Raw genomic sequence first — 576,716 nt, 5'->3', positions numbered from 1 at the left:
TGAATATGAAGAAAATCCAAATTGTTTCGTAGGCATGCTGGGTTGTCTCAGTGTTTTTCTTTGCTTAAATGATATTGACGAGTGTCCTTATTGAAGAGGAAATAAGTATGTGCTTGGAGCCTCATAGACAACCATTCATCATTCTCTTATGCAAAAGACAGAACCCCTGTGCCAGCACACAAAATCCAATGGCAGCTACAGTAACAGAAAATCAATAGACTGTATTAGAAAACTCAGAGGCCAATCAGAGCCCAATCTGCAGGCATGATGTACTCTAAAAGAAGCATTGCTTTAGGACATAACTCAACTCTCTGAACACCAAAGACTGCAGCTTAATTCAAGCATTTAGGGGGAAAATAGAGTCTTTAAAAATATACATTTTGTTCTTTATTGCCTCCCAGAGAAGCTTCAGTGTAGTACTGTAATGAATGATGATAATATACATTCTTAAAAACTGATGTTAGCTCAGTCATTATACCCAAATAGAATGAGTGTCCCTGCTGTGTGAAGCAATGAGATGTCATTAGTAAGCAGCATCTTTGCTAAATGCAGGATGCATATTGTTACTTGTTAAACGCACTATTAATATCTATAAAGGTAAATGACAATTTGGTCCTTTCCTTTCATTTGCTGTGAGGTATTTTACCTGATCTTGAACTCTACGTGAAGATACATACCCAAATTGAAGTTAGTTCTGTGACAAATTTCAAATAAGTTGCACTTTATAATGAAAATCCATTTAGGTTAAATTACTCAAAAATACCAGGCTCTGAACAATATCTGAATATGTTATACTAGTATACTAGTATAATAGTATACTAGTATACTATAATATATAATAATATATGTAATATATATAATATATAAAATATATAATATATAATATATATAATATATAATATATAATATATATAATATATAATATATATTATACATATATAATAGTATACTAGTATACTAGTATAATGTTTTCCCTCTTGGGAACTTTCCCTCTTGGGAATGTTTTCCCTCTTGGGAAAAGTATAATATATTATACTATAGCTTTTCTAAATTTTTTCTAAACTAATTAGAACATATACTTTATTTAAGTATTTTTTGCCATTCTGGAAATATGCATTTATGCATGGATTATATCATCAATATAGGTTCATAACATCATATACACCTTTTCTGCTATTTGTATTATTAACATTTTTAAGTCATCAACAAGTCTCCAATAGTAGGTTAGCTTTTTTGATAAATGTGTAATATATAAACATGATTCCAAATTGCATGTAACAAACTCATGCTTCAATATTAAAGGGACATTTGTATTTTTAATAAACCTCTGATTTTATCTTAGATTAATAACTTGAATTTAGATATTGCATAAATATATGCACTTATTGTAGTAGATGAAATGTCAAAGTCAATTTGATTGTAATAATCCTAAAAAAATGAAAGTAACATCATGAAAAATGACGCCCTGCTTGGAAACAAAGCTAATTAAGATTTTTTTAATGCCCCAGAGAGAGAAATGTACAGAGAGTAGTCACAGTTGGTTTAAGATTGGCAACTCTGTCGGATGTGACAGCACATTCAGCTGATCCCACGCAGACACAATCCAGCATCTGGGATGATAATTATTAGACTTCAGAACACTTCTTGGAAATTTTCCATGTATTAGAGTGCTTGTAAAGCAGCCCTTCTAGAACTGTCATAGTTTTATATATTACTAAGTGCCTTATCAATATTTATTTTTCACCTTTCTTATGAATTATAGCTATTCCGATATGCTAAAAATACTATAGATTTAACAAAGTAATATTTTTTAAAATGTGTAAATATTTTTGTTTTCCTTTTAAAATCAATCCTGTAATTTACAATGCAAAATTTAAAATTCCGAACTCATTGCTTTGGTGAGATAATGCTCATGAAAAACTCTCATAAATAAAATAAGCTAAAGGGGTTGGTTTTAGCATAAACTTTAAAAATATTTTACCTTTTCTTAACCACTTAGCAAATTTGAGATGTCTTCTTTATAAAGGTTTTTAAAATAAAATTTTAGATATATTTACATATGTAGCATCCCAATATAATATTCATAACAAAAACTGTATTTCATAAGTAATTTTTAAGCTAAATAAGAAAAGACAAATTTGAAGCTTCAATGAATGGTTTCTGATGGATTCCACTAAACACAGAAATGGTTGATTTTATGTTCTTTGCTATCTGAGAGCTAATATGATTTATTTAGACAGGCAGTGAACAGGTCCTGCCACTGTATGATTTGGGATAAGTTCCTTCAGTGTGCTCATCTGCTAAATGGCCCAATTAGTACTGCATTCCTCATAGGAATGCTATAAAAAATAAATGGCACAACATATATAAAGCATTTTAGACAGTATCTGGTACTACTTAAATTGTTAGTACTGTTATTACTATCAGCATTGTATTATTAAGATTGCTATTACCATAATGAGAAAATTTGACATAATGAAAGTTTGTAGAACTCTGAAACAAACATATCTGGTTCTGAATTGATTCAATCCCCTCGAAGTTATTTGATCCTGGAGAAGTATATTGGTCTTTTAGTGCCCCATTTTTCTACTCTACTACCCAACAAGTCAGGTTGTTTTTAAAATCATGGTGTTTAAAAATCCTGTGCCGCTGGGCAGGGTCCTCACGCCTTGCCTGTAATCCCAGCACTTTGGGAGGCCAAGGTGGGTGGATCACCTGAGGTCAGGAGTTAGAGACCAGCCTGGCCAACATGGTGAAACCCCATCTCTACTAAAAAGTACAAAAATTACCTGGGCATGGTGGCAGGTGCCAATAATCCCAGCTATTCGGGAGGCTGAGGCAGGAAAATCGCTTGAATCTGGGAGGTGGAGGTTGCAGTGAGCCGATTTTGCCATTGCACTTCAGCCTGGGCAAGAGTGAGACTCCGTCAAATAAAAAAAAAAAAAAAATCCTAACCTATAGCAAGTTCTTGATAAATGATGTTTTTTAGTTAGATAGAGGAAATGGCTCAGGGACTTTATTGGTTTCTTTCTTTCCTTTTTTGTTTTGTTTTGTTTTGAGACAGTGTCCCACTCTATTACCCACTCTCCACCCAGTGGAGTGGCACAATCACAGCTCATTGAAGATTCAATCTCCCCTGGCTCCATTGATCCTTCTGTCTCAGGCTCCCAAGTAGCTGGGACTACAGGCACACACCACCATTCTTGACTAATTTTTGTATTTTTTGTAGAGACAGTGTTTCTCCATGTTGCCCAGGCTGGTCTCAAACTTCTAGTCTCCAGCAATCCACCCACCTCAGCCTTCCAAAGTGCTGGGATTACAGGAATGAGACACTGTGCCTGTTTTTTTAATGTATAAAAATACTATACACAAAATATATTTTCCAGACTTTGTACTTGCATCTTCTGTCCTTTGTGGTGAAATAAACCATGTAGTATATTTTTATTATTTATATATATTTTTTCAAAATACAATTGCTTTTCTTGTTCAATGAATTACTTCCTTCACTCAAACAGTGTTCACAAGAAGCAATGATGATTTTTGCTTAGAGTATTTCTCCAAGTATGCACGTGTTGTTTCATAGTTAAAATACAAGCTTTGGCATTCATTTCCATGCTTAGATATGTCTAACTTGAATGATATGATTCAACTTATTACTTTTACATAAAAGGATATTAGATGTCAGAAAAACTAACTTGTTTAGGAAATAATAACTACCTTCAAATAAACCACCAGCATTCTAATGTTTGTAAAAAATGTAAATATGCATGCACACATATATTCATATATCCTAGTTATTATGGCCTTATACATATTAACTTTAAAATAGTTACTATGTAAACAAAAGTACAGACGCATATAACAAAATTTGAAGTAATTTTAAGATATAAATTTAAAGGTTCTGAATTCCTAATCACAAATGACTTTCTGCTGATTGGCTCATAATCACCCTTGTATTATTAGGGTAGTTCTCACTTTGTTCCAGGCACTGCAATACAATCTTTTGATAAATAATTACATATAATTTTCTCCTCAAAATGAACTCACCTTTTCATTTCTTTAAACTTATTCCTTGGCCTGAATTCTACATTTCCAACTGCCAGTAAGATGCTTTCATCTAGTTGTCCATCAGGCACATAGAAATCAAACTATCTATGGCTAGGGCCACAGAGTAATGGGGATTATACAAAGCTTAATTCAACTTGTAGAATTTGAAGAAATTTTATGACTCTAAACATCTTACTAGACACATTTCTGACCAAATAACACACATTTTTAAAATGCATCTGTGCTTTCATATGAAGATATGTTCTCAAATCTTCTTCCAATTCTATTCTCTCTCATTGCATAAAATTCATGCCTTAGAGTCTTTAGCAAAGACGTAGTCTTAGCTTATGATGTCCAGAGTTTCCATGTTGTTTTATGTCCTAGAAATCTTCAAATATACTTAAATATGTTACTGAAAATATTTTAGATACAAGTAATAATACCAAACAAAATTTTCTGGCTTCTATAACTGGGAACTCTATCGTCCATGGTTTAGGCACTGCTGAATTCATGAAATTAATAATGTCAAGGCTATGTTTCTCTCGTGCTTAAACTCTCTGTCCACATGCTTGGTGAAAAGGCTACTGGCAGAACCTGACTCACATCCTAATAGCCTATCAATGCCAGTGGGAAAATGGCATTCTATTGTAGTGGAAAAATGCCCTTGGAAGAACTCTGATTGGTCTAATTTTGTCACAAATATTTGTTTAGAAAGTGAATCTCTTTCTCTTTTCTGTATCAGTTACTGTAGCCATGGGTTTATACACCTTGACTTGCCAAGCCTGCAAAATGGGCACAAGACTTTGAATGGAGAGTACTAATTTCAGTTGTATTTGAAGACAAAGAGCAAGTTCCACAAAGATGAATGGTTCTGCTAATTAGAAGAAAAATAAAAGAAATGATGTTAAACATACCAAGAAATAGATATAAAAATTATGAGATCTCCTGATAATAACTTACATGCTGGTGTTTCCTCCTAGTATCAAGAATCCATGTAGCAAAAATTCTAATTTATGTGGATCTTTGCACCAAACAAGAGAAAATCTGGTTCTTTGAGAGAGTCATGAAAATGTAGAATGTTGTAGTTGATATTCTGAAGCATTTAATTATGAAAAATAATCTACCATGTAAACAGCGATTTTTTCAGAGTATCACCCAAGTGTGCATATTTAAACAATATGTTTGTTCTTTAAAAAGATTGATATAGCTTTTATGATTATTTTTAGCATACAAACCCCCATCCATTTTTTAGTTTTTTCTATAATTCTTCTGTTGATAAACCTAGACTATTTGATATGAAAAATTTTATACAGTCTGGATTCTATATGCATAGTATGGTTTAAAATTTTCCTTTTTCCTCTCTCTGTATTTTAACCAAATTGGCAGCTGGGTATAGAGGCCTGATGAGACTCATGTCCAAACCTCTGGAAAGGTTATAAGTGGTGGTATGTTTTTTGTCAACTACAGATATTGTCTAGTTTTCTCTCATTTTTATTTATGCTCAATGTCTAGATCCATTAACCCACTGGGGTGACTGCATGGTGATATTATCTTCTATCATTTCTTGATCATTTGTTAGATGATATACTTTTTCAAATTGGATCTGAATAATTCATATGATGATACATGGACAGATACCATAGAGCTGGGAACAACAAACTTCTAGATTCTGTTATACATTTCCATCATTTATTATTTGGATACCCAGTGATATAGTTATTAAGGAAATAGCAAGATTTATGCTTTATTATTTTTCTAGATTTACCAGAATTTGAAATAATAAAGTTGATCCCTATTATGATGATCAGTTTATGTGTTATGTTAGGGTAAAAAGTTTCTCAATAAACACTTATCTAATCCTTACTGTGAAGGTATTTTGGAAATGTGACTATAATCCATAATCAATGACTAACTAAGGGACTTTACCAAAGTCAATCAATTGAAAGGCCTTGGAAATAGATGTAGGCTTCCCTAAAGAAGAAAAAAGTCGGCCTATGGAGATCAGCTTCCACTCATGACCAATAGTTCTAGCCTGCCCTCCCAAACAACCAGCCTTAGATATTTTGGAATGGCCTTGCAATGCCCCACAATTGTATAAGCCAAAATAATATATATTCAACACAGAAACAGAACCAGTTTCTGTTTATGTATAATTATTTATTATAAATAATAAATATAGGTATATATACAAAACTGGTCATGTTATATCTATAACAGAATATTCAACATAATATTATATCATATATATTCAACATAATATATTTTTATTGAATATATATCATATTCAACATATAAAAATATATTGAATATATTATTATGTTATTAATATATTATTTATATATAATATATTCAATATAGTATATTGAATACATACAACTGGTTCTGTTTCTCTGTTAGATATATATATGTATGTGTATATATATACACATATACATATATATGTATGTATATATACACATATATGTATGTATATATATACATACACATATATATACGTATGTATATGTGTATATATACACATACACATATATATGTGTATGTGTATATATATACACATACACATATATGTATGTGTATATGTATACACATATACATATATGTGTATGTATATATATACACATATACATATATGTGTATGTGTATATATACACATATACATATGTATATATACACATGTGTGTATATATACATGTGTATATATACACATATACATATATATGTGTATATATACACATACATATATATGTATATGTGTATATATACATACATATATACGTATATATGTATGTATATATACACATATACATATATACTGTTTTCTACTTCTGGTACCAGCATTTAAATCAGTCAGGATTCAACAGAAGTCTCTGATGAATATTAATAAATTAAGGATTAAGGAATATTAAGGATTATGCTTTCTGAATAGGTTCTGGGTTTTGTCGAATTGCTACTCTAATCTGATTAGATCTATGGGTACTAATGCCTCTATTTTCAGTGGTAAAGAGGGCGCTGGTCATCCCTGACATGATGTGGCAATAGAAATATGCAAAATATTACCTTTGCATACCCCTAATCAAATATAGAACAGAAGTCACTGGGTGACAATGTATTAATAGTTGATACTTTATAGTAGTAAAATTGAAGAGTATAATGATATGAGATGGCTGGTCCTCATAGCACTGGAAAAAGTAGGGGGAGATAAGGATGAGCTCATGATGTCAAATTCCCATCTCAAGCTGAGTCTGAATGACCTGAAAGCTTCTATATTTTCCTTGAAAGAAACCTTTATGTTTTGTAATCATAGGACTGAGATTTTAGAAAACCAAACTCAGACTGTCTCTTGAAGGGTGGGATTACAAAGCAAATTGAATTCCTTACCTCCCAGGATGTCTTCTGTTAAAGTGGGGGTATTCTCAGGCATGGTGGCTCATGCCTGTATTCCCAACACTTTGGGAGGTCAAGGTGGGCAGATCATGAGGTCAGGAGTTTGAGACCAGCCTGACTAACGTGGTGAAACCCCGTCACTACTCAAAAAACAAAATTTAGCTGGGTGTGGTGTTGTGCACCTGTAATCCCAGCAACTCAGGAGGTTGAAGCAGGAGAATCACTTGAACCCAAGAGGCAGATGTTGCAGTGAGCCAAGATTGTGCCACCACACTCCAGCCTGGGTGACAGAAAGGCACTTCTTATGTGGCAGTGGCAAGAGAAAATGAAGAAGCAAAAGCGGAAACCCCTGATAAACCCATCAGACCTTGTGAGACTCATTCACCATCATGAAAATAGTATGGGAAAGACTTGCTCCCATGATTCAATTACCTCCCCCTGGGTCCCTCCCACAACACGTCGGAATCCTGGGAGATACAATTCAAGTTGAGATTTGGGCGGGGACACAGCTAAACCATATTACCTTTCTGAGATAATCACCTTGCAAGCCACTGTTGATTCTAGACAAGTGCTACTCCAGTCTCCCCTCTTCGTTCTAGACTCATAATTAGACTAGGTTTTAGTAGTCTCCAAATGGTACAGTACAAAGTATAACCCATGAATAGGTGTTCTACACACTAAAAGAATGGCATGATTATTCTGAATTTATACAGGCAGAAATCCGAAGAACATGTATGGGTATGGATCATAAGGGTGTGGATAGTGATGGAAAGAACATAAAGTTAGATTAGGCCTAATTGATTAATAAAGGCCCACTAAGCAGAGATTCTGGACAGTGTTTTTACTCAAGGTATTAGAAATGGCTATAACAGTTTTTTGGCTTATTGGCTAAAATATGGACCCAAAGGTAGCTCTACTAAAAGAAGCTGAAATGTCAGAAATGTTTTGGTATACTATAGAGTAGGATATCCAGAGGGCTTAGAGAGATTGGAATGTTAGTGTAGATTAATCATGTCAAGAAATGTTCATCTACACTAGGAGGGTTCATAGAACTCACATTTCACTACAAATGTGAGAAACAAATTTTTGAGGGAAGGCCCAGAATCCTGGATTATTCTTCTATGCCAATCATAAATTCAAATGTAAAATGCTACCATCAAACTGGCAACCCTAAATGCAAAGGGGAAAATCGGATACTGGAGTGGAGGGGGCTAAGTGTTGATACTTGGTTGCCCAAGGCAAGATAGTTGTAGTTACCCTAGCAGAGAGCAGAGCCAAAGCAATCCAGAAACCTATAGCCTTGGCTAGTTGATCATGGAGTCCTTAAAAAGGGATAAATTCAACAAGAAGAACTAACTATCCTAAATATATATGCACCCAATACAGGAGCACTCAGATTCATGAAGCAAGTCCTTAGTGACTTACAAAGAGACTTAGACTCCCACACAATAATAATGGGAGACTTTAACCCCCACTGTCAACATTAGACAGATCAACGAGACAGAAAGTTAACAAGGATATCCAGGAATTGAACTCAGCTCTGCACCAAGCGGACCTAATAGACACCTACAGAACTCTCCACCCTAAATCAACAGAATATACATTCTTTTCAGCACCACAACACACCTGTAAGGCACTCCTCAGCAAATGTAAAAGAACAGAAATTATAACAAACTGTCTCTCAGACCACAGTGCAATCAAACTAGAACTCAGAATTAAGAAACTCACTCAAAACCGCTCAACTACATGGAAACTGAACAACCTGTTCCTGAATGACTACTGGGTACATAACGAAATGAAGGCAAAAATAAAGATGTTCTTTGAAACGAACAAGAACAAAGACACAACATACCAGAATCTCTGGGACACATTCAAAGCAGTGTATAGAGGGAAATTTATAGCACTAAATGCCCACAAGAGAAAGCAGGAAAGATCTAAAATTGACACCCTAACATCACAATTACAAGAACTAGAGAAGCAAGAGCAAACACATTCAAAAGCTAGCAGAAGGCAAGAAGGCAAGAAATAACTAAGATCAGAGCAGAACTGAAGGAAATAGAGACACAAAAAACCCTTCAAAAAATCAATGAATCCAGGGGGTGGTTTTTTGAAAAGATCAACAAAATTGATAGACCGCTAGCAAGACTAATAAAGAAGAAAAGAGAGAAGAATCAAACAGATGCAATAAAAAATGACAAAGGAGATATCACCACCGATCCCAAAGAAATACAAACTACCATCAGACAATACTATAAACATCTCTACGCAAAGAAACTAGAAAGTCTAGAAGAAACGGATAAATTCCTTGACACATACACCCTCCCAAGACTAAACCAGGAAGAAGTTGAATCTCAGAATAGACCAATAACAGGCTCGGAAATTGTGGAAATAATCAACAGCTTACCAACCAAAAAAAGTCCAGGACCAGATGGATTCACAGTCGAATTCTACTACAGGTACAAGGAGGAGCTGGTACCATTCTTTCTGAAACTATTCCAATATAGGAAAAGAGGGAATCCTCCCTAACTCATTTTATGAGGCCAGCATCGTCCTGATACCAAAGCCTGGCAGAGACACTACCAAAAAAGAGAATTTTAGAACAATATCCTTGATGAACATTGATGCAAAAATCCTCAGTAAAATACTGGCAAACCAAATCCAGCAGCACATCAAAAAGCTTATCCACCAGGATCAAATGGGCTTCATCCCTGGGATGCAAGGCTGGTTCAACATACGAAAATTAATAAACATAATCCAGCATATAAACAGAACCAAAGACAAAAACCACATGATTATCTCAATAGATGCAGAAACGGCCTTTGACAAAATTCAACAACTCTTCATGCTAAAAACTCTCAATAAATTAAGTATTGATGGTACGTATCTCAAAATAATAAGAGCTATCTATGACAGACCCACAGCCAGTATCATACTGAATGGGCAAAAACTGGAAGCATTCCCTTTGAAAACTGGCACAAGACAGGGATGCCCTGTCTCACCACTCCTATTCAACATAGTGTGGAAAGTTCTGGCCAGGGCAATCAGGCAGGAGAAGGAAATAAAGGGCATTCAATTAGGAAAAGAGGAAGTCAAATTGTCCCTGTTTGCAGATGACATGATTGTATATCTAGAAAACCCCATTGTCTCAACCCAAAATCTCCTTAAGCTGATAAGCAACTTCAGCAAAGTCTCAGGATACAAAATCAATGTGCAAAACTCACAAGCATTCTTATACACCAGTAACAGACAAACAGAGAGCCAAATCATGAGTGAACTCCCATTCACAATTGCTTCAAAGAGAATAAAGTACCTAGGAATCCAACTTACAAGGGATGTGAAGGACCTCTTCAAGGAGAACTACAAACCACTGCTCAATGAAATAAAAGAGGATACAAACAAATGGAAGAACATTCCATGCTCATGGGTAGGAAGAATCAATATCATGAAAATGGCCATACTGCCCAAGGTAATTTATAGATTCAATGCCATCCCCATCAAGCTACCAATGACTTTCTTCACAGCATTGGAAAAAACTACTTTAAAGTTCACATGGAACCAGAAAAGAGCCCGCATCACCAAGTCAATCCTAAGCCAAAAGAACAAAGCTGGAGGCATCAAGCTACCTGACTTCAAACTATACTACAAGGCTACAGTAACCAAAACAGCATGGTACTGGTACCAAAACAGATATAGATCAATGGAACAGAACAGAGCCCTCAGAAATAATGCCGCATATCTACAACTATCTGATCTTTGACAAACCTGACAAAAACAAGAAATGGGGAAAGGATTCCCTATTTAATAAATGGTGCTGGGAAAACTGGCTAGCCATATGTAGAAAGCTGAAACTGGATCCCTTCCTGACACCTGATACAAAAATTAATTCAAGATGGATTAAAGACTTACGTGTTAGACATAAAACCATAAAAACCCTAGAAGAAAACCTAGGCAATACCATTCAGGACATAGGCATGGGCAAGAACTTCATGTCTAAAACACCAAAAGCAATGGCAACAAAAGCCAAAATTGACAAATGGGATCTAATTAAACTAAAGAGCTTCTGCACAGCAAAAGAAACTACCATCAGAGTGAACAGGCAACCTACAAAATGGGAGAAAATTTTTGCAACCTACTCATCTGACAAAGGGCTAATATCCAGAATCTACAATGAACTCAAACAAATTTACAAGAAAAAAACAAACAACCCCATCAAAAAGTGGGCAAAGGACATGAACAGACACTTCTCAAAAGAAGACATTTATGCAGCCAAAAAACACATGCAAAAATGCTCATCATCACTGGCCATCAGAGAAATGCAAATCAAAACCACAATGAGATACCATCTCACACCAGTTAGAATGGCCATCATTAAAAAGTCAGGAAACAACAGGTGCTGGAGTGGATGTGGAGAAATAGGAACACTTTTACACTGTTGGTGGGACTGTAAACTAGTTCAACCATTGTGGAAGTCAGTGTGGCGATTCCTCAGGGATCTAGAACTAGAAATACCATTTGACCCAGCCATCCCATTACGGGGTATATACCCAAAGGATTATAAATCATGCTGCTATAAAGACGCATGCACACGTATGTTTATTGTGGCACTATTCACAATAGCAAAGACTTGGAACCAACCCAAATGTCCAACAACGATAGACTGGATTAAGAAAATGTGGCATATATACACCATGGAATACTATGCAGCCATAAAAAATGATGAGTTCATGTCCTTTGTAGGGACATGGATGAAGCTGGAAACCATCATTCTGAGCAAACTATCACAAGGACAAAAAACCAAACACCACATGTTCTCACTCATAGGTGGGAATTGAACATTGAGAACACATGGACACAGGAAGGGGAACATCACACACTGGGGACTGTTGTGGGGTGGAAAGAGGGGAGAGGGATAGCATTAGGAGATATACCTAATGTTAAATGACGTGTTAATGGGTGCAGCACACCAACATGGCACATGTATGCATATGTAACAAACCTGCACATTGTGCACATGTACCCTAAAACTTAAAGTGTAATAATAAAAAATTAAAAAATAAAACCTGTAATTAGTAAAAAGAAAAAAAAAAGAAAGAAACAAAGGAACAAAAAGCATCCAAATTGAAAAAAAAAAAGAAGAAAGGTAATAAATAGTTTGATGCTCAACTAAATCCTTACTTGATTAATGTAAGCAGAAGAGTTTTTAGTTGAGTGAACAGAAGTCTAACTTGAGTCACCAGAACAGAGAGTCTCTGCCTCTCAATCAATTCCAAGACGTATGACAGTTTATAGATAAGAACCCCTTGAATGTAGGGTTCTTCATTCAAGGATTCTTCATGGTTTCCTTGAGGAAAGACCCTGCTACACAGCCAAAATTGTACTGTTTATCTTAGCCTGCCCCCAAAGTGAGTTATGGCCATTTAGCAGGGCTACTCTGTGTTGAGCGAGAGGAAATGATCATACTTTTCAGGAATTACTTGACATTGACTTTGAATTGGCACTAGTTCCAGAAGACACAAAATGTCACTATGGTCTATCAGTTGGAGTAAGGACTTAACAGAGGTCAGACGATCAATGGAGTTTTAGTTGAAGTTCATCTCACAGTGGACTCAGTGTGTCCCTGACCCCTTACTGTGGTAATTTCCCCATTTCCAGAATGCATAATTGGAAAAGACACGTTCAGCAACTGTAGAATACCCACATTGTTGTTCTGACCTGCGGAGTGAGGGTTATTATGGTGGGAACCCCAAGCGGAAGTTACCTGAACTAACTTTTCCTGTAAAAATAGTAAACCCAAAGCAATAGCACATTCATGGAGGGATTGCAAAGATTAGTGCCACTGTAATAAACTTGATGGATGAATGGGTAGTGATTCCCACCATACTCCTATTCAACTTACTGATTTTGTACCTGCAGAAAACAGAGTGTTCTTAGAGAATGACAGTGTATTATCTTAAACTTAATTATGTGGCAATTCCAATTGAAGTTGCTATTCCAAGTTGTGCTTTCATCAGTTGAGCAAATTAACATATCCCCTGGTATCTCTGTGCTGACAAATGTTTTTTTGCTTGATACCTGTAAGTGAAGACCACCAGAAGCAGCCTTCTTTCAGCTGGCAAAGCCAGCAATACAATTTAACTGTCCTACCTCAGGGGTATTTCAGCTCTCTATCCCTATGTCATTATTTAGTCCACAGGGACCTTGATCACCTTTCCTTCCCACCAAATATTATCTTGGTCTATTATATTGATGATATGCTAATTAGACCTAGCAAACAAAATGTAGCAAATATTCAAGACATATTGGTAAAACACTTGTGTATTAAAGGATGGGAAATAAATCTACAAAAGTCATGGCCTTTCAATCTCTGTTAATTTTCTAGGGGCCCAGTGAGGTAGAATATGTTGATATATTCCTTTTGAGATGAAGAATAAGTTGTTGCTCCTGGCCTCTCTGGCAACCAAAACAGAGGCACAAAGCTTAGCAGTTTTCTTTGGATTTTATAGGCGACATATTCCTCCTTTGGGTATGATATTCTGGCCCTTTCAATGAGTAATCAAAAAGAGCTGCTAGTTTTGAGTGAAGTCCAGAACAAGAGAAGGCTCTACAAAAGACACAGACTGCCATGCAAGCTGATTGGCCACTTAGGTCATACAATGATCAGATCCAATGGTGTTTAGAGTGTCAGTGGCAGATAGGGATGTTGTTTGTTGTGTTTATGAATCACACGGCAGACCCTTAGTATTTTGGAGCAGAGCCACTCTATACTCTGGATAACTACTTTCCTTTTGAGAAACAGCTTTTGGCTTGCTACCAAACACTAGTAGAGACTAAACAGTTATCCATAGGCCACCAACTGGAAAAGTGACACGAGCAATCCATCATATATAGATATATGGCTTGGTGGGTTAGATTCTCTCTCTCTCTCTCTAATCTAATCTAGATAGATAGGTAGAGAGATACAGAAATATCTCAGTTCAAGCAGGCCCTGAAGGCATAAGTTACATGAAGAAGTTGGCAAATGCCCTTACTCTTGCTACGTTACTTTCTCTCTCTCTACCCACACCTATGGCTTGATGAGAAGCACTCTTTGAACAGTTGACCGATTTTGAGAAAACTCTGGCCTGGTTTTCAGATGGCTCATCACAATAGGTAGTCACCATCTAAAAACCACAGCATTTAGCCCCTTTGTGAGACATCCTTAAAGTACAATGGTGAAGAAAAATTATCCCAGAGGGCAGAACTTAGAGCAGTGTACTTTGTGTTTTATTTTCCTTTAAAGCAGAAATTCCAGAGTTCTGAGTGTCTATTGATTCATGGTCTGTAGACGCTAGTTAGCCAATGGTTTGGCTGGGTGTTCAGGGACATGGAAAGGAATATGATTGGAAAATAGGTAATGCAGAAGTTGGGAAAGTGAATATATAGATAAATCTCTCTGAATGGGCAAAGAATGTGATATATTTGTATATTATGTAAATATTCATCAGAGGGTGATCCCAGTAGAGGAAAATATTAATAATGTAACTTAATCATAATGTTAATAATCAAGTGAATAGAATGACTCTATTTCCCTAGCTAATCCTGTTATTACCTTATTGACTCATTATAAGAAAATGGCCCTGGAGGAAGATGTGGAGTTTATGCATACGCTTAGCAACATGGACTTTCACCAAGGATGGCCTTGATACAGCCACTGCTGAATGCCCAATCTGGGAGCAGCAGAGATGAATGCTGAATCCTCAGTATGGCACTACTCCCTGGGGTGATCAGCCTGCTACCTGGTAGCAGGTTGATTGGTTGATTATCTATTAACCATTTCCATCATGGCAGTCAGTGCTTTGTACTGACTTGTATAGACACACTGGATATGGATTTGCTTTCCCAATGTTTTTGCCAAATTCCCATCCATGCATTTACAGAATATCTTATATACCATCATGCTATTCCACATAGCATTACTTCTGATCCAAGAACTCCCTTTAGAACAAATAAAGTGTAGTAATGGACCCGTGTTCAAAGAATTAACTGATCTTCCTGTATTCTCCAGATTCCTGAAACAGAAGGCCTGATAGAACATTGGAATGGCCTCTTGAAGATTCAGCATATCACTGTTATATTGAAGTTACCTTATAAAAATAGTTTTTGTGATCTCATAGTATTTTTTTCTATCGAAGTAATCCAAAGGAGTAAAGATCAACAATGTGATAATCTGAAAATTTCCATTGCTAGTACTTTTTGTTGATAAGTAGTCTCACATGTACTTGAGTAATTCTCTTCTCCTTTTCCAGACATTTCTCTTATGAGTGATTGTAATAAATATTTTTGATACATAATGAAATCGGAAGATAATCCCCACTCCTTGCTTTTTGACTTTTGTACCTGTCAACATTCCAGTGTCTGCAAAATTTGGTTAGAACAATTGAAGAAGATTGGAAAGTGTTTAATTTTTTATTAACTCCCAGTAAGGAGGACATAATTAAAAACAGAGCAGTGCATTAAATCTATTTTTTTCATCTATATGCTTTACCAGTAATGTTTAAATGAAACCTGACTCTCTCACTGTCCTTTACCTCTCCCAATCCAAATAAAATATATTTCTTTAATATTAAGTATTTTAGTATTCTGCATATAATTACCCAAGCAGTTGTCACAATTCATGTTTCTCATACTAAATTGTAAGCTTTTTAAAGATAGATACTGATTTGGCCGGGCGCGGTGGCTCATGCCTGTAGTCCCAGCACTTTAGGAGGCCGAGGTGGGCAGATCACGAGGTCAGGAGATTGAGACCATCCTGGCTAACATGGTGAAACCCCGTCTCTACTAAAAATACAAAAAAATTAGCCGGGAGTGGTGGAGGACGCCTGCAGTCCTAGCTCCTCCGGTGGCTGAGGCAGGAGAATGGCAGGAACCTACGAGGCGGAGTTTGCAGTGAGCCAAGATAGCACCACTGCACTTCAACCTGGGCGACAGAGCGAGACTCCGTCTCAAAAAAAAAAAAAAAAAAAAAAGAAAGAAAAAGTTAGATACTGATTCGTATGTGTCATAGCATTTATGGTACTACACTGTTGGTTCTTGATAAGTGTTGAATGAATGGATGAAAATATAATGAACAATCTTTAAGGAGGCACCTGAATCAAATGGCCTCTTAACGTTCCTTAAAAATAGTGATATAATAAATAGTCACAGAAAATACTTAATAATCCAATATGTGTTTCTATGTGTAAATGATTAATCACTGTAATCTGAAATCATTACCTTACTGAATCTTAAACCACTATAAGGTATTGCCTAAAAAATTGAAACATTATATATGTTTTGGCAGTTTACAACTGAGGAGCCTTTAGAAAAATGAAAAATGAACATTAGATGTATCTTCCCTAAAATTAGGGGTGGTATATGGTAAATAATTTTCTAGGAGGTAAATAACATGAATCAGATATATAGGTATAATAAATAATGTTTTAATAGGCATAATAGAAACTATATACTGCTAACACAAGAATTCTGGCAACTCAAAAAGTTCATTTCTTCTTACCTCCAAATGACTACTCTAGCTCCCCATCAGTGGTTCTTAACCAGACTGGAATGGCTGTAATGACAGACATAGAATTCAGAATCTTGGTGACAACAAAGATCATTGAGATTCAGGAGAAAGGTAAAACCCGATCCAAGAAATCTAAAGAATCCAGTAAGAAGATACAAGTGTTGAATGACAAAACAGCCATTTTAAGAAAGTACCAAGCTGTTCCGATAGAGCTGAAAAACTCACTACAAGTATTTCATAAGACAACCAGAAGAATTAATGGGAGAATAGATTAAGATGAGGAAAGAATCTCAAAGCTTGAAGACAAGTTATTCAAATCAACTCAGTCAGACAAAAGTAAAGAAAAAAGAGTAAAAAAGGATGAACAAAACCTCCAAGAAATATGGTACTATGTAAAAAGACCAAACCTATGACTTATTGGCATCCTTGAAAGAGAAGAAGAGAGAGCAAGCCACTCGGAAAACATACTTGAGAATATGGTCCACCAACATTTCCCCAACCTTGTCAGAGAGGTAAATATTCAAATTCAGAAAATGCAAAGAACCCTGGTGAGGTGCTATAAAATTGGACAATCCCCAAGACACAGAGTCGTAAGATTCTTCAAGGTCAAAGTGAAAGAAAAAATGTTAAAGGCAGCTAGACAGAAGGGGTAGGTCACCTATAAAAGCAACCTCATCAGACTAACATCAGACCCTTCAGCAGAAATCTTACAAGCCACATGAGATTGGAGGCCTATATCCAGCATTCATAAAGAAAAGAAATTCCAACCAAGAATTTCATACCAAGCCAAACTAAGCTTAATAAGTGAAGGAGAAATAAAATTATTTTCTGAAAAGCAAATACTAAGGGAATTTATTACCATGAGATTGGCATTAAAAGAATCTCTTAATGGGGTGCTAAACATGGAAACAAAAGACTGAGACTGTTACTGTCACCACATAAACATACTTAAGTACATAGACCATTGACACTATAAAGCAACTACACAGTCAAGTGAACATAATAACCAACTAATGACACAATGCCAAGATCAAATCCACACATATCAATACTACCAATGAATGTATACGGCTAAATGCCTCACTTAAAAGGTGTAGAGTAGTAAGTTGAATAAAGAAGCAAGACCTATCCTTCTGCTATCTTCAAGACATTCATCTCACATGCAATAACACGTAGGCTCAAAGTAAAGGGATAGAGAAAAATCAGTCGAGCAAATGGAAAACAAAAAAGGTCAGGCATTGTTCTTATTTCAGTCAAAACAGACTTTAAACTGACAATAATCAAACAGCACAAAGAAGCGCAATACATATTGATAAAGTGTTCAATACAGCAAGAAGACATAACTATCCTAAATATATATGCATCCAACATTGGAGCACCCAGATTCATAAAACAAGCTCTTAGAGATCCGTGAAGAGACTTAGATAAACACACAAACATAGTGGGAGACTACAACACCTTCTTGACAGTATTAGATATATCATAGAGGCAGTAAACAAAGAAATGTATTCTGGAACGATATTTGACACTTGACCAAAAAAGGAAACTTCAGGCCAATATCCCTGATGAACACAGATGCAAAAATTCTCAACAAAATACTAGCAAATGGAATTCAGCAGCACATGAAAAATCTAATCCACAATAATCAAGTCAGCTTTTAGGATGAGAGTTTGCATCAGCATGTACAAAACAATAAATGTGATTCATAATATTAAGAGAATTAAAGCAAAAAAAAAAGATCATCTTGATAGATGCAGAAAAGTCTCTGATAAAACTCAACGTCTTTTCATGTGGAAAACATTCAAAAAACTAGGCATTGAAGGGACATAACTCAAAACAATAAGAGCCATCTATAACAAATCCACGTATGGGCATCAAACTGTATGGGCAGAAGCTGGAATCATTCCCCTTGATACCCAAAATACGATAAAGAGACCTGCTCTTACCACTTTTATTCAACGTTGTGCTGAAAGTCCTAACCAAAGCAATCAGGCAAAAGAAATAAGTAAAAGGCATTCAAATAGGAAGAGAGGAAGTCAAACCATCTCTCTTTGCAGACATTATGATGTTATTCCTAAAAAACCCCATAGTCCCTGCCCAAAGACACCTAGATCTGATAAGCAACTGTATCAGTGTTTCAGCATACAAAATCAATGACAAAAATCAGTAGCATTTCTAGACCCCAATAATGGCCAAGCTGGAAGCAAATTCAAGAAAATACTCCCATTTACAATAGCCACAAAAAGGATAAAATACTCAGGAATTCAGCTAATTAGGGTGGTAAAAGATCTCTACAAGAAAAAACACTGCTCAACAAAATCAGATCCAACAGAAACAAATGGACAAATATTTTATACTCATGGATAGGAAGAATCAACATTATTTAAATGGCCATTCTGCTCAAAGCAAGTTAGAGATTCAATGCTGTTTCTATCAAACTACAAAAACAGCATGGTACTGGTAGGAGAATAGACACATAGACCAATGGAACACAATAGAGAACTCAGAAGTAAGACCACACACCTACAACCATATGATCTTCAACACACCTGACAAAAACAAGCAATGGGGAAAAGATTCCCTATTTTATAAAATGGGGCTAGGAGAACTGGCTAGCCACAGCAAAATATTGAAACTGGGCCCTTCTTTACACTATACAGAAAAATTAAAGATAGTTTAATGACTTAAACATAAAACCCAAAACTATGAAAACTCTAGAAGAAAATCTAGGCAATTCCATCCAGAACATAGGCATAAGCAAAGATTTCATGATGAAAATGCCAAAAGCAATTGCAAAAAAAGGCAAATTTTGACAAATCTGATCTAGTTAAACTAAGAAGCTTCTTCACAGTAAAAGAAACTATTATCAGAGTGAACAGACAACCTATAGAATGGCAGAAAATTTTTGCAATCTATCCATCTGACAAAGGTCTAATATCCAGAGTCTACAAGGAACTTAAACAAATTTACAAGTGAAAAGCAAACAACGTTATTAAAAAGTGCGCAAAGGACGTGAACAGACACTTCTCAAAAGAAGACATACATACGGCCAAAAAAAAATTTTTCTTAAAGTTCCTTTGGGAGGCCGAGGTGGGCAGATCACAAGGTCAGGAGTTCAAGACCAGCCTGGCCAATATGGTAAAACCCCGTCTCTACTAAAAATTCAAAAATTAGCCAGATGTGGTGGCACACATCTGTAGTCCCAGTTACTCAGGAGGCTGAGGCAGAAGAATTGCTTGAACCTGGGAGGTGGAGGTTGCAGTGAGCCAAGATTGCACCACTGCACTCTAGTGTGGGTGACAAAACAAGACTCTGTCTCAAAAAATAATAATAATAAAATAAAAATAAACAAAAAAGCTCAACAGCACTGAATATTAGAAAAATGCACATCAAAACCACAATGAAATACTATCTCATGCCAGTCAGAATAGCTATTATTGAAAAGTCAAAAAACAACAGATGCTGGTGAAGTTGCCGAGAAAAAGGGATGCTTTTAAGCTGTTGGTGGGAGTATAAACTAGTTCAACCATTGTGGAAGACAGTGTGGTGATTCCTCAAAGACCTAGAGGCAGAAATACCTCTGCCTCTATTTTATCCTTTTTTGTGGCTATTGTGAATGGGAGTATTTTCTTGATTGACCCAGCAATGCCATTACTAGGTATATACCCAAAGAAATATAAATTGTTCTGTTATAATGCTACATGCACGCATATGTTCATTGCAGCACTTTTCACAATAGCAAAGACATGGAATCAACCTAAATGCCCGTTAATGATAGACTGCATAAAGAAAAGATATATATTCACCATGGAATACTATGTAGCCAAAAAAAGGAATGAGATCATGTCCTTTGCAGGGACATGAATGGAGTTGGAAGCCATTACCCTCAGCAAACTAATTCAGGAACAGAAAACAATACACCACATGATTCTCACTTATAAGTGGAAGCTGAATGATGAGAACACGTGGTTGGGAGGGAAACTACATATACTGGGGCCTCTCTTTGGGGTGGGGAGGGAGAGAACCAGAAAGAATAGCTAATGGATGCTGGGCTTAATACTGAGGTGATGGAATGATCTATGCAGCAAACCACCATGGCACACATTTACCTGTGCAACAAACCTGCACATCCTGCACATGTACCCCTGAACTTAAAATAAATGTTAAAGAAAAAAAAGTGTCCTTGCCACTTTCTTGAGTTAATGGATAGATTTTTTTCCAGTACCCTTTCTATGGAAGAGGCAGCCATAGTAGAGCTTTCATTTTATACTGTGGTCTCTGTCACAGCTCACTGACTCATATAGGCCCATGAACACTTCGTCATTCCTTGGGTATTCACATTACCAATAACCGTTTGCCATTAAATTTTATATTCAGCTTTACTTCTCTATATAACTATGATATGAGCTCATGGGTTTAGCACGCCAGTTATAGTTCCCATTTGTGTTTACCAGACTTACTAGTGGGAGGAGTTCCATGTTACTATATTCAACCAAATTCTGGAATCGGAAGTTGCTACCCTCTCATTTTGCCTCCTTTATTTTTATTTTTATTTTATTTTTATTTCAATAGGTTTTTGGGGAAAAGGTGGTGTTTGGTTCCATGAATAAGTTCTTTAGTGGCAGTTTCTGAGATTTGGTGCACCCATCATCCCAGCAGTGTACACTGTACCCACTGTGTAGTCTTTTATCACTCACTCCCTTCCCATGCTTTCCCCTGAGTTTCCGAAGTTCATATTACCATTCTTATGTCTTTGCATCTTTGTAGCTTAGCTCCCTCATTTTGCCTATTCCCTATCGCAACATCATATGTATTTCTATACAGCACAGAATTTTTCATGGTTTGTAATTATAGATTTTATTTCTCATATGCTTCAAAGAGATGGAAAAACATTATGCATGTTATATACTGCCTAAAGCTTGGTGTCTGGGACACAGCTTTGCACAAAGTAGAGTAATCATAATTACCAGACAATACATGACAAAGAATAAAACATAACTCCAAATAAAGGAAAATTTCTACAGCTGATGTTTTGCCTCTGTGAGGGCCAAGTAGGTGATAACAGATTAATCACCCCAGAGATAAATACTATTAACTCTGAACAACAACCTCTAGAAGATCAAAAATAAATTAGGTATATCATAGAAGGAATTTTCTTTTATTATTTTATTTATATTGATCTATAATAGGTGCTAATTTAATACTTCCATATAATTTATAAATATCACGTCTGTGTAATTGGGTTTTGCATCACCATAAATATTTGTCTTTTCTTTATGCTAGAAATAGTTGAATACTGCTATTTTGTAGTATACAATAGATTATTGTAAACAATAGTCACTTTACTGAGCTATAAATCACTAGGTCTTATTTCTTCCATCAAACTGTGTATTTGTACCCATTAATCAACCCCAACTCCCCACTATCCTTCCTGGCCTCTGGTAACAACCAGTCTATTCTCTATTGTCATGATACTCACTTATTTGGCTACTATGTATGAGTGAGAATATTCAATATTTGTTTTTCTGAGCTTGGCTTATTTAACCTAACATAATGACCTCTGGCTTCATTCACATTACTGAAAATTACAGAATTTAATTCTTTTCATGGCTGAATAAAATTCCATTTTGTATACATATCACATTTTCTTTATTTATTCATCCACTGATGGACACCTAGGTTGATTCCATATTTTGGCTATTGTGAATAGTGCTGCAATAAACATGAGGGTGCAAATATCTCTTTGATATATTGATTTCTTTTCTTGTGGATATATACCCAGTAGTGGAATTGCTGGATCACATGGTATTTCTATTTTTAGTTTATTTGAGGAAACTCCATACAGTTTTCCATAGTGGCTGTACTAATTTATATTCCTACCAAGAGTGTACAAGGGTTCTCCTTTCTCCATCTCTTCGCCAATATCTGTTATTCCCTGTCTTTCTGGTAAAAAGCCATTTTAACTGGGGTGAGATGATATGGCATTGTGATTTTGATTTGCATTTCTCTAATGATTAGTTATGTTGAGCATTTTTTCATATACCTTTTGGCCATTTGTATGTCTTCGTTTGAGAAGTATCTATTCAGATCTTTTTCCTTTTAAACAATTCATGCATAATATTTTTTACATATTTATGGGGCATTTGCCCATTTTTAACTTGGTTTATTTGTTCTTTTGTTATTGGGTTGTTTAGGCTCTTTAGATATTCTGGTTATTAATCCCTCCTCAGATGGATAGTTTGCTATTAGGCAAGAGAAAGAGATAAAGGGCATTTAAATTGGAAAGGAAGAGGTTGAATTAGTCTTGTTTGCAGACTACAAAATCTTATACTTAGGAAAATCTAAAAACTCTACTAAATCACTGTTAGAACCGATAAACAAACTAATCAAGCTTTCAGGATACAAAATCAGCATGCGAAAAACAGTAGGATTTATATATGCCAACAGTGAACAATCTGAAAAGGAAATCAAGAAAGCAATCCCACTTACATAGCTACAAAGAATGTAAAACACCTAGGGACCAATTTAGTCAAATAAATGAAAGATACATACAAGGGAAACTGTAAAACACTGATAAAAGTAACTGAAGAGGACACAAAAAATAAAAAGATATTCCATCCTCCTGGATTGGAAGAATTAATATTGTAAAAATGACAATACTACCCAAAGCAACTTACAGATTCAATGCAATCCCTATCAAAACACCAACAACATTCTCTACAGAAATAAGAATAACAACTCTGATATTTATATGAAACCACAAAAGACCCCAAATAGCCAAAGCAATCCTGTGCAAAAAGAACAAAGCTGGAAGCATCATACAACCAGACTTCAAAATATACTACAAAGCTGTAATTAGCAAATCAGGATGGTACTGGCATAAAATGAGACAACACATAGACCAATGAAAGAGAATAGAAAATCCAGATATAAATCCACACATTTACATCCCAAGTCATTTTTAACGAGGGTGATAACAATGGGGAAAGGACACATTCTTCAATAAATTGTGCTGGGAAAACTGGAGAACCGTATTTAGAAGAATGGAACTAGACCCCTATCTCTTCCATAAGCAAAAGTCAAATCAAAATGAATTAAAGACTTAAATATAAGGCCTGAAACTGTGAAACTACCAGAAGAAAACATTGGGGAAATACTCAAAGACATTTGTTTGGGCAAACTTTTTTTGTGTAAGACCGCAAGCTAAAAAGCTTCTGCCAAGCAAAAGCAGCAAGCCTCAGAGAAAAGAGATAATCCATGGAGGAAATTTTAATATGGAAGAAAACAATGTTGAATGAGTTTCTAACATTTATGACTATTAGCCTTAGATTAGGACATGATCAGCATTGCTCAGGGAAGTTAAAACTACAATGAAAAATTCATGAAACTTTGGGCTTGAGTAGCCATTGCGCAGTTTATAAGACAACCACAGAAACTGGATATTGGTTGTGGTGACTTAGAAAATACACTGCTGGTGGGAATGCCAATTAGTTGAGCTACTGTAGAAAGCAGTTTGAAGATTTCTCAGAGAATTTAAAACAGAACTAACATTCAACCCAGCGATGTCATTATTGGGTATTTACTCAATGAATTATAAATTGTTCTACCATAAAGACTGATGCATGCATATGTTCATGGTAGCACTATTCACAATAGCAAAGTCATGGAAACTAAATCATCAACCTAAATGGTCATCAGTGGTAGACTGGATAAAGAAAATGTGGTACATATACACCATGGAATACTATTCCACCATAAGAAAAGGAAAAAACTCATGTCCTTTGCAAGGATATAGATAGAGCTGGAGTCCATTATCCTAAGTAAACCAATTCAGGAACAGAATACCAAAAACCATGTTTTCTCATTTATAAGTGGAAGCTAAACATTGAGCACATATGTACACAAAGAAGGCAACAATAGACACCACAGTTTACTTCAGAATGGAGGGTGTCAGTAGGGTGAGAATCAAAAAACTACCTATCAGGTACTATGCTTATCACCTGGGCGATGAGAAAATTTGTACATCAAATCCCTTTGACCTGCAAATTATCTATATAACAAACCTGCACTTGTACCCTTGAACTTAAAAGTTTAAGAAAAAGAAATTATCTAATCTGAAGACTACAGAGAATAAGAAGATAAAGGGAAAAAAAAAACAAGAAATTAATGAGGACACACAAAAAAAGGAGAGATATTCCATACTCATTTATCAGTTAGCTAAAGATTTTTTTAGACAAATTAATATTTGGTAGCATACCTGTACTATCAAGTGTGAAATAAATTCACTGTGTGCTGGTTACCAACTTGTCATCGGGGTTCTGGTGAGACAGAAAGTGCTTATATGTGGTAAATTACATGAAGCAGATTTATCAGTTATAAACAGGCAGCAAGGGACAAGAGAGGCCTGGGATTCATTGTGAGCCAGCCCCACAAGACTTATGAAAGCTATGAAGGGTGCATAGAGTCTCCTCTAGGTGTACCCTATTCGCACCACAGCTGAAGAAACCCAAAAAGCAGCTTCCCCAGATTTTATACCCCAGTGGCAATGTGACATGCTGGGCTAACATGTTGAGGGACATCTTGTTTCTAGGTAGGGATTGGAACAAAGCCTGGGCTGATCTAGCTAGTCCTTCCTTGTTTCAGAATATTGCATTCGCATCACATTCTACAGTTATTCTTGAGAACTACAGATGAGGAAATGGGGGACAACTGGGTCTGTCACCTGGAGAACTGTCCTACACCAAAATGTTAAATGAAGTTATACAATTTACTAAAACTAATAGAAGATAAAACAGAAAGTCTGAATATGCCCATGACCTTTAAAGACATTGATTTTCTTATTAAAACAACTCTACAAAGAAAATCCCATGCCCAAAAGACTCCATCATGCATTACATTTAAAAAATCACCATTTTATAAAACACACTTCCACAAAATAGTGAAGGCAACAACTCTCCCCAGCTTGTTTTTGTCTCTAACATCTTCTTTCTTTTTTTATTAACTTATGTAAAATATATGTAGAAAGTATCCTGGAATTCTTGCTTCCTCACAAGTAAATTTGAGTAGTTTGCATGTTAGACAATATTGCAGTTTTCTTCTTCGTGGCTACCTGGGCCCTTTCAGATCCAGCTCTTCCTGTAGCACATCACAGTAAAGAAGATTCAAGATTGAGGGTTGGTTTCTGATAGAGTTGATGCCATTTTAGACCTTTATGTAAGCTCTTGGTCTTTCTTCACTCCAACATGTAAAAGATTGCCTGCATTTGGCATTTTAAGATGCTTGCACAAATTAGTAAAATTGCTACTTGATTTCCATTTGGCTAGAGATCCTCATGTGTATATTTCTTCAGCCAGAACCCTGAAGTGGAAGAGAAAGGAGTGCTTGGCCTTGAACCCCTGACAGTAAGTGCTAAATAAATGGTATCTGTTTTTGTCGTAGTTGGAACAGCATGCTCTAACAGGTTTTGAGCAGAGAGAGTAAAAAGAAGATTAAACTTATAATTCTTAGCTTTCTCCAAATTTCTGTATAGCATATTAAACTAAATATTTAAAGAAGGTATCTCCAACATTATCATTAAACATAATAACTGAGAGGAATGATGACACTTGTTCACTTTTTAAGACTAAAATCTTCTGATATTAGCTTGATTTAGAATGTTTATTCATTCTGTGAGGCTTCTTCTCAAAGAGAAAGTGTGGAGGTTATTTTGAGAAACAAAATTAATGGCAAAAAATACCCTAGAAACGTCACATAACAACAAGGAAAAATGGTTTCTGAATAATGCTGAGAATATACAGAGAGATAAAAGCAGAGATCATGCACAAAGCACATTTGAACAATGCTAATATCACAGTGAGATTATAAACATGAGAAACTAAAATGAAGTGGTTAAAAAAAGTTAAATTCAATTTAGAGTAAGATAGCTATAAGTAGAGAAAAAAAAACAGCTATTCTTCATTCCCAGTATTGGTATGCTTTCTAGTTCCTCAAAAGGAAGGAGGGATTTCTGATAAAATTGTTCAAAGATCTAAGCCATCCAGTAAGTTACATTTTACTTATAAGAAGCTGATTCACCCTTTTTATTTCTCTCGATGTGGCCGGGGCTTATGACCTTGCTAAGCATTATTTTACTGTTTCCTTTCTTCTCCGCATGCAGTGGGGATAAATAAGTTGAGCCAGGGACCATTATAAATAAACCAGATTTCTTACTTTATTCTAAATATAATAAAATATTTAAGGAAGATCCCTGTTCCCTGAAATTGTTTTGATTTCTTTGGATACAAGCATTTCAATACCCCCTTTTTTTTTTTCATGAACTCATTTAACACGCCACCACTACAAGTAGGGAGTACTGTTAATCTCCATATAAAGTTGCCTATAACTAGTAATTTCAGATTTTTGAGGACTTGAGAAAAATGGTTGTGCTATAGACACGACTAGATACATCAAACAGCACCAAATGCCAACCACAGGCCAGAAGCTTAGATGCTGTCACATACCATAGCTGCCAAATAACCTCAGAAAAAGATGCCACCCCTGATGGGGAAGGGGATAAACGAAGAAACTTGCATTGATTCTGCTTTTAAATTTTGTGGTCATCTAAAGTGGCTGAGAAATCAGAATCATAACAAAAAGAGGAATTTCTAAAACTGAGGATTTGTTTTGTTTTGTTTTGTTTTTGCAGTGAGGGCTAGTGATAGACATTAAGTGCAATTACCATGGCTGGTAGTGATTATGACTAGAATTAGAATAAGGATAGCAAATGCCGTGAGCTCCTTGAATACTAGATCTACAAGGAACAGAATGATCAGGCTACATATTAAAGAGTAAAGAAGAAAGCCTACTTTTAAGTAGCTCAATAAAGGTAAGATTAGGAAGGCAATTGTTTTAATCAATTTTTGTCTCTCCTCATTTTACTTGAAAAGAACGTAGTTATGGGATATTATGAGATTCTCTTTTACCAAATTTGTGCTTCCACAGTTTAGCAAATTACATTAGACTTGGATCTTTTTCTCATCTTTATCCAATCACCCTCTCACTTATGTCCTAGAATCTCCACAATCCTACAGGTTCACATATCGCTATTGACGTTATTTTTCTTCTCTGAATCACCCAGGGTAGGCTTGAGCATGAAATTATGGTATAATCAGAAGGTATTTGGAACCCCCTCTTAAAAACTGAACCCCACATCAATGACTTCCCGAATCAGATATGGAGAAAGCCTAGGAAATTGGTTAAAACAATTACCTCTTTAGTCTTACCTGCGTTGATCTGCTTAAAAAATAGAATTTCTTCTTCTTTATCTATTAATATATACTCCCTGGTCCCCCTGTCTCCTGTAGACTTGATGTTCAAGAAACTTTTAGCAGTCTTTATCTTTATTCTAATTCTAGTCAAAATCACTTCAAGCCAAATTGTTGAGGATACAACAATAATGATAATTTACTATTATTAATAATGATTCTTGTTGGTGATTTTCAGCCAAATGATTTCAAATTGACTAATAGAAATTTCTTACTGATTAAGATTCAAATTACTGAGCCTGTATGATTCAGGTGCCCAAAATGTAGTTCAATCCACCAGTTTATGTAATTTGGAAATTTCTGATTTCCATTTAATCTAAATTAGTCATGATATTCGGCGATCCACCTGACTGTTATAGTGAAGATAATAGCACATTTAAAAATGTTTTCATACTTTTTAATTGATGAAGAATGGCATACTAACAGTTATTTTTTAAAAATGAACAACACTTTAAGAATTGTGTTCAAGCTTTGGGAATAGAACCCATTTGAGGATCATCATAGCACTACTCAGAGCACTATGTTTTGAGGTAAATAAGACCGAACATGAACATTACATTCTGAACACTAGAGAATTTTACACAGCTGATTAAATGATCTCATTTTGTTCTAGAGAAAGAATGAGAATCTGAAATATTAAGTGTCCGTGACTGTGAGTGAATGTGTTTGTGGGTGTTGTATATCTGTATTTCAACTTAAAAACAAATAGTTTATCAAGGTAATTTTCTTGGAATACTTACTGTTCTATTTGAGCAAAACAAATAGTTTATCAAGACAATTTTCTTGGCACACTTACTGTTCTATTTAAAAGGACGATTCAGTAGGTAAGACTTCATTTATCCCTTTTAACTAGAAGGGGATGTAGGTTTGTGCAGATTATAAAAACATCCTGAAAATTTGTCTTTTAAATTTGTCTTTTAAACAATATTGCTTAGATCCAAGAAATAGACCCACATAAACGTATTCAACAGATCATTGAGAAAGGGGCAAAAACAATGGGGAAGGAGATATTCTTGTCGGCAAATGGTGCTGGAAAAATTGGACATCCATATGAAAAAAAATGAATCCAGACACAGACCTTTTACTCTTCACAAAAATGAACTCAAGATAGATCACAGATTTAACTATAAGATGCAAAACTATAAAACTCCAAGAAGTTAACATCAGAGAAAATCTAGATGACTTTGGAAATGGCAATGACTTTTTAAATACAACATCAAAGACACTGTTAATGAAAGAAATAATTGATAAACTGAAATTCTTTAAAATTAAAAACTTATGCTCTGCTAAAGACACTTTAATTAAAGAGACTGAGAAGCCAAACCACAGACTGTCTTCTGCAAGACATATCTAATAAAGGTGTATCTGATGAGGTATATTTATTCAAAATATACAAAGAATGCTTAAAGTCTACAATAAGAAAAGAAACAACCCAATGAAAAAGTTGACCAAAGACCTGAATAGACACCTCACTAAAAAAGTTGTGCAGATGGGGCCGGGCGCGGTGGCTCACGCTTGTAATCCCAGCACTTTGGGAGGCCGAGGCGGGCGGATCACGAGGTCAGGAGATCGAGACCACGGTGAAACCCCGTCTGTACTAAAAAATACAAAAAATTAGCCGGGCGCGGTGGCGGGCGCCTGTAGTCCCAGCTACTCGGAGGCTGAGGCAGGAGAATGGCGTGAACCCGGGAGGCGGAGCTTGCAGTGAGCCTAGATTGCGCCACTGCACTCCAGCCCGGGCGACAGAGCGAGACTCTGTCTCAAAAAAAAACAAAAAAACAAACAAAAAAAAAAAAAAAGTTGTGCAGATGGTAACTAAGCATATAAAAAGATGTCCCAACTTGTTTATTAAGGAAATTCAAATTAAAATGTCAATGAGATACCACTATACACCTATTACGATGGTAAGATTCCAAAGCACTGAGGACTCCCAATGCTGGAGAGAATGTGGGTCAATGGCAACTCTCCTTCATTGCTCATGGAAATGCAAAATGGTACAGCCATTTAGAAAGACAGGTTGGTAGTTTCTTACAATACTAAACATATTCTTACTATACAAGCCAACAATCACACTCTTAGATGTTTTCCTAAATGGGATGAAACTTATGTCCACACAGGAAACCTGCATATGGTCTTACTGAACCAAACCTGGATCAGCTTGCCTAGTGCAGTAAAGTGAAACATCCACACCAAGGTTGTGCAGTGAAAGAAAGGAGGGCATTTATTTGCAAAGTGCCAAGCAAGAGAATCATGCAGCTTCTGCATGAGACCTGACCTCTTTTTTGGCTAACATTGCAAGGGTTTTTAAAGGATGGGGTAAATTTCAGGAAAGCAGAAGTTACAGTCAAAATCATAAATTAATACATAGTGATTATACGTTGGTTTGGCTTAAAAAGGTGGGCTCTCTTAAAGCAGGGACTTACAGGTCATAGGTGGATTCAAAGATTGCCTGATTTGCAATTGGTTAAGGAAGCAACACTTTGTCTGAAAACTTGAGGTCAACAGAAAGTTAAAGTCTGGCCTGTGGGTATGACTCTCTCCATGTTCCTCAGGAAGAAATTTAGAACAGATAATTGTGGTCAGAGTTCAGTCTTCAGTGCCCCCCTATCTATGTTCTTTGGTTTCTGTAAAACAACTTAGGGACGTATGGTAAGATGTTATCTTTAGTTTCTATAGACAACCAAACATATTGTGGCTCTTACTTCCTTGGCTATTATTTTAAGCTATTATTACCTTCTTGCTTATTAGATGGCTAATGTACTTCTCAAGGCTAGCTAGGTGTCTGGAATTTCCCTTGAGGGACCTCAAGATTTTTCTTAATTTCCGTTCTTGAGGAGTGGCCCAGCAGACCTGTAGAGGGGTTTCTTCTCCATCTCAATGGATGTTTATAACTGCTTTATTGATAATTGCCAAAACTTGGAAAAATCCAAGATGTCTTCAGTGGCTGGCAAATAAATGGTAGTATATCCAAACAATAAAATATTTTGGGGGAACCAAAGGAAATGAGCTATCTAGTCATTAAAAGACATAGAGGAAACTTAAATGCATATTAGAAAGTGAAAGAAGCCAATCTGAGAAAACTGCATACTGTGTGATTCCAACTATATGACATTGGACGTGAAGGAAAATATTTTGAATTCTGAATTACATATGCAGGAAGCAGTTGTGTTTCATACATAAAAGCATCACAAAGACATATTTATAGATATATTTAGATATATTTATTTTACAAGAATATCTTGTATTCTTGTGGAAGAATACAAGGAATACAGTTCTTCATTAACATTCTAGATGTTCAAAAGATGACTCCAAAGAAATAGCTTACTTGTGGAGAGGACAGTATTTAGGGGGCTTTTTGATAGAAGTTCAGGCATTCTAGACCCAGATAATCTAAGCTAATCTACATGTTCATTTCAGCTCTCCTCTCAGTAAGATTTCAAAAGTGGAAATTGGACTTCCAATACTACATGAGGGAAAGTGTGCTAATGGTTTCTCAGAAAATTTCATTATACCTAAGAGAGAATGAAGAAAGAGAAACTCTCTTTTTCACTTAGCTATTTTCCTCTTTGTCTCCTTGTCTTTGGATGTTGCTGTGGTATCTGGAATCTCTCCAGCTATTTGCTGTCAGTCTGAGATTAAAGTTTACATTGGTCCCCAATGATACTGAGAGCTTGTTTGGAGGTTCTAGCAGGGGAGCGCAGCTACTCGTATACACTTGACCGAAGTCCAGTCCTCATCTATCGAGGTTGGTTGTCCTCTTCAACTGAGTGCGCAGCTTTGGGAGGGATATACATGGAGCAGGGGGAAGGGGAGAGAGAGAGGAAGGGGACACTGGCATAGCCAGCCAGATCAGCTGAATCAACCCTGGCAATCAATAGTGTGACAGATGTCATGGCCAGATCACCCTCACATCTGCTCCTCAATGATATTGAGACTGATGTTCATTGCATTGGTCTTGCGTCCTATACCATCTGTAGGCTTCTTATTATGAAAGATGCATTTTCTAAAATTTTAAGGCAACTTGAGTTGGGGATTATAAAATTTTTTTCTAAAACATATTACCTGATACGATCTGAAGGGATTAGGAGATACGTACATCCACTAAAATACAGGCATAACTAAATAACTGATGATTTTATTGAGAAAGGAATAATACAACTTATTTCTCTGAAAAGACATATTATGTGATATAAAAATAACTAGTATTAGATATCTTTACTGGCTGTGATTAAAAAAAAAATAACAAAAACCATAGAACGCACCAGTCACATTAAAAGTGAGGGAAGAGAGGTTGAAGAAAGTGTTCATTAATTCATCAATTTTCTCACCTTCCACAGAAGGAAAATACCACATGCTTTTATCTAAAGTTATTAAAGCAAAGAAAAAAAAGAAGTTTAAGTTATGATTTAAAGTAAAAAATGATTATTTATAGAAGAATAATAACAGATTATAACTTTTCTGAGGCAACAGACTATAACAAAAGACAGAACAAAAAGAGAAAATGAAGATGTATTAACAAAGTCAGATAAGATGTAAGAAAGAAGACCAAACAGATGCTCTATGAGAGGCAGAAGCCTCTGATCTGTCTGCATTTTGTCTGGTCTTGGACAAATCACTTAATCTCTCTAAGTCTCAGTGTTTCATCTGTAAAATGGAAATAATAGTAATAGTAGCTACCTTATAAGGTTGGAGTGAGCATTAAACAAATTAAAGCATATAATGATTAGAATGATGGCTGTGGCTGGGCCAGGTGGCTCATGCCTATAATCCTAGCACTTTGGGAGGCCAAGGCGGGAGGATTATTTGAGGTCAGGAATTCGAAACCAGCCTGGCCAACATGGTGAAACCCTGTTTCTGCTAAAAATACAAAAAAATTAGCTGGGCATGGTGGCGTGTGCCCGTAATCCCAGCTACTTGGGAAGATGAGGCACGAGAATTGCTTGAACTTGGGAGGTGGAGGTTGCAGTGAGCCAAGATCGTGCCACTGCACTCCAGCCTTGGTGACAGAGTGAGACTCCATCTCAAAAAAAAAAAAAAAAAAAAAAGAATGATGGGTGTCACATAGTAAGCTTTCAAAAACAAGTTAGTTATTTATTGTAAAAAGCCATTCTTGTGGTGGCTCATCACAAAAGAGAGGATTGATTATGATTCATTCTTGGGTGACAAGTCGCAATATTACAAAGCTGCCTATTTTCACTAAACTGATCTCTTAATTCAAAACAATTACAATCAATATCTTAACAGACTATTTTTATATGTGATAAAATTTAGATATATTTCTGATTATGTATACATGTCTGTATCCAGCTATTTTTATTATTACAGTAATCCTACCTAGTTAGAAGGGAAGAAAGCATTAAATATCAATAGAGAAAATACGGATTTCTTTTTTTTTCTCAGCAAATGCTATTGAGTAACTGGCTAGACATTTGGAAAATAAATCTCTTACCTGGATTATAACAACACCTCCTAACTGACTTTCCTACTTCCACCTTACTGACTTTTGGATTATTCTTAACAAAGAGGCAGATAATCACTTCTCTGCTCAAAACTCTGCTGTTGCCCCACCTCACCCGGAGTATATCACCTGCAGAACTCTGTAATTTGGTCCCTCTTTCTTCTGTGCATTACACTTTCCATCTTGCTGAGCAGCTCCTGCTCCCTAGTCCCCTGGTTGTACTTCAAACACAACAGGCTTGATTTTAGGCCCTTGTGCTCCTTGTTCTCTCTACATGAAATATCTTCTTTCAAAACCGAATTCAGCTTATTCCCTCACCTTCAGGGTTTTTACAATCTCACCGAGTGTGCTAATGGAAAAACTCTTACAAGTAATTACTGCTCTCTCAGCAACACATAATGACATAAATAAATAAACAAATAAAAAATTTAAAAACCTGATTTTAGCTTAGTCTTTGGGAGAGCTTTAAGGGAGAGTTTAGACTATTTTAGGGTAATTGATATGGCAGCCTGATTAACTTTGGATACTATTTTCTTATATTTTCCCAAATGTGTCTTTTCAAGCATTATTAGCCACATATTTGATGTTAGCATATAAAACTGACATGTCTGATTTTCCGATGATCTTGATATATAGAAATAAACTAATCCACTAAAACAAAAACCTGACAAAATTATGGCAATGATTACATCGTGAAATGGATGATATTGTTTTTTTCCCTGAAAAGATGTTATATAGTTTGAACACCCACCTATCTATACACACACATATATATAAAGCTTCCATATGTAATTAACACACATATGTAATTTTAAGACATATGCATATTAATTTCAAGGCAAACAACTTGAACATGTGAGAACATAATAAGCGCAAGTACTATGTTAATAGCAAGTATTTATAAGTTTATATAGCAATATAACTATCTGATAGTTTCATTATGATTTATATTTTTTAATATATTTTAAGATTAGAATTTTCATTAATTTTGGTTGTGAGTGTTTGACATTTTCCCATTTAGCAATGATTTTTTTTAGTGTCTCAGATCCAATGCTTATCATATAGGCAAAACACAGAGAAGAATACACAGAATTACATGGCTACATGCATAGGACATGCTAAAATTTTGAAATGCATATGTTGCTTGTCTCAGCTATTTTCTGGTAAGTACAATCTCATAAAAGACTATGTGTAGTTCACTACTGCATTTAAAATTTCTTAAAATTCCTTCAGTGTCTTTATAGGAAATTTTAATGGAAACAGTAGTTTGCAATAAAATTCTAGCAATTTTTAAAATGGCAGTTTTTTTAAATAGAACATATTAAAAACAGAAGACATCCTTTGAACAGACTCCCTGTTCTTTTAGCACCATCTTCACTGTAAGTTTCTGTGAAATCGTACAGCTTCCTGCCATACTCACAGGGGCCTGACTGGACAATTGATGCTTTCAGACACCTGCTGCTCACACATCACAGTGTGGATAAAACCTAGTTGATTGTAAACCCAGAAGGTGCAGCCAGAATGCTTTCACAAAGGTTTTGTTTTTGCTGAATCAGTTGAGATGTTTGCAATTGTCTGATTTTTCAACTTCACAGCAGCTTGATAACTGTTCATATCAACAGCACAAACTCACAAGGCAGACTGGAATTTCCTGTTATACGTGTCATAAACAGTAAAGTTCTGTGTGGATGTGAGCACAGTGAAATCATATCATTTAACATAGAATCCGAAAAAGTTGGATTGCATAATTAATCAATTCTTTTTTTTTTTTTTTTTGAGCACCTACTAACTGCTGTGAGGGTGTATGGCAGTTAACAAAACTGAGAACGCCCTGCCCTCTGGTGGGAAGTCAGATAATAAACAAGTAAAAGGATGAATGCAAATTATGTTAAGCACTTAGACTTTTTGTTGGGGTTTCCAATATGGAATCTTCTAAGATCACATTCTAGAAAAATAAGTCTCTCTCTTTTATTCTTTTTTAAAAGGGACTTGAATATCACATGGTACATTGATTGATATTACCATTTCCTAAATAAAGCTATGTAGGAATGGAAAACACACAGCTACATTTTTAAAATTATTTTTAGTTGACATGTAATAATTGCACATATTTATTGGGTATAGAATATTTTGATACATATATAAAATGAATAATGATCAAATCAGGGTAATTAGGATATATGTGGCTTCAAGCATTTATCATTTCTTGGTGGGAACATTCAAAATCCTAAAGAAACTTAAATGTTCTTTAAATTTTTAATCAAGAATACATCATTGACCACTTAGTATTCCATACACCTATCCATACAAAAAGGACATGGTTAATAAATAGATTGAGGATCAGATATGTATACCTAGAGACATTATTCCTCTTCAGATACCAAGACATTTCTGAAGCTGTCCCTTTCATATAAGGCCAGACTAAATGTATACTTGAATGAAGAAATAAACCAATGAATTCATTTTAGAAAACATGTAATGGATATGTTAATTCTCACCTTTGAAAGAGTAAATCAACCAGTTCAAGTTAGACCTATTGTCTAAATTTTAAGTGGCAAAGAGAATTTTTATCCCTATAATAAATACTTGAATAAGCCACAGGTTTTCCTGAAACAGTTGGATATGTACAGTATTTACCATCTCAATGGCAAATGTAAAAGGAATAGTATTTGAATGCTTTGAGATCAAAGTATTTATTATTTATATTTAGATTAAATAAAGCTAGAGTTATTTTTACTTGAGGGGTGCACTTATATAGAGTGCATTAAGTTATTTCTGACCAATTTTCCTCAAGTGTAAATACCAGTGAATGCATAGACTTCTTTTTAACATATTGAAAATTATCCTCAGAATAGCATTGTTTAGCTTTGAATTTGCAAAAAAGTTACATGCATTTGATTAAAATTATATAAAAATCCATATCTGATATATAAATATTATATGTAACCACAAATGGCACTCTCCCAGTATTTTGTATAACTTAAATTCCCAATAAATAATTTATGAGCCTTAAATTTTTATTTTGAAAAATCATCAAGAGTGCTAGAAAGCATGAAATGTTATGAATTAAGCTTGCTATTCATAACAGAAAAATTTAAAGAGCTATGTCATTCATATAAAAATGAGTGATTTTACTTTCAAGGAAAATAGTAAGTTTCACAGGTATTTTTTATGGTGTTTCAGATGCATTTTATCAGTTGGAGTCTATTTCCATGTTTTGGAAAGAAGATGCATCATTACTTGATCAATAAGCAGTAAGTGAAAGTCTACTAGATGTGATTATTTAGTTATTTCTGTCTTCTTGGAGTACTCAACTGCTTAATCAACCTAATAGGTGAAATACACATGAAACTGTAGGAGAACAATTCTCATCTTTTTCTCCTCATCCAGGGAGCATGGATTCCCTCATTTTTGATCCATTGCTTATGCTTTTCATGGCTTGGAGCTGGGAGTATGGGCTGTTGGCAGAGACTCCAACACAGAAATTCACTGGAGCTATGGAGTAGAGATAGTAACTTTGGAATGAAGAAAGAAAGGAGGTTCCCTCAGACACTGGTTCAGAGAGAAACCACCTGAGATGCTTTGCAGTTCCCAGGCTAACATGCAAGTAACACCATTTACTTTCACTTTCCAATGCCAGGGATTTATTCAGCTGCTACTATGTGCAGCTGTAACTGTGATTTCTTTTCTCTGGCCTACTTGGGAAGAGAATGAAATCTTTAACTTTGAACAAAATCTCCTCCCAAAGCACACAGATATTTTTGAAGTTTTCACATGCAATGTAGTCCACTTTCAGTGTCTAATCTTACACATATGTGATTTGAAAATTAACTATATTCTTTAGAAATGTTCATAATCATTAAATCAAGCTTTTCTTATAGGAGAAGATAGCTCTGTAGACAAGGGCAAAGCAGGGCATGGAAAGAACAAGAGGTGCTGAAATGGAAAGGCCGTGGGTTGTGGACTTAATTTCTTTCCCAGAGCTTCCTCTGAGGACTTAGATTTAGAGATGTGAGAAACTCACTAATTGTAAACTCTTTGTCAAATCCCCTTAATGTCTGGTAGAGTTAGTAATTTCATTACATTTAGAGATTTAGATTGATTGAAGTCTTTTGCTATAATAGAGCAATGATCAGTATTTGCAATAAAGCTCTGCAAATTTGAGATCTGTCCTTAGGACAGATTCCCAGTTGCAGAATAACTAGTTCAAAGGGCTTGATTTGTTTTATTCGTGCCACTTCATGTATATGTATTACTCAGATATTTTCTGAAGATATTCTTATAATTATATAAACAAGCTGTGAACATATCCAATCTACAGTATTCTGATCAGAGTATTTTGATGTGAAAACATTTCCATTAATTTGATAAAGAAAATTAGCAAACACTTCTCTACTTCTAACAACAAAAAAGTAACACCCTATGATGATTCTAAAGAAATGTGTAAACTTTTATTTCATACTTTTAAAGCAAAATTAAAGTAATAATGATAAATGTTGACCTTCCTAAATAAAACATGGTCTAAGATTAATAAAATTAACCCTCAGAATAGCCATTCATGTTTGGTTTCCTTAGCTTTCTATTCCTAGTGGTTTTTTTTGTTTTTTTTTTTGTTGTTGTTGTTGTTTTCATCAAATGGTGGTAGCCTTTAAGAGAAAAACTTGCAATTTATGTTGTAGTAGCAACTAAATAACTCTTTAATAGATTCCTTCAAACTCAACTATATAGACTGTCAACATAACATTGCAATTCATTTGCTAATTTCTCCTTATATTTCTCTTACTGCCTGTGTGTTTTGTGTTTTTCACTTTGTTTTTTTGTTTTTATAGACTAGCCCCAAGCCCTCTCATTACATGATTTTTTTCTTGATAAAAATGCTTCCCCTGTCTATAAAATATGAGTTAAACCTTTTAGTCTTACTGGATAGATTGAATCCTTTCACTACTAGGTGTATTAGTTCGCATCATAACACCCCACCAAAAACTTAGCAGCTTGAAACCACATCTATTCATTATCTCTCTGGTTTGGAGTCAAACGTTCAGGTCCTCTGCTCAGCGTGTCCCAAGGTGGCAATTTAAATGCAGGCCAGACTGCTTTCCTTTCTGGTACTCTGGATTCATTTCCAAACTCATGTGGTTGTTGTGCTGAATTCAGTTCCTTATTGTTACATTGACTGAAATTGTTACTTCCTTGCTGGCTGTTAACCAGGAAATGCTCTCAGATCCTAGGAGCCCCCTTATACTTTGTTTCCTGTGATGTGGCCTGCTTATGGGTCATTAAAAACATAGCTACTTATTTTTTCAAAGCCAATAGTAGTTCTCACTCAAGTAAGCTAAAAATGGAGTGTATAATCTAATCATTGAAGTGACTATCTCACTACTTTTGCCACATTCTATTGGCTAGACACAAGTCACATGTTCTCAAAGACTGCCATCTTAGTAATCTACTCACTACAAGAGAAAATATGACAGCATTTTACTGCCCTGGGATCTGTCAGGTGAACTGTTTCATACTTTCTCATTCTGGAGTCTTGCGCTGAATCTACTATCACTGTACTACACTGTCCCACCAGAACAAGAAATCTGGTCAGCCTGTGTAGGCTGGTTTTCTAAATATTTGTCATTATTTGTTTTTTTCTGCATAATCCAATCACCTTAATAATAATAATATTAATACCTAAACTATACAAAGAATTTTCTAATTTATGAAGCACTTTTATGTAGTTATTTTACTTCTTTAATTCTACTTTCCAAGAATTCAGTAAATTTTAGTGGTATTGTTACCAGTGCTCCTGGGTTCTTATAATCCCCCAGGATAGAAATCAAGAGAGATCACCAGACATAGCAGCAAAGTGAAACAGAAAAGTTTATTTAAAGCTTGTGCACAAGGAAGTCAGCACCGTGAAAAGACAAGGCAAGCTGCTCCCTGGAAGATAGTATGTGGGTTAGTTTTATAGGTCTTTCTACAGGGAAGGGTTTCACCAAGCTATGTATAGGCGGGATTTCTCTAGCACTTGAGCAGTGGCTTTACATGATTCGTCATACATTGCATATAATATTAACATTTTAAATCTCCATCCCTGGTCATGATTTTTAGCATTAAAATGAGTAAGAGGTAACTACAAGTTGAGGTTTAAGTCAGACTGTGCATGCAGGGTCCTGTGGAAGTCCTTAGTCATCTAAACCAGGAACTTACTGTTAATAGTTTCTTGGGTCTTTTGTTTATGCTTGACTGGCTGAGGTGAGCTACAGCTTGAGTAACGGGCTTTTGTTCTTTTTGCTCTAAATCACTTCAAAACAAGAAACCAGCCAGGTTACCTGTCTCAGTATTAATTAATTCATACAAATACTTTTATTCAAAAGCTAAATAGTAACTTGCCCAATTTAGCATAATGTTAGTTGAAGCCTTGTGATTTTTTTTTCTTTTACTATTCCCCAATTAGAATGACCAGACAGTTGTCTCTATGCAATCTTTGGCTGGCTAAGGTCAGAAAGTCAACTATTTCTCATTTTGGTTTAACTTGCCAAGTGCAAAAAAGCAAAATAAAAGTTGTTCTTTTGTCAGAGGCATTCAAACCACAGCGATTACATCTTGAGTGAGAGCTAGGAAAAATAAGGCTGGGACTTGCTGGGCTGCGTTCCCAGAAAGTGAGGTATTCCCAGCCTCTAGAAGTTTATGATTAGGGGAACAGATTGATAACATTTACTAAATAGACCCAGACTTGGGAGTGTCCTGATATCCCAACATCTTGAGAACAGAAGCATCTCTAATTTTGCTTTAAATATAATAATATTGATTCTTGCAATATATAGTGATTAAGAACATTGATCCTTTATCACAAACCCTTGTAGCAGAGTACATCTCCCCGTGATCCTTTTTTTTTAACCCTATATATAAATTATTGTACCTAGGGTGGACGCGATCCTCCTCTTACTTTTGGGAATGCCCTACTCTGTCTATGGGGCAGCTGTGCTTTCACCACTTTACCTTCTTAATAAACTTGCTTTCGCTTTGCACTGGGGACTCGCCCTGAATTCGTTCTTGTGCGAAATCTAAGAACCCTCTCTTGGGGTCTGGATTGGAATCCCTTTCCAGTAACACTTTAACTTACTAAAATTCTGAAAATTCATACCTATGCTTCTGATTTTTTTAAAAAGGAGATTTGATAAAAGTATAAAGTAGAAAAATAATAGCTGCTGAGTAGAAACCAAAAGAAGAAAAAGTTAAAAAAGAAAGAAAATAATGCTAACTATGCTAGAAACAAATGTCAGCAAAACCAAAATGAAAAAAGAAAAAAAAAGTTTTACTAAATTTAGATTAAAAATTGCTAGGCCGGGTGCGGTGGCTCACGCTTGTAATCCCAGCACTTTGGGAGGCCGAGGCGGGCGGATCACGAGGTCAGGAGATCGAGACCATGGTGAAACCCCGTCTCTACTAAAAATACAAAAAATTAGCCGGGCGTGGTGGCGGGCGCCTGTAGTCCCAGCTACTTGGAGAGGCTGAGGCAGGAGAATGGCGTGAACCCGGGAGGCAGAGGTTGCAGTGAGCCGAGATCGTGCCACTGCACTCTAGCCTAGGGGACAGAGTGAGACTCCGTCTCAAAAAAAAAAAAAAAAAAAAAAAATTGCTGAATTTATTTCACAATTATATCAATTTGCAATTTGCTGGATGTGAATTGTAAATACTGGCAAGCCACATTTTTTTAGAAATTAAAAATTATCTGCATTCCCTTCTTGATAAATGAGGTCTCCTAATTCTCTGAGGCTATTGTTAGCTTACATTTACCTTTCACCAGTACATTAAAAACACCTCTTTGAAAAAAGAAAAAGAACCACTTGATTACAAAGACTGAATTAAACTGTCATTAGGCTTTAGTTCAAGGAGAACATTTTATGTTAAATGAATGTAGAATGGTAAATGCCACTGCTAACATAAATGTAGTAATTACTATAATAAAAAATATACAATTTACATTGTGCTTCACATAGAAAATGTAAGTCTAATCATAAGGAAAAGAGATGGAAAATTAGAGGCAAATAGAAATGAATACATCTAGTTTAAGAAGGTATAATTATCAAACCAAACCAAGCATTAATTTTTGTACTTATTTATTAAAGTTGTCATTAGAAGAGAGAAAACTAGAGTTAGCTAATCTATTCAGCATCAAACAAACAGGACCTCAACATTAAATATTCCACCCTACAATAACGTCATTTAAAAAATTCTACACAGCAAAGATACAGTTTTGCTCATTAAATAAATGACAGTTGGAACAAGAAATGGCTAAAGATACAAGGCCTTATAACTTTAAATCCAAGGAAATCATAAAAAAACAGCCAAGATTATATTTTCTAATCATTTATGATTCATTTTTCTACAACATAAAGGTTGTAGATAAAGCTGATAGATTTGATTAATGAACATGCTGTGTTCTATTTTGCTGTATTAGGCAGATGTCAATCCTTGTATTTAAGAAAGATAGAAGGGCTAATGCCCTTGTCTCACAGCTACTAACAATTTTGCAAATATTATGTCAATATTTGAATAGTCCACCAATTTGACAAAAGTTTACTCAAGACATCTCCATGGACTGGAAATTATTCCAAGTCTCTGATAATAGAAAAGTCTAAAGGACAAATTATCCAAGGTAGATTCAAGATCTAGGATCATTCAATAGCCAATCCTTAGGAACTAGGCATCCAGTCCCCTAAATAAAGAAAAAAGACACAAAACATTGTTTATTATAGGAAGCACTGAAAATCTGAAACAAACCATTATACCTGTGGATAACCATGAAGTGGCTTGCAGCATTCTCTCAATATTCGTGAATCTCAAGTAGTCACTTTATTGCCACATAAAGTCAGAGTAAGTTCCTAAGAATAGGAAATGCCTGGAGGAAGAGTGAATAAGATTTACCTATACTGTACAAACTACCTTTATCTATTTTTAGTCTTTGTATTAAAAAACATACTGAAAGCATGAGCTATTATTTATAATGGTAAATATAATATAAAATTATATTATAATTGTAATGCTGCCACACTCTGCAGAATTTCAGGAAGACCCAAGGTGATTATGCTCCTGCACAGCTATGATGGTGTCCTGTGACAGTGATGTAAACTAGATCTTGTAAAAATAATGATATTCCTAGCAACAATTCAGGTAGTTACAATAGGAAAAGATGGAAAGACATAAAAGTGTGCTAATTAAAAAAAGTCTGTGTGTTATGGAATCAATGAATTTATTGTAGTTGACAAACTAAGAAAAAGATGGAAAAGTGCATTATTTACAATTAAATTTTGGAAGTGAAGTTGCTAAGGGAGCAAGAAAGTCGTGTTGGTACCTGAAGACCAGGCATTAATTAATCTTACATAAGGATGACAAATCAAGAAACATGTATGCAAGTATTTTATTTAAATATATATATGTTTTAATTGCAAAACATTCCATTAAAAAATGAAAAGACAAACAATACATTGGAATGAAATATTTGCAACATATATTAAATATATTGGGATAATAACTCTAACATACAAATAAATTTAGAAACTGTTAAGAAAAAGACAAATCAAAGGAAAGTTATTTAAAGGATATAATAACCAATCCAGAGAAAGGGTAATCCAGATGAACAGCAAATATATAAATAATGACGATGACATATAAGTTTTTGAGCCCTTGATTAATTTTATTTAAAAATTAATAATTTTTGTGATATTGAATAATATTCAGGGGCAATATGCATTTGGAGAACTGAAACTCATACATTTCCTCATGAGTTCACACTGTGGCAGTGTGAATTTCTACATGTCTTTGGAAAGTAATCAGAACATGTTTATTAAAATATGAGCAAAATCACATGGGAGATTATGTTGTAATGATCACAAAAAACCAATACCTAAGAACTTACCTATGTGGGTGATTACTGCAATATTGTTTGTAGGTGAGAAGCTAGAAGCAACCTTTTAAATAGCTGGGTTAGGAAATAGGCAAATGGTACTATATCAATATTACTGATGATGTGAAACTCCTCAAAGTAACACAACAGATACAGGGTTATTGACTTTGAAGAATGCCCGTTATTTACTATTAAACAACAAAGGTAAGGATATTATTTTCCTAACAAAATAAGAGTTTGCAGATTAAGCAGTGTATGACGACTGGTGCAGTGGCTTCTTGAGACATTCAGTGCCCAAACCTTGTTCTATTTTTTGTTCCACTAGTCCTAGAGGCATATGGCTCGTCACATCCCACTTCTCATAGTCATGTTTCAAACTGATAGAAAGGACAAGGCTCGCCAAGCTTAAGAAGGGACAGCTGAGCCTGTTTCTCTTTAAAAACTTTCCCAAAAGCCCACCCAGTGAGTGACATCTCCATTCTTCTCATTGCCAAGAATTGTGTCTCATTGTATCCCTATCTGATAGGAAAACTATGATGGTAAATATTTTAACAGGGCATATTGGCAAACTTTCTCCCTAAAAAAAAAAAAAAAAACTATGAATTAGGGGCTCTATTTATAAGGTAGAAGAGAAAAATGAATATTGGATGAATGACTAACAATGTCTGCCACTCCTGTGGATGTGCACATATGTTTCATAGTATCATATGACTGGAGATAAATGGGCAAAGAAATACAGCAATCTGCTTAGACTGATTACACCACAGGGGTGGGAATGAAGGTTAGAAAAGATTATTAACGTCTTACATCATTTTTGTAGTGTTTCAGTTATCATAAGAACACATGCACTTTCTATTTTAAACAAAGTAAATAGAAACAAATGAAAGAATAAGAAGTTAGATGCAAACATGTCACAAAAGAAAAACAAAAACAATGAAAAATTCATTTATTTTGCATTAATTATTACAGTAGAATGAGCCTAATAAGTTAATATTTTATTTAAAGTGTTATACTGGTCATAATCAACAGATTAAAAAACAAATTCAATAAACAGTGTTAGTCCTTGGGGAATGGGAGCAAAAGAAAAAGGTAAAAAATTTTGCATATTTCCGTGTACCTTTTAAAACCATTGTGATGGTTAATACTGAGTGTCAACTTGATTGGATTGAAGCATGCAAAGTATTAATCCTGGGTGTGTCTGTGAGGGTGTTGCCAGAGGAGAGTAACATTTGAGTCAGTGGGCTGGGGAAGGCAGACCCACCCTTAATCTGGTGAACACCATCTAGTCAGCTTCCAGTGAATACAAAGCAGGCAGAAAAACGGGAAAAGGCAAGACTGGCCTGGCCTCCCAGCCTACATCTTTTTCCCATGCGTGATGCTTCCTGCCCTCGAACATCAGACTCCAAGTTCTTCAGTTTTGGGACTTGGACTGGCTCTCCTTGCCCCTCAGCTACAGACAGCCTATTGTGGGCCCTTGTGATTGTGGAAGTTAATACTTAATAAACTCCCCTTTATATATATATGTATGTATGTATGTATATATACATGAGTGTGTATATGTGTGTGTGTGTGTGTGTATATATGTATATATATATATATATCTCCTATTAGTTCTGTCCCTCTAGAGAACTCTGACTAATACAGATTTTGGTACCAGGAGTGGTTCTAGAGAAACAGAATATTAAGGATGATGTTCTTTTGTTGGTTTTGGGTTTCTGGAGTTGTATGCTTAATATGATTAGACCCTAGAATGCTAAGGACCCTACTTCTAGTAGTATGGAGAACATTGATAGTCCTTGGAGTAAACTGTTTAAAGAGTTATGCAAAATAAATACATTTGACACCCCAATTCACTACTCCTGAGTGTCAAGGAGTTTAGTGACTCTATACACAATACCTTTGACCATATGTGGAGAACCAAGAAACATAATGAAGCTGGCTGGTTGCTCCTAAGTTCAGTGGACAAAGTGATTTAAAGAAATGATGAACTCAGGGATTCTGTCTCCCAGCTTCAGAAGCAGATACTGAGCCTCAAACCTGCTAAGATTGCCCTGAGTGAGAGTCTTATCTCCTGTAGAGAAAGAGGTGAAATTGTGGAAAAACAAACATAAGCTCTTATCATGTGAGTGGCTGACCTGTAACAAAAGGTACATACACAGCTTCTCCAGACGTCTACTGTTAAAGTGAGAGCATTGATTAGAAAAGAATGGGACTCTGCAACTTGGAATAGGGATATGTGGTAGGACCCTGATGAAGCTGGGGACACTGAGTTTGTAAACTCTGATGAACTTTTTTGCCAGAAGGAACAGCTTCCCCGATCCCCAAGGCGATATCTCCTCCATGACCCATGCTACCATCAGCCTTTCCACCTTTGTCTGAGGAGATAAACCCTGAGCTGCCTGAGGCAACAGTGATGGCCTACCCTGAGGCAATTGCCAAGCAAAATAATGCTGGTTCTCCTCAGGAGCTACCCCCAACACCTGTGTTTATTTCTAGACCTATAACTAGACTAAAATCCCAGCTGGCCCTTAGAGGTGAGCTTGAGAGAGTGACCCATGAGGAGGTGTGCTACACTCAAAAATAACTGTTTGAGTTTCATAATTTATATAAACAGAAATCTGGAGAACATGCATGGGAATGGATATTAAGTGTGTGGGATAATTGTGGGAGGAACATAAAGTTGAATCAGGCTGAATTTATTGATTTGGGCCCACTAAGTAGGGATTCTGCTTTTAATGTTACAACTTTAATGGTTTGTTTGCTTGGTTAGCTGAAATGTGGATTAAAACATGGCGCACTGTGAGCAAGCTGGAAATACTGAATCTCCCTTGGTTTAATGTAGAATAAGGGATCCAAACGCTTAGGGAGATTGGGATGGTGGAGTCGATTAGCCACCTTAGACCTACTCATTCCAGCTGGGAGCGCCCAGAAGATATACCCTTGACCAATACCTTGTGAAATAGATTTGTGAGGGCAGCACCTGCATCACTGGAGAGTCCTGTAATCTCTCTTCTCTGTGTGTAAGATCTAACAGTGGGAATCACAGTCACTCAACTACAAATTTAAACACAATGGGAATAATTGGATCCTGAGTTGGCAGGGGCCAAGTGGCAGCACTCAGCCATCAAAGGCAAGGTGGACATAGCTACCATCATGGACGGCAGAGGCAAAGTGACAGTCAGAATTGTCTGACTCTTATAGAGTTCTGGCATTGGATAATTAGTTATGGTGTTCCTAGAAGTGAAATTGATAGGAAGCCTACTGCATTTCTACTTAATTTATATAAGCAGAAATCTTTTAGGTCAAATGGACAAAAATTCATTTGCCTTATAAAAACAGTGAATCACAGCCCCTCAATCAATTTCCAGACTTGAGCCAGTTTACAGACCTAGAACCACTTGAATGAAGGGGAAGCTGAACCCCGCTACGTTACTGACAATTTATGCAGTGAATCTTTCTCCCATTCTTCCCCAAGGAGACCTCCGACCTTTTACCAGGGTGGCTGTGCATTGGGGAAAGGAAAATGATCAGACATTTCATACATTGATGACATTATGCTGATTGCATACGGTGAGCAAGATGTAGCAACCACACTGGACTTCTTAGTGACACATTTGCATGCCAGAGGATGGGAAATAAATCTGACTAAAATTCAGGACCTTCTACCTCAGCCAAATTTCTATGTGTCCAGTGTTGTGGGGCCTGTCGAGATATTCCTTCTAAGGTGAAGGATAAGTTGTTGCATTTGGCCCCTCCTACAACCAAGAAAGAGGCACAACCCCTAGTGGACCTGTTTGGATTTTGGAGACATCACATTCCTCATTTGGGTGTGTTACTCTGGCCCATTTATCAAGTGCCCCCAAAAGCTACCAGTTTTGAGTGGGGTCCAGAACAGGAGAAGGCTCTGCAACAGGTCCAGGTTGTTGTGCAAGCTGCTCTGCCACGGGGCCATATGACCCAGCAGATCCAATGGTGCTTGAGGTGACAGTGTCAGATAGGGATGCTGTTTGAAGCCTCTGGGAGACCCCCATAGGTGAATCACAGCAGAGGCCTTCAAAATTTTGGAGCAAGGCCCTGCCATCTTCTGCAGATAACTACTCTCCTTTTGAGAGACAGCACTTGGCCTGTTGCTGGGCTTTGGTGGAAACAGCATTTGACTATGGGTCATCAAGTCACCATGCAACCTCAACTGCCTGTCATGAACTAGATGCTTTCTGACCCATCTAGCCATAGAGTAGGTTGTGCACAGCAGCATTCCCTCATCAAATGGAAGTGGTATATACGTGATTGGGCTCGAGCAGGTCCTGAAGGCTCAAATAAGTTACATGAGGAAGTGGCTCAAATGCCCATGGTCTCTACTCCTGCCACCCTGCTTTCTCTCCCCCAGCCTGCACCAGTGGCCTCATGGGGAGTTCCCTATGATCAGTTGACAGAGGAAAAGAAGACTATGTCCTGGTTCACAGATGGTTCTGCAGTCACCACCCAAAAGTGGACAGCTGCAGCACTACAGCCCCTTTCTAAGGCATCCCTGAAGGACAGCAGTGAAGGGAAATCTTTCCAGTAGGCAGAACTTTGAGCACTGCACCTGGTTATGCACTTTGCATGGAAGGAGAAATGGCCAGATGTGTGATTATATACTGATTCATGGACTGTAGCCAATGGTTTGGCTGGATGGTCAGGGACTTGGAAGAAGCATAATTGGAAAATTGGTGACAAAGAAATTTGGGGAAGAGGTATGTGGATGGACTTCTCTGAGTGGTCAAAAACTGTGAACATATTCGTATTTCATGTGAGTGCTCACCAATGGGTGACCTCAGCAGAGGAGGATTTTAATAATCAAGTGGATAGGATGACCCGTTTTGTGGACACCACTCAGCCTCTTTCCCCAGCCACCTCTGTCATCGCCCAATGGGCCCATGAACAAAGTGGTCATGGTGGCAGGGATGGAGGTTATGCATGGGCTCAACAACGTGGACTTCCACTCACCAAGGCTGACCTGGCTCTGGCCACTGCTGAGTGCCCAATTTGCCAGCAGCAGAGACCAACACTGAACCTTCAATATGGTACCATTCCTTGAGGTGATCAGCCAGATACCTTGTGGCAGGTTTATAATATTGGATTTCTTCCATCATGGAAAGGGCAGAGGCTTGTCCTCGCTGGAATAGATGCTTACTCTGGATATGGGTTTGCCTCTCCTGCATGCAGTGCTTCTGTCAAGACTACCATCCATGTACTTACGGAATGCCCTATCCACCATCTTGCTATTCCACACAGCATTGCCTCTGATGAAGGCACTCACTTTACGGCTAAAGAAGTGCAGCAGTGAGCTCATGCTTATGGAATTCACTGCTCTTACCATGTTCCTCATCATCCTGAAACAGCTGGATTGATAGAACGATGGAATGGCCTTTTGAAGTCACAATTACAATGCCAACTAGGTGACAATACTTTGCAGGGCTGGGGTAAAGTTCTACAGAAGGCTGTGTATGCTCTGAATCAGTGTCCAATATATGGTCCTGTTTCTCCCATAGCCAGGATTGATGGGTCCAGGAATCAAGGGGTGGTAGTGAAAGTGGCACCACTCACCATCACCCTTAGTGATCCACTAACGAAATTTTTGCTTCACGTTCCCAAGACATTATGTTCTGCTGACCTAGAGTTCTTAATTCCAAAGGGAGGATGCTGCCACCAGGAGACACAACAATGATTCCATTAAACTGGAAGTTAAGATTGCCACCTGGGCACTTTGGGCTCCTCTTACCTTTAAGTCAACAGGCTAAGAAGGGAGTTACAGTGTTGGCTGGGGTGATTGACTTTGACTATCAAGATGAAATCAGTCTACTACTCCATAACATAGGTAAGGAAGAGTATGCATGGAATACAGGAGGTCCAGTAGGGCATCTCTTAGTATTACTATGCCCTGTGATTAAGGTCAATGGGAAACTACAACAGCCCAATCCAGGCAGGACTACAAATTGTCCAGACCCCTCAGGAATGAAGGTTTGGGTCACCCCCACCAGGAAAAAAAAAAAAAAAAAAAAAAACATGACCTGCTGAGGTGCTTTCTGAAGGGAAAGGGAATACAGAATGTGTAGTAGAAGAAGGTAATCATCAATACCAGCTATGACCATGGGACCAACTGCAGAAATGAGGACTGTAACTGTCATGAGTGTTTCCTCCTTCTTTTGTTAAAAACATGTCTGTGTATGTATACAATTGTACTAAGAAAATGCCTTCATTTTATTTCCTTTTCCTTTATCATGTGACATAAGATTTACTGACTTTATATCAACCTTTAAGTATTGTTAACTTTATATAATCGTATTTGGGCTGGGGATTAGTGTGTTTTGGCTGTATGAAGGATAGTTGTATTATGTTAGGTGTAATTATGATGTTATTATTGTGTTTATTTGAAGATTATTTATGATCTCTGGAGATGTGTATGGGTTCAAGTTGACTTGTGATGGTTAATACTGAGTGTCAACTTGCTTGGATTGAAGAATGCAAAGTATTAATCCTGGGTGTGTCTGTGAGGGTGTTGCCAAAGCAGATAAACATTTGAGTCAGTGGGCTGGGGAAGGCAGACCCATCCTTAATCTGGTGGGCACCATCTAATCAGCTTCCAGCAAATATAAAGCAGGCAGAAAAATTTGAAAAGGCGAGACTGGCCTAGCTTCCCAGCCTACATCTTTCTCCTGTGCTGGGTGCTTCCTACTCTCAAATATTGGACCCCAAGTTCTTCAGTTTTGGGACTTGGACTGGCTTTCCTTGCTCCTCAGCCTGCAGATAGACTATTGTAGGGCCTTCTGATCATGTAAGTTAATACTTAATGTATTCCCCTTTACACACACACACATATATATATATATATTTATGCATATACATACACATATATAATACTAATAGGAAAGGTATATCCTATTAGTTCTGTCCCTCTAGAGAATCCTAATACACACATACATGTAATAATTTACTGTATAAATAATAACTACTTCAATGGATAACATTCAGGAAAATCAATATGAAGGAGGAAACAGAGTATGAATAAGAAGTTCAAATGAGCCAGCCATATTTGAAGATGGTGAGTGCCCCAGGCTGAAAGGGTTGGAGGAAACTTTTAGTAGATAATCCTGGAAAAGAACTTTGAAGACTCATTATGGAGCCTCACAGAGTGGCACTGGGGTAAGGAGTTTAAAATGATCTTGCAGTCAACAGAGATTTATGTTTAAATATAACAGGGCCTGCAATAGTGAAAGTCGAATTTTTGCAAAAAAAAAAAAAAAAATGGAGACTAGACTCAAGAAGAGGAGGAAGATACCGAGATGTTAGTTAAATTGTGATAGAAATTGTGTCTGCGCGTTCTGGGATATGAATATATGTGTAAAGAAAATAAAATCAAGAGACTGTGGTTGTTATCTGATTGAAAAAAATAATTGGTGTAATTTGCTTTATCTAGTAGAGAAAATAGCATTTATTAATAGTGAGTTTTATTTAATTTAAACTAGCCACCTTTTTTCCAGTTTTATAAACTATATCTAGGTGTGATGAAACAAATGTGTGAAGTAATCTGTATTCCAAGTAATGAACATATGTTTTCGTATTGAATAACACATTTCCTCATAAGCACATTGTATAAAGAACATCATTTCATATCATATTACTTATTAATATGCTCCTCCAAATTAAGAATTTAACTTAAAAGTACCTCTAAACTTTCCAAATCATGCATAATTTATGTGAATATATTGTAAGAATAAGTATAGGAGTGCATATGTTGGTGTTGAATATTTATTTAACACAGTGTTTAAATGTTAAGTAAAACACTAGTATCTGAGGCCTTTCTAAAGACTGTAAGCTATGGTATGAAGCAGGAAAGACTAAGTTATCTTGTGATAAAAACCAACCATGAATATCAATGAATCAAAACAAATAAATACACAGATACACATTTCTCATTTTGACTATACGTTTATCTCAGATTTTCCACAAAATGGGACACAGGTGGATGAAGCTTCCTCTGTCTGAAATATGCTTGGTCACCATGGCAGAGAGAAGGGAACATGTTATTCAAGGTCTCTTAATGGCTTCTATGTGGAAGTTACGCATGTTCTTTGTAGTCATATTTCATTTGCCAAAGGAAGCAGCGTGGACACTGTTAACTTCTATATACCAGGAAGAAAACTGGAATTACTATATTTTATTATTTTATGAGCTCCAATTATTGAGAGCATTTACAACCCTTCACTGAAACACGTGTCTGTGTGAGGTCTCCCAACATGTTCTCTTCTGTAGTAGTACTTTGAATAAGGGTAAAGTCATCAGGAATGTATATAGTATATGGCAAATGTTTCATTATTTAGAATGTAATTTCCTGAAATGTCTAAATCTTTCTTTAAAAAAATAAAACAGTATGATATAGTATACCACAGTCACACACACACACACACACACACACACAGAGTTTCCTTTTGAATGTCAAAAAATATCAGGAGTTTTTAATATTATGGTAGATGAGCTCTTATACACTCAGTCTACAGACCTTAAATGATGGAATATAGATTCAAAGATGCTGTAATAATTCAAAGTACATGGCTTTCTTTCCTTACCCATCCAGGATCCAGAGCCGAGAACATTGGTATGATGCAAGGATTTGTGGCCGGCCAATTCAAGCCTGAAAACTTATCTCTAACATGACATTATATTCCTGATATTTTTACTTCTCTTAGCCTCTGTTTACTCGCCTGTAAAACTGGAGTGTGATTCAAGAAGGGTGTAAGAACATTTAATGGGGATAATAGTCTTTTCAATTAATAGTTATAGAACTACTGGATATCCACTGCAAAAGAATTAAATCAGACCACTGCTTCATACCATATGCAAAAATTAATTCAAAGCATTCATAGATTTAAATGTAAGAACTAACACTATAAAACTCTTAGAAGAAAACATAGGGGTGAATCATAGTGACCTTAGATAAGGTAATGATTCTTAGATACAATAGCAAATGCACAAGCAACAAATAAAGACTTAAATTGAACTTCATTATAATGAAAAAAATGCATGTTTCAAAGGATATCATCAGTAAAGTGAAAAGATGACCCACAAACAGGGAGGAAATGTTTTCAAATTATATAACTGATGAGGAACTTTTATCCAGAATATATAATGAACATTTACAGCTCAACAATAAAGAGACTATTTAATTTTTTAAATGGCCAAAAAACTTAAATAGATTTCCCTCTAAAGAAGGTATACAAATGGCCAATAAGCATATGAAAAGGTGTTCCTTTGTGAAATGCAAATCAAAACAAGAATGAGCTATTGTTCATACCTAGTAGGATGGATAGACTAGAAAAGACAGAGAATAACAAATGTTGATGAGGTTGTGGATAAATTGAAACTCTTATGCACTGCTGATGAGAATATGAATTCATGCTGCCCCTATGAAAAACACTTCAAAATGTGCTCAGTATTTAAACAGAGTTACCGTATCACTGAGCAATTCTACTCCTAGGTATACACCAAGAAAATTGAAGATTTATGTTCATGTAAAAACTTTTGCACAAATACTCATATCAGCATCATAAATAATAGTCAGAAAGTGGAAACGGCCCAGATCTCCATCACTGATAAATGGAAAACAAATTATCTTATATTCATACAATGGAATATTATTTAGCCATAAATGTATCAGGAATTAAGTACTGATGCATTCTACAACATGGATAAACCTTGTAAACATTATGCTAAGTAAAAGAAGCCAAACACAGAAGAATAAATATTGTATAACTCCATTTATATGAAATGTTCAAAAAGTAGATTAATGATTACCAGGGCCTTGGGCAAGGCAGGTGTGGGAAATGAATGCTAAGTGTGGATGGTGATAACTTTCTAATATTAGGTGGGGGAGATGGCTGCACAATCCTGTGACTATACAAAAAAATGCTGAATTGTATACTTTAAAGAATGAAATTCATGGTTTGTGAATTATATCTCAGTAAGCTGTTTTTTACATATATGTGTGAAATCTGTATTTTATATATTTTATAAAATATATATAATATATATTTATATTTATATATTTATATATATAATATTTATATATAAATATTATATATTTATATATAATATTTATATATAAATATTATATATTTATATATATATATTATATATAATATTATATACAATATATAATATTATATATAATATTATATACAATATATAATACATATAAAATATATATATTATATATTTATATATTAATATATATAAATATATAAATATAAATATATATATTTATATATAAATATAATATATAATATATATATTCAGCTTATTTGGAGCATGAGAATTATGGCTTTTATAAAGTGGGTTTATTTTTGTATGTTTCAGTTGATTTTTTCCATTCTATAGTTAAGGTTAAATGTTCAAATTTATTTTCTTCCCTCTCCATGTCTTAAGTCAGGGCTCTAGCCCCTTCGTATTCCACAATTCCAGATATAACTTTATAATAATATTGTTCACTCAACATTATTGTGAATATCAATGACATCAATATACATGAAAATGATTTGAAAACTGTTTATAGCCATCCAAATGGAATTTTATATTACTTATGATTATCTGAAAATACCTGGTCTATAACTGTTGAAACTGTTTTTTTCCATCTTGCTTGTCTGATTCATCACTGTATCCAATTGCTTTGAACACTGACTTGAACTGAGTAGGTATCCAAATGAAGGAATCAAATTAAGGAATTCTATAAGCTATATTTTTATTATTGGTATTGCAGTTATTACTAGGTAAAAACCTGCAAATGAATCAGTTGTGCACACACTTTTAAGTCAGGTGCATTATCTTATATTTAAATGAGCCAGCCTATTGACACCTGACCTATTACAAAATGAAGCAGTAATGAAAAAACTAAAAAAAGATCTTTATGAATGAAATAGCTATTAATGAACCCAGGTACCAAACACTAAATGATGTAGCAATCTAGTCATTATAGAAATATTCATAATCTTAATGTTTGCCTGTATTTGTTAAATAATTTTGCTGAAAGCTTTGTTATCATAATTGTTTTCATCGTTGATTTCAGGACCTGTAAATCAACTTAAAACCACTCATTTTTACCCACTTAGAGATCTGTACTAGCTTCTGAACCAGCAGGTGACCCATTAATTTAAGAGACTCATTGTAAGTAATCAATATAACTTGAGTGCCTTTATTATAAGCTCTAGAGTCTTAATATTCAATGTCACTGGTAGAGTTAAGAATATGAATTGCATTTAAATCATATTTACTGGGGGAATTATACATTTTATCATAAGGTAAAAGCTGATTTTACTTTAGTCATTTAAACAATGTTAAAGGTATCATTCTTAACTTGTTGATTTCACAACTTACTTAGCAATTTATATTATGCAAATGGCTTTGGGATATAGAATATAATAAATATGAATTTTATAATTTAAAGATATTTTTGATATAAAACCCAATAAGCCACAAACAAAAATAATGAACAGAGAATAATAAAAATAATTTATCTTTATCTCTTCTAAATATTAAAATGTGTCAAAGCCACAAGGATCCTGGGGTTTTCAACAATAGTATCAACTAAATAGATCAAATGAAATAAAATGCATACATATATATTAACATAAAAAAGAGATTCCTAAGAAAAATCAAAACAATTGCTAATGTAATACTTTAAGTAAACTGACTAGAAAGGCAAAAGTCATTAGCTTTATTAAACCTATGCTTTAGAACTATTTAACTGATATTAGAGTTTATAGAATATTATAATAAAATTTCAAAGTAAGACTGCATATCTAAGCTTCCATTTAAAAAATAATTGATAATTAGGAATAAGCTATAATTTACTAAACTTACCTAAATCACAATCATCTGTAAAACAATTACCACAAAATAATTAACATGCCGGGTGGCTCGAGTATTAAAGTATTCCAGTAGTATTGAGTAAAAATTTAGTATCTGTCCTGGTCTTTCTGCAGTTTCAAATCTTGTCACCTTAGTTTTTTATCATTTGCTAATTTCTGTCTGAATTTCATTATATATCAAGTTTAGCAGATGCTTTTTTTGTATAAGAAAATTTATGCACATTTTTTACATAAAATTTGACATAAAATCCTAAATCGCTGAGTTTGCAATTGTATCAGACATTAACAGGTTTCATCAACTGGGAAAAAATAGTAAGAAAAAATATAAAGCTTTTACTTTTTTGCCACCTGAAATGATCCCTTTGTGCAAAAGTAATTAGTGCTTCTATATTTTCTATGTAGCTATAAAACATATAGTTGTTTTTAAAATTTATGTTAGATTCCAAAAACTGTGGCATTCTTTGAAGACATAAGAGCTGAAAATAAACCTTTTCATGTTGGTATATTCCATTCAATGCAAATTTCTTCAGGACAAAGAAGAACTAAACACTAAAAACACAATATGAAATTTCAGTGTTTTCTTGGATTATTTACACATCTACTATGTATTGTCAGTAGTCTTTTCTGCTGAATCAGATGATTGTATTTAGGTTGTAAATTTTCATATGTTTTATTATTCTGATCTAATTTAAATGACAATGAAGTTATCACATTGTTAAGAGAATCAGCTTAACTCTAAAGCCGCATGGAATCTTTGCAAATTTAAATCGTAGGTCTTTAAATTTGTTTTCTCATACTTGTCTGGTTTTTGATGTGTTTTCCTTCACAGAAGTAGATTTTGCTTCAATAGTTCTCTACAGTATCATCAATTTCTTTGTGATTCTGAAAATTTTTGCAATAATATTTTCATAATCATTTTTAACTTTGACTCCATCTTTTGCCTCATTCCCATTTATACTATTACTCTGTCTTTTGACCCTAATCAGAGATGCTTAGAGGTTCTTGTGCTTTTTTGAAAGCCAGCTTTTAATATATAATTTCAATTTCTTCGAATTTCATCATTTATTTCCATTAATTTCAAGGGAGGAAAATGTTGAACAAATTGTGAGATAAATATTATTTGGAATATTATGCTGATTTTAAAAAATATTGAATTAAATATTTAATTGTTGACCTAAAGGAATATCTATGATGCATCATTAAATCTCAAAGCAAGTGTTTGGTTTAAAGAATGTTGATGAAAAATGACTGTTTATAATGATTACCTTTTTAATACCTTTGCATACTTTGGTTGTCTTTTAAATATATAAATGAAGATTATTAACTTGGTACATCTTTGAATTTTTTTCTTATTTTTTTTAATCTTTGAAAAAACTTTTAGAAAAAGCGTCTCACTTTGTTACTGAGGCTCATCTCAAACCCTTGGGCTCAAGCAATCCACCTACCTTGACCTCCCAAAGTGTTGGGATTACAGGCATGAACCACTGTGCCTGGCTTTCTTACCTTTTTTTTTTTTTTTTTTTAATAGATTTGGGGGTATAAGTGCTGCTTTGTTACATATATATTTTGGGTAGTGATGGGAGTCTGGTTTTTTCTGTAACCATTACTTGAATAGTGTACATTGTGCCTATTAGGTAATTTCTCATCCCTCAACTTCCTTCCACCTTCCCACCTTTGATTCTCCAATGTCTGTTTTTCCACTCCCTCTGTCCATATGTACACATTATTTAGCTCCCACTTATAAGTGAGAAGATGCATTACTTGACTCTGTTTCTGAGTTGTTTCAATTAAGATAATGACTGCCATCAATGTTGCTACAAAAAGACATGATCTCATGCTCTTTTTTATGACTAAGTAGTATTCTATTATAAATACCACATTCTCTTTATTCAGTCTTCCATTCATGGACACTTAGGTTGATTTTATGACTTTGCTGTTGTGAATAGTGTTGCGATGAAACATATGAGTGTAGATATATTTTGATATAATTTTATTTCTTTTGGATAGATACCCAGTGGTGGGATTGCTTGGTCGAATGTTAGTTCCATTTTTAGTTCTTAGAAAGATTGCCATTCTGTTTACCATAAAGGTTGTACTAATTTCCATTCCCACCAACAGTGAACAAGTGTTCCCTTTTCTCCACATCCATGCCAACATTTGTTATATTTTGGCTTTTTAATAATAACCATTATGACTGGTGTAAGATGCATTTAATAGTGTATGTTGATTTTTTATCCTGAAACTTAATGAATTCATTTATTAAATCTAGGAGTCTTGGAGGACTCTTTAGGAACTTCTAGGTACAAAATTATATCATCAGCAAACAGACATAATTTAATTTTCTCCTTTCTAATTTGGTGCTATTTCTTTCTTTTTCTTGCCTGATTCTTCTGGCCAGGACTTACAGTACTCTGTTGAGTAGGAGTGGTGAAAGTGAGCATCTTTGTCTTGTTCTAGTTCTTAGAAAAAAAGCTTTCAACTTTTCTCTATTTGGTGTGATGTTGGCTATGAGTTTGTCTTATATGGCTTTTATTATTTTCATGTATGTTCCTTCTATGACTAGTTAACTTGTTGTGGGGTTTTATCATGAAGAGATGCTGAATTTTATCAAACGTTTTTTCTACATTTATTGAGATGATCATATGATTTTTGTTTTTAATTCTGCTTATGTAATGAACCATGTTTATTGACTTGTGTATATTGAAACATCCTTGCATCCCCAGAATAAAATCTACTTGATTGGGGTGTATTAACTTTCCAGTGTGCTGTTAGATTAGTTTTGCCAGTATTTTCTTGAGGATGTTTGAATCTATGTTCATCAGGGACATTGGTCTGCACTTTTCTTTTTTTGTTTTGTCCTTGCCTGGACTTGATACTGGGGTGATGTTGGCTTCCTAGAATGAGTTAAGTAGGATTCCTTTATCCTCTATTTGTTAGAACAGTTTCAGTAGGATTGGTACCAGTTCTTGTTGTGTGCAAATTCAAGATTTTAATACCCTGTTGAATTGATCCCTTTATCATTACACAGTAACCTTCTTTGTCTTTTTTTACTTTTATTGATTAGAAATCTGTTTTTATCAGATAAAAATATATCTTCTTATTGAATTGATTCTTTTATCATTATATAGTGAACTTCTTTGTCTTTTTTTACTGCTACTGAAGTCTGTTTTATCTAAAATGAGTACATATTCTTTTTGAATTGATCCCTTTATCATTATATAGTGACCTTCTTTGTCTTTTTTTACAGTTATTCATTTAAAATTTGTTTTATCTGACATAAATATACCTAGCCCTGCTCACTGTTGGTTTTCATTGACATGGAATATTTTTTTCCATCCCTGTATCTGCAGTCTATAAGTGTCTTTACCATTTAGGTAGATCTCTCTAAGCATCATCTGATTGGATCATGTTGTGTTTTGTTTGTTTGTTTGTTTGTTTTAATCCATTCTGCCAGTCTACATGTTTTAAGTGGGGCATTTAATCAATTTACATTCAAGGTTAATATTGGTATGTGAGGTTTTGTTTCTGTCTTAATGTTAATTGTTATCTAGTTGCTTTGTAGTCTCATTTGTTTAATTATCTTATGCTGCCTGTTAGTTTTACATGTATGTGTGTATTTGTGTTGTTAAGTATCGACTTTTCATCTCCATGTTTAGAATTCCCTTGAGCAATTCTTGTAGGGTCAGTCTAGTGCTGATAAATTCCTTCGACATTTGCTTACCTGAGAAAAGTTTTCTTTCCCCTTCATTTATGAAGCTTATTCTGACAGGATACAAAATTTGGGTTTGACAGTTTTTGTTTTGTTTCTTTTTCCTTAAGCACTTTGAAAACAATTTCCCAATCTCTTCAGGCTTGTAAAATTTCTGCTGAGAAGCCAATGTTAATCTGATGGGAATATTTTATAGATAATTAGATGCTTTCACCATGCTGATTTTAAGATTTTTTCCTTTATGTTGACCTCAGACAGTATGATGACTGTCTTGATGAGATCCTTCTTGCAATGTATTTTTCAGAAGTCTTTGAGCCCCTTATATCTGTCTAGATCTTTTGCTAGACTAGGGAAATTTTCCTTATCTGTTTTCTCAAATAGTTTTTCCAGACTTTTTCTTTTTTTTCTCCCTCAGGAATACCTATAATTCATAGGTTCAGACATTACACATAGTCTCCTGCTATGAGAAGGCCTTTCTGATATTTAAAATTATTTTTTCTTTCCTTCTATTTCACGAGATTAATTCAAGAGAGCTGTCTTCATATTCTGAGATTCTTTGTTCTGCTTGGTCTAGTCAATTCTTGAAGCTTTCAATTGTATTTTGTAATTACTCCCGTAATTTTTTCATTTCCAGAAATTCTGTTTGGTTTTTCCTTAAAATAACTCTCTCTTTGGTACATTTCTAATCTGAATCTTGAATTGATATTCTGATTTCTTTGCATTGGCTTTCAGATTTATCTTGGATCTCATTGAGCTTTCTAACAATCCATATTTTGAATTATTTATCTAGCATTTCAGGATTTTCATTTTGGTTAGGATCCATTGCTAGAGAGGTCGTTTGATTCTTCAAGGGTGTCATAACACCATATTTATTCATACTGCTGAAATTGTTATGCTGGTTCCCTCTTATCTGGTGGAACTGTCATTCTTATTTTTTAATCTACTTTTGTCTAGATGAGACTTTTTTACTTCTCAAGGGTGTAACAGTAACATGTGTTAAGTCAGGTTATTTAGCTTTGTTTCTGTGTGCTTTCAGGAAGCCAAAACTTTGTATGAATTTCTTGGTTATAGATAGCCTAAGTTTGTGGTTTTCTCAAATGCTAACTGTAGTAGTGGTGTCCCAGGCATGTGAGTAGGCACTCCGCCTCCTACAGAAATGGGGAGGTGGTGGTCTCAAGAAACTTGTCTTGCTCCTAAGCACTGTGCACTTGTGTCAGCCAATTTTGTATTGGGTTGTGCATTTCAACCTCCAGGCCAGTAGGTGGTCCTTGTAGGTAAGAGTTGACTAAGGTGGTAGTAGTATGGTATGTGGTTGATCTTTGTTTACATGCAGTTTTATGGTGCCTCAGGCCACAGACTTGTCTGCAGAGAATTGGATCCACTTTCAACTGCACATGGGGGGCAAAGCTGGGCAGAACTGCATTAGGCTAGCCTGCCCTCTTTTACTCCTATGGCAGGTGCAAGCACCAGCCCTTAGAGGGGAGCGGCATAGAGTCTGTCACTCTGTGAGACTTCCTTAGTTATAAATAGCCTTAATGATGGCTTTCTCAAAGGTCTACTGTAATTGTAATGTACTAGGGGGGTGAATGGGCTCAAGGCCTCCTGAGTAGCTGGGGTGTTATAGGCAATTGTAGTAGCTGAGGTTGTACAAAGCTTTTCTCTTTCAAGAGTGCTGGCAATTGTGTCAGCAGATGTTATAATGCACTGTGCAGGTAGACTTCCCAGCCAGTAGATGAAGCTTGCAGGAGGAAGCCAGCTGCAGTGGTGGCCTTGGGATTTATGCTTGACCTTTGTTAGCTAGAAGTGTGGTTTCCCAAGTCATAAGCAGGGCCGTGGAACTCTCAGAAGTCCCTGTCCTTTGGTCTGCCACCATGGCAGGTTGAGAGGGCAAAGCTGGGTGAAAAATTGTGCAACATTCTTAAACTAAACAAAAATGGAGACAAATTTTTGAAAAGAGAGAAAATGTCAATAAGTAAAGTTTTTTTTGTCCTATTCAAGGCTTTTGTTTGCTTGCAACAGTAATCCATTCAACCTATCTTAGATAAAACTAGAAGGGTTGAAAAAATACAAAGATCTCAAGAATCTCCTATATGTTGAAACAGTAAATAGACAATTTTCAAATGAATGAAAATAGGTTCTAGCAGATCAAGAAGTTGAGCCATTTTCTCCACATCTCAGAGCCACGTTTTCTTCTACTACCACTTCTTTTTGCATTCTCTCTGTTAACATTCTTTTATACCTTATTGTGTCCCTATATCTGCCTTTCATAATATGATTTGGGGGTCTGTTCTTCATCACCAAATAGCATGTTTTCTTAGTTTTTCATGTTCAAACTTCCTGAGAGGGAGTAAATTGATTCGTGTCATTTTTATGAGCAAGGCTGCAAATTTAGAAGCCAGCTCTCCTCATGAATTGTATAAATGTGAGAGTCTCCTGGTGTTCCAGCCAAGGTGGAAGACTCACTACCATCCCTTTACACTTTTAGGTCTTTATTTTCGCTAACACTCTTTCCTCAAAAACCCCAAATTCTTCCCATTGTCTGAGGCCAGTACCTCTGTTAAAATTTTAATAATATTTAACCTTTTATTATTATGAATTGCAATAATAGTTTAAGCCAATTATAAAATATTCCTGATCTAAACCTTATAGTTTCTTTTATTTAAGGGTTAACTCCTTATGAACTCGTAAAATTAAGAACTGGATTTTTTTTTTGTATTTTTCAAAAATGCACAGTATTTTTCATATACAATATAAATGTTTATAGAGGTTCAAAAACAAAAAAGGTAAAAGTGGACTGCATATTGGTAATATTCCACATATAGTATCACCACAAGAGATATGTAAGACTGTACACAATTATAAAATGCATCCGAAGATATTAAATATGTTGATTAAATATGTCAGCAAAACAAAAGTTCAAACTTGGGGCTCTTATTTTCTGAAATTTCCTGCTCAGTTGAGTAAATTCAATTATAGATAAATAAGTTTACATAAAGAAGGGAGATTAATGGATTAATGTCAATTTATACAGGTTTCTCTAGTATAGTAATGCAGCCTCTTCACTCATTTTTTTGATGTTCCATTTCTTTTTATTGAAGAGATGAATTACAACTGAGAAAGCATGCTCATAAAATTTTTACCATGGCACAAAATTGCTGTTTCTTGCCTCTTTGCCTCTGTGCATGTTATTTATTCTATCTAGAATGTCATTGTTTTCCTTGTGTGTCTGATAAATACTCCAAAGTCAATCCTTACGTAAGATCATCCACATATGCCTTTCCTTTACTAACATGAAAAAACTAAATTTCTCATTTGACTTCTTACTTTGGCTATGATTAACCTGTTCTCCAAGGCTGCTAATCCACTAGTGACTTCCTAGGTTTATCCATTCCCACCTGCATTCTTCATTCACCACAATCCAACCCAGTTGGTATTTTTTAAATTCCACAAAGTGCTGAGCTCATTCCCACTCAATGCTCTACTTCAGCCTATTTATTTATGTGGAATACTCCTCAGCACCCCAACTTCCCTTCCCTAACTAATTATTCATATTCTGCTTTCAGTTTAAAGGCATCTTTAGCAGAGAACATTTTCTAACCACCCAAACTATGTCAGATCCCATCCTGTTATTCATTTTCATGGCCCTCTGCATTTTCCTTCATAGTGTATTTACAGGTTTGTAAGTTTTAAAACGTTTGTTTGTTTAATGTTTATCTCTTACGTGCATTATAAACTCCAAGAAGGTGGAGACTACATCTATTTTGTTCACCAAACTATGAGCAATAAATATGTGTTATACATTTTCATTATGCCACTATAACAGTTTTTTAATAGAGATGTAGCTGTCACTGCTACACGTCTATAATGCGAGCCGATTTCAACTGATGACTGTAATTCTAGAAACTTGTCTAGCACTTATATAGACATATGATATTGCCTCAGAAATTGATTACTATCTGGGTTATATAATTAAATTCATTCACTCATTCATAATTGTGAATTAATAAGGAATTGTATTACATAGAATAATGGGTTCTCCAAAATATCTCCATTTTAAATTCTGGAACCCCGGATATGTTATGTTACATGAGAAAAAGATTATGTTCAAGGACATTAAGGTTAGGGAAATTTTATAAGATAAATCCTACTGGATTCATTTTAATCAGTTGAGTTGATAACAACAGAGCCTTTTCCAGCTATAGTCAGAGAGATGAGACAACAGAAAAGTCTGGGAGATGCAATGTTGCTGGCTTTGAAGATGAAAGAGTGTACAAATAAAGGAATGTGGATGGCTTCTAGAAGCCATTTTCTTTCTGGAAAATGCAAATAAAAGTTCTCCTCTAGTAACTCTAGAATAAAGAACAGAGCCCTAAAGACACCTTGATTTTACCTCAGTTGGATCCATGTCTGACGTCTAACCTACAGAACTGTGAAATATTTTTTGCTGTTATTTTAAGCCATTTAGTGTATAAGAATTTGTTATACCCACAATAGAAAATGAATACAGGAATATATAATACATATAATACTTATTTTAAGCCATTAAGTGTATAAGAATTTGTTATAGCCACAATAGAAAACTAATACAGGAATATATAATACATATGTAAGATGATAGGATTCAAATACAGAAAATTTTCAATTGCTTAGAAAAATTAGTTGAAACGAACACAAACAATTGACTATAGATCAATATAAAGGTTTACATTCAAGACAAAAATATAACTGGATAAGGAATATCTGACGTAGCAGTAGTTCATGTATAGAAGACCTTTAGTTTCTAACTTGACTATGATCATAATGGGAGTAAGGTGTGAAACTGTTCCAAAGGCAACTACTGGGACTTTAGCCTACACCAGTCAAAGTTCTAATGGAGGTAGCCAAGACTTACCAAGACATGGGGCATTTATTATCTGGGGGATCAGAATTATCACTCAGAGACAGAAGATTTTACGATTCAATAAGTGAGGTTCCATGTTCTCTTCCCTCAAAGAGGTAAGCCAAAAAGATGGATATTCAGATAGACATACGAGGTAATGGAGATTCCATCAGTCAATGCACCTGAATGACTATGATGAGCAAAACACCTTGTTCATTAATTGAAAACTAAGTAAAAAATAAGTCTTTGTTGTTAAAGAAATATTTTAATACTGTTACTTAGTCTTGACTTATTTTTTGATCCTTCCCAAATACTTTTCAATGATAAATTATAAATAGTATCAAACTAGCAGTATGCTTTTTTGCTTAAGCCTACAGTATATAGTAACATAATATAGCCTATAATCTTCTACTAACCATTTTGCTGCTCAAGTATGATTTCTTAATCCTCTTGTGTTAGTCATCAACATTATACACCAAGTATTTCTGCCTGTCTTCCCAAATAGTTGTTAAGTTACAATGCCCAGTGGTATTGAAGTGAGATGTCATCATATGACTTGCTTTTGCCAGTGTGTATCACTTCCTGGTGGAGCTTTATGGGCAGTATAAATTCACCATCTTCTCTTTCTCTCTGCTACAGAGACAGTTTTAGTTAGTGGATAGTCTATCAGTCTGTTTCCAAGACTGAGAACAGCAATGCAGCAGGGCCCCAGTTTTCCCTGATAGACATGGAACATGAAATAAACCTTTGTTCAGATTTTTAGGTTGTTTTTTATCAGCATATTCTAGATTGCCTTGACAGATACAAGCTCTCTTGCTAAAGCAGTTACATAAATGATTTTCAAAGAAAATATTTGCTTTTCCAATGATACTTTCTTAGTAACATGCTGCCTCTGAATGTATTATGTTGTTTTAATAACTTCTCATATATTAAAAAACAAGTATTTTGGGGTTTATGGAATATGGTGTATAATATTTAAAAAACATAGATAAAATATTTGCCTGTAAAACAAGGAGAAAATGGCCTATATGAATTCTTAGAAGTTATTTTATGATAATATGGAATTCCTATTCTCTAATATTTATTTCTATACTTTTTATATCGTAATGCAATGCTGATGCCATATTGACTTGTTACATAGAAAGATACAGTGTGGGACTTTCTATTATTTTTTCTCTACACTGTCCTTTCTCTCTTCCTTTTTTAAATTAAGGTAGTTTTTCCTGAAATCAGTTTTGTTTGTGGCACCCTCTGACCCATTTAAGGGATTCAAGATAAATATTGCTTAAAAACATTTTAATAGCTTTTCTAAATCATATATGTTAATCGCTTTTATAACAGTTCTTTAGTGTTAGTATTGCTGCCATTTTGTAAAGAAGTAAAGCTCATAGAAATAATCAGCTCAGCAGATAACAATCCAATAATGACAAATTTCAAAGTAGTTCATCTTGTCCATGCCTGAATAAGTAAGAAAACTGAGCTTTTCTTTTGTAAAAAATGTATCAGATCATTTTTAAAACATTGGATAGCCATTGTATTACAAATACTTTTTTGTTCTTGGCAGAAACCTTGACTATATGTGAAGGCTCACTCAGATAGAATTCAAATGTGCATATTTCAGTGCATTGAAAAAATTTCTGTTTCACTATATCTGAAAAATCACTATATCCCTGTTTTCTACAAGTGAACCTTTTGTTATATGTATAATATAACATATGTTATACAATATGTAATATTATTTCATTCACAACAACATGTTAAGATCCTCTATGTTAATCATTTGTCAGCTAAGATATCACATTTCCCAGTGGTCACTGTTTCAAAGCCTAGGATAGAAAACCATGTGGATGTTTTAACATATAAGGAGAAAAAAAATAGAGCTATAGTTCAGCACAATAGTTTTCATATAGAGTCTGTTATTGTTTTTGTGTAGAAAATTACACAAAGAATGAATGGTCATTTATTTCTATTCATCCCCAGTTTTCTATTTAAATTCCGTTTCTAACCATGCCTGTAATTGACATTGTAACTGTGTCTGAAATTCATATTTCCTTTAATAGTGGTAATGGCATCAATTCTTTCTTGCATGAGCATTGGTTCTGTGTAAGTGCTGAAAGTGCTGTATATAAAGATAAAATTGTGAATAAAAAAGACATGTAGAACTTCCATAAAGAGGATTATTATCAGATAACTTCAAATGTTAAAGAAAGTTCCTGGAAGCATCAATATAGCAAAAGAATAATAATATACTTTAGAAGGGATGTACAGTATTAATTGTTCTTGTTCTGGTTGAATATGAACCTAAAATATTTTTTCCAGAATACAGAGGCTGAGGTGGGCTGATCACAAGGTCAGGAGGTCGAGACCAGCCTGGCCAACATAGTGAAATCCCGTCTCTACTAAAAATACAAAAAATTAGCCGGGTATGGTGGCAGGTGCCTGTAATCCCAGCTACTCGGGAGGCTGAGGCAAGAGAATCACTTGAATCTGGGAGGCAGAGGTTGTAGTGAGCCGAGATCGTGCCATTGCACTCCAGCCTGGGCGACAGTGCGAGACTCTGTCTCAAAAAACAAACAAACAAACAAATATTAAAACTACCTTTACCAAACAATTTACACAGATGATTTTTTTTGGTCTCCAGAGTAATTTTTACTAAATAGAGCAATTTTATTTATTTGAAAAAATAAACTAAAAAATGGGGATAAATTTTGCCAAATCAATCATATTCTAAATTTTAATTTAAGTATAACATTCAAAGAACTATTTGACTATTTGATGAACTTTGCTATTACTTGTTGAGTTTGTGCATGAATAGGAATCTCTAATACCATCATGTATTGCCTAACAATGGGGATACATTTCTGAGAAAGTTGTCCTTCGGTGATTTTGTGTGTACTTACACAAACCTAGATGGTATAAACTACTGTACACCTAGCCTATTGCTCCTAGGTTACAAATTTGTGCAGCATTTTACTGTATTGAATATTGGAGGCAATTATAACACAATGGTATTTGTGTATCTAAACATAGAAAAGTCACAGTAAAAATATAGTATGAAAGATGTTTAAATGGTACACCTATATAGAGCACTTACCATGAATGGAGCTTGTAGGACTTGAGGTTCTGGGTGAGTCAGTGGGTGAATGTAAAGACCTAGGAGATTATGGAAAACTACTGTACACTTTGTAGACACTTGTACACTTAAGCTATCCTGGATTTATAAAAAGGGATTTTTTTCTTCCATAATAATTAACCTTTGTTTACTGTAACTTTTATACTTCATAAACTTTTAATTTTTTTAACTTTCTGACTGTTCTGTAATAACACTTAGCTTAAAACACAAACACATTCTACAGTAATACAAAAAATTCTTTCTTTATATGTGTATTCTATAAGCATTTTCCTATTTTTAATTTTTTTCATTTGATTATGCTTGTTAAATTTTCTTGTTAAAATCTAAGATTCAAACACACACGTTAGCCTAGGGTTACACTGGGTCAAGATCATCAAATCACTGTCTTTCACTTCGACATCTTATCCCACTGTTGGTCTTCAGAGGCAATTATACACATGGAGGTATCATCTACTATGATAACAATGCCTTCTTCTGGAATATCTCCTGCAAGACCTGCCTGAGGCTGTTTTGCAGTTAACTTTTTAAAAACATAAGTAGAAGGAAAACATTCTAAAATAACAATAAAATGTATAGTATAGTAAATGCATAAACTAGTAACATAGTCCTTTATTACCATTGTCAATTATTAGGTATTGTATGTAATTGAATGTGCTATACTTTTATATGGCTGGCAGTTCAGTAGGTTTGTTTATACCAGCATCATCACAAATACATTAGTAATGAATTGCACTATGACGTTATGACAGCTATAAAATCACTAGGCGATAGGAATTTTCAGCTCCATTATAATATTAAGGGACCCCTGTCATATGTGGTCTGTCTTTTTGACTGAAATGTTATTATGCAGTATGTGGCTGTATTTGACATTATAATTCAACTAAGTCTTTCTAATCTCGATTTTTATATGAAAGGTATGTGTGCTAGGCATCAACACCATTCTGAGGAAAGACAGGATATTAGTAAAATAGATGGAACACCTAACCTTAAAAGTCCTTATTGATGTATTTATTTCCTGCCATGCTCTACTACTAGGTCTCCTAAATAGCTTAACAACAGAATCTTAGAATATCTCTACATTAATTTAATGAAAAGCACTAAAGGTTTTAGAGACAAATGATACAGAAATAATACTTATTTCTTTAAATACTAAGTAATTTAATTTGTTATTCAATGATACTAATTCAAATGAAATACATATTATTGATATATATGTGTGAATATATGCATAAAAGTTATAAATATTATAAGAATATTTTAGAAACTCAAAAATGAATCCCAAAAAGATGAAAAGCAATACTTATTATTGATAAGTAGCAATTATGCTGCTGAAACACTGAAATGAACATCCTGTATTTATTGCTTTTCTATCCTCTTACTAAATTTTGCCAATTAGATGTAGAAGGTCATAGGAAGATTCAAAGCACATTTATAGGGGTAATTGTACCAAGAGTAATCCAATTATGTTTAAATGCTTCCGTGATATTATCATTCTTTATAAAATCCTCTGTTACACCAGCTTCATTTAAGAGACAGAGCAGATGCTGTTTTCCATTTACTTACTTCCCCTCATCCTACTAAGTCTGGAATGTGGTCCAGTCAGGATGTTATTCAGTACTAACTGTCTTGGTACCAATGTTCTTAAGCAAAACTCATTGGTTATATATAGCTGTCCAGGATTAATGTATAAAGGATTAGAAAATGATGAGCTATTTCAAGAGTTTCCTAAATCATCAACATGAGTAATCTATGTCTGTATTATATAACTTCAGCTCTCCAAATATTCTTTTATGAGGAATAATATTCAGCAACTGGTACAATTTGTTAAGTTTATTGCAGAAAATGATGTCAGTCTAGACTTTTTTATTCCTTTTTGCTGAATGTCATGTGCTCTAAATTATCAAAAGGAGTCATAAGAAAGTGAATATCTAGCAAAATTGTTTCATTCTGTACTATTGAAATAATTCAATACTAAGATTACATTATTTTTTTCTTCTACAATGATAAAAGTACAACTTAGATATTGCACTTTGCTTGTATTACTTCTCATAGTCAATCATAGGAAAATTTCTGCCATTTTTTTTTCTGCTGACACATGACAAAATATAAACATCCACTAAGAATAGGATGGTTGAAAAATAGCAAAATAGATTATACTAACTTTTGTCTAAAATTATAGACTTCAAGTGATTTATACCATTATAGCATTGCACGTATAAACTTAATTTTCAAGCAGTATATTAAATTCTGTTCAATTATAATGTAAACAATGTAGGTTAATGTGATATAAAGATACATAATTTTATTATCTATGAAACTGCTGGTGATATGAAGTTGAAAAACACACCAAAACTCAGTTTCTCAAAAATCATAATTTTTGACATTCTTCCTCTTTAACTTTGGATTAATAACCACAGCTCTTACATGAACTGAATGAATATGTGCTACTACTATGGAAAAGCAAAAGATACATATTCTGCAACATGTTGATGACATGACTTTATTGTTGTTGTCATCTAGTAGCTATACCTTGTGGTTCAACGGGATAACTCAGGATCAACTATAAAACTCAAATCAATTTTTGGTACATGTTCTCCAATGTCTAATTGGCTTATTTCCGACAACCATATCCAGCATGCTAACACATTTAGTTACCTCAGGGTATATTTTACAACTAATTTAGCTTTTACTGGTTCACTAGGAAGTCAAATTGCATAAAATGCTATGTTTTATAGGCCCTGGAGAATGATTGATTATATTTGCTATGAAAATGGTTGAGGCTACAATTATTGAGGCTATCCAGGATGACATAAGTCTTCCAGGCCTCAATGATATATTTCTTTTTATGTTGGAGCAGATCTGAATTATTTGCCAAGGAAATATCAGGCCCTGAACACTTTCTCCTGCTATCCTCATTCAAAGATGATGTGGCCACTTCTTAAGACAAAATTTCTTGTTTTGAAAACTAATTTTCTTAGAAAATATCAGCAATCTGTAGCTGATTTTTAAAGCATGTGTATCGGGGAATTGGCCCTGCTATTCACATAGGTTCTTTTCTATTTTCCTTAAGCGTCGGCCAGCTTGAGAAATAAAGGGACAGAGTACAAAAGAGAAATTTTAAAGCTGGGCGTCCAGGGGAGACATCACATGTGGGTAGGTTCCGTGATGCCCCACAAGCTGCAAAAGCCAGCAAGTTTTTATTAGGGATTTTCAAAAGGGGAGGGAGTGGGCAAATAGGCGTGGGTCACAGACATCAAGTACTTTACAAGGTAATAGAATATCACAAGGCAAGTGGAGGCAGGACGAGATCACAGGATCACAGGACCACAGGACCGATGTGAAATTAAAATTGCTAATGAAGTTTTGGGCACCATTGTCATTTATAACATCTTATCAGGAGACAGGGTTTTTGAGATCAACCGGTCTAACCAAAATTTATTAGCGGGAATTTCCTCTTCCTAATAAGCCTGGGAGCACTATGGGAGACTGAGGTCTGTTTCACCCCTGCAGTCTCGACCATAAGAGAAGGCTATGCCCAGGGGGGCCATTCATAGGCCTACCACCAGGCATGCATTCTCTTTCTCAGGGATGTTCCTTGCTGAGAAAAAGAATTCAGCGATATTTCTCCCATTTGCTTTTGAAAGAAGAGAAATATGGCTCTGTTCCGCCCGGCTCACCAGCGGTCAGAGTTTAAGGTTATCTCTCTTATTCCCTGAACAATTGCTGTTATCCTGTTCTTTTTTCAAGGTGCCCACATTTCATATTGCTCAAACACACATGCTGTACAATTTGTGCAGTTAATGCAATTATTACAGGGTCCTGAGGCGACATACATCCTCCTCAGCTGACAGGATTAAGAGATTAAAGACAGGCATAGGAAATCACAAGGGTATTGATTGGGGAAGTGATAAGTGTCTATGAAATCTTTACAATTTATGTTTAGAGATTGCAGTAAAGACAGGCATAAGAAATTATAAAAGTATTAATTTGGGGATCTAATAAATGTCCATGAAATCTTCACAATCCACGTTCTTCTGCCATGGCTTCAGCCGGTCCCTCCATTTGGGGTCCCTGACTTCCCACAACACACGTGGGCTTACTTTAATCAACAAAATGACTATCAAGTCTTATAACATGATACTTTTTTTCCTCAATTTTAAGAAAAATAAAAATGAACAAACAAAAGCTATGATTGCCATTAATGGTATTACTCTTAGAGGATGTGCTGAATCATATATCACCCTTGATGTTGAGAGCATTATTCTTGTAGCAAGCCAGACTGGGAACTGCATTTGGACTTCCATGTTTTACCTCTTGAACAGTTGCTTTTATTGGAATTTTCTATGGCATCATGTACTCAACTTGAATTGAGGAAGGCTGTAGAAGATATTATATTAAATTTGCCTTGATAATCATTATATGGATTTGTAAAGCATACTGCCTTCTACATCAGTGGTCCCCACCCTTTTTGGTATCAGGGACTGGTTGACAGGAAGACAATTTTTCCACGGATCTGGTGGAAGGGATGGGATGGTTTTGGGATGAAACTGTTCCACCTCAGATTATCAGGCATTAGTTAGATTCTCATAAGGAATGCACAACCCAGATGATCCCTTGCAAGCATAGCTCACAATAGGGTTCAGGTTCCTGAGAGAATCTAACGCCGCCACTGATCTGACAGGAAGTGGAGCTCAGGCAATAATGCCAGTGGCTCACCTCTTGCTCACTCCCTGTTGTGTGGCCTGGTTTCTAATAGGCCACAGACTGGTACCAGTCCACAGCCCAGTGGTTGGGGACCCCTGCCCTATAGCATGGTGTTCCCTTCAGGAGACATCAAGGAAAATCTTCTAGAATTTTAGTTTTGGAAAATCAGAAAAATTATGTCATTTTTATGATTACTTTGAATATTAAAATTGATTATATTTCTCTCTTTAGTTTCTGAGAATCTTAGAGCTCAATTTTTACCTAGAACTAACAATATTTTCAGAGTTTTTTTGTTATTTTTCTGGGCACTAACTTTAACCACATTTGTCTTCAAATTAGTAATTGCATTTGTTATCATAGGATTCATTCTTACCAATAGCATTCTCTTAAAGTAGCCAGTAAGATGCCAATAATTGAATATTAACCTAGAATTAGCAATTGTTAAAATTTATATTTTTTTCTGCTTGCTAATATTCTAATATTTTTTCTTTCAAAATGATCTTTTTTTAACTTTTATTTTAGTGTACATTTTTGTCAACTGCCCTTTTTAAAAAATTAGGAAGTGAATACAAACTAAGATTCCTCATTTATTCACTGAACAAAAATATGATGACTCAACTTACTTTTTTCCAGGCACTGTGCTGAGTGTTGGGTTACAAAAGTGAGTAAGACACATTCATTTTCTCTGAGGAGTTCACAGTACAAATGAGTAGACAGACAAGTAAATGAATATTATCAATAACATATAGTAAACTAGACTACAGCAGAGTCAAGGACTGGGTACTAATGAAAGATGGAGGGACATTTAATGCACTCTACCCCCAACAGATTGGGTGGAGAAGGAATTTTCTGGAGATGGCAATGTAGCTGAGTCTTGTAACCAGTATTTAAATCTTTTGGGTATGTTCTGCTCCTTTTTCAGGACACCTGTGTAACTGCCCGATGTGTTCTCCTTGCTCTCTGCATAGACAGAGCCAATTTATCAAGACGGGGATTGCAATAAAGAAAGAGTTTAATTCACACAGAGCCAGCTGTATGGGAGACCAGAGTTTTATTAGTACTCAAATCAGTCTCCCTGAGAATACAGGGATCAGAGTTTGTAAGGATAATTTGGTGGATAGGGGGCCAGTGAGTTGGGAGTACTGATTGGCTGGCTCAGAGATAAAATCATAAGGAGCTGAAGCTATACTCTTGTGCTCAGTCAATTCCTGGGTGGGGGCCACAAGACAGATGAGCCAGTTTATTGATCTGGGTGGTGCCAGCTGATTCCTTGAATACAGGTCTGCAAAATATCTCAAGCACTTATACAACAGGAATGTTTTTCCCAGGAGCAATTTGGAGAGTTTCAGACTCTTGCAGCCAGAGGCTGCTTGGCTCCTAAACCGTAATTTCTAAACTTGTGGCTAATTTATTAGTCCTGTAAAGGCAGTCTAGTCCCCAGAAAGGAAGGGGGTTTGTTCTGGGAAAGGGCTGTTACCGTCTTTGTTTCAAACTTAAACTATAAACTAAGTTCCTCCCAAAGTTAGTTCAGCTTATGCCTGGAATGGACAAAATAGAATTGGTTAGGTCAGATATCTTTCACTGTAGTAATTTCCTCAGTTATGATCTTTGCCAAGGTAATTTCACTTACTTATGTTAAAATTAATCATAATTTAACTCTTATGAATTCTAATTGTTCTTCACCCTAACTACCCCAGGTACGGTTATATAGAAAAGACAAATCAAGTCAGAATCAGACAGTCTGTGTTTATTAGTTCAATCATTTTTTCCCCATAATTTTATGTAACAATGGAAAATAGAAGATCACAGAAATTATTTACAATTTTTCTTCTAATTAATTATCCAGTGTAGGCTGGGCACAGTAGCTCACTCCTGTAATCTCAGCACTTTGGGAGGCCAAGATGGGTGGATCACGAGGTCAGGAGTTCAAGACCAGCCTGGCCAACATGGCAAAACTCCATCTCTACTAAAGATACAAAAAATTTGCTGGGTGTGGTGGCATGTGCCTATAATCCCAGCTACTAGGGAGGCTGAGGCAAGAAAATCACTTGAACCTGGGAGGCGGAGGTTGCAGTGAGCTGAGACCATGCCATTGCACTCCAGCCTGGGCAACAGGGCAAGACCCCATCTCAAAAAAAAAAAAAAAAAAAAGAAATTATCCAGTGATTCAGTATAGACATAAATGACATTAGTTGACATATTGTGATTACGATAAATCAATCTATCAATTGCCAGCTAACTCACATTTAATACTTTCAGTTCATTCTTAAGCCAACATCTTTGGAGCAAAAGTTTGTTTGAGAAGCATTAGCTCACATTTGTTTAGAATTGCTTTTTAGGATTAAAAAACAAATAACTTGATTCTTATAGATGCAGGCAGAATCCTCAAAAATGTCAGGCTGAAGAATTTTGATCTGACTTAATAGCCTGAGGGAAATATATAGGAATACCATCTTTTATATGCATACAAAGGTCGTTTCTTTCATTACTCAAATATTATAGTGTTTTTGCATTGTGTAATTGTAGCCTAGAGGGAAAATAATGAATAATTTATCAACATGTGTACAACTTTATCTCTAAAATTTCTTTGTTATAATCATTCTTTTTATTAATATTAAAATATCTATAAAGTAAATACTATTATAAAAGTATAACCACATTGAATTTTAATTCTGTATTTCCATCTGTATAATTATATTATAGTAAGAACAGACATAAAGCCTGAATACAGTATTATATTTGTATAATGCTTAATTTTTCAGTTTGTTTTAAAATATATAATTCTATTCTTCAGATCACAAAAACAGAGTAGCTTGGAACAAAATATTAAGAATGCGATTTATCAAATTAACCAGCATTTAACTACTTTGGTGTAGCTAGCATGCAAGCTATGCAATTTTGACATACTATGTTTCAAATACATGTAACTGCTAATGATTACATTTATATAATTTCCCCAGTTTAAACTAAACGATAGGTTGCATACCAATTCTTCTTGGCAGAACATTTTATTTAACTTACTTTTTTGTATAATTTGCCTTTTTTTTTTTTTTACAGTTTCTTATTGCTTCTACTTACAGTAATTGCCATTCTTCATTCTCTCATAGAAAATTTCCTGAACTTCCTATTACTTAAAATATAAATTTATAAGCAACAATTATCAAAGAGAAAAGCTCAGGTTTTAGCTCTGGTCATAAAACTTCCACTTGTTGATTTTCTGCCACAATTGATTGTGTTTGTCATAATAAATTCGGTATTGCCACTGAATAAATGGACATAAGAAGAATGAAATACCAGGTAAGTAGGATATGTTACAGGAAGCACATAATTTAAATCAACAGACATTTATTCAGCCCTTGCTGATGTCAAGATGTTTTGAGTACTGGATCCAAATGTAAGAATTGCCATCTCTCAATTCAGGTGAGATTTCCTTATGACAGTGCTTCTCAAAGTTTGGTCTGGGACCCATAGCGAGATTTCCTTATGACAGTGCTTCTCAAAGTTTGGTTTGGGACCCGTAGCATCAACATTACTTGAGAAGTAGTTATATATGCAAAATCATGGAGTTAGGTTGGTAATCTGTGTTTCAACTGTCCCTCCAGGTGATTCTAATGCAGGCTACAGCTTAAGAACCACTGCTTAATGAAATGCCCATTTAGACCATTTTCCTTTCATATAATGTGCTTATAATAAGTAAAATTATACATGTCTACTGACACACTGGGCTTCTTCATTACCTTTCTCCAATTAGATTGCCATTTCCATTGAAGCAGGGATCTCCTCTTCTTGCTCATTGCTTATTTCCAGGTTTCTGCACAGTGTATGTCACCTGCTACTCAACATTATTTTTGGTGAATGTCACCATGCTTTGAAACTTGACTCTAAAAGTTCAGAGCTTACACATATACACAAATAACTTGTGCAAAGAAGATTATACTGAATACTAAAATCAAATATAAGGGAGAAATAGGTTTGATCTTCCAGCTTGTGCTTAGACATTTCTTAACAGTATTTGCCACACAATCTATTGAATATCAATACTAATGGTGCAACATTTATCACAAAGGCATTTTCTTAAATGTTTGCCATAATTAGGTCAATGTTTATAGAGTACAGTTTCACTGTATGTTATATATAGATATGTATTTTTACTTCTATAATTAACATATATAAAAATGTTTATATGCATGTAATAGAGTTTCAAAATCCTTTCACATCCATTTCACATCCATTTCATCCCATTTACAATATTTATAAAATATGAGTAGATATTTAGTCAAAAAATAAGAAAGTTACCAACATGATAAGTCTGTTGTATGAAAATAATATACTTTTAAAGTCTGTACTTTGCCTGAATTATAATGCTAACGCATGCGCTTTACTCTTTAACATAGTTAAAAAGCCCATGTTGCTAACTTTGCAGAGACATTCTCCCTTGGTCTCTGGTCTGCTCTTTTTTTCTTTAGTTGTGTCTTTGATGACAGCATGCATAGAAGGCCTTTGGTAATTTCATGTATATATAAAACTAAGATGAATCATTTTAATTCTGTATTTACAGATTATCCAAATCATACTCCAAAAGTATTCATAATGTGTTTCAGTTACTGTTCATCTTTGCCTTTAAAGCACTTACAGAAAAAAAAAAAATAGTCAACACAAACTGAAGTGTAATTATTTATGACATGCAGCATCAGGTCTGTGCTTAACATTTGCAAGTTCAGGATGATAGCAGAAATGGTGGCTCATATTCCATATGTCTATTTAAATATCACATACAACTCAAAATAACAAAGAGCTAAATACTAACTAATCTCTTTCTTTTTCTTTTTTTTTTTTTTTTTGAGATGGAGTCTCACTCTGTTGCCAAGCTGGAGTGCAATGGCACAATCTTGGCTCACTGCAACCTCTGCCTCCTTGGTTCAAGCAATTCTCCTGCTTCAGCCTCCTGAGTAGCTGGGACTACAGGTGTGTGCCACCACACCCAGCTAATTTTTTGTATTTTTAGTAGAGACGGGGTTTCACCATGTTAGCCAGGATGGTCTCGATCTCCTGACCTCACGATCCGCCCACCTCGGCCTCCCACAGTTCTGGGATTACAGGAGTGAGCCACCGTGCCTGGCCAGTACTATCTAATCTTTTACTTTGAAAAAGCCGCTGCTCATAATTACCTAGAAATAAAGAATTTAGTGTTTTAATGGGACTACACAGTGTCCCATTGCTCATTCATCCCCGGCTCAATCCCACACCGTGGGCTGAACACTGCAGCCTGGACTTCTAAATCTGTCTAGTTCCCACAAACAACCTCCCTCTGGCCAACACTTGGGGTTAGCAGTACCCACAACAATGGGGTAATCTGTTCTAAAGAGGACCCTTGTAGGCCGTGAAAACAGACTTGGAGTGATTCAAGTAGGGAATTCCAGGGAACTAGAACCAGTACCATGGTCTGGAAGGTGATGCATGGGTTTTGGCTACATATATCCCAATGGACCCAGGAACAGCTCACCTCATGCACAGGCATACAGCTGGAGAGAGACTAGACTGTGGCCTTCTCAAATACATGGCAAGGCAGGCAGGATTTCCATGTGCCTCAATCCAAGCATAGAACTGTGTGGCATGTATGTCAGTGCAAGCATTTGAAGGTAATCCACTCAACTTATCTTCATTCAATTCAGTGAACTTCCTCATGCTTTCACTCTTTTATGGAACAAATAGCTTTCATATTCTTCCCCAGAGCATTTTCCAAGGTGGATTGGGACCTGCCCTCTAATCACTTCTCATATCATTTTTGTTCATTTTTTGTTATTATAATGACATTATTATGAGAAAGAAGTTGTGTTGCCAGGGTAACAAGAGTGGAGAATGGGCACTGCTGCCTTTATAGAAAACTTAACTTTTCTCGAATAAACCTCCACTGTATATAACAGCCACTCAATTTTTTGTGAATAGTTTAAAATTTCTGCCTCTTTCACTCTCTGTTTGATTCCCCCACCCCCAAAATGTATCTGTTCTGTTGATTTTCTCTTAAACTTACTCTTTTCTTACCTGCTACTGAACATGAGCACTTTTCTCTTTACTTATAGATTTCCTCATCTATTAATACTATGCATTCAATGTTATGCCAAATATTAGCACTGGCAGCTCATTGAGTCTTACTGACTCAGAGAACCTTGTTCTTCCGGTAACTTTTCAAGTTTGCCTTGCATTAGAGTATCTACAGCAACCTACAGGCTTAGATTATTTCTCTGTCATTATTACTGACCTAGAGGACAGGATTGGGCTGCCCAAATGAGCAATAGGAGTAAAACCAACATTAATTCCTCTCAAAGTTATTTTCCACTTGCACATAACATTTTTCTGTGCCTTCTTCTCTAATTAATTTCTATTCAAAATAATTTCTTTGAAAGAAAGAGAAAATTTAGCCACCATAAACCAGGCACTAAAAGTGGGAGTGAAATCCCATCAGACTTACCAGTCTATATAGCAAATAAGTAGGCCAAAGATGAGGTTGTTTTGCATGCCTTTAGTGTTATTTTCATATCAGGAATTTGTTTCTATTGTTGTTCATTTTATTTTTTAGTTGATGCTCTGGATAATAATGTTTATTGTGAATTTAAAAAACCTCCACCCTTAGGCATTTTCTTAGCCCATTTTCCCTTGGGATTTAGTCTTCACTAGGAAATAAATTCTCATCCTCTATCAGGCTGTGTTCTCTAAAAGTCCTCAGTAATATTGCATAAGCACAATTTTCATAGACCTGCAGTGGCTAAATTGCAAACAGGTGTCTTTTTCTAATCAGCCTTATACCCTGCCGCTTTCCAAAAACGATTGTGGTTATTTCCCTCTCATTCTAGGGGGAAACAATTTCAAACCTTTCGACTAGTAATTTTTCTTTGATGCTGCAACTTTGCTTGTTTTGTCACTGAACAAAAATGAAACAGGTGCTGAATATAGAATCAGAATTACTTAAAGGGACATTTACAAATAGGTGATGATGTTAGTGCAAAGCAGAAAACACAGAAGTAAAACAAAATACTGGAAAAGAGGAAGAAGTTGAACATGTAAACGGTGAAGTAAGCAAACATATACCTGGGAAATAAAGAAAGCAAAAATAGTGGTGCAATGAATGTAGTGAATAAACACAAGTAGTGGATGCAATCGGAATCACATTCATGTCTTATCTTCCTGCACATTTAACTTTGTTAGTGGGGCACATTTTTCACCTGTAGCTGGGATAAAAATTTAGGCAGCCCATAGCTTTTTCTGCTGCCTTTTAGCTAATTCAAGCTGCTACCACCTTAAGTCACAAATCAGTCTTATTTCGGTGCAATGGATGCCCACACCTGTAAATTAAAAATCAAAGTATCCAATTTCAGGCAAAATGACAGGTACTCTTTTTTCTCCAGTCAGGCTCTGTTGTAGGTGGAAAGCCTAGATTCCTGTGGTTACAGACTATGCCAATCAAACTGTTTTCTGGGCTTGGCTAAAGGAGAAAGCCGACTGCCCGAGGGCAGGGCACTCTTATGGTTTCTTTGGGGATTCCCTTTAATCCTTCTACCCATAGTTGAGGGTCTCTTAAATTTTAGTGATGTACCCTCTTCCTCTTATAACTTATATGGGTCTGAGTTTGATCAGAGAAGCAAAACTGCTAAGGGAGATACAGAATAAGGATTCATCATAGGCATCTCACAATTAGAGGAGCTAGTAGAGCAGTCAGTTGCTCTGCATCTGACGAGGAACATTTAGATACTATAGGTCAGCCAGACCGGCAGTCTAAAAGGAAACCTGGATACAGATGGAAGCAGAGACAAACTGGATTAGCATGGACAAGTGGGACCTTCAGGACAAACTATGCCTGATATAGTTGGTACATGTGTCCCCACAGAAATCTCACGTTGAAATGTAATCCCCAGTGTTGGAGATGGGGCCTGTGGGAGGTGATTGCATCATGGGGGTGGCTTCTTTTGAATGGTTTAATACCATACTCTTGGTGTTGTCCTCACCATAGTGAGTGAGTTCTAGTGAAATTTGGTGGTTTAAAAGTGTATGGCATCTCCCGCCTCTCTCTCTTGCTCCTGCTTTCACCATGTAATGTGCCTGCTCCCTTTTTGCCTTCTGCCATGATTAGAAGCTTCTTGAGGCCTCCCCAGAAGCAGATGCCACTGTGCTTCCTGTACAGCCTATAGAACTGTGAGTCAATAAAACTCCTTTTCTTACAAATTACCCAGTCTCAGGTATTTCTCTACAGCAGTGTGAGAATGGCCTAATAAAAGGACCCATGTCAGAGTCTCATTGCCTCCGACTTTGTTGCTGTTCACACCTGCAGTTGAAAAAATGGCACTTGGCTCATGAGCTGCACATATACACTTGGCCAAGAACTTGGGGTAGCTAAAGAATATCTGAAGGGATGTGGAGGAGTTATGGGTTCAGATTTGGCATCATGCTAACTAGGTGAGCCAGAAAACCCGCAACTATGGCTGTAAAACGTCTGATCTCTTTACTGACCTTCAGAGTTCAGTGGTTAAACTTTACTTCTCCCTTCCCAATGCCTTTCAGATTTCTCCTGTGGCCAACATAGCCTAATACTATACAGAGAAGGGAATTCTAGGAAACGTACATCCAGTTTTACTAAGGTGATACAGTGGAAGGCCACCACATAGCTCAAAATTTATTTCTTCTGATGCAAATAGAAATCCCAGGAAAACTTCACCTTATCTCTGAAGAGGCTTATTCAGATTCCAAATGACAAACTTACTGGACAAAATCTTAGAGTCTCATGTTCTCTCTCTCTCTCCCCATTTTACTCCCTCTTTCTTCTTTCCTCATCCTTTTTCCCTTTATTTTCTCCCTCTCCGTTCCACTCTTATGCCCTTTGAGCACAACTCAAGTCATGAGAAACACCCACATGTCCAACAAACTCTGGAAGGACTTGCCAAGCAACGTGGTCCCCTCTCCTTTACTTCTGCCATCAGCCCTGGGTCATTGCATCCACCCTGCTTCAGAGAATAGATCTCAAACTCTGAAACATCTCATTGAAGTCTTCCTCTTTAGACTGAGGGAAAGGGTGGGCAACTCTATTCCTGAGATTAGGGGAGACTCATAGCATAGCCCAGCTCTCTCTAGAGAAACCATATTTTCCCAAATTCTTATCCCTAAATACCCTTAAAGGGGTGAGAGCTTTCAGAATCATGTAACCAATTTGTAACATTTCCTATGTAAATTTATATCCTTTTCTAGCACTGAGTTTTGAACTAGCCAGTCTTCTATACCTCAGCGCTTCAGTGATAGCATCCAATTGAACTTCCTTTTTATAGAAAAAAATGTATGTATGAATTATGTGTGTGTGTGTGTACCTAAAGGAACAACTGACAGCACACAGCTCAGGTTTATATTTTATTCTGCTAGAACTGAAATTCTACTTATGTAACTTCAGAGACAATATAGTATAATGGCTTATAGGCAACCTTCACTTTCCAGTAAGTGTATTGAGTCTACCAACCATTATTTATGTTTCAATCCTATAAGAGGTATGTTAATGATAATATTTTAACACTAATATTAGCTATCAATCCTCTCAGGACTCAAAACCATTGCATGTATCCAGACTTCTGCGTTTTTCAATTTTTAAAGCAAAGTTTTTTAGCAGCTCTGAAGTCTGCATCCTCTTTCATCAGTAGCATCATCATGTAGTTGTTCAATAAAACCAATAGTAAACACAATGTTGGCTTTAGAATCATAAAAAGAGCCTGCTGTCTCATCAATATTGATGATTTGATAATTAAAATGAAACCTAGTTCTAAGCACATTCATTTTTGCCCCTGTGGAGAGAGCTGTGCTTTTTAACTCTTCAAACAATGTCTGTTTGTATAATTGGTAACTATAAACAAGCCTGAAAAAATTAGCCATCAGAAGAGACATCAGACATACAGGGTGGAATACATGAAGCAATGTAGTAAGGAGGCATCTAAACAGAGATCATTCAGAAGCAACGGGAGCAAAATAAAGTATATTGGACTGTACTTTGTGATTTATTTTAATGTGTTATTACAGAATAAAAAATCAAAGCACAAGATAATGCTTGTAAAACATAGAAAAGAAAAAATAAACATGATGCAATAACCCATTTTTCTAAACTCCAGGGAGAAGTCTCAACAAGGGTTAAATAACACTTGGCAATTCCCTTTTTCTTTTTAGTAGGGCAGAAAAGGTCATGGGAATAAGTAGACAAGTAAAGCCAGGTGCTTTTTTCCTCTGAGAATGTTTTAGGTAATTATTTCTCATATTTTGATTCATTAACACTTTTTTTTTTATTTTTTAGTTTTGAGACGGAGTCTCACTCTGTGGCCCAGGCTGGAGTGCAGTGGCGCGATCTCGGCTCACTTCAAGCTCCGCCTACCAGGTTCACGCCATTCTCCTGCCTCAGCCTCCCAAGTAGCTGGGACTACAGGCACTCACCACCACGCCTGGCTAATTTTTTGTATTTTTAGTAGAGACAGGGTTTCACCATGTTAGCCAGGATGGTCTGGATCTCCTGACCTCGTGATCCGCCCACCTCGGCCTCCCAAAGTGCTGAGGTTACAGGCGTGAGCCACTGTGCCCAGCCTCATTAACACTTTTTGCTTTAATGTATAGTTTTGGAATCTACTTAGGTCATTTTTAAATAATTCAGTTATTTTTTATGGCGTGCTAAAATTGAATTTATTTATTATGATAATATTAACAATTGGCATGCAAAATTTATTTTAATACAATGGGCAATACTACTTATTAAATATGAACAAATGGTAGACAAGGTATTTAATTACAGGATGCCTGGGTTTAAATTGCAGTTGGTCATATATTTCTATCTTAGGCTTTCAATGTTAGGCCAGTGACTTAGATGAGTATTTTAATATAGAAGAGTGAGTTCAAGTCAATAAATCTGAGACAAAGTCCAATAAGAAACCTGAATAATAATGAAAATATAAAAAGATGACCCTTCTCATTATAGTATTTTATAATCAGGGAAATGTAAATTAAAGTGAGATAATACTTCATGCACATCAAATTGAAAAAATTAAAAGACTGACAATACCAAATGAGACTGTGCAAATCAGGTAACAGATGTGTTACTGGTGAATGTCTAAACTGACAAAACTATGCAACATACCGTACTACATAGCAATTCCACTGCTAGGTTTATCCTAAAGAGCTCTCAGGCATGTGCTCAAATAAAGAAATATATAAGTATTGATTGCAGTACTGTTTGTAATTACGAATACTTGGTAACACTTTATATATCCATTAATAAGACAAAGGATAAACACACACAGTGATATTAAGTCAATGTACTGTACTAGAGATAAAATTAATGAGTTACAGCTACATGTGAAAATAGTTTCATATATACAAAATAAAAAACCATCAAAATTATGTTATATATTATATATGAATGCACAAGTATTAACACATCCATGAAAATAATGTTAGCAAATTTATGAAAACTGTTATCTCTAAGGGAAGAGGTAAGAAATGTAGTTAGGGGTCCAGAGGTAGTCTTACTTATATATCTAGTTTTTGCTTGGTTAAAAATACATGACACATATAATACATACATATAAATATAGTTTGAGAGTTGTCATACAGATATTCATTATCTTAAATTCTCCTCAGTTCTGTATGTTTACAATATTTTATACCAAAAGTCAATTTAAAACATAATCTATATACATTATAACATTAAAGAGAAGCAAATGTACCTTAATAATCAGATTACTGGAATTTGTGCATTTCATTTAAAGTATCTGTCTAGTTATGTGTTTATGTGTGTGTGTTTATGAAAGTGTATGTATTTTGTTTTTTAACTGACAAAAGAAGCTAGAGGGCTTCAACATGGTCTGTGCTAGTGTTTCTCTGCAAATAATACATTGTTTTGGTGGATAGCTTTTATCACAAATAAATAAAATTCTACATTCAGTTCAATATTATAATCACCTTATTTTCTCTTTTAAAAGTTTTTCAAGTATATCCACATTTCTCTGGACTGTATAAAAATTTTAATCTGATTAATGCAACTTATGAGACATGCTCGCAGAAGTATCATTTTTTTTAGTTTTTTTGTTCTTTTAAAATTTTTCCCTTTTATTTTTAGTTGACATGTAGTAAATGTACATATTTATGGAATATGAAATCATATTTCAATACAGGTATACAATGTGTAATGATCCAATCAGGGTAATTAGCATATCCATTACCTCAAACATCTGTCATTTCTTTGTTTTGTGAACATTCAAAATCCTCTCTTCTAGCCTTTTGAGATTATACAATAAGTTATAGTTACCCATATTCACTCCACAGTGCTGCAGAATACCAGAATTCATCCCTTCTATGTAGCTTTAATTTTGTATCTATTAACCAGCCTCTCCCAATCTCTCCTCCCTTGGACCCTTCCCAACCTCTAATACCCACAATTCCAGTTTCTACTTCCATGAACTCAATTTTTTTTGGCTTCCACATATGAATAAGAACATGCTGTACTTATCTTACTGTGACAGACTTATTTAACTTAACATAAAGTCCTCTAGACTCATTCATTTTGCTGTGAATTCATTTTGTTCTTTTTATGGCTGAATAGTATTCCACTGTGTATATACATTCTCTATCCATTCATCTCTTGATAGACATTTAGCTTGATTCCATATCTTAGCTGTTATGAAGAGTGCTACAATAAACATGGGAGTGCAGATATCCCTTTGATGTATTGATTTCTTTTCTTTTGGATAAATACCCAGTGGTGGGATTGTAGAATTGCATGGTAGTTCTATTTTTGATTTTTTGAGAAACCTCTACATTATTTTCCATAATGACTGTACTAACTTACATTTCCACCAACAGTGTATAAACATTCTTTTATCTCTACATTATTCTGAGCATTTGTTATTTTTTGTTTATTTTTTATAATAGTTATTTTAACCAGAGTGAAATTATGGATTTGATTTGCATTTCCTTGATGATTAGTGATATTGAACATTTTGAAATACATTTTTTTGCCATTTGCATGTTTTGTTTTGAGAAATGTCTATAAAGACGCTTTACCCCCAGTTTAATTGGATCGTTATTATTTTTTGCTGTTGAGTTTGAGTTTCTTATGTATTCTGGATATTAGTCCCTTGTCAAATAAGAGTTTGCAAATATTTTCTCCCTTTATAAAGTTTTTCTCTTCGCTCTGTTGAACGTTTATTTTGCTGTGTCCAAGCTCTTCAATTTAATACAATCTCATTTGTCTATTTTTGTTTTTTGTTGGCTGTGCTTTTGTAGTCTTAACCATAAAATTTTTGCCTAGACCTATGTCTTGAAGCATTTTTCCTATATTTTCTTCTAGTAATTTTAGAGTTTTCGGTCTTATGTTTAAGTCTTTAATTAATATTGAACTGATTTTTATATATGCTGACATATAGGGGTCTAGTTTCATTCTTCTGTATATATATATATCCAGTTTTCCCAGAATAACTTATTGAAGAGACTATCTTTTCCCTAAAGTATATTCTAGGCAACTTTGTCAAAAATCAGTTGGCTGTAAATGTGTGAATTTACTTCTAAGTTCTCTATTTTGTTCATTGGTCTATGTGTTTGTTTTTAAACCAATACCATGCTGTTTGGGTTCCTACAGCTGTGTAGTATATTTCGAAGTCAGGTCATGTCATGCCTTCAGCTTTGTTCTTTTTGCTTAACATTGCTTTGGCTATTTGGTTCTTTGTGGTTTGACACAAATTTTAGGATTTTTCCTATTTCTGTGAAGAATATCAATGGTGTTTTGATAAGGATTGCATTGACTCTGTAGATTGCTTTGGGTAGTATGATTACCTTAAGAATATTGGTTCTTTAAACCCATGGGCATGAGATGTCTTTCTATTTGTTTGTGTCCTCATCATTTTCTTTTATTGATGCTTTGTTATTTTTCTTGTAGACGTCATTCACCTCCTGGCTTAAATTTATTATTTTTTTGTAGCTATTGTAAATGGAATTGCTGTCTTTATTTCTTTTTCAGCTAGTTCATTATTGGCATATAGAAACATGACTGATTTTTTTATATTGATTTTGGGTCTTGCAACTTTACTGAATTTGTTTTTCATTCTAAGATTTTTTTTTGGCAGAGCCTTGAGGTTTTCCTATATATAAGATCATGTTGGCTGCAAAAAGGGACAATTTGACTTCCTCCTTTCCAATTTGAGTGCCTTTTATTTTCTCTCTTGCCTAATTGCTCTGGCTAGGATCTCCAGTCGAATAAGAATGGTGAAAATAGGCTTCCCCATCTTGTTCCAATTCTTAAAGGCTTTCAGCTTTTTTCTATTCAGTATAATGTTAGCTGTGGCTTTGTCATATATGACCTTTATTGCGTTGAGGTATGTTCTTTTTATTCATAATTTGTTTAGAATTTTTAATCATGAAGGAATGTTGAATGTTATCAAATTATTTTGCTGCGTCTATTCAGATGATCACATGGTTTTCATCCTTCATTCTGTAGAAGTGATGTATCACATTTATTGTATCACTGCCCATGCTGCTGCAGGAGATCTCTCTGAACCTCTTCTCTTTCTGTGAGCTTCTGATTCATGAGTTGTTCTTTGTTCAAGTAAACTCTACTATATTTATCTAAAGTTTTTCTCTTTTTTTCGTTATTTCTTGTAAAAATAACAACAACAACAACAACAACAACAAAAAACACGGTACATCTGCAGTACGGGCAGGTTTGTTACGTAGGTATACGTGTGCCATGGTGGTTTGCTGCACCTATTGACCTGTCCTCTAAGTTCCCTCCCTTCACCCCCCAACCCCTCAACAGGCCGTAGTGTGTGTTGTTCCTCTCTTCCTCTCTCTGTGTCCATGTGTTCTCAATAACAGTTTTTTTAACATGTTTTATGAATCACATATAGCCATAACCTGCAGAAAAACTGCTATAGCACAGCTGGCTAAAAAATATCAGTTTGATAAAAACCCTGCTTAACTTCCAAAGAATTTCCCTGTTTTTTAAGGAAGTTAAAGAGGACTATTACTTATGTACCAAGAGTTGTGCTACATACTGATAAATTTTGTAAATATTTATATTGTTTAATCTGTACAGCAGGCTTATGGAGTACCTGTAGTGTTATTAAATATGTCAGATGCTAAAGGAGATGTCTAGAATAGTAAAATACCTTGCCTTACTCATGGACACATGGATAATAAGATTTTATGAGATTCCAAAACCTGTGTTCTTTCTACTACTTCACTACACTGCTTCTGGATCCATCTATCATTAACTTAGCAAAGACATACATTTTTGTGTTAATATATTTTTATTATAGTAAACTTAATACACTTAAGGAGGAAGGAGTTAATGTGAATGAAATCAATAGTCAAAACTAGCCCATGAGTTGAGGATGGAAATAACAACAGAAAATAAACTCAATTCTTGAGTGTTCAGACTTGTGATAGCTGCAGACACACATTTATTTTCCATTTAGACATGCAGGACCAGAACAGAAACACATGCCTGTAAGAAGTGAAACATCAGCAGCCTACAAACATTGATATTGTGAGAAAAGAGTGTCACAGCTCTTAATAACCTATAGGTGTATGATTTATATTTTTAGTTATTGATACAAAATTTAAAGGAGACTCAGAGCCTTTAAGAAAAGTCTACTTTCTTTGTTGTTTGGGGGTATATTACATTTAAGAATATTTACATGAAAGTTTTAACATGGTATAAAATTATATGGTGATGTTAGAAATATAAGCATTCTGCAGTATTTCAAGCACACGTTCTATGATGTGCTCATACTCTTAAGTAACTGTAAGGCCCTTCTTTCCCCTGTCCACACAGGAGACACAGCACATTTTTAGAGGGCTTCAAATCAAAGAACTGACAGCTCTTGTATCTGTTGGGTCCTCCAGTTAGCACACATGTCAAGACAGAGTTAGAACTGTAAGAAATTTATTGGAGGAAAACTGGTGAGAGATAAAGGTGAACAGTTGTAGCAGGAGTAGGTGGTGAAATTCTCAGACAGTGCTACAGGTCTGACACCTGCGAAAAAGAAAAGGGTAATGATGGAAGTTTAGGTAGGAAAAGTCTCAGGCTGCACCTCACTGCAGCTGTGAAAAAGTCCCAGCTAGCCTAAACCAAAGCTCATGCACAAAGACTGCTAGAAGAGGAGTCTTGAATGAGGCCAAAATGGCCAGGTTTTGTATCTCTACCATGCCCAGACATTGGCAAGGTCTGTCCGCAAAGAATGGGAGGCACATTGCTTTAGGCAAATGCCATGTTACATACTTAAGGCACTGATACTGGAGAGTGTCAGCTAACTGAACTCCTCACAGCTGAAAATCTGACAATCTAGTTGTTTTGTGAGGGTAGATCTAAGTGTGCCTCTGTGGCTCCCACAGACTGCTACACATTTAGCAACCACAGTCTTATTCTCTCGATTTTGAAATACTCTCCCTCTACTTGATCTTAAGAGGGTCTTCCTGTTCTTTCTGACTATACTTTTTCTCCAGTGTTTCACCATGGCTTATTTAAATCTGAAACTACCACCCCTGTCTTGTAGCACCATGACAGGAATCAACACAACAGGACAACAACACAAGAATCTATCTGTGGATTCCTGTTGGTATGGAATCTACTGGAACCTGATGAGTTCAACTATAATTTTGGCTTATAACTCAGGATTAATGATAACAGCTTTTTTTCTTGTATTTAACATATATAATTTAAAACAATAAATATACATTGAATACCAATGCCAATCTGATGCTGATTACTTGGAAACTTAATACGTGAATCACCTCAATTTTTAAAGGATTTCTTGTTGATTATATATATATAGCACATATATATATAGCATATATATAGCACATATATATAGCATATATATATAGCACATATATATAGCATATATATATAGCACATATATAGCATATATATAGCACATGTATATATAGCATATATATAGCACATATATATAGCATATATATAGCACATATATATAGCATATATATACAGCACATATATATATAGCACATATACAGCACATATATATAGCGTATATACAGCACATATATATAGCGTATATACAGCACATATAGCGTATATATAGCGTATATATACCGTATATATAGCGTATATATACCGTATATATAGCGTATATATATATAGCATATATATATAGCGTATATATAGCGTATATATAGCGTATATATATAGCGTATATATAGCGTATATATAGCATATATATAGCGTATATATAGCGTATATATAGCGTATATATAGCATATATATAGCGTATATATAGCATATATAGCATATATATATAGCATATATATAGCATATATATAGCATATATATAGCATATATATAGCATATATATATAGCATATATATAGCATATATATAGCATAAATATATAGCATATATATATAGCATATATATAGCATATATATATATAGCATATATATATAGCATATATATATATAGCATATATATATATAGCATATATATATATATAGGTATGTGGGTGTATGTACTCTTTCGTTTCTTTTTCCGTCCTTCTCTCCTTTTTTCCTTTCCTTCCTTTCCTTCCTTCCTTCCTTCCTTCCGTCCTTCCTTCCTTCCGTCCTTCCTTCCTTCTTTCCTTCTTTCCTTCCTTCTAAGACTGCATACTATTCCAACAGAGATGTTTACATGTTTAAGAAAAGACATATACTAAGGTGAAATGCAAATCAAAACCACAATGAGGTATCACTTTATGCCCACTAAGATAGATCAACTGGAATGACTAAAGTAAAAAATATAATAACAAGTGTTGGTGAAAGTGTGGGAAATTGAAACTCATTCCTTGTTTGTGAAAATGTAAAATGGTGCAGCAGTTTTGGAAAACATCTTGGCAGTTCCTCAGAATAGTAATATTTTGACTCTTTTAAGATCAGGTAGTGGGAGAGGGTATTAAAACCAGGGGAATGACCCAGAAAATCTACCCTAGGTATATACACAAAAGAATAAAAATATAGGCTTATACATAAACTTACACATATGTTCTTAGCAATATTATCCATAATATTCAAAAAGTAGAAATAGTCCAAATGTCTGTCACCTAAAGAATGAATAAACAAAATGTGCTATATCCTTGCAATGGAATATTATTCAGCCATAAAAAGGAATTAAGTGCTTATATATGCTACAACATAAATTAACCTTGAAATAATTATGCTAAATGAAAGAAAGATATCAACTCAAGAAGCCACATATTATATAGTTCAATTTATATTAATTGCCCAGGATAACCATATCCATAGGTACAGAATATAGAATACTAGGTGTCAGGGAATGTAGGAAGGAGAGAGGACAGTAAATGACTGCTAATTGTCATAGAGTTTCTTTTGGGATAATGGCATTGTCTGGAATTAGATAGCGGTAATGGCTGCATAACTCTGTGAATATACCAAAAGTATAAAACAAAGCACACCGAATTATGCACTTTAAAATAATACATTTCATGCAAATTATATCTCAATAAAACTTACACACAGACACACACACACTTCTAAATTAAAAGCTTTATTACTGTGAGAGAAAATATTAATGAAAACCCAGTTGTTATCCAAATATTTAGTTTTAATGCTGGCTATAGTAGTCTTCATGATTACCTTGAATTGTTGTCTGCTTACATTCTTATGTAGTTCATTTCCACATAAGTTGTCCATAGGACCAAGAAAACACAGAAGAAATGATGGTTTGTGGTTTCCAAGATTACATTTTAAAGATACCATGGCTTCCATCATGGTCACTGTCTTTCAATCTGTCTAACAACTCTATGAACAGTCCACGTGGTGTGGACCTGACGTCTCCTCCGAGCAGCCATGTGAGTAGACTGAGAAGTGGATTCTCCAGCCCTACTCAAGCCTTTAGAAAAATGCAGCCTGGGTTAACAGATTGATTGACCTAAGAGAGACTTGGGGCCAGAACTACAGAGCTAAGCTGCTGCTAGATTCCTAACTCTTAGAAACTATGTGAGATACTTAATATTTTTTGTTTCGAGCTGCCTAATTTTAGTGTTATTAGTTATGCAGCAACAGATAATTTAGCGAAGTTGTAGACATCAAGGTGTTGAGTGATAAGAATGTAAAATAGCTGAATGCTTAATCACATTATGTATGTTTAAATTAGTGTTTTGACATGTATAAATATGTATGTACATATTTCATTATAATATATACTATATGTTATATAGATATATAGCTCAGGTCCATATCCTGTCAGAAAGAGAGTTAAAAGAGATGAAAGGAAGTTGTAGGAGGAAAATGCATAAAGGAAACAAGACTGAGGTAAAGGAAACAAAATACTGTGTTAGCTTGATGTGTTCTTTGATTTAACAACAGAAAGAAAAGGATAATGAATAGTTTCTTAACAAAAGAATACAATAAGGATGATGACACTAAGGACTACTCTTCATGAAAACCCCAGAGAATAATAGACATTTTCTGCCAATTGATTAAATGTATTAAATAAATTCAATAAAGTATAAGCTACCATAAATATCTAAACTGCTTGAAATATATTCTTAAAAGCAGAATCAACATTAGATAAAATTTTAATGTACTTTTTATGGCTCCTACTTTGAGAGTTTTAGAATAGTGCTGAATAGAGGCTGTGTGGTGGAGCTGAAATAACTCACAACGCTAAGATCATTGATCTGTTAGGCTACAATATTCTGTGCCTTCATAAATGTTGGAAAATTTTCTTAAAATTCATATCTAAACTGGAATATAATTGTGAACAAAGAGACATTCAAAACACAACTGTACAGAATGCAAAAACTGTTTTAAGTCAGTGTGAAGATGATGCTTTGCTCAGAAAAAAATATTTTTATCATGTTGTTATGTGCTTTGGAATGCACATATAATATAAAGCATCTGAAGTATCACTGCATAACTAATGAAGTAATGGAGCTGTATAACAAATATGCATTAACTAATATATCTCACTGAAGTAGTTTCCTAATATATAACATTATGAGGAGAGGAGAGAAGACAGGTAGCACATCCTTATTCCAAAGATGCTCCCAGTAGAGCAAACTTTTTTTTTTTTAGTTCTCTTCCAGTATATACTTGCAAAGTCTGTTCTTTCAATACCTTTCAGTGCTACAAATAATCATTTGTGAGTTAACTTTGTTATTAATAACAAAAATAGTAGCTAAAAATTATATAATTATTCTATAATTTTTATTTTCATGTTAACATTGTTATTTAGATTCTGTTATTGTCCCCATTTTAGAATTTTAGAAAATAGAAAGATTAGTATTTGCCCACAGTAACACAGCTTTATTTAATGCTTCTATTCATTCATCTTTTTTTTAATCTTGCTGTACTGTCATCCAATACCACTCCACTGACTTTCAAACATATTCTCGTACTGCTTCAGTATTGACCTTTTAAGGACTAACAGGCAGGTCTTTCAGGTCTAGTATGTCTTTGTGTCTAAATTTATCAGATATTTGTAGCCACTTATGGATTACCAATCATCTTAGCAGAAAAAAAGAGAAAAAGTTCATGTTTTGCTTTCTTGTGATTATGGGGGAAGAAAAAAATAAGACAAAAATTAGGCAAAGAAAAGAAAAATAATCCCAACCTTCATTAGAATTTACAATAAAAATGATTAAAAATTTCCCAAACATTTCTAAGAAATTTAAGTAAAATCAATCTTTTCTTTGAAATTCTCTTAACCCAAAATTGGATAGCAAAAAAATGAATAATATCTATGTTCACTGATGAAAAGAAATCATGCAATCGTATATTGTTAGAGTTATAAGCAGCCTCATTTTACACATGAAGACAAAGAGAACTGAAAAGTCTGTGAGTTGCCCAGGGTCACATTGTTGGGACAAAGACATGCATTTCTTCTATCATCCATTTTTGTTTCCATCCACTGCAATTTTTATGAATGTTTCTCTTCCAGGCTTCTTGTGCACTAGTGCTTTGCCTAATATATTAAGTTTTACATTCTTATCCTCACCATTTTCTTTCTTGTATAAAATGATGAATGCTTAGCTATGAAACATATATTTGAAAGAAGATTTCAGGCTATATTAGATTTTCCTAGAGGTTCTAGATACTTCAACAGAAGATACTAAGATGAGTTAGGGTAGTTCTACTATAGTACAGTCATATATTAATTGTTCATAAATTAATAAATGGGATTATTTGAATTAGTTCATACTTAAACTGATTTTGTCAGAAAAAATAAACATATTTACATGGTATATACATAGTATGCATATTCCTATATAGGCATATTCATACACATGCATGCACATACACTAAACCTGTTGAATATCTGGGATCCATGAATTTCCTCAAAGTCTATCTATGAGTCACAAGTCTCATTCTAGATCTTTGTTGAATTATCTTTCTTTTTTATTGCTTATATGACCATTTTCCTGCTTAATAATGTATGTATGTCTCTGAAAGTTGATAAAAAAAAATAGTGCCATTGTTGTTCAAGTTTATTTATTGGTCTGATTGATAGTTGGTAGGAACCACTAAGAAGAAAAGAAGAAAATTATTAATTTACATGAGGTTTAGGAATATATTAGGTACTTAATTTACCCATCCTTATTTTCCATTTTTATAGATGATTGACATTCAGCTAGATCCACCATAATAGAAAAATAATTTTGAATTTGAGATGATAACTGTTTATAATTCTATTCTCAATGACTAATTTGAATCTTAATTTTATGTCTTCACACTATTAACATTCATGTAAATTATGAACGAAAGTCTTCAGATAAACACTGACAAAGATCACTTTTTTGAAGATTAAAAAAAAAATGTTGGGCAAAGGAAAATGCCCTTGGGATGAGACTATTTGAGCCATTTTACCCTAAAGCAAATATTTAACTTTTAAAATAGAAATCTCCAAAACAAGAGTCTATCCTGGAATTGTTGACAAATCCTTAACTAGAGTTTTTACTGGTTGCTACCATAATGCTGTACATATTTCTTTGTGAAAGAATTGAAGTTGCTAATAGTAAAGCTTAGCTTTATGGTCGGGCGCGGTGGCTCTCGCTTGTAATCCCAGCACTTTGGGAGGCCGAGGAGGGCGGGTCACAAGGTCAGGAGATCGAGACCACGGTGAAACCCCGTCTCTACTAAAAATACAAAAAAAAAAATTAGCCGGGCGTGGTGGCGGGCGCCTGTAGTCCCAGCTACTCGGAGAGGCTGAGGCAGGAGAATGGCGTGAACCTGGGAGGCGGAGCTTGCAGTGAGCCGAGATTGCGCCACTGCACTCCAGCCCGGGTGACAGAGCGAGTCTCCGTCTCAAAAAAACAAACAAACAAAAAAAAAGCTTAGCTTTATAATATTGAAATTGCCTCTCTCTTTTTTAAGATCCTGGGAGAAAAACAATTAGAGAAAGACAGTCTAGCTAAATAGACTGCGAAACAGCTCGGCTGAATCCAGGCTTCATTAATCTCCCTCTTTCTCCTCTCATATTTCCCACAAATGGCTTGATTATGTTTACCTGACATCGTCACACTTCCCTGCTGACTGCGTTTGCCTCAAAGCCAAGATAGACAATGTTTTCTACAAACATTTATACTTCCTTGCAAAAAGGCCAGCCTTTGTGAATATATAATTGAAGCTTCAGTATGCCTATTCCTCTTTCCCAGAATGGAAAAGCACTTTCTGAACCTAGTCTTGAACAATAGATGTGAGCATAAGCAGGGTTGCTCTGGGGTGCAAATGCTTTATATTAGCTAAGCAAACAGAGTCAGAGGTTAGGAATTCATGCCATGAATAAGAAGCATGCCCCCCAAAAGGTTGATCAAACGTTGAACTCCTTTAAACTTTCCGAAGTCAGGGCTTTAGAAATACGGCTGCCATGTTTTGATGCCCTTTACCCCCAAATCCAGCAGGATAATGGCCTCTAACTGTTGCACTGAAATAAAGTGCTTTTTCTAAGATGAAGCTCTTTGCAAGCACAGTCTGAGATGAGAGCTGTGGAGAAATAACAAGCAGCAGAGCTGATTTTCTGGAGCTCTCTTTATGGACTGAGCCATAAATTTATAACGATGTGAAGGCTTCAGAGATTTCCTAGTTGCCCTCATAAGAAATAGACATCATTCTATTTTCTGACAGTTCAGGTAGTAGAATTAGGCACATTTTCCCCACAGTCGCCAGGCTATGAATCTGAGTAACTAATCTACTGATAATTATATGTGATGCCTCAAATTAGAAACCAATATTGCATCTGTGAATTAACGGCATTTCATTATGTATTACTGTCTGCATTAATAAACAGTGACTAGACTAAGATTTTCTGTTCAGAGGTAACTTAGGAGAGTTCTGTTCAAGTCCAGTTTCAGTCAAGGGCAGTATAAAATGATGAATGGAGAAACCACAATAAACTGAGTATGTCTCAGAGGCAAAAACATCTAGAGCTTCCCATTGTGTGTGAGTCAGATTCCTCTCAGGCTGGAGACAGCAGAGCATTGCCGAATGAAAAGTAAATGAGGGTTAAAAATCCAGAGCGACTCTCAACTTACACAACAGATTAAACAATTATATTTATGAATTTTTAGTTAGGCTGGTCACACACTGACCCAGCTCCTTGAGTAGAAGAAACTTGGTCTGGACTCATGAACCTTAAGTCATTTAAACCCAAGTTTTGTTTACCAAGCGATAAGACTGAATCAAGAGCAGAAACTGAATTTAATAGGCACCCTGTGATTCTCCTCTCTCACTGGCAACTTCCTGCTTGCTACAGCTGAATAGGCAGCATTTATGCAGTGAATAAAAAGCTGTTTTCCCTACCTCTCCTCCTCTCTTCTCAAATTCAGTATTTCCAAACTCAGTCAGCAATTATCAATGAAAAGAAATGCTGTCACCCTGTCTCTGCATTAGTGGAGCATGAAGAACAACTGGGGTCAGCTCAAAATGATTAACTCTCAGAGGCCCTCCTTCTTTTTGGCCTTTACCAAGGACTGGCCTTGGCCTGTCACTTTGAAGCAAAATTTCCATTTTAGGGGATGGAGGAGCTACGTATCAGCTAGTTATCCCTCTACCATCCTAACTTATTCTGCCCCACCTCTTATTATGTATAGTAATAGTCTTAAATATTGTGTTTTCTTTTGGAACATACATTATGATTCCATGTACTGCTGTTTTGTCTGAACTTCATAATTGATCTCTTAACTATACCTGCTTGAAATAGGTGTATGTGTCACTCTTAGTTTACTCATACTAACATTTTTATTGCTGGATAATATGAATCCATAGCTTTCTCTTCTAAAAACCAGTGTAACTTTTGAGACAGTCTGAGTGTCCTTAATTATAATTTTGTCAATGCTGTTGTAAGCTGTATTATTTCATCTAATCAAATTTAGAATGAAAAGGTAATCCTCTCTTTTTTTATTCTCTATCATATAAAAACTATAATTAATTTACTTTGAAGAATTTCTAAAATCTATTTTTAATGTATTTTTTGCATCATAATCTCTAAATGCCATGCAGTTTGTCTGTGCAAAGACCTATATGCTGACATTAGATTCATAGCTTTGAAGTCTCTAATCTTCAATTCATTTCTATTCATTCCAGTAAGAATCACTTTCATCAAGCATCAATTTCTCATTCAGAAGCCAACATATCCTTGTAATTGCATCTCGAATTAAATGTATAGTTAAGAGATCCACTTTTGACTGTTAATTACTAGTCTCAACAAAAGGAGAAAGGAAGAGAAGAATTAAATTTGTCCAGTATCTATTCTGTGTTATGCATTTTATATGCGTCATTCATTTTAGACTCAGGGCAAACCTAAGAATACGGAAGTATTATTTTCTTTACACAGGTGAAGATATTGAGACTCATAGATGTCAAGAAATGTGTCTAAATGGACAAGGGAATGTGGACGGTAGGAAGAACAGATATGCCATCTTGTTCCTGCCAAGAAACAAAGGTACTATATTTAAGAGTAACAGGGTAATTGTCATCTGCTTCTTTTATTCATTTGCACATATATAGTTTCTAATTTTTTTCAATATTTACACAGGAAATTTGCAAGTGCTTCAGATATAAGAGAACACAACAAAAGAAAATAGAAGGAAACACAGCCCAAATTAACTCATTTTCCAAAATATATGCTGTCCATGTATTTTGTTGAAAAATACATAACCTAAATGATAGCACATAGCAACATTTAACAACATGAAGAGACATGAATAAAAATTATTGAAATTGCAAACTCTACCATCATAGGCACATCCTCTGACAATCTTAATTTCTGAAAAAAATATTTGTCAATTTGAATTAAACTGTACATTACATGAAATCTGGATGTTTCCCTTTAAGTACTTATTAGGGCAATATGCAATAACAATGTGAAACAGTAAGCAACTCATATAAATACTAGGAAAACACTATCTTATGAAATAATATAAAGATAAAAACAGTGAAACATGATAAATTAGTTTCAGGTTAACAAAATTGTATGTTTCTTTTACTACTCTCCCCTCCAAAAAAAAAATAGGTTGAAGGGAAACATTACTTGCTGCTATGTTCAGAGCTCTTGGCTTTGGTTTAGAAGGCAATACAAGTTCTAACATAATCATTATTTAATTTGCATAAGAATTCCAACTATTATACATTCTTATGTATGAAAGATGTAGTAGTGGAGAAAGATCCGTAAAATATAACAAGTAATAATATGCTGAGTTTTGGAGACTGAAGTGACAAATAAAATGGGCTTTGGCACTATCACTTGAAGATACATTTGTTTTGTATTAAGTTAGGTATGAATAGATTTGTCGGGTACTAACAGCAACCTCTGTATCTTTAGACACTAATTCCATTTTTTGTAGCTATGCCCAGGTTGTCCTTAGAGCCTCTGGGGTGTGCTCATTGATGCTATGCAATGACTTTGTTCAGGCAGTGGAATGTTGTTGCCATTAGAGAGTTCGTGAGTCCAGGAGGGTCAGACAGTGCTGGGATTTACTTGCAAGGCTTTCCACTAAGTCATACCACTCAAGCAATAGCTTGTTTGGTTTGACAAGTGCAATAACTATCAAATAGTCTGTTTGCAATTTATGTTTTATTAGCCCTTGCTAAGAACTATGGTCTTCTGTGTATTTTGACTGATGTGTCTCTACTATACAATATGGCCCTGGTGGAGGGTACCAGAGGAGGAGAAACAACCTTGCCATTCATCATCAAATAATATAAAAGGTGATTTATTTGCTTGAGGTAGAAAATAAAGATAAATATGCATTTTGTATTTAATAGTCTCCGAAGGAGACTGATTTAAGGAAAAAAAATGACACATATATAATTTATACAGAATGAAGTTAATTATATAAGAGATTTTCTTGAAACTGGAAAGGAGCATAAAAGATAGAACAAGAAAAAAAAAAGATAGAACAAGAGAAATTAAGTAAAATATTAAATCTTAGTTCATTAAATTAAAATATAATATTAGTAGAAAAGCCAATAATAATAATGTTGACAAATATTTATTGAGCATTTACCATGTGCCACCCAGTTCTGAACACTTGCCATGTTTCATCTAATTTATCTTTGAGACACCACATGAAATAGGTAATATTATCATTATTTATGAATGAGTAACTGAGGCTCAGAGAGGGTAAATAACTTGCCTGAGATAACAGTAAATTTCAGAACTGAAGGATGATTATATAATTATAACTAAATGGCTTTAAAAAGCTATTGCCGGCCTGGAGCGGTGGCTCACGCTTGTAATCCCAGCACTTTGGGAGGCCGAGGCGGGCGGATCACGAAGTCAGGAGATCGAGACCACGGTGAAACCCCGTCTCTACTAAAAAAAAAGAAATACAAAAAATTAGCCGGGCGTGGTGGCGGGCGCCTGTAGTCCCAGCTACTCCGAGAGGCTGAGGCAGGAGAATGGCGTGAACCTGGGAGGCGGAGCTTGCAGTGAGCCGAAATCGCGCCACTGCACTCCAGCCTGGGCGACAGAGCGAGACTCTGTCTCAAAAAAAAAAAAAAAAAAAAAAGCTATTGCCAATATTCAAATATTTATTGAAAGCTAATTGTAATAATAGGAGTTAGCAAGTAGCAATTGCATAGTATTTTACATGGGTCACCTGGATTAATTCTGGTAACAGCTGTATGGAATAGAAATTTTTGTTTTTATCACTTTATAGATAGGGAAATTAAGGCTTGAAGGAGTTAAATAACTTCAAAATCACTCAGGTAGTGATACAGCTGGGGTTTAAGCGATCTACTTTTACTCCATAAATATTTCTCTTAACCACTATTATATTCCATTTTACATCTTTCAATTTAGTAAGTTATATTATACACAATGCACAGATATACATGTGCATACATACAAATGTGCATACACACAATTACATGTTGTTTTGTCACAGAATAATAGAATAATAAGAGTAATGACATGTGTAGAAAACAGAAATACAAGTGTCATAGGAAGAAAAATCTTCTGTGCACACTCTAATAGATTACTTGCCTTCTGCCTACTCCAGAGAAAGATTCCAAATTTAATGTTGCAATAAAAAGAACTGGCACAAGTTTCAGCCCATTGACCCATGCTGCATCAAGTTTTTTAGTGTGAAAAATAGAACATCAAAAATAGGCTTCTATGCGAAACACATTGTTCTATAATTTGCCCCTGGATAAACACACAAATGGCTTCTACATAGTATAAACATATATCATTTAAATAATTCAGAATAGCTAAGGGGATTGAAATAAATAAAAAGTAAGGTTGCTAGCCTTTCAAAACAGTTGTTAGAGCCTGACTGTTTTTTTAAAGCCAGTATTGTTCATGTTTATTTCTCGTTTCATCCTATGTAGTATTCAAGAACTTATAAAAGTGCATAAATTTTAGCCTTTTATTTATTTATACAAAGTAATTCTGGCATATATACCACCACTGGTTCTAACAAATATGACAGTGCAGCAAATAAAAACATGCTTCATTTATTACATTGCGGAGTGGTGCTGTTCAGTGTGCAACCATTTCTTGAAATATATTTTTGATGATAAGTTACCTGGCTCTATTCAGAGATTGAAATAAAAGATGGAAATGTGGATGTAAGCTAGAAAATACTAATGACACTGTATGATTTGTACTGGCCTCAGCCACTCTATTGGCTCGGGGCTTGGGAGTCACATATGGAATATTACAATCTACCATAAAGGTTAGGTGTTTCTCAAATGGCAGGCCTCTCTCCGTGGAAGCCACAAAATAAGCTGGCACATCTCTCAGGAAAGTAATTTTAATATTTTTAAAAATATATTTATATGCAAACAAATATAGATAAGATACGGTAAAGAGGAAAAAATGTTGAGGTTCTTTTACAGAAAAGAGAATGCTTAACAGAAAGTTCACATATATGGAGAGCCTCTAGAGATTCCATTCCTCAATCCCCCTTTGCTGCTAGAACTTTTTAAAAGGAAATGTTTGAAAACCCAGAAGGTACTACTGGTGGAATATGAGGTAGGGAGAAGTTATTTCATCATTGGTAATGACTTGGATGACAATCTTTATTTCCTTCCCTGGCAAATAAGTACTGCACAGTGGAATTAGGGCTCTGCCTTCGTGTTTTTATGACAAAATTAGTCTCCAACCAAGTGTAGTTTTCTGCAATAACCCTTGTCCACTCACTGACTAGTAGGTAAGCTCATATAAATTAGCTTAAAAAGATGTCTTATGTATTTTAAGATTATAAATATACACACCTTGAATTAGAGTGATTATTTGAATGTTGTTCCCATTTGTCAAAAACAGATATGATCTGTTAGAAGCCTAGGGTATATAAATATACATACAGAGTATTATATATAATATATATAATAATAAACAAATTCACTTCAATTCCTTATGGAAAATGTTATAATAATTTTTAAAAATGTTTATTTTAGAGAAAGGTTCTCTATCACCCAGGCTAGAGTATGGTGGCACAATTATAACTCACTTCATCCTCAAAAGTGATCCTCCTACCTCAGCCTCCTGAGTAGTTAAGATTATGGGCATGTATTAACACGCCCTGCTACCTTTAATTTTTGTTTTTTTAAGAGATGGGGTCTTGCTATATTGTCCAAGTTGGTCTTGAACTCCTGGCCTCAGGTCATCCTTCCACTTCAGCCTCCCAAAGTGCTGGGATTATAGGTGTGAGACACTGTACCTGTCCCTATAATAATTGTTATAAGAGTTATAGTTCTCCTTTTCCCTCTTCCTCCCTATATAATGTCTTTTAAGAAGACTGCAGATGATGAACACCAAATTTGTTATTTTATTTATTTTTTTTTTTTTTTGAGACAGAGTCTCGCTCTGTCGCCCGGGCTGGAGTGCAGTGGCGCAATCTCGGCTCACTGCAAGCTCCGCCTCCCGGGTTCACGCCATTCTCCTGCCTCAGCCTCCGAGTAGCTGGGACTACAGGCGCCCGCCACCGCGCCCGGCTAATTTTTTGTACTTTTTTTTTTTTTTAGTAGAGACGGGGTTTCACCGTGGTCTCGATCTCCTGACCTCGTGATCCGCCCGCCTCGGCCTCCCAAAGTGCTGGGATTACAAGCGTGAGCCACCGCGCCCGGCCCCAAATTTGTTATTTTTAGTCAACCATCCATTCTCCCTGCCATCAGATTCTGAGCAAATCATGCTGGATCCCTAATCAAGACTTCATAAAGCATGTATTATTTTTATGAGCAGGGTGGGCCACTGCAATTAAAAAAAAGAAACAAGAAATTAGAGATCAGAAACTTGGAAAGAGAGAAATAAAATTATCACAATTTACAGATGGTAAAACTTGGTACCAGAAACACAAGAAAAACAAAAACAAAGTCTTTTCATACTATAAGAGAATGTGCTTAGGTAGCTGCTTATCAGATCATTTATTTTTTAAAGTGGTTTTCCCATAGTCCATGAAGGAAAACACCATGAAATGTCAAATAACCCATCTACTAAAGCAATGAAAAAGATAGAATATTAAAAAACAAACATATAAGAAATATGAAAAAATCTCTATAAAAATTATTAAACACCATTGCAGAACATTCAAAAAGATGAACAAATGGTAATACATATTCTGTCATTAGCTAGGAAAACAATATTAATTCAATAAAGTCTAATTTGAAAATATAACCACAGTACAATGCCAATATTGTTTTTATGCCTTACTGGAAATAGTCAAGCTAATTCTAAACTTACCCTAAAAATAAAATGAATAACATAATTGAACCTCTGAACATGCATAGCCTCATGAATTAATGGAAAAACAGAGTCCAAAGATAGACAGATTTGCTATATCCAAAATTGGCACCTAGATAAAAGTTAATTACAAAGTTATTTAGTAATCTAAGAACAATAAATTTAGTATGTATTAAAGACATGTACTTGACAAAAATGGGATTATAATATTTTTAAACAATAATTTTCTTTTGAAATAATTTTGACTGGTTCTTTTTTTGTCCAAAATAAAGTATGTTTTAGTATCTAATATGCACATAAAGCAGTAAATCAAACACAAATACAATCTTAGCTACATAGAACTATTTCATTTTCTTCTTTTCTTGCAGTCTCACAATTTATTTTAATCTCAATTTGTTCCCGTTGAAGTATCACACACATACAGAGAAGTACACAGATTATAATTTGTACAGCTCAGTGACAATGTATTCACATAATCACAATTCAGATGAAGATATAGAATCTTACCATCATCCCAGAAGTCTCCATTTCAATCCCCTCCCAGTTATTACCACATCTCAAAGGGAGTGGTTACTTTGATTTCTCTCATCATAATTTCTTTTTGCCTGTGATTGAGTTTTGTATAAATGACATAAAATGTTACAAATTGTTTTGTGTCTTGCTTCTTTCACTCACCATTGTGTCTGTGAGATTTCCATGCTTCGTAGAGCCCCATAGAATTTACCATTCTATTGGTGGACATTTGCATTGTTTGAAGATTTTGGGAAAACTGCCATGAACAATGTTGGTCTACGTTTAATAACTCATTAAGTATTTATAAGCTAAACTTTAGTAAATATTATAAAACTGTTTTCTAAATCAGTTGTACCAATCTATATTCTAACCAATAGTGAATGAACATTCTATTTGCTCCATATCCTCACCAATACTTAAAATCATCTTTTATTATTATTATTAATTATTGTCACTGCTGTGGTGAAGCTATGGCATTCATTTTAGGCTTTAGTTTTTATTTACCTCATGACTACTGATGTTGAAATCCTTTACATTGATTTATTGGTCATTTGATTACTTTTTGTAAGGACCAGTTCAAACCTTACAGATGTTATAAAATTTGTGTTTTCTTTTTTACTTATTTAGGAATTCTTTATTTATTCTATATATAAGTCCTTTGTTGAATATAAATATATCTTTTCTCACTTTGTGACTTGCATTTTCTCCCTTTTAATGGTTTCTTTTGATAAACCAAATTTCTGATTTTAATGGTGTTCAATTACCAATCTTTTTTATGGTTACTACTTTCTGTAGCTAGCTTAAAAATTCTTTTTCTCCCCCCAAAGTGATAGATATTGTATTATTTCTAGAAGCATTATTTATTTAACAGTCAAATATATCTCAATCTACCTGGAACTGATTTTGTGTACAATGTGATGTAAATAGGTTTATTTTCCTATACAGGTATACAATTACTCAGCATTTTTCCCTACTGTATTGCAGAGACATCTGTGTCTTACTCAAGTCAGTTTATGTGCTATTTATTACATCCTATTAGTCTATTTGCTTATCCTTGAGTTAATACAACTGTTTTAACAAGTGAGACTTTACTAGAAGCTTTGATGACAATTGAGAATTGTATCTTCCAACAATGTTCTTTTCCTAAAAATTGTCCTTATTCTTAGATATCTCATTTCTATATGAATTGAAATAGGCTCATCAATTATACAGTGCTGATATTTTTATTAAGATTGCATTGAATCTATAGTATTATTTCAGAAGAAGTGACAAGTGTACAAGAGTCTTCTCCATTGATTAGTCTTTCTTAATTTATCTAATTAATATTCTTTGTTGTAGAAGTCTTAAGCAAGTTTCTTAGTTGAATTTTTAGATCAATAATATCTTTTTTTAATTATACTTTAAGTTTTAGGGTGCATGTGCACAACGTGCCAGTTAGTTACATATGTATACATGTGCCATGTTGGTCTGCTGCACCCAATAACTTGATAATATCTTTTTGAAATTGTATTTCTTAGTTATTGTTTGTAAGAAAAAAACTTACTTTTTTATGTCTACATTTAATACATTGACCTTTCTAAAGTCATATATTGACTCTAATTGTCTAATATTCTTTTGAATTTCCTATATACTAAAATTTTCTGTGAATAATTACAGTGTTATGTCTTCCTTTGCAATACTTATGCCATTTATTTATTTTTCTTTCATCAGTAAACTCTCTACAATAAAATATTGAATAGAAAGGATGTTAGAAATCTTCCCTATCTCATTCCTGGATTCACAGGGAAATTTTACAATATATCACCATTAAATAGGATGTTAGCTGTAAGATTTTGGTAAATACCCATATCATATTAAGTAAACTCTCTTCTATTTTTAGTCTGCTTGATATTTTTTTAAATTATAAATAGTTGGTGAATTTTACCAATTTTTTTGCATTTATTAGTATAATCATATGATGATTTTCCTTCCATACTATGTTAATGTAGATAATTACATTGATGCATTTTTAAATGCTTATATAGTTTTGCTCTGTGTCCCCACCTAAATTTCATCTGGAATTGTAATCCCCATAATCCCTTAATGTCAGGGGAGAAATTTCGTGGGAAGTGATTGGATCATGAGAGCGGTTTACCCCATGTTGTTGATAGTGAGTGAATTCTCACAAGATCTGATGGTTTTATAAATGGCAGTTTTTCCTGTAGTCACACACGTCCTGCCATCCGGTGAAGAAGGTACTTCTTTCTGCTTCCTGTTCCACCATGATTGTAAGTTTTCCGAGGCCTCCCCAGGCATGCAGAACTGTGAGTCAATTAAACCTCCTTTGTTTATAAATTACCAGATCTCCAGTATTTCCTTGCAGCAATGTGAAAACGAACTATTACAATTGCTCAACCTATTTTGAATTTGTGGATTAAGTCAAATTTGTAATGATATTTTTTTAATATATGCCTGAAATCAATTCTTATTAAAAAATTTTTATCTCTCTGTTTTTGAGATTATCCCATTCCCTCTTTATTTCTGGAACTCCAGTATACCTGAATATTAGACTTTCTTCCATATACTTTATAGCTCTTATAACTTTTTCTGAATTTTCAATTATTTTTTCTTTGTGAACTCCAATTTGGTATTTTCTACTAAACTATCTTTCACTTCCCTAATTCTTTTTTCTGCTCTGTCTAGTGTGCTATTAATGTTCACTGACTTTTAATTTTATTAATTTATTTTTTCAGTTTTAGAGTATTTGTTTGATTATCTTTGGTGGATTTTAAATCTCTATCTTTCTGTACTTTTGACTATATGAATTAACATTATTTTAAAATCTGTTTTCTTAATGATCTGTTTCCATTTTCTATTTTTTCCCTAGATTTTCAGTTGTTGCATTGTGCTATTTGATTACTATGATCTCAATGTTTGTTTTCTCCGAAAACTTCTGTTAAAACTTAACCATCAATTTGATGTTGTTAGTAAGTGGGGTCATTAGGGGGTGATTAGGTCATGAGGGTGGAGCCCTCATGAATAAGGTGAGTGCTCTTATAAAAGAGGCCCAAGGCAGCTGCTTTACACCTTCCACCGTATAAAGACTCAGTGACAGGACACCATCTATGAGAAATAGGACCTCATCAGACACAATCTTCCAGGGCCTTAATCTTGTATGTCCCAGCCTCCAGAAATGTGAGAAATACATTTCTGTTGCTTATAATTCACTCAATCTATGGTATTTTTTTAAAAAGCAGCCCAAATAGAACTAGACATTGATTAAACTGACTTGTAATATTATTAAGAACCTTATAATATCAGTAGAGGCTCTTGTATTATTAAGTTTTTCCTAAATAAAATGTCTTCTGGCCAGCTGTTAATAGCACCTTTAATTAATGTGGGATTGAGATGAGATTTACTCATATACTTCATTTTCAAGCACAGCCCAAAGTAGAAACATATAAAGATTTTCTTCTCCAACATGATTTTTCAAAGATTTCGTTTTCATTTGTGCATAAAAATCTTGTCACTATAGGACTTGGCAGAGAGTTATTCAACTGGTTCAAGTGAAGAAACAATGCCTGCTAATTAGGTCAGTTTGAGTGACCATTTATCATTTTCAAATAATTCGACAAAATTTGGTTTAATATTTCCTCAAATATACCACTGAAATTCACCTTTCAGCTCCAAAGTTTTTCCCGAGAGCTCTCCCTCTATTATGAATCCAGATTTGTTTATGTTTTAAACGATTTAGGTGCTCTTTGTCCAAGTTTTTATATATTTTAAAAATTTTCTCAAGTAAGCTGATCATTATTTAATAAAGTAAATCATTTTGTGCTGTTATCCAGACACTTTAGTTTTCATTTCCTTTTTAAGTATTTTTGACACCAGTATTTCTCTATCAATAAATAAGTGTTATATGACAGTTTCAAGATTTTATTTTATACAATAGACAAAACCTCTCATAGAGCCAACCACTCATGGGATAACATTGGTAAAGAAGCCAACACAATTCCTCCTGAACAGAATTTTTTAGATATGAAAACAAAACATTAAATATATCTTGGCATTTTCTTGTTTTACGTAGTGCTTTGCAGCAGAGAAACATTGTTCATGAATTTCACCAACATTTACACCTTTTACAAATGCTAGAGTTTGACATTTAATGTTAAAATCAGTTAACTCATCAATCTACAAGGACAAACTGTTGTTCTTCCGTTTGTTACCCTGAAATATCTTCAAGCTTCAGGTGATGTGCCTTCAATATTTCAGTTTATCATACTGTTTGACAGTGGGGTCTTCAATTTATCCAGCTACATCTTGACCTACCATTTATCATATCACTACAACTTTACAAGCTGGCATCATTATGTTCCCATCAACTATTTAACTTTTCCTTTTTTGGTCAATAATTGCTGCTACTAAATAACTTGGTTCTTGAGACTTTTTATTGAATGTGACTTTTTTTTTACAAAAACTTTATTGAATTTATTGATGATTCCAGTACCATTTATAGTACCTCTACTTGTTGGGCAAATGTAGTTTATTTAAGCATATTTTCAAATTTGTTGGAAGTATTCCTTGATTTAGAAATTGTTTGCAACAGGATATAACAGCTTGGATTATTAGTTCATGTAAAACTAATTAATAATTAACATTTATGGTAAAGACAAGTTTCATTGTTGTTGCTGTTGCTGTAGTTTTTGTATTTTTCTTGGTTGCTGTGGTGCCAATTACTTTGAAATGACTGAATATCTTAATCATGTATTACCAATCTTATCAAAATATCCATAGAAACATGTCTAAAATCATCCTCTTCCATCTCACACTTCAAGTTAAGGAAACACCATTATAGATGTGCAAAAATGTTTGTAAACACAAATATGAATAACATAAAAACAGACGATAAATAATTTAAAAAGAAAATAACAAAAAATGTTAAAACTTAGCAACTCTTCCAACCTACACTATTCATATTCTGCAGCACTTAACAATAATAGCAAAGTATCAGGAGGACTCCTGATTCATGGAGCATAAAAATTTTGTTTTTAAATGAAACATTTTCAATGATACACGTGGGACTTGCTCTTGTAATTTAATAGGTGGTGCTTAAGAGAAGACTCAAAGAGGTAAAAATACAGAGAGGGTGACATTATCAGCCTACTGTCCTCTTTCTCAATAGAGCACTGATATGATTTGGCTGTGTCCCCACTGGAATCTAATATTGTATTTCCTATAATCCCTACATTTTGTGGGACAGACGTCAATGCCGTGGGAGGTAATTGAATCATGGGGGTGGTTACCTCCATGCTGTTCTCATAATAGTGAGTAATCTTGAGATCTGATGATTTTATAAAGGGCTTTTCCCCTTTTGCTTGGCACTTCTTGCTGCTGCCACGTGAAGAAGGACATGTTTGCTTCCCCTTCCCCCATGATTGTAAGTTTCCTGAGGCCTCCCCAGCCATGGTGAACTGTGAGTCAATTAAACCTCTTCTCTTTATAAATTACACAGTCTCAGGGATTTCTTCATAGCAGCACGATAATGGACTAATACAAGCACTCACCGATTTTTAATGCTCCCAACCCCCTTAGCTCACCCCAATTTGACGTCAAAACCTGAGAACATACACAAAAGGCTCAACCAAATCATTATGGTGTCCTACTGTGCACTGCTATATAGGACTGAAAGATGCTAATAGAATTGCTAGAGGTGTTGTCTATCACTCTGAACTCTATCATTGTGCACTACACAGTTCAAAATTATTTTTTAGTCCTAAGATCTCTCAGAACACCTAATGGCATCTCAAGATACCTAAGGATTCTGTGAAGTACTGGTTGAAAAACCCTGAATCTGGCCAGGCACGGTGGCTCACACCTATAATCCCAGCACTTTGGGAGGCCAAGGTGGGTGGATCACCTGAGGTTGGGAGTTCGAGACCAACCTGATCAACATGGAGAAACCCTGTCTCTACTAAAAATACAAAAATTTAGCTGGGCATGATGGTGAGTGCCTGTAGTCCAAGCTACTTGGGAGGCTGAGGCAAGAGAATGGCTTGAACCCCAGAGACAGAGGTTATGGTGAGCTAAGATCACGCCATTGCACTCCAGCCTGGGCAACAAGAAAGAAACTCCATCTCAAAAAAAAAAAAAAAAGAAAAAGAAAAAGGAAAACCTTGAATCTATATCTAAACCATAGTAACCTTAACTGTTGTAACAATGAAGTCATAGTTGTACATTACTGATGTGCCTGTCTTCAAAAATGCAGGCAAATTCCCAGGGAAGAAATAAGCAGTCTTTTTTAGTATTGGTCTTGTAAAACCTAAGAATGGCAAATTTTTTATAAAGTGTGTGTGCATGCGTGTGTGTGTGTAAAGACACATATTATAGAAATAAAGATGAATAATTTTTCATACATTTTTACATACATGATGTTGACTTATAAACAGAACATTAAACACTAGCTAATACTTGATTTCTATTGCAATATACCAGAGGAAAATTACAAAATCTCTTTAGTAAACAGCTCATAGTGACAGTAATTTTCTTCAAGGCAAAAAGTGAGTTTTCCCGAGGAGGATCTATGAGATCCTCAGAGGGCATAAGCAGATTAAAAAGGCCAGATAACTCTATTATTTTCTGCAACACTTTAAACCCATTTTAGAATCACCGTTTTGGCCCTACAACTTTTCATAGTTTCTACATGCCCTACTTAGAAAATATGCACTGTTGTATGCACTATGTATGACAATTGAGATGTCAACAACTCAATTTTAGAATCTATTTGTAACTGATTATACTTATTAAGATTGACTTGTTAATTGTGGCAACAAAAATAACTTGAAAAATGAGAAAGAGAAATAATTACACTTCTGGTTTTCTAAAGACCATGGAGGTTAGTTTTGCTATTATGAGAGGTTTTCATTTTGAAAGAGTTATAAAAATATTAGTTCAAATCCTATTATACTGTCAGCATTTTTATTGATGTTCTCAACTTAGCAGGGAATACCTAGCTACATACACAAGATCTTCTACACTTATAGCAAATTTTACCTCTATTACCACCTAATAAGCAGCAAAAGGAGGATAAGTGACACTGATAAAGACAGAGGAAAAGGCAAATATATGAATCTTCTAGTTAGTTCTCTGTATGCCAACTTTCTCTGGAGAGGTATAATTAGATTTAGTTGTTTAGTTGCTAAATGTATTAGTTTCTTTGTGTTACTTAACACAAACTGGGTGGCTTAAAGCAACATAAATTTATTCTCTCAAACTTCTGTAGGCTAAAAAGTCTGAAATCAAAATGTGGGCACCTCTGTACTCCCTGTGAAACCCCTGGGGGGAGAATCCCTTTCTAGCCTTTTCCAGCTTCAGGTGGCTCCAGGTGTTCCTTGGATTATGACCACATCACTCCAATCTCTGTATCCATAGTCATATGACCTCCTCTTCTTCTCTGTATTTGTTTCGTTTTGTGTTTCTCAGTCTAATCTCTCTATCTTTTAAAGGCACACATGATTGCATTTCGGGTCTGACTGCATAAACCAGGATAAGCTTCTCCTCTCAAGAGGAAAAATTTAATCCCCACATGCAAACATCATTTACAAAATAAGGTAATAATCTCATTTTGGAGGACAGCGTCTAGACCACTACAATCTGCCCTCTGTTACCCAAAATTCACATCTGTTCCACGTTCACCCCTACCCAACTTCCCCGAAATACTCAGCCCATTTAAAGCATTAATGCTAAATCCAAAATCTCATCTAAATATTATCAGTTCAAAGGTGCCAAATTTCATCATATAATTCATCTAAATCAGGTATGGATAGGACTTTGGATATGATCCATCCTCATGCAAAATTTTTCTACTACATTTGTGGACCTATGAAACCAGAAAAAATTATCTACTTCCAAAAGGCTTATTTATGTACTTCCAAATTGTCTACTTCCAATATGGTACAACAGGATTAATATAAGAGTCACAGTTATTTCCATTTTAAAAATAGAACATGGAGTAATAAAGTGGTTATTGATCCCAAGCAAGTTCTAAATCCAACAGGGAAATTTTCATTAGGTTTCAAGGCCTAAGAATCATCCCCTATCACTTGAGGCTCTATTTCTAGGTCTCTGGCTCTGCCCTCCATGCTCCTGGGTGTCCCAGCCTTTATCTCTTTAGCTACAGCTTTATCTTCTAGGCCCCAAGCTCTGCTGTTGGAGTAATTCTTCCTCTTTCTTGAAGGATAGCACATGTTTGCTGTTGAGAAGCTCCAACAGTTTTAATTTTTCCTGCCTATAGGGTGCCCCAAGTCTCATAGTCTTCCTTCATTTTGCCCTATTTCTCTTTCATTCCAAACTATGTTTCTGATGTAACACTCTCAGAAACCTTATGGAATGCCTATGTATGTCATAGGAATTCACACCATTAGTTAAGAAGGTCCTGCAGTTGTTCCTAGAAAATTTCACATTTAGTTCTCACTTCCACTGAAATGATTAAGTATACCCTTTATTCATATGCTAATTTCTTCAGAAAAAAAAATTGCACAGCTACACCCTTGGCCTTGTCTCCCACAGCATGCTTTCCTAATAATTAATCTCCTGAATTTCTTATTTTCATTGATAATATACATAGGCTAACAATTTGCCAAGTCATTAAGTGCTAGTTCATGTTTGTTTAACAGTCCTGAGAAGTTTTCTCCCACACAAACTAATTATCTTATTCTCCAACACCATCCAAATGTCCTACAATTCAATTTCATTCTGACACTAAATACCCGGATTTAGCATCAGACTCTACACATGTAAGTGCACAGTCCCATGAGACAGCCTTCACTTCAGACACCAGTCATAAGTATCAGCTCCCTATCCCCAGGTTAATATAAACTTCTGTCCCACTTGGCTACAAAGTTGGAAGTTCCCAAAACCCACCTGTTAGGTTAGATCATTTGCTAGGATTGCTCACACAATTTAGGAAAATGCTATACTTACCATTATAGTTTATTATAAAGGATATGAATGAACAGCCAGATGAAGAGATACATAGGCTAAGATTTGGAAGGGTCCCAAGCTCACAATTCTCTTTTCTATGAAGTTGGGGTGCACCACCCTTTCAGCATGTGGATGTGTTCACCAACTTAGAAGCTCCTAAACCCTTTTGATTAGAGGGTTTTTTTTATGGTTTGGTTGTTTTTTTGTTTTTTATGGTTTCATTATACAGGCTTGATTGTGGACATTAGTAATTAACTCATTCTCCATTCCCTCCACCCTTTCCTAAAGGTTGGGAGGAGGGGCTAAAAGTTCCAAGCATCTAATTAAAGTTTGGTCTTTCTGGCAATCAGCTCCTCTCCTGAAGCTCTCTAGGGACCTGCCAATATTTGCCTTTTTAGAATAAAAGATGTTCTTATCACCTTTATCACTCAGCAAATTACAAGCCTCTTAGGAGCTTTGTGCTAGGGATGAAAAACAAATATCTTTTTTATTATACCATAAATTCTTCCAAAACAGGATATTGGGTATAGAGAATCACCCATCTCACTGTAAAAGTAAATCTTTCTGAGATTTACACATTCTCCAGATGCAAATGTTTCAATGTTGACAATGCAGAAAGAAGATAGAACTAAGTTGATTCTACTGAAATCTCCTGGAAAAGAGCCTCAAGTGTACCATCTGTATGTTAATACATCATAAGGCAGTGCATATTGAAATTATTTACTTCATAGTTTATAGTGCAGATTTCATATTATAATCATTTTATGTAATTGAAAGAAATCTCAATCTCATCACAACATAATTTTTCTATTAAAATTCTACATTTTGCTACTATGTTATAGTTTAATAAATCAATGCAAAGCAATGGATTGATTTTTATTAGAATCAATATAAGAAATGTAACTTTATATGCTCTGACTATATTAATAAGTAATTAGTCACGTTTTCTTGCTTCTTAGGACATCCCAATCCACCAAGTCAGTATGATTCTCAAACTTTAGCATGTATCGTATTCATCTGGAAGTCTTGTGAAAACATTATGCTTAGCCCTAGAGTTTCTGATTTAATAAATCTGGGATAACTCCTAATAGTAATAATTTGCATTTCTGACAAGTTCCAAAGTAATTCTTCTGGTAAAGATTCTAGTCCAGAATCTACACTGAGGATAATAACTACACTAAGTAACCAGTAAGTACTATTAAATATTTGGTGTATGGATCACCACAAGCAGAAACACTTGGAGCTTGTTAGAAATGAAAGTGTTGAGTCCCATCCTGGTTTTACCAAATAAGAATCTCTGGGCTTTAACAAGTTCTTCATCTGGTTCTTATATACTTTCAAGTTTGAGGAGCACTGACTTACTTTAGACGTATGTAACTAAGATTTATATTTACACTAAGGCATCATCCCCACCTCCTCCCCTACCTTGTTATTACATACTGTGATTAGACACCAGAATAATACTTTCACCAGTTCAAATGTATATCAGATAATTAGAGTTGTTGCTATTTTTTAAATAGGTCTATGCAAATAGATAGGGATAGATAGGTCTATTTCCTACAATCTTTACGACCTTGAGATGGCAGGGAAAAAAGCTCACAGGTTTAATACATGTTAAATTCCATAGCTACACTGTTCACTAGGGTAGCTACTGCCCACATATATTTACCCTTAAACTGAAATAAAATTAAATGGAAAACTCTGTTCCCTGGTCACAGGAGCCACATTTCAAAAGCTCTACGTCAACATGTGGCTAGTGACCACCACATGTGCATAATCACAGAAAGCTGCATGCATAGCACTGTTCCCGAAGTGCACCAGGGGTACATATTTTCTTTCTTTTTCAACAGTTCATGTCATTGCATTCAAAACATATTGACTCTGCTCCCATGGCAACTGCAAGGTATTTCTTGCAATTTTCCTTAGAAAATCTACTAATTATGTCAAAAGAAGTGTTTAAATAACATTACAATTATGTTTTCTTTCTGAACATATATATAGTACATTCACAGTTTTGTGCTTGAAGGTTATTAAAATGCAACTTGTAACGTATCTACTGCTTTTTCTAAAGGGCTCAATCCTTAGAGAGAGAATTTTAAACTAATTCCAACTTTCTGGTTTTTATCTACCCCATCCTCCTCTCAGTAGTGTTGTAATCAATAGAAACATGTCTAACTTACTTGAACTTTCCAGGTTTCTTTTCATTCTGCACTGTAATAATAAGCTTTGCTTCTCTGTGCTACAGTCACTAGAGATGCAGGAGCAAATCAAATGTTTCTTGTGTTAAAAATAACTTTTTTTTTTTTTTTTTTTTTGAAACGGAGTTTCGCTCTTGTTTCCCAGACTGGAGTGCAATGGCACAATCTCAGCTCACAGCAACCTCCGCCTCCTGGGTTCAAGTGATTCTCCTGCCTCAACCTCCCGAGTAGCTGGAATTACAGGCATGCATCACCATGACTGGCTAATTTGTATTTTGAGTAAAGACAGGGTTTCTCCATGTTTGTCAGGCTATTCTCGAACTCCCGACATCCGGTGATCTGTCTGCCTCGACCTCCAAAGAATTGTGATTACAGGCTTGAGACACTGTACCCTACCCAAAATAACATTTTACTTTGATAGAAAGAACCAGAATCCTAGGACTAAGATATATGGAGGACATTGTGTAATGAGAATGCCCTTCTGCTTAAGTGCAGCCCAATAAGTACAACTATTTATAGAAATCCAAGAAGTATCTAGACTCTCCACAGTGTCAAAGTTCCTCCCTGGAGGCAAATTTATTATGCAGGGAAGATCAAGATTCCTAAAATGTTGGAATACCACCACCATATTGGAATACCACCACCATGATCCATTATTCTCAGTATTAGAAACCACAAAATTTCTAAAAACCCAAAGTATCCATTTGGTAAGATTGTGGCAAATTCATTTGGTGGTAGAATTTACATTGAACCAATAGAGGAAGGGGTGTATTATTAGATTGTATATATATATATACACACACACACACACACACAGAGTATGACTAATAATATGATATATAAGACATATATGATATATATGATAATTTATATCATATTGACTATATATATAATAAGACAATATTATTTCTTTCCACTGAGTCATCATCCCTGCCCCACACCCCCCACCTTGTTATTACATACTGTGATTGGACACCAGAATAATATTTTCACCAGTTCAAATATATATCAGATAGAGTTATTTTTTAAATGGTTCTATCCAAATAGATCTATTTCCTACAATCTTCATAGATATATCATATTGTCTTATTAGTGATATAATTTTCTAAAGAAATGCCAATATGTTTGATTATGAGATGTTGCCTCAGACCCTGCTGAGAATAATATGGGCCAACTTTTTCAATGCAATATTGCTTATTTGGGTCTCAAATAAACATATAATTTTTAGAAGGCAAAGATGGCAACATTCATTCATCCAAAAGAGTTAGTATATTATGATTGAGAAAAAAGTATTAAGCAAAGTCATATTTAATGTATTTGAGAAAGTGTCATGAGAGGAGCTCTAAAACTTGGTTTGATCTTGGCTTTCCAAGTTTAATGACCATATTAAACTCTCAAAAGCCTAAATTCCTCAAGAAATGTAAATATTTTGTAACTTTGGTTAGTTTTTGCAATCATCTCTTTCAGTGATTCTATCACCAGGTTATATACACTTCGTCAGAGCAAATAGTAAGATCTGTTATTATGCCATAACTAGAAATATGATCCAAATTATATGCTGTGTTTTTTAAAAAGTAGAAAACAATAAAGGTTTTGAATTTCTGACTTAAAAAGTTTGATTTACAATCCCTGGTTCTTTTTTTTGTCCGTTTACAAGGGTAAGAAACAAATCTTATTGTCTAATACAGTACATGATAGTATCGTTCAGATAATTTTTTCAGGAAAGCGCAAACAGGAATGAGGAAAACCTATTTTAAGATTAATGGTTCATCTTACCATAGGCCCAAAGATTATGCTGTCACAGAATATTTTTACTTCCTATCTCATTTATAAACATTCAAACCTGAATTTACAAAATAGTCTAGAGGCCTCTAACAGCTCCAATGGGTCAAGAGTCATAGCTGTAGAAGGTGGGAAACACACGAATTTCCAAGTGGTTGACATTTCAGATAATGGAGGTCATTCTTTCAAGTTATTCTCCCTTAGGATCAGAGATATTACACAAGTGGATGGGGGGGAGAACTGATACTATGAAATTGTTTCTGCTGAAAGGGCACACAATTTTTATTTTTGCATGAATAAATAGCTCATTAAACTGAATACCAATAATAAGTAATTTTTTTACTGATTTAGTTAACATAAAATTTTACAAATATAATGCACAATATAAATGTATATTTTAGGGATAATATTGAAATTTATCCCATTAAAATATGAAGATAACAATGGAAATATAATTAATAACTTCTAGTAAACATGAAAAATACTTATTAAAATGAAGATGAATGAAATAGAAAATTAATATAAATATCAATTTTATGTAGATAATATGTAGATATATAGATAATAATATACATATATACATAAAATAATATGTAGATATATAAAGTTATTGTCCTGAGAATTCACTTTTCCCTAAAATAAGTACATTCAGTGTGTTTTAAATTCATCTAATTTTATAATATTTTGAACATAAAGAGACACTTAAATGTTAAAAAATAAACCACCAATAGTGACATTAATTACATAAAATGCTATTTTGTAAATTAAAAATTTCCTCTGAGATACTCAAAACATGTTACTGATATCACATGAATTAATTTTCTCTATATACTTTCTTAGTTTCATATTTCAGAGGATAAAATGGTGTTTTCAATAGTAATTCAGAAGTCTTCTAAGGTAAAAGAAATTTCTTGCTGACATTAAGTAGTAAATATCACACATTTTGAATAAATCTCCTAAATAGTATAAGACTTATTATAGGTTAAAAGACAACTTATTTATAATTTTTTATGTTTATAAAAACAATTTATGACCTATACTAAATGGAATTCAAAGAGAAAGCATTCATTAATGTTAGCTGCTCTTATTTTATTAAGAGTAAAAACAAGTTACTATCCTCTCACACTATATGACTCTAAATTCCACTTGACTTTTAGAAAGGATTCATGCTTTTGTTCTTCTAATTCGTTGGCTTTATTTTACATATATAATATATATATTCCAAAATGATGCTTTCTAATTAATATCTAGCATAAATGTTTTGAACATAAAATGTCACACTGTCTTTATGTCAGTTAGTGCTCTATTTGCCGTCATTATTGTAAATTTTCACTTCTGGCTGGGTGTGGTGGCTCATGCCTATAATCCCAGCACTTTGGGAGGCCAAGGCAGGTGGATCATTTGAGCCCAGGAATTTGAGACCAGCCTGGGCAACATAGTGAAACCCCATCTCTATTTAAAAAAATAAAAATAAAAATTTTTAAAAGAAAAGAAAACAATTTCACTTATGAGTGCCTTAAGTGGATGTAAAGTATAGAAACACAATTTTTGGCTCAGTAAATGAACAAATTAAAGATGCCTGCAAATTTCCCTGGTGTTCTCCTGAGGTAATAAAGTGCTCATCATAGTAAGGTTTAACCTGGAGTTAGATGGCAAACTACTGAAGGAGAAACATAAATTTGGAGCTGCAATAGATTTCAAGGAAGTAATTTTTAAACATCAGTCAGCCTGAGATTAAACTAGTTAAAAATAAAGTTTCCAATATGCTATCACCTATAATTCTAATTCATGATGTTTAAAAAGAAACTCGCTATATGTAAGAGGCTTGAGAGAACCTGTTTGCTGCTTCTGCCATTTGAAGATGAAGCAAGAAGGCACCATATTTGAAGCAGACAGTGTCTCCTCACCAGACACTGAATCTGCTGACCCCTTGATCTTGAACTTCCCAACTTCCAGATCAGTGAGCAATACATTTCTGTTGTTTATTTAAAAAATTAATTAATTAAAAAAATTAACTTGCTATTTTTACAAAGTAATTTCGATTATGCTGATGCAGGTGGTCAAAGAATCACATTTTGTGATCTGCTGCCTCAAAGATTATTTAGTTCAAATTTCAATTTGTGGAAGAGTGAATAGAGTACAATGGTTAAGTGAATTTGATGTAAACTACAGTTAATTAGTTTCTCACCTGGGACTTGAAGTAAGTCACTACCGTAAATTACTCACTATTCTAATAAATTTAATAATAATATTTGTAAATATTAATAAATGAAATTATTAAACCAACTGCATTCATATCAGCAATATTAACTTAATGTTGCACATGGTATCACTTTGCTGAAATTAATACCCACAACATGGGTATCTTGTGGGAACTCCTTTGGTGCACAGTATTTTGCATTAATAACGTCTAGCCATTATTCAGTGCTTATGATGTTCCAGACACTGTTTAACCACATTTTAACTCATTTAGTATTCATAACAATTCTATGCAGAACATATATATTTCCCCATAGGAAAAGGTGAAGTCACTCATCCAAACTCAAGTACAGAAGCCAAGCTCAATATTGTATTTTCTTAACCAATACTGCTCTAATTTCTCAGACACACTATGGTATGTTGGGTTATAATTCAAACAACCCTTTGCTATTATCTAGTTTAACTACTGAAAAACTGTTATTTATACAGAATGTCTTGACTACATTTCATCTTCACTTGGTGTACATTTGCATGTTAATTGTACCTCAATCCTTGTCTTGATAGTACTGAAAACAAAGCATTGTCTATCATTATTGTGAAGTAAAATAAAAGCCTCAGTTTATTAACTAATTTCAGAAATCATAATCCTTTTTATGAAAATTGCTTGCAATTGTACATATAATTTTGGCCTTCATAACTGACAACATAATTTGGGTTCAACAGTGGGTGCAGGAGAATTTCTGTGTCATTTTGAAACTTGTCTATATTAACCTAAGGCCAAACAGAAATAGTCTCCCCAACTTTAAAAATTAAATATTGGCACTTAGATAATCACTTATGATTAACACACTAATACAAATACAGGCATCAAAATCATAAAAAAGGCTCAGACCCCTTGAATTTGTTTATCATGAACAATAAGACAATTTTTTTAAGTAGAAGATTTATCTCCAAGAAAACTAATTGAATATCACAAATACATACTCTCTCCCTCTCTCACTCTCTCTCTCCATATATATATAGATTATATATGTATAATTATATATAGGATATATATGGATATATATCCATATACAGGTATATATCCATATATATATCTATGGATATATATATCCAGATATATATATATCTATGGATATATATATATATCCAGATATATATATATCTATGGATATATATATATATCCAGATATATATATATCTATGGATATATATATATATCCAGATATATATATCATATGTCATATATATCATATGTCATATATATCATCCATGATATATATGGATATATATATCCATAGATATATATATGATATATATATCATACATATGGATGGTATATGATATATATATCATATATGTATATCCATATATATCCATATATATCCATATATGATATATGTATCATATATGTATATATGTGGATACATATATGTATCCATATATAGTATATATATCCAATATATATCTATATAATATATATAACCTATATATATCCTATATATATCCAATATATAGGTTATACATAATATATATCCTATATATATATCCAATATATAGGTTATACATAATATATATCCTATGTATATATCCAATATATAGGATATATATAATATATATTATATATATTATATCCAATATAAGTAGTATATTTATAATATATATTCTATATACAATTTGCATTAGCCGATATATATTATATATCGGATATTATATATCCGATATATAATATATATGAGGAGAAGGTGGATATATATATCCACACACACATATATATATATGATAGGGCTGAATAAAAATATTGCATGGTCCTCTTATATTTAGAAAGTACACAAATGTACAGCTGATATATGACTGCATGCTTCAAGTCTTTTTGGGATCAAGTGGGCTTATACATTTTTACAATTGAAAAAATAAAAACTCATACTGTCTTGTTGCTTTTTTTTTAAGAGAATGTAAAGCATGAAATCTGATGCAATATACAGCTCCCAAGATGTTTGTTAAAAGATTACACTGGGTTTATGCTTCAATACAATACTTCTTTGGAATATTTGTGTCAGCAGTTTCCCCTTTAAAGCCCTTTTAAATTTCTTAGCAGAGTCTTTTCCCTTTCTGAAGATAGTCCTTGTATTAGTCCATTTTCACACTACTATCAAGACATACTTGAGACTGGGTAATTTATGAAGAAAAGAGGTTTAATTGAATCACAGTTCTGCATGACTGGGGAGGCCTCAGGAAACTTACAATCATGGTGGAAGGCAAACAGGAAGCAAAGCGTGTCTTCCCATGGCAGCAGGAGAGAAACAGGGTAGGGGGTGGGAGGGGGGAGCACCACTTATCAAACAACCAGATCTCGTGAGAACTCTATCTGGAGAACAGCAAGGGGCAAGTCCACCCCCAAGACTCAAACAACTCCCACCAGGCCACTCCCACAACCAGTGGAGATTATAATTCGTAGTGAGATTTGTGTGGGCACACTGAGCCAAGCCATATCAGTCCTCTTCTAGTTCTCTCCTGTGCTCCAGGGCTTTTCTGAACTCTCATATTGTTGTTCTGCCTAGGGCAGAACCCCTAAATTCTAGGGTTGTGCTTTAGATTATATTGTTTATGACTAATAATAGCTCAATGACTCTAAATAAATTATGAAGAAAATTCCAGTCTTTAACAAGAGGCTACTACTGTTAAAGTTTTTGCTCAAATAATTAAATACCTTACTTTAGAATTTTAAACACGTGGTGATAAGGTAGGATTGTTTAGGGCATACATTCTAGAATATATATGCTGTCCCCAAATCTTTCTTCTAATATCAGGTAGGTAAATATCTACTCTATCTGCATGTGGACTAACTGTGCATTCACCTGAACTGCAGTAGCTTTTAAGTAAAGAGTATATTTCATCAGACTATGTGCATAAGTTGTGAATTAGAAAAAGTATTATATCTACTCATAATATTAGTTGACTAGAACACCTCATCATAAATATATAGAAAGAAGGATGGACTAGTATTTTCTAATAAGGCCATTTGTGTACCACATTTTATTCTAGGAATAAGAATAAATGCTACCAGTATTCTGGAGCCAGCTTTCAAACAGAATTACAAAGCCTTGTTAGCTGAATACTGCTGAGAAGGCAAGTATGAAATACACTATGCAAGTATAAAGGTGACTTGTCACTCTTCCAAATCATTTTTAAAAGGCATGTCTGTATGCTGTTTAGAGACTAATGTAAAGTAAATATACAAGCTACTACATACCTAGCTTTTTAATATTTTTCAAAATCTTGTGTATTTAACAAACTTTTATATTCAAAATGAGATATGTCATGGGGATAGAATTTAATTAGGAGTAAAATGTAGGCACATAAAAAATAACACAAATAGAGCTTAAAAACTGAAACTAAACAACCAATTTAAACAACTAGTTATTAGGTTTTACATCATTGAAGTAATTATTTGTGTATTTCCCATTTAAATTTTACAGTATTTATACTTGATATCGTCACTAATTTGTGTTTATTAAATTGCTTTTAAGACAGACAAGTTTGAATACCTCTATTAAAACTAACGTCGCTGTACTTGATGTCAGTATTTATTTCTAATTTTAAAAAGGTTTTTATTCCATGCTCTTTTAAAGCCTTTATGCCATCTTCAAATTTGACAAGAAACGCATTTGTGTCTACATTAAACATTCAGTTAATGTCTCAAATAGACATGAAAATCAGTATTTTCAAACTAAATTCATGAGCTTCCTTCAAACCTGGTCCCCTACTGCAGTGAGTGTTTGAACTATAGTCTTGCTATCCAAATCAGAAATATAAGAGTCATCATGTATTTTTTTTTTTCCACTTGCTCTGGCTTAACAAATCTCTCACCAGTTCCTCCTAAACATGTCTTAAAGAAGTTGACTTTCCTTCATTCCGACTGCCAGCACTTACAGTCCAAATTAGTCTGGGCAAATAACTCTGGTTTTCTAACAGGTACCCTTCCTTCATGACACTTTCCAATCAATTATCTAAACTACAGCTGGGGTGATCTTGTGAAATGTAAATCCAATCACATAATTCCCTGCTTAAAATACTTACTCAGGTTAAAAATTAAACCCAAGGGTTCCTGTCACAACCATTTTCTCCTTCGTTGTCTTAACATTTTTGTGTGTTGGGGGGAGGGGGGTGCTAGGAGATGGTGCTCACTGTGATTAGACCACTCTGGGTTTCTGGATTTCCTATGCCTGTGAAACTCATCATACTCGCTTATTCTTCCTGGAATCATCTTTTCATCTCCAACCTTCCCCATCTTTTAACTCCCCCAGCCGACTTAATTTCTATTATTCTTCTTTCATATTCTAGCTTCATCAACACTTGCTTTCTGATATCCTTCCTGGACTTCCCAAATGAAGTTAATGACCAATACTTCCTGGCACTGTGTGTCTCTCTTCTTCATTGAAACTTCTACAGTAACAATTCTTATTTATTTAGCGTGGCTTATTGATTAATTTCTGATTTTTTTCATCTGATTGTAAGATTCATGAACTACTGATTATTCCATGATTATATTTGCTGGACTTATAGCAGTATATTTAATAACATTTGTTATTTGTAGACTGCTGGATAGACAGCATTAAATTCTAAGTACTGAGGTACAACATTAAAAAGTATCAATAGAAATTCTACCCAATATTTCCTAAACTTCAAAATTACCTATTATTAGTTGTTTGGACTCCTAATAAACAGCTATCTGAGCAATTCATTCAGGGCTTTTCAAACACTACTTTCTCTGAATGTTATTTGTGCACATACTTAAAAGATCCCACTAGATGGTAAGCTCCTAGAGGAGAGAGATTGTTAGAGATCTTTATCGCTGCTTCCCTCTCAGCCAAGTATTTAACATACAATATTTTCAACATAATGCATACATAAATACACACACACGCACGAACACTAGCTTACTAAATAAATAAAAACCATTGGTTGTTTTACAAATATCAAAGCTCTTCTATCAATTTCAAATTTTTCTGGATAACTTTTAGTAACACAGTTGAATCCAGCATATATCCCCTCTTCTATCTCACTCCCTTCACCCCCATCTGTTGCCCATATCAGTGCAGGCCTCATCCATTTGTGCATTCATGGAGATAAGTTGTTATGCTTCAGTGACATGAGTAATTAGTGCACATTTTTAATTCAGTCTCCAAATGGGTTCATTTGTCTAAGTTTCTCAAAAAGGAAATACTTTTAATTGGTGTATTCTAAGCATTTCAAATATAAAGTTAAATATATTTAACAATGTTACTCCTGACAATAAGTTCATTGTATGTGAAATAGAGTAGGAAGTGGCAGCAATGATGAATCAAATAATAAGATTAAGAAAGACTGGTAAAAACATGGACTTTTATATATTGTACTAGTAGTTTAGAAGTTAGTATTAAATTGGCTTTCAGAATTCTGCTATTGAAGGTTTTTGCAAGTCATTCATTTTTACATGTTTCAATTTGAGTTGGACTCTTACGTTAAAGCAAAAATCAAATCATTTTTATATCCTATGCCTCTAGATAAAATCTTATAATAATAAAAAAGAAATGGTGCTACAAGACCTTTATTTTTATGTCCAATCTTGTCCATCTTGTTGCTAGACATTTATAAATCAGCATAGGTCTCTCCAGATGACCTTTAGTGGAACTCTTTTAGCTGGTCTCCTCCTGTTATTTTTGCTTCTTCTTTCAGCGAACTGAAGTCAACATAATTCCTTTTCTATGTGTGAAGGAATGTGCTAAAATCAAGCAAAAATATCCCAACTGTTTGCTCCAAGAAATACCTGCTCCTAGAAGATAAGATTATGGACTAGCTAATGGCTCACATATCATGGCTAACAGCTTGCTCATTGATAATTTCATGACACTCCCTCACTGCAATCACCAACCCAAAGGTGTTAGGTCATAAACTCTGTCCAATCAATTCCCTGTTTGTCAAGATACACCTTAAAAATCATACAGCCTAGGCTCTAAAACCCCATAAATATAGTACATCTAAAGTAAGGTTCTGCAAAGTGGAGTTTTACCTTTCTGCACAAGTCTAATAAACTTAGTTTTGTTTTATCCACAAGGTTTTCTGGTGGTCTTTTGGGAGATCAACGGTCAGCATTTGTTGGTATTGTTTTTTCTATATTTGCTCTTTAAATATGACCCTAGTTTCAAATGCTGGCCTTGGATGTTGGTTATTAAAGAAATAAGTTTAAACAAGTTACACTACATCTCTAAGCCTATGTCTTGATGGGCAAAATAGGAATCTTATAGGGTTCTTCTGAGGATAAATGAGACAGTGTGTAAAGAACATCAGCTAACACACTTCAAGTATATTAACTCATTTAATTTTTTATATACTTTCATGAGTCATTATTTACATATTACACATGAGGAAAGTGAGGCACACACAGAAAGGTCAGATGACTTGCCCAAGGTTAGAGATCTTATAATTAGCAACACCAGCATTCAAACCCATACCGTTCAAACAGCAACATTCAAACACAGAAAGGCAGCCCCACAGTCCATGGCCTGACATTCTAAGTTATGTTGTCTTTGCCTTATTAGTTTAGTTCAATTCCCCTCGATGGTGAATAGAGGTTCCCCCATGTGCTCCCATTCCTATTCAAGTTATTCTAGATGCTATTACTGTCATTTTTGTTGTATATCAAATGTCAAATACTTTTTGTGAATATTGTTAGTCTCCAGTGACTAAAGGTCATTTGGTCCCATTTTTTTTTCCCTAGTCTTGGTCTTACTTAGTCTTTGAAAGGTGAAAATAGCCCAAAGGCATGTCTGGAAAGTTATCTTAAGCCACTTAGGTCTGCCCTGAATTTGTTTTTTTCTTCCACAAAGATATAGGCTCAGGGAGGGAAAATGATTCTCCATTTTAAGTGAAAAGGAAAAACAGGTAATAGGAACATGGTAATAGTAAAAACAGTAGCAATAGCAGTAGGGATAGCAAGATTAGTAGTTGTTAGAGCAATACTAGTAACATTAGGTAGTCCTGTCTCTCACTTATTTTATTAACAAATGTGTATTGATCATTTGCTGTATATATGGCATTGTGCTGCATCTTAGGGCTCTACCTTTCCTTTTTCTACATTGTTTTTACATTTTTATAGTTCAACTCTCACCTTTTTGATAGAGGCTCAAATCATCATATCAAATCCTCATTCTCTGTAAAGCAAAGCCAAATGCCTATTGACTGATGGAAGTCTTTTCAAGAATAAGCTAGAGCCTCAAAAAGCACAGAAAAAAAAAATCAATATATTGTATTCCCCAAAATCAGCCTTGTTTTGTTATCTATCTGAATGAATTGCATCATCTCTCTTTTAGCAGTTCATCATAAGTCTAAACATTATAGGTCTGCGACTAGTCCAGACCCCAAATGGCAATTTCTGCTGCATAATTTCCCCTCTTCCACAGCTGTACAGTTAATCTCACTTGTCCTGTACATTACCACTGTACCACACAGATTTTTTCCATGTGTCTGTTGTCTAATCTCCAGTCTAATATACAAAGCCTGGAGACAGGTATCGTCTTTTACTTTTTTTAAGAAGCTATATATCCTCAAAGGTGAATAAAATGTCCGTCCTTATAATCAAGAAATACCAGTTCATTGGATGAAGAGTGCTTAGAGACATTGTTAAATCAACTGTAGGAAATAAAAACTTCCAGTGTTATTCGAGAGCTGAATAAAAAGAACCTAATTTCTTAATTGTCATAAGCTTAAGCTGTTACTAAGGCAAGCTTCCTCACTTAATTTTTTAATTGTTTTATCTGAAAAAGTAATTGTATCTTATAAGAATTTCATGATAATTTAGTGATTAATTATGACAAGGTACATTGTACTTTAAATACAGGTAGATTATCGAATGGTTAGCATGGTCTGTGTGTCTTTACGTGCATTACCTCATCGTACTATTACTAGAGTGCCATGATGTAAGTGTTATTACATTATTAAATCATTTTGTTCCAGAGCTGAATAAAAAAAAAAATTTCCAAAAAGTAAAGGTATGGACACTTGAACTCAAATGTTTCTAATTCTAAATCCCAAACTCTGAAACTTGCCTTCTTCTTAACAACAGTTCTTTTATCTGACGTGCATAGCTCATATAAGTCTTTTATCTCTAGCTACTCAAAATGGAATGGAAGTCCACCAAACTTATGTTTTGTTTCAGAAGCATACTAATTTTGCTCTGCTTTAAATCTAGATGGATATATTACCAGATGAATATATCAATCTTAGAGGACCTTTTTTGTTGAAGAAAAATTACATCACATGGAATTCTGCTGAGTTAAGCAGTGCATTGCTTCCCTTGGAAGACTTGCCACGTGGCTCTCAAGACCCACACTTTTCACTTAACTGTGGGCCACTTCTTATGTGCCTATTTTAGTATAAATTATGCTTTTTGAAGAAAGTACAAAGTTCTGTCATATTTATCTATGCCACTGTGGAATCTGTAACTTTATTTTTCTGGTAGAAAGTAACAGTCTATTTTTACTAAGGAAAGAAGACATTTAGGTGTTCTCTCTGTTCTTTTTTTCTTTACCCATCTTGGACTCTTTAGAATGTGTCTAAATTTGGAAAATCACCACTCAGAACATACTAATTTTTTACCGTTTTCAAAGTGCACCAAATTGAAGAAAAAAGATGCTAGGTGGACTCAAGACAAGCTCAAAGAAAGGAGCATATCAAAAGAATTTGATAGCATGCGGTTATGCTTTAAGAAAAAAAAAACTGTAGGAAAGAACTTGTCTCTCTTAATACATGTGAAGTCTTGAAATAATTTGGAATGGCAGAAGCGGGACTAGTATAGCATATAAAATACAAGAGCTGAACAGAAGATCTTTAGTTTAGGCACCTCCACCGTTACCATGTAAAATTTTTTTAATAAATCTCTTCCTATTCTCTGGCCAGTCTGCTAAATGAGACATACAAGGTTATTACTAAGCTCACACTTTCTATGTGAAGAGAGAAATATCAACTTAAGCTATTTTACAGTCAATCCTATTAGCATTATTAGCTGCACTCAATAGGTTAATGAATGGGGCATTCCCTCTGTGAGTGACTAAATACCATTTTGTGTTCTTTTCTGAAATTTAAGAAATCAAGAAAAGGCAGAGCAGTGTTTGATGTGCATTTAAATATGAGCACAAGCCTATAACTAAAGAATAATTAATCAAGAAAACCTAGAAGTTTTTATTATAATAGTTTTAAAAAATATATGCATGTATAAGCAGCAGAGTGTAGAGTACTAACTTTACATTTTCAAATAGAAAAGCATTGTTTTGACTCAGAGTCTCCTGAAGAAGACATATGACTATTCAATCACCATTTAGGATGCTGCAGAAGTTAATAAATCTAATTCATTTACTAGTGGTTAGTGAAAAAATCCATGATTTTAAAATTCAAAATCCTAGCTTCAAATATTAGCTATTTGTGTGGCTCTGGGAAAATTAGTGAATGTTTTGTAAACTTTAAATCCTATTCTTCCCAGTGATAAAGGCTGCTAGATGGTGGTGGATTAGTTTTTTGATGTGCTGTTGGATTCAGCTCATAGTTTCTTGAGATCTTTGCATCTCTGTTCACCAAGAATGTTGGCCTGAAGTTTTCCCTTTTTTTTGTTGTGTTTCTGCCAAGTTTTGGTATCAGGATGATGCCAGCCTCATAGAATGCGATAGGGAGGAGTCCCTCCTCTTCAGTTTTTGGAATAGTTTCAGTATTATTGATACCAGCTCTTCCTTATGCATCTGTTAGAATTTGGCTGTGAATTCATCTGGTCCTGGGCTTTTTCTGTTAGTAGGCTTTTTACTACTGATTCAATTTCTGAACTCATTATTGGTCTCTTCAGGGATTCAATCTCTTCCTAGTTCAATCTTGAGAGTTTGTGTGTTTCCAGGAATTTATTGATTTCTTCTGGGTTTTCCAGCTTGTGTGCAATAGAGGTGTTCACAATAGTCCCTGAGGACTTTTTTTTTTTTGTATTTCTATGGAGTCAGTGGGAATGTACCCTAATATAGTTTGGCTCTGTGTCCTCACCCAAATCTCACTTCAGATTGTAATCTCCATAATCCTCACGTGTCAAGGGTGGGGCCAGGTGGAGGTAATTGGATCATGGGGCAGTTTTCCCATGCTGTTCTTGCAATAGTGAGTTCTAACAAGTTCTGATGGTTTTATAAGCATCTGACAATGCTCCTGCTTGCACTCCCTTCATCTTGCCCTCTTGTAAAGAAGGTGCCTGCTTCTCCTTTGCCTTCTGCCATGATTGTAAGTTTCCTGAGGCCTCCCAAGCCATGCAGAACTGTGGGTCAATTAAACCTCTTTCCTTTATAAATTACCTAGACTTGAGCATTTTTCTTATAGCAGCATGAAAATGGACTAATACATTCCTTTTATCAAATCTGATTGCGTTTATTTGGATCTTTTCTATCACTTTTTTTTTTAAACTTTTATTATAGGCTTAGGGGGTACATGTGAAGGTTCATTTCATAGGTAAACTTATACCAGGAAGTTTTGTTGTACAGATTATTTCATCATCCAGGTAATAAACCCAGTACCCAATAGTTATCTTTTCTGCTCCTCTCCCTCCTTCCACCCTCCAACCTCCACCATCTAGCTTCCATTTATAAGTGAGAACATGTGGTATTTGGTTTTCTGTCCTTGAATTAGTTTGCTGAGGATAATAGCCTCCAGCTCCATCCCTGTTCTCATAAAAGACATGAGCTTGTACTTTTTTTTTTTTTTTTTGGAGACAGAGTCTCGCTCTGTCACCCAGGCTGAAGTGTAGTGGCATGATCTCGGCTCACGGCAACCTCTGCCTCCCAAGTTCCAGCAATTCTCCTGCCTTGGCCTCCCCAGTAGCTTGGATTACAGGTGCACACCACCACCCCTGGCTAATTTTTTGTATTTTAGTAGAGATGAGGTTTCACCATGTTGCCCAGGCTGATCTTGAACTCCTGAGCTCAGGCAATCCACCCACCTAGGCCTCCCAAAGTGCTGGGATTACAGGCATGAGCCACTGTGCCTGGCCGATCTTGTACTTTTTTATGGCTGTGTAGTGTTCTATGCTGTATATGTACCACATTTTCTTCATCCAATCTGTCATTGATGAGCATTTAGGTTGATTCCATGTCTTTGCTATTGTGAATAGCAATAGCAATGTTTGCTGCAACAAACATTGGCATGCATGTGTCTTTGTAGTAAAATGATTTATATTCTTTCAGGTGTATACCCAGTAATGGGATTGCTGGGGCAAATTTTAGATTTTTTTTTAAGTTCTTTGAGGAATTACCATCCTGCTTTCCACATGGTAGAACTAATTTATACTCCCACCAACAGCCTGAAAGTTTTCCTTTTTCTCTACAACATTGCCAGCATCTGTTATTTTTTGACTTTTAATAATAGCTATTCTGACTGGTAAGAGGTGGTACCTCATTGTGATTTTGATTTGCATTTACTAATGATCAATGATACTGAGCTTTTTTTTCATATGCTTGTTTGGCCACAGGTATGTCTTCTTTTGAAAAGTGTCTGTTCATGTCCTTTGCCCACTTTTTAATGGGGTTGTTTTTCCCTTATAAATTTGTTTAAGTTCTTTATAAATGCTGGATATTAGACCTTTGTCAGATGCATAGTTTGCAAATAATTTCTCCCATTCTGTATGTTTTCAGTTTACAGTGATGATAGTTTATTTTGCCGTGCTGGAGTGCTTAAGTATAATTAAATCCCACTTGTCAATTTTTGCCTCTGTTGTGATTGTTTTTGGTTTCTTTGTCATAAAATCTTTGCTCATTCCTTTGTCTAGGACAGTTATTGCCTAGGTTGTCTTCCAGGGTTTTTATAGTTCGGGGTTCAAATTTAAGTCTTTAATCCATCTTGAGTTGATTTTTGTATATGGTGTAAAGAAGGGGTACAGCTTCAGCCGTCTGCATATGGCTGGCCAGTTATCCCAGCAACATTTATTGAATAGGGATACTTTTCCCAGTTGATTGTTCTTCTCAGCTTTGTTGAAGATCAGGTGGTTGTAGGTGTGTGGCCTTATTTTGGGGCTCTCTATTGGCTTCCATTGGTCCATGTGCCTGTATTTGTACCAATACCATTCTGCTTTGGTTACTGTAGCCCTGTAGTATAGTTTGAAGTTGGGTAACATGATGCCTCCAGCTTCACTCTTTTTGCTTAGGATTTCTTTGACTATCCAGTTTCTTCTTTCATTCCATATGAATTTTAAAGTAGTTTTTTTTTCCTAGTTCTGTAAAGAATGTCATTGGTAGTTTGATAGAAATAGCATTGAATCTGTAAATTGCTTTGGGTAGTGATATAGTTTGTCTGTGTCCCCATTCAAATCTCATCTTGAATTGTAGTGGCCATAATTCCCACATGATGTGGGAGGGAATTATCTCCCAGTTGGAGATAATTGAATCATGGGGGCAGTTTCTCCAATACTGTTCTCATGGTAGTGAATAAGTCTCACAAGACCTGATGGTTTTATAAGGGGCAACCCTTTTCACTTGATTCTCATTCTCTCGCTTGTCACCACCATGTAAGAGTGCCTTTTAACTTCTGGCATGATTGTGAAACCTCCCTGGCCACGTGGAACTATAAGTCCATTAAATCTCTTTTTCTTTGTAAATTACCAAGTCTAGACTATGTCTTGATTATCAGTGCATGAAAACTAACTAATATAGTAAATTGCTACCAGAACTGCGGTGCTGCTGAAAAGATACTCGAAAATGTGGAAGTGACTTTGGAACTGGGTAACTGGCAGAGTTTGGAACAGTTTGGAGGGCTCAGAAGAAGATAGGAAAATGTAGGAAAGTTTGGAACTCCTTAGAGACTTGTTAAATGGCTTTGACCAAAATGCTGATAATGATATGAACAACAAAATCCGGGCTGAGATGGTCTCAGATGGAGATAAGGAACTTGTTGGAAACTTGTTGTGTTTTTGCAAAGAGACTGGTGGCATTTTAACTCTGCCCTAGAGATTTGTGGAACTTTGAACTTGAGAGAGATGATTTAGGATATCTGGTGGAATAAGTTTCTAAGCAACAGAGCATTCAAGATGTGACTTGGGTGCTGTTAAAGCATTCAGTTTTAAAAGGGAAACTGAGCATAAAAGTTTGGAAAATTTGCAACCTGACAAAGTGATAGAAATTAAAATCCCATTTTCTGAGGAGAAATTCAAGTCGGCAGTAGAAATTTGCATAAATGATGAAAAGCTGAAAATTTATCACCAAGTTAATGGGGAAAATGTCTCCAGGGCATGTCAGAGAGCTTTGTGGCATTCCTCTCATCACAGGCCTGGAGGTCTAGGAGGAAAAAATGGTTTTGTGGTCTGGGCCCAGGGTCCCTCAGCTTTGTGCAGTCTAGGAACTTGGTGCCCTGTGTCTCAGCTGCTCCAACTGTGACTAAAAGGGGCCAAGGTACAGCTTGGGCAGTGGCTTCAAAGGCTGCAAGCCCCAAGCCTTGGCAGCTTCCACGTGATGTTGAGCCTGTGGGTACACAAAAGCCAAAAATGGAGGTTGAGTCTCTTGAAGACAGCATATCATTGGGTCTTGCTTTTTTATTCATCTTGCCACTGTGTGCAGTTTAAGTGGGGCATTTAGCCTATTTGCATTCAAGGTTAGTATTGATATGTGTGAATTTGACCCTGTCATTATGTTGTTAACAGGTTATTATGTCATGTTTTTTGTGGGGTTGTCTTACAGTGACACTAGTCTGTGTGTTTATGTGTGTTTGTATTAGCTGATAGCAGTCTTTCTTTTCTATATTTAGTGCTCCATTCATGATCTCTTCAAAGGCACATCTAGTGGTAATGAAATCCCTCAACATTTGACCATGTGAACAGTATCTTATTTCTCCTATGTTTAGGAAGCCTAGTTTGGCTGGATATAAAATTCTTGGTTGAAAACTTTTTTTCTTTAAGAGTGCTGAATATATGCCCTCAATCTCTTCTGGCTTGTAGGGCTTCTGCTGAGAGGTCTACTGTTAGCCTGATGGTGTTCCTTTTGTAGGTGACCAGCCCTTTCTCTCTAGCTGCCTTTAACATTTTCTACTTTTATTTGAACCTTGGAAAATCTGACAATTATGTGTCTTGGGGATGATATTCTTGTGTAGAATCTTGCAGGAGTTCTCTGTATTTCCTGAATTTGACTGTTGACTTCTCTAGCAAGGTTATGGAAGTTTTTATAGACAATATTCTGAAATATGGTTATTATTTTTTCTTTATTTTTCTGTGATTGTCTTATTTCAGAAAACCAGTCTTCAAGTTCTAAGATTCTTTCCTCAGCTAGGTTTATTCTGTTGTTAGTACTTGTGATTGCACTGTGAAATTCTTGTATTGTGTTATTCAGCTCTGTCAGACCCATAGAGTTCTTTTATATACTGAATATTTTATCCTTCAATTCCTGTATAGCTTTATTGTGATTCTTGTATTTCTGGAATTGGGTTTTGCCATCCTCCTGACCCTCAATGATCTTTGTTTCTATCCATATTCTGAATTCTATTTCATTCATTCCAGCTAGTTTAGCCTACTTAAGAATTCTTGTTGGAGAACTGCTCTGGTCATTTGGAGGACATACAACATTCTGGCCATGTGAGTTAGTGGAGTTGTTGTGTTGGTTCTTTCTCATCTTTGTGTGTGGGTACTCCTTTAACAGCAATGTATATTGAGTGTAGTCAATAGACATCTTTTCTGGATGCTTTCACTGGGCTGAGGCTTTGTGCAGGGTCTTTATTTGGAGCTAACATTCTGTCTCTGGTTTCAGAGAGAGATATGTTGGTGTGATATTTTTGGTGTTGAAGCTTTTGGTGTGATCAAGTAGGTGGCACTTAGGCTTATTCGTCAGTTGTTAGACTCTTGCTGAGTTGTGTGTCTCCTCTACGTTTCCTCACAGTTGCAGCTATGTTCTCTCTCCGTGCTTTGAAATTGTGGGTTCCTCTCCCCGTTGAGTGCTAGCTTAAAACTCCTGGACTGCTCACTGCAGCTCTGGGGTGATTTCAGTGTTTATGCTCCTTCCCAAACTTGGAGGCAGCAGAGGAAGAGACCACCTTCATTGTGGTTGTGGTGCAGGGTCTTTTGCTTATCTCCTGGGGACTCCATCCCAGAGACATGTGGGTCAGCATTTGCTCAGTGCAATCATCCCAGGGTGGAGGGTTTGTGCTGCAGGCCCAAGGCAGGAATTTCCTGTCTGGTGATGAGCAACTGGGGGTGTGTGCGACCCATGAGAGACAAACTGGCCTCCTCTCCTTGGGTCAACTGCAGCTTGTTGGAGGTGTGGATAAATCACTTAGGGTTTTTGCACTAACAAAGGAGCAACTGTTAGTACAGTTCTGCTGTAGAAGAAGGGTCAAAGAAGCTTTCAGTTACCTCTGGGGGCTCTGTCCAGGGAGTTGTTGAGTTGCTACTGGCTTCATAGCTCTGGTGGTGGCTGGAGGCTCTGGTTGGAAAAACCCACCCAGTGAAGAGGAACAGAATTGGGGACCTGCTTTAAAAAGCAGTCTGGCCACATTTTCATAAGGCAGCTGTGCTGTGCTGGGGGACTACTTCCACCCTCCAGTTGTCTTGGACTCTCCAATGTCTGAAAGCTGGAACAGCTAAGTTGCCCAAACAGCAAATATGTCAGTGTGTCCCTCCCTCTATATCTTCATCCCAGGGAGGTTTCAAATCTCTGTTGACTAGAGAACACTGATGGTGGTGGCTGGAGGCTGTGGTTGGGAGATCCTGCCCATACTGGGGAGGAATGGGATTGGGGACCCTCTTCAAAAGGCAGTCCAACCACATTTTCATAGAGCAGCTGTGTTGTGCTGGGGGGGTCCTCTCTTCCCCTGGTTGGCTTGGACTCTCTAAAGCCCAATGGCTGAAATGGCTAAGTTGCCCACACAGCAAAGATGATGACCAGCCCCTCCCCCTGGGAGTTCCATCCCAGGGAGGTGCAATGGTGCTACCAGTGGCTGGCTGGAATTCCAAGCCAGGGGGTCTTATCCTGTGAGGTGCCATGGAAGTTGGGCCTGCAGACTGTCTTCTCAGCCCCCTGGATTCAGCCTCTTTCCTAGGGTATGTACTGAGGTCTAACCTCTCACTTTGTCAAAGTTGCAGCTACTTTTGCTGGTAAGCATGGAGAGCCCCAGTCTCTGGATGTGCCTGAGCAGCTGCTCTGCTGAGACTCCATTTAGCTCCACGTAGTATGTGTGGAGTCTGATGGCTCTTGTGAAGTGGGTTTGTGAGGGGATCTCCTCACCCAAGGGTTGCAAAGATCCATGGGAGCAGCATAGTTTTGCATATTCACTCACTGCTTCCTTGGCTCTGTATCACTCACAGGTGGCCCATTGTCCTGCCTTGCTTTTCTCCATTATCTTTGGTTCAAGTTGTTTCTTTGATTAATCCAAATGTAAGTACATGGATTTTTCAGTTGAAGATGCTATATTTACTCATTTTTTCCATTCCTTTCCATGACAGCCACACACACTAGCTGTTTCTACTCGACCATCTTGGGCACCTCACTTGTTTATTTATTTATTAGTCTAGCAAGCAGTATATCTGTCCTATTAATTCTTTCAAAAAATGAACTCCTCTATTCACTGATCTTTTGTATGGTTTTTCACATCTCAATGTCTTTCAGTTCAACTCTAATTTTGGTTATTTCTTGTCTTCTGCTAGCCTGAGGTTGGCTTGCTCTTGTTTCTCTAGTTCCTTTAATTGTGATATTAGATTGTTAAGTTGAGATCTTTCTAACTTTTTTATTTGTAAGCATAATGCTGTAAATTTCTCTCTTAACAATGCTTTGACTATATCTCAGAGATTCTGATACGTTGTATTGTTGTTTTCATTAGTTTCAAAAAATTTCCTGATTTCTGCCTTAATTTCATTATGTACCTAAAAGTCATTCAGGAGCAGATTGTTTAATTTCCATGTAATTGTATAGTTTTAAGTGACTTGCTTAGGATTGATTTCCATTTTTATTGCACTGTGATCTGAGAGTGTAGTTAGTAAGATTTTGGTTTTTTTGAATTTGCTGAGGATTGTTTTATGCCCAATTGTGTGGTTGATTTTAGAGTATGTGCCATGTACAGATGAGAAGAATGTGTATTCTGTTTTTTTTGCATGGAGAGTTCTGTAGTTGCTTATTAGGTCCATTTGGTCAAGTGCAGAGATCAGGTCCTGAAAATCCTTGGTAATTTTCAGCTTTGATGATCTGTCTAATACTGTCAGTGAGGTGTTAAAGCCTCCCACTATTATATGTGGGAGTTTAAATTTCTTCATAGTTTTTAAGAACTTGCTTTATAAATCTGGGTGCTCCTATGTTCAGTGTATGTATATTTAGGATAGTTAGGTCCTCTCATTGACTTGAGCCCTTTACCATTATATAATTCTGTATCTTTTTTGATCTTTGTTTTCTTTTTCTTTCTTCTTCTTTTTTTTTTTTTTTTTTTTTTCTGATACGGAGCCTTGCTCTGTTGCCCAGGCTGGAGCGCAGGGGAGAATCTCGGGTAACTGCAGCCTCTGCCCCCTAGGTTCAAGCATTTCTCCTGCCTCAGCCTCCTGAGTAGCTGGGACTACAGGTGTACCCCACCATGCCTAGCTAATTTTTGTATTTTTAGTAGAGATGGTGTTTCGCCCTGTTGTCCTGGCTGGTCTTGAAATCCTGACCTCAGGGGATTTGCCTGCCTCAGCCTCCTAAAGTGCAGGGATTACAGGCATGAGCCATCACACTCAGCTTAAAGTCTGTGTTTTCTGAAATTAGAATGGCACTCCTGCTTTTTCCTGTTTCCATTTGGTTGGTAAATATGTTTTCTTCCCTTTACTTTGATGCTAGAGGTGTCATTGCATGTGAGATGGGTCTCCTGAAGACAGCATACCATTTTATTCATCAACTTGCCACTCTGTACCTTATAATTGGATTGTTTAGTCCATTTACATTTAAGGTTAGCCTTGATAGGTGTGGATTTCATCCTGTAATTATGCCGTTAGCTGGTTCTTATGCAGACTTGTTTGTGTGGGTGCTTAATAGTGTCACTGGTCTATTTAATTGAGGATGATTTTGTAGTGGCCAGATATGGTCTTTCTTTTTCATGTTTAGCATTCCCTTCAGGACCTTTTGTAGGGCAGGCCTAGTGGTAACAAATATTCTCAACATTTGCTTGTCTGAAAAGGATCTTCTTTCTCCTTCACTTATGAAACTTAGTTTGGCTGGATATGAAATTCTCAGTTGCAAATTTTTTTCTTTAAGAATGCTGAGAATAGGCCCCCAGTATCTTTCGGCTTGTAGGGTTTCTGCTAACAGGTCTGCTGTTAGTTTGATGGTGTTCCCTAAGTATGTTACCTGCCCCTTCTCTCTAGTGGCATGTAACATTTTTTCTTTGATTTTGACCTTAGAGAATCTGATGACTATGTGTCTTGGGGATGGTTTTCTTGTGCAGTATTTCACAAGGGTTCTCTGCATTTCCTGAATTTGAAAGTTGGCCTTTCTAGAGAGGTTGGGGAAATGTTTATGGATGATATCCTAAAATGTTTTCCAAGTTGCTTGATTTCTTTCCCTCTCTTTCAAGAGGTTCAATGAGCTGTAGATTTGGTCTCTTTACATAATCCCATATTTCTCAGAGGTTTTGCTTATTATTCTTTATTGTTTTTTCCTTTATTTTTGTGTGACTGAGTTACTTCAGAGAGTCAGTCTTAAGCTCTGAGATTGCTTTGTCAGCTTGGTCAAATCTGTTGTTAATACTTGAAATTGCATTATGAAATTCTTCTACTGTGTTTTTCAGCTCTATAAGATAAGTTTGATTCTTTCTTATAATGACCATTTCATCTATCACCTCTCATATTGCTTTATTTTAATCCTTAGATTTCTTGGAATGAGTTTTGACTATCTCCTGTATGTTGATGATCTTCATTACTATCTACATTCTGTATTCTATTTCTAGCATTTTTAGCCATTTGAGCCTGGCTAAGAACCATTGTTGAGGAACTAGTGTGGTGATCTGGTGTTAAGAAGCCACCTTGGGTTTTTGAATTGTCATAGTTCTTGTGCTGATTCTTTCTCACTTGTGTGGGCTGATGTTCCTTTAATCTCTGAAGTTACTATTCTTTGGATGGATTTTTTCTTTTTTTCTTCTTTGATGCCCTTGAGGGTATAATTGTGGTATAAGGTGGGTTTGATTAACTGGCTTGGATTCTATTTCACTCCTAGGTCTTGGAGGAGCCCCCTCTGATTACTGTCTCTGTTCCTATTTTGTTGTTGTTGTTGTTTTTGGGTGCTTTGGTTCATGGGGCACCTTCAGGCAGGTGCCTCAGTTGTCAGACAAGCTGAATCCTTCTCAGCTTCATGAAGAAACACAGATTTGTGCCTGCCCACAGAGTTCAGGGAGAAGCAGGACTGCTGGATTGGAAGCTCTAATGGGCGTGATTCATCTGGCTACAAGAGGCTGGAGTGGGTGGAGAAGTCCATTCTGCCATCCAGATGTTTGCAGGGCAACGGAAGGCTGTGCCCCTCAGCAAATTCAGGCAGAAGTAGGTCTGCTGGGCTGGAAGCTCTAACAGGCATGGCTTGCCTAGCTGCCAGAAATGGGGGTGGCTGGGGATGCCTGCCTTACCTTCTGGGTGTTTCTCAGGGCAACAGGAAGCTGCATCCTTTAGCTGAGTTTACACAGAAGCAGGACTGCTCAGCTAGAAGGTCTAGTAGGTATTGCCTGCCTGGTGGTCAATTACAGGAGTGAATGGGGTCACACGCTCTGCTATCCAGGTGTTTTCTGGGACAACAGGATGCTATGTCTGTAGGTTAACTTTTCACAAAAGTGGGGACCACTGGACCGAAAGCTCTAACATCTATTTCCCACCTGACTACCAGTGACATAGGCAGGTGGGATTGTAAACTCTGCCATCCCAGTGTTTCCCAGAACAACAAGAGACTATGCCCTCCAGCTGAGTTTACATAGAAACAGCCAGCTTGGCTAGAAGCTCTAGCAAGTGTTGCCCACGTGTCTACCAGTGGTGAGGGTGGGTGGAGTGGCCAGTCAAGTTCAGGCCAAGTGGGACCACTGGGCCAGAAGCTGGCACTGACTCCGGTCTTGCAAGAGGGGATGGAGCAATCTTACTACTCTCAGGCTCCACAACTGCAGCCTCTATTTGGACTACGGCACCGGTCTGCTCTGGGGCCCCAGGCTTGTAGAGGTCCCCTTGGACTCAAGAGGCAAAACATCTGGGTGGCTCTCTGTCTCAGTCTAGAAATGCAGTGGTGAGGTGTGGGAGTTGGGGGCAGAGAGATTCTCCTGTTTCCTGTCTTGCTCAGGTTACTGTTGAGAGCATGAATCCCTCTAGGGGCTCTCACTCGCTCACCCTTTCCCGTGTTGGAGAGGTTCTCCCGGCTCCACACTGAGCCCAGACATGCTGATGCCCAGCTTAGATTCTCTCTGCTCTCTGTGGTCCCCTGCTGCTGTGATGTATCCCAATATGGTTTCTCAGATGATTGGCCTGGAGAGTCAGTGTTCCTCTGCAGGCCCTTTTTGTTTCCTCTCTGGAAGAGCAGTACACAGGATCTGCTTCTGGTTTGCCATGTTGGCCCCTCCCATAAATTCTATCTTTTACAAGCTACATCTTTGTAGTCTTTCAAACTACATCTATGTAATTAAATCCTTCCAGATTTAATCTGTGAAATGGAGATAATGGCTAGGATTTAATAAAATCAAACATTTAGAACCATAACATAAAGCAGAGAAGAATGTCAGTAGAAAATAAATAAGAAACAACACAAGCTTTGGAACCTGACACACTCAGACCAAGTCCTGCCACTGCTACCTACGACATAAACTTACTATTGTTGTGTAACTTCTCTGTGCTTTAGTTTCCACATTTTGAAAATGTGGATGATGATGATGATGATAACGGTACATATCTCATTGGATAGTTGAGATAATGCCTATAAATCACTTAGCATGATGGCTGCTACACAGTTAGCACTGGAAAAATTATATTGCTATGATCCATGGCAGGTTCTAGGGTATGTGTGTGCATAAGAAACACTCCTAAAGCGGAAATATAGTTACTAATCCTTTTGAATGGTTATTTATAGCCACTATTAAATATTAATTGTCAAGTGTTTGCTGCACCAAATATCACCAATACAATTCCTTGGAAAGACAAATCTGTGTTTACTGCCTACTCTAGAAAGGGGGAACACCATTGCGAAATATGCTTATTCGCATCACAGAAAGAAGAGGAAAAAGTTGGGATGCTTTTTATGATATTTAAATGTAGTTCAAGACAGGTCATTCAATGAAAGATGGCTTTGTTAAGATTGGGCAAGAATTGTGATATAATGATTTAGGGATTGACAGACATAGGAAGATAGAAATTTTTGAGGTGAGCATTCAGAGTCTTGATGTATAATTGGCATTTGATAATTTCTATTAAATATAGCATGTTTCAAGAAGTTCTTGGAATGTACAATACACTTATTTGCAACTTCCGCTGGGCAACAGTAAAGTTATGTTGATAAAACCAGTGGAATAGTAACATCCTGATAATGTGAACAGTGAGCTGTGTGAATGATTTCAACTCTCGAATTTAGTATCTGGCAGTAAAGAGGTCCTAATTTACTGAGCTATACTTCCCACAACTGCTTTTATCAAGATATCATTAATTTTTCAAATCTTGATGACATCCTCAGTTTCCTCTGTATTATTATTGAAAAACTTGCCATTTAAAACAATGGGCACACGTGCTTTTAACCTCCACGATGTACAAAAAATAAATTTGTCAAACTAATATATTTTTTTAAATGAATATTAAATAAAAATGGTCATTTCACTCTTTATGACATTTAAAAATGGATTAAATCGTATCAATTTTTTTCATCTACATTCTCATAATTACTCTTCACCTTGCTGGGGTCCCTATTTACAAATAATCTTCACGTAGAGTCCTGTTCTGCCACTTCTTGATTTTCTAAACTTCAGAACTAACTGCCATTTAGATACTCACCGAAGCAATAGCCTGCTCATCCATCTATTAGGTTCAGCTGTGAATGCTATAGTCAAAGAGGTGTTTATAAAATAATAAAAACATAAAGCTGGTATTTTTTTTTCCATTTTGAAGTATACAGGCCATGTCCATTATTGAGTCTAGAAAACCAAACATATTTTCTTGCAAATTTTTAATAATTTTATTGCAACCTGTTTGACATATATTAAATTCTGGACAAGGGCAGACATTTTCCTGGAATTAAAATGATATGGGAATCTGGACAAGTTCGCGTAGACTTACTTTTCTCAGCTTCTCCCAGAAAAATATAGCTAAAAACCTTAGAGATAACACAAAAGGGGGCTTGAGAGCTTGAAAAGTTGGTAAGAGGAAAGTGAGTTGATTTAGTACCACGGAACTAGAGAAACAGTACAGCATCAAAGTGTCCTGCATCTGTTACCCAACAGAAGAAAGTGACCCAATCCCAGTGTTTCCAAAACCAGAACCTACCAATAGAAGGAAGACTACATAGGCTTGTTCCTCCCCAAATCTAAAATAAAAGTGGAAATTATTTTAATAAATAAAATTTTAAAAATAAACAAAATAACAATTACTCCAAATAAAAAATTTAAAAAGGTACTTAGGTATGTGCTTAATACAGATATATACAGCATCCATATGCCGCTTATAAAACACCAGTAAGTCAAAGAAGACCTAAACTAGGTGAAAGATATATTGCATTAATGCATTGGAATATTCTTCATGGGAAAAGTATTAATTCACTCAAAATTGAGCTATTGATTTTATGTAATTTCTTTTAAGATTCCAGCAAGGTTTTTAGTAAATATAAGCAAGCTTAGTCCAAGAAATAAAATGGAAAGACAGCCAGGCATGGTGACTCACGCCTGTAATCCTAGCACTTTGGGGGGCCTAGGCGGGTGGATTACCTGAAGTCAGGAGTTCAAGACCAACCTGGCCAACATAATGAAACCCCATCTCTACTAAAAAAAAATACAAAAAATTAGCTGGGAGCAGTGGAACGCAGCAATCTCAGCTCCTCATGAGGGTGAGGCAGGAGAATCGCTTGAACCTGGGAGGCAGAGGTGGCAGTGAGCCAAGGTCATGACACTGCACTCCAGCCTGGGCAACAGAGTGAGACTTCATCTCAAAAAAAAAGAAAGGCAAGGCACAGAACTTACAAAAGCTAAAATAATTTTGACAAAGAAGCATAAAGTGAGAAAAAGCACTCTACCTGATACTGTGTTTTACTATATAGCTATGGTAGTTAAGACAGCGTGTTATTGGAGGAGGTATAAACAGACTGATGGAATAGAATATAGAACTTAGAAGTTAGATCCACACAAATACTCTCAACTAATTTTTGACAATGGTCTAAAAAACAAACAGAGAAATCTGATTCAATTTAATTCAACATCATTTCAACACATGGTATTGGAACAACTGGACATCCGTGGGCAAAAAATAAAATAAAATAACCCCCAACATAAATCTGAAGCCTTTTTATAATAATTAACTCAAAAATATAACAAAGACGAATGTAAAATGGAAAAGTATAAAACTATTAGAAATAAACATTAGAGAAAATAGTTGAGATCTAGAACTGGCAAAGAGTTCTTGATCTTAAGGCATGATTGATAAAAGAAAAAATTGATAACTTGAGACTCCATCCAAATAAAAAATAGTTTTCTTGGTGATAGACCCTGTTAAGCAGATGAAATAACAAGCAAGAGATTGGAAAACAATATTTCCAAACCACTTATCTGACAAAGAATAGGTAAGTAGCATATATAAAGAACTCTGAAAACTAAAAAAAGAAATAGATATTTCACTGAAGAGGCTGTACAGTTGGCACATAAGGAGATAAATAGAGGTGTGACATCCTTAGCCATTAGGAAACTGCAAATTGAAACCATAATTAAATATCATTACATACCTAACAGAATGACTAAAAAAACAAATAGTGACAATTCCAAATGTGTGAGGATAAAGGGAAACTAAATTACTCATACATTGCTGATGGGAATGTTAAATGTTACAACCACTATAGAAAACAAGTTTGCAGTTTCTTGTATAACTCAAATGCAAATAGCATATGACCCAGATATTTTAATCTTGGTGATTTATCCCAGAGAAATGAAAACTTATGTTGACACAAAAACATGCATATGACTGTATATAGTGGCTTTATTCGTGATAGCCAAAAACTATAAACAGTATAGATGTTCTTCACTGACTAATGGTTAAACAAACTGTCATAATATATATCATATTAGTACTAGTCAGCATTAAAAAGGAACAAATTATTGATATACATGACAACTTAGATGATTATCCAGACAATAATATTGAGTGGAAAAATCTGATTCTAAAAGGTTACATACTTCATGATTCTATTTATACAATATTTTGAAATTATGATATTTTAGAAATGGGTAGTTAGTTAGTGGCTGCCCAGGGGTTAGGGGCAAGGGTGGTTTGGAGAGATTTATGTGGTTTTAAATAGTAACAGAAGGGATCCTTGTGGTTATGGAATAGTTCCGTATCTTGACTGTGGAAGTGGGTACAAAAACTTACACATGAGATAAAATTGTTTGGAACTAAACACTCATACACACACACACACACACACAGACACAGATGAATACAAAACTAGAAATGTGAATAAGTTCAGTAGATTTTATCAATGTCAACATCCTTGTTGTGAAGCTGTACTAGAGTTTTTTGTAATTGTTATTGTGTGAAACTGGGTAAAGTTTACACTGGATATGTCTGTAATGCTACTTATAATTGCAAATGAATGTTGAATGATCTCAATAAGAATATAAATTTAGGCCAGGCATGGTGGCTCATGCCTGTAATCCCAGCACTTTGGGAGGCTGAGGCAGATGGATCACTTGAGGTCAGGAGTTCGAGACCATCCTGGCCAACATGGTGAAACCCCATCTCTACTAAGAATACAAAAATTAGCCGGGCATGGTGGTGGGCACCTGTAATCCCAGCTGCTCAGGAGGCTGAGGCAGGAGAATCACTTGAACCCAGGAGGTGAAGGTTGTGGTGTGCCAAAATTGCACCACTGCACTCCACTCTGGGCAACAGAGGGAGACTCTATCTCAAAAAAAATAAATAAATAAATAAATTGAAAACTGATATGGACCTTGAGCTTATTCTCAATAATTCAACGTACTATTTCTAGAGATAGATGAAACTCCTTACCTTCAATGAACTGTATCAAGAAGTCAACATTTCTTCTACATATTTTCTCTCTATTTCTCTTCCTTTCCATATTTCCTTGTCCTCCCTCTCTTCCTATTTGTCCTAGACTTAGTTGGCACTGTACATTCCTTTATTGCCATATGCCAAATGCCCCAATCACAAAATATCGTGGTGTATGCAGGGATTTGTTGTCATCCTGGAAAGCTTTATGAAGGAGAATTGAAAAAAAAGTCTAAGATTTTGAAAGCCAAAACCATGAGGAATAGATATTACAAGAATAGGCACAAGTATCGACATTTACAATAACTTTGAAAGTGTGCTTTCACTGAATGACAAATATTTATAACAAATAGAGTATAGGGTGGTTACTTGTTCACTGTGGGGTTAAAGTTGACTTGACAATGTGGAAAGGTAGAAGAAGATAGAAAAGAACTTTGACAGTATGTATTACCAAGGACATGCCCTTAATTATATACTCCAAGGTAATTCATCATTAAATTTTCAACTGAGATGTATTTGAGAGATATTTAGGAGATGGAATCTGAATAACTTGTTGAAATGTTGAAATGAGAGGTAAATCAATGAGAGAAGTCTTAAAAGATTCTCAAGGTTTTGGTCTGAATATTAGAAATCTCATATTGCCATTATCTGAGAAGAGAACAGGCAGAATATTCATATTATGGGAGAAGAATTTTAAAGAGATATTTAGTCCCTTTCAATGATATAATCTGTATGTTCAATGACATTTCTGAATTTTAAAATTATCATTTAATTAAGTACCATTCAGAAATTTGTAACTGAAATTTCTAGGAAATTATGAACAGAGTATTGGTATTCAATTTAACTCCTTCAAAATCAAAATTGTATTTTTGCTTTACAATTCTATTATAATGAATATGATGTCATATATGTCAAATAATTATAGTAGTGTAGAAAAATATATTTGAAGCTAAAATTTAGTCTCAAATGAATGTACAAATATGCTATGTAAAATTTTAATATATAGAAAGTAATTTTCAGAAAATTTTCTAAATTATAAAAACAATTAGCTGTTAACTTTATCTTCTACGAGTATTTCCCTCTGCTTATCTATGTTTCAACTTTCAACAAAGAGACTACCAATAATTCCCACTGTTGTCAGATTCAAAATAGTTATTCCTTTTGGTATATTGTATATAGTAAGCTCACTCCCCTCTGGCTTTTAACTTTATTTCTTTTGTCTCTGGGGTAATAGTTTCTCTCGTTTCTGCTAGTTAAGCTGAAAGAATCATTTTTCTCCTAGTAGGCTTTTGTGACTTTGCCAAGCAACATAAACTTTTAGGAGGTTTGAGTATAAAGAACAGATCAAGATATATACTGTGGTTAATCAAGTAATTAGATAAGAAATAATACTTATAATACAATATGGTAAGGAGACATGCCAAGCGGACTGTGACTAAATAAATATACCTACTATTTTGGATTGTACTTACTTTATGGCAGTGTTTTTATTTTACTCTCAATCTATAGAGTGATTTCTGTTTCTTAGGAAGTACTTAATGTACACATTTATAGAAATTAAAAATGAATTCTTCATTTTTAATGTTTTTGTTCTGTGTTGCCATATGTCACTCTTTATGCCTAACTTTATTTTAAAGTATTGTTCTCACCAGTTTATCAGAATACTCCTCCTTTTCCATCTTCATGAGTTTCTGATTTATTGTACAAGGGACTTATAAAACTCAAAACATGAGCTACTTGACACTTTAGCCCAAATGATATTGTTAAACACATACCCCCAAAAGAATTAGACAAAGAGAAAGGTGAAGAAAATCAGGGAAAAGAAAGACAAAGGAAATTTCTAAAAACAAAAATAGGAAATGAAAAAAGGAAAGGATGGGAAAGGAAAAAGGGGAGGAGAGTACATGAAGAAGCATATTCAGAGACTGAATCAAGAAAAATAGTAACCACCAACAATTGACTCAGAGGTCAATTTTGTGGTATCTGTATAGCAAATTACTCCTGATATACACTAAAGAAGTAGTGATAAGTAATGATAATAATCAGAAAAACACTGAGAGAATGTCATTTATTTTTTAAAAAATCTTTTAAATTCTTAGCATTACAGAAAAGGTCCTAAACTTTGAGTCACAAGCTTACTATTAATGACAGATAGTTTCTATTTCAAGACATAAGAAATAAATCAGAAGAGTTAGAAAAATATTCCCTTGATCTAAAATAAGTAGATTGTGACATTATCACAATCATAATAGCATTGTCTCCATGTATTTGGAGTAGGTTTGAACAGATGGCTCTGCTTTGCCTAACACTGAAATCCACACAACAGTCTTCCAAAATGTCCTTACCATCATCACCACTTTGACCTTACTTCTATATTCTCCCAAGCATACAGCCAAGCAAAGGCTCTGCTCCAGTTCAAAGAGCCCAGACTGGTATTGGCAATGACCACTGCTCACACCCTTGAACCTCCATGCCCTGACAGCAATCCTCTACCCAATAGGTTTATCGTGATGGATATGTTTTGTTTTTAGGAGACAGAGTCTCCCTCTGTCGACCAGGCTGGAGTGTAGTGGTGCGATCTCAGCTCACTGCAAGCTCCGCCTCCTGGGTTCATGCCATTCTCCCAGCCTCAGCCTCCTGAGTAGCTGGAACTACAGGTGCGTGCCACCATGCCCAGCTAATTTTCTGTATTTTTAGTAGAGACGGGGTTTCACCATGTTAGCCAGGATGGTCTCGCTCTCCTGACCTCGTGATCTGTGCACCTCGGCCTCCCAAAGTGCTGGGATTACAGGTGTGAGCCACCGCACCCGGCCTATTGTGAAGGATTCTTAAGAACAACTGCACCTACCATGTCTCACAACTCCATTATTATTGGTCACAACTCCATTATTATTGGTCACCACTCAAGATGTGAGCCCTTGTACTCTCATCCTGATACTAATGTCCAATTTTCTCTTCCCTTTGAATTCTTTTTAGTATACCTCCTAGGAATCCCCATTTTCCAACTTAAAAAGCCAAAACGAAAATCTCTCTGCTGTGATTAATACTTCCTCAGAACCCCGAGAGATGGAAACTACTTATTTCCCCTTACTAGATTTCTCAAGATTAATGTTCTTCCATGTGCCAACTGCTACATTCTAAGCATTCCACATGTACCCTCATGATTAAGTTTCCCACTTTGAAGATTATGCCTCATTCTATCTCTTTTTCTAATGGTAGTTTACTGACCTGGTTCCTATCCCTTGTACTGTGAAAATGTGTCATCTTGTTTATGGCACGTAGTTCTTTCTACCCCAAACCTGCCTACCATTGAAGATGTTTTCATTGAGCATGGAGGTTAGCCAAACAACTAATTGCGTTTCTGGACCTCACAGGAACTCCTTAACCACTTCTCCATTTTTCCCCATCTAAATTCTCCTGTTTTTCTTTCCTTTACTGTCCAGTTAGATTCTGCAGTCCATTACTTATTCTCTTGACAGTATTCGTGATTTCATATTCTTTTGCCCACCAACCCTTCCTGGAAAATTCTTCTTGTTGACCTTTCTGCCTGTATCAAGGCTGCTGAGTACTCCTGGAAAAATTTTGACCAACACCGTAAATTTCTCCAACTTCAACGAAGCAACCAATGCAGAGAAACACTGTTCCCAAATGTTTATTTCTGCATATCATTATTTTCAAACCTTCTTCATTAGCTTTTCCTCCTCCTACAAAGAGAATATAGAAGCATGTGATTTCCTAACATGACCTATAAATTTAACTGGATAAACATATATGTTTCCACATATTTATCATTTCTACTGCTCTTCCTTTCTTCCTGTAGATCTTGGTTTCCATTTGTTGGCATTTCCCTTCAGCCTACAGATCATCATTATCATTTCTTGAAGTGCAAGGTCCTTCAAAACTAATATAATTTTTACTTATCTAAAATTGTTGTTATTTGGCCTAAAGGTCTTGGAAGACTTTTTTAGTTACCAAATTCTCGGTTGATAGGGTTTACTTATTTATTTTTAAATGTATTTAGGCACTTTAAAAATGTGCTTTCTTTGTAATGGGATTTAGGACATGCTACCCCCAAATATGGAACCATTGTATTTAAGAAAACCCTAGAAGCAGGAAGGTCACTCTCACTTTCCTCCTGCCTTTCTATCATGAAGCAGGTCATAAAGCTCTCACTGCAGTGGTACCTACCCTCTATGCAAATGAAAGGAATGTCTTTATTTCAGAAGAGACAGGGACATATAGAAGAATATGAACAAATAGGCTTTTCTAAGTGTTCCCCAGTTTATTACTATTAGTTTACATTCTCTTTCTCCAACCATACTTCTCCACAACTATCCACTTTTTTATAAAACTTAGCATAAAATACACAGATTTTTCTGTTTCTTTAGGTCTTAATTTCCTTATAAAGTGTGTCTCAAGTAAAATAAACTTACATTAAATAAATGTATAATCTTTGTTCTCGTTAATCTTTTTTTGTTGTTATAGGGATCTCAGCCATGAACCTAGTGATGAGGGAGAAACAAAATTTTTCCTTCTCTACATTTGTCATCATTCCTTTATTACTTCTGATGAGAAGTCAGCCATTGTGTCTATGGCTTCTTTCACATTTAATATGTATTTTATTTTTTTCTATCTACTTCCAAGATTTTTATTCTCTTGGTTTTTCTGCAATATTACCATTCTTTTCTTCCACATTTTGTACTATATTTGATATGGTGCAAAGAATTTAGGTTTATTTATCTTCCTCTGAAGAGTATTAATATCTCTTCGAACAGATGGTTAATTTAACTAGACTCAAATTCCAAACTTGTTTCTCCTGTCATTCTTTCAGGCCTCCCACATTTGATTTTGCTAGTGTTCTTGGCATCTTGACCACACATGTGCTGCTCTGGGGCCAGCCAAGGATTTAGGTAAAGTTAGAATAGAAATTTTGTAGGATATCTCTTGGGTGTCTCTTTCTCTTTATGCCCACCCTTCCCCCTGCCCTACCAAACACCACATTCCAGACACTGTAGTGGTGTACTTCATCCTCTTATCCATGGAGCTGTGTGTGTCTTTTTGAGTTGTAGCAACTCTGCAGCCAGTGGACTCACAGTGACTTCAGTGGCAAGCCATATAAACATTAATTTCACCCCACACAGTTCTGTTCTTTAAAGAGTCAACTATTCTCTAGTTTTGGCCTGATTTTGGTTTCTCTAGTGCTTTCAAACTGTTGCCTTGAAAAATGCTTTTTCAGATTTAATAATTGCTATCTGCAGTAAAGTTACTTTGACAGAAGCTATTCTGCCATTTCCAGAAGCAAAATTTTGACATTTAGCTTTAGTTTTCTCTATTCTCTGTATCCACTACATTTTTTCTCATGTTCCTAATTTCATTCTTTTATTGTTTACATTACAGATAACATCTTCTCCATACCTTACCTTTGTGTCTCTGCATTATTCTGCTTTGTAGGTATCCAAGATAAGTCTTAGAGTTGTAGTTTCTTTCATCTCCTCCTTTATCTTACTGAATTCTGTATAAATCCAATAAAATTGTAAGATTTCTGTTATAAACAGACATAACCTAACCTATCCTTTGTTATCTGTAGGCAAGGAGGAATCTCATGATGCTCTTATAGAAAAGATAAAGTTTCTCCATAGTCAGAAACAGAAGTGGTGTTAACTTAGTAATATTAAAAATGCTGACAATATATATTTGAAACATGTCAACATATTTCAGCAGGTAAATATCTGGGATGTATAAATGGTTTCACCATATTTCTTCAGAGAAGTAGAGCATTAGAGCCTTTTTGGCTTATCGAAGTGCAGTAATGCTTACAACTAATTTATCACAACCAGTTACAGATTTTTTTTTCTCTACTCTCACTGATTCACTTGACTAATGAAAACTAAAACAAATAAACCAAAATCCCTGATCCTTTTTAGTTTAGACAGAGGCTGATTTTCCATCCAAAATGAGGGTGAATTATATACTTTTCCTCTCAGCCATATAGATGATCCATAATATATTTCCATAATGTTTGAATTTGTTTTCATAGTCCACCTATTGCTGGTTTTGATTTTCTACCTTTAATTATCTTTCAAGGCAAGATTTTTCAGACTTGTTATTTATTTATTTTTTAAAATGATGTTTGTCCCTAATCACTATTCTCTGGATGATATTAGTTTCCCATTCAAACTCAGAGTTGGAGTACAGGTTGAAGTTTCTCACACTTGCTCAGTTTGCCTACAAATTATCATCTAATTTAGCTCCCCAGGTTTAAGATTATTTCATAATTTTATTGTCTGCATTTTGGTCAATTTAAGCATAAGCTTCTCTAGTTAATTAACCAAGGTCTTCAACATGAAACATTAATTATCAGGACTATACCTATCCCAACCGTGGTCTTAATGTTAAATGAACAACTTTTAAAATCTACCACCAAAACCATGATTTTCATTTCCTAATTTCTTATCCATATTCTGTGGGCATTTTGAATCATAAATAGATGTAGAGATGTGCTGGGAAAGGATGAAGTGCAGATAACACAGGTACCTGAATCAGTGCCCTTAGAAACCAATGCCTTTGGAGTATAACTTTCTGATTTTATATACCTCACAACTCTGAATTCAGGGGGATATGATAGATGAAAATGAAATATATTGTGGCCATCTTTTGATTAGCATATTTGCTCTGCTTTAAGCATCAACATTTATACCTAACAAAACTATTTTTAACAATTCATCTTTTGTCTGATAGATGTTAAAACAATCCCCCATGTGCTAGCACTATAGAGAAGCTTAGTGTTATGTATTGTTGTAGTTATTTTAAAAGAATTGTAATGATATATTGGGAAGAACTATAACTTGAATGATAAGCTTAAAATACTAAATGTATTTGTGTTAAAATATCATCTTCTAGAAATAAAAGTCCTACCCAGAATAGAGAGCAAAATAAGGCATTTAAAATGTCATATTATACACAGACATCACAGACATATGCAGATCTGATATTCAACTATAAAACAGAAACCAGATTATCCAAATGTATGTTGTTTTCTCAATAAGAAACGTCTTACTCAAGTATCAGCCCACTGCTTCAAAAAGTCAATCAAAACTAAACTACAAGGAAAGTAGAATTTTAAAATGCCAAATGAAGATTTTTAAAATGTAACATGAGATATGTTGGAAGAATATTGGGATGAGAAAAGAAAAATAAAATTTAGTTAGAAGTAGAAGACTTTCTAAGCCATTCCTTTTATTTCCACAGTTCACATTAAGTATATTCCATAATATTTGAAGTCTGAAAAAGAATATCCTCACAGATCATGATGTTGATTTAAAGCTATACTTTATTCCTAACAGAAATACATATGTGACAGGAATGATAGCTACCAGGAAAATTTATGATGATGTATTAGTCCGTTTTTACACTGTTGATAAACACATACCTGAGGCTGGGCAAATTACAAAAGAAACACGTTTATTGGACTTACAGTTCCACGTGGCTGGGGAGGCCTCACAATCATGGTGGAAGGGGAAAGGCACATCTCACCTGGTGGTGGCAAAAGACAGAATGAGAGCCAAGCGAAATGGGTTTCCACTTATCAAACCATCAGGTTTCTTGAGACCTATTCACTACCATGAGAACGGTATGGGGGAAACTGCCCATGATTCAATTATCTCCCACTGGGTCCCTCTCATAACACATGGGGATTATGGGAAGACAATTCAAGATGAAATTTGGGTGGAGACACAGAGCCAAACCATATTATTCTGCCCCTGGCCCCTTCCAAATCTCATGTCCTCACATTTCAAAACCAATCATGCCTTCCCAACAGTCCCCCAAAATCTTAACTCATTTCAGCATTGACTCAAAAGTCCACAGTCCAAGGTCTCATCAGAGACAAGGCAAGTCCTTTCTGCCTATAAGCCTGTAAAACCAAAAGCAAGTTAGTTACTTCCTAGATACAATGGGGTACGGGCATTGGGTAGATATAGCCATTTCAAATAGGAGAAATTGGCCAAAACAAAGGGACTAAAGGCCCCATGCAAGTCTGAAATCCAGCAGGATAGTCAAATCTTAAAGCTCTAAAATGGTCTTCTTTAACTTCATGTCAGGTTATGCTGATGCAAGAGGTCAGTTCCTATGGTCTTGGGCAGGTCCACCCCTGTGCTTTGCAGGGAACAGCCTTCCTCCCAGCTGCTTTCACAGGCTGGCATTGAGTGTCTGTGGCTTTTCCAGGATCATGGTGGAAGCTTTCAGTGGATCTACCATTTTGAGGTGTGGAGGACGGTGGCACTCTTCTCACAGCTCCACTAGGCAGAGCTTCAGTGGGGACTCTGTGTAGGGGTGCCCACCCCACATTTTCCTTCTGCACTGCCCTAGAGAGGTTTTCCTTGAGGGCCCAGCCCCTGCAGCAAACTTTTGCCTGGGCATCCAAGTGTTTCCATACATCTTCTGAAATCTTGGCAGAGGTTTCCAAACCTCAGTTCTTGACTTCTTTGCACCCACAGGCTCAACGCCACATAGAAGCTGCCGAGGCTTGGGGCCTTCACCCTCTGAAGCAACAGCCTGAGCTATACCTTGGCCCCTTTTAGCTACAGCTGGAGTGGCTGGGACACAGGACACCAAGTCCCTAGACTACACAGCAGAGGGACCCTAGGCCCAGCCCATAAAATCATTTTTTCCTCCTGAACCTCTGGACCTGTGATGGGAGGGGCTGCTGCAAGGTCTCTGGCATGACTTGAAGACATTTTCTCCATTGCCTTGGTGATTAACATTCAGCTTCCCCTGACTTATGCAAATTTCTGCAGCCAGCTTTAATTTCTCCTCAGAAAATGGAATTTTCTTTTGTTTCAAATTGCCAGTCTGCAAATTTTCTGAACTTTTATGCTGTTTCCCTTTTAAAACTGAATGCCTTTAACATCACCCAAGTCACCTCTTGAATGTTTTGCTGCTTAGAAATATATTCCGCCAAATACCCTAAATCATCACCCTCAAGTTCAAAGCTCCACAAATCTTTAGGGCAGGGGTAAAATGCTGCCAGTCTCTTTGCTAAAAGGTAACCTGAGTCACCTTTGCTCCAGTTCTCAACAAGTTCCTCATCTCTATATGAGACAACTTCAGCCTGGATTTCATTGTTCATATCCTTATTAGCATTTTGGTCAAAGCCATTCAACAAGTCTCTAGGGAGTTCCAAACTTTCCCACATTTTCCTGTCTTCTTCTGAGCCCTTCAAACTGCTCCAACCTCTGCCTGTTACCCAGTTCTAAAGTCATTCCCACATTTTCAGGTACCTTTTCAGCAATGTCCTACTCTACTGGAACCAATTTACTGTATTAGTCCATTTTCATGCTGCTGATAAAGACATACCTGAGACTGGGAAATTTGCAAAAGAAAGAGATTTATTGGACTTGCAGTTCCATGTCTCTGGGGTGGCCTCACAATCATTTTGGAAGGTGAAAGGCACATCTCACATGGTGGTGGCAAGAGAGAGACTGAGAGCCAAGTGAAACGGGTTTCCCTTTATCAAACCATCAGATCTTATGAGACTTATTCACTACCACAAGAACAGTATGGGAGAAACCGTCCCCATGATTCAATTATCTCCCACTGAGTTTCTCCCACAACACTTGAGAATTATGGGAGTACAATTTGAGATGAGATTTGGGTGGGGACACAGAGCCAAACCGTATCAGATGGTTTGAGTAATTTAATGTGCCCTTTTCTTTGAGGCTTGTGGTGCTTAACCCTGAGTCCGTACACAATACTAAAATTTACTTTGAGTAAAATGTATGCCTTCCTAAGTAAAATAATTTTAGGAAAGAGGATTAGACCTGGAAAACCCACAGGAAATACATTTGCAGGAAAATCACTTTCTATAAATGGAAGTTGAGGAATCAGACATTGATTATTTTTAAATTACATCCTTGAATATTCATGAGAAAGTCTTCTGGGAAAGGTAAATTGCTGTCTAATATGAAGACCACAGGTTTAGGAAATAAAGGGTAGACCATTTTCTAATGCTCAATTATTTCTAGAAAGTGGAAGGGAACTTTAGAGAAAAAGATAAACTTCCTTTTTTTTTTTCTTTGAAACAGGATAGAGTTTATGTTTCTTCAGATGGTTTGATGTCTACATATTAATACCATTGCTCATTCTTCATTTGCATCTGAAGACTGAACTGAAACAAGTTAAACATACAAGAATGGGGCCGAGTGTGGTGGTTCACGCCTGTAATCCAGCACCTTGGGAGGCTGAGGTGGGCGGATCACCTGAGGTCAGGAGTTCAAGAACAGCCTGGCTAACATGGTGAATCCCTGTTTCTACTAAAAATACAAAACAGTAGCCAGGCATGATGGTGCACACCTGTAATCCCAGCTACTCGGGAGGCTGAGGCAGGAGAATTGCTTGAACCAGGGAGGTGGAGGTTGCAGTGAGCTGCGATCATGCCATTGCTCTCCAGCTTGGGCAACAAGAGTGAAACTCTGTCTCAAAAATAAAATAAAATAAATAGAATAGAATAGAATAGAATAGAATAGAATAGAATAGAATAGAAAAGTAAAGTAAAATAAAATGGAATGTCCAGATGGTAACTCTCCATCTAATTTTTTATGTTCCCTTGATGCTTGAACTTAGTAGTACATGTTATTTTTTCTACCCGTGTTCTCTTTATTTGATTCTTTCACTTTCAAGTTTTTCTTGCCTCCCAGTTCTTGACATGTTGTCTTGTCTCCAGCCCTCTACTTACAATTCTGAGTTGCCATGTTCAACAACAAAATGCACGTTCTTCTGATCTCTGAACCTTTCAGGGCATCTACTTGAGAGCAATCACTCATTTCCAGTTCACTGATAAGAAACATGTTGGCAGATTTAAACAAATCAAACGAAGAAATCCAAAAGTGCTCCTTCTTGCATCCCAATTCTGGCTTCCCTTCTTACTCAGTGTGTTTTTGGTGATTAGAACTTTACTGAGGTTTATGAATACATTTTGTTTATGTTTTTTGTTTTACTACCTTTAAATCTAAATGTCTAGTTTTATTATAATTTTGAAAATATAATTCTGGAATGTACCTAAGATAAAAAATAATTTTCAAGTAAGAATTATGGCTCACATATTAATAAAATGAACATAGATCAAAGATTTTAGTCATTATTTAAATGAGAGTACTGGAAATAAGTTACAACTCGTTCAAAGAAGAATCCAAAGAAGAGCAATTTATAGATCTCGAATGTTGAATAAATCTGCAAAGAGATGCAAAACTTACTTCTAATGCAGTTGAGGAGGGAACACAAATGAATTTCCACAGAATTTGTTTGCATACCTATGCACAGGAATTATTTTGCATTGATATCAGTTTTTTACAACTTAGTGTTACAAAATAACTTTTAAGTAAATGAAAGGCACAGAGTCCCTAACAGGATCAAATAAATTGGAAGGGTGTGTCCTAAATAATTCATAGTTTTCCTTTAGAAACACTTTTATTCCAAATGTCCTAAATTTTTTCTTACGCAATATTGGGTATATTATTGCCTTCATACCTTGAATAGTTTTAAAATATATTCTCAGAATGAGACTATAAATATTCCTTTCATTTTTCCAAAACAAATCATGATGAAACTAAAGAAGTTTTTCTCTTTTATGCATTAAGTATATTTTGTTATTTAATATTAGGGAATAGAATTTATGTATATACATATATTTATAAAATAAGGTAAAACATATAAGATTAACACATGTTCATATCACATTAATGTATAAAAAATGGTTATATTATTTTATGCAAATAATCAGGGACCCAGTAATTGTGTTACCACAGGGTGTGGTTCTTGGAGATAAGAAAGCTCTATGAGTCTTCAATGTGTTACTTCTGATATGATATTTCTGAGGTTTTTTTCTCATGTGTGGTGAAACATTTACTTTATAGATCAAGATTAGACTTCTGTACTCTCCACATTGCTATATTAATGCTCTTACTTTGTATCAAGTAAAATAAAAAGCTGTTATAACACATAAGTCACATCACATCTGATGGAAATAAGAGACTTTTGAGAAAGTTTTCTTGTTAGCTTTGCAAAATGTTATTCATCAGTCATCTGTACTGTGTAGGGGCAGAAAGGGTGTAATATCTTTCCTCACCCATCATGAGTTACAGCTGACACTCCTGCAACAAAAGATAAAAGAAAAACATAGCAAACTTACTTAATAATAGTGTTATGTGACACAAAACCTTCAGAAATGAAGACCCAAAGGCCCAAGAGAAAACTGTCACTTTTATACTTAGTTTTGATGAAGAGTGGACAGCTGTGTAGAAATGTGATTAGACAAAAAGTGAACAATCTAATAGTAACAGACTGAGTGGGAAAAGCCAGCACCACCTATCTGTTGAGATTCTTCTTGGCCTTTTTGCGTGGCATTCCTTCCTCCCAGGTATGGGGCAGGACCTCTGAAATGAGGATCTTATTACCAACTATAACACATGGGTAGGTCAGAGAATTTCTTTATGGCCAGCTTCTTGACAGAAAGGTGAGAGACGGTTAAAGTAGGAATTCTAGTTTTTATGACTGGCTTTGGGAAAAGGGGTTTCTATCACTCACTTTTGGGAAGAGGAATTCTGGTTTCTATGACTAACTTCAGGGGAGAATGAGAAGCAAGAGACAGGAGGGCAGGATTAGGTCAGAGACCTTGGTTCTGAGGCTGCTTCTGAGGTCTTCCAACATCCTTTAGCTCAATATAGTCTGCATGCCAAAGCTCCTTAATCTGGGGTATCATTTTCTGAACCCCAACAACTGCTATAATGTCAGGTTTTATTCTTTTTGGTTCATGAATTATTGTGGGTAAAATTTTAAGATAGTAACTCCTTTATTATAAGGTTTTTTTTCTTTTCCCCTTACAATGCATCACTCTTGTATAACATTGTTTTATTAAAATATAGCATGACATCTAAAAACAGTGGCCATTTACTTATAAAAAGTATTTCCTCTCAATGGGATACACACTGTCAACTAAGATTATAACTGACTCATACTTTTAGCAGATGAGAAGGAATTCAGTTTTTAGCAATAAAGTTCTATGATGAGTTCCCTGAAAGCTGAGCATGTGTGCCCTATTGTTTAAAAGCACAGAGACTAAAAGCCATTTTATTGACTTGAATGACAATGCCTTTTACATAGAGGCTAAAAATGACTTCACTGTTTTGCAAGATGAAGAACCTGCACACTATCAATTAAAGTGCTGTGGGCATGGGGCTGATTGAACCTTGGGAAATCTGAGTGCCTGGAAAGATAAAACACAAATACAAATGCTTAGCTGGGTTAAGTGAAGCGGAAAGTCTTACTTGGTAATTCAGGTGAAAAAAAAAATCTTTTAAAAGGAAGTAAGTGGGAAAAAAGAAGAGATTAGTAATAACAACCAAAACCAAACAAAAAAATCCTCAATAACAACAGTCATTTTCACCACAGGTCTTAGTAAACTACATCATTTAAAATTCCCCAATTATGCCCACATGTTGTTATTTGGGAATGAGAAGTAAAAAAGCAGTGCCCTAGATTTTATTGCTTCAAATGACCTGGCTCATCATGTGGTGATCTACCACCGTGTTAAATGTGTGTTAAGTCTTGTTACAAACTGACCCTTCGGAGCTCATTTAAGATGGTTTCTAACCCGGAAATGTAAATGCACGTGTTCACTTGTCCAAATTTATCTGTTCAGCTGAAATAAAAATATGGCATTTATAATGATTTTAAGTACGTTTTACTGCATTAACTCAGATACACACAAATATTCATTTAAAAGTAATTTTCTGTTTGACAAAACAAATATTTGCCTGAAAATAAGTAGGATTACACAAGTTTTATCTTCCTGCTTTTCAAATTTAATTTATCTTTGAAAATGAGGATTAAATTGACTATTTAAAACGTGAGAAAAAGATTAAACCAAGATACAGTCAAATGCTGCAAATGGATAGCCAGTAGTAAAATAATAATGCTTGTACATTCAAGGGATCCCTGAACTTTGATGTAATTTTTTTGGCGAAGGTAATGTCAATAACAATAAAGTGATCACACTGTAACCCAAAAATATTAGGACAACTGGGTTTTTTTTAATGGTAAAACTTTCCTAATTGTTTTGCATATACAGCTTACATGATAGATGACACATAGAGCACTCTGTTGTTTCATTATCTCATTATGGCCCATCAAGAATTATTGGCATCTAAAGCGGTGAAATTCCACAATTTTCAAAAGGCTTCTGGCCTAATGGGATCACTGAATTAAGCATAAGTAAAGTCAGTGTACTACAGACAGCAGTATCCATTTTAGAAATATGAGAAAAAACTCCATGGATGGATGGTATTCATTAATTCAGTTATTACTCAATTTGCCTTTTTACAAATTTTTCGTTAATAAAGATTGATCACATTATAAGGCCCTATGATTCACCAGAAAAACTGATATGTTTGTTTCCATGTGCTCTATTCTTAACTTATAAAAATTGTCATTGCTAATAAGTAATTTATTTGATTTACACAGGTAGGCATAAAATAATTCATACCATATATCTTGCTAGTTCCCTAATATATATAGATGATATATATATGATAGTTAATATATATATGATAGTTTCTAAATAAAATGCAGATTTTCAAACTATTAAATGAGTATATCTGAAGGCATTGATAAAATATTGATAAATTTCTAATTATTTTCCAGTATCTATTATGTATGTGTAGTTATATCTATAAGTAAAATATAAACTAAAATGTGCCCTTTCTACATGCAACAGTATGTCATATTTGTATAAGCTATTAAGAGCTTACAATGAGCAACAAGATTGTAAAGTAGACAGAAATGCTATAGTGTTGTTCAGTTTATAGAAAAAAAAGTGGAGTTTCAAGGGTAAAGAAACATATTCAAATTAGTTCAAATATATTTTTCAATTTTGTTATTTCCATTAGACTTTTTTTAACATAGTTTCTATTTTTCTATTCTTAAGTTTTCGTGGGTACATAGTAAGTGTATATATTTATGGATTACATGAGATATTTTGATGCAGGCATGCAATATGTAATAATCACATCAGGGTAATGGGGTTATCCATCATCTCAAGTATTTATCTTTTGAGTTATAAACTATCCAATTGTACTCATTTTGTCATTTTAAAATGTACAATTACATTATTTTTTACTGTACTCACACTTTTGTGCTAGCAAACACTAGCCTCTGGTAACCATACTTACCAGCTTCTGATAGCCAGCCTTCTACTCTCTATCTCCATGTGTTCAGTTGTTTTAATTTTTAGCTTCCATAAATGAGAACATGTGAAGTCTGTCTTTCTGTGCCTGGCTTATTTCACTTAACACATGACCTCCAGTTTCATTCATGTTGTTGCAAGTGATAGGAACACATTATTTTTTATGTCTAAATAGTATTCCATTGTGTATATGTACCACATTTCCTTTTCCATTCGTATGTTGATGGAAGTTTAGGTTGTTTCCAAATCTTGGCTATTGTGAACAGTGCTGCAACAAACAGGAGTAAGTCTTTAAATCATATTGATTTGACTTTTGTATATGGTAAGAGATAGGGGTCTAGTTTAATTCTTCTGCATATGAATATCCAGTTTTCCCAACACCACTTGTTAAAGAGACTGTCCTTTCCCTTATGTTCTTGGCACCCTTGTCAAAAGTGAGTTCACTGTATGTGTGCGAATTTGTTTCTGGGTTCCCTGTTCTATTCCACTGGTCTATGTGTTTGTTTTTGTGCCAGTACCATGCTGCTTTGGATACTTTAGCTCTGTAGTATAATTTGAAGTTGGGTGATGTGATTCCTCTGGTTTTGTTATTTTTGCTTAGAATAGTTATATCTAGTCTGGGTGTTTTGTGGTTCCATATAAATTTTAGGATTTTGTTTCTATTTCTGTTAAAAATTTCATTGGTATTTTGATAGGAATTGCATTAAATATGTAGGTTGCTGTGGATAATATGGAAAATTCAACAATATTGATTTTTTCAATCCACAAACATGGAAAGTCTTCCATTTTTGTGTGTCCTCTTCAATTTTTGCATTTATATTTTATCGTTTTCATTGTAGAAATCTCTCACTTCTTGGTTAATTCCTAGATATTTTATGTTATTTGTAGCTGTTGTAAGTTGGATTAATTTTTGATATCTTGTTCAGATTGTTTGCTGTCTGCATGTAGAAATGATCTTTATTTTTGTATGTTTATTTTATATCCAGTAACTACTGCATTTGTTTATCAGTTCTAATAGTTTCTTGGTGGAGACTTATGGTTTTTTCAAACATAAGATCATATCATCTGCAAACAAGGATAATTTGACACCTCCTTTCCAGTTTGGATATCCCTTCTTTCTTTCTCCTGTGTGATTGCCCTAGCTAGGACTTCTAGTACTATGTTGAAAACGAGTGGTGACATTAGGCATCCTTGTCATGTTTCAGATCTTAAAGGAAAGACTTTTGGTTTTTCTCAATTTTCAGTATGAAACTATCTTGAGTCTATCATATGTCTTTTATTATGTTGAGGTATGTTTGCTGCTTACTCATATAGCCTCCCGTGGTATACTGAGTTGATCACGACCCTCAATCTTTAGGCCTCCCACAGCACATCAGCAGAATGAAGGACAAAAACTATATGATCATCTCAATAGATACAGAAAAATTATTTGATAAAATTTAATATTCATAATAAAACCTGTCAACAATTTAGGCATAGAAGGGACATAGCTCAATGTAATAAAGGACATATATGACAAACCCACAATTAATATAATACTGAATGGGGACAAGATGAAAGCTTTTTCTCTAACAACTGGATTAAGACAAGGATGCCTATTTTCACTACTCCTATTCAACACATTGCTGGAAGTTCTAGCTGGAGTAATTAGGCAAGAGAAAAATATAAAAGCCATGCAAATTGGGAAAGAGAAAGTAAAAGAGTCCCTCCTTGAAGATGACATGATTTTTTTAATTAAAGTTCTGGGATACACGTGCAAAATGTGCAGGTTTGTTACATAGGTATACATGTGCCATGGTGCTTTGCTGCACCTATCAACCCGTCATCTAGGTTTTAAGCCCCACATGCATTAGGTATTTTTCCTAATGCTCTCCGTCCTCTTACCCCTCACTTCCCCGACAGGCTCCAGTGTGTAATGTTCCCCTCTCTGTGTCCATGTATTCTCATTGTTCAACTCCCACTTATGAGTGAGAACATACACCGTTTGATTTTCTGTTCCTGTGTTAGTTTGCTGAGAATGATGATTTCCAGCTTCATCCATATCCCTGCAAAGGACATGAACTCATTCTTTTTTATGGCTACATAGTAGTCTATGGTGTTTATGTGCCACATTTTCTTTATCCAGTCTATCATTGATGGGCATTTGGGTTGATTCAAGTCTTTGCTATTGTAAATAGTACTGCAATAAACATGTGGGTGCATATGTCTTTATAGTAGAATGATTTATAATCCTTTGGCCATATACCCAGTAATGAGATTTCTGAGTCAAATGGTATTTCTAGTTCTAGATCCTTGAGGAATTGTCACACTGTTTTCCACAATGGTTGAACTAATTTATATTCCCACCAACAGTGTAAAAGCATTATTTCTCCACATCCTCTCCAGCATTTGTTGTTTCCTGACTTCTTAAGGATCTCCATTATAACTGGCGTGAGATGGTATCTCATTGTGGTTTTGATTTGCATTTCTCTAATTACCAGTGGTGATGAGCTTTTTTTCATATGTTTGTTGGATGCAAAAATGTCTTCTTTTGAGAAGTGTCTGCTCATATCCTTTGCCCACTTTTAGATGGGGTTGTTTGGTTTTTTTTGGTAAATTTGTTGAAGTTCTTTGTAGATTCTGTATATTAGACTTTTGTCAGATGGAACATTGCAAACGTTTTCTCCCATTCTGTAGTTGCCTGTTCACTCTGATGATAGTTTATTTTGCTGTGCAGAAGCTCTTTAGTTTAATTAGATCCCATTTGTCAATTTTGGCTTTGGTTGCAATTGGTTTTGGTGTTTTAGTCATGAAGTCTTTGCCCATGCCTGTGTCCTGAATGGTATTGCCTAGGTTTTCTTCTAGGGTTTTTATGGCTTTAGGTTTATGTTTAAGTCTTCAATCCATCTTGAGTTAGTTTTTTTATAAGGTGTAAGGAAGGGGTCCAGTTTTTTTTCCTATATATGGCTAGTCAGTTTTCTCAGCACCATTTATTAAATAGGGAATCCTTTCTCCATTAAATTTCAGGCCAGTATCCCTGAAGAATATTGATGTGACAATCCTCAATAAAATACTGGCAAACTGAATCCAGCAGCACATCAAAAAGCTTATCCACCACATTAAAGTCGGCTTCTCCCCGGGATGCAAGGCTAGTTCAACATACGCAAATCAATAAACGTAATCCATCACATAAACGGAACCAATGACAAAAACCACATGATTATCTCAATAGATGCAGAAAAGGCCTTTGATAAAATTTAACACCCCTTCATGCTAAAAACACTTAATAAACTAGGTATTGATGGAACATAACTCAAAATGATAAGAGCTGTTTATAACAAACCCATAGCCAATATCATACTGAATGGGCAAAAGCTGGAAGCATTCCCTTTGAAAACTGGCACAAGACAAGGATGCTGTCTCTCACCACTCCTATTCAACATAGTATTGGAAGTTCGGGCCAGGCCAATCAGTCAAGAGAAAGAAAGTGTATTCAAATTGGAAGAGAGGAAGTCATATTGTCTCTGTTTGCAGATGACATGATTGTATATTTAGAAGAGAGGAAGTCATATTGTCTCTGTTTGCAGATGACATGATTGTATATTTAGAAAACCCCATCATCTCAGCCCCAAAACTCCTTAAGCTGATAAACAACTTCAGCAAAGTCTCAGGATACAAAATCAATGTGCAAAAATCACAAGCATTCCTATACACCAATAATAGAGAGACAAATTATTAGTGAACTCCCATTAACAAATGCTACAAAGAAAATAAAATACCTGGGAATACAACTTACAAGGGATGTGAAGGACCTCTTCAGGGAGAACTACAAACCACTGCTCAAGGAAATAAGAGAAGACACAAACATAAGGAAAAACCTTCCATGCTCTTGGATAGGAAGTATCCATATCGTGAAAAATGGCCATATTACCCAAAGTAATTTATAGATTCAATGCTATTCCCACCAAGCTACCATTGACTTTCTTCACAGAACTAGACAAAACTACTTAACATTTCATATGGAACCAAAAAAGAGCCCATATAGCCAATACAATCCTAAGCAAAAAGAACAAAGCTGGAGGCATCATGCTACCTGACTTCAAACTATATTACAAGGGTACAGCAACCAAAACAGCATGGTAATTGTACCAAAACAGATATATAGACCAATGGAACAGAACAGAGGCCTCAAAAATAACTCCACACATCTACAACCATCTGATCTTCAACAAAGATGATATGATTTTATAAATATTAAAACTCAAATACTTCTTCAAAAAAATTATTCACTCCCAACTTTAAAATACATTACAAGACTAATGAAATCAAAACAGCTGATATTAGTATAAAAATAGACACACAGACCAGTGGAACATAATAGAATAATCCAGTAGTAAATCCATGTATTTATGGTGAACTGATTTTTGACAAAAGTGCCAAGAATATTCCCTGGGGAAATAACACTCTCTTCAGTAAATAGTGCTGGTATAACTGGATATCCATACGAAGAAGAATGAAACTAGACTCCTACCTCTTACTATATAAAAACATCAACTCAAACTGGATAGGAGATTTAAACATAAAATCCAAAACTAGTAAAAGACAGGGGAAAAGCTTCAGGACATTGGGCCAGGGAAAGATTTTACAGCTAAGATTCCACAAGCACAGGCAACAAAACTGCAAAACAACGAACGGGTTCATATTAACCTGAAAAACTTCTACCCAGAAAAGGAAACAATCAACAGAGTGAAATGACAGCCTGTAGAAAAAGAGGAAATATTTGCAAATTATTTATCCAACAAGGAGCAAATATGCAGAATATGCAAATAAGGCAAACTCAAAAGGAAAAATAATTCTATTAAATGGTAGGCAAAGAAACCAAATTGACATTTTTCAAAGGAAAATATGTAGGCTGGGCATAATGGCTCATGCATGTAATCTCAGCACTTTGGGAGGCTGAGACAGGAGGATCTCTCCAGCCCAGGACTTCAAAACTAGGCTGGGCAACACAGTGAAACCTTGTCTCTACAAAAAATAAAAAAAAAAATTTAGCCAGGTGTGGTGGTGTACACCTGTGGTCCCAGCTACTCAGGAGCTTGAGGTAGGAAGATCACTTGAACCTTGGAGATCAAGGTTGCAGTGAGCTGTGATCATCCCACTGCACTCCAGCCTGGGCAACAGAGCAGGAATATGTCTCCAAAAAAGCTATAAAATGGCCAATAAATATATGAAAAAATAGTGCAACATCATTAATCATCAGGAAAATACAGATCAAAATCACATGAGATACCATCTCACCCTACTTAGAATGGCTATTATCAAAAAGACAAATAATAACAAATGTTGGCTATCATGTGGAAAAAAGAAAACTTTTATACACAGTTATTGGGAATGTATATTAGTAGAGCATTCATGGAATACAGTATGGAATTTTCTCAAAAAACTAAAAAATGTAAAAGCTAAGAAAATATAATAGTATTCCATTATATATAAACAATGGAATACTATTCCACCATAAAAAAGAATGGAATCCTGTCATTTGTGGCAGCAAGGATGAGCTTGGAGTCACTATGTTAAGGACAGTAAGTGAGGCACAGAAATAGAAATACTGCTTCTTCTCACTCACATGTGGAAGCTAAAAAAATAATTTGAGTTCATGGAAGTAGGGAGTAGATTTGTGGGTATTAAAGGTGGAGAATGGGAGAAGAGAGGAATATGAAACAAAGTTGCTTTATGGATACAAAATTGCTGCTAGCTAGCAGGAATGAATTTCGGTGTTCTGCAGCAAGGTAGAGTGAATATGATTATCTATAATTTATTGTATATTTTCAAAAAGCTGGAGGAGAGGATTTAGAACATTCACAACACAAAGAAATGATAAATATTTGAGATGATGTATATGCCAGTTACCCAGACTTAATCATTATACATTGTATAAATGTGTACAAAATTTCTCACTGTATCCCATATTTATATAAAATTATTATGTGTCATCTAAAATAAAAGAGTAAAAAGAATGTAGAGAGAGGTAGATCAGAAGAAAAATAAAAATCTATAGAATCTGCTTAAAATAAGGCATCAGGACATGAGGCATACATGTAAATAGAAGAAGCTGTAATGAATTGATAAACAGAAGGTCTGGACAATATAAGGCCAGTGAAGCCAAGGAAGACTATTTCAAAGAGGAACTAAAATCCAATAATGTTAAATGGTACAGAGACTTCAAGGTACATGGAATCTGGAAAGGGCACTTTGGTGATTAGACAGCGTTTAGTAATCTTCAACTTTTATTGAGGTGACTGAAGTGGCATGAAAAACACCAAGTAACTTTATTACTTGAGAATGAGGAAGTGGAGATGCAAGAGATGTTGATAAATTTTACTTCTGAATTTTGGCAGGTTATAATTTGAGATAAGGACAGTAACACTAAGGTACTAGAAAGTTTATTGTTATAATTAGATAGGAAATGGATAAAAATGAGAGAAAAAAAGAGTTAAAGATCTTGAGTTTTTGCATTTTAAAAAATGTCACAGTTGATAAATACTAATACATTGCTTTGCTAGTGAGTGACATTCCTGGCACAATGGCATTTTAAAACAATAGGCTGTTTTGCAAAAACCTTGGGTTTCTTTGTTCAAAATGTCAAGGGCCTTTTCAACGCTTTTGAAAAATCTTTGGAAGTTATAAGATTTAGGAGTCTATGATAGCCTTAACAGGGTAATAATATTTTTTTTTTCTTTTGGTGTTCTTGCTGTTTATACATACATGTATAGTTTTTTTTCTTTTTTAGTTTTTGAAGAGTACATTTAAATAGGTTTGTAATTATGAGAACAAGAGTTTGAAGATCTCAGTGTAAAGAAATAAGTACATGAAATTTCTGAAAGGACAAGAAATCATAGAATGAAAGAAGGACTCATTTTGGAAATTTACAAGAAAGTGGCAGCATTCTTCTACCCAGAAAAGATAAAAAAATAAAACTTCTTCCCAATACTCCCCTAGATTCTTTTTTCATGTTGCTTCTTATCTTTTTGCCACCTCTTATCACCACTTTTAAAAGAATTCAATACTCTGATTAAGACAGCCAGGTGGGAGAAGGTCCCTGGAAAAACTCTAATGGGCCTGTGCACTGGGAAGAGTGCACACTGGGCTGGAGCTTCAGTTCATGCCCTTTGCATTGGGGAGGAGCCTGGCCCCTCCTCTTCCTGTGTGGAACCTGGAACTCAAGCAGTGGGAGGGAAGTGCTCTAGCAAGGACTCTGGCCTTGTGGAGGATCCCCTTTACCCCCGCCCTTTTTTCCCCTTTTCACCCAATAAAACCCTGCTTTACTCACCCTTCAAACTCTCTGTGAGCTAGAATTTCCATGGCCCTGAGACAGACAAGGACCCCGTCTTTAGCTGAACTAAGGAAGAGCCCTGCAACAAAATCATGGTCCATATCACACCACTTTTCCTACTACTCAGCATAGATATCCATATCCCTTATTTCTTACAGAACTATATGGCAAAACCACAATTACTTTTGCACCAACCTAAGTAAGTTTCCCTGCCTGTCTTTGTGAGCTATTGCTGCATAATGAAACACCCCCAAAACACAGTGGCAGGCAGCAATATTCAATTATTCTCATGCACACATGTCTGTAGGTCAGCTATAGCTATTCTAAAGACTCATTAGAAAGGCTGCTTATGTATGGATCAGCTGGGGCTGCTCTGTGCCATTCAAGAATCTAGGCTGGAGATGCAGAAGTTACCTGAGCCATGGTTTTCTCATCATAGAGATCAGAATCTACAAGGGGAGCCTGCAGAAATGTGATGGCTCTTAAGGTATGCATTTGGATTTTGCATTCTGTTATTTCCATTGCCAGTTCAATTGACCAAAGCAGGCCTTAGGGCCAAATCCATAATCAATGAGCTTAGAAGTATACTTTACCCATAGTAGGAGGTAGAGAGTGAACAATCGAAATCTACTCTTTTCTTCACAGGTATTTCATATATATCCTCCTTCATGCTAAATGCAGGTAGTCCTATTCCAAGTCCACTAATACATTTATCTGTTGGAGCAGCATCACACTTTAAGACAAAAATATCAAGGGCTTGTTATCCAGGTGCAGATCCTCTTGATATGGAGGTTTATGAACTATAAAAAGACAAATAATTTTCTCTCCACATTCCCAATGTACAATAGAGGAACAAGGAAAGATATCTGTAGTACATTTTCATTTTGTAACAAGGATAGGAGGCAGAAGTTGTTGATAGTCCACAAGAATTCTGATTTCCTGCTGGGAAAATGTTGCCAGAGGCCTTTACCCTAAGGGTAGAAGATGTTCCTCAATTACAATACAGACTTGTTCCCTGGAATTGACTGCCTAGTTCATCAATCTCTATCACTCTTGCTACAAGGAGGACCTCTGGGAGGTCATTCTTTATCTATAATCCTCCTTACCTGCTGTTGGAGCAATATTTCCTGGTGACTAAGCAGCTTTCTCAGACTGTTTTCTATGTGTAGAAAGTTGGTAGCTCTGATGTGTTTTAACATTTAAGTACACTGTCTAGTTTGTTTCAGGACAACAGTGATTCTGCTAATAAAACTTTCTTTAAAACTATAGATTTCCTATGTGTTTGATGCCAGTGAAGGTTAACTGCTAAAAGCCAGAACTTCTAGTTTCCTTTTTTTTCTTTATGTTAATATTTTTAGGCTTATTGCTCTTTCTCTTGAGACATAATTATTATTCTTTTTACATTTCAGACATCTCTAGGACCACATCCTTGGGTTTTCCAGTAGCTCTTTGTTTCAGCTCAAATAATGTACTAGAGGCTACTTTAATTCATTCAGATATCTCAACAAATCGTGTTACATTCTTATCTAGTGCTCTGGACTTTTGGCTTTTTCCTGAAGTTATGTTGTAATGGTTGTGATTTTATTTTAACCCTGCAATTTATGTTTCCTTCTATATTCCCTCTCATCTTTGATTTCAAACCCCAGATCTTTTCTAGGCTAATTTTCCTCCCTGTAGAACCTTACCAAATGCAGCAAGTAGCATTTATCTCATGCTTTCTAAACTCTTTTTATTTTACTTTTTTTTTTGAGACAAGGTCTTACTCTGTTGCCCAGGCCAAAGTGTGGTGTTGTGATAATAATCCACTGCAGCCTTGACCTCCTAGGCTCAGGTGATCTTTCTGTCTCAGCCTCCTGAGTAGCTGGGACTGCAGGTGTGCACCACTATGCCCAGCTAATTTTTTGTCTATTTGTAGAAACAGGGTTTCACTGTGTTGCACAGGCTGGACTCGAACTCGTGGGCTCAAGCCATCAGCCAGCTTTGGCTTCTCAAAGTGCTGGGATTACAGGCACAAGCCACCACACATGGCCTTCAAAATTCTTTTCAAAGCTTCCTTGCTGAAAGTACAAGTTCATCCTGTATTAGTTTTGTCTTCCATGTTAGCCATAGGCAAATGTTTTATCAAACACTTTGCTATCACATACCACAGCTCACTATTTATCCAGCCTTCATTAGGAGTTTAAGAGTTTTCCTGTAATCCAGTAGCCCATCTCAATGCCAGTGTGACTCACTCTAGGTGTTTGTTAATGCAGCACTCCCATTCTAGGTATGAATTAATACATTAATCAGCTATTGGTACAAAAAGTAGCACTTTCAAATTCAGTATTATACCACAGTAAGTATTTATTTGCAATGAAAATTGTCGTTTATTCTCAGTAACTATTTTCACAGGGGCTCAATTTTGCTGGGGTGATTTTGCTTCATCTATCTTTTTTGTGGTGGAGGGCGGGGGGCAGGCTAAAGACACAAAAGCTCTGTCTTTATGGCAGAGATCAAAAGTGGCCAGAAAGTTGAGAACGCCCAAAGATACCTCTTCAGGCTTACATCTGGAGTTTGCCTTTTGCCTCTATTGACCAAAGCATCTCATATAGCAAAGGCCAAAATCAATGAGGTCTGAAAATATACTCTACTTACAGTGGGGCAGGAAATATACTGACTATTTGCTGAACCATATGTAAATATTCACACTGCCTAACTTATTTTCATCTTCTCAGATTCTCATCCATTTTCTTCTTCCAGCTATTATAGTGAGATAGGTGTCTTCTATCTTTATCCTGATTCTAACCTCATTCTGTCCTTCCATGGATACCATGTTTGTCATGCCACCCTTATTATAGTTTTAATACCTTCTCTACCAGAAACTTCGGATTTAACCCTTATGCTCAACTCACTTCTATTTTAGTTAAAAAGTTCTCTCTTGACGCTCTATCACCTATATTCTCTATAACTGGTTTTGACTCTTAAAACCTAAACCTACCTCACTACCCATACTCTCAACTATTCACCTCCATCCCCCACTAAATACAAGCACACAAACGAGGATACCTGTACATATGTACAATACTCTATGTTCCTTTAATTTAGGGGTCATATATTTCTTATAAGTCCAGAGCCATGCATATTACATATCATATCATAGTCAAAAATGTTAAATGAATAAATTAGAATTGAATATGACAAAGTATTTTGAGTTGAATCAATGAAATGTAAAGTGAAGCAAGCTTAGGTCAAATTTTTCTTTGAGTTTTCCTAGTTCTTTGTGTGTATTTTTCCTATCCACTCTCACAGTTAAATTGCTTGTATTTCTTGTTAATGTCTTTGCCATTTCGTAATCTCACTCATGTTTGACTTACTTACTTTAATCAGCCATGGGCTAAAGTGCTTGATTACCAAGCCTATTAAGCACACTTGAGTGATATAACTCGGACTAAGAGCTCTTATGAGTAAAGGTTATACATGTGGAATGGGCAGAAATACTTGAATTCTGTGTCACCTGATTGTCTGTAGTTTCTGTGAAGGTGAGGTCAGGACTGACCTTCTCATCGTTATAAACAGCACGTATCAAATAGTAACCCTGAATGAGTGGGTGAATGCATGACTGTTCCTGGCTGATATCCTGCTTCCAGACAATACAGATTACCAAACGAGCGTCCTCTGCCTCTATGTGGGATTATTATGTGTACTTTTCATTCAGACATGAACTACGTTCCTGATAATGAAACATTAGGTACTTTTTCAAATTACATCCACTGTAAAATTACAAAAAAAGGAAATTATTCATGAAGTTAAACAAAATTGAAAATGGGTTATAATTCTTTTGCTAAAAAAAGTTTTTGAACAGATGTTTCTTAACTAGTTTTAATTGAACTGAAATAGAATTCTCTGCATTATGTGCTGTATTAGCAATGTCAACTGTCATTAAAATAATAAATTGGGAATAAATTTTATTAGCATTTTGAAGTAAAAATGAGAAACCTGTAAGAAAAAAATTATAATATTTGCTTTTAAAAACATTATAATATTTATCTTATATCTTGCACAGAGGGAGGTTTAAAGGAATACTTTTGTCCACTTACCAGAAAAATTAATCATAATCTCCTCTGCAATAAACACTTTTTGGGTCCATTATTGGTTTACAATAAAATATAAGAAAGCAATGAATGTCACGATACTCCCCCACTGAGGCAAACAGTATTTTTCCCCATTCAATTTCCAGGCACAAAATTGCTGATGTTCTTCAGTAGGTGTTCACTTATTAGAAAAAGTCAGAATTGGAAACTGGAAGTTGATTGAAAAATCTTAAGAAAAATGAGAGCAAGATATCTTTCTAAATCACATCATTTGATAAAAGTCATTGCACATAAAAAAGCATTAAGGAGCTTCTGTTATAATACAAATCACATTTCTAAAAGTCTTTCCCAAAATTTGTTTCAAAGCTTTCACATCCCTACACACATACTGATTATATAATGTGGGGACTATTTCAGGATTTAAACATAGACAGTTCAGTGCAAAGTAGAGTTGGTGACATTTCCAACATGTAATTAATGGATAATTAATTTGTGTCAGAGGGTAGAATTTAGTCTTTCTTAGCAAAGAGACTTTTATGAAATAATCAGTTAGGAGATGAGTGGGAAAATCAAGCAGGTAAAAATAACCCTGATTGTCAATGAAAAGTTTCCCCAAGATTTAAAAGTAGAGACACTCCAAAATATTCATTAAAATTTTTAAAAGTCACATATGTATATTTTTACCCAATTAGAAAGAGGTATAAGTATTACTATGGAGGAAAAAACATTAATCTCAATATATATTCTTAATTACTCTAAAATCTAAACTATAAAACCTGGGAATGAAATAAGCTTTCAAAGAGAATAATTTGAAAGTCCTAATAGATAGACGCAATTGGCTACCTGGTAGTAAAAATATAACTGAAAACACAAAATACCTGGAAGAGCACCACTATCTTTTGTAGAGGGCCCAACATATACTAAGTATATCAATGATTTTTTATTAAGGATTTGATTTAGCACTCACAATAACAAGTGAAGTAGTTTCTATAATTCCCAACTTACAGATAAGAAAACTGAGGTTCAGAATTTTAAAGCTTAGAGAATTCTAACTCTCACATATACATAAGTGGGAGATAGGATTGCAATCAAAGAACTCAGTACTCCAAGAGTTTTCAGTGACATAATGATTTCCTGATAACATATTTTATCTTGCAGAAATCTTATAGCAGTAACAGCATTAAGAAATGTTTACCATCAAATGACTTTAATTTTCCCTGTATACTAGTGGGTTGAACAACTAATTAGAGATGTATTATAGACATCAGGATCTAAGGACTTGGAATGAGAACTAGAATGCAAGTTAGACATAAATCATAAATATATAAATAGAGATTTGGAAAAAATATGTGTATATATGCACATAGTAGTTGAAATCATGAGTTTCAAATATAAAGCCCCCAAAGGTCAGATAGATGGCGTGGCCTGAGGGATAATGCCGAATAGTGCAGGATAAATATTGTTTAGAATAAAGGAAAATCAACAGTTTTGCACTCAGAAATTAAAAAATAAATAAAACAAGTGAAGAAGGAAATGTCAAATTTAGGCAATTTCAACCACTTACTCCACAGAGAAGAATTGCTTACTGAACCATTTTATATTTTATTTTCTTCTTGAATTTTTAGGGTGACAGGTTGTAAATTTTGCCCCCAAGTCCTAGTGAGCGTGGGTTTATACTGAGGAAATATCAGAGTAAATATTTCTTTTTTTTCCTCTCCTCCAGATTGAGGGCAGAGATAGATAATTATCTCACTATTCCTCCTGGTGAAGAGCTCTGCAAAACGAGGAGTTAGGTCTTTGGAGATTCAGCTTTATGCGATGGTCTTCACTTCCACCACCCACACTTTACAGGCATTGAGTAGGCAGCCAGTCTTTAGCAGCATGAGTAGGTAGCCAAGATCTAAAACTTTGGGGCCTGAGTAAGAGGCTCCAGTCTTGATATCCCTGTTTTTGTGCATTCTTGCAACTTCAGGTCTCTAAAAAAGAAAAATCCTCTTACATTCTCACCTTCTCAGATGTGCTATATACATAATTTGCCACTATCTCATGGACACTCACAGCAAATCTTCATTTCTTCACTTATAATATGACCCATAATAGAGAGAAAAAGAACACTGAAACTGACCTAGAACTGGCACAGATATTAGAATTAGCAGGTATAAATATTAGAACTGCTATTATTACTGTATTACATATGTCCAAATAGTTAAGTAGATACAAATGGACACAAATCTAAATTTTAGAGATGAAAGATATAGCATTTGAGATGAAAAATACATTGAATAGGGGTAAGAAAGATTAATATACTTGAAACTGTAGCTACAGAAAATATCAGAAATAAAACACATGTGCGGTGGCTCACGCCTGTCATCCTAGCACTTTGGGAGGCCGAGGGGGGCAGATCACAAGGTCAAGAGATCTAGACCATCCTAGCCAACATGGTGAAACCCCGTCTCTACTACAAATACAAAAATTAGCTGGGCGTGTGACACGTGACTGTAGTCCCAGCTACTCAGGAGGCTGAGGCAGGAGAATCGCTTGAACCTGGCAGGTGGAGGTTGCAGTGAGCTGAGATTGTGCCACTGCACTCCAGCCTGGTGACCAAGCGAGACTCCATCTCAAAACAAAACAAAAAAACACAACAAAAAAATGAAAAACAAATAAAAGCTTCAGTGAGCTGGGACAAACTCAAGTGGTTTAAAATGTGAATAATTGGAGTTACCGAAAGGGTTGGGATAAGGGAGATTTTAAAAAATTAAAGAAATAATTATTTTTAAAAAGTCCAAACTTGATGAAAATCATAAACTTATAAATCTAAAAAGCTAAGATAAACCCAACCATAGGAAATACAAAGAAAATTACATAGTGCATCATGGTCAAATTGCTCAAAACTAATGATAAATAGAAAATCTTAAAAGTAGAGAAAAAAATGCATGTGTCTCACAGGAAGATAGATAAAGATAAAAGCAGGTTTTTCTTTTGTAAATAAAGCAAGTGATAAAACAGTGGAAGAATATTTTAGAAATACTATTAAGAAAAGAAACTGTCAACCTAAAATTGTATACTAGCCAAAATGTTTTTCAAAAACAAAGCAATTGGAACTAATTAGAACTGATGTTTGCACAACATTATGAATATACTAAATTCAATTCAATAATATAATTTAATATGGCTAATTTTCTCTTATGTGGATTTCATCTCAATAAAAACTAAGATAAAATAAAAACTTATTTTCAGATATGCAAGAGATAAAAAAATTTAGCACTACAGGGCCAAGGAAAATAAAACCAAATCAAATCATAGATCTATTTAAAAAAGAAAGAAGAATACCAGAAGGGGTAGCTACATGGGTAAATATATGTTTATTTTCTTACTATTTACATATATTTAAATGAAAATTGACTAAAAAAATAAGTGCGTTGTTGGATATATATTATATGACAACAGTAGCCTTTAGAAATTGAAGAATACTATTACCAGGTTCTTATATAATATGTAAAATATAAATTGAAGGTAAACTGTTATAAGTTAAAGTTGTATATTATAAACTCTAACACAACCACTAAAGCAACGAAATCATTACAGCTAATTAGCCAATAAATAAAATAAAACGATATAATAGCAAAATTACTTAATCCAAAAGATATCAGAAGAAATAAGAGAAACAAAGAAAAGGTGGGACAAATAGGGAAAAAATAGCATGATAATTGACCTAAGTCCAATCATATCAAAAATCATATTAGAGGAGGGCAGAGGAAGATGGTGGAATAGAAGGCTCCAGCTATCGTCCCTTCTGCAAGGACACCAGTTTAACAACTATCTACACAGAAAAAACACCTTCATAAGAACTAAAAATAAGGAAAGCACTCATAGTAACTGGTTTTAACTTCTATTGTTGAAAGAGGCACTGAAGAGATAGCAAAAGCAGTCCTGAGCCACTGACACCACCCCTGCCCCACCCTTAGTAGTGGCAGCATGGTGCAGAGAGCATCTCTGGGTGCTGGGGGAGGGATAACACAGCACTTGTGAGGCCTTGAACTCAGTGCTGCCTGGTTAGAGCAGAAAGAAAAACTGGACCAAGCTCAACTAATGTCTAACCATGAAGAGAGCAATTAAACCAGCCCTAGCCAGAGGGGAGCTGCTGATTCTAGTGGTCAGAACTTGATTTCTCAAAAACCGTGCCACCAAAGGCCAAAGTGCTCTGTCTTCTCTAGTGATGAACTAGGCTGAAAGACAGTGGACTGGGGGTGGCATGTGACATAATGAGACAACAGCTGGGATGGCTAAGGGAGTGCTGGCATCACTTCTCCCCTAACCTTAGGCTGCACAGTTCACAGCTTCAAAAGAGACCACTTCCTTCTGCCTGAGGAGAGGAGAGGGAAGAGTGGGGAGGATTTTGTCTTTCATGTTGGGTACCAGCTCATCCACAGCAGGATAGGGCAGTGGTCAGAGTCATGAGTTCCTTGTTCCAGGTCCTAGTTATCAGATGACATTTCTAGACAAACCTGTGGCCAAAAAGGAACTCACTTTCTTGAATGAAAGGACCCAGTCCTGACAGCATTCATCATCTGCTAACTGAAGAGATTTGAGGCCCTGAATACCAGCAGTGATAGCTAAGTATTATGTTGAGAGCTATGGGGGAGCCTCAGAGACTTCCTGGCTTCAGATGCCAGCATGGCCATAGTGGGGTAGAGCACCAAACACACTCTTTGGGTCCCTGATTCCAGGACCTGACTCTCAGACAGCATTTCTGGACCTGATCTGGGCCAGAGGGGAGCCCACCACCCTGAAGGGTGAGTCTCAGGCTAGGCAGCATTCACCACAAACTGACATAAGAGACCTTGGGCCTCAAGGGAGCATTGGCGATAGTTTGACAGTACTCCTTGTGGTCTGGGGTGGCAGTGGCTATGAGTGAGGCTCCTCTGCCTTTGGAAAGGGGAGGGAAGATTGGGAAGAACTGTCTCTTGTGGTCTGAGTGTCATCTCAGCTGCAGTACAATAGAATACCGGGTAGACCTCTAAGGTTTTTGACTCTAGTCTCTGGCTCCTGGATGGCACCTCTGCCTCTACTGAGGGCTTGAGGACTTTTGCTGCCCTGAAAGGGAGCACGGGCCTGGATGGCTTTGCCACCTGCTCTATGTAGAACCCCAGTGTCTTCCACAAACATAGGCAGTAGCTAGGGAATGATTACTGCAGGCCTTGAGTGAGACCTAGTGCTGTGGTGGCTTCAGGTCTGACCCAGCACAGTCATACTGGTAGTGGCCATGGGTGTGCTTGTGTCACTTCACCCCCAGCTTTAAGTGGCTCAGAACAGAGTGAGACTATGCTTGTTTGGGACAAAGTAAGAGAAGAGATTAAGTCTATTCCTGGTAATCTAGAGAATTCTCTCAGAACTTGTCCAAGACCAACAGTTGATACCTCTACAACTCTAAAAGAACCACAGCATTACTGGGCTTTGGTTGTTTCCTAAAGCACATGTAGCTTAGATCACAACACCCAAGTCCTTTCAAATATCTGTGTAGTCTTCCCAAAAAGGACGGGTACAAATAAGCCCAGAAATCGACAACTACAATAAATACCTGGCTCTTCAACCCCAAACACCAAACAACATTTACTAACATTAACACCATCTAGGAAGACATGACCTCACCAAAAGAACTAAATAAGGCATCAGGAACCAATCCTCAAGAAACAGAGATATGTGACATTTCAGATAGAGAATTCAAAATAGCTGTATTGAGGAAACTCAAAGAAATCGAAAAGTACACAGAGAAGGAATTCAGAAGTTCATCAGATAAACTTGTCAAAGAGATTAAAGTAACTTAAAATAATTAAGCAGAAATTCTGGAGTTGAAAAATGCAACTGGCATACTGAAAAATGCATCTGAGTTTTTCAATAGCAGAATAGATTAAGCAGAAGAAATAATTAGTAAGCTTAAAGACAGGACTTGACTTTCCAAGACTTGACTTTTAGATAGGATTTCTGGACCTGTCTTGGGCCAGAGGAGAGCCTACTGCCCTGAGGGGTGAGTCCAAGGCCAGGCATTATTCACCAGAAGCTAACTTAAGGGACCTTGGGCTTTAAGGGAACATCAGCAATAGTCTGGCAGTACTCCTTGTGATCTGGGGTGGCGGTGGCTATGAGTGAGGCTCCTATGCCTTTGGAAAGGGGAGGGAAGATTAGGTAAAACTCAATCTTTCTATTTGAAATATGCAGAGGAGATAAAAAATGAATAAAAAACAATGAATCAAAACTACAGGACCTGGAAAATAGCCTCAAAAGGGCAAATCTAAGAGCTATTGTCCTTAAACAGGAGATAGAGAAAGAGATAGGGATAGAAAGTTTATTCAACAGGATAATAGCAGAGAACTTCTCAATCCTGAAGAAAGGTATCAATATCCAAGTACAAGAAGGTTATACAACACCAAGCAGAGTTAACTCAAGGAAGACTACCTCAAAGCATTTAATAATTAGTCTTCCAGGATGGGCACAGTGGCTCACGCTTGTAATCCCAGCACTTTCGGAGGCCGAGGAGGGCGGATCACGAGGTCAGGAGATCGAGACCACGGTGAAACCCCGTCTCCACTAAAAATACAAAAAAAAAAAATTAGCCGGGCGTGGTGGCAGGCGCCTGTAGTCCCAGCTACTCAGAGAGGCTGAGGCAGGAGAATGGCGTGAACCCGGGAGGCAGAGCTTGCAGTGAGCCAAGATTGCGCCACTGCACTCCAGCCTGGGTGACAGAGTGAGACACCGTCTCAAAAAAAGAAAAATAAAATAAAATAAAATAATTAGTCTCCCAAAGACTAATTTTTCATACAAATAAAAGCTGACGGATTTCATCAATACGAGACTGGTCCTACAAGATATGCTAAAGAGGGAACTTACTCAGGAAGAAAAGGACATTAACGAGCAATAAGTGATTACCTGAAGGTACAAAACTTACTGGTAATGTAAGTACACAGAAAAACACTGAATATTATAACACTGAATCTGTGGTGTGTAAACTGCTGTTTTCCTAAGTAGAAAGACTAAAAGATGAACCAATCAATAATAATAATTACAACAACTTTTCAAGACACAGTACAGTAAGATATAAATAGAAACAACAAAAAGTTTGAAAGTAGGAAAACAAAGTTAAGGCATAGAGTTTTTTAGTTTTCTTTTGGCTTGTTTGTTAGTTTGTTTATGCAAACAGTATTAAGTTGATGTCAGGTTAAAATAATGGGTTATAAGATAATACTTGCAAGCCTCTTTTAACCTCAAACCAAAAAACATACAATGGACACACAGAAAATTAAAAGCAAGAAACTCAATCATATTAACTGAGAAAATCACCTTTACTAAAGGAAGACAAAAAGAAAAGAAATGATGAAGAGAACAATACAAAAAAAAAAGACAACAAATAACAAATTGGCAAGAGTAAGTCTTCACTTATCAATAATAACATTGAATGTAAATGGACTAAACTCTCCAATCAAAAGATGTTGACTGGCTGTTAGATAAAAAACCAGATCTATTGATCTGTTTCTTACAAGAAATACTTTGCCCATAAAAATACACATAGACTGAAAATAAAGGGATTGAAAAAGTTATTCCATGTCAATGGAAACCAAAAATGAGCAAGAGTCACTATACCTATATCAGACAAAATAGATTTCAAGACCAAAACTATAAAAAGAAACAAAGAAGGTCACTGTATAATGATAAAGGGGTCATTTCAGCAAGAGAATATAACAATTGTAAACAGATATGCAACTAACGATGGAGCAACCAGATAGATAAAGCAAATGTTATTAGTGCTAAAGAGAGACACAGGCCCCAATGCAATAATAGCTAGAGACATCACCACTTCACTTTCAGCATTGGACAGATCTTCTAGACAGAAAACCAACAAAGAAATAGCAAATTTAATCTTCACTATAGACCAAATGGATCTAAAAATATGTAAACAACATTTCATCCAACTGCTGCGGAATACATATTCTTTTCCTAAGCACATGAATCATTCTTAAGATAGACCATATGCTAGGTCACAAAACAAGTCTTAACACATTCAAAAACACTGGAATAATGTTAAGCATCTACTCTGATTACAATAGAAAAAAACTAGAAATTAATAAGAAGACAAATTTTGGAAACTATAAAATACATGGCAATTTAAAAATATGCTCCTCAATGACAAGTGAGTCAATTAAGAAATTAAGAAGAAAATTGAAAAAATTATTGAAACAAATGATAATGGAAACACAACATACCAAACCTATAGGATACAGCAAAAGCAATACTAAACAGGAAGTTCATAGCTATAGGTGCCTATATCAAAAAAGAGGAAAAATTTAAAATAAGCAATTGAATGATACATCTTAAAGAACTAGAAAAACAAGAGCAACCAAATCCCAAATTAGTAGAAGAAAAGAATAAGAGCAGAAATAAATGACATTGAGATGAAAAAATTCAAAACACCAATGAAACAAAAAGTTGGTTTTTGAAAAGGTAAACAAAATTGACAAACCTTTAGCCAGTCTGAGAAAAAAAGAGGGAAGACACAAATAAATAAAATCAGAAATGAAAAAAGAGACATTACAATTGATACTGCAGAAATTCAAAGGATCATTAGTGGCTACTATGAGCAACTATATGCCAAAAAATTGGAAAGTCTAGAAGAAATGGATAAATTCCTAGACACATATAACCTACCAAGATTGGACCAGGAAGAAATCCAAAACCTGGCAGACAAATAACAAGTAACAAGATCAAAACCATAATAAAAAGTCTTCCAGTAAAGAAAAGCGTGTACCCTGATGGCTTTGCTGCTGAATTCTAGCAAACATTTAAAGAACTAATACCATTCAAATTCAAACTATTCCAAACATAAAGGAGGAGGGAATATTTCCAAACTCATTCTATGAGGCCAGTATTACCCTGATACCAAAACTAAAGACACATCAAAAAAAAAGAAAACTACAGGCTAATATCTCTGATGAATACTGATGCAAAAATCATCAACAAAATACTAGAAAACCAAATTCAACAATACATTAGAAAGATCATTCATCATGAACAGGTGGTATTAATCCGTGGGATGCAAGGATGTTTCAACATACCCAAATCATCATATCAACAGAATGGATAGAAACCGTATGATCCTTTCAATTGATGCTGAAAAAGCATTTGACAAAATTCTACATCATTTCATGATAATAACCCTCAAAACACTTGGGATAGAAGGAACATACCTCAACATAATAAAAGCCATATATGACAGACACATAGCTAGTATCATAATGCATTGGAAAAAAACTGAAAGCCTTTCCTCTAAGATCTAGCACATGACAAGGATGTTCATTGTCACCACTGTTATTTAGCATTTTCCTGGAAGTCCTAGCTAGAGCAATCAGACAAGAGAAAGATATAAAGGGCATCCAAGTAGGAATGGAAGAAGTCAAATTATCTTTGTTTGTGGATTATATGATCTTATATTTGAATAAACCTAAAGATTCCACAAGAAAACTATTGGAACTGACAAATTCAGTAAAAGAAGACATACAGACGGCAAACAGGCATATGAAAAGATGCTCAACATCATTGATCATGAGAGAAATGCAAATCAAAACTACAATGCTATATTATCTCACCCCAGTTAAAATGGCTTATATTCAAAAGACGGGCAATAGCAAATGCTGTCGAGGATATGGAAAAAAGGAAACCCTCGTACACTGTTGGTGGGAATGTGTATTAGTACAGGTGCTATGGTGGTTCCACAAAAAACAGCGCTGCTTCCTTATGATCCAGCACTCCCACTACTGGGTACATACTCCCAAAAAAGGAAATCAGCATATTAAAGAGATATCTGCACTCCTATGTTTGTTGCAGTACTGTTTATAATAGCTAAGATTTGGGAGCAACGTAAGTGTCCATCAACACATGAATGAATAAAGATAATGTGGTACATATACACAATGAAGTACTGTTCAGCTATAAAAAAAGAATGAGATCCTGTCATTTCCATCAACTTGTATGCAACTGGACATCATTATGTTAAGTGAAATAAGCCAGGGACAGAAAGGCAAATATCACATGTTCTCACTTATTTGTGAGATCTAAAAATCAAAACAAACGAGCTAATTGACATAGAGAGTAGAAAGATGGTCATCAGTGGCTAGGAAGTGTAATGGGAGATTGGAGAAAGGTGGGTATTGTTAATGGATGCCAAAAAAATAGAAAGAATGAATAAGACCTACTATTTGATAGCACAACAGGTTACTATAGTCAGAAATATCTTAATTGTACATTTTTAAATAACTTAAAGAGTATAATTGCCACTTTGGGAGGCTGAGGTGGGCGGATCATGAGTTCAGGAGATTGAGACCATCCTGGCTAATGTGGTGAAACCCAATCTCTACTAAAAATACAAAAAATTAGCCAGGCGTGGTGGCAGGTGACTTTAGTCCCAGCTACCTGGGAGGCTGAGGCAGGAGAATGGCATGAACCCGGGAGGCGGAGCTTGCAGTGAGCCGAGATCACACCACTGCACTCCAGCCTGGGCAACAGAGCAAGACTCTGTCAAAAAAAAAAAAAAGGAGTATAATTGGATTGTTTGTAACTCAAAGGATAAATGCTTGAGGTGATGGAGATCCCATGTTCCATGATGTACTTATTTCATATTACATGCCTCTGTCAAAACATCTCATATGTACCATAAACATATACACCTACTATGTACCTACAAATTAAATATTAAAAAATTAAATTAAATGCAAATATTAATAGCATCCCCAATTAAAAAAAACAGATGGTGATATTTGATTAAAACGTAAGACAAAACATAAAGTCCTTCTAAGAAATGTGCTTTGGATATAAGCCAAATAAATTCAAAGTATAAAGACAGAGAAAGATATAGTCCTCTCCCGATATCCACAGGGGAATGGTTTCAGGACTACCCTTCTAATACCAAAGACCACAAGTATCAAGTATCTGATATAAAATGGGATAGTATTTGGATATAACCTATGCACATCCTCCCCTATACTTTAAATCATCTTTAAATTACTTATAATAGTTAATCCAATATAAATGCTATGTAAATAGTTGTTTATTGTTTTTATGTGTACTAGTTTGTATTGTTGTATTGTTATTTTTATTGTTTTTAAGAAAATATTTTTTATCCCAGATTGGTTGAATCCACAGATGTGGAACCTGTGGATACAGAGAAATGACTATATACCATATGAAAGCTAATGTAAATAAAGCTGGGGTGGCTATATATTAATATCAGACAAAGTTGACTTTGGAGCAGAGAATAACCCTAGGGATAAAAAAAATTATTTTATAATGCTAACAGGACTAATTCTTCAGGAAGACATTAAAATCCTAAATATTAGTTCAGATAATAACAGAAGTACAAAATATATGAAGCAAAAATATGATGTTATTGCAAAAGAGAAAAGATGTTCACAATCATAATTTTAGGTTGTATTACTCTGCTCTCAATAATTTATAAGACATTTGAACAGAAAATCAGTAAAGGTATAGAAAACTTGAACAACACAGACAATTGATTTGACCTGATGTTTATTGAATACTCCATCTAAAAACAGCTGAATATATACACACTTTTCAAGTGGACATGGCACATTCACAATAATATACTATATTCTGTATTACGAAACAAGTCTTGATTTAAACGTGTTTAAGTCATACAAAGTACATTCTCTGAACAAAATGAAATTAGAATGCAAATCAATAAATAACAGAATGGTATCTGGAATGTCTCCAAATACTTGGAAATGAGCACATCTAAATAACCCATGGGTCAAAAAAGAAGGCAAATAGAAATTTTTAATGGCATGAAATAAAAATACAATTTATCAAAAGAAAACGAAAGTATAGAAATTATATCAAGAATGAGAGAAGTGATCTTACTATAGTTCCCTAATATTAAAAGGATAACAAAGGGGAAATATATGAACAAATTAGCACCAATAAATTTAATAACTTAGATGAAATTGGAAAATTCCTTGAAAGATACAAGTTAGGAAAGCTCACTCAAGATAAATAACCTGAATAGCTTCATATTTATTGAAGGAATTGAATTGTGGTTAAAAAGAAACAAAAAAACTTTTACACACACACACACACAAATTCCAGGCCCAATGGCTTCATGGATAAATGCTATTATCTATACATTTATACATTAAAGAGAGAAAATAATTCTAGATTTATAAGAGTTCTTCCAGAAAATGGAGACCACTGTCACTTTGATACAAATCCAGACAAAGACAGTCCAAAAACTACAGACAAGATCTTCATGAATACAGATGTAAAAATTGTAAACAAAATTTCAACAAATCAGCCTAACAATATATAAAAAGGGCAACACATCATGACTAATGGAGTTTATGAAAGAATGCAAAGGTTGATTAACAATAAAAATTAATAATGGAATAGTGGAGCAAGTCTTCCAGAAATCTGATTCTATATAGAAGCAAGAACACTAGCACAAATCATCAAAAGCAACTTTTTCAGAACTATGGAAATTAACCAATGACTTACAAAAATTTGAGGAGTATCCATTCCTGAAAAAACAGCTGTGTTGTGGTGAGAATAGCAAGGTTTGTGGTGTTTATCTTGCATTTTTACTATCCCTTCTTCCCCAGTTTTTTTGGTAACCTTGAAAAATGAAAGTCTTGCAACCACAGTAGCTGTGAAAAACAGCAGCCTAGCAGCTACCAGAGGGGAAAAACTAGCTTCGGAGGGCCCCAAAAAACCCGATCCCCAGAGAATTGTCACTATTTGGTTAAACAAACAGATTAATAAAACCCAATAGAGTCCAGAAGTAGATCCAACATATATGAAAAACATTTGATAAATGTTCAAAGACTATTCAGTGATGAACAGATAGTCTTTTCAACAAATATTGCTGAAACATTTGTATATTCAAATATAAAAGCAAACAAAACAAGCAAAAGTAAACAAACTTTAATTCATATAATGCATACTTTACAGATTCAAAAATTAATTTAAAATAGCTCACAGACCTAAATGTTAAACCAAAAACTATAAAACTGCTAGATGACAATAGGAGAAAAGCTCTGTGATTTCTTAGATGAGACACCAAAAGCACAATCCATAGAAAAAATTAATAAAATTAATCAAAATCTAAAATGTCTGTCCTTTGAAAGACACTAATGGAATAAAAAAGACAGATTATTGATAGGAAAAGTATTTGCAAAGCATTTATATGACAAATAATTGTTATCTAGAATATATAAGATTTTTCACAGCTCAGTAATAGAAAACAATTCCAGAACACATAAGCAATATATTTTTACAACTTATTTACCAAAGAAGATATATGGATGGTGAATAAGCACATGAAAATATCCTCCACAGCATTAACAGTTAGGGAAATGCAAATTAATATATAATAAGATTCCATTATATTCTTGTTAGAATATCTGAAATTTAAAATTCCAGCCCTACCGTACTGGGCAAAATAGTGTTCCCTAAAAATCTGTGTCCACTTGGAACCTGAAAATGTGACTTTATTCTTTATTGCTTATGTGTTCTGGAATTGTTTTCTATTACTGAGATTTGAAAAATCTTATATATTCTAGATAAAAATTCTTTGTCATATAAATGCTTTGCAAATATTTTTCCTATCAATAACCTGTCTTTATTCTGAAATAGGTTTTTTGCTGGTGTGAACAAATAAAGGTGAGGTCATATAGAACTAAGGTTGGCCCAAATCTAATGATTAAAATCTGTGTTAGTTTCCTGGGGCTGTCTTAACAAGGTGCCACAGACTGGGAGTCTTAAACAACAGCAACTGACGTTCTCAAAGTTCTGGAGACTAGAAGTTGAAGATCAAAATGTCAGCAGGATTGGTTTCTTCTAAAGTCCCTAAGCAAAGAATTTGTTTCAGGCCTCTCTCATTGACTTGTTGGTGACCATCTTCTCCCTTGTCCTCACATTGTCTTCCTTCTGCATGTGTCTGTGTCCAGATTTCCTCTTTTCATAAGGGTGCCAGTCATATTGGATTACAATCCACTCTAATGACCTCATTTGAACTTAATTATGTTTGTAAAGACCTTATTTCCAAATAGGGTTGCCTTCTCAGCTAAATTTGGGGAAGAATTGTATGTTGAAGTCCTAACTTCTAGTAGCTGAGAAGGCAACCCTATTTGAAAATTCAGCCCATAATTGAGCCCATATCATTGTCTTTACAAGAAGAGGAAAATTTGAACACAGGAATACATGCAGAAAAGATGACTGTGTGAAGCCAGAAGTTTGAAGTTATCCTGCCATAAAACAAGGAAAGTCAAGGATTTTCAGCAACCATCAGAAGTTAGAAGCAGCAAGGAAGGATTCTTACCTAGAGTCTAGTAGGATCTAGCCAACACCTTGATTTCAGACTTCTAGCTTCCAGCACTTTGAGAAAGTAAATTTCTGTTACTTTAGGCCACTAGTTTGTGGTTCTTTGTTAACAACAACCCTAGGAAATGAGTAGACATACCAACTGTGTGGGAAGATGTGGAGGAGCTGATGGAAATGTGAAATGGCATAAGCACTTTGGAGGAGAGTTTGCTAGTTTCTTAAAAAGTTAAACATACTCATTCTATATGATGCCAGAAAAAGGGTCCTGATCTGGACTCCAAGAGCAGTTTCTTGAATCTCATGCAGGAGAGAATTTGAGGTGAATCACAGAGCACAGTGAAAGAAACAAGTTTATTGGAAGCTACTCAGCTACAGAGCAGGATGTCCTCAGAAAGCAGGAGGAGGAGCACCATGCCCTTTGTTGGTTCCTTTACTTATAAGAAACTATTAGGAGCTATAATTAAACTTGGAATGCACCTATGTGCATACTAAAGGTAGTGGCTATTGGTGTTACTGATAACCTTTAATCCTTCAACCTAAACTTACTCATTAATGTTATCTTTAAGTAAAGGGTGCTGTATTCTTAGGACGTCTGGATATTCTGCAGGCTTGGTGACAGATATTCTGTATGGTCATAAATATTCTGTAAATATAATTGGTGGTCAGCTTGGGATGTAGATATTTTCAGACCATAAATATTAACCTTACAGGTGCCTTGTGAGTGCCCAACTACTCACTCTAAGATGGAGTCACTCTAGTCATCATTTATTAAACCAGAGGCCTGGTAAGCAGGGGTTCCTCTAATACAGCTATTCCACTCTTATATATTCACCCAAGAGACTTGAATGCACATGACATACAAAGACTTCTGCATAAATATTTGGAGCATTTTCTTTTGTAATAGCTAAAAACTGTGAAAAATCCCAAATGCTTCTTAATAAGTGAATTGATGAATATTTTTCAGTATACTCATATGATGTGTCTCTGCAATAGAAAACAAATGAACTACAAATACATGCAACAACATAAATGAAACTAAAAATAGACTGAGTGAAAGAAGCCAGATAAAAATGATTATAAACCATATGTTCCATTTCTATAAATCTCTAGATAATTCAAACCAATCTGCATTGACATAAAGTGGATCAGAAGTTGTCCAAGGAAGGAGGAGGCAGGGAGAGGTGGTAAAGAATTTCTATGAAGTGTCACAAAGGAACGTTTTGGGGTTGTGGGTGTGGACACTATCTTGATTACAGTTACTGTTCTGTGGGATTGTCACACCTGATCAAATTGTAGACTCTAAGTATGTTCATCTATTTATGTCAATTATACCTCAATAAAACTGTTAAAATATATAAAAATTAAAAAAATGTGATGGTGATCAGGAGAAAATTAGAAGAAATATCAGAGTGATGAACACGGATCAGATATTATAGTGTACCATAGGCCAAACTAAATAGTTTTGACTTTCATACTTCAAGTGAAAGAAAGTAATTGACAGTTTCTGAGCATGATAGTTGCAAGATCTGGTATATATTTAAATATATCACTCTGGCATTATATAATGAATTACCTGTTGAGAACGAAAGAAAAAATATTGAGAGGTGACAATGTGCCAGCAGCCCTCGCTCGCTCTCGGTGCCTCCTCGGCTGCGGCGTTCACTCTGGCCACGCTTGAGGAGCCCTTCAGCCCGCCTCTGCACTATGGGGGCCCCTCTCTGGGCTGACTGAGGCTGGAGCCGGCTCCCTCTGCTTGCAGGGAGGTGTAGAGGAAGAGGCACGGGCGGCAATCAGGGCTGTGCAAGGAACTTGCGGCCAGCGTGAGTTCTGGGTGGGTGCGGGCACAACGGGCCCCGGGCCCTGCACTCCGAGTGGGCCCTGGGCAGTGAGGGGCATAGCACCTGGGCCAGCAGCTGCGGAGGGTGCTCCAGGTCCCCCTGCACTGCCAACCTGCCTGTGCCGTGCTCAAATTCTCACCAGGCCTCAGCCACCTCCCCTCGGGGCAGGGCTCCGGACCTGCAGCCCGCCATGCCCAAGTCCCCCACCCCCGCCTCAGTCCCCGCCATGGGCTCCCGTGGGCCCAAGCCTCCCTGACGGGCGCCACCCCCTGCTCCGCGGCACCCGGTCCCATCGACTGCCCAAGGGCTGAGGTATGCAGGCATGCAGCATGGGACTGTCGGGCAGCTCTGCCCGCGGCCCTGGCAGGGGATCCACTAGGCAAAGCCAGCTGGGCTCCTGAGTCCGGTGGGGACTTGGAGAACCTTTATGTCTGGCCAGAGGATTGTATGTGCACCAATCAGCACTCTGTGTCTAGCTCGGGGTTTGTGGATGCACCAATCAGCATTCTGTATCTAGCTAATCTGGTAGAGACTTGGAGAACTTTTGGGTCTAGCTAAAAGTTCAATCAGCACTCTGTGTCTAGCTCAAGGTTTGTAAACGCACCAATCAGCACCCTGTGTCTAGCTCAAGGTTTGGAAAAGCACCAATCAGTGCTCTGTGTCTAGCTAATCTAGTGGGGTCTTGGAGAACTTTTACCTCTAGCTAAAGGATTGTAAATACACCGAGCAGCACTCTGTGTCTAGCTCAGGGATTGTAAACGCACCAGTCAGCTCTCATAAAACAGACCAATCAGCTCTCTGTAAAATGGGCCAATCAGCAGGATGTGGGTGGGGTCAGATAAGGGAATAAAAGCAGGCTGCCCAAGCCAGCAGTGGCAACCCGCTGGGGTCCCTTTCCACAGTGTGGAGGCTTTGTTCTTTTGCTCTTTTGCAATAAATCTTACTACTACTCACTCTTTGGGTATGCACTGCCTTTATGAGGTGTAGCACTCACCGTGAAGGTTGGCAGCTTCACTCCTGAGGCCAGTGAGACCACGAACCCACCGGGGGGAATGAACAACTCTGGATGGGAGGAACGAACAACTCCAGATGCGCGCGCCTTAAGAGCTGTAACCCTCACTGCGAAGGTCCACGGCTTCATTCTTGAAGTCAGTGAGACCGAGAACCCACCAGTTTCAGACATAATATGAGACATGTATGTGGGTTATTTTAGCATGACAGGCAAATAATAATGGTGTCTAGCACTGACAATAACGAAGGAATAGTAAGGAGTAGTAAGACTTGGTATATATATTTGAAGGAAGTCTACAACACTTGCTGGTACATTGGGGGAAAAGTGTAAGCAAATTAAGGGAATTAAGGGTGATTCTCCATTTCGGGCCTAAGCAACAAGGTTAAATTGTGTGCAATTAGGAATAGAGAAGACTAGGGAACAGACAAATAAGAGGGAAATAAATAATGTTAGATTTTGAATGTGTTTCCTTTGGAAAGCCTACTAAATATCAGAGTGAGTATCCTAGTAGGCATTTTAATATATTTGGTCTGGAAACCCAGACATAAGTCAGGACTAATAACATAAAATGGAAATCAATTAACACAAAGAAGGCATTTAAACTTTGGTGACTGAGCAAAATAATCTAGATAGACTCTATGATTAGAAAGGAAGAGACAGGTAGGAATTGAGAGCTGGACATCCCAATATTTACAGGTGAGAAAGAAGATTTCAAATATCAACTTAATTTTCCTGCTGTCTCTTAGAGTTATCGCTTTCTGACCTTTTAAAAATACATATTCTCTATCTTTTTTATATAGTGATATTTCATAGTAACTATCAGAATTTTTTTTTTGCACTCATATGCTTCCAGATATATTGCCCTTTGGATTCAAATATCAACTCTTATTAATAAAATCTATTCAGTATGAATAATTATCTCTATATGCACAATGATATTCTCATCTTAAATTTAGCATATATAAAATAAGATCCAGAATTTCAAGCTCACAGTATACCAGCTATAGAAAATAAACTCATTTAGCTTCTCTGTGCTTCAATTTCCTCACCTATTAAATTAGGATAAAACAACCCTTTCTTATTAGGTTGTTTCAAGAAGCAGATGGATTGTCACGTGTAATACATGTGCTTAAAACAGTGACTAGCATATGATAAATATTCAGTAAATTTTGCCATTATTTATTTCGACAAATGTTCTCTTCTCCTACTCACATTTTAGTGAGGGTAAACTGACCAAGATGCCATAGAAACAACTCCATAATCACAGTAAATTTACACATGAAAAAGTCATTTCTTGCTTGGCTGAACATATTGTGAGAATTAGAGGACATTTTATGATTACTTCTATCTATCAAGTTCCTTAAAAATACAGTTCACACATGGTGCTCCAGCCATCTCAATTCTAGACCTCCACTGTTATCAGATCAGGGAAGAAACATTTCAGAAAGTTGCATGCCTCTTTTTTTTTTTTTTTTTTTTTTAATCCCAAAAGGAACACATGTCATTTCTGCTCATAGCTCATTGCGAAGTTACGGGACACCATCTAGCAGCAAGAGGCTTGGGAAATATGAGAACACACATAGATATTTGGTGAGTGTTAAATGTCTGCACTTCATCTAAGACATCACCAGTCACTCTGAAAGCCAAGGTGAAATCTAGAATTTATTTCTGACTTCTCTCCTTCTCTCTTCATCCATATATTTTTTTCAACTAAGCCTTCTCATTTCCTCCCCTTAATGTGTCTGAGATGAGCTTTCTTCTCCAGCGGACATAGACTCTTTATAAAGGAAAAAAACACAACTGTATACTCTCCACATGCAACATTTTTGATACGAAGTGTGTGGACTTTTTTCCAACACCAACCCATTCTCCAACTCTTGTATGAAGGGGGCCAGCCCCTCCGCAACCTGTGGGTGTTTCTTGTTAGGTGGGAAGAGAGACTGAGAAAAGAAATAAGACACAGAGACAAAGTATAGAGAAAGAAAAGTGGGCCCAGGGGACTGGCGCTCAGCATATGGAGGACTCCCACCGGCACTGGTCTCTGAGTTCCCTCAGTATTTATTGATCACTATCTCTACCATCTTGGGGAGGAGGATGTGGCAGGACAATAGGGTAATAGTGGGGAGAGTGTCATCAGGAAAACATGTGAGCAAAGGTCTCTGTGTCATAAATAAGTTTAAGGAAAGGTGCTGTGCTTTGATGTGCACATACACAAACATCTTGGTACATTAAAGAACAGTATTGCCACTAGCATGTCTCACCTCCAGCCCTAAGGCAACTTTTTCCTATCTCAGTAAATAGAACATACAATCAGGTTTTACACGGAGACGTTCCATTCCCAGGGATGAGCAGCAGACAGATGCCTTCGTCTTATCTCAACTGCAAAGAGGCCTTCCTCTTTCACTAATCCTCCTCAGCACAGACCCTTTACGAGTGTCGGGCTCGGGGACGGTCAGGTCTTTCCCTTCCCACAAGGCCATATCTCAGGCTATCACATGGGGAGAAACCTTGGACAATACCTGGCTTTCCTGGGCAGAGGTCCCTGCGGCCTTCCGCAGTGTATTGCGTCCCTGGGTACTTGAGGTTAAAGAATGGCGATGACTTTTACCAAGCATACTGCCTTCAAGCACTTTTTTAACAAAGCACATCCTGCATTGTATATCAATTGATGTCCTAAATTCAATGACACTAACTACCTGGAGTTAGTGCAGACTCCACAGGTTAAGGACACAGTCCCACAAGGTTGTTCACCACTTCAGATGCCAGTCATAAGTAGTTACAACATTTCTGTCTGACTTGACTACAAATCAGGGGTTCCCATGACCCCTGCTCAGGTTAGATATTGTGCTATGATAGTTCATAGAACTCAGGAGAGCATTTACTTAGATTTACAATGGATATGATAAAGAATACAGAAGAAGAGTAAGATGAAGAGATACACAGGGAAAGGTCTGAAAAGTCCCAAGCACACAAGCTTCTGTCCCTGTGGAGTTGGGGTATGCCACCCTCCTGTCACTTGGATCTGTTCACCAACCTGGAAGCTCTACAATCCTGAAGCTCTCCTTGTTTATTTTTCATGGAGGGTCCATTACACAGACATGATGGATTAAATCATTTGCCACTGGTGACTGAACTCAATCTCCAGCCCCTTTCCCTTCCTCACAGATTGAGGAGTGGGGATGAATGCACCAACCCTCTAATTATGTGGTTGGTTATTTTGTCAACCAGCTCCTCCTGAAATTAATAGCAGCTTGTTCAGCCGTGAGTCATCTCATTAATATGCAAAAAATATATACTTACCCCTCCAGAGATTCCAAGGGTCTTGTATCAGAAACCAGGAACTAATATCAAATACTATAACAAGAGAGGCTCCTATCATCCCTATCACTTGATAAGTTACAAGAGTACTAGGAGCTCTGTGTCAGGAACTGGGAACAGAAACCAAATATATATTTTTGTTACATCACAACCCTTACATAGTATTCTGTTTGATCAGATTCCAGCTGTCTGCACTGTAATCTGTCCTCCTCAGTGCTTCTAAAGTTACAACTATAAAAATATGACTAGGGGATTTCTTTGTACAAAACAATTCTGGTTTTCTACATTTCCTATAATTGGAACAGTCACATTCTTGACATTGGTGGCTAAGCAATAAGAAAAAGAAAGTACTATGTGGTTTTGTACCAGCAATTAAATGCTCTGGCATGGAAGTGATACACCTGATTCCCACTCAAAACTTACTGTTCAAAACTGGCTTAAACAGCCCTTAACAATCTAACAATTCATTTCTGTTCATTTTTATGACCTCTGTACCCTAGTTTTTTCTTATGTATTTCGACAATTTTTTACTGCACACCTACTATGCTCAAGGATCATATTCACATTCATTTTTTTCATGCTTTACTCATATTCTTGTCTACTAAAAGAATATATTTTGCTCTTCATTTAAGGCCAGACAAAAAATCCTTTAAGGCATGATTTAACTTTACCTATGCAAGTGTCCCCAAATATCTCTTCTGTACCCATCAGAGGCTAAATTAATCTCATAGCATGTTGTTCATTTTTTGGCACAGTGTTAATACCTGAATTACTGTAGGTATTGATTAGTCTACTCGATGTTGCAGACTGTTAGCACCTTAAGGGTGAGGAACTGGGATAATTCATCTTTGTAACACAAATTATGTACTTGGCACAAATTATGTACTTAAAGTTGTGAATTGAACTAAAAGTTTGGCAACAATTCTATAGAGTTAATGCTTGAGGGAACACTTCACAATTGAAGTGCTAAATATAAAGCCTTTCCACAATTAGGATTTTACTCCATAAATCACTACTCTGTAAGTAAGCTGTGGTAGATGCATTGGCTTGAGCATTTCAATATCCATTCCCACCTCTTTCTAACTTGCTTTCTGAAAATGCAGAAGTGACGAATTTGTAAGACAAAATAAAAATACAAGATTTTTTATGCCCATATTTCTAGTTTTAGTTTACATTCCTCAAATCAGATACATTTAAATGAGACTTGAATTACAAATCTTGACTTAAGAACAGAGAGAAGAAGGACACAAAACATCCATTTCTATATATTCATGCGTGTGTGTGTGTGTCTGTTTTAGTACAAGTGTTGTGGTTCTGAAGCAAGGAGCTATATTAGTGACTTCCTGATTCAACATGCAGTTCTCTGACTATGTCAGGAAAAGTGGCTTCCTTGAAAGACCAGTTCTGTTGTTGACTTGGAAGTTACTTTTGGGATCTCAATCTAAAGCCTCTCGATAATTCAATAAAATATTAAATACATCCCAATGCATTATTTTTTCCTTATACTAACTTCAGTGGGTTCTGTCTTTGCTAATAAACTCTAACCAAGAGTAATTGGCACCTGAAAAAAAGCTTCAAGGAAACGGGCATCTGGTATTTAGCATCTGACCTGGTTGTGTTTGAAGCAATTAGGATCCTGCTATTGTCAGAGTATAGAACATTGTTTTTCCATTGTATGAGATAAACAGCATTAAATGATTAACTGTAGTCTATTGGGAGAAAGTGTCTATTGAAGTCAAGTATTTGGTAAGCTGCTGAGCTGCTGCAATCTACTCTTATGACAAGAATGAAGAATGCATGAATTCTAGAAGGAGCAACTGTTCTAGAGAATTTAGAAAAGAAAAAGGAAACTAGCCCAAGTTTCAAAGTACTACTCAAGACATTGTCACAGGTACAGAGAATGTGAGTGTCCTAAAAATTGTAATCCCTTTTTCTGTGTAGACAAAGGCCTAATATGCATATTAATCAATGTGTTAGTCAGAATAGACTAATCCATGCTTCATTAACAACCCCCCAAATCTAGGTAGTTGAAAACAAAAGTAGTTCAAGCTACATAGCCATTGCTACTGAGATGAATGTTCCCTTATCATAGTTTCTGTTTATATTTATTAGTTTTTCTTCCATGAATGTTGAGATAATTTCCGATTTACCTCAAGACTTAGAATAATGTTAACTATTGTGGCTACCTTAAAGACATGCCTATTCTTAAGACCCAACACTGTCACCTACTGCACCATTTGCATATTTGTGGAGAGAAATCTTAGTGTGATCTGGGATAACATTTATTTATCATAGTTAATTAACAATTTTTCTAACATATCATGGAAATGAGGAAAATGTATGGGAATTAATTATGAATGTGGTGGATCAAGGAGGGAAAAACACAGTTTTATATAAATATTATATATTTATAGATAAATACATTTACGAGGCTGCACTTATAAGGGGATCTGAGTATTATTTGTAACTGAGCCAACCAAGAGTTATTCTGTTTCCTTGATTTGTTTCTTAAACATGGACTCAAAGATGGCTTGTGCAAAACTGTTGAGATTCCAAAATGTCCATGATACAACACAGAAAAGAGGATCCTAATATCTCAAAGAGATAACAGTGTTGAAGTGGCTTAATTGTGTATAATCCACTTATATATCTGCTAGTTGTGACTCCTGGAGTATTGAGAGTCCTTTCACCAAGACAGTGAGAAATGCATTGGTAAGGAAAGCCATAGAACACTATTTACTATTTTTGGTAGGATAATAATGAGGGTTGAATTAATATGCCTTTTGATTTTATTGAGTATGATGAGTTCTTAGCATTTAGAGGCTAGGTGGGAATGTTTAATGGCCAGAAGCAAGGGCATCATGGTTTTCATAATAGGTAACAGTGATAATAATCAGAATTTCTCACAATTGTTCCCGAAATACTAGATTTAAATAGATGCAGCAGACCACTGATGTCTTACTCTAATGTTTATTCTTATAAATACAATCTTTAAAGTACTTTTTATATTTTACATAAAGATTATAATCTTTATAAATAGAAATGTCCTAAAATATTCAGGAAAAGTAAAATTGCCACTCTAGAAGTCTCTGAACTCAGTGCATCTACCTGTATAGAATTCCTTATTTAATCAGTACATTCTGCTTCTGAACAATGAATTTGTTTTCCAGCCAAAGAAGTGGAGCAATTGGTTTACACCAATGGAACTCACCAATCTCACGCTATCACTGGCGAGTAACTGGTTAGATCCCTTAAAGATCCTGGGGTTGTCATATTTAGAAAAAAACATTTCCAAAGTATGGCATTATAGAAGAGACATAATATTTTATAAATCTGGGACCAACATACAAGGCTAGACTAGTTCTCCTATGGCCAAACCACGTGGACTTGGGTTAATGCGAAAATAATTGCGGTTTTATATTGTGAATTTTAAATTATTATAACTAGGCTCAAACACATCTTTATTAATCGAAGTAGGAACCATTACAATTGACACATTTTTCCCAATAAGAAATAAGTTTGTTTATTCCTGTAGCTTAAAATTCTGTGCTTTGGGATTCGATGAACTCTTGGAAAGTGTTTTCTGCATCCTGCTGGTTGTGGAAGCATTTTTCCTGCAAAAAGTGGTTGAGATGCTTGAAGGAGTGGTAGTCAGTTGGTGAGAGGTCAGGTAAATATGGCAGATGAGACAAAACTTCATAGCTCAATTTATTCAAGGACATGTTGGTTATGCAACATGTGGTGGGGTGTTGTCATGGAGAAGAATTGGGCCCATTCTGTTGGCCAATGCCAGCTGCAGGTGTTACAGTTTTTGGTGCATGTCATCAGTTTGCTGAGCATGCTTCTCAGATGTAATGGTTTCGTTGGGATTCAGAAAGCTGTAGTGGATCAGACTGGCAGCAGATCACTGAACAATGACCATGAGCTTTCCTTGGTGCAAGTTTGGCTTTGGGAAGTGCTTTGGAGCTTCTTCTCAGTCCAAACATCATTTGTCATATAAAATCTACTTTTCATCACGCATCACAATCTAATCGAGAAATGGTTTATTGTTGTTGCATAGACTAAGAGAAGACGACCCTTCAAAATGACAATTCTTTTGATTTTCACTCAGCTTATGAGGCACTCACTTACCAAGCTTTTTCACCTTTCCAATTTGCTTCAAATGCCGAATGACTTTACAATGGTTGACATTGAGCTCTTTGGCAACTTCTCGTGTTGTTGTAAAAGGATCATCCGATGATTGCTCCCGATTGGTCATTGTTGACTTCTGATGGCCAGCCACTATGCTCCTCATCTTCAAGTCTCTCGTCTCCTTTGCAAAACTTCTTGAACCACCACTACAGTGTACGTTCGTTAGCAATTCCTGGGCCAAATGCATAGTTGATGTTGTGAGGTGTCTCCACTACTTTATGGGCCGTTTTGAACTTGAATAAGAAAGTCACTCTAATTTGATTTTGATCTAACTTGATTTCCATAGTCTAAAACAAACATAAAATAAGCAGCAAGTAACAAATGATTAGCAAGAAAACATAAAGTGAGAAATGTGCATTGATATGATATATAACATAACCACATTTAAGAATGTATTCCAATATCAAACACCAACTTTCAACAGTGCAAAATCCACAATGATGTTTGCACCAATCTATTAACATTCCTTATGTCACATCTAATGACTAACTCACAATATATTAGATTTTCTTCCTATCTCTGTACCACAGAGCTCTATTGGTTTAGAGTTCTTAGATAAATGTTTCCACCAGGTGATCCAATGGTGACCCATTGAACTTGTCATTGAGATTATCAGCTGGTCATTTGGGCTGCTTATGCTGGTGGATCAACTGGTCAAAAAGTAGGGATAGTACTATGCCACCTGGGATGACAGGTTGTGATTATCATGAGCAAGTGGGCTTGTTTTGACGCAATAGGAGTAAGGAGAAGTATTTCATGTACTGTCATTTTCAGTGAATTTGGTTCATGGAAGACTGGAGTAACAACACATATACAGTAGAGTCAAGTGGTGGATCCTTTGGGAATAAAGTTTTGGGTCACTCCAACAGGTAAAGAATTCTGACAAGTAGAAGCTGTCCCTAGGGACAAAAGAAATATAGAAAGGCTGATGGAAGAAACAAGTGGTACATCTATTAACTTATTACCACTTACAAAAATGGAGACTGAAGAAGCTACCCATATATGACCACTTACAAAAATGGAGACTGAAGAAGCTACCCATATATGTGTCTACAGTGCCTGTATATTCACCAAATTTGTTTTGTTTTTCTCTCCCTTTGTCCAACTACCTTAGACAGGATATATTGGTTTTACATTTACCCCTAGCTAAACATAATGGCTATTACGATCGGATTTTTGTAGAACTGGAGAAAAAGTAAACATCATGCTGAATGTGCCATTTCATTAATGTTTGGGTAACATTTCAATTGCATGAAGAATATTTATATTTATTATGTGGGTACCTATTAATACCAACTATTATTTTTCAGAAATTTAAGAATGAAAATAGGCTATTGAGTAGAAACTCTGTTAGACTGTAATATATATACAGTATTAATATATTAATGATCCATTTTAACTGCTTTCTATAAAAATTTTTATGCAAAAGAGGCACAAAATCTAAGAAAAAAATCTAATCTTTCTTAAACCTAGAATTTCAAATATTAATCTAAGTATGGCAAATCCTATAGACAAACCAAATTTGCCTTTGGAATTATATGGAATTCCATATAAAAATGGATGGCTTGGGCCATCCATTTTGCTAATGAAGATTACAGCAGAGGAAGTGTGGAGCTTTCTTACCAATCTGAGTTGCTCGCTTCTAGAACAGATTTTTGGTAATAGTTTCTAAAAGATCAGGTTAGAGGCACGTCCTTCAGCTTCCCTAAACTTCTGTAAGCATTTAATGCTCTACCAAAAAGCCCTTTCTGCTACCACAAAATAAAGTGGATTCTTTTCCCTGCAACTGAACTTTGAATCATATATTAACTGAATGTTTAATACTGACTACAGTAACCTCAACCCAGCAAAAAACATGTATAGAATTAATGATGTTGTTAATTATAATACATTTTAAAAGAACCATGGTATAACCTCATACTGAACTTTTAAAATCGCTGACATTGTCTTTTCTGTGACTAATAGAAAATCTACCACGAGTAAAATAATGATGTTCATGGGATTAGAGCTAATGTTTTTTGAGCACTGCCTCTGTGCCAGGCAGGAAACCAGACACATCAATAGTTGAGATAGAAATAATTGTCCTTTTTATATAGATAAGAAATCTAAAGGTCAAAGAGCTTAAATGGCTTTCAAAATCATATAGGGAGAAAGTTACACTTATTGCAACATAGGTCTATTTGACTTTTAAGTTTGTGATCTTCTCTTGCATCACACATTTTTTTCTTTTTTTCCTTTCCTTCTATGTGCCATTACTGTATTGAAATATAGAGAATGGAAATTGCAAACTCTTAAAGCAATCCTGGCAGAGTTAGGCTTTTACATTTAGTTTTTACTATACAATTTTCTTATCTATCTCCATTTTAAAGCTCCCCAATACAACAAAATAGAAAATAATACATATATATACACACAAATATATATAGTAAATATATATAGCAAAATTCATATTAAATATATATACACACACACATTAAACATAAGAGAATATTTTTAAACCTCCAGGCAATGTTTACAAATCTTATGGGGGTTTACTCTACTTCAGAAGGTTTATGTAAATACTTAAAATACTGAATAGAATTACAATACTTTATGTGAAAGATTATAGACATAATTTATTTCTGTATACTTCTAGAGTTATATTTTCTTTTCTTTTTGGTTTTAGAGAAAATAAACAAAGTGACTTCTGGTTGGGAAGGCCTTCACAGAGATACCTTTATTCATTTGCTGGCTGATAACACTTCACTTTTCATTGCTATAAGTTTCAGATCTTTTCTGTTCATTCCTGGCCAGGCTCTTCTTTGTTAAGCACAGCTCTGTGACAGACAAAGTGACATGATCATTTTCACTGAATCTAGCTTCCATTTGCCTGCTTTTGAGTGTTTGCTGATTCTTTTCATCCTTCCTGTACCCTCTATCCACTTTTTTCATGTTCTTCCAAACAGTATTCATACGACAGAAAAGCTAACGTGATTCCTTGATCTGAAATGTTGAAGAAATTCTTATTTGTCATTTAGTTGACAATGAAATATATATAACATCTTTTTACATGTCTTTACTTCTAAATTGGCATAGTCCTTTTATTGCCAAATAATATTTCAAATTATTTAAGAGTGGGTATTTTATTCACTCACCCTATTAGGATATATTATAGGTATTAACTGACCAGGTCAGTGCTACAAAAATCAATTATATCATGAAAACATTCAAAGATGTTTTTTCTGGACCTCCCTGACATCACCACTGTGCAGCACTATGAAATACTTTTAATAGCTCAGGTTTAATAAATCAGTATTACTTGTGTTCAATAGGAAGTTTTTTTAACTATGCTATTTTCCACTCTGGTGATTGAGAGAAATGAAATATGTGCTCTAGTAAGAAAAAAAATAAAAATAATTAAAAATAATGTGACAAAATAATTTCTCTGGTGTCCTATTCAAGTAAAATTTTTTTAAAAATAGAAGAAAAGTGCAGAGACTGCCTCAACTCATTTTCTGCTAATCTAGGAGTAATTCTTCCCCAGGAGAACTTATCTCAGATTTTTGTCTTAAACACTAAATGAATGATGTGTAAGTTGCATTATTCAAGAGGCTACTTAGAGGGCATTAAGTGCTTTCTATTTCTCTATAGAGAAAAATGAATATATAGCACTATATTAAAGACAAAACATAATTTCAGGGAAGGAAGGGACAGCAGACATCTAATTCAGACATTTATTAAAACTGTGTTTGAGGCTGGCTGCAGTGACTCATGCTCGTAATCCCAGCACTTGGGAGGCCAAGGCAGGAGGATTGCTTGAGGTCAGGAGTTTGAGACCAACCTGGGCAACGTAGCTAGACCCTATCCCTATAAAAATACTAAAAATTAGCCATGCATTGTGGCATATGCCTGTAGTCTCAGCTTCTTGGGAGGCTGAGGTGGAAAGATTGCTTGAGCCTAAGAGTCAGAGGCTGCAGTAAGCTAAGATTGCACCACTGTGCTCTGGCCTGGGTCACAGCTTCAAAGGACAGACTGACTCTCTTGTTTAGGACTAATGCAGCCAGTGACCTGATGGCGAAGCCAATGCTTATTTACAATACTGAAAATCCTAAGGTCCTTAAGAATTATTTTAAATCTACTCTGCCTGTGCTCTGTAAATGGAACAACAGAGGCTGGATGACATTTTATTGAATATTTTAAGCCCACAATGGAGACCCACTGTTCAGAAAAAAAAAGATTCCTTTCAAAATATTACTGTCCATTGACAATGCACATGTTCACCCAAGTGCTCTGACGGAGACGAACAAGGAGATGAATGTTGTTTTTATGCCTACTAACACAACGTCCACTCTGCAGCCCAAGGATCAAAGAATATTTTGACTTTAAAGTCTTACTATTTAAGAAATGCATTTATTAAGTCTATAGCTGCCATCAATAGTGATTCCTCTGATGGATGTGTGCAAAATAAAGTGAAAACCTTCTGGAAAGTGTTCACCATTCTAGATACTATTAAAAATATTCTTGATTCATGGGAGGGGTTCAAAATATGAACATTAACAAGAGTTTGGAAGAAGTTGATTCCAATTTTCATGGAAGAGTTAGACTATTGCATTTCTTTTGGAAAGAAGTTTTCTTAGGTAAGGAAATTCCTGAGAGAGTCCCTCCCAGTGCTTTGGGAAAGAGGATCAGAGAGAGGCAGGCAGGGGAAAGTCAGAGAGAAACCTTAGTTTTGAGACTTATTTCTGAAGCCTTTCAATTTTCAAAGCACTCAGCATGCCAAAGTGCCACATTTTGGAGAACTGTTTTTCCCACTTCAATAATGCCACTTATCTTAAAGACTGAGCTCAGTTGTAACTAACTTCACGAGGCCTCTGTTACATTTCTTCAGAAAGTGTGCCATTTTGTGCATATCAGTATCATCACTTTTCTCACTTTATTGAAATTTTGTGTTCAGATGTCTATTTTTCCCCACTAGACTATAAACTTTTCTGAGAAGAGCAATCTTGTTGGAGACAATTTTGTATTTTTAGGACCTTATGTAATGTTTGGCATTTTAAAAGACAGAGTTTGTATTTGTTAAATTAATAAAAGAATGAATACCAGATAAAGTGGCTTTTCTAATATTATAATACTAGTAGGTGGCAGAAAAGAACTTAGTTCTCTCTGAATAGTAAACTGACAATGATGAAGATTACCTTTTTAGAGAAAACCAACTTGTATCAATACTTATTAAAATGCTTCCTTAAATTAAACTCATCAAACCCCAGATATTGATGGGAACAGAAGCAGTTTTATTTCTGAACTATGAATAAACCCTTGATACTCTATCAGTTAAGGTGCATTCTACCTTGAAAGTACTTCCCTTTATTGGAAGCTTTTGTGTTCTTCTCCACTGAACAGCTTGCATCTCCCTGCACTTAGCTTTTGGCTTGCTTTGAAGCTGGCTACATCGACATACCCAGTCTTCTTTCCAATTTAATAAATAGGTATTGGCTTATTGGAACCACCTAATACAGGGGTTGATTCTGCCAGGCCTTGCCTCTCGGGTGAACCTGATTCAAACTGAAAATAAAATTACAAGCACAAAAGCGATAGCTCTTTTCCTCTCTATTCTTATAACTTTTCATGTCAAAAGAATAGAAATGTAATCCAAGAGTCAGAAATAATGAATTGTCTCTTGTTCTTCCTATATAACTTCTCTTCTCTCTCTTCTAACTCCTCCTTTGGCTACTTAATGATTCCATTTTCTACACAACGTGGTTGTTCATTTGAGATCTGGCTGTTTCACTACAGTGAGAACTGGGAAGGTATGATTTTCAAAAATAGGCTGAGGTATGATCTGTGTAGGGATATAGGAAAATAATAATAATCATTATAATTTATAATCACCTACTATATGCCACTTTCTCATGTATATTGTCTTAGTAATTCTACTATAACCTTGTAAGGTTATTTTTGCCAAATGAGAATCAGGTTCAGGGAAATTCAATCATTTCCCAAGGCATATAGTTGGGCTGATATAAATGCAGAATGTGTGTCCCAGACACTTTGATTCCTGTGTCCATGCTTTTGTCCCATATTTCACTCTTTACATCAGGACTTAAGCCAGAACAAGCCCGTTCTATAAGACATCATGAGAGCATTTTAACCAAAAAGAGCCCAGTGTGCAGATGTGTTCTTTAGAAGAGTTAAAACATCCTTAGACTATTTTAAACCCTCAATAAAGTAAGTAAGGGGTATTTGGGAATGGTCCCTTTTGGAACTTTATAGAATGTGTTTTCTATTTCTGTAGGCTCTGTTTCTCTGTGCTAATGAAACTCATTTTGAATCACTTTGCACAGTATGTTTTCTAATGGAATATCCAATAGTGTATAAGCTTAAGCTGTTAGAAATATGCCTACCATAAAATGTAACTTGATTATTTGTGTCATGCCATCTATAGTTATCAACATCCACCCCAAACCAATACCACACATGTGCCTTCTCTTTGTTGTCTGGATTATACTAAGTTACTTTCTGATTTTCTCACTCATTCTATCTTCCTTTAATAGTTTATATATTTCTTCTCATAAACTCAAAGCAGGCTCTCTAAAGTCATTTTAAACGTGTTAATTTGACCCAATAAGTTAATAGAAATCTGACTTTGAATGTGAAAGGAAATTTTTTCCAACTTTTTTGTAAATAACTTATGAACATCCTAGGTTAATGACACCTTTTTACTCAAATGTTCTGCACTTTTTTTTTTTTTTTTTTTTTTTGAGAAGGAGTCTCGCTCTGTCAGCCAGGCTGGAGTGCAATGGCATGATCTCCGCTCACTGCAACTTCTGCCTCCTGGGTTCACGCCATTCTCCTGCCTCAGCCTCCTAAGTAGCTGGGATTACAGGTGCCCAGCTAATTTTTGTATTGTTAGTAAAGACAGGGTTTCGCCATGTTGGGCAGGCTGGTCTAGAACTCCTGACCTTGTGGTCTGCCCACCTCGACCTCCCAAAGTGCCACCACACCAGGCCTCTGCACATTTTTGAAGTGGGGTCAAAGGGAGTCTGGGAGAACCTGTTCATCACCATTGTTTGTATTGCTTAGCTGGGGTCTTGAAGAGAGTGTGCCCCAAGTAGATTCAGGTAATGATCTACACAACTTCAGCTGGCGGATGAACTGTCTAATTTAAAAACACCAGTGAAGAAAGTCATTGGTAGCTTGATGGGGATGGCATTGAATCTATAAATTACCTTGGGCAGTATGGCCATTTTCACGATATTGATTCTTCCAACCCATGAGCATGGAATGTTCTTCCATTTGTTTGTATCCTCTTTTATTTCATTGAGCAGTGGTTTATAGTTCTCCTTGAAGAGGTCCTTCACATCCCTTGTAAGTTGGATTCCTAGGTATTTTATTCTCTTTGAAGCAATTGTGAATGGGAGTTCACTCATGATTTGGCTCTCTGTTTGTCTGTGATTGGTGTACAAGAATGCTTGTGATTTTTGTACATTGATTTTGTATCCTGAGACTTTGCTGAAGTTGCTAATCAGCTTAAGGAGATGTTGGGAATTGGAAAAAACTACTTTAAAGGTCATATGGAACCAAAAAAGAGCCTGCATCGCCAAGTCAATCCTAAGCCAAAAGAACAAAGCTGGAAGCATCACGCTACCTGACTTCAAACTATACTACAAGGCTACAGTAACCAAAACAGCATGGTACTGGTACCACAACAGAAACACAGATCAATGGAACAGAACAGAGCCCTCAGAAATGATGCCACATATCTACAACTATCTGATCTTTGACAAACCTGACAAAAACAAGAAATGGGGAAAGGATTCCCTATTTAATAAGTGGTGCTGGGAAAACTGGCTAGCCATATGTAGAAAGCTGAAACTGGATCCCTTCCTTACACCTTATACAAAAATTAATTCAAGATGGATTAAAGACTTAAATGTTAGACCTAAAACCATTAAAATCCTACAAGAAAACCTAGGCAATACCATTCAGGACATAGGCGTGGGCAAGGACTTCATGTCTAAAACACCAAAAGCAATGGCAACAAAAGCCAAAATTGACAAATGGGATCTAATTAAACTAAAGAGCTTCTGCACAGCAAAAGAAACTACCATCAGAGTGAACAGGCAACCTACACAATGGGAGAAAATTTTTGCAACCTACTCATCTGACAAAGGGCTAATATCCAGAATCTACAATGAACTCAAACAAATTTACAGGAAAAAAACAAACAACCCCATCAAAAAGTGGGCAAAGGACATGAACAGACACTTCTCAAAATAAGACATTTATGCAGCCAAAAAACACATGAAGAAATGCTCATCATCATTGGCCATCAGAGAAATGCAAATCAAAACCACAGTGAGATACCATCTCACACCAGTTAGAATGGCCATCATTAGAAAATCAGGAAACAACAGGTGCTGGAGAGGATGTGGAGAAATAGGAACACTTTTACACTGTTGGTGGGACTGTAAACTAGTTCAACCATTGTGGAAGTCAGTGTGGCGATTCCTCAGGGATCTAGAACTAGAAATACCATTTGACCCAGCCATCCCATTACTGGGTATATACCCGAAGGACTAGAAATCATGCTGCTATAAAGACACATGCACACGTATGTTTATTGCGGCACTATTCACAATAGCAAAGAGTTGGAACCAACCCAAATGTCCAACAACGATAGACTGGATTAAGAAAATGTGGCACATATACACCATGGAATACTATGCAGCCATAAAAAATGATGAGTTCATGTTCTTTGTAGGGACATGGATGAAACTGGAAACCATCATTCTCAGTAAACTATCGCAAGGACAAAAAACCAAACACCGCATGTTCTCACTCATAGGTGGGAATTGAACAATGAGAACTCATGGACACAGGAAGGGGAACATCACACTCCGGGGACTGTTGTGGGGTTGGGGGAGGGGGGAGGGACAGCATTAGGAGATATACCTAATGCTAAATGACGAGTTAATGGGTGCAGGAAATCAACATGGCACATGGATACATATGTAACAAACCTGCACATTGTGCACATGTACCCTAAAACCTAAAGTATAATAATAATAAAAAAATAAATAAATAAATAAAAACACCAGGGACTCGCCACCACCTAAATTTTGTTCCAACCTAATAAATGCATTCTATCACTAGTGAACTATGGTTAGATATCTGATTTTTCCACATTTCCTACCTACCTGTCATTCCTGAACTTTTAATTATAATTGGTTATTACTAACTGTACTAATTTTAACTTAATTGGATCTATTTTTAGGATTCAACTGAGATAATTTTCTTAATTTTTAAACTATATTCTCATTCTTGTTTCCAAAGAATACCTGCTCATTTAAAAATTTTTAAAACATGAAAATATTTTGATTAAAACGTTAATATCCACCTCTAATGTCCTTGAAACTTATTCCCATGTAATAATAACAATTGATTAAACTCATTCCATTTGATTTTTCTATGAATAATCAAACACACACGTATGAGTGTATATGTGTGTGTGTGTAAACACACATGTACATACATATATACTATGCACATATGGTATCAACACTTTGTTGAACCCTTAGTAAATGTCAGGAATCACATTATATCAAAGTGGCTATGGTTCCGGCCTGTGAAATTTGACAGCTTGGATTCAAATTCTGATTCACCTTGGACTAGCTTTATGACTGTTGGCAGGTTAACTATTTTATGCTTTTGATTTTTCATCTGTAAAATAGTAGTTATAACAATGTCCACCTCTGAGGGCTATAGTGAGGTAAAGAGGAAATGTACTTATAAAACATTTAGAATGATATCTGACACTCAGTAAGCATTAGCTATTATAATTTTTATCTCATGTAAGCTTATTGGGTACTAACCCCTCCCAAATAAGAATTCTTATTGTATTCATTTTGCTGATAAGAAAATTGGAGCTTAAAATGTTTAAGAAATTTTCCCAAGGTTACACACTAGTTAGAGATGTAACAAGAGATTAGCATGGGGAATCTGAAAACAAGGTAATCTTTTAACTTCAATACTATCTGAACTATATTGTAAGATGCTATGCCATACTCCAAATACATTCAGTGAATCACAGGGTTCTCATACTTAACATTTTAACTTAAAATGTAACAACAAAAGAACAGCTAATTTATATTGACTATTAATTATGTGCTAAGTGCTTTGCATGTGACATCTTATTAAAAAACAATTTTAAAAATGAAGAAAACGAGATGTAGGTTTAGATAGGTTAAGTACCTTTCTCACCATCATGCAGTAAGAAGCAGTCTGCAAAAGAACTCAGTTCTGCTGACATGAAAGTACATCTACTTAAGCTCTTTGATTTACTTCTACCATATGTTGGACATGTTTTTGTGTTAGAATAAATGAGTCTACTTAATTCTGTTTCATTGATGTTAAATGTATGGATGTTTTATAATTTATTTAATCCATTCCCGTACTGATGAACATTCGGTATTGTTGCCACTAAATACGAGGCTGTAAGAATCATTTATGCATTTGTTTCTTTCAAATTTTGCATGATTAGTTTTGTAGGATAACTTCTAAAGAAAGAAAATACAGAGTTTAAAAAGTTAGAACTCGGGGTGGCCGAGTGGGGGAAATTTAAAGAAAAAAACAACTTAGGACTTAAACTGTTTTGCTTTACATAGTTCTACCAATTTTTCCAGACATCAATATTGTATGAATAGCTCAAGGTTATATAAATGTGGAAATAGTATTTCTCCATGTTTTTAGGTTGGGTTCTCTGGGTGTAATCTGAAATAGGTTTGTGCAATATATTGGAAGAGTGCTCTCAGGAGAAAGAATGAGGAAGCAGTGCAGAGCAGGGAAAACAGTAAGGCACAGATGTGGTCTCAGCTAGAGATTAGCTTCAGTCTGCTTCCAAGAGGAACTCTACATTTTCAGTCCACCAGTCCTTGACTGCAAACTGCAACCTCGGTAAGTGGGTGGGAGGTACAAGGGATCTCCTTTGGTTGTGGTATTCTCTGGAGAATGGGAGAGTTCTGAGCCTTGGGAACTCAAATGCTGAGCAGTTGGGGTGTGGTGACATTGTATGATAAAGGGAATATAGGAGGTCACCAACAAAATCCACTATAATTCATACTACACAATGCATAGACCCATTTAGGTCTAACACTACAGCCACAGTTTTGGGGGATTTTTGTTGGTCACAATTTCGGAGAAAACTTACAGGACATGAATTGGGAGATGCTGTAATTGTTCTGGGGGCTTTAAGTAATATTCATCATCTTTCTCTTTCAAAATTCTTTCAAGATTGCCTTCCCTTTCAGCTAGCACTTTTGCAGGTCTTGGTGGTTTACATGGTGGGGGACCCATATAATCATGTGAATGGAAACTAAACTCATTTTTACAAAGCCATTATCAGGCCTTGGTTGCTCTTCTTATTCATTTTTGGCTTAATTCAGGTTGCGGATATGAAGAGATATGTAGGAAGATCACCAGAGTTCCAAACTCCTCCTTGCCCCAGTTATGTAATGGCAGCCTACTTCCCCTTAATGATGTGGGCCATTTATTCCTGCTTGCTGGTCTACTGGAGCAAAGAACCCAATGAGAACAGGGGGCTGCAAGCTGTAAGCTTACAGATTCTCTTACCTCTCAGTGGTTATGTCTATGCTGTGGGACTGAAGACTCTAGATACTGAGTCTTGTGAGGACAGAAAGCACAATTCCCCAAGCACCGCATTATGATTGATGGTAAGCAAGGCAAACCCTGCTTTTTACCCATTGGTCCCTGAACCCATTCAGTCTTCCTAGTGGTCACACAGAACAATATAGTCGCCATTGGTTTAGGGTTCATACTGCATCTTCAAATATACTACCTCATTTTCATGTACTATCATTGTATTAGTCCATTCTTACATTGCTGTAAAGAACTACCTGAAAGTGGGTAATTTATGTAGAAAAGAGGTTTAATTGACCCACATTTCCACAGGCTGTACAGGAAGCATGGCTTTGGGGGCCTCAGGAAATTTACAATCATGACGAAAGGGTGAAGGGAAAGTAAGCATGTCTTCACATGGCGGCAGGATAGGGAGGGAGAGAGAGAGCAAAGGGGGAAGTAGTACACGCTTTTAAACAATCAGATCTCATGATAACTCACTCACTATCATGAGGACAGCAAAGGAGAAATAAGCCCCATGATCCAATCACCTCCCACCAGATCCCTCCCCAACATTGTGATTTATGATTCGACATGAGATTTGTGTGGCTAAAGGCGGTGGAAGCAGTATCTGAATTGACTGTCTCCCCTTTCGATTGATGCTTCTGCAGAAAGTATATCTTTACAACAGTCAGAACAAAAGAGCAGAGTTTGTATATAACACTATTTAATGGAGAGCTTATTGGTAACAAATATGAGACACCCTGTTGGGACTGCCAAAAATAATTGTATGGAAAAACTTTCAATAGCTTACCTAGATTTCCAGAAATTTTTGGTGGAGATAGGAGCTCCCAGTATACTGTTAATTGTTGTTAATGTAACTCCATTGAAACTTTACATATAGTCTACAAATGAATTGACATTCTTGTTTGCTTAGGTATATGAAAGTATTTAAAGTAAACTCAAAACAAATTTTATTTTCTCAGGAGTTGTTAGAAGGGAACCCTGTTCATGCTCACAGGCTTGATTGGGAAAGCAATGCATTGCAATGATGTTTTCAAAATCAATTCAGAAAAAAACAAAATATAGTCAGCCTTTGTATTTGTGGGTTCTGTATCCTTGGATTTAACCAATTATGGATCAAATTTTTTAAATGACTGGTTCTGTTTTTACTGAACGTGTACAGACATTTTTCTTCTCATTATTCCATAAACAATATAGGATAACAACTATTTACATGACATTTACATTGTCTTAGTAAATATTACTGTAAGTAATCTAGAGATGGCTTATAGTATACTGGAAAATGTGCATAGGTTATATGCAAATGCTACACCATTTTAGATCAGGGACTTGAACATCTATGTATTCTGGTATCCATAACAGGCCCTGGAACCAATTTCTTATATCCATGGGAGGTGACTGGGAGGTGATTGTATAAATATTCTTGATTTGAAAATATTATCAAAAGTTATTCTGAAATCTAACAGCTGTAAACTTGAGCCATTGGTAATGAGACATGAAAAATAGTATAGGAATTTAAACTATCACTATTCTTGGGACAGTCAATTTGGAAAACATGAATCAAAGAAATGTTAAATGTTCTTTGACAGTGCACATGTCATTTGTTAGAGGACAAATGTCACATATCTATTGAAATTTATTATTAGCAGGTGAACATGTTTAGTTTTATGATTTAGTTTTTTGTGAGACATATAAATTGTAATTGATTTTCTTATGCAATCTGAAGATGATATCAATATTACTACAAAATGTCAATAGCAATGGAGTTATTGAAATCATCTAAATATTATACTGCTAAATTTTGCTAAGCATGTTATAGTAGTTCAGAAAAAGGTAGATGTTTTCACCATAAAAATCAAATTTTGGGTACATTAAAGTTCTACTCTTTACTTGATATTACAATACAATACCCAGGACTATACTTAAGGGACATTCTACTGACTTTCACCAGAATATACTTAAAAGAGTAGAAATAGCAACAGTCTCTGTATTTCTAGAGTCAATATCAGATAAATCATTTTAGTAAAGACAATTTAAAATATAAAAGCCTTGTTCACATTAAATACACATGAGAATATAAGAGGAATAAAATCATCTCACTTTTTCTGTCACCCTTGGACTATAGAGAAAAAAGATTTTTAGCAACAGTACAAATAATAGATTGGAAGGGAGAGACTGGTTAGAAAATAACTTTGAGTCTTAAGTGAAAAATAATGGGAGAGATTGCTGGAAGAGAAAATAAAATTAAGAATATTTGGTTTTCATAATGAGAATCTACCTTCTATTGTAAAGTTGTCAGAGCTCACTCTAAAGTGATGGGATATATTAGCTTGTGAATTATGTTTGGTGATAAGCCTGTCTGAGCTTCAAGTTCTTGGACCTTCCTTCCTAACCTTCCTAAAAAGGAAGCACTAGATGTGTCACAACCATGTCACTACAAAATGACTTCCAAAGAGCATCAAAACCCTTTTCAAAAACCTTAAACCTACTTATAGTCATTGATTCTCATCTGCCCATAGCAGGTGCTAATACTTTGGCAATTTGGCCCCAATTTTTGTAAACACATCATTAAAATGCCAACTTCTACAGCCATGAAAGTTAATCAGTAAGCTTTCACTGAAGCTCTTTCTTCAAATTACTGATTTATAGGTAACCCAAATTTTTGTAAGAAAAAAATATATTTGTATTTAGGAGCAGCTTCTCCCATCAAACATTAGGATAAAAACTCTTTGAGGAGGTAACAATAATATTATCTGCAAGTGTCATATATATCAACACATGCTTAGCCAAAGTACTCATCTATCTTATCCTTTTAGCCTAGAAATGAGGTGATACTTTTATCTGCTTATGTAGATGACACCATCTGCTCAATTTACCTATGAGCTTTTCCTCATTACTGATATATTGAATAAGTATAATGTACCTGTAACAGTCAAGGTTGACTCCAATAGACTTTTCAGTTCTCATAGTTCTCATGCTGGACCTTCTCATGCTGGCCAGTGGCGATTTTCTTTACTACCAGAGGAATTTTTGTAGGGTGCCTCCAGAAGATTAAGTTTCATCTTTTGGAATGTAGCTAGTTGAATTCCCAAAGGAAATAATTTGTTGTGCTAGCATATTAGTGGAATTATTTTGGCAGACATAAGGGAAGATTGATTACTGTTTGTCAATTTTAAGTGAGCTGCTCCTAAGCTTTTAGGAACAATGTATAAGGGGTATACACCTGCAGTATATATGTATTTATTTAGATATTTTGAATATTATTCCTGAGATTAATATGAAATTCGTCTATGAAACAGATTTAATTTGGCTTCTTTTAGAGTTTGCTGATTTGTGATATGCCTTATGCTATCAGCTTGCAGTGATGAAGGCTACAACAAATAGTTTCGTGAGAATCAGAATTTATAAGAATCAAAATTATAGTTATGGTAGAGACATAGTTGAGAATATACTCGAATCCTCTAGTATACTCTTCAGGAGACATCTGAAATATGCCTTTTCCCTTCAGTCTAGTATCAGGAAGAACTATCTTGATTAATGTTTTGATTTTATGTTTGGACATTTTAATTACTTTATCTAATCTTCTTTTTCCTTTTTTTCTCACTAAGAAATCTGAGCCAAATTTTTTGATCACCTCTAATACATATAAAGGAAATTACATGGTGCAATTTTATGTGCCAGTATTTCTATTGTTTCTTTTGCCTACCCATATATTCCCTTTGTCCAACTTTCAAAACAATTTGTAGTCATATGTCACTTAATGGAAAATGTATATTTTGAGAAATGCAACCTTAGGCAATTTGTCACTGTGTGAACATCATAAAATGCACTTACACAAATCTAGATGGTATAACCTACTATATACCTAGGCTATATGGTATAGCTTATTGCTGCTAGGCTACAAATCTGTAGAGCACTTTACAGAATACTGTACATTTGTACATCCAAACATATCTAAAATATAAAGAAGGTACAGTAAAAATATGTCACAAAGGATTAAAATGGCATACCTGTAAAGAGAACTGATCGTGAATGCAACTTGCAGGGCTTGAAGTTGCTCTGGACAAGTCAGTGAGTGAGTCATGAGTGAATGTGAAGGCTTGTGACATTATTATACACTACTGTAGACTTGCTAAACACTGTACCCTTAAGCTACACAAAATTTATATAAAATAGCTGTTTATTCGATAATAAATTAACCATAGCTTACTGTAAGTTTTTTACTTTATAAACTTTTAATTTTTAAAACTATTTGCCTCTTTTGTAATCACACATAGCTTAAAACACAAACACATAGTACAGGTGTACAAATTTTTTTCTCCATGCTCATATTCTATAATCTTTTATCTATTTTTAATTTTTTTATGTTTTGGTTTTTAAACTGTTTTTTTTTTTTTTGCTAAAAATGAAGACACAAACACAAACATTAGCGTAGGCCTATGCAAAGTCAAGATTATCAATACTGCTGTTTTCCACCTCCACATCTTGTTCCACTGGAAACCCTTCAGGGATAATAACACATATGGAGCTCTCAGCTATGAAAACAATGCCTTCTTCTGGATACCTCCGGCAGGACCTGCCTGAGACTGTTTTATTGGTAGCATTTTTTTTATAAGTAGAAGGAGTACACTCTAAAATATTGATAAGAAGTACAATACAGTAAATACTAGGCAATAGGAAATTTTAGTAGCTCCATTATAATCTTATGACACCACCATTGTACATACAGTCTGTTGTTAACTGAAACTTCATCATGTGGCTCAGGACTGTATTTGTTTTTACTATGTTATGTATTTTTAGAAATGATCTTAAATTTTTTTGTGGAATAAGATTGAGAATGAACTATTTTTAATACAGTTATACTAACATTTTTTGCAGCTGCAATAACACTTGGCATTTAAGTATTTTTATTTAATAGACAAAAGTTTTCACATGGTTTTATTGTTTTCGTTTGCATTCTTTTGATTTTCAGTGAGTTTATTTTTTATTTGTTTTTCTTTTTATTTGAGCTTTTTTTAATGCTCTTTTATAATTCAGTTGTTATATATACTAGATATGTAGGTAGGTAGGTAGAATAATAGAAAGATATGGCTAATTCAAATACAATGCATTTATTTATCTTACTTGATGAAATATAGTTCCACTGATATTTATTTATTTTTAATACTAATTTTCATTGGACAACAGATTTATATTTCTATGCAAAAAATACTTACCCATCTTAGCTTTTCTATGAATGCTGACTGCTTTAAGACTATTTCTTAATGATAGGCAAACACTATGAGCATTTAAAAATTGAAAGCAATATTAAATAAAAAACCTGATGCTTATAGTATTCTGCTGTTCCATGAATTCGAATTTCTATGCATAATCAATAAAAATTGCCAGTAGACAACTGCTCTAGTCTACAGTTTTTAAATGGAATGCTGCTGTAGCAACGGTACTGGGTTGAAAAAAATCAATATGATTGACTATGTGGAGTTAAAATGGCTACTATTTCATAAATAAAATCCCCATAAAAAACCCAATATTATATAAAGTATATACAAATTTATGATGATGGATCTGCTGTGTCTTCAAACGAAATATAAATGTACTACTTAAATGGGATGAGTCTTGTATGCTCTAATATAGGGTGTCTCTGTTTTCTTTGATTTGTTAGTATGGGTAATCTTAATTAAGGCCCATAACAACATATGGACATAAAATAGATTTGTAAGACTGAATGATTCTATATTCACGACTAATCTTTTGCCCATGACTTGAAATCAACTCCCTTGCACAAAACCAACTTTCCAGCCATGTTATCTGCAGTTAGAAGAAATAGTTCATCTAACGTGACAAACTTACTCTTACAAGAGTTCTAACAAATAGTGCCAAAATATTCCTCTAACAATATAGGCTTCCCTTGCTAGTATGTATTTTTGTTAAGTAACTTGTAGATTGTACATCTTCAATGACATAAGTTTTACTATCCTAAGCATATAGACTGAGAGTTAGACCTTCCCCAGGCACCCTAGTTAAAGCAAAACTCTCAACTCTCAACTAGCTCTGACAAACAAAAAGATAAAAGGTGAAGATTTGCTCTTGCACATTTACAATATAGGCTCTAAATTAACTTCAACAACTGCTGAAATATACCAATTAGCAAGCCTTCATGGACTAAATCAATACTGGATTTGGGAATCCTACTAAATTTGAACATAGTCTCCCCTGTAATCTTAGGGGGACGACTGAATACAAAATAGAGGGCAAATAAGTATGCCTTATTGCATTTTCTAAATTTTCCATAGTGATAGCACCAATTGCTCTAAAACATCTCATAGCAGGCCCTGTTTCTCTGACTTAATGATTACATTAAAATTAAATTGAATCTTTGGCACTTACAAATGGGCTTGACAAAATGGGAACCCACAGACCCCTGCCACCAGTTAAAATAGTTAATATGACCCCATGTAAGTTAAAACAAGGCATTCAAGAATTGAAACTTATTATATTGGACACAATAAATACAGGGGAGAGTATATCATTTCTCAGTCTGATAGTTCAGTTTGGCTTTTTCTTAAACTTAAAAAGATTAAATAGCTACTCAAGGTGAATTACACAATGCTATGGTTCCATCCATTTACACACTCTACAGTCAATAGCCAATATTGTTAAAAATTTGGACTATAATCACCAGAATCTCTTTGCCACAAGATGAAACCACATCTATGACCACTGGAATAACATGCCTGCAGGATGGATGGCATCTCATATCCCTACTTAGTCCATTGTCTGAGGGCACAGAGCTAGAAGAGGCTACTCCTCTCACAGACCCGTTGGCTACCTGAAAATTGCCTGTGGGTTAACTGAGTGAACAACAGTGGAAGTTCATAGACTTTACAGATAGGGTTGATTGCCGCCATTATATGTGATGCAACTTAGTGGAATGTTGCTGTTTTCTATCTTTTAACATGAATGTTCCCAATAAAGGAGGAAACCCTAGGGTCAGGACAATTGGACAAATATCAGACAGTCACTATAGTTCTGGATGTCCTGGTCAACAATTGGTCCCATCTGTCTGTTTTTGCCAAACATCGGGCCACTGCCAATGATCTGGTTGTTTTGTTTGGCCAGTGGCAGCAGCAATTTGTGTCTAAATTTGCCCCCTCTGGAGTAAAAAACTCCAGGAATCTCTTGCCTCACAGGTACTCCAAATGTAATTAAAGGTAATAGATGCTAAAGCCACAATACAAGGACATTCTATTCTCTTCGGGGTTCTGGACATTACTAGCAGTAATCAAGATACTTACTCTATTTCTCAAAATATATTATGCTGAGCTCTTGAAGAAGGCATTCAATGGAAATTCTCTCTCTATCGCAGGTCCTAAATTGCTGATCTTCATAAAGAGGCCTATCGACCTCCTCATACCTATTAAGTTACAAAATGGCAAATAAACCCTTGTTTGTATCATTTTTATCACAGACATCAGTTAACCTAAATTTATGCTTACCAAGGATAACACATTCCTTACATCAATGCCATAGAGGTTCCTCAATTGCCTTTATTGGCCATAAAGGGGACATCTCTAAAGTTCAAATTTTCAACAACCATCTCACCATGTGGCCCTCCCAGTTAAGCGTCTACTGCACTTCCTAGGGAGGTACTCCCTACTAAAAATATTAGTCATCACTAACGTGGATATTTGATGGGATGGAATTAAGTGGTCAATTGTAATACATGGCCTAAAATTTCATACGTTGTCTCAATGTCTTGGACCTCATAGGGCCCTAAGGACTTCTGCTCTCCTCAGATATGTCACCTATCCAGTGGGAAAGTTTCTCTACCTGACTAGATTTCCTATCAGCTGAACTAACTGCATTCCACCCACCTTCTATCTAATGGGTTTCATAATGTCGCTTATATGAGGAGCACTCTAACCTCTTCTACAAAGACTACCTCCCATAGCCCCTGCTTGTTCACTTTGCTCCAGAATGCAATGACTTTGTGGCTCTGTGAGGTATGCAATGTCTCCTTCTCTCTCAGGTTATGAGTATATGTGACTAACAAACTGCTATTAATCTCATTTGTCCCATGTCAAGTGTTGTGTGTTTACCATTTCCCCCTATTCAGGGTGGGGATGCTTCCCTCAACAATGAGATAAATAGGAGGTGATCAGAACACTCAGTATATATGGCCATCTATTTTTAAAATATGACAAAGCTTCTCTTTAAGAGGCGGCCAACCTTATTCTTTTTCCTTCTTGAAATTTTATTTCCACTGTACTAACTACACATCTGAAAAGATACTAGGAACAATATGTGAGTTTAATAAAATAAATACAAAATCATTTGCTTCTTGATATTATAAAGCAAAAATATATAAATGCATATTTAAACACATATGCAAAGATATATATCAAAAATTATTTAAAATCTGTATTACATAACAAAGATAATATTTCAGAATAAGTTTACTAGGAAATGGCCACATATCAAAAAGAATAGAAATTTCACCTAGAGTTTTAAAAAGTCTGCAGGGAAATTTTTGTAAAATAAGGGCAATATACACAACTTACTTTATCATATTTTAAGCATAGAAAACTACAAAATTCAAGACTTTATAGAACAAATGCAGAAACATATCAGTGGAAGTAAATAAAAAGACTGAAATAATAATGGCTGTCAAAGCAGTAATGGGGCAAGAGATTATAAAGAATATGGTGTTTGAAAACAGTCACTTGGAAAAGTAATTTAGACCTGTTACATCTTATAGCAAAAATAAATTCTTCATATGCTAAATATGTGTAAGACAATACTAGTTCTAGAATAAAATATAGATTAATACATATATCAATCTATATTTAGATTAGGACTAAATCTACTAGTCCTAAATCTAATAGTCCTAAAATGCCACGTAAGGACTTTCTTGAGCCCTGTACAAAATAAAGAAAAATATTAATAACTTTTACAAAATGAAAATTAAGAAAAGTTCTTCATGGGGAAAATGTCCTAAAATTTAAATGAAATATACACTAAAAATGATATCTGAGAGGTGGTAAAAGTATTTTATAATTTCTGTATAAAAACAAATTAGAGGCCGGGCGCGGTGGCTCATGGTTGTAATCCCAGCACTTTGGGAGGCCGAGGTGGGCGGATCACGAGGTCAGGAGATCGAGACCACTGTGAAACCCCGTCTCTACTAACTTTATCAAAAAAAGTTAAAAAAGAAAGAACTTAAGATGACCAGAATAAAATAATAAATATAATTATTTTGAATTCTTCAAAAGCTTGATTAATTTCAAGAATAAAGCTAACTAACTCTGTGTGTTTCTTAACCTCACAAAATACCTAATTTTATATATGTGAAGTTTGACTTGCAAAAAGGGAACATTAATTCTTTTCCTTCAATTGCAAACCAGGATAATTATTATAATGTGTTGTTGAGGATTGGAAATCAGAGAAAGCTTGAGTTCCAATCCTCATCAACACCTTAATAGTAGCTTTGTGATGACAAATTCAAGTTGTGACTGAATTCTTGACACATAGAAGCTGTGAAAAAATATGTATTTGTAACTTCAAGCTGTTAAGTTTGTAGTGATTTGTTATGCAGCAATGGATGACTAGTATAATGGGTCAACTCACTTAAATTTGGGAACTTCAGGTAACTCCCAAGAGCATTCATTTAATCTAGAAAGTTGAGGGCTTTACAGAAAACAAGAATATGTGCCAGGACTTAGGGATTATTCTGTGAAGGAGAAATAGCGTTAACAAAGTGACAACATGGAAAGAAAGTGAGTATGAATCAGTTTGATATGAGAAATTAAGCCACTGTATAACTGTACACGTAGAAAAGGTATATACATGTGTGTGTATATATACATATTACGTGTGTGTGTATATATATATATATATATACACGCACACATATTAATCTGTTTTTTCTCATCTAATTTAATGTTCCAACAATCTTATGAAGTAAGGCTCCATATTTTTTTCTTTAGTTCCTGATCAAGGTGGATAAGTACTTGACCACTGATTGACACAGCAGAACAAGGATGTGGGGTCAAGCTGTGCAACCCAGGTGCTTTTACTTTTTAGTTTTCCTAACCAACACACAACACTGTCTCACTATGTGTAGTGGGGCATACATAGAAATATGTCAGAATTTGATCAGATCATTTCTACAAAGACTTTAATGCTAGATTGAGAATTTCTACTCTATTCCACAAGGAAATAAGAGCCATTGGGGTATATAACCACAAAAATAGAATTTAGTAAAAGTGATATTTTGAGAAATATTACAAAATGTCCTGAGTCCAAATACATTAATCTGATTTAAAATATCTGTTGAATAAGGTTGCTAATGCCAATCCAGATTCAATAGTAGTAATGAGAAAACATCATTTATAGCATCATATATATTTTCTCAAACAGATGTTTATTGCTTTGAGATATAATTAACTGGCACAAAAATTGACTTAGAAAACCAGAGATACATATTCTATTTCCAGCTTTTCTACTAGCTTGCCTTGTGACTCTGTGTAAAATACTTTTAAGATTTTTAAACTTTTTTTATTTGTAAATTGATACTTTCTCATCCTCTAATGTCTGGTCTTATAGTTTTTCTTTAAGGTTGATTTATTTTCTATGAAATATTGGATCATCCATTACAATGAGTATAATGCAGCATTTTGCTAAAGAAAATACAGCTGAAAAAACAAAAGCATTAATCTTAAACATAATCTAAGGTTTCTTGCAAAGAACGTGTATGAAGCTCCAGGTGAGAGGTCTAATATGTAACAAATTACTGACTGGCAATAGGTCAAAAGTTGGCTGTTTTCCTGTTATGCTTAAGTATACATAAACAGTGTCATTGCTCAATTATAGACATGAACAGACCAGATAGATGGTTCCTTGATCCACTCCGCTCTTCTAAGAGCTAGAATTACTCTCCGGATCTTCACAAAATCATTCTGATCATTTCTCTTGTGTGTGCGACCTAGTAACCACAATTTCCTACTATTTCTTCTCCACTGTAAAGTGTTTTCAAAATATTGAATATTTGTTCAAAATCCAGCACAAAATCACCTAAAAGCCGTTACCACGAATGAAGATACGTTGATTTGAAAATACGAAGATGGGGGGTGGAGCCAAGATGGCCGAATAGGAACAGCTCTGGTCTACAGCTCCCAGTGTGAGCAACGCAGAAGACTGGTGATTTCTGCATTTCCATCTGAGGTATCGGGTTCATCTCACTAGGGAGTGCCAAACAGTGGGTGCAGGACAGTCGGTGCAGCGCACCCTGCACGAGCCAAAGCAGGGCGAGGCATTGCCTCACTCGGGAAGCACAAGGGGTCAGGGAGTTCCCTTTCTTGGTAAAAGAAAGGGGTAACAGACAGCACCTGGAAAATCGGGTCAGTCCCACCCTAATACTGCGCTTTTCCAATGGGCTCGGGAAAAGGCACACAAGGAGACTGTGTCCCGAACCTGGCTCAGAGGGTCCTACGATTGCTAGCACAGCAATCTGAGATGAAACTGCAAGGCGGCAGTGAGGCTGGGGGAGGGGCGCCTGCCATTGCCCAGGCTTGCTTAGGTAAACAAAGCAGCCAGGAAGCTCGAACTGGGTGGAGCCCACCACAGCTCAAGGATGCCTGCCTGCCTCTGTAGGCTCCACCTCTGGGGGCAGGGCACAGACAAACAAAAGACAGCAGGAACCTCTGCAGTCTTAAATGTCCCTGTCTGACAGCTTTGAAGAGAGTAGTGGTTCTCCCAGCACGCAGCTGAAGATCTGAGAACGGGCAGACTGCCTCCTAAAGTGGGTCCCTGACCCCCGAGCAGCCTAACTGGGAGGCACCCCCCAGTAGGGACAGACTGACACCTCACTTGGCCAGGTACTCCTCTGAAACAAAATTTCCAGAGGAACAACCAGACAGCTGAATTTGTGCTGTTCTGCAGCCACCGCTGTTGACACCCAGCAAAACAGGGTCTGCAGTGGACCTCTAGCAAACTCCAACAGACCTGCAGCTGAGGGTCCTGTCTGGTAGAAGGAAAACTAACAAACAGAAAGGACACCGACACCAAAAACCCATCTGTACATCACCATCATCAAAGACCAAAAGTAGATAAAACCACAAAGCTGGGGAAAAAACAGAGCAGAATAACTGGAAATTCTAAAAAGCAGAGCACCTCCCCTCCTCCAAAGGAACACAGTTCTTCACCAGCAATGGACCAAAGCTGGATGGAGAATGACTTTGATGAGTTGAGAGAAGAAGGCTTCAGACGATCAAGCTACTCCGAGCTACGGGAGGAAATTCAAACCAATGGAAAAGAAGTTAAAAACTTTGAAAAAAAAATAGATGAATGTATAACTAAGATAACCAATGCAGAGAAGGGCTTAAAGGAGCTGATGGAGCTGAAAGCCAAGTTTCGAGAACTACATGAAGATTGCAGAAGCCTCGGTAGCCGATGCGATCAACTGGAAGAAAGGGTATCAGCGATGGAAGATGAAGTGAATGAAATGAAGTGAGAAGAGAAGTTTAGAGAAAAAAGAATAAAAAGAAATGAACAAAGCCTCCAAGAAATATGGGACTATGTGAAAAGACCAAACCTCCGTCTGATTGGTGTACCTGAAAGTGACAGGGAGAATGGAACCAAGTTGGAAAACACTCTGCAAGATATTATCCAGGAGAACTTCCCCAATCTAGCAAGGCAGGCCAACATTCAGATTCAGGAAATACAGAGAACGGCACAAAGATACTCCTTGAGAAGAGCAACTCTAAGACACATAATTGTCAGATTCACCAAAGTTGAAATGAAGGAAAAAATGTTAAAAGCAGCCAGAGAGAAAGGTCAGGTTATCCGCAAAGGGAAGCCCATCAGACTAACAGCTGATCTCTCAGCAGAAACTCTACAAGGCAGAAGAGAGTGGGGGCCAATATTCAACATTCTTAAAGAAAAGAATTTTCAACCCAGAATCTCATATCCAGCCAAACTAAGCTTCATAAGTGAGGAGAAATAAAATACTTTACAGACAAGCAAATGCTGAGTGATTTTGTCACCACCAGGCCTGCCCTAAAAGAGCTCCTGAAGGAAGCACTAAACATGGACAGGAACAACCGGTACCAGCCACTGCAAAAACATGCCAAATTGTAAAGACCATCAAGGCTAGGAAGAAACTGCATCAACTAACGAGCAAAATAACCAACTAACATCATAATGACAGGATCAAATTCACAAATAACAATATTAACTTTAAATGTAAATGGGCTAAATGCTCCAATTAAAAGACACAGACTGGCAAATTGGATAAGGAGTCAAGACCCATCAGTGTGCTGTATTCAGGAAACCCATCTCACAGGCAGAGACACACATAGACTCAAAATAAAGGGATGGAGGAAGATCTACCAAGCAAATGGAAAACAAAAAAAGTCAGGGGTTGCAATCCTAGTCTGATAAGATACACTTCAAACCAACAAAGATCAAAAGAGACAAAGAAGGCCATTACGTAATGGTAAAGGGGTCAATTCAACAAGAAGAGCTAACTATCCTAAATATATATGCACCCAACACAGGAGCACCCAGATTCATAAAGCAGGTCCTGAGTGACCTACAAAGAGACTTAAACTCCCACACAATAATAATGGGAGATTTTAACACCCCACTGTCAACATTAGACAGAGCAACGAGACAGACAGTTAACAAGGATACCCAAGAATTGAACTCAGCTCTGCACCAAGCCGACCTAATAGACATCTACAGAACTCTCCACCCCAAATCAACAGAATATACATTTTTTTCAGCACCACACCACACCTATTCCAAAATTGACCACATAGTTGGAAGTAAAGCTCTCCTCAGCAAATGTAAAAGAACAGAAATTATAACAAACTGTCTCTCAGACCACAGTGCAATCAAACTAGAACTCAGGATCACGAAACTCACTCAAAACCACTCAACTACATGGAAACTGAACAACCTGCTCCTGAATGACTACTGGGTACATAATGAAATGAAGCCAGAAATAAAGATGTTCTTTGAAACCAATGAGAGCAAAGACACAACATACCAGAATCTCTGGGACACATTCAAAGCAGTGTGTAGAGGGAAATTTATAGCACTAAATGCCCACAAGAGAAAGCAGGAAAGATCCAAAATTGACACCCTAACATCACAATTAAAAGAACTAGAAAAGCAAGAGCAAACACATTCAAAAGCTAGCAGAAGGCTAGAAATAACTAAAATCAGAGCAGAACTGAAGGAAATAGAGACACAAAAAACCCTTCAAAAAATTAATGAATCCAGGAGCTGGTTTTTTGAAAAGATCAACAAAATTGATAGACCGCTAGCAAGACTAATAAAGAAGAAAAGAGAGAAGAATCAAATAGATGCAATAAAAAATGAAAAAGGGGATATCACCACCAATCCCACAGAAATACAATCTACCATCAGAGAATACTACAAACAACTCTACGCAAATAAACTAGAAAATCTAGAAGGAATGGATAAATTCCTCGACAAATACACCCTCCCAAGACTAAACCAGGAAGAAGTTGAATCTCTGAATACACCAATAACAGGCTCTGAAATTGTGGCAATAATCAATAGCTTAACAACCAAAAAGAGTCCAGGACCTGATGGATTCACAGCCAAATTCTACCAGAGGTACAAGGAGGAACTGGTACCATTCCTTCTGAAACTATTCCAATCCATATAAAAAGAGGGAATCCTCCCTAACACATTTTATGAGGCCAGCATCGTCCTGATACCAAAGCTCGGCAGAGACACAACCAAAAAAGAGCATTTCAGAACAATATCCTTGATGAACATTGACACAAAAATCCTCAATAAAATACTGGCAAACCGAATCCAGCAGCACATCAAAAAGCTTATCCACCATGATCAAGTGGGCTTCGTCCCTGGGATGCAAGGCTGGTTCAACATACGCAAATCAATAAATGTAATCCAGCATATAAACAGAACCAAAGACAAAAACCACATGATTATCTCAATAGATGCAGAAAAGGCCTTTGACAAAATTCAACAATCATTCATGCTAAAAACTCTCAATAAATTAGGTATGGATGGGACGTATCTCAAAATCATAAGAGCTATCTATGACAAACCCACAGTCAATATCATACTGAATGGGCAAAAACTGGAAGCATTCCCTTTGAAAACTGGCACAAGACAGGGATGCCCTCTCTCACCACTCCTATTCAACATAGTGCTGGAAGTTCTGGCCAGGGCAATTAGGCAGGAGAATGAAATAAAGGGTATTCAATTAGGAAAAGAGGAAGTCAAATTGTCCCTGTTTGCAGGTGATATGATTGTATATCTAGAAAACCCCATTGTCTCAGCTCAAAATCTCCTTAAGCTGATAAGCAATTTCAGCAAAGTCTCAGGATACAAAATCAATGTACAAAAATCACAAGCATTCTTGTACACCAATCACAGACAAACAGAGAGCCAAATCATGAGTGAACTACCATTCACAATTGCTTCAAAGAGAATGAAATACCTACGAATCCAACCTACAAGGGATGTGAAGGACCTCTTCAAGGAGAACTACAAACCACTGCTCCATGAAATAAAAGAGGATACAAACAAATGGAAGAACATTCCATGCTCATGGGTAGGAAGAATCAATATTGTGAAAATGGCCATACTGCCCAAGGTAATTTATAGATTCAATGCCATCCCCATCCAGCTACCAATGACTTTCTTCACAGAATTGGAAAAAAACACTTTAAAGTTCATATGGAACCAGAAATGAGCCCGCATCGCCAAGTCAATCCTAAGCCAAAAGAACAAAGCTGGAGGCATCATGCTACCTGACTTCAAACTATACTACAAGGCTACAGTAACCAAAACAGCATGGTACTGGTACCACAACAGGGACATAGATCATTGGATCAGAACAGGGCCCTCAGAATTAATGCCACATATCTACAACTATCTGATCTTTGACAAACCTGACAAAAACAAGAAATGGGAAAAGGATTCCCTATTTAATAAATGGTGCTGGGAAAACTGGCTAACCATATGTAGAAAGCTGAAACTGGATCCCTTCCTTACACCTGATACAAAAATTAATTCAAGATGGATTAAAGACTTGCATGTTAGACCTAAAACCATAAAAACCCTAGAAGAAAACGTAGGCAATACCATTCAGGACATAGGCATGGGCAAGGACTTCATGTCTAAAACACCAAAAGCAATGGCAACAAAAGCCAAAATTGACAAATGGGATCTAATTAAAGTAAAGAGCTTCTGCACAGCAAAAGAAACTACCATCAGAGTGAACAGGCAACCTACAAAATGGGAGAAAATTTTTGCAACCTACTCATCTGACAAAGGGCTAATATCCAGAATCTACAATGAACTCAAACAAATTTACAAGAAAAAACCAAACAACCCCATCAAAAAGTGGGCAAAGGACATGAACAGACACTTCTCAAAAGAAGACATTTATGCAGCCAAAAAACACGTGAAAAAATGCTCATCATCCCTGGCCATCAGGGAAATGCAAATCAAAACCACAATGAGATACCATCTCACACCTGTTAGAATGGCGATCATTAAAAAGTCAGGAAACAATAGGTGCTGGAGAGGATGTGGACAAGTAGGAACACTTTTACACTGTTGGTGGGACTGTAAACTAGTTCAACCATTGTGGAAGTCAGTGTGGCGATTCCTCAGGGATCTAGAACTAGAAATACCATTTGACTCAGCCATCCCATTACTGAGTATATACCCAAAGGACTATAAATCATGCTGCTATAAAGACACATGCACACATATGTTTATTGTGGCACTATTCACAATAGCAAAGACTTGGAACCAATCCAAATGTCCAACAATGATAGACTGGATTAAGAAAATGTGGCACATATACATCATGGAATACTATGCAGCCATAAAAAATGATGAGTTCATGTCCTTTGTAGGGACATGGATGAAACTGGAAACCATCATTCTCAGTAAACTATCACAAGGACAAAAAAACCAAACACCGCATGTTCTCACTCACAGGTGGGAATTGAACAATGAGAACACATGGACACAGGAAGGGGAGCATCACACTCTGGGGACTGTTGTGGGTTGGGGGGAGGGGGAAGGGACAGCATTAGGAGATATACCTAATGCTAAATGATGAGTTAATGGGTGCAGCACACCAACATGGCACATGGATACATATGTAACAAACCTGCACATTGTGCACATGTACCCTAAAACTTAAAGTATAATAATAATAATAATAATAATAATAATAAAGAAAGAATATGCGAAGATCATCATGGGTAAGTGTACACTAAGGTGGAGGTAATATATTGCTGAGAATTCTTCAGAGCCCCAGCTGTCTCGAAGCTCATTTGTATCAGTAATCTTTTCCCTTTAAATGTAAAATCGCTATGCTGACACCTTCTCAGAAAACAAATACTAGTTAATAGTTTGGATTAACCCGTATGAAACTGCCATTTTCAACTTAATATTTCAATTGCTCCTGAACATGTCTCCAGTAAAAACTAGGACTTACTTTACCCAGATAGAAATAGAGTAATTCAGAAAAAAATGCTTATATTATAAATTTAACTTTGAGAAATATTTAGGAAAAATGGAAATCTATAACTTATAAATTTGTATAATCATAAAATTATTACTACATTAGATTTTCTCTCAAGGGGATAGATTGAATCTAATATTACTGTCTTTCTGTGTATTCAAGGTGACCTATTTTTACTGCTTTTTGGCTTTTCAGAAAAAATGGTACAAATAGATATAATAATATTTATTTACTCTTTGAATTTTTCCAGCAGAAGTCATTTTAAATAATTTTACTTCTTTCACCATCTTTAAATTTAATTTCACAATTACACAAATTAAAGAAAGAGAACTAAACTGATCTCAGGAAGAGAAAAACATGTTTGTGCCCATTGTCTTAATTTTCTCTTGTTAAATGATGCAAGTTAGTTGACTACTAAATAATGCTTTATAGAGTCACATTTGAGGCAATTTCTGTTATATTCTTCTGTTCACAGTGATAATTCTGTGTTTGACTTAATTTAGTTTGTTTACAATTAAAAACACAAATCTTCTATTCTTAATTACTTATGTTTTGTTCTTGGATTCTCCCTCTTAAGTAATTGTGTAATCAGTGATCAAGTGTACCCGGCTTTTAGAACAGTTTGATGTCTATAGGGTATTTGTACTGCCTCATTTGGTGGGCTAGTCTAATTGAAGATAATAGGGGTAGTATTAGTGAAGGCAGCTCTGGAACAATGCTTTCAATTTATTTTAAGGACTACAACTCTCGCTATTATATATAATCTTCCACCCATTGGAGAAAAGTACATACTACATTTAAAAGCACAGAATGGGATCTATTTATATCTGAACAGTGTTTTCATGAAACGTTTGAGATCCAGATGCGTTGAGAAGTTTACCTTTTTTCACTTTGACCATGTTAAAAGTACAATTTCCTTGTAACGTTATGTAGATCCTTCAGACTGAGGATGCTGCAAACCAGGATAATTTTCAAAGTAGAAGATAGGGTTACTCTTTGCAGTTGAAAAATCTTTTAGCTGACCTTTTCCTATAGATGTAAATTTACATATGACTAAATTTTTGCTGCTACATTTTATAACCACTTATTTGTGATGAGTCTGAAATCTATTTTATTAAATGGCTGACATTATTTTTAAAGTTTAAAAAGTGCAAAAAAAGAGAAAAGGAAAAGAAAGAAAGAATTTAAAAAAAAAAAACAAAAAAACAATAGTTTGCATGCCAAACCTACCTCACTTTCCAACATTCGGGACAGGTCTTCCAAACAATGGATTATAAATGCTGGTTTATCTTTGCTTTGTTTTCAGAAAGTAAGCAACTGCCTATTTACTCTTAATGTGGAAGTTTTTATAGCAGTCTTATTAGAATCTTCAACTGATATCCCCGCTCAGTGTTTATCACCACTGGCTTTCCCTGTGAGACCTGGTTAGCAGCATCAATGCTAGAAATAAACTAAATACAGATAAACAATAAGGAAACAAAATATTTATCTAATATCACAAGGTTTTGTTCCCAGTAACATTATAAGCAGATAATATTCTCTTTAAAAAGTTTCAATATAGGCGAGGCGCAGTGGCTCATGCTTGCAATCCCAGCGCTTTGGGAGGCCAACATGGTGAAACCCCGTCTCTACTAAAAATACAAAAATTAGCTGGGCGTTGTGGTGCGTGCCTGTAGTCCCAGCTGCTCCGGAAGCTGAGGCAGGAGAATCGCTTGAACCTGGGAGGTGGAGGTTGCAGTGAGCCAAGATCGTGCCACTGCACTCCAGCCTGGCGACAGAGTGAGACTCTGTCTCAATAAATAAATAAATAAATAAATAAATAAATAAATAAAGTTTCAATTGAAAATCTCTTCAAAGCAGTGAAAGCCAACATATTAATATTTATATTTATTTATTTTGATGTATTATTCTCAAAGCATTTGTATTTAAAATAAAAAATTATTCTTAGAAAAACTTTCCTGCCCCCAAAACAAATTCTTTAATCTGAATTTTTTAGTTTTAGTAATCAAATTAAAAAATCAAGAAAATCGGCAAGACCTTTAGATCCATTTTCTGATATTGCACCACATTCTATTAAGTGGCACTAATTGTTTTGAGAATGGAAATTAATTGGGAAGCCCTCACTATCTTTGCATAGTTGCTTGAACTCACACATTATCTTCACAGTTCATTCTGAGTGAGCAGTTTTTTTACACTGTCTTCATGTACCGTGACCTAATATGAACAAATGCATGTGCAATTTGCCAGTGCCTCACCACTAAAACGCTGTGATTCAATGTAGCCAAAATACATAAAAATGACAATATAGTTATTTCCCAATTATCCCACAGTGGCAGAGTAAGCAGGGTTTCAATGTAAAGTATAATTGATTCCTAATGACTGTACTTTCACAGAAAGGCCACAGTCCATAACTTCATTAAATAGTGAAAACACAAATAACTATTCATAAGGAAAGAATTAGTATTTACTATATGCTTATTTACTTTCTAATCTGTACATGTTTTAGGTTCTGGGCTGTGGTAAGGCTGCACAGTCTGAAATAATGTGTCATTTGAATTTTCTTCAGGGAATAGAAAATTTCTCCAGTGGGTGTTCATTTAGAAGGGGAAAATAAAATATCGGCTATTTGATATTTGATGCACTCTACAAGGGCTTGGCCTCATTCTTGTTCATTTACAAAAGTGGGATGTATAAGAGCAAGTATCCATCTGTGAATTGAGGGCAGATTCACTGTTATATATATTAAGACTTGTTAGGGCTCATGGACAATGAGAGAGAAGAAATGATAATGTGATAGCGCATAGGGGAATAAGATCTATCTACTGCCTAGTATGGGAAATGAAGAGTATTGTTTCTAGTCATAAATACTGCTTAAGCAATTTTTGTTCTGAACAGGTCCAGGAGGTAAAGGGAGGATCAACCCATCTTTATTTATTATGAAGATATGAGCAAACAAACTAGAACACACACACAAGGAATAAATTGAGGTCTGCTATTTAATAGTTACATGAAGGCACAGAATGTTGACAAGAGTGCTGGAGTTGCTTTTCCTACATTGACATTGTTCTGTTAGAGAGCTTTGTAAAGATGTTTTTGGTTACCTATAACTTGGCAAGAAGGTTCAGACAGCCTACAAAGTCCAAATATATAATGGACTGCAATATGAATTAAAATATTCACTTTATGAACAATTCAAATGATAGTAATTTAAAAATATGCATTGGAAACCACCAGTATTTTAACTAATGGCTGTCATAATTTTGGTGTACTCTTTTAAATAAACTTCTCTCGCCACATTTGATAAATGTTTCATTGATTAGAAAGATTATAGTCATACAGTGGTCATTTTTTTAGTTTCAGCTCACATAAAATCATAAAAGAAAATACAAAACTCTATCATCTGTATGCTCACATAATACCGTAGAAGAAAATATAACAGTCCAGCATCTGTCTGTTATACTAAATAAAATAAATATCAGGCAGGACACAGGCTCATCTCCTAGTACCATGCTTTTTCCTTGGCATGATAATTTAGGCAAAAGCATTTTAAGAAGCACGCAGTGGAAATTCTTCGTGTCCTTCCCAATTTCCTTTGCAGACTGATGTACTTAACTCTCAATTTCTAGGTGTTTCAGTTAATAAAAACTCAAGGCAATCCTCGTTTCTGGAGAATTCCCCATGATCCCATCAACCAGGAGTCTATGCCTCCCCTTTCTGCCCATTTAGAGCTTAGCCAATGACTGACTTTTTTAGGGGTACAAAATGCCAGATACGTGCCTGGCACAATGGTGTGCACCTGTAGTCCCAGCTACTGGGGTGAATCACTTGATCCCAGGACGCTAAGGCCTGCCTGGGCAATGTAAAATGAGACCCCACTTCAAAAAACAGATGCCAAATCCCTTGTCACAGGTGTGACTGATAATTTGGTCTAATGGTGCTTCAGAATAAAGCTAGTTTCCAGCTATGCTTTCATTATCCCTGAGCTTCCCTGACCTATCCTAGGTCCCTTATTCTCCTAATCCTAAGTGTACTTCCCCAATAAATGGCATGCATAAGAATCCCCATCTCAGTCACTTCTTCTAGAGAATCTGACCTAAAATAGTTGGCAGGGAGTGGTCCCTCAGAAGCAGTAAGAATGACAATCTGGAAATGAGTCCTTTACTGTTTGGTTGACTTGGAATATTATATCACTATGACAAGTGAGGGATTGATGGATCCCATCATGCTACGGCTGGAGTGAAGTGGGATGGTATGTGAGTGAAACAGGACACACTGTCTGGTACAATGTCTCCAGTGTTTGAAATGTGTTATGGAAATTTAAAAAATAAGAACTGTGGAAGTGGATGCTTGTTGCTGAGCATCCATATGTTGGAGAAAATAACAAGCTCTATTAACCAAAGCCTGAAAGCAAAGGTAGAGTCAGGAGTCTTCCTTGCCAGCATTTAAAGAAAGCCTCACCTCCTGAAGTCCCAGGGCAGAACCATTAAATTTTAAGCCCAACACATTATCTGTAAGAGTGGCATAACTTCAGAAAGGCCTGAATTCTTAGCTTAAGCAAATCTTCTATGTCAGGCTAGGGACTGATATGGAAGTAATAAGCCACTGACATTTTGAAAGGGGTATCTGGACAGGTGTACCTGAGAATCTTGAATCTTGAGGTTCTGTGGAACTCTCAAGGTCAACTCCTTGAAAGATATACTCCCCTTCCAGTTTCTTGCTTAAAACAACATAGGAAATTCAAATTAGAGAGGAACAGACAAAATAATACTTGCTTTCCTCAAGATGTGCCTACAAATGCCCTTTGGAGCCACAGACTCTTAATTAAAGGCAAATCTTAAGTCTGACCCAACCAGAAAGTAGTGTACCTAATTAGGATGGAACAGTTTTGTCTATGAAGGGAGCTACAAGCAGGAACCAAAGAAGCGGGACTGGAAGGGATCATGAGAGGTGTCAACAGGTTGGGCAGAATATAAACCTCGCTGGGGAGGTTTACCAACATTGGAGTACTCTCTGTTGACAAAGAATTTAATATCCTCACAGAAGATCTCTTGAATTAATGGAAAAAGTATTTATATTCATTAAATAAAGTAGGGATGGCAGAGCTGACTTTGTAATCTATTAAGAAGTAAATAAAAAGGATCAGAAAAGTAGCATGCTGGAATAAATTTCCTAAAGAAGACCAGAAAATCCACACATTAACTACCTTGCTTGGGTGGTCCCAGAGGTTAGTCCAATAAAGAGTGTATTGGTGAGGAAAACAAGCATTTTTTTTTTTTTAACTTTTAGGTTCAGGGGTATTAGTGCAGGTTTATAATATAGGTAAATTGAATGTCACAGGGGTTTGATGTACAGATTATTTTGTCACCCATGTAATCAGTGTAGTACCATGGTGTATATGTACTACATTTTCCTTAGAATGGGCATTATTGAAAGCTCAGTCTTAGCTTCTCTAAAGTTCATGGCTAACGGCAGAACACACAGTATATGAGTTGACTCTGAGAGACAGAGATCTAAAGCACTATCCTGGTCTTCTATTGGGATACAGACATAGAGGGATCAAATAGTAAATGAATTATAGCCAAAGTTCACATCATAGTGTGTCCACTTGATCGACAAGCCTAACTAGTAAACATTTCTCAGTTTCCTGAATGTCCTATTGAATCTGTCATACATAGTTGTTAATAGAAACCTCATGTTGTTGCTTTCGGTCATAATATAGTCCCAAGGGACCTGGGCCATCTGGAGATTCTGCAAAGCATCATACTAGCTCACTAGATTGATATTATCTTAATCAGACCTATGAGCAATAGATAGCAAGCATTTGTGTTGTATCGTAAAACACATGTGCTAAAAAAATGTGATAAATTAAGCACTATAAAGGTTCAGTGATGAAGTTTTCAGGAGAAGACTAACATTTGGTATGGTTTTTGGCATATTCTACATGTGATAATGCTGCTACAATGGATTTTACGTGAACAACTGCTAGCTTTTAGTGGGCCCCAGAGCAAAAATGACTTGGCATCAGGTCCAGGCTGAGGACAGACAGCCATATCATTTAGAACATAAGAACTGATAGGTCCAATCATACTGGAGGTTATCTAGGGTAGCAAAAGAGACTTCCTTTTTCTTTGGAAAGCTGCAATAGTAGAGTTGCTTTATAGATCTTTAGGGTTCTAGGGCAAGGCAATGCTACCTCTAGTAGAGAACTATCCTTTCTACTATATTCAGCAGTTGCTGGCATGCTAGTGGGCAAACTGAGCATCTGGCCACTGGATATCAAGAGATCATGCATCTAACACTGCCTGTGATAAACCAGATATTGTCACAACCATCAAGTCGTATAACTACTCAACAAAGAAATATGTTTGTGAACCAAGAGCTATGGGTAGACCCATGAAGACAAAATTATGATCTCACTTCACTGAATTTCTGCTGCTAAATGTAAAAGATCTGAAGTGTCCAGGGCCAATAGATTTTCTTCATTTCTTCTAGGTTACAGTTACTAGCATTTAAGAAAAAATCTATTAATGTAACATTTTATACAGGTTTGTTACTTTGAAATTTACACACACACACACACACACACTCTACATATACTGAATGGATGGTAAATTTGCACGTCCCAGAAGATCTATTTTTTTCTTATAGTCGTTTGAGGGTTAGAGTAGATAATTCTCTATATAGATTAGATTTCCTTTCAAATGTTTTAAAGAATATAATGCAATATGTTAAGATTCAGTATTACTATGAGAAATTTGAATCTGATCTGATTGCCCTTTCCTTAAAAATGTAGACTACATTTTTCTTTCTGGAAATTTCACTAGAAAGACTACTTTCTCAGTATGACATTGACCTTTTAAATATGAAGACTAATATGCAATTTTATTTTTTCAATTTATTTTTCTCTATTATTTCTTCAGTTATATCTTCTCTTCACTATCTCTCTCTATGCTTCTTTACCTTAATTATATTAATGTGTCCTCTTGCATTCATGTGTCATAACTTTTCTGTTGTATTTACCATCATTCTCATTTTTCCTCTGTTATGAAAGATTTCTTCATGTTTGATATTTTCATTATCTGCTTAATCTTTTGTCTGACATATTCTGTTATTCAGTTTATTCATTTAATTGTTTAAATGAGTTTTATCATTTCTTAATTTCTAAGAACTCTTTTTATTCTCTGGTTGCTCTTTCATAACAACTAGTTATTTTCTTAAAGATACAATGTCTTCTTCCATTTCTCAAGGGATACTAATCTGAATTTTTAATGTCCTCTTTTACTGCCTGAAATATGTCTGTTTCTTTCTGGGTCATTTGTTCTGTGTGCTCATTTTGGTTCATCTATTTCATACTCATAGTTGCTTTTAAATTTCTGATGATTCTTAGTTCATGCTTTTGAATGAAAGACTAGGTTAATTATGTGGTGTAAATCACCTTTTGGTTTCACAAAATGGTCTCTGCCTTGAATGAAACAACTGCAAGTTGCAGAGATTTGTCAACAGGTAGACATCTCTAAAGGGCACCCTGATAGTGAAAGGTAGGCATACTGGAAACTCTTATAATCACTTTAGAAGAGTTTTATTCTGGAATTGGATTAATGCAGTGAATGTTACATCTGGGCTGAGCTGTCTTCTTTTTTGTTTGTTTTTTGAGTATCTCATTTTTATATGGAAGTATTTCAAGCTTAAATATTCCTTTCATTTAGTGTTTTAAACTTTAAACTCACATAAATGTCTTAGGCAGGCTGCTGTCAGCAGTTGTGTACACTGGAAAGGTTAGAGGATGTGATTGGCCCAGGTATTTGAACTGCATTTCTCTGAATCCTGAGATGATTATCCTATGGCTGTTTTCTACTTTTTAAATATTTTTAGTTTGATTCTGAAGCTCTCAGCTTTCTTTGAAAGGAACTTAGCTCTGGTTTTTGGGTTACAATTCTCTCTTATATTTGTTATCTCAAGAAATCTAGCCCTCTTTCATTCTTAGCTTAAAGAATTTTTTCCACATTTTAATCCCCTAATAACAATTTTACATTTTTTCTAGAAATACCTTGTGTTCACCGTTTTTATTCTGTTTTCTTACTATTTTTACATTTGTTGAGTCCAGCACCTTGAACTAGAATGCTTATGGTTTTCTCGTTTATTATAATTTTAAGGGGCTCCATATCTGCCTTTGAATAAACTGAATGAGCACACTTAACAATTACAGAGTATAAAGATCTATGCTTTAAATTGAAGATAACATACTAGTAATAACATTGAAATTACTCTAGTAAATTTAAGAGTGTCTATAAGAATAAGCATTAAGATAAGTATTTTAAGATAAGATTGAAAAATATTTATAAGATAAATTGGAAAAAATACATCTTTCTACCTATAAATGATTGAAAACCTCTTTAGCTAGTTCCAGAAAATTGACTACTTAAGGATTTTGCTTCAATTATTAAGAAATAGAAGTTGTTAGATATTATTAATGATTTTCCTTTTTAAAAACATCTGAATGTTTTACATTAAGTAATGTAATAATATTGTACAGTGAGCTATTAAAGAAAAAGGTATGAATTTCCAAGTATTTTTCTCTCTCAATTAGGGTTTGTTACTATAAAATCATATCAAAATCAGAAACATACTAAAATTGTAAACTGCGATAAAGTGATAACTCTTCTCCCCACATCTTAAAAGTTAAATTTGTCTTATTTCTCCACGTATTTTCATCATTCTTAACTATTACATAACTTATGCCATAAATTTGAGTTTATAATATGTAAATGTGTGTATTGTAAGATAATACAATTTTATGTTTTTCATTTTTATTTTATTTTGAAATATTCTATTAGCTATTCGAGAAATTAGTAATTTTTAAACATTGGCTTTTCCTGTGAAAGTCAAAATTATGAAACCTTTTACTGCTAATATGATAGAAAAATAATGCATAGAATTTTGAGAACTGATTTTTATGTTTATCACCAACTTTTTAATAGCTCATATGTTGAGAAATTAAAACTGCTTTCTAAAATAACCAGTTAAAATACTCTTCTGACTAAGAGCATACTATTTATTTTTGCAATTGAAGGATTAAGTATACACATCTCAGAATTATCTTCATTAAGCTGGCTTATGGAGTTTGAATTTCTCATGAGTTCATAAAATTTCTTGTCATACTGAATTTGGGAAATGCTTTATAAAATAGGAAATAAGTTTATACACATATGTGTATGTATTTGTATATGTGTGTGTGTATGTATGTATACATATATACATATACAGATATATTTTTTCAGAGGTCATCACGAGTGTATTTATTAAAAACCTTTACATTTAACATTCTAGGAGGTAGAATAAGATGTTAAGTATGTGTTGACATACTTTAATTTCTACAGGGTTCTACTATGCAACTTAATTATTATTCTTTTTCCTTGTCAAGCAATTAAATATGTCAAATGGCAGGAATGGGTTCTTCAATAATGACCTAATGAATTATTTCACTACAAACATTTCAATTGAGTTCCAATTTGCTATGCTTGTTTTAAGATATAAAGAAGAAATAAAGCTTCTTTGTTTTCTCAAAAGGTTTCATCTTTCTCATAAAGTCCATTGGGAATAAAGGTCGAGTATAAATTTTAACTTACCAATTTGATATATTTTCTTTTTTTTTCGGTTTAAGGTATCTTCCAGGTAATTCAGTCTCTTTCAGGTAACTCAGTCTCTTTCAGATAAATGCTAACCTTCAACTGCTCTTTCTGAAAGTGTAATCTCTATTTATGGGCGACAGGAGGTTTGCATGACATGGTGCTTGTGGGTACTTGAGTTCTCAGCCATTTGTCAAAGATTTTATGTTACTCTCCTTTTCCATTGGTCTTTATGCTGAATTCCCTTATATTTTTTCTTTTTCTATTTTATTATTATTATACGTTAAGTTTTAGTGTACATGTGCACAATGTGCAGGTTTGTTACATATGTATACATGTGCCATGTTGGTTCTTACATCAGCTGTATTATGAAATAGTTGATGTTTCTACTCTTTCCTCTGGCACAGGTATGCACATCATAACTTTATTATGAAGATACTTTGCCTGCTCTGGCCCTAGCAACAAAACTGTTAACTTTACTAAACTATCATGGAAGAATGGGAACTTTTGGATACTTATGAAACCAAGGGAGGCTCATGAGGGCAAAGTCAGGCTTTCTTAATGCCCAAACATGGACAGCTGGGGATTGCAGCATGGCCATGCAGAGCCAGCCCCTGCTGATTGACTTCTGATCTTCACCCTCATTAGTTTAGCAACCACTACTTCTCCCTTGTTGTATTGTGACCTCCATGCCTGAAAAGTCTTCTCTGATAGTCGCAAACTAAGAATATGGTGGCACTTTGGGCTTTTCCCTTATCCTAATAACCCATTCTGGGTTAATTCTACAATTATGTGGGAAATCGGAACACATAAGCCTGACCATTTGTTTCTCTGATGTCTTATTCCCTCTTCTCTTTTCTACACTAGGATGAAATGTGTGAACTATATTTATTTCTACAGTGTTAGTAATAAATAGCTTCATCTCACATATTGCTATGAAAAGAATTCCTGAATAATTTGATAATATTTCTATGAAGAATTATATAAGACCCTCATAAATACCTTATAATTACAAAATTTTCTAAGCCTATTTAACTTATTTTGTAAGTCTGCCAAATAATTTATATTCTTTTTATTAATAGAATACTTTTCTTGTCTGGGCGTGGTGCCTAATGTCTGTAATCCCGGCACTTTGGGAGGCTGAGATGAGTGGATCATTTGAGGCCAGGAGTTCGAGACCAGCCTGGCCAACATGGCAAAACTCTGTCTCTACTAAAAATACAAAAATTAGCTGGGAATGGTGGCATGACTCTGTAATCCCAGCTACTCAGGAGGCTGAGGCTTGAGAATCACTTGAGCCTGGGAGGTCAAGGCTGCAGTGAGCTGAGATTGAGCCACTGCTCTCCAGCCTAGGTGAGATAGCAAGACTCTGTTTCAAAAAACAAAAGAAGGAATAATTTTCTTATGTTACTTCTTTTGGATTCCAATTCTAATATTTGTAGTATTAGTTAGGGTTTTTCAGAGAAATTGAACCATTAGAATGCAGATAGAGAGAGACAGATTTATTTTAAGAAATTGGCTCACACCATTGTTGGGGGCAGTGAGTGTGAAAGTTGTAGAATAAGTTGATAGGCTGGATATTTGGTTAGGAGTTGGTGCTTGTCTTGAGCAATCTGGAGATAGAATCTCTTTTTTAGGAAACCTGTTTTGGCTCTTAAGTGCTTTACCCGGTTTAATCAGGCCCACCCATATTATTGAAGGTACTCTCCTTTACTTAAAGTCAATTAATTGTAGATGTTCACTACATGTGGAAAATACATGTGGTTTGCATCAACACCTACATTAGTGTTTAATTACATAACCTAACAAAGTTGACACATAAGAATAAAAATTACAGCCACTGAATATAATAAAACTATGCAATTTTAAGTACCTATTTCACCTGTCATAAACTCGCAATAGCAATGTACTATGTAATATATTCTGTGCTTCCTTTAAATTTCTTTGAAACAAAATATATATGTTTTTCTCTCATATCAATTGCATTCATTAATATTCACATAAAAACAGGTAAAATAAAAGCAAATGGTAAAGTATGTCATTAACAATGTAATTTATTCTATGTACCACAGTTATTTGATCCTTACCTGTGCTACTTAGGAATAATACTGAGAAAATAATTATCATCAGTATGAGCATATAGAAATATAATCTCTCATTTGAAAATAATTTTGGGGTTTGAGACAAATATTCTCAAAGTTTCAATTGTGTACATTATGGGAGCTCAAAAAACACAGAAAAATATGCTTAAACTATTCTGTTCAATTTATGTTTTATTCTAGTCCATATGTGATAGCAATTGTATCTCATACTGAGTCACTAAATCTAAGGTACATTTAGTAATCTCGTTTTATAGGAATGATGACATGATTTTCCAAAATACCAGGACATATACGAATCTAATATTTCTTCTGAAAGTAGGGCGAATTATTTAAATCAAAATTGTCCTAAAATTTAGAACATGTAGTGGCTAACAGTCAAGAGGGGAAAATGAGTATGTGATTTACATACGTGGTTGACTATATTGATTAAATATGTATTGACTATATATTGATTTTCATGATTTTATCTCTGTTATAGTTGTTCTTAAAAACTGAGCAGATATGTACAATAGTGTTGTTAATAAAAAACAAAGAATACTCAAATATAAGATATATCACCAAAAATAGAACAGAACAATATAAAACCCCACAACATAATTATGACTAAATAGGTATATTGCTTTTTTTATCTTCTGAAAATAATAAGAGGATCAGATGGTACTGCTCTAATTGTAGTAACTATATATAGAAAATATAAAGTGAAGCTTGAACACAAAAGGGGAGGTATAAAAAGAAATGAGAATGTTAAGACTATGGAAACAAAGAAAAGGATAAGTTCAAATATTCATGTCACATAATTGATTAACTACAAGATGGGAGTCTGCACATGGAGAATGACGTAAATCAAGTTACAACCAACAATCTATTTTAGTATGATTGAAAAGACATCCTGGTGAATGAGTTGATAATGGACAACGTTCTTGGTTGCTGGTGAGAATAGACCACATTTGCAGTGTAGTAAGCTCAATTCAACGAATAAAGAAAGGAAGGTACATATTTATCCCCAGGCAGAAAAGCAACAGTCTGGTTGACCATATGCCCATGCAAATTGTTTAGTATGTGCAAAAGGAATTTAAGTTTTATTAAGGTAGTAACTGTACCTAATTGGACAATTGTCATCAGCTACCAAGAGAGTGTGTTTACATGGAAGGAGATAAAATGGAACATCATATTATAATGCACTATATTATTTATTTTGTTTACTGGCCACTTATGCAACTAGAAATAAAATTTCATAAGTAAAGATACTTCTTCTTTGCCTTTTTTGACTACTATATTTGCAGCTCCTATAACAATAGCTGGCACAGTGTATGTCCATAAGAAATATTGACTGAATGAGTGAATCCATAAAACATAAAGAAATTTCAATCAACAAAATTTAACTCATAGATATCAGTAAAAACAATATAAGTAATAAACAATGAGTAATGAATGATAACATTGTTTATTTTTCTTTAAAATATTTTTCTTTTGTGCTCATGAGCATAAGATCCAAAGATATTTTGATTTTAAAAAATTACCATTTTGCCCTTAGATGTATTTTAATACAGTGTAGAGGATGTTGATGTACCCTGCAGACGGAGTGTGAATAGACTGAAATTTTACTCCTAGAATTGAAGTAAAATATTTAAAAACTACAAATTTCTATTCATATTTTGCTTAAAAATCATCTTTATATTCTTTTCTATTTACCAGGAATACCAAATTAAAAGGATACTTGGCATAAACCCAGTCAGTGGTTTGTGGAAGAGCTAATTTAGTTTTCTCTCCTGACCTAAATAGTTTCTAGGTAATATATAGGTTAGTTTAGCTTGTCACCAGGATGTAATATTGAGGTTCTTGTAAATACAAAAGAGTAATTGTTATTTTAATCCTGACTACTTTTTTTCTCAGCACTGGAAATTTACTGCCATAGTAGCTCTTTATATATAATTAGAGATATAAGCAATAATTATATTGTCACACATAAATTTGTAACCAGAAAAAGAAAAGAACAGTTTTAAGTTAGTTATGCAAAATAGTATTTTTACATTTTTCTATTTTTTTTAAATTTTGTCAAATATATTAGCAGTTATATAATAAACATAACTGGTTAAATTTCTAACATGATGCAACAAATAAGGACATGAGAAATGCCTTTAAGTTTTGCTCTAATTTATTTTTTAAAAAGTAACTGATGAAATAGGAATATACACAAATAGTTAAAATCATTATAAAACAAATAATGATTTTAGCCTATTAAAATAAAACCTAAAAATAAATGACTGATACATTGTTTGGTGTAAGAATTCACATATAGAATTTATTTATGGTACTTTGACTTTGTCTACCTAAAAACCTCCAAATGATTTCAAAGTCAAAGAAAAATGGTAATCAAGTTGCAAGAAAAAGGAGAGAAGTAGCAGAATATTTGTGCATTTTAAGAAGAGTTCCTAGGAATTCTACTTCCAGCCATAATGGAATAATAGAAATCTGATTTACCCTCTTGTCTTTAAAAAATCAGAAAAATGAACAAAATTCATGAAATAAGTTGTCAGCCATTGAATTTGAGCTAATCCTAGATGCTAATATGTGAGAAAAGGGAAACAAATCAGCTGAGCCCTCAGATTCCTTCAGATTGCGGAGTGGAGCCACAGTCAGAGAGGAACAATTCAAACAGAGGCTGGCAGGCTGGCTATGTTGAAGAGGCAAGGTTCAGTTTTTTGTTTTGTTTTGTTTTTAGATGGAGTTTCGCTCTTGTTGCCCAGGCTGGAGTGCAGTGGCGCAATCTCTGCTCACTGCAATCTCCGCCTCCCGGATTCAAGCGATTCTCCTGCTTTGGCCTCGAAAGTAGCTGGGATTACAGGCATGTGCCACCACGCCTGGCTAATTTTATATTTTTAGTAGTGACGGGGTTTCACCATGTTGGTCAGGCTGGTCTTTAATTGCTGACCTCAGGTGATCTGCCCACCTCAGCCTCCCAAAGTGCTGGAATTACAGGCATGAGCCACCACTTCCAGCCAAAGTTCAGTTTTTGTGTAAGAGAAGGTGATAGGATTTGTAGGACAAAATACTGGAGAAAAAATACTGCTAGAGCTCTGTGGAGAGATTGCCTCAAGTTTTAGCTAAAGAACAAAAGATTAGTGAATTTGAAGAATTTGTGGTAGAAGCTTCCAAATGAAACACAGTGTGGGGAGAAAACAACAAAACAGAACAAAACAAAACCAAAGACTCTGCAAAGTGAATAGAGCACCAATAAGCTTTGGGGCAGTATCAAATGAAATACCATGGATGCAACTGGAGTACCATAAAGAGAAAAGAAAGAAATAGGGCACAAATACTGTAAAATAAGAACGAAAAATGTTAAATTAGATCATGAAAATTTTAAAAATTTCCTCTGCAAAGAATATTCATGGGAATGAAAAGACAAGCCACAGACTGAAAGAAAATACTTGAAAACCTTCTATGTGACAAAGAACTTATATCCAATAAAAGTAAAGAAATTAAGAACGTATTGAAAACTTAGGGAGCTAATTAGGCAAGGTGGCTGCCTAATATTATGTGCGTAATAGTTGTACTGAGTTTTTACAAGGCTCTGTTCTGGACTAAACCATTCCTCCTTTTATACAACTCAGTAAGCCCTCTCTTTTCCCCTCCTTCTCTGGGAATGATCCTTTCATTCCTGACACAGCTGGCTATAAGCTCTGTACGGATGGACACTACTGGACACTGCAAAATGTCACCGCCCAGCTGGCCCTGTCTCCTCTCCATGTGCTGGACCTGGAGACAATAGCCCTTGATTAGTCCCTCCTTCATGCATCAAAGATTTACAACAAACACTTACGGAAATAAATGAAGACAAATCAAATGAGAACAAACAGAGGCTATTTATTCAGAAGTTGCTGTACAAAGGGGTTCAGCCACCATCACTTGCATTTGGCAGAGACTTAAAGGCAAGCAAAGAAGTGGGAAAACCTAATAGTGAAGAAAGACAAGGATCGGGTGTATGCTCTCAGAGCAAGAGGTCATGGAGAACCTGGAGGAAGGCTAACTAAAAGCAGAGCATCTCATATAATTAATTGGGGAAACATATTTGGCTTCTGGTTGGTTCTGAGTTGGGGCGGGTGCTAAAAAACAAAACAAAACAAAACAAAACAAAACATTCATTGGCCAAGTATTGGGGCTGGCTGTAGCAGAGGTTGGAGGTCAGCTTTCTGTTATAATGTATGGTCTGGTCATTGTATCTTTAGCATATTCAGTCTTCCACACTAAAGACTTTTTACCTTTCGACGACTCTCTGGAAACTCAGAATGAATGGCTTTCTTCAGGTTTTGAAAACAGAGGGCTAGTCAATTGAGAAATCACTGTATTTCAACTCAGTGGCTGCCTCTGTCTAGGTGCACAACTTAGTGAATAAAAGCAGACAGAAAAAAAGGAAGGTTGTGAATATATTGATAATTGTCTGTGGTAATATAATTTAGCCTTTCTTTTTTAATCTCTAAAGAAATATAATATTTTTAATGTGCATATGTTTTTAAGTTTAAAATTCAGTTGAATTCATTTCACTGAGCTAGAAATAAATACATCTGAGATAAAAATGTAGTTTCATTTGTGTAAGAGGTAAGAGGGGAGCGTTGTAACCTATGTCAAATGTAGAAAGAGTGCTGACATAGATATGCTAGTCTAGATTGGAAATTTAGAAAGAAAACAAAAGGAAAAGTAGAGATCTTCTGAATGAAGTGTTATCAAAGACTAGATGTAGTTGAGCTCAAGTTGTATTTGTTTTATATAAAATTTTAAAATGTCACAAACATGTTGAAAATAAATTAGGAAAAATTAGGGGTTCAAAATGCTGTATATCAGCCTGGAATTGAGGACTATAATATTCAAAGTCATCACCCTACCATGTACAAAACCAAGAAGAACCACCTAGTGTCCTACAGGTTCCTTTTGGTTCTCAAATTAATTTGAATATATTGCTCCTATGCATATTAGATGTGAAACCACTAACTCAAATTGGAAGAAAAAAATTCTGCTTATTATTCACAATTAATATTAAGTCTTAGCTAAATAATGTTAACTTTAAATAAGCCACATTAGAAAACAATTTGGCAGTATATACCATTAATTTTAACATTTTTCTCTTATTCTTATCAATTTTGTTTAACTAAACTACATTAAGCCTATGTTTCAATATGGTAAAAAAATTGACCGCAATCCTGTTAATGGCTACTTTTTCCTTTAAAGTTTCCAGTGAAATTTTAAACAATTTAGCCTAGTGTTTATTTAAGTTGAATTGAAAAAGCAGGCTTTCCAATTGTTTATGTGATATAACTTAGAAAGGCAAAACATATATATGTGAAAGTCTAGAAAAAAACTCATCACTCAAAATCAACAAGGTAGTAGAACTGGGAATGTATGTTTTACTTTTTGACTTCATTTTAAGTCTTTATCTAACATGTAAACACTGTACAACATAAATGTATTTTATTATGAAGATAAAATTTGAGTCAGGATATTCAATAACTATTCTTAATTCTATTCATAAACCCAAATAGGATACTTAGAAAAATTGGCTATTTTATGATGGATTCAAGATCTTGAAATTATTACATGATTATGAAGTATGCAATGTTAATGCAGAGTACCCTGAATTAGACATAAACAGTCATGCGCCACAGAACATTTCCATCAACAATGGACTGCATATGCAACTGTGATCCTAGAAGATTATGATACTGTATTTTTACTGTACCTTTTCTATGGTCAGATATGCTTAGATACACAAATACTTGCCATGTGTTCAGTTGCCTCCAGTATTCAGCATAGTAACATGCTGTATAGGTTTGTGGCCTAGGAGCAAAAGGCTATAACAAGGCTTAGCTGTAGCCTAGGTGTATATTAGGCTATACCATCTATGTTTGTGTGAGTACACTCTATTATGTTCACATGATGACAAATGCCTCATGCTACAATTCTCAGAATGTGTCTTTATCATTAAGTGATGCATGACACTATTTTAATAGAACTCTCCATGTCTATGTTATAGTATTAATAAATTATTAATAGAGTAGGTATTATGTTAAGGTAACTAATATAATGTGTGCCATTGGACAATTAACTATGCATATTCATTCCTAACTGTATATGAGTGTTTTGAACATATTTTTTTCACTTTTAGTCTCACTAAGAATTATCAAGTTTCTAATGACAACAATTTAAAAGATATTAAAATATTATGAGTTCATTTTGAAGGTTATGTCAAAAATATTGACTGTTATTTGGTAGATGGTCTGTCTCCAAGTATTCACTCTCTGATTTCTGAAGTCTGAATATTCATCTTCTTCTCTTTTCATTGCTAACTCTTAATCTTTAAAGTTAGACTTATCTGCCACTTCCCCAAAGAGCTTCCAAGACTCCTCATATCAGCATGCATGTCCCTACTATATTTTTAGACAACATCCTGTACTTCTCCTTCACAAACCTGATCATGCTCCTGATGACTATCTCCACTGACTTGCCCTTCCTCACTTCCCACATATGCCATATCACATCAAATTTAGCACATTTTTAATACAAATGAAAACCAACATTTTAAATTATCTGTTCATCATATTTTATTATTTTTTAAAAGACTACCCGCAATTGGAAATATCTAAGTCACTGATGACTTAAATTTCTATACATTTCTATTTAGAGATGGAATAAGGCAACACAAAGTAATGGTGTATTTCCTTTCTGATCACAGCATGAAAATAGCCTGCTGAAAGAATTCACTTTGAAAATGCCACAGAACAGACAATGGAAAAATGAGGTAAGTTCTCATTTTTCAGACTTCTGCATAAAAGCTTTTAAACTCATTGACAGCAGCAATATCTTTCATTTCTCCTATCTAAGAGTAAAGAACCATTTCTTAGTAAACAAGCCTTCAGAGAACTCATATGTCTAAGTATATTTGATAGATAAATGAATAACATCAAAACTAATTCTCTGCCTAATGGATGTACAACTTTTCTAGCATCCACTCATCTGTGTGTGAATGCACTGTAAGTGTAGGTGGTCTTGTAGTCAGTTATACTTCAGCTGAGCATGACATGAGGAGTACACAACAAAACAGGCTCCTTGAGGATGCAGTAATGGAGAACAACAAGACAGATAATAATGAGGGATTAGAACACTGCCTCATAAATCTACAGTGAGGCTGACAAGATTTCAGCTTTGAGAATGACCAACCTTTCTCTTACTCCTGTGGTGCAGTGAAAGATGGTAGTCTAATGGGCTCGTTTTACCAAAGCCATTGCCCAGGCAATTCATAATTTTTAAAAGAAAGATTTCTATATTGTTTTATGTTGATCTATAAAATGATAGTGTTTTGGTCTTAATCCAATGTATCTGAACTATTCTCATTGGATTTGGATAAATTATAAAATAACAATTTTAGCTAGTAATTTGCAGAAATTGTTACTACTACACTGGGAATTGACATCACTGTTATATTTATAAGAGTTTGGTCACAATTAGGCTAACTCTTCAGTTCAGGGAAAACTTACCAATATACTTACAACCCAAAGTATACATATAAATAAATGAATTTATGTTTAGAAAAAAACGATTTTAGCTAATTACAAACAGAGTTCTAAACCTGAAACTGATTTTCCAAGGTAAGGAAAATTCTACAAGGAGTCAGTGTTTTGCAGACTATGCTATTAACCTAAGCATTGCATCTGGTTAATTTATACAATTATAATGTTGATTTGCCAGTCATCCAGCTAATTTTGATCAATGATATATTAAAATAAATATGGTAAAAAACAGCCAAAGTCAAACAATTGAGTAATGACACTGGAAAGTATTCATGGATTCTAGACTGCTTTTTGAATAAATATAAGCAAAATTAAGACATGAGAAATTATTTTATTTTAATACTTTAACTGAACAACAGGTTTCAAACTTTGAGTTGACTGAAAATGTCTAATCTCAAGTTATTCATAAAGAACTGACCATATAATCCATAGAGACAGAAAGTAGATTGGTGGTGATGTGGGGCAACATGTGGGGCTTAGGAGTGAATATATATGGGCACAATGTTTGTTTTTTGGGGTGCTGGAAGTGTCTAAAGTTAGATTTTGATATTGTTTACACCACTCTCTTAATGTACTGAAAGTCACTGAATTGTGCATTTAAAATGAATAGATATTTCGACGAAGTTAACAGAAGAAATCACAGCATTTTAATAAAGGCATGTTGTCATATAAGGGATGCTTGTGGGCCTTGAGCTCTTCTAATAGCAAGCATTACTTTTCAGGCTCATAGTTGGTGGAGGTTTTCTGTGAATCGACAGGGATTGACAGGTTAATATAGAGAGGATTTGAATGAGAACCCTTATTCCTTAGCATGCTTAAAGAACAGTGAGCAACATATTACCTCATTTTTTAATAGGTGTTGAAAAGACTTTTGTTGATCTGCTATTGAAAATGATGCCAAAATATTGAGATTTTATAAATCTCCATACTAATTTAAACTAGACTGCCAAAAAGCATCAGTGATGCATATTCACAAATGTATACCATATTTTCAAAGAATTGAAAGCATATCTGAGCCAAAAAGTTTATCAGGATTATATATGAACCCTTAATATGTAATTAAAATTAAAATAGCATATTATAATTTAACATTTCAGGAACTTTATAAATATGTTTACAAGAAAGGTATTGACTATTAAATTTTAAGGCGGCCGATGGAAGTTTGTGTGATTAGAAATTCCTGTTTTAATGTAAATAGCATATTTAGGAATGTGTTGAATTCTCAGTACATACAATACTATTTTTTCCTTAGTAGTGTTATGTTTTATGAAACACACACATAGCGCACACACACACACACACACACACCACACACACACAGAGCTTATAAATCCAGTGGTACACAAGGCCCTATAAGGAAAAGCAAAGGTTACATTGCTCCACTGCTCCTTGTCCCACCCCTAATACTTAAAAAAAAAAATTTCTGTCTCTTTTATTCTGTTGGTTACTTTCACATCACTACATTAGATACTTATAATAGTTAATATACATTGATTAACTGTGAATATTACCTACTGACTTTTGCCATGGTAAGTGAGGATTTAGCACTTTAAGACTGTGGGAACATTAGCCCTGTTCATTTTTTAACTTCATTGTTTTCGTTATTGTGTACTACTGTTTTTAATAGGATCTTGGGAGGAAGAGGGAAAAATCACATATTATCAGTCTGATTAAAATGGAACCTGAAGTTCAAGTGCTTTTTAATAATGGCTTGTAAATTTCAGTCTGCCCTATACTTAACCTGCGACCCTATTCAGGGACTCAGCACTCTTGGTGTCCCGGAAGGGCATTCTTCAGTTAGGGTTGATTCTGGTTTTCCCTCTTCCCATAACTAGTCATAAATCTTACTGGTTTTTCCTCCTGTAAGCCTCTTAGATTTCCCCTTTTCAGGCTTATTTCACCTCATCTGCCTAGTTCAGGTTTGTATAATCTTTATAAAATGATACAAAAGTAAAACTAATTTTCCCCAACGTTTCTAATAATACCTTCATGTCATAGATATCCTTTATTTGAATATACTGTGTCAAATAATATGAAAAAATGGCAATAACTAGATACTTCACAATATATTGTCAACTGACTTTAATTGAATAAGCAGTTGAAATCAAGTGTGAACCATATACATAATGAGTATCATATCAGATTGACACTGCATTCATAATACCAAAAATGTACACCACTCTCACAAACAAAAGTCTTATAGCTGTAGACTTTTCATTACCAGCAAAAGACGCCTCCATTTTGGCTCCTATTGTTTGTCGTAATGACATGAAATGTCCCCTTCCATCCCTCAAGCTGAATGGGCTGTAACTGTGCCAAAGTCTGTACTTATTGATTAGTCACTTTCCAGTATATTAGGATGCACTAGAAAAATTTAGGAGTAAAGAAAATCACACCTATAAAAGTCTTCAGAGAATGTTAGGCTGCATTTAAATACCACACATTCTCATATAAAATAAAATTATAGATTTACATTTTCCTTTTTTTGTTTACCATACACAGTCAGTTTTCAAGACACTTTTGTGAGGCCACCAATAAATATCATTCAGTGAATAAATGAAGATGGCAAGAGAGGAAAAAAAGTACATAGTCTAAAAGTGGGCAGATTAGTTGTAAAGCTGCATTCTTATTTCTGTTACATTTGCATACAAATTGATCTGGAAATCCATCCGCTGACTCCATTAATGAGGTCAAGAACAACATACAGAGTTAATCACACCCTGCTACAGGTTTTTTTTGGCTTACTCTCTCTGGGGATGAAAATTCCAAAGTATGACATCTTGCTTTCTATTGCATTTCCTTTCTTTGTAGAATGATTTCTACCATGAGATCATAATTAAATGTCATTTAGAAGTTCCCTCACTTTTTATTTTTCCTCCTTAACTATTGATGTGTGTCATCCTTGTCACTTTAATTGAACTTTGAGACTTAAATGACACGTGGTGGAATTTGGAATGACAGTATAACATTAATGCATTATTTCAGTCATCTGAGCAAAAATCTGAGTCTTTGAATTGGAATTCGTGCTAAGGAAATAGGAAGTATGAATATATTAAAATTTTCTCTTGCTTCTCTATCCCTATTGTTTCTATGCCATCATGTCATAGATACTCTTTATTTGAAGATACTGTGTCAAATCATATTCTGTAATGTGACAATTAATAAAAAAATTCTATAATTTTTTTATTAGGTAAGGTTTTGAAATATTGCATTTTGTAGTTCAAACATTATTTAAGTACCTCAACACATATTTACATAATATGCAATGGAATTGGGTAAACAAAAAGCTTTGGTAAATATTTCCCACACGGTGTATATTAACTTTTTCTTTCAGACCCTAAGGCTTCTCTGTTAACCCCCATCAGGATTTTATTTGCCATAAAATTGATAATAAAATTTGCTTTCTCCTCTAACAAGATTCTTTCTGTAGACATTACAGTGAATATTTGATAAACTGCTTTTAGCAGTCCTGATTATTCTCTAAACAAAGATGATGTTGTTTAATAAGATATGGAAGGCTAAATAAACACATGGTTAGTCAATTTTACATATGGCTGATTTCTCTCTGTTCAACTGCTATTTTACCATATTCTGTAAATATAAAGTTTATATACTGAAATTTAAAACAGCAGAAGGACATTACCTAAATCTGGTTTCCCATGAAAAACTAAGTACTATGCTTTAAGACTATTAAAATCAATTGTTAAAGTGTTTAAAATTTATATGTATTCAAATCATGTTTCTAAATTTTTATCAGTAGAAAAGGATACGACTTTATTTCTTAATTAATTTATTGTTCCCCCAAATCTTTTTAGATTGAATTAGTAAAGAAAAATCAGGTGTCACATTATCTATAATTATGATTCTATTAGAAATACTTGAAATCTATTTGAAGGAGACTAGTCTTAATAACAGTGATGAAGATCTCATCAACACACTTCACACGCATCACCTACGTTTTCCATTCAGTGTTGTCCAACATCTTTACAAAATTCACAAGGCTAGAACTGCACTGAGAACTTTTTTTGGTCTGTTTTACATAGTTTTAGATAACAAAATATTATTGCTATTATAATAAAATATTACAATATATTTTATTAAATGTATATTATTATAATAAAATATGTATTGATGTGATAAGAGTTCCAGTTGTGAGTTACATTAAATCATGTGTTACTAATATACAAACAAAAAACATAAAATAAACAGGCACTTATGTAAGGCTACCCTGTGCCACAGCTGGTTCCCAATTAGTGGAAGTGAATAGTCCACTATCATGATAGCCTTGAATTCTTCTATTTGAAGTTTAGCTATTATGTGAAAAAGACAAATTATAATCTGATTATGCTTTCAAAGATTGATAAATCACAGTCATACCTGCAAGACAGGCAGAATGGGCATACAGTACTGCTGCCTATGTGGATGGTGCCTCTTGGGGTTGTGCACTGCACAATGGACACAACCATGTGTGGCAGCCCTGAGTGTGATGACGTCATCTTTCTTGGGGAAAATTTTAATAGTTAGCCCTTCCAGATCTTTCTGTACCTTATGCCTTTGCTCCAGGAGGCTGCCATTGATGCATGACCTTAGCAGGGTCCCATGCTCTCTAGCTTCCAAAGGAATGCATTAGCAACAATTGGGAGGACTGTGGTAGAGAAAGATCAAGGTGTTTATTCTACAGCTTTCTTCTTGTTGGGACAATATTTTATCAGCCATTTTGTTATTTCTGTTGCTACAGCTAGAGTCATGCAGTCAAATTCTCTAGATCCTAGTAACACTTTTTCAATGCCTTGCACCTTCAATTTTAGTAGCATTAATACAAAAGCCAAAATTGACAAATGGGATCAAATTAAACTAAAGAGCTTCTGCACAGCAAAAGAAACTACCATCAGAGTGAACAGGCAACCTACACAATGGGAGAAAATTTTTGCAATCTACTCATCTGACAAAGGACTAATATCCGGAATCTACAAAGAACTCAAACAAATTTACAAGAAAAAAAAAACAATCCCATCAAAATTGGGCAAAGGACATGGACAGACACTTCTCAAAAGAAGACATTTATGCAGCTAAAAAACACATGAAAAAATGCTCATCATCACTGGCCATCAGAGAAATGCAAATCAAAATCACAGTGAGATATCATCTCACACCAGTTAGAATGGCCATCATTAAAAAGTCAGGAAACAACAGGTGCTGGAGAGGATGTGGAGAAATAGGAACACTTTTACACTGTTGGTGGGACTGTAAACTAGTTCAACCATTGTGGAAGTCAGTGTGGCGATTCCTCAAGGAACTAGAACTAGAAATACCATTTGACCCAGCCATCCCATTACTGGGTATATACCCAAAGGACGATAAATCATGCTTCTATAAAGACACATGCACACGTATGTTTATTGCGGCACTATTCACAATAGCAAAGACTTGGAACCAACCCAAATGTCCATCAATGATAGACTGGATTAAGAAAATGTGGCACATATACACCATGGAATACTATGCAGCCATAAAAAAGGAAGAGTTCATGTCCTTTCTAGGGACATGGATGAAGCTGGAAACCATCATTCTCAGCAAACTATTGCAAGAACAAAAAACCAAACACCACATGTTCTCAGTCATAGATGGGAATTGAACAATGAGAACACTTGGACACAGGAAGAAGAACATCACAGACTGGGGCCTTTTGTTTTAAATGAGATGTAATCTTTCATTTTTTCCTGGAATTATCTCAAATCTTGCGCTCTCTCTCTATCTATATATATATAGGGAGATAGTTCTCTCTCTCTCTCTCTCTATATATATATATTTATATATATATATACACATATATATACATACATACATATATAGATAGATAGATATAGATATATCGATATAGATATATAGCAAGGGTATGAGGATAAGAATATATATATGCCAGGTGTTGAGGATGTGTTCCTCTTATAGTCACATAGTATCTACCAGATGTTCCGTATTATTCTTTTAGTCAGACTTGCCTAATGCAGCTCATGCCATGCACCTGGGCCATCTCTTCCCTTTCTGCTGATTAGTCATCTGACTTTGTACCCTTTCTCTCATTTATTGAAAAGTTGAGCACTTTGATTATAGTCTTCTTTTCCACCCTAAACGTCAATATCCTGGATGACTTTAGTATCTACATATAAGACCTACCCTATACCAGTCATTTTAAAGAGACAACACATGTTTGAGCCAAAGCTATGGACTGTGTAGTCTGCCTGCCTTCCCATTTCTGAACCGGAAAGCTTCATTCACAACCACCAAAGAAAGTTACTAAACTGTCAGTGTCTTAATTTTCTCATAAGTGAAACAAGGATAATTATAATTTCTGAATTTAAGATTGTTGAGAGAAATAAATAAGTAGGGCCAGGCATGGTGGCTCACCGCTGTAATCTCAACAGTTTGGGAGGCCGAGGTAGGTGGATCTCCTGAGGTCAGGAGTGTGAGACCAACCTGGCCAACATGGTGAAACCTCATCTCTACTAAAACACAAAAATTAGCCCAGCGTAGTGGCAGGCACGTGTAATCCCAGCTACTCAGGAGGCTGAGGCAGGAGAATCGCTTGAACACAGGAGGCGGAAGTTGCAGTGAGCCAAGATAGCCAAGGTAGCATCATTGCACTCCAGCTTGGGGGCAACAGCAAAACTTCGTCAAGAAAAAGAAAGAAAGGAAGAAAGAAAGAAAGAAAAAGAAAGAAAGAAAGAAAGAAAGAAAGAAAGAAAGAAAGAAAGAAAGAAAGAAAAGGAAGGAGAGAAGGAGAAAGAAGGAAAGAAAGAGAAAGAAAGAAAAGAAAGAAGGAAGGAAGGAAGGAAGGAAGGAAGGAAGGAAGGAAGGAAGGAAGGAAAGAAAGAAAGAAAGAAAGAAAGAAAGAAAGAAAGAAAGAAAGAAAGAAAGAAAGAGAAAGAAAGAAAGAAAGAAAGAGAAAGAAAGAAAGAAAGAAAGAGAAAGAAAAGATAAAATGTACCAAAAATGAGTCTGGATCCTCATAGACTCTCAACAAACTTTATTGTTATTATTATTAATTACTTTATCATCATTCATATCTCCACAGCAACCCACCCTTAAAGTCAGATCTTGAATCTGTCATCACCTCAAATTGATGAGCCTATAAAAATCACTATCTCAACCTCCTTTCTTCCAGCTCACGTGTTCAATGGCAGCCCTATGACTTCATTCACTTTTTTGGAGACTTTCAGTCACTGACATTGGTGACTGAATTCCCAGGAGATAGGCCTGTTCTTCTATGCTAATCATACTTGGATTAAGTTCCTAGGAGCATCATTTCAAGAACATGCTTGCCAATGTCTCAAATTGTTTTATGCCTCTATCTTTTTCGTCACACTTGCCTGGACAAAAATCATAGCCCTGAATGAAACCAAATAAAATGAACTCAGATGGAGCCAAATTTAGCCAGGGGTGTTCCCCAGAAGCTGAGGATTGTTGAGTATGGTTATGAAAAAAGCAGACTCGCATTCTATTACAAAGATATATGCACACATATGTTCATTGCAGCACTATTCACAAGAGCAAAGACATGGAATCTACTCAAATCCCGATCAGTGATAGACTGGATAAAGAAAATGTGGTATGTATACACCATGGAATACTATGCAGCCATAACAAAGAATGAGATCATGTCCTTTGGAGGGATGTGGATGGAGCTGGAAGCCATTATCCTCAGCAAACTAATGTAAGACCAGAAAACTAAACACCACATGTTCTCACTTAAAGTGGGAGCTGAACAATGAGAACACATGGACACAGGGAGGGGAACAACACACACTGGGGGCCTGTAACGGGTGGAGTGGGGAGAAGGAGAGCATTGAGAAGAATAGGTAATGCATGCTGGGCTTAATACCTAGGTGACAGGTTGATAGGTGCAGCAAACCGCCATGGCACATGTGTACCTCTGTAACAAACCTGCACATCCTGCACATGTATCACGGCACTTAAAATACAAATAAAAATTAAGAATAAAAAAAGGAAAAAGCAGATTGGTTGAACCATTAGCTAATAATCACCAATTTCCACAAAGCCCTACAAATAGCTGTGGTTCCTAAAATATAAAAAAATAGAAATCCTATCACAAAGACTCCCTTCAAAACCTGTCCAAATTACTATTGTCTTTTTCTTCTTCCCTGCTGCTTCAAGGCAGGAGCAGCTCCTGGTGCCTCAGGCCAGTGCCTGTGGTGCTGCATGACCACCCATTATTCCTTCTCAGGGGCTTTACCCACCAACTATTTCTTTACTTTTCTTTTGCAGACTCTTCCTGTCCCCGGAGTCTTTCAGTCTTTAAACATAACTTTTTTCTTGGATTTTACTACTTTTTCCACTTAGAATCCTCTATCACTCCTTTCCCACATAGCCAAATTGTCTGAGTTTTTAAATATTTGCCAGAGATTCATGTATATTTTGTACTATGTTGCCGATGCATATTTTTGACAATGTTTATAGGCATATTCCCTTTTTTTGATGTAAAGAGGTTTTAACATGTTTCGAATATCTTCTTTGATCTTGTTATTTCTCCTTCATCTCCCTATAGCCATGTTAGGAAACCGGAAACATTTTCCACACCTCCCTTGCTTCATCCCTTATTAAAAATCCATATTGCTGAGTGCTACTTCCCTTTTGAGGCAGTCTTCCCTTTGCATAGATGTTGTGACACTGTCCTGGTTTCTTCCCAACTCTGTAACTTCCCAGTCACTTATGTTTGCTGTCTTCTATTGGGCAGTACATTTTAGAATCCCTGATGGCTATTATACAGCCTGTTATTGACTTATGATATATTTTCTCAGTAAGCTTCCCCATCCATACATCCATAACTGTCTTCCATTATGACATCTATGCAGATGATCTCAAATTTGGCTGAGGAACAGCTTTTAAATTTTTACATTGATCTCTAATTTTAAAAATCTAAAATACTAACAGTTATAACCTATCACGATTTAATGTTAGAAGTTCCAAACAAGTTGCTACTTTTAAAAATAAACAGATTGTGTTTCAAAGGCAGCACACTCTGAAATTATATATTAATAAGGAATGAGTTAAGAAACATTCTTTTGAAAATAAGAATAAAAATCTATGGACTCATGCAGAACTATTTGTTCCAAGACACGTTCGAAGATTATAAGAGAGGATGCTGATTTGTTATTCTCTAAAACAGTGGTATACGCACTTGCCTGAGTCATCACACTTGACTCCTTAAACAATTTATTCTTCCTTTTCAGTGTTATTTTCACTAACAATACAAAGCAGAATCCTCAAGAATACAGACAAAGTGATGCACATTTACTGTATGTGCTGGCTCTGGTTCAATGAAATAAAGTATTAGCGTGCTGCACCCATTAACTATGTAACAAACCTGCACATTGTGCACATGTACCCTAAAACTTATAGTAATAATAAAAATAAAATAAAATAAAATAAAATTTAGTGTTTTAAAAAAAGAAATAAAGTATTAGCAGGATGGGCAGAAAATATACTGCAATCACTATTTCAAAACAGTGGATGTTTAAAGTGATATTTAAAGTTTAAAGTGATATTTAAAGATGATACAAGTAACTATAATTTCTCTTCGTGTTAATATCACCTTTTTTTTACAAAAATGCTGAATTTATAGAAGCCACTATCTATGTGGTGAGTGGTTACAGGGGGGTCATCCAACATTTTTTGGTCCGCCAGAAACCTGGTCTTCAGCAAAAGAAAAAAAAAAAGAGAGAGAGAGAAAAGAGAAAAAGACAATGTAAGCACAGTAATTTCTAACCTACAAAGAATATTCTTCTTTCATTTGCAGTTGCCATCTCTTGTAAGAACTGAATTTCTTTCTTTCTTTCTTTCTTTCTTTCTTTCTTTCTTTCTTTCTTTCTTTCTTTCTTTCTTTCTTTCTCTGTTTCTTTCTTTCCTTCCTTCCTTCCTCCCTCCCTCCCTTCTTTCATTCTTTCTTTCTTTCTTCCTTCCTTCCTTCCTTCTTTTTTTTCTTGAGATGGAGTCTTGCTCTGTTGCCCAGGCTGGAGTGCAGTGGCACTATCTCGGCTCACTGCAACCTCTGCCTCCTAGGTTCAAATGATTCTCCTGCCTCAGCTTCCAAGTAGTTGGGATTACAGGCGCACCACCATGCCCGGCTACTTTTTGTATTTTTAGTAGAGACAGAGTTTCGCCATGTTGCCCAGGCTGCTCTTGAACTCCTGGCCTCATGTGATCTGTCTGCCTCGGCCTCCCAAATGCTGGGATTACAGGTGTGAGCCACTGCACCAGGTCTCTTCTGTTAATTTCTAAAAGGATCTGACCATTTCTTCTGCCTGGGTTCAGGCTAATTTTGGCCTGCAGCCCGGACCTGCAACACATATCTTGTGAAAAAACTGTAACTAGTTTAACTGGCTCACAAAATACGAAGCCCTGCTGTCTTCTTTTCTGTGTACACTGTGTACACAGTTAGCCCTATTCTGCTTCAATATTGATAGCCAACTCTTCAATTCATGACCTTGCTGCTTAAAGATAAGTTCTACAAACATGCTGCTCTCTCCATAGTCCCATTGCTTTGTTTAATCTTTCCAGTGTCAGCTTAAGTCACTACTCTGAGAAACCTTCCTTGAATTTTCATAAGTGGTTGGAAAACTCTCTGTCTCTCTCTCTCTTTGTTTTTCTCTCTCTTTGTTTCTCTCTCTCTCTCTCATATTTCTGTCACCATATCTGGGGCCCTTTCTCAGGTACAGTTAATATGTACTCCAGTAGTGATCTCCTACAGTTCTGTATTCATAGCAAATAACTTTGTCATTTAAAGGTTTAATTGTCAATTACTCCATTGCAACTGCAAGTTCCAGGAACTCAAAGCTCTGTTAATTTCCTTATATTTAAATCACCAGTGCCTATTCAATTTATATATTTGAGTAAAGTTAAAGAAAAAAGTTGGGAAAAATAATAATTTCCTTTCAAAAAGAAATAGGCAAAAATTTACTTGTTTGGTGAAAAGAAACCTTTAATCATTTCAACAGAGTTTATTAATGATATTACTTACTAATATCATTTCTAATAATAACTCACAATGTAATGAGCAGGATGTAAAGATTACAAATGCATTAAAATCTCAGAATTCATTGCCATATACTTCATCCATGTAAACAAAAACCACTTGTACCCCAAAAGCTATTGAAATACATATATTCAATATATGTTATACATTCAATATATATATATTCAATTTATACATAGAAAATATATATTCAATTTATTTTATATATTAAATATATATTCAATTTATTTTATATATAATAAATTATTCAATTTATTTTATGTATGCATATATAGATATAAAATCACAGCGAAATAAAAAATATATGTTAGACTACAACTCCAAAGACTCAAGACTTGAAATACACTGCAATTTTAATACTAATTAGTTGATTTTATGCCCCTGACTGATTCTCTAATTTTACTGAACTTCAATTTCCCATTTTAAAATTGAGCAGGGTTGGAGTAAACTGGTGGTTAATGTTGTATTAGTTTCCTGAGGCGGCTGTAACAAATTACTGAAATCACTTTGGTTTAAAAGAAGAGAAATGTATGATTTATAGTTCTGAAGACCAGAATTCCCAAATCAGTGTCTCTAGGCCAAAGTCAAGGTGTCAGCAGGTGGCATGCCCTCTGGCAGTGGGGAATCTGTTCTTGTCCTCTTCCAGCTTCTGGTGGTTGTTGGCACTCCTTGTCTTTTGCCTGCTTCACTCCAGTCTTCAAGATCAGCATCTTTAAAGCTCTCTGCTCCATCTTCACATGACCTTCCATAAGTCAAGCCTCCTTCTAACTCTCTTTTTTATAAGGATACATGTGATGGCATGTAGGGTCTACCAGGATAATCTCCCCATCTCAGCATCCTTTACTTAATCACATCTTCAAAGAAACATTTTCCAGATGAGGTAACATTTACAAATTTCAGAGATTAAGGCATGATATTGGGGGAAGGGAGCATTTTTTAGCCTTTCACATTAGGCTTATTCATTACTACTGCTGCTACTACTGACATTGCTACTACTCATAGTATTGGAGGCCTCTCTCTACATGAAGTATTATAAGGACACCGTACATGTTAAACACATAAAGCAGAACTGCTTTGTTAGAAGCAAAGGTGGTCACAGCCAATCTTTCTCTATCTTTCCCCTTCCATTGTCCTGGTTCTACCCTTCTCCACAGTTGATATTGAACCCCTATGGTACTTAAGAGTATGCGAACTACTTGATTGGATTATTTTTTAAAATTCTTCATAGAAATTAAGTTGATATAGTATTCCAGCTGGCATAGCATATAATTTAATTTATAATAAAGTAACTAAAATATTCTGGAAATGAGCAATAATATTTTAAGTTGTCTAAGAAACCATATATATTCAGATATAAAGAAATTAACTTACTAAGAACATCATTCTACAATAAGCATCTATTACTTGGGTGGGTTAATCTGCAATAATACTATACAAGGCTGTGAAAAGTGCAGAATATTAAATGGATATAAATTATCCAATTAAAAACATTAATATTATGGTATTCAAGTTCTTATTTATTAGTAAGGAAATGCATATTTTAAGCTGTAGGCATTCTGTTTATTAATTTGCAGATTTTCCCAGTTTGCTATTTACATTTATTTATGGAGACTATTACTAAAATTTGATGTGATTAATGTATAATGTTTTATCTATTATTTTGCATCTAGTATTAAACCTAGGTAGGTCTTCAATTGCCAGCACTTGGCTTTCTCCCTATCAAGTAATAGACCTTCAAAAATAATGGCCAAATTAATGATTTTATTTCAAGATAGTCCTTATTATCTTCTAGTACATATATGGCATAATTTTCTGACATTTGAAATTTTAACACATCTGAAATTTATTTTGCGACATATGTGGCAGGGACCCAACCTTGTTTTTTTCCAAATAGAAAATGTTTCCTATACTATTTTCTAATTAACCACTGAAATCTCCAGTGATGTAACATGTCTGTTGTATAATATTCTGTATGTTTATATATAATCAGTTCTATTTGTTAATGCTGTAAACTTTCTGCACTACTCCTTTTATCTGTCCATTTACGAAGACAGCATACTCTTGCTTCAACATTTTATTACGTGGGTGAATACTTCACTAACAATCTCAAAATTAAGTGAATGAAAATACTATTGCAAAATTTTATTGTGAAGACTTAATGAAGAAAGTTTTACACATACAGATTTTCAATTATTTTCCTTCAAGTCTTTCTTTTTATGATATCCTTGTGACATAGCCTCTTATTTGAAATAACAAAGGTCTGAGTTCTTTATGACTCATCCCTCAATTTATAAAGTGTTCTTGCTGGATTTTAAGCTTGCTTTTTGACTTACTATGTGTTTAAGTAAAAGAGCACATAAATTATTAAATGTGAAGCAAGCAATCAATAATTATCTATCAAATTACAAAGGAAATGTATCATAATTAAACTGAAGAAAATTTGATGCTACCTATATAAACAGAAACACTTCTTGCAGAATATAATTACCCAGCCTGCTAAGTAGCAAATAGTGTTCAAGCAATATTTGTTAAATACATTAAATCACATTTTAATATTTAATATTTATCATGTAATCACATACTTATTGTTATGTCTTAACATTTTTCTATCTGTATTTTCCACTTGCTTTATGCCTGGCCCATGTTAGGAGCTCAGTAAATGTCAAGTACATTAATCTTCTGCAAAGATTGCATAAACAGGTTAACTAGAAACCTACAACCAATGTGAGGATAGCCATGTGTCCCAGGAAGTCACCATGAACCAATGGCTTTGCCTAATGAGAAAGATATTTTAGATAGAGTGCAGGAAAAAACATTCTCTTCTGACAAAAATTCACTTTGTTCTAATTGTGCTCTCTATTTATAGGAGAGAGGAAAATGCAATGGTGAGACTTAGAAAGTAATTGCGCAGCAGTTTTAGAGATTATACTCTGGAAGAAGTGAAAAATTTATTTTTCAAAATACGAATGAAAAAAATCCTTCAAAAATTTTGTTCTTAATATAACTCACAAGTGAGAGCTTTTAAAAGTAGAAATGTTAGGGGCCGGGCGTGGTGGCTCACTCCTGTAATCCCAGCACTTTGGGAGGCTGAGGCGGGCAGATCACGAGGTCAGGAGATGGAGACCATCCTGGCTAACACGGTGAAACACCGTCTCTACTAAAAAAACACAAAAAATTAGCTGGGCCTGGTGGCAGGCACCTATAGTCCCAGCTACTTGGGAGGCTGAGGCAGGAGAATGGTGTGAACCTGCCAGGCGGTGAGCCGAGATCACGCCACTGCACTCCAGCCTGGGCAACAGAGTGAGACTCCATCAAAAAAAAAAAAAAAAAAGAAAAAGTAGAAATGTTAAACACTTCGTATATTAATTTATAAAAAAAAAATAGATAAAAAGTGGCCAGGCGCAGTGGCTCATGCCTATAATCCCAGTACTTTGGGAGGCCGAGGTGGGCGGATCATGACGTCAAGAAATCGAGACCATCCTGGCTAACACAGTGAAACCCCGTCTCTACTAGAAATACAAAAAATTAGCCAGGCGTGGTGGCGGGCGCCTGTAGTCCCAGCTACTCGGGAGGCTGAGGCAGGAGAATGGCGTGAACCCAGGGTGTGGAGCTTGCAGAGAGCCGAGATCGCGCCACTGCACTCCAGCCTGGGTGACATAGTGAAGGCTCTGTCTCAAATAAATAAATAAGTAGTCAGATAAAAAATATAAATATCTGTTATAATTACAGTGGTCTGGAATGCATTGACACATGGGGAAAACATGGGAGAGCAGCAGGATCTTACCGCACACACTATAACTTTTAAGTAAGTTGAAGAGTTAAACTATGAAATCAATACACAATGATCGAGATTAGAAAGTTAAAAAGCCTTGCCTATCAAAAGAAAGGACAATCCTTGACCATGGTTGAATTGACCAGGTCAGAAGAAGCCTTGCTTCCACTTTGGCATCTTGGAGGGCTCACTCTGCAGAAGCTCTTTTTGGGATGCTGCCTCACAGAACCCAGTCACGGTGCTGTGAAACTCATAAAAAGGCCTTATGCATTTGCTCTCATTGGCAGATCCAGCTTTTTCAGCCTTTAAGTGATCCCCATCTTCCAGCTTTGTAACTGAAGAAACCCATGAATAATTGCAGACTCTAAACTTTCTAGTCAAAGCCAGATGCTGAGTCTTTTTAAAGTGAAGTCTGATGCAGAAAAGCAGAGACGAGCCATATCAGCAATGTTCTCTATGGATTCCTGACTTCAAGAATCCATGGGTATAACAAATGTTCAAATGTTTATTGTTTCCAATAACATATTTATCGAAATAGATATTTCTCGTTTAATGGAAATAAGCTTAGTGTTTCTTCTGCAGCTATAGATAACCAAAATAGATAATAATAACTACAACAATGGCAAATGTGAAATAAAAATAGAGTCCTAAGCCCCCCAGACAGAATTAAAGGACTCTTTGTGGCAGAAAAGAGCCCCTCCAAAACCTGGAAAAATGAAATTTCCCAGCTTTGATAAGGTAAGAGGTCAGTCCCGTCTTAACACTACCCTACCTCAATAACCATTTCAGGACTGTGTTTTCTACTATTAAACAGAAACCAGTTCCTGAAAAACAGTGTCTGGAAGATTTCTCCACACATAACCTGATGCCAGGGCCGACCTCCCCTCCCTTCTCACAGTTTTGCTGTGACAGCTGACAAGCCTCACAAGGCATTCCACCCTGATAGCTGACCACCAAGCACAGGCTGGTTCTGGCCAGTCCACAGAGGCTGAGTGCAAGATGCCTTTGTGTCCTGTTATTCACCTTTTGACACAAAGAGCCAAGTTTCACTTTATTTTAAAGTTAAATTTGTACCCCAAAGTAAATATGGGACATAGAAATCATGTAGGTTTATTCACTCATCATATATTTGGTTTCTCTCTCAAATATTCAAAGATTCTCTTATAATCTGCTGAATAGGTATGTATAGCTAACTCCATTGGGTGTAAATCCTAGGCTTCCTTCCTCCTTTTGTTTGTCTCAAAAGCCTCTGCTTTAGGTTTTGGCCAGTGGCTTCGTTTTCCAACCTACAGGTTGTAACCCTTTATAGGAAATAAAGCTCTCCTTTTTCTTCCTCCACAGATCTCATGGTTTTTTTGTTTAAAAAAAAGGATTCTTTTGTGCTTACTATGTGTCAAAGACTGTTCTAGTTGTGTTAATTAAAATACTTTAATCCTCAAAACATAGGTGGGAAGCCATGAAGTCATTCAAGGTCTATAGTTGAAAGTTCTGTTGTTTCCTGACTTTTTAATGATTGCCATTCTAACTGGTGTGAGATGGTATCTCATTGTGGTTTTGATTTGCATTTCTCTGATGGCCAGTGATGATGAGCATTTTTTCATGTGTTTTTTGGCTGCATAAATGTCTTCTTTTGAGAAGTGTCTGTTCATGTCCTTTGCCCACTTTTTGATGGGGTTGTTTTTTTTTTTTCTTATAAATTTGTTTGAGTTCATTGTAGATTCTGGATATTAGCCCTTTGTCAGATGAGTAGGTTGAGAAAATTTTCTCCCATTGTGTAGGTTGCCTGTTCACTCTGATGGTACTTTCTTTTGCTGTGCAGAAGCTCCAATCATTAAAAAGTCAGGAAACAACAGGTGCTGGAGAGGATGTGGAGAAATAGGAACCCTTTACACTGTTGGTGGGACTGTAAACTAGTTCAACCATTGTGGAAGTCAGTGTGGCAATTCCTCAGGGATCTAGAACTAGAAATACCATTTGACCCAGCCATCCCATTACTGGGTATATACCCGAAGGACTAGAAATCATGCTGCTATAAAGACACATGCACACGTATGTTTATTGCGGCACTATTCACAATAGCAAAGACTTGGAACCAACCCAAATGTCCAACAACGATAGACTGGATTAAGAAAATGTGGCACATATACACCATGGAATACTATGCAGCCATAAAAAATGATGAATTGATGTCCTTTGTAGGGACATGGATGAAACTGGAAACCATCATTCTCAGTAAACTATCACAAGGTCAAAAAACCAAACACCGCATGTTCTCACTTGTAAGTGGGAATTGAACAATGAGAACACATGGACACAGGAAGGGGAACATCACACTCTGGGGACTGTTGTGGGGTGGGGGGAGGGGGGAGGGACAGCATTAGGAGATATACCTAATGCTAAATGACGAGTTAATGGGTGCAGCACACCAACATGGCACATGTATACATATGTAACAAACCTGCACATTGTGCACATGTACCCTAAAACTTAAAGTATAATAATAATTAAAAAAAAAAAAAAAAAGAAAGTTCTGTTGCTGAGACTTCTTGTTTTAAAGTGAAAGCCTACCAAGAACATGCAATCCTCATCCTCAATTTAAAGTTGAGGACACTAAGGCACAAGGAGACTAATTTGACCAAGGTACTGAGCCAATACATTGTTTTTAAAGGGTGGTATTTTTTTCCTGTTTTTGTTCTTCAAAATAAAAACCAATTCAGTGCTTTATGATCTTATCTTTTAAATAATATTGACTGTATTGGGAAGATAATTCTCTCTATGTAAGATTTTATCTGCTTTCAAGAAGCAAATTTTAATGTTGTATGCTGCTATTGACATTTTTTTTCCATAATCAAGTTTGCCTAGAGGCTTCTTTCTACTTTGAGGACCTGAGAGAATATAACTGTTACTTTGCTTAAGTTGCAAAATAATAGATTCTGTTTTTTAACCTTTTATTTTTGTTTATCAGAATAAGTATTCCTTCTACATGTTAATATTCTTCACTAAAAGTAGTTAAATAAGGCATCATTTGACTTCATATTTTAAGAATATGGTAAATTGCAGGCTTTCCAAGCACTAACATTTAAGAAAACCATATACCACACGTTTACACATTGAAAGCTGAGATTAGAATGAAGTAAATAAATAAACCACCAGGTGCAGGAAATGCAGAAGGAATTGAAAACAAGGACAAGAGCTCTTTAGGCAATGTTTGTGAAAACAGTTGATGATGGGAGGGGGAGCAGGGGAGGGTGGGTTGTCAGAGTTTGTTACCACATTAACCTGCTAGCTTGGTCATGTGGTGTCAGGAGGTAAGGCCTTGACCTGTGAAATGCAGAGAGTTGGATCTGAGCAGCCTGAACAAAATATGGAGAAATTTAAAGAGCTGTTAATAAGTGAAGAATAGTGCAAATAAGTGAAAAAGGAAATTTGCTTTTCGGTCTCTCATAAGACCTGATGAAAAAAAAGAAAAAATCTATTCTAATTCATATCCATGCTCTATACTTTACAAACATTATGTTTTTTAAATGACCCTATGTGCAGTAGTTCCAAAACCTCCAAACTCAGAAAAGATCATAAAACTGAATCCTGGACCACTAGCCTTGAAGTGCCTGGCAGAATCAGACACAAAATTGCTCAGGGCACAGGATAACTACTGAAAAAGGCTCCTGGAGAAGAGCTCAGAGTGGAAGTTAGTGGGGGAAAACAATACCGTAAGCGAGAAACAGAGAGAGTAGTAATCCTCAAATATTGCAGAATAAAAGAATGTGCTAAGGAATACAAAAGAAGTATACTAAAAAACATCAAAGACATAGAATAATATATTTACATAATCAGGAGATAAAATGAGAAAATATAAAAAATATGAGTCAGTTTTTTTTTTACATACTACTAAAACTCTTAGAAGCAAAGAATACAATTATTGAAATAATATATATACATTAAACTAGTTAAACATTAAGAAAGATAATTAATAAACTAGAAGACAAACTAAGGAAATTACCCGAAATGCACAAATATAAAGAGTTCAAAATTATGATGTAGAAATTAAGGAAAAAGGTGAATAAAGTGAGAAGCTAAAGATATGGGAATTTCAACTAAAATTCCAAAAAGAGATGCCATGGAAGATTAGAGAGCAGTAATATTTAAAAAACTATTGGCAGCAAATTTCCAGAGTTCTTGATAACATATTCCAGATAAAGAAAAGACATCAAAATGAACACCAGAAAATACTTTGAAAGCAAGCATGAGAACATCTTAATTACATCAATGTAGGGAAATATTCCTTAGTCAGGGAAACAAAGAAATTCGAGAAAGAATTTCCGCAAATTAATAAGAAAGGAAGGATGCAGCATCAGAAAAATGGGCAAAATAACTAAACATAGTTATTCTTACTAAGACAGAGGGAAATGTAAATTAAGACACTTGGATACCATCTCACATCTATCATATTGACAAAAATTAATATCTAAGAACTCTTGGTGTTATTTGGTGACAATGTAAAGAAATGGGACCTTTTATAGCTTTGCTGACGCATTGAATTGTTACATTTTGGAAATTAATTAAATTAATTAATTAAAGAAAATTAATTAACTAAAGAAAAGTTGATTATTCTCATTTCCTTTGATTCAGCAAATCAACTGTGTATTTCCTGTGAACAAGGAAACAAATAAAATAATTACTGCAGCCTCGTTTTAAATAGAAAACCATAAAAATGATCTAACTTTCCTTTGATATAAAAATGAATAAAATTATTCATTTACATAATATAAAACTACAAAGTACTGCAAATAAATGAGTGATACATGTATAACTAGGAAAACATTTATAATTCCAAGGTCAAATAAGCATACATACAGTGAGTAAGTATATATTGTTTCAAAACATGCATTTAAGAATTATAATGAAATATAAATGTGTAATACAAGTTCTAATATAAAAATGTAAATGAATGTGTCAACCATGGGGTCTTTTTTACCTCCATGAAAATAAAAATGAGAAAAATGGCAGGGGAACTTTAGTTACATCTATCATTTTCATTTTCTTTTTAATAAAATTTAAAAAATCAAATATATTAACATCTATTTAATCTTGATGGTGGATACATGTGTGCCTATTATCTTATTGTTGTTTCTTTCTCTGTCTATAATAATTTTCATTGTTTTAAATAAAATAAAACTTTCTAGAAGAAAAATATCAAGGTTTACAGTTAGGAGCAAAATTGCAATTCAAAAATAGTTTTCAATTATGAGCGGACTTTAATATAAATGATGTAAAGGAAATATTAACATAAAATCAGTAATATCCCTAGGCAAGGGTCAGCAACATTTCAACATAAGACTACATAGAATGTGTCTGGAATCCTTAAATAACTTAATGCTAGGAAAATGACATATGGGGGAATTTCTACTTTGCACAGTGAAGCACATACACACAAATACAATAAGAAATTTTAGTACAAGGATTATTTTACAATATCGTACAATTATTTGGTAGAAAGAATTCCATTGGTAAGAAGTACAAAAGTGATTGTAGTATACACATAAAATTAAAGTGGCTAATGTGCTGTAAGTGGCATTATTGCTTAACTATTTTTCTTCCAAATCAACCCCACAAAGTGAGTATGTCGATAGATCCAGTTGGGTGAAATTCATAGCATAAAGCTTACTTTTGCAATGATGGGCTTCTGGGTAGTTTTCTCTGGAAGGAGTAATGGACACATGTAGGAAGCTTATGTAAAGTGACCAAGTCCCCTCTCTTCTCCACCACCACAGAAGTTGAGAAGAAACATGCCCACTCTCATTCCCCATTCTGCCCTGCTTGTTGTTTTGTCTAACTGGTCAGAATCCATGACTGCTTAATTTTGCCACATTTTACCAGTAAGTAGACTGTAGTAAAGGAGAAAGTTCAGACTTCCCCTCTCTCGCCTGGGGCCACACTGCCTATATGCACGGCTAGCCAGGGCATCTTTTCTTTCATCAATTACTAAATAGGTTAGTTGGGGCCTGCTCTGAGGTTAGGCCATAGCTTACCTTTCCTCACAGGGAGGCTTGATTTGCTAGTGCCAAAATTTAGATTCAAAGTAGAAATATGAGACTGCACTAGAGTTCTAGGGAAAGCCACAAAGCCACACATTCCAGTTCACCTTTTGGCAGTGAGCCCTGCCTTGCCTTGATTTTAGTGGACCCAAATAATCATAAAGTATACTTTAATTCCCATTCAGCCTATGTACAGAGCTCCCGTTGGGAACCCCAGGGAAAGAGGGATGATTAAATGGAAAATATTTTACATTCTTGTCAGGTAAATATTTTAACATCATTAAAATATTGCCAATATTTTCTGCTGACCTCATATGAGTAAACTCCTATTCCCCACACAGAAAAATATGAGTACTACAGATTTTAACCTAGGAATCTCAAAGCTTCAAATAAAAATATCCCAGAGGAAAAAGTTTTTAGAAAAGCTTGCATGTTAACAACCAATTTACATACACCAAGTTATCTTTAATATTTCACAAAACAGTGTGTGTTCTTATCTGTATGTTTAAATTTTTTTGTTGATTGTTTTTATTTTTTCTTTCCCTGAGAAGTCCAACTAACTGGAGTAGGAATTATTTGCAAGTAGAGTATTTATTATTTGTATAGTTATACTTCCTTTAATTAGAATAACATGATCTGCTAATTAAATTCCCTTAGAAAACAAGGTTTATATTATTAGGAGATATATTTCCACCAGTGGTTTTACCATCTCTACTACTTAGAAAAAAATAGGAAGTTTTTCAAAACTCATAAGCAGTACTGGGAAGTATTAGGCTTTCTATGTATGCACAACCTTTGGAGAGTTTATGAAACAGTAAATAAGACTTGTGTTTGTTCCTTTGTTTTCTTTGTGGCAGGTAGCAAATTCAAAACCATTGAATATTTAAAGAAACTTATAGGTATAAAAAGGGTTGTGTAAATATTTTCTGTATAATTCTGGAGAGGAAAAGATGGCATGTTAACTGTGGCCTGGCAGAGCAGGCTGGGAGGGCCAGATTGTGGAATCTGCTCCAGGGCTGAGACACACACAGAGCACAGACACTGCAGCACGTGCCAGGAGGAAATCTGGCCAAGCAAGTCATAGATAGTAATACAGTTGCATACAAAATTTTGTATCAGAAAGCTCCAACACTGGACACTTAATCTAACAGGACAGCAGAGAATAGCAATAAGGAATTCAGTAACAAATGATATTTGGAAGATTCGACCAGTAATCAGGAACTCAACATAAAGAAGTCTTCAGAAGTTGGAGGAAAAGGAACTAACCCATGTGGAGTATGTCAGGCGCTGGAGTGAAAAGTTCATATACACTGATCCCTTTATTCTTCAATAATTCTGAAATTGTTTTCCTTTTGTGATAAAGGAAACTGTGGACCAGACAGATTAATTATAACTAGTAGTACCTGGTATTCAAACCCTGGCCTTATTCCAAATCTTTTCTATCTTCTACCCACTGCAAATTAAAAACATGTTATATTTAATTAGCATATGAATTAATAAATCACCCCCAGGCTAGGCAATTTGGGATGAATAAACATGAATTGTTGCAAATGACACAAGTTTTAAAATGTTCCGGAGTCTCACTGTTGTTCTGTCCTTATTAATTTATATTCTTTATAACTACAAAAGTGATATTAAACATTTGTCATTGGGTCACGAGAAAATGAAGTATTACAAAATGTCTAGGCAATGTCTGAAATCTGCACAGTGCTTTTCTGGCATTCAGAAATGTTCTGTTCCTATGTGATTAAAGTCTCAGTTAAAGTTGTTGATAGATGTTTTTTTTTTCTTAAGTTTCTTTTATATGAAGGAAACAGTGCTATATATTCACCAAAACTCCTTTAATATTCCACCTCGTATACATGGAAAACCATACTTACCAGCTCCCTTGCAATTAGGTGGGCCATGTAACAAATTCAGGCCAATGAATGTGAGTAACTTGTGTCACTTTTGAACTAAGGGCAAAGGATGGGGGGGGGTTAGGAATTGGATATATTGGTGAAAGGAGGCTGGTCCAGGGCAGAACTTGACAAGAAGAAATTAGAATTTGAGTCCTGGAAAAACTGGGATCCTAATAAATAATCCCAAAACTTAGTCACTTAACAGGAAACAAAGAAGTTGAATTTTCAGAGCACAGATAAATGGGTCTGATTTGGAGAGGCAATGAAGATGTCTTAGTGTTGAGTGCAGAGTGTTATTGTAGAGTTGCTTATGTATTTTCTACCTAACATTGAGGTGTTCTAGATTCTGGGTAGATGATAAATATGCAAGTATATGTGTGCGAATGTGTACAAGGGGTGCAAATAGCTCTAGATCTGAGGATAAGAAAAGTGTGAAGTATCAAAAACTAGCTGGGATTAAAGAAATGTTTAGGGTAAAAATGTACTTTTTGAATACTACATCTATATTCTGAATTAAAACAATATGAAAGAGGTTATTTGCATAACATGGTAGACTGATCGATTAGGTTGATAAACTGGATTATTTAAAAGAATGAGGCACATATGCACATATGTTGTGCAGATGAAGATAATCCTGTGAGAAAAATGTGTAACAATAAATAAAGCAATCAATCTGCTAATGTTATGTTTTCCCTTGTTACCAAAATTTGGAAACTTTTAGTAATTTTCTGTAAAGATGCATACATAAATCTGGTCTCTGGATAATCCTCAAACACTTTGACCATAGAAGAATAGGTCCTGTGGAATAAAACAAGAAATTCAAGTCAAGACTTTTGTTTCATTTTTTTAGTTCCCAATCCCAGTAACTTTAAGACATTAGTCCTATCTATTATGAATATCTCAAGGTTATTTTCCTCACTTGGACACTTACTGAAGTAATAAACCAGTGACTAATTATACTTCACATTCTTCATGTTAAGTGTGGCTTGTGATGATTTACATTATTTAGAACTATAAAAGTGAGATTAAACTATTGCCATAAATGATTACAGTAAAGGGCATAGAAAGAAATGGCAACATTTTAATGAAAAGGGTAGCTTTTGCTTGGAGGCCCTATCCCTGCTCTGTGGCTTTCCTGGTGTTCCTAACATGTTACCTTTAGGGTCAGAGCAATTACTGCAATTCTCTGTGGAATCAGTATTTTGCCATGTTTTATCATCTCAATTTAGATGCATTTAAAATGGTGCAATGTCATCATCATTGCCATGACAGAAGATAAGCCTTCAGGTGAAACATAGCATTATCCTACAAGATAAATTTTTTATAACATTTTCAGACTGAATTTTGTCATGTGTACTTTGCAATGTCACCCTAAGTTTCAGGAAGGCACGACATTTAAAACAAATTAGAAAAGAATGTCTCATTTTTTTTTCTTGACAAGAAATATATTTCAAACTAACAAGTTGATTAAATTGATAAAAACATGACTATCTTCAAATAGGATGATATGTTTTTCATATCTTTTATACCTGCAGTGACCATAAAGTGAGTCATTTTTTATTTATTTTGCCTCAGATAAAGTCATATCACACTAAGTTTTTCTATAGGCTAGAATTCTATAAACTATACAAAAGGAAGAAAAAACAATAAAAACTGGTAGAAGAAAAGCCCGAGTTATATGGAGTTCCTCAGAATTCACATCTGTAATCTTTAATTGATGAAAATCACAAGAATCTGAGTCATATTGTCTTGACCTGAAAAGCAAAAGATGAACTTGTGACCTTTTATCAAATAATAAAAACAACAGATGCAAAAGTGCTATGGGATTTAAAGGGAATGACTTGTAAGCCTTCACTGTCTCCACCCTAGGTTACCCATCATGGAGCTATTTGCCTGAAGGACTAATGAGGCTTCTGGGAAAAATCTCTCTAACAGAAAACATCTTTAAGATGCATTTGCTTCACAGATAATGTGTCAAAATGCAGGAAGGGGACAATTGAACAATCAGTGCCTCTCTCTTACATTGTCTTAACCTGTCTGCTCTTCCTTTCAAGATAATCTCTAAATGTAAGGGAAAGGCTACAGTGAATTTCAGGTCAAACATGTGACATGTGGCAGAACTGCTCTGAAATCTATGTGCTGGATGTAGCACAAAGATGACAGGAAAGCTAAAGGCTGATTTGCCCTTAAAGAGTCCAGTGGACTATACTGGAGCATGAACCAGACAGAATGGCCTGGACAAGAACTAGAAAGTCACCAGCACCCCAGAGCCTCTCCATGGCCCATCTAGCACTATTCACCGCTACCCACAATGGTAACCACTATTCTAACTTCTAACGTGGGGCTATGTATCTATATGATCCACCTAAAATTCTAGGATAATAATGTTTTATTTAGAATTATTTAAGAGAGATAAGGCATCTTTCAATGGAGAAGCTGAGAAATGTCTTCTACCTTGCCTATGTCCTGTTTTAGAATAGGTAACTAGATTTTCACCTTTCAAAACTGATTTAAATGCTGAAAAAAATAAATCTGGACACCTGACAGCAAATCAGACCCAAGGAATTATGATAAATCCTTAGTAATTTATTTTTGGAATTATCTCTACATGGGCTTCTGAAATCTACAGATTCAAAGGAGATTGATAAAACAAAAAAAAAAAGGCGTGTGAATACAATAATGAATACATGTAGGAGGAAAAGAAAATGGAGATAGGAAAAGTGAAAGAGAAATAACGTTAACCTCATATTTTTTATTTTTCTGTTTTTAAATTTATATCAAGTGGCTTTTAACATCCCCAAAGCTTTAACACTCATTTGGGGTTTTAAAAAAATTGCTTATTTTCTTTAATTTTATTTTATATCTTCTTACTTGACTCTTCAGCCTTTATATTACTCTGCCAAAAAATCTTCTCATAAGTTTAAAAACAAGGAATAAAACCCACAAGACTCATGATAAGCACCATGATAATATAAAATCTACAATGGGAATGTACTTCCTCTATAAAGTTTTAAAGCAAATATTTCAGAAACTGTATTAGGAAAAGACTTTGCAGTTTTATCATACAGGAATAACCAAATAACAGAAGTCATCAGATTAAAATTACTTCACTTTCCCAACAGCAAATCTAATAACACACTCATATGTGTTTCCATAAAATTTGCCTTCCCTCCTATCACAATATATTGTGCAGGGAATCAGTTCCATTTGCATCACAAGGATTTTGCTTCCAAAATTATTCCCTCTCATCTCCATTATACATTTTTCCCGCTCAACTGGAATGCTTTTTTTTTTCAACTCACAGACACATCTTGTAATTTCTCAACTTAAAAACAAACCAAAGCAACAAACAAACCACAGCTTCCCTTGATCCCACATTTTCTAGCCCCATTGATCTGTTCAACTCTGTAGCAACCCCACAAAATGTGGCTAGACTTGTGCTATTTCTTGTCCTTTCTTCCATTCTGTCCTCAACACATGCTGATCATCTTCACTCTCCATAACTCTTCTGAAAGAATCATCAGCAATGACCTTCTTCTGGCCACACGCATGGTCAGTTCTCTCTCAGGTTTCAGCTTTCTCTCTGAACAGTATTGGACACCATTGATAATCCTCTCTTTGAATTACTCTCTTCCTTTGACTCTTAGGGTACCATACACTCCTCTTTTTTTTTCTGCACCAATGATGGCTCATTGATGTAGTTGGCCCTGGAGGCTATAACAAAATACCATAGACTGGATGGCTTAAACAAAAGACATTTATTTTTCACAATTCTGGCGGTTGGCAGTCCAGCATCAAGGTGCAGCCAGATTTGGTGTCTGGGGAGGGCCTGCTTTCTGGCGTACAGAGGCTGCCTTCTTACTGTACCTTCACATGGTAGAGATAGAGAGAGAGAGAGTTCTGGTTTCATTCTTTTCTTATAAGGACCTATCCCATCATGGAGACCCCACTTTCATGACCTCATCTATATCTTGTGACCTACCAAAGGCCCCACCTCCAAATACCATCACTTTCTTTCTATTCTTAGAATATACTAGGCTTTTTCCAACTCCCAGACATTTACAAATTCTCTGTCCTCTTCCTTTCCTATAATCTTCACAAGACCTTTCCTTGTGGTACATTCCTTTTGGGATAAAATGACACTTTGTCAAATGGCCTATCTCTGACCACTTTAAAATATGTACTATCTATCTGTCACTACCAGTCATTATACTATACTCCATTTTTTGTGTTTATGTGTGTTTCTACCCCAGTATCAGGTAAGCTTCTTAAGGGGGAAAGGCTTTGTTTATTCCACAGTACCCCATACCCTAGAATAATATCTGTAAATATTTGCTGAATGAGTTAATGTGTGCACTCATTGCCTTGTACCACAGCAATGTCTCACAGAATGCTGGCGGCTCAGAAACAACTGTTAACCACTAGTACTTAAATGTGTCCCTTCATGAACATTTTTATAGTTTGACTGTGTCCCCCAAAGGTCATGTGTTAAAAGCTTAATTCCCAATGCAACAGTGTTGAGAGGTAGAACACTTAAGAGGTGATTAGGTCATGAAAGTTTTGCTTTCATGAATGAATTAATGCCATGATTTCAGGAGTGGTTTAGTTATCTTGGGAGTAGTTTCTTGATGAAAAAATGAGTTCAGTCTTCTTTTCCCTCTCTAGAGTGTGCTCTTTTGCCCTTCTGCCTTTTTCCTTGAGATGATGCATCATGAAGGCCCTAACAAGATGCCAGTACTATGCACTTGAACTTCCCAGCTTCCACAACTGTGATACATAAATCCCTGTTCTTTATATATTACTCAGTCTGTTGTATTCTGTTACAGCAACATGAAACAGACTAAGGCAAACATCTGCACCATTGAGTTTATACAAAGAACAGAAACAAGCTTTTCAAGTACCCAATCATGTGTTTGGCTTTGCTTTTACTTGTCCCTTAGAAATTTTAGACTTGAAGAAATTGAAAGAGATCAAAAACTTATTACCCATTTGTCTCCATTAGGATTTCTGAGGTATCAAGTTAATATTTCTTAAACTCGCAACAAGTAAAAATTTTTGAAAAAGAAATGGAACACTTTGATATCACATTTGAAGGCTTTCATTTTTGGCATATCTAGATGGGTCTCAGAGTGCAAGTTGCCTGAGAATCCTGCTATTTCTTCACTCAGTGCACATTCTACCTCCCACTAGGCCTAGCATTAGTAAGATTCTTTTTGATTAGAAGTTTCCTTTTATTCTGGTAAGATGAATGTTTAAGCATACATCAAAGTATACTTGATCAGCTGAAGATATTTTTTACAAAAATAGTTAATGCAACACCTTTATCTTAATGAGTAAGACAAGATTTCAAAACAAGCATGCTGCTTTAAAATCCTTCACTTTATTGCTAATTTTCTGGGGGTGAACCAAGGTCATCTTTACATTGGATAACAAAATGTAGATTTCCTTAATGTAAGTAAAATAAATCTAGACAATAATTAGGTAACTCCAAGGGCAGTTTAACTATTTCTCTAATGTCCTCTAATAAAAAAAAAAGTATTGTACATTTCTAAAGGGTATTAGAGTAGTATAATTACAAATCAGAATTGTTTGTGGTTGATAGGCATCATAATTTGGGTTTAGGAGATTCAGTTTTTTTTAAAATTATTTTTTATTTTTTTTTTTGAGATGGAGTTTCGCTCTTGTTGCCTAGGCTGGAGCGCAATGGTGCGATTTCGGCTCACTGCAACTTCCGCCTCCCGGGTTCAAGAGATTATCCTGCCTCAACCTCCCGAGTAGCTGGATTACAGGCACACACCACCAGGCCCAGCTAAATTTTGTATCTTTAGTAGAGACGGGGTTTCACCATGGCCAGGCTGGCCTTGAACTCCTGACCTCAGGTGATCTGCCCGCCTCAGCCTCCCAGAGTGCTGGGATTACAGGTGTGAGCCTCCGCGCCCAGCCAGGAGATTCAGTTATTAATCTAGTCAATTAAAAATGTACTGAACAACAAATATAAGCCAGACCCAATGTTAGGCACTGAGAATAGCCAGGACAAATTAGGTAGGGTTCTCGCTTTTCAAAATCTCAGAAGCTGCTCAGGGAGATAGCCATATAACAAGTCACTGTAATCCAATATAATAATAATGATTATGAGAACAATACTAATGATACTATCATACTAATTTTTCTGGATTATTTTTTCCAGAGTTTGCAGGGACAGTTAGAGTGAATATGAATTCTCAGAATAAGCACTGCCAGATAGTCCGGAAGCCCTTTACAAGGGAAGTGACATTTTTGCTGTGTTTTGAATAGTGAACAAGAATGTGCAGGAAGAGGATGAAAGGATATCACTAGCAGAAGAAATGCCTCTTTGTAAAACCATAGAAAATAACTCTGAGGTGCCACATAGGACATATGAGATTTTCAGTGTTACTGAAACAAAAGCTTTTAGAAAAGGTATGGTGATTAAATTGTGTATAAAATCCAAAAGGTAAATTGAGGCCAACTTGTGTGCCAGTTTGCATACCTACTATACCTTAAAGCAGTGTTTGATTTTATAATGAAGGCAACGGTTAAAAAACAATCTTTTCGTCACAAAACACCTAATTGGACAATTTTAGGACGATAAATATGATGATGGTGAGAATGTATATATGTGTTTTTTTCTGTTTAAATAAATGTGGTGCTGACAAGAACATTAACCAGGATGTTGTAGTTGAAAGACATTAAGAACCTGAACTAAAAAGGTGAGTGAGAGTGGATCAAAATAAATGCTTAAATTTGGGATATGTTTCTGATATACTTAAATGAATTTGGTGTCTTATTGGAAGAGTAGAATTTAAGAGAAAAAAGTTAACAATTATAAGATTTTTGGCTTAGAAATATGAATGGAGTTATACTCAACCAAAAAGACTAGGAATCTCAGGTGGGTGAATACCTTTGAGAAGGAGGAGGATTATTTATTTTTGGGATATGTGGAGCTTAAAGTACCTGGGGTATTTCTAGTGTTCATCTCGTCACCACATATTCACCTACTGAAAGTGTCACACAGTAGTGCAAAAGGATAGAAAGACCTCAGCTAATACAATCACACTTTTAATAGATATAGAATAGTTCTGGCCTTAGGAGCTTTGAATTTAAACATTGCATAAGTGTTAAGCATTATTATTACTCAGAACAACTTGGAGGAACTCAAATTTTTATGTATGTATGGCATTTCTTAAAATGCATTTAGACCTTTTGAACATTTAAAACTTCTTGATTCAAGAATTTTATATAATTGGTTTTATCTAATGAAGCCACATTGCTTGGTTATTAAGAGTGTAGTCTCTGATGGCCAGTGATGATGAGCATTTTTTCATGTGTTTTTTGGCTGCATAAATATCTTCTTTTGAGAAGTGTCTGTTCATGTCCTTTGCCCACTTTTTGATGGGGTTGTTGGTTTTTTTTCTTGTAAATTTGTTTGAGTTCATTGTAGATTCTGGATATTAGCCCTTTGTCAGATGAGTAGGTTGCGAAAATTTTCTCCCATTTTGTAGGTTGCCTGTTCACTCTGATGGTAGTTTCTTTTGCTGTGCAGAAGCTCTTTCGTTTAATTAGATCCCATTGGTCAATTTTGGCTTTTGTTGCCATTGCTTTTGGTGTTTCAGACATGAAATCCTTGCCCATGCCTATGTCCTGAATGGTAATGCTTAGGTTTTCTTCTAGAGTTTTTATGGTTTTAGGTCTAACATGTAAGTCTTTAATCCATCTTGAATTAATTTTTGTATAAGGTGTAAGGAAGGGATCCAGTTTCAGCTTTCTCCATATGGCTAGCCAGTTTTCCCAGCACCATTTATTAAATAGGGAATCCTTTCCCCATTGCTTGTTTTTGTCAGGTTTGTCAAAGATCAGATAGTTGTAGATATGCGGCATTATTTCTGAGGGCTCTGTTCTGTTCCATTGATCTATATCTGTTTTGGTACCAGTACCATGCTGTTTTGGTTACTGTAGCCTTGTAGTATAGTTTGAAGTCAGGTAGCGTGATGCCTCCAGCTTTGTTCTTTTGGCTTAGGATTGACTTGGTGATGCGGGCTTTTTTTTGGTTCCATATGAACTTTAAAGTAGTTTTTTCCAATTCCATGAAGAAAGTCATTGGTAGCTTGATGGGGATGGCATTGAATCTATAAATTATCTTGGGCAGTATGGCCGTTTTCACGATATTGATTCTTCCAACCCCTGAGCATGGAATGTTCTTCCATTTGTTTATATCCTGTTTTATTTCATTGAGCAGTGGTTTGTAGTTCTCCTTGAAGAAGTCCTTCATGTCCCTTGTAAGTTGGATTCCTAGGTATTTTATTCTCTTTGAAGCAATTGTGAATGGGGGTTGACTCATGATTTGGCTCTCTGTTTGTCTGTGATTGGTGTATAAGAATGCTCGTGATTTTTGTACATTGATTTTGTATCCTGAGACTTTGCTGAAGTTGCTTATCAGCTTAAGGAGATTTTGGGCTGAGACGATGGGGTTTTCTAGATATACAATCATGTCATCTGCAAACAGGGACAATTTGACTTCCTCTTTTCCTAATTGAATACCCTTTATTTCCTTCTTCTGCCTAATTTCCCTGGCCAGAACTTCCAACACTATATTGAATAGGAGTGGTGAGAGAGGGCATCCCTGTCTTGTGCCAGTTTTCAAAGGGAATACTTCCAGTTTTTGCCCATTCAGTATGATATTGGCTGTGGGTTTGCCGTAGATAGCTCTTATTATTTTGAGAGACGTCCCATCAATAACTAATTTATTGAGAGTTTTTTAGCATGAAGGGTTGTTGAATTCTGTCAAAAGCCTTTTCTGCATCTGTTGAGATAATCATGTGGTTTTTGTCTTCTGTTCTGTTTATATGCTGGATTACATTTATTGATTTGCATATGTTGAACCAGCCTTGCATAGCAGGGATGAAGCCCACTTGATCATGGTGGATAAGCTTTTTGATGTGCTGCTGGATTCGGTTTGCCAGTATTTTATTGAGGATTTTTGCATCAATGTTCATCAAGGATATTGGTCTAAAATTCTCTTTTTTGGTTGTGTCATGCAAATCAAAACCACAATGAGATACCATCTCACACCAGTTAGAATGGTGATCATTAAAAAGTCAGGAAAAAACAGGTGCTGGAGAGGATCTGGAGAAATAGGAACACTTTTACACTGTTGGTGGGACTGTAAACTAGTTCAACCATTGTGGAAGTCAGTGTGGCGATTCCTCAGGGATCTAGAACTAGAAATACCATTTGACCCAGCCATCCCATTACTGGGTATATACCCAAAGGACTATAAATCATGCTGCTATAAAGACACATGCACATGTATGTTTATTGCGGCACTATTCACGATAGCAAAACTTGGAACCAACCCAAATGTCCAACAACGATAGACTGGATTAAGAAAATGTGGCACATATACACCATGGAATACTATGCAGCCATAAAAAATGATGAGTTCATGTCCTTTGTAGGGACATGAATGAAACTGGAAAACATCATTCTCAGTAAACTATAGCAAGGACAAAAAACCAAACACCGCATGTTCTCACTTGTAAGTGGGAATTGAACAATGAGAACACATGGACACAGGAAGAGGAACATCACACTCTGGGGACTGTTGTGGGGTGGGGGGAGGCGGGAGGGATAGCATTAGGAGATACACCTAATGCTAAATGACGAGTTAATGGGTGCAGCACACCAACATGGCACATGGATACATATGTAACAAACCTGCACATTGTGCACATGTACCCTAAAACTTAAAGTATAATAATAAAATTTAAAAAAAAAAAGAGTGTAGTCTCTTGGTTCAAACATAATTGAGGTTCTAATCTTAATTCAGCCAATACCTAACTATGTAATTTTGGACAAGATCCTTAATAGGAATAATAGTTATAACTAGCCATGTAATGAGCAATGAATGATCTGGTTTGAAGGACTTTAAACCAAAAATTTTATTTAAAGAACAATGGTTTACACATGAAAAATCTTAAACCAGTTTATTTATAACACTTAATAGCAAGAGGGTAAAATTAGCGTTATTTTCCATTTCTCCAATTTTTACCTTTCCTGTGTTACAGATATTTCTTTGTTGGGGGACATAATAGGGACCCTAATTAATCTGAAAATTGCATCTTAAGAAATTTCTAGTCAGGTAAAGAAAATCTCCAAATAAGAAAGGGTCACAAGTATATTTGGGAATAACCTATACTATTTAGTATCTTCCCCATTAACATTCCTTTGAGAATGACCTTCTACTCCAGAGCCAGATGGTTGTGGTAGGCTGCTAATCCAGGAACACGCCCTCTCCTTGTAGATAGGCCGGGAGCCAATTCAGAATCTCTTTCAGATACACATAGGGATGAAAGTGGTGGGAATTGAGTTGTTTGCTGCTTCATCCTGGAGAGATGCTGCCAGTTTCTGCTGCTGTGATAGATGTCAAGCTGCCCTGATTTCTGTCATCCTTGAGATCTTACACTATAATAATTATTTTTATTTTCTGAGCTATGCAATTCTTCAAATAAACCCCCATTTACTTTTCTTTCCTCCTTTTTATTAAGTTAGCTGAAATTAGAACTTGTTGATAATCAAATATCCTAAGTAATACAAAAATTAATACCTCACAGGAACTATAGGAAAAAAGACCATCCGGAAACATGAGGTATTTTAATTTGTTATCAAATTATCAAGCTCAGATTGGGTAAATGGAATTGAGTTCTCCGTTTATATTCTGGACAAGACAGAATTAGTCCATGCCTCTCAGTGTTAGTCTCTGTTTATCAAGTTACTCCACGTGGCCTCATAGTGTAATGTTCCTTTTGATATTGTTTTGGAAGACCAAGCAACCTTTAAGGTAGATCAACATAAAGAAAGAGAAGAAATGCTTTTCGAAGATTGTTTTTAAAGCAATCTATACTTAAATATAAAAAGAAACAAAATAAAATTTGAAATTTTCATCACTTAGGAGTTTTATGAGACCGCAATGAAAGAACATTGCAACTGCTGTTGATGAAAATGATATGTAGAGACTGATTGTAGGAGTTGCTGAATTTGATGATAGTTGCCTTCTAGGCGAAAACTTTAAGACGATCACATTGTTTTCAGGAAAATTAAAAGTATTGCCGGGCGCGGTGGCTCACGCTTGTAATCCCAGCACTTTGGGAGGCCGAGGCGGGCGGATCACGAGGTCAGGAGATCGAGACCACGGTGAAACCCCGTCTCTACCAAAAATACAAAAAATTAGCCGGGCGTGGTGGCGGGCGCCTGTAGTCCCAGCTACTCGGAGAGGCTGAGGCAGGAGAACGGCGTGAACCCGGGAGGCGGAGCTTGCAGTGAGCCGAGATCGCGCCACTGCACTCCAGCCTGGGTGACAGAGCAAGACTCCGTCTCAAAAAAAAAAAAAAAAAAAAAGTATTTGCAGAATCCCAAATTCCTTAAAAATTATTTGCATTGTGTCCTATCTGACTGGAGATAATGTGGTCCTCCTATAGAGAAAAGTTACCTCTTCTCCTCCTACCATGCTCCTCATATTATTATTTACAAGATAACATGCATTTAAACTTGAGAAAATCTAGAATTGGTAAAGCAGACCAGAAAAGTTAAAGAGTTTTATTCAGAAGGATTTGAAGATGGTTTAAGACACAGATTCTGGTTTATTGCTGACCTTTGAGGGTGATAGCTTGCCTATCTCTGGCCTAGCAGGTGCCCCTACAATTTAAGATGGCAACAGGGACCCAGCCTTATCTCACTCATCTGGCTTTAAAGTGGGAATGCTAGACAATTTGTGCTATCATTAAACTTGGCACATGGGAGAGCTGAGCCGGCTCAGAAGGAACACACAAGGTGCATTAGTTACTATTTCTCAAGTGCCTTGCATGCCTACTACTTCCTCACCACCAACTGAAACCAAAGGAGTGCCTCAGATCAATTAAATAAGGAACAGAAAACCTCTTGCCCACATTACAGATGGCTCTGAAAATGTGCAGACAACAGCAACAAAAGGGCAACTGAAATATTATAGCCTCATTAATAGGAAGTCCCTAAGGACAAAAGGAAAATTCTCTGATTAGGCAAAAACTTCAATCATTACTTTTTCTTTTTTACTTTGCTTAAAAAAAGTGATGGCCTGGGGTCAGGATCTACAATAATTCATGAGTTATGACTAATGGACTAGAAAATTAGGTTCTTGGAAGGCTTCAGACTGAAAGATTGGACAAGAAGTTTGGTCTTTTATTTTCATTTCCACTACATGTGATTTTGGGGAATAATTTTAACACTGAATCTTCTGTAAGTCAGTAATACTTCCTAAAGATACTGAATTTAGATCAAAGAAGCCTCATGACGTATACCTCTGTAGGCTTTAACTAGACATTATTTTAGATTGCCTCTCTTTGACATGTCGTGAATTTGTTTGCAATTAATTATAAGTGGGTCAGTTTTGTAGATAGGGCATTTTTGGAAGTGAATATAAAGAACACGGAGAAAGGTGGTGTTATTGTATGCGTGTGTGTGTGTGTGTGTGTGTAGTATAGCAATACAACAATATGAAATAAGTAATAAAAATAAATAGTGTGAGTGTAGATTACTCGTCCAGGCTCAATTTTCTTGAGATGTCTTCTGTTCAAATTGATTTTGGTAAAGCTGTCCATCATAGAATTCTGACTGCAGTGTATAGAGTTGGAAGATGACTCGGTCTAGACTAACTTCTTTCTCAGGCTTTTGACTTCAGCAAAAATACTAAGGAATGGAATACCTTTAGTCATGAGTTAAAAACAAGGTAGGTTTTTATAAAGAATGCTAAAGATTTTTATATGGTTGTAATTCCTGGAATTATATGTTTCCTGCTTTTCTCAGACCTTCTTTTATGTTTTTTTTTAAGTCTCTTTTTGACGAGTTGTAGTGAGCACTCTTTTCCTGCTCTAAATTAGTGAAAATAGTTAAATATACAAAGAATCTATCAGGGTCCTTATAAAGCAGCTTGGATGTTTTGTCATGAATGTAAATAAAAACATGCATATTTCAAAATACATAAAGTAAATATTTTATTATATTGTGACTATGAGAAAGAAAGATGTTAATTATTTTGAGTTATGGATAATATAATATTCGGCTGTATTTAAATATTGAATCAATAGTAAATTTAACAATATGTGTCAGAGAGGGCATATCTATTGAGTTTCCTTTGCCTTTTTATAATGATGGGGCATTAAAGGTATGGAGAGGATAGCCAGGATCTTTCATATCTAATATCTGTGACAGAAGAAATTTAATTACTAACATTATTCTTCATGTTTACCTCATAGTTAAAACATCTATGTCCATTCAGTGTAATTTAAACTGGGATTATGGGAGATAGTTTTGTGGAACAATATTTTATGAAATTTATCCAGTATTTTTACTATCCCTTCTATCAGGAGAGGGTATGATCCAACTTCCCAAGCTATTCCTGGATACACAAAACTAATTTAGCTAGAAGTGAGAAGTTCTGAGTTTAGAATGATCTGTGGGGGCAGAATGAATCACTTATCCCTAAAATAGCTATCTAAAATGGACCCTAGTTCTGCAAAAATAAAATAAAATAAAATAAAATAAAATCATACCCCTAGCTTAACCTAGCATAAAAGTCAATTCATTCAAAAAGTTCCCTGGCAATTATTTACTGAACTACATAGAAAAGGACCTGCCATCAATGATGTTCCCCTAGCAGCCAATCCACTTGCCTGTTACAATGGTGATGTGAAGAATGTGCAGTAGGAAAAAATAAGTGTAAACTGTTTACATGTAGTGTTCATTCAGTCCTTTTTATTCATCCTGAAAAATTCTTTCAACTGGAAAAATTAAAACATATTAAAGCCAATATATATAAAGAATGACATTAAATTGTTTTCAATCTACATTTTAAGAAATCAAATATGCTTTTGAACTGCCATATTTGAAAATACTTTTTTGTTAGACAGAGTCTCACTCTATTGCCCAGGCTGAAGTGCAGTGGCACTATCATGGCTCACTGTAGCCTTGACCTCCCTGGGCTCACGTGATGCTTCCTCCTCAGCCTCCTGAATGGAAGGGACTGCAAGTAGAAGCCACCATCCACTGCTAAGTTTTGTATTTTTAGTAGAGACAGGGTTTCAACATGTTGGCCAGGCTGGTCTCAAACTCCTGGGTTCAAGTGATCCACCCGCCACGGCCTCCCAGAGTGCTATGATTACAGCTGTGAGCCACTGAGCCTTGCCCTCTTAAAATATTTTTTTTTTTAACATTTATTAAGTGCTTACTATGTGCAAGGCATAATTATTTTCCTTTTTATTTTGAAAAAAATTTTTTTTTCTTCCTTTTTTTTTTTATTATACTTTAGGTTTTAGGGTACATGTGCACAACGTGCAGGTTTGTTACATATGTATCCATGTGCCATGTTGATTTCCTGCACCCATTAACTCATCATTTAGCATTAGGTATATCTCCTAATGCTGTTCCTCCCCGCTCCCCCCACCCCACAACAGTCCCCGGAATGTGATATTCCCCTTCCTGTGTCCATGAGTTCTCATTGTTCAATTCCCACCTATGAGTGAGAACATGCGGTGTTTGGTTTTTTGTCCTTGCGATAGTTTACTGAGAATGATGGTTTCCAGTTTCATCCATGTCCCTACAAAGGACACGAACTCATCATTTTTTATGGCTGCATAGTATTCCATGGTGTATATGTGCCACATTTTCTTAATCCAGTCTATCGTTGTTGGACATTTGGGTTGGTTCCAAGTCTTTGCTATTGTGAATAATGCCGCAATAAACATACATGTACTTGTGTCTTTATAGCAGCATGATTTCTAGTCCTTTGGGTATATACCCAGTAATGGGATGGCTGGGTCAAATGGTATTTCCAGTTTTTTATCAAAATTATTTCTGGGAATTCAAAACTTGAATATATTATAATGTACAAAATAATTTGTTTGACAGAGTACAAAATTGATAATCATATAACAAAATCCCAACATTAAGTATTCACATTTTTATAGTTGCCCTAGATAAAAAGTGTTACATAGCAACAATTTTAATGATAATAGAATTAGAGTATCTGTTTCCTGTGTCAAAAGATGATCTATAAAAATAGCAAAAAAAAAAAAAAAAAAAAAAAAGGCTGGGCACTGTGTCTCACACCTGTAATCCCAGCACTTTGGGAGGCCAAGGTGGGCAGATCATGAGGTCAGGAGACGAGACTATCCTGGGCAACACGGTGAAACCCCGTCTCTATTAAAAATACAAAAATTAGCTGGGGATGGTGGTGCATGCCTGTAATCCCAGCTACTCAGGAGGCTGAGGCAGGAGAATCACTTGAACCAGGGAGTCAGAGGTTGCAGTGAGCCGAGATTGCACCACTGCACTCCAGCCTAAGCGACAGAGTGAGACTCCATCTCAAAAAAAAAAAAAGAAATTAAAAGAAAAAAAATTCTGTATCTGTATAGGGAAGGTAATGATAATATGTATGATTAATGACTATCAAATACTAGAGAAAATCTGTCTTGGAGTATTCTAATCATATTTCTCCATAAGTGCAGTGGCTTCATAAATCGACTAAAGGTATATAAGACACTTTGGGAATTTTGTTCTTTAACTGATAACAGAAGTTTTAACAATTTTAATATAATAACATTTTATTATTTTCTTTACAACCAACCTTGTATAGCACTCTCTTTGCATGCACACCATCTTAATAAATGTATCTTATTACATAAAATTTCCTATTTACCATTCTTCATATTCTTGAAACTTTTGACCAGTGCCCAAAATATAACGTGTTTCATAATTCATTCTGTCCTGTGCTTCTACCAGTATACTCTTTCAAGCCTTTCTTTTTCCCTATCTTTGCTCCCAAACATGTCCACTGTGAATTCTGAAACTCTCATTCCATGATTAAACTTTATTACAGACTCATCCTTTTTGTTTAATCTTGCGATCTGGTGGATATAATTTCTCTGTAGAACATTCAAAAGGAAGTTATTCTCCTACACTGCACTAGCATGTAAGTATCAAGCGGGATTTGTATAGCTTTAGATTTCCATTGCCTTTTCTGCACCACTGCTGCTAATTTCTCATGTAAAACCCAGTCCAGTGCTCTTTGAGGCTTATGCCAGTTGGCTATGTAGTCGGTGACCCTTCCTCAGACTTTAACAATGGTTCTTGACCTTTTCTTCTCTCTCATTGATAACTTTGTTGCCTAGCTTTTTCTTGTCTTATTCTCCATTCAAATGTTAACCATCATTCTGAGTGATTGAATGTCCATGTAAAAGCCCACACATAACACACTGAGTTCCCAGTTCCTTGACCCAGATATTCCTGATGACTAATTTGCTCCTAAGTTTCTCCACCTGCAGCAGCCATCCCCATGGCCATATTTTGAACTTGGTCATTACTCAAACTACTTTAAGTCTTAAGTAATTTTTTAAATAAAAATTTTGCTTGATTAAAGAAAAAACTGCTAATCTTTTTTTTTTTTTTTTTTGAGATGGAGTCTCGCTCTGTCGCCCACGCTGGAGTGCAGTGGCGCAATCTCGGCTCACTGCAAGCTCTGCCTCCCGGGTTCACGCCATTCTCCTGCCTCAGCCTCTCCGAGTAGCTGGGACTACAGGCGCCCACCACCACGCCCGGCTAATTTTTTGTATTTTTAGTAGAGACGGGGTTTCACCGTGGTCTAGATCTCCTGACCTTGTGATCCGCCCGCCTCGGCCTCCCAAAGTGCTGGGATTACAAGCGTGAGCCACCACCCCCGGCCTAAAAACTGCTAATCTTTTATCTCTTTCCTACCTGATGTTGGTCAGACCAGCATTGTGTCATATGGATAAGGAAGGGAATGTCACATTATGAACAGTGGTGTGCTACTGGTGCCTGAAATTTGTGAGTCTGTGAGATAGCTTCCATATAGAACGATCAATGCCTTAATGCAGACAGACTCATTGTGTAAGTAGAGGGACAATGGGTTAACTTGCTAATGACCCCAGCATGCCACCCTATTGGTTCATCTACTTTTCTTTTTAATCACAAAGGGAGCCAGTTATGATTTGGGGGTCATCTCTATCTTCCAGATAAGCTTCACCTTCTCCTAATAATCCCACTATAATTTTGCACTAAGTGGTCAATTAAATTGATCAAAATAGTAGAGAGACCTTTTCTCCAGACCCAGCCATAAATTTATTCCATCCTCACTTTTCTTTATCCAGGACATGTAATGCCTTAGATGTACTATAGCATCTTGAACCCATCTATCCAATCCCAGGAGAAGTTTGAAGGGTTAAGTTTTTGTCTTTCTTGGATAAGATCAACCAGTGGTACATGCATCGTATATATATAATTTGTATATGTGTCTTCATTCCCATTGCTATGAGTATAATAAAGACCATTGTTTTCATTAAGGTTATTACAACATATCCTTAACTTATTTATATACCTATAGATTTATCATATGATTTCTAGGCCTACTTGCCTTCTTGGGGCAGCCATTTCTCATTACTAAATCTCTATAGTATTACTGTATAATGCTGATATAAACCCTCTAGTATTTGTGTCCTGCTCAACTTTTCCTCTGTAATGTTCCCTCTCATGTCCTCAACCAATTCTCTATGTCTGCACCTATGTATTAGAAAGTAACCTTATCCTAGCGTGCATCTCACTATTTGATAATTTTTGTTCAATTGCCTGTATCTTTCTTGTGATTTTTGAATTTCAAAGAGGAAGGGGCACATATATCTATTCCTTGCTGTGTCATCATAGCTAAACTACCTATTGTAACAAATATTTGTTTAAATAATTCATAAGTTATTGGGTAAGTAAAAGCTGTAAATTTTAAGGTTGAACATTTCTATATAAATCCTTCTGTTTTTTAGTTGCCTGATAAGCAGCCATAACCCTTGCTCCAGTCATCAGTAAGATACATAAATGCCAAAATATACATAAGGAAAGGAGAACCATGTGAATACAAACTGCAAGATGGGCTGATTCATCTATCATATTTAGTGTCAGTATGGAAATAATAAGTGAAGTTCTACTTGGGGGTAAATAGATGCTACTGCCAGGAAAATTCAGTGTTATTTGAAATTCACTGTGCGTGGGCATAATAAGGAACTATTAGCTGATATTTTGTAGCATTAGACCTCATGATAATTTAAATTTGTGCTACTTTAGGTGATTCATGAAAGGCAAAGAATTTCTAGAACCACCTACTGTCTAAATATTACACTTAAATAATTAATAGACGTTCAATTGCTGTTGTGAAAGAACCATCATAAAATTTTGTTTAAACAACCAGCTGTTTAACCAATAACGAAGTTGTTCCCCTGTGCCCATTATCCCTCCCTTCCTCCACCCTTTCTGGATCTTGCTGTGTTTCTACCACTTGTCCTACATGCTCAGCATCTTTATATCTAATGGTTCTTTAAAAAATTACTGTTTAATTATTATGAATACGTACTAATTGTACATATTTGTGGGGATACACGTGATATCTTGATACAAGCGTACAATGTGTAATGATCAAATCAGGATAATTGAGATATTCCTCATCTCAAGCATTTATCATTTCTTTGTGTTAGGAACATTCCAATTCCATTCTTGTGGTTATTTTACCTGAACCTTATAAATATCCTCCATATTCTGTCTCATGTGAATTAGAATCTTTCCTTCTGCTCCTACCCTCAGCTCCAACACCTGGCCTATCATCTGTTACCTGCTAAGCTTCTGGGGAAGAAAAATAATCCACATTTTCACATGTACTCTCTGGTCTCCAGGGGAAATTTAAACCATTCATAATTTATTTCTTTTCTTTGACTCTTCTGCTTTGCCATGTATTTTACCACTTTCTCTTAGCTTTTCTTTGGCATTTCTAACAATTCTATTTCCATCCGCCTGTGAGATCTTCTTCCTTCAGCTCTTATTTAAATATTGGTGTTTTCAGGCTCCTATCTTTTGTTCCCTGATGGTTTCTACATTTCTCCACATTTCGCAGGGATTTAACAAGCATCCATATGCAATGGACAGCAAAATCATTATCTCTTCTTCTGAGTTTTCGCTTGAACTTCAGACTTGTATAATAAACTTACTCAAATACACGTACACATATATTTGGTAGCTTCCTGACATGTTTACTGTATGAACTAAACTCTGCAGGAAACAATCAGGAAAAGGCTATATTTTCCCCCTTTTCTTATCAAACACACTCTCTAAACTCATTCTTTCCTCTTCTCTTGCATCTGGACTATCGATTCTTTGAGTCATTCCTAGGACAAAAGGAAGGTCTCAATTTCAGTTATTTAACATTTATATCCTATTCAAATGTCCTCTTGATCTGTCTGGGAGCTCTTTTCTTTCTACATCTCAGGCCTGTAATGGGCAAGTGTGATGCAGTGAAACCCCTTCCACTCTTCATTTCTCTAACTCAGTCATTATCAGATGTTAGCATGAGTCAGATCCACCTGGAGGAATTTTTAAGCAGGTTGCTTTGCCTCTCCCTTAGCATTTCTGATTCACTAGGGTCTTATGGGGCCTGAGGATTTGATTTCTACCAAGTTCTTTGGTGCTTCTCCTGCTCCAGGACTATATTTATGAAATCACTTCTCTAATCCTACCTTCCCTTGCTGGTTTTTATTGGGTTGCAGGGGATAGAAGAAAGATAAGAGATGTTAAAGACCTAACTAGATTATTAAACTTGGAATTTGGTGTCAACATATGCAGGATGGTAGAGAAACAATTTTTGGTTCTTTCTTGGGGCTTCTGTGAGTGCCTCAGAGATCCTCCAGAAGGGACTTGTACCTGTAATTCCCTTTGCATTCATCTACTCCTTTTTTGACCACCCCTGTCAGCCATTGGTCTGCAGGTAATCACCTCTCTGATGGAAACCCTTTATCCCTTTCAGGGCTATTGTTAAGATGACCCTAGGCCAACTAACTTCAGAATTCTCATGAGGTCCCAAACACATGGTATTTGCCCTGCCATCAGGAAAAATAAGGTTTTCTCCATCATAGGCTTATCTTTCTTTTCCTTTTTTTATTTTGACATTTCAGATATATATAATTCAAGTGTTTTATCGTTTTGACTTATTCTGTAGGAGTCAAATGCTAGAATCCAAATCCCTCAACCTTCAGAAAATTCGTATTAGGCACTCCAAACAATTTCCGTGAAGCCCTACTCTCCTGACTTGAAGTAGTAAAGAAACATTACATTCTCTTCATCCTTCTCCATCGGGTGGAGGAGCAAATGTCACAGAATTCCAACAATGATTCACTTTCAAAAAATATTTCCAAAAAATTATCTCCCAAAATTCTCATTTCCTGTTCTATACAATACCCAACTCCCCTTTTCAACAATAAGGACAAAGGGGAGAAATGGGCTAATCCTGGCAACATCTTATTACAATCTCTTAATACGTCTTACAAAAGTCTCTAGAACATTGTTTTAGGATGTGGAGTGCATGGAAACAATTGTTCTTGGCCTGTGAGTCTTTTCAAAAATTCTGAAACAGAAATAGCCCATTTTGACATCCTGTCACACCTTCCATGTGCCAGAAAATGTGTTAGATTCCAATAAAAAGGTACACAAAATAGCCCTTGATTTTGAGGGCTTTGAGTTTAGCAGGTTTAAATCAATCTACATAAAGTAAAATGTTATAGGTGCTCTGATAGAAATTTAGGGAACATCTGGACATAAAGAGAACAGTGGGCCATTTCCTGGGACATTATATCCTGCTGGAGCTGTGCTAGACACTTTCAGCCAGAAGGCTAAAACTGAATCCACTTTTTTTTCCTTCAGACCTGCTGGTCCTCCTGGGTTATTTGCCTGTGACAAATGCCCCACCTCACACTCAGTCACTTAAGGCAAAACCCATTCTATGTAACTTTCATTCTTTAGCCGTCTGTAAGTAATCAATGTGTCTTTAAAGACAACAGAAGATATTTAATCTATCCTCCTTCTACTCCCTTGTTATCAACATTTATCTTTGTCATGCTCAAAGAGATTATCTCAGTTGGTTATTAAATTTGAGCAAATATTTCTAAATCTAGTGCCCCCACTTCCAATTATTTGTTGGTTAGAGCCAGAATAAACTGTTTAAATCCCATATATAATCATTCCATTGACTCTTCATCACTTCTATAAAAACTCCAATCTCTTAATTGTGACATCAAAGATGCTTGGTGGCCTGGCAGCTACCTGGCTTTTGTCTTAGTCTTCACTGTCTCTTTCCTCATACTTTTCTCTCTCATAATATGCTGTCATGCTGCTTCTGGCTACATGGTTCCATTCACACTATTCCTCCTTTCTGGAAAGTCTTCTTACATCACTTACTTAATTAATGCCTAATGGGGTAGCTCAATCACCATCTCACATAGCTAACTCATGTGGAACACTCTGGCTGGGCTAGCTGCTTTCTCCCCTCCCAGACTGTGGCACAATGTGCAGTTTTACAACACCGAACTTAACTAGTGCCCATCTCAAAGTGAAAATCAAAGAGGCTATCCTTTTTTTTCTGATTAATTTTTTAAATTATACTTTTTTAAAAAATTGAGATGATTGTAGATTTGCATGCATTTGTAAAAAATATGTCAAGATTCTCTGTACTCTTTGCCTCATTTCCCTAATGGTAACATCTTGCAAATATATATAGTACAATATCACAACCAGGATATTAACATGTATCTTACAGGACTTATTCAAATTTTCCCAGTATTACTTGTACTGGTGTGTCTGTATTTATTTCTATGCCATTTTATCACATGTTTAGGTTTATGTGTTTACAACCACAGTCAGGATGTAGAGCAGTTGAACACTAAAAGGATCTCTTGTGTTTGCCTTTTTGTAATCACATCTATTCAACTCATTCGCCATTAATGTTCTACTAATGTCATTTTTCTGTTCTAGAATCCTATCTAGGAGACAACCTTATATTTAATCATCATTTCTCCTTAGTCTCCTGTTGCCTGGATATTTACTCAATATTTCCTTACTTTTAAAGATCCTGAAAGTTTTGAATGATATCCCTAATTTTCTTTTTCTTTTTCTTTTTTTTTTCTGCTGGTGAGACTAGGGATGCGGGTTATGGGGAAGAATACAGTTTTAAAGGGTGGCTGTCTTCTTATCACATGGTATCAGGGGTACATGTTATAAACATGACATTTTATTTCTGGTGATAGTAACCTTGATGTCCTTGGTTAAGTTAAAGTTTGCCAAACTTCTCCACTATAAACTACTTTTCCATCGCTTTTTAAATTTTAATCTTTTAAATAAGTCACTAAGTGCAGTCTATACTCAAGAAATGGGGAAAATAAACTCCCCCTCATGGGAAGTTTTTATATAAACTATTCCAAATTCTTTTTTATTGATTTGTCTATTCAATTTATTTATTTATTCAATTAATTATTTATATAGCATGGAGTTATGGATATTTATTTTACACTCTGAGTTGTAATTCAATGCTGTTATTTATTTTGTTGCTCAGTTGTTCCAGCTTTACCATTGGAAGCACTTTCAAACTGGCTCTGCTATCTCTCTGGCATGCTCTGATTCTATTTTTAGCGTTTTCTTATTGACTGTCACTACAAATTGCCCCAGACTCATTTTTTATTTTTCCTGCCCCAGCCCTAGAATCAGTTATTTCTCCAAATTCCTATTTCTCCTTTGAATTTACTTTGCAGCTTTGGAAAAATCAGTTAATTATGTTAGTATTTCTCAATTCTGTCCCATTGATCTGTGTTTCTATTATTTATCCATTACCACACTGTCTTGATTACTGTAACCTCCCAGTAAGTCTTGAAATAAAGTTATGTGACTCCTCCAGCTTTGTTCTTCTCAGACTTGTTTTGTCTATTCTAGTATCTTTGCCTTTCAATATAAATTTTATAATCAACTTATCATTTGTTAATATCCACAGTTATATTTTCTTTTTATTTTTCTGGTTATTTCTATTTATTGATTGATGTTTTGCTTAGAAAACCCTCCAATACTTAGTGCCTTAAAACTATATTTAGCTCACAATTCTATATTCAGCATTTGGGGTTGGGCTCAGTGGGGCAATTTGGTCTCATTGACGTTTGCAGTGAGCTGCAGTTCAGAGGACAGCTCTGCACCTGATGACTGGGTAACCGGTGGCTGGAGCAACAGAGGATTGAGAGGGGGCAGACAACTTGCCTATGTTGGCTCATTATTCAGTAGATTAGTCTGGGATTAGTCACATGGCAGTAAGAAAGCTTTTGTCACAGATAGGCTAGGAAGTTGCTTCTATTGCATTTCTATTGGTTAAAGCATGACACACAGCCTGCCCAGGGTCAAGGAGTGGGCAAACAGACTCTATCTCAAGACGACAAAAGCTTAAAATCATTATGTGATCTAGCATAATTATTATTAACTAACATTAACAACAGTGTGATTTTTGGAATCATCACGAGCACAATCACTGTGAAAATGAAGATAAACACGCCTCTAATTTTTTGGACAAGGAACAATTGAGATTTTTAAAATAGCAGTTTTTCTTAAAGGAGAATAATGAAAATTGTGGTTGAGTCAACATTTAATAATAGTTTAACCAAAGAGTTTACATGTCCTTAATCTAAAATTTATATGAATATAAATGTAGATATGGATATAACTAATGACATAGAAACAATGTAAGTCTAAATCAGCCCAAGAAAAATAAGTCCATTTGGTCCAAACGCCATAGCTAACTCTTGGCCAAAGTAGGATTTGGAATTCTGTACCTTATTTATTTATTTATTTATTTGAATCACAGAAATTAATTAGAATTGAATGACGTTGTTTAATTAATCTTCGGTGCCATAAGACTCCATCGGGCTGTCTACAAAGACCACTGGGAGGCTGAGGATCATCTGAGCCCAAGAGTTTGAGGCTGTAGTGAGCTTCAAAAAGCCACTGCACTGCAGCCTGGGTGACAGAGCAAGACCCTGACTCTAAAAATAAAAAAAGACCTTTACCCACATTTCCAGATTTCAATTTCAATGGTACTTGAAGAATGCAGAATATCAGATCTTTGATTGTCATCAAGTAATTAGTGGAATTCTGTACTTTAATTCCCAGTTCAGTGCACTTCTCACAAAACTATGTTCTCTTTGTATGGTGGAAAGCTTTTTAGGAAGATTTTGTTTAGAAAGCAACCATACCTCACCTTGATAAATATATTTTTCTGGCTCTTTGAACCAGCAGGCAGAACATAAATTTATAATTTTTATTTACTAGTGATAAGGAAGGGAATTGTCAAAATATATTAATGTGGCTATTTAAAAGCTAGTAATGTTGTCTACTGCTTTACAGTTAAAAATATTCATGTTTTAGTTCACTTCACTTGCTGAGGCTTATAAGGAAGAGAAGGAATTTTATTATTCTCATTTTTCAGATAAGAAAAATGAGGCTCAGAAAAACTGAAATTTAAGCAGAGTTCCATTGCTAGTAATAAAGAGGGTCTGGACTAGAGTTTATTAAGTAGGGTCTCTTATTTGTTTCTTCATTTAAAATGTTGGAGAAAAGTTGACTAAAATTTTGCTAAATAGTAGAACAAGATACAATAAATTATATTTTAGATGTCATTCTTATTATTATGTCAAGGTTTGTTATGCTTATGAGAAAGGTTCAGGGACTCCTTGCATGATACTGCCTGGGGTGGCGGTGGGGAAGATAGTGTATAGACAAATTCTCAGTCCCTATTCCCAAGACATTTGCTTTTATAAGTCTCTGGTGGCCTAGAATTTTTTGGAAAAAATTCTTCTTATGCATAATTTCAGTTTGAAAAGAACTGGCAACAGGGTTCCCACAGTTAGAGATATTCAAGGTTATGTACGTGTGTGTATGTCTATGTGAGTGTATGTGTAGGCACAGTTAGGTGCGTGCAATTGCACACATGTGTTCCTTCAAGTTTATGTGGGTTTGCACGTGTGTGTGCGTCTTTGTGTTCATGATTAATACTGGCAAGAATTGCTGCGTGGTAACCATTCCTTATTGGTGTGAATGAAATTACATGAAAAAGTATCCCAGATATAAACCATTATTCTTGAATTTTCACTAGGTAATTTTTAGAAATTATATCCACTCAGTAATACACTTTTTACCCCTTACATTTTGCAAGATCAATACTTTTACATCAACTATATCTTTTATGGATGTAGTACATTTCTCCAAGCATCTTAAACATGGGCACATATGTTATATGCAGACAGACGTTTTATATAATGGTGCCTAAAATGGATTGCGAGTTCAGATTGATTTTTCTCACATTAGTTGTTTAAAATGGCTTTTCTAAAGCAGACATATAATGGCATGATTGTCCCTTCCAAAATATCAAAGAGAAAAATATTTAAAAAGCAATGATGTGAGACATGTGGAAAGAAAGCTCATATTTATCCTCCTTTAAGTGGCCTTTGGGAGAATTTTGCTTAAAAATGTTAATGTGTTTTATGAGTTTTGATTTATAGGTATTTTTAACAGTAAGCCTTTAAGGTGTCAGCTCAACTAATTGTGCTTCCTTGCTCTTTCTAAAAGCATGAAGGCTGCTGGTTGTACCTTAAGGGGACTGACAATAAAACGAGTAGGAATCAGGTTTGTCATAAGATTTGATCTGAAATAGAAAAGAGAGAAGTATAATAATGTTTTGAATTTGAATAACACGTTAGCTAAGAGCAACAAAGAAACATTAATTCAAACAGAAGGGAAAGCAGCTAAAATCACATTATACAGTAGCAATCACAGAATCGCTGAGGGACCACAATGGGCAACAACAGCATGTCACTTTCTGAAGCAACTGATGTAGACTGTATTGTCTCTCACCCACATAATTGCTTCCCCATCCTTACAATCACTGTCACTTCAAGAGTAGGGAAAAAGTAATTTGGAAACTGGACTGTAAACCAAAGGTAAGAGAATGTCCGAATCAACAGAGAAAGAACACATTCTTCTCTTTTGTCTGTGAAACCCTTACAAAAATAAATCTCATACTTGGCGGCAAACACAGTCTCAGTAAATGCTAACAGCAAGGATTTTAGAGGCCATGTTCTCAGACTTCCATGTAATAAATCTGGAAAGCCAACAACAAAAATAAGCTGAATATTAAATAAACAGCAATTTAAAATGTAAACCTATCTAAATTAAAAAGACATTTTTAAGACAACATATCAAAGCTCCTGATAAAAATAAATCATATTTGTTTAAATGCTTTTTTCAGAAATAATAGAAAATGTATGTTATTATTTAGTTATGAAAATAGAAAAAGAACAACAAAATAAACCAAAAATAATGAGTTGAATGAGTATGGTAAAAGCTTAGATTAGCTTCAAAGTAGAAACTAAACTATTACAAAATTCTGGTATAATCCACGTTCTCTTTCCTTATAAAGTGTTATTATGAAAGAGAGAAAATTGAGAGGCCAAGGTGGGTGGATCACGAGGTCAGGATATCGAGACCATCCTGACTAACACGGTGAAATCTCGTCTTTAATGAAAAATACAATAAATTAGCTGGGTGTGGTGGCACGTGCCTGTAGTCCCAGCTACTCAGAAGGCTGAAGCAGGAGAACCGCTCGAACCTGGGAGGCAGAGGTTGCAGTGAGCAGAGATCGCACCACTGCACTCCAGCCTGGGCAACAGAGAGAGACTCCGTCTCAGAAAACAAAAAACAAAACAAAAGAGAGAGAAAAAGAATACATACAAACCTAAGGATTGAGAAACTGGATAGAACTACAAACATGAAAGTGATTTAAATTACTATAAATGATAGTCTGTGCACATTTATGACATCTTTGATGATTTCCCAGCAAAATATATATGATAATAACTGGTTCAAAAAGCAACAAAAGATTGAACGTTTCAAAACTTAAAATGATTTTCAAAGCCAAGGTGGTATTACTTGCAAATTTTAACATACACTTAAGAGGCAAACCGCTGGCCTAATCCTATTACCAAAAGCTTAATTTAAATATTACATGGGCGCACACACACACACACACACACAAATAATAAGTGAAATGCACTTTTGGGAAAATAGATGCCTGAATAAATGAATACATACAATGAGGGAAAGGCATCATATTGTAAAAATAGTCATCTGGTTATATAAATATACACAGTTAATTTGATATCAACCAGAATTACAATGGACATTTTTAAAATAGAAAATTATTTTAAAGTTCATATGGAAAAATAATATGAAATTCCTAAACAAATAATAAAAAAAAATAGTGAAGAGGTACCTGACCATTGGCTGCCAAGCTGCTTTAATCAGAATAGTGTGATATTTGTATAGTAAATGTCTAAGATGTCAGTGGAAAAAATAGAAAGTAAAGAAATTGATCAAAGTATTTATGTGGAAATAATAATATAATAATATGACCAAACAAGTAGGAGACAAATGTGTTTCAAAAATGACTCTAGGGTGCCCAATAGTCTATTAAGAAAAAAATATATAAACTTTTACCTTATACAATAATAAATTTTGGATGTATTAAAGTTCTAAATGTAAAGTTAAAATAAGTATTAACATATTGGAAAAATGTATAAGAATATTTGTATTATCTGGAGGTGGCAAAAACTTATTTAAGAAATTTAGGTAAGCTCAAATCATAAATTAAAATTCTCACAGTAAATTACATAATATGAAAAATATTATTTTGTAAATGATAGAATAAACAAAGATTATAGGCTACTTCTAATGCAAACTTTACTCTTAATCTTAACCTTACTCACAAATTATAATAAAATTCTAAATCTATATCAAGTTCTATAAAGCCCTACATAGACTGGCCATGGTTACTCATTGATATCCCTAATATATAAAATATTGCTACTAGTTGCTTAATACTTAAAAGATAAAAATAACCACTTATTTATTTCCTGAAAATACCTTTACCAAATAATCTGTAAAGGTAATGAGAGGCAGATTCTAGGTAAAAAAAAATAGACAACTCTTACGGAGTTTTGAAAATAGTGTCAATACTATGGTTTAGAGTTTAAAGATATGATGAAAAGTTATTATTTGGGGTCTTTTATTTTTACCCTGAGTAGCAATACTTTCAAAGTAAAATCATGTTTTTCTTCTTCTAAAATAGATTTTTACAATTAAGCTTTAATTTTGAGATAATTTTAGAACTACCTGCTGTTATAAGAAAGAGATTCCATGCACTGCTTACCCAGTTCCCATGGTGGTTATTCATATTTTTTCCACTTAAAAATTTAAACTTGTTTCTTATATGTTCTGTTGTTTCTTTAATGAGACTTTCCATATTTTGTCTTTTTAAATCTGCTATTAATTAATTTTTTTTTTTTTTTTTCAGACAGATTCTCACTCTGTTGCCCAGGCTGGAATGCAGTGGCACGATCTTGGCTCATTGCAACCTTGGCCTCCCGGGTTCAATCAATTCTCATGCCTCAGCTTCCCGATGTAGCTGGGAGTACAGATGTGCACCACTGCACCCGGCTAATGTTTGTAATTTTAGTAGAGATGGGTTTTAGCCATGTTGGCCAGACTGTTCTCAAACTCCTGGCCTCAAGCAATCTGCCCACCTCAGCCTCCCAAAGTGCTGGGATTAAAGGCGTGGGTCACTGTACCTGGCCCTTCAATATTTTCATTTGTTCTGTTCTCAGTCTTTGTTGATGTTGGTTAGGGTGAGGCAGGGCATGTATCTAGCTGAGATCTAGCAGGAAATATATATTTCATACTTAAAAAAGGTCATTGAAAAGAGTTTAATAAAGGACATTTTACAATTGTATAGACACACTTATGGGAGATCAAGAAGGAAGGTGAAGTATCAGATGGATTGGCAAGAGCTAGCGACCTCTGCCTCTCCTAGGATTGAACATGGCAGGACTTACATCTATAGAAGGGTGCCCAACTACAGCTGTGGCTCACAGTAAAGGAACCAGCCACTGGTAATCACAAGCTAATAGAGATATTTAAATGCAATGGCAGTTTTCTGTGCACAGCCACCCATCTCTCATTGGAGTTTTCTACTGAGAAAAATTAAATGTAAGTATTGAAAAGAAGTCTAGCGCTGCAGAACAGAAAAGTCAATTACTGGTGCACAGAGTAAGAAAAAGAAGGGTGGAGAGTGAATCTCAAGGGCCAATTGCAAAATGTTAAGCCAAGAGGGGATTCCATACAGTGAAGAGGAGAACAAATTAAGCACATTTTAGTGAGAAGGTTAGCCTATCTAGAGAAGAATTCAAGTGAGACAGAAATTGTATATAATTGGAATTGTTTTATCCAATTTCCATGAAGTGATCATGGAGCACTGCAAAGGCAGGATCAGCAGTCTCCGCTGAGGCATATGATGGAATGTAAGCAATTCACAGGTTATGAAATGGCTAATAAGCACATATAGGTAGTAAAAGAGATGACATAGCAAAGCTTTAAATATTCAGTCCTCTATTTGTAATGAAGAAAATGTTTTTCACAGTAAGGCGAAAGAATAAAAAGTAAGTGCAATTAACGTAGTAAAATATAGTAATTTATGTTAAAAGGTGTTTAATTACAACAGAAAGTGGAAGGGTTGGAAAGATTGGATATTTTGTAGAGATGAATCCATTTTGAGGAAGATAAAATCCAGATTGATATACTGGATATGTGTTATTTTATTTGGAGGATTTGTGTGAGTGTGGCATTTTTTTCTCATTTACATGAACAAGCTGTAGTGAAAATAAAAAGTCTCAACTAGAAATCTGCCTTCCAATGAGAGACTATAACCATCTAATCATGACCCTTTTTCTTTCCAATACAATTAGGGTCATCAGAACTACATCTTCCTAAGGGGAAAGAAACACCCAATAACATCTTGGCAGGTGCTGCATAATCATGCATCAAATGACTTTCTGAAGATAAAAAGAAAGTGGTATTTGCTTGCATAACTGAACATATCTGCCTGAGTTGTTTTCCTACAGATGTTATCCTGGGAATAGAAACAAAATTGTTCATTCCCTAGCAGCCTTCAAGAAGCACTGTGATCTAGGGCAGCACAGAGCCAGCAATGAGAGACAGAATGGCATTCACAATTCTGGAAGAAAACACTGGAGTGGAATATACACAAAATGGCTGTTTGGTCTCAAGGCTGCATGAATTATTATCCGGCTATGCTGGATGTTCTAATTCCTTTCTCTCAGAGGACTGTTAAGTAGATACATATGCTGACTACATATGTGGATAACACTGTCGAATGCCAGTTTTCACTAATAGTGTTTGTTTTAAGCTCTCTACACTTTTTAGGCTGGCACTATTTGTGGCCAAAAGCATCTTCTAAAGTATAAATCCTTGAGAGCAGTGACTGTCTCTTATTCAACTTTGTATTTGCAACTTGATCCTAGGGCATATGCAGTATCATAAATGCTTTTGACATTAAAGATCTTTTATATTCAAGCTATAGTTACAACTCAAGGTAGCTTAAGAGTAGGGATTATAAAATACCAGTGCCTAATACTTTATATATTTGGATTTTTTATTCCATTTCTAAAATAAATTGAAAGAAAGAAAAGAATTTTTTTTTTTTTTTTTTTTTTTTTGAGAAGGAGTCTCGCTCTGTTGCCCAGGCTGGAGTGCAGTGGCATGATCTCGGCTCACTGCAAGCTCTGCCTCCCAGGTCCACTCCATTCTCCTGCCTCAGCCTTCTGAGTAGCTGGGACTACAGGCGCCTGCCACCATGCCCGGCTAATTTTTTGTATTTTTAGTAGAGACGGGGTTTCACCGTGTTGGCCAGGATGGTCTCAATCTCCTGACCTCCTGATCCGCCCACCTCAGCCTCCCAAAGTGCTGGGATTACAGGCGTAAGCCACTGCACCCAGCCGAATTTTTTGTTTTATATGAGTATGTATTTCTTGAACTCAACTTTGTTTTACCCCAAATACTAAAGAGAGCTCATATCATTTCAGGGAAGTGTAGAAATAGGACTACACTACACACACTATACCTCAAATTTCAGGGAAGTGTAGAAATAGGACTACACTACACACACTATACCTCAAATTCTTGGCAGGTATTAAAATTTCAACTTGAAGCTTTTCATTGAGTCCAAACTCAAGGTTATACTATAACCTACTCTAAGCCAAGGGTCCCCAACCTCCGGGCCATGGACCCTTACTAGTCAGTAGCCTGTTGAGAACCAGGCTGCACAGTAGGAGGTCAATGGTAGGCGATGAAGCATTACCAACTGAGCTCTGCCTCCAGTTGAGAGGTTAAGCCAGCTGGACTTCCTGGGTCAAATGGGGACTTGGAGAACTTTTCTGTCTAGCTAGAGGACTGTAAATGCACCAATCAGCACTTTGTGTCTAGCTAAAGGATTGTAAGTGCACCAATCAGCACTCTGTAAAAAAGCACCAGTCAGCACTCTGTCTCTAGCTGAAGGATTGTAAATGCACCAATCAGTACTCTGTAAAATGGACCAATCAGCACTCTGTAAAATGGACCAATCAGCAGGATGTGGGCAGGGTCAAATAAGGGAATAAAAGCTGGCCACCCCAGCCAGTGGCGGCAACCTGGTTGGGTCCCCTTCCACACTGTGGAAGGTTTGTTCTTTTGCTCTTCACAATAAATCTTGCTGCTGCTCACTCTTTGGGTCTGCACTACTTTTATGAGCTGTAACACTCACTGCAAGGGTCTGCAGCTTCACTCCTGAAGTCAGCAAGACCACGAACCCACCAGGAGGAACAAACAGCTCCAGACGCACCACCTTTAAGAGCTGTAACACTCACTATGAAGGTCCGCGGCTTCACTCCTGAAGCCAGCGAGACCACGAATCCATGGGAAGGAAGAAACTCTGGACCCATCTGAACATCTGAATTAACAAACTCCAGACACATCATCCCTAGGAGCTGTAACACTCACTGTGAGGGTCCGCGGCTTCATTCTTGAAGTTTTGCTGAGGCAAATATAATTTCTTAGGAAAAGAATAAAACCAAACATTTCTTTTCATAATGGCAGTGATAACTAGTAGAAGAAGAATAAGAAAAAAAAAAAAAAGGGAATATAGATGAAGAGCCCCCTTAGAAAGTTCCACGAACACTTTAGATTCTGTATCTGGTAGTGAATTTGATGTACAAAGTTTTGTCTTGTTCCGTGGCCTTTCTTCAAATGGTAACACATCTCTTTAATTTATTTAATTAAGTCAATACTCCACACTGCTTGATGTTTAATGCAAACTGACATGCTATTTTGACCACAGTGCCAAACTCACTGTGTAAGAATCACCTAGGGAATTTCTTAATTATAAAGATTCCTGAACATACCTCTAGAAGTTTTACTTTAATAGGTTAAGGGGAGGGTCTAGGAATCTGTATTTTTAAATGCTTTCCCTGTGATTCTGATGTAGAGCCCATGAGAGAAGTATTAATTCCCACTATGTATAATCAACAATTCAATAAAAACATAGCTTTCATAAGAAGATAATTTATTAAATTTCTAGACAATCATCATTTCTTGGTTTCCCACAGGCTATTTCTATCACTTTTCTAAATTGTACTTTTTCTTATTATTTATCAGAGAGTTACTTTAGAAGGAGAGAACAGGATTGGAAATGTGTGTTAATGTCATCTATTCACTTACCCAATCCATAGTAAATATTCATGTAGAGTCAATTGCAGGAGTGGGGAGGGGGAAAGAATTAAAATCTAATGAAAGTTAATCAAAGAGAAGAACTTCCTTCAGGCTGGCCATGCATGTCTGTGGTTTGTCTGTCATTTATAATGCTGCAGCCTCTGGTTCATAGTCAAGCTGTAATTCTGCCAGTTAATGTATCCAATTAACCCCACTAATGAGCTAATCAACAGTGTAAAATCTGTGTAAAATCACTGAGGATGTATGATGAATGGGAAATGCACTGAACTCTCCTAATATAAAAAGTGCTTTACTGCACTTGTTAAAGTGGCACTGTCTTATCCCTCTCTAAAGGGTAATTTATCACCAGGGTCCGTAACAGTGCCATGCCCTGATAAGGCAGAGGTGGCAATAAACCCATCAGAAAATGATTACTCAGGAATGTGGAGCAATTACGATGTCTCCGTGTATCAGAGTCACAGCCTGGAGAGCAAATGTGCTTTTCTGTTGATTCAGGGTTCAAAGAACCAGCAGTAAACTTGAAGGTGATCCATAACTTGTAAATGGATGGTATTTTATATGCATGTATATTCATTTAAAATCCTCTGAAGCAAGTGTTTCTAGTATACCAAGCTCCATAATACTGTTCTATTGTAAATGAAGATAGTGATTCATTCCAGAAACTCCTTATTGTAAGGATAGGGCAATACAAATTTGGTAGCCTTGTAGGAGCTATCAATTTTCTCTAAACATCAATCTTCTCTTATGGAAAGACTTTCATCAGCAAATTCATAGTCCTTTTCTCTTATTCATATACGAAGGTAACGTTCTAGAAAGGCTCACTCACATCTGAGAAATTCAGGCCTTCCTTGTGGCATAGGATTCAGAGACATTCTCTTCAGGATAGATCACAAAACAAATCCCAGCGTATGTTCTCTCTCTTAGTATCCTTTTATGGCACAGTCCTTGGATATTTTATCTTTTGAATCAGTTGGAAATCAAGGGTCAGCTTCCAGGAAAAAAAAAAAGTGGCATACCATGTTCATTTCTGGATAATCCTCTACTCTATTTGCTACTGTAGATGATGTAAATCCTTGTCAGTATTTTCATGTTTCTATATCTGGTCACTTTTCTCAAAATTGTGGTCCTCAAAGCAGGCATTCCCCCACTTTTTTACCTTATAATATCTCTCTACCTTTCTTTTAACTACAGTTGGTCATCTTGCCTCTAACAGAAGACATGGCCCACCTTCTTTCTAAGGCTAATTCTCCCTCTCATATTGATAATCTTATCCATGCTCTATTGGTTATACTTTTACATGTTCAATCTCTACTTTTATCCCGTTTTCCATATTTTCATCTAAAAAATATGCTCAACATCACTCTTATTCATGGTAGAAAGATATTTCAGGGTGGAAAATATTTTTCTTCCACTCTGAATTTCCCTTTAGTTACTGTACTTGTTCTTAATATTACTTAAAAATGTACTTTTTGCTTACTGTCTCCTCTTTGCCAATGCATATACTAACTTAACCTAATAATCTTCTCTCTCCAAACCTGCTTTCTCAAAGGTCATTAACCTCTCAAATATCAAACACTGTGATTCTGTGATAGTGATCATCACCTCTTTGAAAAAAATCTCACACACTAAAGTACATTTGCTTCCCCCAAATTATCATGCCCTCACTTTCTATGACAACTGTATTTTTGGTCTCCTTACATCTCTGATTACTTTTCTTAAAATTATCTTCCATAGGCTTTAGTCTGCTATTCTTTTTATGTATATATTTTACAATATGATTCAATGTACACATTTAAAAATATTCCTACCATGCCTATATACACAACTAGAGTATAGTTCTTGCCCAATAGTTTGATTATATCCTCGATAGTCCAAAGTATGAAACTGCAGTTCTGAACTCATATGTGAATTCCAGGTCTGAATTTCTAAAATCCACTAGCTATTGTTGATATCTCAAACATAATATTTGAAAAATTTAGCTTGTTAAATCATACTACTCAATCAGTATTTCCTTTTTGGGTTACAAAGAATTTCCACTAAAATTAACTTAGATTAAAGAGGAATTTATTGGACATATACTTGGGTGTGACTAGACTAACAATAGTTAAGTGTCTGTATCCTTGTTCTCCCACCTTGTTTATAAGTGTCAGTTTTATGAAGTCCAATAAAACCCATTCATTTCATAGGGTAAGGAAGGTGATTGCCAGTAACTCCTGATTTTCATTGTCTTAGTCTGCTCAGGCTGTTGTAACAAAATATTATAGATTGGGTGGCTTAAACAGCAGAAATTTGTTCCTCATAGTTCTGGAGGCTGGGAATTTCCAGACTAGGGTGCCAACTGATTTGGTTCCCAGTGAGGGTCTCCTACCTGGTTTGCAGACAGCCTGCATCTTGCTGTTATTCTCACATGATGGAGAGAGAAAAAGATCATCTCTCTTGTGTCTCTTCTTATCCAGGTGCTAATCCTATTCATGAAGTCTCTACCCTCATAACCTAGTAACCTATCAGAGGCCCCAGCTTCAAATAAGATTACATAGAGGATTAGGGCTTCCACATATAAATTTGCAGGGCGGGGAGAAGGACAAATATTTAGTCCAAAGGATTCATATTTGAGCTTCAAATTTGGAAGTTTTGACTGGATCTTTTTTCCTAGTTCCAGTTTGCAAAATCAGAGAGAATTCCTCTAATTAGCTAATTTTAGGCCATTTGAGAGACACCTGACCATTGTAAGCTCATAAGTGAAGTGAGGCTGATCTCAGAGGTTATGGCATTGTTCTAATCCAGGCGTGCACTTCAACTGACACCTATTACTACCTACCTTTTGTTTCTGAACTGTGGCATCAACCAAATCACAAAAGCTAAATATTGTAGCATTATCTTTACCACTTTTCTTTTTCTCTAAAGCCAATCACCACACTTTAGTCATTCTATTTCTACATTGTCTTACTTGTATTTCCATTTTCCTCTTTTTCCAGTGCCAATGCTGTAGTTCAAACCAGACATCATATCCCTCCTAGACTATTGCTACATTGATTTCCAACATGAATCTCAAATATTTTTAGAGCACTCTTTCTAGCCAAGTCAAAGATGATGATTACTCTCAGCATACATGCAGACTATAATTTCTCTCTTCCCTCCATTTACAGCCATTTTTTAACTTTTTCTTTTAGTATAGAAGGTTATAACACAACGTTATAATCAAATCTTATGGGAAAGTTGCCAATTAATACCTTCTGTCTTGAATTTCTCCACTTTCTTGTTTCTAGAAACTGGCAGAGGTTTTCACCTAGAACAACCAATTAAACCAACCCTTTTAAATCACTAAATACATCCATCTTGCTAAATTGGCTATCAGTTATCTGTTTCCTTTTTACTCAAACCTTAGCAGTATTTGATACAGATACTCACTTTTCATTCTTTACTTTCTTCTTGTTTTTTACTTTCTACTTCTTTCCAATTTATTTCTTATTTTATAGATGTTTTATTTTCATTGTTCATTGCCAGATCTATATCTTTTCTCAAACTCCAAATGTTGATATTCCCCAGGGTTCAGTCCTTAGGCCTCATTTTTTTTCCTTATATTGGCTTTCTGCATAGGTTACCTGTGCAACATTCTCTGCCCTCTGTACATATAGACTTATTCTTGATCACATTAACATACTGTGACTCTCTGGCATATCTATCATTTCTTTAATACTTCCATATTTCTTCAATACTTCCATATTTCTTCAATACATCCTATGCCCACAGAATTGACATTGATCAAGTCCTTACCCCTTCTCTGCCTTAGATATCAACACTGTTATCTCTAAGACTCAACTCAGTGCCACCTATCCCATAAAACCTTTCCTGATAATCCCTCCCATATCAACTGGAACAAATTATTCCAGGTTTTTTCTCTGTGTGTAATTTGTGCTTCTTTTAACCACTTATTTCTTATTCTTTTATATTTTGCTATCAAATATTTGACTGGCCCCCCAGACTGTCATTCAATAAAATAATGCTATGATCAGTCTTTGGCACACCATTCAGGCACTCATAGCTAACCTGTCTATAATGTAAATGTATAAATTCAATTTCACCAGAAAACCTAGAATTTTGATCCCTATATAGTTCAGTCTATATGACTTGTCTCCTCTCAGGAAATTTTATCCATCTTTCCAAAGTCTGATTTGCTTCCCAGAACTAGTTCGATTAAATTCTTATTCTCAGTCACAAGTTAGTAGGCAATAAATTTGTAATATTTAAATATTACACTTATTAATTCTATTAAATTTATTTAACTTGAATTGTTGTTATTGATTTATTTGAAACTAAAAAGGTATTCATTTGGTTTTACATAAATCCCTCTTGCCTTATTCAAATGAGAAAAAATAATTATAGATGTTAACTTACTGAGGTTCACAGATCAATACAGGAAAGAGTTAAGTCTTTAACGCATTTTTTTTAACTCCCAAACTCAGACTTTTAGACTCTTTCCCCCTCTCTTAATCAATTTCCTCCTCCCCTTTACTCCTCCCTTTCTGGCCCTAGCAGAATGTCTCCCACCCCACTAGGAGTCCTGTAAATATTTGCTGAATTGCTTATAACTTTTGTGGAAGTTAGTAGTTTTGCCGTGGAAATGCTGGGAGGCAGGGAAGGTTAATTGAACATAAGTCTCAAGGTGTCTGTGTTATTTCTCTCTTCAGTACTAGCTGGCAAAAGGCGTTTTTCTTTTTTTCCCAATGCCTCTTACAACCAGCCACAGGGGGCCTTGCAAAGCTTAGGGCAAAGTCAAATAACTCAGTCAACCCATTCTAGGGAGGCTCTGGTATGTGCTTGGAAAGAGATCACAAAGTTGGAAGAAAGAAGAAAGCTCACTTCAAACAAAGCGATATAATTGTAGTACTTGATAGTAAGAACACACATCTGTTACTTTACAGGATCAGATTATTTACAGCATGTGTAAAACATACAGGTTTTCTAATAGACTTACTGAAATTTGACAATACTGAAAACAAAATAAGACAAAAACATTGTAGTGGGAAGGGGTCTTTACATTTTTCTCTGTATAGAACATTTTAAAATTACAACCAATAGTTGATATTAATGATCCAATTAAGAAAATGTTTCAGAGTAAAAAACTACAAACTCTGCTGCCTAGCCAGATAAAATGATGTTACAGAATAATGCCTTACCTTTCTAGTAAGACATAATATTCATGGCTGGTCATTCTGTTATGTTAATTCAAAATTAATTTTTATATTTAAAAAGTTATGTCAGGTTTATATTTTTAAAAGATGAATAATCACTTCCATTTTACAAAAAATATTATGCTCCATAATTGTTCACATGTTCAGTTCCTCTGTGGTTACATTGACTATGGTAGGAGCAGAGAAAAAATCGTTGAAAGACTGTTTATATCTAGACCATGAAGTGGAAGAAAGCTTCTGGTTATAGTCATATTTAGAGTTAATGCAATGCTTTAGGATTAGGTAAACTTTAAATTCTAAATGTTCACATCACTGACACTATGCCTGATCATCTTTGATTTACCCAATCCAAATTCTTAGAAAGAGTTGTTTTTTTTTTTTCATTCTACTTATGCAGGAAAACATTAACTCACCAAAGCATGTATTCTGTTCTCCCACTCAGTCATAGAGATCCTGCTCAAGAGATCCTTAGATTTATGTAACTAAAGCCACTTAGTACTCTAAGAAGCCCTTTCCAAAAACTCTATATAAAATATTACCAATAAGTAAAAAAGTTAATACTTTAACTTGCATTCCTCCAGCTAATAAAGCTTCTACATATTTAAGAAATTTTAGTTATTTTTGTGAAATATCACTTTGTTGGACTTTGTCTAATACTTTCTTCATAATTAAATTCATAGTAGACATTTTTGTCAAAATCACAGCATAAATGATGTTGTATCCTTCTCTGTATAGCACATCAAAAAGCATATGGCATGTAATTTTTCAATTTCTGGCAATGAAAAAATTCATCACTTGCTTAAGTTGGTATGTTCTAGATTTCTCCATCAAAAAGATACCTTTACTTCTTTATAATGAAAAACAATTAGTGGGGCAGTCCTTTGAACTACGTGAACATACTTTTTCCTACTAAAGTTTACCCCATGTTTTCTTTTCTAAAAAAAATTATAGAATAGTTTTATATTTACAGAAAATCTTCCAAGATAGTACAGAGTTCTTTCACTTATCATAATCAGTTGCTTTGATATTAATATCTTGCATTAGATGATACATTTTTGATCATTAATAATTGACTACTGACACTAAATATAGTCCATACATTAGCTGGTTTATTTAGTTGTTATGTAATGTTCTTTTTCTGAGTTCTTTTTTTTTGAGACAGAGTTCCACTCTGTTGCCCAGCCTGGAGTGCAGTGGCGTGACCCCAGCTCACTGCAATCTCCGCCTCCCTGGTTCAAATAATTCTCCTGCCTCAGTCGCTCGAGTAGCTGGGATTACAGGCATGTACCACTACGCCTGGCTAATTTTTGTATTTTTAGTAGAGATGGGGTTTCACCATATTGGCCAGGCTGGTCTCGAACTCCTGACCTCAGGTGATCTGTCTGCCTCGGCCTCCCAAGTATGAACTCATAGATACTTATTTTTACTTTAGGTAAGAGCTCAGTTCTATGTTATTTATTTTTTCACTCAATTTGTTCCAGCTTTGTCACTAAGAGCTATTTCACTTGGCTCCTGTACTTCTTTGACATATTTCATTCTTTTCTATAATTTCAACTTTCATATTCTGGGAGAACTGTGAATGTTTATTGCATAGGTATATTGAATGGTGCTGAGTTTGGGTTATGATTGATCCTATCACACAGGTAGTGAGCATAGTACCTGATAGGTAGTTTTTCAACCCTTGCCCTCCTCTCTCCCTCCCTCTTCTAGTAGTCCTTAGTGTCAATTGTTGCCATCTTTATAGCCATGAGTACCCAATATTTAGCTCCCACATATAAGTGAGAACATGAAGCATTTGATTTCCATTCTTGTGTTAATTTGCTTAGGACAATAGCCTCTAGCTGCATCCATGTTGCTGCAAAGGTCATGATTTTATTCTTTTGTATGACTGCATAGTAATCCATAGTGTACATGTGCCACATTTTCTTTATACAATCCACCATTGATCGGTACCTAGGTTGATTCCATGTCTTTGCCATTGTGAATAGTGCTGCAATGAATATACTAGGGCATGTGTCTTTTTGGTGGAGTAATTTATTTTATTTTTTATTATATACCTAGTAATGAGATTGCTGAGTCAAATGGTAGTACTGTCTTAAGTTATCTGAGAAATTGCCAAACTGCTTTCCATAGTGGCTGAACTAATTTACATTCCCACTAACAGCATATAAGCATTCCTTTTTTTCCACAGCCTCTCCAGCATCTGGTTTTTTTTGTTTGTTTTTTTTTTTTGACTTTTTACTAATAGCCATTCTGTCACGGAGATGGTATCTCCTTGCTGTTTTTATTTGCATCCCTTTAATGATGAGTGATGTTGAACATTTTGTCATATGTTTATTGACCACTTGTTTGTCTTATTTTGAGAAGTGTCTGTTCATGTCTTTTGCCCACTTTTTAATGAAGTTATTTGATATTTGTTTGTTTAATTATTTAGATTCCTTGTAGTTTCTGGATATTAGACCTTTGTCAGAGGTATAGTTTGAGAATATTTTCTCCCATTCTGTGGGTTTTCTGTTTACTCCAATGATAGTTTCTTTTGATGTGCTGAAGCTTTTTAATTTAGTTAGGTCCCACTTGTCAATTTTTGTTTTTGTTGCAATTGCTTTAGAGAACTTTGTCATACATTCTTTCCTAAGGCTGATGTCATTGGTTTGTTTTTTAAGCACTTCCTTGCTATCTGGTATCACTAGATGCTTTAGGCTTATCTTACATATTTGCTACCCTAGACTTCTTCCAAGGAGCTCTATTTTTTCTGTTAGAAACTAAGATAATACTAGGTTCTCAGTATGCTCATTGCTCCTGGGGTATTATTACTTCTAAGCTTTTTTAGGTGACACAACTTGGAAATTTGTTTCTATTATGCCCTGTGTACACATACATATTTATAAGTATTTCTATATCTATCAGTTTTTAAACATTATTAAATTAAACATGAGTTTATACTGATGTCTCCAACTTAATTTGGTATTAAAAGGTTCATTCTACTCCTGCTCCTTTGATTGTAAGGGAAAAAAAGGCTTCCAGTATCTATAATTTGTTTATGTGTTTGTTCAGTCCAAGTATGTATATATAGTGGTTTCAGAATTACTAACTCATAGACCTATGAGAAACAACTTCACCAACTAGAGTATAGCACTTATGCACAATTCATGTTTTCTTCAGTCTTACTGTCTCCCCTTATCTCCAAAGTCACTTGGGTGAGCAATTTTTCGCCCTAATTCCTTCAGTGATGTCACACATTTGTAATACAATTAAATTATTTTCCCACAATTTGTATTCTATCCTGGGATCCCTTGACCTCCCAAGTTACATTTGCATACATTAAATGTTACGTTTTGGATTTAAGGTTCTGCATGTTTGACAAATTCAGCAATCACACAAGAGTTTTACACTCTTAAAATACAATCTCCTGTGCTTCACTTATACAATGCTCCCTAAAATCCTGGAAACCACTGATAGGTGTTTTGCCTCTTCCAAAATGTCATCTAATGGAATGATACGATATGTAACCTTTTCACACAAGCTTCTTTCACTTAGCAATATAAATGAAAAATTTATTAATGTCATTGTGTTCATTTCTTTTTATTACTGAATTTAATTCCATTGTATTGATGTATAATAGGGTGTTTTATCCATTCATCTTCTAAAACACATCTTAGCCACTTTCATGTTTTGGAGATAACTGCTGTAAATACTCAAATGCAAAATTTTGGTTGACATAAGTTTTCAAACCAGATAGATAAATACCTAAACGTGCCCTTGCTAGGTTGTATCAGTTGTCTATGTTTAATTGTATATGAAACTGCCAGATTGTCTCCCAAAGTGACTATACCAGTTTGCATTCCCACCAGCAAAAGACAAGATTTCTTGTTGCTCCACATCCTTGTCAGAAATCAGGACTTTCTTAAGAACTCTCCCCTCTTTTTCCATGAACGTATCAATTTTAACGTATTATATTATTGCCATTACATCATTAATTTTGATGCTCACATTTCTCAGATTTGTCTAGTCAGAGCCCATTTAAGTTCTTCCTTTTGCTTTTGACACATATTTAGTATTGACAAGTTTCTAAACAGACAACCAAATGAACTAAACAGCAGCAATAAAAACACAGAGGAAGAAGGTCAGAATCCAGAGTTGCTATGTTGTCTAAAATGTCTAGTTTTCAACAAAAATTCTTAAGACATGAAAAGAAGCCTAAAAGTGTGACTAGTGCACGGGATTACAAAAAAGACACTATCTATAAGGAAACCTAGATATTGGATTCAAGGAAAAAGACTTCAAGGTAGCTGTTATAACTATATTCAAAGAAGTAAAGAAAACAATGCTTAAATAATTTAATTGTGATGACAATAACTCAGAAAATAGAGAATCTCAGTAAATATATAGGAATGCTTGAATAAAGAACCAAATAGAAATTTTGGAGTTGAGAAGTACAATAAATGAAAGAGAAAATTTACCAGACAGGCTTGAGCCTGACAGAACAAAAAAAAAAATGAATCAATAAGCTTGAAATTGCTCAATGAAAATTATTCAATCTTAAAACTAGGGAGAGGCTGGGCATGGTGGCTCATGCTTGTAATCACAGCACTGTGAGAGGCCAAGGTGCGTGAATCGCTTGAACCCAGGAGTTCAAGAGCAGCCTGGGCACCATAGCGAGACTGATGAAAGAAAGAAAGGAAGAAAGAAGGAAAGAAAAGAAAGAAAGAAAGAAGAAAGGAAGAAAGAAAGAAAGAAAGAAAGAAAGAAAGAAAGAAAGAAAGAAAGAAAGAGAAAGAAAGAAGAGAAAAAATTATGAAAAACAAGAATTCAGAGATTTGTGAGAAAATATCAAGCCTATTAACATGGATATAATGTGACTGCCAGATAGAAAAAAGGAGGGGCAGAAAAATATTGGAAGAAATAAGGCTCAAAAATGTCCCACATTTGATGTAAATATTAATTTACAGATCCAAGAAGCTCAACAATTCCTACATTGGATAAACACAAAGATATCTAAACCTAGATATACCAAAGTCAAATTGCTGAAAAACAAAGAGAAATTCTTCAAAACAATAGGAGAGATACAACTCAACATGCAGAGTAAGAGCCATGCAATTGATAAATTACTTATAATTTGAAATAATGAAGGCAAGAAGGCAGTGGGATTTACACATTTCCTGCAGCCTATTTTATAGATTCCTAAGCCAGAAGTTTCATTGCTTCAACAAAAGTATGTTACACTTCTTAATGCCTTTCCTTATATCTTTGGTAATCAGTTAAGGATCTCTTTTTCTCTCTTTCTTTCTACCTATCTCTATGTATCAGAAAAAAATACATTATTCAACATGCTGATATACTTTTTATCTTCAAGTGTTTAACTTTGTGTTTCAATAATTTTTATTCACTTCAATCAATTATAGCATTTTTTATTGTTAGAGGAGACCTGGATATAGTTAAATATTAGTATACTCTCTTGAGGCCAAATAATGAATGTTACACTTGCCAATAAATTCAGAGGAAAAGTGCATTTTTAAAAAATGTTGAGTTATAAAGCATAGAGCACATATAAATTGATTTTGGGTGACCAATATTTGAAGTTTTGTGATTTTGAGGTTATCTTGTTCTATGTGGAAGAAATTTCATGAGACAGAGTCCATCCTACCAAAACAGCACAGCAAAATAGGTGGCTTAATCCTTCACACTGTCTCAAACACCAAAGTATCCCTTTGAGCTATTTTACCTCTTGAACACTAGCCTTAATATTATTTTTAGTCTAATTAATACATACACAATATTTGGGTCTGCAATTTTTTTTGTAATTAAATGTAATTGTTTGGCAACTCAATCCTTTGAGAAGGCCTGGAAAAATGTTAACTTTTATAACTAATGTAAAACTAGTGACTAATTTTCCTATTAGTCACTAGTTTTAAGTGAGTGGGTGTCATGAGTCAAGGTTTCAGCATTCAGCAGGACTACTAGCTGGCTGCTATTTCTATGATCCTCTGATACCCTTTGACCTATCCCAGCCTACAGCTTTCAGGCACTTCCTCTTGTACTCTTCTACCCACATCTCAAACCACAAAACTCCTGTTTAAGGCAGACTAAGTTATGAATCAGAGCACTGGGTAGAGTCAATACACCTCTATTTTATTTGGTACTCGTAACTCACCTCTGCTCTCTCAAAGCAATAAGAAAATCTTTTCAGGCTACCATGACTTCACAAGCAGAAGCTAGAAATGAGGAAGCCTAGATTTAGTTTTGTGATTTTCATCTTTTAATAACAGTACATTTGAACAGTAAGTAGGTTTTTGAAAGCCTAGGAATCAAACAAGCTAACATTATGGTGACGATTTTTGAAATATGGATTTTAGCCTACATGGCAATTTAATTGCTAGTTAGAAGCAAATCCTGTCCTGTAGCAATAGGGTTAGTCAGTATTTCTGAAAATTCAATACTGAGCTATTGATTCATGGCTGCTATGATATGAGGGCTTGCTGAAATAGCAAGGGTTTCCAGTTAAGGTAATTCTGAACAATAAAATTGTTTAAAGGAAAAAGCTGTTAAGATAACAAATACATTTAAGTCAAACCAAACCAGACTATTAGGAACTTGGAAATCTGTAAACTTGACTAATAGTGGCTGTGTTGTTTAGATTTGAAAAGTAGGAAAGACATGCTTTTAAAATGATTTCTTTACTACTGTTTCCAAAAGCAGTTCAGCTACTTGTTGCAATAAATCTGCTAGAAATATTTTTCTGAACAAGAAAATATAATCTCATACATAATAAGACCTAGAGTCTTGACAATAATAAAGGCTATATGAAATTAGTATGGACTACGTTTATTCAGGCCCAAAATCTTTTGTGTGCCTTTTCCTCTCTCTATGGCTTTGTGAACATGTCTGTCCAACACTGACATTTCTTACAAGTCTCAGGAAGAGAGTAAGTTATTAAATAGGTAAAAATCCCCTAAATACCTCAAACTCCTTAAATATATGCCAGTTTTCCTCCAGGAGGAAATATATTACCTCATATATATGTATATGTATATGTATATGTATATGTATATGTATATGTATATGTATATGTATATATATATATATATACACACCACACATATATATATACACCTCATATATATATACCTTATATATATAGATATAATATATATTACCTCATACCTACTCAGTATTTATTGCTTTCTTTTCTGATGTTCAAAATCTTTCAAATCTTTATTTTCCTAATTTTTTTGTATCAAGTTAATAAATAAGATATACTACAGTGTTTTCCTTCCTCATAGTACTTGCATTTTCACCATTAAATACATTTTAAGTGATAAGTGTGATACTCACCAGAGGTCCTGAATTTGAAAGAAATTTTCTGCGTTAATGTTTTTCAATTCAGTGATGCGAGAAAAACAAAATTTCTAGGACATTTGTATGAAAATGTATGTGAGTGAGGAGGAGAAGGGATTGTCCAGACGTAAATATGACTCCTTGGACAATTATGACATATTTGTTCCACTCCCCACTTTATGACTGAAAAGTAGTCACCTATCAAGTCAACTTAAATCAGTACCATCACCCTTCATTCTGTTGCCAGCCACCTCTGCTTTCACCTACTCTCAGATTCTGTCCCGTATCATGAGGAACCGTTGTCAGATAAAGCCCAATAACCAGCATAGGATATGTTGTGTCAAATAACAGGTATTAGAAAATAAGGAACACGATTTCTTATCTGATAAAATTTATTCCTTTAGGACAATTCTGGTTGGTCTGAGAGTTGATTTCTTTCCTTTGAGAGAGAGTCTATAGCAGTGCTTCTCAACCTTCAGTGTACATTAGGATCATCTTGAGAGTTTTTAAAAACATCGATGTCTGGCCTCAACCCAAGGATCTTCATTTAATTGATTTAGGAAGAAGCCTGGACATTGATTGTTTTTAAAGTTTCCAGAGTTATTCTAATATGCAGCTGAAGTCTCGAATGTTGAGGCCCCCTCAAAAGCCATAGTGCAAACAATATGTTATTTTATTATAGTTTAAAAAGTAATGTATATTTATTTTTGTGTATTCTTAAAGTTTATTCACATTTAATCTTGTTTCATTTTCAAAATGTGATATATGAAGGTACTCTGACACATTACAAAAGTGTAAAGGGTTAATTGACTAAATGAGGTCCTCCTATAGGTAGTTCATGCCAGATAGTGAAATCCAACTATGCTATGCTATGCTGTGCTAGCCAAGGATTCTTTCTAAAAGAATGTATTTTCCTAAAGAGACTTCTCTTGAGTTCTGATCCTATAAGAAGTCATCTGAAAGTGTATATCGATCAAATAAGCTGGGAAAATTCTTTAGAACATATGTTAATTTTGAATGTTTTTAATAAGGTTGGTTTTTTTTTTAAAGACAGGGTTCTGCTTTGTCACCCAGGCTGGAATGCAGTGGTGGAATCATAGCTCACTATAACCTCAAACTCTTGCCCTCAAGCAATCCTCCACCTCAGCCTTCCAAAGTATTGAATTATAGGTGCGAGTCACTGCACCAGGTCTGAATTGATTATTTAAAACTGCTCTTTGAAGTCCTCTAGTGAAATAAATCACTTGGGGTAATTAAGCCTGCATTTTCCTAACTCATTTGACTATAAAATATGTTTTGTAATAACACATAGTAATATTTAGTAAATCTTAATCTAAACACATGTTGAAAATTACTGTCCTATATCACACTATTCTACTTCACATATACAATAAACCTCATTAAAGAATCTTTATAAAAATATTATGAATTAATGATATTTCCTAAAGTTCAGAATGCTAGAGAGTGTCTTACTCTCCTACCATCTATAATAAGATAGTGTAAGTTCCAAAAAAATACTCTAATAATGTTTTTTAACTTATGGAAATGGCTGCAAATCTATTGAATAGTTTGTGTTTAAAAATTCACTTAAAGTGTGATCATAATAGAAAAAATATAAATTGGACTTTTTATATTAGATGAGTTCACAAACATTTATGTTTCTATCTATATATTACTGATATCAGTGGCAGCCTATCAGAAGCAGCCGCTGTGTAGTCGCCAGCTGCCACAGGGGAGGCACCTCCAGGGCTGTGAGCTCCATGTGCGCTCCACTGAGTGGGCAGGAGCTGGGAACAGGCAGGAGACCAGCTTTCTTCTGAGTTGGCAGAGAGGGAGCCCTGCCTCCTGGGAGCAGCTGCAGCTGCCCAACCATACATCGCTGCATTCCCACGGGGCCTCGGAATCCCTCCCTGCCCCTAGGGGCTAGGAAGTGCTGCTCTGGCTACCTGGCCTCTTCCTGCTCCCTGCTTTGATTTTGCAAAGTTGAGGCTGAGCCTGGGCACTGTCATGATCTGGCTGGATGTGCACTCACTCAGGGCAGCACTGACATGCCAGCCCCCTGCTGCTTAGGCCCCCTCCAGGCTTTGGGTGCTGAGGAGCACAGGAGGGAGGTAAAGAGGGTGCTGAGGGCATCTTGGCAGGGACCTAAAGGCACCCCTCTCCATGAACAACATGACTGATGGCAGCCAGAGGCAGACAGGCTCCTGGATGGAAAGTGGTAGGTCCCCAGTGAAGCCCCACTTTCAAGCCAGGGACAGCCTGAAGCATGGGAGCTTGGCTGTCAGTTCTGGGTGGAGTCCACAGCCTAAAGTGAGAACTTATGGAGATTTTTACAGGCCCACCCATGGCCACCGGTGGACCAATCAGGACTCACTTCCTCTCTTCTGAAGCACATAGAACCCCCTGGAATCAGCCATACTCACAGAGACATCAGGACTACCAGCTATGGGAAGGAGCTACCCAGTTTGGATCTCCTCCACTCATAGTGATGACCTGCCTGCAGAAAAGAGCTACCCACTCTGGAACTCCTCTTCACCGAGACCTGGACACTCACTGGGATGACCTGCCTGTGGAAAGGAGCTACCCACTCTGGGTCTGCTGAGAGCTGGTCTGTCACTCAGTGAAGCTCCTTTCTGCCTTGCTCACCTTCCAGGTGTCTGTGTACTTCACTCTTCCTGGATGTGGGACAAGAATTTGGGACCTGAATGGTGAGATTGAAAGAGCTATAACACACACAGGGCTGAAATGCCCCTGCTCACCCCCATGTATTGTGATATGGGTGGCATGAAGGAGAGAAAAGGTACAGCCCTTTGGGGAACTCAGACCTGGGGGCTCCCTGAGCCCTGCCTGTGACGACCTCTTTGGGGCTCTGCTGTTCCTGGTGTCTCTAAGCTTCCAGGCTCCACTGCGTTCCCCTCGTTCAGACACAGGCGCCCACAGTGGAAGCCATGTGCAGTACATATGGTTCTGCACAGCCTCACACAGAGCCGGAAACTGTACAAGCACCTGGAGCTGCCCTCCCTGCCACAGCAGCCAGCATGCCTGACTGTGCGCAGTAGCCAGACCCTGTGGTTGCTCACCCACACATCCCTCATTGCTTTTCACTTGGCTTGCCCTTGGCGGGTGCGGTATCTGGGCTGGTAGTGCAAGCCAAGTGCAGCCTGCCAGGCTGAGTGGGTTGAACGAGCTCAGTGGGCACGAGAAATATTCAGGCAGAAGGTGCCACAGCCACAGACGTTTCTGGCTGGTGAAGTGATACCCCAAGAGTCCCGCGACATTGCTATGTAAACACTAATTTATTTTACCAATTTTTGTTAAGTACTGTTAAAGTTTAAGTACATTTTTGGCATTTCGGTGTTTTCTACTACACTCAACTTTAAAGTATTTCTGTGTAGCTTCAGTTGAGCATTCAGTTCAAACAAATCATATAACTAGAAAGATAGACTTAGTGCCTTTTCTTTTTGTAATGAAAGCATGCTGAATAGTGATGCACATGTTGCCCTTTGCCTAATAGAAGACCCTAATGATTCATATTTGCTAAATCATACATTTACTTGGAGACTGTTATCGTAGTGTGTATTCTACAGATGGTTACTTAAAAGCGCACACGTGCACACACACACACACACACACACACAGTGTTTACCTTTCATTAACCACTTATATTTATTGGATATATAATGAATTTAACTGCATATTCTGTAGCTTTAAAGTCTGTCTTTCAGATTTACATTTTTGGTTTTGTTCTCATTTGTTAAGATATTGGCCTATGTCATTAATCATGGCCAAATCTATGTATGTATTGATTTTCTATTTTAGGGGTAATTTCCATTTTAAAATCATCACCAAATAATTTTTCTTTATTATCCTATGTGCTTCTGGGTGTTTCTCTCTGACATTAATTCAATTCAATGATTATTTTTTCATGATAGAGTAATAATAATTGAGAAATCATGGTTAATCATAAGGGAATGCCTTCTGAAGGAACACTGAAATCCTCCTATGAGTTATCTAATATTGGCTATACGTAATTTTCATAGATTAATTTTTTTTTTTTTTTTTTTTGAGACGGAGTCTCGCTCTGTCGCCCAGGCTGGAGTGTAGTGGCGCAATCTCGGCTCACTGCAAGCTCCGCCTCCCGGGTTCACGCCATTCTCCTGCCTCAGCCTCTCCCAGTAGCTGGTACTACAGGCGCCCGCCACCACGCCCGGCTAATTTTTTGTATTTTTTAGTAGAGACGGGGTTTCACCGTGGTCTCAATCTCCTGACCTCGTGATCCACCCGCCTCGGCCTCCCAAAGTGCTGGGATTAAAAGCGTGAGCCACCGCACCTGGCCAGATTCATTTTCAAAACACTTAACAAAGTGTTCAAAACGCTTAGTAATTGGCTGTTTTGCTTTATTGATACTATAATACCTGTTTATAATAGATGGGAAATCTCATGTTTTAAATATGAGTTTCTTTTAGCAGATTTGTATTCATAAAAACAACCAACAATCATTAGAGAATGACAGAAATTTTGTGAAGAAATAATGCAGGAAGTAAATGCATAAATATTTCTAAGCTATTGGTAATTCTTGTCATGTTATCCCCTATTTTTAGGAACCTAAAGTAAACTCACTGAAATGAAACAATAAGATACCATGTCATGTTTCTTTCCCTTGGACATTTTCAACAGCAGGAGGTATCCAATGATTGTCAGGCGGCTTTTGTCAATGATGAATACCAAAGAAGTAAAGAATTGTAATTTAAGCTAAGTTTGGTTTCTAGAGACCTAGTCTAAAAATTCTGAAACCACTCATTTTATTTTGCTATACCTCTAACCTCAGTACCTTTCTCAGTTGCCTCTACTTTTCTTTTCATGTCTTTTCTTTTCATTAGCAGGCTCAACTAAGTATTTTTCATTGATTTTTTAAATTTGGTCCTACAGTTTGATATCTTTAAAAGTTACACAAACTCTTCAAAGCATACAACATCCCCATTAATGAGGCAAATTAACCATCTCTATAATGGTTTATTTTGCCTTTATTTGCTTCAACTTTTACCCTGAAAATATTAATTAGATATCTCATCAGTTAAACAAAGAAAAAATTCTAGTGACAAAATGTGGTCTTCCATTCACTTAAGACCTCAGAATATAAACTTACATGGCAATAGAAACAAGAAGCCTTTTTGTTGAAAGGGAAGTTAGCCTAGTATTCTAAAATTGAAGCTTCCAATATCTATGTGCCACTGAAAATGGTGATTTTAATTTTCTAAGAGGAAGTTCCTTCCTTTGTAAAATGATGTAGTTGAATTTGATAATTACTGAGGATTTATTTCTAAACTCAGGATTTATTTTATCAACTCAGCATTCAATATAAAATATTCATTTAAAATACATTACAAAGTTAATTTCTACTTAGAATTTAGAACTGAAGAAATCAAGTAAGAACCTACTTATCAGAAAGCTACAAATAATGTAGAACTGCATTTCTAAAATATCTTAAGCCAGACATAAAGCAGTTTTCTCCTAGAATAATTATGTTTACTTGATGCTCATGTGTTTGAAGAGTAAAGCTAATGTACAGCAATACTTCCTGGACACATACAACCTACCACGATTGAACCAAGAAGAAATAAAAATCTAATAGACCAAAAACAAGTAATGAAATTGAATTAGTAATTAAAAGTCTTCCAACTTAAAGTCAGAGACTGGATGACTTCATTGCTAAATGCTACCAAATCTCTAAAGCAGAATTAATACTAATTCTTCTCAAACTATTCCAAAAAATTGAAAAGGGGAAAATTCTTTCTAACATCTTACGGGGCCAGTATAACCCTGGTACCCAACTCAGATAGAGACACAACAGGAAAAGAAAACTACAGGCCAATGTCTCTGATGAACCTAGAAACAAACATTTTCAACAAAATGCTAGCAAACAGAATCCAACAATACATCTAAAAGGTAATACACTATGATCAAATAGGATTGTCCTAGTAATGCGAGGATGGTTTAACATACACAAATAAATAAACGTCATACGTCACATCAATAGGATGAAAGACCAAAACCATATGATCATCTCAATAGATGCAGAAAAAGCTTTTGCTAACATTTAATATCCTGTCATGATGAAAACTCATAATAATATAGAATAATAATATAGTCCTCAATAATAAAGGCCATATATGACAAACCCACAGCTAACATCTTCCTGAATGGGACAAACCTAAAAATGTTTCTTCTAAGGACTGGAGCAAGACAAGTATGTCCACTCTCACCACTCTTATTCAACATAGTACTAGAAGTAGTAGCCAGATAGTCAATGAGGCAAGAAAAAGAAACGAAGGGCATACAAATAGAAAAGGGGGAAGTCAAATCATCCCTATTTGCAGATTACAGGATCTCATATAAAGAAAAACCTAAAGTCTCAGCCAACAAACTCTTAGAACTGATATACAAATTCAGTAAAGTTGTAGTATACAAAGTTAATATGTAAACATTAGTAGTGCTTCTATGCAAGAACAATGAACTAGCTGAAAAAGAAATCAAGATGATAATCCCATTTATAATAGCTAAAACCAAAAAATAAAATACTTAGAAATGAATTTAACCAAGGGGTGAAAAATACCTCTACAAGGAAAACTACAAAATCCAGATGAAAGAAATTGAGGAAAATACAACCAAATGAAGATATCCTATGCTCATCAATCATAATAATTAATATTGTTAAAATAACAATACTATTCAAAGCAATCTGCCAATTCCATGCAATTTGTATCAAAATACCAATGACATTCTTCACAGAAATGGAAAAAAAAATCCTAAAATTAGTAAAAACCACAAAAGAACCTGAATACCCATAGCAATCTTAAGAAAAAAAAAAAAAAAGCTAGAGTTATCAAACTGCCAGGCCTCAAAATGTACTGCAAACTGTTGTAACCACAACAGTATGTTACTGGCATAAAAACAGACACGTAGACCAATGGAACAGAATAAATAACCCAGAAATTAATCCTCATATCTATAGACAACTGATTTTTGACAACAGTGCCAAGAACACTCTTTGAGGAAAGAGCAATCTCATCAACAAATGATACTGGGAAAACTGGATACTAATATGCAGAAGAATGAAACTAGACACCCACCTCTCACCCTATACAAAAACCAACACAAAACTGTTCAAAGACCTAAATGTAACACCCCCAAAAATAAAACTACTGAAAGAAAACATAAGGGAAATGCTTCGGTACATTGGTCTGGGGATAGATTTTATGAATAAGACCTCAAAAGGACAGGCAACAAAAGCAAAAGTAATGAAATTGGATTATATTTAACTAGAAATCTCTGCACAGCAAAGGAAACAAGCAACACATTGATAATAAATCCTATAGAATGGGAGAGAATATTTGCAAACTACTCACCCCAAAAAGGATCAATATCCAGAATATACAAGGAATACAAACATCTGGACAGCAAAAAAACAAATAATCCAATTTTAAATTGGGCAAATTATCTGTCTGAACTGACATTTTTCAAATGATGGCATACAAATGGGCAACAAATAAATGAAAAAATACACATCCTGGAAACAGTGGCTCATGCATGTAATCCTAGCACGTTGGGAGGCTGAGGCAGATGGATTGCTTGAGTTCAGTAGTTCAAGACCAGCTGGGCAACATGGTGAAACCCCATCTCTACAAAAAATACAAAAATTAGCCTGGAGTGGTGGCATGCTCCTGCAGTCCCAGCTACCTGGAGCGTTGAGGCAAGAGGATCACTTGAGCTGGGGAGGTCGAGGCTGCAGTGAGCTGAGATTGTGCCACTGTACTCCAGCCTAGGTGACAGAGAAAGACCGTCTCAAAAACAAAAAACCCTCAACATCGCTAATCATCAGGAAAATCCAAACCACAGTGAAGTATCATCTCACTTTAGTTAAGGTGGCTGTTATGAAAAAAACAAAAAGCAAATGCTGGCAATGATGCAGTGAAAAGGAAACACTTATACACCATGGAAACTAGTACAGCCGCTATGGAATTTCCTCAAAAAACTACAAATAGAACAACCATATAATCCAGCAATGTTGCCACTGAGAATGTATCCGAAGGAAAAGAAATCATTCTATCAAAGAGAAATCTACACCCCCCATGTTTATTGAGGCACTAGTCACAACAACCAAGAATTGGGATCAGCCAAGGTGTCCAACAACAGATGAATGAATAAAGAAAATGTGGTATATATACGCAATTGAAAAAGAAAACAAATGACATTCTGTCATTTTGGGCAACAAGGGTAGAACTGGAGGACATTATGTTAAGTGAAATAAGCCAGGAACAGAAAGTTAAACACCACATGGTTTCACTTATATGTGGAAACTAAAAAAAGTCGATCTCATAGAAGTAAAAAGTGGAACAAAGAATACTTACTAGAGGCTGGGAAAGCAAAGGGAGGGAGAGATTTGTTAATGGGTACAGAATTATAGCTAGATAGAATGAATAAGTTCTTGTGTTTTATACCACTGCAGAATGACTATAGTTAACAATAACGTTTTAAATAGTTTCAAATAGCTAGAAGGAGGCTAGTGAACAATCCCAACATAAAGAAATGCTAAAAATTTGAGATGATGGAAATGCTAACTACCCCAATCTGATCACTATACATTTTATATATTGAAACATCGCTATGTACCCCATGAATATTTACAGTTATTTGTCAATTAAGAAATAAAATACAAACAAATGTATTTAATTCAATATACCTTATTATCTTTCAGAATGCAATTTACCCAACATTTTTCCTCTTTGTTTCTGTTTTTTTCTCCTTCCCATTTTCCATTTCCCCCCTCCATTCACTTCCCTTACGTTCACTTCAGAAATATTTTACTAACAAAATGCCAAGTTAGAAGGCAAAAATTAATCACTTATTATTGCTTTCATGGTTTTTTTTTTTTTTTGGTGAGGCTTTGGACAAAATAATAATTCCACAATGAAAGTAGAAAATAAGGTAATTCTATCTATTCTCACTTTTACATCCACTACTACAGTGCGAATACGAAATCTTATCTGTCTACTAGATAGTTAATTTTCACATTTAACCTTAGTGAATTTGAATGAACTTTTGAAACTAGAATGTATCAAATGAAATTAAAAAACAATTTTGAAATATGACAGAAGCCTTCCTCTTCCTGGCTCCCACATAAGTAAAGATGTGATTCCACTTAAAAATAACCACTTAATCAATCATATTGATATTGGGAATGTTTGCATATCAGTGTGTAGGACATTAGCTAGTCTATGAGTAACTAACTTAATGTAATAAATGTGCAGGTAAAGTGTGAAGAATAAAAAGTGACAAAAATTGGGTATTTATATAGTTCTGCCATAATGTAGCTAAAGTCTCAGGAAAGTCATTTAATCTCTCTGGCCTAGTTTTCTACTTTGTAAAATGGTGTTCTTCTACACTGAGCAGTAATGTATAGTTATCATTAATTAAGTAAATTAAAATATAAAATATCCCATTAAAAATCTTAATCTAGTATTTTACCTTTTTGACACTCCTTCTTATGCAAAGGAAAATAAAACCAGAGAAGATTAGGGGAAAAAAGACAAGAAAAATATTGAATACCTTCTATGTGTCTAGGCATCTTTATTTATTGTTTCACTTAATTCTTATAACTACCTTATGTGGTAAATATTATCTGAATTATAAGGTTGAGGATTTTTTGGCTTTACCAGGTAATTTGGCTAGTATATAATTGATTGATGCAGGTGTATACATTGTGAGACTCTCATTCAAATTTTATTTGAGCAATGTGACATTAAATGTGAACACACGCTACCTTTCTACTTCCCAGCCAAACATCTCTTCCCTTCCACTACAAGTAAGCAGAAATTCTCTGAAAATAACACACTGTTACTGGCAGAAACTATGTGTTAAGTATATAGCAGCATCTTTTTATGTCCCCAAGGACTTCACAAACTTGTGTCACCTTGTTCTTGTTCTTTGAGAAGTTTGTAGTTCTTTTCCTATATTTATACCTCTGACATATACTTTCTAATTCTGCAATTTTTAAAAAAATCTCCTTAGTGTCACGTATTGCTTTTTAGTTTTTTTTTTTTACTTACTGGAGAGAAGGCAACAATTATCATAGTTCTTTGGTAAGGTAAAATAATACATCAAGATCTAAATATTTGTTTGCTTTCATTGGCAATGAGAATGTTCTTAACGGCATTTAACTGTGGTTTGATTGGCTCTCATTACCACTTATTTAATATTTTCTCCCAAATCCTAAGATATTTTGTATCCTCTCCTTGAGGTACATGAAAGCAAACAGCATTCACCTTAATCTATTCAACTATATTTCACTGATCATAGACTTATTGTCTTGTGCTGTACCTTAGGAGACTAATTTAGATTTTGAAAAATAAAATATATCCATATCTATAGCATTGTAATTTGCTATTTGTTATTACATAAGCACAAGGCATATATTCTCAGGAAAGTAATAGACCAAAAAAGAAAACTAATCTAAACTAGCAATAAGGTAGTTAATTCTCTTCCTGAAGAGAGTAAATACAAATGACCAAAATAACAAATCATTGACCAAATTTTATAGTGCGTTATATATCTTACAGTCAATGGTGGTTTGCAAATAAATGTTTTTAGAGCTAAATTTGTTTCTGTTTGTACTTGATATAATAGATTGTGATACACAATGAAAATGAAGTGTGATACACACTTTGAATTGTGTATGTGTGGTTGTGTACACATTAGAGAAACACACGCACACACACACACACACAGGGACACAAACACACATATATCTCAAAGCAGTTGGCAGCTCTGTCCCAAAATGCAGGGTGCTATGTGTTAATTTTAAAAACGTTAGAACTTTCATAGAAAGTCAATGTAGTATTATTGCAACATCTAAAAGAGTTTAGGAAATATTGTACATCAGAGACCTTTATGTGCATTTATTCACTCTAATCTCCCACTGATCAAAACAAATAACCCCAAACTAATAAGGTAGTGTTAACTATGAGAGAGAAAAATTCTAAAAATAATATAATTTGTTCTGTACAGATTCAGAAAGAAGTCATTAATGAATACTAGAGCTGGTGGGTAGAGATTTGATGAAAAACAGGTATTGCATGTGAAAAATAAATGATAGGACTTTCTTAGGAGTATCCCCCACATAGAAGTTATCAAAAGGCAATGAAAAATAAAACACAAGACCTAAATTCTCTGCAGCTGTCAAATTCATGATGGACAAAGAAAGATTGAGAAACTGTAGCAGATTGAAGGGGACAAAAGAGACAGGAAAACTTATCCTATCCGGGTTCCTAGACTAGAAAGCAACAATACAGATTGTTGGGACAATTAACAATATTTAATGGAGGTATATGAACTGCATGCTAGCATTGCAATAATTTTCATATTTGAATTGTTGCATTGCAGTTGTTTTGTGGTAAAGTAGTAAAATGTCTTTTTTTCTAACATGCAAACAGGAGTATTTAGGAATAATGAGGGATTATGTCTACACGATGCTCCCAAGAGACAGGGTGATGGAGCAAACATGGTAAAATGCTAACAATTGAGGAATAAGAAAGAATCAAAAGAAGAGGACTTGTGAGCTCTTTGTACCATTCTTGCAACTTTTCTGCATGTGAAATTGTTTTTAAATAATATATTAAAATGCATTTAAGAGATAGAATTGGTAAAAAGTAAGTTAAAGAAAAATAAGGGGTGCAAATTTTTAAAAGACATGAAAGATAGGATTCATAGAATAGGCTGAATGATATATACTGTGTGCTTATGATTATGTTACGGCCCACAAGATAGTGGAAGAAAAATATATGATCTTCTCTAAAAAATCTTCCACTGTTGGTAAGGAAATAAAATGAAATTTGATGTTAATTGATATACTTTGAAATTCTATATTTTCATTGTTACCCACTTTCTTATTATTTGTCTTCTATGACAAATGTTTGGAGTAATTTGTAATAATATATGTTATTAAATAAACAGAAATTAAATTATAAATTAAAATAAATTATAATATATACAATATGATATATAGTTATATAATATTTAAGTTATAAAATAAAAAGAATCAGAGAAAAAAGCAAGTAGCTAAAGAATGTATACAAATAAAATGTAATTTTGTAGATCCTATAGCATATGTCATTTAGAGCCTGAGATAAAGTCTATGGTTGAATATTAAAGGATTCAATTTTGAATTTTGAATTTTGAATTTAGATGTTTTAACATTTAAAATAGCTTCAGTTGAAGGAAATTCTCGGGAAAATTTTGGAAGCTAATTGGAAATAAGATTAGAAATGGCCAGCTTACGGGTACCTTGACAATGAAGTTTGATTTAATTAAAAGAAATATGGTATCACAATAACCCTGAGATATAAAAATACAAGTCAGATTCCTGAAATGGTTGCTATGGAAGCAAAGGATACTGTTCATCCTTTCAGTCCTTTTAATGCAGAGGGGCCTTATATTTCTCACCTCTGGGCTTCTAGTTTTTTTCAGCATCTCATTAGGATTATTTAATGGAAGTATGTGGCAGGCATATGATTTTGAAAACTGGACTGTTTACAAATGAATTTCTTCCTCAGTTTGCCTGTCTAATTGTAGCAAATGGAAGACTGTAAGTTTTACAGTCATGTCTTTGTTGCATATGAAGTTACTTTTGTGCCTATTCTTTTTGCTTCACCTGCACAAAGCCAAAGTAAAGAATACAATGCACAGAATTTTCATATGTAAAGGCCGCTTCAATTACTATTAATACTTGTGTTTAAATTTACTTTGTGTAGAAAAAGAATGTCTGCTTGTTGCACAGTGCTCCTTTTTAAGTTCCTAAAAGATTAGAATTGTAGTGCTACCGCCCCTGTCATTTACATCTCACTTTTATGTGTTGCTGCTTTTATGGAGTGCTAAATTGCTTAATTAAATTTTACTGGTTTATTCTGCTTGCTCATTCATATCCTAGTTAATCCAGCCTACGACATTTTCCTCCTTTAAGTGAACATATAACACCTTACAATATAATTTTAAAGGTACATTTGGGCTGTGAAAATGGCTAAGTGGTTTAATAATGTAAAGTGCTATTTGTTGAAAAAAAACCCTGAATACTCCATGCAAGTATCAAAGTCATAAGCAACGTCAGTATGTTGGGTTTAACAGAGCTTTTGGAGGCATAAATATGGGTTAAATGCCTTTTATTAGGTGTCATTATAGTTTATTTCTATACTTTTTTTTCCAATCTTACACATTTGGAAAACTGTTTATTACTGAAACTAAGAATAACGCATAAAATATGCACTTTAACACATTCCCTTTCTAGGATACATACAAAGAGGAAAGAATGCCATTTTCTTTATTATACTTCCTTCACAATTGAAAGTAGCTGGTACATGATAAAGCATTTGAAATGTTCCCCATCACTCACTTGCACACCACCTCCAAAACTTTCTAGGTCCTCTCTGAACTGTTTCTTCTTTCTTCAGATGACTTCATACCTTTATATAAACAAAACTTGTGTCCATTTAAAATAAGTCCTTCATTATTTTATTTTCGCATATTAAGGATTAACTGCAGTTTTGTCAAACTCATCTTCATCATGCCCATGATCAAGGATATTTCTTCATGGTACTAAACCCTGTCTTAGCCACTGTTGAATTAGCAACCATTAAAGTCACTCTTTCTCTATTCCTTATAGTTATGCCCAGTATTTTAATGTATTAATTATTTCTATTATTAACAACACACATAACTCATTTATTGGCAGGGAACCTATAAATGAGTTGAACCTTTTCCTTCAGAACAGATTAGTGGTATTAGTATAATCACAAGTAGGGGCTCCTTTACTGGTTGCGAAGGTTCAAATAGAAGCTCTGTTACTGCAGTTTTTAAATCTCAATATACTTCATTTTCTCATTTGTAAAATTATAGTACTCAATATAATCGAGTAATTATAGTACTCAAATGAGCTAACATATGTTTAGGGTGTGAACCCCGAATATCTGAGACAGGTCTCAGTCAATTTAGGAAGTTTATTTTGCCAAAGTTAAGGACGCACCCATGAGAGTGACACAGCCTCGGGAGGTCCTGATGTCATGTGCCCAAGGTGGTGTGAGCACAACTTGATTTTATACATTTTAGGAAGACATGAAAAGTCAATTAATATATGTAAGATGAACATTCCTTCTATCCAGAAAGGTGGGACAACTCAAAGCAAAGGGTAGGACAACTGGAAGTGAGGAGGGGCTTTCCAGGTCATAGGTAGATAAGAGACAAATGGTTGCATTCTTTTGAGTTTCTGTTTAGCCTCTCCAAAGGAGGCAATCAGATATGCATTTATCTCAGTGAGCAGAGGGATGACTTTGAATAGAATGGCAGGCAGGTTTGCCCAGGCAGCTCGCAGCTTGACTTTTCCCTTTAGCTTAGTGATTTTAGAGCCCCAAGATTTATTTTTCTTTCTCAAGGGCATGGCCTAATGAGGGATCACATTTTATTAATATGTTTAATATTGTTAATAGCCAAAAGATTTGGATGTTCTCTAGGTGTAATAAGTACCTTCCAGTTGCATTGCATGACATTATTCATATGAGGTGCCATGTCAGCTGTTCACCTCTCCCTGGTCTCCCTGCGCTGGGTACCTGCAGACCGAGGGCCAGCCAGCCCATCTTCCATGAGCACCTACCAATCAGAAAGGACACAAGTAACAGTGGTTACAAATACAATCTGCTACTGATTCAAGCTTTAATTGTTTGATCCTAGAAGTTGGGGCATGGGCAGAAGCAGCTGGGATATGAGTATGTGTGGCAGTAACCATCCTCTGAGAACTCAAAGCAAAGGCAAATTGCCAACCTATGAGAATGTATTTTATTATTTTAACTGGCTTTTCCTGGGCTGTCTGTATGAAAATCATCCTTTCTTTTCACCAGTGCTAATCTCTCTTATCTTAATCTCCAGGCAATTTTCACACCAGGACTAGGGTCATGCCATATTAATTTTTGTTCCTCTTTCTCATACAATTTCAGTCTATCTCACTGTATCAAGTAATTTTTTTCCTTCAAAACTGTAGACATTTTTCTATTAGGGGAAATAAAGAGAATCTCCTAAGCACTCAAACTAATATCTTATCTCACTCCTTTTCATGGCTATCGTTTGTATGTTTTCTCAATATAGCTTTCAGGGCTGGGTACCAGTTGAGGAATGACCAGTCAGCTTTTTTAGGTGAGGTATTGACTTTAATGAATTCATCCCACTGAATGGAAATGGAATTCAACAGAGTCAGTAAAAGATGGAGCTCTATGCTCACAGTCCAACTATTTTTGTCATGCATATACCTTCTGAAGATTTAAATTCTGATTTAACATCCTGCAGTCCACTTTTACACATATACGTGTTTATAGATACACATACATATATACATTTATATATATGTGTGTATATATATAAATAAATCATTATATATATATAAAAAATAAATCATCTCTTTACATGAGTATCCTGTTGTCCTTTCAAACTCATTATTTCCAGCATATTGAGTAGGTACTTAAACATCTTTCTGCATTCCCTATCTGTTAGCATCTCCTTGTTCTAATTATACAGGATGAAAATTTTGGAGTCATCTTTGATCACTCTTTTTCTCTTTTTTTTCTATGTTGAATTAGTATTTTATTTTCAATAGTTCAATCTCTTAATTTTTTCTTAAATTATTATTTCTAAAGTTATATCTTAGATTCTCATTACTATTTACTTGATGTATCTTAGTCAATTCAGACATGGCAAGGCAAAACTGGAAACCTTAATCTTCCACCAAACACAAACACACATGTGTACATATACACACATATGTACATACCCCCATCTGCCATGTTTGACCTTCCTACAGTGCTGTTTTTTTTAAGGCTTATTTATTAACCATTTGGTCAAAGTATGTAACCTGGGAGTTGTCCTTAACCAATCATTACCAATATACAGTCCATCTCCAGGTCCTATCAAGTTTATATATCTGAGATACGTTTTATTCTGGGATCTTATTAAAATGCAGATTCTGCTAATATTTATTTAGGGTGAGACTTGAGGCTATGCATTCTGAGTTGATCTTAAGGAATGCCCATATTGAGGACTTGAGAAATATATTTTGAATAGCAAGAATCAGTGGGGTCCTACATCATCTGGCCCCTTTGCAATCACTCAGAATTTATCACAACACTCTCCATCTGACTCACTTGGCTTCAGGTCCCTTAACTTCTTTCATTTTCTTAGTACATCAGACTCTTTCATATGTTCCCAACTTTGCATGGAGAGTCTCAAATTTCCGGACTGTTCTTCATCACTTTTTGTACTACTAACCCTGCTAACCCTGCATCTTTACATCTCAACTTCTTTTATTCCTCTGGCAAACACTTTCTGAGTGTGATGGTTGATTTGATGTGTCGACTTAACTGTGCCCTGAGATACCTAGATATTTTGTTTAAGATTATTCTAGGTGTTTCTGTGAGGGTGTTTCTGTATGATCTTATGTCTGGAACTGTAGACTGGAGAAGTAGATTGACCTCCCCAGTGTGTTTGGGCCTCATCCAATCCACTGAGTAGAACAAAAGGGCTGAGTATGGGAGAACTGTTTCTCTCTCTACCTGACTGTCTTCAAGCTGAGACAACAGGCTTCTTCTGCCTCCAGGCTCACATTCAGACTAGGACTGGAACTTACACCATGGGCCCTTCTGGGTCTCCAGCTATACATGCTGTACTGATAAACACCCACATAAATGTTTGATTAACATAGCAGTAAGGGCTAAAAAGAAAAAGAAATATGATTATCAAAAAAGAGGTGTATGTTGCATAGGTGGTCAGGGACGTATTCTAAAAGGAAGTAGAATTTTAACTGAAAATTAAAGAAAGAGTTAGTAGAAAGAAACAAAAAAATCATTTCAGGCAGGGGGCACATCTTTGTCAAGGTGTTGAGATGGTGTTATTGGAGCTCATAACACAATACCGCAAAGCAGGGTGCTTTGGCATTCTGAGTGTTTTGAATTCAAGGATACTAGAAAGACCTCAGAAGCAATGGTTTTCTCTGACCTTCTCTCACCCTCCTGTCTCCAGCCCCTCTTTCTCTTCAGAAGTGAATCATAGAAACTAGAATTCCTCTTCCCCATGACAATTCATAGAAACTAGAAATTCTTTCCTTCAAAATAAGTTGTAAAACCTAGAAATGTCACTCCCTGACTTTGTCCCTTCTCCTCTGAAGATCCTCCAGAGACAGGTGTTCTGCCCTATACCCAGAGGAAGGAATGCTACAGGAGAGGCCAAGAATAATCTGAACAGATAGGTCTTGGTGAGCTCTCCTCCTCACTTTATAACCATTAGATTATACCCTCTTCCCTTTTATTTTTTTGGTAGAGACAGAGTCTTGCTATGTTGCCCAGTTGTCCTAAAACTCCTGGCCTCAAGCAATCCTCCCTCTTGGGCCTCCCAAACACTGGGATTACTGATGTGAACCACCACACCCAACCAAGATAATACCCTTTTTTGTGCAATTGGATTTCTATATGTTGCCCACTCTTCACTGAACTAAGCATAAAATACAGTTTTCCCTGGATCTTTTGATCTTCATTTCTAAAGACTCCCATGTCAGGTAAAACTGTTAAAAATATATTTTTCTCTTGTAATCTGTCTTATGTTATGGAAGTGTTAACCATGACCCTTGTGATACGTAGGGAAAAGGTATGATCATTTTGCTCCTACAATTTCATGACCAGCTGTGTGTTTGCAGGGTCTAGAAAAAAAAATCAGTGTGTCTTGAGTGAAGGGAGTAATATTTATGAGATGTTGGAGAGGATGCAAGAGGTAAATTACGAAGACAGTTATAGGCCTTGGTAAAGAATATAGATTTAATCTAAGCACAATGGGTACACAATGAAATAATCAAGGAGGAAATATGACTAATTTTTGTTTGTTATGTTTTACTCTGTTGGGACCTCTGTTTCCAATCATGACAGAGAAAAATGGTACCGGACATGTGATCTCTTCATGATAACTACTGCAGAAAATTATAAAATACATGAGAGACAACATTTCAGGTTTGAAACAATAAGCAGAGATCTGTGATCATGGGGAGAAGGAAAATACACAAGGTGAACCAGATGATTGTAGTATGGTGGCCCCTGGTTTCTGCCTAGAGACTTTTCTGTGCTGCAAAATATTAAGGCAAAATAACAGCGATTTTGCTGAGCTGAGGAGGAAGGTATTAGATTTTTTGGCTTGTGCAGCAGCTGAAATATACAGCCCTGGCTATCTAAGATGAGGGCTCTCTTCCAGAGAAGGGGCTCTAGAAGTCTTTGTAGTGAATCATCATGGGTCCTTGAGTGAGGGCTCAGTGATTAACTTCAGAAGAACAGACTATCAGCCCAGCCAGAATGGAATGATCTGCCCTGCACCCTCTGAGCACATTGAGCATTTAGCTGAGACTCCAGAAAATGCTGTCGCTTAAGAGTCAGGACCACACCATGCAGTAAGTGGCGTGTTCTAAATGCTAAGTATAAAACAGGAATAGAATGTTCTTAGCGATGATAAAATCAAATCTGATAGGGCCAAAGTATAGGCCAGTATTTGAAATACGTGACAAAACAAAATGCATTGCCTTTTAACGGATGACAAAATACTTCAAACACTAAATAATATAATCCACGATGGCCAGCATAAAATTAAAGAAAAATAACATATTACATATGTAGAAATAGAAAGTGTCACCCGTAGACAAAAGGAAGAGCAGTTAGAAAAATCAACACTGAAATGTTGTAATGAGCAGAAAGTAGGTTTCAAGGAGCTGTTGATACTTTTGTGAGGTTCCCACATAGACACTATTGTTTTCTTGGTGTGATACGGAACAGAGCAAGTGCAGGAGTAAAAGTGTCTAAGCTTACAAAAACAGAAAATGTTTAGCTAAATGAACATGTGGGAATACATGTTGATTCTGAATTTAAGTCGCCAACACATTTTTGTTTAACATATTTATTTTTTTTGCTGGAAATAATAATGTTCAATTATAGTGGGCTTTAGTCTTAGAAAAGTAATGAAAACTTGAGTGTGAATTTTCTGATGGCTTTAAAATATATGAGTGACAGTGGTACAAGATAAGATTTGACATTTTTGACTTTGAGAGTTATAGGAACTATAAAATTTTTGTATTTATCATTGCCAATTCATTATTATTGTCCTTTCTGAGTCAGAAGTTGAGTGTTAAGAGAGACACTTTAGTAAATGACTTGTCACATGACACGTGGACTACCATGAACATGCCTCAAGCTCTCTAAGCTTTCATTTCCCTTCATTTCTACATGTAAGCTTGGAGTAATAATACATATTTCAACATGTGACCCTTTTTTTAGTGTAAGAATGGGAGATGTGCTCCTTTCATCTCTCTACTTCCCTGAGTGGATATTGGTAGCCCTATTCATTTATATTTGAAAACGCAAATATGGTCATACTCAAAAGCTCTTGTGTAATCAGCTATTTTTATTTACAAATTAAGATCTTATAATTAAATATGACATCATCAAATATAGACACCAGCACCTAATTATCTTGTTTTGCTTCTTCTGCTTTTTTTTTTGTGTGTATGTGTCAGTGGATCTTTTCTAGACAGAATTCTTGGAATACAAACTGTTTCATCTCATTGTACAGTTTTGGCCACAAGTCTCAAAAATCTATTTTGAAATTCTGAAAACAAAAATTCATTCATTGTTTTGCTCAACATTTCTGTTATGTCATCACTCAGAAAATGTCAAACAACCCAGTGCTAAAGCTGTTAGTTTCTGCTGGGGAGAGAGAGGCAGGAAAGATGACATTATTGTATCAAAATGATTGTTTGCAACTCTATGGTCTTGTTGTTTCCTTTTTTTTTTTTTTTTGACACGGAGTCTCTCTCTGTCGCCCAGGCTGGAGTGCAGTGGCGCGATCTCGGCTCACTGCAAGCTCCGCCTCCTGAGTTCACGCCATTCTCCTGCCTCAGCCTCTCCGAGTAGCTGGGACTACAGGCGCCCGCCACCACGCCCGGCTAATTTTTTTGTATTTTTAGTAGAGACTGGGTTTCACTGTGGTCTCGATCTCCTGACCTCGTGATCCGCCCACCTTGGCCTCCCAAAGTGCTGGGATTACAAGCGTGAGCCACCGTGCCCGGCCTGTTTCTTTAATATGTAAATAATGACAAACAGAATTCAAACTACCTTAATTCTAACTATTTTTCTTTACTAACTAGGTGTTATACAATATTGATGAGTCATTCCACCACTGGGATCCTGTTCTCTTGCTAAAGTGTAAGCACATTATCTAGCTTGGTTCTGAGAGAGGTGGTGGAAATCAAGTCAAACTAATTCTAATATATGAAAGCATTGTAGTGGATTCCATTCTGTAATTGTTGTAACTATTGAGTCAAATAAGTTCTGTTTTCTTAATTAAAAGGCCAACAAACATTGAACACTGTTTTCATTTTCTTTCAATACATATATTTTACATAACATCCAAGGATACGAAACGATTTTTGAATCAATAAATCAATTTCATTTTACAATTTTTCTGAGTAAATTTATTTCAGTCATTTTATTTCCTCTAACTGCATTTTTTAAAATGTCTAAGCATGGAAAAACTGAAAGCAATATTCTAAGGAGATTCATTTATTCATTAAATATTAATTAGGTCTTTACTATGCAGCAGACATGCTGTACATACATGGAATACATGGAATACAGCAAAAATAGGACAGAAAATTAAAAAAAAAAAAACTCTGCTTTCAGCCAGGCACAGTGGCTCAAGCTTGTAATCCTAGCACTTTGGGAGGCTGAGGTGGGTGGATTATGAGGTCAGGAGTTTGAGAGCAGCCTGGCCAACATAGTGAAACTCTGTCTCTACTAAAAACACAAAAAATTAGCTGGGTGTGGTGGCGGGCGCCTGTAATCCCAGCTACTTGGGAGACTGAGGCAGGAGTATGCCTTGAACCCAGGAGGCAGAGGTTGCAGTGAGCCAAGATTGCGCCAGTGTATTCCAGCTCAGGTGACAGTGCGAGACTACATCTCAAAAAATAAGAAAGATAATAATAACTCTGCTTTCATGGAATTTACATTCTGGTGAGGAGATTCACAAAGACACATTAGAAATGGCATTACTCTACATCTATACTCAATAAAAATCTGCACACATTATTTTGTGCCTCACATTTCATGTCATCATAACAGAAATAAAATATATTTATTGATGTGATGTTAGGATTAAAGATTTTAATGTAAGACCTCAAACTATAAGAAGCCTAGAAGAAAACCTAGGAAATAGTCTTCTCAACATTAGCATCAGCAAAGAATTTATGACTAAGTCCCAAAAGCAATGGCAACAAAAACAAAAACTGACTAGTGGGACCTAATTAAACCAAAGAGCTTCTGCACGTTAAAAACCATCAATCGAGTAAAGAGACAACCTAAAGAATGGGAGAATAGACTTGCAAACCATCCATCTAATAATATTACAAAGGTCTAATGTCAAGAATCTGTAAGAAATTTAAACAAATCAACAAGAGAAAACCAACCCACCCCATTAAAAAAATGGGCAAAGGACATGAACAGACACTTCTCAAGAGAAGACACCCAAGTAGCCAACAAACAGATGAAAAATCACTCAACATCACTAATCATAAGAGAGATGCAAATCAGAACTACAATGAGATAACATCTCACACCAGTCAGAATAGCTATTGTTAAAAAGTGAAAAAAAAAAAAAAAAAAACAGATTGTTGGTGAGGCTGTGGAGAAAAGGGAATGCTTATACACTGTAGGCTGGAATGTAAATTAGTTCAGCCACTTGTGAAAGCAATTTGGAGATTTCTTAAAGAACTTAAAACAGAGCTACCATATGACCCAGCAATCCCATTACTGAATATATACTCAAAAAAAATAGATCATTCTACCAAAAAGACACATGCACTTGTATGTTCATTTCAGCAATATTCACATTAGCAAAAACATGGAATCAACCTAGGTGCTCATCAATAATGTATTGGATAAAGAAAATGTGGTATATAAACACATTGGGATAGTATGTAGCCATGAGAAAGAACAAAATCATGTTCCTTGCAGCAACATGGATGGAGCTGGAGGAGACCATAATCCTAAGTGAATTAATGTAGGAACAGAAGACCAAATAGCACGTGTTCTTCCTTACAAGTGAGAGCTAAACCTTGAGTACTCATGGACATAATAATGGGAACAATAAGACACCATGGGCTACTAAAAGGGAGAGGGGGAGAGGTGGGAGAGAGTTGAAAAACTACCTAGTGGGTACTATGCTTACTACTTGGATCCAATATACCCATTTTAACAACCCTACATGTATAACCCCTGTATCTAAAATGAAAGTTGAAATTAATTAATTAATTAAAAAGGTAAAAAATCTGCAATATAGAAGCTTGTCCGATACTGTCTAATGCAAGAAAATATTTTAATCATTATTTATAATCAAGATAGGAAATTATTTGGTGATATTTTAGTAAAGTATTGCACCAACTATGGTAGAAAATGTCTTTGTTTTACCAAAGTTTACAATCTAAGACTAACAATAATGACAGAACACAATATTAACATATGATACTTACAAACCATTTCTAAAATTCTTCTTATCTAATATTGCTCCAAAGCCTTCTGGCCATCTTATATATGAACCAAATGGATACAAATATTTAATCACCTAAGACCAAAAATCCAATATTCATAGTTACAATGGGGGAATCCCAGACTAAGTGGTTTTTAGTTATTTTACACATGCACAGTCTCATTTTAAGAGCCATTTCTTCCTTTAAATTAATGCTTAGTTCATTAAACAAGAAACTGTCTAAAATCTGTACTTCACTCAATCATAACCATGATATTGATTTTTTAAAAACTCTAAATGTCAAATAATTTTTAAAAAGAAGAGATGTAAGAGCTAACCTACTTTAACCTCACCCTACACACATAACAGAGGGAGAAACTAATGGCTAATATGGTTAAAGGTTTTGTATTTCAAAACAAACTAGTAGCAGCAGAACCAGGACTTGAATAATTCCCAAATTTCCCAATTTCACACATTTATAAACTTGTTAGTGTCACTTAAGCTCCTTTCATTTTTTAAATCAACATTTTAAATTGGTGTAAAGAAACTCCTTCATCTTTAAAGGAGGATCCCTCTATGGTTACCTTTGAATGGACTTCGTTCTAATTCTTTATGTCATCAGAAGACTAGACAACTCTCAATGTAATGATGAACTTTCTAGGTTGACGAATCCTTTTTTAATTTTTTAAATTGTTAGAAATAGTTTTACATCTAATTTATAGCTGTAACAAATCACTCATGGAATTTCTGAGACATAAATACATTCAATATTTCTTAGCTTTCATAACTGACTATAGTGTTAATAAAACAACACTGAATTTTTCTTTCTTCTTGCTTAGTCGACAAAATAGATAAATTAATAAGCATTTAAACAGGCATTTGGGCAAATGAATAATTTGGGTTTCTCTGTGTGTATGTATGTATGTGTGTGTGTATGTATGTGTGTGTATGTTTGCAAGCACATAAAACATCAACGTGGAGTTCATTGTTAAGGCATCTAGTAGGTTTTTCTATATCCATGCATGGAACTCATTTAACAACCAGAAAATGAGACTGTATTTTTATTTATTGTATTTATTTTGAGAATAAATTTGATCTAGTTTGCTAAGTTGAGGCCAATCTCTTACTTAAAATGTAAAATTTTTTTCTCCATACCTTTGGTTTGAATCTCTTTCAGAAGCATCACATCAGTTGTCAAAAGAATATTTATGCAATGGAAGGCATAAAATCCCAGAAAATAAAAGAACAGATTGTTTAATAGCAATATTCCCTATACAGCAGAATACGACATTAGGTAATAAAACAGTCTTCCATTCTGTGACTCCTCACCATGTGGTCTCAGTATGCCTGAGAATGAAGCAGGCATTTATTACTTCATATGTCCTCTGATATTCTGGGATTATCACTTAATTAACTTGGTATAAATAGACTGAAGAAGTGGTGTAAATCCCAGTAGACACAACACTTAGAATTCTATAATGGATCCTCAAAAGAAATCCTAGAAAATGAACTAACAAGAAATAGAGAAGTGACACATGCTTCAGATCAGAATCTGAGTTTATAATAAACACTTTTTAATTTTTCTGCACATCTTTTTCAGTACTGGTTGGCACATTTAAAAGTTATAAATAGAAAGACAGACATCCGTTGAACTACTATAGGACCTTCTTCATGCTTCTCAGTTTGGGGAAATGTTAAAGGATTAGAGATTAATTTAAATTCCAGATGCAATTTTAAGTGTTTGATTAGGGTAGAATTTAAGAGAAATCAACAAAACCATTAGTCGATGATGGAGATATATTTTTATATTTTAGGCAGTAAAGAGCAAGTATGCTTTATTTGTTATAAAAGTATAAGAAAGATATATGTTAATTAAGGTGATTAAGCTTTGTTATTTTTTAAAGCTCTATACAAAAGTGACCTTAAACCTATTAATCAAATCTCTTTGTGACCATTTAGGAATCTGACTCAACATTTTTTGAAAGGGCTCTACATAGAATATTTTAGAAATTGATTAGGTCAGATCAAAGAATAGTATCTAGATGTTTCAACCTAAATTGCATCTAAAAGCAAGCATTAAAACCCCCAAGAAACTATAATGCAATTTTAGCAAAACTATCTTAGATGCATGTTACAGCAGTAACTTTCCCAGGACTATGGTTAGTAGACCTTTCTAAATGGAAATAAATACTTATGTCAAATTTTATCAAAAGTACACTGGACATTTTATAGTTTAATACATTTTTAAAGCATATAAAGAATAGCATACTGATGTATAATTTTGCTAACCCTTCCCATAATTATTTTAGAGCTCAAATGACAAATACATTTGTATTGACCTCTAAAGCCAATAAGGTGGCTAATAAATGAAACCTTTAGTAAGAGGCATCTCAATTTGTTGGAAGTCACTTATGAATCCTTACAGTGTCTCAAATACAGATCAATTGGCTATATTAAAGTCTATTATGCAGAAATATTTTTTTCACTGATACCAAAAGAAAAGTACTCATTTATAAAACTAAAACTGTGATGCTTTACTAAGAGATTCTGAGAGTCTGTTTTGCTTATCAAAACTTTCCGTTTGCTGACAGACATGAACTGTAGAGAACCATCTATTTCAACAGCTGTTTGTATGTATTCTTTCCAATGATCACAGGCTTTTGATTAAAGTGACTGGACGGTCATCATTAATGAGTGATGTCACAAGATTTTTCTGGTAACATAAAAAATTAAGAAATGGCAAAATGCTGCTCAGATTTTTTTCTAGAATATTTAATAGGAATTATCTTCACATTTATGGATTTTGATGCTCTCTCATTTTCCCATATCTTATTTCTTGACTTATATGTGTAAAGTAAAAATAAGATTGGTTTTATAAGGATATTTAAATTACTAACATAGTAAATATTTAGTGTTAGTTTTTATTCTTAGGTCTCCCTTCTCAAGTGCATTAGGAGGAGTATGTAGGGGAGTGTTGCCTATAGAAAACGTCACTTTATATAAGAAGTGACATAAGGAATCAGCTTGTGATAGGGAGGAGAATGGAGACAAACCAGTGGCAATTCTCAGTTGGAATTCATGACCACAGGCAGGCATGTATGGAAGAGAGAATCTGATAGCCAGTAAGATCTCTTGAATGCTGAGGACAAACTAAGGACCTGGTCCTGCACCTAGAATACAGACAAGATCTCTAAGGGCACTGAAATATTAATAGTGTTTTTTTTATAGTAGCTTTTTGGACCTTATACCTCTGCAGTTCACTGACCCTGAGAGTTAACCAAATTAACTACCGTATATAGATTCAGACCTGCCACTGAGACATGTACAGTCTTGATTATTGGCAGACAATAGGTGGCTTTCATAAACCTTCAATCCTCTCCATGTCAACTTTCTTTTTAACTTTTATTTTAGATTTGGGGTAATTTTGCATATGTTATGTAGGTAAACTGCATGTCACTGAGGTTTGGTGTACAGATTATTTCATCACTCAGCTAATAAGCATAGTACCCGATTACCTAATAGGTAGTTTTTCCATCCTCACCCTCCTCCCACCCTCCACCCTCAAGTAGGCCCTCATGTCTGTTGTTCCCTTCTTTGTGTACTCAGTGTTTAGCTCTCACTTATAAGTGAGAACATGTAGTATTTGGTTTTCTGTTCCTGTGTTAGTTTGTGAAGGATAACGGTCCCCAGCTCTCTCCATGTTGCTGCAAAGGACATGATCTCATTATTTTTATGGCTGCATAGTATTCCATGGTGTATATGTGCCACACTTTCTTTATCCAGTCTACATTCATGCGTATTTAGGCTGATTCCATGCATTTGCTCTTGTGAATAGTGCTGTGATGAACATATGTGTGCATGTGTCTTTATGGTAGAATGATTTATATTCCTCTGGGTATATACCCAATAATGAGATTGCTGAGTCAAACGGTAATTTTGTTTTAAGTTCTTTGAGGTATTGTCACACTGCTTTCCAGAAGGTCTAAACTAATTTACACTCCCACCAGCAGTGTATAGGCACTCCCTTTTCTCCACAACTTCACCAGCATCTGTTATTTTTTGACTTTTAAATGATAGCTATTCTGACTGGTGTGAGATGGTATCTCATTGTTATTTCGATTTACATATCTCTAATGATTAGCGATGTTGAACATTTTTTCATCTGTTGGCCATTTGTGTGTCTTCTTTTGAAAAGTATCTGTTGATGTCCTTTGCTCACCTTTTAATGGGGTGGTTTATTTTTTGCTTGTAAATTTGTTTAAGTTCTTCTTGTGAACTTTATTTCTTTTCTGGAGGTGTCCTTTATTTTCTAGATCCCCAATATTCCACTAGTGATTCCACCTATTTTTCTGACAATTTGAAATTTAACAAATTGTCTCCATTCCTAACTTTGAATATAAACTTAGGGTTGGGCGTGGTGGCTCACTCCTGTAATCTCAGCACTTTGGGAGGCCAAGGCAGGCAGATCAACTGAGGTCAGGATATCAAGACCAGACTGGCCAACATGGCAAAACTATCTGTACTAAAACTACAAAAATTAGCTGGGCATGGTGGCATGTACCTGTAGTCCCAGCTACTCAGGAGGCTAAGGCAGGAGAATCGCTTGAACCTGGGAAGCAGAGGTTGCAGTGAGCTGGGATCGCGCCATTGCGTTGCACTCCAGCCTGGGCAACAAGAGGGAAACTCTGTCTCAAAAAAATAAATAAATAAAAAAAGAAACAAAGAACTAAGACAGGGAGTTAATGGAACATAATATATCGTCTAGTTATTTTTCTGTAAATACAAACTGTTTCATCAATGAACTTGAAAATTGACCACTCAGTAAGTTGCTTGCCATTAAATAAGTTAACTCTTCATCTTGTACCTATTTCTCATTACACTGTTTATAAGTATACATTTTAATAACAAGATTGTAATACCCATATATTAAAATTAAATGATTTTTTGAGGTCTTGAAGGTTTTGAGTGGTACTAATTAATTATCTTTCTTTTATGTTTTGAACCAATTAAAAAATAGACATAGGAATAAAAATTTAAACAATATATTATTTTATTTCTGTTTAACCTGGATTGAATAAACAGCCTGAATTCAGGTTTCAAATGTGTGGTCTGCAGTTCTACCCCATGTACTCTACCTAACTTTACACTGCAGATGGGGCAACTGTGGAGAGACAGAGAGAAAAACAAACAAACAAACAAGTAGCAGGCCTATGTGTGAGTACTCTTCTCTAATGAGTTAACTCAACCAATAGGATAGTCAATGAATACAAATGTTTATCTCTTATGGTAAAATAAATGAGAAAAATATGCAGAATTCTTGAAAATAATACCTCATTACTGCTTCTGCTTGGAGAATGAAATGGCCATCTATGCATAGAAATATAACCAAGGGAAAATAATGTTTCTTCAACAAATTTGTTGAGAAACTAAAATAGTTCAAGTGGGATGTATTCTAAGTAAGACATGAGATCATATTCTAAGAAAAAGTAGACTGAGGGATAATACAGTTTGAGAAACAAAGTGAAACTGCTAAAAAATAAAGTGATCTTCTTAGTTGTAATACACACAGTTATCACGAAGTTTTGATTGTTAGAAAGAGTAGCAGGTGGCATTATGTTACCTGGGAGGTCCATAGAGTCATGAAAAGACAGAAACATGTCAAGAAGTATTTAAGTAAGAATGACAGTGAGAAAAACAGAAGGAATGGGCTATAGGCCATTAATACAGTAACAGGTGATGCATTCCTATAAATTAGCGCAATTGCAAGATGTAACTGGACCCAGATATTTAATGTGAAATAAGTAGCAACCACTCATACAAACTGCAAATAGAAAAAGCTAGGCCAGGTGCGGTGGCTCACGCCTGTAATCCCAGCACTCTGAGAGGCCGAGGTGAGTGGATCATGAGGTCAAGAGATCGAGACAATCCTGGTCAACATGGTGAAACCCCGTCTCTGCTAAAAATACAAAGATTAGCTCGGTGTGGTGGTGTGTACCTGTAGTCCCAGCTACTCAGGAGGCTGAGGCAGCAGAATCCCTTGAACCCAAGTGGTGGAGGTTGCAGCGAGCTGAGATTGAGCCACTGCACTCCACCTGGTGACAGAGTGAGACTGTGTCTCTCAAAAAAAAAAAAAAAAAGAAAAAGAAAAAGCTCCTAATGAACAATGCACAATGATAGAGAAGGATTGTCACACCAGACCTGATGAATCTATCCCAAGAAATCTAGCAGTTTAAAATTCTTTTGGTTCAAACTTTGTCCTATGGTCTGGCAGGCTTCATTGTCAGCTCACCAAGATTATATTCACCCCTCTGGGAATACTTAAGTTAAACAAAGAAAATATAAAGTTAAAAAAAGTAAATTGTCTGGTTGAGATGACAACTATGGCGAATATAACCATATGGCTGTGTCTTTTAGTCAAGACATTTTTTCCATGATATAGGAAGTCACATTATCATCAGTAGGTTGGTTGTCTGGTGAGAAAGAGTGAATTAGAGAACTCAATATTTAATGACATCAAATAAAAACTGTCTGACACATATCTCTCCTGAGTATTGAGATAGAGAGTAGAACCAGGTTCTAAGAAGGCCAGATTTTGAATCAGGGCATTGTCCATATTTGTCTTTGTAATATCTCTCCACATTTTAAACAAGTGTTCTTTTACCTATCATAAACTCATTTAAAAACTTAACACTAAAGACCACTTTATTTTCTTTAATTTTATATCTGAGGTTTGTGAAGACTTATAAAAATTATTAGATCACTGAAAAATTCCTATCTAGACTTATTAATTTATTTTATAAGTTAAGAAAATGAAAGGGAGAATGATTCTTCTAATCCTGTTTGAACATAAAAGAATTGATGCATAAACTGGAACTTTTAACTCTCCCTTCTAGAAAAATACCTGATACCTTACATTATATTGAATCATGTGAAAGATATCAGATTGCCTCCATAGCCAGAGCTTCTCAAAGAGAAAATGGATAAAGAGTTATGATACAAGCAATAAATAATTAAATTATTGTAATTCTAAATTATCTAAAAGGAGAAGAAATGGGAAAGTATGTGAAAACCAAACTGACTGCTCATGAATTCACATCTCTGGGATACTTAAAACAAATAAAAGGAGAATAAATACTGTATTTGCCTAAGTTGGGGAAATTTAAGGTTTAAACCAAATTACCAAGAACAGAATTGTAGGCAGAGGAAAGCTAATCCCTGAAGGTAACAGAGACAAAAGTGGCCCTGCCATTGTGTCTGCCCTGCTAGGCTTGCTTTCCTCAATCAGATGCCTTATCTGGGGGCATAGTGGGAGGCATAGGTTATGAAATACAAGTAGCCTATAGGCATTTACAATTAATGTAGTCAGAAAGCCCAATACATATTTGCCTGGGTAGATACCTGATTCTCAAAAAGCAATGACCTAAACCCATGTCTCCTAGAAGCATTTTGCCTACAGATTGATCAGCCAAATGGAAGGTTAGTTTAAACTCATCCTCCCTTTAGATAATTTTGTAGCTATATTGAGGCCTATTGTTTTAGTTGATGTTATATTATTTTGAGTTATTAACATCTTTCTAACATTTTAAGGATTAGTCAATACATATAGAAGTACCTTCTCATTTATGTTTTCATTTCTAATGTACATATATCAAAGTTATAGAATTTTCTGTTATTTTTTCTTGCAATTGAATTTTTTGATCTTTTAAAAATATTGGAGACATTTTTACTTCTTTAAAGACCCTTTTTAAAAAAATATTTTATTTCTAAGAATACATACTTAACGAAGGTTTATAGCAGGTCTTAGAAATTTTATTCACAGCATTTATGTCTTTGCTCTTGCTGTTTTATTCCATTATGCTTGTGCTTGTGTTCACTCCATGCATTAAACAATATTCACAAATGAATATTGGCATTCATAACACAAGTAAATGCCAATATTCATTTGTGTTAGTGTTTTCTTAGGTATTGATATTCTGATGGGAAAAAATGAACAAAGGGGATTTGATGAATCAGAATGTTATTGAACTCCATTAAATCTTATTTTTTAAGATAATTTCATAAAATGCAAATGAGATAAATGTCTTCCATGTTTATGCCTTGTTTAGTTCAGTGTTCTGTTACTGGCAACTTACCTAATGCACTTTCTTTCCTCTCCCTAGAAGATATGTATATATATATTTTAGCCTTCTACACATTATACATTTATCATCATGTTATTTACTTTACTAATACATAACATGACTGTGTCCCTGCTAGGTGGTAAACTGTGCTTCCCTGTTCTTGGGACAATCCTGCTCACAATCCTTTGTTCAATTAGTAAAATTGAGGTTACTAATCTGTGTTTTTCTGACTATTTTTTTTTCCCTCACAGTAAAAGTCAGGATGGTAATGTTTTGGTATCTCTCCCACTCCCCAGTTGAGATCAGGTTCTGGTCTGTTTGCTTGAACCCCAAAACTTTAACTCAAATAACTACTTCTTAAACAACTTCTTGCATGTCCGGAGCTGTATTTATTACATCATTTCCTGACTAAATACCAGTATCTTTGTTACAAATGATGTAAAGAATTACATTTGGTAGTTATGCATTCTTTACGCCATCAGGTTTATCCTTCACTATATACCTATCACCAAGCACCTTGACCAATGCCTGGAGATAGTAGAACATTTGTAAGTACATTTTGGTTGAATGAATTATAACCTCTTATCATCATCTGTCACCAACATTGGTTCTATAATTCCTTGTTACCTTATCCCAGTTCCAAAATGACCAATCCCCATATCTTTTTTTTTTGTCCTTAGTTTCAAGCTTTAATCTTTTTGACAAACTTTCATTAGAACAACACTGCTCTGAAGGTTTAAAGCTATGTACCCATATCTCCCTCTTACATATATATTTTTTTATTTTTTTTTTATTATACTTTAGGGTTTTAGGGTACATGTGCACAATGTGCAGGTTTGTTACATATGTATCCATGTGCCATGTTGATTTCCTGCACCCATTAACTCGTCATTTAGCATCAGGTTTTTAAATAGATTTTACTACAGAAATTTGCCTAGATTGTCTTGCCTCTGCTACTGCTACTTAGAAACATTGAGTGGTTTGGCAAAGGAGCTATATTTATTGCCATTCTAGAAAGGGCTAAATGTAGTTAAAAGCTGTAGATGTGCATGTGAGGGGCAAAAGATAATGTAATAACCTCATATTGCTCTCACTCTATTTTGTCCGTATCCCAGAGGAAAACATGGCATGATCCACAGAAGGTTAGACTTTCACTCGGCCAAACCAATCTGCAGGACATATATCAAAACACCCCATATTTTAAAGTTTTCTAACCCTAAAGTGCTATTGGATTTGTACCAGATTGGCTCAACTGAATGCACTCTCCAGAAAAGATTATTCTGCTTTATTCATGTTTGTGCTTCTCAGCCAACCCCAAGAAGTGACATGTTTTGTAGCTCTTCTTGATTTGGTACTGATATGTCAGTCAGTTCTTCCCCTCTCCCTGTTGGCTGACATGACTCTTTCTGATAATAGTCTCTGACAGTCTTCCTTTTACAATGACTCATTCCAAAACAAAACTCAGATATAGGTGGCCTGATGCAGAAAATTCATTTTTATCCCATTTATTATCAATTTTCCACAAGATCAAATAGATAATCTTGGCTTGACAGCCTAAGAGAGGTTGCCTGCATTGAAAGCTATGGTTTTTATAGGAGCAAGTCTGGTAGCAAAGTGAATAGCTCATGAATTAAAAAAAGAATCCCAGGTTAATTCAGTGGCTCAACAGTTTTATCAAATATTCAGGTTCCTTCCATTGGTCTGCTAAACCATGACATCCTTTATGATCAAAAGATGGCCCACACTTGGCCGGGCGTGGTGGCTCACACCTGTAATCCCAGCACTTTGGGAGGCCAAGGTAGGTGGATCATGAGGTCAAGAGATCGAGACCATCCTGGTGAACATGGTGAAACCCCATCTCTACTAAATCCAAAAAAAATTAACTGGGCATGGTGGCACGTGCCTGTAGTCCCAGCTACTTGGGAGGCTGAGGCAGGAGAATCGCTTGAACCTGGGAGGCGGAGGTTGCAGTGAGCCTGAGCCAAGATCACACCACTGCACTCCAGCTTTGTGACACAGCGACACTCCATCAGAAAAAAAAAAAAAAAAAAAAAAGATGGCCCACACTTAAAATCCCTGCTTGACAAAAGGGAACAGAATTTCCATGGTGGCATTGAGCCAGTCATGGTCTATCCTTTGGTTAGGGGAAGAACTTACTCCTTGGGCCTTTTCTTTCCTGAACTGTGAAGAAAATTTAGGATCTGTTAGTCAGAAAAGGAAGGAAATGGTTGCCATGGGAAGCTTCCATATAACTGTCAACATTTTACTTGGACATTTACTTGAATGCAAGACTGAGTAATTCATTGTACAATAAGTACAATGCCTGAGGCCCACAATAGATTCTGGGGCCATAAATAGTTTAATTTCTTTTAAATAAGAAGAACAAATAAATTTTAGGTCAAATAAAATGTTTTAATATGTATCACTAATATATTCATCTTTTATACCAGTGAGATTGTGAACCATAAATTTTAATATAAAGGAAGGGTCCCACGGAAGTCATAGTACAGTGTTAGCTACATGAGTGTAGCATGTCAGTACACAAGAAAGGGAAGTGCATTCAAGGTGAAAGGAACAGTATATGCTTTCATCATGGGAGAGATGAACCACCTATCCTGTTCACCCCATTTCAAAGGAATGGATATCCTCACTCTTTAATTTCCAAGTGGTCCTAAAATCATTATGTGCATGAGCAGACATCTGCAGTGAGGATACTCACATTAATTTATTCTAAGACAATTTCCAATAAACTGGACATAGTAAAAGGATTTTCCTAGGGGTGCCAATAAAAATAATGCAGCAACAGAATTTTAACAGTTTTTCTTCCTATTTTTCAAGATGACAGATCAATATTTCCAAAAGATAGGTGTGTCTTTCTTAAGGCTAACCCTGTGTTCTATAAATATGGTGCCACAGCACACAACACACACCCCCATTCATTTCTGCTTTCTGACACCTTTTCCAAAATAGTATATTTGATAAGTGGATATCTCTGTATTTTTGCTGTCAAATACCTTTATTTGCCACCTGGTTAGAAAAGAAGGAGGCAAAGGCCAATGTGCTTTTCCCCAGAAACAAATCTGTCATAGCATTGATGTTCCACTCCAGTGACCTTGTGGGACTGAGGGATACCAGTCCTTCTCTTTTAGGGCACTCCCTGTTCAAACACACCCACAACAGATTTTGTTCTAGATAAATTGAATCAGTCATCAGAATGGCAATCAAGAATATTATGCCAGAAAATAATTGAAATCACAAAAACTTGCCCAGGTATTTCCAACAGAGTACTTTAAACATCTTCTTATAATATATCTGCAGACATAAAGGTTTTCTGGCCTTTGTGAGTCCAAGAGTCTTATTTTAGAGAGCAAACCTACAAAGTCAAATGATCAAAAGAGTCAAAGCTTCTCTGACAGAAACAAATGTGGTTCAAGCATTAGTAAACATATATGCTGTAATGAAAATATCTTTTTATAATACACTTTCCCATCTCAGCTGTGAATTTCCATGGGAATTATTTCCAAAGACAAGCTGCAGGGAAAGCATCAATTAATCTGCTGAATAAATTTTTGAATCTATTCTTAATGCTGAGACCCCCTCCTGGTGCTTGGTAATTACCCCAATATTTTCTGCACGCTTGTTTAAACGGCTTCCTCTTGGGCTTCCTGTGAAGAAGGCCTCTCTCTCTGCTGATCTGAAAGGCAATGTGCCTTATCGCTCTGCCTCATTCCATCTGCAGCTCGTAGGGGGTCTCGCTAATCATTGTCATTGGAACATTGGATGAGCAGTCTGGGGACATAGATAGATGCGACACCAAAGGGGACCAGGGACTTTCCAACAGAGTGCTCATCTTCATAAATGCATCATCCCTCCCAGATTCAAAGCAAGAGATGAACTCCTTTAAAGCAAGGACCTGCACTTTAATTATACAAATGCAGTGATCAAAATTATTAGCACTCTTTTCAAAAGCCAGGGATTTAATAGAATGGTGTTTTGTTACTTTTGACAGAAAATATTCTGTCCTCATGAAGAGCAAAAGTAACAGAGAAAAACACAATAAGGAGAGAAATAAAGCAAGAGGAAAACGAAAATGGTGTTAAACAAAAAATGGTATTTATAGAGAAATACAATTTAAAAAGTAGTTGGTGCCATAAAAAAGATAAAAGTTGTGAAGTGTTGGGCTGTAAGAGAGCTTCTAAGTGTATTCAAAGATGACATATTTTTTATTTTTCTTACCTCCTTAAGTAGTAAGTTTCAAAAGATAAATGTGATCCACAATTTATCCACACATGATTCATCTATAGACAGAAAATAAAGCACAGTGATGTTTTTTCATGTGAAAGAATCCTTACACTGGAAATATTTATCCTTTATCTTAAATAAAGATGACTTTCATACTTTTGGAGATTGTGACATGTGCGAGTATTTCTTTCTAAATAAGTTAGTTCAAAGGTTCCTTGAAACATCTGAGAGGCATCTGAGGAAAAGCTGTGCTACTTTACTTGGTATGTAATAAGTGGGTGTGTGTAATTTGATTCAGAAAACTAAAAGATATAATTTAAAGAATGAGCTATGACTATTTAATAACTGAGAAGTATTTGAACAAAAGAAAATAAAGTAAAAGGTTAAAAGAAAAGAAATCATTCCTTTTTATCTTAGGAAATAACAATCTCAGTTCAGTTAATTTATTTCCAAGCTGCCTGAGTCTCAATATTAAAAGTGTTTTAGATAGCATCTCATTTATAATGACATTGACTTCTAGGACACAAACTTGAAATATTATAAGTGCAATTGTTCTACTTATTATCATTCAAACAAAGTAGCATATTTAGAATTACCTTATATTTAGAATATTAAGAAAAAATATTTGGGAAACCTGTATCCATTTTATTTTAATGTAAATGTTCATGCATCATAGCTCAAAATTTTACCTGTTAAATAAGCACTTTAAATCCCTGAGGACTATACTTCATCCTGTACTGGGAGGAGCCAGCCATAAAAACAGGATGGGGTCTGAAAGCCAGGAAATCAGATAAAATTCAAAGATGTATATTAATTGTTAATGTGTCCCCTCTTGTGCTCGCTTGAGAGTCCATTCTAATCAGAAATGGTCTCTGCCACTTTACCAACACTTTCATGCTATCAAGTTGCTCTCTGTTGTTAAAAATCAATGGTCAATTCTCCACTCTCATCTTAGTTGACTTATTTTCAAGATTTTTCATGGTTTCTCAGGCCCTCTCCTTGAATATTTGCTTCCTGGATTCCAGAACATTATCTGCTCCTGATTTTCCTCTTACATTGCTCACCGTGTCTTCTGGTGTATCCTGATTTTGTTGATTTACCTACATACTCCTGACTTCTAATGATTTATGCATCCAACTGTTCAGTCTTTAAATCTTTTCTAACTACTTGACCTCTTTGGAGATCTCATTCAGTTCATAGTTTTAAATATGACCTATGTGCTATATGACTCAGATATTGAAATATTCATCTTACATATCTGCCTTGTACTCCAGACTCTTATAGCTATATTTTTATCTGACCTAACTATGTTAATGAATGATAAACATCCCAAACTTAACATACCCAAAGCAAAACTTCTGAACTTCCCCCAAATATACTTCTCCTGAGTTTTCCCCAACTCTATAAATGCAAAACCCATTTTACAATGGATGAAGCAAACCATCCTGGATTCATCTCACTCATTTGTTTCTTTAATTCTCTACATTCAATATATCAAAAAATTGTTCTTAACACAACAGTTAGAATGATCTTATTAAAACTCAAAGCAGACTTTATCATTGCTGTGCCCCAAACCATCAATGGTATCTCATGTTGCTCAGATGCAAAAGCCACACTTCCTTCCAATGGAATACAAGGTTCTATAGGATAAGGTTCACTACTACTTTGCTAGATTCATCATGCCTTATTTTTTCATTTGCTTATTAAACAACTGTCACACAAGTCTTCTGCTGTTCCTAAATCATGCCCAACATGTGATCATCTTTGCTTTTCGGATCCTTCTGTCTTGAAAAGGCAACTCCCACATTTCTGTTTGGCTTACTCCATTGCTTCCTTCAGGTCTTTCTTCATATATTAACTGTGGGCGTCACTGTGGGCAACCCTGTGTAAATTATATTTACTTTCTGGTATATATCTTTCTCATTTGTACAATGCTGATTTTACAGGGACATGGAAAGATTTAAATGAGATAGTCCAACAGCATTAATAAAAATCATGTATGGATAATTTGTTCTATTCTCAGTCTTGAACAAAACATGCTCCTGGAGGTTACAACAACACAGTCTGTAAGTGCTCAAATTATGCTAAAATAAAATGTATATCAACATTGATTCTCCTCTTGAAAACAGATATGTCAGATTTACCTAGTCTCTCTGGATCTCTGGAAATCAACCAGAGAAAGGAAGGAAAGATAAACAACAATTCAGACAAATATTCAAAATATTTGACCAAAACCAGAAAGATTCATGTTATGTATAAAAATAAAGAGGCCAGGCACAGTGGTTAATGCCTGTAATCCCAGCACTTGGGAGGCCGAGGCAGGCAGATCACCTGAGGTCAGGAGTTCGAGACCAGCCTGACCAACATGGTGAAACCCTGTCTCTACTAAAAATACAAAAATTAGCCAGGCATGGTGGTGCATGCCTGTAATCCCAGCTACTTGGGAGGCTGAGGTAGGAGAATCGTTTGAACCTGGGAGGCGGAAGTTGTGATGAGCCGAGATTGTGCCATTGTACTCCAACCTGGGCAACAAGAGTGAAATTCCATCTCAAAAAAATAAATAAATAAAAATAAATAAATAAATAAAGTGAAGAGAGTTTAAGAAACAGGACATTACTCAAAGTGACATGTGTCTCAGAAGAGTCCAATGCTATAGTATTATACAGGTGAACTCAAAGTGTTCAAAACGTTTTAGAGCCAGTCAATATCATCTTCAGGATCACTGTCACATACATGAGTAGTCACATTTGAGAAGCAGGAGTGCAGTGGATGACATGGACTTTGGTGCTTGATTGTTTGGGTCCAAATCCACTCTTCTACTTATTAGTAAGTTAGTGTAGCAGAGATTCATGTTGGGCTAGTTATTCAGTGCCTCTAGCTATCTGATTTATCTTTGCTTTATCTTAAGATGTGTAAAGTGGGAATGGTGGCACTACTGACTATTTCTGTGAGGATTAAATAATCAATAATATAAACTCTTATAGCAGAGTCTGATTCACAGTAAATGGTCAATAAGTAGTAGTTATCATAACATAAACCCAAAATCAAATCTCTCATAGAGTCCTGCATGGAGAATCAAGCAGCTTTAAGGAAATTGTAGAATCTAACATAACTGGATGACATTCCCCAGAGATAATTGTTTCTAGCTGTATGTGTTTGTTACAGTTCCAGTGATTGAGATATATCAAAATCACTATCTGGAAGAGGATAAGAAGCTCTTCACCTGCCTGTCAGCGCTCTCCCTTCAGTTTCTTTGTAGTCTCAATTTCTCAAGGACAGATAAGGAGCCAAATGCAAAAAATATGTGCGTGTGTGTGTGTGTGTGTGTCTGTTGTGCTCATTGCACTGGGTGATCTAGTCCTAGATGCAGGTTTGAACTAAATCCCATTTGTTGGGGTGTGGGGACTAAGAAGAGTCAACAACTCATGATAGTTTTGGAGTGCCCTGAAACTTAAAATTACTCCCTAGGCCCTTGGAGAAACTTGAAACTCTTAAGTATTACAGTTTCCTGGTGAGACACTTAAATCTATCTGTCGTAATTTTCTGTCCTAATGATTTCTCAGGGACAGTTTATTTTCCACGAGCCTGTTCTTTGAGGAGGCAATCAAAATGATCTATTTTAGCCTGGACCAAGTGTGGGGCACTATAAATCATATGAGTCCTGAAGATACCACAACTTGCTTTTCACTCATAGCTGAATTTTGATAAAAGGAAATAAAGGAATGGCTGACAATTGTGGGTATGGGAGGATCTTTTTAATTTTTTTTTAAACAAGGTCTAAGACACATTCTCTCTTCACCATGTGTTTGGAGCAAATACAGATTTCAGTTACTTAAAGTGATAAAACCTCAAAGATTGCATTTAATTTCTAGTGTTATCTAAAATGCAAATGTTGTTTAATTGTCTTTTTTTATCCTACTGACATTTTAGTGTGCTGTTGCCTTCTTTCACTTAGCCTTCACTTCTTTTGGCTAGGACTTATGGATGAGTATGTGTGTAATATAATTGTAGAAGAATAATGCATTATCCCCATTTTTGATCTCATATAAACCAGATGCTATTTTAATTCTGACTAAACTGTACATTTAATTGTGGCTCACATTCAGTATTGGCCTTTCTCTTTGATGTTATAAACATTTCTCTTTCACAATTTTTTTTTTTTTTGAGATAAAGTTTTGCTCTTGTTGCCCAGGCTGGAGTGCAATGGCACGATCTTGGATCACTGCAGCCTCCGCCTCCTGGGTTCAAGAGATTCTTCTGCCTTAGCCTCCTGAGTAGCTCGGATTATCGCTGTAAATTACAAGTGTAACCATGCCCAGTTAATTTTGTATTTTTAGTAGAGACAGGGTTTCTCCATGTTGGTCAGGCTGGTCTTGAACTCCCAACCTCAGGTGATCCGCCCGCCTCAGCCTGCTGGGATTACAGGCATGAGCCACCGTGCCTGTCCACTCTTTCATAATTTATAACCATAAACATAAAAATACTATTTTGCATACTAAAGTGAAATATCTGATGAGTTAAAAATAAGTATGTTGATGTGAGCAAATGAGTAGGTAATTTAGACAACATTATACATTGGAGTGAATTCAGGAAAGCTCTAAAATACTGAACTTGGGGGACATAATATCTTTTATATTTTCTTTATTTCAGTTAAATTAACCAAGAGAAAACTAACTAGATCAAAATTTTATGCCTATTCTAATATTAGTAATCTTTTATGAAACATTGATTCAGAGTCCCTATCTTTGGTGAGCCAAAAGTTATTTATTTTCTCTTTTTAGCAACTCAAGAGCTCATAAGATATTATCCATTTCATGAATGCATATGATTGGGAACTTGCAGACTACAGAGCTCTCATTTTTCTTTAGAAGTTTGAGGCTGGGCTGTTTATAGTGAAGTAAAGAAAAGTGCTTCTTAAATTCATGTCCAAAGAAAGGGAATGAGAACAATTTGATCACTCAACTTGCAAATGACTTTTATTTTACACACACACACACACACACACACACACACACACACACACAGACACACACCCCATAGAATGTGTTGTGTAAGCTAGGTGATTCTCTCCTCTTAAAGTGTAAAATATTTTGCAAGATGCCTAATACTTTTCTGAGGAATGAGGGAATCTCTGTAATAATACAGACAGCTAGATATTACTTACAAACAAATTTTCAATTCATACAAACACAGAAATTAAAAGAATCCCTGTTTTAGAACCAAAAAAATTTATTGAATGAAATAAGGCTCAGTAAATTTAGCTTATAGAAAATGGAGCATGTCAAGTTTCTGAATGTTAGATTAGAGAGCACATGATGTTTTCTTTCAGGGTTGCCATTTTCTTCTCCCCAATCCAATTTGTACTCACCTGCACAACTTTATAGTTTGAATGGTAAATACAGATGTCAATCTCATCTCATTCTAAACTATCACCTTGTGTTCTATTACCACATATACAGATGTATTTTTCCCACAATTTCGACATAGTTTGAGGAATGCTTCAGTGGGATAACTTTTTTCTTCGATGTGAGGTATTGCTTTTATTGAAAGTTAATTGAAAAAAAAAACTATACATGAAACAAGTTTATGTTTCTGCTTACTATCCATTTGATAAACATTATTCAGCATCTATTTTATATAAGGCGATCTCTCATGCACATTGGGAAATGGAAAACTCTCTAAGACCTTTTCCTTTTGTTAAATAAATTATATCAGGATTATAAGAATATGATTGTTACTGACTCACTATCCCTCTGGGCTTACCCAACAGTATTTTACCAGGCTGTTAAAATCACACCAGAAGAATACTTCATCTCTCCATCTTTGTCACATTTTGATTTTTGTTAGTCCGAGCTACAGACATGCCTGTTTAATTACTGCATCTTTTGAAACACATACACACAAACAAGCATGTACACATATGTATACTTTATTCCTGTTGGATATTGTGCATTGTCAATAAGACATTGACAGTATTATTTCAACCCATTTTGGAAAAGGGAATGTTTCCTTGACTCATTTCCATTCAGAAAGCCACATTATTGATCAGAATAAAGTTTATTTTCTTTTCTACTTCCCTGTGTAGATATGCTAAACTAAATATTAGGCTTTGTTATCTTTTATTCAGGATCCTTGACTTTCCAATGAGTGTTTTTGAAATATGCATTTTAGTTGACTCATTTTGCAAAGATATTTTTCTCTTGGGTCTCTTTATTATACAGAATGCCAATGAGCACATTGTGTAAAAAATCTTTACCTGCCTCAAATGAGACCATTCAGGGAATAGAGCTGCCATATGATTCACTGCCTACAGTGGCTTCTGAAATTCAAATGGCTGTGAGATATTAAGAAAAACTCTTGTAAGAGACAATTGACTTACAAGCCCAGCCTGGGCCAAAATATGCAGAGCACCATAGGTTTACTCTCTCCCCTAGACTTGGGACCTAGGAATGGAGGGTATCATTGATCATCCCCCTAAAGCCCAAGGACTTAGCTTAATCCCAAATGTCTCAAATTTGAGGAAATGTACTGCTGAAGCAGTAGAATAAGATTTGCATTTCTGTACATGTGGTAGCAATTATTACAAAAGCATTAATAAGCAGTTTGGACTTGAGAAAAGAAAGACTGTACCTTGTCAAAACAGCGGAGAATTGAATGTGTGCTCATGCAGAAACCTTTTGATGAAGGGCTCTATTTCCTTAGATTCTCTTTCTACAGACTCCCAGGGAGGTTCACTTCAGGGAACAGCATGCTGGTTATACAATGAGCAGTGGCCCGTGGCAAAAGTAGACACAGTAGAAAAAGAGCTTATTGTGCTAAGAAAACTTCAAAGCCCACAAATCGAAAGTCTTAAGACTACACCATCTCTGCTTATCCTAAATAGCAAAGGGAGCTACTGTTGAAGGGTCAAGAAAAAAAATTAGAGATAAGATACATTATTCACTTAGCTAACCATTCTAGCATAATATGGCTTTGAATAATCATTAACCATCATATATCTCTGCCATTTACCCAGGAGACAGCCAAATGAAGATGCCCATATGATAACCAAGTACCATCTCACATAACTGACTATAACTCCAGGAGACCAACTCCTCTACCTCACGACTATGAGTGTATGTTTGAAAACTGGATTCAGGAATTTGCCCACATGTTGATGCTATAACAGATGAGAGAAATGCATAAAACACTGAACACATGGATCAATGTGAGTGTAAAAGTTAAGATATATGCCATATATTTCAAATAATCTTCTGTGATCAACTATTATCCTCACATATTATACATTTATTTTTTCAGCAAGTAACTTAGGGAAAGGTTGGAATTATTTCTATTCATATAACATCATTTTAAATATATGCATAATCTATGTTCACTCTAGTGGAAGACGAAGTGACTGGTTCACATTCACAATGAGATTACCTGGACCGAGCTGATCAGTTGTAAAACTTGCCTCAGGCTCTGCCTCCCATGAGGCACTGCGCAATGTTATCAGATAAATAATTTTGATTTATCATTAATATTTTTGTGTATCTTTTGAGGACACTTTTCATATAAAATATAAGGTAAATGATACCCATCAAATTGTGGAACAGGGCAAGAATGCAAATCACATGAATTGGCCAAAAGTGACAAGGATTTTGCAATGTAAATCACTTATCTGATTGTGTTATAATAAAGGGGACTTTTTTGGCTAAATGATCTATAACCAAACATCTTCAAGTTCTTTGAAACTGCTGGTTTTTTGAGTGAAGGGTATTAAATATCTAAATATCTGTATTAAGTTGCAAATGAAAGAAATTGTAAGTTCTTTTGGCCAACAGTCAGTGATTTCTCTGAGATAAAACTGAGAATTTCCCTCCTTTTTTTTGTGAAAATATTCTTTGATTAGTCCCATAAATTTGAAAATGTGCCAGGATTGTCCATTGGACTTTCATTTTTGATACATCCATTAGCTTTCATAATCTTTTCTGGAACAGTATATTATTTTTACCATTAATTTTTATTAAAATATGATTTACATTAAAAATTGTGAACTAATTATAAGTTTACATGTTTAGTAATTCTTGAGAAGTTAACACACCCATGAACAAATGCAGAACAAGACATAGGAAAATACCCTGGACTCAGGTCCTGGGAATGCAGGGTATCATTCATTGGTCATCCTCCTAAAACCTCAGGATTTAGCTTGATCCCACATGTCTCAAATTTAAGAAAATGTATTGCTGAAGGAAAATGTAAAGTTCAGAAGTTCCCCTCAAGCCCTCTCTTGGTAACAACGCTAATTCTCTTTAGACGTATCCACCCTCTCCAATATTAGATTGTTTCTGAACATTATTCAAATGCACTTTTAGATCACATGACCTCTTACGTCTGACTTCACAATTATGAATGTGATATTAAACCATGTTGTTGTAGGTAGTTGTCATGTGTTCCTTTTTGTTTTTATACAATATTCCACTATATGAATACTAAACAGTTTATTTACACATTATTCACTTGTGAACAATTTTGTTGTTTTCAATTTAGGACCATTTCAAATAATGCTGCAATGAACATTTTTGAACATGTCTTCTGCTGCACAAGTATAAACACTTCTCTTTTCTTTGTACCTAGGATGGAAATTGCCTATTTAAGTGGCAATTTATGTTCATATTAGAAGATACTGCCAAAAAATTCAACAAAGTGGGAGTTTGTCGTGTTAATGTTAAATCTTTTGCGTGGTATCTTGTGTCATTTTTTTTGAAATATCTGTACTCTTATTCTTCAAATATTGCTTCTGCCCAATTTCCTTTTTTAAAATTTCCTTCCTAACTCCAATGGCAAACATTTTAGACTCTTTTTCCTTAACTCATATGTGTTGTTAAAAGAAAAAACCTAAAGATCTGATCAGTTGGCAGTCTGTGGCTGAAGCCTGGATGCTGCAATTGGGTGAAGCTATTTGTTACAAGAATATACTCTTAAATTAAGTGGAAGTTAATTTACATACAAAGTTAGGTTACAGTTTACCACCTATGGAGGTATCTTTAGACCAGATTTAGTTTCCTTTATGGTGTCTTATCCTTTCTTTCTGTATTTTCTGAATTTTTCATCTCTCTGTGCTTCAGGTCAGTTATTTACATTGATTTATCATTTCAGATGATATTTGAGTTCTGTCTAAAGTATTATCAAATAAATGTTTAATTATTAATGTTATATTTTTCTATTGCTAGAGTTGTATTTGAATGATTTTCTATAAATTCAAATTTCTTACTGAAATTCTAAATTTTTAAATATATATTTTCTAAAATATATTAATCACAGTTATTTCAAAATTCATGATTGATAGCTCTATTACTTGTTTTTTTAATCTCCCTGTAGGTTTTTGTTTTATTTTGTTTTACAGAGGATTGGGTCTAGATTTTTAATTGGTTTCAGTTAGTTTTTCTCATTTCCTGGTATATGTGGTATTTTTTTAAATGTTAGACATTGTTTGTGAACATTCATATAGGTTATTTGTAGATCCAGAAATGCTATTTTTACTTTCTTTTCTCCTAACCAGCAGTTACATAAGGAGCAGATTGCTTTAATCCTATCAGAAATTAAATTGTTTCAGGGTAGATTTCAGTCTTCATAAGTGTAATTCTATATTCTCTTTGGCCATTCTCTTTGATGCATCTCTTTGGGGATGTCAACTGAAATCCCAGGCTATACTCCAGGGCCCACCACCCTCCCATCCCCACATCCCATGTCTATGCATCTTCGTGAGACTGTCAGATAAAACATTTTGATCAGCTTCTCAGCCTTTCTTCTACTGGTTATGCTAAGCACAGGTCATCATGATCTAACTGGAGTAGGCAAATAGCTCCAAGTTCAGTGCAACTTCCAATCTCGAGTTTTCATCTTTTAGTCTCTTGTATCTCTAAGATATTGACCTCTAAAATTTTGGCTGACTGGAGGGTTTTCTGATGTTTTTAAATTTATTTTTTAGGCCGGGCGCGGTGGCTCACGCTTGTAATCCCAGCACTTTGGGAGGCCGAGGCGGGCGGATCACGAGGTCAGGAGATCGAGACCACGGTGAAACCCCGTCTCTACTAAAAAATACAAAAAATTAGCCGGGCGCGGTGGCGGGCGCCTGTAGTCCCAGCTACTCGGAGGCTGAGGCAGGAGAATGGCGTGAACCCGGGAGGCGGAGCTTGCAGTGAGCCGAGATTGCGCCACTGCACTCCAGCCCGGGCGACAGAGCGAGACTCTGTCTCAAAAAAAAAAAAAAAAAAATTTATTTTTTGAAATATTTTATTCATTTTTAGATATTTTCTCAGCAGAAGTGTTGGTCTGATACAATGTGGTGTACCCCAGCCCAGCAGCAGAACACTTATATACTCATTCTTCACATAAACCATACCACATTCTAACATTTATTATTCAGCAAGTATGCAATGTTATGGGTGGTATAATGTATAACTTTTGGTTTAATTTATAAATATGTATTTTATCAGTTCAACATCTGTTTAAATATAAGACCTCACATTAATACACAAATTTATTATTCACATGTATAAACTTTTTATGTTTCTAATATCTTGTTTAGATTTTGTTACTCAATCCTTATTTAGGTAAATTGTTATGGAATTATTTGAAACTACAGTCTGAACATAAGTAGAAAGTTAAACAATATTTTTATAAAATGCTCTCCACTGGGTATATAATTATATCTATATGAAGCTATTAAGTTTTAGGTGGAAATGTGTAAACATTCCATAAAATTTCAAGTCATTTTTGCATGACTACCTTTCTTATTTACTTAAATATATATCTACTGAATATATTAAAATAATATATTTTTCCTTTGATTTTAGAAATAATAATTTCATAAAACTAAAAATAATCAGATAGTATACAAGTTTTTTTGGTGATTATATTCAGCCATTAATATGAAAAATTATATATAATTATATATGTAAATTTTTTAAATTAATTTTGCTACTGGTTTAAAAACCTGAGAACAACTTTTTTTTCATAACCTGAGAGAAAATGAATATTTTTGGTGAACATATAGTTTCCAGAACAGCCTTCCAAATGATCATGAAATAAATAAAATAAGCTCATCAAAAACAATTTAATTGCTTTTTTATTTGCACACATATTGATGTCTATTTAAGCAAATATGTTCTCACTCATTTTCTATTTGCATTGGTGAAAATGGAATAACTTGTAATAGTTGCACTAACTCAATATTGAATAAAATAAAGTGAAGTCTCCTATATTGATTAAATACTTCACGTAGTTATGCCTTGTATATGTTTCTGGTCCCTCATCCAACTCTAGAAAACCTGATGCTTCTGGAGACTCCTGTCTGATGGTCTTTTTATAGCTCAATGACTTTCATTCAAGTGTAATTTCTGAGCAGTTACAATCTGCCTCTCCCTCTTAGGCTGATTGTGGAAGTGTACCCAGGGCTGAACAGAAAACACTTGAACTACATACTGACCCAAAGGGCACAATCTCTGTATTCCCTTTTACTGTGGTCCTCTCATTTACATCTCAACAGTCCTGCTCATGTGACTGTGCCAGCAGGCTGGCTAATTTCTTAAACTTTGAGTAATTGTGAGGTCTTGACTACGATCTGGATTTGTCCTTAGACTCTAGATCCCATTCCCCACTGGATCCAAAGTCGGATTATCCTTGCTCTGACTCCTGCAGACATTCACACAAATTTACGGGCAGATCTCTGAGTACCAGCCTTCTGTTAATCTATGATAGTTCTCTGCCTATATTTTCGGACAAATCACTGTTTCTTTATTCTTCTTTGTGGCATATTTTGTCATTTGCCTTTATGATAACTAGATATTTCCCCACTTATTTGAGAATGTCTTCCAGACTGATCTCAGTCACCAGGACCTGGGCACTAGGGCTTGTTTGTGGTTGTGTCAGGCCCCAGCCTCTTTCTGGCCTCCAAGGTAATTTGTTATAAAATAAAATAACTGTCATGCTCTCTTAGGAATTCAGAGACACAGTATGTCTCATATAAGCAATCTTTGCTGTGTCATGGGATTGAACTTTCTTTTGTCTCCTCTGTTAAGCATGTGATTATTCTGATATAGGGATAAGTTTATTACTCTAAAATAACAGTCAAATATTACTTTTTCAACCTTAAAAATAACCCCACATGATATGTTTTATCTAATATACAGGAAAATAGAAACCTTGAAAGAATGAACTTTTACTTATTCATTCCTGTGAGACTCCGGCATTTTTACAAATTTGGTCATTGTTGCCAATCATTAAAATTAAGTCCTGCAGTTCCAACCCCATATTAAAAATATATGACTTTAGATGAAGTAATTCCATCTGATTCAAATCACAGTTTCAGGTGGGACATGAATGGAAGAATTAAGAAAGAATATACACACTCATGAATCTACCTTGGTAAGAAGGGGGTGAGATTATTTTCGAGTCAGATTATCTATACCTACAAAGCGTGAGACTTAATCATATTAATCAGTTAATCCATCTTTGCATTCTGCCTTCAAAATAGAATCTACAACACATGGGCATATAACATTTAGAGAAAAACTTTTATTTTCACCAGCTATTTTGATACCAGAATTCATTTTACTTAACAGTTTTATGTGATCATTCTGACTAGAGATAATTTAGATGAGGTACATTAAGAAAACTAAACATTTAGCCATTTTATTGCCAAGTAATATGAAAGGCATATATTTTCACACTGTGGCTGAATATTACCCTGTCTCTACATCCAGATGTGTTTGGGATGAGCTAAGACTTGGGAATTAGCCAAATAAAATATGAGAGTTTAGAGCCATAGATGGAGTTAAAATGGAGAGAAGCTTATAAGTCAAAGATAGAGGGAGGATCAAAGAAGGGATGAAGGATGGAATTCAGAGATAAGGCTAAGAACTGTTTCTGCTAATAAAATATAGCCTTTAAATAAATTGATGTGACACAAAGCATTGCATTCAAATTTTTATGTAGGATCAATCCTATCAAACATGTCCAGTTTCATCACAAATACAGAAGATGTTATAATGAAGGACCCCTGAGAATTTATTCTGTAAGAGCTAAAATATTAAAATATATACATAGAGGATGAGGTCATATTTCTGCATCCATAGCTCTTCATAGATAAGAAACATAGAAACATGAAAATCTAAACAAAATGACCTAGCAGAAATCTCAGTAGAGCAAGTTAGAAGGTGATTTTGAATAGGAAGCTTAAGTGTCATTGATTGCACTATTCTTCAGGGAAAGGCGGTGTTAACAGAAAGACAATCTTTCAGATGAGCCCAGAAAAACTGCATTCAGAGGCTGGAGCCTGGCTTTTTGACTTTGTATCTGTCTAGTGTGGGAAGAGGTCCACTTGGCTAGAAATGGAGATGGCTGCCTCAGGTTATCCCAGCTTGATGACATCAGCCATTGAAATTTATAAAACTAATTATGGTTGAATTCATTCTGTATTCACCAAACTAACTTCTGGTTGGAATTTGGCTTCACCAGAAAGACTTGGAGACAGTAGATGTCCTTGCTACTACTATGAACATAATAGTAATATCACTAATTATAAATTGATATTTTGTGATTCTGGTTTATAACTAAATTTTTTACAAATATGATTATTGTGGGTTAATTTTCAAGGGACTAAGCTAATTGAGCTACATTGAGAAAATCATGATTCTGTTCCAGAAACATTGAGAAGAAAAGTACATCCAATGCATCAAGTTAGAATTGTTAAATATGTTAAATTCAGATTCAATATACATTCAGAAAAATGCAGGGATCTGAAGTGTTCACTTGATGGGTTTTGACAAATCTAATACCCATGTATACAGCAATCAAATCGAAATATACAATGTTTCTGTAACCCCATAAATTGTTTTCCTTATCCTTTTGAGTCAATCTCTTCCTACAGAGTCAGCCAATGTTTTGATTTCTATCACCATAGATTATTTTTTCCTCTTTTAGAACCTTATTCCAATAGAATCATAGAGCATATATTACTTTTTACTTGGTACCTTCACACAATATGATAGCTGTAAAACTAATCCACGCTGTTGCATGTATCAGTAATAACATTTTCTTGCTTCATTTATCCTGCTTTATAAATATACAACAATTCTTGTAAACAGATATTTTATTTTTATCCCTTGTCTTCCGAGTTTGGAGCTATTATAAATTAAGATGCTAAAAAGTTCTTCAAACATTGGTGGTGAGGGGATGCATGCGTTCACTTGTTTTCATTATGTACCAGGAAGCAGACTTGATACATTAGGCAGGTGCATGTTTAACTTTATAAAACAGTTTAACAATTTTGTATTTTGTACTTCCTCAAGCGATTTATAGCATGAGAGTTCTCAGTTGCTCCACCTTCCTCAAAAATTGTTTTTAAACATTTTTAAAATTTAGCCATTCTAGAAGAAATAGAATGATTTCTGTTTTAATTTGCATCTCTTTGATGAAATATTTTCTCTAGTAAATTGTTTGTTCTAGTCTATTAATTGGGTAGTTGGTGTGTACAATTATAATTTAGAGTTCTTCGTGTAATCTGAATAGAAGTCTTTTGCCAGAAAATTTTATAAATATTTTCTCACAGTATGCAATTTGCTTTTTCATTTACTTAATAGTGTCTCTTAGTGAGAGAAGTTTTCAATTTTTATGAAGCCCAATTTATATATTTTTCATATATTGTTAATGCTTTTGGATCCTAAGAAAGTTTTACCTACACCAGGGTTATAATAATATCTTTCTGCGTTTTCAAAACTTTACAGTTTTAGCTTTTATACTTACATCGATGATACATCTTCAATTAATTTTTTTATATATTCATATGATTCGAAATTTCATTTTTCTCCATTTGAATATTCAATTGTTTCTGCACCATTAGTTGAAGACTGCTTTCTTTTTTAATTGTTTTGCCATCTTTGTTAAAAAGTCAATTTCCACTGTTATGTGAGGTTATGTCTGCAGTTTATCTTTAGTTTCATTTAATCTATTTGCATATCCTTATTAATTCCTGTGCCTTTAAAGTAAATTTAAAGATACGCAGTATAAATCAACTTGTTTTCTTTTTCAGATTGTTTTTTAGACCATTTACATTCTTATATAAATTTTTAAAGTTTATCTTTCATTTTCTTCAGAAATCACTCTTGGGATAATAACTGTGATTACAGGGAACCTACAGATAAATATGGAGAAATTTCACATAGTAACAATTTTGTGTCTTCCAATCAAAGAATATAGTATGTCTCCATTTATGACTTAATTCATCTCAGTAATGCCTAGTAATTTCCAGTCTAGAGTTACTACATACTTTTTATTATTTTAGTGTTATGTTTTTGATGCAATTAAATAATTTTTAAATTATCTTCAAATGTTTTGTTGCTACAATATATAAATACAAATAGTTTTTCTGTAGTGACCTTGTGTCCTATAAACGTTTGAAATTCACAAGTTCTAGCAGGTTATGTGTACTGTGTGTATAAATTCTTTAAAAATTTTTAATGACACAATTTTGTCTGGAAATAATTGCAGTTGAATGTTTTGCTGTTTAATTGTTATGACTTTTGATCTCCTTTTCTTGTCTTATTGTGCTGCCTCGGGTATGAAGCAAAATGTTGAAAAGCAGTGGTAAGATAGGACATTTTTGCTTTTTTTCAATGTTAGGTAGAAATAAATTAATATTGTATCAATAGATGTGTTGTTAATTGTACGATTTTTCTAGATGATCTTTATTATAATTTGGGGCTTTTTTGTATTTCTAACTTGTAGAACGTTTGTAACTGAATGGCTATTGAGTCATGTCATATGCTTTTTTTTTTTTTTTTTGCATTTTTTTGGAATTTTCCCATGAATGTGGCTTGATTCTATACATACACTATACTGTAGTGTTTAGTTTTCTGTTGTTAAAACTAAAACCTTTCATTTGCAAGATAAAGTCTTCTTTGTTGAATCTGACAATTTGTTGAGGATTTTGTGTCTCTGTTCATGAAGAGCATTGGTTTGTAATTTTCTTTTTTTATAATGTCCTTGTTAGGAATATTTGTTGTCATTTATGTGTTGTGACATGTTCTTACTTCCTCTACTTCTGAATGCATCCCTGTAAGATTCATATGATTTATTTGATTTCCTCTTAAATGATTGAAAAAATTACCCAGTGAAACCATGTAGTCATGAAATTTAATTCTGGATAAAGTTTTGAATTAACAATTCAAATACTTTGTCAGATAAAGAGCAATTCAATTTTCTATTTCTTCTTTTGTTCTTTTGGTGTGTTCTTGAAAAAATTAGTTTTTCATCTAAATACTTTGAATTCAGTAACCTAGTTATTTATAATATTCTTTTACTAGTTATTCTATATCTACAGAATTATAATTTTATCTTTAATTTATTACTGATATTTTAATTTGAATTTTTTCCTTTCTCATTTTTCAATGAACACTCTAGCTAACTAGGGGTTTCACCGTTTTATTATTTTTAATGGACTTGATTATTTAACATTTAGAGTTGTAAACTAAAAATAGCTCCCCAACAGCTGTATCATGGTATAATTTACATTACATAAAATGTGTCAATTGTGAGTGTCTAATTCAATGCTTTTAAATATGTTGATAGAATTGTGATGCTAGCTCTCGAACATTTCCATCATTTCAAAATTAATCATTCCAACTCTGAAGTTGATAACCATTTCTACCGGCAAATTCAAGTAGCTACTAATATGCTTGCTCTTTAGATTCCCATTTTATATACATTTCTTATAAATGGAATCATAGAATATGTAGTCTTTTGCATCATATTTTATTCATATTTATGGTTTATGAAGTTTTTCTTTTTTTTTATTATACTTTAGGGTTTTAGGGTACATGTGCACAATGTGCAGGTTTGTTACATATGTATCCATGTGCCATGTTGATTTCCTGCACCCATTAACTATGTTGCAGCATGTATCATATTGTTACTTTTTAATATATGTTTCTCCTTTTTAGGATATTTTTCTGCTGTGAAACTAAATGTAAAAGTCTTTGTAAATGCATATGTCTCACCTTCTGTAGATTTGCAGAAGTAGAATTGCTGTGTCATATGGTGAGGTTGTTTTACTTTTTTTAAAAAATGAAAACTTTCTTTCAATTAGACTACATCATTTTACATCCCAATACTCAATGTATTAGAGTTCCAGTTGCTGTGCATCCTTACCGCCACATTATTTCTACCTTTTTAAATTATTATATCTATTCTACTTAACGTGATGTTATCTATTCTTGTGGTTTTAAATTTCATTTCCTTAATAATAAAGATGTAGAATATCATTTTTTCTTTTTTTCATAGTTTCTATTTCTCTGTAGAGAATCCCTAGATGTTCATTCATGCTGACATTTATATTTTTCTGAGTTAGAGTTTCTCAACTATGGTAGTATTGCCATTTTGAGCTGGATAAGTTTTTGCCGGGTGAGGCTGTCCTGTGCATGGTAGGATGTTTTGCAGCACCCTTGACCTTTACTCATTGGATGTTGGCAGCACTCCAGGCAGTTGCAACAAGAAAAAATTCTGCCATACATTGCCAATGTCCACTTTGGGGATTGATAGTTATCCTCGGTTGAGAACCACTGCTTTAATTCCTAATTTTTGTTTGTTAGTTTAGAGAAATGGGATCTTGTTCTGTCACCCAGGTTGAAGTGCAGTGGCACAATCATAGCTCATTGAAATTTTGAAATTCTGGACTCAAGCCATCCTCCTTCCTCAGCTTCCCAAGTAGCTGGAACTACAGGCTAATGTTACCATACCCAGCTAATTTTATTGAAAGAAATAAATATATATATAGTAGAGACAGAGTCTTGCTATATTGCCTAGGCTGATCTCAAACTCCTGGACTCAAGTGATCCTCCTGCCTTGGCCTCCCAAAGTGATGGGATTATAGGCAAGGGCCACCATGCCTGGCCTCTACTTCTTTATAGCAGCTTTAAACTACGTTTCTGCTAATTCCAGCATTATGGAGTAGATTTTCCTATTTCTTCAAGTGTAGAATGATATAATGTAAATATGTATAATAAGACATTGTAGAGACTCTGGATTTTGTTATCCTCCTATTAGGAGTGTTAATTTTTCTTTAGCCCTCAATTAAATAACTGGTATATCACCTTGTACAATTAGGAACTTGGTTTTATGTTCTATCAAGGTGGGCCTGTTTTACGTTTTCCTTATTCCAAGAGTAAATCTCCTAGTTCAGGGACGAACTCGTTATTCCTAATGCATTACTCTTAGTGGAAAGCCCAAGGTATTTACAAGCAACTCCATCTTGGCAGGAATTAATATTATGTCTCCTGTGAGATGGGTAGCAGCTGAAATTTCTGCTTAAGTTTTTCAGCATTTAATCATTTCTTTTCCACTTTTTTTATAGTGTCCTCAACATATGCACAGTTCTGTGCCCAGCCAAATATTCAAAGGGGTATTTCTAAATATTTTTGACCTCTCCATTTATTCTGATATATTTTCCCATGCCTAATTTTCCAGCTGTTCTGCTAGTCCTAAACTATATCTTCTGACCCCTCAGTCTGATAAAGTTAACAGATTTATGCTCAAGTATGAGCCATTATTTGCAAAATACTTCCAACAAGACAATCTTGATCAGTTTTGGCTTGGTTTTGTCTCAAATTATCAACTGATTCTTTCTGCTTTTAGTCATTCTCCTGTGCCTTGAAATAGCGTGTTTGTCTGTGTGTGTGTGTCTGTGTGTGTGCATGTGTGTATCTGTGTGTTTATTTTCTAAAATTTATAAATCATTACCTGTGGATATGTTTGTTTGCTACTGTGTTCTGTGATACCACCTGAACTAGAGCTCTCTATGGTGACCTTTTATATGCCAACTTTACAAACAATTGTGGACTGAGCAAAGTTAAATAACTTGCTCATAATATTAAGTGAAGCAAACCTGGTAAAGTCATGCTCTTTCCATTTCACTCTGCTTTTATTTCCTAACTGTATTATTTCTAGCATTATTTTCTCTATATAGGGTTTTCTAACAATCATTTGGAGGTAAAAGCACATGACTTGTAGCCAGCTGTATAGAAATATTACAGATTATAAGTAATACTCAAACACGGTATTCATTGTCACAGAGCAGCAATAATGTGTGTTTGGTTAAAGTAAAACAATTTAAGAAAGCTAATCTTCTTTTTCTGTTTATGAGTTAAGTGGGCTGTATCTTAATTCTAAAATCATCCCAGAATGTTAACTCCAAAACCCCTTTCAGCCTTAACAAAATCACTTCTCCAAATGTTTGTGAATCTACTTCTGGATTGTCTATTTTTTTCCATTTATTTATTTGTCTATTTTTGGGTCAATATTGCACTGATTTTATTATTACCACTTTATAAATCTAGAAATAATCTAGTGTTATCTGCTATATTAAGTGAAAGCTTTACCATGGCATAGCCTAACAGAAATAACTCCAGTTAAGGTAATATTCATGCAAGTTAGTTCTTAGATTTTGGGGTACCTAACACTCAAAAATTAAGATATTTCTCTATTACTTATCATTGGAAAATTAATTAAAATTAAACAATAAATAAATTAATAGTAATATTGTTGAAATTTCTATTCTTCGGTGTATTTAAGTCTCAGTTTCACAGCAATCAATTCATTGCAAATGAAGAATCTGAACATCAAGAGCTTAACTTGCACACAGATAATAAGTGCCAGAACTGGGAATGAAATTTTGGCAGTTCAAGCCAGATCTAAGTTCTTACCTTACTCCTAATAAAACATATGAAAGCTCTAAAAAAAAAAAAAAGCATACAAAGAAAATAATTTTTGCCCCCAACAGTGGTGGCTCAGTCCTGTAATCCCAGCACTTTGAGAGGCTGAGGCGGGCGAATCACTTAAGGCCAGGAGTTCCAGTGACACTCATGGTCTGGTAATAAATATTGGCTTATTCAGTATAGCAACAGATGTCTGCTACATTATATTGTAATATCATTATAATATAATGTCTAAATACATTATATCATGGGTTTATTTAACTTAAGACTTTGTGAAGTAAACAAAAGGATTTTTTGAAAATGACACAATCCAAGTTCAATAATGAGAACCATAGTTACCGGTATTTATGTACAATGAACAATAAATGATATAAAAGGTATCCTCTATTAAGCTTTTTTCTTACTAAGACAACCAATATGGCCCTAAGCCAGCTGAATTTGTTCTGGGACGTTGCCTCGTTCACTGTCCCTCCCACTGAAGTCTTGGTCTTCCTTTTTTCACTTGAGGGAAAGCAAAACAATGCTTGGGTTGTCTTTCCGAGGTGGGCAGCCATGTCCAAACTCTCCTTAGGGATCAATGTTCTCCTGCTGCAAACATTTCTGTCCAGTCTAGAGGTGTCAGACCATGAGAAAATATTCTTTCCACATAGACTTTGAACTAAACTTGGGTTCCTCGTGTGCATGGACAAGGACATATCATTGTTTCATCACCTTCTTTATACTGGTGTGTTTACTACAAAAGCATAGGTTTCTGCTCTGGCCTTGAAAAGTAAAATTGGAATAATTTCTATTATACTCATTTATTGAACAAATGACATAATGTATGAGGTAATAATATTTATATATGAGTATATTGTTAATAATATAATTTCTTATGAACAACCTATGTTCTCATAAACTGTTTCTTTATCCAAATACAGCATTACTCAGAGAAATTAGTTGGGTATAGTGAGTGGAGATGGAGAATAAGGTCACAAGGTAATGGTGGGTGGTTTCGTAAAATAGAGCTCATAGTTTCCCCTGATTTCAATTTATAAAACAAAAATGTGGCTTTTTAAAAAAAGCATTAATTTATTTTTTAGCAAATATATAAAGTTGATTTTGTGTACATATCATGTCTTATAGTCTATTACATATTTATGTTATCCCCTCCTCTGCGAGGCAAAACAGGGTACCTCCCTCGCTTTTTCACCACTGTTTCTAAACAAAGCTACAGGAATAACCCATCCTCAGCTGACAAGGATAATTAAGATAATCAGCTGCCAAATATAAACAGCTTATTATCTGTGTTACTTAGCATTTTTATAAGTTTGGGAAACATGTTAATCAAAGACATCTGAAATTTTAACTTTTGCTTCTCTAAAAACTAAACAATTTAAATAATCAGAAAAGAATGTCCTAATCTGTGGATAAATAACTCCTAAATCCATTAAAAATTCTGTTCACTGAATTGTTATGGATGATTAATGTAGGTGCTTCACTGATCCGTGTTCCAGATGAAAGACGTGAAAGATAGATGTGTTCTAGTTAGAGGTAGTGTTCAAACAGACATTTAACTTGTGCTAATCAGGAAATAAAAGTGCTTTAACATATCCCCACTGTGGCTAGTCATGTAATACCAAACTCCTGCATTCACATGTACAATTTGTGAACAAAGAAATTCTGATAGGCAAATTACAGAATGGTCTATTTCCTGTAAGTGATGTCTTACTAAAATTATCTTAAATAAATATTTTAAAAACACTAGTTACAATACATGTTAAGTATCTTAAAAATGGAAATGGGAAATTATATACTTAAAGATAGGGCATGAGAATTCAATGAATCATTTGGGAAACTTCCAACATAGCAACTTCTTAAGAGCGCTTTACTGTCATAATAGTAAGGATGAGCTTAATTCCTCTGGGTGCATAGAAATCATATAAGGATGGTATTGTAATTTTAGATGAATGAAAGTGTTGTGAAGGGGTGTAAATTGGCTCATGCACACATATCCACATCCCATGGGAGAAGAGATGAGCCTGAAGCAAAATCCTTCTTGAGATTATAATGCTCTGCTTATAAAGCGTCTATTTCATGTAGTGGGACAAATACACCTACCAGAAAAATCCTTCGTTAACCTTCTGCTGCACCTTCGCCTCACACTAGAAAGCAGTGAGATGCAGTCACTCACACAGCAAGTGCTTATGTTTAAACAGAAACTGAACATTCCCAAAGAGTGAGAATATGACTATTTGCACCTTCAAAATACAATAATAGAGCTTTATAAATTTGACACAATAAACCACCTCTGTCTCTTTCAAACTCCTCCCAAATCTTGGAGATACTGGCTTTTCTGTATTTATCTAGCAGTTGGGCATTTTCATTTAGTAGCCTCAGATTTGTTAACTCAAGGCGAAAATCAGAATCTTTCTTCTTAAACTGCTCATCACTCCAGAAGTCACTATTAATATCAATGGTAGCATCATTTCTCTTGTTACATGAATTCAAACCTTTAGAAATACGTTTAAATTCCTTTTTCATCTTCTTAAAGATATCATCAGGTCAGATTCCAAGTGGATTATTAACATACTTGTGCAACTTTATTTTCTCTTCATCTCTATTTTTATTACCACTTCTCTAGGTCAATTTGTCATGCTTGAATTTCTGTACTAGTCTTCTGTTTTTCCTGCCTTCGGTAAAATCATCTCATCCTGCACATGACCATCAGAAAGATCTTCCCCTGAAGCGTTTCATTAGGCTCTTATCCTAGATCATAACAGGCTTGAAAGCTGTGGGGTAACATTCAATATCAAGACTCTAAAATTCAACATCCTCACTGTCTTAAAAGCGACAAAAGTCTCTTTTTTCTAATCTTCTTTAAGATATTTCCAAGTGCATATATTTCTGCTGTGCTCAATACCTTCCTCATGATGCTCTATTTCCAAAACCCATCTAACCTTTGACATCAAGGACTTCGGTACACATTGATCCCCTACCATTTCAATATTGAACTCATAATGCATTGTTTATACTGAGGATCAGCAAATTATGCCCATGGGCTTATTCCTTCTTTTTAGTTGTTTTTGTATTGCCTGAAAGCTAAATATGGTTTTTTACATTTTATAAAAGTTTGTTAATCCCTAATTTATACAAATATCTGAAAACTAGTAAGGGAACATATTCTCAGGGGTTTCTGGGTCATCTATCAGACTTTATTTAGTTTGCATCTTTATTTCATTAACTATTAAACATATTAAAAGTTAATAGAATTAAATATTCTATTAAAATAATAGAAAACATTTCTGGATTACCTATTGTAAACTCTTTAGAACTGAATATTGCTGTGTGGTTTCAGTGCTTGTATCCAGATTCCAATTTTTAAATAACAGAGTTCAACCTAAGTGGCAGTATTAGTTTATAAATACTTTTTCAGACATGCCCTACCGGCATCAGGCTGGTAAGCCTCAGTTTTCAAATGTAATCTTCAAATGAGCATCTGAATTTTATAATCATAGCTTAAGACTTTAGATTCTTAAGTCAACAGCAATTCCCTATTGAAATTTATATTCACAGTCTATGATTTTAGGTTCTTAAATAAGAACTTCTCTAACAATTTTGTGGAACTCTCTTTTTGAAATACATTCTCACGTTCTAGGTTTATTCAAGTTGAAGAAACTCCCACCCTTTGGTCACTTATATATTGCCCAAACTTTCTTAATTATTGAAATAAGTAGGTTTTGTCTTCAAGGAGATTGTAATATTATACTCCTTTAGGCTTTACAGTAAAGACGATTTTACTTCACTTATATTATTTCTGCAACAATTTTTATATTTCTGACTGATTAACTCATAGTCAGAGTGAAGGCTATGGGGGAAAGCCATTGCTTCTAGCCAGGGACACTTTCCACGTAGTCCCTGTAGGAGCTCTTGGAAGGGAACACCAGAGCTTCCCCTTGGCACAGAGCTCATACTTGTCATGGAAGTCTTAGTATGGAGATGGATGGACAACTTGAAAGAAAACAGAGAAATCTCATTATGTTTTTCTTGGATAGAAAACATATTCCACTCTTTCCCTAGTGCAAAATATAATACACAGTATGATGTGCTAAAATTACCACTGAGTCTTTTACCCTGTTTTCTAATCCAACTATATTCTGTATTCAAACTATGGGAAACAAAAATGAAAAAAAAATCATCTAAATTCGGAAGATCATAAAAGGCTAACAAGAAAAATGAGGAAAGCATCTGAATGATGGTTTGAGGAAGCAGTATTTTAATGTGAGAAGGAGTTTGGGGGGTTTTCTTTTTCATTTTAGGATTCAAGGGGAAGATAGTTTCACTAGTTAATTAAATTAATAAAAAAGAAATGATTATATGGAGAAAATATAAACCATAAAGTATCTTGATATTGCCTTTAGGGCAGGATATACAGTTTTATTATGGCAAACTAAACTTACTAGCCATGATGCAATTGATACATGTCTACACTAGTAAACCCCAAGAGAAAAGGGAGAACGTGCTCTTGTTCTTTAAAAACTTGCTTATCAACCAACAGCATCTACAGTAACTGGGACAAGAAATGCAGAATTACAAACCCCAGCCCAAAAGTATTGAATCAGATTGTATTTTAACCAGTTCCCCATATGATTTTTCCACATAGTAACATTTGAGAATAGTGCTTTAAAACAGATGAATCCTAAATAGCCTACCTAGACCTTCTTTCATTGAATTTTGCTTTTAAAGGAAAACAAGTTATCCCCCCAGATTCTATTGATAGAAATAACAAAATACAGTAGTTTTATCACTTAAAGTGACAGAGTTCAATAAGAATAAAAGAGAAGTTACCAGGAATATATTCCATCAACATGCGTTATACTGATATTTAATAAAAATTTAATGTAGCATTGATTGTTAATTGTTTCAATTTATACCAATCAAGGAAATTCATTTGGGATAGTTTAATTATAGTCAATCAATATAAACAATGCTAATCAAGCTAATCAATACCAATTATGTCTTTTCTTCATATACAGAAAAACACCTACATAGCAAGGGTAATTTTTTAAAGTTTTATTGACTCAACAACAATTGTTAAAGTATTGTAAACCTCATTTATTTTCAATATTTTTGGCCCACTCAGCTTTCCAGAAAGCTTAAATGTATACATTTCTTTGTAATGAACTCACTCAGTTAAAGCAAGGGTCATCCATTAACGACATTTCATTGCTTTTTTTTTTTTTTTTTTTTTTGCAGTTTCTTCGAGATAACAACTAATACTTATTTTAATGGCTTATCTAGTAATTTGTTTAATCTGCTAACAGAAAATGCTCCATCTGGAAGGATACATTTAGTTAAGAATAGGGAGAATTAATTTAACCATGATGGCATTCACACACAAATTAAAAGAACATGGTCTCTAGGGATCCCAGAAATTATACCAAAATGAAGATTATACCCTTTGTAAAATGGGTGGATGTACCATACTATAAATCTAAAACATTAAACATGGAAGAATTATGTATGTAATAATGTAATATTTTTAAGGAGTACATTGGAATTTCTAGATCCAAATATATGTTCTTAAAGAGTCAATCTAGGTCTGCATACAATTAAGATGTTCACATTTTCCAAGAATATTTAGAGATTCTCTTTTATAATTATCTTTGTAGTCTATAATATATTATCATTTAAAAATCAGAAATGCTGCTTTAATTTTCATTGTTTTTCAATGCATTTGATTTTTGAGAACAGAATCTTTAGTATACTAGTTGAGATAGCAATTTAAGTTTCAATTTCTTATGGAGTGTATTTGTAGACTAGCATATTCGTATATTGGGCAACAACATGAATAAAATAAATTATTTCAAAGTAATAAAAATAGTACTCTATAGTTCTTATAATTTTTGTATTACTTTAAGAAAGAAAGGATCATTTTTTAAGAAATTCAGATAGATTGACCTTCAAATATATGGGTGATGGACATGAAATATATTTTGCTTCTGTTTTATTTCCTTCTACCTAATACCTAGCAGTTGCTGTAATGAGAAGTAATTACATAGGTATATAAATTCAATAACTACTAAGATATATGGAAGTTCAGTTTAAAAATCTTAACAGATTTTCCTTTAATCCCTCAAGAAATGTATTGAGTTATTAAGAAAAACATTAAGAGTGTGAGAATCTCTCAGGCAAATTGCTAACTAGTTCTGTTGTTATAGGATTGTTTGCTTTTACTTGGGCAAGGGCAAATTCTCCAATACAATAGTCAACAAAATGTGGAGTTAAGTGCTCTGAAAATTATGTCATCTTCCTTTCCTTAAACTAGACACAGTTTATAGATCAGAACAAAGATGAAGATACACTTGATAGTATATATATCTTACATCCCTCACCACAAGGAATAAAAAATCACTGGGCATTTTCTCATATTTCTTCCTGGTATTTCTTCTTTAAAAAGCACGGTCTATTTAAAATGTATGGTCTATTACTAGCACCAACTTTAATATGTTTCTACACAATAAAGTTTTTGTAGCATCTAATGTGCTACAAAACACAAAAGAGCAACGTGATGATATATTTGCTCCAAAAAATATAATTATCTTTCACTGGCTTATTACAGAACCATGTATTTTGAATACAGAACTGAACATTTCCAAGTCCTCTATTTTCTCTTAGAAGAAAGAAAACAATAGTTATAATACATGTTATAAATATAAACAAAGAAATGACATACATATTTTCTATACCAAACAACAACAAAGGACATATGAATGGGTTTATATGGTTGTAAAGGAAGAAAATGTTTATTTTCAGTCTTAGCAAAAAAAGGTCTAAATAGATAGATTTCCCCCAAGCTTCATCTCTCAGGAATGGGCAAAGGAAAGCTAGAGCCATCTAAAAGCATTGAGAGGGAGCTAATTATTCAGACAAACTTTCCTCATGTTCTAAATTCATTCTAATTACATGTTTCAAATTCTCAATTTACATAACAAATGTAGTACATGATTAATATCAATTCATATTTCCAAAACAGGTATATGCTTTGATGAATGTGGTATATTGGATGCTCTATCTCTATTTGCAAAATAAGTTAAACAGCAGGTTGTTCCTTACGTTGCTTACCCAGTTACAATCATTCATTTTCCCCATTTGTAGTTTGCGTTATGGCCACATCTCCAGTCCTCTTTTTTTTCCTTCAACTTTTATTTTAAGTTCAGATGTACATGTGCAGGAAGTGAAGATTTGTTACATAGGTAAATGTATGCCATGGTGCTCTGCTGTACAGATCATCCCATCACCTAGGTATTAAGCCCAGCATCCATTAGCTATTCTTCCTAATGCTCTCCCTCCCCCAACAACACCCCCTCTGACAGGCCCCAGTATGTGTTGTTCCCCCACTCATGTGTCCATGTGTTCTCATCACTCAGCTCCCATTTATAAGTGAAAACATGTAGTGTTTGCTTTTTCTGTTCCTGTGTTAGTTTGCTGAGGATAATGGCTTCCAGCTCCACCCATGTCCCTGCAAAGGACATGATCTCATCCTTTTTATGGCTGCATAGTATTCCATGATGTATATGTACCACATTTTCTTTATGCAGTCTATCATTGATGGGCACTTTGGTTGATTTCACGTCTTTGCTACTGTGAACAGCATTGCAATAAACATACAAGTGCATGTATCTTTAAAATAAAAGGATTTATATTCCTTTGGGTATATACCCAGTAATGGGATTGCTGAGTCGCATGGTATTTCTGCCTTTAGGTCTTTAAGGAATTGCCACACTGTTTTCCACAGTAGTTGAACGAATTTACACTCCCACCAACAGTGTAAAAGTGTTCTGTTTTCTCTGCAAAGTCACCAGCATCTGTTGTTTCTTGACTTTGTAGTAATAGCCATTCTGACTGGTGGGAGATGGTATCTCATTATGGTTTTGATTTGCATTTCTCTAATGATCTGAGTGACTGCTATGATTTCTATTCTTTTGCATTTGCTGAGGAGTGTTTTACTTCAATTATGTGATCAATTTTAGAGTAAGTGCTGTGTGGCAATGAGAATAATGTATATTCTATTGTTTTGGGGTGAAGAATTCTGTAGATATCTATTAGGCCCACTTGATGTAGAGCTGAGTTCAGGTCTTGAATATCTAAGTTCATTTTCTGTCTTGATGATCTGTCTATTATTATCAGAGGGGTGTTAAATCTCTCACTATGATTGCATGGGAGTGTGAACATCTTTGTAGGTCTCTAAGAACTTGCTTTATGAATCTGGGTGCTTCTGCATTGGGTGCATGTATATTTATGATAGTTAGCCTTCTTTTTGAATTGAACCCTTTACCATTACATAATGCTCTTCTTTGTCTTTTTTATCTTTGTTGGTTTAAATTCTGTTTTGTTAAAAACTAGAATTGCAACCCCTGCTTTTTTCTGTTTTCCATTTGCTTGGTAAATTTTCCTCCATCCTTTATTTTGAGCCTCTATGTGTCTTTTCATGTGAGATGGGTCTCTTGAAAACAGCAAACCAATGGGTATTGGCTCTTTATCCAGCTTGCGATTCTGTATTTTTAAAAGGCATTTAGCCCATTTACATTTAAGGTTAGTATTGTTATGTGTGAATTTGATCCTGTCATCATGATGCTAGCTGGCTATTTTGAAGACTTATTTCTGTGGTTGCTTCATAGTGCCCCTGGTTTGTGTAATTCAGTGTGTTCTTGTGGTGGCTGGTAACAGTTTTTCCTTTCCATATTTAGTGCTTCCTTCAGGAGCTCTTGCAATGCAGGCCTGGTGGCAATGAATTCCCTCAGCATTTGCTTCTCTGAAAAGAATCTTATTTCTCCTTAGTTTATGTAGCCTAGTTTGGCCAGATATGAAATTCTGAATTGGAATTTCTTTTCTTTAAGAATGTTGAATATTGGCCCCCAATCTCTTCTGGCTTGTAGAGTTTCTGCTGCTCTGTTGGCTGTTAGTCTGATGGGCTTCCCTTTGTGGGTAACCTGACCTTTCTCTCTGGCTGCCCTTAACATTTTTCTTTCATTTCAACCTTAGAGGGTCTGATGTTTTATATGTTGGAGATGACCTTCTCATGGAGTATCTTATTGGGGTTTTCTGCATTTTATAAATTTGAATGTTGGTCTGACTTTCTAGGTTGGGGAAGTTCTCTTGGATAATATCCTGAAATATGTTCTCCAACTTTGTTCCATTTTCCCTGTCTCTTTCAGGTACCCCAATCCGTTGTAAGTTCAGTCTCTTTACATAATTGTATGTCTCTCAGAGGTTTTGTTCATTCCTTTTCATTCTTTTTTCTCTATTCTTGCATGCCTGTCTTATTTCAGAAAGATATTCTTCAAGCTCTGAGATTCTTTCCTCTGCTTGTTCTATTCTGCTATTGATACTTGTAATTGCATTGTGAAGTTCTTGTGTTGTGTTTTTCAGCTCTATCAGGTTGGTTATGTCCCTCTTTAAACTAGCTATTTTGACTATCAGCTCCTGTGTTGTTTTATCATGATTCTTAGTTTCTTTACATTGGGTTACAAGATGCTTCTTTGGCTCAGCAGTTTGTTATTACCCACCCTCTGAAGCATACTTCTGTCAGTTCAACCACCTCAGCCTCAGCCCAGTTCTGTGCCATTACTAGAGAGGTGCTGCAGTCATTTGGAGGAGAAGCACTCTGACTTGTTGAGTTTTCAGCATTTTTGCATTGATTCTTTCTCATCTTTGTGGGCTTATCTACCTTTGATCTTTGAGGTTGCTGACCTTTGAATGGGGTTTTAGTGGGGTATTTTTTGTTGATGTTGTTGTTGTTGTTTTCCATTTGTTTGTTTTTCTTTTTACAGTGAGGCCACTCTTCCATAGAGCTGATGCAGTTTGCTGGTGGTCAGGTCCAGACCCTAGTTGCCTTAGTTTTTCCTGTACCTGGAAGTATCACTGGTGAAGGCTGTGAAACAGCAAAGATGGCAGCTTGTTTCTTCTTCTGGAAGCTCTGTCTCAGGGAGGTACTGACCTATTGCCAGCCTGAATGCAGGCATAGAGGTGGCTGGAGACCCCTGTGGGGAGGTCACACCTAGTCAGGAGGAACAAGATCAGGGACTCAGTTAAAGAAACAGTCTGGCTGCTTTGTGGTAGATAAGCTGTGCTGTGTTGTGGGGGGAACCCTTCCTCATCCAGACCATTTGGACTTTCCAAAGCCAGCAAGCTGGAATGGCTGAGTCAATGGAACTGCAGAGATGGTGGCTTCCCCTCCCCTTGGGAACTTGGTCCTGTCTCAGGCAGATTCCAACCTGTTGCCTTGGCTATCTAATTCCAAGCCAATGGGTCTTAACTTGTGAGGTGCTGTGGAAGTGTGACTTGCAGAACAGCACTGCTTAGCTCCCTGGATTCAGCCCCCCTTCCTAGGGATATGTACAAATGGATCTCCTGCCTTGCTGGGCATCCTGGGGTGGAGTATGTAAAACTCCTAGGTCTCTGTGAGTGTCTGAGCAACTGCTCCATCAAGACTCCACACGGCTCTGAGTATCAGACCAAAGGACCTAGGGGCATGGGCCCATGAGAGTATTTTCTGATCCAAGGGTTGCAAAGATCTGTGGGAGAAGGTGGTTTCCCAGGCAGGCTCACGCAGTCACTCATTGCTTCCCTTGGCCAGAGGTGGGATTGCTTTGGCTTCATGCTACTCCTGGATGGGCTCTTACCCTGCCTTGCTCTTCTTCATTCTCCATGGGTTGAGTTGTTTGTCTAGTCAGTCCCAATGCGAGAACCTGGATATTTCAGTGGAAGGTGCTGAATTCGCTCTCCCTTTTCATTTCTCTTTGTGAGTGCCATGGATTGCAGCTGCTTCTAATCAGCTATCATGTCCCCGTGCAATCTTCTTTTTAAAATTGGAAGAACACATTGCAAGAAAAGAAGACAAAATACTGGGGTGCAATTGAAATTAAGAACTAACTATTTCAGGTCAAAAAGGTGATAAAAATTTTATTATGTGCTATAATCTCTTGTCTAATAAGAATTAATTCAGAATGTTATCGTTGTCCATACCTATAGAGTTATGAGGCGGATATCACGTTTCAGAAAAATAGTCATATGTTTTAAATCAAGCAAGTGTAAAAATCACAGGTGTGTGCACACACATAAACCAACATTCCATTCCTACATCAACATACTCTAATCTGCCCAAATTAAAGAATTAAATTGTTATTAAGCTTTATCTGCTTCCTGTTTCTGATGTTCCCAGTAGTATACAGACAGCCTGCTACTTACCATAATTCAACTTGTGATTTTTCAACTTTATGATAGATTTTTCAGAGTATTAAGCGTATTTTGGATTTGTGCTATATCCAATTTCTAAAGGGGTAATCTGGATGTAACCTCATTGTAAGTCAAGTGTATCCAATCTTTTGGCTTTCCTGAGCCACACTGGAAGAATTGTTTAGGGCAACACATAAAATATAGTAGCACTCACAAAGTCTGATGAGCTAAAAAAAAAAAGAAAGTACGGAAAACCCTCATAATATTCTAAGAAAGTTTATGAATTTGTGTTGCACAGCATTCAAAGCTGTCCAGGGCCACATGCAGCCTGCAGACCACAGGTTGGACAAGTTTGTTATAAGTCTAGGAGCATCTGTACATAAGTAGTGTGTATTAAATATCTATTGCTGCTTAACAAATTATCTGAAAATTTGGCAGCTTACTAAAAACACACACTTATTATCTTACAGTTCCTGTGTTTTCACTTAGGTTGGATATTCCTGCTCATAGTCTCTTACAATTAAGCAATCAAGGATTCTATTGGGGTTTCAGGTATCTCAAGGTTCATTTGAGGAATGATTTGCTTCCAAGCTCACTCACATGGTTGTTGGCAGGATCCAGCTCTTCACAGGTTTTTGAACTGAAGATGTCAATTCCTTGCCAGTTGTGAGCTGAGAGTCTCCATCAGTTCTTTTCCATGTGAGTCTCTCCATAGAGCAGTTCACACTGGAAGCCGATTTCCATCTGAGCAGGCAAGCGAGAAGGCAAACAAGACAGAAGTCAGTCGTTTTGTAACTTAATCCTGGAAGTGACAGCCTATTCCTTTCCCTGTTCTATTTTTTAGAACTGAATCACCATTCCACTCATGAGTAGAAGAGATTTCAAAAGGTGTGAATACCAAGAGGTAAAGTCTTGAGCTGCCTTCTTTAAGGGTGCCTTCCACTCAGTGAATGACATGTAGTCAGCACTAGATTAATATTTGTCAAATAACTGAACGAAGTATTATATTATTAAAATATCTGCGAATAAACAAATGATATAATTCAAATGACAGTTGATATGGTTTGGCTGTGTCCCCACCCAAATCTCATCTTCAATTGTAACTCCCACAATTCCCACATGTTGTGGGAGGAACCCAGTGGAAGGTGATTGAATTATGAGGATGGGTCTTTCCTGCACTGTTCTCCTGGTGGTGAATGAGTCTTAACAGATCTGATGGTTTTAAAAAGTGGTAGTTTGCCTGAACAAGCTGTCTCTTTACCTGCCGCCATCCACATAAGATGTGACTTTCTCCTCCTTGCCTTCTGCCATCATTGTGAGACTTCCCCAGAAACATGGAACTGTGAGTTCTCCAGTAAATCTCTTTCCTTTGTAACTTGCCTAGTCTTTATTAGCAGCATAAAAACAGACTAATACAATACTAAAATGAAATGTGTTTCTATACTGAGGAATAACTTTACATCTAATGCCAGCTGAATTAGTTTTAAGTGGGAAAATCTTTGCTTTAGTTAGTAAATCCAGGGAAGAATTTAATATAATGTATTTAATTATTACTATTTATAACCTGGCTTAGTTTGTAACTTGTCAAAAAGAGACTAAGCTATTTACAAAGAAATCTGCTTTTAATAGGTAATCACAATCACAAATATCTTAGGTTAATATTAATATCACATTTTCATATTTAAAATATTGATGGTGGTCACTATAATACAGTACTTCCTGAGCAAGCAGTTTGCTGATACCAACAGATTTTGAAATCAATGGAAATGCATATCCTCATTATTAAAATTGTGCAGGTACATATGCATGTATGTTGTATATAGGTACATGTTTATGCTAACTTTCAAATATAAATATTCTAAAGCATATGTGTATCTCCAAAAGATAATATTTATAGAACATAATCTCCAAAAGATAATATTTATAGAACATAATGAATTTATCACTATTTCCTATGTAAATTGAAGTACTTTAGTTTCTCTCACATTTTTTAAATGCTGCTACCAGTTCTGCTACACACTTTGAAAATAAGACTTGAAAATTAAGAATGTGTACAAAATCAATTGTCCTTGAAAAATGGCCACTATTAGAATAATCTTTGCATGTCTTTGGAAACTAAAGGCCAAGAGATTAAAATTACTTTTGGAACCCATCAGAAAATTAATATATATCTACATTCACTATAAAGCATTTAATATGACTAACTTTGAAAGAAAAACTATAACTATCAAATGAGGAAGCAGATACATTTTAAATGTCCTTTTTGGGCAGTAACCAATACAGTGCATCAAATTTTTACATGTTTCCATTTCACATGTTTTCACTGAAATGGAAGAGTGGCAAAACTGAAAAAGTAATGTTACCTGCCATTCATATTTCTAAGAACCCTAATGTTTATGTTTCTAATTTTCATAGGAATAATTTAATGCTATTTGCCTCTTAGTTGCATTTAAAATATTAGCATATACCCCTAGATCTTCTGATTGCTGATTTGCATCTGTAAAATTTTGTTGATAAAACAAAATATAAATTTAATATGTGAATTGAGCAAAGAATAGTAGTTAATGTTAATACCATAAAGAAATCTAATTTAAAAATGCAAAATTATATTTTATAGCTCTTTATATTTAGAATATCCTTTTATTTACACAAAGCAATGATCTAATGTTTATATTATTGCCACATATGGTGGCGTGAATAGCATCCGGCAAAAAGGTATGTCTAAATCCTAACCTCTGGTACCTGTGAATGTAACCCTATTTAGAAACCTGATATTTGAAGATATAGTTAAGAACTTGAGATGAGATATTCTTGAATTTGGGTGTGCCTTAAATCTGATGACTGTTATCCTCATGAAAGAAAGGAGAGGACTTCTTGATACACATGGAGACAAGAGACAGCAAGGCTCTTGTGAAGATGGAAACAGTATTGGAGTGATACATCTGAAGGCCAAGGGAGCCAGGGATTGTCTACAGACATCAGAGACTAGGAGAGGGGCCTCCAAAAGGAACCAACCTGAATATATCTTGATTTTAGGTTTCTAGTCCCTGGATCTGTGGAAGAATAAATTTTGATTGTTTTAAGCCAACAAGCTTGTAATACTTTCTTATGGCACCCTTAGGAAATCAATATAGGCCCATTAGCAAATTCTAAAACACAGAGATTCTTATTTTCCCCAAATGAAAAATAATTAACTGACTTGAAATGGCTGTCATTGGCTTAGAAACAAGAGAAAAATCTCTTTTAAAATATGCTGCATTTCCATTTCTCTTGATAAATGATAGTGTACTATAGTGTTTGGACAAAACAGTAATCATTAACTTTGAGTTGAAAGGTAAATTAAAGGAGTCACACGCTGGAAGTGTATAACTATTAGGACCAGTATAACTAATAATTTATTTATGCTTTCTATTTTTAATAGTCAAAGAATGACAAAAATCTAGTTAAGCTAAATCTAAAAGAGTTCTAATTGAGTAATAAAGGTAAAAGTTTAATTATTAGGTTTTTTTTCTCAAGATAGAACATAAAGCAATGGCATATCTTGTTATTAAATCTTAGATTCAGTGATATATTTGTGATTGTCATATAGCCTACATTAGTTGAAGGGTGGGTTGAAGAACAGTTTCTGCAAAATATCTTTCCAGAGAATCATAAAGATAGACCTGGAAATGCTACATTGTCACTTGGCACAGCGGCCCAAAATGTCTGCTTTTCAGTAGAGAGGTTTATTCTGAAGCAGATGCAAATGTTATATTCAGGAAAGTCTGTGCTATGGAGAGGTAAAATATACATTTTCATTTAAAATGCACATTTTCTTCTATTTTTATGATGTATTATTTTGTTTTCTGTTTGTTCCTCTTTTTATTTGAAGTTTAAAATCCATCAAGGTAAAACTTGTGTATCTGGCACAGGGTATTACAAGCATTTACATGTCAACTTGATTGGGCCATATAGTGCCTAAATACTAAGTCAAACATTATTCTGAGTTTGTCTGTGAGGGTGTTTCTGAATGAGATTAACATTTGAATAGGTACACTGATAAAATAGATTACCCTCCTCAATGTGTATGGGCCTCCCACAATTAATTCAAGACATGAATAGAACAAAAAGGTTAAGTAACAGAGAATTTTAACTTCTTAATAGCTTGAACTAGGACTACATTGGTTTTTTTCCAGCCCTTGGCTGGAGCTATACCACCTGTTCTCCTCAGTCTTCAGCTTGATGACTGCAGATCTTGCGACTTCTCAGCCTCCAAAATTTTCATAAGCCAATTTCTTCTAATAAATCTAACTCCTCTCTATCTCATAATAACAGCTTACCATTACTGTTCATTAACTGGAAGTAGATGTTTATAAATGTTTTCATCCCTGTTATCTTCACATTAAGTAGGCTAAGAAGGAAGAGTGAGAGGAGGGGTTGGTCTTAGTGTCTCAGTAATGGATAATATATATACATATATATATATATTATTTTCTCTTCCAGTTATCATATGTTTAATAATACAATCATTGACAGGGCTGGAGATGGTTTTCTGCAACTCTCTGCTGCAGTCATGGTTCTTGAGAAGAGCTCATGAGGAAATATAACTTGGGTCTTTCTTAGTATCTACTAGAGTCCTCCTATGAGCAGTTCAGAATCTGCTTGCAGAACCACTTTCCAAATCACAAATCCAGGGATTTCCCTACCCCATGGAGGACTCAGGCCGCAGACATACCTCTCCATTGTGGCTCTAGCCAGAATAACACAAGAACCTTGGGCGGATGGGACGTTTTCCTATTTGGAGCTAAAAGCTCTTTCCTGAGCAGCTATGTGCCTCTCCCAGCAGAACAGAGTGAGTGAAGACCCTCATCCTCAGTTCTGAACTTAGTCAAAGCCCAGGGAGATATAGCCATTGACCAAAGGTCAGCAGTGGCAACAATCGTTTTTGTTTTTAATTCATTAATCTAATATCCTGGTTATCAGAAAATCTGGCACAGGTCTCTATTTCATTATGTTGATTTGGCAGACTTAACATATTCTCCACAGAGAGGCTTTATTTCCCCACTTGGCTCAGTTTTCTGTTCCTGCTGGCATTTGTCCCGCCCTTAAGGCTTTGCAGTCTCTTGAGAAGTGCTCCTGCTGATGCCCTCCTCCTCCTTGGATCTGTAAGCCAAACTGAATCCCGGTGAAACACATTCCCCAGTCCTCACTGATGAACAATGTGGTAGAAGAAGTATTTTGTATGTTCTGAATGCCACCCATGATATTTACCTGAGTCTATGAAAAGCATAAAGTGTTTGTATATGTTATAAATTTCTCTTTTTACATTTTGATTCCTTAAGCCATCAAAGACATTTCAAGTTCAAATTTTAAGAAAACTAGGGCACTGTAAAGGAGTAGTAGGCAAAAGCATAATTCCTCACATCAGACAGATATAACTTGCTGGCTTTAATACTTGCTCTGGTACTTACTGGCCATATGACTTTGGACATATAATTCAGCCTCATGAAGGCTGAACTCCCACATCTCTAAGATGGACATCACTCTTGTCCTTTCTCATGTGGCAGATAAGATGAATTAGCCAGATGATCTATTTCTAGCACTTGTCAAAGCACTTGATATATAATTTGTGCTCAATAAGTGGTATTCATTATTATCAATATAACTATTAATAAGAAGAAGGTATTTTCAATATCAGTGGTTCTCAACCAGAGATGATTTTGTTCCCACCCTACCCACCCACCAGAAGACATTTGACAAAGTATGGAAAAATATTTTGCTGTCACAACCAGGGAGATGGGTGAGGAGGTACTATTGACATCTAGTGGGTAGAAGATAGAAAGGATGGAAAATATCTTACAATACCCAGGACAATCCTCCACAACAAAGAGTCATCCATCCACAAATGTCAATAGTGCTAAGGTTGAGAAATCCTGCCATAATTCTCTGGGCTCAACAACCTCCCTTCTCCAGCACTGATAACATTTTCATCTGAAACAGTATACTGTCAAAAAGATTTCAATTGTTCTTTTTTGTGTGTGTACTTCAAAGGCATGTCTATATTTCTGCAGGCTAATTGACTTGGAGTGCAATAAATGATTCTATTGTATAAAATATTAGGTATAGAAAAGAAGCCTGAATGAAAAGCTTCTTATGAAATGATGGCTAACTCCTTTCTCACAAAATGCATTATTCACTAAAAACCAAATTATGTTGTTTTGGCCTTTCTTGAGACATACATATTTATTGGCCTTTCTTGAGACATATTTATTTGGCCTTTATTGAGGCATATTTATAAAAAACTAGATCAAGCATCAGCTGTTATTAGTAAGTTACACAGAGATCTATACAAGTATACCTAGTGATATTAAAACCCAGAACAGTGTTGTGTTTAAGCAAAATAAGTTGCATTAGCTTATTATTGCATTTAGAGTTAATTTTTTCCAACATGACAATCTGAATATTTGCAAAGGTTAGCAGTTATGTTTAATCAGTAAAATTAATCATTATTAGTGCATACTTTATAGTGATCAATCACATTCAATTTTATGAACAGTTGATCACATTAGAATGCATTAGTGATTATTCAGACACTGAAAAAAATAGGCTGTTAGCTTTCATTTTATGACACTAATATTATATATTACTAATACTTATTTGAATACTTTGAATATTTTTCAGGTAAAATTAATGTTAATTGACAGAAATGGTTATACTTAAACAAATGTAAATTGAACAAATGTCCTACACTAATATACATATTGATTTGGAATTTTTAGTCTTTTTCATCTAGATAACCTCAAAGGACATATAAATCTATATCCATATCTATCTATCTATCTATCTATCTATCTATCTATACCAATAGATTTACTCAAATTCCAGTTTCTCAGTGAAATATTTCCTGAAAATTCTCTATAAAATAGTAGCACCTTACACCCTCCCAACCCCACATTTTCATTATTTTCCTTCCTTGTTCTATTTTACTCCACATTATGTATAACAAAATATAATATGGTATAACTAGTGTACTACATATTTTATTTCTTTATTTTCACAGTTATCTCCACTGCCACATACACTAGCATATATAAGAATATGTAAGTTTTTGGGTCTAGTGCCCTAGGTTTTAATGACAGGTTACTAACTGTTACTAACTGAGGGACCTGGAGCAAGGTCCCCTCTGTTCCTCAGGACCTATGTGAATAATAACGCTACCTACCTTGTAGGGCTGTTATAAAGTTTAAATTAATTACTATATACAAAAGTGCATAGCACATAGTAAGTACTATGGAAATGTTACCTTTAATAATCAATCTCGCAAAGGTAGAAATTTGTTTTTCAATGCTATATCCCATGAACCTATAACACACATGGCACCTGATATGCAGTAAATGGCTTGCTTAAAGAATAATACTCATTCTTCATTTACCAAATGTTTTCTGATTAGGTTTTCTGATTTTCCTTTACCACAAACATCTTACTATGGTCTTTTTGAAACCAAAAGTTATGGTTTGACCCTGGGTCCCCATCCAAATCTCATGTCAAATTTTAATCTCCATGTGTCAGGGGAGGGACCTGGTGGGAGGTGATTGGACAATGGGGGCAGATTTCCCCCTTGCTGTTCTTGTGATAGTGAGTTCTCACAAGATAATTTATATGTTGCATGTCCCCATTTTCTCTCTCACCTGCTCCACCATAGCAAAGACATGCTTGCGTCCCCTTCACTTCCACCATGATTGTAAGTTTCTTAGGCCTCACAGCCATGCTTACTGTATAGCTTGAAGTACTGTGAGTCAATTAAACATCTTTTCTTTCATAAATTATGCAGTCTCAGGTAGTTCTTTATAGAAGAGTCAGAACGGACTCACATGGAATGGGCCACTGCTGTAAAGATACATGAAAATGTAGAAGCAACTTTGAAACTGGGTAACAAGCAGAGGTTGGAACAGTTTGGAGGGTTCAAAAGAAGACAGGAAGATGTGGGAAAGTTTGGAACTTCCTAGAGAGTTGTTGAATGGTTTTGACTAAAATGCTAATAGTGATTTGGACAATGAAGGCTGAGAAGGTCTCAGATGGAGATAAGGAACTTATTAGGAACTGGAGAAAAGGTCATTCTTGCTATGTTTTAGCAAACAGACTGGTGGTATTGTTTGCCTGCTCTAGAGATCTGTGGAACTTTGAACTTGAGAGAGTTGATTTATGGTATCCGGTAGAAGAAATTTCTAAGCAGCAAAACATTCAAGATGTGACTTGGTTTTTCTTGAAAACATACAGTATGTGCCCACAACAAGATGGTTGGTAACTGGAACTTATGTTTAAAGGGGAAGCAGAGTGTAAACTTTGGAAAATGTGAAGCCTGACCATGTGATAGAAAAAAAAAAAAAAAAAAAAAGAAACTATTGTCTGGGGAGGAATTCAAGCCAGCTGCAAAAATTTGCATAAGTAATGAGAAGCCGAATGTTAATAGCCAAGACAATAGGGAAAATGTCTCAAAGCCATGTCAGAGACCTTCACAGCAACTCCTCCCACCACAAGCCTGGAGGCCTAGGAGGGAAATATAGTTTTGTGGGCTGGGCCCAGGGCCCTGCTGCTCTGTGCAGCCTCAAGACTTGGTTCCTTGTGTCCCAGTCACTCCAGCTTTAGCCATGGCTAAAAGGGACCAACATACAGATTGGGCATTGCCTCAGAGGGGCAACCCCTAAGCCTTGGCAGCTTCCATATGGTGTTGGGTCTGCAGGTACACAGAAGGCAAGAGTTTGGGAGCCTCCATCTAGATTTGAGAGGATGTATGGAAATGCCTGGATGTCCAGGCGGAGGTCTGCTGAAGGGGCAGAACCCTCATGAAAACCCTCTACTAAGGCAGTGAGGAGGGGAAATGTGGTGTTGAAGTCCCCACACAGTCCCCACTGGGGCATTGCCTAGTGGAGCAGTGAGAAGAGAGCCACTGTCCTCCAGAGCCCAGAATGATAGATCCACTGACCAGCTTGTGCTGTGCACCTGGGGAAGCTGCAGGCACTCAACACTAGCTTGTGAAAGCAGCCATGAGGGCTGTACCCTGCAAAGCCACAGAGGCTTAGCTGCTCACGGCCACGGGAGCCCACCTCTTGCATTAGCATGCTTTGGATGTGAGACATGGAGTCAAAGGAGATTATTTGGGAGCTTCAAGATTTAATGACTATCCTGCTGTGTTTCAGACGGGCATGGGGCCTATATCCCTTTGTTTTCACCAGTTTCTCACTTTGGAATGGGATAATTTACCCAATGCCTGTACCCCCATTGTATCTTGGAAGTAACAAACTTGCTTTTGAACTTTACAGGCTCATAGATGGAAGTGACTTACCTTGTCTCAGATAAGACTTTGGACTTAGACTTTTGAGTTAATGGTGGAATGAGTTAAGACTTTGGGAGACTGTTGGAAAGATATGATTGGTTTTGAAATGTGAGAAGGACATGAGATTTGGGAGGGACCAGGGGTGGAATGATATGGTTTGGTTCTGTGTCCCCACCCAAATCTCATGACTAATTGTAATCTCCCAAGGGTCGGGGAGGGGCCTGGTGGGAGGTAATTGGGGGGGGGTGCAGATCATGGGGCTGTACTCATGATAGTGAGTTGGTTCTCATGAGATCTAATTGTTTGAAAGTGTGTGGCATATCCCCCTTCTCTCTCTCTCTTCTGCTCCACCATGGTAAAGACATGCTTGCTTCCCTTTTACCTTCCACCATAATTGTAAGTTTCCTGAGGTCTCCTAGTCATGCTTCTTGTATAGCTTGCAGAATTGTGAGTCAATTAAACCTCTTTTCTTCATAAATTACCCAGTTTCAGATAGTTCTTTATAGCAGTGTGAAAGTGAACTAATACACATCATGTCCTACAACTCTTCTCCAAAATGGAGGGAAAAGAGGGTAAAGGCACAAATATAGGAAATCAAATTGGAGAAAAATATTTTTAAGATTATATTTTATTTTTCCTATTATACTTTTTTTACTGATCACCTTTGTCATTTTCATCAAAACATGCTTGAAAAGGCATAGCCTGAAACAGATTAAGTAAACAAAAAATGTTATAATTGTAAAAGCATGACAGTCTCTTGTGAAGGAAATTACAGCATGTAGGATAAAAATAGCTTTCCACTTAGATAATATATACAGTGATAAAAATGGACCTTAAGTACATGTATTAGTCTGTTCTCATGCCGTTAATAAAGGCATACTTGAGAGCAGGTACTTGATAAAGGAAAGAGGTTTAATTGAGTGGGACACAGCCAAACCATATCATTCTGCCCTGGCCCCTCCCAAATCTTATGTCCTCACATTTCAAAACCAATCATGCCTTCCTAACAGTCCCCCAAAGTCTTAACACATTTCAGCATTAACTCAAAAGTCCACAGTCCAAAGTCTCATCTGAGACAAGGCAAGTCCTTTCTGCCTATGAGCCTGTAAAATCAAAAGCAAGTTAGTTACTTCCTAGATACAATGGGGTACAGGCATTGGGTAAATACAGCCATTCCACATGGGAGAAATTGGTCAAAACAAAGGGACTAAAGGCCCTATGCAAGTCCAAATTCCAGTGGGGCAGTCAAATCTCAAAGCTCCAAAATAATCTCCTTTAATTCCATGTCTCATATCCAGGTCATGCTGATGCAAGAGGTGGGTTCCCATGGTCTGGAGCAGCTCTGTCCCTGTGGCTTTGCAGAGTACAGCCTACCTCCCAGCTGCTTTCATGGTCTGGCATTGAGTGTCTGTGGCTTTTCCAGGTGCATGTTGAAAGCTGTCACTGGATCTACCATTCTGGGGTGGGGAGGATGGTGGCCCTCTTCTCACAGGCCACTAGGGAGTACCCCAGTAGGGACTCTGTGTGGGGGCTTCACCCCAACTTTTCCTGTCTTCACCACCCTAGCAGAGGTTCTCCATGAGGGCCCCACCCCTGCAGCAAACTTCTTCCTGGGCATCCAGGCACTTCCATATATCCTCTGAAATCTAGGCGGAGGTTCCCAAACCTTAATTCTTGACTTCTGTGCACCCGCAGGCTCAACACCATGTGGAAGTTGCCAAGGCTTGGGGCTTCCACTCTCTGAAGCAACACCCAGAGCTCTACATTGGCTCCTTTCAGCCACTGCTGGAGCAGCTGGGGTGTAGGGCACCAAGTCCCTCGGCTGCACATAGCATGGGGACCTTGGGTCCAGCTCACAAAACCATTTTTTTCTTCTAGGCCTCTGGGCTTGTGCTGGGACGGGCTACCATAAAGACCTCTGACACACCCTGGAGACATCTTTCCCATTGCCATGGGGATTAACATTTGGCTTCTTGTGACTTATGCAAATTTCTGCAGCCATCTTGAATTTCTCCTCAGAAAATAGGATTTTTTTTTCCTATCACGTTTTCAGGCTGCAAATTTCCCAAACTTTTATGTATGCTCTACTTCCCTTATAAAACTGAATGTCTTTAGCATCACGCAAGTCACCTCTTGAATGCTTTGCTGTTTAGAAATTTCTTCTGTCAGATACCCCAAATCATCTCTGCCAAATTCAAAGTTCCGCAAATCGCTAGGGCAGAGGTAAAATGCTGCCCATTCCTTTTCTAAAACATAGCAAGAGTCATCTTTGCTCCAGTTCTCAACAAGTTCCTCATTTCCATCTGAGACCACCTCAACCTGGATTTTTTTGTCCATAACATTATAAGCATTTTGAGCAAAGCCATTCAACAAGTCTCCAGGAAGTTCCAAATTTTCCACATTGTCCCGTCTTCTTCTGAGCCCTCCAAACCATTCCAACCTCTGCCTGTTACACAGTTCCAAAGTTGCTTCCACATTTTTGGGCATCTTTTCTGCAGCGCCCCACTCTACTGGTACCAATTTACTGTATTAGTCCGTTTTCATGCTGCTGATAAAGACATATCCAAGACTCAGCAATTTACAAAGGAAAGACATTGAATGGTGAATTCACAGTTCCACGTGGCTGGGGAGGCCTCACAATCATGGCAGAAAGTGAAAAGCATGCCTCACATGGCAGCAGATGAGAGAAGAGAGCTTGTGCAGGGAAACTCTCCTTTATAAAACCATCATATCTCCTGAGACTTATTCACTATCATGAGAGCAGCAGGCGAAAGACCTGCCCCCATGACTCAATTACCTCCCACGGGAACCCTTCCACAACATGTGAGAATTCAAGATGAGATTTGGGTGGAGACACAGCTAAACCATATCAGACATGAATAATCATTCTCAAAAGAAGATATACAAACAGCCAACAAACATGAAAAAATGCTCAATATCACTAATTATCAGGGGCATTTATTTATTAGTTTATTTCTAAAGCATTTGAAATTAGTTTGTAGACATTATTGCATTTACCCCTACATATTGCAACCTAAATTCTGAAACTAAAACATACTCCTATATAAGACCAATACCATAAATATATAACATAAAAATGTTGATACAATAGAATAAACTGAAATTATGATATAAAGTTTGTATTTAAGACTTCCCAATTATCTTGTTAATGTACTTTGTAACTCTTCTTATGTTATTATTTGCCTAAATATAGGATCCCATTGTGAGTCAGCTTTCATTTTCTTTGTCAGTGTCCTAAAGAAAGTTTCCCAGCCTCTTGTTGTCTTTTCGGATCACTGATATTTTTGAATAGTCAAAATCAGTTGCTTTTCATAACATCTCTCTGTCTTCACATAAATAGTTAAAAGTTATATATTATTGGCAAAAACACTCTCTAGGCAATGTGTGTACTATGAGGATGATTTCTTTTTTGAAAGATTTTTAATGACATATTAAATCTCTTCAATAGATATAGGCCTATTAAGATTATTTCTTTTTAAGTAACTTTTGGTAGTTTGTTTTTTTTAAGAAATTAATCCATTCCATCTAGGTTTTCAAACTAATAGGCATAGAGTTATTCACAGTATTTCCTTCATATTATTTTAATATCTGTGACTATCCCTTCATTCCTGAAGTTGCTAGATATACTTTCTTTTTTTCTTGGCTAGTTGGCCAGAGCTTTATAAATTTTATAGTTTCTTTCCCAACAATTTTGATAATTTTTCACTGGTAATTTCTATTGTTTCCTTGTTCCCAATTTCATTGATTTTGCTCACATATTTACTATATAATAGTTCTTATTGCATTGGATATAAGTTATCTTATTTTACTTGTTTCATAAGGTGGCTGTTAAGGTTATTGATTTAAGATAATTTATTTTCTTCTAATAAAAATAGCCAATGCTTTAAATGTCCCTCTACTCACTACTTCACCTGAATCTCACATGTATTGATATGCTGCATTTTTATTTTTATTTGTTTTACTATATTTTGAAATTTCCTTCCTTCAAGACCTCCTACTTAATCCATACTTTACTTATAATTTTTTAATTTAATTTTTATGTTTGGGGTTTTTTGATATTTTTCTGTTACTGATTTTAAATTTTAATCTATGATGAGATAAGAAAATATACAATTTTTTTTTTAGTTTGTAGTGGTTTGTTTAATGAGCTAGAAAATGATCTATCTTGTTGAATGTTTCATGCGCATTTGAGAAAATGTGTATTATGTTGTTACTGTTGGGATTCAAATAGATTAATTTAGTTGATTATGTGTTCAGGTATTCTACATCATTATCAATTTTCTCTCTACTGCTCTATAATTTAATGGGAGAAAAGTCTTTATCTTTTATTTTAATACATATTGCTTATTGTTTTATATAGGACAATTACTTTATTTCTTCAGTTAAGGCATAGTTTCAAATATCAAACTAGTTTTAAAAACTAGTTACAATTTATTATCCACAGACTCTATTATTATACAAGTATATGATAAAATTATTAGTTGGTGAACTAAATAAATTATTGTATTATTACTCCATAATTGTTATTACTCTACATAATCAAAATAGATTAAACATATTATTTATGTATCAAATCACTTCTATTTGTTTCGTTTCTTTATATATGAATATGTCTAGATGCAGACCCGGACATATTTTCAAGAAGAGTTCATTATAATGTCAGATGTTCATTGTGAGTGATTCTACTTTGTTTAAAACATTTTCAGTAGTCTTTTTAAAAGCTAAAAACTTCCTGTGTTATTATTTTCTACTTGGAAATTAAATACCTAAACTAAATTTTATCTCACTTATTAGCTTAGTATACTAGTACTACAGTATGCAGAATCATGGAACATTTAATTAAATTGATTTTATGATATCATATTGCCTTAGGGAAACAAGCAATAATCTAATCTCACTTATAAATTAGAGCAGGGAACAGATACTGTATTTTCCTGTCTTACTAGTTGTGTTCTCTTTCATTATTATGAGTGCTCATATCACACACTAACAAAAAATTATGAAAAAGAGAAGTAAAATAGGTGGCTCTAATGACTTACTTTCTTGGTATATGAATATAACTTCTATTTTCTTGTTAATGTTTGTCATCTGAGGAGTTACAACATTACCTGTTAAATTATCCAAGTTCCACGTGACTACATCAATGATTGTAAGTTATACATAATAACCCTTTTAAGCTGAAAATTATATTTTAATGAAATATTATTTGACATTGAAAAACTAAAAGGAGATAAAAATGAGTTTTGATATTCACTTTCAGTTTGCATTAAGTAACCTTATAAAATAAATCATTAAAACTTTGATTGTTTTGATGAACACAACAGTTTGATTTTGTATTAGTGATTCTTCTGCTCCTGTATTAGATTTTGCCTCACTTTCGCTCTGGGTACATGATATTGAGAGTGTTCTGGTTCCCACAGAGAAATTGCTGTTACTTTATTTTAGCAGCTCCTCTTACAATCTCAAACTACTCTTCAGTTTCATATCAGTTTCCCTGCTGAACTCTCTGAGCTCATCTCCCTTCTATTTTTTCCTTGCTGATTTCATTTTGGTCACCCAGATCTCTACTGGTCCTTGATGGGCAGGACTTTCTGTTAGGGCTTTCACACTTGCACTTCCCAGAACACTCTACCCTAAGAATTTCTAAGGGTTTTGCCATCCCCTCAGATCTCTGCTCAAATATCATCTCATTGGATAGGTATTTCAAAACCATTACTCTTCTGCGCATTTTTTTATACATTCTTATAGTGACCTAGCATATTATATAAGCATTTTCTATTGCTTATTTTCTCTCCTACCTTTCACTAACATTCCAGGTACATGAAAGCACTTTGTTTTATTTATATCTATATTCTTAGAGCCTAGAGCTTTACTGGTAGGTAATGAGCACTTAGGTAATATTATTTTTTATATTTATCACATGAATTAATGAGGATAACATGCCATAAATTCATGTATTAAAGCTTGTATTGCTATTAATTTCTCATGCACATATGTCTTGAAGTACTGTATATTGGTATGCTTTTATTTGTGCAAACCCACACAACTTTAGATTCAAAAACAAAGCAAAGCAAAAACAATGCAGAACTGCTCATGTCTTTACTCACTATGCTTTTTCAAAACATTCTAAACATAAGAAACAGCCATGTCAAGAGAAGAATAGCACAAAATCTTAGCTAAACTGAGAATACACATTTACTTCTTGTGTCTCCAATGTGTTAAAATGTACTACAATATTCAAGTGCTTTAGGTACCCTTGAAACTTTTAAAACATTTATATTTATAACATTTGATTCCAGTATTTGTGAAAACCCTTGAAATATCGCTGTAGAACTGTAGATCTTCACAGAGCACAAGCAGAAAACCACTAAAGAAGAGGAATCTAGATCTCAACAGAAGATGACTTTTATGTAACCAGACAGAAAAGGCAGAAAGCAGGCTGTGGTAAAATCCATTTTTATTATAAAACTCTTAGCCAAGGGATCACTTTTATAAAGTAGGGCTGCCATAAAACTAAAGGACCTCAGGAGACCTCTTCTGTCTTGAGGAGAGTCTGAATCTTAATCCCCACTCCTGCATAGAACTGCTTTCAAAATATTCACATATCCAAAGGGGTAAACACTAATTAGGTTTCAAAGTCAGACATCTGCAACTAACATTTGTACTTACAGCATTTAAAAAATGTGCCATAGTTCAATAGGTATGTACTGACTATCTACCATGTGCAAAGAATTAGGAGGCATGGAAGGGGCTACAGAATAAATCAGCACTTTATTCATTCAACAATTATTTTTTGAGCTGCCACTATGTACAAGATATTGCTCAAGACCAAACAATCAAAAAATCCCCAGCCTTATGGAGCTGGAGGAATTAAGAAAGATTCACTGAAGGAAAAAAAATTAAAAGCATGATACTTTAGGGGCATATGTATACTAAAGGTAATAATGTGAGCTAAGGAACATCAGTGAGGACAAGCAGGGTAGTTTCTGAGAATGGCCCAGGTACTTTGTGTTAGTTAAATGTAGATAAGCAATAAGAGAATCATATACAGAGATAGGTAGCATTCATATTCATATTTGTGATCATTAATTTTATGTGTCAACTTGACTGCATTAATGGATACCATGATAATTAGTAAAACATTAGTTCTGGGTGTGTCTGTGAGTCTTTAAGGGTGTTTCTGAAAGAGATATGGACTGAGTAAGATTTGAATCAGTGAACTGAGTAAGGAAGATTTGCCCTCACCGATAAGGGAAGGCATCATCCAATCCATTGAGGACCCATATACAACAAAAAAAATAGAAGAAGGAAAGATAATGTCTCTCTCCTTGAGCTGGCTCATCTATCTTATCTTTCCCTTGAATATCAGATATCCTTGTTCTTGAGTCTTCTGATTCAGACTGAATTTGACCACCAACTTTTGTGGTTCCCTGCCTTACAGATGGCATACTGTGAGCCTTGCAGATGGCATACTATGAGCCAATTTCCCTAATAAATCTTTTGTATCTATATAAATTCTATTGGTTCTTTTTCTATGGAGAATCCTTACTAATACAGTATTGCAAAGAAACTTAAATGCCAAGTCAGAGGAATCTGTACCCAGTTTATCAGTCATGAAGAGCCAATGTAAGTTTTTGAATAGGCAAAGGGTTCTTAGTGGTCAGTACAAATATTAAGAGTGCACTCATATGTTGATATTATCTAAAAACATTAATTTACCTACATTTTGTTCCCGTATCAAAATCCCTATAGTGAAATGAAATGTGTCTCTTCACAAGCTATTAGTCATGAAAGATTAATACAAGCATAGAAAATTCAACATTTTTATATGGAGAACTAGATCCTATACATGTTACTAGTTATGTGGTTGAGCTCCTTGACCTATTTATCATTTTGAAAGAAACTGAAATGACTCTGTCAGATGTAGAATGTGCCCAGATCAACACAATGCTCAGCCCCTGTGCCATGGTGAAGAGCAATATATTTAAGCATCTAATATTTATATTCACGTCAACTTGTTTGTTCATTTTTCATTGTCAGTGCCCATAGAGATGAAAGAAATTAGTTTCATTATTGATGACTTCTAAATACAGACAAGCTTAGGGAGGAATGAAATCAGACAGTGTTGGGTGTTCCAAACTGAATGACATCCAGGCAGTGCCTGTTAAAGAAAGCTAATTAAAATGGTGCTTTCGATGATGTACTTACAAATCACCTTCTTTAATCTGTCATTTACGTACACATATGTACATCAAACTGTCCTTATTAAAGAGGTAACACAAGAAAAATCAAATAGGTAATTTTGACTGATATCACCTTTGTCTTTTGCTTTCACAAACACATAAAAGGGTTGAACAGCAGATTTCTTTCAAGTGAAGGCCTGAAACCTTCACATATGACTCAGCTTGCTACTCTAATGTCTATTCATTAATCTGTAATGCTTTCTTGGGAGATAAGAAGCTTCTAAATGAAAATAATGAATGTTCTTCCTTCTGAGCATTTCCTCAGTAATTCATATTGTCCTGACATATATACAGAATTCTTTCCCTGAGTTACTTTTGTGACCCATGTTTGAGAGTGGACTAAAATGAGAAAAGGTTCAAGTTGAAAATATTCCTACAAGAAACCTAACTCTAAACACATCTGTCAATACCTAATAAAAGAATAATTTAATACCAAAGAATTCCTAGCAATGCTAATCAACTTCCTGAAAATCTTCAGGCTAGGACAATCATTTGCCCTATATTATTATTCTGCCCTTTTTGCAACAGAGCCCCTAAAAGTAAATAATGTGACATTTTCTTCTCAAAAATAATCTTTTTGACCATATCGATGAAACATACATTAAGTTGTTTTGAAAGTCACCACTAATACCCTTGCCCTTTAAACCTCTGCTTGCAGAGATAATGAGTTAGAGTTTGCTGAACATTTCATCTCTGTTTCAGCCTCTTGCATGGTCATGATATTGAATGACCCATCATGGGAAAACATACTGTTTTTCTTTATTCTCATTACAGATAGAAAGTAAAATCTCATTAGCTAACTGACTCAAGAACCCTGTGTGGTCAATTGAAATATGACCTACCAATTGGGAAGCGTTTCCTCTTTTTTAAATCACTTTTAAGCTGTCAGGCAGACAAGGAGATCAAGGAAAATTCAGTTGCTCTTCATTCATTTAGCCCTTAGTAAATAATGTCTCTAAAAAATAAGCCTAAATTCATTATACTACCTTCTTGAAAGTTTTCTAAAAATGTTCCTAAAATGCAGTTAGAGGTAAGAAGGAGTAGATTCCTAAACTATTTATTATTTTTAGTTATAAATTTAGTTTATTGAAACAGTTATAGCTAAAAATACAAATTTCTTGCTTAACTATTAGGAAATATAAAATCTAATATCAATTCTCTGGATACTGATTATGTTATTATATTGTGTACATTAATTCAAATGTTTTCATTTAATTAACATCAATCAGGACAAATGAATGGATTTATTCATCCACACATTAGTTAGTGTTCCATGCTATATTGAACAGTGTTGATACAGGCAAATGACATGTGGGATCTACCTGTAAATTGAAGACAAGAAAACAGCCAATACTGTTTATATATTTTTATGGATACAGAATATTTTACATATATATGGGCTACATGGGATATTTTGTTACATGAATAGAATGTATAGTGATCAAATCATCATATTTTGGGTATTTATCACCTTGAATATTTATCCTTTCTATGTGTTGGGAATATTTCAGGTTTTCTCTTCTAGCTACTTTGAAATATATAAAATACATTGCTGCTAACTATAGTCACCCTACTCTGCTGTTGCATATTAGAACTTACAACTTCTATCTAACTGAATGTTTAAATTCATTAACCAACCTCTCTGCGTCCCCCAGTTTCACCCACACATCCTTCCCAGCTGTTGATTTCTATCATTCTATTCTCTACCTCCATGTGATCTACTTTGTTAGCTCTCACATATGAGTGAATGCATGCAAAATTTGTCTTTCAGTACCCGTCTTATTTCACCAAACATAATGACCTCCAGTTTCATCCATGTTGCTACAAATCACAGGATTTCATTCTTTTTTATGGCCAAATAGAATTCCATTGTGTATATATAGCACATTGATTTATTCATTTACCTGTCAATGGACAATTAGGCTGATTTCATATCTTGGCTGTTGTATATAGTGCTGCAATAAACATGGGGGTGCAGATATCGCTTTGGTATCATGATTTCCTTTGCTTTGGATAAATACCTACTAGAGGGATTTCTGGATTGTACTGTAGTTCTATTTTTAGTTTTCTGAGAAATCTCCTGTTTTCCATAATGATTATATTACTTTACATTACACCAATGGTATATAAACGGTCCCTTTTTCTCACATCCTTGCCAGTGTCTGTTATTTTCTTTCTTTTTGATGATAGCCATTTTAACTGGGGTGAAGTGATATCTCTCTGGGGTTTTGATTTGCATTTCCCTGACAATTAACGATGTTGAGTATTTTTAAAAATATCTCTTGGCCATGTGTACGTATTTTTTTTGAGGCATGTCCTTTGCCGTTAATGAGATTATTTATTATTATTATTATTATTATTATTATTATTATTTTGAGACAGAGTTTTGCTCTTGTTGCCCAGGCTGGAGTGCAATGTTGCGATCTCGGCTCACTGCAACCTCTACCTCCCGGCTTCAAGTGATTCTCCTGCCTCAGCCTCCTGAGTAGCTGGGATTACAGGCACCCACCACCATGCCCGGCTAATTTTTGTATTTTTAGTAGAGACAGGTCTTCGCCCTTTCGGCCAGGCTGGTCTCGAACTCCTGACCTCAGGTGATCCACCCGCCTCAGCTTCCCAAAGTGCTAGGATTACAGGTATGAGCCACCGAACCCAGCCAGAGATTATTATTTTTTTTTTTACTATTCAGTTGTTTGAGTTCCTTGTATATTTCTGCACATTAGACTCTTGTTGGATGAATAGTTTACAAATAATTTCTCCCATTGAAAAGGTTGTCTTTTCATTCTGGTTGATGGTTTCCTTTGGTATGCAGAAGCTGTTTTGTTTAATATAGTCCCATTTGTCCACTTCTGTTTTTGTTACTTGAGCTTTTGAAGTCTTTGTCATAAAACCTTTGCCTAGACAGATGCTCTAGAGTGTTTTCTGTACATTTTCTTCTAGTAGTACTACAGTTTCAGATCTTAAATGTTAAGACTGTAGTCCTCTTTGAGTTGATTCGTTTTATATGGAAAGATACACGAGTTTAGTTGTATTCTTTTGTATATGGCAATTCAATTTTTTCAGTGCTATTTATTGAAGACCTTACCCTTCCTCCAATGTACATTCTTGATGTCTTTGTCAAAAATCAATTGGCTATAAAAAGGTGGATTTATTTCTGGGTTTTCTGTTCTGTACCATTGGTCTATGTTTCTGTTTTTACAACAATATCATGCTCATTTGGTTGCTATAGCATGTAATACATTTTGAAGTGAGGTAGTGTGATGCCTCCAGCTTTGTTCTTTTTGCTCAAGATTTCTTTGGCTATGTGGGCTCCTTTTATGTTCTATATGAATTTTAGGATTTTTTTTTATATTACTGTGAAAATGCCATTGATAGTTTGATAGGGACTGCATTGAATTTGTAGGTTGCTTTGGATAGTGTGATCATTTCAACAAAATTAATTTTTCCAATCTATGAGCTTGGGATGTTTTTCCATTTGTTTGTGTCCTCTTCAGTTTCTTTCGTCTATGTTTTACAGTTTTCCTTGCAGAGGTCTTTCAACTCCTTGGCTAAATTTATTCATAGTTGTTTTATTTGTTTTATAGCTATTGTAAATGAAATGAAATTGCTTTCTTGATGTTTTTCAGTTAGTTTATTATTGGCATATAGAAACACTTCATATTTGTATGTGGATTTTGTATCCTGAAACTTTACCAGATTTGTTTAGCATATCTAAAAGACTTTTTGATGGCATCTTCAGGTTTTTCTAAATTCAAGATCATGTATTCTGCAAACAGGGACAATTTTACTTCCTCTTTTCTAATTTGGATGGCTTTTCACTTGCCTTTCCCTTTCACTTGCCTGATTGCCCTGCCTAGGACTTTCAGTACTATGTTGAATAGGAGTGATTAAAGTGGGCATCCTTCTCTTGTTCCATATCTTAGAGGAAAGGCTTTCGGATTTTCCCCGTTCAGTATGATGTTAGCTGTGAGTTTGTCATATATGGCCTTTATTACATTGAAGTATATTCATTCTATGGATCATTTTTTGAAAGTTTTTTAATCAAGAAGTGATACTGAATTTTATCAAATGCTTCGTCTGCATCTACTGAGGTAATTTTGTGGTTTTTGTCCTTCATTCTGCTAATGCAATATATCACACTTATTGATTTGTGTATGCCGAGCCATCTTTGCATCCTTGCATACACTTTTGATTTGTGTATGCTGAGCCATCCTTGCAATAAATAATAATAAAATAAGAATAAATCCCACTTGATCATGGTATGTTATCTTTTTGATATGCTGTTGGGTTTTTGCTGGTATTTTATTGAGGACTTTTGCGTCTATATTTTTCAGAAATACTAGCCTACAGTTTTCTTTTTTGTTGCATCTTTTCTGGTTTTGGTATCAGGATAATTCTGGCCTCGTAGAATGAGTTAGGAAGAATTTCCTCCTCTTCAATTTTTTGAGAGTTTGAGAATTGATGTTAGTTCTTCTGTATATGTTTGGTAATATTTGACAGTGAAGCCATCTGATCATGAGCTTTTCTTTATTGGAAGATTTTTTTATTACTGATTAAATCTTATTACTCATTATTGGTCTGTTCAGGTTTTCGATTCATCTTGATTCAATGTTGGTAAGTTTAATGTGTCCAGAAATTTATCTATTTCCTCAATGTTTTCCAGTATCTTAGTGTATATTTGTTCATAATAGTCTCTGCTTATCTTTTGTATTTCTGAGTTACTTGTTCTGATGTCTCCATTTTTCTTACTGATTTTATTTGAGTCCTCTCTTTTCTTCCTGATTAGTCTGGATAGCAGCTTATTAATTTTATCTTTTAAAAAACTGATTTTCTGTTGATTATATAGTTGTATTAGTCCTTATTTCCTTTAGTTCTGCTCTGATCTTTATGATTTCTTTCCTTCTACTAATTTTTGGTCTGATTTGATTTTGCTATTCTAGTTCCTAGAGTTGAATCATTAGGTTGTTTATTTAAAATCCTTTGCTTTTGTGAAATAGGCATTTTTTGCTATAAACTTCCCTCTTAGCACTGTTTTTCCTGTATCCCATAGGTTTTGGTAGGTTTGTTTGCATTTTCATTTGTTTCAATATATTTTTTTTTATTTTCTTCTTACTTTTTAAATTGAGCTAATGGTCTTTCAGGAGCATGTTGTTTAAGATCCAGGTATTTGTACGATTATCAAACTTCTTATTGATTTCTTGTTTTATTCCACTGTGGTCTGAGAAGATACTTTATATGATTTTGGTTTTTGAAAATTCATTGGGACTTCTTTTGTGGCCTAACATATGGTGGATCCTGGAGAAAGTTCTATATGCTGATGAGAAGAATGTGTATTCTTCAGTTTTTGAATAAAGTGTTCTGTAAATACCTGTTAAGGTTATTTAGTCTAAAGTACCGCTTAAATCCTGTGTTTCTTTGTTGATTTTCTGTCTAGAAGATCTGTCTAATGCTGACAGTGGGGTGCCGAAATCCTCAATTGTTATTGTATTAGAGTCTATCCCTTCCTTTGGATCTAATAATATTTGCTCTATGTATCTGGGTGCTCTAGTGTTGGGTGCTCCTTTATATCCTCTTGCTAGATTGATCCCTTTATCATTACATAATAACCTTCTTTGTCCCTCTTTATAGTTTTTGACTTAAAGTCTGTTTTATTTGATGCAAGTATAGCTATTCCTGCCTATTTTTGATTTTCATTTGCGTGGAATATCTTTTTACAACCCTTTATTTTCAGTCTATAAGACTCATCACAGGTGAAGTAAGTTTGCTATAAGTAGTATAGAGTTGGGTAAGGTGTTTTATCCATTCATCTAGCCTATATCTTTTAAATGGATAATTTAATCCATTTACATTCAGCATTATTATTGATATGTAAGTTTTTATTTCTGTCATTTTGCTAATTGTTTTCTGATTTGTTTTATATCCTTTATTCTTTTCTTCTCTTTTCATTGTTTATCATTGCAGCTTGGTGTTTTTTGTAGTGATAAGAACAACAATAACAACAACAAAAAAACAGGCTTTTCTGTTCCTCATATGTGTGCTTTTCTATCAAAAGTCTAATAATTGAATTTTAGATTTTTGTCTATTTTTATGATAGTGGATATTATCCTCTCATTTCCAGGCATAGGTCTTCCTTAAACATTTCTTGTAGAGCTGATCTAGTAGTGATGAATTGACTCCGTTTTTGCCTGTCTGGACAAGATTTTATTTCTCCTTCATTTTTGAAGGATAAGTTTATTGGGTGTAGTATTCTTGACTGACAGGTTTTTGTTTGTTTGATTTTTTTTCCTCTTTCATCACTTTGAATATATCATCCCATTCTCTCTTGGCCAGTAAGGTTTCTGCTGAGCAATCCATTGTTATTCTGATGGGATTTCACTTATATGTGACTTGATTCTTTTCTCTTGCTGTTTTTAGAATTCTCCCTTTTTCTTTGACTGTTGACAGATTGACTACAATGTGTCTTGAATAAAATGTTTTTAGGTTGTATGTGTTTGGGAATCTTTGAGCTTCCTGTATTTGGATATTTAAATGTCTTATTAGACTTTGGGAAGTTTCCAGCGATTATTTCCTTAAATAGATTTCTATACCTTTACTCCATTCCTTTCCTCTGGAACACCCAATATTAGAAAATTCTGTCACTATATGGCATCCCATATGTCAAGTAGGCTTTTCTAATAATGTTTTATTCTCTTTTTTTTTGTATTTACTGGGTTATTTCTATGACCCATCTTCAATTTTTGAAACAGTTCCTTCTTGATCTGTTGAATCTCTCAATCGTATTTATTATTTCATTCATTGATTTTTTTTATTTGTAGGATTTCTGGTTTTTTTAATGATATTTATCTTTTTGGTGTCTTTCTCATTTTTATCCTAAGTTATTTTTCTGATTTATTTGTATTGTTTACTTGTGTTATCTTGTGTCTTACTGACTTTCTTTAATATTATTGTTTTAAATTCTTTTCCAGACATTTCATAATTTCTTTTTCATTGGAATCTGTTGCTAGAGAATTATTATGTTCCTTTGAAGGTGTCATGTTTCCTTAATATTTTGTGCTTCTTGTGTCCTTATGTTGATACCTGTGCATCTGGTATAACAGTCACTTTTCCAGTTTTTTGGATTGGCTTTCATAGTGGAAGACTTTTTCCTGTAGATATGCCTATGGCATTTGTTCGGTAAGGCACTTTAGCTTTGATTCTGTGTGCATGCAGTAATGCAGTCTTTGATTCCTTCAGCTGTAAACAGCATCAGTCATGTTTGTGATTTCCTCAGTGGCTTAGGTTGAAGTTGTCAGTGGAGGCTGTGGTGATGATTTTCTGGGGATGAGGATGTCAGGTTGCCAGTCCTTGGCTTCAATTGTTATAGTAGTGGGCTGTGTGTGCTTCTCCTGGGCCCCTAAGTGACATATGCATGCACTGATATTAATAGGTTCAAGTGGGTTATTGGTTTGTTTCTTAGGCCTTCATACAACTTGCTTAAGTGACAGCAGTGACAGCAGTGAACTTCACATGGGGGTGTGTCCCTGGATCATTGGGCAGCATGTAGGGCATGCATGATGGCAGTAGCTATGGCAGAACAACCCTCAGGCACGAAGTGGTGTTAGCCTTGGCAGCAACAGGCTCGGAGGGCCAGTCCCCAGGTCCCCAAGTGGTGTGTGTGTGGAGGGGGTTCCAGCAACGGTGGCGGCAGCAGGCTGGGCAGGTCCATCTTCAGGTCCCCAGGAGGAGTGTATGGGTGCCAGTGGTGGTGGATGGGGCAGGGAAATACCCAGGCTTCTGGATGGCATGCTTAGCAATGGCAGTCGTTCTGAGCATACCGTTAGCTTTCTAAATGTGTGCATGCATGCCCGGGGCAACTGATAGAGGGATAGAGGAGGATACCCAGGCTCCAGATAGAGTGCTAGGGAACTGCAGGGGGACAATGCCAGGCTGGGTGCATCTATCCTTAAGCCCCATGACAGTGTACACAGGTGCAGGCTGTGGTGGGCTAAGCAGGAAAACCCCCAGGCTTCTGGATGGTGTGCTTGGGCACTAATTGTTGTAGGCATTCTGGTCCTGTTATTAGGTCTCCTGGTGGTGCACAGGCATACCTAAGGTGACTGACAAGGCCCCCTGGGTGGTGTGCTTAGGCACTGGGAGAAGTGGCTCCTGGTAGTTGGTCCTCAGGCCTACATAGGTGAAGGCTGTGAATGGGGTTGGAGGGTGAGCCAATTCTGAAGTTCCAGGGTAGTGTGCTTGGGTATTTGTGGCTGCAGTGGCAGTTGGCAGGGAGAACCCATCATCAGGGCATGTGTAAGTGCCCTGTGGCTGTGCTGCTGAGGGGAGCCTGGATGCTACCAGTAACAGCAACTTTAGGCAGAGGGCACTCGGGTTCTAGGGAGCATATACTTTGGCTCCCTTTGTCCTGAGAGCAGCCTCCCCAGTGTGCTACATCATTCATTTTCCAAAGTGTAGGACAGTGTGTGGGCTAGAGTGCTGGGGATCTGCCTGCACTATGGGTCCAACAAGTGTCAAGCCACTACAGCCCTCTGGATGGATGTAGGAGATGTTGCTAGGGCTCCAGGGATGTGGAAATGCAGAGACTGTTGGAACCCATGGCCTAATACAGTCTGATGGGAGTTGGGATCTCAAAATGGTGCCATGCTACAGCTGCTTGGGTTTCAGGAATTGTGTGAGATGTGGGACCCCAGTGTGAACCTCATCTCTGGGGCACTGCCTTTGCACAGACTCCAGGTAGCTCCTTCTACTAGTCTCAGAGTCTACAGGGATAGAGGAGCTCTCCTGTTGTTAGGATTGCAGGAGTCCATGGTGTGAATATGGATTGCTGGGGACCTCTCATTTACTCTTTCCCCATACTGAGGAGCCTTTGCAGGCTCACAGCCGATCCCGGCTGGGCTGGCTATCTTGCTTCCTTCTTCCATGCCTCAGGTGTTTTCTGGCATTTCTTTGTTGCATTCTAGTGATCTCTGTTAGATGCTCTATTTAAAGTGTGATTATCAACTCCCTGTTTTGATCCTTCCTTGTGGAGGAGGCAAGTGTCACATGCCTCTAGAAATTCATCATGAAGGCCCCCTTCAAAAAGTTTTTAAAATAAAAATCAGCAATTTCTCCACTCCAAAAAAGTCACCACCCATATATGATGCAAATAAAAATGACTTCAGCGTTTTGTGTAGTTGACACTAGGTAGGAAAAGTTAATCTATTTGACATGCATCCAAGGAACGCTCTCATTTTAATGGCTCAGTTATTGTGACATTCAATAACTAGAGTGGAAAACATAATCCCAGGATATTATTTGCATAAAAGAAGAGTTCAATACATTGGCATTATCAGTCCTGCCCACAGGTGTCAGCCAATTACCACATGCATGTCTGCATGCACAGGTTTACTTTTCGCTCATGTTCACGTCTATCACTTCTTCCTCCTGTGGTCTGCCTAAAGTGTAACATTCAACATGTCCTATATCTCTTAAGATGCTTGTTACTCTTTGAAATTTAGTTCACCTACAACCTCAATCTTTCAAAATCTCTAGAGGGGTAAAGTTATAATTAAACAATTTGTATGGCTTTTGTTGGTGGTGGGGAGCAATATCTTTCTCTTAATGGCTTTCTAAGTAAAAGTGGAACTCAAGTTTATTTTTCATATTGAAAACTTAGGCTGAGTGTGGTGGCTAACACCTGTAATTCTAGCACTTTGGGAGGCTGAGGCAGGTGGATCATCTGAAGTCGGGAGTTCAAGACCAGCCTGACCAACATGGAGAAACCCCATCTCTACTAAAAATACAAAATTAGCTGGTCATGGTGGCACATGCCTCTAAATCCAACTACTCAGGAGGCTGAGGCAGGAGAATCGCTTGAACCCGGGAGGTGGAGGTTGCAGTGAGCTGAGATCACGCCGTTGCACTTTAGCCTGGATGACAGAGTGAGACTTTGTCTAAAAAAACAAAAAAATAAACGTAATAATTGACTGTGTCTCCCAATTTAACTGGAGGATGAAAGCTCGTAACAAAAATGAAGTTCAATAATTATATCATTAAAAAATCTGGCTTTAATATTTTATTTTATTCAGATTTCCCTACCTGTTCTTGGTTTTCCTATCTCTATTATGTCAGTAGCAAGTGCATTTATTTTCATCTATTTAAGAATTTGTGGTTTGAAATGGGTTAAGTTTAAAATATGTGGTATTACTCTTCATTTTACAAGTGAAAAATGAGAGGCACAAACAGTTTGAATAATTTATCTAGACACATGTAGATTGTTGCTTATAGCCCAATTTGCATGTCAACTCAATCGAATATTTGGGCATATCTGGGAAAGTCTGTCAAATTGAGTCAAAGTCTGTTTGTATCAAGAACTTAGAAGTCTCTTGGGAATTTATTTACGCTATGGGAAGAAAGAAAAGCAGACAAGTTTGATCTAGTAACAAAACATTAGTCATTAGAGTCAGGGGATAATCAGAATTTAGTAAAGTGTTTGTAACTCAAATGCGTCTTCTGACTCACTTTCTCATAGGGAATGGGTGATTCTTCTAAAGCCCTCAGGCACTGGGCCAAGATTACACTGAAGAACACAAGCGCGAACTATTAGAGGTGGTATATTTAAAAACTCAAACGCTGACAACTTCAATATTTTTCACTTTCTCCTGGTGTGAAAAAAGTAGCCACTTCTTTTACAGCCACTCTGATATGGTGCCTTCCATACTGTAGGTTGTCAAAAACTGTTTATCAAATAATACACTTATTGAATAACTTGCAGTTTCCCTCATTTATTTAGCTTTGATGAATACAGGCCACATTATTATAAGACAATTCCTTCTTGATTTAGTTCTTAAATGGCATATCCCTTAAGTACAGCACATTCTAGCACAATAAACGTATCTCTGAGGCACTACAGTACACACATTACACACTCATGAATTCTTGCTCTTCATGTGCCTGTGCTTGCTCTTGTTTCTCTTTCTACATAATCTGGCTAGAATCCAAGTACAAATTATCATTCATTTATCACAGTAATTAATTTTTGTTTACTATTGATACACCCATTCCTACATTCTTCACAAAAGACAAGGAGAAATGGTGTGTGTGTGTGTGTGTGCATGTGGTAGGCAGAGGTGACAGTAACTGTAAATAAAAGCCACAAGACTTATTTCACAAAAGTTTTTGCAACACATTGCAGTATAAGCACAAAGGCTTTTGGCTTCCCTGAGGAGATAAATAACATTCAAGCAGAGAAAGGAAAACTACCGGCTACTATAAGTTTCACAAATTGACTTTATCAAACTAAGGTCTTCAAAAAACACAAATGCTTGCCGATATTGGCAGCAGCAATGATGTTACCCAGAGGGAGGCAATGACAGTGATGCCTAATAGTAAACACCTTAGTGAGAGGGGAAAGAATCCCCTAGCATGGCCTCAGATATGGTGGTGACCAGAGTTGAAGACAGGTAAAAGAGAATGATAGGTAAGTTCTGTTGACATGTGACAGATGACCAGAGTAGATTTAGAATTTCTAAGATAGGGAGACTTCTGAAGGTATAAGCTTTCAATAGAAACAGGATGAATTACCAAGGATTGTCAATTTACAAATGGTTAAAAAGAGGCATATTCAGGATATTAACATACATTAACTACAAATTCTTTATTGTTACTATAAATCCAGTTAGTGAAAGTAAGGGAGAACATTTTCACTATCGTTATTTTTTTTAGTATTATTTAGTATTATTATAACCTTTTTTTGCTTCCTAACATAGTACTTACTCTTCTTGTGATTAAAAATATTATTATTTATATGGAAATATAAAATGGTAGAACTGGAGGGGATCTTTGATATCATCTCATGGCGTAACATCATATTGCAAGGAGATAACTTGAGCTAAGTACATTATCTAACTTACCCATCTGGTGGTCAAGCATGTATTACTAACTCAGAAAGTCATACTGTGGATCTTATGACACTATACTGTAACATTTGGAACACTGTACCTTTTCAGAATTGCTATTTTTTGACATAAGCAATCTGATTCAGAATCTAAATTTTGCATGAAACAGAATTATTAAAATTTAAAGTTGTTAAAAACAGCATACAAAAAAGGATAAGAAAATCTAAATTTACATCTTCATATGGATAATTTATAAACTAAATGTTTGAAGTTTTAAAATCAGTTCCATGACTCATGAATTCCATTACTCATTTTGAAAATATCAAATAATTGTTACAGCATGGAGAGAAAAAGTTGAATTTGTACAGATATTTATTTAAAGAGTTGTTGCCATGTTATGCATTTTCTTGAAAGAGGTGGGTGTCAACATCTCCTTGGCCTAAAGTCTAATGAAGGGGCCTTTATGGGGCCACTCAGAGACCTTGAAATGGATTTGTTGCAGTTGAGAGGAAAGGAAGTCTGAGGCTAGACTCAATCACTAGGAAAAAAACAGCTAAAATGTGTCCTGAGGCAGTAAGATAGAGGTGATTATGTTAGGATCAGGCTAAACGTCCATGATTTTCTTGGATCAAGTGACATATGAATGTTTCCCAGGCAACATAACTGCCCTATATAGAAAATCAAGTAAATCTAGAACCACTTAAATTTTTCGTTCAATAGGATCACCAGAGAGATTGAAGGAAATCCAGTAGTACAGATTCATTGTGGAACATTGATGTGGAATTGAACATCAATGAACCAGGGCCTGAAGTTACTCCTGTGAGTCAGAGTAATAGAAAACATTGTCAAGAGGTAAAAGTTCTGCCTATGGGATTCACCCAAGAACTCTCCAAAAGAAATGAGGAAACAATCAGTAAATTCAAAGTTAACGACTTTGTAACTTCAGATTATATGGAACCACTCTCTCCAGTAAGAACCACATTAACTCTACTCGCCACTCACCTCTATTTGATTAGAACAGGAACAGAGGCTAGAAAGTGAAGAAGGAAGTGAACAAGAAGAAAGAGAGCAATGTTTTTTGGCTGCATAAATGTCTTCTTTTGAGAAGTGTCTGTTCATGTCCTCTGCCCACTTTTTGATGGGGTTGTTTGTTTTTTTCTTGTAAATTTGTTTGAGTTCATTGTAGATTCTGGATATTAGCCCTTTGTCAGATGAGTAGGTTGCAAAAATTTTCTCTCATTCTGTAGGTTGTCTGTTCACTCTGATGATAGTTTCTTTTGCTGTGCAGAAGCTCTTTAGTTTAATGAGATCCCATTTGTCGATTTTGGCTTTTGTTGCCATTGCTTTTGGTGTTTTAGACATGAAGTCCTTGCCCACGCCTATGTCCTGAATGGTATTGCCTAGGTTTTCTTGTAGGATTTTAATGGTTTTAGGTCTAACATATAGGTCTTTAATCCATCTTGAATTAATTTTTGTATAAGGTGTAAGGAAGGGATCCAGTTGCAGCTTTCTACATATGGCTAGCCAGTTTTCCCAGCACCATTTATTAAATAGGGACACATGAAGAAATGCTCATCATCACTGGCCATCAGAGAAATGCAAATCAAAACCACAGTGAGATACCATCTCACACCAGTTAGAATGGCCATCATTAAAAAATCTGGAAACAACAGGTGCTGGAGAGGATGTGGAGAAATAGGAACACTTTTACACTGTTGGTGGGACTGTAAACTAGTTCAACCATTGTGGAAGTCAGTGTGGCGATTCCTCAGGGATCTAGAACTAGAAATACCATTTGACCCAGCCATCCCATTACTGGGTATATACCCAAAGGACTATAAATCATGCTGCTATAAAGACACATGCACATGTATGTTTATTGCGGCACTATTCACAATAGCAAAGAGTTGGAACCAACCCAAATGTCCAACAACGATAGACTGGATTAAGAAAATGTGGCACATATACACCATGGAATACTATGCAGCCATAAAAAATGATGAGTTCGTGTCCTTTGTAGAGACATGGATGAAACTGGAAAACATCATTCTCAGTAAACTCTCGCAAGGACAAAAAACCAAACACCGCATGTTCTCACTCATAGGTGGGAATTGAACAATGAGAACTCATGGACACAGGAAGGGGAACATCACACTCCGGGGACAGTTGTGGGGTGGGGGGAGGGGGGAGGGACAGCATTAGGAGATACACCTAATGCTAAATGACGAGTTAATGGGTGCAGGAAATCAACATGGCACATGGATACATATGTAACAAACCTGCACATTGTGCGCATGTACCCTAAAACCCTAAAGTATAATAAAAAAAAAAAAGAAAAAAAAATCTCTTTAGGTTCTTTTCAATATTGCTGAGAATATAAAACTGCTCTTAAAATAAAGTTATTAATTTAAAAAAAAAAAAAAGAGAGAGCAATGTTAGAGAATCGAGCAACCCAGTGATATAATGGTAAAATATACTTCACAAAAACAGACACTTCACAAAGAAGGATGTACATTCTTTTTAATGGATTGTGCTTTTAGTGTTATTTCCAAGAAATCTTGGGCTAACCCAAGGTAACAAAGATTTCCTCCTTGTTTTTTTTCTAGAAGTTTTATAATTTTAAAATAAACCTTTAGGACTGTAAATAATTTTGAGTAAACTTTATTAAATATTACAAAGTATGAATCAGAGGAGTTTTTATTTATTTTTTCATATGGATATCCAATTGTTCCAGCATGTTTTTTTAAATGTTTGTTTTCCAAATTAAATTGCATTTGTAATGGTGAAAAATCAGTTCATCACTCATATTTGGCATTATTTACTAATTCTTTGTTTCATTGCTCTGTTTGTCAATCTTCATACCAATACTGCACTATTTGGCTTAATGTCACTTTAATGTCTTGAAGTCGGGTAGTGTAATTTCTATAACTGCTTCCTTTATTTCCAAAGTTGTTTGGATTATTGTATAATCTTTGCATTTTTACATGAGTTCTATAATTATCTAGGACATTTTCCTTACAAATCTTTCTGGAACTGTTACTGAGATTGACTCAGTTGTGTATTGAATCTGTGGGTCAATGTTGGGGGAACTGACATCTGAAAAATATTAGGTTTTCTGATCTAAGAAAATTGTTTATTTCTATTTTTTAATATTTATTTCTCTTAGCAATTTTCTGTAGTTTTAAGTGTTTAGGTCTTTCACATATCATTAATCAGATTTTTTCATAAATTCTAGATAGTTTTTAAGATAGATACTTTGATGCATTTAAAAATTTTCAATTTCTGCTTATTGTTGGTATATATAAACACAAATGAGTTTGTTAATATTGACAATATATATCCCACAGCATTGCTAAACTCACTTTTTAGTTCAAATAGCTTATGTGTAAGTTTGATTTGGTTTTCTATGTAAACGATTATGTCATTTGCAAGTAAAGGCCATCTAATTCCTTTACTTTTAGGTTGGATTTTCTTCCTTTTCTTGCCTGTTGAACTGGTTGGAATATCCAATGGGGAAAAGCTTACACAGAAGTAGTAAACAATGGCATTCTTGCTTTGTTTTTGATCTTAGGGAGAATGCATTCAATCTTTCACCATTAAATATGACGTTAGCTGTAACTTATTTGCAATTGTCCTTGTTATGCTAATGGGAGTTCCCTTCCGTTTCTGGTTTTCTCATAGTTTTTAGAAGAAGTGTATATATATAGTATCAAATGATTTTTCCGTGTCTACTGAGATCATCATATAATGTTCTTGCTTTTAGTCTGTTCATAAGGTAAATTACATTGATCAATTTTTTAAATATACGATATTATATATATTAAAACAAACTTGCATTTCTACGATTAAACTCTACTTGGTCATAATATATCATCCTTTTTAATATATTGTCAGATTTGATTTGTTAAGAATTTGTTAACTTTTTATCCATGTTCATTAGAGATTATCATTATAGGCAATAAAATATAGTTTTTCAGGTTTCTATTTGCTTTTGTTTTTGGAGTAATGTTGGCCTTATAAAATGTCATTAAATATGATTGATCCTCTTTAATTTTGGGAGAAATTTTACCTACTGTTCTTCCTTAAATGTCTGTTAGACTTTCCAGTGAAGACATTATGACCTAGAGTTTTCTTTGTGGAATTAAAAATAAAATTCAATTGCTTTAATATATATAGAGATAGTTTTCTATGTCTTATTAAATAAACTTTAATGGTTTGTGTCTTTCAAGGATTTAGTCTTTTTTAAATTGTTAAGCTTATTGGCATAAAGTTGTTAATATTTTATATGATCATTTTAGTATTTGAAAAATTTGTAAAGGTGTCATTATTCTCATTCCTGATGTTGGAATTTGTATCTTCTCTCTCTTTTCTCTTGCACCTGAATAGTTTCACTGGCTTATACATTTCACTGATCTTCACAAGGAGCTAACTTTTGTTCCATTTTTTTTCTCTACTTTTTGGTCTACTTTTCGGTCTACTTTTCATTGATTTTTCACTCTGATGTTTATTTTTTCTTTGTCTACTTACTTTGAGTTTTATTTGCTTTTTACACAAATTTTAAGGTGGAAAGTGAAATTATTGACTTGAGTTCTTTCTTCTGTTGTATTAAATAGGCATGTAATGTTACATATTTTCCTATAGGTGATATTTTAGTTGCATCTTACAAATTTTAAAATATGTTTTAATGACATTTTTGTTTAGCAAAATATATTTTCTAAAGTGTCTTTTTTCTTTTTTGATACATGAGTTGTTTAGAAATGTGTTACTTAGTTTCAAATAGTTGGGGACTTTTCAGGTATCTTTCTGTTGTTCCACGGTGATCAAAGGACATATTTTGCACGGTGTAAATCACTTTCAATTATTTTTACTTGTTTGTGGCCCACAGCTTGGTGTATCTTGGCAAATATTACATGTACACTTGTAAATAACATTTATTCTGCTGTTGTTGAGTGGAGTATTCTATATATATCGATTAGGTCAATTTTGTTAACAATGTGTTCAAGTCTTCTATATACTTTTTCTGTTAACATTTCTATCAAATATTAAGAAAAATGTGATGAAATAGTTAAGTATAGTTATGGATTTGTCTATTTCTCCTTGAAGTTTTATAGATTATTGCGTCATATATTTTGAAGCTGTTATTAGGTACATAAACTTTTAGATTGTTATTTTCTCTTAATGAACGAGCTCTTTCATTACAATTTATTAGCTCTTATCATCCCTTTTAATATTGTTTTCTCTGAAATTGACTTTGTTTGATATTAAAATTAACCACTCCAAATTTTAAAAATTAAGGTTATCATTACATATTATGTTCCACCTCTTTAATTTTTAACATATTTATGTTTTTTAAAATATTGTGGATCTTGATTTTTAAAATCTAATCTGATAATCAGTCTTCTAATTTACATTCAATGCTAGTATAGATATGGTTTGCTTTGGCTATCATTTTGCTATTTGTTTTCAATTTATTCTACTTGTTCTTTTTGTCATTTTTGCTCTTTTTATACCTCCTTTCAGGTTAAGTATTTTTTTTAAATTCCACTTTAGATTTTTGTTGGCTTATTAGATATAACTCTGTGTTGTACTTTTAACGATAGCTTAAAGGTTTATAGTGTACATCTGAAACTTATCATAGTCTGCCTTCAAGTAATAGTATATGTTTTCATATACGGTATAAAAGCACACTGTTTTATGCTTATATCTCTCCCCTTTCAGTCCTTGGGATATTGGTGCCATGCTGTTTTACACACACACACACACACACACACACACAACACACACACACAATTATGAGTTGTTTTTGCATTTAATAGTCAAGTAACTTTCGAAAAGATTTACATAGTCATATACAGTATTTTATCTATTCACATAGTTACCAATTCTGATGGCCTTCATTCTAGTACAGATTTTTATCTCATATTTTTTTCTATTTGAATAACATCTTTTAATATTTCTGGTGGTATAACTCTGTAAGTGAGAAATTATTTCAGTTTTTTTTGCATAAAAAGTTTTGGTTCTTTGTTTTTAATGTGGGTAAAAGTATTTAGGAAGGAAGGTTTGCTTTTTCCTTTTGGTAATTTTAAAATGTTGCTTTGTTGCCTGTTTGCTTACAGTATTTCTTATGAGAAATCATCAGTTTCTAACATGTCTCTTCAATATATAATGTGCTACTGATAGCTTTATGTTTTTTTTCTCAAAGATATTGTGTGATTTTCTCGTCTAGCTGCTTAAGACTTTTTCCTTATTATTATTGGATTTAAGTAATTTTCTTATGAAGTTACTTGGTATAGTTTTCTTCGTGTTTCTGGTTCTTGGGTTCCCAAAGCTACCTGGATGTGTAGATTCATTATCTTTCCCATATTTGGAAAATTTTTAAGCTATTTTTCAAATTTTGTCTACCCTCAACCCCCTTTAAGGACATCAGTTATATGTTTGGCTATTTGAAATATTGGTGCTCTATTCATTTGGTTTTGTCTTTCTTTTCCTCTCAGTGTTTTACTTTTGATTAGTTTCTACTGCTATGTTTTCAAGTTCACTAATCTTTTCTTTTTCAGTATCTAATGTGCTATTAATCCCATGTGATGTATTTTTTTATCTTAGACATTATAGTTTTAAATTCTAGAAGTTCAATTTGGGGTCTATTTACATATTTCATGTCTCACCTTATTTGATATTTCCTTTAGCCTTTTTGATGTATGAGAAATACTTATAATAGCTGTTTTAATGTCTTTGTCTTCTATTTTTAATTTTCTGTGTCAACTCTGGGTCAATATAAAATGCAAATTTTTCTCCCCATTAGGAGTAGTATTTTTCTGCTTATGTCTTGCCTCCTAATTTTTTGTTTGATGCCAGACATTGCGAGTTTTACCTTGGTGGATATTTTTGTATTCTTATAAACATGATTAAACTTTTGGAAGAACCCAATTGAGTTACATTGAAACAGATTAATCCTTTCAGATCTTGCTTTTAAAGATTTTGCAGGAAGGACCAGAGCATCACTTAGTTTGGGTTTAATTTTTCTCATTATTAAAGCAAAACCATTTTGAAAACTTTCTTCAATACCCTGAAAATTACAAGGTTTACTACTGTGACTGTTGGGAACAGGTTCTATTCTCTACTCTATATGAAGGAGCTTCCAGTATTTTTACCTCTTACTTAGATTATTCTTTCTCTGTTCTTATGTAGTTTATGCCTCACATTGTTTCATATCATCACTGAGAAAAAAATTCAAACACATTGAAACAAAACTCTGCAATAGACATCTGAGAATTTGGACACTTAGTATCAGTATTTTGAAGTGTTTCATTAATATCTTAAGACAAGTGAATCAAAACCATTGGCATATTTTAATTTCAAATCACCAATTTTGTTTTTACTAACATGACAAACTAGGGATTCACTGTCAATGCTAGATCTGCTTAATTTGACTTGAGTTTACAGGGAAGGACAGATGAAAGTCATGACTTTGAGAAAGTCATAATTTAGTCATTTTTATATATTGTGGACCCACAGATAACTATCTGAGTTCTAGAAATTATGAGGGGAAATCAAGGAGATATAAAATACTTTCCAATATTCTAAAATAATACACATATACTTCAGAACCAACAAAATAAATTTAAAGAAAATGCAGATAAATATTTACGGAAAAACATATAAATACATATTAACATACTTTAAAATGTCTATGTGGTTTTAATTTTATTAAAAATTAAAATATATAAGAATAGTACATTTGATATTTTAAATACATGGTTATTAATTATGGACCCTCATAGGATATAACTGGATTCAATAATGAATAAAAACATCTCTATAAAGTGGTAGCTTTGCTAAATTAGAACTATTAATCTCTAGCCTATTAGTCTCCTACATGCTGAGGCAGCCATGGAAATAAAAATGTGTAATAGAATTATACTTGTTATTAAATATGGAAATTTCTCTTAAGACCTATATGGACAGGAAATGTTTCTTACTACATTTGATTTTAAGTTCGGAGAGATCCAGATACATGTTTGTATGGCCTTACTGAGGGCTGCCAATTCAACAGAGCCAGTATTCCTTTATTTTTCTCTACCCTCACAGATAAGATGAGATGATAAGTAAGAAAGAAAAAGAGGTTACTTGTAGAGACAGTGGAGTATTCATGAAAAGAGGGAAGAGATACCTCACAGAAACTGCTCATAATGCTAGAAATGAAATAGCATAGTGGGGTAAGTTGGTATTACCACTCTTTCCCTGAGTTTTTGGTACCAGGAAGCATGGAGATTTGAATTTAAATGTGCCTATCAGATCCAGATCCAGAGGATCTCCAGTGTTAGTCTCAAAGAAGTATGACAATCAAGAAATGTTACTTGAGGACTTTGGCTATAAGCCACCTTGAAGTTAGCTGAAAAAAAAATGTGATCAAATCATTTAAAGGACAATAGTATCTAGAGGAGCTGTTTGAGAGAAGGCCCTCCAAGCTGTGGATCCTATTGCAGTCACCATCTTTTCACATCATTCTCAGCAAAGGCAGTGTGGTGGACATGGTGTTGAGTTATCCAATTTCTGTCTTCAAGGAAGGACTTATTGCCATAGTTTCTGGGCATTGCTGTTTGCAAACAGCCTTGAAACTGTCAGCTTCTGGAGGGATTGCCTCAGGTACAGAGAACCACCTCACCAAAGGTCATGGCTAGCATCCAGTGACTGAGAGGGCAGAGGATGAAAGAATTCAGAACAATTTTCAAAGCCCATTTGAGGTCCAGAGCTCTTGAGGGAGTATGCAATAGCTGTTCCCAGGCCCACACTGTATCTCAAATTCCTGTTTTGCCCAGGTAGGCTTCCTTCTCCAAGAGTTTTTTCAGATAAATGTATTAGAAGCTATACTCACCTAATTCTACTTCCCAGAAACCCAACCCCACTGACAAGCAGTTACAGCTAATCAGAGAAAGAACAGGAACCTCTCCCTGGGCAGTTTAGTAAAAAAAAAAAAATACCCCTTTTCTAAGATACACACTAACCATATTTGCTGGGAAAAAAGACAGGCCATGTGGCAGAACATTCTTGTGTAATGAAGAAAGAGGTTTAACTACAAAATGAGAGAAATTTTCAAATGACTTGACTGAGTCTTCTAGGCAGTGATGAGATTTTTCAGATATGAAATAATGATTGAAAAGTCACGGTTTCAGACTTAAATATCATCAAAAAGCCTGATTCCATGTAGAAATGAGGCAATCTAGATAGTAGATTTTAAAACAAAAATTTTGAAAGCACTTCTTATTTATCAACAAATGAATTGAAATCCTTTCTCAGCCAGTAATGTGTGTGTGTGTGTGTGTGTGTGTGTGTGTGTGTGTATGTGTGGTTGGTGCAAGTCCAATGAATAGAAAAACATGTCATGAAATCAGTCTTTTGTCCTCCTTCATAGAAACATCATATTTCAAATAATGACAATGTACATCTGTCTTGAGAGCCTTAAGCTAAATTGGAATTCCAGTACCAGGGCAGCTAGCAACTGTGCCCTGATGAGAAACTCATGTGTGTTTACAGCTTGCCTTTCACAGGATAGTCTTTTTATCTGGTGGATGGTCTAATACCTAGTTTTCTGACATTTGACCATGTGTTTTTCACACAGGAAATTTATTAACATTGGCAGACACCTTTGTGGTTCTTATCTGACCTATGTCCAGTTTATACCTGTCTGACCATTACTCTGGTTTGAGGAGACTGCCCTTGTGTTCTCCTTGGCATCCAGGAGAAAACTCAACCTATGGTAGCCCCTGGTTCTTTAGGTGAGAGGTTCAAATTCAGTACACCACCATAATTTGAAATCAGTCCAAAGATATGTTACCTACAGATTCTGAGCAGGATGGGAACAATGAGTTAGGAGGGCAGCTCTCTGTCCTTTGGTCAGGGGTAGGCAGGAATGAAGAGTCAAGCTGAGAGAGAGAGCCCATACACAGCTAGCAGTATATATTGGGGAATAGGAAGTGGATCACATATCAGAATGATCTATTTAAAGAAAGCATCAGAAAAGTGAGAAGCCCAGTATGCTGGGTAGAAAAGGTACCCTTAAGTTCTTATCTCTGGCCACTGGCTTTGGCTGTTTGGGTGTGGTGTCCTATTTCTAATGTTTGGCAACAACCTTTTTGTGTTGTTCCCATTACAGGCCTATATTTGGATGGACCACATTGAGGAACTGGGAGGAGATATAGAGCTAAAAACTGTGTCATGGGTGACCAAGTCCCACTTATAGTATAAAAAAGTTAAATTTATATTCTAAATAAATGCCAAGGCAACATAAAATTCTAAGAATTTGCTGTAACACTTCATAGTCAAAATATGTCTACTTGTTTATATCAATGAGCTTCATACTCACAGCATTATTTATTCACTTTATTGACCATCACAACACATCTGTTGATTCCAATATGACTTTTAAATTTCACTATAGTAAAATTTATTTAAGTAGACTGGTTTCTTTTGCCAGGAACATCTTAGAATCAGCAGTTATAAATTTCCAATGCTACTGAATACAAATTTAAATGAAATTTTTAACTTCAAAATTTAAAAGACTAAGTAACAGCGATAAGCTACATGCTACACTTTTATTATGAGAAAACCTTGGATTCCTTTTGGTAAGAGTTTCCCAGAGCCTTTACATCTTTTTCTAAGCTGTTAAGTGTGTTAACATTTTTGTCCAAACCTAAATGCAAAAGTAAAAATAAGATTTGGAGTCACAGGTAATGAAGAAGCATAAAGTCAATTAATAAATGAAAAGGTTATGATTGACAGGGCCAGGGCTATATCACAGCAGTATTCAAATATTTAAGTCATTTCATCCTTTTAAGCCAAAAATTAAAAAAAAATTCTGAGACTGAGAAAAATAATATTGAGGCTAAAAAAATAGTGCTAAATAAAAACATGTTGAATAGATGAAAGTAAATTCCTAAATTATTGATCAATATGAGCTACAAAACGCCAAAACTATTAGACTTGCTGTCTCTATATATATATGTGTGTGTGTGTATCATATAGTGTATATATATGCACATATATGGTATGGATACCTATTACATAAACTAAAACTCTACAGTTTATTCATAAATATCCCAGCTGTGCTTGATTGTAAGCTTGCAGGATGAACAAAAAACCACAAGTGGAAGCAAGTTCTTTGGCCTAATTATTTGTCTCTTTTAAGATCCACTAAATACATACTCAGCTTAGAATACCTTTAGAGGCCAAATAAATGCAGAAGCTATGTAATTAGTGTTGAGGAGAAACAGCTTAGAATAAGGCTGACACTACTAGCATGAGGCAAAGTTGGATGAAGACATATTTCACATCCAGAGGGTTCAAAACAGAGGATATAACTGCTTCTGGGGCATGGATAAGAATGCAAATAAAACCACTAAACCCAAATCCTGGCAGTTAGAGAAATACTCTGGAAAATACAGATTTCAATTTGGACAGTAATGGTGATTAGTATGATTTGGTAATTGAAAAGAGGCAGCAAAGGCAGAATCTGAAATCTTCTACATTCAGGTCCAGTGACACATTGTTATTTGACTCAATTAACTTAAATTACTAAGATATAACTGAATAAGTTATGTCATGAGTTATGACTCATCCAAGCACATGCTGTTTAGCAAGGAAATTTTCAGTTTTGTAGGCTATAAATTAAGAGTTAATGGGAGTCTGTAAACAATATTTGATTTCAGGAACACAGCGTTCTGTTTTCTTAAAGAAGACTAATGACTTAAAATGGCATCTTGCCTCACTGGTTAACCAACAGAATGAGAAGACAGGGACTGTGAATTCTAATTTTAAATAATGATTTATCTCACACTAGGTGAGGCAATTGGCTTTGGTTTCCTTGGATATAAAATGGAACAAATAATACCCAATTACCTTGTTGGAACATCATAATGAGAAACCCAAGATGCATACTTATAAATAACCTTAAAAATATAAAGTTCTAAATTACATAAATAATGATGTTTTCAAATCCATCAGTCACATGCAAAGTGTGCTGCCAGTTTTATGCTACATTCTTGAGCTCACAACATGAAAAGGTTCATGAATATGCGAAAATTGTTTTCATCTTTCTAGATAAAATGACTATAAGACAAAATTAAATGTATTCAAAGAATTTTAAAGTTATAAAATTTAAGACAGTGTAGCATTAGCCCAAGGATGAAAACGCAGTGCAGTAAGAAAAAGATCATCTTTTTAACACATGGTGCCAAATGATTAGATATAATATTGAAAAAATATGACTAGACTATAATTACAACTATATACTAAAATCAGTTATAATTGGATTATGAACCTATATGTGAAATGTAAAGCAGTTAAGTTTCTTATAGAACACATTTCAGGACTTGGGGAATAGTCAGAGGTTTCTTACATAGGATAAATTAACTATTAACCTTAAAAAAGATTGATAAATTGGACTACATTAAAATTAAAAACATTCATTTGTCAAAAGAGTCTATTCAGAAAGTGAAATATAAGCCAGAAGATTGATGAAAAGGTGTGCAATCATAATTTGACATGAAGAAAATATTTTTAAACTCTTAAAATCAATTAAAAACAAAGAAAATAAAATAGAAAAATGGACAAAGTAATTAAGCACATACACTTTTTTAAAAAGGGTTATCTAAGCCAGGCATGGTGGGATTACAGCTCACGCCTGTAATCCCAGCATTTTGAGAGGCCAAGGCAAACGGATCACCTGAGGTCAGGAGTTCGAGATCAGCCTGGCCAACATGGCGAAACCCTATCTCTACAAAAAAATACAAAAAAATTATCCAGGTGTGGTGGTGCACACCTGTGATCCCAGCTACTCAGGTAGCTAAGATGGGAGGATTGCTTGAACCCAGGAGACAGAGGTTGCAGTGATCCAAGATTATGTCACTGCACTTCAGCCTGGACAATAGGTTAAGATTTTCTAAAAAAAAAAAAAAAGATTGTCTAAAGGACTAAATATGTAAAGAGGTAATCAACCTCAGTAGTCAGCAGTTAAATATAAATGAAAACCTTAAAGGAATAATTTCCAACCGGTTGGCTGAAATTTCAAAGACATCTGTTATGGACTGAATTGTGATCTCTTAAAAATTCATATGTGATGGATACATATGTAACAAACCTGCACATTGTGCACATGTACCCTAAAACCCTAAAGTATAATAAAAAAAAAAAAAATTCATATGTGAATACCTAACCCCCAATATCTCAGAATGTGATTGCATTTCTAGAAAAGATCTTAAAGGCATAATTAAGTTTAAATAAAGTCACTGGAGTGGATCCTAATCCACTATGATTGCTGTGCTTACGGAAGAGGAGATTAGGACACAGACAATACCGAGGAAAGACTGCGTAAAGACAGGGAGAGAAGACGGTCATCTACAAGCCACCAAGAGAAGCTTCAGAAGTGACAATCCTGCCAACACCTTGACCTTGCACTTCTAGCATCCAAAACGGTAAAATAGTTTGTGTTATTTAAGCCACCAAGTCTGAGGTACTTTGTCGTGACAGCCGTAAAAAACTAATACAAGGATAATACCAAGCATTGTTTGAAAAAGTATATGTTCATACACACCTGATGGGTGTGTAAGTTAGTATGACCACTCTGGAAAACTTCTGACAGTACCGACTAAAGCTGAAAAGATATTCTATGATCTAACTGTTTATGAGTGAAAATATATGCACCAAAGGACATGTACAATATTCATAGTAGAAGTAATCCGTAGCCCAAAAGAGTAGCAACCTAAATGCCCATCAACAATAGAAAAGATAAACAAATGGTGGCATTTTTTTTTTGCTATGTATCTTTTTGGAGCAATGAGATACAACAGATGATTATTATATGCAAAAGCATGAATAAATTTTTACAAACATAATACTTAACAGAATGTCAGACATGAAAGAGCACCTGCTGAATGATTTCATTTTCTATAAAATTCTAAAATAGGCATAATTAATCTACAATGAAAGAGATAAAGATACTGGCTACCTTTGGGGAGGAAGGAAGAAGGTAGTGACTGGGAGAGGAATGTGGCCTCCCCAGTCACTGGGGCTTGCTCTGCATTGCCTTAATATTCTATCTCTTGATCTGCGTGATGATGACAAAGCTATGCACTATGCCAAAACGAATTAAGCTGCAAATTGATGATTCCTGAACTTTTCCCTATGTATACTACTCTTCATTATAAACTTCACTTACAATTTAGAATAAAGTATTTCTGAAAACATTTTAGATTATTATAAAAGTTTTGTGTAGCTTGAAGCAATATAGGGCAAATATGTCACTTATCTCTCAAAACACTCCAAACATTCAGCTTCTCATTCAGAATACAAGCTGAAGTTTTTCCTTCTTTTTGCCATCTACTCAACTCTGCTCCCTCTGTGACTTAACCTCATTCTACATTCACCTTTGCTCACACTGGCCTCCTCTGCTGGGAGTGGCTTTTCCTCCCAAACTCCAAGTGTGCTGCTATGTCAGGCCCTAATGTAGCCACAGTCCTCTATGGAAGTGTCCTTCCTATTCTCGTTTTCCTGCTTTATTGTAAGTAATTATAACTATATTTATTTCATAAAAGATGTCCCTTCCAAACTAAAATATAACCCTTTAAGGGTAAGGCTTTTGTCTGCCTTTTTTTTTTCTTTTATAGCCTCTTATGGAATACTGCCTGGATATGCAGTAGTCATAGAGTACATATTTGCTTAAGAAATGAATAAATGCTTTTCTCTTCATTTTAATTATTAGGTCAGAATATTACTCTATCATCTACGACTTTTAGTAAATAACTAATTGTAAGATGAGAATAACTTATGGATTACCTTAAATTACGAATAAAGATGAGAGGAGGGGTCCAAGGTAGCACAGCATTTACTAACATTAGTCAAATAGTTTGACTTAATACTTATCAGTTGAACAGATCACAGTGATGTTCATGACACAGTTTGGTGGAAAGGCATTACACTAGAGAGGGAAAGAAAATGTATTGTTTAATTCTCCTCAAAGTAGTTGTCTCCTATTATGTAAGTAAAAATTATATAATAATAAGCCATTCTCAAAATTAGTCTAGGCATAGATTTGAGCAGGACCTCAAAAGCCCAAGCAACCAGAGCAGAAATGGACAAATGGAATCACATCAAGCTAAAAAACTTCTGCACAACAAAAGAAACAATAAACAAAATTAAGAGGTAACCTACAGAATGGGAGAAAATATTTGCAAGCTATTACCTGACAAGAAATTAATAACCAGAATATCTAAGGAACTCAACTCAAGAGCAAAAATAAATCAATAATCTGATTTTAAAATGGGCAAAAGATCTGACTAGACATTTCTCAAAAGAAGACATGCACATGGCCAAGAGGTATATGAAGAAAAATGCTTAACATCACTGATCATCATGAAGGTGCAAATCAAAACCGCAAGAAATATCATCTCACCCCAGTAAAAACGGCCTTTATCAAAAAGACAAAAATAATGGATGCTAGTGAGGATGTGGAGAAAGGGGAAACCCTGTACTATGTTGGTGGGATGTAAATAAGTATAGCCATTATGGAAAACACTATGGAGGTTTCTCAACAAATCAAAAATGAAAAATGCCATGTGATCTACCAATTCCACTGTTGGGTATATTTACAGAAAAAAAAGAAATCAGTATATGAAAAAGATATCTGCACTCCCATGTTTATTGCAGCACTATTCATAATAGCCAAGATATTCAATTAACCTAAGTGTACATCAATAAATAAATGAATAAAGAAAACATGGGAGATATATATATGAATATTATTCAGCCATAAAATAGAATTGAATTCTGTCATTTGCACCAACATGGATGGAAGTGGAGGATATTATGTTAAATGAAATAAGCCAGGCACAGAAAGACAATTATCTCATGTTTTTACCAGATTTGGGAGCTAAAAACATTGATCTCATGGAGGTAGAGAGTAGAATGATGGTTACCAGAGGCTGGGAAGGGTGGTGGGGATTGGTTTTAAAAAGTGTTGGTTAATGGGTACAAAAATACAGTTAGCAGGAATAAGATCTAGTATTCAGTAGCAAGATGATGTGACTGTAGTTAAAAATAATTTATTCTATATTTCAAAATTACTAGATAAGTTGATTTGATTTGGAATGTTCCTGACATAAAGAAATGGTAAATATTTGAGGTGATGGATATCTCAGTTACCCTAATGTAATCATTACACATTGTTTCCTTGTATCAAAATATCACGTGGATCCCATAAATATGTACAAATGTTATATAATCCTGAAAATTAAAAAATAAAGACCACAAAAATTTAAAATTGTCTAAGCAAGGCAATTGGAGGTCAATTACTTGAATTACAGTTTAATATAATCAATGGGATAATTGATGGAATACAGTGGTGTTTACTTTTGGCCTTGCTTCTTTCATGTACTGCCATGTGTCACTTAACAATAGAAACATGTTCTGAGAAGTACATCATTAGGTGATTTTGTCACTGTGTGAACATCATAGCATGTACTCTACACAGACCTAGACTGTATGGCCTGTAACACACTTAGGCTATGTAGTATAGCCTATTGCTCCTAGGCTGTAAACTCATAAGGCATGTTACTGTGCTGAATACTGTACGCAAATGTAACACAGTGGTATTTGTGTATCTCAACATATTTAAACATACAAAAGGTACAGTAAAAATACAATATTATAATCTTATGGGTTGATCCTCATAAATACAGTCTGTCTTTGATGGAAACATCATTATGCAGCTCATGACTGTAAAGTATTTGGTTTCCTCACATTATGACCTGCGTAATTATTCAGTATGATTTAGATACGATTTCTCTCAATCAAGAGAAGTGTGAATTGAATTGATAGAAAATTACTTTCTTCCATCCAAAATAAGTTTTCTTGATCATTCTGCAAATATATACTTCATTTGTTTCTTTTGATATTATAAATTATGTTTTATTAATACAGATACAAATTCTATATACATCTGTAATTAGAATTTCACTTTTCTGGGAAGTTATTTTAAACTGCTCTAGCTAAACAGTTATTTCATGAGTTACTGTCTACAGGTAATTCTCATTCACAGGTGGCCGATTTGTTTCTTCATTAAGAACACTCTACCATAAGCTCTCAGGCTGTCCTATTCCCCTTCAGCAGAATTGGTCCGCAATCTGATAGTAAGCATTTCCATGAAGCTATGGATAGACAGGACAGATCACTTTCCACTGATTTATTATTTCATGAAGATTTAAAATCATTATCATGGAAGAGCACTCACCAGGTTATCTTGTTAAATCAAGATCAAGATTTAACTCAGTAAGACCAACTTCTCTTATTTCTTCAACTCTATCTTAATTTTTGCCTCTTTTTACTTTTAAGATTTTTGTGGTTGGTCTTTCAGGGTGTAATTTGGAAATACTACAGAAATGTTGACATTCTATGTCAATATATTGTGCATCACAACACTGAGAGAACAGAAGACCAAGTTTATGTGAGACTGAGCAGCTGGTAAAATCAATTTAGCACATAGCTCCACCCCAGACTGTGATCTCCATGTGGGCATGATCATCTCTGTCTTGTTCACCATGATGTCTCAGAGACTATGTCCCATCAACAGTGCTCAAGAAATGTTTGCAAATGGAGTATATTTTCTGGCTTTTGTATGGCACTCACACAACACATCATACTTCAAATATCTGTAACTAGCCATTTACCTCTTAGTTATGAAAATTTCCAACTAAAACAATTCTGATTAAAATGTGACCTTTGAATGCTCTTCTGGGAGAAATGTGTAGCTTTAAATTATAAGACACTACAATATTATTTCCCATTAAATTTACATCTTTTATCCTAAAATATTACAGTTACCAATAAAATAAGAAAAAAAATCATTTTTTTGTACTTCATTTCCACCCTTTTATACAAGAGATAAAACTAATTCCCAAAGAATTAACAATGACATTGGAGAAAATTATAGGGAAAAAGTGAGTCAGAGCATAACTGCATGCAAATTATTTGGACAGACATTAACATGTAAAAAATGGCCTGCAAACATGAAAGCTGTAACTGAGAAAGGAGTAGCATTTTTCCTCATTAACCTATAATAAAAAGATGCTTGCAAAGACAAAACTTTAAGTGATTTGTTAAATAGAACTCTTCCTCTGTTCTTTTGAAAACATTGATGTAGGCTGATACCCAGATTAAAAAATAGATAAAGAATTTCAATATCTTTTAAATTATCTGAGGTAGATATATAAACAACATGAAATCATTTCCCATTCCTTTGAGTAAAGTATTTCAACATAAGTGAAATAAAGAATGTAAGAAAGGGCTTCGCAGGCTTTATACACTCCATTTGCCCTTTTTAGTTAATTAAGTGACCTCAATAAAATGGAGGGCATCTATTTTTAAATCTCAGTATCTCAGGACAGTAGATTACATCTGAAAATCAAAACCCAAATGGTCATCTCTGTTATCAGGGGAAGGGTGATTTCATGGGTGGATTAATTTAGCTTTTTGTTTCATCTATTTCTTTCATTAACTTTCTGTCTTTCCACTACTTTTAACATTCCTTTCAGAAAAGAGCTGGGAAAAGGGAACTCTTATTACTTAATTTTTCAGCTCTAATGAGAAAGAGAGTGAGAGAGAGAGAGAGAGAGGACATATTAAACTGTTGGCTAAAATTAAGTTTGTGGAATGTTTCTTTTATTTTTCCTCTCTGTTGACTATTAGCTTATAAAATCAATTATTTTAGAATGAAAGACCTCTATTACAATCATGTGTGTAAAGAAAAAATCATAAAAGAGAAAAACATAGGAAAAGGAGTTCAACATTTTTTGTTGCTTTGTTATAAAATGAATAAGCAGGTATTCCGTAAAGCACATCTAACAGATGGGTACAAAGACCTGGCTTTCCAGGAGGCCTATGCTGAGTCTCAGGGGCGGCCAAGAGCAGCTCTCAGTGTGAAAACTTCTAGGTAGTGCCAAGGAGAATACCCGTTAACAGGTCTACAGGGATGTGAAGATTGCATGAATAATGCTTGCTCAAATCCAAGGATACTATAGAGGAAGGTGAAACTGGTGTTCTAAATAGGGACAAAAAGCATGAAAAGTTTTGACTTATGACAAACTGGTTCAAAGCTGGGTTCAGTAAATCAGTCATGAACTTGAATTTCTTATGTGCTTGTATTTTATGGGCTTTATGTTTACTTTTCAAAGAGCTGAGCCAAATAGGATGGGTGCTCTATTATTACTATGTGGAAGGCTTTGTCGTATTCAACTATGTGTTTTCCCCAGTGCCGGCAGTGTTTGGTAAATAGATACTCATTCAATATTAGTTTAGTTTAATTTAATTTAACTTAATTATAGATAGGATCTCCAGCAGTCACAGATCAAACCTGGGAATGAATTTTTTTTTTTTTAATTTAGAAGAGGTTGACACTTTACTTTGTAGGGAGATTGGTTTATTTAAGTAGTAAAGGCTTTTAATAACTCAGAAAAATATAGAATAATAGTAAAACTTTCCAAATACAGTTTCAAAGATTTCTTACATTTTTCTACTTATTTGTTTTTTAAATAATTTTGTTAGTGGGCTAAGTTTTATCAATATTGGTATATTCATATATTAAGAAGGCAACTTTAGTTCTATAATAAGATTTTATTGGGCTTATAAAGACAATGATTCTAATAGCATTATTTCTTTAATCAGAAACAGAATGATGTTCCACATTAATCTGGAATACCTAAGAAAAAATAAATATGAGATGCTAACTTCAATTAATCACCTGCTATTTTAGAAAAAGGTAATTTTATTGTACTATATCATAAAAGTGAATCTTGACAGTATGTAAATATTGTAGCATGATTTTTCTGCTGGAAAACCTAAATTATATTATTCATTCATAAGTCAGTTTGGACGATTTAAAAAGATTTTACATTTTATAGGGTGATAGCAAAATAGTTATTACGACATATGAAACATAAAACACCACTTGCCTTCCAACATACATCAAAATATTGTTGGTATGGCTTCATTTTTTCATATTTCTTTTTTTTTACCATGACCTCACCCACCTCATAAAACATTTATCATGTAGCTATCATGAATTAGACTATTTTATGAAAACACAGCAATATCAAGAACCTAATATAAAAATAAACATAATACCAAAAATCAAAAGGCCCTAACAATTTTTTTCCAAAGGCTGTCTCTCACTTATGATAATTATTTGCGAAAGGCTTAAGTACTCTACATATATTGACTATTCTTGAGAAACCTATCACATTTTATGATCCAGAGAAGTGAACACTGACTGACAGAATGTTGCATTTAGACACATTTTGTCCTTGGGTCACACTTTTACCAGCCTCCATTTCCAGGAATGTTAACTACTTAATGCATGTCATAGTTTTGTTCCTAATAAGTAAAAAGTTCTCAATTGAATCCAAAGTTGGTTGATGTCAGAGGGGTGTAATGACATACGAACATGTAATCCTTTTTGACATAAAAACTTAATCTTTATTTGTCTACTTTATTAGATGAAGTCAATTGACACATTATGAGGGTCTGAGAAAGGGCTCATGCTCAACCCCCACCCCTGACCCTGTATGGAATTTGCCCATTCTGGCTAGGAGGCAGAAAACAAACAGCTTTGCTGTTAACAAAAGAACCCTCTTGCCCAGGGAAAGATAGAGATAGAGATAGAGACAGAGACAGAGATAGAGAGAGACAGAGAGAAATAGAAACAAAGAGACAGAGGGGCAGAGATTATTTCTTTTGTTCTATTTTTTTTCTTATTTTGCTTAATAAAGAACTAATTTGAGAGTGAGAGGGAAAAGAATACGAGATGTAAAAGATAAGGAATTTCTCCACCTAATGTGGAGCAGCCACCCAGGCAATTTGAGTGCTTCAGGGACACACAGGATGAGAGTCAGTTCCAGCTCTCAGGAGCCTGGGAACTTCATCCTGCGGCACAGCACATCCCACCAGTCAACTGCTCTCATGCCTACAATAGTGGGAGAGATATTAGAAGCACATTACCAGAATTCCTTCTCCCTGCTTCTATTTATCCTTAAGAGTGCTTTCCTACAACACGTCTAAAAGTATAAGACCAAAGCATTGATGTACCCTAAAACCTAAAGTATAATAAAAAAAAAAAAAAAAAAAAGAAGCCAAAGGACTCCAAGGAATCAAAAATTGAAAAATTTAAGGCCAGGTGTGGTGGCTTACGCCTGTGATCCCAGCACTTTGGGAGGCCGAGGCGGGTGGATCACAGGGTCAGGAGATCGGGACCATCCTGGCTAACATGGTGAAACCCCATCCATCTCTACTAAAAATACAAAAAATTAGCCGGGCATGGTGGCGGGCGCCTGTGGTCCCAGCTACTTGGGAGGCTGAGGCAGGAGAATGGCGTGAACCCAGGAGGCGGAGCTTGCAGTGAGCCGAGATCCGCACCACTGCACTCCAGCCTGGGTGACAGAGAGAGACTCCATCTCAAAAAAAAAAAAAAAAAAAATTAAAAATTTAAATTTCAAGGTGAAGTTTGATGCTAGATGTCACAGGTGTTCATTATGGTGCTAAACCAAAGTAAATAAAATGAATTTTTAACGTTAGCATCCAAGAAACATATTCTTTTTCCTTTTCCTTTTTTTTTTTTTTCTTTTTAGACAGGGTCTCACTCTGTGGGCCAGGCTGGAGTGCAGTGGCGTGATCTTGGTTCGCTGCAACCTCCACCTCCTAGGCTCAAATGCCTCAGCCTCCCAAGTGGATGGGAGTGCAGGCGCAAGCCACCATGCCCGGCTAATTTTTCTATATTTGTAGAGACGGGGTTCACTATGTTGGCAAGGCTGGTCTCAAACTCCTGACCTTAAGTGATCCACCTGCTTCGGCCTCCCAAAGTGCTGGAATTGCAGGTGTGAGCTACTGTGCCTGAAGAAACATAATATATTCTAAGAGACAGGAATTTAATGTTTATGGCCTATAAAGATTTTCAAGTCTTTCTAGCAGACAATTCCAACAGTTACTTTTCAGCATTTTTTTGTACTATTATCCCTTAAAAAGGAATTTCCTATTAAAAAAGTTATTCATTTCCTGTTTCATATATATATATATATGTGTTTCATATATATATATATGTGTTTCATATATATATGTGTTTCTCATATATATATATATATATGTGAAAAACAACAAAGGTAATAGTAGTTAAAATGCAGAGAGATTTTTGAGATAAGGATGTTCAGTAATAAAACAAGCCACTGAACTAAAGCAGGTTATGAAATCTGCCTCCCTCAAAATCTTTACCCAGCATTTCTCCTGAAGACCTAGGGCAGGAAATGAAGTAGAGTCTCTTAAGAGTCCCTCCCAGTTTTAGGATTCTGTAAAATCAAAGAACTTCTACTTATATAAGAAATAAAATACCTTTTGCAAAGAAAAAAAAAAAAAGACCAAAGAATTCACCACTGTTCCACTATTTGTTTTTGCATAAAGTGGCTGCTATTTGGCGATGTTTGCAAAGTGGAATCTGCTCTTGCTATCATAACCACAATTAATTACAGCAAGATGTAGGTCCAATCAAATAGCAGCTAGACTTAAGAACTGCAACCAACTGGGTGGTAACAGTGTCTGATCAGATAAAGTTTTGTGTATTAGGAATGCTAGGTGGACACAGATAGCGGGCCTTTCAAGCCCAGGTTGTATTTTAAATGACTGACCTCCATTATTTGTTGTGGAATCTTAGAAAAGGTACATAAGTTATCCTTCAGTTTTCTCATTTGTGAAATAAATGTATTTCCCTTCACAAGGTTATTAAGATAAATAAATGATTAGTGCATTTTTCATTCAGCAAATACTTATTTATTCATCAGCAAATATGTATCAGACATTCTTCTAGACACTGAAGAAAACCCCAGGCATCAAAAGGGAGAATTTTTCCTGCCCTCATGTAGACTGTGAGGGAAGAAAAAATGTAAAAATAACTATGTTATATGTAAGACAGTAATAAGCACCAAGGAGAAAAATAGGGAAGTGGCATAAAGAATATAAAGAATATGTGAACTTAAAATATAGTCATCAACAAGGAATTATTGGAAAGAAAAGATTTAAGGGAGTGGGCCATACATCTATCTGGAGAAAGAGTGCTACAGGCAGGGAAATAACAGGTACAAAATTCCTGATGCAAAAGTATGTCTAAAGTGTTTAAGAAACAGCAACACCTGAGTGAATGGAGTGAAATGAGCAGCAGTTTAAGTGAGAACATGAGTTAGAGAGGTAATTGGAAGTCTGGAAGTCAGTCTAAGTATTTGAGCATTGTTCTGAGTAAAAAGGAAGTACTGGGAGGGTTAAGCAGAAAAGAATCTTGATCTCATGTACAAATCTATTAGGATCTTGCTTACTGCAGAGCTGAGAATAGACTGAAGGGGAAAATTTGGAAGGCCAGATCATATAAGTAGGGTATGAGTGAGAAGTGGTTGAATTCTAGATAAAGTTTGAAGGTAGGGGCAACTGGATTTGCTGATGGAGTGAATGACATTTGTAAGAAGAAGGGAAGAGTCTATGGTGAACAGAATTTTTGGTCTAGGCTACTATAAGGATCAAATGGTCATTGGCTGAAATGAAGCAGCTGTAGTTTTGGTGGGGCTGGGAGCAGAACTGGGATTGAAGGGCGTAGCATGGAGGAGGCTCCATATTAAGTGTGAGATGGACTTCAGATGTCGCGTGATGGTGTTAAACAGATAAGTGTATATATCATATATGTGTAGTAATTAACATTCCTCAAAGTACTCAGTAAATGGTGGTTAGGACTGTTCTAAACTCAGCTCTGTTATTCATGAGTAATATACTATGGGACAAAGATTAAAAACTATCCCCCATCTTGTTTTAAAATGATACTTCCCTGAATTTAAGATTTTAAAATTTTCAAATATTTCACATTTATTTGAAATTTGAATTCAAAGTGCTTTAAAATATCAAAGATACTCTAATTTTTTTTGCTTTACTGAATGTCACTGGTCTTTACATTCATATTATTTCTTCAGGCCATTCAACAATTGGAAGGCTGCTAAATTAAGTTATGTAGAATTAATAGATTGGCTACAACAGCTTTATTAGTAATGGCAAATGTTTAGTGAGCATTTAATTTCAGAGTCACTCTTTTAAAAGGCATCTTATACATCTTGTTTCTGATCCTCATAATAACTAGGTAAGGTATTATTAACTCCATGTACAGATTAAGAATCTGAGGCTCAAACAGGATAAGTGAGTTTCCAGAATTTAAACTAAGGTCAGATTGCTCTCCCAACCAACCTATTCAAGCATCCACTCTTCCACACTGCCTCAGTTTAAAGACATCATTTGACTTTTGTTTTCTAAAACACATCTTTATTTTCATTTTTATCTCATAATACTTTTAAAAAACCTTTTGTGTTCATTTTCATCAACATACGTACCTACCACTAACATACTCTCCTCCCATCCTTTTATAACTAATCATACCACATACAGATATGTTTTTATAATTGTTATTTTTATTATTAATTATACTATATTATTATATACTTATTAATTTTATACTATATTATTTTTATGATTGTATTGTAAATATAAATAATTTATGCCACAAACCCTAACCCTGCTGTAAAACATAAGTTAAAGTAACAAATTCCAGTTTCCCAAATGTAGCACTAATGGCTCACCATGTTGTAGATAGAACACCAATAATATTCTCACATAAATTTCTGCCTTCACTTCCTGAAGCACTAAAATTTTATTGTTATACCTCCAAAAACCTTTAGAGAAAGAAATAGAGCAGAAATATTCAGACATATCAAAAATATGTAATTTTTCATTCATGACCTTTGTATATCTACCATAAATATATACCTCTTTTCAATATTTCTATACAAAACATACCATAATTCAATTTCCACCTTTCTCCTCACAATTCAACATACTGGATATTCATCATACAATGATCTACTTTGGTAAACATCTAATTTTTCTGCATTATAAATTTAAGTTTCTCTAATCCATCAATGGATATGACTTAAAATTATTGAATTTTCTTCCTTTTATGAAAATTGCCCAGTATCAGGCTTAAAATTCTACAGCAATTTTTTAGGCTGATGTTGTTTGACATAAGCACTGAAAAACATTAGTACATTGTTATGCAGAGGGAGATGCAACACACAGGGAAAGGAAGAGATGCTAAACAAAAGCCCACTGCTAAAATAAGTCTAAGCCCCTTAGACTTTCTCCTCAATTGCTTTTAAGGATGTGAGCCCCTTTCTCCCTCCCTCCCTCCCTCCTTTCCTTCCTTCCTTCATTCCTTCCTTCCTTCTTTCCTGCCTGCCTGCCTGCCTGCCATCCTTCCTTCCTGCCTGCCACCCCTCCTCCCCGCCTCTCTCTCTCCCTCCCTTACTGCCTTGTCTTTTTACCACTATTTGATAGGCAGTTATCAAGATGGATGTTTAATGGGAATAGTGCTCTGGGATTCATTTTCAGAAAGAAAAATATATTTACATTTACCTGTTCATGAAAAATTTTCCAGTTGACTTTATCCTTTGATTCTTTTTCCCTCATCCTATTGCAATTTTATTTGCTCTTTTGGTGACAAGCCAGTGCCATTTCTACTGGCAGCACTGTAGGTGATATTTATGCTTGCTCATGAATGTTCAGCAGTGACCTTCATGCCTAGAATATTTTCATCTTCTTCCAAATTTTCTTTATGTGTGTATTAAAGGACTCCCCAAGTCTATACCGCTTAAATTAATGCTGTTTGATTACTCAGTTCTGAATTTACCTACTTGTACTTAGATTATCTTATACAGCCTGGAAACTGAAAGAATATTTCTTTTCCTTCTGATAATGACATAAACAATAAAATCTAAATGCTGGCTATTGTGGAATGCCATAGAACAACAGACCTGTGCCTAATTGTTTCATCCCTACACTGAGACTCACTCATCTTTAGTGTTGTTTTCACTTTTGTGACTGATTTTCATTAAGATTTTCAACAATAAAAAAATTCTCTGTCAAAAGCTATTTACCCTTTTCTAATGTAGAAATAATAAATATCCAACAAGCAATCTACTTAACTGCAGTAGTGTAAAGTACAGTATTTTCATGCATTAAATCATATTTTGATCATGTTTGGACTTTCTTCCCACAGAGCCCTATTAATTTCTTAGAGTGAAATATTGAAAGTTCCACTTAAATATTTTTAGAAAGACTAAAGACCACATTCCAAGAGTAGGTAAGAATACATCTCCTTCCTTCTCACACACACTTATTGCCAGGGTGCACCTACTAATGTGGAGAGAGAGAGAGAGCACAGACAAGGAAAGGGGTCAGGCCACAGCCCTACTAAAAACCTACCTATTTCTTTTGCTTCCCTCCAACTCACCCACAATCCTCATGCTTCCCAATCCACAAAGCAAGAGCCTAAAATATAATATTACCCAGCATTTATTGAATGATGACAATGTGCTATGTATCATGGAAAGGCTTTTGTATAGACTAATCTTTATTCTTCACAATAACCCTAAGAAGCTAGTATCTTATCTGAACTTTACCGTTAACAAGTTAAGTACAGGAAGTCTCAAAGATTTTTTGTCCAAGATCTCATGGATTCTACATATTTAACTTTAAAGAAAAAATCAGGTTGATTTGGTTCCAAGGCCTGTGCTTTGAATAGTCTGTATTGCACAAAACCACAAAGAAAGATTTAGTGCATAGGTATCATCTTCTAAGTAGTAGGAAATATCCTCTCCAGAGTTAAGAAGAATTTGGGAATCTCCAAATGAAATGTTTAATAACTCATATTAGTCTACTCTTTCTTTCTGCTGAACCTAGTTCTAAAACCAGGGTGGTCTTCAGATTCCTTATAACTATGGACTCCAGAATCATCTATATTCTTTGTATGACTTGAATTTGGAGTTTGTTCCTAAGGCATGGCACTAGTATCTAGCACTTGCTAGAACTCACATATACTGCAGTTTAATTCCTAACCTTCTGTTCCCAGGCCTAGTCTTTGTAGTGCCAGATACTTCTGATTCCACTAGATCATCTTTCTGGATTGTTACTTAACCCCAGCTATCTGACTGATGAATCCTCTTGATTGCCTAGATTTCTTATTATTTATAATTAGGTCCTTTTAGACTGACTTCAACAACCAAATGAATCTTCTGATGGGGCATATTTCTAATACTTATTTACATTTCCACAAATATTTGTTCTATTATATTCCAAGAACTAGCTAGGTTTTGAGGATATAATGGGAAACAAGAAAACAAACGACTTTCTTGCGAAAATAATGGACTAGTAAGGTAGAAAAATAGAAACAAAGAAAATGAGCAAATAACTTATTAAAAGTTAACACAAGGGCTATTAAAGAAACAGAAAGAGTTTCCTGAAAGGGAAAAGTGTAGGTTAGGTGAGTATTAATTAAGTGGTGGAATTAGGAAAGGCATTTCTGAGAACGTGGAATTTACACTGGAACATTAAAATATATCAGAAATATATGTAAAGAGTGAAGGGAAGAACACTGCAATAAGAAGAATCTGTGTGTGTAAAGATACAGGCAGGAAAAAGACTCCTCCTGTTCAAGGAACTGAAAGGCATGTGGTGTGGCGATGAAGGGCATTAGATGAGGTTAGAAAGGCAGATAATCTGGCTTCCATGATCATCTGGCAGATTGAAGACAGTTCACCTACCTTTTTAACCTCATCTAATGCCCTACACTATGGTTAAACCACAAATTTTTTAAAAAGTCAAATTATATTTGTTTTTAAACAGGGCATTGACAGAGGCTGATTTCAGTTTTAAGAGTTCCCTAGCTGTTTTATGTATTAACAAAATAGATTAGAAATGACAAGTTGAGACATAGAGCCATCACTGGAAATCTTTGGCAAGGAAATGTTAGGCAAGGAAAGTTGATGGTTGGTGGTGACACTGAGGATGAAGGCAAGTGAGGGGCCTCATATGCGTTTTTGTGATAAAAAATATTATAAAGCTCAGCTAGGACAAGGGTGGAGATAGAAAGGGGTTACTTTTGAATCAAGTAAAAATGTATTACTTGATGAACCTGGTGGGTAGTAATGCCATTTAATTAAATGGAAATACGGAAGGGGATTAGGATGGACCCAGAAAGTAAAATGAATAGTTCATATTTAGACAAAAGTGTCAGACATGTGTGGAACATCCAGGCAGAAATGCCAATTAACAGTTGGCCATGTGAGTCCTTAGCTCACATGTGAGGTCTAGGCTGTACATAGGCATTTGAGAATTTCATCACATTTCCTGGGAATCAATGACAACCTTGGAAAAAGAGCGTAGAAAGAGAAGGAAAGAGAATGTGGGTGAGAGTTCTCAAGCATTCCAGGTAGAGGAGGAGAAGCCAATAAAGAAGAATCAGAAGTGACTGGTGAAGCAGAAAAAATATTCAAGAGAGTGTCTCTGAAGCCACATTTGCGTAGAAGAATGGGATTAGCAGTGTTGAATGCTGCTAAGAGGTAGAATAAAATGGTGTTTCTGTTAATTTCCAATTCTGTCAATTGCATTATGCCAGTATTTTTTCATCAGTACTTATTTATTTTAACCTCTGTACATAATCTTAATAGTGTCCAGATCTCTCAGAGAAATCTTCCTGAAGCAGAGAGGGTATCGGAGATAAACATGTGATTATCAAGTGCAACCATTTAATCTGTGAAGGGTTCCTAAAATTTATAAGTGATCTATTTTCAAATGCTTATATGAAGATGTTTCCTATATTGTTTATATTTTAAAAATAAGAACTAATTAAACAAGGGTCATGGTAAAAATAGTTATGTCTTAAGATAATGTTTCTGATATAACACTTTTGTCAAGCTAGATAGATCTTCTACTTATTGAAGTTTGGCATATTTATTATTACTTAACTAAATATATGGTCTTTGTTGACTAATTTGTGTTTCTTTCATGTTTTACAATCATTAGGAATAATTATTTCTAAGGCTCAGCTAGGAGAAGGGTCCTAAGTTGTCCCTGATAGGATCTCTCTCTATTATTACACACTAGGTAGAGTATTTAAAGATCAACTCAAAGCAAAATTCTGACTTAAAAATATTAATTGAACTTTATGAATCTCTCACTATATTGTTGGTTAGCCTAGTACTAATCTGCATGTAGGCACTAGGATACTACTCGTTTGGATATTATATTTCCTATAAATTCCAACATCCATAAATGATTTCAAATTGTCATAAAATCTTAAGTTGTTTTCTATATTTCTTCTAAAAAAATGGGATATATGTGCAGAATGTTCAGGCTTGTTACATAGGTATATGTGTGCCATGTTGGTTTGCTGCACTTATTAACCCATCCTCTAAGTTCTCTCCCCTCACCCTCCACCCCTCAATAGGCCCTGGTGTGTGTTGTTCCCCTCTCTGTGCCCATGTGTTCTCAACGTTTGACTCCCACTTATTAGTGAGAACATGTGGTGTTTGGTTTTCTGCTCCTGTGTTAGTTTGCTGAGGATTATGGCTTCCAGCTTCATCCATGTCCCTGCAAATGACATGATCTCATTCCTTTTTATGGCTGCATAGTATTCTATAGTGTATATATATCACATTTTCTTTATCCAGTCTATCATTGATGGGCATTTGGGTTGGTTACATATCTTGGCTATTGTAAATAGTGCTGCAATAAACATACGTGTGCATGTGTCTTTATAGTAGAATGATTTATATTCCTTTGGATACACATCCAATAATGGGATTGGTGGGTCAAATGGTATTTCTGGTTCTAGATCCTTGAGGAATCACCATACTGTCTTCCGCAGTGGTTGAACTAATTTACATTCCCACCAACAGTGTAAAAGCGTTTCTGTTTCTCCACAGCCTTGCTAGCCATTTATTGTTTCCTGACTTTTTAATAATCGCCATTGTGACTGGCAAGAGATGGTATCTCATTGTGGTTTTGATTTGTATCTCTCTGATGATCAGTGATGTTGAGCTCTTTTTAATATGTTTGTTGGCTGTGTAAATGTCTTCTTTTGAGAAGTGTCTATTCATAACCTTTGCCCGTTTTTGATGGGGCTGTTGGCTTTTTTCTTGTAAATATGTTTAAATTCCCTGTGAGATTGTCATAATTCCTTAATTTTTTCTTGTCCTTGCAGCTTGCTTGTTTATTGGGCTGGGATTTCTCCCAACTGTAAAATCTGTTTATTATTATGGTAATGATTATCATTATATGTGCTAGTCGATATTGCCTTTAATATGTAAGTAGGAGGAGACTCACAGATAACATAATCGCTTCATGAAGTAGCGATTATATTATCTTACAAAATCATATTATAAAATGATATATAAAATCTTAAATAATCATAGTAAGTGAAAGATATAAAACTCAATTACTGTCTTCCAATTAAAGTTATGAGCTACAAAATAACTCACAATAGCAGAAAAACTGTGGTGATAAGGGTTATAGAAGATTGTCAATTTACCCTTTAAAGTACACTACTTGTTTTATTAATGCTAAGTGTTTTTTCTATTCATGTACTTTATGAAGGTAGGTGCCATATCTGTTATCCTCTGCGATAGTGCTATGACTTCTATTAAGAAGTTTCTCAGTAAATATTTGAGAATGAGTGAATTAAAAAGGATAAAATGCAAGATGTAGTTTTCTAATTCAAATATTCCATTTATAGCAGAAATCTCCAACCTTTTTGGCACCAGACACCTGTTTTGTGGAAGACAATTTTTCCACATATGTGGGATTGGGGGATGGTTTGGGGATGAAACTGTTCCACCTCACATCATCAGGCATTAGATTCTCATAAGGAGCACACAACCTAGATCCCTCACATGTGAAGTTCACAGTAGGTTTGGACTCCTATGAGAATTTAATGCCACAGCTTATCTGACAGGAGGTGGAGCAGTAGCACTAATTTGCCCACTGCTCACCTCCTAGTGCACGGCCTGGTTTCTAACAGGCCACAGACTGGTACTGGTCCACAAACCAGGGATCAGGGACCCCTGATTAATAGCTTTATTTATGCTACTTGCATATCAGCCCTGTGAAGGTTGTTGCATTCTGATATCCTTATAATACAGGATTTTTCACCAGTCCTACACACTTGAATGGATTTATACTTATTTTTAAAGAGTGAAAAAAGGAAAGGAAAGGAAAGGAAATAAAGGAAAAATAACTCAAAACTTATTCCTCTACTTGTTTGCCTTATTTATCAATGTTTATTCCAAAAAAAGTATTTCTCTAGATAGCATTCATAATAGCTAAAACAAAAAATAATAACACTAAATGCTATTGAGGATGCGGAGAAACCAGATCCCTTATACATTATTGGTCTGAATGTAAAATGTTACAGAGAGCTTGTCCAACCCATGATCCCCAGGCCACATGCAGCCCAGGACAGCTTGGTATGTGGCCCAGCACAAATTCGTAAACTTTCTTAAAACATTATGAGATTTTTTTTTGCAGTTTTTTGTTTTGTTGTTGTTTTGTTAACCAGTTTTTGTCAGTGTTAGTGTATTATGTGTGACCCAAGATAATTCTTCTTCTAGTGTGGCCCAGAGAAGGCAAAAGATTGGATACCTCTGTGTTAGTTAGAGCCATTCTGGAAAAAAGTTTAGGCAGTTTCTTTTAAAACTGAACATCAACTATCATATGATGCAGCACTTGTACTCTTGGGGATTCATACCAATAGAATAGAAATGTATAATCACACAAAAACCTATATATATATAGCTTTATTTGTACTAGCCAAAAGCCTGAAGCAAGCAGATGTTTCTCAATAGGTGAATGGTTAAACAAATTGTGGTACATCCATACCATGGAATGTTACTTATTAGTAAAAGGAATGAACTAGTAAAGCACATAACAAATCAGATGAATCCCTGGGGAATATCTTATGACTTGTTTGAGTAAAAACATCAGTCTTTAAATTTCATTTGCTGTGTTTTATATATATATATATATATATATGCACCAGGAGGTGAGCAGTGGGCATATATATATAAATTTGAAATATATATATATTTGAAATATATATATATTTGAAATATATATAGTTGAAATATATATATATATTCGAAATATATATATTTGAAATATATACATATATTTGAAATATATATATATTTGAAATATATACATATATTTGAAATATATATATATTTCAAAATTTTAGATAGCATTCTTTGTATGACAAAACCAGAAATGGAAAATAGAGAAGAGGGAGATAGCAGGAGGGAAGAGATATGACTATAAAAGGACAACAAGAGGGATCTTGTGGTGATGGAACTGTTCTGTATCTTGAATGTATCATTGTCAGTATTCCATGTTTAACATTGTACTATAGTTTCGAAAGATGTTATCATTGGAGGAAACTGGGTAAACAATACCCTGGACCTCTCTATTATTTCTCAAAACTACATGTGAATCTACAATATCTCAGTGTAAATGTTACTTTTTACAAAAGTGTTTCCAAGACATTTTTGGATTTTATAAACCAGTAGAGTGGCAATCATCACCACCAGAACAGCAATGTAATCAACAGTGAGTGTTTGTATAGGAATGGTAAATTTTCTCTTAGCCCGAAAGATATTTTAAAAAGCAACAATAAATGCCATTTTCTCTCACTATCATTATGTATAACATAGAGTATTTAAAAATCAAGTCAAAGCATAATTCTGATTTTTTTAAAGAAATGAATTGAATGAGTCTCTCACTATACTGTTGGTTAGCCCAATACTAATCTGCATATAAGCATTAAAGTACTACTGTTTTAGATATTATGATTCCTATAAATTCCAATATCAAAAAAGCAATTTGCCTAAGTCTAAAGATATTATGAGTATGTAAGTACCAAAAAGATCTCAGTGACTGTCTCCTAAAGTTTCTTCCATCCCTCCTTCCTCTTTCCCCTCTCCCATTCTCCCTCTTTCTTCCTCCTCTTCTTCTTCTCCTTCAATAAGAAGGTTCTTGGATTGTGCAAAGGCCCCCTACACAGATAGATGTCATGTAACTAAGCTCTGAACAATGGGGTGAAATTGGAATTGGCGTATGCAACATTGGAAAATATTCCTAAAGAGAAAGCGTACAACCTTGCATTACCCTGTCTTCTTTCCTGCTGACTGGAGTGCATCATGCTTGGAGCTGGAAAACCCATACTGGAGCGTGAAATAGAAGCCACATGTTTTGTATGATGGATTTTTAAAAGAAAGTAAGTTTAGGTCCATGATGATCTCAGAGTAGCCATTCCAGTCCTGAACTTCCTGCATTCATGTGAGATAGAAATAAACATATATTTAAGATTCTGCCATTACTTACAGATGCATCTAAAGCAAACCAAACAAGCACACTATGGTGCAAATGCTTCATGGTGAGTTTAATCAACCTTTGTTGGGCATTTCAAATGATGACTAGGTGACCTGTCCCAATTCTCCTCTGCTTCTCCCAGCAACTGCTCCCTTGAAACTCCCATAGCACAGCTTTGAAGGTACTTTCTGTGTTTTGTCATGTATTATTTGTGTGTATGTCTCAGTCTTATTATACAAACTTGATCTCTTATTGTCTCATTTATTTTTATGCCTTTTATATCTAAATGATTTGCTAGGTATAAAACTGGAGAAACATATTAAGTGATATGTAATAAGACATATCTAACACTCTTCCTGCTATTCATATTGCTTTTCATTTGCCTTCATGATGGTAAAAAAAACCCTCAATAATTGATATATTTTGAGTATAAACATAGATTATAGCTATCTTATGATAATACTTTTATAAGCACAATGTACATAAGAAAATGTTTGATAAGTGCACGTCATTGACAGACAGGCCAGGGACTCACAGACATGTGAGGCATAAGCAGGCCTAGGGGAAGCAACCACACGGGCCCTTTGGCGAGGCTTACATGCAGCTGTTTGGTACATGAAATAGGATTTGAGGTCAAAGAAAAGAAAAATTGTCTACATAGCTATTTTGAAGGGAGAAGACATTTGGAGGAGTCCTTCAAGAATAGAATTCTTATGAATTTTGTGTATCTACTTAACGAACGATTATTCCATTAGGACGGCCTTAGAGACCAATTTTTAAAGTCACTAACGTGTTCAAAAGTGGACAAGAAAGTGGTGTTTGTAAATGGTATAAAATGTATTAAAGAATAAATAAAAGGTATTTATTCTTTTCAGACATGAGTGACTGTAGGAGACTCTGTGACCCTGCTATTAGGTTTGTGCAAAAGTAATTGCTTTTGCACAAACCTAATAAAATTACTTAATTGTATTTAATAAAATACAATTACTTTTGCACCAACCTAATAAAATGAATAGGGATGTATTACCCTTCCCAGTAAAGCTGGCAGAAAGGGCTTTGTGAATGGCAGCACTGTGGCCCTGGGGGGAAGGAGTTAATTTGACCTGTGGCTTGCATCCCTCGTTCTGTATAATCCCCAAGTTGTGCTATAGATATACCCTGGGAAGCTAACTGTAAAAAGCTAGGAAACAATGTTCAGGTGTGGGTGATGAGGCTCAGTGAGGGGCTGTGAGCCGCGTCCTTGGCACAGAGGGTTCAGTCTAGGCAAAGATTCTGAGAGCTGGCCTCACAAATGTGCAGCACAGCAGACAGCTGCATCCCCAACGTCACCTGGGGCCTTAAGGGAAGTAGAAGTTAGTAAGAAAAGCAGAAAAAAAATTGGGGGAGAGGGCGACCGAAGCAGATAATTTTTATGTGGTTGTAGAGAAAATAAGAAAATGGTAGCAGCAGCAGAAAAAAATGTTAGAAAATAAGAAAACAGCTGTCTGATGATGGCAGGTGTGCTCTGAAGGAAAACATTCTGCCTAGTAGTTTCAGGGAGAAAAATAAGGAAAAATGAGGATACTGTAAGGAAAATGAGAAAGTTGAAACGACCAGCAAACAACAAGGACCATTATAAAAGAGATTCAAGAAGTCCTAAAATAGGTAATTATGAGTACAGAGCAAAAGTTGAGACCATAAAAATCCAGATGAATATTTAAAGAAGAAAAGAGAAAGCTTAAAGAAAAAAAAGTGTTATGATAATAAGAGCTAACCTTTTCATAGTACTTACTCTGTGCCATGCACTGTTTTGAGTAATTTACAGATATCACAGATATTAATATATGTGTTTCTACAATAATGCTAGAAAGCAGGTACTTTCCTGATTTTATACACAGAAAAAGTGAGGAACAGCAAAGTTGCAAATAAGAGCTGGATTTCCACATTTCTTAATAGTAATAAAAAACAGAAAATAAGAAGTTACTATGCTTTGAATGTTTGTATACTTCCAACATTTATATGTTGAAATTTTAACCCCAAAGGTGATGGTATTTGGAAGTGGGGCCCTTGGAAGGTGATTAGGTCATGAGGGCAGAACCCTCATAAATGGCATTAGTTCCCTGATGAAAGAGTTCCTAGAGGGATCCCTTGTCCCTTCTGCCATGTGAGGTTACAGTGAAAAGATGGCTGTCTAGGAAATGGGACTTCAGTAGGTACCACATCTGCTGACCCCTTTGATCTTAGACTTCCTAGCCTCCAGAACCATAAGAAATATATTTTTGTTATTTAAAAGCCACCCAATCTAGGGTATTTTGTTATAGTTGCCTGAATGGACTGAGACACAAGTTGAGACTCTTGCATATTGCTGGTATGAATGTAAAATGATACAGACCTATGAAAAACAGTATTACACTTCCTCAAAACATTAAATGTAGAATTACCATATGATTTAAAAATTCTTCTTCTGAGTCTATATCCAAAATAATTGAAACATCATATTTTCAGATATTTGTACACTCATTTTTATAAAATTATTTATAATAGCCATAAGGTTTAAGCAATAGAAGTGCCCATAGACTGAAGAATAGATAAGCAAGATGTAGTGTATACACACACACACAAACACACGCACACACATGCACATGCACACACACAGGTGCGGACACACACACACACACCACATAATAGTCATGGAATACTATTTGGCCTTAAAAAGGAAAGAAATTCTGACACATGCTACAACATGGATAAACCTTGAAGATATTACGCTAAGAGACATAGCCAGTCAAAAAAGGACAAATATCATATGATTCCACTTATTTGCAGTACTAGAGTGGTCATATTCATAGAGAAGGAAAATGGAATGGTGGTTGTCAGGGACTGAAGAGAGAGGGGAATATGGAGTTAGTGTTTAGTGGGTACAGAGTTTCAGCTGAGGAAGACAAAAATTGTGTGGAGTTAGTGATGATAGTTTTATCATACAATAAGTTTTATCATACAATAATGCGAACATACTTAATGGCACAGAATTGTATACTTAAAAATGGCTAAAATAGCAAAATTTATGTTGTATATATTTAGCCACAATTTTTTTATAAAAGAATACTGCCCTGCTCTGAACTGAATTGAGTGCTATGAGAATTTAAAGGTTAAAAGACACAAATAGTGACTGAGAAAAACAGTCAAAAACAGAAGGAATGAGAATGTAGGTTATCTATATTTATAGGGATAGCATATATGTTTCCAATTTCACTTTTATTCTGTTACAAAGTTAAGTAGAATAGTAAATATTAAACAAATGATTTTAGACTAAATTGCAGAAATAGAATAAATTTTTGTCAAAACTTATAAATGAGGGTGCATGCTGTGGTTTGAATGTATTCCCCCAAAGTTCATGTGTTGGAGACTTAATTTCCAATGCAGCAGTGTTGAGACATAGAAGCTTTAAGACACCATTAGGTCATGAGGGTGCTGCTCTCATGAATGGATTAATGTCATTATCACAGAAGTGGGTTAGTTACGGAGGGAGTGCACCCCTGATAAAGGATGAGTTCAGCTCCTTTCCCGTCTCTCTGCATGCTTTCCTGCCCTTCTACCTTCTACCATGGAATGATGCAGCAAGAAGGCCCTCACCAGGTGTATGCCCCTTAACCTTGAACTTCCCAGACTCCAGATCTGTAAGAAATGTCTCTTTTCTTTATAAATTACCCAGTTGCTGATATTCCATCCACAAAATGGACTAAGACAGTGCAATTACTTTAAACTGCTCTAAGAGAAACACCCTGAAATAGATGTCTTTAAGTAAATATTGCAGGTATTTTCTATGCCTCAGTCACCCTGTACTATCTCATTAGGTATTACTGACCCCTCAGTACTAATGATACCTCATTTTCAGTAATTCTTTAATCACCATACATTATCCAAGTTTGAATTTCATTATTTTTGTCAACAAATTTAGGGTAGAATATGCCATAAAGCACCTGAAACCAATGCTTATATATAGTTTTTATCCCCAAACTTGAATATATAACATATGTCAGAAAAAAAAAAAGGATAAAATATCCTAATATGCCTATTATACTTTGCTGTCCCCTTGTCCTTATAAGTAAAAATTTGGAACATCTCCAGTGACTTTTGGCACATTGTTTTATATGTTACCTTTATTTTAGTTTATGTATGCAAGAAAATATAACGGTGCAAAAACAGAATTTATTGGATAAGATCTCAACTGTTTAATATTCAACCTCAGAAATAAATTAATTTTCTGCTTTGAAGATATTTCTTTAAAAGTTTAGAAAAATGTTTAATATAGTTATCTCTTAATAGGAAGAAAACTTAAATAGTAAATTTTACTTAAATATTTTCATGGATTTTCTCATTTTTAATCTCAGCAAACACATACATGGTGAAAAGAAAATTTTATTGAAAACAAAGGTAACTTGTAAATTGAGATATTTTCCAAGTGTAAATCACCTACTTTATCTAATATTAAAGTTTTGGTGCAATAATCTAACCATCTTCAAATTGCTTAACTCTTATTTTTATTATGATACTTGATATTGTCATAGCAAGTATACTGACTTTAGAGTATTAAATATTTTGCTTTGTAAAAATATTGTTTTATAGGAATATCCAGAAAGCTATAAAAGGCACTTAAAATACAAACAGTTGATAACCAATGCAAGCTCAATTTAGAGCTTTCACTCTCTTACTCTACAGTGTAATAGACTTAAATCACTTCCCATATGGAAATTCACATTTGACAGTCAGTGAGCTATGAAGTTTCCCCACGTATTACAATTACTGCAACACCTGGACTAAATTTCTTTGTGATGATGCACTATGATCGTACTGGAAAGTGTTAAATAGCTTTCAGAATCTCTCATTCCTTACTTTAAAAAAAATGAGATTTCCACTGGAGTTGTATTGCACTGTATTTCAGAAACTTTTCTAACTTTGATTTAATATCAACTGACTTAGGTTTATTACTCATAGAAAGACCCATCTACACATTTGCATTTATAAATAGATATTTTTTTCCTGGTTTTCTACTTTTATCTAGGGTATTGAATATATATCTAAAAACATACATGGATTTAGATTTGCTTTATGTAATTGTAACAGAAGAGATCTCTGGGCATTCTCATTTTTGCCCTAAAGTAGTCTGAAACAACTATAATGACACAGAAAGAAAATGCAAACCTTTGAAATGATGCTATTTATCTATTCTTGTTAATTAAATGTACACAATAATAATGATTAATATGTGTCAAGTACTTTTCTGAAAATGTCACATTTTTAAATTTATTAATCCATAAAAATCCTATGAAATAGTTGTTAGTATTATCCCCATTCTATGGATGAAGAAACTTATATAACTTGCTCACATCAATTAAGGAGCAAAGCTGGGATTTCAACCTGGAAGTCTAGCCCCAGAGTTGGTGGTGTTACCTGTAATTTGGGGCATATTTTAATTGGTGTTGTCTAGCTCAGAATATTTTAATCTTAGCCACCAGAATTTTCCCACTTTAAGGGTACACCAAAGCAAAGAGCCTCCCTTTCTGGGCCCACGAAGACATGCACAATCAGGTTGGTGGCAGAAGTGGGGCAGCTTTCCTAGATACCTGAGTATTTGAAAAATAAATGATGCTTCGGGAATGACATTGTGCTGGGTCTCTCCTTCTGGGTATCTAACAGGGATATGAGTATCTGCCTTTTGGGTGGTAGTAGAAAGGACTGCTTCGCTGTGGCAATAAACACTTCTAACAGAGGAAGTCCTTTCAAAGGGACACTATACGGCTGCAACCCCCAAATATCTTTCATGGAATAGCAGTTGCATAAGAAGTTTTATTCTTTAAGTGTATCTGGATCCCTTACATATGTCAGGAGCTACATAAATTAACTGTGTTACTTAAGAAGAGGATTCAGATGGAAACTGTTATAGTTCTGAATCTTATTTCACAAACTCTAGTGTAAAAGAAGGATTATATTAAATTATTTTAAATATCAACCCAATTCAATTTGGAGGTACACAATGTGCTAGTTTAGCAGGAAATTCAACATTAGCCTTATCAGTGTTTCTCTGCTGCTTGCTTATAAACTCAGGTTGCACAAGAACACTAGAGACTAAGATGGGTGCTGGGATATGTGTGGGGAGTATTGCTCATAGACAGGCCATCATGGCAACTCCTGGCCTCTTCACTGTCTCAGCTCACAAGGCCCCCAGTGGCAGGCTGCCCCATGGCTTTTGTGCCAACCTTGGGCCACATGAGTTTTAATTTTTCTAATGTTTAAAGCCCTGGGACTTAGGCTCCCCACGTGCAGCCTCTACCCTCTGGATTTTGTCATCTGTCGAGGGTAAAGTCAGCGATTGAGATGTGTATTCCTATAGAAACCAAGAACTGCTGATTTCAGGTCTGATTCTCAGTCTAGAAAAATGTCTCATTTATATCTGTTCCAAACTCTTGTACCTTTAGGACACTTACTATCTTTCTTTCAATAACCTTATGCTTTCACAAAGAGAAAAATAGAGAGAGAAAGCGATCATATGAAGCATCTTCTGCTTTGAGCCAAGAAACCAAGAAACAAGAAATGAGAAAAGATCAGGATACTTGCCTGAATGATATGAAGAAGACACAGCAGTAAATTAAAAATGAGATTAAAAACCACAATAAATTATTCTGTCATCCAAATCAAATACGTTCCTTTTGTAGTATTTCTTAGAGTTTAACCTATGCCTGTGTATCATTAATCCAAGCAAGGGATATAATGTATAGTGTTTCCCAAACATCTTTGTCCATAAACACCTTGTCTTTTTGTTCTCTGAAGAGTGTCTTTCAAGAACTACTTTGAAAAATGCTTCTCTTAGGAAACATTCTTATTGTTAAAACTTCTAAGATTCTTAACATTTGGGTTTCCTAAACTTCATAGGTTTCCCACCTGCTTTGTCTCCCAGGAAGTATAAAGGAGGATGGCTTGTTACGTGATGCCTTGAAAGGCTTATTTCTATATTTTTTCTATTTAAAAAGGAGATGGAGGCCAGGCACAGTGACTCATGTGTGTAATCCCAGCCCTCTGGGAGGTCAAGGTGGGAGGATCCCTTGAGCCCTGGAGGTAGATGCTGCAGTAAGCCGTGATGGTGCCACTGAACTCCAGCCTGGGCGGCGGAGTGAGACTTTGTCTCAAAAAAAAAAAAAAGAAAAGAACAAAAGGAGATGGAAATATTATAAAAGGGTCATTGTGTACTCTTTGTAATATTTTTCTGATTAGTATATAAGACACTTTTCTCTAAAGCCTGCTCTTTACAGTCGAGGGCTCTGTGTCTTTCCTAACAAACAAAGCAACAGGTGAGAGGAGATGTGCTATTTACTGACTCAGCCTTGCTTTATCAAAGGGATGATAAAATTGAGTGCAGGAAGCTTTCTTCTTCTGAATCACTGAATTTATTGAGAGACAAACAAAATGGAAAACAAAAACTTCTTTTACCTATACTCTAAGGAAAATAACACTCAAAAACAAAGAGCACAGACAAAACTTGTAATTATAGAGCAAAAGGAAGTCATTTGTGAATTATTTGGATTAAGGCTCACTGATATATTGACATATTGGATAATTCATTGTTTAATACCCTTAGTCTCCTGTGTTTTACAACTTGAATTCAGAAGTGTGTTCTTTTCCTTTATAATGACAATACTGTTTCAAATATATAATTATATGAAATGCTTATCACATGACTTGGGCCCAAAGAAAGAAAGAGAAGGAGAAAGAGAGGGATGGGGTGGGTAGGAAGGAAGGAATAAAAGAATATGACTTGCCTAGTGACCTTTTGGTCAGACACTTACGAGCTATCTATTGGTTATAAAAGGCCCTCTTTCTAAGTGTCTAGGCACTTAGGACACAATACTGGTCAAGACAGGTACAGGTTCTGTTTTCATGGATCTCACAGCCTTATTTTAGGCAGGCACACTTCTGAAAACACAGAATAAGTGCTTCTGGATCAGGCAAGCATAAAGTAGTGTAGGGAACAGAAAACAGAAAACATAGAGTAGGTTAAAAAAACAGACAGATGGGGTGGAGCGAGGGTGTTACCTTAGATTGGGGAAAAGCTAAACCAAGATTTAGTCAGAAAAAGGAAAGCCGAGGGCAAAGAGAACATTCCAGACTAATCAACTGGGCTGCAAGGAGAAAGCCAAACCTTACTTGTATGTCACAAAATATATAGAGCACACTTATTTTTACTTATTTGTTTTGGTAAAATGTTAAATAAAAGTAACAGCTACTGTTCTTTCTGTGCTTTTATCTTCCGTGCAACTTCTGCCATCCACCTTTATTTTCTCCTCATTAGCAAATGTTAAGTGTTTCTTTTTTTCTTAAATGTGAAGCACAAGTTAAAATAAAAACCATAGACTATGAATGTGTTTTTTACAAAGGAAAATTACGTATTTGCTTTTGCCCAATATCTTATCATTGTGTTATTCCCTTTCTTCATTCAAAGTCACAAAAGGGCATTTGAAAAGAGTGGTTTGTGAATAAGGCAAACAGCATTTCTGCTAAATCCCAATCTTATCAAGTGATCTGCTTCGGTACTCTAGGCTCCTACACATTTTTCTGACAGCTGCCACTTCAGTGCCCACCACCACCCTCTGAACTTCCCAGATATGGCTTTTCTGGTTTTGACTATCAACCAGCACATTTCTGCAATGTAAAAACACTCGGGCTTTCCAATGCTTGAACAAGCAGCTGTTTCAAGACCCTTGTATGACACACTTTTACAATATTAGCAAGTTTAAGGGATTTGACTACTTTCCTTATTAGTGGCTGCCACTACTGACTTTGGCTTTTGGGACTATAAGGGAAGAAAAGCTATTATTTTTCCTCTACCCATTTTAGGTTCTTTCACTGAGACCCCACAAATTAGACTGACAAAAGACAGATTAACAAGAAAAAATCAATCCAGAATTTATTACTGCATGCATTGCACGTATACGCAGAAGTACTTGTATACACAGAACGCGTAACTAAAGACTTACCCCTTTTAGTAACTCAAAGGGGTGGTTAGAACTTGGGGTTAAATGGCATTTTAGCAAATAAAGGTCTGTAAAGAAGTAACAAGATAATGGAAAAGGATTGGAATTCTAGGGGCTGCAAATTGTGGAAAGATAAATATATGGGGGAACTAATAGAAGATAAGGGTTGGGTTTAGCAAGGTTTGTTAAGCAGTTTCTTCTGGTGCCATCTCTGGGGGGATAAGCATCTAGAGTTGTTGTCTCCGGTGATTAGGAATTATCCTGCCCTTCCTGGTAGAGAGGAGAACAGCTCCTCTCTACAAGAATAATTTTTCTTGTGTCTGCTTTTTTTTTAAATTGCTGTTAGCTCAAAATAATCATTATGCCAGGGTGGCATATTCTGGGATGGCATACACTGAATACCTTCAAGATTTCATTTTCCCAGGTTAGACTGTGGAATGGAATGCTAATTTCTCAGATCAACGATCCTCACCTCATCTTTGTTGACTCTGAAAATGAGCACACAGACCCTGTCATGTATCCTTGTTTCTTTCTCTCATCACTTACCATAATCTTTGTATATTTTTGAAAACTGTGTTTGCCTGTTTGTTTTCTGTTTTGCTCACTATAATGTACATTTGATAGATCAGGAATCTCATCTGCCTTGTTTACCTCTGAACCTCCAGAGTCCATAATAGACAGTATTCAAATTTTTGATAAATTAATGTATTTATGATAAATTGGTGTCTGGAATAATAATTAATCAATTACTCAATAAATTAATAAAGTATATTTATATCTTCTCCCGTAGCCCAGTGCTTAGTATAATATATATAACTTACTAAATGATTAAAAGTTTCAAATAGACTGATGGAAATTACTACCATAAAACAACCAAATACAAGTAAAAGCAAACATATAACACTTAAACATATTTAATTTTAATAGTATTTTAATATTAATTTTAAAATATTTAAAGTTTGAAAATTTTTAAATATTTAAGTCAGGTTTTTATTTTAAAATGTCTAGATAAATAACTCAAGTCTTTGTAGAATTTTTTATGAGTCGGAACTCACTTTTTGTTTTTGTCACTTCATCATTAGGGACCTATTTCCTCTTCTTACTGAGAATTCAATTAAGGTGGAAAAATTTGGCCAGTTAGCATTACTTTATATGTCAACTTATTTTATCATCTCAGTGGCACATGGGAAGAATTGCTCCTTCTATTCTCCTAGAAAAGCAATGTAAAGTTCTACTCGAGGGGAAGTTCTTCCTTCTTCCGGTGTCTAACATCAGGTGCATCCTGGGCTCACCACCTTGTGGTAAAAGTTCCAACAGTCCCATGGGTGTTTAGAATATCATACAGAGGATCTGAGATGCTTGCTTCTAGCATTGTACTGAAGAGAGATAATGGCTCTATCAACCCATTCATCAATATTGTCATTGAATTTATTTGTCATATAACAGCCCAAGGCATTATTGCTATCAGAATAACAAGAAAACATATTTTTGACTGAGTTGAATTAACTGGGGAAATTTCCTCATTACTACTGGTAAATTCTTCTTAAACTGGCTATCATTTATGTTGGATCTTGATACCTAAGTTGCTGGTGAACTAAGATGTTCTAATTATTAATTCCATATGGAAATAATATGGGTTGTCCTCATAATATTGACCACAAGTACTAGAACTCACCCTATTAGGAGTTTCAACACAGTAGTTTGTTAAATTTCCTCAGATAGCCTCATAGGATACAAGAAGGTGGGCATATCCTTCCTTAATAATTTCATTATATTTAGGAAAATCTGAAATATAAGGCAGAAATTTTTTTTTTAAAAAAACTTTTAAGTTTAAGGATACAAGTGCAGGATGTGCAGGTTTATTACATAGGCAAACATGTGTCACCAGAGTTTGTTGTACAGATTATTTCATCACCCAGGTATTAAGCCTAGTATGCATAGTTACTTTTTCTAGTCCTCTCCCTCCTCCCATTTTCCACCCTCCAATAGGCCACAGTGTTTCCCTCTATGTGTCCATGTGTTCTCAGCATTTAACTCCCACTTATAAATGAGAACATGCAGTATTTAGTTTTCTGTTCCTGCATTAGCTTTCTAAGCATAATGGCCTCCAGCTCCATCCATGTCCCTGCAACGGACATGATCTCATTCTTTTTTATGACTGCATAGTATTTCATCATGTTTATGTGCCACATTTTCTTTATGCAATCTGTCATTGATGGGCATTTAGGTTGATTCCCTGTCTTTGCTATTGTGAATAGTGCTCAATGAATATATGCATGTATATGTCTTTATAACAAAACTATTTATATTCCTTTGCATATATACCCAGTAATGGGATTGCTGGGTAGAATGGTATTTCTGTCTTTAGGTCCTGAGGAATTGCCACACTGTTTTCCACAATGGTTGAATTAATTTACACTCCCACCAACAGTCTATAAGCATTTCTTTTTCTCCACCACCTCACCAGCATCTTTTATTTTTTGACTTTTTAATAATAGCTATTCTGACTGTTGTGAGATTCTATCTTATTGTGGTTTTGATTTGCATTTCCCTAAAGATCAATGATGTTGAGCCTTTCTTCTGCAGTTGTTGGCTGCATGTATATTTTCTTTTGAGAAGTGTCTGTTCATGTACTTTGCCCACTTTTCAATGGGGTATTTTTTTCTTGTAAATTCCTTTAAGTTCCTTATAGATGGTGGGTATCAGACCTTTATCAGATGCATAGTTTCAAAAATTTTCTCCCTTTTATAGATTGTCTGTTTACTCTGTTGATAGTTTCTTTTGCTGTGCAGAAGCTCTTTAGTTTAATTAGATTCCATTTATCAATTTTTGCTTTTGTTGAAATTGCTTTTGGCATCTTCATCATGAAATCTTTGCCTGTGCCTATGTCTTGAATGGTATTGCCTAGGTTTTCTTCTAGGGATTTTATATGTTTGGTTTTTACAGTTTGGGTTTTTACATTTAAGTCTATAATCCATCTTGAGTTAATTTTTGTATAAGGTTCAAGGAAGAGGTCCAGTTTTAGTTTTCTGCATATGGCTAGCCAGTTGTCCCAGCACCACTTATTGACCAGAGAATCCTTTCCCCATTGCTTGCTCTTGTCAGGTTTGTCAAAGATCAAATCATTGTAGGTGTATGGTCTTATTTATGGGTTCTTTATTCTGTTCCATTGGTCTATGTGTCTGTTCTTGTAACAGTACCATGCTGTTTTGGTTATTGTAGCCCTGTAGTACAGTTTGAAGCCAGGCAGTGTGATACTTCCAGCTTTGTTCTTTTTGCTAAGGATTGCCTTGGCTATTCAGGATCTTTTTTAGTTCCATATGAATTTTAAAATAGTTTTCTTTAGTTTTGTACCAAGACCTGGCAGAGACACAACAACAACAACAACAACAAAAACTTCAGGCCAATATCCCTGATGAACGTTGGTGCAAATATCCTCAATAAAATATTAGCAAGCCAAATCCAGAAGCATATCAAAAACCTTATCCACCATGATCAAGTTGGCTTCATTCCTGGGATGCAACATATGCAAAACAATAAATGTAATTATCCCGTAACAGAACTAAAGAGAAAAACCACATGATTATCTCAATAGATGAAGTAAAGGACTTCAATAAAATTAAACATTTCTTCATGTTAAAAACTCTCAATAAATTAGATATTGAAGGAACATGCCTCAAAATAATAAGAGTACTACACGACAAATCCACAGCCAATATCTTACTGACTGGGCAAAAGCTGGAAGCATTCCCCTTGGAAACCAATACAGGACAAGGATGCCCTATCTCACCACTCCTATTAAATATAGTATTGGAAGTTTTGGCCAGGGTAATCGGGCAAGAGAAATAAATAAAGTGCATTCAAACAGGAAATCAGACTCTCCCTGTTTGCGGATGACATGATCCTATATCTAGAAAACCCGATTGTCTTAGCCCAAAAGCTTCTTAAACTGATAAGCAACTTCGGCAAAGTCTCAGGATACAAAATCAATGTGCAAAAATCATTAGTATTTCTATATGCCAACAACGGTCAAGCCAAAAGCCAAACCACGAATGGAACTCCCATTCATAATTGTCACAAAAAAAATAAAATTCCTAGGAATATAGCTAACAAGGAAGGTGAAAGATCTGTACAAGGAGAACTACAAACTACTGTTCAAAGAAATCAGAGATGACACAAACAAATGGAAATACATTCCATGCTCATGGACAGGAAGAATCGATATTGTTAAAATGGCCACACTGCCCAAAGAAACTTATAAATTCAATGCCATTCCCAATAAACTACCAGAAATTCTTAATACCAGGTGTATATAATTCAGGTAAAAGTCAATATTCAGTATTGACATAGGAAGCTGACTATCAAAATTAAAGAAAAAAAAATTAAGAATTTCTATGCCAAGCCTATTATATTTGTCAATATGTAGAATAAATCTGCATAGGCTTTTCTGACCCTGTGCTTTCTATTGTCTTTCTCATTGGTCTGTGATTTTCTATTGTTCTCATGGAGACACTCATCCTCAGAGGGCAGCAATAGATTATGGGGTTGACTATCTTAGTTTTTGGTTAGTGGGCATCATCTATTTTCATCTGTGGCTCACCTTGTGAATTTTATAAGACATAAAAGGTACATCAGCTTTTGTTTTTGTTTTTATGTCTGTGGTTTCTTTTCTATTCCTGGAAATCTTCTCCACCTACCAGTTGGCATATCATTTCCAAACTCCACTGGTAGCCTATTCTGTTTAAGCAAAGCACAGATTTATTTCATCCTAACATATCCCATAGGAATATATGATTATGATGGCTTCTATTTTAAGATTTTATTTTTTTATTTTTGCTATTTTAGAGATGCAGAATCTCTTCTTTGTACAGCTTGATTTTGATGAATCTTAATGAGATAACTTTTTGTGCAGGACTGTGGGTACATTTTCTATTGGGCATCAAGACTAATAGCAATGTTTTTTATTTTAATAAACCTGTTTGCCAATTTTTGGGGGGGGAATAATAGAAAATGAGTTATGTTTGTAAAAATTTTGGAATGCCATTTGTTATTGCTTCTCAGTGTTTACTAAATAATATTTTGGCTTATAGTTGTCAAGAGATGTTAAACATGTTGCAATGGAAATTAATTATCTGATATTTTGAGATTTTACATTCAGACTTGATGTAAAAAAAAGAGCCCGAAAATAAAAATTATAAAAATGTAACTGTAAATATTGTAAGCCTGAAAGTAGAAATTAAGTGTTCAAGAATTGTTGGTAATAAATATTTAAATAAACATCAGGAATAAAAAGTTACATAGCATTTTCTCTAATAATATTTTAGCAAAACTTTAAAACTCTAAATTGGAACATAAATATTTATATTATACATTTGTATAAACATAGGTTTAAGAAAACATGTAATTAAAATATCTTAATCTCTCTGAAATACTTGAATAAATGATTAACAATAAATCAGTTAAACACACTTTGTAGACAGTGGACAAGATTGCCACTGCTATCAAAATTTATGTTAAAAATAATAATCATTGAAAGTTCAGTTTAAGACATCAAAATGTTATCGCATTTTACTCATTACTTTTTAGCTGTATTCTGCATTATTTAGTTTCCAGCACAGCAGAAACATTTCAATACTACTTACAAATACTCTTTATACCAATACAGGTCTATTATATTCTTGGAGCTGAAGCTTTTATTTGTTGCTCAGATGAAATTTCATTATCATTCTGTGAGACAGAATTTGGCTTGCATAAATTGGGAGAAAGCTCCAATAGACATTGCTATAAACATGGATTTTCTTATACAGTAAATTAAAACTTATTTTTCATAGGAAAGTCATAATCGCTGGAATTTCTTTTCTGACTACGTGTGGTATAATACATTGAAATGTCAAAAGTTCAAAACCTCATATATACCTGTGATGTAAAACATTTACTAACTCGAGGGAATTAAAAGGCATGTCTTCCTTTCTTTACAGTTTAAGGCAATTGTGATATTACTCATAATTTTCATAGTGAAACCTTCTTTCATTAGGTGGTGGTTTTTTATTGTCACATTTAATCTATTAGTTGTCAAACATTTTTGCTCATGCACCACCTAAAAAGGTTTTCAAAAATGGTATAGCCCCTTATAGTTTTTCATTTTGATACTTAAATTTTATAGTTAAGTCATTGCCAAGATAAAATTTCTGGGGTGTTGTGTATTATATCTATGGTTTAAATATATTTTCATCAAAATCTTGGAGGTACAATTTACTGCATTTAATTTGTGGACATTATATGGCAATTTTTAGTCTTTGTTATACAGAGCAGCCAAATAGAATTACTCCATCTGAAAATGTGTGGCTTTATTATTAAATTTGAATTTATGTGTTAATATGTATTACTGGGGAAACAATCTCTTTTCCTGAATGCTAACTCTAAACAGAGAGACTGTTTATGTATATAAATAGGATGCCATCCTAACTTCGTGGCATGTAAGAAATGTGATGCCTATACTTTCCTTTTTTTTTTAAGAAGCTATTTGTTTTATTCTCACAATACTCTCCTTAGGTCAATGCATTCTTAAAATACACCTCTGTTTAGTTCCCTGGAGGTAGTTAGAAAGATCATTCTGTCTACATTATAGAAAATAAATGACAGTAAAGATAATACCAGAGCTAGTAAAACAGTTGGGTGGATGCTATAGCAATGCAGGCGAAAGAGGTGATGGCCCTGACATGAACAGGACAGTGACGATGGGAAGAAATAGACATACCTAAGAAATACATGCAAAGCATGATAAACAGAATGTATTGATTGCCTGGATAACTCTATTTTACCTTCCAGCGTCCTGACTTGAGAAACTGAAAGATTGATGATGATGTTTACCAAATCAGAAAACACAAGTGATGCCACTGGCCTGGCCAGTAGGAAGAAGAGATGATGAGTTCAGTTTGGGAAATAGTTTTGAGGTCCTTTGTGGCATCCAAGTCCAGAGCTAAGCAGATCATTAGTTATATAAGTCTGAGCCTCAATATATCTCAGAGGTAGGAGGTCAATATTTCTCCTCCAGTTAAGCATTTTCTGAAATCAGCTATTCATAATCTTTACTTGATTAATTATAAAGATAGTCACATTGGTCCTGATTACACATTTGTATGATTTCTCTGGTACCTACTATTCAACATATTTAACTCAATTTCTGTTAAACATCAAATTAAATTTATTCATTTATTCTTTCATTCTTCTTTAATAACCTTTTTGGGGAAAATACACAGACAGAAAATTACAGAAACCATGCACGTATCACTCAACAAATTCCCTCAACCTGAATACATTTAAGTAAACAATTGCTCTCCAGAGCAAGAAATAGAATACCACCAATATTACAAAAGTCTTCTCATAGCCCCTCTTGATCACTTCCATCTCCTCAAAAAAGTAACCCATATCCTAACTGCTAACATTATAAATTTACCTGTTTTCTTGTTTTTTGAGCTTCTTGTTGTGGAGAGCCATTTTGGAAGCCCAGAGTTAGTACAAAGTTTATTTTAAGCTAAATACAGTCAAAACTTCAACAAATGCCAAAATAGTCCTTCTTAGAGCTTTTCTTACTTTCTTAAAGGGGCAATATTGTGAAATCAAGCTACCATAAATTTCCTCTCTGGGATAGTTTCATGGCCATGAAGATGAGAGAAAGACCACTGACATCTGCATAAACAACGTTTTTTATTTGCAGTTTGTCCTAAAATTCTATTTATCTTTGCTAAAGAAACCTATTTATTATTCCCATAGAAGTCTTTTCTCCTTCTCCCTTTCTCTACCAAATTAGGTATATAAACCTCTAACTTTAGCCATTTAGCCAGCTAGCTATTTCTTTGGTAGCTCCATATGAATACGAATAAACATTTTTTAAAAAATCTTTTAAATCTATCTTTTGTCTGTTTAATTTGCAGGTTCCCATCACTGAACATAGAGAGTAGAGAGAAAGTTTTTTTTTTATCCTAACAATATAGATAAAATTATAAATTTTTTCTTTATATGTCTGGCATTTTTGCTTAAAATCATATTTCTGTGATTAATTTATTTTTATTGCTAAATAAAATAAGATATTCTTTGTATGAAATCACAGCAATTTATCCATTCTGCTATAGAAAGAATTTTAGGTTGTTTCATTTATTCATAGTTCATCAATGTGCATACCATGTATTTATTGAATACCAATTTTGCACCACTATACTAAGATAAAAAATACATATAAGACACAGTTTATGCTCTCAAGGGACTTATACTCCAATAGCAGGAATAAAAGATAAATAAATATAACCAATGCAAATAATAGGAGATTGTTATGGACAAAATAGAATATACTAGGGCAAAGATGAATTTTGCTTAAGAAATGAGATCAAAGAACAACTGAGGAGTAAGAGACCTTTGATCTAGAAGCCTGAGCAGGCAGAGGATAGAGGAGATAGCATGTGTAAATAAATTTAGGAGTTAAAAAAATGGCAGAATTATGAACAGTAATTCCAAATGCACTGTTTCTGTTTTTGTTGTTTTTCTTTTTCTTTTTTTTTTTTTTTTTTAATGGAGTATTGTTCTGTTGCCCAGGCTGGAGTACAATGGAGCAATATCGGCTCACTGCAACCTCTGCCTCCCGGGTTCAAGCGATTCTCCTGCCTCAGCTTCCCAAGTAGCTGGGACTACAGGCATGCACCACCATGCCTGGCTAATTTTTGTATTTTTTAGTAGAGACGGGGTTTCACCATGTTGGCCAGGCTGGTCTTGAACTCCCGACCTCAAGTGATGCGCCCTCCTCGGCCTCCTAAACATGCTGGGATTACAGACGTAAGCCACCACTCCTGGCTTGTTGTTTTTCATAGAGAAAGGGTTTTGCTATGTTGCCCAGGCTGGCCTTGAACTCCTGGGCTTTAGCAATCCTCCCACCTCAGCCTCCTGAAATGCATATTATTTTTAAAAATGTGATTATATGGTGATGTTGATGATGTTTCAAATAAAGTTTAGAACCAAGTAATGAAGTTAAATGTATTTTTTATTCAGATTTTTATTTTTAAAAGGATGGACCTTTTTTTTGTAGTGATGAATATCACTATAGAGAATACAATTGATGGAGACAAGGGAAAAACATAAGAAACCAATGCAAGAGTCCTATCAAAAGATGTAGATGGAAATAGAGGAGAGGTGCTAAGATAACGAATAAATGGGATTTGAATTTCGATTGATGGACGACTCAAGTAATTTTTCAACTTTTTAGCAAATAATGTTAATCTCAATATCTAGGCTGAGGAGAACATTTTGCACAAAACATACTAAGTTCAGCTGTGCATTTGTTGAGTTTGTGTCGATAGAATTATCTAGTAAGCACTTATTCCCAGAGTTCTGGAATTTAAATTACTAGTGTTAGTGAATTTTGTGGTAGGAATACAATAATACAAAAATTGAGGGAAAAAATGGCAAGGAAAAAAATTAAGAGTTGGTCCTGGGGACTATGAGAACTTAAAGCAAAGAAGGAGGAAGCTGGACTATATGCATTCCTTTAGTTGCATATATTTTTATAGTCTGTTTTGATAATATGTCATCATTATCCATCACAGATTATTTAATTTTGTATATAACAAGAGCCAAGAATAATTATCTCTACAGTATACTTAACACTACACTACATAGTGTGTATATGCAACCTATAAATATTTATTCTCATGATAACTAATCAATCTGTTTTTTTTTTTTTTTCTTTTTCTGTCTGACATTAGATGAACAAGTGTGAATCTATCATTCTTCTCAGGTTCTGGAAAAATGCTGGTTTTCAGTTCCTGGAAAATTCTCACAAGACATCTGTTTTGTTTTATACCGTCATTTGTTTCCATTCATTGTTCCTACTGTAGACACTGTCTATGATTTTTTTGCGTGGGGGTTTTGGCAAAGTGCATATGATTGCTTTGAATTTAGAGAATTAAACTGTATTTATCCACTGAAAGCTGTTTTTAAGATCTAGCTGTGTTGTCACTTCTACTCGCAAAGTAGTACAATGAGATACCAAACCACCATATTTTTTCCATCTATTTTCTCAATTATGGACACTTTTCAACTTATTACTACAGTAGGGAAGTCAAAGGCTATTTGAATTATTGGAGAATAGAGATACCTAGGATCAGAATTACCAAGTCATAGACTGAAACTTTGGCTAAGACCTAAACTTAATATGGGTAAATATTGTTACATTGCTCCCTAGAATATTGATATGGTTTTGATTTGTGTCCCCATCCCAATCTCATGTTGAATTGTAATCCTCAATGTTGGAGGTGGGAAATGGTAAAGGGTGATTAGATCGTGGGGCAGATTTCCCCCTTTGCTGCTGTTCTCTTGATAAGAGTTCTGACAAAATCTGGTTGTTTTAAAGTGTGTGGCACCTCCTCGTTCTCTCTCCTCCTGCTCCAGCCATGGGCATTGAGGCTCCTTTGTCTTCCTCCCTGATTGTTAAGTTCCCTGAGGCCTTCCCAGAAGCTGATGCCAGCATGCTTCCTGTAGAGCCTGCAGAACCATGAACCTAGTAAACCTCTTTTCTTTATAAATTACCGGGTCTCAGGTATTTATTTAAAGCAGCGTGAGAACGAACTAATATAAATATCTTAAGCAGTGTTTAGCCCTTCCAGAATTCTTTAAGAAGTGGTGAAACCAGGGACCCTCTTAAAGGAAAAGACAAATACAAGCACGAAATAAAATATAAAAATAAATACACGTTTAAAGAAAAAAAGAAATCACAACAAATTTCTATTGAAGCATAGTTGACAAACATAAGAATATCATGCCAGCCATGGAAAAAGTATTATTTAACTACCTAACATATTCATAAAATACTTTTTTCCTAGTTTTTAAAATGTATTACTTTTAAATTTCTTGTTTATATGGCAATAATTTTGAAATATCATCTGTAGGTAATGGAAAGACCATTAAACCATCCTTTACTATAGTTGAGTGAAATTAGTTATTTTTATGATTATTGATAGTTGAGGTGTATAAGGCACAGATGTCTGGATTTTTTTAATACTGGTACATATTTTTTCTTGAAATTTTCACAAATTATATTTCACTTAATTCTTATCAAAAGCTTATGAATGATATGTTTGTGATAGTAAACACTGCATTATGGATTACATTTTGCAAGAGAACACTCTCTTTTGATGAAGTGTCAATGAAAATAAAATTCTTCCTTTATTATTTTACATGTTTAATGATTGAGATGATATTACATATAACTGCTTCTTGCTTATACTTTTAAATACTTGTTTCTTCTTCATATCCTCATACTTTTAGTGCTTGATGTTTTAGGACATATTTACATTGTGATAAGACCTTTGGGCTGACATCATCATGTTATGATACTAGGTAGGGAGTAGGGTATTCCTGGAGCCATTTCTACATGGGAATGAGTAGCACTAACTTAATTATATATTAAGTTACATTTTTTGGCTATATAGTCTTTGACCATTTATCCATATGACAATACTTTGTAATATAATTTTCTATAAAGAATATGGTATTATAAATGCAAAATATATTCAATGAAATCCAAAATAAATGTATCTTCTTCAACTTAACTTTGACTTGCTCAGATACCAAAAATATATGCAGCTCCTCCAATAGTATTTGACACAGGGCAAGTGTGATAGCAAATGGTCTACCTACTGGCTGGTTACAAGTTCTAAATTTGGGGATGGAGTGATGAAAATAAACCATGTCCAAGATAATGAGATCTGAAGAAAATTATGACAGGAATATTATGAGTTTGTTTACCAGCCATCCTAAGAAATAATGAACATCTGATATTGCTAAGAATCCCATTATAAATTGTACAAAATGTTCAACAATGAAGGGACAGTTATTTGCTTTTTTGCAGTTAATTACTTGTATAATATAAATGTATGACTTTGCATAGCACAGTGTCTTAAAGCAAAACAATGTTCTTCCTGAAGAAACCAATGAAGATGAAATGTCACTGGTATGGTGTGCATTGATTTTTTTAACTACATCCTAATTAATTAGGATATTTTCCAGTTGAGATAGAAGCTACAATTGTAAAAATATACAAATATAACTGTATATAATTCAAATGTTATGTTGTTTTTAACACGATTTTCGCTCTCAAATGCGTCTTGACTTTGATGAGAGAAGTGATACGAACATATTAATGAAAAATAATAAGCAACAAACAAACCAAAATATGAACAAGTGAAAATGGTACTCTTCATGATGTTCTACTAAAAATTCATGTTCCATTATCTAATGGTATTTACTTCTAGGTACTCTCAATTTGCTTCAGATTTCAATGGTTGACTTTAGAGTTAAAGATGCCGTTTCCTTCTCCTATAATCTCTAACACATCCAATGCCAGAACAGCAACTTTTAATGGGGAACATTAAATACTTTGCCCTTGGCACAAAGTGGAGACGTCTGTTTGTACTAGTCTTGTGAACATATCAGCCTCCAGAATGAATGACGGCTCTATATTTCACGTCTTACACAGTGATTTCTTGACTTATCTGTTATTTTACAGATTGTAAAACAAGTATTGTAGTTATGAAGATGAACTCTGGTCAATACATCAAAGACTTCAAGAAAATTAGGGTAGAACTATTAAAATTTGGCCCTCAGTCAAGCAAACAAATGTAACAAATATTTCACTTTCATTACTGCTTATGCATACATGGAATGATTCTTACTAAAAGTTGTATGCAAAGGAATATTGAATAGAATACAAACAAGTGTTACCTTCCAGATAGAAGCAACCTAGAAAAAATGACTTTTAGGACATTCGCTAGGTTAAAGTAATTTAAAAACTCATGGGCTGGGTGCTGTGGCTCACGCCCGTAATCCCAGCACTTTGGAAGGCCGAGGCAGGCAAATCACGAAGTCAGGAAATCGAGACCATCCTGGCTAACACAGTGAAACCCTGTCTCTACTAAAAATACAAAAAATTAGCTGAGCGTGGTGGCGGGCACCTGTAGTCCCAGCTACTGAGGAGGCTGAGGCAGGAGAATGGTGTGAACCCGGGCTTGCAGTGAGCCAAGATCGAGCCACTGCACTCCAGCCTGGGCGACAGTGTGAGAGAGACTCCATCTCAAAAACAAAAACAAAAACAAAAACTTGTTTAGGTCATTGTTTTCTTAGTTGAGGTTGTTACCTAAAGTCACATAATAGTTTTTTATTTGTAGGTTGAAGTAAGGAACATAGATGGTAGAGAAAGAATAAAGATAACACAAATAATACAGGTGATGAAACAAGAAGTGTGCAACTGGCATGGTGTTGAAAACCTCCACTGAAATTCAGATTGACTCCAATGATTGCTACCTTTATGTATGAAGCTGATTTTGTACTTAGACCTCCTGGTCTCACTGTGAGACCTTAGCACAGTGCCACCCACTGAGCATTTCATTGACCTAGCAATGAAGAGGCCCGATGTCTCTGAATTAATGCGAATATCAACTTGACACCTTTAGATAGATTAAAAACAAAATACCTCTTTAAGGTATAGCCACAGCTTGAAGAATTAGAATGTAGTGCAGATAAATTCTAAGCCCCTGTGTTTTCCTTTAGTATGGGCAGTTCGTCCTGGTATAGATGGAAATTTCTCTTAGTAGGTAATTTAGCAGAATACCTAAGAATGCTGTATTTTATTACGAAATGATTGTAGCTATTCCCCTTTAGTGATTAAACAGTGAATTATGACCCTGAGTGATAGTAAATTTAAAACTTGTTAACAGCTTTTAATCTTTTATAGGTTACTACGAAGAAGCAGTTCATGTGTGTGCATGCGTGTGTGTGTGTAAAGCAAATGATAAATTAGAGACTAACCAAAATAGATTTTAAATGGCTTTCACAATGTGAAAATGACAGGAATTCTGAGCAAATAATTTAATTAAGATCCCTTTAAGAGGCACATAAGATTATGAATAGTTAACTAACAAATCATGCATGAGGCTCCGTTTCCTTTCCTGGCATTGTGTGGTCACCTAAATACACTCCTCTAGTGTACCAACAGGTAACCAGGAGGAAAGGAGGCAACTTTTCAAGGTGCCCCCATCTGGGCTCTGTACAGACGGAGCCTTTCTTGTGTCTGTATTTAGTCAGGCCTCAACTATAGTCCTAGTTGTAGTTCAAGTCCTACCTTTCCAATGACGCTCCTACAGAGCAGCCCAGACAGAGCATCAGATAGAAAAAGGAGTAGAATTGAAATCAGGATTCTGGGCAGGTTAAATCTGCTCTCCACCTCAAATATTTTAGGCCCTACACTTGAAATTAATGTTTATATTCATTTAGTTCAGTCAATTAAAGTCTGATTTTTAGATGAGCTGTCAGGATTACTAATTTGCACATCCAAGCTAGGTTTATATCATTCTTTCCTAAGACAACACTATTAAAATATAAAGAAGTTTGCTACTTTTTAAAAAAAGAATTAAGTGTCAGCATGTGGGAAAGCAGAGATATCCAGCCAACTTCCTGCATTAGTTATAGTAACTACAATTTTCAAAACAGTAATGAAGAATGTTATGCAGAACATGAAATGACAGCTACTGCCCAATACATCTATTTCATTTCTTCCCTAAATCTACTGACACTGTCTTTACTTCCTTTTCTCCCATAACCTTTTAATCAACTTCTATTTTGCTTCGTCTCCATTACTTGATCAAAACAACTCTCCTCCAAGTTGCCTGACAATTCATGTTACAGACTCTAAATAATACGTTTTTATTCTCATCTGTTTGAGCATTTTCCCCTTCTTTATACATAAACTTATCTTTGCTTTTGGAATGAGCAGTATCTTAGCTTCCTCCCACCTGTGCCTGTGCTAAGTGTTCAAGTTACTAGAGCTCGATTCACAGTTTTACTCTGTAACTCTGCTCTGTCGCTAAAATGTTCTCCTATATTCCAGTGGCATTAAATATAACCTATATGCTCACATTTCTCAAATTTACATTTTTATATCAGACTTCTTATCTTAGCAGTAAGCTCATATATTCAAATATCTTCTTATCATAGCCTATTGAAATTTCATTCAGATATCACAAATATACTATGCCCTAAGAAAAACTCTTGACTCTATTCTTGACTATATTTTACTTTACTCTGAAGTTTTTGCCTCTCATAGGCTTTGCCCGATCAACAAATGGCACCACAATTAGCCAAACTGCTTAAGCCACAAAACTGAAACTCATCTGGATTCCCCTACTCCATGCCCGCTAATATTTAGTCCAACAATGTTGTGTATAGACCTCAAATCTACTTTAAATCCCTCTGCTTATCTCCAATTTGATTGCAATCAAAGTAATCCAAATCATAATCAGTTCTTCCCTAATATAACTGCTTCCTAATTGATCTTGCCATTTCCAATTTTACTTTTCTTAAACTAATTGTGCACATAGCAGCCAGCACAATGTTTTAAAAACTTAAATTAAGCCCTGCCTAAAACCTTTTGGTGGCGTCTTGTTGCAGGTAAAATGAAACAAAAATGGCTTGGCACGTCCTACATAATCCTTTGTGATCTTATGCTATCAACTTCCCCTCCCTCCTTCCTTTCTCTCTACCTTTTGCACTCTGCACTCTAGCCCCACTGGCCTTTTTTTTCGAGGTTTAAAGCAAATCAAGCACTCTCTCTCAGCTCCAGATCTGTGCATATTTTGTTTTTTTTTTGTTTGTTTGTTTGTTTGGTTGGTTGGCTTGCTTGGCATGCTATTATTTCTACTCTTAACATGTTTGACAGTTAATTTTTGCTAGTTCATTAAAACTGAATGGGAAATAGTCATTTCCAAAAAAAATTGCCTACCTATTTAGATGATGTTGAAACTACCAATCCATTTCATTTTAAGTGATGTTAGGTAAGTATTTTGAGAAAAAAAAAAAACAAATTTCACTAGACTCTGGGCTGAAGAAATATTTTTTGTAACTACTATATAAAGTAGGTGAGCTGAGAATTATTATAAACATCAGAATTTTAAAGCTAGAGATGAGTGTAATAAACAAAAGCACATCGATGGTTCTGTGTTTCTATTCAGTATATAAGATGAATGTACAAAGAAAAACCACAAAAGTCATTGCTAACTTTTTGAAAAGGTTACTGTCTGGCAGAGTTATAGAAAATTGTTTGCTATTGATCTCTTTTCTTAGGAGAGCAAGAAGAAAAGGAAACAAACAAAAGGCTTTACTCAACCCCCGTATGTGTTTGCTCCTTCCTTTTCCTTACCTTCCCTCTAATGATACATCTCTTACATTGGGCTTGAAATATACTAGTTAGTCATACAAAGCCTTTACTAAATTCCCAAGGTGGGGGAAAGGCTAATTTTTAAGTCTGAATTATCAAAAGTGACAATTGATAAGCTGCAGTGAGGACCAATTTACCCAAATATGGATTGACACTAACTGAACATATAATGTTCTCCATCTGCCCTTCTGTACAGCAGGAACTTTTCATGTGTCTGTATTTAGTCAGGTCTCAACTATACTCCTAGGTGTAGTTCAGGTCCTACCTTTCCAATGACGCTCCTGTAGAGCAGACCAGCTGCTGTCTAAATTTCTGAACTATATTGCTCTGTTTACCAGTGTATAGCCAATTGATTGCCTTTTGCCTTATCTTCTTGAAAAATGATTTATGACTAAAAATTCTTCTTCCCCAGTGATATTCTAATTTCCCTGAGAGCAGCAATAATGTGTTTTCTTGTTTGTTTCTTAACATATCTTTTCTAATGCTACCCAGTCCTAAGCATTCATTTTATAATAGAAAGTATAATTTATTCAACAAAAGCTTATTGAGTTCTGTCATAAAAACATAACGTATCATAGTGTACTAGGAATGTGCGGTGTTAATGTATATTAAGCACTTAATATAAGCCAATTGTTGTTCTCTGTTTTACATTTAAAAACTCATTGAATTCTCACTATAAAGTTATGATGTAGTTACTTCTATTAACCCCCCTCAACTTACAGATCAAGAAACTGAGACCCAGTCATAGTAAATAACTTGTTCAAGGTCATGGAGCTTATAAATAATACAGCCAAGATTTAATCCAGGGAATCTCACTGAAGATGTTTGTTATTAACTCTTTCACTCATTGAACCTACAGTCTTGTAAAGAATACAAATAACTGAATAAACAATTACAAGAAAATATAATTAACAGAGGATAGACAGTGTGCTAGAGAAGCATAGAGGAAAAGATTTAATGTAGACCTGTGGGTTCGAGGCCTATGTATCCTCTCTCTGTGTGTATACACTCACATACACATATATATAAAGTGTATACTGATAAATTATATCTTATATATAAATAATTTATATTAACATACTATATAATGTATATTTTATAATATATATGTATTACACATATGTATGTATATAACATATATACTATATTAGTCCTTATGGGAGATTTCACTCTTTATTTTGCTACTTGCTTTTGCATAATGGCAGTTGTGCATTTAAGCCATTTAAAAATGAATTTGCAAAATAAACATCACTGTCAACAACCAAAACCTTATTATCTACATTTCCTACTAAATTCCTGAGAAAATAGGTTTTGATTATTTTACAGTGTAAAACATAAACATCCTTGTAATATTATACAAATAAACTCTTACAAAACAATAATCACCATTTGCTTACAAAGTTATATAACTGTTTGCCTTTTTGAATTCATAATCCTCTCCAAAAAGAAAATACTCAAAAGTTCACCAGTAAAAAAAAATCCTCAAAATTTTTGCAAAGCATATTATTCTTTCAATGCAATTTCAAAATCTTTAGAAGCACCCTGCAAAAGTAGCACTCAAAATATGTAACAATTGTACTTAATTTTCCAAATCTGATCATTCCTACAATGCCTTAAAGAATTTGGCATATCTGGCATCTAGAAGAGAACCCAAAAGTTCACGCTCAACTTTTTTCAACATTCTTCGAACACCAGGAATAAATTATTCCACCCAGAGGTTATTTTCCTTACTCATTCATTACTTGTGTGTTAAGCACTGACAAGAGAAAAGTGATTCTGTTGTCAAGGAATCCACAGACTAATGAAGAAAGATCCCCTGTTTTTGCTTACTTCTTATGAAAAAAAAAAAAAAAAAATAGGTATGTTCCAAGTCTGGACCTCAATGCTTCCAAATGCACCAGGGAGGAAAAACCTGATGTACAGTTATGAAGATACGATATGAAGAATGAGCCATAAATGTACTATTAAATAATGCTCTGACCAAGACTACTGAATAACATAACTTCTGGAGACCTAGCCCTGTTGTTGCCTAGGTAAATAACACTCCCTGGAGTTGTACAATTCACAGCATGGTTAGTCACACCAGGCACCCCTGAGTAGGACTTCACTTTATGCTCCAAATACCAGTTTCAATGAGTTCATTTTAGAAACACGAAAACATCAAACAAGTAAAGGTTATTCTTCCTAGCTTCAGAAGCAGCTGATTTTTCAACATAATAAAGAAAAGCCTCCTCATGAAATTCAACATTTACATTACAGGCCATTAATGATTAGTTTAAAAGACTGTTTTCAAGTAGCCATGCATGCTGAGAGAAACGGAGCCAAAGTTCTGTGAATGATTTCATCTTGCTCTCCAATACAGCTTTTAATTATGAATACTTTTTAAAGTGCATTACATTAATTAGCCATTTACTCAGCAGGCTGCTTCTCAGGGCTCCTTCCAGCTCCCCTGACTGTGTGGCAGGACCTGGCAGTCACTACAGCAAGAGTATGACTTCAGATGTTCAGAAATGGAATTCAATGATCTTTTGCCAACATGAAGAAGATAGATATGGGCATAAGGAAAAAGGAAAGGAATGCATCGCTCTGTAAAACATTGTTTCATTTCTCAAACACAGAGGGAGGGCAGAAGAGAATAAATTTCATCAGGCTGTTTCTCAGCCTTAAAACAGAGGTTTCCAAAGCAGTTCTTTTTTTTTTCTACCATATATCATTACTTTAATATTATTTGGATAGGAAACTGATTTAACTCAATTACCCTTAACTGAATTCAGGACATTTTAGTCACGCAAACAGGAAAGAGAGTGGAGTAGCATGAGAGTTATTAGGGTTGAAGCAGAGACAAAACGTTCTATCCCCACAGCTGCCCAGTAGTACCCATGCTTTTCCCATCCATAATTGCATTCCATCCACAGTTTTATTTGTTTCACAGAGACATAGAATCTTACATAGGAAGTTAACTTTCTAAAGCCATATCATATTAGGAAAGCCTCACATTATCAAAGGCCCTATTGAAAATGCTGCACCTTTCTTCCCCAAACTATCTCATCTTAACTGTTATTTTAACCCCCAGTTTAGGAACCTAAAAGCCTTGCTTGGAAATATTTTTCAATGATATTCTCCTTACAGTACACAAGCATGAACCTGTTATAGGAAATTTGGCTTCAAAAAACAAACTAACCGTGGGGGAACCTGGAACCTGGGAAGGCAGGACTATTGCAGGGGCCAAACTGGATACCAACTGGCAGAACTTGGTGAAACAAACTTCAGCATCTCTCTTAGGCAGTTCCTGGCAGCCATCTTCACTACTTTCAATTTCCTTCTTTCGTATCCTCCTGTCTTGTTCTCCCCACGTAAGCAAGATATTACTTATAATGAGATTATGATACACTGCTTCCTCTAAAATATAAGATCCCCCTTTCTTGATTTCATATTGTAAAGTCATCCTAAGTAATTTCTTTATTTATAACCAGTCCTTCAGTGTGTGAACCTCTGGTCTAGATATCACCCACAGAATTGTGTGGGTATGCACATAGCTCAGAAGGACATGCAGGTACAATCTCATTATTTATATATATATATATATATGGTCTCACTCTGTCACCCAGGCTAGAGTGCAGTAGCACAGTCATAGCTTACTGCAGCCTCAAACTACTGGACTCAAGTGATTCTCCTGCCTCAGCTTCCTGAGGAGCTAGGACTACAGGTGGACACCATACGTGGCTAACTTTTTAAATTTTTTCATAGAGACAGTGTCTCACTGAGTTTCCCGAGTTGGTCTTGAACTCCCAGGCTCAAGTGATCCCCCTACCCCAATCTCCCAAAGCTCTGTGTGGGAATACAGGTGTGAGCCACCACACCCAACCTCAGGAATTAAAAAAATATATACACTGAGTAATAAGTAAATTGAGAGCAAAGAGTATATTGAGTATGATTTCTCTTGCCAAATCATTTCAATTTGTGCCATATGCCATTTCCTGGAACCACCTTGCTCAGTTTGAAATTCCCAATATTTTCAGAATAGATTTCAGAAATGGACTGTTTAAATGACCCTGCTCATAGGTAGAAGGCAAATATACTGTGACTGCATGGAGGGCTTCTCCACCCCAGGCCTGGAACTCAGATGTTCCCAGGAAGGGAAATCTGATATAGAGCCCTCTGCATTGACAGTCCCTAATGTTAGCACCCAGAGCCCTTAAACAGACTAATCATCTCTATTCTGTGATTCCACATCGTTTTTTTTTTTAAATTTTATTATTATTATACTTTAAGTTTTAGGGTACATGTGCACAATGTACAGGTTTGTTACATATGTATACATGTGCCATTTTGGTGTGCTGCACCCATTAACTCGTCATTTAGCATTAGGTATATCTCCTAATGCTATCCCTCCCCCCACCCCACAACAGTCCCCAGAGTGTGATGCTCCCCTTCCTGTGTCCATGTGTTCTTATTGTACAATTCCCACCTATGAGTGAGAACATGCGGTGTTTGGTTTTTTGTCCTTGCGATAGTTTGATGAGAATGATGGTTTCCAGCTTCATCCATGTCCCTACAAAGGACATGAACTCATCATTTTTTATGGCTGCATAGTATTCCATGGTGTATATGTGCCACATTTTCTTAATCCAGTCTATCGTTGTTGGACATTTGGGTTGGTTCCAAGTCTTTGCTATTGTGAATAGTGCTGCAATAAACATACCTGTGCATGTGTCTTTATAGCAGCATGATTTATAGTCCTTTGGGTATATACCCAGTAATGGGATGGCTGGGTCAAATGGTATTTCTAGTTCTAGATCCCTGAGGAATCACCACACTGACTTCCACAATGATTGAACTAGTTTACAGTCCCACCAACAGTGTAAAATTGTTCCTATTTCTCCACATCCTCTCCAGCACCTGTTATTTCCTGACTTTTTAATGATCACCATTCTAACTGGTGTGAGATGGTATCTCATTGTAGTTTTGATTTGCATTTCTCTGATGGCCAGCGATGGTGAGCATTTTTTCATGTGTTTTTTGACTGCATAAATGTCTTCTTTTGAGAAGTGTCTGTTCATATCCTTTGCCCACTTTTTGATGGGGTTATTTTTTTCTTGTAAATTTGTTTGAGTTCATTGTAGGTTCTGGATATTAGCCCTTTGTCAGATGGGTAGGTTGCGAAAATTTTCTCCCATTTTGTAGGTTGCCTGTTCACTCTGATGGTAGTTTCCTTTACTGTGCAGAAGCTCTTTAGTTTAATTAGATCCCATTTGTCAATTTTGGCTTCTGTTGCCATTGCTTTTGGTGTTTTAGACATGAAGTCCTTGCCCATGCCTATGTCCTGAATGGTATTGCCTAGGTTTTCTTCTACAGTTTTTATGGTTTTAGGTCTAACATTTAAGTCTTTAATCCATCTTGAATTAATTTTTGTATAAGGTGTAAGGAAGGGATCCAGTTTCAGCTTTCTACATATGGCTAGCCAGTTTTCCCAGCACCATTTATTAAATAGGGAATCCTTTCCCCACAGCCAATATCATACTGAATGGGCAAAAACTGGAAGCATTCCCTTTGAAAACTGGCACAAGACAGGGATGCCCTCTCTCACCACTCCTATTCAACATAGTGTTGGAAGTTCTGGCCAGGGCAATTAGGCAGAAGAAGGAAATAAAGGGTATTCAATTAGGAAAAGAGGAAGTCAAATTGTCCCTGTTTGCAGATGACATGATTGTATATTTAGAAAACCCCATTGTCTCAGCACAAAGTCTCCTTAAGCTGATAGGCAACTTCAGCAAAGTCTCAGGATACAAAATCAATGTACAAAAATCACAAGCATTCTTATACACCAATAAGAGACAAACAGAGAGCCAAATCATGAGTGAACTCCCATTCACAATTGCTTCAAAGAGAATAAAATACCCAGGAATCCAACTTACAAGGGATGTGAAGGACTTCTTCAAGGAGAACTATAAAACACTGCTCAGTGAAATAAAAGAGGATACAAACAAATGGAAAAACATTCCATGCTCATGGGTAGGAAGAATCAATATCGTGAAAATGGCCATACTGCCCAAGGTAATTTATAGATTCAATGCCATCCCCATCAAGCTACCAATGACTTTCTTCACAGAATTGGAAAAAACTACTTTAAAGTTCATATGGAACCAAAAAAGAGCCCGCGTCGCCAAGTCAATCCTAAGCCAAAAGAACGAAGCTGGAGGCATCACGCTACCTGACTTCAAACTATACTACAAGGCTACAGTAACCAAAACAGCATGGTACTGGTACCAAAACAGCATGGTACTGGTACCAAAACAGAGATATAGATCAATGGAACAGAACAGAGCCTTCAGAAATAATGCCACATATCTACAACCATCTGATTTTTGACGAACCTGACAAAAGCAATGGGGATTCCACATTGTTTTGCTCTAACCTGGTTAAACCAGAGACAAAAGAGAAGGTATGGACCTTTTATCCACCCACATCTTTGCTGTAGGTCTGAGCACAGGCAATAAGAGAAAAATCTCTTGTATGTGAAATGTGATACATACTTTACAAAGAGCTTATTATTACAAATTGGAATTTCATGTAATCCTCCAACAAATGTGGTAAGGAAGGATTAACTCCATTTTTAAGGTGATAAAACTCAGGAGCAAAGAACTTTGGAGGTTGGCTCAGGATCATAAAACAACTAAGTGTAGAGTCAGGGCTCAAATCTAAGTACTAGGTTTCTAAATTCAGTGTTCATTCACTTATTGCACATCATTATATTTACATAAAAATTAAGAGAATTATATGCCATCTTAAAGGCATCTTAAAAATTTCCTCATGATCCAAACGAAAAGCAGAGTTAGATAGCCCCAAAAAAGCTTACGATTTACATGTTTTCATGGAGAACTCTTTTTTCATTTAATATGAATGCTCAGAAATGAGAGAAGAGTCATAGAATAGAGGGTAATTCTCTAGAATTAAAGAATAGGATTAGACTAATTTCTTTCTAGCTCACCAAAGTATATCTTATGAACAAAGTGGCTGCTGACTTGATGATGAATTTATAGTGGTGATACACACAAAGGCACACACATATTTTGTCATGCAAAACTAAATTAATATGGTCATCACAGTATACAGGGCAGTGTAAATGAAGCTCACAGAGAATGTGCTTTGATTACTTCCAATATTTCTCTTTTCTAATTTCCTTATATTTTTGACTATGTCACTAATTTTTAAATTATCTTACTGCAGTTTTGAAATGATGATAAATATATCATTTTGCTTTAAAATGGTGTTAAAAAGATGTTATTGGATACCATGAGTTTTTAAATGGTCATTGTACACAAGATTCTTCTTTTTGTAAAATGTTTCTTCTTTAAAGGAAAAAGCTATCTGTTTCAAATAATCAATTTTACTGTATTCATATTTTAAACTCCAATGCTTTAGAAGTGGGTTTTAATAAGTATAAGTTGACATTCACTGTGTTGTCTCTCATGGCTTTTAAATTTTATCTCCTCTGATTTCTTTTTGAGTGTTTTATAAAATTCTTCTTTTTCCTCTAAAAATTCCCTTACATTTGCAAATATGTACAATCTTAAAAATACATAGAACTAATAAAGAAATTTAAATCAAATCTCCTTTTCTTCACTGCTTTATCTCTCAAATTATCACTCTTTTTCCATCTCTTTATCAGCAAACATTGGAAATAGTTTCCATTTTTCCTTATCTTTTCATCTTCCATTTCACCAAGAGTACCACTGATACCTGTGGAATCAGGTGTTGTGGCCCATGAATTTTCTTCTTTCTTTGAGCTCTTCTTCTGTGATATCATCAACAATCAACACATGGGACAAAGACTTCTAGATCTGAATCTTCAGTGCTCACCCCCTTCCTGCCGTTTCTCTCTCTTTCTTACCGGCCATTGATTTACCCCTGATAAATCTCTCAAGACCACCCATACTGGCCTGCTTTCTGAAACCATTCAACATTTTTAAACTGAATGGCAGCAAACACTTACTGTGGGTCTCATTTTCATTTCTGTCCCCTCTATTAGAAAGGTAGGATTTCTCTTTCCAAAATGTAAAAGTAAATATAATATTCTTAAATTAAAATTCTCAATAATATTTAAAAAAGGAAGAAATGTAAAATATAAAAATATCTGGCTGAGCACAGTGGCTCACCCTTGTAATCCCAGCACTTTGGGAGGCCAAGGAGGGTGGATCACAAGGTCAGGAGCTCAAGGCCAGTCTCGCCAACATGGTGAAACCCCGTCTCTACTAAAAACACAAAAATTAGCTGAGCATGGTGGCATGTGCTTGTAACCCCAGCTACTTGGGAGGCTGAGACAGGAGAATTGCTTGAACATTGGAGGCAGAGGTTGCAGTGAGCTGAGATCGTGCCACTGTACTCCAGCCTGGGCTACAGAGTGAGATTCTATCTAAAAAAAAAAACCAAAAACCAAAAAACAAAAAAAAGTCTATAGGATAATGTTAAGTAAAAACACAGAGTAAAAATTCTGCATGCAGTATTAGAAAAACTAGGTATATATACACGCATGTTGATGACAACGAACTTCCAAACAGCTGTGCATTGTTGTGGAGAATGTCAAAATATTTTTAATGTCATTTTTTTGTTAACTTTTAAGTTTATTTTAAAATTAAATTATACAAATTTGCATTTAAGAATGGTTTTACCCAGCTTACTTAGTCTAACTGCATCAACACAAAATAGAAAATTTTAAAGGCCAACCCAATTTAATTTTTCTGAGAAAAAATATTAAAAAACAAAAGAATGAATTATATCCAGGTATATACAATGCTATCCCAACTTTAAAAAATATACCTTGTTAATTTGCATTCTGCTTCGGGCATGATACCCATGTTTCAATGCTTGTCTTTTATTTCTACCATGAAATCTACCTAACACTCCTAGGCAGTGAGGCTCTTTATTGTCTATATTTCTAAATATCTCTTAAAATTCTTTGGCAATTAGGTCCATCGCTGGACCATGATCTTCTTGAAATGATGGATATTAGCATGTCATTTTTGAGTCCTCCTCTTATCTTAAAACTACCCCAGAACACGCCCCTTCCCTTCAAAATTCCTCTTGTTCCTCTTACTCCAACTTCAGTTTGTAGAACAGTGCCTGGATTGGACTTGAAGCTGGGCCTTTTTGCTGAAATACTAAATCCCTTGAGACTTGTAGTGGTTGCCAGTTGAAATCAAAGCAATGTTATTAAAAACACAAAGAGAACCCAAACAGTTGTGACTTAGTCCAATCTAATGGGTGGAAGTGCTAAACTTGGAGAATGTTTTCAATTTCTGTCAAGTGAAATAGTTACTAGATCTCAGAAAGGTATCAGAGAGCTACAGTGAAGGCATATGAAAGTCAACAATCTAATGAATAAACCCTAGTCATGTCAAGCTATAATGAAGACTACGAGTTTTCTTGGTAAAGGAATGGTTTGGCTCTGCTATAAATTTCTAAAGTGCTTAGTATAGTGTCTGCCTCTTAATATGTGCTCAATGAATATTATACATTATTAAATTAGTATTGGGCCCCTGTGATATGTCATCAACTTCTGTGCACTGGACATATGATACTAATTCCTCAATCACTGCTCTGAATTGCTCAATTTCAAACCAGTCTCAGCTCAAATTTTGTTAATAGTAGCCGGTAACGGAAGCTCAGTCTGCCTATTTTGCAATATTCTAAAGTTAGTAGAAAATGTCCCATTTTCAAAGATAATTCTTGAACTCATATCCAATTGTATTCAATATTTTTTCTGGATCTTTAATATTATTGATCTCCTTAAAAGCTTACATATCATGGCAACCAAGCTACAAGGTAAAGTTACAATATTTGACAATTGTACTGTTTATTGTGATATCTTTTCTGTAAAAAGCAAAAACACAAGTTATTGGCTGTTTGATTCAGTAAAAGATAAAAACATAAAACCCATAACGCATTGAACAACATTAATGAAACATATTTTCAAAATATGAGAGAACTAGGTCTGGTTTAGAAATCAGTTATAAATGCATCATTCCTAAAAAATTTACTTGATAATCAACTTAGACTTCTAATTATGGGTCTCTAAATGGGATTTTTCTTTTTATGAAAAATTAATGAAATACGGAATGATGGAATGTGGCTAAATTTTAGTCTACATAGTTTTCCAAACAATGTGCACTTGATCTTACAGGTTCAAATTTTTTTCTAAGAAAGAAAAGTATGTTTCAAACTCTGGACTGAGAGTATGGAGAGAGTTTTAAACAGTATTTTTGGGAACTTCTTGAAGAAAGCATTTAAATGACAATAAATTAACTATGCTAATACATATAAAATTGGACTTACAGTTTATGTTAATTGAGAGGGACAGGAAGCACTTACTGAAAGCTTTGCTTTGTGCTTGGCCACAACTATAGTAGTTTTAATTCTCTTTTTATTGTTAGGTTATTAACTCAAGGTACATTTGAAATGTTAGTTAATTTTCCTCAACGCTAAATCATAAATGGTGTTTTGCCTCTCATTAAAGATTAAGAAAAGAAAATGTGAATATGAAAGCAGAGCGTGAGAGTGAAGAAGGCACAAACAGAAGGACATCGGGAACAAGCAGCCACTAATCATTATCACAACAGACTCAGGCTGGGTATATTGAAGGTTTATTTTTAAACCATTTTTCATATATTTGACAGTAAGACGAATACTAAGAAAGGACTTGACTTAGCTAACAAGAAAAACATATTTATATCATCTTAGGCTTTGAGTTCTCTCAGACATAAAAACACTGCAAATATATTCCACACTCTTCAGGGAATCTAAGACCAAATCAAGAGAGCTTAAGTTTTAATGACAGCCTTTCCTTTTGTGTGCTATGTCATTTTGTCTCAAGTGGAGCTCTACTGCTACATCTTAGGGACTCCATCTATAAGTGAAGGCATATGTACTCTGTCATCTACTTGCAAGCACACAGAATCAATAAAAAATGTTTAAGTCTCTATAAACTTGGGAAGTATTACGACTTTAGAACACTTTCTTTCATGCAGAATCTCTCAATAAGTGATGTTATTGCTTTTCCAATACACTCATTTATATAGCACATTCTTTTCATTTCCCCAATCTCTCCTTGTTTCTCCTTTTCAAATGCTGTGTTAACATCACCACTATTTTCACATAGTTTAAACCATCACTATACTGATTCTCTTCCTTCCTGTGTGTTTTGTTATTTGAATATCATCACCATTATATTTTGAGTACCTACTCTGTAAAGGATATTTTCAAATGACAAAATGAAGTGAACTTGAGAAGGGCTGCACTCTTCTCCAACAAGTGGAGAAACATGATGAACAGCTCCTCATAGAACAGAGTTTAATCATCATCATAACATGGTGATTCACAGAACAAACTCTTAAAAGTGAGCATATTGTTCAAAAAAGCTCTCAAAGCACTGGGATTGCAGGCATGAGCCACCACGTCTGGCCAACATTCAATAGTCTTAATTCTATTGTTTTCTTGTAAAATTATGGCCAATTAAGTTACATTTACATTAGTAATTATTAAAGCCATATAAGATAATAATGAAGATGATTTTAAAATTCTGTTATAGTTTCCAATATGACACTAAGGTGAAATAGATGGAGTAAAACAACAGGTTCACATTCTAACCTGGTTACAATTGGTGGAGGTTCAAATGGTAGATCTGTCTTTTCTAGGACTAGTATTAATAGTATCACATTTCTTTACCCTCACTGCAACCAGCTAGATAGGCCTATTCCTACCTGAGAGGCACAAGCAATGCACTTCTCAATTATTGGGAGTTATATGCACCCATATATTTCAATGCACTTTTTCTCCTTCCCACTTGTTCCTATAAGGTAGAGGAACATTTCTCATTTTCAGCATGTTGCTTTCTACAGTTCACAAGAGCTATTTGACACAGTCTGTAAAGCTGAAAATAAAATGCACACTATGTTATTTTAACAAAGTTCATTACTTTAAACAGAGCAGCAAAAAGACTGCAGGGCAATTTCTACCTCTCTCTTTACCAGATGTCTCCCACACTTTAATAGATGGCCTGCTTTTCATGAGCAATTGCTCTACTTTATACATGCACTGTTTGTACTCTTAAGACATTTCTTAACCAGCCATGTAAATATCACGTTGTGGGATATCAGAATATTTTAATTTGATCCATTTGATTTTTTTAAATTTCTTGCATTTTTACCTAATTATTATAGTCATCATAATATAAAGTACAATTTTATATTATACAGTTACCAAACTAAAGAACCACTCTGGTTTGGTTCTTTCTTTTCCTTTTAAACTACTGTTCTATTCTGCTTTGCGTTCTCTTTGTGGAGCTTAAGACTGCTGAGATTTATGAACTCACCGAATAAAATCTGCTTTTTACTTTGAAGTTGTGGTTCACATCCACCTAGATCCTCCTAAGTGCACTTATTCCAACAAACTGAAGGGACAGAACCTAATGTAAATCTGCACAAGGACAGAGGGTGTGCTGGGGAAGGTGATAAAAAGACCATGTAAAAGAAAACCAAATACTTGATCAATATGCTTCAAAAGTCTCAAGATCGTGAAAGACAAGAAAAGACTGGGGAACTGCTACATACCAGGACAGACTAAGAAGAAATCAGAACTACGTGATTCTGATATGAATCTGGAACAAAAAAAGAACATCAGTGGAAAAAGTGATACAAATTGAGTAAGCGCTATACATTTGTTCATGTTATTGTACAACTTTTATTTTCTGTTCTTGACAGCTACACTGTGGCTACATTAAATGTTAACATGACAGAAAGTAAGTGAAGATGAGAAATATAAAAGAATGGTGGAGACCGTATTATCTCTCCAACTTTTGTGTATGTCAGTTCAAAAATCTTTAAAAAGTTAAAAAACTATACATGGAAACCTACACACAAACCAAGGTCATGATCCAAAAGGTGTCTGAAGTCTCATTTTCAGGAATACAGAAAATCTAGGGAGTGACATATTTGGTTAGCAGATGGAAAATTTGTTTCCATGATAATTAAGTTTCAGATTTTCTCAGAATCACCTAAATAAATCTTCTAACAAATTCTGGGAAAAAAACCAGCAGAATAAAGTGCTAGGTTTGGAAAGCAGAGGGTAGGGTACCATGGTTCCCACTATCTTCTTCGACATTTCCAGTAGCAGAGCAAAGAAAGAAAGCTTGAGTAAGCAACAAGCCATCTGTATTCATTCTGTGAGTGCTCCTCCTCCCTTACATTACAGTTTGTCCTTCTTAAAAGCAAAAATATACACTTAGTTACTGCGACACAGTATCTTTCATTTGGAGGATTTAAAACTCATGCCAACATTTACATTTATAGAAATAAAAAGTACCCTACTTTTGGACTCCTAGATGTGATACTATGGTAAAAAATCTTCTAATAAATTCACACAAATTCTTTCATAGGGTTTATTCATTGCATAATATTGCATGTAGCAGCAACGAATATTTGGTTTAAGCAGAGAGGAACTACAGACGTGGCCAACTGAATACCTGTTTGCTGTAAGGAAGGAAACTGGTTCTTATTGTTTGCTGGTCAGTAGCCCTAATGAGATCATATCTTACAAGTTGTCAAGTAGGAACAAAGTTTTATCAAGTAAAACGTTATCAACCAAAATGTTAGTCTTTTGTTACTACTATGATTCAGATGGTTATGGTATTTTTGAAATATGTATCTCTAAATATAATACTGAATTAATTTTATCAGCTCCCAATTTGAAGGCTAAAATGAAGCATAAAATATTGGCTATTATATATAGAAGAACATTTTAAAATTACATTAAAATTATGTAATATTTCTAAATATTATAAAAACTTCATTTTTTAAAGGAATGTGAATGACAAGCTTTATATGTCACACAAAACATATCTGTGGGATACCAGTTTGACATCTGAGTTATGCTCTGTTTAAATATTTTTGAGAACTTCAGAACAAAAAAAAAAAACAATACTTCAATATGTCATTTGTTTTTTCAAATCAGGAACAAGTGAGAAAATGCATGTGGAAGGAGTGATATTTTATAAAATGCTGTACAAAAGTAAAGAATTATTATTACTTTTGTATTTTACTTTGTGAAAAAAAAAAAAAACATGATGCTTATGTTGGAAGTTTTGTCCTGGCAGTTCATAAAATATCTCAGTACATTGTCCCAGGTGAGAGTAAAAGAGTTTACGCAAGTTTTAAACACAGAGCAGAGGTAGATGTGCACAATTTTGCTTATAAAAACAAATATAAAATTTTTAGTACTACTGATATTAAAAAATATTGTTCCGTATTGGTAAACAAGTATAATAAAGTAGATAAAACTGTATATCTTCAATTTAGCCTTCAAACAAGAGCTGTTAAAGAAATTAATAAATATTATTATGTTGGAACACATATTCCAAAGATAAGTAGTATCAAATAAGTGAGAATAAGAATAATAAAAGAATAATATTTTGCTCAACAAATGAGACAATTGTCTGAAATAAAATTTAAATATGTCTACAGTCACTTTCACACATTACTTTCCAAATACATAGATATAACAGAAAACTAATGGAGAAAATTAAGCAAATTTGCAGGTGCCATTGCATTTTCTTACAGGGTAAGGGTGAGAAATAGAGGGTATTTTGTAGAGATATATTTGGCTCTGGAACTAAATCACAGTCCCTCACAGCCCCCTAGGTCTCTTGTGTTAAACTTCTTCCTCTTTCAGTCCTTCCAAAAAGAAGAATCTGAAATAGGGTTCTATGGTTTGAATATGCATTCAAACCATCTTCATATGTTGAATGTATGTATTCCAAAAAATGCATATGTTTTATAATATTAAGAGGTGGTGCTTAGGCTGGGCATGGTGGCTCACGCCTGTAACCCCAGCACATTGAGAGGCTGAGGAAGGCAGATCACCTGAGGCCAGGATTTCAAGACCAGCCTGGCCAATATAGTGAAGCCCCACCTCTACTAAAAATACAAAAATTAGCCAGGCATGGTGGCACATGCCTGTAGTCTCAGCTACATAGGAGACTGAATCAGGAGATTCACTTGAAGCTAGGAGGCAGAGGTTGCAGTACGCCGAGATCATCCCACTCCATTCCAGACTGTCTCAAAAAAAAAAAAAAAAAAAAAAAAAAAAAGGTGGTGCCTTTAGGAGATGATTCAGTCATGAAGGCAGAGCGTGCATGGATGGGATTAGTGACTCTATAATGGGTCCAGAGAGAGCTAGCTAGGTCTTTTTGCCCTTCTGCCGTTTTCCATGGGAAGATACAGCGAGAAGGCCCTCACCAGACACTGAATAGTCTTGATTTTGGACTTCCCAGACTCCAGAACCATAAGAAATAAATTTATGTTGTTTATAAATTACCCAGTCTGTTGTATGTTTTTACAACATTGCAAACAAACTGAGATAGGGGTACTAAGTCTCATTTGTTATGGAACTTTCCACTTGGGCTTTAGAGCCACACTGACTAGGTTCTGAGCCTTATAATTTACTGTGAGTGTGTGCAACTTATTTAACTTTCTGCGTCTCTGTTTATTGATAAGTAAACATTGGATATTGAATTTACCTCTTAGGCAATGAGTATCTAAAATTGACTCCAATTTATTAAGAAGAAATATTTTTAGATTTTGTGTTCTAGGAACATAATAATTATTTTTTAAAGAGAAAAGGAAAATCGACTCTGCATTGCCTGCTGCTGTATGTTATCTTGACATATAAGGAATATTGTCTGTGTGGGTTTTTATAGTATTCAAAAGGGCTTTATTGTTCTCTTGATTTTGTTCTGTTCCGGTATAATCCTACTTTTACACATATATACATATATATCTACACACATATATGTGTATATATATGTTATATACACAAACTAGTGATTAATTATATTTAACTCTCAATCTGTCAGTGTGTTTTTTCAACAATGCAGTTGCTGTCATCCAAAAATATTTTCTGTTAGCTAATTGGAGTCAATTTTAGATATTGAAAGTTATGATTGTTAGCAGTTATTTGGAAATCTGATTCTGTGTCAGACACTAGGCTAAGCATATTCACAGCAGCATTACATTAGTAGAAGATTAAGAATAGAGTCTCTGGAGTCAGTGATCTGAGATCAAATCTTGACTCTACCACTTCCCACCTGAATGGCTAAGGGGAAATTATGTGACTATTACGTAACATCTCTGTGTCTTACTGTGCACATCCCTGATGTGAATTCCCTGTGGAGGATTAACTCAATTGGAGCATTCAGATCAGAGTGTAGCATATAGGAAGCACAGAATTAATGATGACTATTATTGTTACATGTTTTAATTCAGGATAGTTTGTTTTGTTCTCAAAATTACTGTAGTAGGCCTACTAGCAAAACTTCTCATGAGAAGACCTGAGTTTCAGTCTTGGATCTCTGTTGTGACCTTGGTTAAGTCATATGACTTCACTGAGCCTTAATGTATTCATCTCTAAAATATGAATAACATCTGACAAATGAGCCTACTGTTATTATTAAATGGAAGAATACAGGAAACAATTCCTCCTTTTTATAAAGATACAGAACCTTTATAAACATTTAAATATCTTCCTACCTAAACATAGAAAAATAAGTATTGCTGTGTCTTGCTTTCCTTCCTAATGTCTCCCCAGTTTCCACCCCCTACTGCACCCAGTGGAAGATGTCAAGCCTACGAACCCCAAATCAGAATAGTTCTTGTATATGTTCAATGGTACAATGAATGCACCTAACAAGAAATATTTAAAGCAGTATCCCTCTTGAGGAACAATCTGCAATTTGGAACAAGTTCTTCCATGTGCAAAAATCAAATAATGATGTACATTTCCCAGTTCACTTTCTGAAGCTTGAAATTTTCTCTTGTATATATTTTTCTTAATTCTTTTCTGCCTGTTACTTTTTGGCTGCTAGGGGAACTGAAAGTGACAAAATGAATTGCTGAGCCTCAAGTGTACATTAATTAAAAGTCTCAGACTCAGCTACGCTTTTCATTTGGCAGCATGTTTTCTGATTGATATATGTACTTGTGGTTTCACTCCTACATTGTGTTGATAAAATGTTCTCTTTTTTTCTATTATTTAATGGTTATGGCATGGGGTAGAAATGTTTCAGGTTAAGGCATCATTCTCTAAGGAGAACCACTTATGTGGTGTTTCCCACACTGGGGATAAGGATTTTTAAGTAATTGGGTAGGACTTTATTAAGCAAGTAGAGACTTTGGAAAACAACTTGGAGATATTATTTTCTTGAGATGGAAAACTTCTAAAGACTATGTAAAGTGAATTATATAGTTAACTAAACCTTGTTTTTTCCAGCTACTCTGGAAATCATATAATGTGTTCTGATTTTTTAAATCTTAGTCACTAAATAACTAGTAAAAATTCTTTATCAGATATGGCTAATAAAATGTTCTCTGATTCTTCCAATAGAGAAAAGAACATTCTAACAATAAGTCAGAATTTATCTGAAACTATCTTCAAGGGGACCTGTGATTGGATAGTGCTCTAGAATTGCATTTGGTTAGGCAATTCTTTAAAACTTCTCTCTCCTCATACTACTGAAAGTAGAAAAATGTCTCCTTTGGATACTTCACTCTGGCCTAATACAATCGTTACATTTCTTTTAAGATTTCTGCTTCTTTTTTTTTTAAGTTCATAAGAACTTTGCATTATATGTTTTAATATAAGCAGATCTCTTTTAAAAGAAAAAAACTAAATTAAAAAAATTAAACATAATGTACACCAGAAAGATGTCATATTTGTCACTCTTCAGTACAGTGTTCTCCCATTTCAATGTCCATACAGATTTTTAAATAACTTTGTTAAGATATAGATTCAGAGTCAGTGTCTTGAGGGAGGCCTAAGATTCTGCATTTCTGAAGCTGACAAATCTCACTTGAGGCTGATGCTTCTGGTCCCCAGATCATGTTCTGAGTAGCAAAGTTTTAAGGGAGAATTCTTTAAAAATCTACATTCATCTCATATAAACAGATTGCAGAAGTGTCAAATTCTGAAGTCATATAGATATATACAATTAATACATAGGAGTAGTGATTTCTGAATTGTAAATAAAACATAAAAATTTCTCACAAATTAGAATGTAGTTACTTATGACAATAATTTTAGTTACTCAAAACTAATTGGTAGCACTCAGTTTGCATACGTTCTTTAAATTTTCATTTAGTGTTAAATTGAATTGACTAGACTCCTTTATGTGCTTTTTGGAGTAATTCACCTTGTTCTACCCGTGGGGCTAAAGACCAAAGTCAGAACCACAAGTTTGTAAGGTCACAGAAATAGTAAATGATGGGGCCAGAATTTGAATTTACTTTGACTCTAGAAGGTGGCCATAAACTCTTACAAAATAATATTGATTTCCTTTCTGATAAACTCTAAGCCCCTAAATTCCAAAAACATTTAAAATGAAAAAGTTAATAAAGTTTATTAGTAAATATAATTATTTCCTTGAAGATATGTTAAAAGCAGTTGATAGCATACTTCTTAATTTTTTACTTGCTTTATTTATTTGTTTGTTTGTTTGTTTTAGAGACAGAGTCTTCTCTGTGGCCTAGGCTGGGGTACAGTGACACCATCATAGCTCACTGTAACCTCTAACTCTCAGGCTCAAGTGATCCTCTTGCCAAAACCTCCTGAATAGCTAGGACTGCAGGCATGTCTCACCACACCCAGCTAGTTATTATTATTATTATTTTGTAGAGACAGGGTCTCCTTGTTGGCCAGGCTGATTTTGAACTGCTGCCCTCAGGCGATCCTCCCATCTCAGCCTCCCAAAGCATTGGGATACAAGCGTGAGACACCGTACCCCACCTAGATCTTTATAAGTACCTAAGGTACAGAAAATATGTTGAACTGAATACATGTTTTTCAAGGTCTGTTATATATAAAAAAAGTAGAATTTCATAACATCTGACACATATAATAGTTAACATGCAGTCTCAGAAACCATGACTTGGTGTTAACATAATACAAAATTCAGGATAATCCTATCATGAAAAAAATCCTACCATGAGAAAAAAAGTTCACACTGAGATCTCTTGTTAACACATTTTGGAAGAACTCTACTTACCATTTTGAACAGTTCTAAATACACTCGTTGCATTTTCCTGGTCTGGCAATAGATGTTTATCTATTACATCTATTTATCAGAAATTATTTATCTTTTCATAGTACTTTTAAAATCAGTGATTTAGGGAGAAGGATATTGAGTGTCTAAAAGCCTTTTTTTTATTTTTATTTTTTTTTAGTATTGGCAAATACTTGGGAAGTGTGAGAAATCTATTTCACAAAGCTATACTTTTCTCCAACGTTTAAACAGCTTGTGTGCTTAGCTGGTGCAATTAGATCAGAGACAGCTACGGAAGGAAGAAGTTTAAAGAGTGGCTCAATCAAATCATGAAACTAGGCAAGTGGAAAATTGCATTTTGTTGCTTTGAATTAGGTAAGCTATTACCTGAATATGTATGCATATATTTACTTTCAATGTTTATTAATTTGGAGTTCTTGACTTCTCTCTTACCCTTGCTATAGCCCCTTATATAAACAAGTTGGCATTTTGGTTTCATTTTTTAAATCCTAGGTGGTATTTCTCAGAGAGTGAGGTTTTCTTCATTTAATTTTAATATCAATTAGTATTTATGAAGGCTGCCCACTTGTGAACCCTAGTGTATTAGTCATGCTCCAAAGTAAAAATTATGTGTGAGACCTCTGGAAGCATTGAAACTAAACTAGAAAGCACTAACTCAAATGAATACAGGATTGATGTGCATAGAGTCAGATAGCAATGTGCAATGGACGATTCCATTTTGATCATGTATGTGTCTTCATGCACAACTGGGATGTGCAGTAGACCAAAGTGTTTAACTTGGAGTCCACAGGACCATGAACTGATTCGAGGGATCTATAAACTAGCTGAAATCGGTTGCAAAATTTGTGGATATATACACGTATGTGTATTTCTTGAAAGGGGAGCTGTCACTTTTAGCAGCTTCTCAAAGAGGCTTAAAGCTCCAAGAAAACATTAAGAATCACTGTTCAACCCATGAAATAGCTGGTTTGGCATTTAAACATGTGTTTCCAAAGATTAATAGGAAACACAGCTAATGCAAGCTAAGACCAAAAATGGATGAGTGTGGCAAATATTGCCCACAGTCCTGAAGATCTTCAAGAGAGAAGAGAATACTAGCAACTGTTAATCTACTACTATGAGTCAGGCTCTGTGCTGTTTGCTTTTCACATCTCATTAAATCTTAACTGCAATTCTTTGAAATGATTCTGCTTTACTCCATTTCACAGTTGAAAAACTTGAGGGTCAGAACAATTACATATTAGCAAATTAGACCTTAACATTTATTGAGGCAATTATCATGTACCATGATCTTTGCTAGCCATTCTTCCATGCATTATTTTATTTATTTCTCAGAGCAGCCCTATGAGAAAAAGTGTTATTTTTATTTATAGGTGAGTAAACTGAAATTTAGAAATTACATACCTTACCCAAAACGATACTATAGTAAGAGCAGAATCAAGATGAAATCAAACAATAAATGAAACAAATTATATGCCCATAATTACTATTTTATACCAGAATTCACTCAAAAATTCACACTACTTTTGCTAAAGCACAACTCTTAATAAAGTAATAATTATAATTCAAATTAATATTCTACTAAAATGATTTTATGTCTTAAAGGAAATTAACAGCAGGAAAAAATGAATTTCTTAGAATTAAACTTGTAAGACTTAAGCCAAACTCTTAAGATGAGAGATGACTTCAAGAGATTGCTATATGCTTAGAACTTTAGAGTTGAAGACAAAGAATCTTTATATAGTTCAGTCCAACCACTCTCTGATGCTGTGTCTCCTCTATTTTATCTCCATCAAGTCAGTAACTACCCCTTGTTTAAAATTCTCCATGGATAGAAAACTCACTGTCTCTCAAGATAGCCTGTTATAACATTTTAAATTCTTATAAAGGATCTACATATGAAATAAATTATTTCCTGAACTGGAATATAATGAAGTAGGCTAGGCAACCTAAGCTTAACCTCATTCAGAGCAGGTCAATGTCCTTTTCCAATTTTCATTCTTATTAAGCATCCAACCTCTCCTAGGTTTAGTGCATCTTCTTTTGTTTCAAGATTGTTTTTATTGACAGGAAATATAAGTTCGAAATGCCAGAGATATGTATTCTTTGTTGTTTACTGCCAGCAGCAAGTGTATCCTTTCTTTGATTTTCTTGTATCATATATGACTTTTGAAAGTATCCCCACCCTGCTTTTTGCTGCCCTTGACATGATGCGTACACAATATTTCATTTATTCATCAAACATTTATTAAATTCCTTTCTTTATAACAGGGACTTCATTAGTAGTTTAAGACATAAGAGCACATTATCTTCTCTTACAGAGATCGCAGTCTAGTGGAGGAGACACGCCAATGGATCTCTGTCAGTGGAAATAATAGCATCTCTATAGACTACAGAAGAATGTCCCCAAATCCAAGCTGCGCCCTCCCAGAAAGATAAATTCTGGGATGCTAATTTGAGGCTTTGTCCTTGCTAACATCATTCTTATCATACCATGTCAGTCTTCTGTATTTGCCCTGGGTTCTATGACTTTTTTCAGTCTTTGCTTCATGTTCTCTTGCAAAAATCCAAGTTTACCATTGCAGTCTTTGCACAGTTACATGGCTTTCTTTGGGAAACTAATCCTTCTCTCACCCATCAGAATTATTTTCGATTGTACAATCAGAATCACATTTGTGATAGCATTCTCATCATTTGGAAGCCACATGACCCATTCTGATTCATAATTCTTGTGTTTGTTTTGTTGACTAAAAAAAAAAAAAAATCAGAAAACACATACTCTCTCTTCCTTCTAACTGCCCTATTCCTTCCTATAATGTGTTCTGGTGTAATAATAGTAAGCATCACCCTCAGATAAGTGGTACATTGGCATATGAGTGAACAGACAAGGAGAATATGTTGGCAAGGAATTAGGAAGCAAGTAACCACAAAATTGTTATCAAGAATGTACTATTTTCCCCAATGTGAAAAGAAAATATAAAGAGTGAAAAATAATTCACGATTTCTCATCCATGTCTTCAAGTATTCATCATCATTGGTCAAGGATCTAATAATCTAGTAATATGTTAAGATTTGCATTGACTTATTTTTATCCATTTAAACCTTGAGTAATATGACTTTGTCTTTTTTTCACATAACACATTTGCAGCTCAAGCTTCCAGACAAGTACATAGCCTTCTGTATCCTGTGGCTCTGGCTATGCCATCTGACATCTCTTTAATATGGAAGGGTCTATTATGCTATATTTGATGAAGAAAAAAATCTCCACTAGAAGTCTTCCCATCATCTTCTTTTATATGTCACAACAATTTAAGTTTCAGAGAAAAAATGAAGCTTTTCGTTCAGATAATAATAGTATATAGCAATCTGGCTCCATCTACTTACTGTCTTCCAAATAACTAAAAGAGCTTTCATGAATATCATCTCATCTCAAAGATATGGAGGCATAGCTTTTATGGTTACCATTTTTTTCTCTTGAAATATTCCTTTAACATTCCTATTCTCATTGTTTCTAAACTAGGCAACTGTCTTATCTACCACAACCAGAAATGACATAATATTTTGCTTTTATCTCTCTTTTTCCTTTCCAAACATGTTGTTATCCAATATCATCATCTTCCTTTTACAATAGTCCTCAGACTATATCATCATCACCATATTGTCAAAATCCTTTTACAAGAATAAATCTCCTTTAAAGAATCAGCTTTTAGCACTCTGCATTCTATATTTTTCCCATTAGCTATTTCAAGCTGTATAATCTTATAAAAGTCACTGAATGATATAAAACAATTTGCTTATTGTATGTTGACTACATAACAATACGATATTTTTCTATATTTTTTAAAAAATTAAAAAACATTATCAGGTTTGTTTTTTCATACTGCAGAAAAAACACAAAATCAAATTTATTTTATTTGGTTCAATCCCTCATGACAGCTTATCCTTACTCTTAAATATGTTGAACATACATGTGATACCTGGGAAGGAGAAAGTTTCTATCCACCTTCCTACCTTAACGGAACCTAGCTAAGGTGTGTAGGCTTCCATTTCTAAGTAAATTGTGGGTCAGTTGTCAAGTAACCCAGAAAAAGAAGTTATCTTCTGAGTCTAAAAGCTTATAACTTTTCCAAATCTCAATAGAATGTATTCTGTTTGTGAGCAGGCAAAGAATGGGTGAATGATGACAAAATAAGCTCCAAAAAGGAAGATACTAAGCAAGCAATCTGCTGTCATTAATGTGAGAGCTGTCAGGAATGTAGCTTATAATAACAGGAACAGATAGCGCTTTTTTCAAAGCCTGAACTTAAAGCTTCAACAGTAAGCAGGGAAATGACATTTACATTGAGATGTAAATTGCAGCCAATGACACTGTTCATTTATGTAAGATGGGTCTATTTTGGTTTTCGGTAATATAAATTGAAACCCTGTGTTTTCTGTTAGAAAGGCTGACTGCATAGCAAGGAAAACTTAAGCCTATTTCTTAAGCATATTTCACTGCCTAAATATGAATATTAATACAGTGCATAGGTAAGCCTGTTTAACAGGATTATTTCTAAGTTCCCTGAAAAAGGGCATTGCTTGAGGGGCAATGGAAAGTCTATAGGACAGAAAAGCCTTCCACACAGAAATAGGCAGACACTCCCCTCTTATCTCTGAACATTAGATAAACAGTTTCAGGATCACATACCCTAGGGGCAAGTGATGCATTTCATAAAACTAAAAGACTGAAAGAGAATTTGGGATGTCATTTTATTTTATTTTATTTCTCTTGGAACAAATAGATTATGGTTTCATCTTTTTCATACAAGCTCCTAGAGTAGATGATTCTTCAATCCCTGTGGTATTACTTGAAAGTAGTCACTATCATTATCATAAAGAAGTTTGAAAGACCAACCCCTTAAACATAAATCCTTCTATTCATTTAGTACATTGACAAGAAACTTTCCTCAGTGGAAACTCAAAGCAGAGCTCAATCACCACACACTCTACATTTGGATTTGCTCCTTTAATATGCTGCCTAATACTCTCTTAGCTCCAATGATATTGGACAAAAGTTATTCCTTGTCTCTCTCACCCACTGGATGGGGCACTCTTTGATGGCAGATGGGGTGTCCTCCCAGTGCCTACATCAATATCTGGAACAAAACAGACATTCAATAAAACTCAAATTTTTGTGTTAAATGTGTTATGTTATGTACACTATATTTAATATAAATACTTGCAAGTATTTCAGATATCAAGAGAAGTTATTTCAAACTCTTTCTGGAATTCAGCAGTATGCTTTGCCAACAGGACCCAAATAAATGTTTTGTGATTATACTAATAATGTGAAATACAGTTGGTGAATTGCTGTGCCGTTCTTTTCAACACCCATCAAGTTGTCATGTTATATTCTGCACATAGAACAGTCTTTGTGACTGACTAAAATCCAGTCTATGATTGGGATAATTTTAAGGGGAATTAAGTGTACATACTATACAATACAAACTGTACAGTACAAACCACAGTATTTTTGTGAACCAATCCCCATCTGCAATTATAAGCCCCAGATATCTTAGGATAAAAGTGATCAAGGCGACTTCATTTAACATTAAGAGAATGCAAATTTAGTAACAGCAGTAGTTAAAGAAATCCTTCTTTAAAGTAGTTAAAGAAAGCCTTCTTTAAAAAGCTTTTACTAATGTTAAAGTTGTCTCCAGAAAGTGTCTTCTGGCTTTAAAGACTGCAGCAATTCTCCCTTTACAGCTGATCAGACCACCTCCATCCACTGTCCCACTTTGGCACTCTGAGTGGTTTGGACATGCCTCACTCTTACCTTAAGCATGACACTCTCCCAACTGTAGCTCTACCATGCTCAAAATGGTTAGTTCATTCATTCAACTAATATTTTTTGAGATTTTTTCTTGTATCAGACATATTTATAGACATTGAACAATGAATTAAAAAGACAGATCATTTTCTGTGGAGCTTACATGTGGCAAAGACAGACAATAAATGCATCTGCAATAAATATACAGTATATTAGATGGTGACAAGTATTATGGAGGGAAAATACACAGGGTAATATAGGGTGACTATAAAAATTATTGTGTAAAATGGGAGACTTTTGAACATAAGAGAAAAAAGGAGTGTTTAACACCATACAATGGAGTTATAACATGGAGTAATAACACCTTGACAGTAAGCAAGAACCAGAACTGTCCCAGGTAAATATGAGCATAATATAGTCACGGCAGATGAGGGAGATGAGAAAAGTATTGGAATGCAAGGAAATGCCTTAATTTCTGGGGTGTACAGACCTGAATATTAGGTAGCCAGCCAACAGATATTGCGTAGCAGGGTCTATTTAGAGGATATTGTCCATAGTAACTCATTTAATACTTATCACAACATTTTGAAGTAGGTGCTGGAAACATATGCAGAGACTTGGAAGCAGGGTTTTTCTAGGAATCCTCTCTTGCTCCCCGTGGTTCTCTTGCCTCCTCTGGATCCATTTCTCTATTAGCCTGAAGTGCTCATGCCATCCTTCCCTCTCAAGGAGGCCTCTTCATGTGATTCAATAAGGAACCTGCTTGGCATGTTAAGTTAAAATAAATATGTTGAATTCTGACCATAATTATTGTGCTTGTGTATTGTGGGAGAATACCATTTTAATGGATCTTCCTTTGTGATTAAAGTCTTTGGAAGAAACCTCTGGTGCTTTGGCCAGAAAACTATGTTTATATTTTCCCAATATCCCTCTGTATTGAGATTCTGCATTATACTCGATATTGTATACATATTTTTTTCATATTTATATATTTTTTAAAAAGAAATATAGTGAGTTGCCAGATAGGTTTATTTACATAATCAAGTCTGTACCTTTTTCTAGAGCTATTTGCAAGCAGCAATGTTCCCTAGACTATTTCTTCTAAATATAAATGATTTGGGAAAGTTATTTTTCTAAGTAGATAAGAATAAGAATATAATTTATTTATATGAGTCAGTGGATATTTGTTTATGTACTATAATTAAATCAATAAAAACATGATATGCCAATAATTATTGAATTATTTATAGTATGTTCAAATAATAAATATTTTGATAATATCCAGTGTTGCAATACTATTTTCACATGGGTACGGGAATATTCTGTTAGTGTCAGTATAACTAGTTATATTTATTTTAGAAAGCAATTTGATGATGCTTTTCAGAGATAGAAAAAAGTAAAGAGTTTATAATCCTAGTATAAGCAACTAAACACAGAGAAATTATCTGAAGGAAAATAAACAAATGATAGCTAATTGTATTGGCATAAATAAGCAAAAGCTGTAACAAATTAAATGTTCCAAACAAAAAGCTCAATTAATTCATTGAGTACATAAACTCTATGGCATATTACAGTATATTTTGTGAAAATAAAAAATGATATTTTAGAAGGCTATGTGCCATCAAAGAAAGGAAGCCTGACATGGAAATATTACATTTAAAAAGAAGAAAATACAAAGTTTTATTTGTTATATAAGTATCTTATGTAAACCAAAAGTATTAGTGGAAATTGGAGGAAAACATGGCAAAATGAAAATGAAGTAGATTTATTAGAATCATGGGCTTATGCATTATTTTAAATGAATTATTATTATTAAAAGATTGTGCAATGAATAGCTTTTTTAAAAAAGAAGTCATTAAGTACAAGACTTGTTCATGCTTTCTCAGGATCACCAGAAAGGTGATTTATGCTCCTTAATTTTCTTTTTTTTTTTTTTTTTTTTTTATTATACTTTAGGGTTTTAGGGTACATGTGCACAATGTGCAGGTTTGTTACATATGTATCCATGTGCCATGTTGATTTCCTGCACCCATTAATTCGTCATTTAGCATTAGGTGTATCTAATTTTCTAGGGGCCATGTAAATGAAACGATTCTCTTTATAATATACTTGCATTGGTATATGGTCTTGTTTTTCAGTTAACCACTTCAAACTTACACAGAATGAATTGGAGAAAGGGAACAAAATTGAGTAGAAAGATTTGTTATAGACCTTGGATGAAATTTGTAACAAGTGTAGACGCTGATAAAGTGGTTTAATGAAAACATTTTTCAAGTAGAATTCTATGACTTGACATCCAGTCCATTTGTGTATTTTGAGGGATGTCTGAAAAATCTGTTGGTGCCCTGAAGAGAGATAGATCCATGACACTGAAATAAATGCCTGTGATAGTTCTTTACTGATAAAATTTGAAGGTTATTTGTGCCCTACAGCTCTGCTCTAAGTTAATCATACTGAAGCTATGTTACCATTTACTATAATTCTTCAAGTTGAAACTATATAAATAAGTGTGTGTATAAAATTGCCAATTCTTTGCAATGAAAAGTTTTTTTATAAAAAGCAAGATTAACTAGAGAATTTAAGTAAGGAATTTAATAAATTTTAAATGTATTATCTTTTTATAAAGACTACATTTTGTCATTCAATATGTAGAAAAAATCAACACTTTGGCTTTGATGTTGGAAAAATTCTCTGTATGCATATGTTCTTTTAAGAAATGCTGCCTTATTAATATTGTGCAGGAAGCTGAAAAGATACTCTGCATTTATTCAAAGATAATAGATAAATAGATAAAGATAGATGTTAACCTGTGAGTAGAAAGTTTACTTCAAGATGTAAGTATATATGTATGTATATGTTTTCAGAAAAATATATTGGATATGTTTGTATGTAGATATTTATTATTTCTTTCAAAATGTTTGTTAAATTTTAACAAATTTCATAGGCCTTGTGATATAGCCTTTAGAGTGTCTTATTTTCCAAAGGTTACCAAAGTGTCAACTTCAGCAAAGCCTCAGCAAGACTGGTAATGATTAAGCACTCATCTGCTCCAGTCTTTGAGACTTTATGAAGGTAGGAGACAGAGGAAATGAACCATTTCTATGTTGTGAAAGTCTCGAGTGAAACAGACAAGTCTAACTCAATCAGTTCTTATTCATCTGGCCATGAACCTAGAGAGAAGTTATCTAAGGGGACTTTTTCATTAAGATAATCTCAGTTATCTTGAAGCAAATCTCAGTTAATTTGAAGCCAATTTGTAATTAACGACTCTCTCCTTCTATTAAGAAACCTAATCTAGTCAAGCTTTGGTTCTGAAAAGATTATTAATACCATGTGTGCATTTGTTGCTGATCCCTTAATCAATGTTTTATATGTCCAGACTTGGGGTTGGAAAATTGGCAAGGTTGGGGGAGTTGGTTAAATGGGTTCCATTTTTATGTTTTCATTCTTTGCATGCAGCCTTTTTTCAATAGTTAGTAGTTCAATCAGGACAATGTTACAATACTTAGCACCCCATCACCTCAAAAACAATAATCATATGTTTAGCATTCCTACTAGAGTGAAGATCATCATGACAATAATCATGAGAATAAACTCCATAGAAACTGGTTAGAGTGCTGTTATATGCCACTGGATGTATGTGTATCAGGAAATGATTTAATACACGTATCACTGTATTATAAGACATTTTGCTATAAAATTAACAGCAATGTTTATGTACAGTTTGAGAAAAATAAGTAGTAACCAAGCACAATTAGAAGTTCAAAGTCAATCAATACTTTTGATGTAATAGGAATAACAGCTTTCCAATATGTTTAACATAAGCACATAAGCTTTACTAACGAGAACATTTACTTAGTCTTTTCTATTAGGTTTTCTTGCTACATTCATTGTAAAACAATAATAAAACCTTGTTGAGACTTTATGACCAAATAAAATGTACTGATAAATGAATCACCTAACAATAACGCATGATGGGTGATGGCAATCACATTTTAAAGACCTCAGCAAATATATCTGATCAATAAATAGACAGCTGTTTCCTAAACACTACGTTAGGTACAATGGCATCATAAAAGGTGTAACTATATTAAACACAATCTATCATACTGAGGGCGTACTGTAAAAATACATGTAATATCTCGAAGATTGTGTTGTGACATATGATATTATACATAATAAATTATAAAGGAGTTCATAATACTTGAGTAGTAAAACATGTTTAATAAGAAAGAATGTTTTGAGTCAGGCATTAGTGAATGATGAAAATTTGGAGAGGTAAAAGGGAGAAAAAAGGGCATGTAGTGGGGTGCGGTGACTCACGCCTGTAATCCCAGTACTTTGGGAGGCCAAAGAGGGCGGATTTCCTGAGGTCAGGAGTTTGAGAACAGCCTGGCCAACATGGTGAAACACCGTCTCTACTAAAATTACAAAAATTAGCTGGGCGTGGTGGCGCATGCCTGTAATCCCAGTTACTCCAGAGGCTGAATGGGGAGAATCACTTGAATTCGGGAGGTGGGGGTTGCAGTGAGCCTAGATGGCATCACTGCACTCCAGCCTGGGTGACAGTGCGAGACTGAGTCTCAAAAAAAAGCGGGGGGGAGGGGGGCATTAGGATGTACTAGGGGCAGTCCACAGACAGTTGACAGACTGGGAGGAGATTTTTGCAGTAGAAAAACCAAAAAAACATAAGGTAAGGAACCAATGTGAATGAAAAATATAGGAAACCTAATATGAATATTAGTAGAAAACAAAAAGGAAATCTAAATTATATGAAAATATGTTCAACCTCATTATGAAGTGAGAAATGAAACTAAAACAATAGTGATATCCCCTTGCAAATATTAGTTTAGCAAAAATAGATTATTGGGTAATAGCAAATATTAGTAAGAATGTTCAGAAGCAGGCAAGCTGAGACATTACTGATGGGAATCTAAGCTAGTGTGGCCATTTTGAGAATCAGTGAAATAACATTAGCTACATTCTATCACCAAGAAATTCAAATTCACTTAGTTTCATACCTCAGAGAAACTAGTACACAAATACAAATAAACATTTGGTGGTTGTTGTTGTTTTCTTATAGCAGAGACTGGAAAGTAATTTAAGAGTCTAAATGAGAAATTTATTATAGGACTAAATAAAATGAAATGTGATGGAAAAACTTCTAAAGCATCTGAAATACAATGCAGATATTCTGATAATGCTTACATATATATCATTGTCTTGAAACAAAAGAAGAAAAAACATCAGATTTCTAGTACAATTCAATTTATTTAAATTTAAATACATGTATAAAACAGTACTATATATAATTTTCAAAGATATATACATATTTCAAAGATACATATTTTCAAAGATACATATCCAGAGATATTTACTATAAACACAAAGAATAAATACTTACAGTGGGGAGAGTTAAATTGAAGTAGGATCCTGGAATAAAAGAAAAAATAAGACTAAGAGAGGGATCTGACAGACTGCAGTTGAAAGGGACCATAAACTGGGGAGTACTCAGCTCTCAATATCTGGGCCCCCAAAATGGGAGGCCAGCCAGCCAACCTCTGTTTTCTTCCCTTGAAGTTATTGCTCTATGCAAAAGAAATCAAATTTGGTTTGATATTGTCTTATATTTTCTAACAAGTACTTTGCAAGATGAGTTAAATCATCAGGATTACAGGTTTAGGAGCATGTACCATTTGTATTATTCTGTTCTTAAATATAGATCTGAGAAAAGGAAAAAAAAAAATGGGTAAAGAGTGTGCACTTCTGTCGGGGCAATGACTCCGGGGCGGAAGAGGCTGAAAGAAAGGACCAATGCAGGGAAAAAAAAAATTTGCCCAACTCCTTCCAGGGAATGTAGATGAAAACCTATAGACACAATTGGGAGAAAATTTGGGGCAGGTAAGCCTGTGACTTTCTAGTCCTTTCTGCTTTCCATATACATGTTAAAAGGTTACATGGAGGATTGCTGGATGCCAAGAAAAGCTTTTATCTCTCAGTCTCAAATTGCTGTGTTGTGCTTGGCTTAGGACACAAGTAGAAGCCTCTACCAGGTTCCTCTCACTTGCATGTAGCTGGCATGAGTGAAAAACTAAGAGCTTTCCACTTTACTTTGGGTTATCATCTTAAATAGAAAATGGAGATTGCTAAAGTAGGAATGGGAAGAGGGAAAGAGATGTGGTAAAGAGGATACTGTTTTTCCTTATTGCCCTTACATGGTAACCCTTAGGTCGTTGGCCAAGTCTTGGGAGAAGATGAACACAAAGGTCAGACTATCACAAGTAGCCACCACAAGGTGGTTGCCTAGAAGAAAACTGGAGAGTTGTAACCTAGTTTAACACCAGTATGATAATGAAAGTTTCAGCTCTGATATTTCTACTGGTCAAGAATTGATGGGCTGACCCCAAGCTGAGCAAGTGGATGGCTCTTGAGGGAAATTTACCTTGGGGGTTTCAGGGAGCTGAGGGAGTAGCACAGTGAGGAAGGGCAATCAGTGTTTCTGCCTTTCATCCCAGGCTCTGAGACTGTTTCCCAAGATTGTTTTCTTTTAAATCAGACGAACACTCATGATGCTGTCACCAGCAACTATAATCTCTCTGTCTCTGGATCAGATTGTTATCTAAGCAGTGGTATGATGACCTATTTCAAGTTCTTCCTCCAGCACCTGCCCTGCTCAAATCCAACCCTAGAGCACTCTATGGCTCTCTTCCCTTTAAGCCTGTTACTTGGCTCTTGGCCTAAAATTTCATCCTCTGCCTCAACCCCCAACATAATCCCGCATTCTTACCATACTGATTTTACTGCCATGGATAATTTTCTATGCTGCCCTCCTGCTTCCCAAGCATTTGGGGAATTGTGAAAATATTATGTTAATTTTTTAAGGAAGAGCATTAATTGGAAATTAACATTGAAGAGAATTCAGCATATAAGGTATTATTTTGTCTAAAAGAGAGAGACAGAGGCAGAGATATTTGGCAATATATGATGATGGGGAAAAGTGTTAAATTAGCTTTATTTGTATTCTGGAAAACAACCAAAATGAAGATGATGTTAGAAATTATTCAAAAAAACAGAAAACTAATGTCAAATAGTGTATTTTTCATTTACATGTACTAATTCATTGTGAAATAGTTTCCTTACCCCTTTTCTTGAATCCTCTTTCCTTTCCTTCAGCTGATCTGACTATGAACTGTTTTGATAAGATGAATGACCAGAACTCCCAATACTACTTGAGTAGAATCTTCTCCTGTCACTACGAAAAGAGGCTGTGAAGACACTGTTTGAACTCAAACCATCACAAAAGAACAGTATGATTATTGACTTTCAGTGAGTTTCCTACAATTTTATACCTAATTACCATGCTGTACAATAATGATTATGTGGACCATTAAATGTTTCATTAACGTTTTATGTCTTTTATTTGATTAGTACACCAAATTCTACTCATGTGTGCTCTGTGTGCATAGTTTATTAAACATGCAACATGGTTTTTTGCCCACAGAGCTTGATCTCCCCTGGTTTAGACATAAAATTGAATAATATGTAGTCTGTTATTTTTTTAATCTCCTTTTTATAGCCTTATGTTGGAGTGTAGAGTAGGAACTACCAGAAAAAAGTTACCAGGAATTCCACGTTAGAATGTAATAAATACTAATCTAAGTATTTTTAGAAAATGAATACTCTGGGTATTTTAATAGATGGATTGAGTCTTTTGGCAACTCAGTTTCAGAACTTACCAGCATGTAGCATGAGTAGGAATGTTCCCATTCTGAGTTACACAGTTCAGTTAAATTTAGGGTGTGTTAGCTGTCAGCATGCATTAATAGTGGTGACAACAAATAGAAGGATGTCTTTCTAAACAACATAAGGTAACCTGGGCTTGAGAACTTTATAATACTTTATTCATTCTCTTTAACAAATATAAAAGATACAACTCAATATTATAGATAAAAACATTTCATGTACTTGATAAGATGTTGATTTTGGGTAATTGACTTGTGATTATAAATTCAAATCCAGGGCCCAATATCCATTTGCTTACTGGAACCACATCAATCACTGCCAAATATAAGTTGTTTTAAGATGATGAGTTAAAATTGAGATTAAATAATTTGCATCATTAAATTCAGTTTAATGAAAATTCTATTTGAACCCTCATCTTTTAAAACCTAGTTCTGCTTAGCCTTTGAATTTTGTAAGTAAATTTGACATAATGAATCTGCAACCTTTTATTCATTTCCTAAATTTAGTTATTTTGAATTCTCTTCATTTCTCAGTTATTCTATCATTCTGTTTTGCTAGTTTGTTGATGTCCGTAGTTTATTCAGAAGAGTTTTAGTTTCTCATCTAATAGTTTCAGATCTCCTGTGAACTTTCTCTTTTCTCTTGCATTCTCATTTTCATCAATATTTGACTTGCATTAGAATTTATTCACAACACTCTCTACAGCTAGAGGTGCTTTATCTTCTTTTCTTGACTTGGCCATTTGTAACAATAAAAATAGGAGTTATTTAATTTCTTGCAATCCTAAAACATATTTTTCCTAACATTGTCACATATCTTGTAATGATGTAAATTTCATTTGTTGAAAGAATATGAAAACAGTTTGCTAATGACGAAATTCAGGACTTGAAATTTTTTAAAGAATTGTAAAAGAAAATGTATACAAGTGCATTTCTGTCTGGCTTGTCATTCTTAAATAACAATATAAAAGCAGACTGGATACTAAAATACTAGAAAATATAATCATAAGAAGATGAAAAAGACAACACCAGGCTTTTCTTCTAGAGCTTTAAGTAGTTAGCAGCTCAGCATTAATAGGTGGGAATTGAACAATGAGAACACATGGATGCAGGAAGGGGAACATCACACTCCAGGGACTGTTGTGGGGTGGGGGGAGGCGGGAGGGACAGCATTAGGAGGTATACCTAATGCTAAATGACGAGTTAATGGGTGCAGCACACCAACATGGCACATGGATACATATGTAACAAACCCGCACATTGTGCACATGTACCCTAGAACTTAAAGTATAATAATAATAAAAAAACAAGAATACTTAGTGACTGTGATAATTAATTTTATGTGACAACTTACTACACCATAGTGACAGGTGTTTAGTCAAACTTTCATTTAGATTTTGTTATAAAAAGATGTGATTAACATTTACAATCAGTTGACTTTAAATAAAGCAGATTATCCCTCATAATGCGCATGGGCCTCATCCAATAAATTGAAGTACTTAAGAGAAAAGACTGAGGTTTCCTGAAAAAGAATGGATCCTGCTTCTCTTCTGCAACATAGAAACTCTACTTGAGTTTCTGGCTTTCAGACACAAGACCGCAATTTCAAGTTTTACCTGAATCTCCTGCCTGCCAGCTTGTCATACAGGTTTTAGACTTTCCAGTTGCCAGAACTCACAAATTGCACAAGCCAATTCCTTAAAATAGATTTATCTATCTATCTACCTACCTATCATCTATGTATCCATCTATCTATCCATCCATCCATCTGTGTCCATCTCTCTATCTATCCATTAATCCATCCTGTTGGTTTTCTTTTTCTAAAGAACTTTGACTAATATAATTGTAGTATAGAACCTTTCAAAATTTACCATTAAAAAAACAGTAGTTAACCAGATCATTTTTAGTTATAATCAAGATACAAGAATATGGCTTCTTTCCTTACAAGGTGATCTCCCACTTGTGAAAAAATCATTTTCTGAAAGAAGGTCTTAATTAGAACCATTATTAGCAAGGGCTCATTAACATGAATATTTTAAATTTCCCTCTGAAAAACTATGTTGTACCAACAGAGGAGACATCTTGTGAGGTTCACTCAATCTATTATCTATTTTATTTTTCTGAAAATTTTTTTCCTATCTCATATGGTCAGACCACTTCTAATCATGTGTGCACTATGTGAAACTGACCTCTGGTCATTGTTTATTGGGCCAGAAATGGGCACTGGATTCAGGGTAGATTCACCAGGTCTTCTCTCTGTAGACCTGCAGGTTGGTTCCAAAATCTAGTTTCCCTTGGTTAGTCTTGTGAATAAAGAAAATGCTGATTTCAGAGTGAAAGGAGACTTGAATCAAGGAATCAAACAAACGTGTAATAAAAATCAAAGACAACAACTTCTCAAGGCCCACAAAGACAGGGAGAAAGCAAGATCCTAAAAATAAAATTAATAATAATGAGGTTCAGTTCCTGAAGAAGTTTAAATATATGTCTTTCTTCAGATTCCATGAAATAGCCCAATAGCCTTACACTAAATTCCCATCTCATTTTCACACATCTTCTACTTCTCTGTTTTTTTCTTCTTCAGGTTAATTTGAATGGCTTAATCACAAGAGCTATGATTAAGATAGACAACTCTTTTTCTTCTGATAAAATAAACTATGAGTTTTCTTTCATTTACTGCCTTATATTTGTATTCTTAAACACTCTAAAGAGATAAAGTAAATTAAATTTTTTAAAATTCACTATCGCTTCGTGAATCACAGCATCATTTTTCCTAATAGCACTGAATGTATTACCCAATACACAACAACTCAAATGTAAATTTTGATTTTTATTCATTGTTCTAAGTAAGATCTTAAGAATAAAAGATCACAAATCAAATTGTTGAAATTATTGAATTTATTATATTGTAGAATAGCTGCAAATAACCCAAAACATACTAACTGGGAAAAGACTCAAAATAAGTAGTATAGAAAATTAATTAAGGAAAGAAATATGGTAATAAGAAATTCATTTTGGAAGCATTTGAGGTAGGAGTAGGATGTGAGGTATGCTGGTAAATATTTCTTAACCAGTCTTCTGGATCTTATCTAATCTGAGTCAATCTTGGGTTGGCTAAAAAAGGACCTTTACTGTGGTCAATGAGAGGGCTCAGTGGGAACAGTTCAAGTAAGTACAAGTTTATGGCATATCAACTTTAGAGATCTATAGGTTTATGAGATATAAAGTCAATACACTGAGCAATTACCCAGTTTATCTATTGCGTCAATTTGTTCAAGTGATTCTTTGTATAGTCCACTGACCACTGACCTGAGCACCCACAATACAGAGATTTGGATCAGGAATAATCTTTTCTGTACCTAATACATAGTTTTATTTTATGACAAAAGTTCAAAAAAACGACTCTTTCTCAGAAAATATGTCCCATCTAGGAAAAGCAATAAGAAAGTGTTGGCAAAGCATGCTGTAGGAGAGACAATTCTTAGTAACAATAATAAAAAATAAACTACCCATTTTACTATTCCAGACAGGAGATGATATAATGACATTAATGCATGCAAAATTTAGGAATGAATAGCTTTAGGTAGTAAATTTGTCATTTCACATTTATGTGACAAAATTTTCAATGAGCCAATCAGATCTGAATGCTTCTAAATAATAATTACCCATATGTTGAATATATTTAGTTGATTAGTATATGACAATCTCTTTATTTCACAAAGGCTTCATCATTTCCTAGGTCGAATCTGCTAAGCAGAAATGCATTTACATTTACTAAAAAGGCATCTTCTAAATGTGTTTCTGAATGCGTGGTCTTGGAGGCTTGCCTCTTTTACAAATCTTTGTATTTATAGGGTGTCTATCATCTACATTTAAATAAAGATGACTGTATTAGTCTGTTCTCACACTCTATAAAAAAATACCCAGGACTGGGTAATTTATAAAGGAAAGAGTTTTAAATGACTCACAGATCTGCATGGCTGGGGAGGCCTCAGGAAACTTACAGTTATGGAAGATGGCAAAGGGAAAGCAAGGACCTTCTTCACAAGGCAGCAGGAGAGAGTGAGCAAGAGCAGGGAAAATTGCCTTATAAAACCATCAGATCTCATGAGAACTCACAAGAACAACATGGGGGAAACCACCCCCATGATCCAATCACCTCCTACCTGATCTCTTCCTGGATACATGGGTATTATGAGGATCACAATTTGAGATGAGATTTGGTTGGGGACACAGAGCCAAACCATAGTAATGCCTATGTGGCACAATAATACTGGATAATAACTTGTTCTTCATTAATATGGCTTTGGTAATTTGTTTCTTTGTAGTATGACAACTACAGTATCAAGCATTTCCAGTACAACTATTGAAGATGAGTATTAGTTGAGTCCAATGTAAATATCCTTATAAATCCTAAGTGAAAGGCGGTGACATCAAAAACTCGGTCCAATTACAGTGTCTATGATTAAATGAAGAGCAATGTTGACTGCAATATGGCATCTGCTATGCAGACATGTCTTATACACCTGCTGCCACCTCCATGGGCCCACAGCTTAGTCTTCTCAGGAAGATCTTCAATTACAAAATGAAAATAACTTAGAAAATGGCTCACATAATACTTTCTGTGGGATGCAAGGGCGATGAAATAAATGGGCACAAGACATAGGAGAAATGGGTTATTTTCAATGCAGTGGTACGGCACTGGTATGCTGTAAGTAAGCCTATACAATGGGTGGTGCTAGTGACTACAGAGCGGTGGTATTGGGATGGGATGAGATGGCTTCAGTGTGGGTGGTAGCAGTTAGTGTTTCAGTGTCACCATTTTTGCCATAGCAATTTCCTTTCATTGAGTTTTTTTTTGGAAGAAAAAACAGTTTTGGAGCTTTTAAGCTGCATCATTGCAGCAGCTCTCACAACTCTGGTAGCAATAAGAGCCATAATTCAGGTGACTGTGACTATAGGACCAGAAAGAAAAAGCAGCATCCCTACTGGCAGGAGGGAAGTTTCCTTCATGAGGCTTCAAGAAAACAGGGCCTTCTAAATGAACTTCAGTTTTTAACCAGTTCATTCTTCTGCCACAGCTTCACATCATTTCCTTAGAAAAGCCTTTCCCAAATTCTGGGTGTGCATCTGTAGCACTCTGTTTTACTCCTTCAATGAACACATCATACTTTTACTTGTTCATTGCTGCCTCTCCTCCTAGTTTATAACTGGTAGGAGAACAGTTACCTGGCTTATGGTTTTTACTGTTGTATCCCCAAAGCCTGGCATATAAAAGAAGCTCAAAATTTGTTTTATGAATAAATAAAAAGATATCCTGGCTGACCAATTGCAATGTCCCTAGAAGTCTTCTATATGCAATTAAGAAATAATGCCACCTTGAATATAATAGAATGCTATAGCTCTATTTCTTAATTAGATAGAGGTGGACAAATCCCTGGGAAAGAAAGACATAAAGCTATGTCCTCAATCAGGGTTCACGTATGCATACATTTTTTAATGATCTGATATATAGATGTCAACAAAGGCATTGAGAGAGAACAATCGTCGAACTGGAGCAAAAGTTAGATGGCTAGAAGACCTAACTTATCCACTGCATAAAATTGCCTTTACCCAAATGTTCCCTGGGCTCTAATTTAAGTGGGTTTTACATGGTATTAGATACACAAATTGTTCCTAAATCTGTTGAAAGAACTTTTATTCATGCCAAGAGAAAGGACTGCATCTTTTCTTATCTGTAAATCTCTGGAAATGTCTATGTGGGTGGGTAGGCAGAGGACATTCTCATACATAATCAGAGCTGCTCTTTATTTTCATTGGTTAAAGTTCTTTTCCTTTACTGGTGCTGTTTATCCCTGACTTTGTAATGCATGCCTCATACTATACTAGTCCCTCAGATACTAATGATGAGGGAAACTAAACATAATTTTTGCCAAAGAACTTGTTTAGTAGACAAGACAGAAATAAAAACAGACCATTTCAAGTCTAACTGTTAAGTGCTGTGAGCAGAATAAGAATAGAGGACTCTGGAAATAGAGAAAGGTCATCCATTGTATTATCATGGAGGCTTCTCAGAGGAAGTTGCATCTAAGTCGAGACCCAAGAATGAGTAGCAGGAGGTTACCAGGTCCAAGCAGAGGGCGAATCATATGCAACGGTGTACACAGCATGGTGTATTGAAGAAATTCCAGTTGTTCAGTATAGCTAATTGAGAGTACAAGGTTGAAAGTAGCAAAGGTAGTAGTGAGGATTGATAATAAGCAAGACAGATCATGAGGGTATTGGAAGCTGTGGCAAGAGGCTGAACTTTATCATGGAAGCATGAGAGAGCTATTAAGCATTTTTAATTGGGAAATGACAGCATCGGTTTCACACTTTAGTGTAAAAGGATTAGAGGCTTGAAGACTGAAGGTAGGGAGACAAGCTTGGATGCTGCAGGAAAGTTGTAATAATACCAATAACAAATGAGAGTGGTCCAAATGCCAAGACAGAGGAAATGGCAAACTCAAAAGAAATAATAGTCTTAGAGAGCTGTTAAGGACTTGGTGATTGATTTGAGAGAGAGGATGAGGCAGAGGGAAGACTCTTGTTTAGGTACTTGGGTAAATAAAAGAGGTAAATAAAAGCATTATTGCTCCAAGGAAGGAGAATCCACATGGCTGTCAAGGTTAACCAATCACTAGGTATATGTGCATTGCAAACCTGCTGCATTATGTGGGCACAAAGAAGATGCTAACAGGAAACTTTCATGGTGCTTAGTGGGAAGCCTTCTGTTTTTCACAGTTTTTCCAGGGACAACCACAGCCATAATACTGTCCGCTTCAAGATTTAAGGGGGACAGATCACCCTGAGCACTTTGTAGGACTACCCCAGCCTATGTGTGTAGCATCAATTTTGTTTCCACAAGCTGCTCAAGAAACCAAGCCCCCTTAACTGAGCACACTGCTTTCTGGTGTTCTTTTCTTTCCTTTCTACGTCATAGGTACTACTGTGACTAGAGGTAGGGTTGATGTCCTCTTTGCTTCTCATTATCAATCTGATATCATTGTCCCTTCGTCTTCATTAAAATACTATTTGCTGTAGTCCAAATGTTTGTGTTCCCCCCAAATTCATAGGTTTTGAAATCCTAACTCCAAAGGTGATGATATTAAAATGCAAGGTATTTGGAGTGTGGTTAGATCATAAGGGTAGAGCCTTAATGAATGGGATTAGTGCTATTATACGGAAAGGTCTTAGGGAGGTTATTTGCCTTTTCCATCATATGTGAGTTGTGAAAACACAGCATGAAGGGGCAATTCTATGAACAGGATGTGGGCCCTCACCAGACACTGAATCTCCAGGCACCTTGATCTTGGACTTCTCAGCCTATAAAACTGTGAAAAACAAAATTCTGTGATCATAAGCTACACAGTCTATAGTATCATTATTAATTACCCACTCTGGGTAAATCATATAAATTACCCACACTGGATATCCCAGGCAATACGGCCAAATAGGAACAGCTCCAGTCTACAGCTCCCAGCAAGACCAATGCAGAAGGGTGATTTCTGCATTTCCAACTGAGGTACTTGGCTCATCTCACTGGGGCTGGTTAGACAGTGGGTGCAGCCCACAAAGGGTGAGCAGAAGCAGGGTGGGGCATTGCCTTACCTAGGATGCACAAGGGGTGAGAAAACTCCCTCTTCTAGCCAAGGGAAGCTGTAAGGGACTGTGCTGTGAAAACCAGAGCTATCCTGCCCAGATACTACACTTTTCCCACTGTCTTTACAACCCAAAGACCAGGAGATTCCCTCGGGTGACTACACCACCAGGGCCCGGGGTTTCAAGCACAAAGCTGGGCGGGCATTTGGGCAGACACTGAGCTAGCTGCAGGAGTTGTTTTTTGTTTTGTTTTGTTTTTGTTTTGTTGTGTTTTGTTTTGTTTTTTTCATACCACAGTGGCACCTGAAACGACAGCAAAACAGAGCCCTTCACTCCCCTGGAAAGGGGGCTGAGGCCAGTGAGCCAAGTGGCTTAGCTCAGTGGATCCCACCCCTACAGAGCCAAGCAAGCTAAGATCCACTGGCTTGAAATTCTCACTGCCAGCACAGCAGTCTGAAGTCCACCTGGGGCATTCAAGCTTGGTAGGGGAAGGGTCACCCACCATTACTGAGGCTTGAGTAGATGGTTTTCCCCTCACAGTGTAAACAAAGCCACCAGGAAGTTTGGACTCGGTGGAGCCCACTGCAGTGCCACAAAGCCCCTATAGCCAGACTGTCTTTCTAGACTCCTCCTCTCTTAGCAGGGCATCTATGAAAGAAAGGTAGTAGCCCCAGTCAGGGGCTTATAGATAAAACTTCCATATCCCTGGGACAGAGCACTTGGGGCAAGGGGCTGCTGTGAGTGCAGCTTCAGCAGACTTAAATGTTCCTGCCTGCTAGCTCTGAAGAAAGCAGCAGACCTCCCAGCACAGCGCTCAAGCTCTACTAAGGGACAGACTGCCTCCTCAAGTGGGCCCCTGACCCCCATGCTTCTTGACTAGGAGACACCTCCCAGGAGGGGCCAACAGATAGCTAATATAGGAGATCTTTGGCTGGCATCTGGCAGATGCCCCTTTGTGATGAAGCTTCCAGAGGAAGGAGCAGGCAGCAATCTTTTCTGTTCTGCAGCCTCCACTGGTGATACCCAGGAAAACAGGGTCCGGAGTGGACCTCCAGCAAACCCCAGCAGACCTACAGAAGAGAGGCCTGACTGTTAGAGGGAAAACTAACAAACAGGAAGCAGTAGAATCAAAATCCACAAAAGGACAACCACTCAAAAACCCCATCCGAAGTTCATTAACATCAAAGACCAAAGGTAGATAATTCCACAAAGGTAAGGAAAAACCAGTGCCAAAAGGCCAAAAATTCCAAAAACCATAATGCCTCTTCTCCTCAAAAGGATCATAACTCCTTGCCAGCACGGGAACAAAATTGGATGGAGAATGATTTTGATGAATTGGCAGAAGTAGGCTTCAGAAGGTGGGTAATAACAAATTCCTCTGAGCTAAAGGATCATGTTCTAACCCAATTCAAGGAAGCTAAGAACCTTGATAAAAAGTTACAGGAAATTCCAACTAGAATAACCAGTTTAGAGAAGAATATGAATGACCTGATGGAGCTGAAAAACACAGCATGAAAACTTTGTGAAGCATACACAATTATCAGTAGCTGAGTCAATCAAGCAGAAGAAAGGATATCAGAGATTGAAGATAACCTCAATGAAATAAAGTGTGAAGACAAGAGTAGAGAAAAAAGAATGCAAAGGAACAAACAAACCCTTCAAGAAATATGGGACCATGTGAAAAGACCAAACCTACATTTGACTGCTGTATCTGAAACTGATGGGGATAATGGAACCAAGTTGGAAAACACTCTTCAGGATATTATCCAGGAGAACTTCCCCAACTTAGCAAGACAGACCAACATTCAAATTCATGAAATACAGAGAACATCACAAAGATACTCCTTGAGAAGAGCAACCCTAAGACACATAATTGTCAGATTCACCAAGGTTGAAATGAAGGAAAAAATGTTAAGGGCAGCCAGAGAGAAAGGTTGGGTTACCCACAAAGGGAAGCCCATCAGGCTAACAGTGGATCTTTCTGCAGAAACCCTACAAGCCAGAAGAGAGCGGGGACCAATATTCAACATTCTTTAAGAAAAGAATTTTCTACCCGGAATTTCATATCCAGCCAAACTAAGCTTCATAAGTGAAGGAGAAATAAAGTCCTTTACAGATAAATGTTGAGGTATTTTGTCACCACCAGACCTGCATTACAAGAGCTCTTAAAGAAAGCACTAAATATGGAAAGGAAAAACCAGTACCAGCCACTGCAAAAACATACCAAAATGTAAAGACCATTGACACTATGAAGAAACTGCATCAACTAATGGGCAAAATAACCAGCTAGCATCATAATGACAGGATCAAATTCACACATAACAAAATTAACCTTAAATGTAAATGGATAAATACCCCAATTAAAAGATGCAGAATGGCAAATTGGATAAAGAGTCAAGAACCATTGGTGTGCTATATTCAGGAGACCCATTTCATATGCAAAGACACACATAGGTTCAAAATAATGGGCATTAAGTGATTTTATTATTACATGAACATCATAGAGTGTACTTACAGAAACCTAGATGATATAGCCATATGTTATAGCCTATTGTTCTTAGGCTATGAATCTTAACAGCATGTTACTGTACTGAATACTATAAGCAGTTGTGATACAAAGTAGGTATTTATGTATCTAAAACTATTTAAACAGAAAAAAATACAGTAAAAATAGGATATTCTAAACTTATGGGACCACTGTCATATATGTGGTCCATTATTGACCAAAATGTCATTATATAGGCATATGACTATAATATTGCCTTTATAAACTCATTTGGGTATCCTCAGTTTATTTTATAGAACGCTGTTCTTGTCATTTATAGTATTCATCACAATGTATAATTATACATTTAGTTATTATCTTATTGATTTAGTATTTGCCTTTCCTTTGGTCTCTGACTCCTAGTAGACTGGGCCATGTATGCGTACATACCTTCTGGCAAAGAGAAGGATCACCATAAAGATGTATTGGCTATATAACTGACTGACTGACTGAAGGAATGAATAGATGAATGAACAAAGGGACAAGTGAATGAATTCAGAAAGAAATTATTAACAATTATTTTACCTGACATTATCATCAATTTTTCCAATCAAAACTATTGCTTTTGTAGTGTTTTTTTGAATACCAAGTTAACCAATGAAACTTTCGTCACTTATAGTCACTCTATTGGATAAATTTATAAGGATTTGTGGCACCTATCAATTGCTGTCTACACCTAATCAACCTCAAGTCTATTTTACTGCCTAAATAGAATTGATTGCCTTTTTTTATAATCACACAGCAAAGTTCTTATATATTCCATCAGTAGATACTACCCATACCACTTACCTCTGATTCCTGGCAGGTAATGCCCTAAATCACATTCACAATGATTTTGCTACCAAAACACTAGGGGTTTGTTCTAAGTCCCATTGCTTATTGCACAGAAAGCCAATCACTGAGACAAAAAGTCATGTCAGGGAAGAAGGCTTTATTTGGGTGCTATAGCCAAGGAGATGAAGATCAGTCTCAAATCCATCTCCTCTACCATCTAAAATTAGGAGTTTAAATAGCAGGGAAGCACCATGTTTGTGAAAACAGAAGTTAGGAAGGGGTGAGGAAGAAGCTTTGAAGCTTAAGAAGCCTTCAACAGAAAGCAGGTGGGCATTTAAGGCAATCATGACAGGTGAGGGGTTTGGCATGTTCTTGACCAGATGTGGTGATCTGATAAGCTTCAGTTTCAAGATACTATCTTGGAGGCCTGATGGTTGGTGAATTAGGCCATTCTTGCATTGCTATAAAAAAAATACCTGAGACTGGGTAGTTTAATAAGAAAAGATGTTTTATTGCCTCAGAGTTGTGCAGGCTGCACAGGAAGCATGGTGCTGGCATCTGCTTGGCTTCCAGGGAGGCCTAAGGGAGCATTTACTCATGGTGGAAGGCAAAGTGGCATGTTATATGGCAAGAGCAGGAAGCTGGGCAGTGGATAGAGGTGCCACACATGTTTAAACAACCAGATCTCATGAGAACTCACTATTACAAGGGCAGCACCAAGGGAGTGGCACTAAACCATTTATGAGAAACTCATCCTCATAATCCAGTCACCTCCTACCAGGTTCTACCTCTAACAATGGGGATTACAATTCAACATGTGATTTAGAGGGAACAACAACCAAACAATATCAGTTGGTTTCCTGAGAAGGGAACTCAAATAAGGCAAATGTAATTTTCTACATTTTGAGACTGGGGGAGTCAATTTCTATATTTATTCAAAATAATCCATAACATTAGCTGTATGGGACAATAGGGCGGGTTTCAATTTCAGCTCCTCAGTCCATATGACAAATAGTAACATACCAGTATTGGCCTCAGCATGGAAAAATTACTATTTTATACTATCCTCAAAACTATGCAGGGAATTGATGATGATGTTGAAAAAGAGTACAAAGTTGGTAGAACTTTGAGAAAGTAAAAACTAGAAAGACAGTTTTATAAAAGCAAGTCCTTGGAATTATCAAAAGAATACTTCTCTTATGCTATTCAGTGACATTTTTCTCATTGTTACCAATTCCTCAACACCTCACTCATGATTTTTTTAAATTTGAAAGTATCCTTTGTACCTTATTAATCTGTAGCCACCTTGATGGAAGACGCTGGAATAGCGGTCAGGCCTCATGGGGAAGGGCACATAATATATATTTAGGGCCTATACCCAGGGCAAATTGTTCAGCATGAGGGGCATGGCATGCATGAGCAGCACGTGAGCAGAGACAGTTAACAGGGAGAGGGAGTCAGCTTGCCATGGAGGGCTGTGTGCAGGAGACAAAAAGGAAGGTATTTCAGGTGCTTCTCAGAGGGGAAAGATTCAGGAAAACAGAGATATTCCTAAAGCCAATTTTAGAAAACTTTCTCTATGATTTATATGCACTCAACTTCAAGATGTTTAATAATATCTAAATTATTCTATGAGTTCTCTGAGTTCAGACTTTTCTCTCTTCATTTGTGACTCTGCAGAGTTTGGGCCCGTGAAGGAGCTGAGAAGCTCTGTGGGACCCATACGTGATTCTGTTCCTTGACATTTTATACAGAAGGCATTTTAAAATTGTTTTTTGACTCAACCAACTACTTGAAAGTAAAGAGTAGTAAGAATGCAGTCCTGGAAATAAAACAATAAGGTCTGTTTTTTTTCCTTAAGAAAAATGGAGATATCAATGTGAGATGACTTATTTGTGGTTATATTTAGATTATCTCATAAAAGATTAACTCACAAAAGATATTTAGAGTATCTCACAAAAGAAAAAGGTTATATTTATATCATCCCACAAAAGAATGCAATGCATTCCAAATTCTAATGTTTAGCAGGAAGATATTCAATAAATATATATAATAAAAGATGATTACTAAAAAATAGAATATATTATTTTATTCAAAACACAAAAGACTTATAAGAGCACAAAAATGGTAACTTTCTATTAACACGTGTTAATAGCAAAACTGAATTAAAGGAGTTGTGGCAAGATACCCCTTGTTGGGATGAAATTCAAATCTACATCATGTGGGTGACCCACACCCATGAACAGCAACTAGCCCTTCCCCACAATGACCCAGCAGCTGATGTAATAAAATTGAAAGTTGTGTGTGTGGGTTTGTATATGTATAAACATATATGCTTTTATATATACTTATATGTTTTCCTTTGCAGGATATATGTGTATGTGTGTATATGTATTCATATGTGTTTCTATGTTATCCTATAAAATATACACACATATATACGTTTATCCTATAAAACATATATATTTATATAAACATATATATGTGTGTTTTTTTGTAGGATATACACACGTACTACATACACATAAAATAATGCATAATGAAGTTTTAGTTGAGTCTCAATAAACTTTCAATCTGAGACCAAGTTTTACCCCTTTAAAACCTTGGGACTAGTTGCAAAAGGCCAACATTGATAGGAAAAGTTTTGTAAAATGAAAATTAACATTCACTGCTGCCCATACTCTTCACTTCCTCTAAACGTATGATGCAACAGAGATTGCTACGTGAGAGTATTTAAATTAAAGAGGATAATGCACTGTCTCAATAAACAGACATAACATTTCAGTTGAGTTTTGAGGCTAAGCAGAAAGTTTTCAAAGAAAAGCAGAGACAGGGCATTACCTATTAGAAAAAAAGAAACACAGAATTGCTTGGAGTTATCAACATAGCATGAAATTCTTGAGGAAATGGGTTGCTTCTAACTCATTAATGGACAGTCAAGCAAATAAATGTTGCTTATCTTCTGTATTTCAAGATTGTTTTTAAAATCGCTAGTAAACACTGAGCCAAAGGCCAAGTATTCCTGACTTATAAGGCAATGTTTCCCTGCATAAGGAATAATTTAGTGGTGAAGATGAAAACATATAAAAAGACTTTTAGCAATTTGAAATAGCATTTAGAATTACATGTTCTGAGATGTTAGAGAAAGAGACACAATGGTGGCAAGAGAAGAAATCTCAGGATGGGGTAGAATTTAAGCAAGTGATAAAGAGCATGGAAAGGCATTGTCAGTGAAGGATGCCCAGCAGGGCTACCATGTTGTACAGTTCCATAACAAAAATCCAATGGAAATTTTGCTCCAGGGAGAACTATTTGCATAGACTAAAATGAGAATATATCATTCACAGTCACAAGATTTTCAATTTAGAGCATCAGAGCTTGTTTACGGCCTATGGAGCCAATTCTTTCTTTGAGTTTGGGATCAAGCAACCCTCACATGGAATCTCTCGAGGGTCCTGAAGGTCACTAGCTTTCTGTGCTTTGTTTTTGCTGATCCAGCACTTAGAATTTTCATTTCCATTTGGAAACCAATAAATCAGCATATCTTGCCAGAGGAGTTTGAACCTCTTAAGATGCAATCAAATTGCTCAGTCAGAATGACTCCTGAAAATTGATCTGCACATTGCTAAGAGTGGAAGAGAACTTTCACATATCTAATGAATATATATTGCTGATGTATAGGATAATGCTAGCTGGAGCCTGCAGGACTGAGTTAAGCTGGTGTAATTAGAAGATCTGGGTTTATCTGTACCAAGTAAAACAGAAGGTTATTCATTAGTAATATTGGCCAGTTATATTTGTATTATTAAAGGAAGAAAAAAATTTGCTTTTCCTCTAACCATCTTAAGTTTATTGGCTATGGCCTTGCAAATTAGACTGACAAAAGACAGGTTAATGAAAGAAAAGTAGAATTTTGTTAATGAGTGTATCATGTATACACAAAAGAGCATTCAGTGATCAGTAACTCAAAGTGATGGTTAAAACTTGGGCTTATATAGCATCATAAGAAAAGACCAATAAATTTGTAGGTAAGTGACAAGATAAAGGAAAGGACTTTGGGTTTCTAGGGTCTGCAAATTGTGAGAAGGTAATACATATGGGACAAATAATGGTAGACAAAGACTAGTTAGTAAAGTTTCTTATGTAGATTCCTCTGTTGCCATCTCTTGGCTAGTAAGGATTTGGAGTTGTCTCCAGCAATTAATTTATGGTCTTCTTGATAGAAATGGGAGGGGAAAACACCTAAAAAATGAATGTCTTGTCTTCAGGCAAACAGGGAGAGGCCAGAAACTTTTTCTTGTATCTCTTTCTTCTCGATTTCCTTCAGCTCAAAATAGTCCACATGCCAAAGAAGCATATTTTGAGGTGGCATATTCTGCTACTGTTCATGTAGTCAGTGTATTTGCTGATACATTGTTTTGTAATTATCTTCACGTCACTTTGTATGTTTGTCATCCTTAATCAATGTTAGAAACCATAAACATAAAATTTATTTAAAATTTCTGAAGTACTTCCCTTGGTGCTTTTTACAACACACCAAAGATTTTTAAGTTGCTTTGTTTTGTTTTATCATATAAATTTTTGTCCTTATTTTTCAACCTACAGAAATTATCAATGAATAATTTTCACCAAAATTGAGTCTTTGAAACTATTTGCATTTTAATGTATTAATTTCGTCATTCAATCTATGTTTCAAAACAATAGCATTATCAATTTATTGTTTCTCAATTTTCCTCATTCCAATGCTGTCCAATTTCTTTGCTCAGGCCCGGCCCAATCTCACAAAAAAAGTCCTAAAAAGATCATTTATCTCCCTATATTGCTAAGAGTGGAAGAGAACTTTCACATATCTAATGAATATATATTGCTGATGTATAGGATAATGCTAGCTGGAGCCTGCAGGATTGAGCTAAGCTGTTGTAATTAGAAAATCTGGGTTTATCTGTACCAAGTAAAACAGAAGGTTGTTCATCAGTAATAGTGGCCAGTTATATTTGTATTATTATTCAAGGAAGAAAAAAATTTGCTTTTCCTCTAACCATCTTAAGTTTATTGGCTATGGCCTTGCAAATTAGACTGACAAAAGACAGGTTAATGTTAATTAAAAGACAGTTGAGAAAATGACCACCTCTCTTGAGATGCTACTTCCTCCTTGACAAAGCAATATCTACCTAATTAATTTAATCAGATTATCACAAAGACTAAAAAGGTATAACAAGGTATTCCATGTGTCTTGTGTTATTTAGAGAAAGGCGTTTTGTGTGTGTGTGTGTGTGTGTGTGTGTATATATATATATATATAGAAAAAAACAGCATGATTTTATCTGCACGTTATTCCCTTAGCTCTTATGTTAGCAGACTGGTTTTCAGCTTGTTTGCTCTGAATCAAGTAAACATAATGTCAATGGAGTAATTGTGGGACTCAGATAAAAGAAGAACAAGTGAATTGGCAAACACTAAAATCACTAAATGATATTTGAAGCTCATGAAAATGAGGAATCAGTCTGCTCCTGGGAAATCTAAGAATTGTATCAATTTTTTCTTGCAGACTTTAGCACTAATCTCTCTCCTCTTCAACTTCAAGATGTCATGTAAAATGTCATTTGTGCATGTTTTGCTAAATGAACAAGGCAGTTGGCATCCCTTACTGTCCTGGTGGAAAGGAATGCAAAATTCCCCATCATAAATGGGGTAATCAGGTAAGTCTAATAGAATATGTGCTTTTAGAGTTTTGTATTGTTATAAATAGAAAATAATAGGGACTTTTTTGTTATTATTACCAGCTTGAGAATATTCAAATGCAATAATTTCTAAAATACAAGTTGGTAAAGGGAATTGAAAAATGTAAGGAGTCATTAAAAGAGGGTGGTGAGCAAGTCTAGTAAGACAGCTGCAGTGCATTGAATTATAGTTTAATTGTTTCAAAGTTTTCCTCAGAATGCTTAAGGGAGAATTGCTGGCATATTGGAGAGGAAAGGCCAAGCTGTGCTAGGCATACTGAATTAAAGTATTCTAAACTTCTCTACATATATTATTTTTCCATGTGCTTTTTGTAGCCTACAGGGAAAGAAAAAAAAAGAGTAGACACCCCTCATATCGCATGCCCCAACTTTTAGTTGCAAAACCCTCAAGAACACTTTGTCACTTTGATCTTGCTCTATAATTATGGTATGGGCTTTTTAATGGATAGAGACACGAAAAAGTCAGAAGCATAAACTTCTCATATCACTTTACTCAGAAGTTGTCTTAAATCACAAATTCCTTCTTGGTCCCTCAAGAATTGCAGAAGTTGAGGCTGATGTAAAAAAAAAACATTAAGTTTGTTCACATTTATGAAATTTTGAAAGTCAAGAATGTGTATAGGAAAGGAAATATCAGCACTCACTTGTGGGGTCCACTCCTTCTGGTTTCCACAAGCCCATTCTTATATGTTCAGGTATTTTATGAGCTGATTGTTAAACTATTGGTAGCTTTAAATTGGGCTTGGAAGCAATATTTATACCATGGATACTGATAACTGCTACAAATCAGTCTCCCAGTTTACCAGTATTTCAGCATGCTGCCAGGAGAAGCAGCTAGAGTAATGGTGACAGACATTTGGAACTTAGGTACTTTAGTAAAAACACTGCAGTGTGAGAGGGTTAGTGTTGCAACCTGCATGATCATCACAGCAGGAGCTCAGAAAGACATGAATAGTAGGACGAGCCAGCAGAAGATAATGCAACAAGAAAGATATATATATATATATAAAATAATTATAATATATAATATATAATAATCATAACATATATTATATATAGTATATATATGTTATAATTATTCCCACTCAGGAATAACTTAAAGTAGTTATTCTTAAAGTTCCCCCAAGTGGGAATAACTTAAAGTGGTTATTCTTAAACTAGTTATTCTTAAAGTTAATTTAAAGTACTGTAACCACCAATGACTGATGCCCATCTTATGGTTTGAATGTTTGGGTCCCTCTAAAATTCATGTTAAAATTTAATCTCCAATACAGCATTATTATGAAGTGGAACCTTTACGAAGTGATTAGGCCATGAGGGCTCCACCAGTGGGATCAGTGTCTTTGTAAAATGGCTTGAGGGAGTCAGTTCATGCCTTTTGCTAAGTGAATACATAGCGTTGGTCCCCTCCACAAGACACAGCAACAAGGCACCATATTGGAAGAAGAGAGCAAGCGCTTACCAGACACCAAATTTGCCGGTGCCTTGATCTTCAGCTTTCTAGCTGCCAGAAAAAATGAAAAACAAACTTTTGTTCCTTGTAAATCGCCCAGTCTGTGGTATTTAGTTATAGCAGCAGGAAAGGACTATGAAATCATCCCTAGATAGGAAAGTTTGGTTTTAAATAACACCATACTTGATGATCTGTTTAATTGTATGTTTAATTACCTGTTGTATAAAATTGTATGTGATTTAACCAAAGTTTCTGTCTACTTACTTTTCTCCCAAATAGTTCTCTTAGTGGTGTTCTAAAGCCCAAATTTCAAAAAATTCTTTTAGGTTTTGTTAAACCAAAATCAACCTGAACCTTTTGGAGGTCACTTCATGAGGTTTCTGTAGACAGTAGCCTGACAGGCAACTAATCAGCTACTTACTCAGGTAATATGAGATCCCCAGCAAATTTAATTCTGTACTTATGCTCATGAGTGATGAGTTGCAAGGTATATAACCCAAACAGATTTAAAATTATAGTTAACACCTGTATGCTGTTTACTACTAACCACATGTATTGACACTTAATTCTCATAAGAGCCTGTGAATTAATTACTGCTATTTTAAAGATGAAAAAGAAAATATCCAAAAAATAAAAATCTGAGTCACAGGAGTTTACTTACGTTACATAACACTCACATCAGTAAGTTTGCAGCAAGGCTTTGAATCCAGGGGGTTCAACTCCAGAAGCTAAGAGCTTAATTACTACACTGATGCTCTTCAGGGAGCCATAACATTTTGCGACACTGGAAATGCTACTGGCTAAGAATCTTCCAATTTAAGTGCCCTTTTCACTAGAATGAACTGCACATTATATTTTTTCTTTTTCTTTTTAAAGAATATTAGAGTACATGCAAAGATTTTGACATCTATATCATTTTATATGATTGTTACAGTCACATATACATGTGAATTTAATCTAATTCCATTTGATTTAATAGATGGTTAAGAACTTACTAGAAACTACACACTCTACTAGGAACTATGAAGAAGAGAAAAGTAGTTTTTAACATATCTGCACCAGAGATTGTTACAATAGAAGTTGAGAAGCAACACATATACTTGGAAGAGTTGGAGTTTGAAACAAGATAATATACAATGAAATACCTCCTTTAGGAAAGCTGGTGTAAGAGACAGTATTAAATCTACATGGAACCCATAAAGATTCTTATAGAGAGAACATAAGGCAAAATAATTAGATGTCAGTTAAATAAATGAAAAATAAAATATCACTTTGATATAACATCCTTTTATAGAGTTATATAGAGGATGAAAATATAAATTATGGCAATAAGAGATTTTCTTAAAAAAGTAGATACTGAAGGAAGAAAATCTAGACAAGATAAGAAGATAAAAAAGCATTACACAGAATACTAAATAATTGAAAAAGAGAGATGTATAATGCAAGAACAAAGCAGAGTCATAAGTAAAATACAAAGCTGAGGATATAAGGGAGAAATATTAAATTGCAAATTCAAGAGGTGCCAGTATTCATTCTTATGGGCTAAGACAACTGAAATAGCAGCACTGCCAACTCTTAGACTAGCCTAAAAAGTAGCATGGTTTCTATTCAATGAAGAAGAGTATTTTAAAATAATACTAATAAAAATATATTCTAAAATTAAGTTATTGATATTTGCTTTGACTGAATTTAACTTGTACTTGAATTAAAATTACAACATTATTGAATTGAAAGGCATATAAGATCAGTTTCTTAACTAATCTCCACATTAGTGGAATGAATGAGGACCTATTAGACATGTGAAAGTTGAAGATAGTAACCAGAGCCCTTGGTGTTATTTTTGGAAATAAATTAATTCAGAAAAAAAATTGATAAATTTGAGAGGTAGCAAAGTATTTTCCAATAAATTAAAAAATGGACCAAATGTTTTTTAAGACCTGGAGATATACATAAATAGAGCTAGAGGAGCACGTATGGGAACAGAAATTTTAGAAGAATCAAGCAACTTTCATGATAAAGGTAGATTAGTTTTGACCCCATTAAGACATTTAAAGGCAAATTGATAACAAAAAGTAATGATAAAATCCTGAAGTCTATTATCAAGCTGAATTTTATTTATTTTTAGTCATAAGCATACAGTGATTAGATTAATGGCATAATGCATTTTCTTTAGAGTAAGCAGCCCTAACTGCTGCAACAGAAAAATCCCACATACTCAGAGTCATAACAAATAAATGCAGTTTCCAACATGGGTCCAGCAGCCCTCCTTCATCCTGCAGTTACATCTTCTGTAATACTTGTTCTCCAGGAATACCACAGTAGAAAAAATGAGATCTGGAGATTTATGCAGATTTTTTTAAAAACTCCATGACAAGTAATAGTACACATTATTGCCATCAACATTCCATTGGCCAAAACTCAATCTCCATGGCACACCTGAATAGCAAGGGAATACCAAATTCCTGGGCACACAAAACTCAACTTACTGCATGCCCAGGAAGAGAATATACCAAAATGACAAAAATCATTGTTTATCCCACTATATATTATTAGGATATGAGGTTAATAAATAAATTTATACTTGGAGTATATTCTGCTTCTCATTACTCATGACTGGGAAAGAAAACCTAGCAATGGGATAAATTGGAACATCTTATCACCAATGTCTTCACTATGAATCTAGAATACCTCCAAGCACAGTAGAGTGTCTGAACAATAAATGATAAACTAGTTTTTAAAGGTAAGATGGTGCTATTAATACCAAAATTTAGCTTACCAAATACCAGTTGTCAGAATGAATTTATATATAGTCTCTCTGTATACACACTATCTTAAATCCTTCAGTCTCTCTGTCCCTGTACCATTCTAGGTTGCAATTTGGTCACTTTTAAGATGTACCAAGAGGTCCTCCAATGTAGAATTACCTGATTATTCCATGGAGAAAGGCATACTACAAACAATAATTTGATATCCTCCTTAGAATTCTTCACAATTTGTCTCCAATCTGTGCTCAGCTTTGATAAGTACTGCTTACTTTTTGAAACTATCCCTCATAAATTCTTCCTATCTTTATTATACAAATAAATTTACCATTGGGATAGTGCACTTCTAAATGTGAATACTTGGGCTCATCACTTCTGCCAGAAAAGAAAAAGGCCCGATGAAGGTACCTGTTCTCATTGTTTAGAAGAAAGAGGTATAGTAAATAAATGTGTAGATATATTTTTCTGTTTTACTGAGAAGGAGTAAGGGAGGAGAGATAACTGTCAGGCTCGCAGATCAGAGGACTCTATCTCCTACAATAATTGGTCAAGGATGTACGACATCTCCAATTATAACAACATGTTCAATTAGAGTGATATCTGGAATTTTTCTGAAACTGTTAAGCAAGATATAGCCTGTCCTCATTTGCCAAACTGGGATAATAAAAGACAGTAGCTAGAGAGGGCCCTTGTTCCATGATATACAGAAAACCTAAGAATGAATTCAATAACAATAGATAAAATACCTGGGAGAAGAAAAGAGAGAGAGGGAAGGGGAGAGAGAGAGAAAAAGAGAGAGAGAGTGAAAAAGAGATTAATTGAATGAATTCTATATTCTTCCAGGTTTGAAGTCATTTCTAAACTTTTCGATTATTGAGCTAATACATACCTACAATACACTACTCTAGCAATTCACATAACGGGTTGTGCACATGATTGATACCTATCTATTGTGAATAAAATTTTAAAAGTTTACAAGATAAACATGTACATCAGTAAAATCAAAAGGTAAATATTAATAACTACTAAATTTTAAAGAACAATATTTTAGAAAAATTTTTGTGTCAGGTAGCATCTTATTTCATTTTATTCTGCTATAACAGAATGTCACATACTGTAATTTGTGAAGGACAGAAATTTATTTCTCAGAGTTCTTGAGGCTGGGAGACCAAGACCAAGGCACTTGTGTCTGTTGTCTGGTGAGGGCTGCTATCTGCTTTCAAGATAGTACCTTGAGTGCTGCAGCCTCCAGAGCGAAGAAACTCTTGCCTTCACAAGGCAGAAGAGCAGAAGAGAGAACTCATGCCTGCAAGCTCTCTTTATAGTGGCATTAGTTCATTGATGAAGGTAGACCCTTCAGGACCTAAACATTTCCTATTATACTCCACTTCCTAACACAATTGCACTGGGGGTTAAATTTCAACATGCGTTTTGGAGGAGGAAAACGTTCAAACCATAGCAGGTAGTATTTAAAATGGGCTTGCATTTATACAGTCCTTCGTACTTAAAAAGATTTCCCGTAGATTAGCTAATTTCACTTTAAAAGAATTCTATGATAGTTACTATCATCACACTCCACAAAGAGTGAAATTGTGGATCACAGAAAGAAAATCATATTCTTAAGGTCACATAATTAGAACTTGAGCAAGAACTCAAATCAGTGTTCTCATTTCCACTGTATGATTCAAAATATTCATTTTAGAGCTGAGAACTACAAATGCTATTTAGCATAATCACATGTAGTCAAGAAAGGTTACTTCCAACTTAAAAAGTAATTATACTGAAAAAGCTGTCCTGGCTTGAGTTCACTTGAAAGCAGAACCTGAGCTAAGGACTTGGGTACAGGTATCTTATTTGGGAGTTGATCTCGGGGAGCTAGAGTAAGAGAATGTGGAGAATGAGACAAGGAAATATAAAGACAGTAAAGAGGGAATTTTTGAGCTTGTCATCAATGTGGGCAACTGGGACTGAATTCCCCTTAAGACTTTGGTAAGTCCTGTTATATGTACACAAAACTTTCCCCTGAAGGATTGGAGGCTGGGACTTTTACCCACCAGCTCTAGATTCCTGCTGTTAGAAGTCACCACATGCCTCCCTTTCTTTAACACTCCCAGGGCCCCTGTAGGCCCAACTGCATCTGGACTCAGAGAGATTGACTCTGCTGCCTAGAGAAAGACCTGAGACAGAGGGTGAGAAGAATTCAGATTACAACTGCAGCAGGACTCGGAGGCAGAAATATGAAGACCTGGCACAGGACACCAACAGTGTCTGCTACAGTCATTCCTGAAATAGTCTGATGTTAAAGTGAATGTGTTAAAGTGAATCTCATTACTTCTGAGACTGGACATGTACTTGGAAAATACAGAGACAAAGCATATTAGAAAATTTTACATCAGACCTCATAGAAAACAGATGACATACTTTTCTCCTTATCAATTAAAGTTCAGCACACATCTCTCCAAAACAATGTGTAGTTCCCAAGAGATTCAATTTCCAGGTTGAATGATAAATAGAATTATTCATAAGCAAAGAATGAAAATGAATGAAAAATTGTTATATATGGATATAAACACGTTTCATCTCTGTCTTTAATTAGAACTTCCAATATCACCACTACAAATGCGTAATACTTCATGACTAAATTACCTTTAACCTATACTTCAGGAGAGCAATTTCTTTTGGGTAGTAGACTAAGATAAGTATAAGTGTGCTTCAAGAGAAATGCAAGGACTTGTCACATGTTTTATGGTGCTACACGTTAAAGGTAAGATAAATCATGTAATGTTAAATTTGAAATATGTACAGAAATAAAGTTTGTATAGTTTCAAGTGAAATTAAAATTGTAGTAACTTGTCCTTCTGTTTAAAATATTCTATTTTTTATGGCCTTAAAAGTCTTTAAAGCATCAACAATATTTCCAAAATATTTATAATACATTTTAATATTTTATTTGCATTAAAGTCAGGACAAAATAACTAGTGATTTTTGGGGGGCAAGTCATTTATTAGTAGTTACACTTTTTCTAAAGCAGTATTAACTATATGAGTCATGTATTTCTTATTGAATTCGGTTGTTACTGATTTTAGGAATTAATACTACCTCCAACCAGAAAATTGCTTAAGCACACCTCCTAAAACAATTTAACTTGAAGTAACTTAAGACAAGCAATTTTAAATATCAGAGGAAAACTGTTAAGAAGAGAGTTAGCATTTAGAAATGTGACAATATTTTTAATAAAAAGACTTGAAATAAGATTAATTTTATGAATCTTTCCTATTAAACCACAAATGCTTCACACAGAGATTACAATGCTAGAAATAAGATGACTCAGCTAGTTCTCAATATAAAGTTATATCTGTACAGGTATATATGAATAATTATATATAATATAATTCATATATAATTATAAAATGTAAATCAATTTTATTAAGCTACAATCTGCATTCAGTAAAATGCAACCATTTTGAAAGCACAGTCTGACAAGTTTTGACAAATGTATCCCTGGGACTACTACCAGAGTTAAGACATAGAACATCTCATCACCTCAAAAAAGTTACCCTATATCCTTAAGTAGTCAGCCTCCCACCACTACGAAAGTCCTGGATGCAGGAAACCACTATTATGTCTTTTGTCAGTGTAGATTATTTTTGCCTGAAGAATTGCAAATACTAGGTTGGTGCAAAAGTAACTGTGGTTTTTTATTAAAAATAGTGACAAAGACTGCAATAACTTTTGCACCAACCTAGTAAATAAAATTATATGTATTGTGATCTTTCTTGCCTGGCCTCTTTTGCTCAGCATAATGGCTTTGAGATTTATCTGTGTTGTTGTATTTATTTGTAGTTTGTTTCAGTTTATTTCAAGCAAGAATTCCTTATTACAAATATAACCAGTGATGTGATAAGTGCTTTAAAACCAGCTTTCTGTTGGCGGGGGAAGCGAGGAGTCTTGATGTGTAACTTGTCAGTTTATATGGTGTAACTCTTCCTACCATTGACAGATACAAACTACCAACATGATATAACCAGCTGGCAAAATTTTTGAAAATTTAACAATAGGCTCTGGTGGGTGATAATAAGCTAGCTCCAGAACATTATTACATGTAAATCAATTTATCTTTTAGTGGTTTATCAATGTTGTTTCCAGTTTTTGACTATTGTAAAGAAAGTTGATATGACACCTTGGACCAACATGTATTTTTTTCCCATAAGATAATACCTTGGAGTGGACCTGCTAGTTCACATGGTAAATACATGTTCAACTTTATAAGAAAACATTAAGTTATTTTCCAAAGAAGTTTTACCAGTTTACAATTGGATCACACTCAGATTCAGCAAATCACAGGTAGCCTCTATACCTATAACAGGAGCTCCTTATGGGAGAGGCATAGAGATGAAGTTTTTCACTGAAGGTAACTGAGAGACGTGGAAGGTAGTAACATGAGAGAGGAATGATTACATTTGGACTTTTGAGCAATAAATGTGGTGACAATGTGGAAAATAGACGGGAGGGTATGAAATCACTGAAAGATCAATTAGGATGACATTTCACTGAAGAAATAATGAGGGTCTGAAGTAAGGCAGTAGCATTCTGATGAAACTGAAAAATATTTAGGTTGTAAAATTGACTGTAGTTGTTGACTAAGTAAGTGCAGATAATGAAGAACAAAGAGAAATCAAAGATAACTAAAGATTTCTTGCTTGCAAAATGGGGTAGTCAACCGTAGAAACTGAGACTGTATGAAGACGGGTGGGCCTTTCTCTCTCCTCCTCTTTCATTTGCGAACAGAAGGGAGGGGAAAAGTGACCAAGAGTTTAGTTTTGGATACATAAAGCTTGACTTGCTTGTGAGTCACACCAGCTTCCTTTCTTGCTAACAATATGACCTTGAAAAAGTTCCTTTAACTCAGTTATTCATAAGTGAAGGAGAAAAAGAAAGTTGTTGTGAAGATCAAATTAGGATAATATAGTCAATAAATGTTACCTGGAATGTAATCTCCATGAGGTCAGGAATCACATCTTAATGGGTTACAATTACCTGAGTACTTGAATATTCATAGAATTAACAAACTCAGGTGGAAATATGCAGCTTGAGTAGATATGTGGGAAAGGTGCTTAGGATAAAGGTCTGAATTTGTTATATAGAGTTGGATATCATGATTCTACGATTTCCCTCTCACCCAGGCAAAGAAAGGAAGAAAGGTAAGAATAAGGCTCTAGCATCTTCTCTCTGGAGATGACATACACATATCATATGCATATGGGCATGGAGGAAGTGGTGTGGGGAGAGGTGAGTTTAGTGAGTATACAAGTTAAAAGACAGGAGTGGATGGTATCAGTGGATTCTCAGAATGTAGAGAAGAAGAGAGAGTTTGTAACAGGACACATGTGGTAGGCCCTTAAAGAAGCCCTAAATACAGAGTAAAGACTAAACTGGGAATTATTTTCCTTCCTCATTGAAGAATGAGTCAATGTATGGAATCTCCCCTTGGAAGCTATCCCCCTGGAGCTTGTAGGGTACATAAGTGCCAAAAGTGATCATTGGTTGCTTGCTCCAAGCTTTCTTTTCTTTCTTTCTTTCTTTCTTTTTTTTGTTATTGTTGTTTTCTTTTATTTTTTTTGAGACAGTCCCGTTCTGTCTCCCAGGCTGCAGTGCAGTGGCATAATCTCAGCTCACTGCAACCTCCGCCTCCTGGGTTCAAGCCATTCTTCTGCCTCAGCCCCCAGAGTAGCTGGGATTATAGGTGCCTGCCACCACACCCGGCTAATTTTTTTTTTTTTTTTTTGTATTTTTTTAGTAAAGACAGACTTTTGCCATGCTGGCCAGACTTGATATATCTCTTGATCTCTTTCCTATCTAGAAAGACTCTGGGAAAATTAAGTTCACTTCTAAACAATTAGTATTTTTAATTCTTTTTAAAGTGCCCTGTTTAAAATCTGCCAAAATCTAGACAGGTCTCTCCCTGAAATCAATACTTTGATTCAACTAAACACAATGAACAAAACACTTCAGAGTAACAACAGGAAAAAATAAAATGATAATAGGGTATCATTTATTCCATGTGCAAACTCAGTCTACATCCCAGTATTATCTATACAGCCTTCTGTTCTCTGCCTGACAAAGGGAAATTTCAGTTTTGCCAGTTGGTCCTGTGCTCTGAGCAACAGTTATTTGCTTGATGATAATTATCAGATAAAAGGCAAAAAGGGACCAAACGAAGGTGCAACAAGTGGGAAAGTGGTATTCTAAACCTCTTCCATTTTTCTAAGGAAAAGTTTAGGCCTCCACCTACCTCTCAATCCATTGGCTGACATCTTTGCAAGTTCTCATTTTGCGTCATTTGTGACTATTTCTCTTTAATCTAATGGGGAAAACCCAGTGGGCAGGCCACCTGGATTTCTATACAAAGAAATGGTAAATATTAAATTGCATGTGTTATTTATTCTCTCTCATAAAAAACATGTAACTGTCTCATGGAAAAGTTTGCAATTAACTTTGAAATATCTTACTTACGTATCTTACTTGTTCATAATGTTAGTAACTTCTGTTTCCATATAAAAAGGAAAATAATTTTGTGAATAGTATCATGGAATTTCAACACTTTTGGAGAGAAAGTGAATATTCTGTCTCAGTATTTAAAGACCTCTCCTAAACGTCTTTTTTCTTTAAAAAAAAAAAAATAGTTTAGAGACAAGGTCTTGCTCTGTCACCTAGCCTATAATGCAGTGATGCAATCATTGTTCACTGTAACCTTGAACTCCTGGGTTCAAGCGGATCTTCCTGGCTCAGCCTCCAGGATAGCTAGGACTGCAGGTGCGTTCCACAATTCCGGCCGTATTTTACTTTTTTTCTTTCTTTTTTATTTTATTTTTATTTTTTGTAGAGATGGGGGGTCTCATTATGTCACTCAAGGTGGTCTCTAACTCCTAGCCTCAAGTGATCCTCCTGCCTCTGCCTCCCAAAACATTGGGATTACACGCTTGAGGCACCATGCCCAGCCAAATGTCCCTTTTCTTCTTTGGCCTTTGGTGTTTCTTCAAATTGTCATTTTTGCAAAAAATGTAAACCTTGAATTTTTAAGAGATTCTAAATTCGGCCACTGGGATTGAGTTTGAAGATTTCTGTCCGTCAGAACCCTGCTCCTTCTCATCCTGAATGCTCCTGCTATTTCCCCTGCTTTTCTTCTTTCCCTCACTTCCTTTTTAGACTCAGCACATGGTGGTTGCTGAAGTCCAATGAGCATATTAGTTAGCCACAGGAAAATGTGCAGAAGACAGCAGAGGAAAAACTGGTGTCATAGCATTTATGAAGAATAAGAGTTTACTAATGGAGATGAAGAAGAAAAAAATGTAGGTGAGAGAAAAGTAAAACTGGAAAGAATGTCAGTTAGTGAAAGAGATCATTAGAGAAGTGGTGAAAGTTAAGATTTGTGAGGTAGATGGTATCAGATCTTGGATGCTCATCACCGTCAGGCTGAGGTGTTTGGCGTTAACTCTGTAGATCATAAATTACAACTGAACTTTTTTGAGCAGGAAGTGAGTAGGTGAAAAAGAAGAACAGAGCTTTGTTTTAGAGAAGTGGATCTGGAATATATTTATAGCATGGATTTTATTCATGTAGCCTTTGTCATACAGCTGTAACTTATGTTTAAAAGTCTCAATTGGGTGTGTGTGCGTGTGTGTGTGTGTGTGTCTAAGTTAACTTTAATCTATATTTTAATGGCTGTTGCTTAATTTAAATAACCTTAATTAAGAATACATACTTCAGAGATGATTGGTTAGTTTAGCCAGATTTAGCCAAATGCCAGATTTCACTCAAATGTCTTCCATGATCTTTAGTTCTTGTGAGTTTAACTAATACAGGAGATGTTAGAAATGATTTTTCATTGATGATGTATGTTATTCGAAGTATCTTGATTTGGTTAGCATGTTGTACCTTTCAGAGTAGCATCCTAGGCCCAAAACTTTTGAATCAGCCCTTCATTCAGACATGTAACAAAGATTATGTAACTATATTTGAACCACATGAGCAGCTGAGTTCTTCTACTAGAAGACTGTCATTTATGCCTTGAGATGCAGGATTCTCACTAGAGTCCCCAAAATGATAATAAATTGGACTCTATTGAACTTGTAAGAAAAGGTGATATGACTGTTTTCGTCACTGTTTCCTAATAAATATTTGCATGCATATTAATATTCTGAAATTCATATTTATTTTATTTACTATCTGGTAGTAGCATTGTAAGAAATAAAAAACTAATGGCTTTCACCTAACTAGTTATTGGAGGCTAATGATATCTATTAAACAAACAAAAAACTAGTAATTGTGAATGTCAAAACTGGTTTGGGCCAGCATACAATAGACTGAAGATGTAAAACAAATTTTCAAAACACATTAAAGTGTCTCTGTGAAGTAGATGGTCTGGACTAGGTTATATGTGAGAATATAAATATTTGGCAAAGGTTAAACTCAAAGTCATATGAACTTTAAGCAAAAGAACTTTTCTCTGAGATGTAATTAAACTTTTCTATTTAAAAAATGAATTTAATCCAAGAACATCAAACGAGAACATTATTATAAAATGTAAAATATACATGTTTTAAAATACTATTTAGTAACTTTAATTAAACTAACAAGAATTAGAAAGGAAGTAGAACTTCAATAATAAAGAAAGTAATTAAATAGGTAAAAATAATTAGTTGGGGATGGTAGGGAAAGGCAGAATTTTAGAGATTGCCAGTGGTTTATCTAGAGGCATATTTCAGGCCCTCTGGAAGAGTATCCAAACATTGTGTGGGATGATGGAACTGTATTGTGTTATGAAAACACAGCTGGACATCCTATTCTGTGCAAAATGCTATGCTATGGTGACAGATTGTATGTAGGTGCAATGTGTACTCAGTTTGTTCGTATAAAGGACAATTTTATGTTTTGCCATTTCTAACAGATTTTAGTCCATTATGAAAATTACTCTATCATCCCAAGGAACACCAAGAAAATTTTGGGTTGAAATGTCTCTTTAAAGGAAAAAGAAAGCAAATACCATGTATCTACTCTATGGATATTCCTTACTTAATAAGGTTTATCTCCAAATTTTGATTGGCCTGTGGTAAGCAGAATAAAAACAACTTATATGAAGTGACAGCAAAGATGTAAAAATCCTCCTCTTGCCCCTGAAGCATATCTAAATTACTTAACATTATCACTATGTTTTGCATGAGGAAATTAACTAAAGCTATAGTCCAGCACACAAATTTATGACTGTAGCATAGTAGATATCAATGAATCATGTTGAATTAAAATGCATGCATTGGGGTGATAAGTATAGCAAAAGATACTTAGCTCCTATTTACAAATAAACACAGATTTTTTTTTTTTTTTTTGCATTAGAGGTAGTTTTTTCTTAGACAAGGTAGGTCCTGAGTTCCAATAAAAGGGGAGTAAATTGAAGTATGTCTGAAACTTGAACAATTATCTGGGAATGCCAATGTAAGCTGGGCAGGATGGAGTCTGAGAACTACCAAAAGTAAACGGGCAGGAGCAAAAGATGAATAATTTAATAGTATCAAGTTCAAATTATTGCAGTATTAGAAAATACTGCAAAAAATGTTTGCATACATTTTTATTATATTTCAATTATAGAAGAAAATTTAATAAAATATATTAATGGCAATCACTTAAAGTTCTGCTAATTATATTTTAAGGATTCCAGTTCTGGTTAGTAGCTAAAGGTTAATATAAAGTCACTTTTAGCCTTTGATTTTTATTTATGATTTACCATCCTATTGATAAGAATATAATAATTCAAGTCGAAAGTCATAGTTATTTTGCAAGTAGAATCTGGTGGGTCAGTTCTGGATTTTATTTTAGGATAAGCGGAACCGTTAGATCTGTAATTCTTAAATAAAAATTGCAACAAGATAGGCATTCCCAACATAAGGACAAATTTTATTGGGATAATTTTTTTTCTAAATATGGAGAATTAACAGGGGATAAATTTTAATACTAAAATTAATTTAATTTAAATAATTTAATTTAATGAATTAATTTAAATTAATACAATTTAAAATAAAATTAGTTTAATTTAAACATGCCAGAACACTGTAAATATGTGAATAATATAATAGTATAATATTTATATATTTGCAAACATAAGACACTACTCTTCCTGGCCAAGATTATGTAACAGGAATCAGATTTACTCTCTTGTCTAAAACAACTAATAATCCAGAAAAGAAAATACATGAATGATTGAATATCAAACAAAAGAAACCCAACGATGCCTAAAGACAAAAAATAAATGAACGAAGTCCTATAATTGCTGAATGTGCTGCTTAGAGAAAATTTCTAGGCTGCACCAGATGGAGAAGTAACCAAGAAAATAGCCCAGCAGACTCTCGACGAGGAGAAAGAGCAGGGAGTTGGGGAATAAAAGTGACATGGTTAGAATTTACAGGTAGAGGAACACAGAGGACACAGGTGCACAGAGAGAACTCCAAACATCTTTGAAGTACCTTCTTCAGGTATTTCGTGATGAGCACAGGCATGCAAAAAATCTACCTGAGATCAAAAAAAGGACTGCTCACAAACGTTAAGAGTGGCAATTTTCAACTGGGGGCAGGTTTGTCTCTCAGGGTATATTTGGCAATATCTTGTGATATTTTTGCCTCTCCCAACTTAGGGTGAGGTTGCTACTAACATCAAGTAGATAGGCTCCAGGGATGTTGATAAACATCCTATAAATCCAGGAGAGGCTCTGGCAAGAATGAACTGTCCAGTTTAAAATCACAATTATGCTGAGGTTGAGAAATTCTGCATTGGAAGGAACAGTGTGCAGGGCACACAGAGGGTTCCTCCCAAATTCTTGAGTGGAAAACCTCATAATTCACAGGGCATCAAGGAGAATAGCAAATAATAGGGAAAATTTACCCAAGACTAAATACAGATCTAGTTTTATTTAACAAAGCATAAAGCCACCTACACACACACACACACACACACACACACACACACATCAGAAACTATTTCCAAGTAACTTTGCCACATTACAAAAGACAGCTCAAGAATATTTTGAGAAATATGAAACAACTAGTACAAAACAAAGTAAAATGTGTATCGTCTGTAATCCAATAAAAATTATATCCAAGCTAATGTGGTAAGACAACAAAGGGAAATAAAAGGCACACAATTTGGAAAAGAATAAATAAAACTGCTTTTCTTCACAATGACATCATTTTTAAAAATTGACAAAAAAACTACTCAAAATAGTAAGTGATTACAAGGTTGTAGAACACAAGATTAATATACTTGATTAATACAAAAGTCACTTGCTTTTCTGTATTTCAAAAATGAACAAGAGTAATTTGAAATTAAAAACACAATTTCTTTTACATTAGCAACCCTCAAAATAAAATATTTATGTATTAACCTAATAAAATACAAGTTGTATACAAGGGAAGCTACAAAACTCTGTTGAAAGAAATCAAAGAACTAAACAAGTGGAGATGTTTTACGTTCATAAATAGGAAGACATAATATTTTCAAGCTGTCAGTTTTTCATACCTCATCCATAGATTCAATAAAATCCCAAACAAATTACCAGCACGTTATTTTATGTATATCAAGAAACTAATTGTAAAGTTTATAGAGAGAGGCCAAAAACACAGAATAGCCAACATGGTATTGAAGAAAAAGAACAAAGTTGAAGAATAAATTTCAAGACTTACTGTCAAACTAAAGTAATCAAGACAGTGTGATATTAGTGAAAGAAGAGACAAATAGATCAATTGAACAGAATAGAGAGCCCAGATATAGACTCACATGTATACAGTCAATTAATTTTGACAAAGAAGCAAAAGCAATACAATGGAGAAAAGAGAGAATTTTCAACAAATGGTGCTGGAAGATCTATATGCAAAAAAAAAAAAAAAAAGAAAGAAAGAAAGAAAAGGAAAAAAACAAAACAAAACAAAACAGAAACAACCTAAGCATATCTTGCACCCTTCACAAAAATTAACTAAAAATGGATCAGATAACTAAATGTAAGATGCAAAACTATAAAATTTTTAGAAGATACAGTAGAAGAAATTCTAGATAATCTTGGATTTGGCAATGACTTTATATATACAATGTCAGTGGCACTATCTATGAAAGAAATAATTGGTAAGGAGAACTTTATTAAAATTAAAAGACACTGTCAAGATAAAGAAAAGACAAGTCACACACTAGGAGAAAAGATTTGCAAAGGACACATCTGATAAAGTACTATTATCCAAAATACACAAAGAATTTGTAAAATGCAACAAAAAGAGAACAGCAACTCAACTAAAGTGTAGGTAAAAGATCTGGATAGGTACCTCGCCAAAGAGATATACATACAGCAAATACGTATATAAAAAATGCTCCACATCATGTCATCAGGGCAGCGTGAATTAAAACAACAATAAAATACCACTACACATGTATTAAAAGGGCCCAAACCCAGAACATTAGCAACACCAAATTCTGGCAAGGATGTAGAGCAGCAGAAATTCTCATTCATTGCTGGCAATAATGCAAATTGGTGCAACCACTTTTGAAGACAGTTTATCAGCTTTTTACAAAACTAAATATACTCTTACCATATGATCCAAAAATCAGACTTTTAAGTATTTATTTTAAAAATTAAACTTTTATATCTACACAAAAACCTGCACACAGATGGTTATAGCAGCTTCATTCATAATTGCCAAAGCTTGGAAGCAACCAACATGTCCTTCAGTAGGTGAATGGATAAATAAACTCTGGTACATCCAGCCAATGGAATGTTTTTTCCATGCTAAAAAAAAGGAACTATCAAGCTATTAAAAGACATGAAGGAACCTCAAATGCATATTACTAAGCAAAAGAAGCTAATCTGAAAAGGCTACACACTGTATGAGTACCTGTATGACATTCTGAAAAAAGACAGAACTATGGATAAAGTAAAAAGGTCAGTGGTTCCTAAAGGAAGGGGAAGGGAGGGACAAATAGGCAGAGCATAGTGGGTTCTCAGTGTAGTGAAAATACTCTGTATGATATTATAATGGTAGATATATGTGATTGCAAATTTTTCCAAACCTGTAGAATTTACAACACCAAGAGTGGGCCTTACATAAGCTGCAGACTCTGAGTGATGATGTGTAAATATAGAGGAATCGATTGTAACAAATACATCACTCTGATGGAGGATGTTGATAATGAGGGAGGTTGTGCATGAGAAAGAACAGGAATTCTATAAGAAATCTCTGTACCTTCTGCTCAAATTTGCTGTGAAACTAAAACTACTCTAAAAAAACAAAATGTTTAAAAAATTACTCAGCATTTAAAAAAATAGAAAAATAAGACTCATGAAGAAGAAAAAAATCAATTCATGGGTTGATGGGTGTAGCAAGCCATCATGGCACATGTATAACTATGTAACAAACCTGCACATTCTGCACATGTATTCCAGAACTTCAAGTATAATTTAAAAAAGAAAAAAATCAATTCATTAAAATTGGGCCAGAAATGACATAGATGACAGAATTGGCAGCCCAGGCTTTAAAATAATTATTGCAATTATATTTCATGTATTCAAGAAACTAGAGGAAATCTTGACATGAAAAACATGTCAACTAAGGGGGTGAATGATGATTTTAGAAAGGCCCAAATTGAATTTCTAGATAATAAAATTACAATTTAATACAAAAATTACACTGGAAGCAATTAACAACAGTTGGACATTGTAGGAGAAAAAATTAGCGAGTTGAAGACTTAGTACTAGAAACTATCTAAGAAGGTACAATAGCTATGAAAAAGCAAAATACATAGAAATATACTTAGCCATGGAGGCAAAAGATCTCTATAAGGAGAACTACAAAACACTGAAGAAATAAATTATAGATGGCACACATAGAAAAGCATTCCACGCTTATAGATTCAAAGAATCAATATCATTAAAATGGCCATGCTACCCAAAACAATTTACAGGCTCAACGCTATTCTTATCGAACTACCAACTCATTTTTCACAGATTTAGAAAAAAAGTATTCTAAAATTCATATGGAACCTACCAGGAGTCCAAATAGCCAAAGCAATCCTAAGCAAAATGAACAAAGCTGGAGGCATCAAGCTACCTGACTTCAATTTCTAATTGGTTGTGTCTGGTATATAAAAATACAATTGATTTTTTATGTGTTGATTTTGTACCTACAACATTTCTAAATTCTCTAATTGCTTATTTTGTCTATCCCATCAGATTTTCTACATTGACTATGATGGTGACTGCAAATAAAGACAGTTACTTCTTTTTATCAAATATAGATGACAACCATTTCTTTACCTTTCTCTATTGCATTGGGTAGAACCTCCAGTAAAATACTGAATAAAGGTGGAGAGACTGGAAATATTGGTCTGTTTTTTATTTTAGGGAGAAATCATTCAAACTTTCACTAATAAACATGATGTTAGCTATATCTTTAACTGTCCTATAACAGATGAAAAAAATTCTAATTTATTTCTAGTTTGCTGAAACTATCCTGTAAGTCTACAGTAACCAAAACAGCATGGTACTGATACAAAAATAGATACAAAGACCAATGGAACAGAATAGAGAATCCAGAAATGAAGCTGCACAGCTATAGCCATCTGACCTTCGACAAAGATGACAAAAATAAGCAATGAAGAAAGAACCCCCTATTGAATAAATGGTGCTGGGATAGCTGGCTAGCCATGCACAGAAGAATGAAACTGGACCCCTACTTTCACCACATACAAAAATTAACTCAAGATAGATTAAAGCTTTAATTGTAAGAACTCAAACTACAAAAATCATAGAATAGGTCCTTCACATCCCTTGCAAGTTGGATTCCTAGGTATTTCATTCTCTTTGAAGCAATTGTGAATGGGAGTTCACTCGTGATTTGGCTCTCTGTCTGTTATTGGTGTATAAGAATGCTTATGATTTTTGAACATTGATTTTGTATGCTGAGACTTTGTTGAAGTTGCTTATCAGCTTAAGGAGATTTTGGGCTGAGACAATGGGGTTTTCTAAATATACAATCATGTCATCTGCAAACAGGGACAATTTGACTTCCTCTTTTCCTAATTGAATACCCCTTATTTCCTTCTCCTGCCTGATAGCCCTGGCCAGAACTTCCAGCACTATGTTGAAAAGCAGTGGTGAGAGAGGGCATCCCTGTCTTGTACCAGTTTTCAAAGGGAATGCTTCCAATTTTTGCCCATTCAGTATGATATTGGCTGTGGGTTTGTCATAAATAGCTGTTATTATTTTGAGATATGTCCCATCAATAACCAATTTATTGAGAGTTTTTAGCATGAAGGGCTGTTGAATTTTGTCGAAGGCCTTTTCTGCATCTATTGAGATAATCATGTGGTTTTTGTCTTTGGTTCTGTTTATATGCTGGATTACATTTATTGATTTGCATACCACTGCCCAACGAAATAAAAGAGGACAAAAACAAATGGAAGAACATTCCGTGCTCGTGGATAGGAAGAATCAATATCGTGAAAATGGCCATACTGCACAAAGTAATATATATACATTCAATGCCATCTCCATCAAGCTACCAATGACTTTCTTCACAGAATTGGAAAAAAAACTTTAAAGTTCATATGGAACCAAAAAAGAGCCTGCATTGCCAAGTCAATCCTAAGCCAAAAGAACAAAGCTGGAGGCATCACGCTACCTGACTTCAAACTATACTACAAGGCTACAGTAACCAAACCAGCATGGTACTGGTACTAAAACAGAGATATAGACCAATGGAACAGAACAGAGTCCTCAGAAATAATACCACACATCTACAACCATCTGATCTTTGACAAACCTGACAAAAACAAGCAATGGGGAAAGGATTCCCTATTTAATAAATGGTGCTAGGAAAACTGGCTAGCCATATGTAGAAAGCTGAAACTGGATCCCTTCCTTACACCTTATACAAAAATTAATTCAAGATGGATTAAAGACTTACATGTTAGACCTAAAACCATAAAAACCTTAGAAGAAAACCTAGGCAATACCATTCAGGACATAGGCATGGGCAAGGACTTCATGTCTAAAACACCAAAAGCAATGGCAACAAAAGCCAAAATTGACGAATGGGATCTAGTTAAACTAAAGAGCTTCTGCACAGCAAAGGAATCTACCATCAGAGTGAACAGGCAACCTACAGAATGGGAGAACATTTTTGCAATCTACTCATCTGACAAAGGGTTAATATCCAGAAACTATAAAGAACTTAAACAAATTTACAAGAAAAAAAAACCCCATCAAAAAGTGGGCAAAGGATATGAACAGACACTTCTCAAAAGAAGACATTTATGCAGCCAATAGACACATGAAAAAATGCTCATCATCACTAGCCATCAGAGAAATGCAAATCAAAACCACAATGAGATACTATCTCACACCAGTTAGAATGGTGATCATTAAAAAGTCAGGAAACAACAGGTGCTGGAGAGGATGTGGAGAAATAGGAACACTTTTACACTGTTGGTGGGACTGTAAACTAGTTCAGCCATTGTGGAAGTCAGTGTGGTGATTCCTCAGGGATCTAGAACTATAAATACCATTTGACCCAGCCATCCCATTACTGGGTATATACCCAAAGGATTATAAATCATGCTGCTATAAAGACACATGCACATGTATGTTTATTGCGGCACTATTCACAATAGCAAAGACTTGGTATCAACCCAAATGTCCATCAATGATAGACTGGATTAAAAAAATGTGGCAGTTGTGGCAGTTGCTGGTCAGTAACAGCCAAGATGCTGCAGAATCTGCTGGCTCTTCATCAGATTGGGCGGAGGACCATAAGCGCTACTTCCCACAGGAATTTTAAAAATAAAGTTCCAGAGAAACAAAAACTATTCCAGGAGGATGATGGAATTCCACTGTATCTAAAGGGTGGGATAGCTGATGCCCTCCTTCATAGAGCCACCATGATTCGTACAGTTGGTGGAACAGCATATGCCATGTATCAGCAGGCTGTGGCTTCATTTCCCAAGAAGCAGGGGTGACTTCAATCATCCCAGCAATCACTTGGTTCACATTCATTCAGCTCTCTATGGACCAGTATTCTGATAAATAACCGAGCTCTTCTTTGGGTATCAATATTTATTGACTTGTAGTAACTGCCTCCAATAAAACAGTCTTTACCATGAAAAAAAAAAAAGAAAATGTAGCACATATACACCGTGGAATACTATGCAGCCATAAAAAAGGATGAGTTCATGTCCTTTTTAGGGACATGGATGAAGCTGGAAACCATCATTCTCAGCAAACTACTGCAAGGACAAAAAAACAAACACCACATGTTCTCACTCATAGGTGGGAACTGAACAATGAGAACACTTGGACACAGGAAGGGGAACATCACACGCTGGGGCCTGTTGTGGGGTTGGGGGAGGGAGGAAGGATAGCATTAGAAGATATACCTAATGTAAATGATGAGTTAATGGGTGCAGCACAACAACATGACACATGTATACATATGTAACAAACCTGCACGTTGTGCACATGTACTCTAGAACTTAAAGTATAATAATTAAAAAAAACAATAAAGCAGGCTAAAAAGGGGAAAAAATCATAGAATAAAACCTAGAAAACACCACTCTGGACATAGGCCTTGGGAAATAATTCATGACTAAGTCTTCAAAAGCAATTCATCAAAATCGAACATTGACAAGTGGAAACTAAATAAACTAAAGAGCATCTGCACAACAAAAGAAACTATCAACAGAGTAAACAAATAACCTACAGAATGGGAGATAATATTCACAAACTATGCATCTAAAAATTATAATATCCAGAATCCATAAGGAACGTAAACAATTCAATAAGCAAAAGAAAAAATAACCCCACTAAAAAGTGGGCAAAGGACATGAACAATTTTCAAAGGAATACATGCAAGCAGCAAAAAAACATACTTTAAAAATGCTCAACATCACTAATTATCAGAGACATGCAAAACAAAACCACCACAGGAGAACATCTTACACCAGTCAGAATGGGTGCTACAAAAAAGTCAAAAAATTACAGATGCTGGTGAGGTTGCAGAGAAAAAGGAATACGAATACACCGTTGTCAAGAATGTAGATTAGGTTAGCCACAGTGGAAAGCATTTTGGATGTGTCTCGAGGAACTTAAAACATACTTACCATTTGACCCAGCAATCCCATTACTGGGTATATACCCAATAGAAAATAAATCATCCTACCAAAAAGACACATGCACTTGCGTGTTCATCACAGTACTATTCACAGTCACAAAGACATGCTATTATTGCAGGTGTCCATCAAGAGCTGGTTGGATAAAGAAAATGTGGTACATATACATCACAGAATCCTATGCAGACATAAAAAGGAATGAAATTACATTCTTTGGAGCAACATGGATGCAGCTAGAGGCCATTATCCTAAGGGAATTAACAGGAGAACAGAAAACCACTACTGTATGTTCTCACTTATAAATGGGAGCAAAACACTGGGTACTCATGAATATAAAGATGGAAACAATAGACATTGGGAGCTACTGGACGTGGGGAGGGAGGGAGGAAGGCAAAGGTTGAGAAATGAACTGTTGGGTACTGTGCTCACGACCTGAGAGATGGCAGAATTTGTATCTCAAAGTTCAGCAGCATACATTACACCCATATGAGAAACCTGCACACATACCCCCGAACCTAAAATAAACGTGAAAATTATAAAAAGGAATTTGAAATGAAATACAATGATAGCATTTACAGTAGCATGAGAAAATATAAAACGCTTTGTGAAAAAATCTAAAGACAGTTATGTAAGACCTGTGGACTGAAAACTACAAAACATTTACTGGCGGAAAAAAGAAAACCTAAATAAATCAAGAGATATAGATATTCATGTGACTAAGAAGGAGTAATTATTCTTCAGAGTAGGTAGGAAAATTAATTATTACAATTAATTATTAATTCATAAGAATTAATATTCTTAAAACGATCATTCTACCCAGTTTAATCTGTAGCTTCAAAATAATCTCAATCAAAATCTCATCAGAGATTTTGTATAAATTGGCAAGCTCATTTTAAAATACATACGAAAGTACAAAATTCTTAAAACAGCTAACAATAAATAAAGTTTGAAAAAAAAGAACAAAGTTGGAGAACTACACGACATCTAAAATTGTTATAAAGTTACAGTAACCCAGACAATATGGTACTGGTATAAAGATATAGATCACTGGAAAAGAATAGAGTCCGCAAAAAAGAAAAGTCCCAAATGTATATGGACAACTGATTGTTGACAAAGGTGCAAAAGATACTCAGTAGATAAATGATTTCCGCAACAAATGGTGCTGAAAATTGGATAGTCGTATAAAAAAGAACTTCAATCTATATCAGGCACTAAGAATGGCTCATACACAATGTAAAATCTAAAACTACAAAATGTACAGAAGTAAACACAGGAAAAAAACTGTGATTTTTGATTAGAAGGTGTCTTAAATACAACAAAAGCATGATTCATAAAAATTGGTATTTTGGGCTTCATAATTTTAAGAACTTCTGCTCTGTTAAAGACATTGTTAAGTGAATAAAAATTAAGCTACAGGCTGGGAGAAAAATATTTGCAAAACATGTATCTGGTTAGTGACTTGTGCCCAGAATATGTAAAAAAACTCTCATAACCAAATAATAAGAAAATAAACCACTCAATTAGAAATGAGCAAAATATTTGAATAGACACTCCATGAAAGAAGATATATGGATGGCAAGTCAGCATATGAATAAAATGTTCCACATTACATTAGTAATCACTAGGAAAAGGAACATTAAACCCACAAGAAGATACCATTACAAGCCTATTATAACTCCTATAATCCAAAAGTAATGGTGAGGAATGTAGAGAAAATGGAACTCATCGCTAGTGGAAACGTAACCACTTTGGAAAAGAGTTTTTGGCATTTCCGGCCGGGTGCAGTGGCTCACGCCTGTAATCCTAGTACTGTGGCAGGCTGAGGCAGGTATATCATTTGAGGTCAGGAGTTCGAGACCAGCCTGGCCAAATGGCAAAACCCCGTCTCTACTAAACAAAATTAAAAATAAAAATAAAAATAAAAAATATTACCCAGGTGTGGTGGTGCACACCTGTAGTCCCAGCTACTCAGGAGGCTGAGGTTGCAGTGAGCTGAGATCTTGCCACTGTATTCCAGACTGAGTGAAAGAATGAGACTGTATCCAAAAAAAAAAAAGAGTTTGGCATTTATGTAAAATGATAAGCACATGCCTATCATATGGCCCATCCTTTCCATTCATAACTATTTTCCAAATAAATGAAAGTATATTTCCATAAAGATGTGTACACAAATGTCTGCAACTGTATTTACAACACCCCAAAGATGAAAACAACCCAAATGTCTATTAACAGGAGAATGAATAAATAAATTGTTGTATACTCAAACAGTGGAAAATATCCAGCAATCTAAAGGAATGAACCATTCATATACACAATAATAGGAATGAGTCCCAGAAATAATTATGCTGAAAGAAGTCAGAGAAAAGAGTATCCACTATAATTTTAACCTAAAATTCCAGAAAATACAAACTCTTCATCTATATAAAAAGAAAGCCGATCCAGGATTGGCAGGGGTGAGAGATGGATGGGTAGGGCTGGGAGAGGGGATCATAGAGCAGTGTGGGGACATTTGGGGATGATGAATATGCACATCATTTTGATTGTTGTGATGGTTTTACACATATATCTACATCTTTATCTTAACACATTTTACAGTTTAAACATTTGAAATTGATCGTATGTCAATTATACCTCAAGAAAGCTGTTGTAAGAAACATTTTCCTAGCTTCTGTGAGATGCTACATAGACCTGTAAGCCCTCCTATGAATGTGTCCTGCTGCATAGCTCATGTTCCCTTTAAACTCATCATAGAAAGGATACATTAAAACTAAAATTATGTGGCACAAAGTCAAAGGATGTAGTTAAAGATGATAGTTTTATGGTCTTGAGGGGAACTACTATAAATGCAGACACTAGACAACAGAACGATAGTTCCTAGAATATGACTAAGTTTAAAATCACAGGAAATAAAAGGGAGAAATATCATTAAAGCTGACTACAAACTGATCTGCAAATTGAAAAGCAGAATCAGGAAATGGTAAATGTCTTAATGTGTTGCTTTTCTCTGCCTTTGGAATGAAGATAGCCAAATTACAAATTTTTTGAAAAGGCTGTAATTTCAACTACGGGGGAAGCCTAAACATAGTCATTTATAAGTAACTGAGAAAGTGTTTAGAAAGAGATTGAATACTTGAACATATTCAGAGTTTTCTATAAACAGCAAATCCACAGATTATAAAGAGGGCTCCAAGCATAATGTGAGCTTGCCCTTGTAAATTTCCAAGTAGTGAAGGAAATTTCCTGGACCATTAATCTATTTTTGTGCAAAGAAACTGTGTTTATTCCTATGGAAACTAATGGAAGACACCCTGGAATTGCTACAGATAAAATATCTGGATGAATTTATAAAGCACTTGCAAGTGCTTGAAGCCAGAGTCTGGGGGACAGGGGTCTCATTCACGGTTTTGGTTTTTTGCCTTGTATCCAATGCCAAACATAGGCATACTGGTGCTACTCAACAAATCTTGGCTAACTTACGTTTTCTTTTATTTATTTATTTAGAAATCATTGCAGAACCTAGTTTTTAGCACACTGAGATTTTATATCAGTCAATTTAAATTTAATTTTAAAAAAAACTTCTCGGGCAGTATATTTCTGCTCCTCCATCGGTGAAATTAATAAAGTGAGTACAGCACAAAGACAATACAAGAGAAACCAAACACGAGAGTCATCACCAAGACAACCAGAATCGAGGGGCTTATTAGGACAGAGACTAACAAGCTATGGAGTCAAAGCATGACAGAAAAGCAATAGAATTATAGAGAAGGCAAATGACTTCCAAATTAGTAAATCAATCTGATGCAAAGATTCGCAAGCCCTTCATGATTCCAAGGTATTGCACTACTTAGAAAAGCGATAATGCAGAGCAAAGAATAGATGCAATAGTCAAAAACTAATAAGAGAAGAAACTATATCAGTAATAAATAGTGGTGAAATTGCTAAAGGGCAATGAATAGCAAAGTATGGAGAAAAGAAATCTGAAGAAAGGTTGTCAAAAAGATGAGAGGACAAAGCATTCTAATGTGAAGCATTTGGGAAGCTTAATTGAGGAGTGAAGGATGCTTAATCTGGGCAGCCACATTTCAGGAAAATTGATTAAAAGGCCACACTGCACATTCGTAGAAGGTTAGAATAGACTCGGACTTTAAATGAATTGTATTTTTACCCCGGAACCATATGGAAAAATGAATTGCCTAGAAACATAAACATGTAAGTAGTCAGAAGTTAAAACACTAGAATCCTCCTAATTTCTTACTTACCCTATGCCCAAAGCAGCTTGTAAAATTAATTACACCCTGCATGAGTTTCTTAGAGCCATCATAACAAACTACCATGAACTGAGCGGCTTCAAACAACATAAGTTTATTCTCTCACAGCTCTGGAGGCCTGAAGTCTGAGATTAAGAGTGCAAGGCTGCTCTCCCTTTAGATGCTCTGGCCAGGAATCTGTTTCTTTTCTCATCCAGCTTCTGGTGGCTACAGGCATTCCTTGGTTTACTGCTGTATCACTGCAACCTGTGCCTGTGTGCTTAGCTTTCCTTCTCTTCCTCTTTGTTTTCTCCTCTGTGTCTTTTATAAAGACACATGTGATTGCATTTAGGGTCCCCTCAGATTATCTGGCAAAAGTACATCCTCTTAAATTCCTTGATCATATTTTTGCCGTATTAGTTAATATCCTTTTGCTGTATTTTGCAATATTTAGAAGTTCTGGGAATTGGGACATATCTTTTGGGAGAACTATTATTCAACCCACTTCATATCAGCTCTCTGAAAGAAATGTGTACATATATATGTATGTGAATGTATATGTGTGTCCATTTATATATACCAATGTTGCTAGTATAAAGGGAGTAAAGTTACAATTTACAAATAAAAATGAAATACAGTAGTTCCCCCCTTAACCATGGTTTTGCTTTCTGTTATTTCAGTTACCTGCAGTCAACTTTGGTCCAAAAAATATGAAATGATAAATTCCAGAAATAATTCATAGTTTTAAACTGTGTGTCACTCTAAGAAGTGTGATGAAACTTCGTGCAGTCATGATCTGTTCTGCCCAGGATGTGAATAATCCCTTTGTTCAGAGTATTTGTGCTGTGTATACTACCCTATTAGTTACTTAGTAGCTCTATTGGTTATCAGATCATAAAAACATAGTACATATAGGGTTAGGTATAGGCATCCACTGGGGACCTTGGAACGTATCCCATAAAAATGAGAGCAGATTATTGTATATGATACTTTTTATGGTAAATTCTCTATCAATTGATTCTTATGGTATGCTTTCAATTTTTGCTTAACCCCTGTATCCATAGTAAAACTATGGTTTCAATTGGCAAACATGTATTTCTGACAGGAATGTTCATTGACAGTTTAGTTTCTATTAATGAGTAAAATGAAGATGAAATAATGAAGACAAATGTTGGAATTGCTCTCATTCACCATTGCAGTAAGCAAATTTTTGCTGCATTGAATCATAGTTTTTGAATACTAAAAAGACCTTTCTTCAGTTTTGGGGGCTAGTCACAATGTAGCAGCTACAGATAGAAAAGAATGAAATTTAGTTCACATTGTTAACATTTTCTCTATCACCTAGACAACAAACACAACAATAAGTCAAGTACTGATTCGTAGCATTTGCTGATTTCTGTGGTGTAAATATTCCCACCATGGCTGAATTCAAGCTACTGACATAAAACTGCTAAATGCAGTGTTGGAAAGAGATGTTCAGTAACACATAATTATATAGTATTTCCACCATAAGGACAGTATAAAGTGACTAACCCAAGAGCATAAATAAAAGTAAAACATAATAAAATGTTAGGAAGGGGTAAACACTGACATTTATTTTCTTTGTTGTCAATAGAGTTTTTACATTTCAAGTTTACATAATTAATTTTTAGAAATGGCTATGTTCAACAAATGGCTTGCAAAGTTTCTGAGAATTTAAGTTGGCTTTTACAAGTTACAAAGAGCTAGTTCCAACAGCTGCTACATGATACGATGATGAAGAATTAGAAGAAACATTTTTTAAGCCTTTGTATCAGTTACACAAAATTAATGATAGGTGAGCACTTCTAGTCAGAGCAAATGCATTTGAAAGTCTCCAATCTTTTCCGGAACTATTGCTAGAACTCCTAATCAGATCTGGCTCCAAAGAAAAACACCAAGTTTTGTGTTAAAGGTCTCAATAATTCAGTTATAATGAGCAGAACAGGAAGCCAAATTTCCTGCTCTACATTTCAAAAAGTTTCAGCTGTTCCTACTGATGGGTCTCCAGGTAGATTTCATTTAAGAATGAGCTTACTGATGAGTTCTAATTATGCCTCATTTCCTATTCACCAACTAATTCACACTTTGCTGTGTGACATTAGGCCAGTCACTTCCTTTTTCCGGCAATTTCTTAATCTGCAAAATGTGGATGTCTTAACTCACAAGGGTATAGTAAACTATAACAAATTAAAAACATTACATATCTAAAATGCAATTACACCATTAAAAACAGTAATTAAGAAAATTAGTGAGAAACTATGACAACTCCTTTGGAATCGTGCCATTAATTTTTAAATAAGGAAAAGAGAAAATATAAAGGAGGAGGCTCATCATGATCTTTTATAATCCCTCTTTTGGGAGAAAGGAATCGGGCAACAGCTACTCTCTCTCAGAGAAAAATAGAGAGAAGCATATGACTCCAGTCTGTTTCTATTATGCTAGCATCTGCAATCATTAGGTTCAAGTGGCATTTTTAAAAATTATCCTCTGCAAAAGAGTCCCAAGGAAACAATAATTATCATTTAATGGGATTCGTGGTGGCACAATAAATATCACTGCTCTTTTCCACCTGAGTTCTAACCCAATTGAGAAAGGCACATGGGCACCAAAATATCATCTTTATTACTGATAGCAGAGGATGTGGCTTTTATCAGCAGGTAAGTGGGCTTTCTGATAATGGACATCACAATAAAATTGCCTTACCTATGATATCAAAGGCAAAAGGGGACCACTGTATACTTGTATCCTGGAATGAGGTCCTTAAAATTTACAGACTTCTTCCAGAAGAAGGCTGCCCAAAAGACAGAGATTAAGGGGCCAGCTCCCTTTTACCCAGTTTTTCTTTTAAACTCTCCCATCACATAAGTCCCTCTTCTTCATTGGGGCATAAATGGGTGATGAGGCAGAGAATGTCCCAGAATATCATGATAATAGATCTCTCTTTACATGGAATGAAATTTCAGGAGTTTCTTCCCAACCTTACCCCATCATCATTCAAAATGTTTGGTGTAAGAAAAGAGAGAGAGAGGTAGAAGTTGTTCATAGGTGCATTATTCCCAGCAGAGAATATGGGATCAAGAAAAGGCACACTGTCCTTCATTTCACCCCTAAGCAGCCAGGCTCAGTACTAGGTGCTCAGAGAAGCTGACCAGTATAAGTTCTCACAGCCAACCGTGTTGTTTGCCTAGACCATTTGGTCTTCCAAAGCAGAGATTATAGCTTAATAACTACTTAATAAAGTAAAGTTTAATGATAGCCTTGCACATTATAAACAATAGTAAATATTTACAGAAGAAAGAAAAGAAATCAATACAGAAGAGAGGAAGAAAGAAAAAGAAAGAGAAAAGAAGGAAGGAAGGAAGGAGGGAAGGAAGGAAGGAAGGAGGGAAGGAAGGAAGGAAGGAAGGAGGGAGGGAAGGAAGGAAGGAAGGAAGGAAGGAAGGAAGGAAGGAAGGAAGGAAGGAGCGAGCCAGGCGTGGTGGCTCATGCCTGTAATCCCAGGACTTTGGGGGTCGAGGAGGGCAGATCACGAGGTCAGGAGTTCAAGACCAGCCTGGCCAACATGGTGGAACCCCATCTCTACTAAAAATACAAAAAAATTCGCCGGGCGTGGTGGCAGGCACCTGTAGTCCCAGCTACTCGGGAGGCTGAAGCAGGAGAATGGCATGAACCCAAGAGGCAGAGCTTGCCGTGAACCAAGATCGCGCCACTGCACTCTAGCCTGGGTCACAGAACGAGACTCCATCTCAAAAAAAAAAAAAAAAAAAAAAATTAGCTGGGTGTGATGACACGTGCCTGTAGTCCCAGCTACTCGGGAGGCTGAGGCAAGAGAATTGCTTGAGCCTGGGAGGCAGAGGTTGCAGTGAGCCGAGATCACGCCACTGCACTCCAGCCGGGTGACAGAGTGAGACTCCGTCTTGGAAAATTAAAAAAAGAAAGAAATGAATTAACTGGGAGATAAATTCAAAGCTAAATCTGACTGACCTCAAAAACATAGGTCCTTTTACCACTTACATCGCCTCCATGTTAGTGTTATAACTGGGCTTCATGTCTACTGGAATGTTACTACACAGCTAGGAAGAATATGTGCTTTGAATGTTCATATCCTTATTAAGAGCATTAAGTCTCTTTAAGGGCAATGTGCTCAGTGTTCCCCTAGCTCAGATATTGTACTGGCTACTTGCTGAGATGATATGTAATCTCTTAGGTCTTCAAGCCAGACTGGGGAAAGCAAAATAAATGGCATCTAATACATAATGGTGCTTATAATCATACTTAAGATCAGCATGTTCTTCCATAAATAACAGTGTTACTAAAAGCTTATATTAGCATAGTTTAGGCATTCCCTCTAAACACAATTGCAAGGTTAGTGTTGTCATTCTTTTGCTGTTAAAGTTTGTTCTTATAACGTTGACAAACATTGATAGATGAGATTAGTCCGTTTAACTCATACATTCAAAAGATGATTTTTCATTATGTTCATAGCTGTATAAGCATACAGTAAGTATTAAGAAATCACAGGCAATACATTGGTTAAAAAATACAGGAAAGAATTGAAAGTGATCATGGGGTTCAAGTGGGTTTTTTGCTGTTCACATTTTTCTGGGATTTAGGGATTCTACTTAAGAAAAACTAAGCTCTCAGTGTGTACACTGAGCTATTTAAAAATTAAGGTGAAATTTCAAAATGCTCTAATTATAGGAAAAAATACTGAGTCATCTTTTAAACTTCTATATTCAGTAAATATGAATCTCTCTTTTTCTGAAGATTTCCATTTAAAGATGCTATTGGCCTGTATTTTAGAGCCACCTACTCTACTGAGGGCTAAGGCAGAGGATGGCTGTCCTCTGGATCTCACTTACTGCACTTTATTCATAAGGATGACAGTAACTGGCCACATAAAAACAAGCCTGGATCAAGTGACTGCTTCATATCATTTTTGGACTTAAATATCATGATCTATGATTATGTAAAAAACTTGCAATTTCAGACAACTGGTGTCCAATGTAGTTAAGCTGCAAAATTGCTGTTATCATCCAGCAGCTCTTGTGCACACACCGCAGCTCCTGGCACTGAGTTATCTTCCTCTGACTCAGAAGTGTCAGCTGCATCAGCGCCTGCAGCAGTGATGGGAAGGATTATACCTCAATTAAGCCTGATTCCCCGACTCCAGGCAAGCCAGTCTCCTCCAGCGCCAGGAACACTCCACAATCAGGCCTTCATTCCAATTTGCTTTAACAGCACTTATTCAAATCCAAATTCAGTCTTTACATCCCCTTCCTCAGTATGAGTTTTCTATTGCTGGCTTTACTAATTATCACAAATATAGTAGTTTCGAACACCACAAATCTATTATGTTACTGTTCCTAAGATAAGAAATCCTGCATGGGTCTCTGGGCGAAAGTCAAAGCATCAGCAGGGCTGTGTTCCTGCATGGAAGCTCTGGAGGAGAATCAATTTGCCTGCCTAGTGGCTGTCCACACTCCTTGGCTTGGCCCCCTTCTTACCATCTTTAAAGCCAGCCTCACCAAATCTCTGCTCTTTCTTTCATAGTCACCCCTCCCTCTAACCACATCCAGGAAATGTTCTCTATTTTTAGGGACCCAGATGATTAGATTAAGCCCTCCAAAATAATGGAGGATAATCTTCCTATCTCAAGGTCCATCCCAGTAATCACATCTTCAAAGCCCCCTATGCCATGTAAGGTAGCATATTCACAGGTGTCGGGGCTTGGAAGAGACTTCTTATAGAGTGTGTGGGGGTGAAGCATTATTCTGCTTGCCACCTCCTTTGTGAAACTTCCCATAGTCTGTCCAACTTTCACTTATTAAACTGTGTCTTGCAATATTGGAATCCATGTGTCCAATGATTTAGCAATTCATTATTTCAGACTTTTAAACACTCGATTGTTTCAAATGTGTTTTGGTAATAATAAACTTTCTGAATGCAGAGTTCCTGCTTAAGGTGACCTGTGTCTTCTTGCTTTATCTCTATCATGTTCACGGTGCTGAGCATTCAACAGTTAGCAGATTTCTTAGATATTTCTTTGAAAGTGAAAAACATTTTGTAGTTTATAAGGCACTTTAAGTTACATCATATATTTTTTAAAACCCAAATTGAATACCAAAAAATGAACACAAGAAAGATGAAGTGAGCACCTTAGGTAACCCCACAATAAATCAGTACACTTTAATCACCTCAAGTTAAAAGCCTCATAAGTAATAATCTTTCAGTCCTCATTAGATAACAGGCAAGGAAATGTATTTAGGTATATAATTCCCATGATTTACCAGTATGAAGATCTACCATTTTCATAAACCAGTATTATATGCCATTACAATAAAATATTTTAATGAGAGAATATGAAAAATATTTAAATATCAAGGGGTACTATGGTTTTGCATTATGATATTTGCTCCTTTACATCCTTATTGTGTGTACTGCTGAGATTTAACAACAAGTGGTTAGGTCAAGGCAGTTTTTAGCAGTGGAATCTTGCTGAATTCTCCCCATTCCTGGCCAATGTGTAATGCTACCCAGGAAACTTTCCATCACCCGCAACTGAGGATACTTTGGTCCCTGTCCAACAAAGTCACTAAAATCTGACTGATATTAAGAATTTTCTGGATCTATGTTTAAATAGAATTGAGGGTAATCAATAATTCTCAAGAGCAGTTTATTGCTGAGATAAAAGTTGTAAACAAGTAAACAAAGCACGTATTGCTTCTAATTGCCCACAGTGAAAAAGATGATATAATCAATGTTTTAAGTGATCTGGTAAATGAAGGTTTTTATGATATCAGTTGACTTGAGGACAAAAAAAAAATCCCATTCAATTAAAAATGATAAAGTTGTCTTTACACATACACAGTCCGAATTTAAAATGTTATATTATGCTGAATCAATTAATATTCATGTTTAATTTAGGAAATGGCTTACATAATAAAATAGAATGAAATTCTGTCATTTGCAGCAACATGGTTAGAACTGGAGATCATTATGTTAAGCAAAATAAGCCAGGCACAAAAAGTCAAATATCACATGTTCTCACTCATATGTAGGAGCTAAGTTGATCCTATGGAGGTAGAGAGTAGAATAGTGGTTACCAGAGGCTGGGGAGTTTGTGTGTACAGGGGAGATGGTGTCAGGGGATGAAGAGAGGTAGACTAATAAGTGCAAACATACAGTTAGATAGAAGAGATAAGTTATAGTATTTGATAACATAGCAGGGTGACTGTAGTTAACAATGCTATATTGTTTATTTCAGTGTAGCTCAAAAAAAGATTTGAAATGTCCCCAATGCAAAAGAAATGATTCACGTTCAAGGAGATGAATATCCTAAATACCCTGACTTGATTGATCATTATGCATTTTATGCATGTGTCAAAATATCACATGACCCCATACGTATATGTAAATATTATGCAATAAAACCTACAATATCTGAAAAGTGCAATAAAGTAAAGCACAAGGCAAGGAGGTATGCCTATGAAAAATTAATAATAATTTATGAAATAGCCTAAATTGCAACCCAATAGAATTAACCACAAAAATTCTAGTTCACATAATTCTCCAGCAGGAATAAAGTTTCAACCAATGAAACAAGAGTGAACACTCACACGCTGAAATATAAATCTAGACACTGACCTCATACCTTTCACAAAAATTTACTCAAAATGAATCAGACACCTAAAGGTAAACTTAAAAACTGTAAAACAGTGGACCCAAACCTTCTTGGCATCAGGGACTGGTTTTGTGGAAGACAATATTTTCACAGATTGGGTGGAGGAGGCATGGTCTCAGGATAATCCGAGTGCATTACATTTAGTGTGCACTTTATTTCTATTATTATTACATAATAATATATAATGAAATAATTATACAACTCACCATAATGTAGAATCTGTGGGAACCCTGCGCTTGTTTCCCCGCAATTAGATGGTCCCTTATGAGGGTGATGGGAGACAGTGACAGATCATGAGGCATTAGACTCTCAAAAGAAGCTTGCAAACTAGATCCCTTACATGTGCAATTCACAATGGAATCTAATGTCTCTATTGATCTGACAGGAGCTGCAGCTCAGGCACTAATGTGAGTGATGGGAAGCAGCTGTAAATATAGATGAAGCTTTGCCCTCTTGCCAGCCACTCACCTCCTGCTGTGCAGCCTGGTTCCTAACAGGCCTCAGACTGGTATTGTCCATGGCCTGGGGGTTGCGGACTCCTGCTATAAAACTTCTAGGTGATAACATAGGAGAAAATATAGGTGACCTTGAGTTTGGTGATGATTTCTTAGATATAATACCGAAGGCAGTATCCATGAATTTTTTAAAAATTGATAATTTGGTCTTCTTTAAAATAAAAAACTTCCACTCTGCAAAATACACTTTTCAGAAAATGGAAAGACAAGACACAGACTGAGAGAAAATATTTTCAAACCACACATCACACATCTGGCAAAGGACTAATATTCAAAATATATGAAGAATCCTTAAAACTCAACAGTAAGACATCGAACAACCCAATTTACCTTCAATTTGAATGCAGGTAAAAGATCTGAACAGACACTTTACCAAAGAAAACATACAGATGGCAAAGAGGTTTGTGAAAAGATTTGCAATATCATGTATCATTAAGAAACTTCATATTAAAACAACGAGATAACACTACACATTTACTAAAATGGCTAAAATCTGAAACACGGACAAACCACATCCTGGGTGAGATTATGGAGAAGCAGGAATTCTCATTCATTGTTTGTGGGAATGCAAATGATTCAGCCCCTTTGCAGAACACTTTCATAGTTTCTTATGTCTCTTAGATATTTACCTAAATGAGGTGAATATTTATGTACACACACACACACACACACACACAAACCTGCACACAAGTTGTTTGTAGCAACTTTATTCACACTTGCCGAAACTTGGAAGCAACCAAGATGTCTTTCAGTAGGTGATCGGGTAAATAAACTCTTCTACATCCAGACAATAGAATATTGTTCAGTGATGAAAAGAAATTAGCTATCAAACCATAAAAATACTTGGAAGAAACTTTAATATATATAACTAAGTAAAAGAAGACTTCCTGAGAAGACTACATATTATACGGCTGCAAATATGCAATATTCTGAAAAAGACGAAACTATAGAGACGTTAAAAGACTCAGTGGTTGCCCAGGGTTGGAAAGGGAGGAGTGATTAATAAATAGTACATGTGGGATTTTTAGGGTCGTAAAGCTATTACGTATGATACTGTAATAGTGGATATTATAGATTATTCTGTATTGTTCCATATTATTATAGATATGGGTACAATGATGAACCTTATGCATTTAGAAAAACAATAGAACTGTACAACACAAAGAGTGAACTCTAATGTAAACTGCGGACTTTAGTTAATAATAATGTTTCTACATTGGTTTATCAGTTGTAATAAATGTTATCAGTTGTAACCACATATATGGAGAGGTTTATAATTGAGGAAACTGGACGAGAGGGTGAGAGAAGAGAAAATATATGAAAACTCCCTGTAATTTCTGTTCAAATTTTCCTCAGACTTAACAGTGATTAAGAGATAATGGCTATTACTTTTAAGAAGGCAACATCAAGTTATAAGTTACAGCAAATAAAAAGCTTTTTATTTTAGAAGAAAAAATGTTAATCATAAAGCATTGAATATATTTCTTTTATATCCCTTATTATACATATGCATACCTTACTAGGAAATAAAATTGTAGAACACTTCAACTCATAAACCTAACAGAATGGGAACCATGGGGTAAAAAAGAAATAAACACAACTATAATTCTATGAATGATATCTTTAAAAAGAAATATATTTATATGCCAGAATTCCTATACACCATAAAAATGTATTATTTTTTAACCCCTAAGACAACCATAAAAGTAGAATGGTGAGAAAATATAATATTTAGATTGTTAATAGAAAAATAAATCTACACTGTGTGTGATAAACTGAACTGGAGGGAGTTCAGTGAAAGGTTTTCAGAAATTCCAGCAGTTCTCTAGAGAGAGTAGGGATGCTATTTATTCTCTCCTTGCTGTATCCTCACTCTGGGAAGAAGGAGTCTCTTTGTTCTTCACTCAGACTGGAGAGAAGAAAAAAGAGTTTTGTGAGCTATTCTCTCAGAAGTAACTGCAAAATGATATTGACCATCTCCAAAGGGAAATGAGCCAGTGTGGTGAGACTCGTAAATTTTTTGACTTCCTCTTGCCTGTTAATATTATTTCTACAAATAAAAATTGTTGAACTATTTCATTCATTTGTTCATTCATGCATTCATTGAGTAAATAGCATTGGAGTTCCTACTATCCGTTCTAGAAACTGGCAGTAGAGCAGTGATCAAAGTGGACTATGCCTTTGCTCTCACCCAGTAGCTGTACTTACAGGAAAAGGCAGAAAATAAGACATGTAAAGAAATATATGTTATGAGGCTTTTGATTAGTGGAAATGTTATAAATAAAATTAAACAAGGTAATGTAGTAGTATCAGCAAAGGCAGGGTGTGGCTGAAGAAAGAGTAGACAACAAAAGGTTCTGAGATTACATTTAAGTTGAGAACTAAATTACACAATTTATTACATGAACATTGATTGAGTAATATTACATATTGGACACTGCTCTAAGAAATCGAATTTCTACCTTCATAGAGCTTGCAATTTAGTGGGGAGGAGAAAGAAACAGAAAATACATAAGTAAGCAAATAGATTGATAGCATAATTTCAAATAGGTGATCAATGCTATTTGAAAAAAAAAAAGACAGTGTAGGGAGATCTAGAGTGAGAGTATGTGCATTTTAAATTTTGAACAATAATCTGTTGTATTAGTTAATTCTTACACCCCTAGAAAGTACTGCCCGTGAGGGGGTAATTTATAAAGGAAAGAGGTTTAATTGACTCACATTTCCACATGACTGGGGAGGCCTCCCTTAGGAAACTTACAATCATGACCTAAGGCACCTCTTCACAGGGCAGCAGGAGAGAGAATGAGTGTCAGCAGGGAAAATGCCAGAAGCTTATAAAACCATCAGATCTTGTAGAAACTCACTCACTATCACGAGAACAGCATGGGGGAAACTGCCCCCATGATTCAAGTACCTCCCACTGGGTCCCTCCCATGACACATGGGAATTATGGGGACTACAATTCAAGATGAGATTTTGGGTAGGGACACAGCCGAACCATATCATTTGTAATCTGCAGAAAGTGTCCTATACCCCACCAGCACTACTTCAGAATCAATATTTCCATATATACTGGCCAAGTCACTACATTATCAAAATATTTGCTCATTGCTAATCTGACATATGAAAGTGTGATGTCACTGTAGTTTTAATTTGTATTCTTCTATTTATGCCTTGTTTTCAACTACCTTAAGTCTTTCATGGTTTTCAAAGTCTGTAGTCATTAATAATTACTAACAGTTTTTTAAGTCAACTATATTATCGCCAATTAATGTTGGAAATCTACTCCCTCCTTTGGTGTTTCTTTTTCTTTTTCTTTTCTGAAATAAAGTTTTACTATATCTTCCAATGAAAATCTGTGTATGTATCAAAACATTTTTACTCTGCCCTCCCCCATGAATGATTGATTTTTTTTGTAATAACCTTTCAATACATGATCTCTTCCATTATCTCTGGCATCTGCTTCTGGCAACGATATATCTGCGTTTTATCTCATTGTTGTTTTTGAAGGTAATATATTCTCTCTGGTAACTTTCAGATTTATTTTTGTCTTTAGCGTTCTTTAACTTCATTGAAATATGTATAAATGTGAATTTATTTTTATATCCTGCTCCAGACTTTGCTTGTTCCTCCAATTTGAAAATATCTGCCTCATTGCCTATTGAAATATTAATACCTCTTATCTCAAAGAAAGGACTTCTTTACTTGGTTTTGAGAACAGAATAAGGGGGCTGGTTGTTCATATTTTGTGGGGAATAAGGTGACTGATAAGAAGATGAGATCCTAATCCATATGCAGGCTTGGTGGAGAATTCTTAAAGACTTAACACTAGAAAGCTACTGAAACTAAATGACAGGTGCTTGCCTTAAGGAAGGAGAGCAGGGGGAAGCAATCAAGATCTGAGAACGACGCGTTGGCTTCAACCAATATATTTTTTACATTTTAAATTATTTAATTTTTTTCTTCCAACTTTCATTTTAGGTTCAGAGGTACACCTGTAGGTTTCTTATATTGGGAAATTGTGTGCTACTGGAGTTCATTGTAGAAATGTTTTTATCACACCAGTAGTGAGCATAGCACCCAATAGGTAGCTCTTTGTTGTTGTTGTTGTTATTTGATTTTTTCGAGATGAAGCCTCACTCTGTCACCCAGGCTGGAGTGCAGTGGCATGATCTCGGCTTATTGTAACCCCTGCCTCTTGGGTTCAAGCAATTCTCCTGTCTCAGTCTTTCCAGTAGCTGAAACTACAGGCACGAGCCACTATACCTGGCTGATTTTTTGTATTTTTAGTAGAGATGGGATTTCACCGTGTTGCAGGCTGGTCTTGAACTCCTGACCTCAAATGATCCACCCACCTCAGCCTCCCACAGTGCTGGGATTACAGGCATGAGCCACTGCTTCCGGCCCCAGTAGGTAGATTTTTGATCCTTACTCTACTCCCACCCTGTACCCTTGAGTAGGCTCCCATGTCTATTGTTCCCCTCTTTGTGTCCATGTATGCTGAATATTTAGTTTCCACTTACAAGTGAGAACATGTGGTATTTGGTTTTTCATTCCTGCATTAGATCAAATAGGATAACAGCCTCCAACTGCATCCACATTGCTGCAAAGGACATAATTTCATTCTTTCTTATGGCTGCTTAGTACTCCATGGTGCATATGTACACATTTTCTTTAACCACTCCACTGCTCATGGGCATCTATATTGATTCCACATCTTTGCTATTGTGAACAGTGTCAAGGAACATACACATGCATGTGTCTTTATGGTAGAATGACTTATATTCCTTTGGGTATATACCCATTAATGGGATTATTGAGTCAAATGGTAGTTCTATTTTAAGTTCTTTGAGAATTTTCCAAACTGCTTTTCACAGTGGCTAAACTAATTTACATATCCACCAGCAGTGTATAAGGATTTGTTTTTCTCTGCAGCCTCACCAACATCTATTATTTTTTGACTTTTTAATAACTATTATCACTTGTGTGAGATGGTGTCTCATTCTGTGTTTGGTTTGCATTTCTCTAATGAGTGGTGATGTTGAGCATTTTTCCATATACTTGTGGGCTGCGTGTATGTCTCCTTTTGAGAAGTGTTTTTTCATGTCCTTTGTCCATTTTAATGAGGTTGTTCGTCTTTTGCTTGTTGATTTAAGTTCCTTATAGCTCTGAATATTAGATCTTTGTCTGATTCATAGTTTGTGACTCCTTGCTCCCATTCTGTGGGTTGTCTGTTTACTCTATTGATAGTTTCATTTCCTGTTCAGATGCTTTTTAGTTTAATTAGGCCCTACTTATCAATTTTCAACAATAATTCTTGAGTGAATGAATAAATGAATGAATGGCTGTTATGGAGTTCACTTTCAACCTTACAGAGTATCAATATTTTCAAAGCTAACCATCAAGGTATTTATATTCACTGGGCAAATTAACATGCTTCTGAGGAAATTGATTAGTATAGCTAAATTACATCATTTTAATTTTCTCTTTTGGTCTGCTTTACCTTGGGAAGTCTACAGCTTTAGGAAGAGGCAGAGTTAACAATGACAAGTATGGTCAATGCATTCAGGATATTTCTGTCTAGCAATTTTTTATTGACTGATACTGGTAAAACTGTGCATTACCTGGCCTAGTCTTATGGAAAGCCTAAGAAAACTGAAAAATCACTATTTGACTTGACAGATGACAGAACTCTGAAAGTGTTCATATACTTGACTGCTGTGGCTTTAGTTATTTTCATTCAGTGATAAAGCACAAGTCTATATCCGAGAATCTCTTATCCAATGTTCACCAGCTATAAAACCAAAGGCAATGTTCTCTCTCATCAATAGCTCTGCAGAAAGAACTGTCTGGATAACGGGAATTGAGGCATTGCTGTGAACTAAAGCCCTGGCATTCTACCCAGAACTCTATGTTCATCTAAAAAAAAAGTACTTATTCTTTTCCATGTACAAGGTAAGAATAGTAAGAAATCCAACAATGCAGAATCAACAGTCCACATTCTGGAGTCAGAATGCCTGGTTCGAACCTCTGTGTTTCTTGCCACTCAGATCATCTTGGACAAGTGATAGAATCACATAAAGCCCAACTGCCTCATCAGTAAATGCTTAGGGTAATTGCGTCCTTCTCCCAATAAAAAATGTTGTAAGATTAAATGAAGGTAACTTGAATGCTTTTTAATCATATGTGATCAATAGGAACAATTTTTAAAGCACTTTCTTATTATGAGACATAGAAGAAGTAATTAAATTATCATTCTGTAATGGGAGAATTACTGTTTATTGATCTGAGTATCAGACTCTAGACTGAAATTATCTATTGGGTTGCACCCATATATATGACTATTTTAGTGGTACTTTATTTGATTTTCTTTAAATCAAAGATCTCATAAACTGTTATAATTGAAACCACATAGTAGAATAAACTACACAGTCTTTACTAGACAATTGTTAACTCAAACATACATATGTATTTAACAAGCTACAAATAGTATTAATTTGGCACTTATATTGATTTACTGTTTCCCATTCCTTGAATTAGTGGGATATTTTAGCCAGGAATCTCTGAAGTATATCTTTCTTCTGGTCACAATTATATCCTCATCTTTCATTGTTGAATCCTCTGTTGACCAAAATAATTATCCTGTGTAATCAATGAAGCATTAGATCTTTTAATATCAATCTCTGAGATTCTTTATTCCCTCCTTCTTCAATAACTGTTATGTACAGTGCTGAAATTTAAGACTTTTCTCTTCTTTAGCACCTCTTCTGTAAAATGCTGGCTATAGATGCTTATCCCTTAGTACAAAGGATACAATACAGGAAATGACTAGCTTCTTTATTTGCAAGGTGCTGTGGTTCTGTGCAATATTTCTTGGTTCAGAATTCATGATTTTATAATCTTGTCCCTGTATCATTAAGAGAATGGGAGTGATTTTTATTACCAGCTGCTTTTCAGAAAGAGCAAAACTGTTTTCAGGTTGAGAATAACATCTAGGTAGTTAATATGCTACCTGGAAAGAAAATCATCCTCACTCATCAGATGTAAAGAACTTACCAGTTTACATAATTCTTACACTAACATGTAGCACTAACATGCACTAGTGTTTTTCCTAAAGTCATTAAGAGCTTAGACATTAAATTATCATTTCATTACCCACATTTACTTGTTTGTTTAGATTATATTTTCACATATATTATAAATGTTTGATCCTCAAGGCACCCTGTGTGAGGGGCTGGGCAAACATCTCCCTCAGAAAATGCCAAGACTTGAGGAACCACCTGAATGACTCTGTTGTGACTGGGAAAACCCAAGACAAGGACTCAGACTGGTAATCCACATCTAGTACTTGCTTTAGATGTCAGAATGTCTTCGTCACGTATCATCTTTACTGAACACCAGTTATTTCCTTGCCTTTAATTCAAAAAATAAAGCTCACCAAAGGAAGAGACTAGTGTTACACTTCTATATATTATTTTCATTTCTGTTGTCAACACAAGTTCTTTATGACATTCTAGTCATTTGGGTGCATAAGTAAATAATATTTACTATCCTTATTCCTACATAGTGATTAATGGAAATAAAGTATGAAGTAGAATATTAAAACTCTAAAAAGGATGACTCATGATCATGACAGCTGGTGTACGTTGGGAACAGTGTAATACAATGAGAAAAGCATAGGCATAGGCACAGGTAGGCATGAGTTCAGGTCAACTCTGCCTCTTATTATTAATAGTTGTTTGACATTGGCAAGTCATTTATGCAGCCTGACCTTTAGTTTCTTCCCGTGTAAAATGGATATTGACTCCTAATTAACAAGATTGTTTTGAGTATATTAGAATATGTAAAAGAGTGAATGACATACATTCAGTATTTGATAAATATTAAACATTATAAAAATTGATTATATGGCTTAGAAAACTTGAAGTACAGAGAAACCAGAGAACATTTCGAATGTCAGAAAATAATACACTGTTAGAGCTTGAAAAATAATCCGTGAGTCATCACACGGTTGTTTACTCACTTCAAATGAGATCAGCAATCAAGTGTTTTCATTTATAGAAAAAAACACTGATAGTTCTTGGTGTGAACTGTTTAGAGAGTTATGCAAAATAAATGTATTTGACACTCCTGATTCATCGCTCATGAAAGGCAAGGAGTTTAGTGACTCTGTACATAATATCTTTGACCATGTGAAGAACCAAGGAACATAATGAAGCTGGTTGGTTGCTCCTAAGTTCAATAGACAAAGTGATGAAAGAAATTATTAACTCAGAGATTCTGTCTCCGGGCCTCAGAAGAAGATGCTGAGACTCATGTCTGCTAAGATTGCCCAGAATGAGAATCTTATCTCCTGTAAAGAAAGAGCTGAAATTGTGGAAAAACAGACACAAGCTCTTATCATATGAGTGGCTGACCTGCAACGAAAGGTGCATGGACAGCCTCACCAGGTGTCTACTGTTTAAGTGAGGGCATTGATTGGAAAAGAATAGGACCCTGCAACTTGGAATGGGGTTATGTGAGAGGACCCTGATGAAGCTGGGGACACTGAGTTTGTAAAATCTGATGAAACTTTATTGCCAGAAGGAACAGGTTGCTGAGCCCCAGTAGTGGCAACATCCCCTCCCCGACCCATGCTGCCATCAGCCTTTCCACTTTGAGGAGATAAACCCTGCACTGCCTCAGGCAACAGTGATGGCCTCTCCTGTGGCGGTTGCCAGGCAAGATAATGTTGATTATCCTCAGGAGCCATTCCCAACACCCCGTTTGCTTCTAGACCTATAAAGTCCTCATGGGCCCCTAGAGGTGAGGTTGAGAGAGTGACCCATGAGGAGGTGTGGTACACTAAAAAAGAACTGCTTAAATTACCTAATTTGTATAAACAGAAATCTGTAGAACAGGCATGGGAATGGATATTAAGGGTGTGGGATAACAATGGAAGTAACATAGAGTTGGATCAAGCTGAATTTATTAATTTGGGACCACTAAGTAGAGACTCTGCATTTAATGTTACAGCTCTGGGAGTTAAAAACAGTTCTAATAATTTATTTGCTTGGTTAGCTGAAATATGGATTAAAAGATGGCCTACTGTGAAAGAGCTGGAAATATCTGATCTCCACTGGTTTAATGTAGAGAAGGAATCCAAAGGCTTAGCAAGATTGGGATGGTGGAGTGGATTCATCACTTTAGAGTTACTCATCCCAGCTGGGAGGGTGTAGAAGATATACTCTTGATGAATGCCTTGCTAAATAGATTGGTGAGGGTAGCACCTGCATCTTTGAAGAGCCCTGCAATTGCTCTTCTCTGTATGTCAGATCTAACATGGGAACCACAGTAACTCAACTACAAAATTTAAATACAAAGGGAATAATTGTATCCTGAGGTGGCAGAGGTCAAGTGGCAGCAGTCAACTGTCCAAGGCAAGGTGGGCGTAGCTGCCATAATGGACAGCAGAGCCAAAGCGGCCATCAGAATAGTCTGACTCCTGTAGAGCTCTGGCATTGGCTAATTAATCGTGGTTTCCTAAAAGTGAAATTGATAGGGAGCCTACTGTATTCCTACTTAATTTATACAAGCAGAAAACTTCTAGGTTAAATGAACAAAAGACTAATTTGAATTATGAAAAAAGAGAATCATGGCCCCTCAGTTTTCAGACTTGAGCCAGTTTACAGACCCAGAATGCCTTGAATGATGGGGAGGCTGGGTCCCCTTGAGGAAAGACCCCACTACCTTATCAATAATTTATGCAGTGAATCTTTCTCCCATCCTTCCCCAAGGACACAGCCAGCCTTTTACCAGGGTAACTGTGCACTGGGGACAGGGAAATGATCAGACTTTTTGGGGACTACTGGACACTGGCTCTGAACTGACATTGATTCTAGGGGACCCAAAACATCATTGTGGTCCTCTAGTTAAAGTAGGGGTTTATGGCGGTTGGGTAATTCACTAAGTTTTAGCTCAGATCTGACTTCCAGTGGGTCCAGTGAGTCCCTGGACTCATCCTGTGGTCATTTCCCCAGGATCAGAATGCAAATTGACATAGACATACTTAGCAGCTGGCAGAACCCCCTACATTGGCTCCCTGACTGGTCTGATGAGGGCTATTATGGTGGGAAAAGCCAAATTGAAGCCATTAGAGCTGCCTCTCCCTAGAAAAATAGTAAATCAAAAACAATATCACATCTTTAGAGGGACTGTGGAGATTAGTGCCACTGTCAAGGACTTGGAAGATGGGGATGTGATGGGAACCACCACCACGATCAAGGACTGATCATAGGGAACTCCCCATGAGGCCATTGGTACAGGCTCAGGGAGAGAAGACTGTGGCAGGAGTGGAGACCATTCCCATCACATCCCCATCAACTCTCTCATTTGGCCTGTGCAGAAGACAGATGGATCTTGGAAAATGACAGTGGATTATCATAAGCTTACCCAAGTGGTGACTACAATTGCAGCTGCTGTACCAGATGTGGTTTCATTGCTTGAGCAAATTAACACATCTCCTGGTACCTGGTATGCAGCCATTGACTTGGCAAATGCCTTTTTCTCCATTCCTGTTGATAAAGCCCACCAAAAGCCATTTCCCTCAGCTGGCAAGACCAGAAATATACCTTTACTGTTTTACCTCAGGGTTTGTGTCATAATCTTATTCAGAGAGACCTTGATTGCTTTTTGCTTCTGCAAGACATCACACTGGTCCATTACATTGATGACATTATGCTGATTGGATCCAGTGAGCAAGAAGTAGCAAACACACTGGACTTATGGGTGAGACATTTGCATGCCAGAAGACGGGAAATAATTCCAACTAAAATTCAGGGACCCTCTACCTCAGTAAAATTTCCAAGGGTCTATTGGTGTGGGGCCTGTCGAGATATGCCTTCTAAGGTAAAGGATAAGTTGCTGCATTTGGCCCCTCCTACATCCAATAAAGAGGCACAATTCCTAGTCAGCCTATTCAGATTTTGGAGGAAACACATTCTTCATCTGGGTGTGTTACTCTTGCCCATTTATCGAGTGACCCGAAAGGCTGTCAGTTTGGAGTGAGGTCCAGAATAGGAGAAGGCACTGCAATAGGTCCAGGCTGCTGTGCAAGCTGCTCTGCCACTTGGGCCATATGACCCAGAACATCCAATCATGCTTGAGGTGTCAGTGACAGATAGAGATGCTGTTTGGAGCATTTCGTAGGCCCCCATAGCTGAATCACAGCAGACACCTCTAGGATTTTGGAGCAAGGCACTGCCATCTTCCGCAGATACCTACCCTCTTTAAGAGACAGCTCTTAGCCCGTTACTGGGCTTTGGTGGAAACTGAATGTTTGACTATGGATCATCAAGTCACCATGCGACCTGAACTGCCTATCATGAACTGGGTGCTTTCTGACCCATCTAGCCATAAAGTGGGTCATGTACAGCGCATTCCATTATAAAACGGAAGTGGTATATACGTGATCATGCTCAAGCAGGTCCTGAAGACACAAATAACTTACATGAGGAAGTGGCTCAAATGCCCATGGTCTCCACTCCTGCCACAGTCTTCTCTCCCTGAGCCTGTACTGATGGCCTCATGGGGAGTTCCCTATGATCAGTTGCATGAAGCAGAGAAGCCCAGGGCCTGGTTCATAGATGGTTCTGCACGATATGCAGGCACCATCCAAAAGTGGACTACAGCCCCTTTCTAGGACATCCCTGAAGGAAAGTAGTGAAGGGAAATCTTCCTAGTGGGCAGAACTTCGAGCAGTGAACCTGGTTGTGCACTTTACATGGAAGAAAAAATGGCCAGATGTGTGATTATATACTGGTTCATGGACTGTAGTCAATGGTTTGGCTGGATGATCAGGGACTTGGAAGAAGCATGATTGGAAAATTGGTGACAAAGAAATTTGGGGAAAAGGTATGTGGATAGACCTCTCTGAGTGGTTAGAAAAAAACTTTGAAGATATTTGTATCTCATTTGAGTGTCCACCAACGGTCACCTCAGCAGAAGAGGACCTTAATAATCAAGTGGATAAAATGACCTGTTCTGTGGACACCACTCAGCCTCTTTCCCCAGCCACCCCTGTCATCGCCCAATGGGCCCACGAACAAAGTGGCCATGGTGGCCGGGATGGAGGTTACACATGGGCTCAGCAACCTGGACTTCCACTCACCTAAGCTGACCTGGTTATGGCCACTGTTGAGTGCCCAATTTGGCAGCAGCAGAGACCAACACTAAGCCCTCAATATGGCACCATTCCTCGGGCTGATCAGCCGGATACCCAGTAGCATTTTGATTATATTGGACCTCTTCCATCATGGAAAGGACAGAGGTTTGTCCTCACTGGAATAGACTCTTACTCTGGATAAGGGTTTGCCTATCCTGCATGCAATGCTTCTGCCAAGACTACTATCCACAGACTCATGGAATGCCCTATCCACCATCAAGGTATTCCACACCGCATTGTCTCTGGCCAAGGCACTCACTTTACAGCTAAAGCAGTGTGGCAGTGAGATCATGCTCATGGAATTCGCTGGTCTTACCATGTTCCCTATCATCCTGAAGCAGCTGAATTGATAGAATGGTGGAATGGCCATTTGAAGTCACAATTACAACACCAACTAGGTGACAATACTTGGCAGGGCTGGGGCAAAGTTCTCCAGAAGGCTGTGTATGCTCTGAGTCAGCATTCAATATGATTTTCCCATAGCTAGGATCCATGGATTCAGGAATCAAGGGGTGGAAGTGGCGCCACTCACCATCACCCATAGTGATCCAAGGGCAACATTTTTGCTTTCTGTCCCCACAACATTATGTTCTGCTGGCCTAGAGGTCTTTGTTCCCACAGAGGAATGCTGCCACCAGGATGCACAACAACTGTTCCATTAAACTGGAAGTTAAGATTGCCACCTGGACACTTTGGGATCCTCCTACCTTTAAGTCAACAGGCTCGGAAGGGAGTTACAGTTCGGCTGGGGTGACTGACCTAGACTAACAAGATGAAATCAGTCTACCAGTCCACAGTGGAGGTAAGGAAGAGTATGCATTGAATATAGGAGATCCATTAGGGCGTCTCTTAGTGTTACCATGCCCTGTGATTAAGGTCAATGGGAAACTACAACAGCTCAATCCAGGCAGGACTACAAATCTCCCACATCCTTCAGGAATGAAGGTTTGGGTCACTCCACCAGGGAAAAAAACATCACCTGCTGAGGTGCTTGCTGAAGGCAAAGGAAATGCAGACTGGGTAGCCAAAGAAGGTAATCATCAATACCAGCTATGACCACGTGAGCAGCTGCAGAAATGCAGGCTGTAATTGTCATGAGTATTTCTTCCTTCTTTTGTTAAAAACATGTTTGTGCATGTATACTCTTGTACTAAGAAAATATCATCGTTTTATTTCCTTTCTCTTTTATCATGGGACATAAGATTTATTGACTTCAGCATTTAAACATTGTTAACTTTACATAATAGTATTTGAGTTGGGGCTTGGTGCATTTCCAGTTGTATGTAGGATAGTTGTATTATGTTAGGCATAATTATTACCTTATTATTGTGAGGATTATGTATGATCTCAGGAGATGTGTATGGGTTCAAGTTGACAAGGGGTGGACTTGTGATGGTTAATACTGAGTGTCAACTTGATTGGATGGAAGGATGCAAAGTATTGATCCTGGGTGTGTCTGTGAGGGTGTTTGAGTCAGTGGGCTGGGAAAGGCAGACCCAGCCTTAATCTGGGTGAGCACAATCTAATCAGCTGCCAGCGGGCTAGAAAATAAACAGGCAGAAAAATGTGAAAAGAGAGACCGGCCTAGCCTTCCAGCCTACATCTTTCTCTCATGCTGGACGCTTCCTGCCCTCAAATATCAGACTCCAAGTTCTTCAGTTTTGGGACTCGGACTGCTCTCCTTGCTCTTCAGCCTGCAGACAGCCTATTGGGGGACCTTGTGATTGTGTGAGTTAATACTTAATAAACTCTCCTTTATGTATATGTCTATTCCATTGGTTCTGTCCCTCTAGAGAACCCTGAATAATAGAGGCTTAGAACATGTTGCAGAGGCCCCTTAACCACCACAAGGTATCTTCCTAATCACAGTTCTGTAATTCTTAGTCCTGATACTGAAACAGGCCCAGTATGAAAACTATGGTGTAGGATGGCTTGACTTGACATTAAGCCAAGGGAAATATAAGAACTTACAGTGCCTTGTTTATAAAAGGTAGAGGGAATTGCTTATGACTTGTAAATGCTACATCAAATGGTTGACATAATTTCAGTAGCACCATGCTTGGGCATTACAACAAGTATAGCAGCAATTATTTCTGCTGTGTACAGCTAAAAAACAGTTTTCTCCCACTAAAAATCAAATCTGAAAGTTCTCTGTTTCATGTGTGATTAATGGTGGCTACACTCCATTCTCATTCAGGAATGAGAACAGAGGATTGAAGGAGTCATTGAGTACCCGAAGATTCATATTTTTATGCACATTTTAAAGATGATTAATGTGGACTTTTGAATACATAATTTTAGTATATTTACAAGGAGATTTCAAAGAACTGTACCATCTTAAAACACTTTTTCTAACCAGTATTAATGGGTTGAAAATAAACATAAATATATGTATTTTTAAGTTCTGAATATAATAATTTCAATAGGCCCATCACAATATCACACAATAAAATAATAATCTTATATATTATCACTATATAAAAGATATTAACTCCAGGGTTTCTGCTTTTCCATTTCCTTGTATGTTTGCTTAACAAATATTTTCTCATTTAGATATAAGACCACAATATTGCACTGATTTATCAAACAAGGTAAAATAATATAAACCCCTAGGTTGCACTAAAATTTCACTGTAGATGGGCACCCTGGCCTGCACTTGTAGTCCCAGTTATTTGAGAGGCTGAGGCAAGAGGATCACTTAAGCCCAGGAGTTTGAGGCCAGCCTGTCCAACACAGTGAGACTCCTTCTCCAAAAATAAATAAATTAATTAAATTGTTGAATTAGTGCTTGGTGCCATCTGATTCTGCATTTTCTACTGAACTGTTAAAAGAGTTCTGATAAAGATGCCCCCAGCTACAGCCCTAAAACAAACCATTTTCTTAGCTTAATTTTGAACTGCATATCCAGTCTCAAATCAGCTGACTTTATCAAAAATGGCTGAATCATGGCACAGAGATGCAGAGGAAAGAGATGGGAAAGAGAGATACACAAATGTCAGTAGTTCACCAAAAGTGTCTTTCCAAGCATCTGCCATTGGAAAATTCATTTCTTAAAAAATAGAGGCAGAACTATTGTTAGGAACAGTGCACACTTTGTTTTATACATAGTGTTCTTTTTATTATGGTGTAATGAGTTTCTAGTTTCTCTGAAATATATTTTCTAGACTGCTATTAGAAAAAAATATTCTATAGACATTTCCCCAACAGAACAGTCTTTGTTACCATTCTTTATTAAAAATTCGTCCAAGATAAAAATGACACAGATTAAATTTGTATTATAAAAGTAAAAAAGGAAATCATCATTTTCTTATATGAAATTATTATTTTGATGTAATGAATTACCAGTAAAAAAATCCCTATGTCATTTTAATGCTTGAATCTTCAATGGACTTTTACAACTGAATACTAACAAAAAGGTAAAGACACACATCCCTGCACATAACTGGTGGGCTGAACAAACATAACTAAACAACTATGATCAACATAACTTCATGTACTGTTTCTCATGGTCCTTTCAAAATTTATTCATAGTTACTTTTTCTTGTTTTCATTAAAAAAATTTATGTGATGACTTTGTTTCAAAAAATCCTTTGAATTACATAGTTAGGATTGTTCAGTATAATAGCTTAAATCTTCATGATTCATTAAAAAATAAAATTTCTTGCCACTTCTCCTTACAATGTTCAATGATCTCCATCTCTCACCCACCAGTATTACTGAGTATTGAGTAGGACGTATCTTTCCTGTGAGGGCGTATGATTAACTATGATTAACTTTTTTCCTGTTCTGTTGATATTGCCTCCCCAGACTTCTAGTCTTTCTGGGATTGGATTTTGGAGAAAATGGGATACAGAAAATTTCTATTAATTGGCATGGTGGTAAGACATCTTTATATTCTTTGATTGGCATGGATGTAAATTCAAATCTTGGTCTCATAGTTGCTTTTGTGGAACCCTCTGACAGACTGTGCACCACACAATCTCTTCTGTGCAGCCCCTGGCTTCCTAGTGGTCCATTCCCACACAGCCCTCCACACACCTGCCCTCTTGGGCAAGAATCAAGAGGGCTCTTTCTGGCAATTACTTTTCTGTGGCCCAGGGTTTTGTTATGTTCTTTTCTTCTTCTGAATAGAAACAGGCCACTGCTCTGCTGCAAAGCTCTAAATTTCTCAGTCTCTGTCAGCATTCTTGCTAAGTCCCCATTATGGGGCATACTCTCTGTATAATCCCTTTGGGGCCAGTCTCACTGGGGATTGGGAGTCCCTCCACATTTAGGCTAGCCAGAATTATCAAATAAAGTACACCTACCTTAATTTAAATTTCAAATAAGAAATAAATAGTATAGTTTTTAGGATAAATTTATACAAAAATTATGTATTGTTTAACTAAATTTTCAAATGTAATGGAAGTCTTCTATTTTATCTGGTTACTCTATCTACATTCCCCTTGTCTTTGAGTGGGACAGGACGGCATCTTTCTCCAGTAATCTCTTCTCCAATTCTCCTTCTCAACTCTTCTTTGATTCTTGGCTGTAATTCTAATAGGTGAAGGTAGGGAATTTAGTTCTTAGATATATATTTCTTTTGACTAATGCAGTTGGTCTATCTCACAAGTCACTGTCTCTATGACTCATTTAACATGAGAAATCTGTCTTATCTCAGGGCCTCAGTTCAAACTTTAAATTTAACTTCCTATTTAATATATGTGAAACAACTTATCTCTATAAAATATTAAGTCTGGGCGCGGTGGCTCATGTCTGTAATCCCAGCACTTTGGGAGATCAAGACCAGCTTGACCAACATGGAGAAACCCCATCTCTACTAAAAATACAAAATTAGCCAGGCATGGTGGCTCCTGCCTATAATCCCAGCTACTCGGGAGGCTGAGGCAGGAGACTTGCTTGAACCTGGGAGGCGGAGGTTGTGGTGGGCTGAGATTGCACTCTCCAGCCTGCGCAACAAGAGTGAAACTTTGTCTCAAAAAAAAAAAAAAAAAAAAGAAAAAAATTTAAGAAAAAAAAATAGACTCTTCACTGCCCTGTAGATTCACCTTTAAGTATTTTGAAATCAGTGTTTGGTCATTTCTTATTATCGCAATTTTTATTCTGATGCCTTAGTTCTTCCAGGAATATTCTTCCCAATATTCCTGGAATTGCACCTTTTCTAGTCTCAACCATGATCTTCTATGATTCTTTTCTTTATTCACTTTGGCTAAGAGTGGGCCTCTGTCCCAAATCAGGACAGCCAGAATTGTCCACTGATAATTTATATCAAATCTAAAAAAAAATCCGTTGAGTTAAACATTTACCATATAAAATTCAGAAGATATAATTTATTCTATTTCTTACCTTCTAGAAAAAACAATTTAGGTAACAGGTACAGAGATAGCTGAGGCTCTGCTCTAATTATTTTTGTGGTCCCACTACCACTCCTGACCTTCTCGCATTTGGCTTATTAAACTATTCCTTGTTTTGTTAAACTGATAAATTCTAGTTTTTCTAATGTACTTGGAGTTAGCATTTGTTTACATTTTAGCCAAAAAGTTGTTTAAATTTTGAAACTCAGTTCATTATTTTAATATTGTGTCCAACAAAATACTGAGGATTTTACAAAATGTCATGGTTTAGGATAGATCATAAATTTAAAACACATCAACTAAAACAGATGAGTTATACTTTGGAAATATAGTTAGAAGAGAGAGAAACAAATAAAAGACATCACAATAGACAGGATTAATACTTGAACACAATACACACAAATATGCCAGCCACACAAAAAGAATTATGAAGCCATACTCCAAATGGGAAGTTGTACCTGAGTGGAATTATATTTAACTAAGATAGGAAGAGAAGAACTGAGAGTATGGTGTCTAAGAATTCTTAAGCAGATCTTCATATACTTTTTGTAAAACATTTTTAAAGTTTACTTTACGTATGGAATTGAGGTTAGAATGAATAACTGCATATATGAATATTGAGCAATAGTACTGCTCAATGTTCCTGTTTTTGTCCCCAAAACATACTTCTCACAATGGCAGGCAGATTATCAAAAAAGTACAACTATCTACTTTATATATATTTTAGCATTATTTCTAATCTGGGATGTAGCAAATATTCTAGGCAGATGGTTTGGTCTTCTATCCCTTACCCCTTTCACAATATTTTCCCTCCTCTCATTCATTAGTATCCTTCTAAAAGTTTGCCAGTGCTCCTTTGCTCTTCTGATTTCTGTGGCACAGATCATTAATTGCTTATTTCCACACTAAATCTAACCCAAAGCCCAGTATACCTACTCTGCATTATTTTTTTTTACAACAGTTACCATATCATGACATATTAGATTTGAATGAGGCATATCACCTTTAAAGATGTTCAAGCTAAAGTAGCTTCTTTTACTGGCAAACTTAAAAGTTTGTCTATTTTACCATACTCTCTATTTCCATTTTTTGTTATTTTGTTCATAGTTTCTAACAGGAGAAGGATGGATGTCTTCCTAGGGCCTATTGTTTTCCAATAGAACAAGATCGCATAATTTTGATGACCATGCAATGAATCTTTGAGATGACTTTATGGAATTAATATATAATTTACTTAACATTAACTGAGCTTGTGTTATGAATCTACCTTCATTCCAGAGCTTATGTAATCACAAAACAAATAGAAGACACGATCTGAAGATAGTAGCAAAAAATCCATACTGTAAAAAAAACAAAATATAATATAATTAGCACATATTCCAGTTGGAAAAAAAAGTGTAAAATGATTCTTTAAGAATATCAATTTGCAGCTATTTCGTATAATATTTTTCTGTGTGTTCATACTCACTTTAAAAATTATATATATATATAAACATAATAATGAAAACATTAAGCCCTCTGATAACTTTCCCTTTGAAAGAACAGCAGTGGGGAAGAGGTCATGGATAATGTCACATTCAATAGAAAAGAAGGGAAACTAAACAAAAGCAGTCGTAAGACAAATGGAGAGAATTAGATTTCCCAGTGACATAAACTTGACTGTTCAGTTAACATGTTTTGCTTGACATATAATTAGAGATGGAAGATATCATGGTTAACTAAATATCATTATTATTATTATTATTGAAATTTGAATATAAAAAGTAATAGCTACCATAACCTTTTTTGGAAGGGGCCAGAATTCAAGAGAGATCAGCTAAGCTGAGAGGCTGAGGTCTTCTTGAGAGAGTATTAGGAACTCATCTTTTAGTTAAGTGATTAACCTGCCAACCAGCTTCATGTATGCTGAAACTATTTCAAAGCAAAAGATAAAATCAGGTAGCAGGAGTGGGCTGCTATGGCACACGGCATTTAGTTTCTCATAATGTAACTGAAATGAAATTTCAAAATTATCGTATTTGTAAATGATACTAGTTAATTTTACTTATGTGAAAAGTAGAAAAAAAGTTGCCTATCTACATATTCTATTGTTTTGAAAAATTGTTCCCAATTAAATTTCTCCTGTTTATTTAGCAAAAGGTAATATCAATATTCTAATTACTACTGTGGGTTTTAAAAATTATTATATAATTGGAAAAGGTATGTCTCAGTTGTATGGCAAAGTGAGCTTATGTTGTTTATCTTCCCAGTTTTTTGTTTGTTTGTTTGTTTGTCAGGACCTGTCCTATCTCTATGTCTGGACCTGGGGCCTGCAATCATAGTGACTTTGCCTACCTGTATCTCCCCACATTCTACCAAGCTCCAACAAAAGGTGATCATGTGATTCATAATGGCCAATGAATGGGCAGCCATACACGGTTTGTTGTTATCAAGGGTCTCTGGGCAAGGGAATGAGTGGGGCCTGAAATCTAGCCATGCTTCTCTCCCCAAGCTGTGTACCTTGGCATGGGGTATATATGCCCGAAGAAAGGTCACCTTTTTCTAATTCTCATAAAGGCTCCATCTGCTTGCCAAGCTGTTCACCTGCAGGGCTGTATCCACCTAGTGGGGAAATCATTTGCTCATTTGTACAAAGGCTCTGGAGCCATATGGGCTAACAAAGGCCTTGCCAATGAGAGAACTCCCTACCCCTTGCCTCAGTGACTGCTTCATAGATGGACCCAAGCTCAAAGATGGACTCTCCTGGACTTTCATATGATAATTAGCTAGCAATGTTGCATTTAATGGTGAGGGCTGCTAAGCTGAAAGGATGGTTATAGCTATATTTCTCACTTTGTGGGGAGCATTAAGCAAATGCACAAAGGAAAGGAGAGCTGAGAGATGGAACAAGAGAGAACAAGCCTGGCTTGAACCCCTGAGTTCAGCCCTCACTGAAGTCTCTACCAGCATCACCCAGTTACACAAGCCAATGGATTCTTTAATTAACTTGGTACAAGTTGAATTTCTATTGTGTTCAAGTGAAAGAGTTCTGATATACACTAGTGGTATTAGTTCAGTTGTTAAAATTTACTGGAAGGGCTGTTGTGCATAATGGAATACTGTAATTCCCCCCTTAATAGTAGTGCTACTGGTTCCTGTGAAATAGCAGGCATCTGTTGCTTTGCAGTTTGAACCTGTATGTAAAGGCTAATGTTTTCAGAGTAAGTGACTGATTATAGTGGGATGAAGTTAGTCAGGAAAGGATCTCTGAAGATAAATGAGTGCCTTTGCCTAATCCCAAGGTAATGAAGCTGGATTGGGTAAAAAGTGAAATGGGGTATTTCAGTTTGAGGAAATCACCTGAATGAAAGCACAGAGGGGCAAGTTAGAGACACATATTATGACTCCTTTCAGTTGCAAGTGAATAAATTTATTAGCTCAGTATTGAAAATATGGGTAGTCTGGAATCAGGACTTGTATTTAGACATGATTGTCAGGAATCTCTCTCTCTCTCTCTCTCTCTCTCTCTGTGTATCTCTGTGTGTGTGTGTGTGTGTGTGTGTGTGTGTGTGTGTGTGTGTAGTATAAGGATCAGCCTCCTCTCTGTTATTCTAACAAAGTCTTAAGGTTATGCTGTGACTAATGCTCTTAGGTCATGGATCATGGGTCTAATCCTCACTAGACCAGAGAGGCCAGGGAAATATGAGGCTCTGACCAGCATTGCCCTGACCACAAGTTCAACCCTGGAGTAAAGGGTGGAGGCAGCACCATCTGACCTAACACACTGATAAGTGGTTGCCCAAAGAAAAGGGATGGGGGGCTTACTAGAAAAGAAAGATTGGTGATGGGTAGGTAAACATCTAATGTCCATTTAAGAGAGTAATGGCTGGCTATACGGCAAAGAGGGAGTTTATTAAGACAGCATGGAAAATGAAGTTAGATAAATGAAGAGACCAAGTCCAGAAAATAGTCGAGTAGTTTAATTGTGAGGTATTTGAACACCAATGCACATACAAATGGAGTTTACATATGGAATCTGATTAGCATTAGATAAATGTCTGTAAGCTTCTCTTGAACAAGGTGAGTATGTAACTTGTATTCTAAGCTGGGATACTTTTGAGAGTAAAAGGGAACAATCTTAGTTATTAGACTGAAAGACTGAGCATAAGTTGGGACTTTCCTCCAAAAACTGGGGCAAGTGTTACCTTTCTTCTGAGCAAAGTGGTCAGAAAGAGTAGCTTACACACACATTTCATGTGTAGTACATTTGACCCTGTTATCACAGCCAGAATCAATTCTAAGAATCTGTGACTATGCTTAAGGCAGTCACCCATCACTGAACATAAGAGGGACCAGGTGACTGGCAGAAAAATCTTTCGCAGAGTTGAATACTTTATCAGATGGTAATTTTCAAAGCCAGTTGGATCCCTTGAGAAGCGTTAGACACAATATACACAGAGCGAAAGTGGTCAGAAAAAAGGAGAATTTGAAAGAAACTCACAGGTAATGCAGTGTATTCACTGGTATAGGCTAAAGCTCTGTAAAAGATAGATAGAACAAACTCATGCATCTCAAAGAATAGAAGTTTCTTATCTCATTCCTGTGACAGTCCAAAGTGGGTATTCCTGGTCAGTGGGAAGCTCACAGCACACAGTGATTCTGGGAGCAGGACTCTCCCACTTTGTGGCTCTGCTTTCCCCAAAATGCTCATTACCATTAGTAACAGCCAGGAGGACAGATAAGAGAATCAAAGAACCATAGTGTTTTTTTAAGAGTCTTGGCCAGGAGTTAGTGATTCACATAATTTCCACTCACTTTTGATTAATAAGAACTGATCAAAGGAGATACCTAGATGCAAAGTGGGGTTGGGGGTGGGATTGGGGTCCTGGGAAAGGTAGTATGGCAGGGACACCAGTACACAAAGGGACTTTTAGAGGCCAACTAGTCATCTTTGTCCCAGGCCATAAGCAGAGTCTTCAGCAAACAAAACCCAAGAGATAGTGAGATGAACAGTGGTGAGTGAGTCAGAAATGGACATTTACTTTACAAGCAGACACAGAAATACTGAGTGAGCCTTCTCAGCCTAGCCTTTAAATACTGGTGTTTGAAGAGTCCCCTCCTAGCTTGCTCTCTGCTTAGAGCAGAGTTACTACATGCTTATATACTTACATGCATTAATCTGGGGAAATTATCAAAGAATTTTGTGGCTTGACCAAGCTTAGGAACAACTACTTTAAAGTCCCCAAGGAACACTGTCCACTTTTATGGCTTTGATTACATTTTTCACAGTGATGACTCCAGCATCTGTCTCTCCAGTACAGATTCTCTCCTGAGCTCCACCCTGGTACACATAGTACCACTCTGCTGTGTCATAAACACAAACAACTCAGTATTCCCCACACTGAATTCATCACTCTCTCTCATTAGGCCTGCTCCGCTTGTATCTTCCATTATGGTGAACAGCACTACTATTCAGCCAGATGCTCAGAAAGGAAGCTTGGGAATCGCTCCTGAATCCCCTTCCATTCTCCCCACTCAAATAATTGATCACAACTAGAGCTGAACTATGGCTGGAATCTACCCGTGTGTCTCCAGGCCAACTGCAGGTATCACAGCCCGGCCTTTCTCACCTAGGTTTTCACTGGAGCCTCCTAACTACTTCTGCTGCCGTTTATTCTTCGTATTTTAGACAATGTGATCACTCTGCAGTAAATACATAACTAAATCACATACCCAGTTTAAAATATTTTATTTTTTTCATTATTACTTCCAGAAAATGTCTTATTCTCCTTAATATAGCCTGTGAGACTCTTCTCAGCCAGCTTCCATTCAGGCAAATAGACTCCACATAAAATAATCCAAAGGAGCAAACAGTTACAAAGAAGTTAGAAGAAAACAGCAAACCATAATAAAGAGGCTGGAAGGAATGAAGAGAAACACAAGGGATCCTGAGCCAATGAGAAGTGCACAACAGGAAGAAGGCATTAGCCCTCTAGGTTGGTGTGAGAAAAGAGCATAAGTGATGTTACCAGAACCCAGAGTCAGGGATTACTGGCAGAAGTGGGAACTTGCCTGTTAGGAGCAGGGATCAGGGATGAGGAGAGCGTGGTGGTAGCTGGAATCATGGAGAAGATGCAGCCTCTGCTCAGAAAGGGAAGGAAAACACCTTGGCTTCTCCTCTCCTGTCCTATAGTCTCAGGTGAGCACCCTCATCTCTGAACATACCTGCAAGCCAGCTGGCGGGGAAACCTGAGTAATGGATGTTGCAGAACACAAGAAGGTTGGGAAATGAATGTCCCAAAGTTTCAAATTCTGCCCTCTGCTTTCCTTTGTAGCCTCAGCCCTGGACATTGCTCCTTCTCTTGCATGCTCTAGACCTCACCCGACAGGCCTCATTTCAGTTCCTTGGTGCACTCTTTCTGGCTTCTCTGTGCTTGTGCACCTGTAACCCCTAATTAGTGGATCTGAGAAGTCACCCTTTGTCTTCTCTCACTTGCCTGAGTATCTCCTAACTGTGCTTTGGGTCTCAGCTTGGACATCACTCTTTTGGAAAGTCAGTTTTGGTCCCTGTAACTGGATTAGGCACCTGGGACATGAGCTCTTAATAACCTGTAAATCACCGTCATAGCATTTATTTTAACACTTCAAAGAATAATTTAGAAATATATTATAGTCTCCTATTGTCATTATAAATTCTAATGCAATCAAGGAAAGAGCTCCCTACCTACTAGTTACCATCATATGCCCAGCCTCTGGCAGTAGGAGGTGTTTGCCAAGTATCAATAACTGAGTAGTGTGGATCAATACATGAAGGCATGTGAGTCAGGGAATGGCGGTGGTCAAAGAGGAGCAGTGCAGGTCTCTGCTCAAGGGGGATTCCATGAATTACTGTTAGGACTGTTCTTAGATTCCGAAAGACAAAAGATATTGTTCAAATTTTCCATGATATCCAAATGTATGATTGCTACTTTGGTTTTAATGCTAACTTACTTACCTCTACCCTTACAAGAATTTCCTGGCTCCTTCACTTAGTCAGCACACATCATACTATATGAAATAGGTGAAGGATAAAGACACAGAAACCCGGAGCCTGGCAAAATGGCTATTATATCAGTCTAAGTGGAGGTTATAGGAGAAGTAAATTAAATATGAGAAAAGAGAAATCATGGGGATATCATTTAAACCTGAAAATAGTTTAATTTAGATATAATTATGTAAAAAACTCATCATAAAAGGCTATGGTTACCTGGGAAATTATTAGCAGAATTTATTACAATCGGGTTTGGATACCTCTTTTTTTAACAATAAAGAAAATACAATGCAAATAATAACTTCTCATTTGGACTTTTGAGAAAACAAAAAAAGCTAGGCAGAAGAAAACGCTAAAACCAAACCATAGAATAAAGAACACAGAGTTTGCTAAAATATTTTTTAAAGTAAAATATATAACTCAAATTACAAATACTAGTCACTGTGGTTTGCTTTTACTTATTCTTTCCTTATCTTTGGATTAACCCTCACTCACAAGTAAGTCAATTGGTGTCTCTGTCCTTATCTTTATCCTCTTATTTTCACATAATATTTTTGCTACCAGAAGCTGAGACAACTCTCCTATGAAATATTACTTGACTCTGTGTTGTAATGATCACTCTTCATTATGATAATCTATATTTTACAGTTTATTTCCATTTTAGTTAACAGATACTTTATTTCTTATTAACATACATTTGTTCTTGCCTGTGATATTTGTATTCCTAATTTCTGCTACACAGATTTAAGGTGAAACATTTTAGGATTTCTAGTATGACTAACTTTGTATGTGAATGTGCTATGCTAGTAATCTTTGCTTCCATGTTGGAGGGGGTTTCAATTACTCCTATCTATGAGCAGACCATCTTCTAGAGTAGTCCATGGAGAATATTCCCTGATACACAACGCACTTTCCTGATGGGTGTTTCTTGTCTCCATACTGCAGTTATTAACCTGAGCAGCTAGACATGAAATCTCTAAATCTGTAATAAACACTGCCTCACTACATCTTTGCCTACTATCTGTTGGTTTAATACAATCTCAACATTAAATAAAGAAGCAAAGTAAAATTGAAGTAGAATTTTCTCTAAGCATCATTTGTTAATAAAAGATTATCGAGTTAGGTCATAAAAAAACAATAAAACTTAGGTGTAAAACAGTGTTTTTTTATGTTCTCTAACAAATGCTGCTTGAGCAAATTCATCATTAAATCTGACCTTGTGAAAAAGAATATTCAAAATCACTAACAAGTGTGCATTAACACATAAAATGATTGGTGATTTTCTTATTCAAATGTAACATATACAATTATTGTGCTTGTAAAACACTGGAACCATTTGAAACTGACTTTATGAAAAATAAAATAGGTCTTCAAGCAAGAAAAAGTAACCTCAGAAATAAAGGTTAAGGTCAGCTGGCATGATTTCCCAGGAAAGAATTATTATATCTCTGTTACCTTTTCACCCAATTGCCCATACTGTTGCCCACAAAGCAATTGTGTAGCCCAGAAAACCAATAACAAGTAAAATATAACCACAAGAGTTCATAGCTATAGCTCCCAGTTGAAGAGAAGTTCTCTTGAAGAAGCTGATTTTATGATGCTCTGTGAGTGAGAGAACATACATTTTCCAAATACAGACATAGCAGTGCTGCCTGAAAATTCTGGCTAGACAGAACCGAGAGACAGTTTTATTTAATAGAGATAAATAAACTTACCTCACAGAGTAGCTGTGAGAATTAAATAAAATAAAATATATACAATACCTGTTATGGGTTAAATTTTGTTCCCTCAAAAGTTTATATATTGATGTCCTAACTAACCCCTAGTACCTCAAAATGTGATCTTATTTGGAAATAAGATTGTTGCAGATGTAATTAGTTAAGATAAGGTTATACTCGAGTAAGTAGATCTCCTAATCTGGTATGCCTGGGGTGTCCTCACAAAAAGGCAGATAAAGGCAGAGAGTGTCTTCATCTTCTGGCAGCCAAGGAACACAAAAGATTGCCGGGAAACTGTCAAAAGCTAAGTGGCAAACATGGAACAAATCTTTCCTCACAGCCCTAAAAAGGAACCAACGCTACAACACCTTGATTTTGGACTTCTAACCTTCAGAACTGTGAGACAAGACATTTCTGTGGTTTAAGCCACCCAGTTTGTGGTACTTTGTTATGGCAACCTAAAAAACTAATACACAGTACCTAAGAGTGATGGCACACCGTGGGAATTCAACTCACGCTAGTGGGTCAGTGACATTCTCATGTGAACACATTTGTATTTTTAAAAAGGGATGCAGTAACATATCAAGCGCAGTAGTCAAAGTTTCATAGCAATTTTGAGGGCTAGAATTGCAAATCTCTATTCTAGTTTTTCAGAAGCTAAAGGAGAACAAAACAGGAATCTGAGCTCCAAGGAACTGGGATATGTGGCAGGACCCTAGCAAGGGACTCATAGGGATTCAATTGTTCATTCGATTGACAAGAAAGACCTTTGGTCACAAAAAATAAAAAAAATTAGGTCAAATCAGGCATTTAATATTTATTGAGTATCTGTACATTCAAGCATTAGATATAGAAGGCAAAATGGTAAGTACTCATGCCTTTTGTGGTCAAGAGCTAAGAGTTTTGGTGGGAGAAAGTCATTTAAAAAATCTATCAGGGGATATGAAGTAGAAATCACTAGTAATAAGTAAAATAATTCCAGATATACTGAGGATTAAGATGAGGCATGAAACCGTATATATACATTGTTTATAATTGTCAGCATAAAGTTGTGCTGAGCCACTAAAGTACTTTCTGGGCTCCTTACAGAGCAACTTTGTTGTTTGGGCTAAACAGTGAAATTGTACATAAATGAGATCAATGAGTGACTACATGAGTAAGTCATTACAATATTACTTCTCCAGGTTTTTCTATGTGCCTGACATTTAAGGCACAAGTGCTTTGGGTGGATCATTTATTTGTTTCTGCTAAATACCTGCATCTTTATTGCAAGTGCAAAAATTATTTATGCAGGCCTAAAGTTTATATATTTTCGCTTGCTAGCGACCTTTCTTAAAAATTCTACAGAGAAAGAGTCTCCTCTAGGCTGTATTCAAAAATCCTCTTCCCTAAAGTTATGTTAACAAAATAGTGAAATAGAAGACACCCCAGCACCAGTTCCCCAACAAAAGTACAACTAGAAACTATTCAGAGACAAGAATATCCCCCAAATTCACCAGAACTTGGGGAAGAAGC

General features: G+C 35.5%; 1 protein-coding gene and 1 long non-coding RNA gene across 2 annotated transcripts; both read left to right on the top strand.

Annotated features, from left to right (window-relative positions):
* Positions 1 to 134,135: 134,135 nt before the first annotated feature.
* On the top strand, positions 134,136 to 458,332 carry LOC134731628 (uncharacterized). The gene is made up of 3 exons (XR_010114064.1): positions 134,136 to 134,213; positions 242,004 to 242,069; positions 458,182 to 458,332. It is a non-coding gene; the product is annotated as an uncharacterized lncRNA (long non-coding RNA).
* A 76,687-nt stretch (positions 458,333 to 535,019) lies between these two features.
* Positions 535,020 to 535,459, top strand: LOC129491698 (putative cytochrome c oxidase subunit 7A3, mitochondrial). The gene has a single exon (XM_055296194.2). The coding sequence runs from the start codon at positions 535,048 to 535,050 to the stop codon at positions 535,297 to 535,299; it is 252 nt and encodes an 83-aa protein (XP_055152169.1). The 5' UTR covers positions 535,020 to 535,047; the 3' UTR covers positions 535,300 to 535,459.
* Positions 535,460 to 576,716: the final 41,257 nt, after the last annotated feature.

Source organism: Symphalangus syndactylus, chromosome 10, assembly GCF_028878055.3.
Source record: "Symphalangus syndactylus isolate Jambi chromosome 10, NHGRI_mSymSyn1-v2.1_pri, whole genome shotgun sequence".
Lineage (NCBI taxonomy): Eukaryota > Metazoa > Chordata > Mammalia > Primates > Hylobatidae > Symphalangus > Symphalangus syndactylus.
This window is presented reverse-complemented; position numbering and strand designations above follow the sequence as displayed.

Bases quoted from the DNA above. Each gene is read 5' to 3' on its own strand.
- LOC129491698 (XM_055296194.2), top strand. From the start codon at position 535,048: ATGCTGCAGAATCTGCTGGCTCTTCATCAGATTGGGCGGAGGACCATA.